This window comes from Cricetulus griseus, chromosome 7 (assembly GCF_003668045.3).
Source record: "Cricetulus griseus strain 17A/GY chromosome 7, alternate assembly CriGri-PICRH-1.0, whole genome shotgun sequence".
In the NCBI taxonomy this organism is placed as follows: domain Eukaryota; kingdom Metazoa; phylum Chordata; class Mammalia; order Rodentia; family Cricetidae; genus Cricetulus; species Cricetulus griseus.
The window spans coordinates 109,602,027-110,163,343 of record NC_048600.1 but is presented as its reverse complement, the minus strand read 5'-3'; the positions used below and the strand labels follow the sequence as shown (position 1 = coordinate 110,163,343).

Genomic DNA, 561,317 nt, shown 5'->3' with positions numbered 1-561,317 from the left:
TCTATGAATCTTTTTGATACAGCCACCCATAGGGGCTTTGCTTCCAGTTGCTGCACCACAGTTTCTTTTACCCTGTGTGGTGCCCAGTCCTAAGCCAGGCTGGCACACAAGGCTTCGCAAGTGGCCACCATCCTTGCCAGCAAGGCAGAGCCACCAACCTGCATCTAGGGTTCACTCAGAACCCCCTGAGCTTGATCCCATACGAGATCAATTAAAGGGGAGTTGGGTATCAAGAGATGGCAGGCAGAATGGGCCAGGGAGGGGAGAGCGGGCAATGCCCTGCAAAGGGGACCGGCCTCATTGTTGTGGTCTGTCTGGGAGATTCCTCCCCTTTTTAATTTGCTTCCTGATTGAGGGGTTGGCTCTGCCTGCCCAGCTCCCCCGTCATTATCTGCTGCCGGTGGCTCAGGTGCTGGCGAGCCTGGCATGGCCCCTAGGTTATTACCTGGAGCTCTGGGGGTGGCACAGGCTGCCCCTCTGGCCGGGGTGGGGGCCTGTCTGGAATCTGCCCTGGTCCTACCACCCACGGGGCAGCCATCTTTATGTCTGCCATGATGGACACATTCATACTGTTGTAGAGCTGATTTGATGGGTCCACAGTAACTTCAAAGCATAGAAGAAGCTTCACCCATAGAGTTAAGTCAGGAATTGGAGTCAGAGGAGAATAAAGTGTCCCCAAAATCTAAACCATTTCTTAAAAGCTAGTAAAAGCATACTGAAGTTAGATATACCAAAGAACCTCCCAGCCATACTGGGAAATGAAGCTTGATGGTTCCTAGCCAGGGTCAGCCCTATGCTTCAGTCTGGGGAAAACTGAGAGTTACAATGAGAAGGAGTGTTGTGGATTGAAGGGCCTGAGACAACTAGAACCCATCTAGGAATCCCCTGTAGGGCAGTGCCAAGGGAACTCAGTCCTCTTATCTTGTTCCCTGGGACATCAGACCTTACCTCTGTCCAGTGCCTTTGGGCACAGCTAGAAACTTACTGTGGAGAGTATTCTAATCGGCTACTCAGTCCCCAGAGCTCCAGAGGTCTGATCAACCCCGGACCTACCTGTGGGCTCCAATGACAGGTGATGTTATCAAGACAGGCAGGAAGTGCTGAATTAGAGACACAGGTTTGTTGTTTTAAGAAGGTGCCTTTCGCCAAGCGGTGATGCCAGATTGGCAGACTTAGAGCCTGCTACCTGCCCACTCTACCAGGTTCACCTGTCCTTCACGCCCTCTAGGCAGACTCTGGCTGGAGAGCCACTGAGGGTAGAGGAGATGGGGACATGTCAGGAAGAGGTTAAACAAGTGGTTCTTTTCTCCCATCAGTCCAAGGGTTGTGGTATCATCTCTGATTCAAAAGGGCATTTAGTCACTCATGCCACAAGTCTTATTATGCCTTCTGTGTTCCAGGCATGCCCCGTCCCTGTGGCCAGCCCTATGCTCTCCAGGAGATGAGCTGTGCGCAGGCAGCATTTGCTCATGGCTCTGCCCACAGGGCTCTGAGCAGGGGTTCCACTCTCTAAGAGTATGGAGTGGATGAGGAAAGAATGATGGGAGGAAGGGAAGAAAGAAGAGGATTTTCTGAGCCACTGAACTTTTTGAAATTTTTATTTACTTGCTTACTTATCTATTTATTTTTGAGACGTGTTCTATCTGAACACCCCAGGCTGCTCTGGAACTCAGTGTCTAAACTTTCTGAGTGTTGAGATTACAGATGTGTGCACCACCTCTGTGTGTGTGTGTGTGTGTGTGTGTGTGTGTGTGTGTGTGTGATCCTCGGGCTTGGTACATAATGTACCTGCTAGATGAATGCTCTGCCAATGAGCTATGTGCCCAGCCCCCTGGACTTCTTTATTTTTTATTTCATGTGTACCAACATTTTACCCACATGTTTGTCTGCACAATGACCAAGGAGGCCAGGAGAGGACATCAGATCCCTTAGGACTGGAGTTACAGAGGGCTAGAAGCCACCATGTAGGTGCATGCTGGGAATGGGACCCAGGTCTTTTGGAAAAGCAGCCAGTGCTCTTAACCACTGAGTCATCTCTCCAGTCCTTGTACTTTGGACCTTTCTTTTTTTTAAAAAAAAAATAATTCATTTAACTTTATTTTATGTGCATTGGTGTGAAGTATCAGATCCCCTGGAACTGGAGTTACAGACAGTTGTGAGCTGCCATGTGGGTGCTGGGAATTGAACCTGGATCTTCTGGAAGAGAAGCCAGTGCTTTTAACGCCTGAAACAGCTCTCCAGCACCCTTCTTTTTTATTTTTTTATTTAACTCTGACAGGCCTGAACCTCTTTATGTAGAACAGGCTGACCTTGAACTCATAGATTTATCAGCCTCTGCGTTTCAAGTGCTGGATTAAAGGCATGTGCTGTCATGCCCAGACAGCCCTGGACTCCATTTATTTATCCATTTATTTATTTATTTTATCTGATTTATTTATTTATATTAGAAACAAGATTGTTTTAAATGTCAATCCCAGTTCCCTCTTCCTCCCCTCCTCCCCTGCCCCCACTAACACCCTACCTATCCCATTTCTGCTCCCCAGAGAAAGTGAGGTCTTCCATGGGGGTTCTTCAGAGTCTGTCATATCCTTTGGGATAGGGCCTAAGCTCAGGGAGTATACTATGTGAGATGGGCTCCCAAAGTCCATTCCTATGCTAGGGATAAGTACTCATCTACTACAAGAGGCCCCATAGATTTCTGAGGCCTCCTCACTGATACCCACATTCATGGGGCCTGGATCAGTTCCATGCTGGTTTCCCAGTGATCAGTCTGGGGGCCATCCATTTATTTATTTATTTATTTATTTTGAGACAGGGTTTCTCAGTGTAGCTCTGGCTGTCCTGGAACTTGCTCTGTAGACTAGGCTGGCCTTGAACTTGGAGATCTGCCTGCCTCTGCCTCTGAGTGCTGGGATCAAAGGTGTGCACCACAATGCCTAGCAGCTTTGGACTTTTTAATTAGTGCACAGATGTTTGTTCCATGAATGGGTCCTTTCCATCCTGCCAAACTCCAAATGATTTTTTTTCAGTACCAATGATTGAACTCAGGGCCTTGCCCATGCTAGGCAAGTGTGCTACCACTGAACTTTGAGCTATATTCCCAGCCCTTCAAATGCATCTTTGAGTTTGTTTGTTCATTCTTTCATCTCTTCATTCTGTCCTTCCTTCAATCCTCCTCCTCCTTCTTCTTTTGGTGTTTTGAGGCAATCTCTTTATGAGCTCTGGCTGTCCTGGATCTCATTGTGTAGACCAGAGAACTCAGGGATCTGCCTGTCTCTGTCTCCTCCTGAATGCTAGGATTATTATTATGCCAAATGCACACTCCATCCACCCTGGCTCCTCCTCCTCCTCTTCCTCCTCTTCCTCCTCTTCCTCCTCTTCCTCCTCCTCCTCCTCTCCTCCTCCTCCTCCTCCTCCTCCTCCTCCTCCTCCTCCTCTTCTTCTTCTTCTTCTTCTTCTTCTTCTTCTTCTTCCTGAGACAGGATTTCACATAGCCCAGACTGCTTTGAATTTAAAGTTGGCTAAGGCTAGCCTTGAACTCCTAATTCTCCACCCTCCACTTCCTAATTGCTGGGGTTATAAGCATGCATCATCATGTCCAGTTTTATGCAGTGTTGGGGCTCCAACCAATGACTTCATACCTGCTAAACAGCCACTCTACTAACCGAGTTTCACCCAAGTCCCATCCTTGACTCTTGACAACAGTCAGTGGCCATGACCCAGAGTTTCCCAGGGACTTAAGCTTCCAGGCTGCTATCCCAGAGGATAAAGAAGGAGGACCAACCATTTTATAATATGCACAGTCCACACAGGAAAGCTGAGACTTCAGCAGGCTCTTTTAGCGTATTAAAACATTGGGGTCCCCCAAGGCTCTGGAGCCAGCTGTTCCCTGGCATGCTACCTCCCTCTCCCTCCTTGATGGTGCCAGGTAGGGCTTCAGGCATGGCAGAAGCTGAACCGAGAGCCACCCCACCTTGTTCCTGTGGCTCCATCCCCTCATCCACACCCAAGAGGTGAGGATCCCAAGGCAGTTGGCATCTGACAGCCTGGCATCAATTCATGCCAACAGCTTGGAAGCTGCAGTAATTAGAAGGGGAGAGAGGGGGAGAGAAAGAGAAGGAAGGCAAGCTCCAGAGAGAAACCTTCTCCTGCCTGCCTCAGGGCAAACTACTTCAAACGAATTCGTTTTGCTCTTGTGAAACTGAAGACAATTTCCTTTTCTGTCATAAAACAAATTATTGCTCATCAGGAGCACTGGGCTCCTCTTTCCCTAGGAGAGTTTCCCCTGCTACTGTATAGGGTTGAGATGTGCGGGTGGATGTGGAGAAATCTGGGAAGGAGGCAGGGTGGGAGAGAGGATTCTGGGAAGCCCCTGCACAGAAGTAGGAAAAGGGTGTAGCCTGACTGAAGGGCATGAGATACTGAAGTCACCATGGTGAAGTCTCTCTCACCATCCTCCTCTACCAACCAAGGGAAAGGTCCAAGAAGGCACCTGTGGCCCTGGCCAGATGGGATTCCAGGTGGTTATCTCATCCTCAGACACCTGTTCATGGTGTGGGGAAGTGGGGACAGGAAGAAGAGAAATGGAGAGACAGTCTGCCAGATATCACTCAGCAAAGCAATTAATGGCAGGATTAGAGCCTATTGGGTTCTCTTCCAGGCCAAGACCGAAGGGTGCCTGGGGACTTCTGCTGGCATGGTTAAGACTCTGGGTGGTTTATGTGTCAGTGGATCCAAACCATACTGCTAGGCAAGCAGGGGTCCAGAAAGTGACTCTTCTATCTCTGGTCACTTGCCCTTGCAAGGTGGGGGGGGAGGGTGTCACATCTTATAGCCTTGGCTCTGCTTTTCTGGTGTCCCTCCCACAAGCCCCTCTTCCTTTTCCTCCTCACCCCAGGAAACTTCTAGAACTTTTTCCTCTTCTCCACTCTGATCCCCATGGCAAAGCTCAGGAGACACACTTCTCACCTCTGGCCAGCTCTTTGTCATCATCCTCTGTGGAGTCTCTGCCTTGGGTCTCTGCTCACTGGCTCCAGCCCTGTGATGGCCCCATGGGCATCCTGGGCGTTGGAGGGAAATGCCAAAGTTTCCATCCTTGGGAAGCCCCAATAATAAAGATGCAGGCCTGTTCTTAGAGAACACCTGGCTCACCTAAGCAAGACTGGACTCTGGCATTCTCCCAGGAGAGAACTGGCAGACTCTGGCTGGGAAGAGGCCAACAATGGGCTCTCTACTCAAAAGTCCCTACATCATCAGGACTGGGAACAGGTCAGGAGATGCGTGGAGGAGAGAACTCAAGCCACAGAATTCTTGGAGACTGGCATGAAGATGGGCCCAGGTTGAAGAGACCTAAGAGTGCCTGGGAAGAGGCTGGTAGCTAGGATACAGGACGTACATCCCTGCCAGATGTGGGAGAGGCAGCTGGGAGTCAAATACAAACTGTCTTTCTAGCCATAAAGTAACCCAACCTCCAGCCAGTGCAAATGGAAGAAATATTTAGGCACAGGCTATAGGTCCTGAGTGACCAGTCATTTTTGGGAACACAGGCTGAGGGATGGCATCTGGGGCAGGTGGGAAACAAAAGTCATCTTGTCCACTTCTCAGTCCCCAGCACTGTGCCTCCCTTCCTTCCCAGCCCACTGACCAGCACTTTGGAAAGTGGGGCTTGTAGCAACCCTCACAAAAGTTTTTCCTTGTTTCTAACCAAAGTTTTTTGGATGGACATTGGAAGCTTGGCAAGGGAAGAAAAAAAAAAGGCAAGAGCAAAGCTGAAAGCAGTTGCCCCACTGAAAGTGGCTGGGAGGGAGGCAGGAAGATGAGCAGAGGGCAGGGCTGGCAGAGGGATCTGTCCGGGCGGGCGAAGATGCCTGCTCATCGGACACGCCACGCTGGAAATCAGAATCTGCGGTGGGAATGGGCCGGGCTGGCAGGAACAAAGGATGAAAGGGAGGTTGTGGCCGCCTGGAACACACCCACCCACCACTGACGTATTTCAGTGGCCAGTGACCTCAGCTTGGCCGTCAGACCCCATCTCACTGTGCTGCAAGTGAATCTCCCAGCTCCCAGCCCCCAAAGAGGACCTGAAGACATTTGAGAAGGTACTAAGATGCCCAGAGCCAGGGCAATGGCCTTTCCCAGAGATAGAGCCGCAGGAGGAGAGATTGTGAGAGAAAAGTCAAGGGCCACGGAGAAGCCATGATATCAGCAACCTCCAGATTGAGGATGTACAAGCAAGTGACAATTGGCCTTGACTGAAGGCAGGTGGTTTGGGGGAAGTAGGACCACGGATAGGCTGAAAGAAGGCCTTGGTGTGCGATGAGCACAGAACATCCAGAATCACGCTTCCCATCTACAGATACATGGCCACTTGTCAATACAGTCATCTGCTTCCTGTCATCCCTACGGAAACCTGGTTCTCTTGAACCAGGGGGTGGTGAGTGGAAGATGCTGGTGGTACCCACTGCCTACCACTTGCCCTGCCTGGGAAGGCGATGGCCTCTTCTGACATTTTCTCTCTCTGCTTTTAAGTGATGGGCCTGGGAAAGAATTCCCCGACTGGCAACTATTTATGCCCTTCTCGAGACCAGATAGCATAGCCATACTCATGGAAGTGTATCCCCACCAATGGCACCTGACACACACAAACACAGATGGCAGAACAGAGCATCCGTGAGCTGCTATGCATGTATGTCCTCAGCCATGCCCCTCAGCATGTTAGCACACCCCTTCACTTAGCCACATACCTCATAGATCGTCACCCACCGAGGAGAGGTCTATCCGGACCTCAACACAGACACATACTTGGACATGTCTGGATCCTTACACGCATTGGGTAAACACAACATACTTCCCTTATTGTGTCTCTTAAATTCATAATCTCATGGTAACACTGGGTCTTGCCACCCCAGAGATATTCGCAGTTCTGAGGTCCCCCTCATTCCTGTGCCTCCATCAGTCTCACAGGGTCAGCTGGTGGAGTGAACACTACAGCTCTAGGCATTGGGCTGAAAGACAGGTCAGCATGGTGCCTGAGTATTTTGGCCATGACTGGACTCTTGGTGTGGTAGGTGAAGGAAAGGTGTGGAGCATGGAGTATTCTGGACTGACCCAACCTCTGTATCCTGAAGTCTCCCCACATCCATCCATAGGTTGCCAGGCCAGTTGTCATGGATTTGACTGTGCACACTCAGGAGGAGCCCCCTACCCCCTGCTTGGCAATCACCTCAGTACCCCTCACGGGTGCTGACACACACAGGGCCACTACATAGCTGCTCCTTCCTAGAATTCAGGGCCATTTGTCACCAGAGGAGCTTCATAATTGTCAGGTGCCGCCAGGGTTTTGGAGCAGGCAGCAAGGAGGGAGGGGAAGGGTTCCTGAGGCAGGGGGCTTGGGAGCTGGGCCGGGGGAAGAGGGAGGGGGCTGGCTCCAGTGCCCTCTCCTCCGCTCTGCAGGTGTAATTAGCCCTGGCAGATGAAAGGGCGTCTTTGAAAGCGGTTGAGATCCTTGTCTGTCAGCAGGGCGCTCTGGGTGGCATCGGAGCTTATCCTGAAACCACACACGGCACCAGAGCCTGGCTGTCTGGGCGCTGCCCAGGAGGCAGAGAGGCAGACCCCAAGGGGAGTGTGCCCCTGACTCTCTATTCCCCAATATTTCAGCCCTGGACTCCCTTCCTCTGTGGGCACATGCCTTTCAGAACCAGAAGTCCTCCTCCGGAGCTTGGCAATGCCACTCCAATAGGCCGATGCCCGGTGCCTGGGGCCTGAAGGGACAGGCTGCTCCTTCTTCCCCTCCCCCGCAAAGCTGGACAGGAGGCCAAGGACAATGGCCCTAGGCAGTCCTTTCATCCTGAGATCTCAAAGCGCCATCTAATTAACCCCGCCCAGGTCGGGGACTTCCTCTGGAGTCCCTTTGGAGGGGTGTGGTCTGGGACCAGCAGTTCCCAGATCTCATCTTGGATAGTAGCCCCAGGAATACCAGATATCCTGTGCTCACCCTGTTTGGGATCTGGGGAGTCTAAGACCAGCAAAGTGCAAGTGCTAACTACAAGTTCTGCGAAGGGGGAACCGGGGAAATCTGAGTTTGAAACTCCCTGTATGTGTGTGTGTGGGGGGTATCCGGATCTCCTAGCCCTCAAATCACAGATAGGTTAAAGTCAAGCTAGGGTGTACCCCACAACCATGTAGAGTGCAGGAGGCCAGGTGAGCATGTGTTGGATTCCAGTTACCTAAAGATCAAAAGTAGTAAAGAAGCAAACCCTAATCTATACTCTTTGAAGTTGGATACAGGCCCCTTCCTTCTTTGGGGGGCTTAGGGAACCTGAGGGGCCCCATGGTGCTATGAAGTCTTTTAGTCTGAGTCAAGTGGTGGTTCCAACTGGCTGTGTCCATTTTGTGACAATCTCTCCTGGTGTGTGTGTGTGTGTGTTTGGTAATGTCATGGAGCACAAGGGTCCAAACTGAACACACGTTCTACCACAAAGCTATACCTCAGGCCCCTCGGTGTCACGCTTATGGCTTACTAGTCACACAGGCATGACACTTTTTACACAGACATTTACATCAAAAGATTTTTACAGGTGGAGCCAAGACTGTGTTATGATTCCTTAAAGGAATTCTTCTCCCCATCACTTTCTGTGAGGCCAAATGGGAGGAACATCAAGGGTCAGTGGTCAGGGATCAAATTCAAGACTCACATTAGGCACAAACTTTCCTTTTCCATTGAGCTGTTTTGCCAGCCCAAGAACAATTTCTTCCCCCTCCTCACTTTTTCTCCCTCTTGTTCTTCTCCTCCTTCTTTTCTATTTCTTTTAATTAAAAAAAAAAAAAGGTTATGTGGGCAGTGGTGGTACTTTAATCCCAGCCATGCCTAGTTTATGTATTACTGGGGATCAAACCTAGGGCCTTAAACCAGGTAGTGGTGGTACATGCCTTGCTTTTAATCCCAGCACTTGAGAGGTAGAGACAGGCAGATCTCTGTGAGTTCGAGGCCAGCCTGGTCTACAGAGGGAGTTCCAGGACAGGCTACACAGAAAAAAGCCACACAGAGAAACCCTGTCTCAAAAAACAAAACAAACAGCAAAAACCCAGGGCCTTGTGCATAGTAGGCAAGCATACCATTAACTGAGCTCTATCCCTAATCCCTGAGGACGTGTGTGTGTGTGTGTGTGTGTGTGTGTGTGTGTGTGTGTGTGTGTGTGTGTGTGTTATGAAGAGGGAAAGTGAGGTTGGTCATTGTTTTTTTTCTTCTTCTTATTTCAAGACAGGGCTTCTCAGTGTAACAACCTTGGCTGTCCTGGAACTTGGCTCTGTAGAGCAGGCTGACCTCAAAATCATAGAGATCTGCCTGCCTCTGCCTCCCCAGTGCTGGCATTAAGGCATGTGCCAGTACTGCCTGGCGAGGCTGTCATTGTTGTATAGGTTATATAGAACCCTGTATTGCAGTCTACAATTTTACTCAAGCACTGGACATAGATACAGTATCTCTCCTGCTTTGCTGAAAGCCAATGGGTGCTTTGATGTTAAAAGGGCCAATAAGATCACCAGGATCCCTACTCTCCTCTGCCCCACCTCCTCTATCTGCTCCCCAAATCCTCCAACAGTCCAGTCTGGGTGTCACCTTCTCCTCCCTACTCCATTGTCAGCTCTGTCCCTTTCATCTCCCTCTTCTGCTCCAGGGCCTAAAAGGTGGCTGGGAGAGGTGCAAGGGGTGTTTGTAAGGGAGCCACAGGTCCCCACCTCATCTAATGATATCTCTGCTCCTTTGTCTTCCCTCCACCCAGGAAAAGGACAAGGGCATGGCTTTCTTCCCCTGCACTGAGGGAGATGGCTTTGAGCTAGACTTGCTGATAACCAGGGTGTGGAAAAGTCCATGGAAGGGTTTAGAAAAAAAACAAAAAACAAAAAAACAAACAAACAAACAAAAAAACCCAGATGCTATAAAGACCAACTGGCCTGGAGTCCAAGGAGCAGTGGTGATAACACTTGCTCCCTGGGTTTCCATTGCAGAAATCCCTATTACCCATACAGGAACCTACTCCAGGCAGCTGTTCCAAATAGCAAATATTCAAAATGTGTTTTTCCTACCTGGCACCTCAAGAACTCAGAGTTACTCCACACATGGACACCCTGCCTGGTCTGTGTCGTCTTGGGAAGGATCATCCTCTCCAGGCTCTGAACCCTAAGAATGCCTCTGTGGCAAATTTATCTTCACAGGATAGATGGGACCTCCCCTAGTTTTCTGACAAGTTCCAACTCCCTGAACATATTGAATCATCCCTAGAACACTTTGAAACGATGGATTAGCCCTCATTTGAGCATCCTCCTACAGGTAGGAGCCCACAGCCCTCTCAGGTACTCCAAAGACCTTTGCTTCCCTAGTTGCACCACAAAGTGAGCCTGGCACACGGTGCTCACAAACACTCTGTGGATGGATGAACGGTCCCTGTGCTTGGAAAATGCTTGCAGACATCCACCCTATATGACGTTTTATAGTTGTTCTGGCCCCAAAAGATGGGTACCGTCCTCCAGCAGCCCTCATTTATTGAACATATATATTGTGTGCAAACTATTGTGATTTGCAACTTTCTCTTCATAATTTGAGTCCTAGCTAGCTGGGTGTAGAGGTACATAACTTTAATCCCAGCACTCAGGAAGCAGAGGCAAGGAAAGCTCTGTGAGTTCTAGGACAGCCAGCGCCTCACAAGTGAGACCCTCTATCAAATAAATAAATAAAATAAATGCTTATCTTTGATCAGCCTGGTGCTTCTTGCTGTTCTTCATTCCATTTCATTGGTTCATTCGCCAAGTAGATTCCATATTTAATAAAGCATGACAAGAAGAGTTGTTTTGTCGATTTATTTCTTCCTTTAAATCTCCATTTCTCTGTGCATTTGTGTCCCTGTGCCTTGGGTTCTCTGCTTAAGCACTATCCCCTCTTTGGTTCCTTTGCATGGCCCTTTCTTTGTTGAGGGAGTCTTTTCATTTTTTTGAGAGCCCCTCAGTTGCCCTCGGTGTGTGTGTGTGTGTGTGTGTGTGTGTGTGTGTGTGTGTGTGTGAGTGAGTGTTCACCAGGCAGGCACTATTTCTCTTCCTTCCCTCTCTTTCCTTTATAACAAACAGGTAGCTGGGGCAAAGGAAAAGGGGGCCTGGCAGGAGTCTGATTGGGGTGTGCTCTCCTAGGTCTCAGGGTCGTAGGGATCTCCAGCCTTAGCTGGGAACGGGTCCCGACAGGTGCAGCTGCTGCCCACATGTTTCACAGGGCAAGGCGCGTGCCCTGGACCCAATTTCTATGTCAGCCCTGGCTGGTGGAGGCCAGAGTGGGGACTGCATTCAGATTACAAATACCCTTATTAGTATTCCTATTAGAAATACCCTTATTAGATTAGTCTCCCCAGACTCCTCGTGTGTGTGTGTGTGTGTGTGTGTGTGTGTGTGTGTGTGTGTGTGTGTGTGTGTGTGTGTGTGTGTGTGTGTGTGCGCGCGCGTTGCGGGGGTTGGGGCTACAGAAACGGTCTCTGTCGGGAAAGGACAGCTTGGACGGGGAGGGAGTTCCCTGCGTCTCGGCCGCGGGGGAGCAGCAGGCCGGCCAGGCGGGGGTGAGTAAGGCCCAGCGGACGCAGGAGGCTCAGTGGCGGCGGCGGCGGCGATGGGGAGGAGGGTAATTACGCAGGGAGGCTCTCGCCACAGCACGTCCCCACAAATGAGAGGCCCCGGGCCCCAGACACCACACAACAAAGCAGGAGGCAATTATTTGGCTCCAGTGGGAGGGGACAGCTCTTCGCCGGCCCACTGCAGCCGAACACCCCGGCCTTGCAGAGGGCGCGGCGGGTTGGGGTGCAGGGTCCACTCTCACCTCACCGGCCCTGGGGCGGCCAGGGCAGGGCCTCGCGGGACTCCGGCTGGGTTGCTCTTCCTAGGAGTCTCAGCTAGGGAAAGGAAGAGCGGTAGATGAGGTGTCTGCCTGTGGAGCGCCAGGCCAGCTAGAGAACCAAACCCAGAACTTCCCACCAGGCCTGAGGGAGGCCTCCTGAGTGCCTGGCTGGGAAGTGAGCGGACCCAGGCCCACGAAGGGCCTAAGGAAATTTGTCTGGTCTTGGAGAAGCCAGTGGCCAATTTATGAACCCACTTTCTCCAGCTATGGCTACACAGCGGGCAACTAGGAGGCTCTCCAGCAGGTGGGGAAACCACAGCACAGGAAGCCAGAGCCAGGGAGATTCCAAAGCACGTGGCTTGGAATTCACACAATTGACATGTAAATCACATGCAAATTTACCTTCTCTTTTCCCTCACCCCTAATCATCAGATCAAGGTCTTTTGGGAGAAGTCCCCCTTTCTCTCTGGGCCCTGCTGGCTTCTCCATTGTCTGTCCGTCCGTCTGTCCATCCATCCATCCATCCTTCCATCCATCCATCCATCCATCCATCCATCCCTACGAGAAAACTAAACAAATCCTGCCAGCACCAAGGCTTCCTGAAAAGGACTTTCCCCTCTTTAGATGAAAGCCCAAAATACAGATGGGGAAAAAGAGGCCTTAAGAGATTAAGGTACTTTCCCGTGCTCTAACAGCCCACCCCGAGGATGACAGGCTCCTGGAACCTTCTGACAACAGCCCAAGGTTATCAAAGCATATGCCAGCTGGAGGGGGAAAAGTACCGGCAGTCTTGAAGTCTGTTTTCTGGTTTCCGCTTTGTGGTTAGCTGCGAGGTGATCTTGAGCACGTTGCTTTTGTTCTCTGAGCCTGTTTCTCCAAATGCCAAATGCCAAGTGGACACCTCCGAGGAGTCGGGGAGGGATCTCTTCCTATGTGGAGTCCCCTCCTGTATCACTGTGTCACCCCCTTCCAGCATTGCTGCCAGGAGGCCCTTAGAGCTCCCCGCCCAAGGATGAACCCCCTCACCTCCCAAGTCCTGTCTTTTCTTCAGAACCATGCTCAAACTGTCTGTGGTGACTCAAACCTGTAATTGCAGCACTCTGGAGACTGAGGCAGGAGCATCACTACATTTTTGGCCAGCTTGGCCTACAGATGGCTTGGTGGATAAGAGCACCTGCGGCTCTTCCAGTGGATCAGGGGCTGAGCCCCAGTCCCCACCTGACAGCTCAAGACTGCCTATAACCCCAGTTCCAGAGGATCCAAAACTTCTGGCATCTTTGGGGACCAGGCACACACATGGTGCACAAACATGCATGGAGGAACTCATAACATAGAAATACGAATCGTGTTTTGTTTGCTTGTCTGTGTGTTCAGACTGTCTGGGGGTAGCCTCCTCTGGCTACCCTGTGTGGATTCTGGTTACTCCTCCATGTCAAGTCCGCCCTGTATGAAATGCCCACTAGTTTTCAGTGCTTGTCTTGGAGCACCTATCCTGTTGGCAGCATCCATTACACCCCACCTGCAACCCAGCTGGAGGTAGACCTGCCTTTCCCAGTTGACTCTGGTCCTCCCAAAGATGCAGGCTATGCCTTCTGCCTTCCCCAGGTCCCTCACTAACCCTGACAATTTCCTCAGCTTCCCTCTCAACTTCTCTTTCAGGCCTCTACCACTGCTAAGGGGACAGCTTTTTGCCATCTTTCTCTCCTGCCCAGGGGATGATGAGGTCTCTTCCTGCTTGGGGAAGCTGTCCTGGCATCCCCCTCCTCCTCCTCCTCTTCCAGCCTCTTGCCTCCCTTGTCCCTCTCTAGGGCCTCAAGGCAAGTATTTACCATCTGCCATGTAGGTGCATTCCTGGGCTTGGCTCCCAGGCTCCCTGCTGTCCCATGGGACCTGAGAATCCTGTTCATCCTCCTACACCGCCCCCAGAGTGCTTAGGTCCTTTGCTTCCCAGCCCCCATCCCAGGCCTCCTGGGGCCTACGTTGTTGGGGCTCCTGATGTTGTCTGTATACTGTCCTTTCTGCCCCGGGGACTGAGGACCTACTCCGTCTGCAGGCGTCTCCCAGGGTTTCCCCGCCTCCGCATCTTCTCTGTCTTGCCTCCGGGAGACTCCCTTCCTAAATTCACTGCTTTATATTCAATTACATTTGTTGGTCTGGCCCAAGCAAATTAATGTAAATGCAATGCAAACAAAATGCACAGCCCTAAGTGGCTCTAACCCAAGAACAGGACTCCTCATAGGAAAAGTGCTCTTTTCCTCCTCTGTGGGAGTACCCATCCAACACTCAAGGACGCTAGGGCTTAGGGGGAAAAGCAACTTGCTTATGCGGTCCTGGCTGAGACACCTGGTCCTTTGGAAAATTGCAAAGCCACGGGCCTGAATTGTGCAACAGCTATGCTGTCTTGACCTCTGACCTTGTTCAACGTCGTCTCTTCTTTCACAGATTTTCAGTACTCTCCTTTAAGATTTTCACCTTCCCTGCCTCTGGCCTCTGCCTCCAGCATAGGCCCCTGTACCCCTCGCTCCCTGAGGATGGGTGAAGGAGGTGTTCCTTTGTGGAATCTGTAAGGGGTTGAGGAGCCCTCCCTGGTTTACTAAATGCTCTCCCTATCAGTTTGCCTTAGCACCCCAAATCTCTACCGCCTGACTGTTTCTTTGAATGCCATCTTCTGTTGGTAGACATGTGACCTGGGTCCTGGCTGCCACATTCTGACCATAACACAGACCAGAAAGTAAGAACCTGAGCCAGGCGGTGGTGGTGCAGGCCTTTAATCCATTGGGAGGTAGGCAGATCTCTGTGAGTTTGAGACCAGCCTTGTCTACAAGCGCTAGTTCCAAAGCTATGCAGAGAAACCCTGTCTCAAAAACAAAACAAAAATCAAGAACTTGGAAATCCCAGGTAGATTCAGGGGTTCGTAGAAAAGCTGGGGTGTGAATGTAAGTGGAGAGACTAGACTAGAAATGCATTTAATTGCACTAGGGAGGTTGAGGCAGAAGGATCATGACTTTGAAGCCTTGGATTTTATTCTAAAACCTTGTTTCAAAGAGCCTAAACCTGGCTGGAGAGATGGCACTGACTGCTCTTCCAGAGGACCTGGTTCAATTACCAGCACCCACATGGTGGCCCACAACTCTCTGTAATTTGAGTTCCAGGGGACCTGACACCCATGGCAAAATACCAATGTGCATAGAAAATAAATAAATAAATAAATGCCTAAACCAGGGGTCAGAGAGATGGCTGAGCAGTTAAGAGCACTTGTTCTTGCAGAGGATCCAAGATGAGTTCCCAGGACCCACCAAACTCCAGCTCCAGTAGATCCAATGTTCTCTTCTGGCCTCCTTGGGCACCCTCATGCATGCATGCACACATAGGCACACATACACATAAATAAAACTAGTTAAATCTTTTTGAAATGGATGCTTAATAAGCATCTACTGTGTCCTAGATTCTGCACGGGGCACTAGGTGGTGAGAAGTGTGAGTGTGGCTGCCCTCAACCAGGGCAACTGTCCCTTCTGAGCTTAAATTATACCAGTATGCACTGGGGTGCTCATCAAAACCCGAGTTCCTAAGTCCCTCTTGATTCAGTAGGTCTCTGAGGCTCAGGAATCTGCACTTAACCAAGTCATCATCTCCCTTCCATTTTCCAATGAGGTAGGGGCCAGTGGCCAGAGGAACTACATCTTGGAGAATTCTGGAACCTGTCCTGGGTTCTGAGAACCTGGGAAGGCAGAGAGCAAAGGTGGGGTTATAAAAAGAAAGATCAGTTGGGGTGGGAGGTGACACACGGGAGTCTGAGTCTTTATAGATTTGCTTTTTACTCAGGCCTCCTGGTACCCAGGTGATTCCTGTCCAGCATTTCCCTGGAGGGGGCACAGCAGGGCACCTTCTCCTAAGTTCAGGGAGGCTGAGCACCGGTGGGAAGAAATGGCAGAGATTCCAGGTCATCCATTCCTGGTAGAATTCCTTCACCCCCAGGGCCCAGAGACCTCCTGGAGCTGGTGTTTAAAAGCTGAGAGATGCTTCTTCAAGGAAGGGCACTACAGAAACAGAACTGAAGGTACAGAAGGAGGGGAGAGGAGGGGAAGGGAGGGAGGCCGTCCTCCTTCCAGCGCCTGGCTTTTGATGCTGGGGCTGCTAGACATCTCCTCTACCGGAAACTCAAGGCCAGACAGATAAACACAGATGGAAGGAGAGACTCAGCTGCTTTATTTATGGGCTGGTGACAGGCCCTCTCCTGTCTCAGAGTCACTAATCTACCAAGCGGAAGAGACATCCTTCCCCCTTGCCACCCTCTTCCCTCCTGCCTGAGACTGGGGCTCAGACAGGCTCCAGGCCTTCCCAGTTTGGGCCATCAGAGCCAGCTCTTTTGGCCTGACTATCTAGGGGCTCAGGAGGTACCCCCACTAGCTCCCTCCCCTGCAGAAGAGACAGCCAGGTCTACCCTGTTTCACATGGACTCTCCATCCCTCTGGGCAGGCTCACCCCTTAAACATGTATCTGGACACTAGATGCCTCAGGTCCTGGGTCAGAAGATTCTGTCAGACGCTGCACAGTTCAACTGTGTTCACTTGCAAAGTCCCCGAGGAACCCCTCTGGGCTGTCCTGGCTTGGGTTCACTCAAAGGAGGGGGTAAGGAGGTGGTGGTATCCCAGATATGAAAGACCCCCACCCCTGGGTACTTCCTTCTAATTTATATCTTATTTAGCATCCAGTGAAGGGATCTCCAGGGACCCCTGTTAATTGACCCCCCTTTCTCTACCTCCACTTTCTCCCTGAAGCTCACAACCCTGCTCTTGACTCTTTCTGGTGAAGGGTCAGTCCCTGGATGGCTGGGGGAGGAGCCCCAGATGAGCTTCCCAGGTCCCTGGGTTCTCCTGGCTCCCTCTAATCTGTCTTGCACCCATCGACATGGGTCCTTCCTGCTGTCTCTTACTAGAGTGGGGGAGGAGATCCCACTCTGCCTTATGGAAAGGATGGGTCCCTCGGGCTCCAAGGTCAGAGGTCAGAGGGCACCCAAAGGGCAGGAAAGAGGTCAGAGAAGGGGCAGATCTGTACCTGTCAGTGGCTTTGAGGCCGGACACTTGGAGTCTTTAAGAGATTCCTCCCAGATTCGGGGATTTGGCTCATGGGATCAGACTGCCCGGCTCCCTGACTCACTGTGGCCAGACCCAGACTGGGACCTGCTCAACTTGCCTCTCTCTTCCTCAGTGACTTTGGGTCATCTGTGGGCCAGGGAGGATCTTCACCAATATGACAGGAGCCTCCCTGCAGTTCCTCTCCCTCCCTCCTTTTTTCCTCCCTCCCCTGGCCCTTGTCCTAACACAGAAGCCAATGCCTAGAAAGAGGGCTGATTTGGAATCCTAGATCTGAAGTCTCCACAGGTGGTGGTGCACGCCTTTAATCCCTGCACTTAGGGAGGCAGAGGCAGGTGGATCTCTGTGAGTTCGAGGCCAGCCTGGTCTACAGAGCGAGTGCCAGGATAGGCTCCAAAGCTACACAGAGAAACCCTGACTCAAAACAAAACAAAACAAAACAAAAACAAAAACCAAAGACTCAAGCAGTTTCTTTTTTGAATACTGTCATCACTAAGAGGTAACCTGTATTCACAAGTCTCTCTTCTCTAAATCCCTTCCATAACTTCCTCCGGGAAGCTCTCCCAAGGTAAACATCTTGGTTTCTTCCCTGTATTTTCTCCCTCAAGCATTCTCCTCAGCTGCTGTCTGCCCTGTTCTGGTTTCTCAGCAGATGAATCAGGGATCTCCGTGGTCAAGAACCACACCCTCTGTATCTGACTTGATTCCTGCAAGGATTTCTGTAGACCATCCAAGAGCCTGAGGCCACGACCCTGACTGCTGGCCAGGAAGCCAACAGGAAGTCCATGGCAGCATGGTCATTTCTTCACTCAGATTTGTTACAGGCAAACATCACTCCAAAAGTGTGCTAGGTAAGGCCAGCCTGGGCAACTTAGTCAGCTTGCAGTATAAAAGGCAGACTGAGAGGTAGGTTGGATGGCCAAGTGTTTGCTGTGCAAGTGTGTAGACCTGCAGTTCAAACCCAAGAACCCAGCACAGGGGAGGTGGTCAGGGGGAACCCTGGAGCTCGCTGCTGCACAGGCATCATCTAGTTGATGAGCTCTAGGTTCAATGAGAGATCCTGTCTCAGAAAAAATAAGGTAGAGAATGATTGAGGGAGATGCCGTCATTGATCTCTGACTTCCACATGCATGCCCAGTGGCTCAGTGGGTAAGAGTGCTTTCTTTGTAAGCAGGAAGCCCTGAGGCTGAATTCTAAGAACCCATGTAAACCAAGAATCCATGTATTCATGTGAGGAGGGTAAGACAGGAAAGCTGTAAGTGTAGCTCAATGTAGTGTGTTTGCCTAACATGAATGAGATCTTGGGTTCAATCCTCAGGACCACAAAAAAATAAAAAAATCATAAAATTACCTTTTAAAAGATAGGCCCCTCGTGATGGCTCAGATGGTAAAAGCACCCAGTACCTGCACCTAATGACCTGAGTTTGAGCCCTGGATCCCACAATTGAAGGAGAGAAACGAGTCTTCAAAATTGTCTTCTGACAATTTTGTGTGGTGACATTTGGGTGACCACACACACACACACACACATACACACACACACACACACACACTCACACACCCCACATACCACACACACATAACATACACACAACACACATACACACATGCACACACATCACACATACACACTCACACACCCCACATACCACACACACAACACACACACACACACACACACACACACACACACAACACACACAGGCTAATAAATGGAAAGTTAAAAACAACTCCTGGGAAGAGATAGTTGCCTCCTTTCACCTTGTACACAAAAGTTATCCTCGACTATATATCAAGTTTAAGGTTAGTCCTGGGCTATATACAAACCCCTGGTTCAAAAGTAAAAATAAAGCCAGGCAGTAATGTGTACACCTTTAATCCCAGCACTCAGGAGGAAGAGGTAGGAGGATTTCCATTAGTTCGAGGCTGGCCTGGTTTACATAGCAAGTTTCTGAGACTTTGTCTCAGAAAAATAAATAAATAAAAAGATAAGTCTCCTATCCCATTTTCGTACTCTTTTTGATGGTTTTTCAAGACAGGGTTTCTCTGTGTAATAGTCCTAACTTTCTTGGAACTCACTTTATAGACCAGGCTGGCCTTGAACTCAGAGATTCACCTACTTATGCCTCCTAAGTGCTGAGATTGAAGCATGAATTACCTACCACTCCCCAACACACTTTCCTAATGTTATTTACTTTTTCTTTGAAGGCCTAAAACCTAGGATGGGGAGAGGGTACTGCCCCATCTTTAAAAAAAAAAATCTCTTGCTGGGTAGTGGAGGTGCATGCCTTTAATCCTAGCACCCTGAGGCAGAGAGGCAGGTGGATCTCTGAGTTTGAGGTCAGCCTGGTCTACAGAGTGAGCTCCAGGACAGCCAGAGCTACACAGAAAAATCCTGTCTTCAAAAACCAAAATCCCAAAAAAAAAGGAAAGAAAAGAAGAAGAAAAGAAGGAAAGAAGAAGAAGAAGAAGAAGAAGAAGAAGAAGAAGAAGAAGAAGAAGAAAAACAAGAAGAAGAACAAGAACAAGAAGAAGAAAAGCCTGGTGTTGCCTTCTCCTTTCACCTGCTTTTCAGGCAGCCTAAGGACCCTGGCTCCATGCCAAGTGTCAGCCTGTTCAGCCCTACCCTGTCCTTACTTTGGGCTGAGCTGGCTGTAGAGGCAGTAGTATTTCTCCTGTCTCTTAGCAGCCACCAGTCTCCAGCCACACCTACCCACCCTCACCCCCCAACTATCTAGGGGAAACAATGGTATTGAACCAGTCAGTGGACCACTTGGAACTCATCAGAGCCATGTCTGCTTGTGCTGGGAAGGTGGGTGTGTGCTTAGCCCAGGTATATTTTATTTCATTTTATTTGAGACAGGGTTTCTCTGTGGCTTCAGAGGCTGTCCTGGAACTAGCTCTTGTAGACCAGGCAGGTCTCGATCTCACAGAGATCCACCTGCCTCTGCCTCCCGAGTGCCGGGACTAAAGGCGTGCGCCACCACCCCGGCTCAGGTGTATTTTTTAAATGACTTATGTATTCTTATTTTGTATGCATTGGTATTTTGCCTGCATGTATGTCTGTGTGAGGTGTCGAGTCCCCTGGAACTGGAACTGGAGTTACAGTTGTGAGCTGCCATGTGAATTGTAGGAATTGAACCTGGGCACTCTGGAAGAGCAGTCAGTGCTCTTAACTGCTGAGGCATCTTTTCAGCCCCCACCTAGGTGTGTTTTTACCTCCCTGTCCCCTCCCCTCCTTCAGACTTTGGAATCTACTGTCTGGGACAGATCATGGCCTCCACAGGTCTTCCTGTGTCCCAACCCCTACAACAAACTATCACTTCTGTCGGTTTGAGAATATCACATCACCCCGGAAGAACCCCACCCCCATGCTCGTCCTGGTCTTGTGAAGCAGAGCACCTCAGAATCACTTGCCCCACTCTGCTCTGCTTCTGGAGCTGCGTCCAAACTCACTCAAGGGGTTGCCTGGGCCGCTCACAGCTCCCCTTGACAGCTCCTGGAAGTGATGGACTAGACCTGGCCACAGGGTTCTCAAACTAAACCAAACCAAACCAAACCAAGTCAGTCGATGGAGAAGACAAGGGGCAGCCTGTGAGGGTATGATGGCATGCGCCTGTAATCCAGGACTTGGGAAGCTGAGGCAGAAGGATCATAAGTTCTCAACTAGTCTGGGTTATGTCGTGAAACCTGAAAGCCAACATCGAAGGGCGCAGCTCAGATGAAAACCACTTGCTTAGTACCTGCAAGGCCCTGGGTTTGATCCCCAGCACTGGGGGTATCACCACCCCTTAGGAGCTACTGGTCCAAGAGGACAGCCTTTGAGAAATCAGTATTTATTCATATTCTCTGTCTCTTTGTCTCTCTGTCTCTGTCTCTGTGTATGTTAGGATCTCATGAGGCCCAGCTTTCACAGAACTCACTGTGTAGCCAAGGATGATCTTGAACTTCCAATCTCCTGACTCTATTTCCAGAGTGTTGGGATCATAGGCATGTACCACCACATGATTTTTGGAAAACAGCAATACTCCGATGAATCCTGTGGGCAATATGCCGGGGTCCATCCAGGATACCCGACATCAGAGGTCGTGTGCACCCCCCTCAAGACGGGGTTTCTAGGTGTAACAGCCCTGGTTGCCTTGGAATTCACTCTGTAGACCAGGCTGGCCTCAAACTCACAGAGATCCACCTGCCTCTGCCTCCCAGTGCTGGGATTAAAGAATGTCTGACCACTGCCTGGTTTAGAGACCTCTAAAATGTATGATCCAAGCCGTCCCAGCCCTATCCTGGGAATAAATTGAGAGGATTCCTCTTCCTGGTTGCAAAGGACAGGAGGAACCCTGGACACTGCATGACCTGCAAAGGCTTGTGGACCTCCAGAACCCAATTCTCTCCCTGACACCTTCTTGTGAATGGGGTCTGTGCTGCCCCCAGCGGAAGCAGGCAAGTGTCTGGGACGAACTGGAAGGTATCTTGGAATTCCATCCTATCCCATTTCCTCTTGTTCCTCCCAGCCAAGCTCCCAGGATTATGACAGCGTGGGCAATAAAAAGTGCCTAATTGGTTGTTGTCCAGCCGAGGCTGCTCCCCGTTTCCCTGGGCGGGGGTGGAAACCGGCTGAGTCAGCTTCACTTTTGCTCTTGCCCAGTCCCTGGTGGTTGCTGGGCACTAGCGGAAGCCCAGAAGCGGTGGGAAGCACCCTGGATGCTCAAAGAGGACAACTCGGCAGGCTTCTCAAATGCCCAGGGCCACCCCTGTTGGCTTCTGTACGAGGTGAGAAGAGGTGCGGTGGAACCCTTTTCCAGAGAGCCTCGCCAGCAGAACTCCTCGCAGGGAAGGGCAGAAGCCCCGGAACAGGCTCTGGAGCCAGCCAACGGCCGGGAGCCCCGACTTCTGTGCCTCATCCAGCTGTGGGATGCGATCCCTGCTTAATCTCCTCACGCCTCAGCCTCCGCTGTGACCTGAGGGTGCATGGGACTGCCAAAGTCGATGCCTGTAGAGTCTTTGGAGTAGTGTCTCACATGCAGCAGGTGTTCAATAATAAATGGCAGACACTGGCACCACTGAGCTACCGCCCCAGCCCTCATCTGCACTGACTGGAGCCGCAGTGGGAGTGAGGCAACAGGATGTAGGTCAGCTGATCAGGACACCGCAGCAGTGTGGTGCGCTTAAGTGTGAGATGATTTCCGGCTCAGAGACTGGCGTTTCCCAGCATCCTCTCTTCTGACAGGGGGATGCCTATAAGCCAGGTGGTTCGCGGTTCGGGAGCCCCTGGGGCCACATCTCCCTCCAGCCCTTTCACCGCGGAGCCCGCTTTCCCACAGACTGTCCCTCCTGGCTTTCAACCCGAAAACCACTCTCCCCTTTCCATCTCTGGTTCTAGGAAGGGTAGATCCAGGCACCAGTCTCTTACCTTCTGGGCTGCCTTTTTTTTTTTTTTTTTTGGGTTTTTCGAGACAGGGTTTCTCTGTGTAGCTTTGGAGCCTATCCTGGCACTCGCTCTGGAGACCAGGCTGGCCTCGAACTCACTGAGATCCACCTGCCTCTGCCTCCCGAGTGCTGGGATTAAAGGCGTGCACCACCAACGCCCGGCTCTGGGCTGCCTTCTTACCTCTCCTGTTCAGGCTGCATCTTCTTCCAGGAACCTTTGAACACAGTGTTCCCAACTATGGAGACGCCCTGCTTCCTCTGCTCCCCTCACTGTTCAGCCTTCCCCAGCAGGACACTGGGGTGCAACCCATTCCTCTCATGCCTGCCCTGGCCCTGGGATCAACCCAGCACTTGCCGCCTGCCCCACCCAGGGTATCTGGTCTCCCCCATTAGACAGGGAAGTTAAGAACTGTGTTTCTGACACCTGTAACCTAGCACTTGAGAGGCTGAGGCTGGACTGCCACAAGATTGAAGCCAGCCTGGGCTACATAAAAAGATGGATTTGGTTTGGCTGTGGTGGTGCACGGAAGGTAGAAGCAGGTGGATCTCTGTGAGTTCAAGGCCAGCCTGCTCTACAAAGTGAATTCCAGGCCAGGGCTGTTACACAGAGAAACCCTGTCTTGAAAATAAAAGCAAGCAAACAAACGATGGTCTCAAAACAAAACACAAACTGTTTCATCACTGAATCCATCGGAGCATGCGTTAAGCTGGAGCCTCCATCCCAGCCACCATTACTGTCTTACCCATTCTCTGGGCTCCCTGCTTGGATCCAGTAAAGCAGCATAGTCTCTGGGCTGTCTGCCACCCTCAACTGCACCTGGGGGCTTGGCAGGCAGAATGCCACCTGTCTCAGGAGGCTCAGGTGGATGCTGGCACCTCGCCACTAGAGACCCCCAGAAGCCCTTCCCACGCTGGCAGTTGGAAACACACCATTCACTCACAGGTTCTAAGGCCAGTGTGGCAGGGGCAGATGCCAAAGGAGCTGGGCAGAGAGGGTCTATTCTCAAAGGCCTCGGGGCCTCTGTTGTCTACCACAGCACTGTAGGATCTTGGGGGAACAGAGGTTTGCTGGTGGACTGTGGAGTGGGAGGGATTCAGCTCGGGCCCCCAGAGGGGCAGCGAAGATTTATGGGGTTGGATTTTTACTGGCTGGGGAGAGGCCCCAGGCAGGAGCCATGGAGCCTGCCAGAAGCAACACATGCATAAAACCTCCCTGACATGAAAGTCTGTAGCACAGGCTCGGCACCACCCCCCAGCCTGTGGGTGGTGAGAGATTTACAGATCTTGCACAAGGCCTGGAGGGGCCAAGGAGCTGCAAGGCCACTTCAGAGTCAGAACAGCTCCCCACCAAGGCCTTCACCTTTCTCCTCTAGGAAAAAAAAAAAAAAAAAAAAAAACCAACTTACTCACCTGATAGAACAGGTTGGAGCTGCCAGAACGATGGCTATCACTCTATTTGGGATCCCGCCCCCTGGAGACTAGGTGGCTACCAACTTCCTCCATTCCCTGGACTCTCCTCTCTGCCCCCAGGTCAGGGAGAGGTACTTAGGGCAAGATGGAGGAGAGCAGAGAGGGGCCACTTTCAAAGGGTCTCCCCTGCGGCCAGGGAAGCAGGTAAACCAAGCTTCTAGGCTCATGTTTACCAAGCAGTCATGGCCCTGTCCCCCACATGGCCAGATTGTATTGTGTGTGGTACACAGGAGTCTAGGTAATCCTAGAAAAGTCCTAGTACTTAGGCAACACTTTCAGAGTGTGTAAGAAGGGTGCAGAATGCAAAATTGGGACATAAAGATATACAAAATTCCTGGTGCTGGGTGCCAGAGTCACAATGCTGAAAAGGGATTTCCCATGTGGAAAGTGCAAAGCTGGGGTCCCTTACCTTTAGCTCTTATTCAATTAAACTTGGTTGCCGCTGGGCGTTGGTGGCACATGCCTTTAATCCCAGCACTCGGGAGGCAGAGGCAGATGGATCTCTGTGAGTTCGAGGCCAGCCTGGTCTCCAGAGTGAGTGCCAGGAAAGGCTCCAAAGCTACACAGAGAAACCCTGTCTTGAAAAAAGACAAAAAACAAAAACCAAACAACTTGGCTGCCAGGGTTCCACTAGGATGGGACCCCTGCTCTTTCCACACCTAAAGAGGCTATCCAGTGAAGCCCTTGTCTGTACTGGGGACAACTGAACTGGTAGAGAGTTTTGTCATCTCTCAGGCTCCATCCCACCTGCATTGAGAAGCCCAGGACCTTGGAAGGGATTGGGGGATGTACACTGCTAACCACTTAAAAGGGCAGGTGAGCATCTCTCCAACAGGTAAGGACCTTTGAACAGGAGAGGGTGGGTCCTTTGTCTGAGGATGATGGAAACCATGGGCCAGGGCTTGCAGCCTGTATCACTGAGTTTGGGGGGTTGGGGACACCATGAAGCTGGTTCCTCCTTTTCCCAGTTGGACTTTTCTTCCTGAGTCCAGACTTCTAGGAGAGTCCCACTGCTGTGGGAACATAGACCTGAGTAATGTCTCAAGTGCCCACTCAGTTGGGTGGACTTGTCCACTGTCAGGCCCTACCCTGTGTGGTCAGTGACACTCCCCAGGGACAGGCCGGGCGCGGATGGGGGATCTGTAGGGAAAGGACAGAGGTTCAGTGGTAAGCCAGCCCCACAGGCAGGGTGCAATGGGGAAGAGCCCAGTGTGAGGGGAGAAGGTGCTGACTTCCCTCCTGCTGGGAGTGGGTCTGCACTCCAAAGGAAAAGGAAGTTAGGGGGGAAAGGTGGCTTTGCTCCCATGGCCCCTCCCCCTGCCACCAGCTTCTCACTAGAGTGGGCCGGGCTGGTCAGGACCTGCCTCCAGCCTGCCTTCCTCCCCAGCAGGTCGGGGGAAAATTACTCTCCTGTTAGTGTTCTTGATTTTTTGAAGCCAGATCAAAGGTGGGACCCAGCTGGGAGCCCTAGTAAAATCTCAGCAATGTGGAGCCTTGGAGTTTCAGAGGTGAAACTTGGAACCAGGGGAGGGGCCGTCCCTGGCTGGGGCTGCAGGGGTCAGAGGCTAAAAGGAGAGTGGAAACCTGGAGCAGGACAGAGCTGGTGGGTGAGGGCTAGGCCAGGAGCATCAGTTTAAAGGCTCCAAGCAAAGCAAAGTGGGCTCAACAGAGACGGACACCCCCCCTCCCCAACCTCAGAGGCCAAGCCAAACAGGAGCTTCTCTCCAGGCCGGAGTTTGACAAAGACAAATGTCACCCATTCTTACATCACTGCCCCTTTTGGTTTATCAGAACTACTTTTCATAACTGTAAATTCTTAACTTAGGCGATCTTGTATCTCTGCTGCAAATAATAGCATCATCCTGCTTCTCAGGCCTGGGTTCAGACCAAAAAGCTGTTATTTCTCATTTTTGTTTGTTGTTTTTTGAGACAGGGTTTCTCAGTAGCTGTAAAGCCTGTCCTGGAACATGATCTGTTGACCAGGCTGGCCTAGGACTCATGAGATCTGTCTGCTTCTGCCTCCTTGGTGCTGGGGTTAAAGGCATGCACCTTTAAGGGAGTTGGGGATTAAACCCTTGAATATGCAGGGGAACACTTTGTCTCTGAGGAACATGCACAGGCCTTTCTGTCTTTTCTAAAAAAAATTTTTGAGACCGGGTTTCCCTGTGTAGCCCTGGCTGTCCTGGAACTCACTTTGTAGACCAGCCTGGCCTTGAACTCACAGCCTCTGCCTTCCAAGTGCTGGGAATAAAGGTGTGCGCTACCCACGTGTGGCATCTTTTCAGATTTTTGATATCAGTCTCCTCATGTAATTCAGGCTAGCCTGAAACCCATGATCCTTCTGCCTCAGTTGCCCGAGTAATTGGGATGCTGGGTATGTATCATCATATGAGACTTTCCGACTTCTATACTTTGCAGATGAAAACCTAAAGCTGAGCTTCAGGCCTGTGTCCCCACCCTGCCCCCTCACTCTTCCCTGTTCTTGGAACCCTCCCAGGTAGGCCACATGATTGCTCTTATCCTTCAGAAGGTCAGTATGTTTTTTTTTTTTAATTTAAAAATTTTCTCTGTCTAGTTTGCATGTGTGTCTGCATGTGAGTTACAGATGAGTGTGAGCCACCACGTGGGTGCTGGAAATCAAGTCTGGGTTCTCTGGAAGAGCAGTCAGTGCTGTTAACTGCTAAGCCTTCTCTGCAGCCCTCTCAAGGGTATTCTTGCTTCCCCCACCTTATCCTTCTCTCTAAGGCCTGCCTTGTCTCCCCTTGCTGTCTTCTAGTACTGTGGCACCACGGAAGATTACCAGAACTGTCATGGTGAGCAGCTGCTCTTAAGGATGCATCACTGGAGGCTGGGGAGATGACTTGGTTGAAAAAGTGCTGCTGCACAAGTGTGAGGACCTTGTGGACAGATGTTCAGATCCCCAGCACCCCAGTGCAGTGGTGCACATCTGTAATCCAGGTGCTGGGGAAAGGAAGATGGAAGGATCCCTGGGTCTGCTGGCCCCAGTCTAGCTGAATCTCCAGGTTTCAGGATCTGTGAGAGACTTTGTGTCAAGAACCGAGGTGGAGAGTGACTGAGGAAGACAACTGTCAATTTCTCATCCATCCCAACACACAAACACATGGGTGTGTATCGGTACTCACACACCACTCACACCTGCACACAGAAAAGGCATCCCCTCATGTCTCTTTTTGTAGGGACCTGCTGTATGGGGCCTTCCCAAGACCCTACCTTCCTTTTCTCAACAGTCTTGACTAGGAGCATGAGAGACTAAATGAGCATATGTTTGGAGCCTCCACTGTCCTTGGTTAAACCCTCTTTACCTAAGGCCTCTGTCTCATCACTGCAGGCAACTATCCTTTGTCTGAGTCCTGAGTTTTCCCAGGCATTGAGATGCTGGCTGGGCAGAGCTGGGATGGCAGTGAGTACATGTATGTGCACATGTGTTTCTGAGTACAGAGAAAAGGACAAGAGTGCTATTCTACAAATTCTCCTATCACCAATTCACTGTGACCTCAGCCAACTCCAGCACCTTCTCAGAGCCTTGGTTTCCCCTGGCCATAAAATATGGGGTTAATTGTCCCTTCTAGGGAAGCTGGGAGGGTTAATTGGGCAATGGCTCTGAAGAGAAGGAGATCTATAAATCCAGGGGATCATTAGAGGGTATTTCACAGCCGTTTTGTGGCCCCGATGGTATTATTAATATGATTATTGTTATTGTTATCACCACCATTGCCTACTTCCCGAGTCTTTGCCAGCTGGGTCCTGCTTCCAGGTGAAGGAGCTCTGCCAATGGCCTCTGTGACCCTCCACTCTCCACACTCAAGAGTCTCAGGGGACCCCTCAGGAGGCCAGTGTGGCTTTATGGAGAGTCAAGAGCTCCAAGGTGAGAAGGGCCGAGGAGGAAGAAGCATTGCTTGCTCAGTGAATGCTAAAGCCCTTTCTATTCTGGAGACGCCTCCAGCAAGCTGTGGTAAATCTGGACTGGGGAAAACAGAGTAGCAGCTCTGTGGAGATATGGTCATGCTTAGGAGAGGGCCAGTAGGTGTTGAGTTGTAGGAGCCTGAGGTGGACAGGACGCTGTTCTCAGGACACTGAGAGGCTGTCGGTGGGAATGTGCTTTCCTGAGTAGGCAAATGGCTCTTCTTATGGAGTCTCTTGTGGGGGCGCTAAAATTCTCACAGCTGGGGATGAAGCAGGGCCTAGGCTGGCCAACAGCTGGTCCTGAGTACCCACCATGTTATCTGGGCCTCTGCGGCTGTCAGGTGAAAACATAGTGACAGGCTTCTGGAAATGCCTTGGGTGCCCTCTGGTGGCAACAATATGAAGGCTGCAGATGACTAACACCTGCCCAAAGAGCACCTTCTCTCTGCCCTTTCTTCTGGAGGTTGTACAGATCCTACCCAGGAGGGCTAGCCAAGAGGAAGAAGCAGGCAAGAAGGGAGAACCCTATGGGAGGGATGGCTGGAATGTCCTTGCTGGGAGGTTCTGTGGCAGTTGGCCAGCAGCCATCAACCTGGGCAGAAAAGCTAAGAGTGCAGGGTGTTGGGGAGGCAGGGCACGGGGACAGGAGTGGCATCCCTGGGCTTGTGGCAAGGGCACTTGGTGGCTTTATGTGTGCACTGAGATGCAGAATGGGGACAGATAGAACATAACAGGGAGTCTACTTTTGGTGTTCCTGGAAGACTGGGGTGGCTGAGACCACAGAAATCATGGAGGAAAACAGGAGGGGGGAAAAAAAAAGAACCATGGTTCACTCAAACCAAGAGTTTTCCCATCAAACCACTGTCAGGGTTTGTGTATCAAGGAAGTGGGGCAGGCTGGGAAAGTCTTCCCCATAGGTACAGGATGAAGAAAGAGAAAGCCAGAGGAGGAAAAGGCAGAGGCTATGGGCAGCTCCTTAAGGCAAAAGTCAACCTCCTCAGAAAGCTGAGACAGCTGTAGTTGTTTGAAGAATTATTCTGTCAAGTTGGGGCCATAGGAGGGAGTGTGAACCAGTATGGAGCCCAAGGATGCCCTTAAACAAAGGCTATCCTTCTAGACTGTAGGTGAGCACTGTTGAGCCTTGTAGATCTCTCTAAGCTTTCTGGGGACAGAGACCATGGCTCCATGTGCCTCCCTCAGCGTGCTCATTATCCTTGGGGACTCTGGATAGACAAGGGCAGCCACATACAGAAGCGAACCAGAAGGACTGGGAAGTAGGAATAGCATAGAGGGGGGCTTAAGAGGAAGCCAAATCCGGAGAGGAAGTGGACATAGAGGAAGCTAAGCCTGAATGAGAAGCGGGTAAGGCTGTGAGAAGTGTTCAAGGACAGCCAACAACTGCACCTGCCGTCAGGCACTATGCTGGGTGTGGAGTGTGTGCAGTGGAGAGCAAAATAAACGGACTGTAAGCAGTGGAGAGCAGCTAACTCTGCACACTAGACAGGGGGACAGAGTGACGGAAGAGGCTGAAAGCAGCTGGAGGCAAGAAGGGAACAGAACCAGCCCTGACAGAACTTGCCTCCAGACCCACCAGGGACAAGATGGCACCCTGGGTGATGTGGGAAGACCGAGCTGGAGCCACCTAACCACCCTTGCTCTTCAAATACCACTGCAGGTAGGGTGGAAAAGGAGATAGTCAGAGATGGAAGGGCAGGAGCGGGCTGGCTGATGGTCTGTGGTGAAGGGTGCTTTTGTACCTTGCTTGCACACATGAATTATTCAAGGATCTTTTTCATACAGATGCCTGGTTCCATCCTAGGGACTGACTTCCTGGGACAGGACAGGAGCCCAACTTCAGAACTGGTGAAAGACTTTCTGCTGAGTCTGAAGTACGGTCGGGAGACTGAAGCTGTAGGTCATGGGTAGAACACTTGCCTGGCATGAGCAAGGCTCTGTGTTTCATCCCCAGTACGGCAAAAATAAATGTGACCAGGGAGAAATCAGGCACTTTGAAGCCTAGCCTCTTCCCTCACTTGGAAGAGAGGGGACAACTTGGAAAAAGAGATCTGTGAGATAAGAATTTGTGTGGTAGTCTGAGGGGGCTTATGAACAAATTTCAAAGACTCCATTGATATTGATACAGTTCAGCAGAAGCGCTGGTCTAGCATGCATGAGGCCCTGGATTCAATCCCCTGAACCACAAGGGACCAAAAAAAAAAAAAAATGTACCCATCTTTGTCTGTGCCTTTAGTAAGAGTAATAAGCCCTGCCGGGTGTTGGTGGCTCACACCTTTAATCCCAGCAGTCAGGAGGCAAAGGCAGAAGGATCTCTGTGAGTTTGAGGCCAACCTGGACTACAGAGCAAGTTCCAGGACAGCCTCCAAAACAATACAGAGAAACCCTGTCTCAAAAAACAAACAAACAAACAAAAGAATAATAAGCCCCAAACAAACATAAAATAGACAGTCTCTAAAAAGGCACAATCATTCGGTTCAAAACCACTGGTACCAAATTGGGCCTAGTGGCTGATGCCTACAATCCCCAGCACTCAGGAGGTGGGGGCAGGAGGATCATGAGTTTCAGGCAAGGCTGGGCTACTTGAGACCCTGACTCAAAAAGAAAACACCAACTAATCAACTAGCTACTGGTGAATTCTAGGTTTTCTCACTGTCCCCACCCACCTTCTTCACTTGCTCTTTGTGACAGGGCCTCTAGGTAGAATATAGCTAACTACCTTAGAAGTCTTTGTCCTAGAAGAGGTCTGACAGCTACCCAGCAGGATAGTCAACCCCACCTCCCCACCAAAACCCCTGCACCCTCACTCAGGCTGAGTCACGGAACCCGGGTGGAGTCCTTGGCTACACAGCAAGCCAAACTGGAAACTGGCCTGGGAACAGAATGTATGGGCTAAACAAGTCTTATGCAGATGTGAGTGTATGCAAACAGTCATTCTTGAACTCTGAAATCATTTCCTGATCATCTTGTATAGGAGCCATAGCCCTTCCAATGTAGCTCCGTCTCTTAGGGCAGTCATTACAGAGATTGAAGCTCTGTGGTAGAGACTGCCTGGAACACGGGAGGCCCTGGGCTTGATCCCTAGCACTGAAACAAACAAATAGAAGAGTGAGAAGAGTGTGAGAGAGAAGCCCTTTATATGTGACAACAGTCCAGGACAGGACAAAGCTTGGCTGGGCAGGGATGAAGAGAACAGATTTTGATCAGGTTAAGCCTGAGTTTACCAGGACAAAGGAATGGCTGACGTAAGAGGAAAGGGAACTAATTAGGAAGAGACCTATGTGTTTAGGAGCTGTGATACCTTTCCTTGAGAGAAAAGACTATACTACAGAAGCAAAGGAGGTAGGGCGGGTGTCAGGTGTGGCAGTGCAGCTGTGAAGGGCCTGATTTAAGTAGAAAGCTTGGACTTTATAAGTGGCATACAGTCCAGTGAAGGAACAGTATATGTACATACATGTACTCATGCAGGTCAAAGTAGGACATTGGGTGTCTTGTTCTGCGGCAGTGTCTCATAACATCTGGAGCTAGGCTGGCAGCCAGCAACACCCCACGCCCCCCACCCAAAAAAAAAACCCCACACATAGTCCTCCAGTCTGTGCTGGGTTTCAGATGCTGGCCTCCAGCTTTTTACATGGGTTCTGGGGATTTGAACTCAGTTCTCTCACGATTGAGCAGCAAGAGACATCTTCCCAGCTCCCAGTGAAGGATTTTAGCTACAGGAGTGACAGCATCTAATATTCTGTTTTTCAAAAGGTAACCAGAGGGAGGGGTAGACTGGTTATTCAACAGTACTACGCTCTAGCGGGCAGTGGTGGCCCACGTCTTTAATCCCAGCAACTCGGGAGGCAGAGGCAGGCGGATCTCTGTGAGTTCGAGGCCAGCCTGGTCTACAGAGTGAGTTCCAGGACAGCCTCCAAAGCTACAGAGAAACCCTGTCTCGTATCCCCCCCCCCCAAAAGCCACAAACAAACATACTAAAAGTACTACTTTCTAAGCATTTGGCCCTTTATTTTTGTTTCATTTTATCTCAACAACCTTTCCTTTGCAGTAATAGGAAGAAGGAAGGAAATGAACAAGGCTAAGAGAAAATGTACTGAGAGTTGGGGGGTACAGCTCAATGATAAAGTTCTTGCTTAGTGTTTGGGTTCATCCTCAGCATCACGAAAGGTCTGAATGAAACCCCAGCGAGGGTGCATATGTTTTATCTACCTAGGATCAGTGTCCCTCAAGTGTTGACTTTGTAAGCTTTGTTATATACTCTCATGATAGCTTAGAGGAGGTAAAACGTTTCTCTCGATTGGGTTAAAAAAAAAAAAATAAAGAGGCACTCTGCTGAGCTGTAGGTGTGGGCAGTGTGGCTTCAACAAGAGTCTACGGTTCCACTGCACGTGGGGCGTGTAGATTTCCGGCCCACGTTGGGCTTAAGCCAGCGTGAATCCCCTCTCGAGGCCATGCCGCCTGCCCAAGTGAAGTCGTCCGCAGAGGAGGGCTTGGAAGAGCAAGTTAAACCTACCGGGGATGCCTACCAAGAGCAGTACCTCATTCGGGAGGAAACAGGCAGAGACCAAGCAGGGGCGCTCCGACTCCAGTGTGCAATTCCGCCCACCAGAGGCGCAGGTTAAAACGAAGATCCCAGGAAAGCCCGAGAAGTAGCAAATGTGATTAGGAGCGACCCCGGGGATCTGCTTTTGGAAAACGGCTCAGACCATTCCGATGTGCCCGTCTGGAGCCGCGTGGACCGGGGGGTGGGGGGGGGGCTGCGCGGCACACCGGTGAAAATTAACGGGGGCCTTGAAATGACACAACGACAATCCCCTGCGGGAAGAGCCAGGTAGCCAACCCCCGCCAGGGCGTCGAATCTCCACTGGCGACGGCGGCCGAGGGGCCGAGGGGCCGAGGGGCCGAGGGGCCTGGGGACCTGGGGGCCGAGGAGAAGGCTATGCGCTCACACGGCGCCGAGCACCGAAGGCTGCACTGGACACGTCCACGCCAGACTGTACCGAGAACGACGTACAAGCTCTTCACGGGGCATTTCTTGGCCTCACACTAAGCACTTCTGATTGGCTTTAGGGCAGATCTGTCACCCATCTTCTGGGTTAGAGGTGGGTGGAAGGTCAACCACGACCAATAGAGAAACACTTCTCAGCTAAGCCCCGCCCCATCCCGCTTCCTGTTGCTGTCCATCAACCTCCTCGCAGGCGGGACTTTGCCTCCCGCCAGTTGGCTAATAGACACGTCGTTCATTCCTCAGTTGATTTCCGGTTGGTGACTACTACCGTCTATCAGTGACATTCCGCAGCCCTATTGGCCGGACCAACGTCACTCTAGACGCTCCCCAACGATTGGCTGAAAATGCTGTCGGTCCCCAATGTGCCGAGCGCTTATTGGTAAGCGCTGCCGTCGCTCGGGCGGTGGCGGGCTCCGGGATTGGCGGGTGCTAGGCGGGCGGTGTCAGGCTCTCGGTGGCGGCGGAGGCGGCGGAGGCCAGGGAGGAAGATGTCGTAATGAGCGGTGGGTCCTGGCCTCTGCCGGCGGGGTCTTCCCGGCCCTCGAGGGTCGGGAAGACGGGCAGAGGCCTCGGGGAGGGGAAGCCGGAGCCGGGGGTGCCCCCCTGGGACTGGGCCTGGCGCCGGGGCCCGGCTACGGGAGGGGCGGGGGAGGAAGGATTCCCGCCCGGAGGAGGAGCGCGGCTGGCCGGCCGGGCGGAGGCACCCGGAAGGGGGCGTTAGACTCCCCGCCCCTCGGAGCCCCGGGCAGGAGGGAGGCGCTTCCGGGGCTGGCAGGCGGCGCGGGCAGCGAGGCGGTCCTGGAACCCCCCCTTGGCCAGGTGGCGCCGGACCCTCAGGCTGTGCCCGACTCTGCTCCAAGCAGGCGGCCGACGCCCGCTGGGGCTCGCCCTGTGGGCAGGCAACGCTTGAGATCCTGGTGGTGCCAACCAGACTAGCCTAGGCTGCAGCCTGCTGCCCTGCCGCACCGCAGTCCCAGACGGTGTCAGGCACTCCCTAGGCAGCTGACTGCCGAGTGAAAACCGAATTTTACTGTTTGTACCTGGCCCCTTGAGCCTGCGACTAGGTATCTGCAAGCTCTTGGAATTCTGAGAAGTTTGAGAACTTGTTGACAGAGCTCCCAGACTATTGCCCGATGCCCCGTGCGGGGGCGGGGAGGGGGGCAAAAATGCACTGAAATTCCAAGAAAGCGTAGGCGCTATCGTTCTTCTGGGATGACCTAAGAAATAAAATAGATTCTCGCTTTCTCCCTCTCTCCTCGTTGCTGACTTAATGGTGCTCAGCTTCCTCCCTCCCTTCTTAGGTTTCTTTCCCAGTGCCTTTCTAATTTTAGTACAAAAGGAAGTGTTTCTTCTGCCTTGGGCAATTGAGAAACCTGTCCTCACTACATTCCTTGGTTTTGATTCCAATAGTCTGTCATGTTTAATTGTTTCCCAATTAACTTGACTGTTTGGCTTTTCTCCTGAACTTTTCTCTTTTTAGAAGGTTACTAGATCATTTATTTGTTGCTTCATGGAGAAAGGCCAGTGATCTGTGAACCATGAATTGGCCCAGATTTCATTGCAGAGAGGCGTTTGATGTTTCAGTGTGTCCTGGCATGCACTGTCTACAGCTGTTTCATGCTGTGCCCTAGAAGGCACTGGGCATTACAGAGGAGGATAAAGCCCCGAGTTGACCCCCACCCCCTGTTGTGCTGGAGGTTGAATCTAGATCCTCACAAATGCTAGACAAGCACTTCCTACCACTGAGCTGTATCTTCAGCCTGGAGCTGTCTTGGATAAGATTTTTAAGGCTAGAAAGGTTAGGGTGTTAGCCAGCCCATAGTGAATTAGCAGAGGGAATGATGGAGCCCAGATCACAGCAGCAATTTCCATTACTGACACAAAGAAATCCATTGTCTATAGTGATGTAGTCATCAGTGCTTTGGTTTCTTTTAAATTCTTGATGACAATGAAAGGAGCAGATTTCAAAAACCAATCAGCGGGCCTTATGTCAACCTTCCAGTGGCTTCTTTTAGGCGGGTGGGGTGTTGAAACATGATCTTGATATGAAGTCCTGGCTGGCTTGTGTTCATACTGTAATCTGTATAAGCTTTGAATTTGAGATCCTCATGTCTCAGCCTCCCAAGCACTGGGATTCTAGGTGTGTACTGATTTGCTTGGTTTTCAGTGACCAAACAGGCATCAATCCTGGTTAATATGAATTATCTTTGGCTGAGGTGGTTGGTGAGTTTTCTAGTTCTTCTACTTGGTTGTACAGAGATTTCTCTCTTGTTAAAAGGAACAGCAACAGGAAAAACAAGCTGCTCTGATACCATTATGAGCCCTGAGCTAGCTGCTAAAGACAAAGTCTCTTGTCAAAGAGAACTAACTAGGGTTTGCTCATAACTACCTTTCCCTGGGCACCCAGCTGGCATGGAAAGGAAGAACTTGGCATCCCTGCGGACATCACATAAGCTGACTCTCCTTAGATTTGATTTTAAGTTTGGCTCCTACCTAGTGAAAGAAGAGAAACAACTTCCACACTGCAGACAGACAGACAGACAGACAGACAGACACACACACACACACACACACACACACACACACACACACACACACGAGAGAGAGAGAGAGAGAGAGAGAGAGAGAGAGAGAGAGAGAGAGAGAGAGAGAGAGAGAGTGAGCGAGCGAGCACACACCAGTTTGGGCCTGTGGAAGCCTGTCAAAGAGGAGAACAGCAGTAGAGATTATGATAGATGTTTGAATAAAAAGCCCAAGCCTTTCCAGCAGGTAGGGAAGTTCGTATTAGGGTCTTGAACATCTTAGTTCTTCTGGTTAAGTGTTTTGGAGAAGTTATACTCCCTTGTACTAAGCAGTGACAAGTCCTTGGCCATAGGTATGTGGCAATCCCCAAGCTTACTTTAAGCAAGTATTGCCCAATCTTGGCCCTTGTAACAACGTTTAAAGCTTCTTGCAGCCAGCCAGTAGGCTCTGGCGTTGACATGGGCTCAGCAGTTTTCTAGACCCTGACCTCTCCCGTCCATTCCCATGGTAGAAATGGACCGTTCCCCCTAAATTACCTTTATTCCATCTATGTTTCATCTGCACTCGGAAACTCTGCTTCCAGACACTGAAAATACTACTCATTATTTTGGGTCAGGTGGGTAAGGACCACGGAGTGAAAGGCAGAGAGACATTGCTGTGAAGGTTGTATAGAGCATTCAAAAATACATCTGAGTTGATAGGATTACAGGTGGCCTCATTTTAATCCGTGTGAGCTGTGAACTTGGAGTAATCTCTTTGGAGAAGGTCATCCACTTCCTTGTATGTTTAGTTGGTGGTGTGTCTGGACTGTCCTTTTGTGTGGGTTAAAGGATTTGTGAGCTCATTTCCAGCTTGCTCTAAACCCAGAACCCAGGCTGGGTGTGGTGCAAGGCTGAGGCCAAAAGATTGAGAGTTTGAGTCCACCCTAGGCTACTTAGTTGCAGACTAGCCTGGGCTATGTAGCTGACCTTGTCTCAAAAAAATACAAATGAAAACAAGGAAATTTTACTCACTGGGTGGACCAAATAAGTGTTGTTGGTGGCTTTTGTCATGAAAATTCCTGCATGGCTCATCTCCTTCTCCCTCCACAGCCAGAGCTCAGGTCTTTGTTTCTCAAATGCATTTGCAGGTCTGTCTCTTAAGGTGTGCTCTCCATAAGGTGTTTTCATGAGCAGCTTTCCTGAGGGCCCCAGGGCAGAGGGGTTTCACATTTCCATCAGAAATCTTTTGGGGCCTGGTGGGAAGGTGAAAGTAAGGCTAAATAGGAATGGACTGGAGGAGGGGTCATTCTTGAGGAGACAACCCCGATGTCATTGTGGATTTGTTCCAGTTGACAAATGGTGAATAGAAAACTTTTCCTGCTGCTTCGTGGGATCCTGAAGGAAAATGCAAAACCAGTATCGGAGCAAGCTCAGTGTTGGCACCAGTGTCTTGGGGTGGGGAAGCCAGACCCCTTGGTACATGTTTGGGAAGCACTCTGTCACTATCACCAGTGTCACTGTGCCTTTCTTCAAAGTACCAGCATGCCCTAGTGAGACGAGCCATTGCTCAGTGTGAGATCTGTGAATGGACAAAGTGTCCATCTTGGTGCTTCTTTCCCAGTGTGGCCCAGAGACAGCTCCAAGTAGTGTTGAGCTGTCAAGGCTGTCACGTCATATAGCACAAGCCTGCTTGTAAGGCCAGCTGGTGGAGTCGATGATGGCCACCTCTTTCCCCTCACTGCCTTTTTTTCAGCATCAGGATTGCTTGCTGTGTCCAGCCAGCAGCTGCTGTGTTGTGGTGCAGAGGTTTAGTTTGGGTGGCCCAGGCTAAGTCCTCTGAGATGCCAGTTTGCCTCTGTGTGGTGATTTAGGCCCTTCAGGTGCCATTCATCTCAGCCACAGGGCAAAAGTGGCTCTGGAAGAGTCAGCAGTCACTGCACATTTTTAAATGTCTTTCTAGAATGTCCTCATTGGGGTTGTCACCTCTCTTGGGATTTGATAAAATCCCAAAGTGGCTCCTGAGACTGTGAATAGAGATTAGGAGACAGCTAGCAGGGTCATGTGATTGCAAGTGAAGTGCTTCTGCCTCTGGTTTATATTTAATTTGGAAATTGGAGAAAGAAAAAACAAAAATCAGATGAAGACATTTCCCAGGCTTCCGAAGAGCAAGCAGCAAACCAGCCTCCCTCTCTTCTCCAGGGAAATGAAGTCACTACTCATTTCAGTAGTTGATCCTAGCCTGGGAGAGCTCAGAGAGTGACTCACAAACACACTGCCAAAGTGGAGAAGGCAGCATGTTTGTGCATAAGGAGATTCTTGGCATTGGGGGCAGGGGGAGATACTTGCTTTTATTTCTCCTGTTTGCTACACAGAATTATGAGTCCCAGCATTCTTTTTTTCTTTAAGATATTTATTATCTATATAGTGTTCTGCCTGCATGTATGACTCCATGCCATAAGAGGGCACCAGATTCCATTATAGATAGTTGTGAGCCATCATGTGGTTGCTAGGAATTGAACTCAGACCCCTGGAAGAGCAGCCAGTGCTCTTAACCTCTAAGCCGTCTCTCCAGCCCAGAGTCCCAGGATTCCTTTTTTTTTTTCCAGACAGGGTCTCTCTGTGTACCCCTAGCTGTCCTGGAACTCATGGAGATCCGCCTACCTCTGTCTCTGGGATTAAAGGCCAGTGCCGCCACCACCCAGCAAGTCCTAGTATTCCCTTTTTTTTTTTTTTTCTTTTCAAGACAGGTTTCTCTGTGTAGCCTTGGCTGTCCTGGAACTCCCTCTGTAGACTAGGCTGGCCTCTAACTCAGAGATCCTCCTGCCTCTGTCTCCTGAAGTCCTAGTATTCTTAAGCAGAAAAGCTTGCATGGTTTCCTGGGACTGCTTCCATCATGCTGAAGTGGTCCCATCATCCCCTACTGCCCCCACATTGATGCCCTGTGACCCAGGCAACAAGCAAACTAGGAGTGACAACAGTCATGCACGAAGGAAAAGAATTCAGAACGGGACACATCAGGAGTGTTCACATTTAGATGCCCTCACGGTCTTAACTGATGTCCCCATGCATGTGCTAACTAGAAAGGGTATCAAAGTGTAGCTTGGAGCTATGTTGCCATCTGTGGGATTCACTTACTTGCATTAAAGTGTTTGACCTGCTGTAGCTCACACAGGCACCACACTTGTTTTATTGGGTACTGGGGATGAAACCCAGGCTTGGTGCATGCTAGAAGAGCACTCTAGCAACTGAACCACACCCCAGCCCTCCTTTGGTTCTTCTTTTGTTTATTTTTTTATTTTGTTTAAGAGACATGGTTTCTCTGTGTAGCCCAGGCTGTCCTGGAACTTGATTTATAGGCCAGGCTGGCCTCAAACTCAGAGATCCACCTGCCTCTGAGTGCTGGGAATAAAGGCATGCGCCACTACCTCCTGGCTGGAAATTTGCATTCTTAACGAGACAGTAATTAAGTAACTAATAAGTACTTGTTGGAAAGTGATAAGTCTAAGGATAAAAATAGAAGAGAGGGAGGGTAGGGAAAATGTGTGGGAGAGGCAGTTTACACAGGGTGCTCAGGGCTGTCTTGCTGAGAAAATGACTTCATGAAACTCTAAAAGAGTGAAGGGGTTGAACCAGTTCTGTCTAGAGTGAGGAGAGGAGGGTGAACTGAGGCAGGTAAAGCAGACGTGGGAGCAAGCAGAAGGACCGGGCAAGGGAGAGCACAGGAACTTTGGGGAAGGGGGGGTTGTCGGGTTCCACGCCTGTGTGTGATGGTCAGAACTCTGGCTCTCTGATGGGATGCTGTTGAGCGCCTCTGAACAGAAGAGCGATGGGACTTCATTTATGTTTGGTATGTTGAGAATGGACTGGCAGAGTCAAGGTTGGAAGGGCAGCTCAGTAGCCTTCTGTTGTCTAGGTACAGACATGGATCTAGGTGGTGACCAAGAAGGTGGTGAAAGAGGTCATATTTGGAGTGTGTTTTGAAGTGTTTTCTCTCATGTATGAGAAAAACAAAATCAAGGATAATTCCGAGTTTTTAGGACTGACCATCTGAAGGATGGAGTTAGCATTCACTGCAGTGGGGGATGTTTGAAGGAAGCATGGAGTTAGAAGCTATCAGAAGCACTGTTCAGGGCTGGTTAGAGTCAAGATACCCTCTAATATGTCCAAGTGAAGGTGTCAGCAGCACACAGCAGGCAAAGTCTGCAGAGAAACCCAGGCATTATCATTATGTAGTGTTGGTTTTGAAAGCCATGAGAGTAGATGAAATCACCTAGAAAATAGGTATAGACGGAAGAAGTACAAGTCCTGAAGTGGAGTCTCAGTGGCCTGCTTCTGAGGATTTGAAAGGAGAGGAGGACCATCAGAAACTCAGAAGTAGCCTGCAAGGGAGAAGGCTTTCAAAGAGAATCCATCAAAGAGTGTTTCCAGGAGCAAGAACGGTTAGCTGTCAGATCCCAAAAGATGAGGGCTCAGGTGTTGGAGTTAGCAGTTAGATTTGGTAACATGAGGTCTGGGAGCATTAGCAATTTTGGTAGCATGAATGGGGCAATACAACCTGGTTGAGCCAAGTTTAAGAATGACTATTGGAAGTAATTAGGAACAGCAAGTACAGACCCTCCTTGGCTTAGTATGAGGCTGTTTGTTGGGTAAATTGGAAGTCAAACATGCACTTTAATATACCCAGCCTTCCAAATATAGTGAGGGGTGTAGTTCCATTGGAAGAATGCTTGCCTAGCATGAATGAAGCCCTGGGTTTGAAAACCAGGCGTGCAGCCGGGCAGTGGTGGCACAGGCTTTTATCCCAACACTTGGGAGGCAGAGGCAGGTGGATCTCTGAGTTTGAGGCCAGCCTGGTCTACAGAGCAAGTTTCAGGATAGCTAAGGCTACACACAGACATCCTGTCTTGAAAACAACAAAAAAGAAGGAAATAAAAGAAAACTAGGTGTAGAGATACACATCTGTATTCACAGCACTCCAGAAGGGTCAGGGGTTCAAGGTCATCCTTGGCTCCTTAGTGTATATGAGGCCATCCTGAACTACATCAGTATAACCTCTCTCAAAAAACAAAGACCTCTTAGTTTGGTGAGAGCTGAACAAAATTGTTTACCACAAAGCATTTTTATAAAATGTTGGCTATTATGTAACTTATTGAATACTGTACTAAAAGTAGGAAACATAATCATGAGTATGTTTTCATGTACTATATAAGGTTGAGAAGTTAAGTTGAAGGCCTGCAGGTTAGTTAGCTCAGTGCTTGGAGGTGTTAGCCCAGTGCCTGTCTTGTCAAGGTTAGTCTGACAACCCGAGTTCAATCCCCAGGACCCACATGATGGAGAGAGAGAACCACCTCCCACAAGATGTCCTCTGACCTCCACATGTTAGCCATGGCATGTGTATAGCAATATGCCAGTGTATACACATGTATATACAAATAATATATGATTAAAATGTGAAAAAAAAGTGTTAAGTTGAACCATAGAATTAAGGAACTGTCTGCACAAGGTGACTGAGGGGTTTTGTCTGAGAGGAGAGGTTAGGAATCACAGCTCAGAAAGGAAGTGTAACTTCTTGATAAAGTTGTGTGTACATCTCAGGGTCATGGCTCAGCTGGAGTCACAGTGAGGATGGAGAAGACCTCTGTTCTCTCCATTTGGCCTGTGGCATTAGCAGCCTCTTCCCAGAGTTGTTCTGCAACGAAAGGCGTGAACGTCATCTTCCTGTGTTGTGGTTGCTGGGTGTTCAGTTGTCCGGGCAGTCTGGAGTCTGTCACAGCCCAGCTTGCTCCCTCCACCCTTCATCCAGGCTGATTTGCCAGTTTCCCTGGAGGTCGTTTTGTTCTTTAAAACCAGCCATGGCTTGCTTTTTCCTCACCCGCTCTGAATTCTTCTAGGCTAGGCAACTGGGAAAGCCTGTCCTTAGAAACTGCCTTACTGGCTTCTGGCCCAGTCAGACTGACCAAAATAGCCACCAGAAGGACTGTTTGCACACAGTGAAATTCCTGCTGGGGAAATGCCATAGTGGAGGGCCAAGTAAGCCATAGCTGTGAAGGTTTAAAACCAAACCAAACCAATAGCCTAGGGTCTGGGTGTGGACTTTGAGCCCTCTTCTAGCCTGGGACAGCCTGATTGATAACCAGGGTTCTAGGGTCCTTCCTGTTAGATCATGTTTTCCCAAGCCAGTCAGCCAGAGAAAGACAGACACCCCCCTGTCCCCGGGATAGAGCCACGTTCCCTACCCTGTGGTGAGGCCTGCGTTGCCAAGGGTGCTCCAGGGAGTGTACACTGGCACCCAGCAAGGTCATCTGCTTCTAGAGAGTAAGTGAGAAACAGCCCCTAGAGATTATAAATGGCCAAAGGGAGAGCTCGGGCTTCAGGCTCCCAGGAAGAGAAAGAATGGGAGAGAGGGGGGAAGGACAGGGAGGAGGCCTGTTGCTTGGTTCCTCTAAACTTTATCAAAAGAGCTTTTGGAAACTATGGGAGGCTGTTGCCCCAGGAGTGGATGGATAGGATTCTGGGTTTACAAAGGTAGTCTTCCATATGTGTCCTGGCTGGATAAAGGGAGGGGGCCAGAGGCTGGAAGCTGCCCTGGAGGCTGTGGGTAGGAGTTCGGGCTGAGTGAGGGTGATTTAAGCAAAGGCCATGGGACTGGAGAGTAGAAAGGAGACTTCTATGGGTGAAAGGAGTCATGAGGACCTAGTTATCCACCAGGAGGGCGATGCTCAGGGTTCTGCTGTGATCGGAACTACCAGGAAGAAGCTACATTCCAGAGATTCCTGTATTCTTACCCTCTCCCCTGCAGCTGTCCCTGTACTGGGAACCAGGTCTGGAGTCTAAAGAGCAGGTCCTTGTTGCCATACCTTCCGCCCACAGTCACTGAAGTGGGTGCTAATGCTAGCAAAGGACCTGACTTCATCTCAGGCCAGAAAGGACCCCAAGGACATGATATACCAGTCACAAAATGGCTGTCAACAATTTTTGCTAGGGAGGAAAATGAAAAAAAGCTGGCCTAAAGGAATAAGCATTTGCTTGAATCAACAGCAAAGCCCTAAGCAAGGGAAGGGCAGCAGAGATAAGCTCCTCCGTCTAAAGGCAGGCCTGTGAAGGAAGGCTGGGAGGAGAAAGAAGGAACGAGCCTGAGGGAATGCTTAGGTTGGGAGTGTCTGGCTGGCCCCGTGTAGGCCCACTGGGGGCGGGGCTGGCCCAGACCTGGAGTGTCAGCCTCTGCGAAGGTGCCTGAAGCCCTGTGAGTGGACACAGCCCCCCCAAGGAAGGGATCTTGGGTGAGGAGAAGGGACACTTGTTGAAGAATGCCAGTATTTAAGTGGTGGCAAAGGAAGAGCAGCCCACGGGAGAATCTATGGGAATTTGCAGGGGGAGGCAACCATCAAGAGAGGTCTGATGTAGAAACAGAGGTCTGTGGTGACCTGAGAAGCAGCCAGCGGAGTATGGATGGAGGAGTGGAGGGGACCAGAATTTGGCCAAGGAGGGTGGGGGCTGATGGTGAGAGAGTCTGGGAGCTTTTCTGTCAGTCTTGGGGTTCTGCTGTGGTCCCTCTGTCACCCGATCAATACTCCTTCCTCCTTGCTGTCTTGTTCAACCCCCTCAGGACTTTTCTTTAGGGCTGAGGGGTGCTGGTCACTATGCTTGCATCATCGATCACTGCCAAACGTCAGCCTAGAGACTTAGGGGAGTTTTAGCAGAAATGAATTAATGACAAGATCCAAATGATGTCACTGAGAGACATGTACTTTTTTCTTCCAAGAATATTCAGTAAGGGTGTGTGATCTGTGGATAAGGTGATTGCTGCAATTGGTGATGACCACGGTTCAGTCCCTGGAACCGACCTGGTAGAAAGAACTGATTCCCAAATGGTTCTCTAACTTTCACATGCTACTGTGCATGCCTGCATGTGAACAAACACATACAAAATAAACATGTGAAAAAGAGGAATATACAGTAATCCCTATTGCCCATATTCTAAATAAATGTAGGTTTCAGTGCCCAAACATAAACTGCTGTTACAGGCCAGTGGCCCTGCTAGAGTAGTAGATGTGCTGGAGCTAGCTCAGTGGTAGAACATTTGATTGCCCAGCATGTGTGAGGCCCTAGGTCCAACCCGGAGCACAAAAAGAAAACTGTAGAGTAATGGAAGTGGTGTGAGGCAATTGCAGAACTGTGTCTAAGAATCCCTCTGCGGCTTTGTAGCCCACTTGGCAGTGCTTTGAGTAGTGTGGAGGGAAAGTTAAGTATGACTTACATCCACATCACACATCTTAAACGCAAGGTTCCAGACTAAGCGAGGCTGCTCTGAGAACTCTGGTTACGCCTGCGCAGCACTCTGCTCCTTCACCTCTTTCCTTTCCACACACCAGCTGCAAGTGCTTCTCTTTTCCCTTCTCTTTATCTTTCTCTTTCCAAAATAGAATTCTGCAGTGGCAGAGAAATGGTCTGCAGCCCAGGTGCCACGTAAAGCTCTCAGTGACAATAGGAGACACACTTATGGTGGTTTTAGATCAAAGCAGTATTTCAAGAGCCAGCTGGGGAGGAAAATGAAACCAAACTAAGATGGTGCAGCTGGGAGCCCCAGCAGCCTGCAGCTTCCATCAGTAGGTTCTGCTTTAACCTCTATAATGAAAGGGGTTCTCAACCTTCCTAAGGCTATGACCTTTCAACACCCCACTGAACATTGTGGTGACCCCAACCATAAAATTATTATTAGTTTGGTTTTTTCCAGACAGGGTTTCTCTGTAGCTTTGGGATCTGTCCTAGAACTGGCTCTGTAGACCAGGCTGGTCTTGAACTCACAAGAGATCTGCCTGCCTCTCCCTCCCTTAAAGGTGTGCGCCACCACTATCAGGCTCATAAAATTTTTCATTGCTACTTCCTAACTAACTTTGCTACTATTATGAATCACAATGTAAATATATATAGGATATCTGATGTGCGACCCGAAGATTGAGAGCCTTTGCTCTCACTGAAGAAGCACAGGTCCCAACCAGGGTCAGATTCTCTAACTTTCCCAACGAGGGAGAGAGAAGTGCTGGACCACCTTCATTTCATTTCCTTTGCACTCTGCCCTGCTGCAGTGTCACTGTGTTTGCTAAAACAGGAAGGATATCATTCACCAAGTGTTAAGATAACGTGAACCCTCAAAAGCCTCCTAGGAGACCCACTGCCTGCCTTCCCAGCCCTGCCAGCAGCTAACTAATCTTGTGTTTTTATCAGCACAGCATGGTCTGAATAACTTTGCTTTATTGTTTTGGGTATTAACCAAGGACCCTGTACAGCTAGGCAGGGTCTCCCACTGATCTATACTCTTGCACCTCAAAAGGACAAATATTTGAAAGAAAATTTAGCTCAAATTTCCCCTCCATCTCCAACAGAATATACATCTCGCCTCTGCTTAAACAGTTTCAAAGGAAGGGGACTATCACCCCCAGGGGCAACTGGTTCTATCTTCAAAGGTTTCTTTGAATTAAACGGAAATCTGGCTTTTTGAACAGCCACACAGGTGGCTTGGTGCCCTTTGAACTTTATATATAGAGTAAGTACCCCTGGTCAGAACCTCATTGGAAATGTCCCTTGGAATGGGCCCAGCACTCTGCATACAGCCCAGTGTGTGGAATAATACATGGGAAATATTATTTTTCTTGTCCTACAATTGAATTTTTTAGAATTTTTTTTTAAATAATAGTTTTTGTGCCAGGCAGTGGTAGCACATGCCTTTTAATCTCAGCACTAGGGAGGTAGAGGCAGGCAGATCTCTGAGTTTGAGGCTAGCCTGGGTCTACAGAGCAAGTTCCAGGACAGCCGGAGAAACCCTCTGAAAAAAAAAAAAAACCCAAAAGAAGAAAAAGAGTGTTTGTTAGCTGGGTGTGGTGGCCCATGTCTTAAATCTCAATACTCATGGAGCAAAGGCTAGACTATTGTGAGGCTCTGTGTAAGTAAGTAAATAAGTAAATAAAATAAAAGGATAGTTAATTACCATGAGGAAAACATGACAGTAAAAAAGACATGAGCTGCCTGTGGTCCCTTGTCCTGAGCTGAGGTCTGAGTTGGAGATACCTTGGCTCATATCAACTCAACCTTTAGCCCCCCCTCCCCGCTATTTTACCATCCAGCCTTCATTTCTTTCCTCCTTGTTCACAGAAATATGAGCATTTCGATGTCAGTGGTATACACTCTTTATTGAAGTCTCTGTCTAGACCCTTTGGAAGTGCCTGAGCTGTGCTCACAGGCCTGCTGTTTGCAGCTGCATGCTTTATCTGTGGTTGTTCCTTCAGTCTGCAGTGATTGTGCAGACGTCTGTGTCTGTGATGTCCTAGGATCTCCATGTCCACTCTGCCCAGCACTGTCCTCGGGGTCTTCACATTGGCAGCTTCTGCAGCATTCTCATGGACTGGTGGCCTGGTGACCACTGAAGGCACTGTGTTTGTTGCCTTCTGACCCGCCAGTCTGTTTCTCCTTTAACCTTTATCGTTTCCCATCTGAGAATCATGTTCCCTCAGAGGCCTGAAAAAACATGGATGGTTGTGTTTTCTCCCTGACTTCTGTCCTTACTAGATTTCTGCCATAGGCTCAGTTACTGAGCCTTTGTCCTGTGAGTCTTCTAAGCAGTCTCCCCCATCTCTCTTATTTCCTGGATTTGCTTTCCAAATGTCTGGGATACCTGCCTGACTCTGCTCAGTGTGCTCTGCCTTAGTGATTTCTGAACTCTTAAGATGGCAGACTCTCTCACCCCACACTCTTGGGACTTCCTTTTTTTTTTTTTTTTTTTTTTCCTTTTTGGAAATAGTCTTAGTGTGTAGCTCTTGGCTGGCCTGGAACTCACTGTATAGGCCAGGTTGTCTTCAAGCTCATAGAGTCCACTTGCCTCTGTTTCCCGGATTATAAGAGTAAATTTGTGCACCACCACATCTAGCCTTTCTTTTTTTGTTTTTTTTTTTTTTTTTTTTTTTTTCTGAGACAGGGTTTCTCTGTGGCTTTGGAGCTGTCCTGGAACTAGCTCTTGTAGACCAGGCTGGTCTCGAACTCACAAGAGATCCACCTGCCTCTGCCTCCTGAGTGCTGGGATTAAAGGTGTGCGCCATCACTGCCGGGCCAGCCTCTTTTCCTACACATATATTTTACACAATGTGAGTGTGTATAATGCCCACTGGAGGCCAAAGAGGTCAATCATATCTCTTGGAACTAGAGTTAGAAAGTTATGAGCCACCATGTGGGTGCTGGGAACTCTGGGTCTTCTGGAAGAATAGCCAATGCTCTTAACCACTGAGCCATTTCTGCAGCCTCCAGTTTTGTTTACCTTTTAAATCAAACTCAAGTGCAAGGTGGATATTTGATTTATTAGTTCCTCCCTATGTGGCTGGGCCTGGTGGCACACACCTGTAATCGGTGGGAGGCTGACGAATGAATTCCAGGCCAACTTGGGATATGGTATAGGTCCCCTGTCTCAAAATAAAAAGAAAATTTAAAAACTACAAGAGGATACAAAGGATTCAGCACCCACAGGGGAGCCACTGAAAATACCAGAATCCATAGAGTTTTATATATGTTCAAGAATTTTATATAATGTGTAGAATTTACATATAAGCTACATACCTTCTATATACTTTAAATCATCTGTAGATTATGTAGAGGCAACATTTTTTTTTGGCGCATGGTTGGTTGAATCTGTGGATATAGAACCTGTGGCTATGGAGGCCAACTATCTAATCATTGTGGGAAAATGAGAAAATATAGTAAGGAGAAAAATTCTGTCAGAGCTTTAACTATATATACACAAAAGTAGAATTTACTCAGTGTTCATTCTTCTTATATATAGTTGTTAGCTCTGCTTGCATATGACCTAGTGTTCATATCAGTTATCCTGTGTAAAGGTGTAAATTCACTTAGAGGAATTACCAAATGCTATCTACTAACTCGTCTTTTGTGTGAAGGCTTTTAGAAACGGACACTACTCCAGAGTGCTAGCCTAGGGTTTCTTCATTCCCAGACTGGTTTGTATCTGGTGTCATATGGATTGAGCTGGTGGCTTCAGTGGGTGAAGACTTGGCTAGAGGCTCCTTTGCCTCTAATGGAGAGATCCCAAGAGCCACCACTGTCCACCAGGGGGTGCTCCAGACCCACCACAGCCAGCCTTTGGGGGGAAGGTTGAGACAACTATTTCTCTGTAGTTTTGGAGCCTGTCCTGGAACTTACACTCTGCAGACCAGAGTGGCCTCCAACTCACAGAGATCCTCTTGCCTCTGCCTTCCAAGTGCTGGAACTAAAGGTGTGTGCCACCACCGCCCTGCTGACAAGCCAATGTTGAGAGAGACTTCTTTCTGTCCTGGAGTCTCCCAGTTCTCCCAATCTGTGGGGATAATCTGGTGAAGGCAGCTCGCCCTGAATAGATGAGTGTGGGCAAAGGAAACAGTCACCCCTGACAAGTATGGGCTGTGAGGCTCAAGCTGGGTCCATGAAGGAAAAGCTGTTAACTTCTCAGAGAAGCAACAAGAGAGGCAAAGAGAAAAGCTGAGGCAGGAGTTTCTGTTCAGGTGTCTTACGTATGGCTCCATCTTTTTCCCAACAGATCCACAGATGAGCATGGCTGCCACCGCTGCTGTCAGTCCCAGTGACTACCTGCAGCCTGCTGCCGCTACTACCCAGGCAAGTGCACAGTGGGCTGTGAGGGCAGGGCCAGAGCCTGGGTGGATCACTGAAGTGCGTTTTCCACCTCACTCAGAGCCCTTTCACTCTCAGTGCAAACACCAGGAAAGTTCACTTATCCGCATTCTCCGAACTAAGACATAGCCACTTGTCTAAGATGTTTAAGTTGGGTCAAGCAGAAAGAGCAGTATTAAAGTTGGCATTCCCAGGACTGGGACTGTTTGTGAAGACCCTGCTGCACATGCATGAGTACCTGAGTTCCGTTCCAGTCACCCGTGTACAAAGCTGTGTATGGCAATGCATGCCTATAGTCCTAGCTCTAGAGAAGCGGGGGCAGCAGGATCCACTGGGCTTCACTGGCCAAAGTCTTGCACAGTCAGTGAGTTTCAGATTCAGCAAGAGACCCTGTCTCAATAAAAATAAGATGAGCTGGAGAGATGGCTCAGCAGTTAAGAGCACTGGCTGCTCTTCCAGAGGACTTGGGTTCAATGTCCAAGCACCCACATGGCTGCTCACAACTGTCTGTAACTCCAGTTCCAGGGACTCTTAACAGCCTTACACAGACATATATGCAGGCACACGCCAACGTATGTAAAAATAAATAAATCATTTAAAAATTTAAAAAATAGAGGCCGGACGTTGGTGGCACATGCCTTTAATCCCAGCACTGGGGAGGCAGAGGCAGGCAGAACACTGTGAGTTCAAGGCCAGCCTGGTCTATAGAGCGAGTGCCAGGATAGGCTCCAAAGCCACAGAGAAACCCTGTCTCAAAAAAGAAAAAAAAAAAAAATTAATAAATAAGGTGATGGGGCTAGAGAGATGCTCAGTTGGTGAGAGCACTGGCTGCTCTTCCAGAGGACCCAGGTTCAATTCCCAGAACTTATGTGGCAGCTCACAACCCTCCATACTCCAGTCCCAAGGGATCTGATGCCCTTCCTGGCTTCTGGGAGCATCAGGCACTTGAGTGATACACAGACATCATATAGGCAAAACACTCAAAACACTTTAATATTAAAGAACAAGATAGAGAGTAAGAATTTAACATTAACCTCTGGCCTCCACATACGCAGACTCAAATGTGCCCAGACACCCCATCACACAAACATGCATACATGTATGTAACACACACACCCCAGAACAAACACAGAAACTTGGGATTCCATCCGAGCATGCTGCCCTTGAGAGAACAGGCCCTGTCTAGTCAGGAAGCAGCACCTGCCGAACTCCAGGAAGCACTTTACCCAGTGTGTCCCCACCCCCACCAACACCTCTCTTTGCCTGCTTTGTGCTAAGTTCATAGAACTCCGTCTGCAATCTGGGGTGTGTCATTGTCCCTGCTAACACTCGACCAGCAAGGCCAGTGGGAAAGCAGCTCGTGCTGTTGGTCTGCTGTGTCCAGGGAGCAGGAACCACTGCAGTGGGGGATGGGGGTGCTGGTGATGGCTGCCATAGGAGGTGGGGGAGAGCTGCTGAGCAGAGAAGATCATTTTTGGCAGAAGGGGGTCTAGCCAGTCTTCCCATCTCACTCCTCTCCTCTGCTGATTTTTGCAGGACTCCCAGCCGTCTCCCTTGGCCCTACTTGCTGCAACATGTAGCAAAATTGGCCCACCAGCTGTTGAAGCTGCAGTGACGCCTCCTGCTCCCCCCCAGCCCACCCCACGGAAACTAGTCCCTATCAAACCAGCCCCTCTCCCTCTCAGTCCCAGCAAGAATAGCTTTGGCATCTTGTCATCTAAAGGAAATATACTTCAGATTCAGGGCTCCCAGCTGAGTGCCTCCTATCCTGGAGGGCAGCTGGTGTTTGCTATCCAGAACCCCACCGTGATCAACAAAGGGAGCCGATCAAATGCAAGTATACAGTACCAAGCGGTTCCTCAGATCCAAGGGAACAGTTCCCAGAGCATCCAGGTGCAACCCAATCTCGCCAACCAGATCCAGATCATCCCAGGCACCAACCAAGCCATCATCACCCCCTCATCATCCGGCCATAAGCCTGTCCCCATCAAGCCAGCTCCTGTCCAGAAGTCAAATACGACTACCACTCCGGTACAGAGTGGGGCCAATGTGGTGAAGCTGACAGGTGGGGGTGGCAACGTGACACTCACTCTCCCGGTCAACAACCTGGTGAACACCAGTGATGCTGGGGCCCCCGCTCAGCTCCTCACTGAGAGCCCCCCCACCCCATTGTCTAAGACTAGCAAAAAAGCCAGGAAAAAGAGCCTTCCTGTTTCGCAGCCATCAGTGGCTGTGGCTGAGCAAGTGGAGACGGTGCTGATCGAGACCACAGCAGACAACATCATCCAGGCAGGAAACAACCTGCTAATTGTCCAGAGCCCTGGTGGGGGCCAGCCAGCTGTGGTTCAGCAAGTCCAAGTGGTGCCCCCTAAGGCCGAGCAACAGCAGGTGGTGCAGATCCCCCAGCAGGCACTGCGGGTGGTACAGGCTGCCTCTGCCACCCTTCCCACCGTTCCCCAGAAGCCTTCCCAGAACTTTCAGATCCAGACAACTGAATCAGCACCAACCCAGGTACCACAGTCCCTCTGCCCACCCCCCTCTCCTCTGCTTACCCTTTGCTTGGTTTTGAGGCAGATGATCACCAGATATGATGGAGTTGGAGTCACTGTCATATGGAGTGGCCAGGAAATGGCTTCAGCCTTTGGGTCTCTTCAGGTCTTAGGCCAGGTAGTTCTGATCTGTAGAAATCAGATGGAGCAGGGATGTCTAGTCTGTTTTCTTTGATTGTGGAGTAGCTTGGGGCATAACTGGGGGGGGTAGATATGACTACTTTTATAATAAAGTGTTTTTATCATAAGATTACATACAAAAGCAGCAAGAATGAGAATTCAAGTCAGAACCATAGAATTTAGTGTAAAATTGTTGCCTACTGTTAATGACAAGAAAAATAATAGGTAGGAGCAGCTAGGCCTTTTCCTTTTTTGAGACAGGTCTCCCTGAATATCCCAGGTTGGCCTTCACCTCGCTGTGGCCCAGGCTGACCTCCGACTTGCAGTCCTGCCTTAGCTTCAGTGCTGGGATTACAAGTGTGAGTCACCGCCGGGCGTTGGTGGCGCACACCTTTAATCCCAGCACTCGGGAGGCAGAGGCAGGCGGATCTCTGTGAGTTCGAGGCCAGCCTGGTCTCCAGAGCGAGTGCCAGGATAGGCTCCAAAGCTACAGAGAAACCCTGTCTCGAAAAACCAAAAAAACAAAACAAAACAAAACAATAAACAAGTGTGAGCCACCGTACTTGCTTCTTTCCACCTATGCTATCCTCTTCTCCCCCAATTCCCCCCCAAATGGTTTCCCTTCTGCTTCATTCATTTGTGTGTGTGTGTGTGTGTGTGTGTGTGTGTGTGTGTGTGTGTGTGTGTGTGTTTCCCCTTCTAGTCTAGGTTCCATATAAGGGAGAAAACATACTTGTTTTTCTGATCCTGCCTTATTTCACTTAGCATGATGACCTCTTGTTTCTAGCTGTTCTCTCATTACACTGTTCAGGCCACTTTCACAGCTGTTTCTGCTTTTGCTACTTCCTGCCCCTCTTTTGCAGCTGTCTAGTCAGCTGGCCATTGTGCCAGCTGTTCAACTCTGTCTTTTCTTTAGCTGCCAAGCAGCTGACCACTGTGCTACTTTTGCAGCCTGCCCTCTCGGCTACTTTGCAGTCTCTTCTGCTCCTTTGTGTTCCGCCACTGTAAATATAGACAAGAGCAGATGACTCAAGAGACCCTTCTTTGGAACCTAATGTTGCTCAAGACAGCCCAGGTAGTAAAGGAGACTCCAGCAGCTGTGGGGAGTCAAACTACTCTGTTCCCCAGGTTCACTGCTGTTTTACAGAGAGATGATAGTAAGAAGGAATGCTCAAAAAAAGTTAAACAATTTAGTCAAGTATGGTAGTTCATACCTGTAATCACAGCATTCACGAGGCTCAGGCAGGAGGAGTGACATGAGTTCAAGACCAGCCTGGACTACAGTGTGAGACTCTATCTCAAAACACCAAAAACAACAACAACAAAAAAAACCCAAAACTTAAAAACATAATACCAATTATGAATTTAGCAGGTTTTTTTGTTTTGTTTTGTTGTTGCTGTTTTCAAGATGGGGTTTCTCTGTAGCTTTGGAGACTATCGTGGAAATCACTCTGTAAACCAGGCTGGCCTTGAACTCACAGAGATCCACCTGCCTCTGACTCCTGATTGCTGGGATTAAAAGTGTGTGCCACTTGCCGGGCGTTGGTGGCGCACGCCTTTAATCCCAGCACTGGGAGGCAGAGGCAGGGGCAGGCGGATCTCTGTGAGTTCGAGGCCAGCCTGGTCTACAGAGCAAGTGCCAAGATAGGCTCCAAAGCTACACAGAAAAACCCTGTCTCAAAAAAGCCAAAAAAAAAAGTGTGTGCCACCACCACCCAGCTTGGGTGTCACTTTGTAACCCATGCTGGTGTACTTTTTAAAAATTTTCCTATTTTGAGATTTAGCAGTTATATTTCTCCATGCTAAGTCAATTAAAGGTTTGGCCACAGGTCAGTACCCAGCTTATATCAGTTTAGGACCCTATTTAAATATCAGTAGTATCTGAGTGCATGTTGGTTGAAGAATGAGATGACAGAGGTATACCAGTTCTCCCTTGGACAAGAATGGCTGTGTGAAGGTGCAGGTGTCATGTCTCTTAGGGCACTCTCCTCTTTGGTCCATCAGGTTTATATTCGTACACCTTCTGGTGAGGTACAGACAGTCCTCGTCCAGGACAGCCCCCCAGCAACAGCTGCAGCCACCTCAACCACCACCTGTAACAGTCCTGCACCCCGAGCTCCCCATCTGAGTGGTACCAGCAAAAAGCATTCAGCTGCAATCCTTCGGAAAGAAAGACCCCTGCCAAAGATTGCACCTGCAGGGAGCATCATCAGCCTGAATGCTGCACAGCTGGCCGCAGCTGCTCAGGCCATGCAGACCATCAACATCAATGGAGTCCAAGTGCAGGGTGTGCCTGTCACCATCACGAACACTGGCGGTGAGGGAAAGTCCTGCAGCCAGGGTGTTGGCAGCGGGGCTTTGTATTCAGCATGTGGGAATCCTGAGCCAGGCCCCTGGAATTCCCAGTATCAGCCATGAGGATGGATGCTGTCCATCCAAGGTGATGCCCAGCATTTGCTTGGTCCACTCCAGCCTCAGGGCATGCCCATGTGAATCTTTATACCTGGTCCTTAGAGTATTGTGAGATAGTAAATAACATGTCCATATATGGTAACCAAAGATGTTGAGTAATGATGGGAAAAATAGACTGTGTTCAAGTAATATACAAACTCATATTCATTTGGCTGGTCACCTGCCCAGGTCAGGTGACTAAGGGCCATACCATGTAAGGAAGTGAAGGAACACTTCATTTTGAGACAGTGTTTTCTGGCTGTCATGGAACTCACTCTAGACCAGGCTAGCCTCGAACTCGAGATCAGAGATCCACCTGCTTCTGCCTTCCAAGTGCAGGGCTCAAAGGTGTGTGCCACCACTACCCAGCTAAGGAAGCTCCCCCACTCCCAAGGCCTCTTAAAGAGAGAGGCTGGTGTTGAGGTTGAGTGGCAAAGGAGGGTGTCCTGGACAGCAGGACCAGCTTGTGCTGCACAAGAGTTCAATGATGATGCAGTCTGTGAATGCAGTCTTGAAAATAAAAGGGAGAGGGACAGGAGAGAGAGCTCTGTGGTTAGAGAACTGTCTGTCTGCTCTTCCAGAGCCTGGATTTAATTCTCAGTACCCACATGGTGGCTACAACAGTCTATAACTAGTCCCATAGAATCTGATGCCCTCTTCTGGTATGTAGCTATACGTGCATACAGAACACCCATATTTATAAAATACGGAAATAAATCATTAAATAAAATAGGGAAGAGGGAGAGCTGCCTTGCAGAAGCAGTCTGCATTCTGCACCTAGGAATGGGGCAGCTTTCAAGGTAGTGAGAGTTCACGGCTTCCCTCTCCCTCATGAATTCCTATCGAGCATTTTATGCATTTGATTTGTCCATTTTTAGGGGACACCAAGAGGGAGGACAAGGTAGCCTAGAGTGATTTCCCAAAGCCCATGAATATTGGGGAGTCTCCTGCCAGCAGCATTAGGCCTCTGACTCTCACTGCTCTCCAGTGAATTGGTTGCCATGCTCATCCTTAACCTGTGCAGGAGGGAGAGGTGGTTTGGCCTTGGCTTCCTGTCCTGAACCGAGTCCCTCTCTTTTCCACAGGGCAGCAGCAGCTCACAGTGCAGAACGTGTCTGGAAACAACCTGACCATCAGTGGGCTGAGCCCCACGCAGATCCAGCTGCAGATGGAGCAGGCCCTCGCTGGAGAGGCCCAGCCCGGGGAAAAGAAGCGACGCATGGCCTGCACGTGCCCCAACTGCAAGGATGGGGAAAAGAGGTAATGCGCCCGGGGCCACACCCACACATAGCCTGGCCAATGCCCGGCTCCACCAGTTGCTCTGTGGGACAAGTGGCAGTTCCCAACTCCTGCCTCCCATGGCTTCTCTCCATTCTCTCCCCTCTTCCCATTTCCTCTCCTGGCTCTCCACCCACCCCCCTCAGGTCTGGGGAGCAGGGCAAGAAGAAGCACGTGTGCCACATCCCAGACTGTGGGAAAACTTTCCGGAAGACATCCTTGCTCCGGGCCCATGTCCGCCTGCACACTGGGGAGCGACCCTTTGTCTGCAACTGGTTCTTCTGTGGAAAGAGGTTCACACGTAGCGATGAGCTCCAACGACACGCTCGAACCCACACAGGTCAGCTTCCCCCACACCCGTCGGCTGTGCTTTGTGTATCATCACCCCTGCCTGTTGAGTTTCTAGAGCCATGCAGACCACCCAGGGAGTTCTTTCAAGTCAGATGCTGCCCAGAGTCAGGTGGACATTACACAGCTTCTATAACCTCTCATCATTTCTACAGAGCTGTTTCACAAGCTCTCAGCTGGGCACCTTTGTCCTATCGGTACAGAGGTTGATGCAGGAGGATCAGGAAGGAATTCAGAGCCAGCCTGAGTAACATGAGAGACTGTGTCACAAGTAAAATAAACCAGAAAACCCCACCAAGCTCTGATGAGGTTTGCCAGGCACTGTGTTTTTGCATTTTCAGATAACTTCCGTTAATCCCAGTAAGGCCTTGGAGAGGTTTGGGAAATGACTAGTGGTGGACAAACTGGGTTCCAGTCCAGGTCCTTGGGCTCCTAAACCCACATTTTTATTTTTGAGATTGGTTCTGGTGATATCTTAGGACTTGAGGTCCTTCTGACTCAGTCCTCTGTGCTTGGGATATAGGCATGGATCTTCATGAACTAAAGGCACCTAGCTTCCCATTTCTCCTTTTTTTGGGGGGGGGCGCGGTGGTAAGATTTTGCTTCATGTTCCAGATTGCATTTGAGCTTAGCAGCAGTCTTGCCTCAGCCTCCCAAATGTTGGGATTACAGGTGTGAACACCATACCCAGCTTTTTTTTAAAGGCAAGATTTTGTTGAATAGCCTCGGTTTAGCCGGGCATTGGTGGCGCACGCCTTTAATCCCAGCACTCAGGAGGCAGAGGCAGGCGGATCTCTGTAAGTTCGAGACCAGCCTAGTATACAAGAGCTAGTTCCAGGACAGCCTCCAAAGTCACAGAGAAACCCTGTCTCGAAAAAAAAGAAAAAGAAAATTAGAATAGCCTAGGTTTACCTTAAACTCATGGCACTCTTCCTGTCTGGTAAATGCTGGGGTTACAGGCCTGCTCCAACATGTCTGCTTTACTGCAGGCCTGCCTTGATTGCAACATAGGTTTGGTACCAAGGTTGCTATCACAGTTCTGTGCATTAATGTACTAACAAATACAGGCCAAACTATAGGAAAGTGCCCTGAAGTTGTCCTGAGCATGCCCAGTGCTCCACAAGATCCACTGGCAGCTACTGCATAGTCAGTGAAGCCCTGCTAAGCAGAGGCTGGAGGTAGGGGACATGTGACCCAAAGTTACAGCTTCTGGCCTGATCATACCCGCTCAGAGGCAGAGGTATAAATACCCTGACAGTGTGGATGTCTTCCTGCAAGGAGGAAGGTGTTGATCAAGTCCAAGGGACACACTCCAGAATGAAGCAGGTATACAGAGGCTCCAGGACAAGCAGTCTGGGCAAGGAACAGGGAACTGACTAGAGTGAGGTAGACTAGAAGAGACAGCTGGGGCAGAGAGGTGAGATAACCAGGTGACAGGAGGGAACCCGTTAGCGGAATGTGGAGATGAGGCTCTCACATGTGCTTCTCCTTTCTGAGACTAGCAGCGTCAGACCAGGGCTCTTTGGTAACAGTTATTTCCTCTTCCCAGGGGACAAGCGCTTTGAGTGCGCCCAGTGTCAGAAACGCTTCATGAGGAGTGACCATCTCACCAAGCATTACAAGACCCACCTAGTCACGAAGAACTTGTAAGGCCAACTGAGGCAGGAGGCCCTGAAGATGGACTCCCCCATCTGATTGGCCTGGGTCCATGGTGGACAGGTGCCCACAACTGCCCTGGGTGGCCCTCACCCCACTCCTGTTCTGTGGCTGTGTCCCCACAGGGAGGGGCTCTCCTCCTTCCAAAGGCCCTTCCCTTCTCATCATGAGCTCCTGGCCTGCCCAGGCTATGGACACTGGCCATGCCCAATGAGACGTTCTAAACCAGGACGCGTGGGGACCCTTATTTCCAAAGGAAAAACATGCATTTCACTCCGTCGAGGAGCAAAGTGAGCCCCCTATCCGAACCCATTCCCTGCCCCAACACTGCCGGAGTCCCATTGTGCCATGCCCCTCCAATCCTGTGCCTCCTTGTCCCCCTCAACGACCCCCTCTCCACACCCCAGGGCCCTGTACTCAGCCTCCCTCTGGCACCCACCCCTGTGGAGGCTTGGGAGGCTGCCTCCACTCCACTGCCCAGCCCTGCCACGGCTCTCCTCCAGACATTCCAGCTTCCTCTTGAAAGGTCAGACGCCGGCGGACTCCTCCCACTCCTTTTTCTATGGAGAATGTTGCCTTACACTCAGACTTCAGATGATGAACACTGTGTATGTGTGTGCTTTAAAGACATTTTATTTAATTGATCCCTTCTTCCTTTCTCTACTAGGCGCCTCCCCCTCACCTGTGTTCAGTTTAGGGTTTTGGGGGCAATGCTGAGCATAGGAGTTTCTTCCTCACTAACAATTCTTTTCTAAATGACACATTTCAACTCAGATCCGGACTCACATGAAAAAACACCTTCCATTCTGACTCCCTCCACACCCTTTCATCTCATCGCCCTACCTGCCCAAGCTCTATTGTGTACAGTGTATATTGTATAATAGACGATTGTGTCTACGACATGTTTTAAAAAAACATATTGCTTGTTATTTTTGAGGCTTTTAAATTAAACAAAAATCCAACTTTATTTTTCGTTGTAACTGCTTGAGGATGTTTTATTAATTAAGTGACAGATTTGTTATCCTTTATTAACAATGTATTTTGTTGGTCAGTGATGGGCTGACAAAAATTTTCTTGCTAATAAATTTAGTTGCCTGAGGCAAAGTCTGCTTTTGGCAGTTGGGCTCCCTTTGTCTGTTACTTCAGAGGTCTCATGGAGGGGACTCCTAGGAGCCCCATGCTTTTAACTTACCATCCTGGCACAAGCACATCCAGGCCGTGGTCCCAAAGAAGAGGAATGTTCAGAGCACCTTTGGGGAGCACCTCTGGGGATTTCCAGAGCAATGTAATGTCTCTGCTTTTTTCTTTACTAAACAGTCTTGCTTCAGCCACAGAGATAAATCCTAGAAAGGGACTTCCTAAGCTGGTGGACTAACTTACTCTACACCTGCCCCAGCCCCTGAGGAAGGTGTTTGCTGCCCAGTCCCTAAGAAGCTAGCAGATGAGTTAAGAACCTTGGCTCAGAAAACACAGTTCCCATGGATAGAGAGTTCTTCCCACAGTGGAGGACCATTTCAGGGTCAGCAGCTAGAGGCCCAGCTTTTCCTGAGACAGGACCCTGACTAGCCTTGGGTTCTACTTCTCTTCTGCCCCTCACCAGTCCCTCAGAGGGCAACCCATTGGCCACGCCTCCCAGTTCCAGTAGGGATGCAGATCTGAAGTATGTTGGGGACTTTTTCTTCTTGGCAGAACTACAGAAAAGTCAGGGGTTGTGATTTATTCAGATTTAAAACTGGAGTTAAATGTGTAAGCCTGGGGGGGGGGCGCTAAAGAGTAGCAGAGGGCTGGAAGAAGAGGTCAGTCTGCCTCAGACATGTAGAAAACTGGACACTTTGTACTTACCCTCAGACCAGCCAGGACCGCAGTTCTGATGAGTGCCGAGACTTCTGCGCTGGCCGCCCCCTTGCACTCTGCCCTTTGTCGCCAGCCACCTATACTAGCCAACAACACTTTTCCCCAGAGCCAGTCAACCCCCACATAGCTGAAAAATAAAAAAAAAAAAGACATGGACTTCAGTTGGGTCTGGGCTCTCTGCCCTTAATCACTTCTCTGTCAGCAGAAGGTGACCCTTGCTGCTTAGTCTCAAGCCTTTTGGGCAATAGTAGACTGACAGCTGGGTCATCCCTGGCATAGAAGCCTCATTGGCCCATCAGCCTGCATCTCAGTGTAGCCTTGGCAGCTGGGGAAAGGAAGGCCTTGCTGTGCTCGGAATCCTGGGTAGTGCAAAGGGACAGGGTGCATTAGCCAACTGACTTCTTTCAGTCACACAGTGCCTCAGGCACAGGGTTACCTGGGGGCTGACCCCAAGGCCTGGACTTTATGCTGAGTTCACTCTTGGCCTCCTTTATAAACAAATGGTGTCAACCCCCAGCTAGAAGAAGCAGGTTGGCGTATGGGAATTCCCTTCTCAGGGAGACATACAGATATACAGGCTATGGCATTATACCCTTGTCTCTTGTGGGATACCTGGGATGATTTATTTGTTTAAGATTTATTATTTTAAATTATGTGTGTGTAGGGGGGGCATGTGCATATGAGGGAAGGTGTCCTCAGAGGCCAGAGGCATCAGATTCCCTGGAGCATGAGGTACAGACAAGTTGGTGAGCCTGTGAACCGAACTCATGTCCTCTGGAAGAGCAGCAGCTACTCTAAACCACTGGGCCATCTCTCTAGCCCCTGGATGCCTGAGTTTTTACAAGGAGGAGAACATATTTTACCTAGCATTGATGAGATGAAGGAGTAGAAAGACTCCTGCCTGGGAAGATGCCTCAGTGGGTAACGTGTTTGCTATGCAAGCATGAGGATCTGAGTTTGATTCACATAAAAAACTACAGAGATGGCTCAGTGGTTAAGAACACTGGCTGCTCTTCCAGAGGACCTGGGTTCAAATCCCAGCACCCACATGGCAGCTCATAACTGTCTATAAATCCAGTCCCAGGGGATCTGACCCTTTACAGACACATACAGGCAGGCAAAAGATCAATGCACATACATTAAAAGTAAAATCATTAAAAAAAGCCAGTCCTGGTAGTATGTTTGTTATCCCACTCCTGGGAGGCAGAGATGGGGCGGGGGAAGAAAACCTGTCTCAAAAACCAAGGTGGCCCTGGGTGTTGGTGGCGCATGCCTTTAATCCCAGCACTCGGGAGGCAGATCTCTGAGTTCGAGACCAGCCTGGTCTACAAGAGCTAGTTGCAGGATAGGCTCCAAAGCCACAGAAAAACCCTGCGGGGGGGGGGGGTGGCAACAACAACAGCAACAAAATCCAAGGTGAATGTCTCCTAAGTAAAAACATCCAAAGGTGACCCCTGACCCCTGGCCTGTATATGTTTACACACACACACACACACACAAACAAAAGGTTCAGCGGCAGCTCCTGCTGCTCCCACTCCTCGGCTTCTTTTGTAAAGCATTTTTATTTTATGTGCATGAGTGTTTTGTCTGCATGTATGTATCTGCACCATACACATGCAGTGGCGACAAAAAGCCAGAAGGGGACGTTGGATCCCTTGGAATTGGGAACTAAACCCTGGTCCCATGCAAGAGCAGCCAGTGTTCTCTCTCTCTTTTTTTTTTTTTAATTAACAAACCTTTCATCAAACTACCCCATCTATCTTTACAATTATCTTTTTAGTGCCTTTGTGTCTTAGCTACAATTCTTGTCACTGTGACAAATTACCTGAACTTAAGGAAGGACTAACTTTGGCTCAGGACCTGAGGAACTAGAGTCCTTCATGGTGGGAGAACCATGGTGGCTGGGTGTGCAGGATGCTGGTCACACTGAATCAATAGTTAGGAAGCAGAAAGAGAGGAGCCCCAGTGCTCAACTGGCTCCCGCCCCCTCCCCCTTTTTTAGTCAGTCTTGAACCCCAGCCCAGGATGGGTCTTCAGTTATGCGGAACCCTCACATCATTCTAAATCTAGCCAAGTTAGCAACTGTGATCAGACACATCACGTTATAGCATCCTATCTCTGGCCCCTATGAGATGCATCTAATGCATCTCTAAAAGTCTCCATAGCAAAGATCAACGAAGTCTCTCCTGAAGCTCAGGAAGCCGCTTAACGGTGAGCCCCTGTGAAACAAACGACAAGCAGCACATTTCCAACACACAGCGACACGTGTGAGTGACACACCTCCAACACACAGGGTAAATGCCCTCATTCCAAAACAAAGGAAAGCAGCACAGGAAAAATCAGACCCAAGCAAGACTAAGGTCAGGCAGAGAAAACCCAAAGCTTGGCTGGAGGTGGTGGCATAATACCTTTAATTCCAGCACTCGGGAGGCAGAGGCAGGTGGATCTCTGAATTCAAGGCCAGCCCGGTCTACAGGGCGAGTTCTAGGACAGCCAGGGCTACACAGAGAAACCCTGTCTCAGACCACCTGCCCCCAAACAAAACCCTGCAGCTCCTATCTGGCATCTGGGACTCTTGGTGGCATCCTCTAGGCTCTAACAGTGTTAGGTACCCCTGCCCTCCAGCTCTGCTGCCTGACTCACACATAGCTTTTCTTTGGGGTCAGCTCCACTTCTTGGCTGCAGCTTTTTCTCGGCAGATGTCCCATGGCCCTAGAATCTCCAGTACCCTAGAGTCTCCATTGCATCTTAGGTTTCACCTTCATAGCTTCAGACAGTGGCTTCCCAGGGCCTCCTTGTAAGGAATCCAAGCCTACCATACAGCTCCTGGCTTCAGGGGCTTTCAGGAACACTGATGTAAATCTCCATGACCCCATAACGCTTGCATTTTGTTTGCCTGAAAAAACACATGGACAGTGCTGCTAAACTATGCTCTAGATGTGTTCTGGCCCTCTTCTGCCACAGCTCTCACTGGCCTTTGTGCATGTTGGTGACCTGGGAGAACACTTCCCAAACAGCACTCCCAGTTCAAACTTTCTCCTTTTTGGGGGGAGGGGGACTCAAGACAGGGTTTCTCTGTAGCTTTGGAGCCTGTCTTGAAACTCACTCTATAGGGCAGGCCTGCCTTGAACTCACTGAGATCCGCCTGCCCTGCCTCCTGAGTGCTGGGATTAAAGGCGTGCACCACCATACCTGGCGCTTTCTCCTTTCAAATGGAATGTGCATTTCCTAAATTGGAGCCTTTGGTGGTCAGGGTTTTGCCCTCACGACACCTTCCCTATGGCAGAATGAGGTTTCTCTAGTTAATGTAACTGTTTGTCTGAGTTATTATTCCATTACTGTGAAGATACACCATGATCAAAACAACTCTTATAAAAGAAAGCATTTAGCTGGGGGCTTGCTTACACTTTGAGAGGGTAACGTTCATGATCGTCATAGCAGGAAGGAGACAGGCAAGTCACTGGAGTAGTAGCAGACAGCTTTACATCCTGGTCTTCTGCCTGATCTGCAACAGGCAGACAGAAACACATGGCCTGGTATGGAGTTTTGAATCCCACTCCCAGTGGCATGGCAAAAGGCACCCCCAACGAGGTCACACCCACTCCACAAGGCCACACCTCCTAATCCTTCCCAAATAGTTCCACTAACTGGGGCCCAAAAATTTAAACATAGGAGCTTATAGGGACCATTCTCATTCAAACCACCACAGTTAGTTTATCTAGTTCATGGAACAACTGCTTTCTCCTTTGTCTGCACCTGTCCCGTTCACAATTCAAAACTTATTCACCTTCTTTTCAATAAATTGAACATTTTTTTCACATATTTCTGACCAAGAGCAGCAAACATACTATGCTATCTTAAAATTTCCTCTGTTGACCAGGCAGTGGTGGCGCATGCCTTTAATCCCAGCACTTGGGAGGCAGAGGCAGGCAGATCTCTGTGAGTTTGAGGCCAGCCTAGTCTACACAGCGAGTTCCAGGACAGCCAGGGCTGTTACAGTGAAACCCTGTCTCAAAAAACAAAACAAAACAAAAGTTCCCCTGCCAAATATCTTAATCCTTGCCCTTTGAATTCATTCTCATTTAAGTTTTCAGGGCATAGGCAGAAAGCAGGCAGATTTTATTTATTTTGCTATAATGTAATACAACTGTCTCTAGCCCAGTTTCCAATAGGTTCTGCTGATAACCCATAAACATGTGCAGTCTGCCCATTGGTGCTCAGTCATCTACACTCTGCCAATGGGCTCTGCCGAGCATGTTAAGCCTCTCTGGCCTCCTGCTCTCTTACGTGATGGGAAGGGGCTTGGTCATTAGTCTGCACACTTGCTCCCACCTTCCTCTGAGGCCTCACATACTTCAACCTGTTAAATTTAGCTTTAAGCCAGGTGCAGTGGCACATGCCTGTAATCCCAGCACTCAGGAAGTGCCGGAATGAAGGCCAGGAATCAAGGGCTAATCATGGCTACATAGTGAGTTCAAGGCTAGGCGAGGCTGTAGGAAGCCCTGTCTAAAACAATAATAAATACATAAATAGATAAAGCTGAGTCTCTCCTTTCACTGTGAGTGTAGCTCAGTCAGTAGATTATTTGCCTGAAATGCATGGGTTCAACCCTGGAACCATGAAACAAAGAAACAAACTTACTCTTTTCTTAACCTGGAGGCCCTAGAAGAGCTGGACAACATGTTAACTACGAGATGACCTCTTATACCTCTTCCTAGTCTTGAAGGCTGCAGGGTCAGAGGTCAGAAGGGCTACATCCACCCTGGCCTCTCACAGCAATGGACACTCCAGGTTCCTCTCAGGCTGGGCATCTTATACATTGTCCTCCACTGACATTGACCCAAAGCTTATACACTGGTTACACTGGTGATGACAGGGAGGCCACAGTGAGGGACACCACAGGCTCTTTAATTGATGATAGGAAAATGACCTAGGGGCAGACACACACACACACACACACACACAGAGAGAGAGAGAGAGAGAGAGAGAGAGAGAGAGAGAGAGAGCGCTGCAGAGCTCAGACAGACAGATACCACCATCTCAACACCATCCTCCTTTACTCCAGGCAAAAGTAAAGGCTGCAATGACAGAGGCTTTTACATACTATCCTTAGATAAAGTCTCCCTGCCCAAGGGCCGCCGTAGCTCCTGTCATACCTCCAGAGCAGCCTGCTGTTTTTACCGCAGCAATGAGGATCCCTTTAATAACCTGAACCACAAAGCCACCTGAAGAAAGAATGGAGCCAGCCTGGGATGCAGGCCCATAATCCCAACTACTGGGGAGGCTGGGCATGAAGAGGATTGAACGTGTAAGGCCAACCTGGGCTACAAAGTGAGTTCGGGTCAGTCCTGGTGACTTAGTGAGACTTAATCTCAGAATAAAAAGTAAAATGACGGTTGAGGATGTAGCTCAGTGGTAGAGAGCTTACCTGGAGTGGACAAGTACCTAACGGAAACACACATCACCCCAAGCCAGCGTGACCAGCCATGCACCGGTATTCCCAGCATTAGGGAGGCTGAAGCCAGGAGACTGACATGGAGTTTGAGACCAGCTTTGTCTATATGGTGAGTTCTAGGTCAGCAAGGCTACCGAGCAAGGTACTGTCTCAACTCCTTCCCCACCTCCCTTCAAAAACTCACCCAACCAACTTCACAATTAGAGCAGACCACACAGCCGTGGCCTACGGAGGACAGATGACTAACACCAACTAGCTGACTAGACCTCTGAGGGCCCAGAGACAGGAGGCAAAGGCTCTGGCTTGAGACAGAACTTGCTAGCCATAACCTGCCTTTATTCCACCCCTTGTTTCACCATGCACAAAGTAGCCACTTGCAAAATTCCTGGTCAATGGAATATAGACTGTGGAGACCTCAATTAGGATGAAATCCTGCCTCAGGGCCAGACTATTCGTGCATTAACCAAAGCCTCTCTCTCTCTCTCTCTCTCTCTTTTTCCCACTTCTCAAATTTATTTATTTATTTGCTCTTACATTTTCTCTCTCCTGTGTGTGTGTGTGTGTGTGTGTGTGTGTGTGTGTGTGTGTGTGTGTGTGTGTATCCACACACCACGGGGCATGTGAAAGCTAGAGGGTGACTTGCAGAAGTCACTCTCCTTCTACCTTGTGGGTTCTCAGGATCGAACTCAGTTTGTTAGGCTTAGAGGCAGGTGCCTTCGTCTACAGAGCTACCTCTCTAGCCCTTGACCGAAATCTTTGGGGTCAAGGTGAAATCATTAACTGTGCCAGTCGCACAGAGAAGTCAGAGGACATCAGGTGTCCTCTTCCTCAAGACAGGCTCCCTCATTAAACTTGCTGTCTTTTATCACTACAGATGGACATTTCCTGAGCATGCCTGTGGGCTAGGATTTTTAGATGGAGCGACAGAGGTCACAAGTTACCCTCACCCCACCTCAGAGAAGCTCCCAGGCTCATGGACAATACCAGCCACACTGGATGAACACCATAGACCAAGTAGGGAAGCCATCTGGGTGTAGGAGGCAGGGCTTAACCACACAGCCCCACAGGCAGGGCATTGATAAGGTTGGGCCTCCCTAGTTCCCACCCACAGCAAGCCTCTAAAAGCCCCTAATAAGCTATTCTGGGCTCAGCCACCAGCTTGCAGGAAGCTGACCTTCACTTTGCATGTGTCTTGTTGCTCCAAGCTGAATTCACCCAAGCTGAGAATTCCTGAGCTTGGCCCCCAGCCCAACCTGCTCCCCCCAGGAGAGCTGGAGGTGGTATCGTGCCAGCATCATTACAGCATCATCACTTGTCCTTGGCCTCCCCACCATCCACTGTAATTCCAAGCCACTCTTCTCACACCTCAGCTTTCCTATGGCTTCAAGTGCCATTTTGGAGGCACATTTGGAGGCACACTGAATTGGTATTGTCAGCCTGGGCCCCTCTCCTAGACTGCAGCTTCCATTTTCCATGGTCAAACATGGGTGTCCCATAAATCCTCAACAGCTCTGCAAATGAATTCATCTGTCCCCCAAACTTCTCCAACTGATACATAGCAGCACCCACACAGCCTAAAGCCAGCCCTGGTGAGCCGATCTCCACTCTCCACTGCCTGCCAATATTTACTGATTAGTTATGTCTCTGCCCCCACCCCGAGCTTCCACTTGAGCAACACTATAGCTGTTCCCAGAAGCTTCCAGCCATTAGCCTCACCCTCCCTTCCTTGTCATCCACTTGGGCGCCAGACCCAGGTTCCAAAATACAAATCCAATTACTAAAATTAAAAAGAAAAACCAGAACCATGCAGTGGTGGCACACACCTTTAATCCCAGAATTTGGGATTAAAGGGAGGCAGAGACAGGAGGGAATCTGAGTTAGAGACCAGCCTGGTCTACAGAGGGGAGTTCCAGGACAGCCAGGGTTACAAAGAAAAACCTTGTCTCAAAAAGCCTAAAAAAGGAAAACCCAGCTACATATAGTGGTGCACACCTTCAGTCCTAGCACGTGGAAGGCAGAGGCAGGAGGATCTTGAGTTCAAGGCCAGCCTGGTCTACAGAATGAGTTCCAGGACAGCCAGAGCTACATAGTGAACCCTGGCTCAGGAAAAAAGAACAAGAAAGACAGAGCCAGACAATTAAATGAAAAGGTAACTTAACAAATAAATAAAAGTGGTGCATGCCTTTAATCCCAGTACTAAGGGACAAGAAGCAGAAGGATCTCTGTGAATTTGTGGTCAGCCTTGTTTATATAGCAAGTTCCAGAACAGCCAGAGTTACATAGTGATAAACTGTCTTGTCTTTAAAAAAGAAAGAGAGCTGGAGAGATGGCTCAGTGGTTAAGAGTACTGCCTGCTCTTCCAAAGGTTCTGAGTTCAATTCCCAGCAACCACATGGTGGCTCACAATCATCCGTAATGAAATCTGGTATCCTCCTCTGACATGCAGACATACATGCAGGCAGAACACTGTGTACATAATAAATAAATAAATAAATAAAAAGAAAGGAAGGAAGGAAGGAAGAAAGGAAGAAAGAAAATAAAAAAACTTTGGAAGCAAACAGTTAAGATACAGTCCCTGAAAGCCAGGCGGTGGTGGCACACTCGCCTTTAATCCCAGCACTCGGGAGGCAGAGGCAGGTGGATCTCTGTGAGTTTGAGACCAGCCTGGTCTACAAGAGCTAGTTCCAGGACAGCCTCCAAAGCCACAGGGAAACCCTGTCACGAAAAACCAATCAACCAACCAAACAAACAAATAAACAAACAAAAAACGCTACTTCATCCTGAGAGAACAGCATAGCTCTCTGTGCAATTCAGTTTTGCAAGGCATTGCTTTGCTTGAATTAGGCCTTTCTCAAGAAAAGAATAGTACAAAGTTGGATGCAGTACTAACATAGTGCCAGTTCCAAAAGGAATGAAAGGCAGCATCAGCCAAGGTGGTTCTGCCTCTAGTTGCACACCGCAGGGTTGCCATGTGGTTCAGACACCAAATCCCACCGAGCAGAAAAGCACAACTGCCCAGCTTGAAGTCTTTCTTTGGAGACAAATTCTTGCTAAGCTGCTCAGGCTGGCCTCAAATTCATGATCCTCCTGCCTCAGTCTCCCAGGTGCATTTCACCACTTTGACCACACCCAACTGCCCAACTCAAAGTGGTCTTAAACAAACAAAAACACCCACCACAAAATAGGCTTTTGGCTCCACAATGTCTTCAGATAAGAAAATAGAACTGTTGTGTCTAAAAGGTGAGCCCTCACTACCTTCACGGTGGGTCTTCAGCAAGGAGCCCAGGACCCTGCCTGTTCATCTCTCCTGTTCTTTGCTCCCTGGTCCCAGCAGCGTCACACTGCTCCACTGCCCCTCCGGCAAACACTCCTTAAGACAAATGTACTGTCAGCTCCCTTGACGAAGCCTTTCTGGACTGACTGTCCCTTTGGTCCTGTTTTCCTTTGCCTAACAGAAACATGTTAACTACCTACAATTCTCTCAGGCTCATAGATCTACCACTGTGGACAGGAATCATGCTATTGCCTTCACTTTGGCATTGTCAGACCTGGCTAAATGGCCTGGTCCACAGGCAGTGTTTAGAAAATGTTTATCAAATAGGCAGGCTATATAAATACACATCTCATAGTATTTTTGGCTGTGAGACTAGCCTTTAACAGCCGAGCCATCTTTCCAGCCCCTCATAGCATTTTTTTAAAGGTGGGGCTCACTATGTAGCCATGTTGGATCTCATGATCTGTTCACCTCAGTCCCCCAAGTGCCAGAGTCACAGGTGTTTGGCACTACAAGAATCTCATGCTCTTGCCTTTAAAGTCTTAGTACCTATAAAACTCTTGCTCCAATGTAACAGTAGCCCAGAGTGAAACCTTATAAAAAACACTAATGACTACTTAAGTCAACTGCAAGGGCCAGAAAATTGTCTCCATCATGCTCATGGGAAAAAACAATGATGGGACCAAAAATTCCAACCGGTGAAGAACCCATAGACTCATACAATTGAGCTTTGTCTTTTTCGAGACAGAATCTTATGCAGTCCAGACTAGCCTCACACTTGCTATACAGCTAAGGCTGGCCTTAACTGAGTGCTGAGATTACAAATAGGCTTGCACGGCTATGCCCAGCATGTTTTGACTTGTTTCTGCGTATCAGATTCCATTGGCTCAAGCCATGAACACACGATGACAGGTCCCCACTGACCACTAGGCAGGCCAAGAAGTCCCCTTACCTGGCACAGTTCTAGGTGCTTGTCTAGATGGTTCTTGTGGCTCCCATTTCAGAGGCTGGCAGACAACAGGACTACAGTCATCTCCCACCACACCCCTTCTCAGCGCTCCATCCACCGCCTGGAATCATCTTGCAGGCACCTGTTCCCCCATATTCTCGGCTGGCTATTGCTGGTATTGACTAAGAACTATGCCTCCCACTACCTAGGAAAGAGAAAATGTGAAAAGGGGAAAATAACGAAATGCAAGAGGCCTGGGAGAAGGGCAGCCCTTCCATCTGTTAGAGCAGTGGCTAGTATGTTTATCCGTTGCTCAGGGAGAGGATGCTCTGAGCACTGCCCACCGCTTAGGGGAGTGGGTTCCAAGCCGTAAGGAAAGACCATTCTGGCCTGGGGCAACCAGATCCCAGTTTTCCCTCTTCTTTCTATTCAACTGCCTCCCTTCTCACCTCAGAGTCTCCCCCATGACCCCAGAGCAACTTTCCAGTCCCCAGAATACCATCCCACCCTCACGACCATCAGCATCTGCCTGTGTGGTCCACAAGCAGTTTCCACCTTTCCTGCTCTCAAGCCACAATCTTTTCCCTCAGCCAGACTACCCCCCTTTTCTCTGCGTCCCCATCACCTTGCTTCAGAGTGCGGCTCTAATGCCATGTTTCCTTCCCCAGGTTACCAACCTCCACTTCCAGGAGGCTCTTCTTCAGTAGTCCGGCCACTTAAAGCAGACCACTCCTCTCCAGCTCCCGGGACTTCGCCCCGCCCCCGCCTGGCTGCAGCGGTCCCTGTACCTTTAACAAACCTCCACGTGCTGTTAACGGCGGTGACAGCATTTCCTTGTCTCTCTGCTCGGGTCCCCAGAGGCGCAGCCCATTGGCTCCTGGACTCCCCTGTTCTCGTTCTAATTGGTCTCGCTTCAGGAAACTCAAACCAATGAGCTCTCCGCGTGGGTCTCCCTGCTCTCATCCTGGACAGCTATTGGCTGTCCTGGCACCTGGGCGCCGAGAACTTAGGACTTGTTAGCTTGTCTGGGCTGCTAGCAAATTCTTCCCAGGCTAGACACCCAGGCTAAGCAATTGGTTCCGAACCCAGAGGAACCCAGGGCCTGGCGACGTCGGGGCACGTGACCGGCGTTCCCACATGACGTGCGCGCTGCTGAGCGTCACCGCGACGTTCGGGCGACCTTCGAAGTGGCCAGGCTACCTCCGTCACCTGTGCTGTCGGGGTGCTGTCATGGACCTGGGACCGATGCGCAAGAGTTACCGCGGGGACCGAGAGGTGCAGCCACTGCCGCCCGGGCACGAAAAGGGGGTGTCCCTGCGTCTTGGGGCCTCTGTGGCCACATATAGGGCAACAGGATTTAGGGATCACGGTGGTGGGAAAACGGGGTTTCAGAGACAACAACTGGAGAGGAAAACGTGAGCTAAAGGTTTGCTCGCTCAGAGGCTGACTTCAGAACCCACCTGTGTTGGAACCCAGCGCTCTTCTGACCAATCACCTTGGGCAATTTATCCTCTCTGGGCCTCAGTTTACTGATCTGTAAAGTGACAATGCCTGCTTTACAAGGATGCTGTGGATTTAGGGTTCTTCTAACTTTTACATTTTTATTCATTTAGTGTGTGTGTGTGTGTGTGTGTGTGTGTGTGTGTGTGTGTGTGTGTGTGGTGTATAGGTCAGAGGGCAATTTTTCGGGAGTTTTTTTTTTTTTTCTACCATGTAGTTTCAGCTAGGACTGAACTCAGGTTGCCAGGCTTGGTGTCAGGTGCCTTTACCTGTGGAGCTAGCTCACCAGCTTGTGTTTAGGCTTTTGCAAAGTGCTTAAAACCAGTCACAAGCCGGGTGGTGGTAGTGCACGCCTTTAATCCCAGCAGTTGGGAGACAGGCAGGCAGATCTCTGTGAGTTAGAGGCCAACAGAGCAAGTTCCAGGACAGCCAAGGCTGTTACACAGAGAAACCCTGTCCCAAAAAACCAAACCAATAAATAATAAAGTCACAAAACACGGTATAAAATAATAAAGAAGTGGCTGGGTGATGGTGGTGCACGCCTTTAATCCCAGCACTCCGGAGGCAGAGGCAGGCGGATCTCTGAATTTGAGGCCAGCCTGGTCTACAATGTGAGATCCAGAACAGCCAGGGCTACACAGAGGAACCCTGTCTTGAAAAACAAAATAATAATAATAATAATGATAATAATAATGAAAGGAAGGGTGGGTCTGTAGCTCAGTTGGTAGAGTTCTCGCCTAATGTGCACAAAGGTTCTGGATTTCATTCTTAACACAAATAAACTAGGCATGGTGGATCCAAAGTTCAGGGTCATCCTTCTGCCACACAGTGAGTTCAAGGCTATCCTGGAAGCTCTTAGTTTCTAGCCCCCTCAGCACCTACTAGGTCTTTTCCTTTCCCTCCTCAGTTCAGGGACCAAGAGATCAGTTTTGGAATTGAGATCTAGTCACAGCTGCTAAGTGTGATTGTATGTGAACATTTCCTGAAGTGCTTGTCTAAAATGTTGTTTTTCGTGAAACTTAAAACTACTCCATGAGAAATGATGAGGTGGCCCACAGGACTTAGCACCCTCGAGCCCTGATTCATCCCTTCCTGGTTAGGAGACTCAGAAACTCATTGGGCCAATTTATGCCTGTTTCATCACCTGTAAATGGGCACAGAACCTACTTCCTGGTAGTGCTTGTTTCAAGGTCATTGTTTTTTTGTTTGTTTTTGTTTGTTTGTTTTGTTTTTCAAGACAGGGTTTCTCTGTGTAGCTTTGGAGCCTATCCTGGTAGTCGCTCTGGAGACCAGGCTGGCCTCGAACTCACAGAGATCCGCCTGCCTCTGCCTCCCGAGTGCTGGGATTAAAGGCGTGCACCACCAATGCCTGGCTCAAGGTTATTGTTATGAAGACTAAATGCATTTACATTTGAAAGGCACCTCAGCCCGTACCAGGCACAAAGTAAAGCATTATGTGTTCATGAAATGAAGTCAAACTCTCTTTCTAGGCATTTGAGGAGGCTCATCTGACTTCTCTGGACCCCATGAAGCAGTTCGCTTCCTGGTTTGAGGAGGCTGTTCAATGTCCGGACATAGGGGAAGCCAATGCTATGTGTCTGGCTACCTGCACCAGGTAGGCACAGCCATGGGTCCCCGTGTGTGACTTAGGAAGACCTAAACTAAGTGCAGGTCTGTTATTAAAGCCCCAGTTGAGTTGCTGATGTTCTCTGAACCCCAGTAAAGCAGTCCTTAACTGGTAAACAAAAGCCAGCTCACTAAATACTCCTCAGTGATGAAATGCAGTTCCTTATATGCATCTTGATCCCTCATGTTCCACTCACGACTCACGATCCTTGGCTTCCCTCATGCTCCTATCTGCTCAAGTCCTACCGCCCTTCCTCTCCTGGGACTGCTCCCAAGGCCCTTTCCCTCTCTTGAAACCCTGCATAGAATCATATGCCAATCAATCCTACCCTTGGAGAGATCGGTCTGTCTCTGTCTGTCTGTCTGTCTGTCTGTCTGTCTGTCTGTCTCTCTCTCTCTCTGTTTTGTTTTGTTTTGAAACAGGGTTTCTCTGTATAGGCCTGGATGTCCTGGAACTCACTATGTAGACCAAGCTGGCCTTGAACTCAGAGATTCTCACCTGCTTCTTCCTCCCGAGTGCTGGGATCAAAGGCATGTGCCACCACCACCAACTGAGAGGTCTATGTTAGCCTCTTATTCAGTTGTCCTTGTCCCTTCTCACTAAAGCACTAGGCTTCAAGACAGGGCTTTGGCACATCCTCTGAGCATTGCCCAGAGCTCTGAGCAGAGGGCCATCCATCATTGCCCCTTTTTGAGTTGGCTCCATGCTTTGTTGTTGGTCCTTTCTCTTTCAGGCTTACATGTTTTTCAACATTGTCACAGAAAAATACCATGGACTGAGGGACTTAGGCAATAAGTTTACTTTTTACATTTCTGGAGGCTAGAAGTCCAAGAGCAAGTGGCTGTTGGGATGCTGTGTGCCAGACATCCCTTAGAAGGATGCTGTTTGATCCAAAAGGAGCACCCAGACAGTGGTATCACACTTGTACCTCCACACAAGGGCATGGTTTGATGACTGGAACCCCACAACCTGACAGTCTGCCCTTTTTTCCAGTTCATAACCATGCATTTGTTTATGTGATTACGAGATTGATATTTGCCTCCGTAAGGGGGTGTGGCTGAAGGGGTTGCTCAGGGGTGAGAATGCTGGAGTAAGTTCTGACCTGATGCTCTGCTGTGTGCCCCTAGAGATGGAAAACCCTCTGCCCGCATGCTGCTGCTGAAGGGCTTTGGCAAGGATGGCTTCCGCTTCTTCACTAACTACGAGAGCCGAAAGGGAAAAGAGCTGGTGAGGGTCGGGCTAAACCCTTCCCAGGGCCGGCAGGGCCAGCCTCCATCCTGGTGTACATGGTCTTCTGGTGATTGCTCAGACTCCCTCTTGCTTCAGGTCCTTGGCACTCTGAATGAATGAGCCACACCCACCTCCATCACCTGCTACCCAATCAGCTGCCATTCCTGTGGGTCTCAACCACATGTTCCCTCATTAGGGAAGCCTTCCTTACCTAACACTGAGTCAGCCCTGGACACATGGCACTGTTGGCACGCAGTGCACCTTATTGCTTGATTTTGCCATTTTCTTGTAGCCTCTGACTGCATTTGTATGTGTGGTTACACGATTGGTATTTGTCTCCTCTGCTATACGGTGAACTTTGTGGAGTAAAGGTTACAGCTTTTATTTAATCTGTTTTGTCCCCAACACCTGTTCTAAAGTGCATAGGAGTTGGTGTTTCATTTGTATTTGGTCATGCCACCCTGAGGTGCACGGCCATGAGTGAGCTGGGTGTGGTGGCACACACCTCCCAGGATTCAGGAGGCTGAGGCAAGAGGATTACCACAGATTTAAGCCACCCTAGGCTACAGAGTAGGACTGTCTCAGAAACAATAAGAAGAACAAAACAAACAATAACAAACATATCTAAAACTACAACTATGGTGATTGGGATGGCCAAGCCTCAAACTGGAGTTAAACCAGCTCAAGTCCAGCTCTACCACTGGCTGGGTACACTTCATGTTCCTCTGCCCCTTAGAGCCTGTTTTCAGATCTGTCACGGTAGGCACACCTTTGAGAATTTAAATGTGATGCAACAGTGAATGCATCTGTTGAAAGTCTCCTCTGTCTCCTGCCTTCCTCCTGTGAGCAGGAAGCGCTGTGTAACATTGTTTTTCCATACAATGTTACCTATGGCTTCTTTTATTTCCAGGACTCTAATCCCTTTGCCTCCCTTGTCTTCTACTGGGAGCCCCTGAACCGGCAGGTGAGTGAGCATCCCCAAAACAACTTCCAGGAGACTGTGTGGGCAGGGGTGAATTTACAAATGACTGTAGGGAGGGTCCCCAGTCCAGGCACACATTCTGTCTAGTCCTGGGTACTCTGCCTCTCACACAACTCTCAGACAGTCTGGTCGGAGCCGAGAGTGGTGGGGCAGCAGATATAGAGAACATCGAGAAATATGGCCTGTGCTAGTAAGAGGGGTTGGTAGGATCAAGCATCACCTAGCCAGGGTCATCCATGAGCAGGTGCGTGTGGAGGGACCTGTGAAGAAACTGCCCGAGAAGGAAGCTGAGGACTACTTCCATTCCCGGCCCAAGAGCAGCCAGATTGGGGCTGTGGTCAGTCGCCAAAGTTCTGTGATCCCAGACCGGGAGGTGAGTGGGGCTCCTGCATGGTCCTCTTGATTAGTGAGGCCCTGGACTCATCCCCAGAGTCTGTCTCCAGGAGATGCCAGGCCCTGTCAATCTAGCAGAGAGAAAAGGACGATCCTGTCCCTAGGGGAGAAGAGTGGGAAGACGGGAAACGGGCTCTGTCCCCCATACCTGGCCTGGGTCTTGCCCCAGATCTTTAAGTGGATCATGGCCCATGTCTGGCTCTTCCTGTCTTCCCTGAGCAGTACCTGAGAAAGAAAAACAAGGAACTGGAGCAGCTCTACCAGGAACAAGAGGTGCCTAAGCCAGAATACTGGTAAGTGATACCTATGCCTGGTGGACATCCAGAAAGGGACATGGGTGCCCTGTCTGTAATTTTCTCTGGGGGCTCTCATCAGCTTATCCCAGGAGCTTCCCATAAGAGAGCTTGGGATGAGAGGGGAGGAAGACACAGTAAACCTCTGCTTCTTCCCATAGGGGTGGCTACATCCTGTACCCCCAGGTAATGGAGTTCTGGCAAGGCCAAACCAACCGCCTACATGACCGCATTGTCTTCCGGCGAGGCCTAACAACAGGCGACTCCCTCCTGGGACCCATGACCCACCACGGGGAGGAAGACTGGGTATATGAGAGACTTGCACCTTGACTCTGGACTCAGAATGTTGGGGAGTCATCAGCTGAAAGAGAGTGGGGGAGAGCTGCTAAGAGAGGGTGAAAGACTGAAACCGGGTCTACCTTTCTCTGTGTGGCTGGGGGGGGGCATTTGCATTTAAACCTTGCTCATGCTAGCCAATGCTCTACCACTGAGCTATAGTCCCAATATTTTCTTAACCTTTTATTTTGGGACTAAGTTGACTAGGCTGGCCTTGAACTCACTGTGTATGTATCCCAGACAAGTCTTGGCCTTGAGTTCTTCTTGTTGCACATAGCCTTTTGAGTAGCAGTGATTACAGGCTTGTGCCAACTGGCCCAGCTCTAGGCCTTGTTTTTAAACTAAGTCCATTTCCCTTCCTATCCTTTATATCTAAGTCCTCCCAGGGCTCACCCTCTGAGTTCTCCAAACTCAGCTGCAGTTGAGTGTGGTCGGTTCATAGAGAGTCACAAGTGGCAAAAAATCTCACAATCATCTCCCTTGGCTTTGCTTGTGGCTTTTGGAAAAGCCCATCTTGGGGGAGTGACGGGTATGACTCAGTTTCCAGCAACAGAATGTACGAACAGACCTGCAGATGTTCGAGGTTTACCTGCTGTGGAAAGGAGCCAGGGCCAATCCATGTTTGCTGTGACTCAGCCGGGATCAGAGAACTACTATTTATTTTGGTTGGCCTTGAACTTGTTACTCGGGACACCGTACTTCTTTTGACTTTGGGGGTGTGTACTTCAGGCTCTGTCCCTGATAAGAGCTCCTCCCAAAGCAATCCTCTCCTGTGTTGATTCCTCACTTAAGCCTGGGTCTGGAAGGACATTGACCTGTGACCACCGCCAGGTACCATTCCCTTCCTCACCCCTTTTGCTGTTGTGCCATGGACTGTGTGACTTTATTAGTACATGCAAATGAGTTGTTGAGGACAAGTGTTGTACCCCACATCTTTTAGGGGGTTGTATGTGCCCCCCATTTTTAACGTGATCTCAGCTGTCATTTCCAACATGCAAGTGTGTAATAAAAACTTGTCGGCCGTGTGTGATATTAATGTTTATCCTGGCTTTATTTTGTCGGAGGCACCAGGACTTTCCTGCCTCCTTGCTTCTGGCCAGACAGGTTGGGTCCAGCAGGGGGAGCCCACTGGCTAGGGTTGACCCTTTCCGGGCAGTGGAGGCCAGTTCCAGGCGGCCTCTTCTGCCTCCCCCTTCCTCTGCTTGGGCAGCTTCCCAGTGAAACTGGTTGATAACCATGGCCTCTCCGGGCTCCTGCACATATTTGCACTCTCGGTTCCTCCTCCTCCCAGCAGCTCCTGCAAGCTTGCAGCTGCCTTGCTTGGGACTCCCTGGGGTAACTGGATCTCTGTAGCCAGCCAGGTCTCCAGTTTAGAGAGACTTTCACTGTCTCCCTGGAAGATTCCTGCAGAGATCTTTCTGGGGCTGTGGTTGTGCATGTAAAAGACTTGGAGACCAGGGACCCCATGGAAGGAAGTGCTTGGGATACATTTCAGAGTGTCTAGCACGTGCAAATTAAATCCTCAACATTGGGAGCAAGGCATCTGATCCAGCTGGTATAGATCATGCTTGTAACCCCAACATTGGGAGGCTAGGTCAGGATGATTGTGAGTTTGAGGACAGCCTGGGCTACATAGTGACTTCCAAGCCACCTTGGGCTATACTGTGAGCACCTGTCTCAAAAAACCAAAAACAAACACAACTCTATACCCAGTACCGATCTTCATTCCCTATCTAGGGTTAGGCAATCTCAGGATGGGCTGATATGAGAGGGATCTACATTATGGGTCTTAGAGGACACCCAGCCCCCAAGCTAACAGGTTGGCTCTCTCCCCCTGGTTCTAGAGCTTGCACACTCCCCTGGGTGGCAGTCACCTCCCAGTGGCCTAAGATCTAAAGATTGTCCTTTCCCATTCTGCAGACGATAATTGTTCCTGCCCATACCACTCCAATGCACAACAGAAGAGTAAAAAAAAAAAAAAAAAAAAAAAAAAAAAAAAAAAAGCCAGGCGGTGGCAGCACAATCCTTTAATCCCAGCACTCAGGAGGCAGAGGCAAGTGGATCTGTGAGTTCAAGGCCAGCCTGGTCTACAGAGCAAGTTCCAGGACAGGCTTCAAAGCTCCGAAGAGAAACCCTATCTCAAAAAAACAAACAACAACCCCCCCCCAAAGAAAACCAAAAAAGAAAGACTGGAAGGTACTGGGGGCAGGGCATCGTGGTTCATACAAATAGACCAGCTTTCACTCTAAGCAAGCACTGTTGATTTAACCTCTCTGACTCTCAGCTAACTAACAGCAATACCCGCCTGGGAGCGGGGCGCATGGGCAGGGCGGGTGTGTGTGCTAGGAAGACAGCCTGTTATAAGTAGTATTTGTGGTAGCTAACGGTAAAGTTATAAGATTGGGGAGGGGGACATCTCAGCTTTTTCTGGGAGACTTTATGAACAGAGTAACTAATGAGATCTAGAAAGTTCTGGGGAGAAGGAGGGGGTACAAAAGGCTGAGGTAAAGGCAGGGCCCTTGATCTGCCTCCCTTATCCCCTGAGTTCTCCAGGCCTGGGCGAGGCATCTGACAAAGGTTTCCTTGTATAGGTCTGTTTGTTTTGGCAATAAACTTCCTCAGCAACAGCTCCCTAGGGTGGGGTAGCCCAGCAGACTTTGAGGAGCTGACCTGGAAGCTGCTGGACCACATAGCTGAGTGGTCACCTTGGTTTTTCCACCATGAACTCCAGAGATTTAGCTGATTTTTCTTTTCCCCCAGTTCTCAGACCCTGTGGCTTGGGCAAGAACCAGACATTACAGGGTGATGACTCTTCCTTGGTTCTTAAACTAAAGCAGGAAGTGGAAGGAGACCACCTGAGGCTCTGAGGAGCTTTTCTTGTGTTTCCTGAGACAGGGCCTTGCTGTATACCCCAGGCTGACCTTTGAACCTACAATCCCCCTGCCTTAGCAAGAGCAGAGATTACAGGGACTTGCCCTCCTACCTGGCTTTACAGAGAAGTCTCTCTATAAAATGTCCCCAAGCTCATCAGCCTACTAACTGGTAACACCAGATTTTAAAACTTGGTACCAAACTGAACCACTGAGAGCTATAGAGACTTTGGGTCTGTCACCAAAGGTGTACCCCACTCTCTTAAAACCCTCACAGCCTCTCTATTGTCCAGGGAGTGTCTGTCTCCTTCCTTCTCCACTGCCATATGAAGCCTAGCGTGGTGGAATTACTGGCACAGCCCCTTCAATGCCACTCTTGAGGGCCCTTCCTGAAGTTTGAAGAGCCTAAAGGTCTGCTTCACTTACACGAAGGTAGAGACGTGGCCATCCCCATACATGTGAGATGAGAACATAAATACCTCTGTTTCTGCAGCATTGTTTATTACTAGGTAGAAACTACCATTACTTTTCAAACAAAATTCAAGGCTCCAGGATTGACTTCTGGGGCTGATCCATCTTAAATACTATCAGGGAAGGAGCAGAGGAAATCCATCCATTCCTCCAGTTTGGACCCTTGGGCCCATGAGGCTTCTCTTTGGGGGTATGTAATTCAGCACCCACACAAGTGGGGGTCAAGGCAATAACTTGGGAATTTCCAATCTGGCCTTCTGTAGCACCCCAGGGAGTGCCTGTGTCCTTTGCCCCTCCACTCTGGGGAGCAAAGTTCCAGGAAGTTTACTCCTTGAATTAAGAGGTGATCTTAAGTTCAACAACTCCGCCTCTGGCACTAAGGCAACCACTATCATGTGACTTTTGGGAACTCTGATCTCCTAGGATTGGTCTGGGGAACAAGTCACAGGTAGAGAAAGTAGGAGGAGCAGGGATACGAATTCACCCTTGACCCTGTGCCCAGGGAGAGGGTGGTGTCCGTTAGACTCCCTGTCTGTTCTCTGCCATGCTGCCTCCCTGTGAGCCAGCCACTGTGCCAAGGATGGCTGTACTTCTAGGCGGCCATTTTCATCCTGGACCAGAGCGCCTTTGTATGTGATCATGGAGAGGAGGACCTGGGATCTCCCAGGCCCTTTGTAAATCTGGGGCACATAAATACAAACCTAAGAACCAGGTGCTCCTGCCAGCAGGCATCACCTGCCACTATGGCTTCAGCTATGACCAAAGAGGCCAGCGTGGCAAGCTCCTGCCTCAGACCCCACCAGTGGCAGGGACCAGGGAGGTGCTAGTGTCCTCCTTGGCTGATTTCATTGTCCTTTGTCCTCCCTGTCATCAAAGAGGCTGGGGTTCTCTGCCAGCATGGCCCGGACTTTTTTCTTTTCCTTAAAGCGGCCTGAGTTGGAGACTTTGACGTGCTTGCCTTTGGTGTTCTTGTCTACAATCTTCTCCAGGCGGGTGTTAAAGTCGCTGTGAGGATCTCCAGCATCAGGGCCAGGGGGCTCTGTACCTCCCTCTGTTTGGGCATAGGTGTCAGGGATTTCATAGAGCACTTTGGGGGTGGATTTCTTTTTCCGGAGGAAAGTCAGCTTCCACCAACCGACTTCAGTCATGGCGGTCTCTAAGCCCAGGCAGGGATATCTGCAGGACCAAATGGGGGACACAAAGGTCAGTGGGTGGAAGGATGGACACTTGGACCAGTCCTCTTTAGGCTCATTCATATCATTCATAGTTACTGTCTGATTTAAGAGTTGGCAAGTGTGCTGGTTAACACCTAGAATCCCAGCACAGAGGCTGAACTGGGAGGATTGGAAATTGGAGGCCAGCCTAGGCTACACAGTGAGGCCCTGTCTCAAAAAAAAAAAAAAAAAGGAAAGAAAGAATTGAAGGTAGGATATACAAAAAATAAAGAATTGAGCCGGGCGGTGGTGGTGCACGCCTTTAATCCCAGCACTAGGGAGGCAGAGGCAGGAGGATCTCTGTGAGTTCAAGACCTGCTAGTCTACAAGAGCTAGGTTCAGGACAGCCTCCAAAGCCACAGAGAAACCCTGTCTTGAAAAACCCAACAAAAATAAAGAATTGAAGGTAGGACTGAGGGGTTGGGGAAAGAGCCTTCAAAGCAGCCATTAATGGGAAAGACATTGGGGCAGGCAATGGAACAGTGAGACAATCCTACCCCATGGCCTTACAAAGCCATAGAGTTTGAGGTCCTTCAAAGCCTCCAGGCTACAGGCTAGGGAAGTCCCTTACCTAGTCACACATATCCTAGTCTTTGGCACCATAGCCAATTCCTTCCCATCTCTGCCTGGTGTTGGTAGACCATTGACAGGTCACACTGGCAGAAACACCTGGCGTGTTTTGCTTGGAACTCATGACAAAATCAAATAGAATTAGTGATAGTTCCAGCCATTTGTCATTCCCAACAGTGAGCATGAGCCTTTCCTGAGGAGGGGGCTGGGAGCTGTGGTCTAGGACTGGGAAGCTTTGCCTAGCCTACTGACTTCAGCCAAGTTACTTCTCTGGGCCTCAGTGTTCTCATCCATCCCATTTAGTCCTAACACTCAGCCCAATCGTGGCTGCCTGGCTGCACCGGGAGATCTGCTTTGCAAAGTGAAACTCAGGGCATGGAGTAATCATTAGCAAACTGTATTCCTTTCCCCCCAGCAAGCTGCCAGGACAGGTGTTTGGAGGAGAGTTAACAATTTGCAAGGCAGTTGGGGGAGCCTGTGAGATGCCAACGCCTAGGCTGTGCTGTAGGTACCCTTCTACAAGGGTATAAGGTGGGACTGGGGCCTGAAATTCAAGCTTCACAGCTCACAAGCTGTGTGTCCTGACATGGAGCCACCTCTACACAGACTTCATCTTTTATTAATTTCCACAATGGTGCATATGAGCCAGAGGAAGGCCTGGGAATGAAGCTCCCTGGCCATAGCTGATGTCTGCAGCTCGGAGGGGATGGATGCCTGGAGGAATTAAACTCTATGAGGGAGCTGAATGACATAAGGAAAGGCATCTCTGGGCCCAGAGAAGTTGGAGGTCTCTCTTATGACCCTAGGCATACACTAGGACAGCACTGGGTAAAGAGGGTGCAGAAGCTGACAGCAGAAATCTAGATGGCCAGGCAGCCCAGAGCTGCTGATGGCGGGGTTTGTGAGATGGCCAGCAGTCAAACACACCTGCCACCAAACCTGAGTTCCATCTCTAGGGCCTAGTTGGGGGAAGAAGAGACTTCATTTTCAAAAGTCCTCTGACTTCCATCCCTCTGGCATACAGCCCTCATGTACACATAAAATATTCTTTGCTTGTTTTTGTTTTTCAAGACAGGGTTTCTCTGTAGCCCTAGCTGTTCTGGAACTCACTCTGTAGACCAGGCTGGCCTCGAACTCACAGAGATCCGCCTGTTTCTGCCTCCCGAGTGCTTGGATTAAAGGCCTGCACCACCAATGCCCGGCCAGGCTGTCCCACCCCCCCATAGGGTTTCTCTGTGGCTTTGGAGACTGTCCTGGAACTAGCTCTTGTAGACCAGGCTGGTCTCGAACTCACAGAGATCCATCTGCCTCTGCCTCCTGAGTGCTGGGATTAAAGGCGTGCGCCACCACTTTTTTTGTTTGTTTGTTTGTAGAAAAAAATAGAGGGTACTGCTTTCTCCCCTTCTGGCTTTCTGATTTCCATAATTTCCATAATGCATATGGGCATTTGGGGTAAGAGGAACATATCAAATTCAGAAAAAAGAAAAGCAAGACACTGGCTAAGGCCAGAAACAAGCTGAGTACTTCCTGCTGCTTTCCCTTGTGGTATCTGTCTCCTGCCCCTCTAGACACACTCCCTTCCCACCCCCACACACCCAACCCGGAAGACTCTTTCACATTCCTTTGTCCACGAAGCAGACCCCCATTGCCCACTCTACCCCTTCAGCTGGGTCCAAGCGACAGAAGCTAAAGGGGGATCTTGTGCAGCTCCCACTTATAGCACAGGGGGTGGGGGTGGAGGGGTACTTCCTGGAGAGTTGAGCACACCAAGGGACAGCCTGAGAGGTTTGCCTTGGCAGCGTGCCCCTTCTGGGCTTAGCACTGCCTTGCACAGAACTTGGTGTTCCAGAGTGGGTTACTGGAAAGAGCTGTGGGAGGGCAAGGAAGAAGGGACAGAATGCCCGCTCGGTAGCTGCCTTGTCGACCCACCACTGCCCATCTGGAGCTGCCGAGAGTCGACTTGCGGCATAGAGGGATGGCTGATCCAGCTCCTGCATCTGCTCTAAGCACCTGATTTCCCAGCACAGCTGGAGAGAGGCTTCTGCCCATGCCAGTTAAGATGTACCCATTTTTAAAAAAGATTTTATTTATTTATTATGTATACAACATGCTGCTTCCATGTATATCTGCACACCAGAAGAGAGCACCAGATCTCATAACGGATGGTTGTGAGCCACCATGTGATTGCTGGGAATTGAACTCAGGACCTCTGGAAGAACAGTCAGTGCTCTTAACCTCTGAGTCATCTCTCCAGCCCCAAGATGTACCCATTTTAGTAAGTACTATGTATCAAGGCAGCATTCCCAGAGCCTACCTCCCCTTGAGGCTGAAGGAGCCACAGGTCACAAGGAGCTGCTCAGAAGACTGTTAATGGGAATAGAGTATTGCCCGCCTTGGTGCCCTGCGTCCTGGACTTGTACCCTGGACTCTTGAGGATGCTTTTGCTGGCCTTCCTGTTCTCTCTGCCCTAACACCTAAACACCTGAACAAGTGTTTGTCCCTTGAGGCAAGCCTAACACATGGAAATCTGAATTCGTAAAAACAGATAAAGTGATAGACTAGTCTTTGTTCTGTATAATAACTCAGCCTCAAGTGTTTTCAGTGAACATAAAAGACGGTATAGAATCTGGCCAGACATGGTGCCACCCACCTTTAATCCTAGCACTCAGAAGGCAGTGACAGAAGGATCTCTGTGAGTTTAAGGTTAGCCCACTCTACATAGGGAGTGCCAGGACAGTCAGGACTATATAAAGATACTCTTGTTTAGCTGGGCAATGATGGCACATGCCTTTAATCCCAGCACTCAGGAGGCAGAGGCAGGTGGATCTCTGAATTTGAGGTTAGCCTGGTCTACAAAGTGAGTCCAAGACAACTAGGGCTACACAGAGAAATCCTGTCCTAAAAAAACGAAACAAGAAAAAACTGTCTAAAAATGAACAAACAAAGAACAGGTGATATGAGCCAGGCGTGATGGTACACACTTGCAATCTCCACACTCAGGAAAGATATCACAGTGAATCCAAAGCCAGCCTGATCCACCCAACAGTTTTCTAGTTCAGCCTGGTCTCTGGAGTGAGACCCTGTATTAAAAATAAACAAAATTAACAAACAACCAACAGCAAAAAAAGCAGCTTGGTGTATAAGCTTCCCAAATCTCTAGAGTTATAAAGAGTAAAACGTTTCCAGTCATATGCCCACACACGATCCTGGAAAACCAGCAGGGACCAGGTGGTGGACACATAGATCTACCATTTGGTGAGACCAGCTGTCTGCTTATACAGGGGCCTGAGATACCAGGTTGAGGGCTGGGCCCTTGCCCTGGGCCTTGCAATCATTGTGGGATGAGGGAAATCAAGCCCCAAGGACGCCAGCTCCACCTCTGCTGTTTGTGTAGCTTCAGGGCCCATGAAAGGCCTTGTAAGACAACTTGCCGCCTCCTGACTCAGTTGGCTAACACTGTGGCATGCACGTAAGCATCCAAGACAGATCCCATCACCCCAACTAGAGCACTATCTGAAGGGCTTTGCCCAGAGTAGGCCAAGCTCCTTCTGAGCAGGACAAGTTAACCATTGACCGAGTCCGAGATGGAGGAGCAGAGGAAGGAAGATGCCAGTTCTGCATGGTGGGATCTGCTCCCCTTCCTCTGCAGGGCCCCCACTGGCCCTTGACCACCCTGAAGGAGACTGGATAGGGAGTGGGAGATGTTTCTACTAGACAGCCAGACACATACATGGGCCAGAGGACATGCTCTTGAGTGGAATAAGAGTTAATAGTGAAACTTTCTCAGAAGGAATTCTGTTGTCCCAGAGGCCAGTGGGGTGAGACTGGATGAAGACAGAGTCTGCTGGACTTGTCCACCATGGAGGCAGGAGTGGGAACCCTAGTCAGGGACTATGTCAGTTTCCCCACCCACCAGTCCCTGCTGGCTGTACCTGTAATCCGGACTGCTCTGTGTTGGAGGCTTTCCCTAGAGGAGTTGAATGTAGGAGCTGCCCAGGCAGGTGAGACTGGAGGAGGAGAGGGTGTCTCCAGGGTGTCGTGCTGGCCAGACCCAGCCTGGAGAGTTGGGTAGGAGCAGCTGCAGGGCAGGTGTGAGAGAAACAGGTGCCGAAGCAGGTACCTGCTTGCTGCGCAGCTGCTCCAGGAGTCAAGGTGAACCTGAAACCGGGCCCCTCCCAGCTAAGTAAACAAGCAGAGGCTGGCTCAGACTGATGAATATTCATCACCCCAGAAATCCAATCCCAGTGCCCCTGCATCCACTCAGAAGCCAGTGTCCTCCTGGGATCACCACGCTGGAGGACCGAATCTCAAGGGATGTCTGGGATAGGGGAGCACGGGAGAGTTCCTCCTCAGTTTCCCTGCTCTTCAGTGTCTGGTTGCACTCTAAAACCATTGACAAAGCCACCCCCATCCATTTTATCTGCCAAAGAGGTTCAGACCCCTCTCCGGCATGGGCCACCACCTGAATGTTGCCCAGGCACTATAGAGAAAGGGTTAAGGGCCCGCTGCTCCCAGAAAGGGCTGGGCATCCCTACTCCCTTTGAACTCCCTGAGTTGAAACCAGTCTCTGGTTGAACTGGTTAGCAGACCGGTTCCCAGGCTGTCTGTTGGCTCTCCCCCACTCTGCAGTCTAAGGGATTTGGATTCCCTACTGAGCAGAAGGACCCCCTGAAGATCTCACCAGAGGAAAAGGGGGCAGCCTGGTGTGTGGGCAAGGCTCTTTAGACCCCTCACAAAGCTTTGTCCTGCTCAGAGGCAGTTATGGGGGAGAGGCTTAAAATAATATGCCAAAGCTAGGTGTAACCCTAGCACTCAGGAAGCTGAGGCAGGAAAAGCATGCATTTGAGGCTAGCCTGAACTACACAGAGAACTCTTTCTCAAAATATGGAAATTACACAAAGAGTTCCTTATGGGCAGCTTTTCTCCGACTCCCAAAGAGAAAGGTAGAGGTGGTGGAGGAGGAGTGGAGAAAGGAGGAGGTGGTAGGTGTAGGCAAACAGAAAAGCAGAATGTGTGTGCACACAGTCACCTCCCACAAACCCACCTCAGCCTGGCGGCTGGTCTTGGGGAATGTTGTTGGGTAGCTGCCCTGAGACATTCTCTTGACCTTCAGATGGGCATCTCTCCAGAGTAAGGAAACCGCTGCTGCATATCCAGGGTTCTTGAAGCTTTTCGTACCCGACATAGTCACGGCTGCCTTCCTTCCTGAAGCTCTGCACTGGGTCATGTGTGCCCGGCACAGAGCAAGGCACCAGGACTAAAAAAGGCATAAAAGTTCCCGTTTCCCTGGCTCTACCCCCCGGGGTATGTTTGACTCTATCCAACTCTCAAGTCTTCCCCATTTCCAACCTTGCTTCTTCTTCTTCTTTTAAATAGCCTTGGATCCTATTCCTCTCTATCCTAAATAGCTCTCTTCCCCGCTGCCCCATCCTCAACAGCCCTTGGATGGATAGACCTTCGAAGACTCACCATCCCATGGCCCACACTGGAGCTCCCTCGCCCCTGGCTCTCCAAGGAGGGATCCTCTATAGTAGTGGATCAACCTGTGGGTCATGACCCCTTTGGGGGGTGTCACATATCAGATCTTTACATGACAACTCATAACAGTAGCAAAATGACAGTTAGGAAATAGCAATGAAAATAATGTTATAGTTGGGAGTCCCCACAACATGAAGAATTATGTTAAAGGGTTGCACCATTAGGAAGGTTGGGACTATGCAGCCTTCTAGATTCTTCTTCCTGTCCAACTCCCCTGAGCCCAGGCTCTTCTTTGCCCACCTATATGGATACAGAGGGTGCTTAGGAAGGTGAATTCAGGAGCACTGGCTATGTTCTGAGCAGGAATAACTTCCTCACCCACTCAGTTTTCCAAACCAAACTCCTATTCATCCCTCAAAACATGAACTAATAATCATTACACCTCCCATAACAGCAAGGATTTTCTTGTTCTCCATAGAGGCAGCTCATATGTTTTTGTTGAGTGAGATATAGATGCCATGATTGATTTATGAGTGCATGCATGTGCGCACATACAAATAAACAGAATATAACAAGCTGCTCGAGTGTTGGCTCGCTTATAGAATCTTGGCTCCTTAAACCCAGAAAGGCATGCCACCAATATCATCAATACAGCTGATATGTGTAGGACTTTATTACTACTATTATTTATTTACTTATTGGTTTTTGGAGACAGGGTTTCTCTGTGTAGCCCTGGCTGTCCTGGAACTCACTCTGTAGACCAGGCTGCCCGCAAGCGCACAGAGATCCACCTGCCTCTGACTCCTGAGTGCTGGGATTAAAGGCGTGCACCACCACTGACCGGCTCATAGTTGGACTTTAAAACCATTAGTGGGAAAAGGAAGCATTGTTGCCATCTACAGCAGCTCTTCAGCAGCCATGTGCTCAGTGCTGCTGTCTCTGGCTCATCTAGGTTTGTGAGCAGGAGACCCCTTGTATTGACCCCTGCAGTTCTGCTGGCTTGCTCTCGGCTTAGCCTCTCTCTCTCTCTCTCTCTCTCTCTCTCTCTCTCTCTGTGTGTGTGTGTGTGTGTATATGTGTGTGTGTGTGTGTGTGTGTGTGTGTGTGTGTGTTTTCGCACGTGCGTGCTGGGAGTTTGAAGATGCTATTTTGCAGAGTCTCCCTGTCTCTAGCGCAAGGCACATATGACTGTCTTTGTAAGGTAGCCACAGCTTCCTAGATAGGTCACTTTCAGAGCAACAGAAGCTAAAGCTGATAGCAGTTCAGTAGTTGGGAAGACAGTGGGAGAAATGGTGAGATGTGCTTTAGCCTGTGAACAGTCTCCCAAAGTCACATCACCACTTCCCATCCACATAGGAAGGGGTTTGTCCTGAAGGTCTTCCTTCCTCGTGCCTCTGTAGTGTTTGAGGTTCAGGAGAGGGACAGAACCTGTTTTGTTGGGGTTTTTTTTTGCTCCACAGTGAAGATGAAGTCCTTCATGAGAACTGCAGTGGCCGACCTGCCTGTGACCTACCCTACTGAATGCCACTGGGACAGGTGCAGGCCCTTCCTTCTGGAAAGGTCTGGCCTATAAGCCTGGCACAATCTGTGGCCTTCAGCACATTTATTCTGAACTTCAAACTTGGAGTTCTGAACATCACTGCTTTCTTATCGCTGTATTTAAAAAAAAAAAAAAAAGGCACTTCTTGGGTTTGGAATGTAAAAAATTAAGAGAGAGAGAGAAAAATAAGCCATCTTTAAAAAAATGGTACTAAAGCTTGTCTTCAAGAACCAGGTTCAAGTATGATTCCCCCCCCACACACACACATTCAACAGTGTGTGTTCTTAGAGACATGTGCTTGTTGAGTTAGGTTCAGAGAGCTGAGGACCTTGGCGTCCTGTTGGGGCATACGGCCACAGATCCCCCATTAGATACCAAATCTAGCCTAGTCAGACATGGTCTTCCCATTGTCCTGAGCTCTGCCCAGGGAACAGAAATTGTTTCCAGGGATATTTTACAAGACAGAGACAAGCAGGGAGCTGGACTATCCCTATCATTGCCCTTCTAGGAAACTGGAGGTCTGAGAGCGTACAGGGCCTGGCCACGTGACCAACAGAGGCAGGCAGAAGAGACCGGATCCTGAGGTTGCTTAGCCTAGCCTGCGTCATAAGCATAGAGGGCAAAGATCAATATCTGATGGACCACACCGGGGGCAGCTAGGAAGCAGGGCAGTGGGGGCATCAGGCTTTCTAGTCTGAAATGAGGAGTGGAGCTGCCATAGGGACGAGAGATTTCTTTCTCCTTTTTCTGCAGGAGGTATGGGGATTGGAGCTATCAACACATACGAGGCCCAGGCTCAGGTACTCTTACAGATAGGTGCCTTCCTCTCCTCAAGTGGGAATTTGGAGCCTCTCCACTAAGAGGTGGAGCCTCTTAGTGGGCAGCAATGCATATCTGTGTATATATAGGCCCTCCACACCTTTTTTTTTTTTTCATTAAAGATTGAACCTAGGATCTCTGCTGCTGAGCAATGTCCCCAGTATTGTTCTTTTAGTTGCTGATTTTGTTATCGTTGCTTTGTTTTTAGTTTTTGAAATCCAGAACATGTATTTTGTGACTGATCATTGAAACTCTCAATATGAAGCAGATGCTGCAATGGCAGCCCTCTGGGGCTTAGGTGTTGGTCCTTCCCACGTCCACATCTGAATGTATGACAATCTTTAGTTGCCTCAGCCTCCAGTTCCTGTGGTGTTTGGTCTCTCAGTCTTGGTCTTGGCTCTCCAGTTACACTTTCTCTTGTAACTTGGCAGGGGACCCACGTTGGCTTCTGAACGTGGTGGGCCTCGGAGCAACCGAGCGATGACTGTGGCTTCTTTCCATGCTTCCCAAAAGATGTCCTTATTCATCTTCCTTCTGCTTCTGAGTCCAGAAAGACTAGAAGAGAAGGCATTCTTGCCATCTTGTCTTTTTCTTTCTTTTGTTTTACGTTTTATTTTAAGACAAGCTCTCACTAAATTGAGCAGGCGGACTGTAACTCTTTTCATGGCCTAGGTGAGACTTGAACTCGTCTCAGCCCCCAGAGTAGCTAGGATTATAGGAATGTGCCACCAGCCTGGCTCCCGCTTGTATTTTGCCCAGTATTGATCATCTACTACCATCACAAGGAGGTCATCCCAAACTTACTTGCATGTAACATTATAAATTGATTCTCCTCTAGTTATGGAGATTACACGTCCAAAACCAGTTTCAGAGGACCAGATGAAGGCAGGATCGTGATTCCTCACAGGGAGCTCCGCTCCCATCTTCGCCCAGCTGTGGAGACACTCAGCTGGCCTGGCCTCTGGCCATACCACTCATGCCTCTGCCTCCTTGACTTTTACTATGTAACTGAAGCTGCTGTGAGTGCTTCCTGCCTCCATTCCCCCACATGCTAGGATTATGGGCTTATACTACTTTACCTATCATGCCATACTTTTTTGTGTATCTGGCTCAGCTCCTCTGCCTTGCTCTTTTAGGGAACACCTAGGATGACCATTAGGGCTCACCCCAGTGAGCTGGATTATCTCCTTGTCTCAAGATCCTCAGCCTAACACACCGGCAAAAACACGATAATACTTCTTTCCAACTAACATCACTATGACATGCTCCAGGACCTTGAGGTAGCTATCTTTGGGGATCACTTCTCAGTGTGCTTTATCTTTCATTCTGGAGACTAACTGCACTTTTCAGGCTGTGGCAGAAACTGTGCTTTGAGGTCCTCCACTGAGGAAGGATTTGTTGATAAGCCTGGGAGTGTAGCTAGAAGCTAAAACTCCTTTGGGGTCTGTCTTAGCCACAGGAAGTACCTGGCCAAAGGCCATGTTCTGCTGGGAACACTTGTACCTAGAGAAAAAAAATCCAGTTACTTCATCCCCACAAAGGACACTCTGAGGGGTGATACTCATCACTGAATTCCCCTGCCTCTACCCGCAGTCCACCACTGTCAGATTGGCAGTCCCTATACCCGGGCATGGAGGCACACACCTATAATCCTAGCCTTCAGGAGGCTGAGGAAGTACTGCTGAATGTTTAGCATAGGCTAGCCTGGGCTACACAGCAAGATCCTGTCTCAAACAGCAACAACAATAACAACAAAACCTTGAAAAAAAACCTAAGATTCAGCTAGCCATGGTAGTGAACACCTGTACTCAAGTGCTTGGGAGAGATAGATAAGACTAATTTTCAAAAAAAGAAATACCCAGATAGGTCAGGTTTGAAACCAGCCCAGGTGGACTACTCCAGACCCTGTTTCAAAAAGCAAAATAGCAAAAATCATCTGGCGGTTGTGGCCCACATCTTTAATCCCAGCACTTGAGAGGCAGAGGCAGGCAGATCTCTGTGTTCAAGGCCAGCCTAGCCTACAGAGGAAGTTCTAGGACAGCCAAGACTACACAGAGAAACCCTGTCTCGAAAATGAAAATAAAATGAAATAAGAAAGAGAAAAATTAGCAAAAAAGAAGAAAGAAAAAATTTCCTGCTACTCACTCTTGTTTCTGTTTGCTTCCCCTTACAGAAAATGAAGCCCCCTTCCCTCCCCAAGAAAAATGCTACCTACTTCTGAAGAGCACAGTCAGTATCACGGACATAACCCGTTTCTGCTATGATGGAAGTGAAGCGTCACCTTTGTGTCTTCTGAATTTGATTTCCCTGGTGTCCTATATTGAAGACTGTCCCCAGAGCTCTTGTCCATCTCAAACCCTGGAATGTGAGTCTATTTGAAAAGAGTTCTTTTGCACATGTGTTTAGTTAAGATGTAGTCACACCACATTAGATAGGCCTTAAACCCACTGCTGGGGCCCTGGTGGGAAAGTAAGACACAGAGGCACACAGAAAGTCTACCACACATGACAAGGATGACAGAAACTGAAGTGACACCTTCAAGGCCAGGAGCAAGGCCCGCTGGCCACTGCTAGAGACACGGGAGGCACAGACATTGCCACCCAGGAACCTGCCTTGATTTCAGGGTTCAGATTCTTTGTGGTAATCTCCCGTGGCTCCTCTTAAGAAAGAGAGACAGACAGACAGAAAGAAAGAAAGGAGGAAAGAAAGAAAGGACAATGCACCCACTTAAGTACGTGTTGGCCATTTATCTCCACTGTATCCACAGGGCAGGGGGTGGGGAGGAGGAAAGGAAACCATTTACAGATTCTTAGGTCTCTGGACAATCCACAGCCTTCCAGGGGCCTGTTTCCCTCTAGGTGGGATCACTTGTCCACAGGCATCAACTTCTGCCCAGTTGCTGGCCTGAGGGCTCCTCTTCATAAGGCATCTTTGCCAACTTCTCTGACGTCATTTCTCTCCACTCTGTGTGTGACTAAGTGTGCTTCTCTGGGTGGGAGCTGGTTATCTACTCCCCTTGCGCTCTGTGCATGCTCATCACTTGGTTCATATGGGGTTATTTAAGCACTTATGATAAATGAACACAGTCCTGGTCTCTAGGGAGTTTTCATGGGATGCAGAGTGTGGCAGACCCATTGCACCACACACCACGTTTTTCCAACACTAGACCTGTGTCTTTGAGTTAAGGGCCCCAGCACTGGTCCTCAGCAGATGTGGACCAGCATGCGAATGGAGGCAGGTAGAGGGTGCTTTAGTCATGGACTTAATTTTCTTTCTCTTGGTAGATAAGATTCACTCCCCTCTTGAAGCAAAAGTGCAGAAATGAACACAGTGGTATAACTGAGAAATCATACACAGAGCCAAGTTCATGAGGCCACCCAGAGATAAAAGTGAAGGGATAGAGGGCATGGCCAACCAAGACAAGAGTACAATCAGTAGCCCTGAGGGCAACTCAAACGATGGAGACTGTGTGGCCTATGGACCCATGGACCTTCATGACCTATGCTTAACGTGGGAAGCCAACCAGCCCTAATTTCTTCTCAATTTCCTCTTCCCTGACTCCCAAGAGGTTCAAGAGGGAGTTGGCTCCATATCCTGACCTGCAAAGGGAGTTGGAGACCTTGAAGCCCTTTCCCCTAGAGCATGAATCACAACCATCACCATCATCAAATACCTCCCTGTAAACAGCACACCGCATCCTTCCTTTTTATATAAGCCACTGTCACTACACCGCAGGTATCCTGCCAAGTACTGGGTTATAGAGGTGAACAAATCTGTAAACCTTCCCACAGGGTGCTCACAAATCAGTTGAGGATAAACTAAAAACAATAACAACACAGAGATACATCCAAAACAGCAAGATGTCAGTCAGAGCTGCTAACTTTCCAGGGCTTCCAAAGAGATTCTCTGTCTCTGTCTCTCTCTCTTTCTCCCTCTCTCTCTCTCTCTCTCTCTCTCTCTCTCACACACACACACACACACACACATGCTTGCATGCATACATGTGCACACACCCCAATGTTCAGGCCATAAAGTAATATACACAGGATACATATAAAGGTCATTTGGATGTCAAAGGTAAGGCCTTGTTTTATGGGTATTTCAGAATAAGCCATGGGCACTTGTCCAAAACTGGGTGTGGTAAGAAAGGACTTTGTAAGGGAGAGGGACTTCAGGAGTGATAGCACTAAGTCTGACACAGCAACTAGGGAGAAAGTGGAAATAAGTTTGAAGACCAGTGAAGGATGGATAGAAGGCGGTGTTGGCTGAGCCAGTGGGAGTAGGCACAGGTGTGTCACACAGAGTACAAGAATAGAAGCTGAGGAGCCTGACATAACCTGGGTTTGAATCCCAGCCCACCAGCACCAGTTGTGTTGATGTTGTATAAGTAACAATCTAAGCGTTGGATCCCTTGCCTTTAACTTGGCTAATAATAGCATCCGTACCATGAGTTGTTACGAGGATTGAATTAAATACAGCTTGTAAAACATCAGCTCTACACTGGCAGGTGGTTATCACTTAATAATTAAGCTAACAATAAACTCAGGGCAGCCCACATACATGGCACTTGCACTGTGGGGCTCTATGCTTCCCCGTTGCAAAGCCTGCCCAGCTCTGGCTCTGTGGCTTTCTTCATCTCCGTGCACTTACTCCCTCTCTTCAGCAGGGACATCAGAGATTCATGATCAGAAATCTCCTGTATCCTCTCTTTGCTGGGAACCCAACAACCAAAGCCTCCCAAAGCTGGCAAAGTTAATGACTTGGGTAACCTGGTCATAGTTCTGCCCGAAGGCCTCAAGTGCCTTATGAACTTGGAAGTACAGAATGCCACCAAAACACCACCTGCCTATGCTCTCTGGGATAATTTCCCCGGGGGTCCGTAGCTAAGCAGAACTATTCTCAAACATCCTGTGTTCCACTTGAGTCATCCTGGGAGCTGTGGGTGAAGGTGAAGGGTTTGGTGGTCTCTGTTTCACCGACTCACCAGGGCTGGGTTTACCAGACTGGCCTTGCCCTGCTGTGCCCTGCCTGTTGGTTCAAGGAGAGACACACTTGGAAGGTGTGGCAATGCTAGGCTTCTCGGGGTGTCCCAGGGAACTTGCAGCACAAGATTGGAACCCAGTAAGTGTTTGTTTATTATAGGGGAGTTCTAGCAATGCCTGAGTCAGGATTCTGAGATGGGAGCCAAGCACCCATGAGAGCCCTGAAGAGACTCTTAGTTCCCCCTGCAGACTGTTTCCAGGGAGGCCTGTTGATTTATTCTGTAATAATAATGACTATATAGAATATTTTATTTATGTATAATTCACAAAATATGAGATTGAATATCTATAATGTGTTGTCAACTGTAAAAAGTTCTGAACATTAAAAAAGTATTTTGTGTGTGTTTTTTAGGTGTATGAATGTTTTGCCTGTGTGTATGTCTGTGTTCCATGTATGTGTCTGATGCTCATGGAGGAGGCCAGAAGAGGGTGTCAGATTCCCCTGGAACTGGAGTTACAGATGGTTGTGGGTGGCTGTGTGGGTGCTAGATATTGAACTCAGGTCCTCTAGAAGAGCAGCTAGTGCTCTTACCTGCTGAACCATCTCTCCAGCCTCCTAATGTTTCCTTTCTTTTCTTTTCTCTCTCTGTTTTGAGACTGGATGTCCTCAAAATCACTATGTAGTCCAGGATGACCTTGAATGTCTGAACCTCCTGCCTCTGCCTCCCAAGTGCTGGGATTACAGATATGTGCCACCATTTCTGGTCCTACGTGGTGCTGGGGATAGAATCCAGGAGCTCATGTGTCTTAGGCAAACACTCCACCAACTAAGCTCTGCCGCTCATCCTGAGTCCTGCACCTTTAGTATGTTTATTTATTTAAGCCTCTAAACAAATACCCTGAGATAGGCTGTTATCTCTACATTGAAAGAACTGTGGCTATCGGAGAAGTGTGGAAACTATCCAAAATCTCACAGGGCCAGAATCTAGGTCTACCCACTACTGTATCACACCCAGTAGTTCAGTCCAGAAACTACTAAGTCCTGGGTATTGTGCTGTTTTGGGGACAGTGAAGAAGGAAGATGGCATTCAGGAAAATGCCATCCCCAGATCTGTTAGGTCCTTGGGACCTTCATCTCACCCTCTCTCTTTACTCTACCACTTCTAATCCAAATCTGAATCACTCCCTTGACTGAATCTGTCACTGAACCATGACAACAACTCAGTTTATGACTTTCCAAAAGCTGTCCTTTCCAGTCTAAATACAGACTCCCTAGGTGTCTTCTCTCTCTCTCTCTCTCTCTCTCTCTCTCTCTCTCTCTCTCTCTCTCTTTCTCTCTCTCCCTCTCTCCACAAGACCGGGTTTCTCTGTGGCTTTGGAGGCTGTCCTGGAACTAGCTCTTGTAGACCAGGCTGGTCTCGAACTCACAGAGATCTGCCTGCCTCTGCCTCCGGAGTGCTGGGATTAAAGGTGTGTGCCACCACCACCACCACCACCACCACCACCACCACCCAGTGACCCAGGTGCCTTCTGCATACTTCCCACTTGATGGTTTCCCAACAATGCTAACTCCACAAGTTCAAAGCCCCTCCTCTCCAACACATGCTCTGCCTCCTGCATTCTGCCTCAAGTGGTGACACTCCCACCCAACACTGAGTGTCATCTTGTTTTGCTTGAGACAGGGTTTCTCTGTGTAACCCTGGAACTAGCTCTGTAGACCAGGCTGGCCTCAAACTCACAGAGGTCCACCTGTCTCTGCCTCCCAAATGCTGGGATTAAAAGTGTAGGTCACCACCACGGTTTGAGTGTCACTTTTGGTGTCTTTCTCCTCACCCACTCAGCCAATCTATTGCCAAGTCCTGTCCATTTTCTTCCTAAACATCTTTCAAATTCTGCTCGTCTCCTCCCCACAGCCTGTGCCCTGGGTCAGGCCCAAACTCCTGCATTTCAGCCTCTTCTAGTTTCTGTCTCCAGTCTTATCTCCCATTAACCCATCCTTATAATGAATATGTGCACATCCTTCCTTGTCCCAAACCTTTCAGTGTTTCCTCTTTATCTGCAGGGGTGAAGTCCAAGTTCCTTATTTGATATGACCCTTACATTTTACAACCTCCTCTCAGGTCATTCCCTGCTTTAAACCATTTACTGTGGGCCTAAGATCAGCCATAGGTAGGACACCTGCACAGTGTCCTCTTGAAAAGGGTCATAATTTTTTTTTTTTAAACAAGGAATCTCACATTCCACTTCGTGTTGGACCGACCACACATGAGCTGCCAGTGTCCCCTGCCTGTCTTTCCCCTGAACTCCCCTTGCAGTGTGTGGTCTGTAAAGTTTGGATAGTCTCTTCCACCGGGAACACCGTTTCCACACATCGTCCTTCCTCTGCTGCTTTTCCTCTAATTCTCAATGCGAGTGTCTCGTCCTCTCCCTTCCCTAATCTCCCAACAAGAATCAGGGGCTTAAAACCCATGTCTATCAGATAAACGAAATGGGAGGACAAAGCGTGACAAGCGCCTACGATCTTCTATAGGTGGTAACGGGAACCGGAAGAAAATAATTTCAACTGCTTTCAAAAAGCCCTCCGGACGGCGCTAGGACCCTGTCCGCGGACGTGTTCGTTCTCCAGCAGGGGGCTCTGCGCCCGGCAGGGCACAAGCCGCCTACACCGGCTCTTGGGTGCCCCCTACCGCCTTCGCGCCAGCGCTGCAGCCCTTCCAGAAGCTCACGGCGCCCGAGCCCGCCTCTCGCCTCCCATTGGCTGTCCGCCCATCCGGTACTCAGCCATTCAGAACCTCTTGGTGGGCGGGGATTCCAGCAGGGGGCGGAGCGTGGGCTCGGATTGGCTCCGCGGAAGACGACGACGTGGCTGAAGGAGGCCGGTTTGTTTCTGAAGCGGGGCTCCCGCACGCCGGCTCAGGATTGGTGCCGGGCCGGGCCGGGGTCTTGGCCGGAAGCGGAAGTGGAGAAAGGATGCAGGTGTGGGGAGCAGGGCTGGAGAAACTGGGGTGTGCTCTGGGACCCCTGTCCTGCTTCCTCAGCCCCTCCTGGCCTCAGCCGGGCGCTCTGGTCCTGCAGGTTGGCGGTTGGGTGTGTGCAATGAGCGCGCGCGAGGCACGGTGCCTTCCCGCGTTCACGCCCCCCTACCTGTCGTGTTTCCCACCAGGACCATCAGCACGTGCCCATCGACATCCAGACCAGCAAGCTGCTCGGTAGGAGAGGCGCCCCCGCGCGGTTGGCTGTCGGGGAGGCCTGCTACTTGCCCACTGTCACCAGCAGCCAGGAGCTGTCAAAGTCTGGGTTGAGGTGCCTTACTGTGGCCCGACTTGTTTGAAGGAAGCATATGGAAAGCCTTTACTGGCTCCTTGTTTTCTACTTTTAACATTTGTAACGTAGTATCAAATCCTATTCGGGCACACAGGACAAGTGGCTAGCGTTAAAGATGGGCAGTTACCAAATGGCCTATCCATTTGGACCTAGGTCTCTTTGGTTCTGGCTTCGTACTTTTTGCGTTATTTTGGGGTGGGAAGACCCCTCCCACTTACTTTTAAAGTTTCAATTCCCCTTTGAATTTATGGGTAAGAGGAACCTAAGATCTTTTGTACCAGGGATGGTGGCTCATGCTGGTAACCATGACACTTAGGAGGCTGAGGCAGGAGGATTGCTGGCACTTCTCAGACAGACTGGTTTACATAGCAAGTACCAGCCTGGCCAGGAACACTTAGCAATATCAGTACCCGGCCTTTAGTCCCAGCACTTGGGAGGCAGAGGCCAGCCTGGTCTCCATAGCAAATCTAAGACAGCTAGGACTGCATGGAGAGATCCTAAAGACAGGCCCTCTCTGTCGCTTGTTTATTTCCCTCATTCTGTCACTGCTGTACATGTGCACAGCTCCTGGCACCTTAAATGTTCCCTGATTCCTCAGTCCAGTGTTAATCATTTCCCTAAGAGGGTATTTGACGACTTCAGCCCCTTGTGATTCTGACCTCTACCGTTTTTCTTTCCGACAATTTTAAAGGAACACAGCAGAAACAGAATTTCTGATACTACTGAAGCTTGAGATACAAATATCTCAGTTGACAGATTTGTCAACAAGGCCACCTTTTTAAATTTACCACTATGAGAGGGGAACATTCAGTCCTGGTGAAGCTTCTGCCTTAGCTAAGTGCTGGGGTTATAGGCCAGGGCCACTGTATAGTCATAGTGTGTGAACACACTATGCACCCACCCTGGTGTTGGAGCTCAATCTCCATTCATGAGAAAGAACCAGTAGAAAACTGTTTACTGACCACTTGGGAGGCAGAGGCAGGCGGATCTCTGTGAGTTCGAGGCCAGCCTGGTCTCCAGAGCGAGTGCCAGGATAGGCTCCAAAGCTACACAGAGAAACCCTGTCTCGAAAAACAAACAAACAACAAAAAAAAAAGAAAGAAAGAAAGAAAGAAAGAAAGAAAGAAAGAAAGAAAGCTGTTTACTGAATGTTTGCTCCATACCAAGTCCATTGTATACTTGTCTTTATTAAAACGAAACCACTAAGATGTACTGAGTCACTGCTATGCACAAGGCACAGTATTGAGCACATCATCTTACGTGTGGGGAAGCTGAGGCACAGAGAGGATGAAACTTGATTGAGGAACTTGATATTTAGAGCCAGCAAGATGACTCGGTAGTAAATGTTCTTTACTGCCAAACCTGATGATCTGAGTTGACAGTCAGGACCCGCATGGTGGAAGGAGAGAACTGGCTCCCAGAAGTTGTCCTCTGACCTCCACTTGTGAGCTGTGGCACATGTGTGCTCCAACACACACATAACATGCACAGTGTATATAAATTAACAAATATAAGATTTTGTTTGTTTGTTTTTTGTCTTTCGAGACAGGGTTTCTCTGTGGCTTTGGAGCCTATCCTGGAACTAGCTCTTGTAGACCAGGCTGGCCTCGAATTCACAGAGATCCACCTACCTCTGCCTCCTGAGTGCTGGGATTAAAGGCATGCGCCACCAACACCCGGCTCCAAATATTATAAGTTTTTAATAAAATATCTTAAATAAACTTGATAATTCAACCCCAGGACCATTTAACTGTAAAACCTTAGTTCTCTCCTTAGGAGATGATCATGACTCTTAGGCCTCAAAACCAGGTCAGTTATACTGGTAGTCATATGGCAGCATGGCACTTCACTGTTAAGAACAGACCAGCAACTAGGCTGGGTGGTGGTGGAACACGCCTTTAATCACAGCACTGGAGAGGCAGAGGCAGGCTCTGTGAGTTCAAGGGCATTGTGGTCTACATAGTGAGTTCCAGGACAGCTAGGGCTCTATAGAGAGACCTTGTCTAAGAAAGAAAGAAAGAAAGAAAGAAAGAAAGAAAGAAAGAAAGAAAGAAAGAAAGAAAGAACGAACGAACCATCAGCTAACATTATCCAGTTCTTGGGGCACTGTAGGTCTTAGGGGCTTTGCAGTTGTTCATTCATCCGGTACTTGGCATAACCACCGTGTGTTTTTCATTGTCCTGGTTAATCCCAGCCCTGAGGAAATGGAAGTTGAGCAGCACCCTCTGTCAACAAGAAAGATATAATTACCCACAGAAGCAAAATATTATGGAGAATTTAGAATGGTCAAAAGTGGCACTTTCATGTCAGGACCAATTTAAAGTTTTTCTTGATCCCTGTGTTGAGGCAGTTGCTCTGTAAAACTTATACTGGGGATAAAGTCAGGGCGCCGGAGCTTGTTTAGCCCAAGCACCTCTCAGAGTCTGTCTGCCTTTTCATCTTGCCAGTTCTCCCTCTGATACCTTAGCCAATACAAAAACAGCTGCTGTTCAATATCCAGTATGTGACACTTGAACTAGTGAATTCCTGATGGGGGGTTGGAGGTGTGGCAGGCTGTGGCAACTAAACTGATTCTCACGCAGATTGGCTAGTGGACAGACGACACTGCAACCTAAAATGGCAAAGTCTGGTGCTGACCATCCGGGAGAAAATCAACACTGCCATCCAGGACATGCCAGAGAGCCAAGAGATTGCCCAGCTGCTATCTGGGTCTTGTGAGTGATTAGGAGCCTTGTCACTGGAGTCCCCCTCCCTCCTGGAGCCCTGTGTGTCTACCAGGCCATTCCCTTATTGAGCCACCAGGGCTGACCCCAGCCAGAGAGATTGTTTTGTTTTGTTTTCTGGTTTGTAGATGCTGGTTTCTTCCATGCTAAAATAACTGGCAGCAGTATACGTGGGTCAGCCACCTGCAATAGCCAAAGGAAGGATGGCAGAATTCTGAAAGTCCCCATTCTTGCTTTCTAGACATTCATTACTTCCACTGCCTAAGAATAGTGGACCTTCTTAAAGGTACTGAGGCCTCCACCAAAAATATTTTCGGCCGGTACTCTTCACAGCGGATGAAGGTAAGTGTGCCCTTGGGGACATCCAATCCACAGCCTATCTAGTCTCACAGATGAACAAGGCAAATGCCTGTATAGTATATTTCCTGATCTTTCTTTGTCCCTATAGTTTATACCAAAGTAGACCTGTCCCCTGGGCTTGCATGTCCAGACCTTTGGGAACCACTGTTAGATATCATGGTCTCTGAATCATGTGGGTGCTCCAACCAGCGTTAAAGCTGGAGGAAGGCGAGGAGTTTGTGTCTGGTATGCTAGGAAGCCTGGGGCAGCTCCTCTGCAGGGATTGTCTGTGAGGAGCTGCTGAGTGCTCCCCTGACTGTTTTCCCCTCTGTTCTTCTCAGGATTGGCAGGAGATCATAGGCCTGTATGAGAAGGACAACACCTACTTAGGTAAAGTGAGCCTAAAGTGGCCCTGGCATCCTTGAAGAAGCCCACTGCTGGGGTTCTGAAACACCACATAGAAGGAAATGGAAGGCAGTACAGATGTTGCCTGATTGTATGTAGGTGTGAGAAACAGTTCCTCAAGTGCTGGGGGAGAAGAATGATCAGGCAGGAAGTGGATGTTTATATGCTCAACTGAGCAGGTGTCTGACCTATCCGGGAGGTAGCATATACTGCCCCTACTCTCTCTGCATTCCTATTCTGCAGTAGGCAGAAGAGCTATGGGTCATCCTGGAGGCCATATTGGGAGCCTGAGAGAGAGAAGCTAATGGGCTGATTGTAGTTTGGATTGTGAATCAGGATAGTAAATAATTATAATAATTAATGTATATCAGGCACTTAAGTGCAAGGGGTTCTGGTTGGTGTTTTGTATGGATACACACAATAAACAGTATGGTCCTTGCTTGGGAGCTGAGGATTGAAGAAAAGAAGGTACATAACTTGTCTCAGGTCCCAGAGCTAGGAATGAGAAGAAGTTGAGAAGCCAACGCCCTCTTCCCCACCATGCTATGGTATCTGTGTGCACCTTCGGGCAAGGGTGTCCTACAGTAAATTTCCTGGGCCTTCCTCAGTGGAACTTTCTAGCCTCTTGGTTCGGAATGTCAGCTATGAGATCCCCTTGCTGAAGAAGCAGATTGCCAAGTGCCAGCAGCTGCAGCAAGAATACAGCCGCAAGGAGGAAGAGGGCCAGGCTGGGGCTGCTGAGATGCGGGAGCAGTTTTACCACTCATGCAAACAGTACGGCATCACGGTGAGTGGGCGTGGCATCACAGTGGGAGAGTCTCTGGGTCCAACTCTTTGGCATCTGGCAGGCTTTCTTCACAGCTGGATTGTGCCCATCCTGGGTCAGTGTCTCACCTATCTGCATTCTTTGGAGCTTTCTTTGACTCGATTTCCATCACTCACCATGTGTGACCTAACCCTTCCCTTCTCTCAACTCTAGGGAGACAATGTCCGAAGAGAGCTCCTAGCCCTGGTGAAGGACCTGCCAAGTCAGCTAGCTGAAATCGGAGCAGGAACTCAGGCCCTGGGGGAAGCCATTGACCTGTACCAGGCCTGTGTGGAGTTTGTGTGTGACAGGTAAGGAGGACTTTGGCTGCCCCTGAGCAGGGGGTGCTTTCCCTGGTCCCCCTGGCTCTTCTTCCTTTTACTGTCCCCACACAACATGTCAGCTGTGTCTCATCCACTTGGAACAGTGGAGGATGTGTCCCTTGGGCGATGTGGTGCAGGATGGAGCCTGTGCCAGCTTCCCAAGGGGTCATGGGAGGGCTCAGGCAACACGCTCTGTTGAAGCCCCACAGAGCAGGTGTTGCCCATGCTGCGGTACGTGCAGAAGCAGGGAAACTCAACGGTGTATGAATGGAGGACGGGCACAGAGCCCTCTGTGGTGGAGCGGCCACAACTGGAGGAACCTCCTGAGCAGGTGCAAGAAGATGAGGTAAGACAGGCCCTTTGAGGAGCTGAGTGGGCACTGACTACTTCCCATCCACACAAAGCCCCAAGCTCTGACGTGAACTCCCACTGTGAAGGAAGAGGGGAGCCCTGTGAGTGAGACTTAGGTAGGAGGACCCAAAAGGCCCTTTATTTTCCTGGCTTTCTTGAGATCAGACTACAGACAAATGCTAGAAGCCTCAGCCCACTGGCTCATGTTGACCTGGGGAGTCCTTCAGTGAAACAGCCCTTTCCTGTGGGCGCTTGGAGGTCTTTGCAGTTAGCTGTGTGGCACCTACAGAAAGGCAAGCTGTTTTCCCCTTCTTCTCCTACCTCATTTGCACTGACATCATTTTTGCTTTTTAGATCGACTGGGGCGACTTTGGAGCAGAGGCCATTTCCGACTCTGCCATCTCTGTGGAGACCCCTGGAATAGACTGGGGCATCTCCCTGGAATCAGAGTCAAAGGTTAGTTAGGTCTGTTTCTCTGAGTGGTCCTGCTTCAGCCGTGGGAAAGATCTGTATATGTGACCGTTTACAGTTCTAAGGCCAGGTGCTTCCTAAGGAAGGAAGAGTTACAAAAGTGGGATGTCAGTTTAAGAACTCTTTTCTCCTGGGGCTCGGGGTATATGGGTACAAATAGTCCATAACCTCACCAAGCACAAAAGAGGGTGACATCATCAAAGCCCATATCATGGCACTTGCCCCTGCACAAGGCTGTAGCCCTGGATCCACTGGGGGTGCAGTCACTGGACTTTTCAGGGGCTTTGATCTGTTCTGGCTCACTGGGCTAGGGAACCAATTCCAACATTGCTGAGTTTTTGCTGTCCACCCAGGATGCTGGGAGTGACAGGATAGACTGGGGTGACGACATCGCTGCTTCGGAGATCACTGTGCTGGAGACAGGAACTGAGGGTAAGTGCTGTATCCCCTGCAGTCCTGAAGAGTGAAGAAGCAGGAGTTCGGGGTCATCCTTGAGCAGGGAGTTTGGGCATCCTGGGCTATGTGAGATCCTGTCTCATAAAAATAAAAATCAAGCTGGGCGTTGGTGGTACACGCCTTTAATCCCAGCTCTCGGGGAGGCAGAGGTGGGGAAATCTCTGTGAGTTCGAGGCCAGCCTGGTCTACAGAGTGAATTCCAGGCTCCGGGGCAATACAGAGAAACCCTGTCCTGAAAATATAAACAAACAAACAAACAAACAAACAATCTTGGGCTATCTATGAGACCTGGTGCCCTCTTCTGGCCTGCAGGCATACATGTTGGCAGAACACTATGCATAATAAACAAAGCTTTAAAAAAAAAAATCACTGAGGCTGTGGGTAGAGGTGTGTAGAGAGAGGTGGCTAAATAAAGTCTAGAAACTAAGCTCCCTTCTTTGGTTTGGATTTGTTTTGTATTGTTTTTGGTTTTTTGAAACAGAGTATCACTGTGTAACACTGGCTAGCCTGGAAAACTCTGTGTAGACCAGGCTTCCCTCAAACTCATAGCTATTGGCCTGCTTCTGCCTCCCCAGTGCTGGGATTAAAGGTGTGTGTCCCCATGTTTCACCCACCAACTCTGATCTGTTTTAGAGACTAAATGTGGGCCAGTAAACTCCTAAAGAGTTTAACAGATGTGGGCTCTGGGTCTGACATGACCTCTTCCACCTCCTCCCAAGCCTGTAGAGATGCTGTAGCAGCCACTCATGTCACTAGAGGGCAGTGCAGGATGACACTTTACCTCCTCTTGCTACCAGCTGCCTCTGGGTCTGCATGGGAGTTTGCATGCCAGGCCTGATTAGGACTGAGACACAAGGAAGAGGGTAGTGTTGCCCCTTGGGTGAGGCCAGGAGGTGGCTTTAGTGAAGTGAGCCTGTGTTCATAGAGTCTCCCTTCCTTAGTCCTCGGATCTATCCTCACATCCCTGCCTCTCTTTCTGACAGCTCCAGAGGGCGTTGCTAGGGGCTCAGACGCTCTGACTCTTCTTGAATACCCTGAGACCCGGAATCAGTTCATTGATGAGCTGATGGAGGTACTGTCTTCCAGAAGGTATCTGGGGTGACCAGGTTCTGACACAGGTGACATCACTTTAATCCCTTACTTCTGTGTGAAGGAAGGGTACTGACCAATTTCAACATCCTGGAACAGAGCCTTACAAGTTAGGAGCCCACCACCCCCACCCTCGTATTTCCGACACAGCTCCAAAGCACCTGGCACATTCTGGGCAGTAGAGATAGAGCAGTGAAGAAGACGCTCAGAGGTCTTGGCCTCTGTGGAACTTAAATTCCAGCAGGAAGAGCAGATAAGGAGTGAGAGGAGTGTGTCCTACAATCAGATGGTACGGATGCTGCAAATCCTCAGTTGGCAGAGTGTCTGCCTAGCATTCAGGAAGCTCTGGGTTCAATTCTCAGCACCACACAAACCGAGTGTCATAGTTACACCTGCAATCCAGCACTGAGGAGGTAGAGACAGGAGGAGCTGAACTTCAGGGTCGTCCTTAGCTACCTGGCAAGCCTGGAAATTCTGTGCCTATCTGGTTTCCTCCCCTTTCTCCTTTTGTAGCCACAAGGGGAGATGGGGACAAAAGATACCTAGTTTTCATAACATAGTAAGATAGGGTTTTTTCCTCTTTAAAAATTGTACTTATTAATTTGTGTGCACACGTGCACATTTGTGCCACAGCACAGGTTAGAGGGCCATGGATGGCTGTGGACATCATCCTTGTGGCATCTCACCTTTCACCGTGTGGGTTCTGAGGATCAAACCCAGGCTATCAGGCTTGGTGTCAGGCTATCCACCCAACCCAATATTAACTTGCTCATAAAGACTACGTGTGAGATACGACTGCTGCTCACATTCTTTGTAGACTTTTCCTAATGTAGGGTTTCTCAAGCGTGACTCCCAGTCCCACTCTCATTCCTCCCATGGAGAGAAAATTGGTACCTGCCCTGGGAGTCTCAGTTGTGTGACCCGAGGCGGGGGAAGAAGGATGCAGAGCTAGGGCTAAGCAGACAGTGGTCATCACGGGGGCTAGAGTAACAGTAGGGGCTGCTGCTTACTCCCACGCTGTAGACGTGAGCTTCCAGCAATAGGCTGTACGGAGGGGACAGGCTGTCTCCTCCACAGTCTGGCTTTTCCTGTTGGAGGGCTCAGCTTCTGAGTCCTTCTCTTGATTTGAACCGATTCCTTTTCCCTCCTTAGCTGGAGATCTTCTTGTCCCAGAGAGCAGTGGAGATGAGTGAGGAGGCCGACATCCTGTCTGTGAGCCAGTTTCAGCTGGCTCCTGCCATCCTTCAGGGCCAGACCAAAGAGAAGATGCTCAGTCTGGTGTCCACACTGCAGGATCTGATTGGCCGGCTCACCAATCTCCGAATGCAGCACTTGTTTATGATTCTGGCCTCGCCAAGGTTGGCTTTCCTGATTCTGTGTCTGTCCATGTTGAATGGAGCTCTCTCCCTTGTCTTCTTCGTCTTCCATGACTCCCCCTTCCTGTGTGCATGGCTTTCTCCCAGGAATGGGGCTTCTCTTTGGGGCAGGATGGGGTTGATTAATGTCTACAGACAGAATCTGCTCCCCAAGTGGGTAGGAATCTGGAGTAGTTTATATTCCTTACCAGAAAAAGGACTGAAGGACGTGAGGGGAGGGGAGGCCAGCTCGGGTGTTGGTTTCCTGAGCCTCCCCCGGGCCAGCAGGTAAATGGCAGACAGCCTCACAGGGTGCCCTGCACAGGTATGTGGACCGAGTGACAGAGTTGCTTCAGCAGAAGCTGAAGCAGTCACAGCTGTTGGCTTTGAAGAAAGAACTGATGGTGGAGAAGCAGCAGGAGGCGCTTCAGGAGCAGGCGGCTCTGGAGCCCAAGCTGGACCTGCTGCTAGAGAAGACCAGAGAGCTGCAGAAGCTGGTGAGGCGCACCAGGAGCCTGCCCTGGGGGAGGGGAGGGCACCGCAGCTTCCACAGACCGAGGCCCTGCGCCTGCCTGTCTGCTCCCTGCCCACTCTGCTCTCTGTCTCTCAGATTGAAGCTGACATCTCCAAGAGGTACAGTGGCCGTCCCGTGAACCTGATGGGGACTTCTCTGTGACGTGCTCCCTCCATGTCTTCTGTTTCCCAGCCCCCAGGTGGAGGTGGGATAGCCCAAGCTGGTGTCACTGGGCCTCGCCAGCAAGAAGCCAGGCAGACCTGGGGACAGAGCCATGAGCAGGAAGTGTCACCTAAATGTTGACACTGGCATTCGCTATGATCTCAACAAGAAGTTGTGTTGAGTGGTTCTGTGGCCTGTGGCTCTGTGGCCTGTGGCTCTGTGGCCTGTGGCTCTGTGGCCTGCCAGCCTGAAGCCACAGCTTCTCCTTCCAGTTACCAAGTATGGCTTAATAAAAAAGGAAAAGACTTCATTGCTGTGGTCACGTACACCACTTTCCTGGGCCTGCTTGCCGCTGAAGCTGGGCACGGGTTTTCCTGGATTCTTGGTCCAGGACGCCGTCAGTGACTGTAGAGCCCCATGTTAGAGACTTCTTGCTTCCTGTGGCAGCAGTTCCCATAAGTATTTACAGAGGGTTCAGCAGGGGTCTTTGGGGTGGCCAGTACAGCCTTGCCCCATCCTGTAACCAGGCTCATGCTGCCCCCACCCCAGCCAGCAGCCCAGGGAGAGCAAGCAGTCCATCAGCCCTGTTGGAAACTGCAAAGTTGTGTTTTCCTCTTAATCACAGTTTACCTTTTAGGCAGAGGGGAGATGTGGTTTGGGGAGGCAGGGTCTGATAAACAAGGTGGAGACAGGAGTTGTCACCTTTCCTAGCTGCCTGTCCACTTCCTGCCCATAACTGCCTGCTCTGGGATTGGGTAGCGCCCACCCCAGGATAGCACCCCTCTTCCAAGCCACCTACCCATCCCTGTTTCCCAGGAAGGATAGGGGCTGGGGGTGGCCGGCAATTCGATTTTAATTTCATAGCAGAGCAGTTGATTCATGGCTCTTTGTCGCTGGCGTTGACTCCCGTAATGACTTTCCATCAAAATGAAAAGTGGAGTGACACCACTCATTATTCCTGCTGCTTGTTATCTCAGTTCTGGGGAGGGCCGCCCCCTCCCTGCTGCCTTTCAGCCGTCCAGGACAGTGAGTGATGGCCCCTATTAATCACCGACCCCGCGGACTCTGGCGGACACACGCTATCCAAAGGAGAGAGATAAGGCCGCGTGAACCGCTCGGAGACGCGCCTATCGATTACTGTCAACCATCCGCTCCCCCCCAATCTTAGCCTGGTCACCTCCTTTTGGAGGAATCAAGCTGAAGTAAGAAGCCTAGGAATTGAGAAAGAGAAGACTCTGGTGTCAGAAAACGGTCCTAAGAATGGAAGGACCTAGACAAGTGTGAGTGGGCTGTGTTCTGTCTGCATTTGCCCTGAAGGCCCAAGTCCTGGGGCCTGTCTGCTCCTGTTGGTTCCCGTCCAGATGTCTGAGCACATACCTGCCACCTCCTACCCCAACTGGTCATCTGCTCCAAGGGCTGTCTGGCTAGCCTTGTGCAACAGCCATCAGCTCACTGAGGCATGCTACCCCTGCCCGGTCTAATGTCCCTGCCTAGTCACCAGCTGTTACAGACTCCACTGCTTACAAGGCCCGGGCTGTGGGGAGAGGCCCAGAGGATCATGTGACTGTGCCAGGCTCCTGTTCCTGACAGACGTGAGCACCTGACCTCTGGCCAGCAGGGAAATGGTATTTTCTGAGGTTCCAGTTCCCCAGGAGGGGAAGCAGTTTGTGTCAAAGGATCTTTCAGCAGACAAGCACACAGTGTGGCGATCAGAGGGGTTCGGGCACTGTTCTCCCTCAGGGATTAGGAGCTCTCCCTGCCCCCTAGGCTGAGGCAGATGTTTCCTCAAGGCCCTAACTGACAGTGTAGTTCAGAACCTTCTACTTCCTTTGCCTTGTGCTCCACCACCTTCTGGGCCATGCCTCCCAGCCAGGCCAGACACAGCAAACCCACCTGGCAGGCTATGGGAGCAGCTCTGATTGATTTGGGGGGTCAACTTCTGAACCCCTTTAACTTTGTTCTGGGATATTTAGGTCCATGCTTGTTTTCCTCAAATGGCACAGGGTGGTCCTAAGGGTTAATGAATTGAGCTACACAGTGCTCTTGGGACTTGCTTTACACGGTGGGCCCTGCGGAGGACTCTTCTTGGCCTGGCCTGTCTTCTTGGAAGGGAGAAGCAAGGGCTCCTTGCAAACTTGAAGACCCAAGTTCCCAGCAGTCAGCTGTCAGAGTTTTAAAAGACATTCGGGGAAAGAGGGAGGCTGTGGGCCAAGATCCATGCACAGCAGTCTTAGTTTGATGTGGATTTATTGCCAAGGGGAGGGCATAGTTTGATGCTGACTCTTCTCCCACTGCCTCTCTGCTTAACGCCATCGCCCCGTTCACATAGGAAAATACCGCCTCCCCCCCCCCAGCCCCAGAATCCTGTGCACCTCTGCCTGCTGGCTGACTGCGTATGCACTAAGTGGAATGGTCGGCACTCTCAGTTCTGTCGGCCCAGTGCAGCACCTCTGCCTGCTGGCTGACTGCGTATGCACTAAGTGGAATGGTCGGCACTCTCAGTTCTGTCGGCCCAGTGCAGCGCCCCCACCCCATGCCCACCGAGGGCTCCTCAGGGGCATGTGGCCCCCTGCTCAAGTAGAACCCAGTTGTTCCCTTTGCCAGCACAGGGCAGGAACGAGCTGCATTATTCAGACCAAACACAAACTCACCATCCAAAGAATGCAGTCACCTGCTCCACCCCAGGGCCTAGAGCCCAGGCCAAAAGGAATGCACACCCAGCCCGTGGAGAGGAGCCTGGGACTGTGGCCCTGCTCAGTCTCATGCCCTCAGCCAAGATCCCCAGATATGCTTACAGAAACCCACGGGTGCTGTGGCTCTCTCTGCCTTTTCATACACTCCTCCCTGTCCTGTTACTAATGTGTATCTCATCTTTTGACCACCATTTGTGTATTCTCTCCCCACTCTAGTACAAGCACATTTGATCTAATAGTAATGCAAAGACCCTGGGAGACAGCTCCATGATATAGCTGTAACCTATTGCAAAAGACTCTGGATTCCATCTGAGCACCAAAATAGCATGAATTGGGTATGGTGGGTACAGTGACTCATGCCTGTAATAGCTGGGAGGTACTTGGGGGGCGGAGACAGAAGGATTGGAAGTTCCAGGTAACCATTGGCTATAAAGTCAGAGGCCAGTCTGGCCTATTCAAGATCCTGTCTCAAAAAAACAAAACTGTAATAATAATAACAACAAACAACAATGCAGTGTGGCTGTAGACTGGGTTCTTGCTGCTTGTCTGACCTGAGACCAGTTTCTGGACCCATCTGTGCTTGCTTGCTTTTTGTAAAACAAGGAGAAGGCGCTGCTGATCATAGGGCATAGGGTGAGTGTATAGCACTCGGAACAGACCTGACATAGTAAACCCCAAATGTCAGTGCCATTGTGCTGTGCCAGAGGCATAGGGTAGGAATATCCTAGACTAAAGCTGGCAACCTGTGCCTGGTCCTAGACCCACCTAAGTTCATTTTCCCCATCTCCTCCTAGTCTGATGTTTTGTTTTGTTTTGTTTTGTTTTTTCCTTTCAGCCATGCCCTTTTCTGTTACTATGGCCCTTGTTGCCCTATTTAGGCTTTCCTGCCTCAGCTTTCCACGGTCTGGGATTACAGGTGCATGGCCTCATACTTTGGACTTACATATTCCATTCATTTTAATTGAGTCAGAAAGCTCGAAAGTTCAAGGACAACCCAGACTACCCAAGGAGACCTTGTCTCCGAGAGTTAGGAGTGTGGAAGAGGCACAGACATGGCATTAATCCTAGCATTCCAGAGGCAGAGACAGGCAGATCTCTATGAGTTCCAAGGCAGCCAGGCTCACACAGTGAGACCTTGGCAAAAAAAGAAAAAATAAATAAATAAGAGGGGAAAGGGCTGATTGTGGGCAAGGGCTCAGTGATGGGAGTTTCATCCCCAGCACTAGGGAAAAAAATGGTCTCATTGGCCAGCTTAGAGTATATAGTGAAACCCTGTCTCAACACCCCCACAAGCCCTCACCAAACACACAAACCCCCAAACCATAGAAATACAAACAAAATAGACTGACTGCATTCCCCTCACCAGTAGGGAAGGGAGAATATGCCATCTAAGAACCTCTAGGGCCTGTCTCTCCACCCCTTTCCCTATCTAAGGAGAGCAAAGGGCTAGTGCTTTATTCTTCTGGCAATACCATTGCAATATAGGCCCAGTTTGGCTAGCAAAGCTGGGCCTCACGAGTGCCACCCACACACTGGGCTTTGGACTGGCTGCACTGCGCTCTCAGCAGGCAGGCCCCAAGCTGTCTTCATGTTGCCATCCTGCCTGGCAGAGCCCAGCGCAGCAGGAGGGAGTGTCAAGGCTGCAGCAGAGCTGTGGCGCCCAAGAGTACCAGCTGACCCAGATCCTGCCTGTGTCCTCCAGATGCCCTTCCTCTCTGGTGACAGGGTCGAGCCTCTGAATAGACTGGCCCTGAGTAAACTCTGCCTTAGCCACCCTGCCACCCTCCTCTCCTTCCCCAGGCTCCAAAGAAAACCAGTTTGAATATTTAAACTTCTCCTGTGCGTCTAATAAAAAGTTCTGCACTATTTAACTCCCCAGCTATCCATTACTGTCTGGAGCTGCCCTCTCCTCCCAGTGTCCCCCCTCCCTTCCTCTAGCCCAAACCATGGCGCACAGCAAAGCCATTTGTCAAACTGATCCCGCCGCCGGCTGCGCTTGGCTGTGTCTGAAAGGACAAGCCGCCCCACAGGGGAAGGTGGGAATGAATAAAGGGGCTATGCAAATTGCTGCTTAATCTGCAGAGAAACACCCAGGCTTTGGGGAGACGCTCATTACTTCTTTTAACTGTGATTAACGGGCAAATTAAACCCAAGCCCTTAACTCTCTCCTGGCAGAGGACTTGAACGCAGAGCCCCTCACTGGTGCCAGTGGCTGGGGTGTCTCTTCTATAGTTGCCTGTGTCTGCGGTGAGAAGCCTGAGCTTGGCCCTGCACTCAGTTGCCTTTCAAGGCAGGCATGCGGCTAGCAGACCCCACCAACTCACCTTAACACACCAAAAGGGAGAATTTAGCTGTTCTTTGAAGTTTTTTTCAGACATTCAAAAATAGAACAGCCACTGGCTTATGGGTGTGCTGACATCCTTTTCCTCTACCAAAAATTACCAGAAAAAAAAAAAAAGTTAATCATTAGCCCTGACCTTCAATAGCATCTTGGGAGTGGGACGAAGGTGGCTTTAGCCACCGTATCTGAGTTAGTTGCTAACTAGTTGCTAACTTGATCAGCTTCAAACATGGCTCTGGAAAGGGACATATAGAGCCTCCCAGTGCATAAATCTAAAACTGTCCTTGGGCGGGGGCGGGCGGGGGTGGGCAGAGGATTTGAGTATGTGTCTAGCAGAGGCCCCGGGAAGGCCTTGCTACAGGGTGCACAGGTGTAGGCACACGGGGCCAAATGCAGACACGGAGAGAGACCGAAGGCCCCAAATATCTTTGCTGTTTGTTCTGTCTGTGGGCTTTTGTCCTGAGATAAGTTGTGCATAATATAAAACATGTCATTTAACTCTTCGTGGGCATTCAGGTCAATGGCATCAGCACTACTGTGCAGCCATGACCACTATCCACGCTGCCTTTTCACAGTTATCTAGCTGTCCTGCACAGCCTATAGTCAGTTCTCACAAACACTGCAGCGAAGATTTGGGGTTAGAGTTCAGTGGAGCACTTGCCTAGCAGGCCAGAGGCCCTGGGTTCAACCCCAGCCCTGAGTCAAGGCTCTATATAGAAGAGTGACCTGTCTGAAATCCAAAAAATCAAAAATGTCACGTGGAACTTGGGGTGTGGCAGGGGTGGCTTGAAAGAGAAGTCTGTCGTTTGTTTAGGGAGGCAGTTTGGGAGAAAATACTGTAGGGACTCCCTGTTAAACACAGGTTTCCCCTAAGCCTGAGTGATTAGGAGGTAAAAGATGACACACAATGGTGACAGACTGTCTGTCAGCCTGACGGGGCCGAGGAGAGACACGGCCCCGTATTTTATTTTGTCGTTGAGTCGATCAGTGGGTCTGTCATAGAAACTGGGCCTGACAGCTCCCTCAGCCGCTCCGCTCTCTTTTCTTAACTCCCGAAGCCCTGCTCTACCATCTATTAAAACATCCTGGGCTGTCAGGGATATTAAAAGGCTCTGTCACTCCTTCTTAAAACAGTCATAAATACAACCTGGACACTAGCATTTGGGCAGAAGCTTCGGTGTTAAATGAGAAGAGGCCCACAGCGGGGCTGCCTGCCTTTCTTGACAGCCCGGGAGCCATAGCTTCACCATTTCTCTAGATTCGAGAACGGCTTCCCCAACACCTGCTGGCACCTGGTGCTTGGAAGCCCTATTCCTGAGCATGAGACTCAGCCAGCTCGTCTCTGGCTCCTTTGCTACCTACACTACACCTTTTCTGCCCAAGGAGCCCAAGTCCTTTCCAGGCTTGTCCAGACGGTGGGGCTCAGGGAAAGAACAGAGGGAACACAGGAGCAAATGTTCTCCAAGTTGAAGTTTGCCACTTTTTCTGCTTCTATGTTCTATGCTCCAAATTGACCCACCTAGCCGCAAAATCTCCCCCCCCCGCCCCCGGGATTGGGGGGTGGGGGGGTTGAGACAGGGTTTCTCCATAGTTTGTAGACCAGGCTGGTCTCGAACTTACAGAGATCCGCCTGCCTCTGCCTCCCGACTGCTGGATTAAAGGTATGCGCCACCACTGCCCAGCTAGCTGCAAAGTCTTATGGGGGCCAGAGGCTTTCCTGAGGCTTCCCAGAGAGTGGGCAGAAGATTATCATCTTGCCACTGGAGGACCATTATTACCTCTGAATCCTTGAACACCTCCAAGCTAGGACATCCCCGATATCAGGCAGAGCATCACCTTCTCCTAGGATAAACCCTCTCTTCTTCTACTTCCAATAAGAGGAAGAAGCCAGATGCTAGCCAGGCTGTCCTCCAAGAGCACCCCAGTGGAGACAGAGGAAGCTTCTCTAACTTAGCAAGGCTACTGAGGCATGGAACCACAGAGCAGCCACGATCCCCTGACAAATCCTAACTGGATTCTTTCCCTGTCTGTTGGGCTACACGTTTACCTTAAGAACCAGTTGGTGAGATGCACAAAGCCCCTGTTCAGGACCTTCTCTGTTCACACTGAAGCAACACCCAGGATCCTGGCATCTTCAGATGGCTCACCTGTGGCCAGGCCAGTGTTCAGTGGCCACAGTCACTTCCCATTCCAGGACTGTCACTAACCTTTAAATCTTTATTCTAAACTATTCCCCACCCCAGCAGTTGTCTTCCAGGTAGCTTTTTTCAAATATTTCAGGAACCATCAGACTTCTCTGGTTTTCTCTAATGTTAGATGCCTAGCTGTGCATCCATGGGATCATGTGAATATCAGAGGGAGACCTATTTCCACCGAGTAGAAGGACATCCTCTCTAACAGCCAAAGGTGCCTCACCAAGGCACAGGTAAGGGACCTTAGGCTGACATCATATCAATATTTGCTGGGGACACTGAAAATGAGGAGGTAGGTCAAATGCCTTGAAGAGTCAATGATTTGGGACACTTGGTGTTTCTAGGAGCTGGGTGAAGCCTAGCAGCTGTTCTCCAGCTGTCCTCCATGTAGCCATCTTGTAATTTAATCCCAGTCAGTCAGACCCTTCATCCTCAAAGGTCACAGGCCCAACTCCAGCATAGCGAGCAAACCTTTCTTTGCCCTCAAAGGCCCCAGGCAGTGTCTGACCCAACAGGCAGGATATGGAAGGGAACCTTCGAGACCCCCACCAGCCACCCTAGTTGAGAAGGGCAGGCAGGAGTGTCAGTGGTCCCCCCATTCCTCCTCCCCGAGCCGCTTTTCCCTCTCATCTCCTCCCCTGCTTCACCTGCCTTTCTTTCCCTTCTTTTGGCTCTCTACCACCCAGTGCCCACCCCTCATCTCCATGGCAATAAAAGGGGAGGTGGGGTGGGTTGTGCCCTGTATTTTTAGCCGGTCCATAATAGCCCTTTTCTCTGGAGACACAGGCACTGCCTGTGGAACTAATCTCCTCCTGTTCCTCAGCTCACAAAGGGACAGGGAGCCCCTCCCTCTGCCTAGGCCGCCCTCAGTGACCCCAGCCCGTTTCCGGGTGTGCTTTAGCCCTCCAGGGCCTGCAGCTGGGCCTCTCTCACGGGATCCTACACACAGGCAGGGTCACCCCGGCTGACCTCCCCGGAGGACAGAGGTCAAGCCCCTCTGGGGTCTCTGATGTGAGATTGGAAGGGAGCTGGGGCAGAGAGGGAGGGGGAGGAATGTGGGGGGAGGGGACCTTCTCTTTTAATGTAGAATTAAATGACTCCTTGTGCCTCCCTGTCTCTGCCTGTCTCAGGGCCCAGAATCCCACCCTTAGGAGTCCAGGCATCATAGGAATAGTTAAACTTTTGTACTGGAGTTTGGTCAAGTTGAAGCCTGCCCTGAGAATCATAAAATCTTGGCAGGGAAGTGGAGGAGCTATAAAGGGTAGTGGGGTCTGCTTTGCTTGCTCTTGAGACAGGGTAAAAAGATAACAGAAACATGAGGACATGGAGAAGGAAAGGAGTCCTCAGTCTAGAGAGTCTGGTTGAAGCCAGGTTCCAGCACAATTAACTTCTGCCGTCAAGGCTGCCCACATAGAGGCCATTTATTGTTGTTTTTCTTTTTCTTTTGTTTTTTGAGACAGGGTTTCTCTGTGGCTTTGGAAGTTGTCCTGGAACTCTCTTTGTAGACCAGGCTGGCCTTGAACTTACAGAAATCCGCCTTCCTCTGCCTCCTGAGTCCTGGAATTAAAGACCTGTGCCGCCACCACCCGGAGAGGCCATATATTTTTAACTAGACAAATATTTTAAGGTAAAAATGTTAAAGTAGCTAAGGATAGTGGCACATGCCTATAATCCCAGCACTTGGGAGGTGAAGAAAGGAGGGTCGGGAGTTCAATGTGATGTTGAACAAAGCTGCTTAGCAAGTTTGAGGCCAGCCTGGGCTACATAAGTCCCTGTCCCAAGACAGTAGCAATAGAGCAGGTTTATGCACATGACCTTGGGTAGGGTCTCCTGTTGAGAACATCTCTGGGAATCTTACAAACAAGGCTGCTAATTTTTATTACAGTGACAACGCCCTAACTTTTTGCATCTAGAGTTTTGTTTTATGAATACCTGACTTGAGACACCTTCCACCCTGCCTCCTCATCTACTTATGGGAATAACAGCCACACATGGGTAGTGCATTAATGTACAAGCCAGTTTCTCAGCCAGAAGGTGATGGAACAAGCCTTTAATCCCAGCACCCCAGAGGCAGAGGCAGGTGGATCTCTGTGAGTTCAAGGCCAGCCTGGTGTACAAGAGCTAGTTTCAGGACAGTTAGGACTACACAGAGAGACCCTGTCTCAAAAAACCACAAACCAAAACAAACAAACAAGCCAGTTCCTCTCAGTGCTCACCTTGCAGAGAGGTGCATGTCTCCTCAGCTGCAGCTGTCAGTTAGGAAGGAGTTCTTTAAAATAACAATAAAAATAAAAATTTGGCTGGGAAGATGGTTCCACACACCTGAGTTCAATTCCTATTACCTACACCACACAGCTGCTGCCAACTGCCTGTACCTCTAGCTCCAGGGAGATCCCACAGTTCTGGCGTCCATGGGCACCGGCACTCATGTTCACTTCCAGACACACGTATGCACATAGGCTTTAAAAACAATAGAATAAAAGCATTTTAAATTGTATCCTTACATATTTTATGTTTGTGTGTATGGATGTGTAGATGTGGTATAGACTCACCTTCACCTACTGAGCCACCCCCACCCCCCAAGAAGGAGCTCTGATGTTTCATATTGTCAATCAAGACAGAGCATTCTTGACAATGACAGACAGATAAGTTTCCCTCCCTAGAGAAGCCTACTCTAGACTATCTAGTGGGTAGAAACATAGACCAGCATCCAGCCAGCCTGGCCAAACCGCAGTCCAAGCTCCTCACTCCTGGCTGTGAGGGTGGCTCTCCTCCGGTCAGAAGTGACTAAGGATTAGAATACCTACTGTCTAGGGTGAGAGGATCCACAGCTTCCACCTCGAGAAGCACCCAGGGAAGAGCCCACCTCTGGCCAAGCCACGGAAGTGTCAGTAGTTATGCTGATTTAGTATCGTCAAGCCTGTGGATCTGATTCCCCAGAACAGAGCTCATTCCAAATACTCCAAACCTGCATCCCTATGAATCCCTCTCTCTCCCATACCCTGTGCGTGTTCTGATTTCTGATAAGAAATGATACAGGATCATTTCTGTTGGATGATGGGAAAATACCCATTTTGTCCTTGTTGACTGAGGCTCTCTGAGCGATGAACACAGCTAGCCCAGAAGGGAGGAACAGGCCCCAGTACAAAACAGGACCAGGCAAAAGACACGCTGGAAAGGTCAGCAGAGGTAGGCAATGCCAACGGTGCTTCTAATCTGCCAACTTATTACTGGCATCATTTCAAGAGATAATTTAATTCTCCCCTCTGTGGCCCCATTTGCTCCTGAAGGGAAAAAGCAACCACCACCACCATCACTGCACCCAACCCCTGTTTTATTCAAACATCTCTTGCTTGTTTCCAGTGTGAGTTATTAATATCCTTGTCCCGGCCTCTCCTCTGCAGCTCATCACCAGGGAATTATGGACCTTGGATTCTAGTCGCTGCAGCCGCTACTACAAAACCTTCCACACTATCCCGCTGGGGGGAAGAACTGAACTGTCCTCTGCAGGCAGGGTGCAGAGCTCAGGATGGGAACCCATGGCCCTTAGCTGGGAGCACGGAGAATACGGGAGGAGCAAGAGAGAAGGGGACTCCTGGTCAGTCTGGGAGTTTCAGCATCTTAAGCCCCAGGATCTAGCCAGCCTCCTTGTTTTCCTAAATTTCACTCCCTTCATCTGTGAAACAGAAAAAATGTTTTTGAACATTTCACTTGTTTGTTTTGAGTGTGTGCCACAGAGAGCACATGACTGAGGGTCAGAGGGCAACGAGTGGGAGTTGGTTCTTTTCTTCCACCATGTGGGTTCCCAGGATTGAGTTCAGGTTATCAGGCTTAGAATGGAAGGTGCCTTTACATGCTGGCCTCTTACTGGCCTGACCCAAAAGAGAATTTTTGTTTTGTTTTTGTTTTTTTGAGACAGGGTTTCTCTGTGGCTTTGGAGGATGTCCTAGAACTAGCTCTTGTAGACCAGGCTGGTCTCTAACTCACAGAGATCCACCTGCCTCTGCCTCTGGAGTGCTGTGATTAAAGGAGTGCGCCACCACTGACCGGCCCAAAAGAGAATTTTTTAAAAAGATTCTAGCCTCACCGGAGGCAGATGCAGGCAGATCTCTGTAAGTTCAAGACCAGCCTGGCCTACAGAGTGAGTTCCAGGACAGCCAGGACTACACAGAGAAATCCTGTCTAGTAAAACCAACCAACCAACCAAACAAACAAACAAAAAAGAGTCTAGCCTCTGAGTTTCTTTTTTTTTAATTTTAGTGTGTGTGTGTGTGTGTGTGTGTGTGTGTGTGTGTATGACATACCATATGATGTGGGTTCCCTTGGGGGCCAGAACACAGTGTCAGATCCCCTGGACCCTGGAGCTTGAGTCACACAGGTGGTTGTAAGCCCCTCAACTTAGTATTGGAAACCAAAAATCTGGATCCTTGGGAAGAGCAGGAAGTGATCTTAACTCCTGAGCCATCTTTCCAACCCTCTCTCTCTCTCTCTCTCTCTCTCTCTGTATATATATATATCTTTACAAGGTCTCCGTAAGTGGCACAGAGCTAGAGGCTCTCACACTTCAGAATGCTTGGATTATAGACACGAACCACCAACTTCCATGGATGTTTATAAAAGATTTGTTTTTATTTTTTATTTAGATGTATACACATGTATCTTAGTGTATACTATGTGTGTTTGGGTGTCCATGGAGACCAGAAAAGGCAATGGATACTTTAGAGCTAGACACTTGTGAACCACCTGTTGTGGGTGCCGGGAACTGAACCCAGATCCTCTGCAAGAGCGGTACATGCTCTAACCCTCTAAGCCATTTCTCCAGCCCACTGGATATGATGCTAATTTAATAATTTAATGAATGCTATCTACACAATAATTTAATAAATGCTAATTTAGTTGTTTAGCGTATTCAGATCCTGAGCAATTAAGAAACATACTTAAAGTGAGTATGGTAGCAGATACCTCTAATCCCAGCTTTTAGGAGTTAGAGGCAGGATCTGGAGTTCAAGGCTGTTCCTGGCTACATAATGAGTTCAAGGCCAGACTGGGCTGTCATGAGACCCTGTCTCAAAAAAAAAAAAAAAAAAAAAACAGATGCTTTCAGGTACAGGGGTATAGCTTGGTGGTACAGCGGCACTTAAGAAAGCACTGTGTCCTGGGTTCCATCCTTCAGCACTACATGAAAAGTCTTTCAAAGATACATGTTTATAAAGACACCATGATGAAACACATTGCTTTGTACATTAGTCTAAATTTTTAATTAAAAAATGAAAGAATTCATTCAGCAGGCATAGTGTCACATGTCCGGTGGAGCTGCTGGGGAGGCTGAAGCAGGGCTGTGAGTTCAAGGCCAGTCTGGATTATATGATTAGACCTTGTCTAAAAAGAAAAATCCAAAATAAATAGTTCACTTTCTTTCGTGTGGCAGTTGTGGTAAACAATAGAAGGGGAGATGGGTATGCTACTGTTCTGGGCCTTTCCACCTCTCTCAAGAGTGTGGCTGGTTCTGCTCTCACTGGATCACACTGTGTTCTGGCAGCATTAAAACAGGGGCCTCTGGTCCACTGAAAGGAGGGACGCTGCTGTTTCATGCTCCCTGGGTCCCTGGCACCACACAGAGCTGACAGCTTTGGGAAGGTGAGACCAAAAAGGTTCAGCCACAACGGAGAGTTGGAAGCTGTTTGCAGGAGAGCACAGAAGGACAGAGATCAGCCAAGGTCAGGGGCCAATGGCCTGAATCTCACCTGGTCCAGCTTGAGGGTGACCATCGGGCTACTTGGTATTCTTCTCAGGCACAGGCTTGAAGGCTTCCCATCCTGCCTCCTGGTTCCCCTACCAGCGGGGGCCTCCTCCCCCAGCCCACCAGGCCATGCATTATCCTCGCAAGATTGAGGACCTAATGGAGGCAATCAGCACCCTGGGGGAGCATCTCCATCCAGGCTGAGACGGAGGGCAGAGCAAAGCTAGATGGTTCTTGAGCCACCCTGAAGTGGGGGTGCTCTTGAAGGGATCCATAGAACTGAACTGAGGAGGGGTTCCCATTACCCCCCCACACACACACACACACACACACACACACACACACACACACACACACACACACACGGTTCCAGAGGCTTCATGGCAACAATCCTCCCTCACAGAAAACTTTAAACATCTTGGGTACCTCTAGAAAGAAGAGGCCAGGGCCAGTTTTTGCTTTCAGGTTGGAGTGAGGGTTGGGGAGAGAGTTGGTAGGAAGGGAGGCCTTCCATCCCTCCTTGTGGATTGCCTGCCAGTTGGCCAGCATTGAAGCCAGCCCGCCACACCCATTGTTCCTAAGCCCTCCTCCAGTAGTGTTGGGTGTGCAAAGCCCCCTCGGCCAGGAGTACAGGGCAGCACATCCCTGCCACTCTCTGACTCCAAAGGCCATAACGGACTAACCCTGGCCATGGTGGGCCTCCTTTCTGGGAACCATGAAAACCACTCCCAACACTCCCCACCACCACACAGCACTCAGTGAGTCCCTGGGAGTGAACAGAGCAGATCTCAGAGGGGTCCTGGGTATGGAAGAGCCCAGGGGAGGGAAAATTCAGAAGGAGCATGCTGGGGAAAGGCTTGGGCCTGGGGCAGAGTCAGCAAGGTGATAGCCAGGAAGGGACGGATGCTGCTGTGAAGGCCTCCCTGCATCCAGATGCTTTCCATGGGGCCATCTTATTTTATCTTCCTGGCAGCTAAGAACCAAGCAAATTGTACAGATGGACAGAAATCTGCTCAGAGTGGTTCGGTAACCTACCCGGAGTCGCACAGCTGAACTAGACTTCAATCCACATTGTGGATTCCAGAAACTTCTAACCTCAGTGCTAAGCCACTGTGCTAGGTACCCAGCTGGGAGTGGGGAGGACAGACAGAATAGTCACAGGACACAAAGCTGACTTTCGACACATCTGTACTATAGGTGTTGCTTGCCAAAGAGCATGTGGGGATCTCATAGGTTCACTGAGCTCACAGATACAAGGAATCATTCTTTCCACGCCTTTCTTTACTCCTGGGCTAACATGGTCTTCCGCCATCTGCTCCCAAGATGGTAGGTCCTGCCTACCTTCCTCCCCTGGGGACGGAGGATCTAGGGCTCACCCCTCCCCCAGGTGCTGTAATTTGAGGGGCTGCCCAACTGGAATGGACCCAGGGCCTCCGGAGATTGCCCTCCCACCACTGTGAGTTTGCTGGCCTCTGCCCTCTGCCCTCTTCTGCCATTAACCCTGTCACCTGCTGGACATCAGCCCCCGGGCTCAGTCTGTCATCTGTGGCCAAAGATGGATGGGGGGCGGCTGGGAAGCATAAGCAGCGACCCTTTAATGAGATCTGGCGGGGGAGGGCTGGGCTCTATCAGGCAGTGGCAGGCCCAGGGTGGCAATAACAGGCCCTTGTTGAGTGCGACCCATTTTCCTCATGTGGAAAGGAGACCCTGAAGGCTTTGGAGGCAAAGGGCCCTTTTGTCACCACTCCTCCATCCCTGAAAACCAGCCTGGGATGAGATGGGCAGGAGCTGGGAAGAAAAATGCCCCCCCCTTCATTCCATCTCCTGGGTGCGGTTACCCAGGCTCCAGAGGAAGACTCACAGGGAAGCAGACCAGCTGCTGGCTGGGGCAGCCCCATGTGTGTCCTGGGAGACTTCATGTCTCCTGATCACATGCAGAGAGATCAGGAGGGAGGGAGCCAGAGTGATGAGAGTGGCATTGTCTGTGGGATGAGGAACATCTTCAGAGGTCCAAGGAAGAGGGGCTTGTAGAAACACATGGAGTGAGGGCTAAGAAACAAAGGCGGGCTTCATTGGTGGCTTCCTTACGATTTCCCCCAGGGTGGTGGCTGGAATTCTATTTCTTTCCCTACCTTTTTTTTTTCTGTGTTTTTCTATTTTTTGTTTTGTTTTGTTTTCTTGAGATAGGGTCTCTCTGTGTAGGTCTGGTTGGCTTGAAATTTACTCTGTAGACCAGGCTGTTCTTGAACACACAGAGATCTGCCTGCCTCTGCTTCCTGAGTGCTGGGTTTAAAGAACTGTGCCACTATGCCCAGCTCTTGTTGGTTTTTTCCTTTCTTTTGTAGTTTTTTTTTTTTTTTTTTTTTTTTTTTTTTTTTTGAGAAAGGGTATTAAGTAGCCCAGGCAGCCCGTAAATGTACTACATAGCCAAAATTAGCCTTGGATTGTTGATCCTTCTACTTGTGCTTTCCAACTATTGGGATTATGAGTATCTGCCCTATGCCTAAGTAGGATTTTAAAAGAAGGGGGTCAGGCATAGCCGCACAGGCCTGTAATCTTAGCACTGAAGAGCCTGAGACAACAGGATTGCAATTCTATGCCAGCTTTCACCAGTGAATTTGGCTAGTGAATTCTGGGCAAGCCTGAGATACATAGCAAGACCCTGGCTTGAGAGAGAGAGAGAGAGCGACAGACAGATACACAGACACTGTGCTGATGGCTCAGCTGGCAAAGTGCTTGCCTTGCAAACCTGAGGGCCTAAATTTGATCCCCAGAACCCACATCGGGTGTGATGGCATATAAGTGTGCTCCCACCCCTGGGAAGATGGAGACAGGGGGTCTCTGAGGCTGGCTGGGCAGCCAGTCTAACCTAACTGGTGAACTCCAGGGCAAGGAGAGACCCTCTCTCAAAAGAGGACCATTGCATTCCTGAAGATGGCATAGGAGGTTGTCGTCTGGATTTCCCAAGCACACGCGCGCGCGCGCTCGTGCGCGCGCGCACACACACACACACACACACACACACACACACACACACACACACACGAAAATAAAAGATTAATAAAAAAGAGAAAGTCAGGGGTTGGAGCAACAGCTCATTGGTTAAGATGGCCTGCTGCTGCAGGGGGCTGGAGAGGTGGCTCAGTGGTTAAGAGCACACACTGCTTTTCCTGAGGATGTGACTTCGATTTCCAGCACCCACATCAGTGGCTCACACCTGCCTGTAACCCCAGCTCCAGGGGCCAGACATCTGGGCGGATTTGCACATTTCCGTGTGCATACACCCCCCCATACACAGAATTAAAATAATGAAAATAAATCTTAAAATCACATACTGTTCTTGTAGAGGACCTGAGTTTCGTTCCCAGCACCCATGTTAGGTGGTTCACAACTGTCTTTAACTCTAGTTCCAAGGGATCTAACCCCCTCCTCTGTACCCTGTGGGCACATACACATACCTACACAGAGATACACCATATATGCATAACTGATAAATATTAATCTAAAAAAAATTTTGCTTAAAAGAGGGGGCCAAGAGCCAGGCATGGTGGCCACACGCCTTTAATCCCAGCACTCGGGAGGCAGAGGCAGGTGGATCTCTGTGAATTTGAGGTTGGCCTGGTCTACAGAGTGAGTTCTATTAGTGAACTCCATCAAGGAAAGCATCCATCTTCAGCCTCCGGCTTCAACATGCATGTCCATTCATGTATATCACACACACACACACACACACACACACACACACACACGCACACGCACACGCACACGCACACGCACACGCACCACACACACACACACACACACACGCACACGCACACGCACACGCGCACACACACAAGACAGGAAACCAAGTGGGAGTAGTAGATGCTGGACAATTCAGTCCTAGGCTTTCATTGTGAATCTGGGGAAACGGAGGCTGAAGGGAAGGGTAGACATGTCCTAATGAGTAGCTAGGCCAGAAACAGAATCCAGGACTCCTCCTCCTCCTCCTTTTTTTTGTTTTTTTGTTTTGTTTTGTTTTGTTTTTTTTCTAGACAGGGTTTCTCTGTATAGCTTTGGAGCCTATCCTGGAACTCACTCTGTAGACCAGGCTGCCTCGAACTCACAGAGATCCACCTGCCTCTGCCTCCCGAGTGCTGGGATTAAAGGCATGCGCCACCAATGCCCAGCCTCAAATATTGATTTTTATGAGTGTGTCTTTCTCATGTTGGAGCCCTTACGTTTTAGGACATGGCTTTTCAAGTTAGAATAATAATCTTGACTGGCCAGAATCCTGGACTCTTAGCAAACCCAGGCCTCCCCTTAGAACTGCCAACTTGCTCCTTCCTCTGGGAGAAAATACAACAGCTGTTGAAGTCATCAGTCCTGGATTGTCTAAAGGGGTTGGATCTGCCCCAGCCCTTCCTGGGCCCCCTCAGTGCACATATGAAGATCACCCAGGGCTGTGCCTGGGAGACAAACTTAGGAGGACCCTTGGATGGAACATGAGTGGAGCTAGTTGAAAAGCCTTGTTTGCTGCTGGTGGAATGTAAATTAACACAGCCCCTATGGAAATCAGTGTGGAGGTTCCACCAAAGTGCTAAAAATAGGACCCCTGTAAGATCCAGTGATTCCTCTTCCACACATGAGCCTGCAGGAATCTAAGTCAGCATCAGAGAGACACTGGCACATCTGTGGCTACTGTACCACTATTCACAGTAGCCAAGTTGTGGCCTAGAAGCCCAGGAGGAGTGGCTGAAGAAAATAGAGTATGAATACACAATAGAGCTTTATTCATTCATAAGCATAAAATTATGACATTTAGCCAGGAGGTATTGGTGATGCAGGCCTTTGATCAGCACTCAGGAGGCAGAGGCAAGTGGATCCCTGTGAGTTTGAGGCCAGCCTGGTCTACAGAGTGAGTTACAGGACAGCCACACAGAGAAACCCTGTATTGAAAAACAAACAAACAAACAAACAAACAAATGGCATTTGTACTAAAACAGGTGGAACTGAAGAACATCTTGTCAAGTGAAACAAGCCAGAGTCTGAAAGGCAAACATGGCATGTTTTCTTTCAAATGCAGAATCTAGGTTGAAAACAGACACATGGAAGTACAAGGGAGGAAATTTGGGAAGAGGAAGAGGATGGGGTAAGCAGATATTAATATGATTAAATGACATTAAATGCATTTCAACAAGAAAAAAAGTGGTTTTCAGTTTTTTTGTTTGTTTGTTTTGTTTTTTTAAGTTTGGGGAGTCAACCTCCATGAAGAATAAGAAGAGCCAGACACATTGGCACAGGCCTGTAATCCCAGCTTCTCCAGAGACTGAGACAGGGGGATGGAGGGTTCAAGACCTGCCTGGGCTATGGTGTGAATTCAGAGCTAGATGGAACAAGCAATTTAGTAAAACTGTCTCAAAAAAAAAGGGTCTGAAGATGTACCTCAGTGGCCAAGCATAGCAAGAATGTGTGTGTGTGTGTGTGTGTGTGTGTGTGTGTGTGTGTGTGTGTGTGCGTGTGTGTGTGTGTGTGTGTGTGTGTGTGTGTGTGTGTATGCCTATATATGTGTGTGTATGTATATATACATATGTACACACACACACACACACACACACATTTATACCTTCTTTTATGTATGGGTGTTTTGCCTACATGTCTGTCTGTCTGTCTGTACACCACTTGTGTGCATGGTACCCAGAGAAGTCAGAAGAGGGCACTGGATCCCTGGGACTGGTCAGATGAGTGTAAGCCACCGTATGGTTGCTGGGAATTGAAACTTTGCAGCAGTGAGTGAAATGGACATGATCCCTAACCCCATAAGGCTTGCAGAGGCCCCGAGGAAGCCAGATAACCCCATCAGTAACAGTAGGATTTTGGATAGGGGAGATGAAGGGATAAGGAGGATGTTGGGATTTGGGTGTTTCCATAGTGGGAATTTGAGGATAGCTAGAGGATATTCGAATGGGGAAATGTTGCAATGGAGGATGTTGGCATGGGGTGGATATTGGGATGGGTGATGTTGGGAATGGGGAAATTTGGAGGTAGGAATATTGGCATGGCGGGTGTTGGGATGGGTGGATGCTGAAATCCGTTGGGATGAGGGAATTGGAATAGGGGGACTTAAGGATAGGAAGGATAGAGGATGTTGAGGTAGGGATATTGGAACAGGGAATGTTGAGTTGGTGGATATTAGGTTTGGACAGATGGGACAAAGGTAGCATCCCAAAGAAATGAAGGCTTGAGCTGGAGAGGTTGCTAAGTGGTTAGAGCACTTGCTGGTCTTGCAGAAGACCCAGGTTCCATTCTTAGCACCCACACGGTAGCTCACAAGTCTCTAACTCCAGCCCAGGTATCTTATGTCCTCTTCTCACCTCCATGTGCACGGTACACATACATCCATGCAGGCAAAACACTCATACACATAATAAACAAGTAAATAGTAAATATGAAAAGAAATAATGAAGCAAAGGCCTGGCTATGAGCTTGGGATAGGTAAAAGGTTAGTCCAAGAAAGGATTGTCGGTGTGGGAAGCATAGCAGAGAGACCATCACATGTGGGGCTGAAGGTGAAAGAGAAGACACATTCCAAGTGAGCAAAAACCCTTGGAGCCTGGCATCGTGTCTCATAAACCTTTCCTCATCTATTTCTACAGCTCTCTCCAGAAACCTCTGGAAACTCCTTCACGATTCCAGGCCTCACCAAGCCCAGAGGCAAGACAAAAAATGGTCTGATGGGCTCAGAGGTTGATAACAAGCCTTGGTCCCTCGCTCACGTGGCGTGTAAGTGTGCCTCTACACTGCTGACTCACAGACACAGCTGCACAGGACGCAGTGTCTGCCCTGGGGATTTTTTTTCCCTTCCTAACTTTTCTTTCAGTTTTGAAAAAAGAAAAAAAAAAGCCTCTTCTTTTTGTTCTTTCTCTCCCTTCCTTTCAATCTAGTGTGTGTGTGTGTGTGTGTGTCTGTGTGTACCTACACATGCAATGCTGAGGTCAGAGGACAATTTACATGAGTTCTCTCCTTCCACCATATGGGTCCTGGGGGTCAAACTCCACACCTTGACCCACTGAGTCATCGTGCCAGCATCGTTTTTGTGTCTTTCTTTAAAGTAGAGTATGTTTGAGAAGATGGGGGTTCTGAGCTATCTGCTTTCCTCGGCAAGGGTGTGTCTTCAAAGAAACAAGTCTAACATTTGGGTAGAGAGCCAAATGTCTAAATATCCACACCCTAGGCCGTCAAACCAAACTCTCTGTCCCTCCAGGCTGCTGACCCCATTGTTCCTGTCCTACTTGTATAGGGGAAATAAAGGACGGAATCAGGGTCAGATGGACACTGACAGGCTGAGCAGAATGGAATCTGAGCACACGACTCCTGGAACAGATACTGGGTCCCTGTAGTTCTCCTGTTGAACCAACTAACTCTCCCTAAGCCCAACAACCCAAAGGCTCAGTACCCCATGATTCTTCCTGAAACACCCCGACACACATGCCAGAAGCAATAGTGATCACGTAGGAATTCATTGGTCAAGGCTAGTTTGATGTGTGGCAGCGGGAAGGTTGGAAAGCGGTGGACACAAGGCAGGTGTGCTTGGCTTGGCCCCTGGGAGCTGAGCCAGTCCCAGCCGGGAAGAAGGCTTGCTTTGGCATTCGTCCCCCTGCAGTTACCAAGCTGCCCCGCCTGCCAGGCTGCTGGTGAGTAGAGCATAGCCCCCTCCCCAAAGGGCCCCTGAGAGGGGCCTGGAGTGGGGGAAGGCCACCCGTGGCCTTGTGAGGCTGAAGCGCTAGCTCCTTCCTCAGCTGCCAGGGAAGAATTTAATTACCAATTAAAGCCCCCTCCATCTGTTTCGGGCCTGCCAGAGAGCTCTCTCTACCCTTTAATTACATCTCTGACAACAATTTAACTCAATTAGCTAGTAAACACAGCAGAATGCAGGCAACCCAGGGTACCCTCTTGTCCCTGCCATCTGTCTGTCTGTCTTTCACTTTCCCAGATCGCTCTCAGTCTGTCTGTCCTGGGCCTGCTTCCTCGTCTCAGTTTGACACCAGCACCTCCCCTTCAGGTTCTTTTTTTCCCTTCTGCCTCCTGTACACCTCGTGTCTGTTTCACACCAGCTGTGGCTTCTCCCTGCTCTTTGTTGTTCTGTCTTCCTTTCCCATCTGCTGTCTGTCCATCCCTTTCTCTGTTCTGCCTCATTCTGTCCTTTCCACTTTTCTCTTTTTCCCTGCCTAGGTTTGTCTCCCGTAAGCCCTCCTTTCTCGCTCCCTTGCCTCCTGCCAATCTTTCTCCCTGTCTGCCTCCATCTTGCACTCAGCCAAGCCATCGCTTTCAGTGTTTGCCTGACTCTTCTTCCTTGCTTACATGCTCCCACTCGCTCTATCTGTTCCACATAGACAAATGTGACCTCCAGGGTCACAGCTGTCATATTTTGAGCACTCACTTTACTGTCACTGGCTAACAACTTTATGTACGTTATTTTGTTTGTTTTTCAGTTTTTGTTCTTTGTTTTTTGTTTTTTTTGTTGTTGTTGTTGTTTTTCTGAGAAGTAAAAACCAGTCATGATGGTACACTGCCTGAAATCCTAGCAAGCACTTCAGAGACAGCGGCCAGAAGACCCTGAGTTTGAGTCAAGACTGAGCTATGTAGTGAGACCCTGTCACAAAATAAATAAATAAAAACTAAATCTGTGCCAGAGACATGATGGTTCCTACTTCCCAGAGGCAATGACTGATGCTTGAGGTATTTTACAACTTGCCAAAGACCATAGAGTTTAGAGCTGACAGAACCAGGTTTGAAACTCAGGTCTGTTAGCCATGAGTGGTGGTATAGGTTTATTATCCCAACTGCTTAGGAGGCTGAGGCAAGAGAATTAAAAGTTCACTGCCTGCCTGGGCAATTTAGTGAAACTCTGTCTCAAAACATAAGGTAAGGCCAGGTGCACACCTTTAGTCCTAGAACTAGGGAGACAGAGGCAGGTGGATCTCTGTGAGGTCGAGGCCAGCCTTGTCTACAGAGTGAATCCCACACCTACCAGGGCTTACATAGTAAGATCTTGTCTCAAAATAAACAGCAACAATAACAAAAAACAAAAAACAAAAAACAAAACACAAGTAAATAAGAAGACTGGGTATAGCTCCCAGATGGAGCACTTGCCTAGAATGTGTGAGACCCTAGGCTTGATATCTTTGTTGTTTTTTTTGTTTTGTTTTGTTTTGTTTTGTGGTTTTTTCGAGACAGGGTTTCTCTGTAGCTTTGGAGGCTGTCCTGGAACTAGCTCTTGTAGACCAGGCTGGTCTCAAACTCACAGAGATCTGTCTGCCTCTGCCTCCCGAGTGCTGGGATTAAAGGTGTGGGCCACCAACATCCGGCTTAGGCTTGATATCTTATACCCAAAGTAAAACAACACAACACAGCACGCCACTCCAAAACTGAACAGAGAGGTCGTCCATCTGAGGACAGCAGCTGTGTTCATAATAAAAGAGCCTGAGCATTTAGGGGAACTGAAGGGCAGAGCAATAGGTTCCTACTTAACACGGGGAAGAAGGTAACAGAGAGGGACAAACAGGAAGGATGACTCCGGAGAACTACACCCTATGATTTCTGCTGAAGGAAGCCTTCCCGATTCTAGCTCCTCATGGTGGGGATGAAGTGACTCAGCCCCGCTAAAAAGGAAAAAAAAGATTCTAGGACCCAAAGGAATCGGAGGGGAGAGAAAGAAACAAGCAGGCTATAATTATCCTAGCAACCTTCCCCTGGAACGGAGGGGGAGGGCCAGCAAGAAGGGCAGCCTGATCCGTCTTGTGGACAGGTAGGGACATGATGGAGACCCCAGGTCAGCCAGGTAGTCACATGGCTACAGCTCAGGGAGACCCCAGCCAGATAAAAACGCATCTGCTTTCTCTTGCTGTCTTTCCTCGGCTGCCTAATCATTCTTCCAGTGGTTAAAACAGGAAAGAATTGGGGACAACTGCAGAGAAAGGGAGGCCTGGGTCTTTGATGATTTCTCTGCCGTCTTTGTTGTCAAGATGTGCAGTTCATTCTCAGGACCTAGAACTCACTGTTCCCTCCATCCCACCACCCCACTTCCTGCCATTTGAGCAAGAGTCTGGGTCCCTAGTTTACTTTTTTCTTCTCCTCCTTTGTTTTAGATTTATTTATTTGTAAATCTTGCGTGTCTAAGAGTGTTTTGCCTTCAAGTATGTATGTGTACCCCGTGTATGCCTGGTGCTCCAGGAAGTCAGAAGAGGGTGTAGTCCCCTTGGAACTGGAATTCCAGATGGTTGTGAGCCACCATGTGGGTGCTGAGAACTGAACCCCAAGTCCTCTGCAAGAGTAACAAGTATTCTTAACCATCTCTCTGGCCCTGCAGTTTACTTTTCTAAACTCAAGAATTTATGCTATGAGAATAGATGACAAATAAAGTCAGCCTCAGGAGAGAGGGATGTGGATGGGTAGAATTTACTGCATTCCCAATGTCCAACGGGGAAGTCCTGCTCTGAAACAGACATGGAAAAGTGTAGGCAGACTAGCCAGGGACGGTGACTCAGGCCTGTAATCCCAGCATTTGCAGGACTAAAGCAGGAGGATTGTCATGAGTTTGAGGCCAGCTTGGACTCTACAGTGAGTTCCAGGCCAACCTGAGCTACATAGTAAGTGAGACCTTGTTTTTATTTTGTTTTGTTTTAGAGGGGGCTGGGGGACTATCTCAGTGGGTATAGAGTGCTCACCTGACTCGTGTAAAGATCTGGGTTTGATCCCTAGGACCACATAAACCAGGTTTGTTAGCTCTCGGGAATGGTGGAAACAGGAGGATCAAAAGTTCAAGGTCATCCTCCAGGACACAAGAAGTTCAAGGCCAGCCCTAAATATATACCCTGTCTCAAAGAAGTCTTGGGCAGAGATCAGCCAGGGACAGATGAGAGTCTGGGTAGGAAAGCCGGAAATTCAAAATGAGGAGGCTTCTGTCTGGGGTTCCCAAATTGGGTACAATCAGTGGGTTTGTGGGCAGTTTCTATAAACTTGATATAATGCAGGCCACAGAGTAATGAGGCTGTGGCTGGCTCTTACTTCTAAACAGAGACATGATGGTTTAGAATTCAGAGTTCAGCAGACCCAGCTAACCAACGTGCGTCTTGTTGCAAGGGCTCTTATTATAGTAACCCTGACAATGTCCTTCCTCAGACTGACGAGGTAACCCCTTTCCACTTTTCAGACTATAGCACACACTAGCCTCCAATTCATATGCAGCCCAGGAGTGGCCTCAAACTACCTTATCTAGTTCTGAATGTTTCCTTTTAAATTTACATTGTATGTACATATGTATGTATGTAAGTATGCATGCATGTATGTACATATGTATGTGTGTGTGTGTGTGTGTGTGTGTGTGTGTGTGTGTAGATGGTGGCATGCACCTGCTGTAGCACTCTTGTGGAGGCCAGAGGTCAACTTGCATAAGTTGTTCACTCCTTCCCCACACGTTCTAGAGACTGGACTCAGGTCATCAACAGACTTGACAGCAGGTGCCTTTGCTTGGAGTCCTCTAGATAGCCCTGGTGGTTGCAGCTTTATTTTATTTATTTATTTATTTTGTTTTTTTTTAAAGGGGTGTTTGTATTTTTTCTTTTTAAGATTTTTTATTTATTTATTATGTATACAACATTCTTCCATGTATGTCTGCACACCAGAATAGGTTACCAGATCTCATAACAGATGGTTGTGAGCCACCATGTGGTTGCTGGGAATTGAACTCAGGACCTCTGGAAGAGCAGTCAGTGCTCTTAACCTCTGAGCCATCTCTCCAGCCCCTTTATTTTGTTTTTTCCAGACAGGGTTTCTCTGTATAGTTTTGGAGGCTGTCCTGGTACTCGCTCTGGAGACCAGGCTAGCCTTGAACTCACAGAGATCTGCCTGCCTCTGCATCCCGAGTGCTGGGATTAAAAGCATGTGCCACCAACACCCGGCCACGGTTTTATTAATGTGATTTCTATACCATAGAAGCATATGGAGCTGAAGAACTAAGTAAACTCCTTCCCCATCTAATCTGGACCAACCCTTTAGTTGATGAGTACACAGCTTTAAGGGTCTCATGCCATAGCCCTCTGGTTGGCCTAGAACTTGATGTAGACTAGGCTGGCCTCAGACTTACAGCAAGTCATAGCAAGCCTCTGCTCTGTCACTACACCTGACTCATTAGTATATACCACTACATTCCTCTGTATTTCATGTATCTCGAGCCAAGCAGACTCTGGTGCTGACAACTGCACTCCAATGTTTGACTTCTGTCAACATCCCCATCCTACTGAGCTCCTCCCTAGTCCTCAGCCTCTCATCAGGTGTGCTAACTCTCCCAGTTCTGTGTCAACCATACATGTGATGGGCATGTTTTCCCTGTCTTCATCTAACCCTGCAGGATGGTTAAAGAGCACAGTGGCTCCTGAGAGAACTGTTTGGAAAGAATCATTTCACACAGCATTTATAGCCAGCTGTGGTGATGACTCACACCTGTAATCCCAATGAGCCTGTAGTGCCAGCTGCTGGGAGACAGAGGAGGACCATCACAAGTTTGAGGCTAGCCTGGTCTGCAGTGTGAGACTTTATCTCAAGAAAAAAAAAAGAGAGAGAGAGAGAAGCTGGGTGTAGTGGTGAATGCCTTAATTGCAGTGTTCAGGAGGAGGCAGAGGCAGGTGGATCTCTGTAAGTTCAAGGCCAGCCTGGTCTACATAGAGAGCTCCAGGACAGCCAAGGCTACACAGTGAGACCCTGTCTCAAAAAGGAGGAGGAGGAGGAGGAGGGAGAGGAAGAGAGAGTATGGAATAGAGGGGAAGGAAGAGAGGGAAAGGCATGAGAGAGAAAAGGAAACACCGTGAGTCTGGTTTGTGTTTTTCTGTTTGACAAAGTCTTGCCCCATTTCTCAGGCTGGCCTGAATTTCTCAGGCACTCCTACCCAACCTCAGCCTCCTACAGGCACCACTGTGCCCAGCTATAATTTCATTTCAACATTCTGCCATTGTTAAAAGCAACCTGGAAACCTCATTTTTGAAAGATGTTAGCAATAAATCATCCCACTTCCCAAAGATGCAGATCTAGAGCCTCTGAGGGAGCCAACCAAATGTGCCACAACGGAAGATAGTTCTCCCAGAACCTGACCACATGTTTTCAGCCATGGAAGCATTTGGAACAAGTGCAGCCTCCTGGGGAGGTTCTTTGGAAGGAATATCCTCCAAGAGAGAAATGGCTCCTAGGGTATTTGCTTATAAATTTGCCTCATTACTTGATAGTCAAACTGCACACCATCTTAGAGTTCCAGGTCCCGGCGGACAGGACCTATGTGATGGCCACATTCTTCTTGGCTCATTTGTTAAAGTGTTAGGCCAGTGGAGCTCAGCCTTAAACCCCTCAAAAGGGCTATTTATATTCGCCCGGAGACGAACCCTTAACCTCTAAGATCAGTCATGGGGAGGCAGGTGGACAAAGGAAGATATACAAGGTGATCAATTCCCAACATCTCAAAACACGCATCAGACTGATGGAAGACAGGTACCATTGACTTCCTATCATAATGGACTGCAGGAAATATGAAGCCATGATAAGCTCATGCAGTGATCAGCTGAACTAAGGCAGCCTGGGCTCCAGCCAGAGCAGAGGAAGGTTGACTGAACACTGTTTCTTTGGCTTTCTTTCCCATCACTCAAGTCCAAAGTCTTAGGGCTCAGTGCCTTTTCCCTCTCTCCCTAACGTCCCTTCTGTCACCGTACTTTGCCCTGTTTTTGTAGTCAGTCTTGATTTTCTCATGTCTTCCTTTGCTCATTCCTGATCTCCATTCTCTCCCTCATAAGTGTATTATTCTATATACCACCGTAATACAGCTAGATTAATCTTCCCCTGGAAAAAAGAGGGAAAAGGAAAATGAGCTGTGCATAGTGGTGCCCACCTTTAATCCCAGCACTAGAGATGCAGAAGCAGGTAAATGTCTGTAATTTTGAGGCCAGCCTGGGAGTGGAGGGTTCTAGGACAGCCAGGGCTACAGAGAGAGACCCTGTCTTAAAAGGAAAAAGAAAAAGAAAGGAAAGGAAAGGTATAAAAAAAAAAAAAAACAGCCAGGTGGTGGTGGTGTATGCATTTAATCCTAGCACTCAGGAGGCTGAGGCAGGCGGATCTCTGTGAGTTCAAGGCCAGAGTAGTCTACAGAGCAAGTTCCAGGACAGCCAGGGTTATTACACTGAGAAACCCCATCTTGAAAAACTAAAAAGAAGAAATAATAGAAGATTTGTGACTATTTATTCATGGATAGGGCACAAAAGCCATGGACTTGTGTGTAGGTTAGAGCACAACTTGAGGCAGTTTTCTCAACCTACCATATGGGATCTCGAGATGAAACTCAGGGTTTTGTTTGTTTGTTTGAGACAAGGTTTCTCTATGTAGTCCTGGCTGTCCTGGAACTCTGTGTGTAGACCAGGCTGGCCTCAGACTCAGAGATCCACCTGCCTCTACCTCCCTAGTGCTGGGATTAAAGTCAGACACCACTACTTCCTGCTTTCAAACTAAGATCTTAAGACTTAGTGGCAAGCACCTTTACCCACTGAGCCATCTCATGGGCCCAATTTGTAGTTTTATAAGTACTTCCTCTTTTTTTGTTCTTTTTTTACAGTGGAACTTGGAGATTGCTATGGCAGCATACACATATAACCCCAGTACTTTGAAAATAGAGACAAATAGAATCAGGAGTTCAAGGTTATCCTCACTACATAGAAAATTTTATGTCAGCCTAGGGTACATGAAACCGTATGGAAGTGAATGAGGGGGCGAAGAAAGGAAGGGACTAAAAACCCTTCAGAGGTCATAATTGGGTGTGGCCATACATCTCTGGCATCCAAGAATTCCTGAGGCTGAAACAGGAGGATCTCAGGGTGCTTGCTATTGGTTTCATATGGAATGAATGATTCACACACCCTTCGACCACCCAAGGAACAAAAAGCTATCACAATGCCCATTTTATTGACAAGAAAACAAAGGCTTAGACATCCAGCTGGTGAGAAGGGAAACCAGTGTTGATAATAGCCCCATGACTCTCACTCACCCTGCTGCGGCTATATTTGAACTGGGTCACCCCTCCACCCCAAGACTTTATCAACAACGGTGTTGGGATGATAGTCAGTGTAAAACTTCCACAGGAAGTGAAGTTTGACCTGCTTAAGCAACTGTTCAGCATTTAATAACTTCTCTCTTTCGAAGCTCTTCATGTGGGTGGATGCAATCCTTTCTTGAGCAAGTAAAGGAAACAAGCCACAAAGTCCATCTTAGTACTTGTGTTGGGCTTTAAAGGGCGCATGTTTTTCTCTTCACTTTATTTATTTGGGGACATGGGATTGTCAAGAGAAAGCCTCTGCTCATAGCAGCCTGAGTTTTGGAGACTCCTGTGTTTTTGAGTGCCAGGCCTGAACAGAAATCTGTAATTTGCAGTTTCTAGGTACCTAGCCGGCTAGGGCTGAGAAGCATTTGATGAGAGAGTGGAAAAGGGATAGGGTTGCATTCTCTCAAGAACGGGGTCAAGTTAGGGTTCCAACGGGGAACCTCAGGGTCTCCATGGCTTCAGAAAATAATAAGCATTGTATGTGTTCAGGCTCCGCAGACAGCCTCTTAGTAAGGCAGGCCGGAGCATAGGCAGCTGATGTCACCCAGCTGGGGCGGAGGAGATGGAGGAAAGAAACAATAGCAGAGACAAAGAGAAAAGTACGCAGGAGGCACCAACGTCAAGACGTCAAGACGGGAATGCCACAGAGGCACTGAGTGGAAAGAGAGCAGGAGGCAAGAGATGTGAATTTCAAGGGACAGACTGTTGACCACCTCTCCTCCTCAACCCTAAGCTAGCCGAAAGCTTGAGCCTGCCTGTGGTTCCGAGGTACCTGCACCAGCACCCTCTGGTGCCAGTTTCTAAGGCCCAGAGGACAATAGGTGGATAAGGAGACACTTGTAAACAGCTAGTGCCATTTTCCTATAGTTTCCCCAGGAGTTGTCCGTTTCCTGGGGTCATTCCCTTGCAACCCTCCAAGAGTTCCCTCCCCAAAGACCCCAGTCAGGCTCCTACAGCCCTGTCTCCTCGATTCTCCCATCTCTCTGACGGGCTCGCGTCTCCCTAATGCTCTCCAGTGTCTGTCTGAGCCATCCATCAAGGATGGCAGGCGGAGGGAAACATGAAAAAGAGCCTATTTGGCTATTAACATCCCCTCCCGCTTTGTTGTCTCTCTCCTCCCCACTCCCCTACCAGCCCCCTACTCCCCAGCTCCCTATCCCCCCCCCAGCCTCCCCCCTTTGCAGGAGACAAAACCAGACTGACAAGCTGAAGACTCAAACATTAATCAAACTGCGCTCCGGAACAACCTTTCCCTCGCATTAATAAATACATTTGCGGCCCCTCATTGGACAGTTGGCCTAATTTGTTTCTTTTTCGCAGGGTGGGGGGGAACTACCGAGCCGGCGCCCCCCCCCCCAACTCCCAGCAGCCGGGCGCAAAGCAGATGTTCCGCCGCGGACGCGGAGCAGCGCTGAGCCTCGCGCCCCGGAGGCCGCGGTTGTCATGGCGACGGCCGGGCCGCCTGCTGTCGCCGAGCACACTGTCTCGCCCGCTCAGTGATTACCTCCATCTCTGCAGCGTTCGACATACGGCCGGGATTCTAATCAGTTCCCCTCCCCCTCCCCTCCTCTGCCCAGCCCACTATCCCTTCAGCCGCCGCATCACCGTCCTGGGGACTCATTAAGAGCTGCGGCTGAATCCCAGCAAGTGTCCAAGCAAACAGAGAGCTAGAGGTGTCCTGCGCTCACCTCTCTGTTTAGCAATGACTGGCCCTCGGGTGGAAATGGTTCTGCACCCAACCCCCCTGGCCATTTTTGGTAGCACGGGGTCTCCAGAGCCAGGCTTCCAACGGTCCCAGGACATTCCATTTTCTGGGTTATATAGAAGCAGGTTCCCTGAGGTCCCTGGGAAAGTCAGACAGGCAGTTATAGTTATCCTTCCCTCTAAGCCAGTGATTCTCAAGCTTCCTAACGCTGTGACCCTTTAATACAGTTCTTTATGTTGTGGTGACCCCAACCATAAAATGATTTTTGTTGCTACTTCTTAACTGTAACTTTGCTACTGTTATGAATCATAATCTGTGTTTTCCAATGGTCTTAGGCGACCCCTGTGAAAGGGTCATTTGACCATGAGGTTGAGACAGACAGGCCCCTGTCATTTTGTTAATGAAGGTGCTGGAAATGGGAGTGAGGGGTGGGAGCAAAACACAGGCTTTTGGCTTCATCTGAGAGTGAGCTTCAGCTGGGTGCCCTTGTGGTATTTCAGACTAAGGAGAAGGTCAAGCATGGTGGCTCAAGCCTAAATGTAAGCTAAAAACTTTGGAGACCCAGGCAAGTTCAAGGCCAGCCTGGGCTACATTGTGAGTGCCAGCCCAGCCTGAACTACAAAATAAGACACTGCCCCTGCCCACAAATAAAACAGCAGCAACAACAGTCTAAGAGGAAGAAGGGAAATGTACATTCAATCCATGCAGACTGGGCCTGAGTTAGTCCATAATCCCACACACTATGACATCAGTACTCCCAAGCTAAGCTTGGTTCCTTTACAGGAACCAAGGCCTCTGATACACTCCCAGGGGATAGCTTTGCAAGTAGTGGCCTGCAAAACCACTCCAAGCTTGGTAGAGGCAGGGGACAACAATTCCCAAGGATTTCAGGAGCCTAGAGATCTTCCCATTAGGAAGGACAGTCCTCTCATTGAGACTCTGGAGTTTAGCTGCAAGACCTCAACTTCCCAAACATCCCTGGTTTCAAGACACATGGGCTAAAAAACAGAGGCCATGAGCAAGACAACCCCAAGGAGCTTGGAGGCATGGGAGCATCACCAAAGCAGAAATTGGGCAGGGATGTGAGATTACCAGAGTGGACTCCACATCCCACCCTAAATCTCGAATCAGAAGCCCAAGGTGGCTGAAGAGAAAAAAAAAAAAGTTTTGCTTTAAAGGGATGGGCCCATTGGAGTGATTCAAAGCAGAAACATGAATGTTCTTGAAGCATTATCGATGCAAGTAAGCATCCTTGCCTTTAAACACTCCCAGTGTCCCCCAAGCCAGCCTCCTCCCATTGTTTGCCCGTGGCCTTAAGCAGGACAAATGTTAAGAGGCTTCATATTAGAGCTGGAAGGCTCCTTCCAAATTTAGAATGATCCTTCACGTTATGGATGAGAAACTGAGGCCCAGAAAGGTATCCTAGCTGACCTTAGACCCCATAGCTAGCAAACACTGTTGGATCTGCTTAGCTGTTGCTGCTTGGGACTGGGGACGGCCCCCCTTTCTTCTCTTAGAGGCAGCTGGCTGGGAAGTTCTGGTTTCCAAGAGCCACAGACAGAATCCCAAAAATCTCAGGCCTTCCCAAGCTCCAGTCACCCCTGTCCCCTGAAGGCCTGTCACCTGAAGACAGCAGCCACCAGAGTGACAGCTCTGGCCCTAGCTGGCCTGGGGCCTCTCCGCAGGGGTTGGTGAGTGGGGAGGGGGCTTTTTGTGGGGCCTCCTTCAGTCCATTGTCTGCAGCTCTGTCTTTGTCTGTCTGTCAGTCAGAAGGGAACCACTGAAGAGAGAGGTCAGGCTGGTCACTGGACAAGCAGAAAGAGGCCTGTCCTCATCAGAGAAGGGTTGGGAAGAAGGCTCCCTCCTCTTCTTCACCGCACCGCACCCCACCCCACCCCAGCTCCTTAGCTGTCTTCTCCTAGGGAATTACAGGCCCTGTTTATTTCAGAACCAGGGCAGCAACTGTGCCCACAAAAGCTCTTGTCTTCCTGCCATACAAAACCTTGGGTCCCCATTGGATAGCTCCCTTGGCCTGGCCTGTCTGCAGGAAGATGTTAAGGGGTCTAGCTCAAGCTTAGCAGGCAGGGAGTTTCCATGAAGGTCCCTAACTCCCCACCCTGTGACTCTACTCCAGTCCCCGCCTATCTCCTTACACTTAAGGCTCTCACACCCCCCTACTGCAATCACACTCATTTATACCCCCCCAGGTATAAAAACCAGGAAGTTCTGGTTTCCAAGAGCCACAGACAGAATCCCAAAAATCTCAGGCCTTCCCAAGCTCCAGTCACCCCTGTCCCCTGAAGGCCTGTCACCTGAAGACAGCAGCCACCAGAGTGACAGCTCTGGCCCTAGCTGGCCTGGGGACCCATTTCCAGGCCACCCCAGTTTCTGCTGTACACTGATGCATCTCCCCAGATTGTGCTGTTTCCAGTCTCCCCTAGTTCCCCCTGCACATGAATTTATCTCCCCAGATTCAACTGTTTCCAGGCTTCTCACACACGCTCTCTCTCTGCCCCCCCTGTACACGAACTGTCTCCCCAGATCCTGCTGTTTCCAGGTTCCCCTATATTTCCCTGGTACACAAATTGGCCTCCTTGGATTCGGCAGTTTCCAGAACCCCGCTTGCTCTCTCACTAGGCAGTTCTATCTCCCCAGATCCAGCTGTTTCCAGGCTGCCCTTATTTGCCCTGTACACGGGTACCTCTCCCAGGTTCTACCGTTTCAAGGCTCCCCCATTTCCCTTGTACACGCATCAGTATCCAACTTCTGTTGATCCCAGCTGCCTAAGGGATTCAGTGGGTTTAAGGGGAGTGGAAGAAAGAGAGTCAGGAAGAGGAGGAGAAAAAGCTGTCATCAGGGATACTCGTTATTCATTTCTCTTGTGACCCTAAGCAGCTTGCACACAGAGCCTCTGGGCCTCTGCTCCTACAAATAGATCCCTTAAGACCATTTACCCTGAGACATTCTAACTCCCTCCTTGCCACTGCTCCAGGTCTGAGCTTCAAGCTGAGCATCCCCTGAGACCCATCTTGGTGGGCAGCTTGTCCCTGCATTCTGTGCAAGCTCTCGTCTCCCTGCTAATCTCTTCAGCCCCATTGTCTGTCATCCCCGCTAGCCCTTAGCTCTCCTCGGTTTATTCACAGAGAGCTTAAGGGAGACTCCAATTGCTCCCACCCCAACAAAGAGGGTTTTGGAGTAAAAAATCCACACTTGATTTATTTTCCCCTTTGTTTTGGTTTGTCGGACGGAGGAACATCACCCATGGGCTCTGGAAACTAGCGTGGACTAGCAGCCCAGCAGGCTCTCCAGGCTGTGTAAACAATTGCTTGATCCTTGTCTCATAACAGCAGAGGGTCTACATCCTGACTCTCCTAGGCACAGCAAGGCTTCTTAGGATTCTTGTATTAGAGGGTTGATTATTAATTTATTTGTTCTTAGACTCTCAATCGGTACTTGGGTTTGTGGACTCAGTTTTGGAGCTCAGGTTGGCCTTGAACTGGTGGCAATCCTCCTGCCTTGAGTGCTGGGATTACAGGGGTGAACCACCACACCCAGCTTTGGGCTGATTTCAATATTGCCCCCAGAGTTTCTGCTCTGCTGGCTCCTCCCATCTCTTTCCTGTGCTCATACCTCCGGCTGCCCATTGGTCTAATTCCAGCCATTTTGGCAGCCATGATGGAGCCATCTTGCTGGCCCTAGGAAACATTCTTAGCGCACCAGGGAACAAATAGGAAGGGCAGGGGCCTAACTGAAGGTTCCCCTTCTTCATGGGGAAGCCCACACCTGGATTCCTGCCTCATTGTTTCTGTTTCCAGGAGCAGAGAACAGACTCAGTTTTCCCAACTGTCAAGTACGGATGACATCTGTCCGCCTCACAGAGGTCAGGGGTACAAAGAAAGTTACATAGCGAAAGGGAGCACAGTTGTTCTATTGCAAAAAAGGAGTATTTCTATGCAGCTTAACAAATGCAAATTGGCTTAAGTCTTATTAAACTTTGTAGTTTGGTTATACATACATTTTCCTTTGAAAAAATGGCAAGAGGAAGCTCTTGTTTATTATTTCATTATCACTATTATTATCATCAGGGTTTTTTTTTTTGGTTTGGTTTTTTTTTTTTTTTTTTTTTTTGAGACAGGTTTTCTCTATACAACAATCCTGGAACTCACTTCTTACGGTAGACCAGGCTGGCCTTGAACTCACTGAGATCTGCCTACCTCTGTCTCCCAAAGGCTGGGGTTAAAGGCATGCTCTTCCCTCCGTATATATTGAACTCTTGATCCTCTAGCTCCACCTCCCAAATGCCGGGGTTATGCATATGTACCACCACTCCTATCTTTGTTTTATTATTAAGGAAAAAACGCTGCTAAGGGCAGGGGAGATGGCTCAGTAGATAGAGTAACTGCTGTGCAAGAGTGCAAGCATGAGGTCCCGAGTCTGGGTTCTAGAACCTAAGTAAAAAAGCCTAGGGTAGCAGTGATGCTGCAGCCCCAGCAGAGAGGTGGTAACTAACAGACTGGTCCCCGGCAGGCACTCCATGGCCAGTCAGTGTAACTGACACTGTAAGCTTCAGAGTAGTGAGAGATCTTGTCTCAAAACATAAATGTGGAGTTGCTAGATGACTCAGTGGTTAGAACACTTGTTCCCGAAGAGGATGCAAGTTAACTCCCAGTACCCACATGGTGGCTCACAACCATCTGTAGCTCCAGTTCAAGGGAATCCCACCCTCTTCTGGCTTCCACAGGTACACGCGGTATACACACAGACATACCGGCAAACACTCGAATACATAAAATAATAAAACAAATCTAAAGAAATAATAATACACACTTGGGAGGCAGAGGTAGGAGTATCTCAGTGAGTTCGAGGCCAGCCTGGTCTACAGAGTGAGTTCCAGGACAGCCAGGGCTACAGAGGGAAACCCTCTCTAGAAAACAACAACAAAAACAAAACAAAAAACAAACAAGGATGTAGCTTGTTTGCTTGCCCATCATACACAAGGCTGTGAGTTCATACCCAGGACAGAAAAACAAACAAACGAAAACAATTATTGGACTAGATATGGATAGCAACGGCACAAAATATCTGTACACGAGTATATCTACATATATAGCTAATAAATGGGTATTGGATACTTATTTTTAAAGCTTAAAGGGGTTTAAAAGGAATGAATGCTAATGTATATAAACTCAGATGACTGGAGATACAGATGGACTGGCAGAGCGCCTGCTCAGCATACACAAATCCCTGGATTTAGTCCCCAGCCCCACATAAACAGGGGATGGTGGTACTCATCTATAATCCCAGAACTTGAGAGTGGAATGCAGAGGGTCAGAACTTCAAGGGTATCCTAGCTACGTAGGGAGCTCAAGGCCAGCCCAGTCTACACACCCAGTTTCAATGCACTTCAATGCAGCTTGATGGTTGCAATATATATATACATACATATGGATATACATACATACATACATACATATATACGGAGTTAAGCCTGGAACTTCATGCATGTTGGTTAAGCTCTCTACCACTGAGCACACCCCTCACCTTTCAGAACTTACCTGGAAACAAAAAGAAAGAAAACTATGAATTGGGATTTTTAGAAATTCTGCTACCATTTTAAATGCTCAGGAAGTCACTCATTGTCTAGGAAATGCCATATATAAATTGTAGATGCTGATGTCTTACAGAAAACATGGGGTACAGAAAGGCAAGCAAAAGCTGTTAGATATGCTATCATATTGCTGTGATTGTCGTCAGCATGAGGAGGCTGAGACAATAGGATTGTGAGTTCAGTCAGGGATACATAAGGGATTCTGTCTCAAAAAAAACACATGAGAGCGGTGAGGGGTGGGTACACTGACACTTGTCAAGTTCTGTTCCTTGTTAGCTGTGTGGCATTGGATGAGTCAGTCACCATGTGGGCTTCAATTTCATCTCCTGAGGGTCTCCAGTTTGTTCACCCAGCACCCCTCAAATACCTTTCCCTGCCTTGCAGTATAAACTTTATTGAGTGTGGGAGTTCCTCAGTCCCTTCTCCAACCTGCCTCTACTCAGAGAAAATCCAATCTCCAGAGCGGGAGTGGAAGGTCTGGTTTTCTTAGTTCTTTATCATAGGCCCTTGTTTGCTTCGCACAATGGCTGTCCCAGGTTCCTAGGGTGGACCACCTTCTCACCCCCACCGGGATGTTCATAGCTTTGATGCAGGACCTGCACCCTGTGGTATCTACCTGGGGTTTCTAGGACATCTCTAAGAAATGGGCTCCAATCCTTAGCTCCTTTAAGTCTGACTCCATAAGACCGGATGCTTCATCCCAGTCAAGCGGAGGAGAATTTAAATGGCGCTTGTCTTATAGCGCCACCTTCTGGGCAAACCTGCAAGAGCCTCATTTTCTGATTCCCATTCCCAGAACACAAAACTAATATTTTTTGGAGGGTGGGGTGGGGTGGAGTACTATTATTGATGTTATTACTATCACTATTAGTGTATGTGCACTCAACCATGCGGATGCCATGGCGTCCAGTGGAGGTCAAAGGACAATTTTCGAGAGTCAGTTTTTCAAGAGTCAGTTCTCCCCTTCCTCTGAGGGTTTGGAAAATGGAGCTCAGGCCATTAAACCTGCTGGACAAGTCCTTCCAGCCACTAAACCACCTCTCCAGCCCACCGAAATAGTTCTTGATTATTGTTTGTATTTATTTATTTATTTATTTATTTATTTAGGTTTTTCAAGACAGGGTTTCTCTGTGACTTTGGAGGCTGTCCTGGAACTAGCTCTTGTAGACCAGGCCGGCCTCAAACTCACAGAGATCCGCCTGTCTCTGCCTCCTGAGTGCTGGGATTAAAGGCATGCACCACCACCGTTGGACTTTCATTTTAATTAATTAATTTATTTTTTAAAGATTTTTTTTCTGTGCATTGGGGTTTTGCCTGTATGCTGTATGTATGTATGTCTGTGTGAGGATGCCAGATCCATTGGAACTGGAGTTACAGATAGTTGTGAACGGCCATGTAGGTGAGGAGAATTGAACCCAGGTCCTTTGGAAGAGCAGCCAGGGCTCTTAATTGCTGAGCCATCTCTCTAGCCCCAATTTCTGTTTTCATATTGTCTACTCACCAAGGTCTGAATTCTTGGATTTCCCTGCCATCTTCTGGGAGGGGATGTTCCATGAGCCTGCCATCCAGCCATCCAGCCATCCAGCCATCCAGCCACAGGGAGGACCCTGAGAGTGGTGAGTGATGGGTGATCCTCAGTTCATGGAGGCTGAGAAACAGCTGTGACAGGTCTCTCCAATCACTTATCTACCCCATTCGTTCTCACCCATTCAAGGCTCCCTCACACTCACTACAAGGCTGCTGTCAGGATGCAGGAGCACCTTTTTTGTGACGTCTAGAGTTTTCTTCCATGCTGGTATACAAAAGGCCTCACATGTGCTAAGCACAAGTACCTAGGTGGGCTTCAGACCTAGTCCTCATATTTGCAAGTTAAATCATGGGTTCAGACAAAGAGAAACCATGCTGGTCTGGTCAAATAGCATCAGATTTTCTCTCTTGATGCAATTTCTTTCTCTAGGGAGTGTGTGTGTGTGTGTGTGTGTGTGTGTCTTTGTGTGTGTGTCTGTGTGTGTGTGGTGTGTTCCCATGTGTGCACAGTGTGCCTGTTTTCAGGGTGATGCTATGTGGGTGACAAGAGAGCACTAAATATAGAGATATTGGTGCAATTATTGTTTTGTTTTTTGAAACAGGGTCTTACTCTGTAGCTCTGGCTATCCTAGAACTCACTATGTAGACCAGGCTGGCCTTGAACTCACAGAGATCTGCCTGCCTCTGCCTCCCAAATGCTGAAGCTATCGGTGTGTACCTTCATACCTGGCTTTTGAACTTATTGTTCTAAAACTAGCTTCCAGAATTTAAAATGTCTAAATCATCAGTACAAAGTGGTCCCATTGGAGTGATTGACAGTAACAGTATTTCTTCATCCATTCAAAAACACCAAGTCTTCAGGCTTTCAGAATGGATTGATGACTGCAAACTGTGCGGTGGCTAAAATTGGCAATAAAGCTGGAGGGTGCTGTTTTATTTTACTTATGTATTTATTTTGTTTTTTGGAGAAGGAGTCTCATGTAGCCCAGGCAGGCCTCAAACTTGTTATGTAGCTGAGGCTGGCCTTGAATGCCTGATCTGTCTACCTCCACTTCTCAAGTTCTGGGGTTACAAAAGTATGAGTATATCTATATCCAGTATCTAATTCATACTGAATACTCATTTTAAAGCATGGACTTAAAAGGAAAAATTCTGCTAGGCCTTGGTGGCATGCACCTTTAATCTCAGCACTGGGAAGGCAGACACAGGCAGATGTCTGTGAGTTTGAGGCCAGCCTGATCTACAGAGTGAGTTCCAGGACAGCCAGGGCTACTCAGAGAAACCTTGTGTTGAAAAAAAAAAAGAAAGAAAGAAAAGAAAAGAAAAAGGAATGAGCTCAGCTGATAGAGTGCTTGCTTAGCTTGTATATCACACACAGATCCTCAGATTTCCCCAGATTCAATCTCGAGCCCCAAATAAAGGGCATGGCGGCATTCCCCTATAATCCCAGCACTTGGGAAGTAGACATGAGAATCAGAACTTCAGGTTCACTCTAGGCTACATGGGGAGTTCAAGGTGAGCCTAGGCTACACACCCAGTGTCAATGCACCTTCAACTGGATGGTTGCAGAATGTCTACCTATATATTTCTCTATATATGATTCAAACTATGGCCCAGCACGGTACCACTGAGCACTTTAACTGTTTGAAGGCTGAGCAGTGGTGGCATATGCCTTTAACCCCTGCACTCAGGAGTCGGCATCATACAGATCTCTGTGAATTCTGAGTTGAGGCCAGCAAGTTCCAGAACAGCCAGGGATGATACACAGAGAAACCCTGTCTTGGGGGGCGGGCAGAAAGAAAAGAAAAATAGCAAGTCTTCAATTGATCATTGTTTTTCTTAAAGTACAATCCAACTCCTTAGTTTTGTGGTTGAGATGAAGAATAATAGGCAAAGAGGTGGGCTGTCAAAGATTTAAATCTTACCCTTTTGTCTTAAGATGGGTTACTCTACGTCTCAGGCTCTCAGTTGCCTTATTTGTTAAAAATGAGGCTAAGAGTGTCTATTGGCTAGGCTGTTCTGAGGTCACTAGTATAGCTAGTGTGCAGAGAGACACAAAGTAGCCATTATTTATTCAACACCCACTCTGATCCACTCACCTCCTATCTAGGAAGAAGCTGCCTATTCCAGCTCATACCAGGGGAAGACACACCCTTTATCCCCTCTCCAGGCAGATACACAACTTCTGCAATTACAAACCACATGGAGGTGGGCTGGAGAGATGGCTCAGCAGTTAAGAGCACTAACTGCTCTTCCAGAGGTTCCTGGGTTCAATTCCCAACACACACATGGCAGCTCACCACTGGCTGTAATTTCAGCTCCAGGAGCTCTGATGACACTCTCACACAGATACAAATACAGGCAAAACACCAATGTACATAAAATAAATAAATAAATAAATAAATAAATAAATAATGAAACAGGGTTGGGATATGGAACCCTTGTTAGAGCTGGGAGAACACATGTGCTGTCTCTCTCCCCAGATGTTTTCTTTTCTTTTAAAAAAGATTTGTTTAGGGGGCTGGAGAGATGGCTTAGAGGTTAAGAGCACTGACTGCTCTTCCAGAGGTCCTGAGTTCAATTCCCAGCAACCATGGTGGCTCACAACCATCTATAATGAGACCCGGTGCCCTCTTCTGGCCTGTATTCATAATAAATAAATAAATCTTTAAAAATAGATTTATTATGTGTACAGTGTTCTGCCTACATGTGTTCCTGTAGGCCAGAAGAGGGCACCAGATCTCATCACAGATGGTTGTGAGCCACTATGTGGTTGCTGGGAATTGAACTCAGGACCTCTGCAGTCATCTTTCCTCCTTCATCTCTGAGCCATCTTTCCAGCCCCTCCCCAGATGTTTTCTGTCTCAAGTAATTTGAGATCTGTTCTGAATGTTTATAGACTCCTTATCTGCAAGCATAGTTTCATACCCAGTTAAGCTGGAGTCTTGATCAGAAAGTGTGCCTTCTGATTCATGTTAGAAGTTCCCATTAGGAGCTGGAGAGAGGGTTCATCAATTAAGAGACCTTACTGCTTCTCCAGAGGTCAAGAGTTGGGTTCCCACTTTAGCTCCAGGGGACTAAATGCCCTCTTCTGTCCTCTGAAAGTATGCTTACACATCACACACACACACACACACACACACACACACACACACACACACACCTTTAATTCCAGCACTCAAAAGACAGAGGCAGACAGATCTCTGACTCTGAGTTTAAGGCCATTCTGGCAGTTCCAGGACTGCCAGGGCTAGCCTTGTCTACAGAGCAAGTTCCAGGGCACCCAGGGCTACAAAGAGAAATCTTGTCTCAAATAACCCCCCAAAAAGATAGAGATTATTTTTTAAAAAGAGAAGCTCTCATCAATCTCCAGTCTAAGTGCCCAGCTTAAAACATCCAATTATGAAATGTCTGTTGGAAAAAATTCATATCTAAAGGATTTTAATTTCAGTATTATGATCAGTATAGATTTTTTCCCCACCAAACAGCCTATGTGAAGGGACCACAGTCATCTGTATGTGTACATAAAATCTACACCTTTCACAATCACTCTCATTTCTTTGGGTCTTCATCCAAGATGAAGGAGAGGTTAGGGACTAGAAGAAGGCCATGCAAATGATGCTAGAATATAATATGGCAACTATTTGTTTAACTTTTTGTTGAAAATTCTTACTAAAAAGAACATACACCTTATGTATTGAACCTGCATTCCTATCACTGCTCAGAAAGAAGAGGATTGGATTTTGGTTTTGTTTATTTTTTAAGGTAGGATTTCACTGTGTAGTTTTGGAGCCTCTCCTGGAACTCACTCAGTAAACCAGGCTGGCCTCAACTCACAGAGATCCACCTGCTTCTGCCTCCCAAGTGTTAGGATTAAAGGTGTGCACCTCCACGAGCTAGGATTGGATTTTTAAAAGGTATTTATATCTTGACGTATCCCCAAATCTAACCCTTTTTTTGGACCCTTCACCCCAACCCCACTGGTGCCCCTCATTTCTCCCCAGCGCCTGGTTCATCGCCTAAATATGTGGATACATTGAGTCAACAAACAAATAAATTAATGAGACCCGGGTTGGGAGAAAAGAGAAGACAGTAGGGTTTTCCCGGGCAAATTATTCCCATTGCCAGGATCCAGAGTTGAAGGATCCCTGCTGTAGAGGAGCTCAGAATTAATCTCTCCCCACAATATAGAAAGAGTTTTCCTGTTTGTTTGTTTTGAGACAGGCACTGTCTCACTATGTAGTCCAGGGTAGTCCTGTCTGAGCCCCAGAAACCACATCACACTTCAAGTGGGTTTCAAAGGGCTTGAAGGCAAAGAAAAGTATGGGCTAATGCTGCTTTGCTTCATCCCTCTGTCTGGCCTGCCTGTCTTGGCCTCCACCAATGAGAGCGGACTTGAAAAGAGGCCCGTCCCCCTGCCGCCGACTCCTCCAGACAGCAGTGGTCCAGTCATCCGGCACCAACCAGGGTGTCATCCGTCAATGTCGAGACGAGAACCAATCCCACATGCCCTGCCTGCCTACCAGCCAATTGGAGGGAGGCGAGAGGAGCACAGCTTGAGTGTGTGTGTGTGTGTGTGTGTGTGTGTGTGTGTGTGTGTGTGTGTGTGTGTGTGTGTGTGTGTGTGTGTGTGTGCGTGCGCGCGCGCGCGCGCGCGCGTACATCTGTGTGTGCGTGTCTCTCTGAGTATGTATGCCTCTGTGTGTGCATGCCTCTGTGAGAGTGTCTATGTGTGTGTGTTGGGCGTGGGGTGGGGCTGAGTTGACTCCAGGTATTATAAAGAGGGTTGAAAGGTCTAGACATGACTCCTGGCATTCCTCTATACCAAGTCCCTGAGTTTGTATTTCTCCAGTTCCCTCTGGCTGAGCCTAAATTCTCAGTTTCTGACCTGATGCTAATCAGCTGCAAGAAAAGGGGTGGCCCTAAGGCTCCTTGGCTGAATACACTGGGTCTTCCCCCTGGGGCACAGGGGAACTAGACAAGGAAGGACGCTAGGATAGGTGGACACGAAAAGGCAAGCAAGCGCGGACGCCCTTCCCGAAACCCCTCAGGCTCCGGCCTGTGGCAGTGCTGATGAGGCTATCATTTCGGGAAGCTGGTGCAGCGGGCAGAGCGCGGGGCTGCCAGCCAGGCTTGCTGTCTTGGCGGCTCCACTACTTGGCTGCAGGAAGCGGGGTTGGGTGGGGTGCAGAGACTCAATAGCCAGAAGACAGGCTTGGGGTCCTCGTCACTACGGGAGTACACAGCGCAACCCTGTGAACTACCACCTCCTCCAGGCTGCTTTGCCAAACTTTCCCTATGGGATCTGGGTAGCCTTTAGCCATAACAGGTAAAGGGACAGTTTCTTGTCGCCCTTACCCCATGACCGTGTTCTGGTTTGGTTTCTTTTAAAGACCCATCTGTAGCGCAGGGTGGTCTCAAACACACTAAGTAATAGAAGATGACCTTGAACTTTCCCCGCAGCCTCCATCTGTCAAGGCTTGTGTGTCCCACACCCTCTGCGGTCCTAGTGTGAGCAAGGAATTGATATTCTAGGTGAGGAAGTTGCCATCCCCCACAGAATGTGACTTTGTGGAAGCTGCCGCATACATGAAAGTTTCAGAGTCTCGATGTACCCCTTAGTAAAATGCAGACAGCATCGTGTGGGTCAAAGAACTGCCAGTTTGTGTGAAGCTTCTAGCTCCCGCTGACTCTTCCCATTCTCGGCCTCGCACAATTAAAATTGCAGGGCCACGCCAGGTTGCCAGGAAGCCGTTTACTCATGTGGGCCTTGCGGTCGCTTAGGGACCATGGACGGAGCCAAGCTCTGCCGGTGGCAGAATATTTGAGAAGTATTTCTGAAGAACTTCTTTCCCATCACCACACTGGCCCCTGAACTCCACAATTTAATTGCACCATTTTCCTTCTCTCTCTCCTTTCCACGTTGCCTTCTTGCATCTCCGAGTTGTGTGCACAGTGACTCAGGAAAGGGTTGTATACACAGTCACTCTGGAAAGTCAGCGTTTATAATGAAAAGATTTATACTCCCGTACCTTCGCCGAGCTCTCTAAGCACAGATAGAGCCAAACGCCATCATAAATTGGTTTTAAGATAGTATCTCGTGCAACCTAGACTGGTTTCGAACTCATTGCGTAGTGAAAGATGACCTTGAACTTGCCATTCTCCTGCCTCCACCTGCCAAGGGCTGGGATTACAGGCGTGTCCTGCACACCCGGTCTGGACAAGTTTTTATTAAGATCCAAAGCTCACCACTATCTTTATTATAGCAGCTGGCAAAAAGCCCTGAGAGGGGAGTAGCGCCTGCTGGTTGCTAGGGCAACGCACTAGCCCGGGTGTCAGGGATCAGCAAGAAACACCAGGAGGAGGTTCCATCCCACGCCAGGGGCGGAGTCAATCGAGGCCTTAGAGCCTGCGGCGTGACCGTCGTTCCCTCCAGGTGGCGCTGTAGGACCACGGATGTTGTGCGGGGGCGGAGCTTCCTGCTGCGCTCCGCTGCGGTGAGGGGGGGGGCGGGGGCGGGGGCGGGGCGGGGGCGGGGGCGGGGGGCGGGGGCGGGGCGTAGGAGCCAGCGGCCCAAACCCTCGAGAGATCGGGAAGACGACCCCCCACGCTGCCGCAGAGAAGTTCGTGACGTGGGTCAGAGAAAGACCGGGAGAAAGTGCAGAGACTGGGACTAGGATAAGGAAGAGGCTCAGGATGCTCAGGGAGTTTATTCATTTCCATCCTTGAGGTTTGTCCCCGTGAATCTTCTCTGGAGCCCGGATCCTTTACAACCTCAGAGGTGTACGGATGCTCCGGATACAGGCGCAGTGGGCACAAGTCAGTGCCTCCTCGACCCCAGGATCCAGATAGAACCACTAAGTTTGTAGTGCTCTAGTGCTCTTGATATATATATATATATATATATATATATATATATATATATATATATATATCAGATAGAGTTCCGCGGTCCCAGGCGCGCCAAGAAAAATAACCAAACTGTTCCTCTGTTTGTCAAAGTTAAGCCCGACTCCGCTTCCTTTCTGGAAGCTAGTAATGGAAAAAATGATTCAAGGAATCCCTAGCAGAGCCTTCCTGTGTGTACTGCACACACAAAATGGGGGTACCATCTTCACTCCCCCTTTCCTGGAAGGCTGTCATTCCTGTCACTTACTAATACCACGTGTCTAGTCTCTCAACCACACATGGAGCCCCAGGTTACCAGCCTTGTCCCCCTCTCTGTGCTAAATACTTCCCTTTCCCTTGACCCACCCCGACGACTCCATTCACAGGTATAGCTCACACACACACACACACACACACACACACACACACACACACACACACACACACACACAGCCACGGAAGGAGATCTTTGGCAAGAAATGGAAGTTTATTAAGGCCTGGGGCTGAGAAAGACCGAGGTCGGAGGGAAGGAATCTTTGCTGGTTCCCATGGCCTCAGGGGCAGGCCAGGGTGCTGAGCAGGGTTAGCAGAGCTGGGACCAAACTTTTGCTTCTCAGAATCCCTGGCAGGAGTCCTCAGGGATCAGTTCTGGGAGAGGCCTGAGAAGGCAGAGGGATCTCTCCTGCCCCTTGAGGTCTCAGAGCTTTTGCAGGGACTGGGAAAAGGTTCTCTGGAGAAGGAGCCTCCACTCCACGGTCTTCATTTCAGTAATGACCACTTAATTTGTTCCTTGGCTGACTGAAGAACCTGGGGTGAGGGGAGGATGTTGGGAGAAACAGTTAAGAGTGTCAGCCAATGATGGTTTTACTGGAGGTCCCTGAGGCCTGAGGGCGCCTCTCCAGCCCCGGTCACTAGGTGGCAGCAGATTGCCTCTACTTAGCTTAAATGAGACCAGGCGAGCCCAGCGAGCCGCCGCCAACTCCCTGCTGGCTGCTGCCCAAGCCTGTCCGTGTGTGGGTGTGGCAGTGCCCCCTGAATTCCCCGATCCATGCCAGAAGTTCCTCCTCACAGTGCCATCAGTAGGCAGGGGCTGGGCTCAGCCTCAGCCCTGCCGGTGCTCAGGTACTCGGCACCTTAGCAAACCCCTGATTCTGGCCTTTATTGGGTTGTGTTCCCAGCACCCCATCCTGTTTGCTGATGTGGCAACAGCTGTCGGTGTGTGGGTTCCTACAGCCAAGAAAAAACCCCTCAGTCCAGTGTATGCCCCCATCCGTACCAAGATTACTTCTAGGCGCCGGGCGGTGGTGGCGCACACCTTTGATCCCAACACTCGGGAGGCAGAGGCAGGCAGATCTCTGTGAGTTCGAGGCCAGCCTGGTCTACAAAATGAGTTCCAGGACAGCCTCCAAAGCCACAGAGAAACCCTGTCTCAAACCCCCCCCCCTCAAAAAATTACTTCTAGGCAGGAATCTCCCTCTCCCTCTGCCAAGTGTCCAAGTGTGCATCCCATACTACCCATGCCCGGCACTCTCCCTCCTCCCTGGGGACAGTGACCTCTCCCGTCTCTCCTAGGGAACATTTTCTCCACATTTCATTTTATGTTCACTACTATAAGCTTTGTTTTTTATTTAAGACTTTCACTCACACACAGGTGTGGTGCCTGGGAGTATAAGGCAGGAGGATGATGAGTTCAAGGCCAGCCTGGGCTACATAGCAAGACCCTACCAGTCTTCATTCTTTGTTCTTTTAGAAAAATAGGAATAGTTGTTTCCTGAGAATGTATGACTTAACGTTCTAGGCTCTTTCCATCCATGAACTGGTTCATCTAGTTCTTTTATTTATTTATTTTTTTCTTCAGACAAGGTTTCTTTGTAGAACAGTCCTGGTTGTCCTGGAACTCACTGTGTAGACCAGGCTGGCCTCGAACTCAGAGATCCACCTGCCCCTGCCTCCCGAGTGCTGGTGTGCACCACCACCACTGCCTGGCTGATTTATCTAGTTATTTAATTTTTTTAAACAATGTATGTGTGTGTGTGTGTGCGTGTGCGTGCGTGCGTGCGTGCGTGCGTGCGTGCGTGCGTGTGTGTGTGTGTGTGTGTGTGTGTGTGAATACTACAGTACACACATGGAGATGAGGACATCTCGTGAGCCGGGCATGGTGATCCATGCCTTTCCTCACCGTGGAGGCAGAGGCATTTGGGGGGTTGAACTTATGTCCTCAGGCTTGGCAGCATGGCCCTTATCCACTGAGCTATCTTGCTGGTATCTAATTCATATAACTCATCAAGGTAGGTTCTATTCTTCTGAGAGCCCTAGAGATGCTGAGTAATTTCCATTCAATTTTTGCTGGTAAAGTGAGAGCTTAGGATGATGACTCACATGAATGCATGGTGTTTTGCTGGTGGTGATTAGTTTTTGAAATGGGGTCTTGTTCTTTGATCCAAATCTGAAACACTGGAATTACAAGCACGCACAGCACAAATGTACTCTGCAGTGCCGGAAATCACCTGGGGCTTTGTGCGTGTTGGGCAAGCACTCTACATCACACCTTTAATCCCAGCACTCGGGAGGCAGAGGCAATCCGATTTCTGTGAGTTCAAGGCCAGCCTGGTCTGAAACGCTGTCTTGAAAAAAAAAATTGTATGTGTGGGTGTTTTGCCTATATGTGTTCTGGGTACCATATGTGTGCCTGGGGCCTGCAGAGGCCAGAAGACAGCATCAGATTCCCTAGAACTAGAGTTGTAAATGGCTGAGCAACCCTGTTTATGCTTGGAATTGAACCCAGGTCCTCTGTAAGAGCAGCCAGTGCTCTTAACCACTGAGCCATCTCTTTAGCTCTCCTCAACTTGTGTTCTTATCTGCTCTGCTCATCAACACTTCCCCTTTTACAATGTTTAATGTTTCTTTCATTTATTTACTTCAGTGTGTTTATATAGAGGTCAGCGAACACCTTGTGGGGAGTTCGTTCTCTATTGTAACAATCAAACTCTGCTCATCAAGCTTCGAGGAAAGTGCCTTCACTTGCTCAGTCAGCTCGATGGACTACTTATTTATTTTCATATTTTTAAGACAGGGTTTCATGTAGATCACTCTGGCCTCAAACTTGACATGGCTTTGAACTCCTGATCCTCCTGCCTCCACCTCCCAAGTTCTGGAATTATAGGTATTTGCCACCATGCCCAGCTTGATTTATTTTATTTTAAAATCTCATGTTACATCACTGGCTAGCCTAGAAGTCACTGTGCAGCTCAGGCTGGCCTTGAACTTGAGATCCTCAGGCCCCAAAGTGCTGAGACTATAGGTGTGAGCCACTAGGCCGGGCTCTTCCAACCTTCCACCCTGAAAACCACCATGCAGCCACATTCTTTCCCAGTAGAACATGGGGATCCAGAGGGCAGAGAGAGTGGTGGTGGTAGTGCAGGAGAATGGGCATCGCGCCTAATGCTCCCCACTGATGGCACAAGCCCCGCCTCTGCAGGGCTGCCACAGACAATGAAGCTCCTTGGACACAGTAAGTCTGAGCAAACAGACCTGCAGATGGAGAGACTAGCGAGAAGTCTGTGAAACTGGTGACCCAGTCTGTGGACAGTAACCAGGACACACACAAACATACACACACAATGCCGCCATATTCTGCATGCAACTCAGATAGGGCTGTGCAAGGTGTGTGGTTGGCTCCTTTTCAACAGCCAAGCTACTAAGGGCAGAATTGACAAGTGTGGAAAGTCAGAACCTACTGCCGGGTGATAAGGCCCTTAACAATGCCAGCATGGGCCCTGGGTGGTGAGGGTAAGTGCTGGAGACAAACTCCCACATGGTATCCTGTCCAGGTTGAAGAAATATGAGAGATCTGGGCCTCCACATTGCTTTGGGTAACAAGTAACCCAGGCATCAACAGGGTAGTTAGCTGAGGGTAGGAGATGAGGTGAGCAGGTGGTAATTTTCCCACTCATCCCTCTCATACAAAGCCCTCAGGACACAGAGGCAGACAGAGCTCTGTGAATTGGAGGCCACCTGGTCTATAGAGCTAATTCCAGGACAGCCAGGGCTACACAAAGAAACCCTGTCTCAAAAATCAAAACAAAGCACACACAGACACATAGACACACAGACAGACAGACAGACAGACACACACACACACACACACACACACACACACACACACACACACACACATACACACAGCTCATCCAGCTCATCCCTTCTGTCCCACACCTCTGGATTCTTAACTATGTCTCCCTGGAACACTTGGCTCCATGTCCTCTGGCCTGTTTCTGGACAAGGCAGATGCTTGGGGCTTACCTGGGCCACACTCTGTTCTGTTAAGCCAGTGTCATCAGTCTGTGGGGAAGGAGAATCACAGTCAGGAAGAGAGGAGTTGACAGCTTGCAGGGTGAGGAGTGCAGTAGTTAGCATGACCCAGAATGGCACCCTGTCTCTGCTTAGCCGACAGAGGTCCAGCAGCCTGTCATCTGGAAGCCAAGACCTCTGGTACCCCATCTTCCATTGCTGGGGATTATATCTAGAGTCTCGACTGGCTATGGCAACACACAGCTTTAATCCCAGCACTCAAGAGGCAGAGAAAGGCAGATCTCTGAGTTTAAGGTCATCCTGATCTACAAAGAGAGTTCTAGGGCAGGCTCCAAAGCTACATAGACAAACCCAGTCTTGAAAAACCAAACCAAACCAACCAACAAATAAATAAATAATAAATAAATTGAAACAGAAAGGACAAACAAAGAACAAAAAGCCTAGGGCCTCACACATGCTCTGTTCTGCCACTGAGCTGCACCTAAATTATCAAACTGAGGGAGTCTGGTAAAGGGAACTAAAGTTGGGGAAAGGTATCATCCAGGCTGTAGGCATGGAAAAGCCAAACCAGAGCAGAAGGGTCTGCCACAGTCCCCAAGACTGCCTCCTGGGGTCATTGTGACGATGCAGTTATTGCTCCATCCAAGCTTCTCACTGGAGGATGGGGAGGAGCTGTTTGTTTATTTTACTTTTTATGGGGAATGAACTGGAAGCTTTCCTTTTAGCAACACACGCCCCCCAACTGCCACCAATAACTGCCTGTAAGTGTGAAGTCTGAGTGGCTGGGCTCCCACCAGCTGAGCCCTGACAGCCTGGTGCCCAGGAAGGACAAGGCGAGGGAGGGCAGGAAAGGCAGCCTGGAAAAGATAGGGGTAGGGTACAGAAAGGCTTACCCTAAAATTCACTTTCTGGATCACTTGCTGGGGGTCACTCTCCAGAATCACACTACAAGATGAAAGAAAATTTTGGCATGGCTCGGTGATGTGATCTCCCTCCAACAAGCCACTTTCTGATGTTTTTTTTGTTTTTGTTTTTGTTTTTTTTTAACATATCCTATAGTGTCTCTCCTTCAGGGAACCTTCCCACAAGTGGCCTTGGAGTCACACCTACCCATCCCTCTCCATGGGGGACTCTCAGCTCTGCTCCCTGTGCACTTTATACCACAGTGGACTTTCATGATCACCTCTGGTTGAATGCTCATCTGGGGGCTTTATGAGATAGCACAACAGTTAAAGGTGCGTGCCACCAAATCTGACAACCCGAGCTCAATCCCCAGAACCCGCATGGTGGAAGGAGAGAACTGACTCAGGCAGCTGTCCTCTGACCCCCATACTCAATGCTGTGGCACACACAGTGATCAAAGATTAATAACAATAACAATAATAATAATAATAATAATAATAATAATAATAATAAATGAAAAAAAAACCAGCTGAAATCAGGACAGCCCGGTAGAGCTGAGGAGGTGCTGTGAGGAGGGACTAGGTCTTCTCACATTTAGAATCCAGCCATCAGTACACCACCAGGCAATAGCAGGCAGTTAATAAAAACAGAAGGAGAGCTGGGTGGTGGTGGCGCACGCCCTTAACCCCAGCACTTGGGAGGCAGAGGCAGGAGGATCTCTGTGAGTTTGAGGCCAGCCTGGTCTACAGAGTGAGTTCCAGGACGGCCTAGCTACACAGAGAAACCCTGTCTTGAAAAAACAAAACGAAACAAAACCCAGGAGGATTGAGGTATTCACAGCACCCCACTTCCCAGAGGCCCCTGTTCTCAGGATGGATGGTATAATGCCATGGAAAGAACACAGCCTCTGAACCTCTCCTGCACATGGTTTTAGATCTTGGCCCTTCTAATCCCCTTGGTGTGTGTCCTTGGATGAGCTACTAGAATCTCTGAGCCTCTGTTTCCTCTGTAAAATGGGCAGATGTTTCAAAGATGCTGTAATCCCAGCACCTCTGTCTCTGAGGCAAGAGAGCAAGGGGGAGGGGGTTCTGCTATCATCTGTCCCAGAGTCAGAACTTTGTTCCTCCCTGATTATTGTCTCCTCTTCAATGAATTCTACTAACGAACTTTCCTCATAAAGACTCCCAATCATCCAGGAGTCTGTTGGCATACTAATAAGAGGCAATATTTACCAATGAAAAAGACAAAAAAAATCTCCAAATTACCAATGAGAACTATGGGCTTTATACACATCATTTGATATGACTCTTGCCATCCTGTATCATAGCGTCCTTTTAGCCCCATTTCAGGAAAAGAGGGAGAGTCAGTGTCACGGGTATCCAGCTGGCATCGGAGGGGATACTCTGGCTGAGGTCCTCATAAAAGGACAGGTGTCTCTATTCCTCTTTAGCACTGGAGATCAACCTGGATTTCCCCAAACTAGACCTATATAGCTGCCTGCTGTAGGCGGCTGTCAGGCTACCCTCCCACTTGGCTCGGCAGGCTAGTAACGATATGTGGGAGAAGGGAGGACCAGAGAGATGACCAGTGTGCCCCTAGCACTGAGCACACAAAGGTCATTCTGCGTATCCTCAACATCCCTCCTCTCTATCCCCTCCTCACCCGCCATCTACAATTTCATCCAGCACCAAGAAGGCTCCATCCATGTTCTCCAGCAACCAGCGTTTCTCCACGTTCTTCCTGTGGGCAGACACAAGCACCTGAGCCTTCGGGGCGGCCAAAAGGAACCATGACTCCTCTAAGTGAGGCAGCGCCTCTCTTCCCAATACCCCCTTCCCAACAAGGCCTAGGCAGGAGAACGCAAGGCAGTGGGAGCAGATCCGATGCCAGGGACTCCTGAGCACAGAGCAGGCTGGGTCATCCTAGGTTGGTTTGCCCAGTTTGTCAACCTTCCTAATGCTGTGACCCTTATATACAGTTCCTCATGTTGTAGTGACCCCCAACCATAACATTATTTTGTTATTACTTGTTAACTATAATTTTGCTACTGTTATGAATCATAATGTCAATGTCCGATATGCAGGATACATGCGACCCCTGTGAACGACCCTTTCACAGGGGTCATGACCGACACAATGTTGCTGGTGTAGGTATTAGTACTGATTGGGGATGCAGGGAAAACCAACTCTGAGCTTAAAGTTAAAAACACTGTTTATATGGGGCATGGTGGTACACACCTGTAATTCCAGCACTGGGGGACTGAGTGGGAAGCCAACGTGGGCTGTGTAACAAGACCTTCCTTTTCCTCTCTCCCTGCTCTCCCTTTATTTGGAACTTGTGTTGATTTGCGTACTGTGACCTCAGGCAACTCAGTGTCTTGAGATTTGATATCTGATCATAACTTGGGCATGGCTCTACTTGGGGCTTCATAGAAGTCAGGGGAGTTGCAGAGATTCCAGGAGGACCACAGGGCAGAAGAGCCTTGCCTCTGGGACAAAGGGAAAGGCCTGGGGCTGGGGCCTTGGAGTGCAGAAGGTCTCACTTACCTTAAGATGTGGCTGAGAGAGTCAAACAGGCAGGCAAGAACAGACATGAGCATCAGCTGAGGAGGAGGGTGTGGGAGGAGGAAGAAAAGTGAGCTGAAGCTGAGAGGCCCAAAGCAGGCCTCTGAGCTCCTGTGTGGGCCAGGTGGGAGCACTCCCTTGTCAGAGAGAGCTTGGTTGGAGGCTAGCAGCACTTCCTAAGGTTTGGGCTGGGGGGCACTGGAGTGCTCCCCTGGAGGATACACTGTGTGTCTCCTTTTCTAAATATGCTTAGGAAGAACTAACAACTCCCTACAGAAGGTGTGATGATTTCATTTCTGGTTCCCAAGGGACCTAAGGGCCATTATGGGTGTGTACAATTACAGAGAGACCTATTCTGGCTGCCCTTCCACCCCCAGATGCTAAAGGAAGGATAGCAACAGTGAGCATCCAGAACCCACCTCCACCCCAGGACAGACTCTCCTTGTCATCCAACCTCCTAAATTTACCTCATTCTCAGAGGAAGAGCCCACCACATACAGGAGGAGGTCAATGCTGCTCTTGTAGACAATGGTCATGCCCCCCAAAAATGCGATCTCACCTAGAAACAGGAAGGCTTTCAAATCAGTCTATCTCCGCCCCAGACTGGGGCTAGCCTGGTCTCTACTCCCCATGGCTCTTTGTTTCCTATTTCCTTTCCCAAGGAAGTCTTAGTCAGACCACCACTACTGGGAGGCTGCTCTGTGTCCTTGGGCCCATCCCAAGTGCTTTGTATTTAGAGGGCCCCCTCTTGAGGAGTCAACAAACCCAGCCTGCGGCTGAACTCCCACCGACCCTCCATCCCATGCAATGCCCTGGGACCAGATCCAAGTGTGTGTAGGGGCACACAGCACAGTTGGCCTCCTCAACAGAGAGGAGGGGTAGGGACGAGAGTGATGGGGAGTGAAGGTCCCAGGATGAATGAAAGAAGGGAGTGGAAAGCAGCTGGGGAGGAGAAGACAAAGAGCCTCAGAGAAGGGATGGCCCGTGGGTGTGGAAGGCCAACAAGGACAGATGTGCCCAGATGGGGAAGATGACAGACAGTGGTGGCCAGTCATCCCAGAGGCTCAGTGGAGGAGGGGCAGGCATTACTTTCGGCTCGGCTGGTCTTGTTGAAGACATTTTTCTCGAAAGCCATCTGCTCCTTCATGGAGGGAAACGTGTCATCGTAATACTGTGAGAAAGAGAAGAAGGCCGATAGGCGTTGTACAGAGCCAGCTCCAGCCTTGGGAGGGGACTAGCAAGCAGGGAATGCTGGGGCTGGCTGAGCTGCCTCCTCGTCACCTCCCTCCAGGCCCTGCCCGCTTCCAGGTCCCCATAAACAAATTCCAAGCAAAGAAAATCAAAGTAGGGAGATACTGGGGCTGCCTTTGGAGTCTTCATCTGGTTTTCTCCCTCTCTCCCTTCCCTCCTCCCTCTCTCTCTCTCTCCCTCCTCCCTTTTCTTCCTTCCTCCTGTATTTCCTTCCTTCCAGCAGTGCTGGGTTCTAAACCAGGACTTCACATGTGACTAGATAAGTATTCTACCCCTGAGCTGCATCCCAGCTTGTTTTCTCTTTCCCAATCCTCCCTCCCTCCCTCCCTCCCTCCTTCCTTCCTTCCTTCCTTCCTCCCTCCCTCCCTCCCTTCCTCCCTTCCCTCCTTTTCTCAGGTCTAGGGATGGAACCCAGGGTCTTATGCATGATAGACAAGTAAGTACTTTGCTGCTAACCTAAATTCTTAGGCCTCTGTCTCAATTCTTTTATTTTATTTCTGAAATAGAGTCTCACTATGCCATCTGGCTGGCCTGCTATATGTAGACCAGGCTAGCCCAATTTCTTTCTTTCTTTTTAAATGTTTGGTTTTTTGGGGGAGGGGTGTTGTTTTTGTTTTTTGTTTTTTCTGTTTTGTTTTTATTTATTTATTTATTTTTGAGACAAGTTTCCTCTGTGTAGTCCTGGCTGTCCTGGAACTGGCTCTGTAGACCAGGTTGGCCTTGAACTCACTCTGCCTCCTGAGTGTTGGGTTAAAGGCATGTGCTACCCCTGCCCAACTCATCCTCAATTTTTCTGTTTGTTTGTTTTTGTTTTTTCAGACAGGGTTTCTCTTTGTAGTCTTGGTTGTCCTGGAGCTCACTCTGTTGACCAGGCTGACCTCCAACTCAAGGGGTCTGCCTGCCTATGCCTCCTGAGTGCTGGAATTAAAGGTTTGCCCTACCACCACCCAGCCACCCTCAATTTCTTAACATATAACAAGGATAGGCTGGGCAGTGGTGCCACATGCCTTTAGTCCTGACACTCTGGGAGGCAGAGGCAGAGGCAGGTAGATCTCTGTGAGTTTGAGACCAGCCTGGTCTACAGAGTGAGTCCCAGGATAGGACCTTCTAGGAGGCCCCAGAGGCTTTGGTAATGCCGATCCACCCCTGCTCATCTGCTAAAGCACTGTGTGACCAGCTCAATTTTTTAAATGTGAATTTTCGGTAGTTAATTCTGCAGCTAAGTTAGCAGATTCTCTGCTGGGTCCTACCATTGTGAACAAACTCATTTGAATGTTACGAAAACTAAGTTTCAACTCCAACAAATAAAATCATAACCCATATCTAATTTAGATGTTATAGCTGGATGTGGTGGCATATGCCTGGAATCCCAACACTTGGGAGGAAGAAAGAGGAAGATCAAGAGTTCTGGGCCAGCCTTCTTACATGAGACCCTGTCTCAAAAGGAAAAAAAAGGTATGGTTCACACAAACAGTCTCAGCATTTGGGAGGCTGAGGCAGGATCATTGTGACTTCCAGGCTAGCCTGGGCTACACAGTAAGTTCCAAACCATCCTTGATTATAGACTGAGTTCCTGTTTCAAAAAACAAAACAAGCAAACAAAAATATCTAGGAGGATAGTTGTGGTGGTGCCCTTTAACCCCAGCAAATCTCTGAGTTTGAGGCTAGCTTGGTCAGTGGAGTGAGTTCTAGGACAGCCAGAGCTACACAGGGAAACCCTGTCTTAAAAATCAGACAAACAGGGCTGGAGAGATGGCTCAGAGGTGAAGAGCGCCGACTGCTCTTCCAGAGGTCCTGAGTTCAATTCCCAGAAACCACATGGTGGCTCACAACCATCCGTTATGAGATCTGGTGCCCTCTTCTGGTGTGCAGATATACATGGAAGCAGAATGTTGTATACATAATAAATAAAATCTTTAAAAAAAATCAGACAAACAAAAAAGTTAGGGTGTGGTGTTATATGCTTGCCTATGGTCTCAGCCCTCAAGAAGAGGCAGGAGAAGTAAGACAAGTTTAATGCCAACCTGGTCCACAACAAAACAAAAAAATGATATATTTCTGCTACAGTTAATTGTATCAGTGGCAGGAATATTATTTAGTGATTGTTTTGGGTTTTTGTTGTTGTTGTTGTTTCCCGAGACAGGGTTTCCTTGTGTAACTTTGGAGCCTGTCCTGGAACTTGCTCTGCAGACCAGGCTGGTCCCAGACTCACAGAGATCCCCCGGAGTGCTGGGATTAAAGACATGTGCCACACTGCCTGGCTTTCAGTGGCAGAAGTTTTAGGGTTTTTTTTTTTTTCTTTTCCTTTTCTTAATCAGTGTGTGTGTGTTTGTGTGTGTGTGTGTGTGTGTGTGTGTGTGTGTGTGTGTGTGTGTGTGTGTGTGTTGTAGGGGCAAGTATGGAAATCAAAGGACAACCTGAGGGAATTTGTTCTTCCCTAGTGAATTCAGGATCCAACTCAAGCTGTCAGGAGTTGTGGCAAGCACCCTTCCTGAACCACCTGGCCTACCTGAGACTTAGCTTCAAATGTAGTTTTACTCATCTCAGCCAAGCCGTGTAGGATGGATGCCAGACAACTGAAAGTGAGTTCCATGAAAACCACCCGAAGCCTCCAATCCAAGCCCCAAGTCTGGGTATCAGTTATGGCACTAACCCTGTGCTTCTCTGCTCTTCATTTTCTGCATCTGTGAAGTTAGAGAGTGGGACAACACTGCCTCCCAAAGTCCACCTAATTCTAAATACGCTGGAATACAGAAGCACACGGGTCCCTTGTCTACAGTTTAGGGATTTGGGCTCCTAGGTCCCAGCTCGGATCTCCACTGATCCCTTTGGTGGAGCTTCCCAAGCCTGGTCAGAGCAAGGACAAGGAGAAGACATGTCAGAAAACATGAGTAGAAACAGAGGGAATGGCCCCCTTTCTCCGCGCCATCAGACTGATAAGGCATAGCATGGACAGAGTGACTTCTAGAGAATCTAGGCTGGGCTGCTCTGCCATCCAGAAAGCAGAGTTTCTCCTACAGGAGATAAATGGGCTGGGTGGGGACCGTTTGTCTTGGACATGTGGCACTGCTTTCAGGGTGTCTGTGGTGAGGGTTTACCTTAGCCAGCAGCCTTCGCCCGTCATTATCTAGGATGAAGACAGCCTTGATGGTGTAGAGAGAAGGTTCCTGAAACTGACACAGGAAAGACACCCCTGACTCAAAGTGGACCCATATCATGGGCTCTATGGAGTCTGCTATCCCCCAATCCAGAGCTGGGTCCAGCCCAACCCTGTGCCACATGGACTATTTCCGGTGCCCACTCTACTACTCCCAGGCAGATGTTCCACTGCAGGTCCGAGGAGTGGGCTCTGTGCCCGCTGGGTGCAGAAAGTCCTACCGGGCCCAAGTTCTGTCATGCACTGACTGCTCCAGAGCCCGAGTCGGAGTGTATCACAGAACCTGGGCCCGGGGAACAGCGGCGCCGAGCCTCCTTGTGTCCAGCTGACCCCAAGCTCCAGAAGCGCGGCCATCACCCTGGAGCAAGGGAGCCCAACCAGACCACCGCGCCACTCCCACTCCTCCCTCGTCCGTCCCGCTAGACTCTCACCCCCACTCCCGCCACCGCAGTCAGTCCCTGTAACTGCTGGTGAGCTCCCCCAGAACTTCAGCCCCGCGACACTCCACTCGGGCCAGGCCTCCTCGCCCGTGCGCTCCGGGACCAACTTTTTTCTCCCCTCCTTGGGCCCGGGCTCGCTCTCCGGGGCTAGGCAGTGGTGGCACAAAGTTCCCAGCCCGGGAGCCCGAGGCAAGTCGGCTGCCCCCCACCCCAATCCTGCAGCCCCGGGACCCAGCGCTCTACGCTCCGTACCCTCAGTTCCGTGGCTCGGGTGGGCGGCGCTGCGCCCCCGGCTTGGGCGGCCGAGGCCCCCTCCCCCGGGTGCGGACGTGGCCAGGCCTCCGGCCGCTGCATTCCGCTCGCTGCCTGCACTGACAGCGCCGCCCCGCCCCGCGCCCGTCCCCCGCGGCGCCGCCCCTCCGCCCAGTACTGCGTGGCTGGCCTGTGAGTCTCCCCTCTCTCTGAGCCAGCTTCCCGCCCGACCCCCACTCCGCAGAACCGCCTCTCCCCACCTGGCTTCTTTCTCATTCTTCTTCCTGGGCCCCTCTCTGTGCCCACAAGTTTCTCGGGTAACCCAAAGCCCCTCTTCCCTCTTCCTGCCTCTTCTGGCCCTGGGGTCTGCCACTTTGGTTCATAGAGGTGTCCACGTGGCTGTCCAGGGCCAGCCTGAATCATAGGCGAGGCTTACTTTTTTCTCAGGACTCCTAGGTGTTATTGGGACAAATATTTTAAGACACCTTTTTGGATCTCAGGACAAAGCCGATCAGAAAGATAGGTGGCAACCCCTTCCATGGAGAAGAGTTCTCCTCTCATACTCCTTGGGGGAAAAATACAAAACAAAACAAACATGGGCTTAGGAACACCTCCCCCAGGCATTTTTCAATATGCAGAGGAGGAAAAGGCGGGTAGTTCAAGCCCATAATCCAGCCTGAGCCTGCAGACTATCCTGGCCAGAGTGCAATCACACACGGTGAAGTATTTAATGGTGCCTGGCCAACCATTCAGAACACTGATGGTGTGTGCCTTTTACACTGAACATTCTCATTGTCTGTCAAAAGCCATGCCTGGGAAGGAGGCGTTTTCAGACATCGTGTGACTTTTTCAAGTTGGTTGGGCTAATAGGTGGGAGAGTTCCCAGGCTTCGGAAAGAAGTTTCCCCCATTTTGTCCTTGAGGGCCGCAGAGTGGAGTGTCACAATCACTCATCTCAGATGGTCCACACGAGGCTTCCTTCCACTGAACACATCAAGCCTTTCTCTTCCCAACTTTCACCTTTTTTTTTTTTTTTTGAAAGTTACACTATCTATCTAATTTATTTAGTTATTCAGTGTTCCACAGCACTCATGTGGCGGTCAGAGGACAACTTATAGGAGTCAGTTCTCTCCTACTTTCTGGGTCTTGAGGAATGGAATTAGGCTGTTAGCCTTCACCCACTGAGGCATCTTATTGGCCTGAAAGCTTCTTCTTAAATATCCTCATCAAAGGGGCTGGAGAAATGGATCAATAATTAAAAAGTATTTGCTGCTCTTGCACAATACCCAAGTTCAGTCTCCACTCTCACATCACATGGCTGTCAACCACCTGTAACTCAGGTTCCAGAGGATCTGGCATCCTCTTCTGGCTTCCACAGGCATTACATACATGTGGTGCACATACAGACAAGGAGGCACACACAAAAATGAATAAATAAATAAATAAATAAATAAATATATTTTCCTGGGTATGGTGGTACTTGTCTTTAATCCCAGAATTTGGGAGGCAGAAGCCCGGCCTCAAGTCAGTTTTTTAAAGTTATAAGAATTTCTCGCCAGGAGATGGTGGCACACTCCTTTAATCCCAGCACTTGGGAGGCAGAGGCAGGTGCATCTCTGTGTGTTCAAGGTCAGCCTGGTCTACAGAGCTAGTTCCACAACAGCCAGAGCTACACAGGGAAACCCTGTCTCATAACCCAAATGCTCCCCACAAAACAAAACAAAAAATTCTTAAAGAAAGAAAGATTCTGCTGGGGGTGGGGTCACACCTTTTATTCCAGCACTTGGGAGGCAAAGGCAGGCAGATCTCTGAGTTCAGGGCCAGCCTGGTCTACAGAGTGAGTTCTAGAACAGCCAGGGCTACACAGAGAAACCCTGTCTTGAAAAAAAAAAAACAAAAAAGAAAGAAAGATCGAAAGCCAGGCATGATGGCTTATATCTATAATCTCAATACTTGGGAGGAAGGCTGAGACAGGAGAATTGATGAATTTGAGACCTGTCTGGGCTTCAGAGTGAGCCTCTGTCTCAAAACAAACAAAACAACAACAAGAAGCTGGCCAGGGAGAACTATGGCTATACTTAGAATATAGAGGTAGGATGAGCAGGAATTAAAGGGTTAGGGTTAGGGTTAGGGTTAGGGTTAGGGTCAGCTACACGAGAGCCCTCCTCACAGTAGAACTAACAGGGCAGGTGATATAGCTCGGTGGGTAAAGTTGCTTGCTACCAAGCCCAGTGGACTGAGTTTAATGTTTAATCCCCAGAACAGAGATGGAGGGGGAACGAACCCACAGTCCTCTTACTTCTAAATTGAGGCATGCACACACAAATGTACACGCACAATAAATAAATGTGGGGAAAAAAACGAATTAAACAAGCAAATAAGTGAGACTTGAGCAGGAGCAGAAAAAAAGTAATGGAGCAAGCCAGGAAGATAGGAACAAGCATCCATTAATTCACAGATCCTTTCTTTGCAGGTGTGACCAAACCTTCCTTGCAGGCTAGCAGAGTTGTAACTGTGCATATAGTCAACAATATTGAGTGCAATGTGTGTGTGCTGTGGATCCAGAATTTGGGCATTTTGTCTCGATTCTAGACAGGGGAAGTTATGTTAATGGCCATGCTGGCTGGATATAGTATATTAATTGATTTAGCTTTTCCTTAGGCTGCATTCAGACCGAGCATGCTTACCCAAAGCAGCCAAAACAAAGACAGGCTTTGGCTGGGAGAAACTGGCAAGAAGAAGGCCCCTCAGTACCACAAGAACATCAGTGTGAGCTTCGAGATACTCAAAGACTGCACGGAGGACACCTATATAGAAAAGGAACACCCCATTCACTGATAATGTCTTCACATGAGGGCGGCTACCACCCAGTGTGGTGACCATGTTGAGGATTAAGAGGACTATTGTGACCCACAGGGACTATCTCTACTACAATTGCCTTGAGAAGGACCACAAGAACATGTCTGTGCGTGTACCCCCTGCTTCAGGGGCCTGTATGTAGGTAACATCCGTGGTTGAGTGCAGGCCCTTGAGCAAGACAGTGAATGCAGTTCAGTGTGCTCAAGGTCACCAAGGCTGCCAGCACCCAGAAGCAGTTCCAGAATTTGGAGAGGATGCCAGTTGACTCCCCAAACACAGAGAAGTTCTTTTTTGTTTTGTTTTGTTTGTTTTGTTTTTAGAGACAGGGTTTCTCTGTAGTTTTTGGAGACTGTCCTGGAACTCTCTTTGAAGACTAGGCTGGAATCAAACTCACAGAGATCCACCAGTCTCTGCTCTGCCTCCCGAGTGCTGGGACTAAAGGCATGCGCCACCACCGCCCATCGAGAAGTTCTTCTAACTTTAAAAAAATGACTTGAGGCCAGGTGGTAGTGGCACTTGCCTTTGATCCCAGCACTCGGGAGGCAGACGCAGGCAGTTCTCTGTGAGTTCAAAGCCACCCTGGCCTACAGAGCGAGTTCCAGGACAGCCAGAGCTACACAGAGAAACCCTGTCTGGAAAAAAAAAAAAAAAAAAAAAAAAAAAAAAGAACAGTATGAAAGCTGGGCTATGGTGGTGCACACCTTTAATCCCAGCATTCTAGAGGCAGAGGCAGGAGGATTTCTGTGAGTTCAAGCACAGCCTAGTCTACAAAGTGAGTTCCAGGACAGCCAGAATTATATAGAGAAATTCTGTGTCTGAAAAAAACAAAAAACAACAAACAAACAAACAAAAAAACAGTACCCAAAGCTCATACCTAGCTTCTGTTTGGTACATGGTACCCACATTGGAGGGGTCAGTCTTCCTTTTCTTTCTTTTCTTTTTCTGTTTTTTTGAGACAGGGTTTCTCTGTGAAGCCTTAGCTGTCTTGGAACTCACTCAATAGACCAGGCTGGCCTCAAATTTACAGAGATCTGCCTGCCTATGCCTCCCAAGTGCTGGGACTAAAAGCATGTGCCACCACCGCCAGGCTCAAATTCAACCTTTGAAGAACTAGATGTTGGGTTTGTAGAAAGGGCTCAGTGATTAAGAGCACTAGGTGCTCTTCCAGAGGATCAAGATTCAGTTCCCAGAACCCACATGGCAGCTCACAACTGTCTGTATCTCCGGTCCCAAGGGATCCAATGCCTTTGTCTGTCTTCTGTGGGCAGAGCAAGTTTGGTACACAAGCTTTGTGCAGCCAAAACATCCCTACACATAAACAAAAATAATTTTTTAAATGAGATGTTTGGGGTTGGGGATTTAGCTCAGTGGTAGAGCGAGCGATTGTTTAGCAAGAGCAAGGCCCTGGTTCAGTCATCAGCTCTGAGAAAAAGAAAGATGAGATGCTCATCCATGATAGCCCCTCCCAAGCCCTTGGCAGAACCCTAGGATTCTCCCAAATAAGGGTTACTATGAGTGACGAAACAGAGAAACCACCACACTAGACTGTTTTGTGGGCAGAAAGAAAGAGTTATGGTGATGCACACCTTTAATCCCAGTACTCGGGAGGCAGAAGCAGGCGGATCTCTGTGAGTTCAAGGCCAGCCTGGTCTTCAGAGCGAGTGCCAGGATAGGCTCCAAAGCTACACAGAGAAACCCTGTCTCAAAAAATCCAAAAAAGAAAAAAGAAAGAGTTATTGCTGAGGCCATCTCTTGGTTTGCAGAGGAGAGGGACAGAGAGAAGAGCAAAATGACAGAAAAGCAAGATTTTATTTGACAGTCAGCAGGTTGGGGATCTGGTAATAGAAGCTGTCTGACTGATCAGGAACTAGGTATCCTTGCCAGAGGTGTTTGACCTTTGTGGGAAGGTTAAGGGAAGTTCCCAGTGAATATAAACGGCCTTTAATCAATCTACTTTTCTAGTGAACAGAAACCTTTAGGCTTGTTCGTCCAATAACAGTCCTTCTGTTTACTGGGCCAGAGTCCTTCTGTTTAGGACAATGTCACCAACACTGCCATTTTAGGGACGGGGGGGACATTGGACCTGACAGTTATACCTTTAGTAAGCTTCCAAGTGAACATGCAGGCTCTCAAATGGAGATGGGGTTGGACAGCGTCATCCACACAGTATCACCTTAAGAGGACTTTGTAGTTCATACCAGCTGTGGGAAAGCACACAGGTGCAGCAACAGACAGCTAGTTTGGTAGTCTGCTCAGAGTGAAGAAGCCATGGCTGGGTTTAAAACCACTCAGTGGGCAGTAGTGGCGCACGCCTTTAATCCCAGCACTTGGGAGGCAGAGGCAGGAGGATCTCTGTGAGGTTGAGGCCAGCCTGGTCTATAGAGTGAGTTTCAGGACAGCCTAGGCTACACAGAAACACTGTCTGAAAAAATAAAACACAAAATAAAATAAAACAATAACCAGGACAGCCTCCAAAGCCACAGAGAAACCCTGTCCCTGAAAAATCCCAAAAAAAAAAACCCAAAAAACAATAAAGCCAGTCAGTAAAGCATTTGCCTCCTAAGCCTTAGAATCTGAGTTCAGCCCTCAGAACCCATGTAAAAATGCTGAGCATGGGCCATGCTTGGGAGACAGACACCTGAGGCTCTCTAGGGCTTGCTGGTCAACCATGCTAATCTAATTGGGATCTCCAGGCTAATAAGAGGCCCAGTGTCAAAGCAGATGGGCAGCATTCTTGAAAATGACACCTGAGCTTGTCCTGTGGCCTCCACACATGTGCACCTGCACATACAAGAGCAAGCACACACTTGCCTTACAAAATACAGGGCAGAAAGCTATGTGCAGTGGTTCTGGCCTGTAATCTTAGCTTCTCGAGTAGAATGAGGTAGGAGGATTGCACCTTTGAGTATAACCTGGGATACATATTGAGACTCTGTCTCAAAAGACAAAAGAAGGGCCAGGCTAGGTGGTGCACACCTTTAATCCCAGCACTTGGGAGGTAGAGACAGGCAGATCTCTGTGAGTTTGAGGCCAGCCTGGTCTACAGAGTGAGTTCCAGGACAGCTGGACCTACATAGCGAGAACCTGCCTCAACAAACAAACAAAACAATAGTAACAAAATAATAATAAAATAAAAATGAGCTGAAGAGATGGTTCACTAGCTCTCCAGTTAAGAGTGTTTACTTCAAAGAGTGGTGGTGGTAGTGTATGCTTTTAATGCCAGAATTGTTGAATTGTTAGTATTCAGACATTTGTACCGGCCTACCCTTGGGGTTCTGACAGGATACATCCTCAGCTGCAGCCACTATAGCACCACCTGTGCACATTCACAACATTCCCTTATAAAAGGTGGGCCTAGCCTACCCCAGGTCTCTCTTCCACTACTTGATATTCTTGTCCCCAGGGACTGGTCTCTGCCCCCTTAGCCCTCTGCCCCCCTCTCTGCCCCTTTTCTTCCTCTTCTCTCTCCTCTTCCAATAAACCCATGTGAGCCCTGTTGTATGGTGTGACACCTTCCTGCCATTTTTTAAAATTATAGCAAGCACTTGGGAGGCAGAGACAGGCAGATCTCTGTGACTTCAAGGTCAGCCTAGTCTACAGAGTGAGTTCCAGGACAGCCAGGATTGTTACATAGAGAAATCCTGTCTCAAAAAAGAAAGAAAGAAAGAAAGAAAGAAAGAAAGAAAGAAAGAAAGAAAGAAAGGAAGGAAGGAAGGAAGGAAGGAAGGAAGGAAGGAAGGAAAGAAAGGAAAGGAAAGGAAAGGAAAGGAAAGGAAAGGAAAGGAAAGGAAAGGAAAGGAAAGGAAAGGAAAGGAAAGGAAAAGGGAAAAGCACTTGCTTCTCTTGCAGAGCTCCTGAGTTTAATGTCCAGCACCTAAGTCAGGCAGTTTACAACCTCCCATAACGTCAGCGGCAGGGCCCTCTTCTGGCTCCCACTAGCACTGCATACACATGGATAAAAATCAAAATAATTCCTTAAAAACAAACCCAACATGTTGTCTTTGGGGTTCTTCCCTCTGCTTCCTCCAGGATTGTATGATTGTGTGATATTAGGGGGTCTGTACCTCTCTAATTCAGAGTCCGTGCCTCGGCTTCACTTGTTCTTTTTCTTTTGGAGTCCCAGGAGACTGTGTTTCCAGTGGAGTTCTCCTGTGGGCCTTGGTATTTCTTGGACAGGAGATCATTTCATTTCCTCTGACTCACCCTCCTGCTGCTGCCATGCCTGTGCTGTCTGTCCGTCCTGGGCTTTCAGCATCTGTTCCTGTGTGACAGGAGGAAACAGCTCTCTCGGGCACCAGCCTCCGTCCTTCCTGCTAGAATGTCAAGAGGGGGAGGTGTGTATGTTCCAGAATATGAGACGTGGATGGGCTGCACTGGACAGAAAGCACAAGTGTTCCTGCTCTGTCTACAGGATGGGTTTTAGCAAGCCATTCTGGGGACAGCTCTCCTTTCTCCAAAGCCCTTGGTTTCTCTGAGACAAAGCTTCTGAGTGGGTGGAGAGGTGGAGAGAGAGAGCTGGCTAAGAAAAGGAAGCCTGGCATGGTGGTTCAAGTCTATATTCCCAGTACTTAGGAGGCAGAGGCAGGAATAGCAGGAGTTAAAGTCACCTTGATTACTTAGCAAGTTTGAGACTAGCCTCATCTACATGAGACCTTGTATAAAATGAATAAATAAATCTTACATTCAACTTACCCCATTCATTGAATGGCTATACATACACATTCTGACTTTTTTCTTTTTGTGAGACAGTGTCTTGCTATGTAGCCTTGGCTGGCCTGGAACTCACTATATGGTTCTGTCTAACCTTGAACTCATAGCAATTCTCCTGCATCAACTTCCCCAGTGCAGGGACTACAGGTGGGCACCCCCATGCCTGGCTGTACTCTGAGTTTTAAGATTGTGACTGTGTATATTGTTGTCCTCACTTAGCTAAAGTTAGTCTAATTAGTGAGTGACAAAGCTGGGATTTTAAACCTCCTAAATCCAAAACACCCACTCTCCCCACTTCACAATGCACCTGCCTGATTGTGACATGCCACACTGAGACCTACACAAAGAGCATTACCCAATTCTGTTTGGGGCGATTCTGGGAGACCCATGGGATGGTTGAACTCAGCTTCAAAAAATGTTATACAGAGACATGAATGAACAATGAGATGTTTTCCTTGTAGAGGTCAGGAAGAGCGCATCCTACAATCAGATGATGATTCTAGTCTGGGCCTTAGCTCTGCTGCTTCCATCCTACTGGGATTCTTGCTCCAAGCTAGTGAGTTATTCTCTACTCCATCTACAAGGAAGAATCTTGCTGATTGTCAGTTCTGCAGGGGATGGGGAGTGGATTGATCCAGCTGGGGTGGGACTGGGTCACTGTTCATTTTCTAAGTTCCCTAGGTAGTTCTCTGGTGCAGCCAAGATTGAGAAGCCTTACGGTAATGGCTACCTGGAGGAGCTGGCGGCAAGCAGAGGTATGCCTCTTCCGATGGGTTTATGGGAACACACTTTCCCAGGATGATCACCACCCAAGAAAAGAGACCAGATGTCTGCAGTAGCTGGAAAACCAATTGATTTCCTTTGCAAGACATGTTAACATTTTAGTATTGACAGGATATAACTCTAGAATCTCTCAGGAGGGCTGTAGGAAAGCAATCTCAGGCAGTCATCTAGTCCATCCCCCTGGATTACATAGTTTTGGAGGGGAAGACACTTCGACAGATGGATTTGTTTTTTAAGGACAGGTCTCATGTATCCCACGGTAGTCTCAAAGTCTCCTCACACTTGCTATGAAAGGAAGCTGGCCTTGAACACCTGATATTCCTGCCGCCATCTCCAGAATGCTAGGATTTTAAGACATGCATCACCACATCTGGCTACTTTTTTTTTTTTTCTTTTGTTTGTTTTTTTCAAGATAGGGTTTCTCTGTGTAGCTCTGGCTGTCTTGGAACTTTCTCTGTAGACCAGCCTGGCCTCTAACTCAGAGATCCCTCTGTCTCTACCTCCCAAGTGCTGAGATTAAAGATGTATGTCACCACTGCCTGGCATGTACCGGTGTGTCTGTGTGTGAGTGTGTTTGTGTATGTGTGTGTGTATGTATGCATGTATGCATGTATGTATGTATGTATTTATTTAGTACAGGGTCTCGTCATGTAACCCAGACCTGTTTCCAGCTCTCAGTGCCCCTGCTTCATCTTCCTGAAGGTTGGGATTGTAGGCTTCCATCACTATATCCAGATAAACAATTTTGTTTTGTTTTGAGACAAAGTCTCACCAGGTAGCCCTGACTGGCCTGGAACTCACAGAGATCTGCCTGCTTCTGTCTCAAAGTGCTAGGATCTGCCTCCAAGGGTGTGCCCCACACCCCAGCAGGTCAAACATTTCTAAAGAAGGAAAGATAACAGACAACCAGAAAGGCAGCATTAGGGGACAGAGCCATTTCCTGTCACTCTACCCACCCATAAGCCCTTCTCTGAGCATTTCCTGGTTGGCCTCATCCTTCAGGGATGACAAGGACAGAAGTGCCTGCAGAAGCAGCCTTTCCTACTGGAGAGGTGGCAGAGTCAGCATGCGCCCCCAGGAGGAGTGGGCATTCCAGAATATGCCTTATAGTTAGTGGCCCTTTTCAAAATTTGATTTACTTTGTGTATGCATGCCCACAGTTGTACACACATGTCACAGCAGGCATGCGGAGGTCAGAGGGCAACTTTGTGAAGTCAGTTCTCTCCTTTGTCCGTGTCAGTCCCAGGGATCAAACTCAGATGATCGGACTTGGCAAGTGTCTTTACCTGGTGAAGCATTTGATGGCCCCTTAGCTATCTCTTTTATGAGCCCAAGATCTCATCCTGGCCTCCCACTGCTTTTCTCTGTTACTGTGGCCGGCAGTTGCCAGGCAAGGCCTGGTTTTACTGATGGTTGTCAGCCCCTCCCTTAGGAAGCAAGGGCATGCTCTCACTTTTTCCAGCTGTCTCTCAGTCTGATTTAATGGATATACAGGGACTGATGACACATCAGCATGGGATCTTTCTTTTGCTTCTTGGGTAATTGTCCTATTAACAGCTGTCCCAGGCAAAGAGAAGGGGGAGGGCCTAAGGGAGCAGGAGGGTGCTTTCCTGAGTGAAGAACACACCCTGGATTTTACAAGGTTAACCAGCAGGTTCCGGGAAGGAGCTGTTGTACCTGCTCAGACTTGATCTGGAACTCTAGACAGAGTGGAGACTGGCTTTTGGTCTGATCTCCCAACTACCGCGTATTAAATATCCCTAAAGCTGCACCCTGCCAGGCCAAAGTTGCCTGACATTATGACTGAGGTTGTCTGTGTTGGTTAATCTCAGCAAATTTTAAACTTTACTTTTTTTTTACCCTTCTTTTCCTTGCTACTGAGAAGCAAACAGGTTCAAATACTCTTCCCCTTTTTGGGTAATGCTGGGAATCAAATCCAGGGCCTTTAGCATGTAAAGTATGTGTATGTTATACCATTAAGTTACGTTCCTAGCCTGCTGCAGCCATAACATCTAACACAGTCTAACTCCACAAGAGCTTCTGATTTCTCTTTTTTTCTCTCAGTTTTAACACAGATAATTATTATACACATTTATATAGTGTTGGGTGGTAAAAGAAAATGATCAGTACAGTGTAGGAAAATATAAAAAAAATCTCTCCACAACTCTCTTCACCCTTCTCCAACTGGAGCCTCTCTCAGTGCCTGCCATTCCCTTGACATCTGGGACCCCAGAGGAAGGGAAGGGAAAGAGGAAGGTAGTTACTGCTATTCTGTGATACTTAGAAATTATTAAAAAGTGACCAAAAAGGGCCAGCTGTGGTTGCACAGCCTTTGGGAGGCAGAGGCAAGTGAATTTCTGTGAGTTCAAGGCCAGCCTGAGCTGCAAAGTGAGCCCCAGGCTAGCCAGGGCTGCAAAGAGAGAGCCTGACTGTAAATAAATAAACAAAATAAAGCAAATAAATAAATAAATAAATGAACAAACAAACACAATAAATAATAATGAAGGCGGTGGCAGCCACTTGTGAGGCTGAAGCCGAAGGGTCACATGTCTCCAGGAGGAGTTTGGGCAACACTGTAATACCTGCACTCAGAAGCTGAAATTGGGGGATCGCTGATTGTTCCAGGCTAGTGCAGGCTATGTTTGGAGCCCTTGATTCAAAAACCATAGGAGGACTGGTAAAATGACTCAGCAGGTAAAAGCATTGGCTGCTAAGCCTGATGACCCAAGTTTCATCTCTGGGATCCACACGGTATAAGGAGAAAATCCCCTCCTGAAATCTCCTCACACATTCCTGCATGCGTGTGAGTGAGCAGGCACACACAAATAAATGTCATACAATTTTTTAAAGAAGCCAAATAAAAAACAAACAAACAAAAATGGTCTTGTCAATCCTGGCAGTGCTGCTTAGAAGACTGAGCCAGGAAGATTACAAGTTCAATGTCTATGTTGGCTGCAGAGTGAGTCCAAGGCCAGTCTGGGCAACTTAATGAGACCCTGTCTCAAAATAGAAAGCAGAAAGAGGGTTAGGGATATAGATCACTGCTAGTCGCCTAGCATATGGGAGACCCAGAGTTCAAATCCTGGTGCCACAATTGTAACTCAGAATTTGATACTGTTCACTCCTATGATTTTGTTGTTGTTGTTGCTTTCTCTGTGTAACAGAGACAGGGTTTCTCTGTGTAACAACCCTGGCTTTGTAGACCAGGTTGGCCTTCAACTCACAAAGATGTGCCAGCCTCTGCCTCCCAAGTGCTGGGATTAAAGGCATGTGCCTGGCTCACTCCTTTGATTTTTAAATACATTCAAATTCTTGATTAACTTTGTGGTAAATAGTTACAGTTACATCTAAAACCCCCAAAAATCCCCCAGAAACAAGGTTTCTCTTTGTATCCTTGACTGTCCTGGAACTGGCTCTATAGACCATGCCAGCCTCTTACTTGGAGACCCACCTGCCTCTTCCTCCCCAATGCTGGGCTTAAGGTGTTCACCACTACCACCACCCTGTTCCAAATCTTTTTTTCTTTCTTTTTTTTTTCCATTTTTTTTTTCGAGACAGGATTTCTCTGTGGCTTTGGAGGCTGTCCTGGAACTAGCTCTCGTAGACCAGGCTGGTCTCAAACTTATAGAGAGATTTGCCTGCCTCTGCCTCCCGAGTGCTGGGATTAATGATGTGCGCCACCACCGCCTGGCTTCCAAAACTCTTTCTTAATGTAATATGTGTATTTAATCTTTGAGAATTTCATATATATTGTGCTGGCTAGTTTTATGTCAACCTGACACAAGCTAGAATCATCAGAGAGGAGCAAGCCTCAATTGAGAAAATGCCTCTAAAAGATCAGACTGTGAGCAAGACTGCAGGGCATTTTTTAATTATTGATTGCTGTGGGAGGGCCCTGCCTATCCTGGGCTGGTGGTCCTGGGTTCTATAAAAAAGCAGGCTGGCAATCTATGGGAAGCAAGCCAAGAGAAACAAGCTGGTAAGCAGGACCCTCCATGGCCTCTGCATGAGCTTTTGCTTCCAGGTTCCTGCCCTGTTTGAGTTCCTGTCCTGACTTCCTTCAGTGATGAAGGGCGGTATGGAAGAGTAAGCTAAATAAACACTTTCCTTCTCAAGTTGCTTTGGTCATGGTGTTTCATCACAGCAATAGAAACCCTAACTAAGGTGAGTGTGTGTGTGTGTGTGTGTGTGTGTGTGTGTGTGTGTGTGTGTGTGTGTGTGTGGTAAAATGCATTTTGAAAATATCCAGCCTGAATTCATTCCCTCCAACTCTTCTGGAACCCTTCCATCCTTAGTTCTCTTCTCCCACTTTCATGTGGGTTGTGATGGAATTTGGGTTGTCAGGCTTGCATCATGAGGTGGCAAGTCTTTACCCAATGAACCATCTTGTCCTCCCCTCCCCCCCCTTTTTGGGGGGTTTGAGACAGGGTTTCTCTGTGGCTTTGGAGGCTGTCCTGGACCTAGCTCTTGTAGACCAGGCTGGTCTGGAACACACAGAGATCCACCTGCCTCTGCCTCCTGAATGCTGGGATTAAAGGCATGTGACACCACCACCGGGCTACCCCCTCCCGTTTTTTGAGACAGGTCTCAGTGGTGGTCAATTCTGTAATCCCTGACCTTGGGAAACCAAAGCAAAGGAATAACTATCAAGGGATGGATGGGCAGACAGCAAAACATTAAACCGGGGCTCAACTAGGCAGAAACTGCCTAGGGAAGTTGAGACAGTCAGTTGGAATTATCAATTGAGCATTCTCTCTGTGGATCAGCTTCCTGTAACTGGACTTCTGGCTCCTCTTTCCCACTGCTGCCTACCCCGCTTTGTGAGACAGGGTCTCACTTTGTAGCTCTGGAACTCTCTTTGTAGATCAGGCTGGCTTCACACGGAGGTCATTCTACCTCCGGAGTGCTGGAATAAAAGTCCCGGGTCAGCATGCTCTGCTGTAGACACTTTTGTATCACAGCAGTAGTGACCTCTGTTGGGGACAGTTTACCTTCTATCTGTTCTTGAGGGCACAGTGGTTTTACTCTTGGACTCTTTTACTGTTCTCTCCCTCCCTGTCAGAATTCTGGTCAAGCATCCCAACCCAAAGACAAGGGAGGATACTTGACATAAGCGCGCTTGGGTCTGAAGGGGAGGGCATCTCAGCTTTCACAGCCACCTTCTCAGTGAACTCAAACGGCACATGACTCTTCACCAGTGCACTGTACATTACAGTGCCATTTCACACTACTGCGTAGGTTATCGTTTCTTTTTCTTTCCTTGTGTTGTGAGACAAGGTGAGTGCTCTCTCTATAGTTGAGGCTGCCCTTGAACTATTGATCTTCAGTTCATCCTACCATACTCTGAGATTAGAGCTGTAGGCTACTGAGCCTGATTCCAGTTTCTCCTTTAAGAAAATATTTACTTAGGAATGTACTTACTTTTTTCTTTTATTTTTGAGATTATCGTTTCTACCATTTCTCCCTTCCCGTTCCTCCCTCCAAACCTGCCCATATACCCCTCCTTGTTCTTTTTTCAAATTCATGGTCTCTTTTTTCATTAATTGTGAAAGACCCGCGAAGCGGTACTTTCGTACATCCAGGAATCAGCGAAACCACGAACTTTGGATGCAAAAGCAAGAGGCTTTATTAATAACACGGATATCCGGGGCTTAGCTTCTGTTTTGCCAAGCCCCAAGCCCCGGAAGGGGGGTCCTTTTTATAGGGGAAAAAGGCACCGTAATAGTCAGGCGAAACGGCCTTTATCTTTTGCCGGTCCAGATGGCTGACCTTGGGACGGAGCGATCTGGCAGGAGCCGGGGCGGCCTTGCGCGGCGGCGGGGAAGTGCCGGCAGCTGTGGGGATCAAGGGTCGGGGAGTGCAGGGGAGGATGTATTCCCCACGCACTCCGCCAGCTGCTAGCGGGGAAACTTAAAAGAAAAAGCTAAGGGCAGGGGTCTTTCAATTGCTGTTACATACATATACGTATTTCCATATGTATTCCTAAATATACTGTGTTGAGTCTGTATCGTGTTACTTGTATGTATATTTTCAGGGCTGACCATTTGGAACTGGACAAACAATTGCTGTACTCTTCCCTGAAGAAGAGTATTTTTTCCCACTCTCAGAATTTCTTAGTTGTCTATAGTTCTTTGTGAAGGATTGAGGCTTCACGGGCTTTCCCCCATCCTCTTTGGCATGCCTATTGGTATTGCTCTTGTTCAGCTAAAAGAAAAATACATTTACTTTTAATAAAACAAATAAAACCATTTCCTGGTGGGGGATGTCCTTCTGTATATATGTTTTTCTTATTGGTTGATGAATAAAACACTGATTGGCCAGTAGCTAGACAGGAAGATAGGCAGGGCTACCAGAGGAGGAGAATTCTGGGGAGAGGTAGGCAGGGGAAGACAATGGGGAGGTGCCATATAGCCAATGAAAGAGTAACATGCTGGAGCAGTCTCTGGTAAGGTAAGACTGAAAGACCCCGGAGGCTCAGGCCCCCAGGATCTCAGCCCAGGACTGTGGCGATCCCAATCACTAGACAGAGGCAAAAGCTTGGTGCAAACAACAAGAGGTTTTATTGCAGTTGTTTATCAAGCTAACCCCATTAGCTTGGGCCTTTTATCCATCCACCATGACAGATGGCTGGGAAAAGACCCTGAGAAACCATGGGACAAAGATCTTATAGGGCAGCGTAAGGGGAATATCTAGGGATACTCACAGGCTCAGGATTGGTGTGCCTCCAGGCTTGGAGGACTTGCCCTGTGTTGATTGGTCAACTGGTTGTTATGGCTCATAGGCCCTCCCAGGATGGTTGCTATGCTCTGCGCGTCACTGCTGTGCACTTGTCTGTAAAGCACACCCAGAGCCATAAAGCATAGAACCACCAGCTAACTTCTGATTGGTCCCTTGCCACGAGGCAGACATCTGACCTCCTAGTGACCAAGGCAAGGTTATAGCAAGCACGTGTTAGGCTGTTATGGCTGCCAAAATGGGGAGCTGGTCCCTTCAAGACCACATGGCAAGAGCCGGGCGTTAGTGGCGCACGCCTTTAATCCCAGCACTGGGGAGGCAGAGTCAGGCAGATCTCTGTGAGTTCGGGGCCAGCTGGTCTCCAGAGTGAGTGCCAGGATAGGCTCCAAAGCTACACAGAGAAACCCTGTCTCGAAAAAACAAAAACAAGAAAAGAAAAAGACCACATGGCAATACAAAAATGGGTTAATAATTAAGAGAGAGCTAGCCAATAAGAAGCCTGAGCCATTGGTTGAACAGTTTCTAATTAATATGTCTTTGTGTGTTTATTTGGGGCTAAACAATTGTGGGACCAGGTGGGAAAGAAACTCCATCTACAAATTTCCATCACAAATGCTACTGCATACTGAGGGCCAAGTGTCCCATTTATTTGTGTTTGCCACATGTGAATTGGTACATCTGTTGGAGCCCAGAAGGACCTTTCCCAACACTGACATCATACCTCTGGTTCCACCAACCTCTGAGACACAGCAGCCACACAGTAGGAGAGTGCCTGAGACATGATGCTTCTGACTGTGTGGACAGAAGGAATCTTCAAAACCCTGCTGGGTAACTGAGTTTCCACCTGGTACCATGGAACTGCTGACGCCAGGTCCCCACACCTGGCACAAAGGGATCACCTCCTCCAAGGCCGGTGGCTTCTCCATGCTTTTGTCCTTCATGGTCATGGCTAGAAAAGGCACTCTGATTCTTTTGAGACACCAGATTACTACGTTGTTGGCAGAGATGTCGATGAGGTGTTTGTTCTGACTGGGAAGGACTTTTGTGCTGAGTATCAGCTTGTTGTTGAAGTCACATTGCTGGGCTCCAGGGACCAGGGTACCCATTTTCCCAAACTGGGTCACCACCACCAGGATCTAGTTACTGAAGTCTGTGCGAATCTCCCAGTGAGAACCCCCTTCTCTCACTCAGTATACCACTGCCGTCTTCTGTTTGGATACTACCACTGGTTACATCCCATGGTTCCACTCTGCAATGGAGGCTGGTTCAGAGAAATCACCACCTCCTCAATGAGAGTGAACTGTGTTCTACCCATGGGTGAAGGACCCTGAGCTTGCACAGTGATGGGTGATGGCGGGATGCAGCCTGCAAGGGACACCCTCGGTAAATTGTGCCTCTATCCCTTTTTCCTAATAGCAGTATTTACCTTCATGGTCTTGATAATTTAGCCACTAAAAAAATGGTTTGTTTTCTTGTAGCATATCATATCCTCTTTCAAAGAGTGGTAATTAGTTCTTGACTGTATTATCAGAATTTTAGGACAAAAGCTTGGTCTCTAGCAGCCCTAACAAGCCAGGCTCTTGGATCCATCCCAATATGTCAGTTAAAGAGATGAGTATTAGTTACTTTTCTATGGCTGTGATAAAACACTGTGGCCAAGGCAACTTATATTAGGATTTGGGGCTTATAGTTCCAGAGGGCTAAGAATCCCTTACCCTCATAGCAGGGAGGTGTGACAACAGGCAGGCATGTCAAGTAGGGCTGGAAACTGGGAGCTGAGGGCTCAGGTCTGTTACAGCAAACAGCAAACAGCAAACATATTGAATTTGAAATGGAAAGTCTTCTGAAACCTCAAACTCCGCCCAGTGACATACTTCCTCCAGAAAGGCCACACCTCCTAGGCCTTTGCAAACAGACTTCAACTGGGGACCCGATATTCAAATGTCTGTCTCATTCAAACCACCACAAACAATGGTGAAAAGCAAGGACATATTTCATCACAGTGGTTTATTGGAAAGAGGAATAAGTTAAAGAGTCCAGTGAAACTAAGTTTATCTTTAGAGTACTAACATAAGCTCCAGATCAGTGGATTTCAACCTGGGGATGTTGACCCCTTTAGGGTCAAACAACCCTTTCACAAGGATTGCCTAAGACCATCAGAAAGCAGATATTTATATTACAACTCATGACTAGCAAAATTACAGTTATAAAATAGCAAGGAAAATAATTTTATGGTGTGTGTGGGGGGGGGGGTTCACCACAACATGAGGAACTGTATTAAAAGAGTTACAGGATTAGGAAGGTTGAGAACCACTGATTTCGATTTAAACAGGGGAAGAACTGAGACAATAGGCAAGAGGCATGTATAATGAAGCTATCATTACTTCAGTTCTGGTTCTGCAAAGTGGCCTGAAGAAGTGATTGTTTTCAAAGCCTGAGGGAACAATCTAGATTCATGAAGTCTCCTGCTTCAGGGTACACAGCCTTATCACCATAGAGAACTGCCCCCATTTGATTAGTTACCTGACTGAAGCACATTTTAGGGGTCTTTTTTTGGTGTGTGTGTATGGGGGTTTTGAGACAGGGTTTGTATGTGGCTTTGGAGGCTGTCCTGTAACTAGCTCTTGTAGACCAGACTGGCCTGGAATTCACAGAGATCCACCTGCTTCTGCCTCCCAAGTGCTGGGGTTAAACGCATGTGCCACTACGGACTGGCTCATTTTAGGGGTCTTGAAGGGGGCATTTAACAACTGATAAGATGACTAATTAAACAAGATAGATACAAAATGAAGTGAGAGACTCTAGGCTTTTATTCTGCTTTTAATTATAATTATCTTGTGAGGTCAAAGTAGTTTCAAAAGCCCATAATAATTGACTTTCTTCTCCCTGTATTTTTTTTTTTTTCTTTTGAGACAGGGTTTCTCATTGGATCCTGTTCTGAAACTCGGTCCATAGACTAGGCTGGCCTCAAACTCACAGAGATCTGCCTGCCTCTCTCTGCCTCCTGTGTGCTGGGATTAAAGGCATGTGCCACCACCACCTGCCTATCCCTCTTTTCCCTTTTAAGAAGGGTTTGTTAGGGATTGAATTTAGGGGCTTGTCATTTTTCTGTTTGTTAGATTTTTTTTTTCACTTTTCTGGTTGTTTTTGTTTTTAGATAGGCTGTTGCTATGTAGCCCTCATTGGCATGAATGAAACTCATCATGTAAACCAAGCTGATTTCAAACTTGCAGGGATCCCTCTGCTTTCTGAGTGCTAGGATGACAAGCCTGTGCCCCTAGCCCCGTTAGGAATGCACTCTAGTTGAAATTGATGGAATGTACCCAAAATACATCACTTGAGGGGCTGAACACAGGAGGCTTGCCCTAAATTCCAGGACAGTCTGGGACCTTGGAACGAGAACCTGTCTCTAAAAATAAGGCAAAACAAACCACTGTATTGTCAGAATGCTTCTATTTTAGCGGGATCTTTGAATTACAGGCTCAACCTGCTTGGTTTCCTTTCCCCTTGTAACTATCTTTTTGTTTATCAAAGCAGTTTGAACCCAGTGCCTCTTGGATGCTAGGCAAGTACTCTAGTTACAAACTCTATCACCAAGTATCCTGGTACTCCTCTTTTTTTGAAATAGAGTCTGTATGTAGCCTTGGATGTTCTGGAATTGTCTATGTAGACCAGGCTGTTCTTGAAGTCACAGAGATCTGCCTGCCTCTGCCTCCCAAGAGTACTGGGAGCCCTGGCTGCCCTGTTGTTTTGGAGACCCAACAGTTAATATTCAAATTTCTTGTGTCATAGGGTTTATATTGTAGTTTTTACTGGGACACATTAAAATGATGACTAAGTAAAGCAGTCTTTGAAAGTGTAAACTAGCTCAAAATAACTTAATTTAAAAAGGTATATAGTAGTTTAGTAACTTGCAAGGATCAGAAGGGAAGATGCTGGTGCGTATTTATACCAGTTAAAGTGCTTAACACTCTGTGAATCTCTCCAAATATTCGCGCAGCAGGAATCGATCTGATGTGTTATCTGCTGGCCTTGTCCTTAATTACACAAGGACAATAAACAATGAACTGTCAACTAGATCATGGCCCCTTAAAAGGAGACAAGAACTCTGTTGGCACCTCACCTCTGTCCCACAGCTGGGAACACAGTACAAATTCCAATTCAATGATTTCCTAAATGTGGTCTTCGACCTGCTGCATTAGAATTACTCAAGAGGGCATGCTATCAGGCCCTACCCCATGGCTACTGAACAAGAATCTCTCACAGGCTTTGCAATTTGGAATCTAACAAACGTCGAGAGCATACCAAATTTGAGAGTCACAAAAAAAAAAAAATGGCTTGGTTGTATTGGTGTATGGGATTGGAGTACTCCGGCAACCAAGGAGCGTTCCTGAAAAGCAAAAACTAAGCTGTTTACGAGTGGTTAGAGGAGGGGGAGGGGCTTCTCGGGCATTCTTTTGATGACAAAAATGGTTACTATGTTCCATCTCTCACACTACCAACATCCCACTACCGCCTTAACAATCTGTCTGCCCGGCAGTTTCCGCCATTTGACTGTTGCCTGGGCTACAAGATACCACCTTTCCTGTCCGACCCAGGTTACTACACCAGTCCCTAGGGCAAAGGTGTGTGTGTGGGTGGGGGGGGACACGACCGGTTTCCGTTGCCAGTACCCAAGATGGCTACACGAGCGTCGCCACCAGGAGAACCACATGCTCCGTTCTCCCGCCTCGGCTTCCTTAGGTCTCACTGGACTTTTGCAAGTCACCGTGGGAACCCTCAAGGACGGAATTCCGGGCTCCGGCGGCAATACTCCTCTCTCTGCCTGGAAAGACCTTATTCCTAGACAAACAATGCACCAGAAGCACCTAACTTATAACACCGTCCACCTTCGAAGCGCAGCGGAGAGGTTCGGAATGCCGGACACTAGGGCCTTCGCCCCACTCATTGGTGGGTTCACACCGCGGGGCGGGCCTGCACACTCATTGGTCTGCTCTCCACGTCAGTCTCGGGAAAAGGGGCTGAGGAGGCGGAGACAACACTTGGCTATTGGGTTCTCTTTGCCGTCAATCAAAGCGACATCCGGTGACGGTTTCGGCTTCGGCTAGCTGATTGGAGCAACTGTTTCTGGCGTGGCCGTGGAGGGCGGGCTTTCGAGTGCAGTGGAAGGAGGGGGCGGGGAGGGAAGCCGAGGCTGGGCGCTCCAGGCCGGCCGGAGGTGGCGGCGGCGGCGGTGGCGACGGCGGCGGCGGCGAGGCCGGGACTCGGGCTGAGGGCCTGCTGTGGCGACAGCGGTGGACTGCGACCTCAGCAGTGGGTACCTGACACATTCCCTTCCCTGACGAGAGAGCCGCGGCGCAACAGGGTCGAAGCTTGTGGGATGAGGGGCGGCGAGATGGGGTTGAGGGGCGGGAGGCAGGACGCGCGAGGCCAGGCGGGGTCCTAGTCCGACTCGGGCTCTGGACTTGGCCGGAGGGGAAAGCGGGGTGCAAACAAAGCTTGTTCCTGGGTGGGCTGGACCGCGAAGGGCCGAGGGCATGGGAGGGCGTGGTGAGGCCGGACTGGAGAGTGGGGTGGGGCCTCGGGCACGGAGGGCGGGGTGAGGCTCGCATTTAAGGGTGGGTCAGGGCCAGGGAAGTAGCACTTGTGGCTTGGTGTCCCAGAAAGCTAGAAGCCGGGGCGTCGACCGTGGGCATGGCAGCCTGGTCCCCAGCAGACTCGGGTATGGAGCAGGGTGGGACCGGACTCGCGCCCGGGTGCTCTCTGGCCTTCTTGGCTTTGAAGAACTTTGTCCGCTCTCTCAAACTTAATTGGCACTTGGGAAGTTTTAGTAGTAAATTGCGCGAGGGCGGGCGAGGATCAAAAGCAGAAATGTTTACTCAACCGAATGAGGGTATTCCGTGGGTGTGTGTGCCTCGTACGTGTAGGTCCCATTTCACCTTTAGAGTGAAGTTGATAGTGGGTTTCAACCCAGGAGTTGGTTTATCGGACTAATGAAAGCTCAAAAGTAGAAACCAGAAACGGAAAGGCAAATTTACCTTCTCCCCACTTGGCAACTTAGATTGAGAACTTAGCTATATCCTTCTGCTTTGGCTCAGAAGGTCATGCGAATAAAGATAAAACCTGTGAATTCAGATTTCCAGTGGAGCAGGGCCCACCCTCCTCCACTGCTCTCCTGTACCTTTCCCCTCCTTTCTTTCATTTTGCCTTACTAGAGATTGCAACAGGGCCTCTTAATTAGGCACCAATGGTCTGTATCCTTGCCCTTTAATTTTTTTCTATTGAAATGGTCTCATTATTTTGTCTAGGTTGGTCTTATACTCCTAATCATCATGTTTCAGCTTTCTTTTTTTATTTTTATTTTTTTAACGTAAAAATGACAGGAAAGGGAGATTAGATTTCAAAGTTGGAAAAACAAAAAAGTATCTTTCTATGTGTGAAATGAGGGCCCATCTACTTTTCACACGTCTCACTCTTTTGAGTTGGAAGGGACAATGACATGGGAAACCAACTTTTTTTTTTTTTTTTTTTTTTTTTTTTTTTTTTTAGATAGGAAATGGGCTTCTTGTGCTAAAATTAGAAACCGGGTAATGTGTTCTATTAGCAGTGTTGGTAAATTAGACAAAGTGTAAGGTATTTTGAATGTCATGTTCAGTGTCTGCTTCTTTGAAAACTACTTTTTTAAAAAAATATAACAAATGCAGTATTTGGTAACTGTGTTTCCTTCTTTTTGTAGTTGGTACAACAGGTTTGGTTCTGTTTTTTCTTGTAAAAGTAGCCTTTTAATTTGTTTCCTACCTCCTCCCTGAAGGTTCTTACCCTGATCATGATGTAAAGGGTATGGAATCTTATCTTGTTGCTCTTGTGATTCCCATTTCAGGTTTCTCTGGAAACCCCCCTGGTAAGTGCAGAGGAGGAGGGACACTCTGACCCAAGACAAAGACCTGTAGCTCCAGCCAAAGGAAATAAACCCTAGCAAGGAGAAGGAACGAAAGAAAGAAAGAAACTATCAGCTGTCCCTGCGAACAGCCTGCAGTGGGATCTCCGTAGAGGACAGCTAATGTGAGTGAGGAAGTGACCGTATGTGGACTGTGGAGACAGTAAGTTGAGAGGGCCTTGAGGGCCTGGACTGGGTTAGTAACAGCTGAACTTTCAGAGGTGAGGTGTCAAGAAGGGAAAAGTGAATGTGGTCTGGAGTGTGGCTTTTGCTCCACAGGGTGTGCTTTCCTCTGGGGCCAATCGGGGAGATCAGCCCCTGTTTTGTGCCAGGGTGGGTTACAGGGTCTCGAACTGAGGAGGGTAACCTGCTGGCTGGAGTGGCAGAGCAGTGGCCTTGACTTGTCTTGTGGAAGATTTAAAAACAAAAAGCATAAACATTCTGGTCCTTCAGCAATGCTTTCTCTGAAGAAATACTTAACGGAAGGACTGCTCCAGTTCACCATCCTGCTGAGTCTGATTGGGGTTCGGGTGGACGTGGATACTTACCTGACCTCACAGCTCCCTCCACTCCGGGAGATCATCCTGGGGCCCAGCTCTGCCTATACTCAGACCCAGTTCCACAACCTGAGGAATACCTTGGATGGCTATGGTATCCACCCCAAGAGCATAGACCTGGACAATTACTTCACTGCCCGGCGACTCCTCAGTCAGGTGAGGGCCCTGGATAGGTTCCAGGTGCCTACCACTGAGGTAAATGCTTGGCTGGTTCACCGGGACCCAGAGGGGTCTGTCTCTGGCAGCCAGCCCAACTCAGGCCTTGCCCTTGAGAGTTCCAGTGGCCTCCAAGACGTGACAGGCCCAGACAACGGGGTGAGAGAAAGTGAAACGGAGCAGGGATTCAGTGAAGATTTGGAGGATTTGGGGGCTGTGGCCCCTCCTGCCGGTGGAGACTTAACCAAAGAGGTTAGTGGTGCTGTGGTGGTGGGTGGGCCTGGGTGTTGGCAGGAGTGGGTTGGTTCTGAGGGCTTGTTAGCTCCACTCCGAGTTCTTTAAGGAACCAAATAGATTAGGGTCAGGGGTTTGGACTGTTGGCTCTGCTTGGATAGGATTGGGCTTAATTGTCTGATTTCAGGGCTGGGAGCATGTCCATGTTTTGAACCATTGACCCACCTCTGAGTGTACTATCAGGGCAGGGTGGTTCCTAGACCATACCAGGGTTTTTAGTGCTTAGATTTCAATATGACTGCTGGAGGCTTTAGGTCGGGGAGGGCTACCTTTTGGGCTTTGATGGAGTATTTATTGTTTTGAAGACACTTACTGTCTGGCGCCTCTCTTGTCTTGTTACCACAAACACATTAAAACCTGATGCTGTACCCTAAAGTTCTCCATTGCTTTTAGGCCTGTTGTTGTCAACTCCCTTTAACTCTCCTGGGCTTGAGCCAAGAGGTAGACTTGGATAGTTATTCTTGGCCAGGAGAGGCCAAGGCTCCCATTCTCTGCTGCAGGGAGTAGAACAGAAAAGGCTGGAAGCTAGAAGAGAACTGTACTCTTCTCAGGTCAGCTTGTTCTGAGCTATTAGAGGTGACAACTTCTGGGTAGAAAAGGGTGCAGTTCCTTCCCATCAATGATGCAAATGACTACTGTGGCCCCTGTCTGACCTGGGTACTAAAACAGCTTTGAATTGCCACAAGCCCTAGGAGCTCAAAAGAGACCCACTGCTCTATGGCACTGGGCTAATTCGTGGGGAAGGTTGGCTGGCTGCAGAGCTTGACTCCTGCCCATCATCTCAGACAACATTTTGTCTCTCTTCATTAAACCTATTCATTATTTCAGTTGTCTTATTACTGACTGACAGAGACTAAGGTCCTCATTTAGGGGTGATTTATTATTATTTTTTAAATTTTTTTGGTCACAGTACAGCTGTGGGAGGGATGCTACTGGCACCTGATAGGCAAGGCCAGGGATGCTGCTGACTGTCTTAAAGCAGCACAGGGCAGCCTCAGACTCCATAGTGATTGAGATTGGGAAAGCCACTCAGTTCAGCTAGCTCTTACTGGATCTGTGTGACAAAGGCTGGAATTGTCTGGTTGTGAAGGTCAGCAGCCTTTTTTTTTTTTGCCTATCAGGGCCTTTTCTCTTAGATTTATATTTTGAGATGGTCTGGTTGGCTTGGATCTTGCTGTGTAGACCAGGGTAGCCTTGAATTTGTGACCTTCTCCTACCTCTACCTCTGCCTCTCCTATACTGGTATTACAAGCATGTTTTGTGTTTGGCGTAGTCTTAGGTTCTTGCAGTGTCACTTGGAGCGTCCTTTTTTTTTTTTTTTTTTCTTCCTGCTTCTCCTTATCCTGTCTTTCTTCAAATGGGCTTTTGAAGTCCAGTGACCTGAAGAAACCCTGTTCCTGCCCCATGTGGCATGGGACAGGTCTTCCTCTGTGCACTCTATGGGGCTTAGTACTGATACTGCCCTTCAGGGAGTTTTTCAGGGATATAGAATGTTTTGGATGTAACTGGGTGTGTTGGCAAAATGGGGTGGAACTTGGTAGCTATTTGCTCCTGTTTCTTGACCATAAGAAAGGTTGGTTTTCCTTGACCCCCGGGCTTTTACCACTCCCTTTGGGAAGTTGGGTGGGTCATGCTTGAGGGAACCCAGGCTAGGGAGGAGGGAAGGGAGGATTATGATGTGCCTAGAACAACATTTCCTCAGTAACTCAGGGATAAAAATACCCAGGTCCAGAGCATGTGACAGGCACTGCTGGAGCTGGTATTACCCCTGGGGTGGTAGTACTCCCTGCTGCCAGGCCTGTTCGATGGGCAGCCATAGCTTAGGTCCTTGTCAGGGATAGGATTCCCCTCCAGGTTGGCACCGTGCCCAGAGCAAGGGGTGGCCTGTTTACAGCTCTTCCTGGGCCAGAAGCAGGCTGTAACCAAGGGAGGACATACTGTCTCTCTGGCCTGACCTTAGCCTCTGGGGGAGTAGTGAGGAGACAATCCAGGAGGCAAAAGTATGATTTCAAGTTCCAATTCTGCCAGCTTTTACCCCTCCCTGCTAGGAGAGTTACTAGTCAGGATGGGACACCAGCCACCCCCACCACAAATTGTTCTTTGAAAAGGCTAAAATGAAAGGGGCTTACTGGCGTATTTGGGGCCAGCACCTGTTTCTCTAAGACTAGGCTTCAGAATCCTGTGTCTCCCACCTTTTGTTAGGGACTGTTAGGGACTAGACCTGGCCTGTACTGACATGCTGCATGTCATTTCCTCCAGTCTGGCCTGTTTTAGGGTGACAAAGCTCCTGGACTTTTTTTTTTTTTTTTTTTTTTTTTTTTGGCTTGGGTGTTCTGGGTTCCTGCCCAGCCTGGCTTATCCCCTAGCCTTGAGGAGTGGCCACAGCCTTCTTGAGGAATGGGAAACTCCTTCCACTTCCCAGCAAAGAATTTAGTTTTTCAGTGAAGCTTCTGGAGGAGTGTCTGCCCAGTCACCGGAGTGGGCTGGAAGAGCAAGATGCGACAGGAGGGAGGGAGGAGAGTGGCACCCCTTCCCCCCAGGACTCTCTCTCACTGCACCACCCCAGCTGATTGACTGGGCTGGGTGGGGCTGCCCGCCCCTGGGTGCATCTCCTCAAGGAGACGGAGGCGGCCCAGGGATGGGCCGGTTCCTTGCGGCAGCTTCTCCAGCTGCCCTGGTGCAGAGATTGGTTCCCTTCTGCAGCTAGGTAACAGGCGGTGGGAGGGGATTGGCTCCTTCCGCATCTCCAGCGGAGACTTGTGGGAGGAGATTGGCTCCCGGCGCAGCCTAGGTAACGACAGTGGGAGGGGATTGGCTCTTTCCGCAGCCCCAGCTGCTGACCTGGGGGAGGGGATTGGCTCTCTGCAGCCTCAGCAGTGACCTGCGGGGTGGGAGGGGGAGGGGATTGGCTCCTTGCGGCAGCCTAGGTAACAAGTTTGGGGGGCGTGGGGAGGGGGAGAGGGAGGAGCGGGAGGACATGCCCAGGAGGTAGCTCGCTTTCCTCTGCACCGTGAGCACGGAGCATGGGGTGGGAGTCCCGACTCACTGCAGCCTCTGCGGTGAGCTCAGGGTGGGGGCTGCTGGGCGCCTGAGTGGAACTGGGGTTGTGAGGTGGGAGGGGGCTGCTCCAGGATGGAGGACGGGGGCTGGGCTGGGCTGCCCAGGCAGCAGCACGGGCGGGGCACCTTCCTCGGGCCCCTCGGAGCTACCAAGGGGCCACCCTTCCAGCCTGGTGTGCTTCCTGCAAGCCACGAGCTCCTTGCAGCCCCCTGTCCGGCTTACCGGCACTGGCTGCCCTGGGGCTCCTCTCGCAGACCATGACCCGCCTGGACCGCAGCTCTCACAGTGGTGGGGGCCATGCCAAAGACAGGCCCCTTTACTCTTGGCTGGCTGGTCACCGGGTGGCCCAGCCCCCCTCTACTCCTGGGTCCAGGGCTTCTGTTCAGGTTGGTGTATGGTGGGAGACTCAAGGGAGAGGTGCATGCGGGAGCTCCTAGGGGGTCTTAGGACGGAGTAGGTGGTGGTAGGAAGAGTACCGTCCCTGCTTGGGTAGGGAGGTGGATCTTGTCTAAAGACACTTTTCAGTGCAAAGAGTGTGTTTTTAAGTCTCTGAATAGAAGGCAACACTTACGGGTCTCTTCAGGCTTGTTGGGAAGACTTCTAAAGGGAGGGGTATATATAAGAAGTCCAGATGACTCTATTGGGGTTCTGTGCTGATGTCAGTGGGGGTGACAATTGGTGCAGGAGCCACAGAACAAAGTGGAAGGAGACATTTTAATGTCCAAGGTTGCAGTCAGAGCTCAGCAATGATCAGAGTTATGTCCTTGAGTGGGTTGACTGATGGGGAGCTGGTGAGTCCTGGGGTGTGGTATGGGAGGGAGGGATGGAGGTAACATTGGTGTAAGGGGATACAGTGAGATTGGCCTCAGCTGGGGTGGAGTGTGTACTGGGGATCATCTGACTGTGTGAGGTTCCCTTGGGATTGAGGCAGCTTGCTGGGATCAGTTGAATTCTGTCAGGGACAGATCTTGAGGTGAGACTGGGCCTTTAATAGTTGTGGATGTTCAAGCTTACTCCAGCTGCCAGCCAGTGAAGGGGGAATGGCTGTAGGAAGGGCTGGAGACAGCCTGTCGTTGTCATTGGTTGCATCAGGTGGTTGGAAATGCAGGGATTTTCCTCTCCAGGCCACCCCACCCCTTTATGCAAATGCAGTGGCACCACAGGCTGATGCAAGCCTGGTCACTGCTAAGCAATTCCACAGGGCAGTTTGCCCTTGCTTGCCATGGTCAGACAGTCTGTTTTCAGGGTCTCCTGCTCCTAAAATGAGAGGGGTCTCTTGCTTCCTCTTCCTTATTAGAGGTGATGCAGTCCTGCCCTTTAGCCTGAGTGTGACTCTGGCCAACATCCTAACCCTGAAGACCTGTGTGACATTAGATGTTAGTAGTTTTTACTAGTGGCTCTTTTTTTGGTTGAAGATTGCCTGGGAATGGGTGAATGGTGCCTTACTGGTCAGAGGAAACAAGGGAGAAAGGCTGACAGACACAGGCCTGGGTAGAGCTCCACCCAGGACTAACTGGAGTGTCCCTAGGTGGGGCTTCTGAGGGGGTAGGACAGGGAGCTCTCCCCCTGGATCGGGGGCTACTTGAAAGCTAAAGTCATTTTGATCTGTCTTTCAGGATATAGATCTGATTGACATCCTTTGGCGACAGGATATTGATCTGGGGGCTGGGCGTGAAGTTTTTGACTACAGTCATCGCCAGAAGGAGCAGGATGTGGATAAGGAACTGCAAGATGGAGGAGAACGAGAGGACACCTGGGCAGGAGAGGGTGCGGAAGCTCTGGCCCGAGACCTGCTAGTAGATGGAGAGACTGGGGAGAGCTTCCCTGCACAGGTATTGCCACCTCCAACACTGGTCTCTGCCCCCTCCCCCACTCCAAGACTCATCAGGCTGGAGCTCTTCCAGAAAACTTGCTCTGGTAGAGAGTTGTGTTTTTGCGGTGGACCTGATTGTATTTTGGCACAGTGGCTGGGTTACAGGAGTGGGGAGGGAGGAACAATGGACTCAGAAGCGCCAGGTCTCAGCAGTAGACATTTTAGGTAAAGTATCTAGCATCTTAGGACACTTCTGTCATCCCTTCTGTTGTCCCTGGGAGTTTGGGGCCCAGCTCCACCATTCAGAATGTCTAGGACACTGCAGACCTACAGTAGTTCTTTGGAGCTTGTCCTGGAACTAGCTCTGTAGACCAGGCTGGCCTTGAACTCACAGAGATCTGCCTATCTCTGCCTCCTGAGTGCTGGCCTCTACAGCGGTTCTTGGGAAGAGATATCGGTCCTATATAGACAGGACCCAGGCCAGTCAGACTTAGAGTTGCTATTGCCACAGGTGCCTGGTGGGGAGTATCAGACAGCCCTGTCTTTGGAAAAGTGTCTTAGGCTGCTGGAGGTTACCTGTCCCTTTGGAGAGAATACTGAGGTGAGCAGGACCAGAGAGCCCACTGAGCAAATAGCACAACCTGCACAACTCGTTACACCCCTTAACTGCAGGGCCAGCTCTTGATTCTGGTCTTAGCCTAGCTTCTGGGGTGAATTCAGAAAAAAAGACAGGGAGCTAGATGGTAGTCACTAGTAAGAAAGCAAAAGGTGGTCTCCCCATGCTTAAGCCTATGCTCTGCCTTAGTTCCCAGCAGACGTTTCCAGCATCACAGAAGCAGTGCCTAGTGAGAGTGAGTCCCCCACCCTTCAGAACAGTCTTCTATCTCCTCTTCTGACGGGGACAGAGTCACCATTTGATTTGGAACAGCAGTGGCAAGATCTCATGTCCATCATGGAAATGCAGGTAGGATTGTCAGAAAAGCATAGCCTACAGGGTTCTGTGTAGGGTGTCCCAGCGTGCAGTCATGTGGTCCCTGGCAGATACCATTTTTCTCTGGCTAGTCATTAGGAAAGTAGGGACACTTGAGGGATGACTCCAGGTGTTCACTGGGACTGGGTGGGATTGAGTTACAATTCAGTTTGGAGCCTTCCAAGCATGACCTGTTTTGGAGTTGCACCTTCTGTTAGGTGGCTGACATTCTCACATAGTGCTTTATAGCCATTGGTGTCTCCCTTTGGCCTGCCCACCATCTACTTAGCCCTTTGTTTTCTTTTTTTGCAATGCTGGGGATGGAGCCCAGGGTACCTGCTAGGTACGTGCTCTACCACTGAGCTCTCTTTAGCCCTCGGTTGTTAAATACAGGCAGTGGAACATCAGAAGTGTCTGGTAATCTACTTGTGGTCACAGCAAGCTTTGCAGCAGGTTTTCTTACCTAAGTTTGACTATGTTCAGTGTGTGTACTCCATTTCACTCCAAAATATGGGAATCTAGCCACACATGATCAAGGGCTGGTCAGTCCTGCATTAGGGTAAAGCCCATAGTTAGGAAGCCCCTGTGCCAAACCTACTGGTGTAAGCTAAGGGCTTTGCTGTCCAGTTTCTTGCTCTCTTTGCCCAGGGAGCTGTGCTTCAGTCAGGAGCCTGCAGGGTGTGAGTCTGCTCCTTTTGAATGCTGGTACAATTCTCACTCCCTTCCAGGCTATGGAAGTGAATACATCAGCAAGTGAAATTCTGTACAGTGCCCCTCCTGGAGACCCTCTTAGCACCAACTACAGCCTTGCGCCCAACACTCCTATCAATCAGAATGTCAGCCTGCATCAGGCATCCCTAGGGGGCTGCAGCCAGGACTTCTCCCTCTTCAGCCCTGAGGTGGAGAGCATCCCTGTGGCCAGCAGCTCCACACTGCTTCCACTTGTCCCCAGCAACTCTACCAGCCTCAACTCTACCTTTGGCTCTACCAACCTAGCAGGGCTTTTCTTCCCGTCCCAGCTCAATGGCACAGCCAATGATACATCAGGTCCTGAGCTGCCTGACCCCCTGGGGGGCCTGTTAGATGAAGCTATGTTGGATGAAATCAGCCTGATGGACCTGGCCATTGAGGAGGGCTTCAACCCGGTGCAGGCCTCCCAGCTCGAGGAGGAGTTTGACTCTGACTCAGGCCTCTCCTTGGATTCCAGCCATAGCCCTTCCTCCCTGAGCAGCTCTGAAGGCAGCTCTTCTTCCTCTTCCTCCTCTTCCTCTTCTGCTTCCTCCTCTGCCTCTTCTTCCTTTTCTGAGGAAGGTGCTGTTGGTTACAGCTCTGACTCTGAGACCCTAGATCTAGAAGAGGCTGAGGGTGCAGTGGGCTACCAGCCGGAATACTCCAAGTTCTGCCGCATGAGCTACCAGGATCCTTCTCAGCTCTCTTGCCTTCCCTACTTAGAGCATGTGGGCCACAATCACACATACAATATGGCACCCAGTGCCCTTGACTCTGCTGATCTACCACCACCCAGCACCCTCAAGAAAGGTAGCAAGGAAAAGCAGGCTGACTTCTTGGACAAGCAGATGAGCCGAGATGAGCACAGAGCCCGAGCCATGAAGATTCCATTCACCAATGACAAAATCATCAACCTGCCTGTAGAGGAGTTCAATGAGCTGCTGTCCAAATACCAGCTGAGCGAGGCTCAGCTGAGCCTCATCCGGGACATCCGGCGCCGGGGCAAGAACAAGATGGCTGCACAGAACTGCCGAAAGCGCAAGCTGGACACCATCCTGAACCTAGAACGTGATGTGGAGGACTTGCAACGAGACAAGGCCCGATTGCTCCGAGAAAAGGTAGAGTTCCTGCGGTCACTGCGGCAGATGAAGCAGAAGGTCCAGAGTTTATACCAGGAGGTGTTTGGGCGGCTTCGGGATGAGAACGGGAGGCCCTACTCACCCAGTCAGTATGCACTTCAGTATGCCGGGGATGGCAGCGTCCTCCTCATTCCTCGCACCATGGCTGACCAGCAGGCCCGGCGACAGGAGAGAAAGCCAAAGGACCGGAGGAAGTGAGCCTGGGGAGGCAGGGGGTGGACGCTCACTAAGACCGAAACTGGAGAAGGGCTGGGCCTGGACCTAACATTGGGGACTTAAATGCCTTCTTATCCAATATATCTTCTCAGATGGGACGACTGCGGGTCAGTGCACAGAAGAGGCGGGCGCAGGCGCTGTCTGGCTTAGCTTCCCCACTGGGAGTGGGTGGAAATGACCAGACTATTTAGTAATTGGGGTCCCCAGCCCATTCCCTTCTTTCTCCTGAGGGAAGGGTGGTGTTGGCATGCTGGAAGAGAGGGGCTGTGTGGAGTGAAGGCTGACAAAGGGTAAAGGAGGACTTGGGAGACAGAGAAAGTAGTGGAAAGTCTCATTTCTGGAAGGAGAAAAGGAAATCCCCTAAAAGCAAAGCAGTCAGAAAAATCAGGGGGACTGTTAAGGGCTTTGGCCAGCATTCCAGGCAGTGAATGTAAGTGACTCCATTGAGCCTAAGTAAAATTACTAGTACAGAAACACAGACATGGTGGGGCCATTGAAGGGCTTTTTTTAACTGTTTCTTGAACTCTGTCATCCCTGAAGTGGGGGGAAGAAGCTCTTGGATGGCACCTATAATGTTTTAGTTACTGAAACAGGAAGCTGTAGGGGGGACCCAACACTGACTTGTTTTCAGGCTAGAGGAGGGCAGAGGGTATAGAAAGTGATAATGAGGCCTGTGTTGCAGCAGCCCCAACATCAAGCATGTCACTCACTGCCCTACCACAGCCACCTCCCTCCCTAGCTACCCTGGAGCTGAGGTTCCTTCCCACTGTCCTCATGAGAGCCTGCATGGAAATGCTGTACTCTTCCCACTCTCCTCTCTTTGTGGTACCCACCCTCACTAGCTGCCTATAGCTCTCTGGAGTGGGGTGCTATTCTGGCAGTACCGGAACTTGGCCTACAGCTTCCTCTGCAGGGGCTAAACAGAAGCAAGGTGAAGGTATGGAGGGAGAAGCCAGCTCAGTGACCTCCAGGCACTGTTCAGCACAACATTGGGAAGTGAATCTTCCCTCAGGCCCCTCTGCCTACAAACATCTGGGCTTGTCACTGGGGGAAAACAAAAACCTATAAACCCCAGCAACAAAACCTAGTCCTTTTAGAATTTCTTGCGCTTTGATTTTTTTTAGGGCGTGTGCCCTATTTCACTTATAGGGCCTAGGATGCTTGTGTTGAGTAAAAAGGAGATGCCCCATATTCAAAGCTGCTAAATGTTCTCTTTGCCATAAAGACTCCGTGTAACTGTGTAAACACTTGGGATTTTTCTCCTCTGTCCCGAGGTCTTGTTTTTTTGGGTTTCTTTCTAGGAAAATGAGAAGTGCATGAAAGGGGCCGGAGATGACCCTCCCCTAGACTTTCAGCTTCAGGCAGCTGCTTCACAGCCTGTTTAGCCTGGGCTCCTCAAAGACAGCCTGGGGAGGCAGTGAAGGACAGCACCAAGGTAGCCAGATGGTTCCAGGACCACAGTGTCTTTTTTTTTTTTTTTTTTTTTTTTTTTTTTTTTTTTTTTTTGGTAACTTTGCCACTGCTGCCCCCAATCCTGGTCAGCTCTGGAGTACTGTCTGCCCCCAACTAGCAGGGGTGAGTCAGGGGGAAGCACTGATTGTCCTCCCTGGTCAGGGAGGGCTTTTCTAACTGAGCAGTAGGGATAGAAAGTGTGAGCCTGGGAGTGCTTTTTATAAATTATTTTCCTTGTAGATTTTATTTTTAATTTATCTCTGTGACCTGCCAGGGAGAGGAGAGAAAGAGAAATGCTGTGAGCACATGACAAAATAAAATCAAATAAAATGGATGATTCAGCTTAAGTTCAGTTGTTCTCCCCTTCCTCCCCCTTTTGAATTCAGATGAAAGTCCAGGAAACAGGCCTGCTAGGAGAAGATTGGCTATGGTGTCATTAAGGTAGAGTTCCCATGGGAAGGTGTAGAGGTTGACAGAGGGAAACTTAAAGACAAAAAGAACATTGCATTGAACTCCCATGCAGGTACTGTGGACGTCTTCCTGGGCCTTCTCAAAGGAAGGAATTTGCAGTTTTGTTTTTGTTGTTATATTCCTTGAAGAGATAAAAGATGGAGGTGGTATCAGGTAGCTCTTACCTGTTGTCCACTTGCTACATTTTAAAGCTTGACAGTGCTGTTAATTCCCTAGTAGCTTTACATGCTGGAGAGGCACAGAGCACTGGACTGGAGTCATGATTTGAAAATTTGAGAAATCAGTTGGGTGGTGGTGGTTGCCGTACACCTTTAATCCCACAACTCAGGAGGCAGAGGCAGGTGGATCTTTTGAATTCGATGCCAGCCTGGTCTACAGAGTGAGTTCCAGGACAACCAGGGCTACACAGAGAAACCCTGTTTTGGAACACCCTCTCCTCCCCCCCCCAAAAAAAGAGGGCTGTTAGCATTGTTAGCATTAACCCATTCACCTAAGACAGTAGGGAGAGGTGGCAGCAGACAGAAGACAGGGCCTTAGTTTGAGCAGCCCACCTTTGCAGTGGGCCCTTGGGTGGGTACGGGGAAAGCTTGCTTTGTCTTGGTTCATCAGTCAGTCCCTAAACTTCCTTCCAAAAGATTTCCCCATGTCCTACTCTTTTTTTTTTTTTTTTTTTTCCTTTTCAAGACAAGGTTGCTCTGTGTAACAACTCTGGCTGTCCTGGAATTCACTCTGTAGACCAGGCTGGCCTCAAACTCAACAGAGATCCGCCTGGATTACATAGTGAGACCTTGTTAGAACCTACATAGAGTTACTAGTTTGGTGGCTGCCTCTCTAGAACCCACTTTCATAGCCAGGCATGGAAGCATTCAACATTATTTTTAATTTTTATGTTATGTGGATGTCTTGTCTGCATGGATGTCTGTGTACCATGTGTGCCTGGTGTCCACAAAGGCCAGAGCAGGCATTGGTTCCCTTGGAAAGGTTGTGAGCTGCCATGTGGATGGAACCCAGATCCTATGAAAGAGCAGCAAGAAGTGCCTTTTTTTTTTTTTTTTTTTAAGACAGGGTTTCTCTGTAGTGCCGTGTCCTGTGACAGAGATCAAAATGCCTCTGCCTCCTGAGTTCTGGGATTAAAAGTGTGCACCACCACCCAGCTAACAGCAAGTGCTCTTAACCGCTGAGCTTTCTCTGCAGCCACAGGTCTTTCCCAGGATGGCCTCCAGCCCACGGCATTCCTCCTGCTTCAGTCTCCCAGGTATGTGTCACCACTCCTGACCGGGCATGGGAATTGCGTAGCACAATTGTTATGCCTTTGTGTCAGGAGGGGTTAAATCTGCTTTTCCAGTCATTGATCCATGTGGTTAAGAGGAGTCCCCACAAACTGACTTTGGCCATTTTATTGATACATGATGATGAGCCAGCACCTTTAACCCTTTTTCTTCCTCACATGTTGATACCTTGCTTCTGGTTTTTAATTTTGGCAGTTGCACACGAACATTTAGGGACCCCCCTGGGTCCGTGTGAAAGGAGGAGTTTAGGTCTAGCTTTCTAGAGCTGCTTTTGAAAGGTCCTGTCTGCCTTCACTAGTTAAAAAGAAAGTGGTCTCCAGAATGATAACACAGAGCTTGCTAAAAAGGTGTTTTTATTAATCTGTTTTTTTGAGACATGGTCTTACTATATAGTTTGGCTGACATGGAACTCAACTATGTGGACCAGGATGGCCTTGGATTCAGAGCTTTGATTGCCTCTGCCTCCTGAGTATTGGGATTAAGAAAGGTGTGTACCACCATGTCTGGCTTAGAAAAATTGTTTTATTAAATAAAATTCTATTTATTTATTTTAGATAGGCATTTACATAGCCCAGGCTGGCTTCAAACTCATGGCTATCCTGACAGAGCCTCCTGAGTACTGAGATTATTGGGGTATGCCACCATGCCTTTTTTTTTTTAACTGATTTTTTTTCTATATTAATGATTACTTATACACACATGCGTACATATGCTGTGTGTGTGCGTGCTCTCGTGTGAGTACAGATGCCCATGGAAGACAGAAGAGGGGGCCAGATGCCCTGGAGTCAAAGGCAGTTTGAAGGTACCCAAGTGGGTGCTGGGAATTGAACTCAGGTGTTCTAGAAGAGCAAGCAAGCACTTTTAACACAGTTTATTCATTTCTGCACCCCCATCCCAGGACTGTTTTTCATGTAGTCTAGGCTAGCCTCAAACTTTGTAGGTAGCCAAGAGTGACCTTGAACTTAACGATCCTCCTGTCTCCTGACCTGGTTTATGTAGTGCTTAGGATTAAATCTAGTGCTTTGTACATAGTAGGCAAGTACTTTACCAACTGAGTTACCAACTTTTGTTTTTGTTTTAAAATAAGCTTGAAACCACTGGCCATCCCTTTCAATCCTCAGATATGGGCTAAGTAGTAACTAGTAATTGAAACATGGGCTACTGTGGCAGTGCCATGCCTCAAAGTGGTCCAGCTTGACCTTAGACTATGCAAACAAATAAGGCAGGCTTGATTAAAGTCAAATTACAATTTAAAAATCATTTGGGGCCAGGCAAGTTGATGTACAGCTTTAATCACAGCACTTGGGAGGCAGAGGTGTGAGTTCCAGGACAGCCACAAGTTGACAACCAGAATGACAAAAAAAAAAAGTAAATAAAATTATTTTGGGGTCCCTGGAGAGAGGGCTCAATAGGAGCACTCAGAGGACCTGAGTTTGGCTCCTAACATCCATGTGATGTAACACTCAACCACCAATTCTAGCTCCCAAGGAATCTGGCCTCTGTAGGCACTTTCAAACATGGTTCGCACACACAACATAAATTAAAAGTAAATCTTAACATTCTTGGCATGGCCGTGCACACATTTAATTTCAGCAGAGGCAGCAGCAGGAGGATCTCTGGGTTGAGGCCAGCCTGGGCTACTTCATAGACTCTGTCTCAAAATGATTTTGGGAAGCAATGGCTTTGGTACCATTATAAACTACCATATACCAAAAGAAGACAATGCAAACCCAGACTTTTTAATACAAACGAAACCCACAGGGCTGAGATGTAGCTCACTGGCAGAGTACTTAGCACACATAAGGTCCTGAATTTGATTTCAAGTATTGAAAACAGGAATAAAAAATACCAGCATATGTCTAAACTTAATATTTTGGCTTTGCTTTTCTGCCTAACAAAGCAAATGGGCCTTGGGGGTTGCTCTGCTTGTCCCTGTGGAGAGAGGCTAACTGCTTTTCATCTCAGCAGGAAGGTTTTATTTCACCATGTAGCAGGGAATTGACAGGGCCATACTTACCAAAGGAGATGAACCTAAAAACAACTGGTAAGGAGGTAGTAGTACCTTGGGGAACATTCCAGTGGTATAGTAGATATGCTCATCTAAGAGACGGCAAGCTACATCTTGGCATCTTAAGCACCTATCAGATTTACTGAGTAATATGCCAGAACACTAGAAGGATTCTACCTAATAGTTATTGCAGAAGGCTGGTCCGAGTGGTGACTTGCAGCCATATCCCACATAATGACTGCATTTGTGAAGGATGAGCTGCAAGTACTCTGCAGCCTAGGTGTGTACCTGGCTATACCATATAGGGTGGTCTAACTAGTTCTCAACATCTGGGTGGCGACCTTTTTGGGTTTCTCAGATAACCCTTTCACAGGGTTCCAAGACCATTGGAAAACATTTACATTACGATTCATAACAGCAAAATTACAGTTATGAAGTAGCAATGGAAACAGTTTTATGGTTGGGGGTCAGCACAGCATGAGGAACTGAATTAAAGGGATGCGGCATTAGGGAGGCTGACAACCACTGGTTTAAGCAATATTCATTGTGCTCACATAACTGAAACCACTTGATACATTTCTTATAAAGTATCTTGGTTGGCTTGTTATTTCAATTCTGGAGGAAAGCAGGATGTGGTGACAGTAATCCTAGCCCTTGGGAGGCAGAGGCAGAAATTTTGAGTTCTAGGGCATATACATGGAGGAAAAAGCTAGGTGTGTATTTCAGAATTGTAGCTGCAAATTATTTTGCAGTACCTTCCTCTTTCATGAATGCTTTCTAGTGCAGACTTAGTGTCACGAGGGACTGTTAAGATGTGCTAGGCATGGGGCTGGAGAGATGCCTTAGAGGCCAAGAGCACTGACTGCTCTTCCAGAGGACCCAGGTTCAATTCCCAGCACCACATGGCAGCTCACAGCTGTCTGTGACTCCAGTTTCAGGGGACCGGACACCCTCACAGAAATGCACATAAATTTTTTTTTTTAAAAAATGTACTAGGCACACAGGCAAACACCAGATTGTCAAAGGTTAACATTAAAATGAGCAGAGGAAACTGGAGATGTAGCTCATTTGGTGGAGTCAAACATGAGAGAAGCCCCAGTACTGGAGGTATAGCAGTAAGATTAGTATTTCATTGTCCCCTGCTACATAAAACCCCATCTCAAAACAACAAAACCTTTAAATAGTACTAACTAAGCTGCAGAATCTAAGATTATATTTAGATGATGGCTCTTGCTTGTAGTATTCAGCAGGCTGAGGCAGGATTGCCATTAGTTAGTTCAAGGCCAGCTAGAGTTATAAGGTAAGTTCCAAACTAGACAAAGCTACATATGGAGAGCCTGTCTTTAAAAAAACAAAACAAAACAGCAAAGCCCAGTGTGGTGGCACACACCTTTAAACCCAGTCAATACTCACAGACCTGGTCTGTATGTGAGTTCCAGGACAGCTGTTGCTACATAGACCTTTTCCATAACAAACCCCCAAAACAAAAGGATTGTCAAGATGGCTGCTCAGTGGGTAAGGGTGTTAAGCCTGATGATGAGCTTGATCCTTGGGACCCACATGGTGGGAGGAGCTACCCACTCCTTCAAGTTGTTCTCTGACCTCCACACAAATCAAGTGATTGGGGAAATGGCTTTTAGTAAAGTGCTTGCCCCACAAGCATGAGAACCTGATTGATTCCTCAACATTCATGAAAAAGCTGGTGCCATAAGACCTGTAAACCCAGTACTTGGGAGGTGGAGGGAGGAGGATCAAGAGTTCAAGAACATTTTCAGCTACCTAGTAAACTCTTATGAGATCATGTCTTTAAAAATGAAGGGGGGTGGGGTGGGGAGATGGCTACTCAGTTTACAGCATTGAGTACTAGCTGCTCTTCCAGAAGTCCTGAGTTCAATTCCCAGCAACCACATGGTGGCTCACAGCCAGCTATGGGATCTGATGCCGTCTTTTGGCATAATGCCATACATACAGAAAGAACACTCAAACAGAAAATAATTTTGTTTTTTCGAGACAGGGTTTCTCTGTGTAGCTTTGGAGCCTGTCCTGGAACTCTATAGACCAGGCTGGCCTCGAACTCACAGAGATCAGCCTGCCTCTGCCTCCCAAGTGTGCCACCACTTGGCTGAAGATAAATTTTTAAAAAACAGCTGCTAAAAATTTATTTTAAATTGGTAGATTTTTTTCAGTGCAAAAACCATGTGCCTTTACAATTCAGGTACTTGAGAGGCAGCGGCAGAAAGATTTCAAGGCTGGAGAGATGGCTCAGTTAAGAAAGCTCTTGCCCCACTGGCTTGAGGCTGGAGTTTGGGTGTTCAAAGCCCACAAAAGACAAGTGGGCAAGGTGGCTACCTTGACAAGATGTATCACTGAGTTCATCAAGAGACCCTGCCTCAGTAGAAAAAAAAAAAAAGGGCACATCTTGCCTCCAGACACATGTGCATGCCCTACATGTGTAAACGTGCATGCACTGACAAAGGACTTAGTGTGTTTCTGTTGTCACTATGTAGTTCACTTACGATACTAAACAAATTCAACTTCAGTCAGGGGAGAGCAGGGTCCTAACAGGATCTGACAGTTACAGGACAACAAGAGACTGACAGCAGCCAAGTATGTGCACAGGCCCACAGCACCCACAGGCCAAGTCATGATGAGAATTCAATGCTAACCTGGGTGATTTAGTGAGACACTATCTAGAAAGAAAAAAGGCTGGTGATAGAGCTTAATTGAAAAGTTGGGAGAACACTTGGCTAGAATGCACAAGGCCTTAGGTTCAGTTCCTACTACTTCAAAAACAAAACAACTCTGATTTCATGGAAACTGTGTGTGTGTGTGTGTGTGTGTGTGTGTGCGCGCGCGCGTGCGCGCGTGTGCGTGTGTGCACGTGTGCGTGTGTGTGTGTCCGTCCGTCCGATGGAGACCAGAAGAGGACATTGATTCCCTGGGGTGGTAGGAACGAAACTAGTCCTTTGTAAGAACAGCAGCACTCCTAACTGCTGAGCTATCTCCCCAACTTTGTACCTATTTATGATTAACAATTTTGCATGTGTATTAACAATGATCACCTCTTTTTTTTGGGGGGGGGGGTTTCAAGACATGGTTTTTCTGTGTAGCTTTGGAGCCTATCCTGGCACTTGTTCTGTAGATCAGGCTGGCCTCGAACTCACAGAGATCCACCTGCCTCTGCCTCCCGAGTGCTGGAATTAAAGGTGTGCACCACCACTGCCTGGTAGAAAGATTTTTTTTCCTTAAGATTTTTAAGTTACGTGTCTGTGTGTGGGTATATACACCTGAGTACAGATGTCAGCAGAGGCAAAATTGAGTGTTGGATCCTCTGAAGTTGTAAAGACATTGTGGCCACCTGACTTGGGTCTTCTCCAAGGCAGTATGTGCTCTTAACCATTAAGCCATCTCTCCAGCCCATGACAAGGTTTCCCCACAGGTCAAGAATACCAGAAATTCTTGTGAAGTTGGTTTCAAGGGTAAAAAGTAGAACCAATTTTGATTGTGAGCCATGGCTCAGCTGTTAAGAGCACTGGCTGCTCTTCTAGAGGACCCAGGTTCAATTCCCAGCACCCACATGGCAGTTTTCCAAGGGAATCTGACACTCACACAGGCATACATGCAAGCAGAGTACTGATGGACATAAAATAATATTTTTTAAAAAGAACTGAATAGCTGCTTACTTGGGATATATGAAGGCCGATATCTCAATTCAGTGCACCCGATGGTATAGAATGATATGCCTCTATATCCATCTCAGCCAAATTCAGTTGTCACAACTGCTGTGTCACTGTACCTACAATGGCTGAGACCCCTGTACAAAAAGACTTCATGACCAGGTAAGTGAATAGATTTCCTACTTTTTCTGTACTTACATCCTTCCAAAATTCCCCTAGGGAATGCTGAAAACAGCATCTGCATTTGTTTTTAAGATTTATTTATTATGTACAGTGTTCTGCCTGCATGTATGCCTACAGGCCAGAAAAGGGTTGTGAGCCACCATGTGGTTGTTGGGACTTGAACTCAGGACCTTTGGAAGAGCAGGCTGTGCTCTTAACCACTGAGCCACCTTTCCAGCCCCAACATCTGCATGTTTATTTGCACAGAATTATCCTCTTTTCAATGAACTCAGGGTCTTAGTCTCTAAAACTCAACTTTTCCTTTTAAAAATGTACCCAGGTAGTGGTAAATGCCTTTAGTCCCAACACTCAGGAGGCAGAGGCAAGTGGATCTCTTTTTCAAGGCCAGGCTGCTGATCTATAGAGGGAGTTCCAGGACAGCCAGGGCCACACAGAGAAACAAAAAAAAAAAAAAAAAAAAAACCAACAAAACAAACAACCAAACAAAAAAGGGTGTGTGTGTGTGAAGATCTGAAGTAAGAAGATCAAGTGTTCAAGGCCAGCCTGGGCTGGGTTAGTCAAATCCTTTGTCAAACAAACACTAAAGCTAAAATAACAGAGTGTGTGGGGGACTTGAGAGATGGTTCAGCAGGCCAAAGCACACATAGAAGACTCAGGTTCATTTCCTAGCACTCACATGGCAGCTCAACCATCTCTAATTCCAGTTCCAGGGGTGCAACGACCTCTTCTGACCTGGGTAGGCAGACATGTGGTGTAGACACACATGCAACCAAGAACACCCATATATATAAATAAACAAAAGAGCCTGCACTGCTCTTGAAGAGGACCCAAGTTCAGGTTCCAGCATTCAAGCAGCTCAGAACTACCTGTAATTTAGCTCCAAGGGAATCTAGGAACCTGCACTCATGGACACACAGGCACATATAAACACACGTAATTAAAAGGCAGGATTACTGAAAGGTTTTAAACCATCCTAGTCTACATAGGCAGTTCCAGGCCAAACATGGTTATACTGTGAGACTTGTTCTATAACAAAACAAAAAATAACAGACAAGACTCTCTAACTGCCCTTGTGACATATGCTTGTAACCCTAGCACTGGGTAAGAGGGCCACCTTGAATTGGGTAATTCTGAGCTAAACAGTAAATTTCAGACTAGCATGGGTTAGAGTAAAAAGTGCTAGTGAGATAGGTTTGCACATAAATCACAAGCAGTCTGAGCCTGGTTCCCTGAACCCAACTCCACAAAGTTGTCCTCTGACTTTAACATATATATGTATATACTAATGTATTAAAACAAAGCAACAGGGCTGGAGAAATGGCTCAGATGGTTAAGAACTTTGGCTGTTCTTCCACAACCCTGCTTTGATTCCTGGAACCCACACTGAATGGGTCCCAAAAGCCTGTATCACATGCTTTCTTCTGGTCTCCAGACATTGGACACACAAGTGGTGCACAGGCATATATGTAGGCAAAACATACAATAAGACAATAGGCCGGGCGTTGGTGGTGCATGCCTTTAATCCCAGCACTTGAGAGGCAGAGACAGGTGGATCTCTGTGAGTTCGAGGCCAGCCTCGTCTCCAGAGCGAGTGCCAGGATAGGCTCCAAAGCTACACAGAGAAACCCGGTCTCAAAAAAAAAAAAAAAAAAAAGGGCCAGCCTGGTCTACAAATCGAGTTCCAGGACAGCAGGCCAGGGCTGTTAAACAGAGAATAATTTCCCAGCAATCTGAGACAGAATGATGTGACAGTTCTTAGAATGTGTACAGCAATTATAAATGCTTCAGCATTTACTACAATAATAAATTGAGACCATTTAAAATATTAAGGCATCAGATTTCAAGCCTACAGTGTTCATCTATAGTAACTAAGCCATGGAAACCACTTCCAACAGGGGGAACTGAGGCAAGAGGGGTTTCTGGTGAGCCAGTCACACCCAATGTAGTGGCACATGCATCTGTGTAACCCAATACTGGAGGGCAGAGGCACAGGGTTCAAAGTTCTGAGACAGAGTGGGCAGTACAGGGGAAGGAGACCTGGTCTTTAAAAAAAAAAAAAAAAAAAAAAAAAAAGACAGAAATCAAGAATTATAAATCTATAGTTTTATTAAGACAAAAACTGACAGTATGGTATGAAGTTTACATTTAAACAAAATTTTCACATATATCTAACACATGCTTTAAAAGATTTTACAATGTAGTTCTAGATGCAGGCCTAGACAATACTAAAAATTGATGGATCTCATGATTCAAGACAGTATTTTGGACATCAGTTAATCTGAAGATTTTGTATTCTCAAGTGAACTATTACCCCAATATGAAAGTTAATCTCCTGAGACCAGGGTTTGTGAAGTCATTCAACCCTTGAATTGACTCAATGGAATTTGTGCTGTCAGTAACTGAACCTGCCAAGAGCAGTTTCAGGGTTCAAAGCTGGAAAAAAAAAAAAAAAAAAACCAAACAAACAAAACAAAAAAGCTCCAAGAGTTTCAACCCTAAGAGCACAGGCCCTTTGCTCCCATCTCCCATAGGCCCTCCTGCAATACTTGAGCCAGTGGCTTTAGATGGTCAAACTTATTTGTAACTTCGTAACTGGAAAAAGGTATTTTTCTCCAATTTCAGTAATTAGCACCTCTAAAGGCAGAACAGTCTGTATATACTCTCCAATAAAACTTTCCCTCCTCAGTCAGTTTCCATCTTCAAATGGCAGCTTTGGTAACTCAGGGAACTGGCTTTGTCCTTTGTGGGCCACAATGAGCTCAGGTAGGGAGCACCTTGGCTGTAGATTTCAGCATTCACTGATTTTTAACAGTCTCTCAATCCTCATTAATGGTGCCAATGAAATTTTTTGAAAAGGCAAAATATTGACATAGAACCAATTGATTAGTTAGCTGTTCTTTCTACTGTTTCACCATTTCCCCAATCAGGCCCCAAATTTTAACCAAAATGATTCCACCCATCTCCCTTCCTCCCTGCCCCAACCCTCCCACCCCCAATGAATATACCAGTAATAGCCAAAAACTACACACATGCTAGGCTGTAAAAATGCAGTTAACACTATTGGGAAGAAGGCTGTGGGTTGTGGAGATGCTCTTTGAAGATCGACAGTATCTTTGCTCTCCCACACCCCAGTTCTGCGGGTTTTGTCCTTCATGGAAGGCCCTCGGCTTTCTTAGCAAAGCGAAGAACAGGTTGCCTTGAAACACATACCCTTTCTCCCTCCACTGGGATGGGTGTGCAAACTATACAGCTTGAAACGATTTAAAGCACTTGGGCTGCTGCAGGGCACAGAAACTATGCTGGCTCTTCAAAGGACATCTTCTCAAGCCACCTCTATGGTGTGAAGACAAGTAGAACTCCTTCCCTCCCCACTTGAAACCCACAGTCAAGGTGACAGGGGCTGGTACTTGAGAGGGCTAGTTCTTGTCGTCTTTTTTGTCATCATCCTCTGAGGGGTAGGAATGCCACGTCAGCCTTTCCTCATAGAAGGATATGACAACCTGTGGGCACTTGACATTGGCTTCCTTGGCAGGGACCAGGTCAGCCTCATCAGAGTTTTTCCTGCAGAACAAAGCACAAAGAAACTTTGAGATCAGCTGTTGGGGTCTCCTAATTCGGATCACCGAGGGAATGGGGTTTTAAAAGTCTAAATTCCAACCACAAACTAGGAAAACAGGATGCAAGCAGCATTTACTGGGTGAGTTGTCACGTGATACCCTCAAAGATCTCCCTTCCTCCTGTTAAAAATCCCCTCTAGGGAACTTTGTCAAAAGGTAGGTCACCTGACTCAAGTAGTTCTTTGGAAAAGGCCAAAGAAAGCTTATATTCCAAAACTATATCCCAGCCAGTACACACAGCAATGCTGGCTTTGTCAGAGGATTTAATATGTCTTGGCACAATCTTGCTTACTCCTAACAGTGTTTAACATCACCACATGCCAACTGCACATCATCTCCACATAGTTTAAACAGTGCACTAACATTATTAGTAGAAAAAGGTACTGTGATATAATTCATTATTTTTCCAAATTTTCATGTTCTAAAAATCTGAAAATGATATACATTATAGTTACTAGGAGTAAACTCTCATCTACTTATCTTCAGGTCACTGGGTCTGTCCCAGACAGAGGCAGCAGCATGGGGCAGGCAACACATACATGACTATCTGACATAGCATCTCAAACCTCCAGAAACGGAAGAAGAACAAGAGTCCAGAGCCACAGGGAACCAGAGAATAAGCAGATATAGTTAAGCTTCCGTAAGAAACTACACCAAGAAGATGGTGGGAAACACACTGAATCCTTAAGGGGCATCTAACCCATAGCCCTCTTTTGAATGATTCTAGAATAAATTTAAGTCCTTTCACTATGTAGAAATATTTTCTATTTTCAGAAACAGACAGGTATCTTCACTTTCCTAGAAAATCAGGTTGTAATTTAAAAAGTTTTTTTTTGTTTTTTTTTTTTGGTTTTTCAAGACAAGGTTTCTCGGTGTAGCTTTGGAGCCTGTCCTGATACTTACTCTGTAGACCAGGCTGGCCTTGAACTCACAACGATCTACTTGCCTCTGCCTCCCCAGTGCTGGGATTAAAGGTATACACCACCACTGCCTGGCTAGAATGAAATTTTTTATGTCTACGTGTGTTTTATCCAAATACATGTATGTATGCAACATGCATGCCTATGCCTCGGAGGCCAGAGTCTCTGGAACTGGAGTTACATTATGTAATGAGTGACAACGGGGGCACTGGGAACTGAAATCGAGTCTTCTGCAAGAGACTGCTGAGCCATCTCTCCAGCACCATATATTTTTTAAATTTTTATTTATTTTTAATGTATGAGAGCTCTGCTTGCCAGCAGAGGGCATCAGGTCCTATTATAGATGGTTGTGAGCTACCACGTGGGTGCTGGGAATTGAACTCAGGACCTCTGGAAGAGCAACCAGCAGTGCTCTTAACCACTGAACCATCTTTCCAGCCCCCCCCCATTCATATATTTTTAAGTGCACGTATGTAGTATAGGGATGGAAGTCAGGGCCATGTATATGCTAAGAAAGCCCTCTACAACTATATCCTGAGCTATGGGTGTATACATCTATCACTTGTTTCTGTTGTTTTGTATGATAGGGTCTCTATGTCAGTGGGTCTCAACCTTCTTAATGCTGTGACCCTTTAACACAGTTCCTCGTTTGTGTTGACCTCCAACCATAAAGTTATTTTTGTTACTACCTCATAACTGTAATTTTGCTATGGTTATGAATCATAATATAAATATCTGTGTTTCCCCATGTTCTTAGTAACCCACAGACTGAGAACTACTGCTGTATGTAGTTCTGCAAATTGATATGTAGACCAGGCTGGCCTCAAACTCAAGAGAGATCCACTGCCTCTACCTCTGACTGCTGAAATTAAGGGGGTGGACCATCATACCCGGCCATGACCTTAGGTTTTATAATCAACAGTCTTTCAGGGATAAGGAAGTGTGGGTGCTGGGGATTAAACAATGGGCCTTGTACATGCTAGGACACCCCCCCCCTTACTAGAAAGCCAAATAAAAATAAATCCATATCACAAATGTTTGAGTGTTTTTGTTTTTTGTTTTGCAGGGACAGGGATCAAACCCACAAAGTGTTATGTTAAGTAAATACTTTACTTCTGAGCCACACCCCTAGCCCACTATCCAAATCTCTTTCTCCCTACCCCCTCACCTCTCTCTCTCAACAGGGTTTCTCTGTGTAGCTTTGGAGCTTGTTCTGGAACTAGCTCTTGTAGATCAGGCTGGTCTCGAACTCAGAGAGATCCTCCTGCCTCCCGAGTGCCAGGATTAAAGGCTTGTGTCACCAAAATCACCAACACCTGGCTTCCAACATCCAAATCTTAACTTTAGATATAGTAGTAAGACAATTAATCCCCTAGACTTCTTTTTATCCTTGTTTTGTTATTTAAGGCAAAGTCTTACTCTATATTCCCAGTAACCTCTAGTGCTGCAATTACAGATATGGGCTATTACAAATGGCTTGTGTGTGTGTGTTTGCTTCTAACTTGTGATACTTTCATTTTATATGAGTGCTGGGATTCTAAGTGTGCAAAACCATACCTAACCAAGAATGCAACCCTTCAAAATACGGAGATACTACTGTAACTCACACTAGTGATATACAGAACAAGTGTATCCTAACTAGACTACTTAACACATACTACTATTTATTCAGTTTTTCTTTTCTCCTGTAAGTTAGAAGAGGGTCCGAATCAATAAAGACTGGAGGAACACACAGAAGAAAATAGGTGGTTAGTTCATTGTGACACAGGCATTCACCTGCATTGAACTTACTCCAGCCATTATCTAGGGAAGAACTACCATAGATACTAGTTTCAGAGAAATTTCTAGACCAATCAAAGGACAAAGACTTGACAATCCTATTTTAACTGGCAATGGCTTAACACTTACTCTTCCTAGTCCATCATGGTGGCATGTCCCTGTAATCTCAGCACAGAGTCTGGGGCAGGAGGATTTCAAGTTCAAGGCAAGCCTAGGCTAGAGTAAAACTGTCTCAAAACAATAAAAAAACAAAGATAATTACTTTTACTAACTTGAACTCTTCATTAAACTGTTTGAAAGTACTGCCATGTACTGCTTGATAATGTTCTGGCCAGAACATTATCTGGCCATTACCGAGTGATGCCGTGGTGCATGCCAGTCATAGAAACCTACTGTGCTGGCAGCACACAAAAATACAGCAAGTACAAGCATGTTCAGCAGGTGATGCTGCCTAGTGCTAACAAACACCACCCACTGTTTCTATTTAGAACAAGTCTACATTGTTACCACTAGTATTTTTAATAGAAAGAGGCAAGCTTACATTATGCTCAGTAACAGTAAACAGTAGAGGCCTTGCTGACCCCTGCTGGCTAATTTTGAAATTTAAAAATAAATTCTATAAATTCTTTCCTACCCTCAAACATGAACAGAATCCTGTTTTTGGGGCCGGCCTGATCTTTACTAAGAAGGTGGCAGAGAAGGAGGGAAATTCAATCCAATCACATCTCAGAATTTTTTTCTTTACTCAACAGAACTGAAATGTGATTCCTCTCCATAGTCTCTCCCACCTACCAAAAGAAAAAGAAAAAAAAAAAAAAAAAAAAATCAGAGATCTGAAAATCCTAAGGGCCCCTACCTGTAACTCATGAGTCCAGGTTTGTAGTCATGCCGAGGATCACTATCGAAGGACTATGTCATCTTAAAGATTCACACCTGGCGACTGGAATTTCGAAGGTGCAGCTCTTTTCCTCTGGCATAGAACAGATGGAGAAGGGAAGAAACAACCACACAGAGCCACTGGCAGACTCACCATTTCATCAGGAACATGAGTTCTCCACTGGAGTCAGTAGCTCCAATAATCCGTTCAGGCTCCAAACCCCTGGCAAAGCCTCGTGGCTTTTCTGACTGTAAAAACCAGAAGGACAGAACAATTTTATTGGCATAGGACTATATCCAGAATGAAGTTATTGCTGTGTTTCTAAGAAATGTAATCACAAACATTCACTAAAGGTTTCCTCTGCTTCCCACACCATGAGGTACCCCTGGCATGAATGGGACACACACCCCAAGCAAAAGAAATGTTCATGCTGTCTCTTCAAAGGTAAATTAATTAAGATACTAAGTAAGACAAAACAGCTACTTCAAATCTGTAATGATCAAAACACTGAAAGTGGGCTGGAGAGATGGCTCAGAGGTTAAGAGCACTGACTGCTCTTCCAGAGGTCCTGAGTTCAATTCTCAGCAACCACATGGTGGCTCACAACCATCTGTAATAAGATTTGGTGCCTCTTCTGGCCTGCAGGCACACATGCTGGCAGAACACTGTATACTTAATAAATCTAAAAAACAAACAAACAAACAAAAAACTAAAAGCAATCTATTGACAGCAATCTACTGACAGGAAACAAATTCAGTTGCTGTCATGTGTCTCCAGTAACTGTTACATCCTTTATGCCAGAAGAGGGCATCAGATCTCATTACAGAGCCACCATGTGGTTGCTGGGAATGGAACTCAGGACCTCTGGTAGAGCAGCTAGTCAGTGCTTTTTTTTTTTTGGATTTTCAAGACAGTGTTTCTCTGTGTAACAGTCCTGGCTGTCCTGGAACTCACAGAGATCCCCCTGCCTCTGCTTCCCAAGTGCTGGGACTAAAGGCATGTGCCACCAACACCCGGCTATCCCATCATTCTTGCACCATAGATAAAAAGATTAGATCACTTTACAGGAATAAGTCCCAAATCCTTTTTTTTTTTTTTTTTTTTTGGTTTTGTTATGTTTCAATGAGACAAGGTCTCCTGTAGTCAAGGTCTCTTATACCTGATCCTTCTGCTAGGATTACAGGTGTGCACATGGTTGACTTCCAAATCTTTTAAAAACATTAGTTTATTTCCGAAGGACAGAGGACATAACTGCTGAGATTCAGAGGAAGAAGTTCAAGTATCGTAGCTCATAATTGTAAGCCCAATACTTAAATCCTTGTCCTAAGTTTCTCACCTCTTCTTTCTTCTTCTTTGGTTTGCTTTCCTCTCCCTTATCATCAGAATCAGAATCGGCTTTGCGCTTGCCTCCCTCTGATTTATCTGTCTCATGGGCTGTTTTCTGTGATTGTAGAAACTCAGCAATAAGGTCAGGGCAATCCAGGTTCTCTTCTGGCTCCCATGTATTGTCCTCACTGAAACCAGCAATCACAGCAAGTTACACTTCCACTCAAGTCAACATTTGTAACTAAGAGAGGAGGTAGTCTTGGAAGAGAGTTAAATGATAAGGAACAGCTAGATTTTTGTTCAAAATTAAGAAGTTTCCTAGCAGGGGATGGTAAAGACCAAAGGCTTAGAAACTTGTCTTCTTCAAGGAAAAACTACTTTGCAGAGGTGGACTATCTTATACAAATTGCTCCTCAGAAATCACTGTTGTGGACTGGTGAGATAGCTCAATGGGAAAAAGGAGACATCTGGCAAGCCTGAAGACCTGACTTTCATCCCAGGACTTAAGGCCACACATGCCACATACACAAAACAAAATGCTGCCATATATCGCAGTATTCTGCATGTAGGTCCTTCCTCAGTAGACTATCAGCTGTGGAGGTCAGGACTGACCCCAGGTATACCCATCACAGAACAGGTATCAAGCATAAGGACTGAATTTACCTGTGCCAATGAAACTTACTCTGAGAAACCCTTCCACTTTAGAAGATATTCCACTTTGCCCTTGACAACTCGTCGATCAAGAACTTTTTCCACCACATATTCCTCTTCCTCTTCTTCTAGAACCTCCTCCACTTTCTTCTTGTTCTGTTTTTTCCCCATAGTACCCGCCAGCTTTCCGGTGTAAAGAGTGACGCTGCTAAAATGACAAAAGAAAATAAAAAGGGCATCAAGGCACATTTACTGGTCAGATAAATATCTGGATGGTAAGGGAAATCACAGATGATGTACACTGCTTATGTATAATGCTCTACTTATCTCCAGTTCACAACCACGTTTCCACGTTAGCTAGCAAGTTAGCTATATTTTTTTTTTTTTGGGGGGGGGGGTTGAGACAGGGTTTCCCTGTGGCTATGGAGGTTGTCCTGGAACTAGCTCTTGTAGACCAGGCTGGTCTTGAACTCACAGAGATCCGCCTCCTCTGTCTCCTGAGTGCTGGGATTAAAGGCCCATGCTGCTGCCTCCACTCGGCACGATTATTTTTTTAAAAGCACAATTATTATTTTAATTCATTTTTAAAAATGTGCATTGGTGTTTTGCCATGGGTGTCAAGTCCCCAGAAACTGGAGTTACAGACAGTTGTGAGCTACCATGTGGATGCTGGGTCCTCTGGAAGGGCAGTCAATGCTCTTAACTGCAGATCCATCTTTCTAACCCCTAGCCATGATTATTAATCTCACAGCAAATTTCTTTCCCTTTGGACAAGGACTTATTAAGAAGCCCAAGGTGTCCTCAGCTTTCTTTCCTTTTTTTTTTTTAAAGATTTATTTATTTATTTATTTATTTATTTACTTATTTGTTGTGCATGCAGTGTTCTGTCTGCATGTATGTCTGCAGGCCCGAAAAGGGCACCAGATCTCTACAGATGGTTGTGACCTATGTGGTTGCTGGGAATTGAACTCAGGACCTCTGGAAGAGCAGCCAGTGCTCTTAACCTCTGAGCCATCTCTCCAGTCCTGTCCTCAGCTTTCTATGTGATGGAATTATAGGTGATACTACAATGTGTGGGTCGAACTCACAGAGATCTTCCTGCCTCTGTCTCCCGAGTGCTGGGAGTAAAGGCATGTGCCACCACCACCGCCCAGCCTTCACAGTCTCATATAGCTCAGGATGGCTTTGAATCCCTGATCTGGTCTCTATCTTTTAAGTAATGGGATCATAGATGTATGCTACCATGTCCAGCTAAAAAGTCCCTTTATTTTTCACTTTGCTTTTCTTGAATGACATCATAAATTCACAGCTCAAACTTTAAAAATTCTTTTACTGCATTTACTCATGTAGTCTAAGTTTGGGTGTCACGGAGGTCACGGGACAATTTGTGGGAGTCAGCTCCATGTGGGTCTCGGGCTTGGCTAAGCTACCTCACATGATGTAGCAGAGGATGAACTTGATCTTCTGACCCTCTTGTCTCTTCCCCCCAGTAGTGCTAAAAGACTGAACACAGGGCTTTGTATAATATACAAGGCAAGAGACTACTCTACCAACTGTGCTACAACTCCAGCCAACTCCCATTTTTCCCTTTGGTAGTACTAGGAATTAAACCTTGGGTTTCAAGAATGCTAGGTACTATGCTACAGCCCTTGCCCATAAATCACTATTATTTGACTTAGTTTACTTTATTTCTAAGCCTCAAGACTGCTTAGAAGAAGCACCAGATTAACTATTTAAGCTGGAGTACTGTAATAACTTAGAAAATGAGCAGGGGGAAAAGAGGAAGGTAGCCATCAGAGATGTAGTAAAGTTTGTCTTCTTTTGGGCAGGACAACTTTGTGCAGCTAGTTCTCTCCTTCCACCTTCCTATGGGTTCCACATAAACTCAAGGCCACCTGACTTTAGTACTCAAGGCCAAGTGCAGGTCCTGAGTTTATTCTTTTCTAAAACATGCTTCTGAATGGAGAGATGGCTCAGCAGTTGGGAGCACTGGCTGCTCTTCTAGAGGACCTGGGTTCAATTCTCAGCACCCACATGGCAGCTCTCAACCATAACTCCAGTTCCTTAGGATCGGACACTCTCACACAGACATACATGCAGGCAAAACACCAATGCACACGAAATAATTAAAAGCAATAACCACACAAGTCTAAAAAATGCTCCAACACACATCCACACATAGAATTATATATGGGTGAAACTTGTTCTTTCATGTTGGAAGTTGGTTTTGTTTGATGAAAACCCCAAATACGGCTGGGGATACAGGTCAGTTGGTGGAGAGCTTGTCTCACACAAATGAAGCCTTGCATTTGACCCCTAAAAACCGGGCATGGTGGCGCACGAATGCTTGTGATCCTAGCAGGAGAATCAAGGGGTTCAAGGTTTATCTTTGTCTACACAATACCCTAAATCAGAAAGTCCCTGAAATATTCTAGCATATAAACTTTAGTTCCCTGTAAACCTCTTACCTTTTAATCCATTCAGTTCTGATGTTCTAGCCCCCGCCCCCTTCTCTGTGTAGCCTTGGCTGTCCTGGAACTCACTCTGTAGACGAGGCTAGCCTCAAACTCACAGATATCTGCCTCTCCAGTGTTGGGATTAAAGGTGTGTACCACCACACCTCTGACAGGCCAGAGCTATATCCAGGTTCCCTAAACACTCTTGGGTAGCATACTATAAAGTGTTCAGAATACCTTGAATGGAGAAAGTGCCCAAAGCCTTAAAATTACCAACTTGTGTCGGCAGATGGCGCTGTAAATATACCAGTAAAACAAAATTGGCTAGAATCTTAGAAACGAACAATCAATTATCCAGAATGAGATACAAAGAATGGAGCATATGTGCCAGGTGTGGTGGCACAGGCCTGTAATTCCACATTTTGGGAGGTGGTGGCAGGGGAATTAGGAGTTTAAGGTCAACATGGACTAGATTGAGAGATCGTGTCTGGATTCCCTCACCTCCCCAAGGAAGGAGTATTGTTCTGGATTAATTTAATAGTCCAATCTGGATTAAACTGGTATTACCAGTGTCTGGACAAAAGTTTTAATATATGTAGAAACTCAAATTCTAGATACTATGCTGAATTCTAGAGACTCAAGAGAGTAAGAAATGGTCCCCACCCTTTTGAAGCTTAATATCAGAAAAAAAAAAAAACAAAACACTTTTTCCATTAGAGGTATTCTGCATACTTTATAGTATGTCATCTAAGAATGTTTTGGATAACTGGGGATACAGCTTAGTAGTATAATGCTTAGCTTGCATACATGATAAGTACCTAGGTGCAACTCCCAGCATTGGAGAAAAAAGCAAACAAACCACTAAAAGTGCCTATAATCACAGGAGTTTTAATAGGAGAGGCTAAGGCAGGAAGATTTCAAGTTATGGGCAACCTGAGCTATAGAGCAAGCACACACACACCTTACTTAAAAAACAAAAACTACTGTGCATGATATATATATGGGTGCATGTATACCAAGCTTGGGTGTGATGGTCAGAGGTCAACTTTCAGGAAGCTGGCTCTCTCCTTCCAACAAGGGTTCTTTTTTTGTTTGTCGAGACAGGCTTTCTGTGTATTCCAGGCTGTCCTGGAACTCAGAGATCCACCAGCCTCTGCCTCCCAAGTGCTGGGATTAAAGGCAAGCACAGTATCTGTCTCGTCTAACAGAAGTTCTGAAGATGAAACTTAGATCAGTTTTGTACAGTGAGCACTTTTACTCACTGAGCTACCTGGCTGCCCTGTTTTTTTCTTTTTATTATTTATTCAGCTCCCCCCTGTTCCCGACAGGGTTTCTCTGTGTAGTCACCTGCCTCTGCCTCCCAAGTGATGGGATTAAAGGCTCAGACTAGAGAAAGAACATGTGAGCCAATTATACAGAAGAGGGCTGGCAGACCTGAAGACCTGCGATCCACCTTCAGACCCCACAAGGTGGCAGGAGAGAGCCAACTCCTGACAGACCTCTGCACCAGCATGTGTGTACACCGATACATGTACAAACACAATAAATAACAGTTTAGCTGGGCGGTGGTGGCAGACACCTTTAGTACCAGAACTTGGGAGGCAGAGGCTGGCAGATCTCTGTGAGTTTGAGGCCAGCCTGGTCTATAGAGCGAGTTCCAGGACAGGTTCCAAAGCAATGCAGATAAACCTTGTCTCAAAAAAAAAAAAAAAAAAAAACCAAATAAAAAAATATTTAAACTTTTATAAGGAATAATGTTTGTTTGTTTTCTTTCAGGTAGAGATTAAATCCAAGACCTTGCATGTGTTAGGTAAGCATTCCACGACTGAACCACATCTCAGACCCTAATTTTCAGTCTTGCTAAACTGCCCAGTTGGCTTTGAACTTGAGATACTCCTGCCTCTGCCTCCAGAGTAGTTGAAGTTAATTGTGCCCTACGCCTAGTTGTTGTTGTTGTTCTCCTGGAACTGGCTGGCATCTGCCTCCTGAGTGCTGGGACTAAAGGCACGTATCACCACTGTCCAGCTACACCTAGTTCTTAATGTATGTGTTTGTATTATATTTACTCATTTATTTTGTATGTGTATCAGACACAAAATTAAGCATTTTGTTTTGCTCTTGAAGTTTGTATAAACTATTCAAAGAAATAGGAAAGGCATAAGAAACCATGAACCCAATGTAGACATAGGTTTCAGCTGTTACCACAGAAAAACATGGGCCAAGGCTGGGGAGGTATCTCTGTTGGTAAAGTGCTTATCATGCAAACATGAGAACCTGAGTTGAATCTCCAGGACCCTTCTAACACAGGAATAGGGGTGTGCACTTCTAATTTCAGTGCAAGGAAGGCAGAACTTAGGTAGATCCCCAGGGGTTGCTGGGTAGCCAGACAGTCTAGCCTACTGAGTAAGCACCAGGAAAAGGAGAGACACTAACACAAAACAATGAAAACCAATAACAAGGTAGAAAGCATCTGAGATGGGCTGGAGAGATGGCTCAGAGGTTAACAGCACTGGCTGCTCATCCAGAGGTTGAGTTCAATTCCCAGCAACCACATGGTAGCTCACAACCATCTGTAATGAGATCTGATACCCTCTTTCTGGCCTGCAGGCATACATGCAGACAGACAACTGATGCCTAAAAAAATACATAAAAAAAAAAAAAAAAAAAAAAAGCATCTGAGAAATTACAGCCAAAGTTGACCTCTGGCCAAACACAGTGTGAGCTACCTAAGAACTTCTAGTACACCTATTTTTGTGCAGCTTGAGAAATCTAATTCTAGGAGCTGGGGAGATGCTCAGTGATTATGAGCACTTGTGGCTGCTCTTCCAGAAGACTTGAGTTGGGCTCACAACTGTTAACCCCAGCTCCAGAGGAGTGGACATCCCTCATCTCCGTAGGCACCAGCATACACCCACATGCAGACACACAGCTATACAAAGCCAGAAGTGGTAGGGTGCATCTGTAATCCTAGCTATCTTACAGCAAGATGGAATGTGCAAACAGAATTGCCAGGAAATTCACTGGCCAGCTAGCCTAGAGTACAAAATACAACAGAAAAAAAGAGATCCTGCCTCAAATAAGATGGAGAGAACCAACTTCTAAAAGTCCAACCACCACATCCACTATGACACCCATACACATGCGTATTATATATATTATTTAATAACACAGAACATGGGTGCGTGTATGCCACATCTTGGGTGTGATGGTGAGAGGACAACTTTCAGGAAGCTGGCTCTCTCCTTTTTTAAAATTTGTTTTCTGAAACTGGGTTTATATATGTTTATACTCACCAAACTGTGGAACAGGGTGACACATACCTTTAATCCCAGCACTGGGAGGCAGAAGCAGGTGAATCTCTAAGAGTTTTGAGGCCAGTCTGAGTTGAGTTCCATGACAGCTAAGACTACACAGAGAAACCCTGCCAAGGGAAAAAGGAAAATAAAGAAAAGAAGAAAAAAAAAATTACTGATAACCGTGTGATCCTCCTGTAGTGGGTCCTAGTAACCGAGAGTCTGCTGTAAGAGTAACATACGTTCTTTTTTGTTTTTGGTGACAGGGTTTCTCTATGTAGCCTTGGCTATCCTGGAACTCACTAAGTAAACCAGGCTGGCCCAGAACTTAGAGATGTACCTGCCTCTGCCTCTCCAGTGCTGAGATTAAAAGTGGCATAGCCACCTACACCCATTGCAATATACCCCAACCCAGACAGGGCTTCTCTGTGTAGCTTTGTAGACCAGGCTGGCTCAAACTCACAGAGATCCACCTGCCTCTGCTCCCGAGTGCTGGGACTAAAGGTGTGCGCCACCACCATCACCCAGTGCAACATACATTCTTAACTGTGTGAGTTGCAGGTGTGCACATGCTACACAGTGTACATGTGGAAGTTTGAGGACAACTTGTCTGGAGTTAGTTCTCTCCTTCAATCTTGTTTTCCTGAGGTTAAGTTTCTTTTTTATTATTTAATTTAGAAATGACCTTATTTTACATATCAATCCCAGCTCCCTCTCCCTCCCATGCCCCCCAGTGACCTCCCCATCCCCTACCCTCAGGCTGTTTCTTGTTTCTTCCTGCTATACTGTATTACTCAGGCTATCTGCACCCCTAGCATCTGGAAAATTCTTCACATCTTATCTTGCTATAAAAGGTACTCGGATCTGAACTCAGCTCATACTTTAGGGGCAAACATTTTACTGAGCCATGCCATTTCCCCAGTCCCTAAGATCCCTATTCTCATCTGCTTCTATTACAGCATTCAATTGTATGCACAAAGATGCTTGAACTGTTTTATTTATTTATTTTTGGTTTTTCGAGACAAGGGTTTCTCTGTGTAGCTTTAGAGCCTGTCCTGGTAATTGCTCTGGAAACCAGGCTGGCCTCAAACTCACAGAGATTCGCGCCTGCCTCTGCCTCCTGAGTGCTGGGATCAAAGGAGTGCACCACCAAAGCCCTGAACTGTTTTTTTTTGAAACAAGGTTTCTCTGTTTAGCCTTTGCTATCCTGAAACTGTAGATCAGGCTGGCCTCAAACTCAGAGATGTGTCTGCCTCTATTCCTTAGTCCTAGGATTAAAGATGGGGGATACCACACCACATCCTGGCAGATGCTTGAATTTTTAACAAGTACAAAACAGACTTTTGCATAACAACCAATACTGGGGTGGGAGAGATAGCTCAGCAATTAAGAGCTTTTGCTTGGTTTCATTCCAAGCACAATTGTGAAGTGACTCAATTTTATGTGCAACTCCAGCTCTAGGGGATCCTTTTCCTGGCCTCTGCAGGATCCCTCATGTGCACAAAACCCACAAAGAGATAGTAATTCCAACTGGGCGTTGGCGGCGCATGCCTTTAATCCCAGCACTCGGGAGGCAGAGACAGGCAGATCTCTGTGAGTTCGAGGCCAGCCTGGTCTCCAGAGGAGTGTCAGGATAGGCTCCAAAGCTACACAGAGAAACCCTGTCTCGAAAAAACCAAAAAAAGAAAAAAGATGGTAATTCCAAAAACAAAACAAAATCTCACGACTGGAGAGATGGCTCAATAGTTAAGATCACTGGCTGCTCTTCCTGAGGATGTGGGTTCAATTTCCAGCACTTTCAAGGTAGCTTATTACCATCCCCTATTGTATTCAGTCAGAACCCTACAGTTTCTTCAAGACATAGCTTAAAGGGTACTTCTCCCATATAGCCCACCCAACCTAACCAAGTATTTCTCCTTCCCTTGGGATCCCCAAAGCATTTTGTTTCTATTTACCCTCAGACAGTCAATTGGCATTCTGAGCCTTGTGCAAATTATGAACATTGTATGCTCAACAAAGATGTTTCAAAATCAAACAACAGGAAATAAAAGTACAAAGCTGCCACGTTTTAGGGAGTCACCAATCAATAAACCCTGAACTGAAAACAAGGACAAGGTATCTTTGCTGCTATAACTGGCAACTACACACCAGTAATCAAAATACAAATGAAGGCATTTGTAGTAGCAAAGTATACTCAGGTGCCAGTCTTTCTAAACCGCTTTTAGTTGGCTTTTTATTTGGCTGTTTGTGAAGCAAATGCTTTCCAGATGCAAATCTGAATGAACAGAGCAGGAGCAGTAGTTTTGTTTTTGAGTGTGGCTGTGCGAGCAGAATTAGTTGGTAGGTACTGAATCAGAAGCAAACCCACAGACTTTTTTCTTTTTCTTTTTTTTTTTGTGCCAGGGCCTCAACTCTGTAGTCTAGGTTGGCCTCAAGTATGTGATTCATCTTTTTGCCTCAGCCACCTGTATTTATTGTTTGTGGTAGGGAGCACTCACAGGGACAGAGGATAACTTTAAGGGTCTTACTCTATAGTCCAGACGGGCATGGATATCATTATTTAGACCAGACTTTCTTATAACTTGACACAATATTCCCTGTTCCGAATCCTTCAGAGATGCATTACAGGCACAGGCCACCATACCCAGCTGTGAAATTATTTAACTTTTCACAAAAGACATTAAGGATTTTAAGAAGGCTGCTAGTAAAGCACAATGACAGAGCACATGGGTTCTGGGGTTCAATTCAGTGAACTACCACCACCAGAAAAAGAAAGAAAACAAACACCAGCCCAACAGTCCCCAAATTTTGTCTAGAAAGTGTAGTTCACCAGTAGAAAGCTTGCCAAACTGGGATGCAGCTCAGTCTTCGTGCTTGCCTAATGTGTAAGAAGCCATGGATTCAATTCTTCAGATGCAAAAAGCAAAGACCTATATATATAAAAATAAAACCCGTAGGCTAGATATGGTGGTACACATCTATAATCTCATTTCAAGGCCAATCTAGGCCATAGTGAGTTCCAAGCCAACTTGGGACATAGATAATAAAATCCACACATACCAACTTCTGCAAGGTCTAATTCCCAAAACTTAGAAAATGGGGCTATCAAGCTGGTTCAGTAGGTAAAGGTGTTTGTCTCACCAAGCCCAACATACCTGTGTTCACTCAACAGATTAGCATAACAGTAGAAGAGAAGGACAACGGATTGTTCTTTGACCTCCACAGCATATCATGGCACACTCCCTACCCCCACGTTTAAAAACTAAAACACCGCCACCCTCCAAAACCCAACTCGGTGTGGTGGTGAACAACTTTAATTTCAGCACTCAGGAGACACAGGCAGGCATGTCTCTGAATTTGAGGCCAACCTGGTGTATATATCAAGTTCCAGGTCATCCAGAGATAGTCAGATCCTGTCTCAAAATATAAAACAATAAAGACATAAATAAATGAAAATGTCTTTACTCCCAGCACTTGGGTAGGGGTGGGGCAGAGGCAGGCAGATTTCTGAGTTTGAGGCCAGCATGGACTATAGGGTAAACTCCAGGACAGCCAGGGACACACAGCCTTTTATTTCAAAAAATTGTTCAGAGGGCCTCAGAGATAGTTTAGCAGGTAAAACTGCTTGCCATACAAAGCCTGATGGTGAGATTGATCTCCTGAGCCCATGGTAGAAGAACAGACTTCCCAAAATTGTCCTGACCTCCATACATGGGATATGGCATGCACCCATGTGCACACACAGTATTTTAACTGATCACAAAAATACCTAGAAGGGAGGGTAAAATTCTACCAATTTTATTACTATCTATAAAAAAAAGTGACCAACCAGAAGTGACTGAAGAATTATCCACAAACCTTTACTGAGAAAGTGGTTTCAATATGGGTGCTTTCCCTAGGTCCTGAACTCATGGTGCTCCTGCTCCTTCCAAGTGCTGGTTGGGATTATAGGAGTCACCAACACACACCACTGGAATCTTCTCAACATTCATTCCAAGGAGGGGCACAGGCACTAATTTCTTGATTACAGTCACACATCTATCCCCAAACCTTAGATCTTTTGAAACTATTCCAAGCTGCTGACATGATTGTTAATTCAAAACTGGAGAGGACACCTTATGTTCCAGTAAAACTTTTTTTTTCTTTTCTCTTGCTTTTTTGATACAGGTTTTCCCTCAGAGATCCACCTGTCACAGCCTCCTGAGTGCTGGAATTAAAGGTGTGCACCACCACCGCCCAGCTGTAAAACTCATTTTTTAAAAATATTTTTTGTGGTACTGGAACATAACTCAGTGGTACATAACTTGGGAAAAATGAGTTCCATATTTCATAACTTTTTTTTCTGAGATAGGGTTTCTCTGTGTAGCTTTGTAAACCAGGCTGGCCTCAAACTCACAGAGATCCGCCTGCCTCTGGCCTCCGAGTGCTGGGACTAAAGGTGTGCAACACCACCACCACCCAGCTGATAACTATTTTCTAATAAAAATATCACTACTGTGTGTGTGGAAGCCTACTTTTACCGGTCCCTGCCATACCCTCACGGGTAGATCATAGGACAATTTTCTGGAGTGGGTTCTTTCTTTCCATCACTACCTGAGTTCCAGGAGTTAAACTGAGGTCTCAAGGCTTGCTCAGATTGAGCAAACACTTTTTATCTGAGGAGTCTTGCCTTACACATGCTATTCTTAGTCTCCCAACTCACAATGAAGACCCACTATGGCAGGGCGGTGGTGGTGAATGCCTTGAGTCCCAGCACTCAGGGGGCCAGAGGTAGGTGGATCTCTATGAGTGAGGCCAGCCTGGTCTACAAAGCTACAGAGAAAACCTGTCTCAAAAACAAAACAAAAAAGACCCATTACTAGGCAAAAAGTGGCCCTTTCACCCTTTCTTGACTTCCAATGCAGCCAAGAAAGGTCTTACACTTCTGATCCTCCAGGGTGCTAAGATTACATGTCCATGCCTTCACACCCAACCAGCTTATGTGCCACTGGAGACTGAATCCAGGGTTTGCAGCCCACTAGGCAAACACTCTACAAACTAAGCTACATTTCCAGATACCCCTTTTCTCTTCCACATTTCACTCGATCCTTCTCTGGACCTCTACCCTACTTATCCCAAGAACTCCTTTACAGAATCCGGTCAAGAAAACGTCTGATCCCTCGCTCCCAGATTTGTTCAACAAATCTTTTCTCAATAAGCACACCCTGAGCAACCCAAGACCCTTGTCCTGGAAGTTACTTCTTCGTGACCCTGGCAAGAGAAATTACTGATACTGTCAGTCGGACTCAATATCCTCAAATTCCTTTTCTTTTTTCTTTCTCTCCTCCAAGTGCTACTGGGATTGCCCGCGCCCGCCACCGTGTCCGCTTTCTCAGGTTACATTTCTAAACCTCTAGCGTAGGAAGTCGTGGTCCGTGCCACGCATACCCAAAGCACCAAGCCTGTCCTCTTATGTCGCTAAGTCCTAAAGTTTTTCTTCTCCCGCCCAACTCCAAAGTCGCTCCCTCGAGTCAATCCGTCTCGGTCCAGCTCCTGAAGAGCTAACCCTCGGAAGGCTCGGCTCTCATCTGGAACCACTTGGCTCCCGGGCTCCGGATTCGCTGCCCCGCCCTCTCCAGGCTCCCGCAACCCGCGAGCTATGCGCGGGAAGCGAACGTGAAGGACCGGGCCGCGCCCCCGGCTCCGCTCGCTCCAGGCTTCCGTTCGCGGCCCTCGACCGCCCGCGGCCTCCCGCCGTCGCCGCGCCCCCTCCCCCCGCCTCTTCACCTCCTAGCAGCGCCCGAGAGTCCGCCAAGAATCGGTGCTCCGCTGCTAGTGCGTCGCGTCGGGCGGCCCGAGGGAGTAGCGCCCAGAGAAGCAATAAAGCCTTGTGGTGGCAATGGGACGCCTCGGTGAAGCCGCTTACTCCAGGCCCCGCCAATGGCCCTCCCCTCAGCCGAACAAAAGAGCTTCTCACTCTGCGCTGCCCGCCGCCGGCACCGCGCAGACGCGGTGACCCGCCACACGGCATCATGGGACTCTGAGTCCGTGCAAAACTACAAATCCCAGAGTGCCGCGCGAGTCTCTTCCCTCCCCCGCCCCGCCCCCCTACTTTCTAGGGTTGTTTCCTTTAAACTGGAAAGGCGGGGTCGACTGTAGTTTATAACTCTACAGTCTAGAAAGTTTGCTGAGTGGTGGTGGGGCTTGTTTGTTTGTTTTTTAATAACGGGGTATGTAGACCAGCAGGTTTCGAACTCGTGGCCTTTCTTTTGCCTCAAACTTCAGATGACAGGCCACAACATCTTACTCAGTCTACCCAGAACACGTGTGTTTGGAAACTAGCCCCTAGATATTTGGTCAGGAAAACCATTTGCCTCGCCCAAAAAAAACCCCAAAAAAACAAACAAACAAAAAAACCCCATTTGCCTCTGGGCAGTTCTGTAATTAATATCCTCTGCGTTTAATATGTATATATATATATATATATATATATAATAACATATTATATACATATACATATACATATATATATATATATATATTTTTTTTTTTTTTCCAGACAGGGTTTCTCTGTAGCTTTAGAGGCTGTTCTGGAACTAGGTCTTGTAGACCAGGCTCTTCTCGAACTTACAGAGTCCCACCTGCCTCTGCCTCCCAAGCGCTGGGATTAAAGGCGTGTGCCACTACTACCAGGCTAAAGAATAATCTTTAATCCCAGCGCTTGGGAGGCAGAGGCAGGTGGATCTCTGTGAGTTTGAAGCCAGCTTAGTCTACAGAGCGACTTCCAGGAGCGCACACAGAGAAACCCTGTCTTGAAAAACAAAAGAACAACAAAAATCTTAACATATTTGTCCCCTGAGATTTACCAAATCTCCACCTTTCAGTAATGTCCAGCGGTCTCTGTAATCTTTTATCTCCACCTCCATGAGGTTACTACTCCTCAGCCTTGAAATCACTTTCCCTTTCAGAAAGTACTAAATTAATCCTCTTTTTTTGTTGTTGTTTTTGTTTTCTCAAGACAGGGTTTCTTTGTGTAACAGCACTGGCTGTCCTGGAACTCACTCTGTAGACCAGGCTGGCCTCAAACTCATAGAGATCCACCTGCCTCTGCCTCCTGAGTGCTGGGATTAAAGGCATGTGCCACCACTGCCTGACTAAATTAATTTTTTGGTAGTCATCATCTGGTCACTTCCTGAATTTTCTTTTCCCTTCTCTCTCCTTTTCTTCGTCTTCTTCGTTCCCTCTTTTTTTGTTTTTTGTTTTGGTTGTTATTTATTTGTGTGGGGGGTGCACGGGGTCTCAAGGGAACCCTGGCTAACCTTGAAGTCCTGAGTCTTCTGCCTCCAAGTGCTGGAGTTATAGGCATGTGCCACCACATGCAAAAATGTCCCTTTATTGTCTGTGCCAATGGATAACTTTCATGGGGACTCCTCCATCTCAATGAGCACTCCTTACCTAACTAATTAAGCAAAAACTGTGGTTACTGTTCTTAAGCAAGTATGTAGTTCTGATTTCAGCTAGGTTGCTGCTAACTTTTGAACTGTAAACTCCACTAAGAGCCCTTATATGGCTCATTATATCCACAACACCCAATAAAGTCCTTGGTATTTGTTGTTAATATTTACATGTCCCTATTTTGGCTCTCACTGTTGGAAAAAAATTATTGAGTAAGTGATTAAGTCAATAAATGAGATGGTGTCCTCCTTCCTGACAGAAAATAGAACTGATCAAACTTCCCAAGGCTAGGTGTGATGAACCATGCCTCTTAATCCTAGTACTCAGAAGACTAAGGCAGGAGTAAATTTAAGAGCAGCTTAGGCTGTGTAGGGAATACCTGGCCAGCCTAGGCTACCGAGTGGGAGCCTGCCTCAAAAAACAAAACAATGAGAACTTTTCTGTTCAAAAAACTAAGACAAAAAGAAAAGAGAGAAAAAAAATTTTACCTCAGCAGTACCATACAAAAATTTAGTTAAAAGAGGCCAATTCGCCGGGTGGTGTTGGTGCAACGCCTTTAATCCCAGCACTCAGGAGGCAGAGGCAGGTGGATCTCTGTGAGTTTGAGATCAGCCTGGTTTACAAGAGCTAGTTCCAGGACAGCCTCCAAAGCCACAGAGAAACCCTGTCTCTAAAAACCAAAAAAAAAAAAAAAAAAAAAAAAAAAAAAAAAAAAAAAGAGGCCAATTCTTCCTGAAAATATTTAGGTTCAGCCTCCCAAAATAGGCAGCAATCAACCTATTCTTTCTTGAAGTGTGGTGTTTTGGATAACTTTGAAAATGAGAATATCAGTAATGCTTTTAGTTTTGTTTCATCTTGTATTGGTGCTGGGGATCAAACTCAGGGCCTTGCACGTGACAAGAGAGCACTTTACACACCCAGGGCATTTGCTGCTCTTGCAGAGGATCTGAGTTCTGTTCCCACCACCCATATGGTGGTTCACAACATCCTGTAATTAATCCCAGTTGCAGGGGATCCCACTCCTTTTGATCTGGCTGCACACACATACACTCCATGGCACCCCAAGCCTAAGACATTATCATTTTGGATCTACTCCAGTGCCAGGACACCTGGCTTCCTTCTTTCTCTTCTTGGTCCTGAATCTGTAACCTTGTGCATAACAAGCCAGCACTCTCCAGCTGGGCACTACTCCCAGCCTCTCCAGCCCAGGTGAAGTTATTTTTATTTTTATTTTTTTTATTTTTTATTTTTTGCTTGTTTTGGAGTCAGGGTCTTCCACACAAATTCCTTGGCCTTAAACTCTGCCTTGTACCTCAGCCTCCCAGATTGGTGAGATTATAGACCTGCACTGCAGAATAGGCACCTCAGCCATTTGTCCCAGCGTGTGAGCACCTGGGTTCAGCACTAGATAAATGAAAAAAGGAAAGAAAAGAAATAAGAAGGGGGGAGGGGATGGAAGAAGGAAGAGAGAGGGGAACCAGGTTCATCAGCCAAAAGGGCAAAAGGTTAAAAAGGGGGGGTGGGTAGGTTGCTGATCAGTGGTGGCTCGTCCCTTTAATCCCAGCACTCAGGAGGCAGAGGCAGGAGGCAGATCTCTATGAGCTAGTTCCAGTACAGGCTCCAAAGCTGCAGAGAAACCCTGTCTGGGAAAAACCAAAAAGAAAAAACAAAAAAAAGGGGGGAGTTTAACAAAAAAAAATGGCTGGATTATATAGGGAAGGGCAGCCCAGTCTCAGCTGGAGAGCTGGGAAGAGGGGGTAGAGGGCAGGATCTTTCAGCCATACCCTGTAACAGGGGGACTCAGGGACACTGGGAGAACCTGGAGACCAGGTCTGCTTTGATATGTTTAACTGGCATCTCAGCCATTTGTCCGGTTTTGAGGCTTAACATGCAACACCATTCTAGCCAATCTATGTTCAATTCTTGATTGGAGGTGAAAATTATAATCCATTTTTTTTTGTTTTTTTTTTTTTGTTTTTGTTTTTCGAGACAGGGTTTCTCTGTGTAGCTTTGGAGCCTATCCTGGCACTCGCTCTGTAGACCAGGCTGCCCTCGAACTCACAGAGATCCACCTGCCTCTGCCTCCTGAGTGCTGGGATTAAAGGCATGTGCCACCAACACTGGCTATAATCCCAAATTTATTGCTCTTTCAATTACCAAATCATGTTCCTGTCAGCACCAAATGCTGCCATCCCCAAGTCACCACTCTCCATGCAAATGCACCAGCTGCTGCTCTTCCAGAGGATCTGGCAGCACCCATGTGGCTGCTCACAAATGTCTGTACCTCTAGTTCCAGGGAATCTGACACCTTCACACAGACATACATGGAGATAGAACACCAATGCACATAAAATAAAAGTAAATTAAAAAGGAATTAAGGGAGCCAAAACCCAACTTTGTTTTTTTACACAGTGAAACACTGCTGGTTTATGCTCATCTGAAAATCTGTCAGGTGTAGATGTCAAATCTATAAACCTAACTGGGTGGTGGTGGCGCATGCCTTTAATCCCAGCACTCGGGAGGCAGAGGCAGAGGCAGAGGCAGAGGCAGAGGCCAGAGGCCAGAGGCCAGAGGCCAGAGGCCAGAGGCCAGAGGCCAGAGGCAGAGGGCAGAGGGCAGAGGGCAGAGGCAGAGGGCAGAGGCAGAGGGCAGAGGGCAGAGGCAGAGGCAGAGGCAGAGAGAGGAGAGGCAGAGGCAGAGGCAGAGGCAGAGGGAGGCAGAGGCAGAGGCAGAGGGCAGAGGCAGAGGCAGAGGGCAGAGGGCAGAGGGCAGAGGGCAGAGGGCAGAGGGCAGAGGGCAGAGGGCAGAGGGCAGAGGCAGAGGCAGAGGCAGAGGCAGAGGCAGAGGCAGAGGCAGAGGCAGGCGGATCTCTATGAGTCTGAGGTCAGCCTGGTCTATAGAGCAAGTGCCAGGACAGGCTCCAAAGCACAGAGAAAAACCCTGTCTCAAAAACAAACAAACAAAAATTTATAAACCTAAAATTTCTGTTTAACAATATCCATTTTGAAATTGCTAAGAGACCAGCACTCGGGAGGCAGAGGCAGGCAGATGTCTGTAATTTGAGGCCAACCCAGTCTACATAGTGAGTTCCAGGACAGGCTCCAAAGCTACACAGAGAAACCCTATCTCAAAAACAACAACAACAAAAAAAAGAAAGAAGATTGTTAAGAGGTTGAATGTGGTGGTCTGTCATCCCAGTACTTTGGAGGAAGAAGCAGGAAGCTATAAATTTGAGGCCAGTCTGATCTACATAGTGAGTTCCAGGCTAGACAGGAGTATATAATGGAGGGGGCTGGGCTAGGGGCCAGGAAGTCAGTGGGGAGGGATGGGTAGGTGTGTGTTTAGAATTACATGGTTTTAAATTGTTTTATCCCTGCACCCATTCCTTTAATAAGAGTAGCACTGTGTGATTGTTGTAAGCATTGTGGCTTGGATGGAAAGGGATTCTGGCACTCAGGAGCCAAAGAACACTTAAGTGTTACAGCTTGGATGGAAAGGTATTCTGGCACTTGGGAGCCACAGAATACTAAGTGTTACAGCTCAGATGAAAAAGTATTCTACCACTTGGGAGCCAAAGAATACCACAGGTCAGAGCGAACATTGCAGTTTACAGCCCCGCTCCAGGGAAAGGCTTCCCCAGTATAATAGCTCTGCTCTCCAGCAGGGTAGGGCTATCGAAGGAAGGTCTCACACAAACCTCATTCAAGAGATTTATTGGTGGGCAAGGGTCCAGGAGAGTGGCTGTCTCTTCCAGGGTGGCAGAGGACAGCCGGACAGCCACAGGGTTTATATAAGGCTTCTTAGGGGCAGAGTTTTTCCAGGGAGATTTCCATGGTAGGGATTGGTTAGATTTCAATCCCTGACCTCAGATTGGTTAGATCTCATGCTCAGGGATTGGTTGTTTTTCTGCTCAGGTTAAGGGTCAGAATAGGGCCTGACTTTGCCCTACTCACTAGGAAGCCAGATACCCTCCACGTGGCAATGAACCAATCAGAAATTAGCTGGCAGGCTCTGGATGTGCTTTATGGATAACAGTGGAGGGAAGGACTGTGGGGGCAGGAAATGTATTGGGGTAGAGCAAGGGGAGTGTCAGGGGTCCACAACAGTCTTAGGATTGGTGCACTTCCACGCTTGGGCAACCTGTCCTGTGTTGATTGGTCAACTGTATCTGCAACAAGGTTGCTGTGGCCTATAGGCCCTCCCAGGGCGGTTGCTATACTCTGCACCCCACTGTTACCATAAAGCACATCTAGAGCCCAGCTAACTTCTGATTGGTTCCTTGCCACATGAAGGGTTTCTGGCTCCCTAGTGCCTTGGGCAAGATCGGGCAAGGTCGGAAGCTCAGCACATATTGCTGAATCAGAGGCCGTTGTCTTGCTAGGTCGTTTCTTCAGCCTGTTATGGCTGCCAAAGCAGGGGGCTAGATGAGGGTCTTCTCCCTTCACCTAGTATTGGGTCTTTTAGTGATGGGTCTTTGAGACAGGATCTCATGTAGCCTGGGCTAGCTTCAGATTGTGGCCAAGAACTGTAGTCTCAAACCTGAGAGGAATGGCTGAAGTGCCTACTTAACATAAGAAAGCAGCTGCCGAGAGCTAGGTTCTTCCGCATCCCTTGGTCCCAACTTGTTTGGGCCCTTCTGGCTGTCACCCTGCCCCCACCCTAAATTTCTCTAACCCAGTGGCTGGGCTGCCCCACCTGCCCTTCCCTACATAATCCAGCTATTTGGGGTACATGATCTTTTCCTCTGCTTTTTACCCTCCTGGCCTCTTCATCTGTTTCTCTCCTCTTTCTTCTCCTCACACGACTCAGGGCCATGTCCTTTCTGGACTATCCCAGATGTCTTTGCCTCGGGCTGTGCTCTCCCTTTTATCTACAACAAACTTCCTCTTTCACCATACCTAGGAGCAGTCATGTCCTTTCCCTTCTTTTTCTTTTTCTTTCATTTAATAACCCTGAATCCCAGATCTTCCCAGTCTCATGCTCTAAAGAATTGGGATTACTAGACTTTGAACCCCCAGACCCAGTTCAGACTGCTACCTGAAATCCAGCTGTTAAAGATTTATTCATTCTGGAATTAACATGTACTCTTATAACATGTAATATGTTTAAGGGGCATTTCTTCTCTCTCATATCCTCGGGTTTGTTTGCTTTTTCACATTGATTCCCTGATAGTTAAGTTTGATTAAAATATGTACTTGTAAGCCACATACCTCTGACTTTGACTAGTTCTGGCTTTTGCATATATATATATATATATATATATATATATGCAATAATATATATATATTGGGGTCTTGCAGGGCGGTGGTGGCACACGCCTTTAATCCCATCACTTGGGAGGCAGAGGCAGGTGGATCTCTGTGAGTTCGAGACCAGCCTGGTCTCCAGAGTGACTGCCAGGATAGGCTCCAAAGCTACACAGAGAAACCCTGTCTCGAAAAACCAACAAAAATAAATAAATAAATAAAAATAAAAAATTGTGGGGTCTTGGGGTTGGAGAGATGGCTCAGTGGTTAAGAAGTCCTGAGTTCAATCCCCCCCATCCACATGGTGACTCACAGCCTGTGGTGGGATCTGTTGCCCTCTTCTGGCATGCAGGTGCTTATGCAGGTAGAGCACCATAAACAAGAATAAATAGATTTTAAAAAAACAAACAAACAAAAAAACAGACAAAAACCTTTGAGCCAGATGGTGGCAGCACATGCCTTTAATCCCAGCTGAGGCAGGTGGATCTCTGTGAGTTCCAGGCCAGCCTGGTCTACAGAACTAGTTCCAGGACAACTAGAGAAACCCTACACAGAGAAACCCTGTCTCAAAAAACAAAACAAAAAAATCGTGAGGTCTTTTGTAGCTCAGATTGACCTTAGAACTCCATCTTAACCTCCTCAGTGCTAGGATTATATATGTTTGACCAGGCCCAACTTTTTAAATATATGTTATATACAAAGTTTGGAGGTATTTTTAACATGTCTGCATTTTGACCAAGACCTGTGTGGCATCTTCCACTGTAGCATTGTGCTAGCTCTCAATATGTTTTTTTTTATAGTTTTATGTATTTTAATAGCAAACTTACAGGAACAGCACAGAAGACAGACAACATTAAGAACATGTACTTGCATGCAGGACAGCTCAGTTAGAAAAGTATAGTGAATGGATGGAATCTACTGTATGATAAAAATGCTACAAACACCATTTAGTTGCCGTCAATAAGAAATTTACTTATTTAAAAAAATCCAAATGCTGGCATTGTCCAGAAAATTTTAACAGGTTTATTTATAATTGTTATAAAGTTGAACTGTTGAAATGTGTTCACTGAAACATTTTGCTTGCATTAATGCTTTACATCTTGCATTTATATTAAAAATTCACACACAAATGAAAATGGAAAAACTGCCAATACCTGATTTCTGTCCCCTATTTTTCCACTCGCAATCATATACTTAGGTACCTTTTGACCCCATGGAAAAAATATCTAACATTCAGAACTACTGATAACAGGAAGAGGAAAAAAATTTTTGAGAATGAAATGTTTCCCCTCATAGTGGACTCTTAAGCACGTTTTCTGAGTATGCGTCGTGCTAGCTGGATATCCTGTCTCAAGAAGAAAAAAAAAAAAGAGAAAGAAAGAAAGGCAAAATTTTTACCTTTGGAAATTTGGTGTCTATCATCATGAATCTAACAACTTCCTGGAAGTTTCCTGATGACAACAGTGATGATATTAACATTATTAATTTTTTTTGATGGGATTGGAGCGATGGATGGCTCAGTTGTTAAGAGCATTTGCTGTTTGTTTGTTTGTTTTTGTTTTTGTTTTTCGAGACAGGGTTTCTCTGTATTGCTTTGGAGGTTATCCTGGCACACTGGTTTTGTAGACCAGGTTGGCCTCGAACTCACAGAGGTCTGCCTGCCTGGGATTAAAGGTGTGCGCCACCAACGCCCAGCATGCATTTGCTGCTCTTGCATAGGATCGAGGTTCAGTTCCCAAGCATCCACATTTGGGTGGCTCACAACCTTCTGTAACTCCAGTTCCAGAGGATCTGATCCCCTCTTCTGGCTTCCATGGACACCTGCACACACAAGTGGTACATATAAAGTCATGCAACTTCATATACAGACACATAAGTAAAAATAAAGCTTTAAAAGGAAGCCACTACTTGTTAACTGGGCATTATGGTGCACACCTGCAGTCTTAGTATTTGTGTGACTGAGGCAGGAGGATTGCACATTGTGCATTTGAGGTAATCTTAGTCTATATAGTTAGTTCCCAGGCTAGATAAAGAGATTTATCTTAAAATCAAAGGAGAGACAGATATGGGAAGGAGAGTACTATTTGATGTTTTGTTATAGCAAAAGACTATTCATTATTTTTAGAGAAGGCTAAAAAAGGCCTTTTCCATTGATATGCTTGTGCTGGGCTAGATTTTCTTCACATACTAAAACAATTGAGCATGAAAGAGAAACAAACAAACAAACAAAAAGATTTGGAACTGGAGAAATGACTCAGAGGTTAAGAGCAATTTCTGCTCTTGCATAGGACCATGGTTCAGTTCCCAGATCCCCACAGTGGCTCCAACCATTTGTAACTCCAGCGCCAGGAAATCTGATACCCTCATCTGACCTCTGAGGGTTCCAGGTAGGCCTCCATACTTACAGGTGAAACACTCATACACAAAATAAAAAGAAACATTTATTTTTGGTGTGTGTGTATATGTATGCCTCGGATCCACTGGAGTTGGAATTACAGTTGATAGCTGCCGGATGTGGGTGCTGAATTCATCTTCTGTAAGAGGGAACAAACACTCTTAAACTCTGAGCCATTTCTTCAGCTCCCGTTTGGTTGTTTTTGAGACAGGGTCTTAGGTAGCCCTGGCTAGGCTGAAACTCATTATGTAGTTGGCAATGGCCTTCAATTCCTGCCTCTACTTGCAAGTTCTGGGATTACAGGTGTAAAATTATCTTTTTAACAGATGACGAAGGTTTTGGTTTATTTATTTATTTTATTGTGTTTTGAGATTGACCCTTACTCTGTAGCCTGGGTGGTTTGGAACTCACTAATGTAGCTTTAATCTTCCTAGTGTTAGGATTCCTTGCGTGAGCCCTTCTATTGCCTTAAGAGGAATCTTGATGTCACCAGAGTTAGCATTTTCACCAGCTTTTCCTTGCTTGTTACCTGCGCGATCCTGCTTTGGGCTTGTCTCGGGGAGTCACTGTGAGTTGTCAGCCTTCTCGCTTGGTTTTTGCCGGGATAATCTGCGTCTTTTCCAAATCTAACCGGCAGTGCCCTTGACAGTTCAGCTGAGGAACTGCAACCTCCAAGGTTCAAACAGGGACTCTCTGGAGATCTTAGTGAAGCTCCAGGAACGCGTGGAACCTCCCCACACCTCTGACAACTGTAACACCCCTACGGATACCTCGGATCCCAAGATGCTCTCGCAGACCTTTAATGACGCTCCCTGCGCGCTGATTGGCGCGCCTGACAGAGGTGGGCGGGACTCGACACTGGAGTGGACGTTGAGGGGTTTCTGTCCTCTCGCGCTCCACCTCCAGCGCCCCAGCAATTTCCGGAAAGATCCGGATTGCTGCTCAAGTCTGGGCGGGGCGGAGAGCGACCGCTGACCCGCGATCGCCACTGAGAGCCCTGGCCTGCAGGGGTGGGGCGTCCTGGACACTCAGGATTGGTCCGTCGGGAAACGCCTCCCGTCGTGCACCGGGGCGCCGGCGACTCACCCGGAAGGAGAAGCCGGAATTCGGGCTGTCTGGTGCGGTGCTGAGGGTGTCGCTGTAGAGAGCTGCTGCTGCTCTCAGGTGAGGGGGCGTGGGCGGAGCCGGGCTCGTAGGTGCTGCTGGGGTGGAGGGGGGACCCCGGCTCGAGGAGCAGTGGTGGCATTTGAGTGTTGGCCTCGTTTGACATGCTGCCGCCCGGTGTGAAAGTGAGGGCTTGCTGGGGACCCAGCAAAAAAGGAAGCCTGGCTTTTCAGTTTACCTTGAGAATAGAAGATGTCTTTCGTCCCAAGTTTAACCGGAAAAGGAGAAGGCGCCTGTTTCTATTTTCCATCTAGTTTGATAAGAATGAAAGGGAATGACCAGAGTCAGGGTTCGGGGGTATCTATCCAACTGGCCGGGAGTGGGAGAAAATGGCAGATATTTTTCGCAGATACTGGAAATTATGGTCGCCTTTGTTATTTCCAGGTGAAATGAAAAGGTTTATCTCCTGAAAGGTGGGACAGCTGCTTGCTGGACTGCTTGGTGTGTCTGTCCGGCGCGAGAGCTTCCTCTAACATCTGTGGGCATTTAGGAAGGCGAGGTTTTTGAGTTGCAAAAGTTGTTGACACCAAAGGCTCAAGAATGAGTAAGGCGGCAGGCTCCTCGGCGCAATCGTTTTATAGTCTGATTTGTTTTTAACGTGTCTCTTGAAATAGTTTAAGTGGTAGAAAAAATGAGGGGTAGGCCTTGAATTGCTCCCCTGAATTAGCAGTTGTGAGCTTTACAGTGCATCAGCTTTGTATACAGCAAAAGATCTGGTTCTTCTTCAGGACTTTTGGTGCTGATACTGCTGAGGGAAGCAAACAGCACTACGGATGTGATGGGAAAGGCCCTGGAAATGTAGTTAGCACTGAGTAAGTTTCTAACCCGTGGAGGTCACTTGATTTTATCCTTCCTATCTCTGGGTCGTATAGCTAAAGTTAAGAACTTGATGCTTCTCCAGGAATGGACTGAGTTTCATTTTCTTCCAAGGAGTGGGAAGGAAATGGATGGAGAATAGTGGTTGTTAGAAATGGAGCCTAAATTTTACTTACTGGACAGTGGAGGTGGAGTTAGGAGCCAGCCTGGTCTACTACAGAGTGAGTTCTAGGACAGCCAGGGCTGTTAAACAGAGAAACCCTGCTGTAGGGGAGACACTGTAGTCCCGCCTCCTAGGAGCTAGGTACAGGTGTGCTTGACTACGCCTCTGGATGACTCGTGGGGAGTTCTTAAAGGGGCCGCAGAGCTCCTTCCTGCTGCTCCCCTAGGGCAGACAGGACTTTTCCTGTCTCCCTCTTCTCTTCTCTGTATCTGTGTCTCTTTACCTCTTTTCTCTTCACTTTCTAATAAAACTTCCCACTTAAAAAAAAAAAAAAAAAAAAAAGGGGCCGCAGAGACGTGGGAGTCTCTCTCTCTCTGGCCTCCCTAGCTTGCTGCCTCTGGGCACACTCTGGCTTGCGTTTGCCTGGTGTTTATCTGAATAAAGGTATCTTAACCCCACGGACTACAGCTCGATTTCAATCACGCTATACCCTGCCTTGAAAAGTCAATAAATAAATAAAAATAAAAAAGAAAGAAAGAAGAAACGGAGTCTAGGTTTTTTTTCAGTATTTTTCAGTATACTAGTTTCAGTATTTTAAGGAATCATAAACCAGAACTTCCTCGGTGCCCTTTAAACTTAGGTTTAAGCATATAAACACATGGAGTCTTAGAGGCTTTGAATTTTTAAAAGACAGTTTATGATTGTTTCTATGTGATATTAGCTTCACAATAAAGGAAAAAACTTCCACTTGGGGGTGCTGCTGGCCCCTTTCAAACTCTTCTTTAGACCGAAGCTATGATGACTGTTTAGTTATTGAGCTAGAGTCTTGAATTTCACAGAGCTTTCCAGGCAGAGAAGTGTCAACTCTTTTCTTGTCATCTTTCCTACTGTACTACAAAAAGACACTTGGGAATGTTTAACTCTCGGTTCCTATGCTAGCAGATTAGCAAATGCCTATAAAGAAAAAGGGGTGGGGAACCCCAGGAGGTTAATTATTCACATCGTCTGTCTTCTATTTTTGGTCACAGGCCTTTGTCTGATTCCGTTTGGACTGTTAGTCTAGGTTATTGGGGAATTGGAGTTTCCTGAATTTCAGTTCAGGGCCTGTTGGAGGTGGTGACTGCAGCTGATGAAAAATCAGATTGTCAGCAAGAATGCTGTTTATTAGGGTGTAGAAATCACAAAACCTTGGGCTTGCTCCACAATGTAGCTCACTTTTGTCATCTGCCATGTAGCTTTGTCCCCGAATGCAAAGTCTGTCTGTAGAAGTGAGACCTTCTGGGATATTGGAAAGAATTGCAAAAGCTGTTTGCTCTGCTAATTTCATGCTGTAAATGAGTTCCCCCTCTTTTGAAACATTAGCCCTGTGTTAGCAAAACATAAAATAGACGGAAGCTCATTATGCACTCTTGTAATGGTAAGGCAGAACTAATAAGAGAATGTGTTTAAAATTAATTGTGGGACTGTAAAAATGAGTGGGTGTGTGAATGGGCACGGGAGGAGGGGAGGGAGAGCTTAGACAGTCTTGTTTTCCCAGGAGCCAGCCCGGATCATTTGTTGGCAGTACATATTGGCTGAAGTCAGTTTTCATTTCAAGGTAAATTGGAAAGGGAAATTAAACCTTATTGTTTTGCTCTTAAGAGAGAGGAAGGAGGTGGCGGCGGCAGCCAGGGTGGATGCTGTTGGAGTGGGTCTAGGAGTAACAAGATTAGTGCTGTATTTTAACAGAAGGTGACATCATGGGCCCCGTTGGAATCCAGCAACCCTGTGCTGCAGCCTTCATGGTCCCCTTGCTGGAGTGGGCGATGTCGCCGTACACGTAAACTACCACACTGGGGGAAATGAGAGGCTTAGGCTTTAATGAATCTTTACAAAGGAGCAGAATGCATCCTGAGTTGACCCTCGAAGCTGTGGGGTGCTTGGGCAGAGGTACAAACCGGATGGCATGTCAGGATTGGAAATGATTACAATGGTTGGCTCCAGTTCTAGAGAGCTGATAAGGGAAGGTGGTAACTGTAACTGGACCATTCAGTTGGCTGCTCCCGGGAGCACTCCAGCTCAATGACTCACCTGTCTGGAGGGGACTTTGGTTAGCAAGAGAGATTGCTGGAGCATTGATATTCGTAGGGACTGGGTTGTCTCTAAACAACCAGGAGGGGGTGCTGTTACGCTCCATTTCAAAGCTGTGCTCCCCTATACTGCCAAGCCAAAATCCTCAGGCAAAAGTTTTACAAGGGAACCTCCCTGCTTTTCTGGCTACCCACGACACACTCTCCACATATCCCAACAAGCTCTAGGTTGAGGAGGCCTTGTGGAGGGTCCCAGGAGAAGTCTGAGAATGGAGACAAATTCCCTGGGGCTTGCCACTGACTAATGTGGGTGTTTTTCCTATCCCCTTTAGAGTTTCACACATCATAACTGGGGAGCAGGAAGTTAACCTGGGTTTCCCCAAGGGCTATATACTAAAACCTTTTGGGGTTTTGCCCTGACAAAACCTGGTAAGGACAGACTTGCTAACTGTGCTTGTTCCTGTGTCTTCTGCCCTCAGATGTTTTCTTCCGATGGGCTTTTGGTGTAGGATGTTGGAGAACCAAGAGCTGGAGGTAAGAGTGGGCCACAGGTGGGTCAGAGTTGGAGGGCCTTTTAGGAGAAGGGGACACTGATGCAGATCATGGTCTGTAGTGTGGTTTCCTCTGGTAATACCCTTGGTGTTTCTGATGAGCTCAGAATAAAGCCAGGTGAAGGAAATCACTAGCTGATTTGTACATGCTGAGAAGTGAGTACATTTTGACTAACTTTTCCATTGGTTGGAATGTACTAGAATGTAAGCTTTTTGTTTTCTTGTGGGGGGTGGGGGTGCAGTATTTCAAGACAGGGTTTCTCTGTGTAGTTTTGGAGCCTATCCTGCAACTCTGTGTAGACCAGGCTGGCCTTGAACTTAAAGTGATCCACCTGCCTCTGCCTCCTGAGTGCTGGGACTAAAGGCATGTGCCACTGCTGCCCAGCAAGTTTTGTTTCTTGTTTATGCTCTATCTTAGTACAGTGCCTGGCATAGGTATTTGTATCGAGTGGAGAAATGATTGGGAATTGATACTGAATTGGAAACCTTGGTAACTACTGTGTGGTCAGAGCTGCCTTGCTAGCAAGGCCTGGTGCCTTATGATCTCAACGCTTGGGAGGCAGATGTGTGAAAAATGCCACATGTTCAAGGCAAGAAGTCTACACAGTGAGTTCCAGGCCAGCTGGGCTCCAAAGTCAAAACCAAACCACTTTCTTTCTGTGTGACTGAGCTGAAGCTGAGGGAGCCTTTTTTTTTTTTTTTGTAAACACCTGCAGGAGGTGATCACAGTGCGTGTTCAGGACCCCCGGGTGCAGAATGAGGGCTCCTGGAATTCTTACGTGGACTATAAGATATTCCTTCATGTGAGTCACGCTTCTGTAATGGGGTCAACTGCAGGGCTATGGGCTGTGCTGAAGTAGAAATGATTTGTGGGTGTTCTCAACAGCCTGAGACAAAAGATTTAGAAGAAAAGGCATGTGGAGAAGAAAGAGTACAAGGTGTAATTGTGAATTGTTTTCAGTCTGTCTAGTGGCACCTTGGTCTGGGGATCAGTGGCCTGATAATTTGGCCCCTTAATGAGAGTGATAGTGGCGAATTCATATAGACTTAGTCTTTTTCCATTTAACCCTTTTTTATGAACTTCTCTTGTAGACAAACAGCAAGGCCTTTACCGCCAAGACCTCCTGTGTGAGGCGCCGCTACCGTGAATTCGTGTGGCTGAGGAAGCAGCTTCAGAGGAATGCGGGTTTGGTGTGAGTTTGCCCTTGCTGCCTTCTCAGGTCTGAACAGACTCTTTGGTGATTATGTAGACTTCACAGAGAACTAAGGAATGTTCCTCCTTAGAACATGCCAGGCACTAAAGAACTACTTTAAATCAGTGTTTCAGTCAGTGAAAGAAAACCAACATTCTCCTTTCTAGTTATTTGACTTAGCAAAACTTTTTTTTTTTTTTGGTTTTTCGAGACAGGGTTTCTCTGTAGCTTTGGAGCCTATCCTGGCACTCGTTCTGTAGACCAGGCTGGCCTCGAACTCACAGAGATCCGTCTGCCTCTGCCTCCCGAGTGCTGGGATTAGAGGCGTGCGCTACCAACACCCAGCTGACGCAAAACTTCAGTGCCTGGTATGTTGTAAGTTGTCTTCTCTGTGAACTGGAGGTTTCTTCCTTTTTTAAGGCAGGTTCCACTATGTAGTCCAAGTTGGCCTTGAAGTTGCAAGCTTCAGTGGCAGCATCTGGAGTGCTGGGATTATAGGCATAGATTACCACACCTAGATACATTTTTTTTTTTTTTTCCTTTTGGAGACATGGTCTTGTAGCCCAGGTTGGCCTTGAACTGTTGATTCTCTGGCCGTTAACTCCCTTCGTTTACTTCAGAGTGGTTGGGATTGCTCACTGGTAGATAGTCTGCCCAGTTAGTTACCATGGGGTATCCAGGTGATTCCCTTAGTTCCTTTCCTCTAGGCTGGTTCGGGTGTCTGTCTGCCCATCTGCCTCTGTCTGTTGTTCTCTCTGTGAGGGTGTCTGTGTATCTTTCTCTCCTTTTCTTCTTTTGTATGTTGGGGATTGAACTCAGGGCTTGTGTGTGGCTGGCAATCACTATCACTGAATTATGTCTTTAGCCCTGGCTGCTTGTTATCTATGTTTTAATGTGTTCCCTGTGCTTTATAATAGAAGCTAAGAAAGTTTAACAGTAACTTGCTATAACTCATCTCATTTTTAGCAAATTCTAGGGCTAGAGCAGTCTTATTTATTTATTTATTTTGGAGGTAGAGCCTGTGTGTGTATGTAGCTCTCGGCTGGCCTCAAATGTTCCCTCCATCTTCTTGCTTTAGACTGCTGAGTAGTTGAGATTATAGACACAGGGCAACATGTCTGACTTGGAGTAGATAGTTTTAATTTTTATGCAGGGACCCAGAATTCTATGCTTTAAGTTTCTTCCAGTAATGGAGCTGGAAGCTGGGCAGATGGCTATTGGTAAAATGATTGTTGTGAAGCATAAGGAACTGAGTACCATGTGAAAAGCCTGTAATCCAGTGCTGGGAGACTGAGACAGGAATCCTAGGGACTTGATGGCCAGCTAGTCTAGCCAAGTGGATGAGCTCTGGGTTCAGTAAGAGACTCAGTTTGAACAACTGAAGTGGAGGGTGAGTGAGGAAGATAGCCTATATCAACGCCTGGCTTCCACATGTACGTGTATGCACGTGCTCCCCCACCCCAGTGCAAAGCACAACAGCAGTAGAGCTCGGTGAGTAGAGCGGGCCCATAGTGCTACCACTTAGGAAGCAGACACAAGAGGATCACTGCCTGTTCCAGGCGAACCAGAGCTATGCAGCACAGTGAGGCTGTGTGTCAGAAATCCCCCAAAGGGGCTGGAGAGGTGGCTCGGTAGTTAAGAGCCCTTGTTGCTCTTGCAGAGGGCCTGGGTGTGGCAACCCATACTAAGTTGCCTATAACTACCTGTAATTATAGTTCCAGGGGGTCTGAGTCCCTCTTCTGGCCTCTCTGGGTACTGTGCACACCTGGTGCACATATCACCAAGCAAGCACTTACATATACGAAGACAAAAGTGATTGATGTTGGAAGTGGTGTGCTAGATGCAGTGGTGGAGCAGCATGCGTTTGGAATCATAGACCTAGCTACTAGCTGTGGTGTATCAATGAGACAGGGTTTCCCTGTATACATAATCCTGGTTGTCCTGGAATTGACTTGGTAGACCAGGCTGACTTTGAACTTGGAGACCTCCTGCCTCTACCTCCCAAGTTGCTGGCTGACAGTGGGAATTTTATATCATCTCTCTGGCTTTCTAAATGGACACTAATATTTTTCTCATGGGGTTTTTAGGAGGATTAAGTGCCATGTTTGTGGACACGTGATGCAAGATGCCTGCCATAGGTCATGCCGTCAGCCAGGGTCAGCCCTGTCATGTCCCCTACTGAATGATGATCAGATTGATCGGGCCTCTTTCCAGGGGCTTATTTTGGGTGGGATTGGAGTGATGCTTCACTTACCTTGAGTGTTATACTTGCTTCCACAGGCCGGTACCTGAACTTCCTGGGAAGTCCACTTTCTTTGGCAGCTCTGATGAGTTCATTGAGAAGCGACGGCAAGGTCTACAGCATTTCCTAGAACAGTGAGTGGACATGCTGGGTTAGCGCTGGCCACTGCTGTGGAGGCAGGGCCGTAGAAGGTGCTAGGCAGGATGCAAACCCCGAACCTGCTCATGCAGCCACATTTGTGGTGGCTTGCTTTCCTGTGCCCTCCCATCTCCAATACTCCATGAAGCCAAAGCCTGGCTGGGATGGGGATGATGGGGATGATGGCGATAGTGATGATGGGGATGATGGGGATGATGGGGATAGGGATGATGGGGATGATGGGGATAGGGATGATGGGGATGATGGGGATAGGGATGATGGGGATAGGGGTGATGGGGATGATGGGGATGATGGCGATAGTGATGATGGGGATGATGGGGATGATAGGGATGATGGGGATGATGGCGATAGTGATGATGGGGATGATGGGGATGAAGGGGATAGGGATGATGGGGATGATGGGATGATGGGGATAGGGATGATGGGGATGATGGGGATAGGGATGATGGGGATGATGGGGATGATGGAGATGATGGGGATAGGGATGATGGGGATGATGGGGATGATGGAGATGATGGGGATAGGGATGATGGGGATGATGGAGATGATGGGGATGATGGGGATGATGGGGATGATGGGGATAGGGATGATGGGGATGGGGATGATGGGGATGATGGGGATAGGGATGATGGGGATGATGGGGATGATGGGGATGGGCATGGCACAGCTGCTCCATCACATGTTCTGTATTGTGCTCTCTGTTGCTCCAGGGTCCTACAGAGCGTGGTCCTTCTGTCAGATAGTCAGTTGCATCTCTTCCTCCAAAGCCAGCTCTCAGTGCCTGAGATTGAAGCCTGTGTCCAGGGCCGAGGCTCCCTGACTGTGTCAGATGCCATTCTTTGCTATGCTATGTCAAATTGCGGCTGGGCCCAGGAAGAGAGGCAAAGCACCTCTCACCTGGCTAAAGGAGACCAGCTTAACAGGTAACTGTAGGACCTGTTTAGGACCTTGGGCCTGGGATCACTTACCAGTGACACATGGATGTGTCATGGACCTCAGTGGCATGCCTTTGTGTTAGGGAAAGGAATGCCACAGAATTGATAGCCTTGGAAAAGGCCTGGTTCTCTATTTTGGATGGGAAACTAGCATTCCTGCTGAGACTCAGGGAGAAAGAAGGGGCAGCCTTCTTTGGCTGCCTTTTTTCTTTTGTTTATGGCAGAGTCTCACTCTGTGGTCTGTACTGGCCTGGAGTTCACTGTGTACCAGGCCAGTGTTCAACTTTTGGTGATCTTTCTGCTTCAGACGTGAGCTCAGGGGTTTCAGGTGTGTATACAGTGCTCTGTCAGTTTTAGAATACTTGTTTCTTCTTCTTCTCCCTCCTCCTCTTTTCTCTCTCTCTCTCTCTCTCTCTCTCTCTCTCTCTCTCTCTCTCTCTCTCTCTGTTGTTGTTTCATTGTGTAGCCCTAGCTGTATAGACCTACTCATTATGTAGGCTACTCGCTATGTAGAATAAACTGGTCTCAAACTCAACAGAGATCTGCCTGCCTCCTGACTGCTGGGATTGAAGGTGTGCACTGCCATACCAGGCTCTTTTTAAAAATTGATTAATTAGTTAATTATTGTGACTCGGGGGTTGGGGGGGGAGTGAAGTTGTGGGCTTCACTTGCATTAGGTGTATGTTCTACCACCAAGCCACCTCATTAGCTCTTAACATGTTCCTATTCTAAATGAAGAAATGCTACCCCAATGAGCAATGGCTGTCCGTTCCCCCTAGTAACCACAGTCTACTTTCTGTCTGGATCTGCCTGTTCGGACATTTCAAACACATGGAGTCATATGGCAGGTGTATCTGGCTTTTCCATATATATATATATATATATATTATATATATATATATATATTTATTTATGGTGGCTGGAGAGACAGCCGTGGGTGCTGGGAACTGAACTCTTATATTTTTGGTTGTGAGCCTAGCCTTTAATGGCTGAGCCATCTCTCCAGCCCTTAAATCATATTTTATTTTATTTGAGTGTGTGTGTTTGTGCATTATGTGTAGTCATGGCATGTATGTGGAGGTCAGAGGACCACTTGTTGGGGTCAGTTCTCTCCTCCTGCCATGTGGGTCCCGGGGGTTGAAGTAGGTCATCAAGCTTGGCAGTGGGGGTCTTTTACCCACTAAGTCATTGTGCTGGCTCCAGCATTTTTTCAGCACTTCATTCCTTTTTGTGGCTGACTATTTCACTAAATGAAATTTATTTATCTATGCCTGTCTCTTCATCTGTTCTTTTCCTTCCTCTTTTCCTTCCAGTTGCTGCTTTCTTCCAAGATCAGGCAGGAGGAGCTCTCCTTCCCCACCTCCCAGTGAAGAGAAGGACCACTTAGAAACGTGGGCTCCAGTGATCGACTCTGAGGGCCCATCCTTAGAAAGTCCCATGCTGCCACCCAACTCTTCACCATCATGCTGTGATATTGCAAGACCCGATGAGGGACTCTCTGTGACCCAGCCTGTGAGAAGGACTGTGGGAGGGGACCATGCTGTGCCTTTGGATCCTGGTCAGCTAGACACAGTGTGGGGAAAGTGAACTGTGGCTGAGCCCTAGGTTCTCTTGGGTGGTGGAGAAGATGCAGGCCACAGTCGCATTCAGGTGGGACTGGGCACAGGGCAGGTGTAGGGGAAGTTGGTCTGTTTAGCATCTTCCCTCCACATCTACTCAGGTTTGCTGTGCAGAGGTTGGTTGTGGCTGCCTGCTATATCTCCTCCATGGGAATAAACACCACATGGGTGTTTGTAAGTTAAGCACAGGGTCCAGAAGCTGTTGATTTTAAATAGAACTGTATTTACTTCCTCAGGAGCTGAGTTTCTTCAGGTGTTTGTTTAGACACAGGGCACTGCCATGGGTGAATGGTTTGGGGAACCTCTTCATGGCAGATTTATCTGCCGTATTGAATACTGTCCCAACAGAATGCTTCTGTTGTTATATTCCCATCTTGGCAGGCTGCAGTTTTTGTTGCAGTCCCTGGAGCATTTTGGTTGTGGGAGGCTGGCCTCTTACCTGTCTCCTTGTGTGGACAGGGTGGTGCTCCTTGCTTGTCAGTAACAGGCAGTGACATGACTCTTATTGCTGGAGTATCCAGTGTCTTCCAAGACCTTGGCAGGTTGAGTGGGGCCTGAGAGCTGTAGGCAAGCAGTTCAGGACCATCGAGGCCAAGTGGCTGGTTGCAGCCGGGGGAGGGGACAGTGCAGAGGTTTTGTTTTGGCAGAGGCATCTCTGGGCTGTTGTTTTCTGCTTCTAAAGCAGAGCTGGTGTTTCTGCAGGGGCAAAGCAGGCTCCTTTATGTTTTCTCTCTTAATAGCAACTCCCTGTCCCCAGGGCTTTAGCTGCCACAGTGCCCATTGCTGCATTGCAGGGAAGCCACATGCTCAATCCAGTGGGGGCACACAGGCTTTGTTTCTCATGGAAGTGAGGACTCTGGGGATGGAGATGAGGAACCACGTGGTTTTCTTCAGAGATTGAGCTCCTGCCCTCCTGCTGCTGAAACCCTGTCTGCAGGGGGTGGGGGGCTGGTAGCTGGAGTGCTAGGTGGGCTCTGCTGTGTTCACCTTGTTGTTGCTCTGCTCTTAGGTTTGTGTGTGCTTCCTCCCCTCTGGCCATCTGCCCGTCTGTGGGCTCTTTTACTACTAGCCTGTGTTGTGGGATTGTCATGGCATTTAGTTCAGAGTTGAGGGGTTTTGGCCTGAAATAAAATACAAGTATTTAAGACTGTTGTTGCAATTTGTGTCTAACAAGCTGTAGCAGGGAAGGAGGGAGTGAGAGCTGGCAGCAGTTACTTTCATAAATCATGAATTTATCAGCGTGGAAATAACACTCGCTGTAGAACTGTGTGCTGGAGATCTCCTGCATTGTGTGTGAGACTCAAGTTCACCGCTGCAGGAGGGGACTGTTTTCCACAGAGCCAGAATCCAGCTCTTCTCACAGTTCTGGGCATGAACCTTGTTAGGTATAATTTACCTGATGCTGCTTCCATCTTCGAAGCCTGTCTGAGGTGCCAGGTGCTAAAAGAGAAATAAAGTTTGTCAACAGGCAGATGCAAAGCCCTGGCTGGTGTTCATCCCTCCTTTCTGCCCACCTCCCCTGGGTCTCTCTTTTATATGATGCATCAGAGCGAAGCGAGGCTAGAAAACCTACAGAGGCAAATCCAAAATGTCAAAAGAAGTTCATTTAAAAGGGGGAAAAAACTCCATACACAACCCTCACAAAACCCGACAGATGCTAGGCTAATGGCATCCACTCTGCCGATTGGTGGGGATGGCTCATGAATATTAATGAGTCCAATGCTCCAAATGGTGCAGCTGTGAACCCAGCTGTGCCTGAAGCTCTCTGATCTCAAAACTTCCAGACAGGAGCCGGAGGTGGTCTGTGTCAATTCCCTACTCAGCCAAAAACCAGCAAGCTGGATTGGCCTTCTTCTGTTCTCCCCGCTCCTCCTGGAGTTGGTGCTAGGCAGCTAGCTCTGCCAGCAGGCTGGGCTGCTGGGACAGCAGGCGCTCTTCAGACATGGCTGTGATTTCTCAGACTCCCAGCTTTTTTAATGATCCATTAGCAGCAATGCGTACAACAGCCCCTCAGTTAATGTGAGGCCAGGCGCCGTCTCATCTCAGTCTTGTGCTGAGTCGAGTACTGGCTGGAGAAGATGTCCGAAGGAGAGCACTTTCCTAATAGCATGGGCCCATGTACCAGAAAAACAGCAACCATCGGTGAAAATTTCTTTTCGTCCAGGCGATGCTGGAGGCCTCCCTTGCATTTTTCTCTGTTCAGTGTGTGCTGAGGTCTAGCCACCACAGCTGGATGGCTTTTTCTGAGAGAGATGAGTCACTAGCTGTGGGGAGTGGCCGACTGAGTAGTCTTGTAGAACCAAAAGTGTTCTTTTCATTTTAATCTGAGGTTTGAGGCAAGTTTGGTGCCTGCTTTAGTCACAGCTACTTTTGTGACCCAAGTCTAGTCATCCCCTAAATCTGAGTTGTGGGAGGTTGGGGACCAGTGGAGAGTGACTGGAGGTTATTTGGTAGGGGACCAGTGGGGAGTGTCAGGAGGTTATTTGGTAGGGGCTCAATGAGGAGTGACTAGAGGTTATTCGATGGAAAAAGTGAAGGTGGGGAAATTCTGGGGCAAAAATACTTTCATATGAGCTGTTTGATTTGATCAGAGTCAGCGGGTAGACACACCTCATACTCCGTTTCTAGCTGAGTGTGAATTGTTTAAAAAAGGCAGTTTTTAAATGACTGAACAGGACCTGGAGGTGGGCTGTGTCATTTCTGTACCCAGTGTGTCTGATCTTTGTAGGAGGTACTTTCCAGGCTCTGTAGTACTAGGGTGACACACACCTAGAATTCCAGCACTTGAGAGAACAAGGTAAGATGGATTACTATGAGTTTAAGGCTAGCCTGGGCTACGGAGGGTGTTTCAGACCATCCTGGGCTGCAGTATGAAACTCAACAGCAGCAAACAAACCTCACACAGTCCTTAGTTTTCTGTCTGCTGGGTCTTAGGTCCCCACCACTGAATCCTAGATGACTCCTACCTTCTGGTAGCTTTGCTCAAAGGGCCATCTAATACCAGATCAGAGATTAAATTTGCATACCACAACTCATGCTTAGTATTTTTTTGAGATTAATTTATTTTACGTATGCAGGTGCTCTATCTGCATGTATAACTTTATGCCAGAAGAGGGCACCAGATCCCTCTAGAGACGGTTGTGAGCCACCATGTGGGTGCTGGGAATTGAACTTAAGACCTCTGGAAGAACAGGCAGTGCTCTTAACCTCTGAGCCATCTCTCCAGCCCTATTGCTTAGTACTCTTAACAAATTAAGGGGGCTATAAACAGGTCACAGGTTGCAGGGGTACTTTCAAGGGTAGAAATAGGATCAGAGCAGCCCCTGGCCTGACTCACCAAAGCTGCAGGAATGTTGGGTTGAGGGGGGGTACCTGACCTTTGTGGATGCAAGAGCAGCACACTGCTAAGACTGGGAAGCCAAGCAGACAGGCACTGTGGCGGAGCACTTCTTTCTTCAAGTGTGGCAGTGGGCAGCCCTTCCAGAAGGGAGTCACTTCTGTAGAAGCCACAGAGCCTGGCTCACCGAATCTTTTGGACTTTCTAGTCTCTTTACCACTTACTTTCTTCCTGAATGGTCTCCTCAGCCCACTTTGTGAGCCCCTACCCTTCCTTCCCCACCCAGCTCCTTACTAAGGAACTGTTTTGGAAATGGCTGCAAAGACCAAGTGTGCGTTGCCCTTCCAGCTGAGCCAGTCCTGACATTGTAAGAGAAATCCTGTCAGCAGAGAGAGACAGTTCTGCCCTGGCTGTGACTAGATGTGAAGGGGGAAAGCTGTCGATCTCAAATCTCCAGGTACCATCAACACACAACCTCTGCTTGAAAGGCTAGCAAGAGGCACACTCCTTAGGAGCCGAGTGCTCCTGACTCAGTGAGTGGTAACTGATGTTGCTTCCCTCCGGTTCAGGGCAGAGGGGTCTACTTCCTCAAGCAAAGGGGAGGACCCCAGCACTTCACAGTAGTGAGTATAGACATGCTAGGGATGTGGGAAGTTGGTAAGGGATTTTCTGAGAGCGGCTGTGATCTTGGATCATGGGAAACCACCAGCCAGAATTTCAAGTCTTTCCTGCACTTTCAAACTCTTTCTCTCCCATTCCATTAATCCAAAGGGGCCAGCTTGTCAGTTCCTTCCACAAATACAGTAAGCTTGTGTGTCTCTTCCCTTAGTGGCTGAGTTGGTGGGGGACCCTGGCTCACCAGCAGCCTGACCTGGGGCCCTCCGGCAGAAGGTCTAGTATAGTGAGGGCCCCAGGCAGTCTGCTGGAGGCAGTGCAACCTGCCTGTTGTAAGCTACAAGACTTAGATATATTCTGCCAATTAGGGCACATCTGTTCGAAATGTTGAAAGGCGGGCACTGTCTCTTTAAGAGCCATCCCACTCCTCTCCTTGAGTGATGAGGGCTGAGAGCACAGGGGAGTCGGATGCTGATTAAACAGTCCTACTGCCGGGCTCTGTTAGAAAATTACTGTAATTATGATCTAGTCCCAGCAGAGGGATGAGTTCCAATCCTGCTAATAACCCGTCCAGGTGCCTTGGCTTCAGTGCCCAGGGGAGGCAGCATCGACAGGGCTCTGGCTGGCATCACAGCAGGCCTGGCCCTCCTGTGTGGCTGCACAGACAAACACAAAGACACCAGAGCCTCGTCCTGTCTCTGCCTCCTGAGGGGTGGTGGATTTTGGTTGTGTTTTGTTTTTGGTTTTTATTTTTTCTTTGTTTTGTGTTTTGGTTCTTGACAGAGCTCCTGGGAGTCATTTTGTACTAGAAAACTTTCCTCTAAGCTAACAGTGACGACCAGGAAAATCACAACCTCGAGACAACAGTCTGTCCTGAGTGTCCCTCTTCTGTCATGGGCTGCATTCAGTACTCCCAAGTGCAATGTGCCACAGCAGCCTTACCCACTTCAGGGGGATGTGAAGGGATCGGGGCTACATGTGACCTTTTGAGCAGATAAAATACTGTTGGGTTTCTGCCTCTTGCTCTGAAGTGGCTCTGAAGTGAAGTATTGCTATTCACACGGTCCCAGTCAAGCGTTCTTCTGCTGCCCTTCCCAGTTCCTGCCATGGGAGATGGAGACGAGGGAAAGTAGCCACAGTCCAGCATCTCTGGACCCTCGAGGCTGCCCCTGTCAGTCTGACCCTGTTCATTTTCCCAGTACAGCTCTACAGCAGTGCAGGTCTGATGAGCTCACCATGGAGCAGGGGCTGCCTGCCTGGAGCTTCTGTTCCCAAGTACCTGTGCATTTGTGTGCTGTGTCTTCCCAGCCCTGCCAGAAACCACTTCTGTGATCATCGTCTAGTGGCTAAAGCAGAAACTTAGAAGAAAGCAGCACTTGGCTCCAAGCATGCGCCAAATACCCTGAGGCTGTTCTCAAGAGGGAGTGGTGGTAGGATTTTGCCTCAGGAGACATTTGGCAATGTCTGGAAGCATTTTGTCGTAAGTGAGTGTGTGTGGGGCGGTGGAGAGTGAGATGATAGTGATGACCAAGGATGCCGTTGAATGTCCCATGGAGCTCTCAACAAAATAGAATTTTCTGACCTATGGCCAGATGTGGTAGTTCACTCATGATCCCAACACTTAGGAGACTAACGCAGGATGATTACTGTGTGTATGAAGTCATCTTGGGCTACGTAATAAATCCCAGAGCAGTGTGGACTACAGACTGAAATGCCATTTCTAACAAAAACAAAGGGATGTGGTTCGGTTGGTACAGTGTTTGCCTAACATGTAGGAAGCCCTGGGGTTCAGTCCCCAGCTCTGCATATATGCCTGGGAACTAAGGCAAGGGTTAAAAAGTCAAGGGCATCTTCAGCCACAGAGGGAATTTGACATCAGCATGGATTACATGAGACCAGGCTCAACAAAACAAAATTTTCTGGCCCAGCATGCCAAGGTTGAGAAACACTAATCTGTTGAAGAAATGACATCAAGTGTCCAAATGCCAGATGCCTTCCAAGAGGGTGCCAGTCCTGGGAGCAATGGTGTGTGCGTTCTACCTTGGAATTCACAGTACAGTGAGGCCCGTGGCCAGTGGGTGAAAGGGAAATGTTTGTGGCCTGTTTTCTGTTCCATTATGGCCAGCTGCTCACCATCAGGTGGAGAGCGTCTGCAGTGGCAAGCAGATGCCCTCTTTGAGGACTAGCACTAGAAACCTCTTGGAACAAGCTCCACTCACAGGAGGCAAGGAAGTGTCATACTGTTGCCCAGGGCCACAGAATGTTTTCTCTCAGTGGCACCTGGCCAGGTGGAAATGTGGAGGATTGTGATGGGGCCCCAGGAGAGGATGGAGCACACAGCTGCTGACAGTGGGCCAACTTCACAACAGTTCCATGCCAGAGACTGCAGGCTCTCTCAACAGCCTGGGCATCAGGGAAAGGAAGCCTAGTTGGCAAGTTAACTGAGAAGCCAAGCCTGCAGGAGAAAGGACTTCATTAGAAGGGACATTGCCAGGCTTCAGGCCAGGAGAGCTGGGTCATCTCTATTGCCTGGCTCTCAGCTCATTTCCCCTTATTTTTAGTGTGCACACATCCCAGAAAATATCAACACCCCCCTTCACTTTCAAAAGTGGCTTTAGTTTAGACCTGGGCATGGTGGTCTACATGTGTAACCTCAGCTTCTCTGGAAGCAGAGACAGAAGGACCATAAATTCAAGGCCAGCTTGGGCAACTTAGATCCTGTCTCAAAAAGTGGGGTGAGGTAAAGTGGTAATCCCAGCACTTGGGGAACAGAGGCAGGAGGATCTCAAGTTTGAGGTCAGCCTGGGCTCTCAGTGAGACCATCTCAAAAACAACCAAAAAACGGTGTCTCAATTATACAAATATAAGGCCACTCTTTCGTACCCATTTTCCCTAACAATGCATTTCCTCCATTATATTTATTTAAAAAAATTGTACCAAAAGGGATACAGCTTAAAATTGTGGGCCGGTGAGATGGCCTAACTTGGAATAACTCTGCCTAGCCAGCTGAGTTCAAGTCTCACCGTTCACATGATGGAAAGAGTGGAAAACTCCATCCAGTAAGGTGTCCTTTGACTGCCACACGTGTTCTGTGACCCTATGTCCTTTTCCCCAATAAATACAATTTTAAGATTAAAAAGTGTCATTGATTCAATCTCAAAGAATGATTATCAATTCATAACAGCGTGTTTCCCAACCAGTTTTTGATAGGGGGATGGGGCAAATAATTCAAATTCCTTGAAAAAGAGAAATCTCTTTTTTAGGTGTGAGTTTCAAACTCCTTACTCTTGAGGGTTCGTCCACACTTTGCCTTAAGAAATCTAAGTTTTCTCTGAAAAACAAAAACAAAAACAAAAACAAACAGAAAACAACGACCCCCCACTCCCAGAAAAACAAACCCCAAAAAGCAAATCAGAGTCTTCCTTCGTAACTTTCTCCCAGCAGGAAGTATCCTTCTGCCTGCAGATAGAATCAACTCCTCCATCCCCACTCTGCCCTTCCTCAATATAACAGGTCAGAACAGTTCTTAACTAGGTTTTACTCCCTTCCAGATAGGCCCAAAACTCACCTTGCAGACTAGGATGGCCTCTAACTTTGTGATGATCTTGCTGCCTGTGCCTCCTGAGTGCTTGGATTCTACGTGTGTACACCACTCTTTGCTGAGGACACATTTCCAAGATGCCTCGTTGTGTGTATCTTTTAGGGATACACACACACACACACACACACACACACACACACACACACACACACACACACACGCCCAACTTTATTGCTAGAAAGGCCAGAGGTCTGCTGGTGGTGCTTTACCTGTGGTGCACAGACATTTGCAGTTTGGCAAATGGTGGTTTCTTTAGGTCTACAGGTGCAGAAGGGATCACCTTACCAAGGGATTGTTTTCAATGCTGGAAGCAATGGCCCTGCTGTTAAGAGCGTTGGCCAGTGCAGGGAGTGATGGAGTTACCTTGTCCTCTGGCCTTTTTTAACCCCTTTCCCTCCCTGCCCCAGATACTTGCTCTTTCTCTTCTGGGATCCCCCTTTCTGGTGTCTGACTCAAAGGGCAGTCACAATGTCATGTTCTTGTCGCCTCATCTTCTAGACTGGTACCCGGGGGCGGGGCTTTTCCAAGGAAGGTAGGGTAGGCTTAGAAGGGTTTTGTGTAAACAATACCCATTGTTCTTACCTGTGGGCTGGGATTGGTGCAAAGGAGATTCCTAAAACGGTAGGCAATTGGTTCTCTCTGCCTCACCTGCTCATATGCTGCCACCTAGTGGTTCCCTCTCCTTTAGCACCCTGGGTAATAGGGGGACGTTATGGATACTTCTCTATCAACAACCCCCACTCCAGACCCAAACTGTCCCATTTTTTTTTCTCACCTCTCTATCCATCATACAAAGAATTGTTTTCATTTTTCATCTCTGGATCTGGAAGTGAGTAATTATAAGATTTTTTTTTTTTCCTGCTTTGGAAAACTTGGAACCTACTGCCATCCCTGCGTGCTGTCTGGTTTCTTTCTCTCCTGCGGGGCTGTGAGATGAGAACTTGCTTATAGTTTGGTCCTGACAGAGGTGAGGATGGCTTCTGCCAATCCAGGGTGGCTCCACATCGGCAGTTTGGGTATAAAATTTCTATAGCTGCTCAGGTGCCTGTCTTGCAAAATTTCTCACGTAGAGTCTGGCAATAAGAGTTAGTCCTTACTGAGCTGTTATCGAGTGCCAGGTACGTCTCCAAGCACACACAACTTGACACACCCTTTTATCTTCCTAATCCCCCAGTGACCTGCTGAGACCGAGCACGACCCCTTCTTGAGGCACCAAATGCCAACACATCACAAACGGGAAAAGGATGTACTCCCGGGTTGTCTGGTTCCGGGCTTTGTGCTCCCAGCCACTGACTGCTCTGTTGCCTCTTCAATGTGCAGAACCATGAGCAGGCGACTGGAGCGGGAGCAGGCGCCCCGCAGAATGCGCCTCCTCAGCCCACCAGGGATCCATGCGCTGCTGGCCACAGTGGCCACGGAGGCGCTCTCCAGCGTGCTGATTCCCAGGCCTTGCTTCATCTCTGTCTCAGACATTCATCACCTCAGAAAAAAACAACCAAATAGCCAACCTAAGGAAGTCAGAGGAACTGATGGGACACCAGCAGTCCCGGGTTCCAGAGATGACTATCCTGAAAGACAGCCACAAAACTTCTTCCCTGGCTGGACTTTTCTCTCTGACTGTCCCTTCCCACTTTGCGGATGGTAAGAATGTCCAGGAGTGACATTTTGATGCAATTAAAACAATTCCAGGGCTGAAGAGATGGTTCAGTGGTTAAGGGCACTGACTGCCCTTCCAGAGGACCCGGGTTCAATTCCCAGCAGTCACATGGCAGCTCACAACTGTCTGTAATTCACAGTTCCAGGGGACCCAACACCCATGGCAAAATACCAATGCACATAAAATAAAAATAAATAAATTAAAAACAAATTAAAACAATATCATTCATTTTTTTTGTGTTCTTTTTTCAAGAACACAAGACGAGGTTGGCATTGAACACACTAAGATCCACCTGCCTCTGCCTCTTGAGTGCTGGGACTAAAGTCAAAACAATTTCTTAACACTTGTTATTTATTCATGTGTGGGTTTACATGTATCATGGTACATGAGTGATGGTAAGAAGACAACTTGTGGGAATGGGTTCTTTCCTTCTACCATGTGAGTCCTGGGGATTGAACTCAGGTCACCTGTCAGGTTTGGCAGCAGGTGCCCTTACACACAGAGCCACCTTGCCATCCCTTGATGCTATGCCAGAAACTAATTCAGCCCCACCACACACAGAAAAGAAGCACATCTAAACTTTATTTGTACTTTGCTAGCCAACAGAACTTAACTCCTCCCACGACTCTTGTCATTGTTGCCTTCTTTGTAGCAAGCTTGTAGACAAGGTAGGTGTGGGTGTGTGGACACTGATTACAAAGGGCAATCCATAAGCTAGGAGCCAGCTGCTTCAGGAAAAGATCTGATGAACTGTCATCTTCTGACTTGCTTTATTACTGGTTTAAAGTCACATGAAGTAGCCAAGTTTTGGATCTGTTCAGGGAAGAGAAGAGTCCATGGCCAAGTAGAGGATGGGACTTCTGGAGGGTGTGTTTCTTCATCACGGCGGGATAGAGAGAAGAATATGTTCCCTGAAGGATGGAAAACACACATTTTTCTTTTATGATTCAGAATATAGAAGCATGGCTAGGGTGCAGCTCTGTTGGCAGAGCGCTTGCTAAACGTAGTCCTGGAGGCAGCCACCAGCGCAGCATGAACCGGGGATGGTAGGACACACCTGTCACCCCAGTGCTCAAGAGGTGGAGGCAAGAGGATCACAAGTTCATGTCATCCTCAGTTATAGAGCAAATTTGAGGGAAGCTTAGGATCTATACGATGATATCTCAAAAGAATGGGGATGGAGAGAGAAGTCTGAGAGATGCCTTAGTGGTCAAGAGCACTTGCTGGTCTTACAGAAGACCCGGGTTTGGTTCCCAGCACTCACACGGTGGCTTATAGGCATCCATCACTCCAGTGTCGTGGGATCCAGTGCCCCCTTCTGGCCTCCATGAGTACCTACACTCATGTCCACAGCCCCATAATTAAAAAATGATAAAAAATGAAAACTTAAAAGATAGAATTATGAATGGGAGTGAAATTTTTCTCCTGTTACCCTGTTTCTTAATCATGTAGTTTTTCCTATCCTTGGAGGTAACTGATATCATTGTTCCTTCTGCTTCCAGAGGTATTTCATACACACAAACAAATAGCCAATATGTAAGTCTACTCAGTGTGAGATACGGTCTCACTCTGTAACAGTTGCCCTGGGTTACTCAATCACATATCACAGGATGGTTTAGAACTCGTGGAAATCCTCCTGAGTTCTGGTATTCCAGGCATGCATCACAGCTCTCCACTCCCCCTTTCTACAAAGAGGCATGCAGGGTTGGCCTGCCCTCCAGTGCTGCTTTGTGTGTGTGTGTGTGTGTGCTTACCAATATATCTTGAAACTTATTTTGCAACAGCAACCCTTTTGTTGTTACTGCTGTGTAGTCTTTGAATGCCCTACAGTTCCTTGCTTTGTACATGTGGATATTTAGTTCATCTCCAATCTCTTCCTATACAAATCCCTATGCTATGTTCATGCATGCAAGGATGGCGGTGGGATAAATTCCTAGAAATCCTAGTGGGTTAAAGGGAATGAAGAGCTATGCTTTTTATAGATGACATAGTAAAAAGGAGTGAATTAGTTCAGATTTGGGAGAAAAATTCCAAGCCTTCTGCACCCATGGCCAGCAAGCAGAGTCCTCCTTAGAGAAGTCATAAACCCAAAGCAACAGGCCCGCGTTGGAGAGTTGAGATGGCACAAGAGCACTGGAAAGCGAGGCCTTTCTTCTGTATGCTCCTGAGTGAATTCACTCAGCTGCTGCATACTAGAAAGGGCCCTGGTTGGGAAGACTCTTCAGACAATTGTCTCACCATCACACTGATTGTATCTTTCACGCCTTGCAATAAAGGCTGATCCTATTTTTTGCCAGAAGATAGAGCTAGTGACATCAAGCTGCTCTTGACTGCCCTCCTTTACCATTCTAAATTCTAAACCCACTGACCATCAAAGTGACTCCTGTTGCTATCCCACCCAAGCCAAACATTCCTGATATTTTAAAATATCACATGGGGGCTTGTTCAATGACAGAGCATTTGACTAGTGTTCAGTCCTGGATTCAATTCCCAGTAACAAACGCACACGAACTGCCAAGAACTCAAACAGTAACAAATGCACTCGCACCTCCAAAATCTCAAAGGCCACCCCAGCATGATGTTCTTGCTCATAAAACTTCAACCATATTACTTAAGATCACACACACACACACACACACACACACACACACACACACACACACACACACTGGGTCTTGATAAGTATCCCAGGCTAGTCTTGAACTCAAGATCCTTCTGCCTCAGCCTCCTAAGTAACTGTTAAAAGTTAATTTGAGAATCTCTGTGAGTTCGAGACCAGCCTGGTCTACAAGAGTGAGTTCCAGGACAGCCTCCAAAGCCACAGAGAAACCCTGTCTCAAAAAAACAAAACAAAAAAGTTAATTTGATTATATTTCTGGGAATCCTCATAAAAGGATTGAAATTTTTTGTGGGTGTGGTAGTGTGTATGTATATGTGAGTGTAGGTATGTGTGCATGTATGTGCTGGCACTCATGTACATGTGTGAATACATGTCGAGGCCAGAGGTCAATGTTGGCTGTTTATCCTCAATTGCTTTTCAACTTTAGATTTTTTTGAGACGGAGGTTTCTCTGTGTAGCCTTGACTGTCCTGGAACTCACTCTGTAGACCTTGAACTAACAAAGATCCACCTGCCTCTGCCTTCCAAGTGCTGGGGTTGAAGGCATACACCACTACCACCAGGCCTTTCCAACTTTAGAGAATTAATTTTATGTGTTTGGGTGTTTCACCTGTATGTATAGCTGTGTACCATGTGCATGTAATATCCACAGAAGCCAGAAGAGGGCATTAAATCCCCTAAAACTGGAGTTGTGAGCTACCATGTGGGTGCTGGGAATGGAACCTTGGTTCTCTGGAAGAGTAATCAGTGTTCCTAAATGCTGAGCCATCTCTATGGACTGTCTGCCTCCCTTTTAAACCAAGCAGAAAGGTATGGCTTCTTTAGAGACAGTTGCATACCAATCAACATGCTAGAATACTAAAGATGGATGCTGGGACTCAAACTCGGGTCCTCTGGAAGAGCAGTACATGCTCTTAACCACTGAGCCAGCTCTCTAGCCTCCTCTACTCCCTTTTTATATGGTGGGATAGGCGATGCTGGCAGGTGGTCTGTGAGCAGAAGTGATGTGTACAAAGCTTGTGAAGTGTTCTCAAAGGCAGAGGGTGTGCCCTTCTGCTGCCCTTTATCTTTCCTGCTGCTGACTACAATGGAGACATAGGAGCTGGAGCTAAAGTATCCATCTTAGCCAACCTGGGATATACTGGTCATCCACAGTGGGACACAAAGGGATGCTACCCAGACCTGAGTGTCTCTGACCGTTTCCTTCTAGATTTGTACAAAGGAGCAAAATCAATTTCTGTTAATCAGTCATTATTATTTTAAATTTTCTGCCACTTTTAGTTGAGTCCAGTGCTAAGTGACATAGTCCCTGGACTTAAGAAAACACAATTCCACACTCTTCCCCCTCATGTAGCCCAGGCTGACTTAGAATTTGCAATTTAACTCTCTCTCTCTTCACACAAGGCTGTTCTGCTCTCCCCTTTTCTATCTCCTCTCCCCACCCAATGAACTCTTTCTTTTCTCTTTTTTCCTTTATCTTTTCTTTTTATCTTTTTTTCTTTTGGTTTTTCAAGACAGGGTTTCTCTGTAGGTTTGGAGACTGTCCTGGAACTCTCTTTGAAGACCAGGTTGGCCTTGAACTCACAGAGATCTTCTTGCCTCTGCCTCCCAAGTGCTGGGATTAAAGGTGTGTGCCACCACCATCTGGCCCCCAAAATACTTTTTAAATGAAAAAAAAATTTTGCTACATAGCTGAGGATGACCTTGAACTTCTGATCCTCCTACTTCTACCTTCCGCCCGCCTGGGTTATGGGTGTGCACCATATTGTCCATTTTTATGTGGTGCTGGGGATGAGAGCAGGCTTCAAGCATGCTAGATATGCAGTCTACCAACTGAGCTACATCTCTAAGCCATGGGTTATCTATCTTTTTTCATTTCCTTCTTAACTTTATTTATTGTGGTGGCGCACGCCTTTAGTCCCAGCACTCGGGAGGCAGAGGCAGGCAGATCTCTGTGAGTTTGAGGCCAGCCTGGTCTACAGAGCAAGTTCCAGGACAGGCTCCAAAACAATACAGAGAAACCCTGTCTTGAAAAACAACACAAAACAAAAACAACAAACAAAAGAACCCCAAAACCAAAAAAACCCCAAACCCCCAAAACCCAAAAAACAACTTTATTTATTTTTATGCTTTCATATTTGAGAATATCATATATGTATGCAATGAAATATGTTCACAACCATCCCCTTTCATTTGAATCATTAACATCGCTTTTGGAAAGGAAGGAAAACCCTGCTTCACTGATGACGTCGTCACAGCGAAGCAAAGCCACAGCTCACAAACTGTGCTCTACTGAGGGCTATTCATTGATGATGGCGCTGGGCTTCATCATTCTTCTGCTTCAAAGGCGGTGGTGAGGTAGTCCTTTGGAACAATCCCGATGAGGCTGTTCAGCTCTCCTACCCACCAGCCGTACATGTTGTACTCCTGAAAAGGGAAAAGAAGATGGCGGTGGTTGGAGAAATGCTTCCATAAACCTCACACAGTGATGGTGGGGGTCTGTGGCTGGATTCTTTGCTGGCTGCCAGAATGAACTGTGAATACCTTCCATGGGATTATTATGTTTAACAAAGTCATCTAGAGGAGAAAAGTAAGTGTGTCCATTTCACTCTCACCCTGTCTACATACTTAATGCTGTTGCTGAACCTAACAGCTTTTAAAAAATTGTTTTTAATTATATGTATGTGTGTCAGTGTGTGTGTGTGTGTGTGTGTGTGTGTGTGTGTGTGTGTGTGTGTGTGCATGTGTAAGTACAGGTGTCCTTGGAGGGCAGAGGAGTCAGATCTCCTAAGATGGTTGTGAGCTACTTGATATGGGTGCTGGGATTTGAACTCAGGTCTTCTGGAAGAGCAGTATGTGCTCTTAGGTGCTGAGCCATTTTTCTAGACCCCTTCTCTTTAACCAAGCAAATGCTATGGCTACTTCAGAGAAGTCTGAACACTAACTAAAATGCCAGAACACTAAAGACGTTCAGGGTGGCAGGTCATAGTTCAAATCAATACTATCCATCAAGCATCTTCCTTGTGCAAAGTGTATCTGGGTTTCCTCAAGGGACAGAATGATGAGTCAAAACACTGCTTGTTCTTTGGGAGTTTATAGGATAGAGTAATGGCCTTTGGAGTCATATAGGCTGGGCGTAAATCCTCGGTTGGCCACTTAGCAGCCTTGTGACCTTCGGTTTCTCCTAGTTTTGCCTTCCTGATCTGCATTCCTCCTCTCCATGCTGTGAGGATGGAAGCAGCACCGTAGAATAGAACAATAGAAAGTGCTGTACAGATGGTGTTCGTCTTCTTCTTCTTCTTTTTTTTTTTTTTTTTTTTTTTTTTTGGTTTTTTTTAGACATGGTTTCTCTGTGTAGCCCTGACTGTCCTGGCATCTGCTTTGCGGACCAGTTTGGCCTGGAACTCACAGAGATCCACTTGCCTCTGCCTTTCAAGTGCTGGTATTAAAGGTGTGTGCCATCACTGCTCGGCTACAGATGGTGTTCTAAGCCTTAGATTCGTCCCTAGGAGAGGTGCGAGATACAGCAATAATGACAGGCAGGTAATAAATGATAGAGGGGAGCAAATAAGAAAGGGCCCGAGAGCCTTTTATTTCAGTTGGGTGTGGGGACCCTGATGCTACCCACATTTTACACTGCTGGTGGCTGAGCTTTAGGGGAAAGAAGAGAAACCAGGTTGGGGACACGGTCAATTCAGGCTCTCTAGCTTTAACTGGTGACCTTTTTGTTGCTGGTGTTATTCTTCTTCTCCAACTCCACTGCTTCTTCTCACTCAGCAGCTCCCTTCCTCCACTTTCAAAGAGAAAAGAGATGGCCAGATGTTTTTGTGTGCATCTCCTGCAGCCGAGGAACTTGCCTGTACTGACGGCATTCCCTGTCCCATTCAAGTAGGGGATACACCCCTCTCCTGGCCTAACCCCTCCTCCCTTCTCCATCCTTTCATCCTTTCTTCCCTCCCTCCCTACTCCCCCCTGTCCTTTCCTCCCTTCCTCTGTTTATTTCATGGAGTCTGACCTCTGCCTCTCACATAAATGACTCTTTCCCATCAGCTCTAAAATGTGCACATCTCTTTCACTGTTGAAAACAATTATTAATCTCCATTGCATGCCTGCTTCCCATGTCTGTTAGTTTACACTGACCTCCACCTCAGACTTCCTGATTTACTTCTTTCGTTTACTGCCCAGGCTCTTCCTGGCTACTCACCCTTCCAGCTACTCTGATCCAGCCTTTGCCTCCGTCACTCCACGTTTACTTATTTATTTGTTTTTTCCAGACAGAGTTTCTCTGTGTAGCCCTGGCTGTTCTGGAACTCAATCTGTAGACCAGAGAGATCTGCCTGCTTCTGCCTCCCGAGTGATGGGATTAAAGGCGTGCACCACCATCATCAGGCATCTTCTCTTTGATGTGTTTTCTAGGGTCTGTCCTAGCCCTGTTCTGATTTACAATCTCATGTACCTTTGTAGTTTAACCACCATGTTATTGTGAATGGCATATGAACAATTAAGGACTCCAGCACAGATACAAGAGCTGGGTCCCAGGACCTGAGTGTAGACTTGGGAAATAATAGCTCAGTCAGAAAAGTGCCTGCTTTCTAAGAACGAGGACCTGAGTTTGATCCCCAGGACCTACATAAAAAATCTGGGCATGATGGTACACCCTTGTAATGCCAGGGCTGTGAAGGCTGAGACAGGTGGCTGCCTGGAACTTGCTGGCCAAACAGACTATTTGGCGATCTCTAGGTCAGTGGGAAATCTTCTCTCAAAAAACAAGATGGACAACCAAGATTGTTCTCTGACATCTACACACAGGTGCAGCTGCATATATGGGCACACACACAAGACAACAAACAGCCCCGTCAAAAAGTAAAACACTATGCTGGGTGGCGGTGGCGCATGCCTTTAATCTCAGCACTTGGCAGACAGAGGCAGGCGGATTTCTGAGTTTGAGGGCAGCCTGATCTATGGAGTGGGTTCCAGGACAGCCAGGGCTACACAGAGAAACCCTGCCTGGAAAAACAAAACAAAACAAAGCAAAGCAAAAAAAAAATAATACCCCAAATACATGCCCACCAAGCTGTTGAAAGCTCAGTATGCCCTAAATTTAACCCATCAGCCCACTCCTATCCCCATGACCACACCCCAGCTCTCTTTACTTCCTAAGTTCTTGACCTCAGTGAGTAACACCAAGATGCCCTCACTTATTCAGGGCAGAAAACAGGATCCTTCCCAACTTCACCCCTACCTTCTGGTCAATCTTATTAGTTCGCTCTTCAAAACTTTACTGACGTCTACCCACTTCTCCATCCCCATTGCCAGGATCTTCGAGTCACATCACTGTACGAGGACTACAGAAACGCTCTGCAATTGTTCTCGGTGCCTGCACCCTTGTTTCCCTCAACCCGCTCTTCATCCTGTAGCCAGAATGCTGTAACTGCACAGACAATGCTGCTACCCTGCTAGGAACCTTTAGTGTGGGTTCCCACTGCCCTTGACAGCTTCTTTTTTGAGACAGGGGTCTCTCTACACAGTCCTGGCTGTACTGGAACTATGTTGACCAGGCTGGCCTCGAATTCACAAAGATTTATATGCTTTTGCTTCCTGAGAGCTAGGATTAAAGGCGTGCACCACCATGCCCAGCTCTTGCCACTGCCTCCTCCTCCTTCTCCTCCTCCTCCTCAAGACAGGGTTTCTCTGTGTAGCACTAGCTGTTCTGAAATTCACTCTGTAGAACCAGGCTGGTCTTGAACTCACAGAGATCCATCTGTCTCTGCCTCCTGAGATTCTTTGCTGGCTGCCAGAATGAACTGGTATTCACAGCCTTTTTTTGGTATCCAAAAACATAATAATCAGCCCTTCTTGCCAACCAGGGGATGAAATCTGATTTATCTCTCCAGCCCCTTAACAAATCTTTTTTTTTTTTTTTTTGGTTTTTGGAGCCTATCCTGGCACTCGCTCTGGAGACCAGGCTGGCCTCGAACTCACAGAGATCTGCCTGCCTCTGCCTCCTGAGTGCTGGGATTAAAGGTGTGCGCCACCAACGCCCGGCTCGCCAACTTCTTAACAAGGTGGATGAGGCCCCTTGTCCCCCTGTCCTGTTCAGTGCCTGGTGTTGCCATCCACCTCCTTAATAAAACAGAATTCGCCTTGGCTACTTCCACAGGCTACAGGCTCTCTATCCTGGGCTACTTCCACAGGCTACAGGATCTTTTTTGCTTGGGACCTTTCTTCTGCTTTTACAGATCCTTCTTCTCCATGTCATAGGACTTCTTCCTCCTCCTTGGCGTCCTCCTCCTCCTCAAGACAGGGTTTCTCTGTGTAGCACCGGCTGTCATGGGACCTAAAGCCTTCAGATTTAAATTCCTGAGTTTCATGCCGAGATGTAGCCCTCTGCCACTCCATAGTCTACAGTGAAGAACCCTATGCTTTCTCAGAAAAGAGTTCACCTTGCTGCCTTCGACAACACTAGTTATTAGATGGGATGTGCTCTCTCTCTTGTTTCTTTCTAGACAGGGTTTTGTGCTTCCTGAGTGCTGGGACTATAGGTGTTCACCACCACACCTGGTTTAGATATATTCTAGTTTCATTGTGTTGCTGTAATAAAACACTCTGACCAAAAGCAATTTAGGGGAATGTGGTGGTTTGAATGAGAATGGCCGCCACAGGCTCACATATTTGCATGCTTAGTCCACAGTTGATAAACATTTTGAGAAGGATTAGAAAGTTTGGCTTTATTGGAAGAAGTGTGTCACTGGGAGTAGGCTTTGAGGTTTGAAAAGCCCATGACAGGCCCAGTCTCTCTCTCTCTCTGCCTGCTGCCTGCAGATCAGGATGTAAAGCCCTGCCTGTCTGCTTCCTGTCATGATGATCATGGACTAAAGTCCTGTGAAACTGTGAGCAAGCCCTCAGTTAAATGCTTTCTTCATGAGTCGCCTTGGTCATGGTGTCTCTTTACAGCAATAGAACAGTTACTGAGACAAGGATAAAAGGGTTTGTTCCATCTTATACTTCCAGGTTACAGTCTTTAACTGAGGACAGGAACTCAAGGCAGGAAATGTGGAGGAATGTTTCTTGCTGGCTCACAGACGGGCAGGCTTACAGGCAAGCACTTAGCTAGCTTTCTTATACAGCCCAGGACCAGCTGCCTATGGATGGTACCCTGCTATTTCATTTAAGACCATCAAGACAGGGCTGGAGAGATGTCTCAGTGGTTAAGAGCCCTGGCTGCTCTTCCAGAGGACCCAGGTTCCATTCCCACATGGTGGCTCATAACTAACCATAACTCCAGTTCCGGGGGTTCCAATGTCCTCTCTTCTGCATGCACCAGGCACCCAAGATGGTATACAGACATATTTGCGAAGCCAGTCACTCATACACACAAAAAAGACCATGAAGACAATTTTATCATAGACATGACCACAGACAGCATGATAAAGAAAACTATTCAACTTAGTATCTCCCCCAACTCCCTCCTGACCAGGAGATCTAGACTATGTCAAGTTCACAGTTAATGCTAACCAGGACAGATAAGGAGTTTTGGTTTGATTTTCCGAGACAGGGTTTCTCTGTGTAGCCCTGTATGTCCTGGAACTCACTCTGTAGACCAGGTTGTCCTCGAACTCACAGAGATCTGCCTGCCTCTGCTAGTGCTGCAACTAAAGGCCTGCGCCACTACTGCCGTTGTTGGTTTTGTTTCTTGAGTTCTCAACCCTAAGCACAGAGTGGGTCCAATGGATGCTTATTAGGTGAGCCCCCCGCTGAATGAAGGGGCAATAAAAATTTGCACTCTCAATTGAACAGATTGACTCTAAACTGGCTCCTAGACACTCCCCTTGTGATTGAACTGGTGGTGGCAGAAAGAGGCCAACTGGCCGGGCATTGTTGGCACAGGCCTCCCAGCACTCGGGAGGCAGAGGCAGGAGAATCTCTTTGAGTTCGAGACCAGCCTGGACTCCAGAGCGAGTGCCAGGACAGCCTCCAAAGCTACACAGAGAAACCCTGTCTCCAAAACAAAAACAAAAACCAAAAAACCCAAACAAATAAACAAACAAATAAAAAAAAAAAGAAAGAAAGAGGCCAACTGCCTTCGGAGACAGTGACACCAAATGGATTCCCATATGCCAAGAAAAGTCTCAGATGCCACAGAAGTGAGATGGTGACTACTGAGTGGATCCTTTAAGGACTTTGTTTTCCTTGGGAGGCAAGGTCTCTCTCACTTTTTAGCCCAAGTTAGCCTGGAACTCACTAAGACTGTGATATCATATAACTTGTGTCACACACACACACACACACACACACACACACACACACACACACACACACGCAGGCACATGTGCCATAGAAGCCAGAAGAGCGTGTTAGATTCCTTGGAGCTGGAATCACATGCGGTTGAGAGCTGCCCCATGTGGATGCTGGGAACCAAACTTGGATTCTCTGTAAGGATAGCAGGCCCCCTCAAACTCCTAACTACTTAACCATTTATCCAGCCCCAAGACTGAGTTTTAAAAGGTCCTAAAAGGAGCTGGGTGTGGTTGCTCATACCCATAAGCCCAGCACTGTAGAGGCTGAGATAATGATTGCTATGAGTTCAATATCATCCCGGGCTACAAAGTAAAATCTTGTCTCAAAAACAAAACAAAAAACAAATTATCACCACCACCACTGACAAAACTTCAAAACAAACCAAACCAAAAAAAAAAAAAAAACCAAAATACATACACACATGCACCCAACCCACCCAAAACTCAACAAATCAAAGCAGAGGTTAGGAAGACTGTCCAATAGGTAAAGTACTTGTCTTGCAAGGAATGAAGCCCAGAGATCCAATCCTCAGCACCCATATAGATGCCAGGTGGGCACAGCAGCCTGCTTGTAATGATAACTCACGGGAAGCAGAAGCAGGAGATCCCCAGAACTGGGTCAGCTAGCTAGAGTAGCAGTTGGCAGACTCTAGGTTCCAGGGAGAGACGCTGTCTCTTTGTATAAGGTAGAAATAGATCAAGAAAGATAACTGCAGCCAGGCATTGTGGTCCATCCCTTTAATCCCAGTACTCAGGAGGCAGAGGCAGGTGGATCTCTGAGTTCTAGGATAGCCAGGTATACATAATGAGAGACCTTGTCTCAAAAACAAACAAACAAACAAACAAACAAACAACACAAAAACAAAAAACAAAACAAAAACAAAAACAAACACACACAAAAAAGAAACACACTCAGCATCTACCTCAGGTCTCCACATGTGTGTGCACTGCATATGCCCATGTGAACATTTACACACACTCACATAAACAGGTTAAAAAACCAAAACCAAAACAAAACAAAAACCCCAAACACCCAAAAACCCAAACAACAACAACAACAACAACAACATTGTCTTAAATAACTGAATGTGTCTATCCACTACCACTCTGCCCAATTCCTCATTTCTTCCTTCCCGAAAGCAACCTCCCTCTATAGTGTGTCTGTCATATGAGACACACTCAGAACTCCCCAGTCTGTGCCTGATAGGACATGTCAAAGCTCAGCTCAGTGCAAGTGATGTTATGGTCCATTTTCCAATGCTGATGTTAGCTGGGTTTCTAGTTCCAGCTTGTTTTGTTTTCCAGCCTGAACTGTATCGCCATTTTTTGGGTGTCTTAGGTTTTCTGGTAAGAGCTGCCCCGTGTTTACCAAGCTGTAGGAATGTCTTCATTTGAAGGGCTTTGCTGTGACACTCTGTCTTCCTCTCTCACTGCAACTCATAAAAACTAGCTTTAGCTCTTTTGCTTTCTCACAGGCAAGAGGGTGAGCAGAATGTTGCCTGGCTACCTTCTGACCAAAGGCAACTTGTCCAAGTTAAGCTTGGCTCCACAGGGGATTAGTTGAGACCCCTGACTTTTGACTGACACTTCACAGTCCCCTTTGGCTGTGATGCCAGGGGTAGGCACCAAGCCTTGGAAACATACTGTCTGCCAACTCAAAGAGGGTGCAGCCTGGAAGCAGATGAGGCTCAGCAGGGCACCTGCCAAGGCCAGGCTCCCAGTCAGTTTGCTCTTGCTCGAGGGGAGTACTGACCTGTGGACTGCAGATGCAGTGGCCTCCTCGGCACAGTGGTAAGAAGAGAAATGAGTTGAGAGCAACTCTCTGCCCTTCAAAACAAAAGAGCCGGCAGAAGTGTGAGGAGGATAGCATATTCTCAGAGACCATATGTGTCCTGCTGTGGGAGCCTGGGAGCTTAATCAAAGCACCTACAGGTCCTGGGATCTGACTGTCTTTTCCAGATTTCATCCCCTGGTTGGATACCCAAAAAAGGCTGCAGGGCTGAGGTGTTTAAAGCATGAATGGAAATTTCCAGCCTTCTCTCCCACTCCCCCCCCCCCACGTATTGCTCCAGCTCAGTCTGAACACCACGAGGTATTTTAAAATAATTTCTACTTTGATGAATTGCTGGGGAGTCCACAATTGCTCATAATCAAAGGGAGAAAAATGCAAATGAGATCCGGCCGAGAACTATCACCACCAAACGTTTATTTCTCTGCACAGTGCCAAAAAGAATTAAAACAACATTAAACTCACAGCAATCATGTTTAAGCCCTCGTTTCCAAGTGCCAAATTGCACCACTCTGGATCATACAGATGTTCGTTAATTATGCTAATTTTTATTAAACTATTAAAATGGAGAGAATACTGGCTCAGCCAGGCAGACCCTAGCTCTGAATGAACCCTGCCCCTGTCTAGAGGTGCTAATTTACTGCATTTTTATTAAGTTGCTGCTTCTTGGATTTTAGTTTTAGGATGGAACTGAACTGAATTTCTGGGATCAATGTTTTTCCATAGAACCTGAGCTTCTCTTGGCACAGCTGTTTGGAAAAATTGGAAAAGTATTTTGAGGTTCCCAGGAGACCTGCAATCTTCAACGCAGGAGTGTGTCTACCTCAAGCTGGGGACAGGCACCTATAAGTGTGTATAGCATTGGGGCATCCAAATTCTACACTTGCCTCACTTCAAGACTCTGTATCCTATGGAGGGTAAAGATAAGACTTCAATGGTATAGAATTATTACCCAAAGATACTTTAGATAAAAACCCTAAAAACAAAACGAAACCAGACAAACAAAAATAAAAAAAAACAAAAAGACAAACAGCAACAATAAAAATCCTTCGACAAAACCCTTCACACGTCTTGCTGCTCATTGCCACATCTTTCACCTGAAAGAAGTATAATATGTTGCTTATTTCCATGTTTGATCAAACATCTGTTTCTCTCACCTTGAACCTTGCCAAATCTCCTGGAACTCTTAGCATTCCTCGTGAAGAAGTTTAGATAATGAAAGTTGGTGTCTGGACTCCAACATCAGGATGGAGACACTGTTGGCTTGGATGAATGAAATGTTACATGAACCTGAAATTGTCACAGTGTTCACCTTCATCCACAATCAAAAGTTTTTATGGGGGAGTGTACATGGCCCTAAAAGGATTTATGCTGCTAATCTCATTCAGCAAGGGAAAAAAAAAAAAAAAAGAACAACCCACCAAACCTGCTATAAAAAGAACAGCAAATTCTATAAACAAAAAGCAGTATGGTCACCAACACAGGCATGTCACACAGCTTGACTCTGCCTCCAGTGGTTTCCTATTGCTGTTTATGGTTTCAAGACTATCACAGGCCTCCTCGATGCTCCTCCTGTCACAGGGCCCTGAGCCCCTGTGTGGTGCTGCAAATACCCTGTCAGTAGGTGTCAGGGGATATCAGGGGGAAAACCAGCAGGCGCCTATCATAAGCCTTAAAAGAGATTAAATACCCTTACTCCATGATTGCCACATTTTAATTTCTCTCCTCCCCGCTGGTTCCTATTTGTATAAGCTCTTCCATGGCTCCCCTGGAGTAGCACAGACATGACCTGGAATGACCATCCTGTCTTGGGATGAGAATTCAATTTCTAGGCTCAGTGAGTCCTAGGCTGTTCCAACAGAAGGAATTCACATTCTCTAGAGCTTCAAGTCTTAAACTGGAATCTCTGAACCCTTAGCTTGTCTATGGACAGATGGGAAAGACTTTTAACTCTTGAAATTGGCATAAAATTTTGTGTGGATGTATATGTGTGTCTCAAGCCTAGACCCTTTATTCGATTCTCAAAGGGTTTAATGAACCCTCCATAGTTTACAAATAACACTCTAGAGGTAAATACAGTGGACTTTGGGGCTTAGGTCTGTACTTTGTCCTAGTATAGACATCTACTTTATTAAACAAAATACATAGAAAGAGAGCCAGGAATCCTTGCTCTTCACTTGCTGGGTCTTCTGGCACGAGTGCTTCCCTTGTAGTCTGTTTCCATTCCCTTCCTGTCCAAACTGCTCACCAGTCCTAGGGCACCACTCATTTTCACGGTGACTTAGAAGGCATGGTGCCCTCTCATAGCTTTCTGTGACATTTGGAATAAGCCCTCTACTTGGTCAGTTCCGTTGATAAGGTTCTGTGACGGGGGTCTCTTGTTCCTAAGAGAAACATCCTCTTTTCACATCAAAATGATCTCTAAGCATCTTTGGAATTCCCTGGAAATGTCCTATGGTTTACTTTCTTACCCGTCAAAGTTCACTGTACCACTGTTGTAAGTAAGAGGATTCCTCTTCAAGAGAACAGTCAATCAGCCTCGGACACGAAGGTTCAATAATTGCTTGACATATGTATGGGAAAAACCAATCAAGTATTGGCTCATGATTGCCTAATTCTCTTAATAGTGCTCATTCACCATATATTATCATTAGTAAAGATGTGAACTTTGAGTTCCTAAGCAGAGTAGGTTGCATATTCCAAGATCAGTATATACAGGTCTACACGTATACACACACATGTACACATATAGATATGTACACACACACACACACACACACACACACACACACACACACACACACACTGGATTGGCCTATGAATTCTGTACTACCAAAATCCAGCTTTGGGAATGAGGATGTTTTCTCTGAGATAGCGTTTTAAGAGAAATTGAGGGGTCTAACCCAGCAAATTCCCATCTGCTGGAAGAAGAAGAAAGCTGGGAACAGGAATTGTCTGCCAAAGATAGATAGACATACCCATTTTTTCAGCACAAACAGTTCTGTGGAGATATTTTTTCCTGAAGGGAAAAGGAAATGGTTGGTTGGGTAGCTGGTGGTTTTGTGACACTGGAAAGGATTGGAGCCCAGCACTTGGCCAAAACCTTAGGTAGTTTGGCTGCCTCTCCAGGCTATTTTACACTGTGGAGAAGGTTCTTGGCAATCATTTTCTTTTTTTTTTTCATTATTCAGAATTTTGATCTATAGATCATAACACAAATGAATCATTAAGTTTGTTTCAATTGAGCCAGTTTTATTTATTGTTGCATTTCAGGGAACTTGCTATCTTGAAGATTGATGGACCTGGATGTCTGAGGAGATCTTTGAGGAGATAAGTGTTATAAAAAAGGAGCATGGGAAGGTGGTCAGCAAAAGCTGTCAGGGCACTCACGATGACAAGTCTACGAAGCACGTCCCAGCTTAAGAATGGAGTGCTCTGAGGAGGATGTGTGCTCCATATGGAGGGCCTAGGAGCATTTGAGTGAGAGGAAACATTTAGCTTCAAGTGTGACACTCATGTCTTGAAGAGGGGGTGAACACATGACCACCGAGTCAGGGCCAGGGAGGTGTGGAGGGGTTGGGCACACCAGATGCTGTTGGTGATGGAACTTGTGTGTGTGTGTGTGTGTGTGTGTGTGTGTGTGTGTGTGTGTGTGTGTGTGCGCGCGCGCGCGCGCGCGCGCGCGCGCTTGAGGACAGGCTACAGAAAAACCATAAAGGGAGGGGGAAGTGAAGCAGGTTTGTAGAGAGAGACAGGAATGTATCGGACAATGTAAACTTCACCTAAAGAAGAAAGGGGACAGGCAAGGTAAACATTTACAGATGGGAGGAACCAAGGTGCCAAGTGCAGAATTCAGGAACAATAGAAGCAGCGCCATCTCGGAGCTGATAGAATTGTGATACCATGTGAGACCGGCATATTAATATGTATTCCATAAACTGTGCGGCTCCCAGCCCCACCGCTCTGTTTTGCTCTGACCGCAGTACCAGCCTCAGGCACCACAACACAATTTGGAAACAATGTGACGGAAATGTTTAATCTGCTCGGCCCATCTGTGCTGCGTATTTCTCCAGATCTCCCTGAGAGAGGCGCCTTGAATCTCCACATTGCCTTTAATATTCTCCTAAATCACCTCCCCACTGCACTTCAAGGGCCATTGCTACAATATCACAGGTTCATCTAAAGTGCAATGGGGAGGGGGGTGGGGGAGGTGCAGGCTGGGAGATTTTTTATTTTAAAATAATTTCCAGAGATTGTCTTTTCTGCTTCCTTAAAAAAAAAAAAAAAAAAAAAGAAGAAGAAGAAGAAAAGTTATTCTATTGTTGCCGTAAGGTTATTGAGGTTGTTTGGTGCAAAACAGGGTAGGATAGAGCGGAATCATTCTCCAAAGAATTATATTTATTAATCTCCATTCTCTCAATTGGGCATGGGAGGGGTGAGCAGCTGCTTGCATTCTCATCTTTTTTCTTGTACCTTGCTAGGGTGAGGTGCTCATTAAGGGCTGTGGGTCTCCATGCTCATGGCATCGGGTTTGGGCTTGGCAGTTCTCAGGGCTAACCCTGCCACTGTTGTTCTCCAAACAAAGCAGTATACATTTAATCCCTAGCCAGCAGGCCCTCATCAGGAAAGGGCACTTTATTATTTTTAATTTTGGCAGAAACCCTGGATTTTTCTCTCCTTTAAATGCAGATGTTGAACGTTGGATTACCACCGCCTTTCCACACTATGATTTTGCCAGATTCAGCTATTTGGGGCTGGAATGTGGGAGGCTGGAGTGGGTTTTAGAGAGAGAGGGGACAGGTCACTGTGCCTTAGACCCTGGATGAACCGGAGAGAGCTGCACATCACCAAGAAAATTAGGATTCCTTTTGCTTTGTGAATTAAAGAAATGAATAATTTAATCCTCAAGATTGTTCCGGCGAGGGAAAGGCAAGCGTCCCAGTTGCAGGGCCCTACAGCCTGTCGGTGTGTTACATCATCTGCACACATAGGCGTTTCCATGACAACAGCTTATAGCTTCATTTCCTGGATCCCTCTAGGGGGTGTCACAGCCAGATCCACCTGCTTTTCACCCTACCCTCGGTGGGGTCATGGTAAGGTCGCCAGAATAAATGAACGCGGGTACTAATGATCTGTTTACTGCTGTTTATGCTCTGTGTGTGTCAGGGGCACGCACATTTAGAGAGCTCATTATGGCTGCAATTAGAATGCACCATCGCTAGATATTTAACTCCTTTTTCTTTTAAATTAGCATTTTAATAACATTCTTTGAGCAGAGAAACAAAATGACCATTTTTCACGGACAAACTTCTAGCTGTAGGTGCAACTTTAATGGCAAAGTTGTGAAGGGGAAAGAAGGGAAGAGGGGAAAAAAGGCCATTTTTACTACTTTCACCCTCCTCCCTACCAAAAGGATATTTTTATTTGCTTTCTAACACACTCAATTTCCTAAATTTGTTTTGAATCCAATTATTTTGGGTGGTTTAAAGTACTGTGCTCTTGTTGGACGGAAATTAGCAGCGATTGAAATTAACTTTTTATGTGACCTGTGAAAGGGGCTAAAATAATTACAAGTGGAGAAGAAACCCTCCTTCCAGGAGACCCTAGCTGTAGGAGTGGGCTGTGATACCATTATCAGAATATCTTCATACTGCCACCGCAAGGATTTTTTTTTCTTTAAGGAGACTGCCATGATTGTCTCTGTGTTACAGTCCTTAGGATTATCATACAGAGCTCGATGACACACACACCATTATAAGCAGGATAAATAAGAACCAGACAGAAAGACAACAATGACATGGTATGAATTACCATTTTAAAAAGGTCAGATGTTGGAGCCTCAAAGAGCATGAGAGTTGGGTCCCAGATGAAGCAGTGCAGACAGAGACCTCCTTGGTCAGAATGTTCTGGAGGCATTGCTTTTTAGGGACCAGTTGACACCTTTAGCTGTTTACAGATGTTCTGTTTGTGTAAAGTACAGTGAGAAATAACAATTTGAATGTTTCGATTATCTTTCCCAGTCCCTTCCATTTTCATTATTTATTTCCTATAAATCGGGACCTTGCTGAACATAATTCTGCAGACAAGGAGGTGGATGGGACAGCCGGTGGGAACGAGGAGATAGATGGTGGGTGCGTGCAAGATAGATGCTATGCGTTTATGAAAAGGAGAGGCGTGTGCAGTGAACATCGACAAAGTAGAGCAGGCAAGCTCGTAAACTCTAACCGGCGTTTATGGATGCCAAAGGTGTAAGGGAGACAGTGGGGACAGGCACGGAGAGCCTACCATCCTGGAATCCACGTCCAAGTTCTGCCTAAGATGTCCCACGCTTGCTGTGGCTCTGTGAACCTCGAAAGCCTTTCCATGACAACAGACAGGATTTCACAGCCAGAAGACTTGAGAGGTCAATAGTTGAAAAGCAAGAGTTAGAAAGAGAGATCTTTATCCACAGCGAAACAATCCCACCCCCCACCCCATACCACAGAAGAAAAAAAAATTTAAAGACACAGCAGGAAAAAAAAAAGGAACCTTTCTAAAAATGATGCAAGTTTAAAATGTTTATGCTCTTGCCTCAGCCTAGTTGCACCTAAGAATCTGCCATTTCATAAATAAAATACTGATGGCACAGACTATAATTTGGTGATAGCTACCCCAGGACATATCTAGATGCATTTCTGTTATTTTAATTAAATACTGCATTATGGTTTGTGACAACTACACAGCTTCGGCGTAAATGAATTCCGAATTAAAGTGTTACTTAGGCATCCGGTAATTTTTGTTTCAGTCCTCAGTTTTACAAAGCAAATAGCTATAAAATCAAGATGTTCATTCATTTACAGATGGAGGAGGGTTGCTGTTGCTTTTTTTTTCTCCCCCTCCTTAATCCTCATGCACGAAAGGAATCCGGCTCCTGACACTCTCCGCTTATGAGCCCCATCACAAAGGGAAACACATCCTCTCGACTAGAATGTGAGATGCTGAATATTAATTGCTGGTATTATGCTTATCTTTGCAGCCAAGTCCTGTCTTATAAGAATCATCTTGATGGGCTGCCGGGAGAGTTTTCTTTGTTGAGCGGTTAGGAACCTATTTGGTTTCATTTTCTTGAGAAAGAATCATAAAGTTCCTAAGTGCTCTGTGGAAGTTTCTGGATTTGGAACTCCTCCCAAACACGGGGTATTAGTAGGGACAGAGAAACTCCTGTATCTCTGAGCAAAAAAAAAAAAAAAAAAAAAAAAAAAAAAAAAAAAAAAAAAAAAAAAAAGAAAGAAAGAAAGAAAGAAAGAAAAGTTGTACCTCTCTTAAGAAAAAAAAATTGAAATTTAAGTGTATTACCATTCCCTTAATGAATTGGAGATATAATTTGCTATCACTAGTTGGTTGTAGTTTAAATGTTATAAGAAAAGTTTGGAATTCTCTCATTTAGCAGTTCAGAGTTTTACTCAAAATTCATATAATTGGGCAAAAGGATTTTTTTGTTCAAATCTGAGGGTTTAATTGTCTTTAATATGTCCTGTTACATGAAAAAATTTAAAATAGCAAGTTTCTTGAAGACATCACCTATTATTTTTGTTCAGAGAATCATATGATTTTCTAATTAGCATTAAATATCATATGTCTATGGATATCGTCAGCTTCTAGCTTTTCATGTTCTCATCAGTTGGCCCAAACCTCCCATAATGGATCCTACAACTTTGACAGAAGTTACTGCTCCGTATGTTTGCAATGAGGCTATAATGTGCTTTAATATTTTTCGAGTTTGGTTGGAGTGTTGAATCCATACGATATCAAGAACACTGGCAGGAGAGGCTGAGGGAGGCTGAGCTCCTTCTGAGAACGTAATTACACAGAAACAAAGCTTTTGCGACTCCTTTTAAATAGGGTATATCACAGAAATGTCATCCAGCCTTGTTGGCAGATTAGCGAAGAGTTTATTACTAAATCTCTGTCTAATAGACATGCAGCTGACTCTGAAGGAGCTGCTTGTTTTAGTACTGGCGGCAGGAAAATGGAGGGAATGTCACAGTTAAAGACACAAATTTTCCCTGTAATATATTCGAATGGAAACCTCTGAATCCAATACTACATGGGCATATCTAATAAATTCACAATATTTCAGTCTCAACAGCCTTCACCGGTTAGTTTTAAAGATTTATGTGGTAAAAAATTACTCAGTGATGAATATGGTTTATTCTGTGCAGTATTGGAGGTATAAGGAATTAAACTACCGTCTTTAACAGTGAATTTATTATTACCTCTGTCAAAAGACGAAGCCTTTAACAGCATTTGTTATAAATTCACTGCAAAATAAATGGCTGGATTCTTTTTTTTTTTTTTTTTTTTAAACTGGAGTTTGTAAAGCATCGGGCGATTCTGAGATTTAACCTAACTCCACCATGGCTTATATGGTTCTATGTAAACATCTGGTATGGGATTTTCCACCTGACTGGTGTGTTTGTGTGTGTGTGTGTGTGTGTGTGTGTGTTTTGAAAGTGAAAGGTCTTGCTTAGGACAACAGTTTAGAAATAAGGAGATTAAGAAGAAAACTGCAGTTGATTCTCTCTCTCTTTTTAAAAAAGGTTTTTATAATAAAGAGCCAGGATTCATTCAATGGGATAGTGCTGTTGTGCACTTGGGCCCCTTGTTAGCAGGCTGTATGCATGCATATGCACACACACAAACACCCTCTCCCTTTTGTCCTCTCTTGGAATGGGTATCCCCTCATTTATAAAAATTACCTGGAAGGAATGAGGCTGCCAGGGTTTGTTCTAGACGATTGGTTCCTGTCTGGGGGAAAGGAATGGCCTCTACTGAATTTGACCGGTGTATGACCGTTGCCTTCCAGCTGACCCCAAATCCCATCCCCATCCTCCTAACTCTAGCCTCCCATAGGGGTTATTAATGAGAGAAAATACCACCACCACCATCATCATCATCTTCGTCATCACAGCACGGTGTTGACCTGCTTGTTAACATGAAATGGGGTGGCGGGGACACCTTCTGCGTTTCTCCCATACCATTATAAATAAGAAAAGATATTTTCTGATGGTGTGTGTACCCCTGTCTACCCCTTTGGTTAGGTCAGAGGTGAATACTAGTTCTTTGACAGGCATTGATCAGTTTCATCACACTGTTTGGGCAGTCTGTGCCCCAGGCCTAGATTTTCCCCACTTACTACGCCCAAATTACCTCCCAAATAACCTCGGCACATCCCCCACTCAGTCAAGCAGAGGGTCTGGTGCCTGAGGAAGTCCTAAATGGACACTAGATGTCACCAAACACCTCTTTTCCCTCAGAGCCCTGAAATTAAAAATAAATAAATAAATAAATAAACCCCTCATTTAAAGCAATTGAAGGGATTAACTTACTGGTTTTTATGAGTGTTGCTGTCACATTCAACTAAACACACCTAAAAGAGGAAGTATCGTTGCATTCTGACTTAAAAAAAAAAACAAAACAATACACAGATCTTAGCAGGAAAGGCTCAAGGGAGGAGAAAGGTCTATATTGATGAGTACTCCTTTGAGGAGTTAAGGGGGGAAAAAACCTGGGTTTTTAAAATCCCATTACAACAGGCATCACGTTAACACAGCTCAAGTGTGCCAGACCAGACCCTGCTGCATTCAGAGGGCTGGAGCCAGAAACAGCTGCTCCATCTCAGGTGACAAAATGACTCTATCCTTGTTCCTATAAAGTCCATCTACCCACATCATGTGCTCCATGACAAACTGTTTCCATCATCCAAGAAGACAGGCTAAAGTCTGGCATGTTGGAGCCATGCAAAGCTCTTTCTGTCCCTGCAAAACAATTATGTAATTGTCAACCTTAGGGGATGCCCAACTTGTTGCTCCAATGGTGATTTCCAAGGAAATAAGACCCTGGACAAGGCCTTGGGGGTGGCTAACAGCTATTGGTGATGGACACAACTAAAGCCCCAGAGATGCAGCCAAGGGACTCAGTTTACCTAGTCAGGGGGCTCTTTTTCCCAGTTAACTGAGTTTCTCTTTGTGTCTTCTCAGTCTCAATGTGTGTCCCATGCTGGCCCAGAACCAAGCTGCTTCAGACTCAACAGAGATCTGCTTGCTTCTGCCTCAGAGTGCAGGGATTAAAGGTGTGTAACCCCCACATCCTGCAAAGTTTCTCTTTCCAATTTGCGGGACAGCTCATGTTTCTGCCATAAATCACTTCTGGAACTAGAGACTGATTTTTTTCCAGTGGGAATTCAGTTCTGTTGTATCTCAAGCAGCAAAAGAAACACCTATATTATTTAGAAATAATAATGATAATAATAATAAGAAATAAATGTTCTCTAGAGAGAGACCTTGCTGGCTAGAAGTCATGACACATTCTCTCTCTCTCTCTCTCTCTCTCTCTCTCTCTCTCTTTCTCTCTCTGTCTCTTTCTCTCTTTCTTTTGGTTTTTAGAGACAGGGTTTCTCTCTGTAGCTTTGGAGTCTGTTCTGGAACTTTCTCTGTAGACCAGGCTAGCCTTGAACTCACAGAGATCTGCCTGCCTCGAGTGCTGGGAGTAAAGGCATATGCCACCACTGCCCAGCATGTCACTTCTCTTAAAGGGACAATCTTTCTTATCCAGATAGAAGCATTTTTTTTTTCTCTTCTGAGACAGAGTTTCTCTATGTATCCTTGCTGTCCTGGAACTCTTGTAGACCAGGTTGGCCTCGAACTCACAGAGATCTGCCGGCCTCCCAAGTATGCCACCACCACCTAGCCAAACAGAGGCGTTTTACTTCTCTTTTATTCCCCCCACTGATAGTAAGTGACCTACTGGTGCTGGTTCACAGAAGGGCCTTACTGTCTTCCGAGACCAGGAGGTAAACCAGGGCATGGTGTCACGGCACTGAGGGTGATTCAGCACCTGCCCTGTCATGCCCGCTGCTCAGACAGAATGGATTTTTGGAGTACACCTGTTGTTGAACCCCTGCCAGGTACTGATGGCCACTAACCCCCAAATCACTTTCCCCCCGCTGTTGATGCTTGGAATGTCAGACAGGACCGAGCAGCAGCCGGTGTGTATTTCAAACACAGCAGATGGATTTTTATATTAGCTCCTATTTCATGTTCAGGCAGAGCGACCGCCACACTAAAACCACAGCCTCAGTGCTGCCGAGTTTGCTTCTGTGAGATTAATTCTGTGAAATTAATTGGGACAAGATTGAAAAGGAAATTAAAATGCAGCTGAGTGAACAGGCCTCTCAAACACCTTTTCCCTGCTCTATTCAAACTCGAATTCTGCGGTGGTCGCTGGCATCGTGGGAAGTAATTTACGAGAGGCAGGCTCTCAGGAGTGATCCGTTACGTCTGAGGAGACCCGCACCAGCGCCACAATCTGGAGCCACTGAAGAGCGCTAAACACCCTGCTGTGGCTTGAGTTGTGTCCCGGCTCGTGGGTGGCTGGGGGCAGGGAGGAAGGGACGCTTTTACTAGAAAAAGCCGTTCAGAAATGTCTGGGCCCAAAAGGGGTGCAGGAGCATCCGCCGGATGTTCACATCCGCTTCGTTATTAAAATCTTCCTCTAATATATTTTAAGACTCCAACTGGAAGTCAGTGAGTTAAGTGGGCATGAAGCTGCATGGGTCCTGGGAATGTTTGGATGTGCAGAGCTTCGGTCAGCAGGAGGGCCTTTCTGCTGACGGTGTCCTTGTTACTGCTTGTGAGATGGGGTACATGGCTCTGCTCTCTTCTGGAAGAGAAGTTGGGAGGCTCTTTCTGGTGTCAGTGATGAGATTTCTAAAGCACAAGAGACATGGTGGATTTCCATGTAGGCCTCCTCAGTGGATTGTGTTCTTAACCAAGTGCCTCAACTGATGGTTGAGGCCTCTGAGGAATGCCTGCTATATGAATCACCTTTTTCTTTTAAAAAAAAATAGAACTAAATTTATTTATCTGTGTGTGCAAGTGAGTGTCACAGCTTGTGTTTGTGTATGCAGAGCTGGTTCTTTCTTTCTGCCATGTGGGTCCCAGGAATGAAACTCAAGTGGCATGCTTGGCACGTCTTTACACACTGAACCATCTTGCTGGCCCGCATTTTGCTCTTACCTTACCAATAATATATTGAACTCATAGTAAATGCCCAACACCATTGGGTGGTTTTAGTGTAGTGTTAGTAGATGGAGAGAACATAGGAGTTGTCATTTATTAAGAGCTGCATACTTCTTCGCATAAATTCTCTGATCATAACCTTATGAACAGAAACTACCTGGATTTTTACACATAGGGACACTAAAGCCTGAAAGTTTAAGTGACTTTTTCCAAGGTCTCATAAATAACCTGCCTAAGAACAGGATAGATGTAGGCATCTGGTTAACTATGGAGTGCATTTCTCTCTCTCTCTCTCTCTCTCTCTCTCTCTCTCTGTCTGTCTGTCTGTCTGTCTCACTATCTATCTATCTATCTATCTATCTATCTATCTATCTATCTATCTATCTAGTATTACAGGGCCAGAGAGATGGGTCAATGATTCAGAGCCCTGGCTACTGTTCCAGGTTCAATTCCCTGGATCCACAACCATCTGTAACTCCAGTTCCAGAGAACCCAAAGCCCTCTTCAGGTCTCTGGGGGCACAGACACACATACATACAGGCAAAACACCAGTGCATACTAAACAAACAAACAAACAAACAAACAAATCCCCCAAACCCAGCAGAGAGCAGCAGGAGCCCAGGGCTAAAAACGGACATCTTTCTGCTCCTGTCTGCTCGTTCCCTTTCCTGACCCCGAGTCTCCTTCCTCCAGATACTCTCTGCAGAGCCTTTCCTCTGCCTCCTATATTTTCTGAGACAGGGTCTCCTTATTATGTAGCCCTGGCTGCCCTGGAACTTAAAATGTAGACTAGGCTGGCCTTAAACTCACAGATTTGCCTGTCTTTGCTTTCCGAGTGCTGGGACTAAGAGAGCATGTCATCACATTTCAGCACAGTATTTCTTTAATAAAGGGCCATGGATTTAGCTTGGTAGTGGACTATCCAGGGCCAGCATGCATAAGGCCCTGGATTTGATCCTTAGCACCATAAGTTTTACCTAGAGAAGGGTAAACCAGTTGTACCTAGGGGGTGAAGACAAAACAGATGGTAGTTGGAGTGTTTGCTGTTTAAATGGAGCAAGTAATTAAAGCTAAGACAGAGTTCTGCGTGGGATTTCTTGTGTGGCTTCACGATATCAAGCCCACTGTGCTTGTAACGGGAATATCCAGGGTGGGAGAAATGACTCCCTTATTTTACATGTGAGGAAACAAGCAGGTGAGCTGAGCCGTGTAGCTAGCTGTGCCATACATTTCTCAGGGAAACTGACATCTGCTGGGCTAGGCTGGAGACAGAGAGGTGCTACTGTACTGGCCTTTGGAGTAAAGAGATATGTAGTTCTCCAGACATCATTTTCTTGGACTAAACTCAAAGTGGGTTATTTTGTTCTCTTGCTCCAGGTATAGAGGTAGGCCAGTTCCAGCAAAGGAAGCCAGCTGGGGCTGAAATGGGATGAATATAAGAAACAGTTCTGGAGAGCAGGGAATGGCAGAACTTCTGGATGGTATTGGCATCTCCTATCTGCATGAATTGGTTTGTTTGTGCTTTTTTAGAGACAAGCAAATAGGATGGGAGGTCTTTCAAGGTTCTTTCCTGTCCAAGGGCTCTGATTGAGTTAGGTAATAGAATCAAGGCAAATCCAATCCCAGATGCTCCCCAAGCCCATGTTAAACCGGAATGCAGCTTCGTAAAGGAACGTTCCTTGAACTACTACCTTCTCATTTCCTCCTCTGATCTGCCGGGATTAGCAACATGAGGAAGGGAGGCACCTGGTACAGCTTAGGGAACAGAAATACTAATGGACTTAGAACCTTCCGGAACAGTGGAGAAAGACGCTGATAGAATTAAGGCAGCGAGGCATTTTCACCGAATTAGTCTGACGCATTAGATTGTAGTCCTGGAGGGGGGGGAACAGAGGCTGATTTTAAAAGACCAGTCTAACTAAGGTTCTTAGGCATCTCATAGAAATACCACAGTCATGGTAACCGCACACCACTCTATATTGCAGGACAGGTCACTGCACAGCCCCTTAGATCTAACTGGAGGAACGGGACCCCCAGTGAGACGCCATTAACAAAGGCAAAAGACATGTAAAACAAACAAAATAATCATGACAGAGAGAGAAGGCCAGCCTCCAGCCTGGCTCTGCACTCCCCCCTCCTGCTGCAGGCACCTCCAGACAATGTAAACAGTTAATTTGTTCACCTGCAGGCTCTGGGCAAACAGAGGCCTGGTCACACCTGAGTGGATAACTCGATTACCCCGTAATGCCAGCACGGTAATGTACACAAATTCTATTACACGGCAAACCTTGCTTTCGGGCATTTGAAATACCAATCAGGCCAATGTCCACTCCCTTCTTTGCTTCCAATTTATTCTTGGTGTATTGGAGCTGCACTGAAATTGTAGTAGGGTGGTGCTGAGCTAGAGCGGCAGGAGAAATCATGAGAACATTGTGATCTTACCCAGCAGGGCCTGCAAAGGTCTTGCCTTCCTGCAAAGGGCTAAGTCTGAATTTAGTCCATGCCCACCTCCAGACAGGGTTTCTCTCTGTAAACAGCGCTGGATATCTTGAAACTTGATCTATAGACCAGGCTGGCCTTGAACTCACAGAGATCCACTTACCTCTGCCTCCCAAATGCTGGGATTAAAGGTGTGCACCACCACTGCCTGCCTAGTTCAAGCTTAAAGGGGCCTAATTCATTGGAATCACTGGAAGACACCTGGAGTCAGACTTGGTCTGTTCCTTTTTATTAAATTCTATTTATTTACTGATTTATTTTTGAAGAGTTATTTATTATGTATACAGTGTTCTGCCTGCATGTATGTCTGCAGGCCAGAAGAGGGCACCAGATCTCATTACGGATGGTTGTGAGCCACCATGTGGTTGCTGGGAATTGAACTCAGGACCTCTGGAAGAACAGCCAGTGCTCTTAACTGCTGAGCCATCATTGCAACCCCTGTTTGTTTGTTTGTTTATTGTGTATGTCACAATGTACCTGTGGAGGTCAGAGGACAACTTTGAATCAGTTCTCTCCTTTCATCATATCTCTGAGATTGAACTCAGGTCTTTGGCCTTGGCAAAAATTGCCTTTACCCACTGAGCCATTTTGTCCACCCCTTGTTCTGTTCTAAAGGAGCTTATAGCATATTTTAAGCACAGTCAGATCCTTGGTGTAAGTAGTACCAGACATAGAATAAAGAGAAACAGCAAATGTGGTGTTAATAACACCACAGGGTTTCCCTTTTCCCCCCACAGAGTCCATAGAGAGCAAATTATGCCCACTTCAATGTTTGTAGATAGGGATGGGATACATAGAGAGAGGTCTTTATGATAAATTCTCTTAGGAACAGAACATGCTGTCTTCGTCTGGCTGTATAATGTGTGTGGTCTTTTTTGTTTCCTGAAAATGAGGATGATGACAAATCGTTCCCTGCCTACGACTCCAGACGATTCTTCTCATTATGAGAGGCAATAATACATCCCCCCCCCCCCAAAAAAAAGTCCTGTTTCTGTGTGTTCGAGGCCAGCTTGGTCTGCAGAGCAAGTTCCAGGACAGGTTCCAAAACTACAGAGAAATCCTGTCTTGAGAAAAAAAAGAAAAACCCTGTTGCTTTATGACCAACAATAGTGTGTGTCGGCTGTGTGCAGGGGTTAACTTATGCCTGAGGAAGGGAATAAAGTTAGCTGGGCTGTGTGGGATTGGATTCAGTAGGTTGGTCTTATCAGCACGGGCTCAAACCAATTGAGCTAACTGGTTCTGACTCCTCCTCCCACAGGTAATTATATTATCATCTCATTTATCTATAAATGAAATAAGAAGCTAGTTTACCTAGCCAGAATGTTTTCAATAGTATTACAAAGTAATAAATTATGTACATGGTTGTGACCTTTGTGTATCATAAATCCTTAGAAAACATCAAATTTTGATTGGCATAATTTTAGTATTGCATCTACTTCATTATATATATATATTTATATTTAAATTTGCTTTATTGTATTTTTAAATGTGAAAAAGTGATTCCTGAGCCTGAAATTTTAATTAAAAAAAACAATTATACCTTAAAGGGAATTTTGAACTGTGTGTAAGAAGAGCCATGTAATATACAGAGAGACGAGTTACAGCATGTGATTGCTCTGATTACGATAACTGTACTAACAGGAGTAAAACATGGGCTCAAGCCCTATATTCCATGTCTTCTTTACCTTGCTCAGAATTCGGATGAGGTCACCTCGTTGGAAGGACAGTTCATCTGGCTGGTCACCATGGCAATCCCATAGGCCCTGGTAATAACTGGCATAGTCCACTGATCAAAGAGAAGAAAAAACAAAGATAAAAGGAGTCAGTTTTGCTGCAAATGGAAACCAGGGTTCTGATATAGCCTCTAGGAAACTTAAGATTTAGGGGGCTCCAGATGACCCTCAATATAAGCAAAGGATTATGGGAGGGAGAGATCATTAACTCACATAAAATATTTACAGATCACCCCTAGTAGGAAATTCTACTCAACAATATGGTAATAGATGTATTAATAGAAGAAAACCAGGCACATAATTTCTCAGTTGGTTTGCAAACAAGTGGTACAAAGATGTTTCCCAGTAGACTTTCTTGGTCCAGGGCATCTAAATACCCGAGTATGTCTCTTTTTTATGCATTTGAAGGAGCATATCCTTCAGCCTATCTACAAGAGAGGCTGAGTCAGCCAGCCTTCTTCTGCATCATGGCTCACACTTTGGCCTCCTCTGTTATACTGGGGCTTCATCCCAGGCACTTCCCACCCAGGTACTTCACGAGGTAGTCACCAATAACTACTGAAACGAATAGCTTAGTCTTTAAGTGGAGCCATGGGGGTGTCTCATCCATTACAACTAAATTCTGGGTGGGCTGGCCCTTTTCCAGCATCTCATTTGTAGACCCTGAACATGTCTGCCAAGATTTATCTGCAAGCCCCCAGGGAACAGAAACCAAAGTGATCTGCATTAAAAATGAAAGCAACTGAAGACAACAAACCAAGCTTTAGAAGCACTGAAGAGATTTACTGGGCTTCTCAGCGAGACTAGATGGCAATGATGCCACAGGATAGCCATCGATTCTTAACAATGAAGAATTTGTATTGATCCTCTTCTACCCGGAAAGGTTAAACACTAGCGTACAAAGTGGGAGAACATCTGGGGATTTGAATGGCAGGAGAGCTAATGCCCACTGGACCAGGGATGCTCTGTGTTTCTTAGAATGTTTCATATGAGAGCTGTGAGCCTAGCACCTGCCAAAGGTGAAATCTGATTGACGGGATTCAGGAGTCCTGTGTGTAGTTAAAAATCTATGTGTTTTTTAGCTGGTACATGTCCGAAATCCCAGCACTTGGGAGGGTAATGCAGGAGGATCATGAATTCCCAGCCAGCCTGGGTTACACTGTGAGACTCTTGTCTTGAAAAACAAAATGAAAAAAAAAAAAAAACTGGTGTGATTTTTGGGGACTCTATCTCACCAGTTCCTACCTACGCTGAATTTGTTTGGACCCTCTTTCGAGCAAGGATGGTTCTAAGGCTGCTCATGGTGAGGACAGATGGGGAGCAAATGGTCAGTGGGGCACAGAGGACCTGGCTGTACTTGCTTTCCCCCACAATTTGTCCCTAACTTATGAATAATTCAAATAACAGAGGCACAGTGGAACGAATCCCTGTATGTCTTTGTAAAAGACTCTTATTAGGCATCTTAAAGCACACAAAAGCAGAGGAGAGACGGACTCATTTAGGTCAGAGCAGATTGCAAACAGAAATAAAAATGTCAACCATAGAGACCGGGACGTGTTTCTTTACACAGAGGCATGTTTGTCTCCTCAATAGACAATAGAGGGCAGCAAACAAAATAACCGCCAAGAAAACCTTCTGCCATCGACTTAAGAATATGTTGGGAAGAAAAATACATTGGGAGAAAAATACTAACTGTTGAAAAGAGAAATCATATATTTTTGGGGACATCAGTGCATGAAATGATAGAGAAATATCAACCTTGAAAAGCAATGACAGTTTCCCCAGAGGATATGTTATACATTCTCAGTTGTAAGGGAGATTATAAATCACCCCCAGAGTTTGAATAAGTCTAGGAAATGAGAAGCCAATTGACATCAATATTATTTGTGGATCTGTAGATGGCAGAGCAAACAGTTTTTTTAAAAACAGATTTAAAAAACCCAATTTATCTATGTATGAATGGTAGGAAGCTGATGGAGCGATCTTGGCATTCTCTGGCCTGATGCATAGCCACTTTGAGTTTCTGCTCCCCACAGTGTGCTTGGGTATGAGACAGCCCTAAGGTACCTTTTGGGTGTATATGAGTTTCCTACCAAGATTTGACAATAGTGGAAGAGAATACCTGGGGAATGATTTAAAGTATGAGCACAGTAAAAAGCAGGCACACTCATTCACACCTATCAGACCTGAAATCAGAAAGCCAAGGCAGGAGTTTGAGGCCAGCCTGGGCTACAAAGGTGAGTTCAAGACTAGCCTGGGCTATAGAGTGAGAGAGACCGTGTCTCAAAACACAGGGAGACAGTTCAATTAACTATAGAGGCAATGACATGAGCTTTCTAAGACACAAAGAATACAGAAAGGCCTTTGGTGTTCAGGAACCCAGGAGACAGCCGAGCCTAAGACTAAGGATAATGACTGCAGCTCTGAAAAGTAATCAGAATCATAGGGTTGAAACCGGGAAACATATTCAACCTACTATCTAGACAGATAGTACTGTCTGACTATCTAGGCAGAGGTATGTTGGTATTAAGGAGGTCAAAGGGGGAGTCATTCTTTAGTTGCATAAGGTTGGACCCCATATTGCAAGATCCTTGTTTAACTGGTGTGATTCATATTTATGTATTTGTGTATAGGCAATGTCATGAATTCATTGTTTAGCATCCATCAGGCCTGTGCACAGCACTTGACCATGGACCCGGCTAGATACTGGGAATTCCACACTGGCAATGCACAGTCCCTGCTACCCTCTACTGGGGGAGGTGCTGGGGACCAGAGTTACTATCCCAGTACTCAGGACCCTAAAGAGGTTGAGGATGTTCTGTGTAAGAGGGAACTCAGCAGAGTCTTAGGGATCCAGGAAGGTTTCTTTGAAGCTTCAGCTCTCCACAAAAAACCTGACCTGCCAAGTGTTGCAGAAACACCTTCAAGTTTTGAGGCTGAGCAAGACTTCATTCTTGAAGCTCGGCCCCAGGAAGGGCCTGAAGGTCTGCAAGTCCAAAGGGCGAGTTCACTCTGCCCTGAACCAGGCTTGCTCATCCTCAAAGGAAATGAGAGCAGATACTGGTTTCTGAAGGGCAGTAAAAGGACTTAGGCTTGCCTCTGTGGCTGGCTTTCTGGCTCAGTTAGGTTTCCACCACACCGGCAACAGCCTAAGTCAGAAATGGTGCAATCTCCTGACCAGTTAATTAATTCAAAAATCCTCATTCTCATTTTGAGGACATTATCCCATCTAATTATTTTTTTTCCAGTCTGTCCATTTGGAATGAAAAACAAAAGAATAAAGCTTAATGCCAGCATTTCTCAATGTCTCTCCCCCCTCTCTCTCTCTCAAAAAAAAAGTAACTCTGCACTAAATAAAGCCTGGTAATTCAAAAGCAAAAGCTCTAATATATTCAGCATAAAACAGACAGAGGACCTAGAGCAATCATGACAACACTAATAACTAAAACAGTTATAACAATTAACAACAATTACAAAGATAGGAAGCTAATGGCTATGATCACTGCAGTTAAATTGCCAGCAGAGCGAGGAGTTTTCTAGAGAAAATGGGGGTGGGCAGGGAGTGTCTTCTTCTTTCTAATCCCATGCAGGGGAGGCCAAGCTTCAAGTGAACAAAATGTCACAAAGAGAGAGCTGACCTAGAATTGTTTTTCTCTTTTCCAGGTGGTTATTACAAATTGTTTGTCATGCCACACCAGGCTTTTTGTGAGTGGTGATAGGCATTTCTCCTCTGATGGAGTCCAGGCTGGCGATCCTGGTGACAGAGTCAATGGAAACACCTAGGCAAAGGACGAGGACATCTATCTGTCTAGCTTTCCTTTTCTTCAGGAACAACAGAAGCTGACTGTCCTCCCAGAGTTTAACTGTTAGGACATTGGGTAGCTTCAGAGTTCAAGCTGACACCAGAGAAAGGAGGCTAAACGAGGGTCAGTGTGCTGTTTACATTTTCTTGATGAATGTAATGTGTCAGTGAGGCCTGGCATTAGGCACAGCTGTTTAAATTGGGAACACCAGAGACAAAAACATTGAAAACAAACCTACCGGAGTAGGGTCCAGTGAGGGCTGGACCAAAACTCTGTAAACAGTGTTTTGAAATGCTCTAGTTAAAGCCAAGCCAGGAAGGGCCACCATCTTTAGTACACTCAAAGTGGACATCCACTGCTACTTTACTAATAATTTCAGAAGTATGAAAAAAACTCGCCAGGCGCCACCCACTGTGGCACCAGGGCAGGACGAGTATGCTTTGTTCATTTTAAATACTGTTTGCTATGTTCAATCCCATTTCGTCTTGAATAATGAAATTACTATGCCCCTTAATTTTGCAAGTGTGATTCATATAGGGGGAAAAAAATCAAAGATCCTGGTTCTCATCTCATCTGTTCCTTTTATTGGGCCAAAATTTTAGCTGGGTCATGCTCAACTCATGGTTGACTGTGGAAAACGGAAGGGTAAAAGCCACAGGAGCCTGTGTACCCTCCATTTCTTTGGTGTAGGAGTTCTCTGTCGGCGGGCACCACAGTGGGCCTTCAGAGGGTCTCCAGGACGGAAAGCTCATGAGTAACCACTTTCTTGCTCTTCTGAGATGACTGGATGACTGCAAGACTATACTTGGTTTGCCCACAATTGGAGAGAGAGAAAGAGACAGACAGACAGACAGACAGACAGACACACACACACACACACACACACACAGATGAGAGAGACAGAGAGACAAACAGAGAGAGACACACAGAAAGAAACAGACAGAAAGAGAGACAGAGAGAGACAGAGACAGGGAGAGAGATAAAGGTAGAGACAGAGAGAGATACACAGAGACAAACAGAAAGACAGAAGAAATAGGGAGAGAGAGACATAAAGAGAGAAAGACAGAGACAGATAGAAAGAGGAGAGCCCATTCCAAGGTCTTCCTTGGGGAGGGACTTGATGTATCTAAGGATGACTTGTATTTCCACAGCATGGCACACCCAAGCATAAAGAGAGAAAGACAGAGACAGATAGAAAGAGGAGAGCCCATTCCAAGGTCTTCCTTGGGGAGGGACTTGATGTATCTAAGGATGACTTGTATTTCCACAGCATGGCACACCCAAGCAAAGGAAAACTTTATACAAACAGCCCAGAGTGAGCCTTGCTTTGGGCTACCCAGAAGTTACCTTCTCACAGCGAGGCAGGAAACTATGATCTCACTATTAAAGGCCTTTAGAGTTAGATCCACCATGGGACGTGCCAGGCTGGAGTGTAGAGCAAATCTGAGGTGTTGAAGAGTCACTCATTAAAGTAACCCTGTTACTAACAGTCGTGCTGTAAAGCGAGCTCTTTATAGATTGAGCAATCAATACTACAAGGCCATGATAGATTTTCTAGGTAACAGAATAAAATAAAAGAAATTGCATCTTACAGGGTCATTAGCACTCAATAAGGATAAACTGAATTCCGTTCCTCCCTCCCTCTTCGGATAAGATCTGGAGTTGGGCTTTAAAAATGTTAGCAGTTCTGTCAGAGGGAAGTGTAGCATCAAGCTACAGGGTCTGTGGGGTAGAGGAGAAAAGTCCTCTGATGCCAGATTTTGCCACAACACCTGAGAGGGAAAGGCAGGCAGTGGGGTCAGGGCAGTTTGCTTAAAGCCTTTCCCTCCCAGACACCTGAGAAAAGCTAAAAGAAGCAAACATACATAGCTGATCTATGACCTACCTAAGAATTTACTCTGTCCCAGCCTTTCCAATGCCTTCAGCGAGGCTGTTGGCCCTTCCCCCAGATCTCTATATTTTGTTGTTATAAAACTAAGGGATGACAGTGGGAAGTTACATATGTGTTGTAGTTTCTACAGCTTCGTTGGAGAAAAGGCACTATATAAATTCAATAAATAAATAAGTAAACACAAATAATAAAAATCCCTGCCTCAGATTCTGCAGACAGAGCGAAAAGTCCTCCTGTTTTTTAATCACCAAGTCACCAATCATTATAACTGGTGGGAAGTACAAGCCACAGAAACATATTTAGAGCTAGCCTTATGTTAACGACACCTATTTGGGAGGCAGGAAGTATGGAGAACAAAGGACGTCTTAAAAAAAAATTCCTACTTGAATTATACCTGTTGGATAGTTCAAAAATAAATCTCCTCCCAGATAGAACCTGAGGGAAGAAGGAAAGGAGGGAGGGAGAAAAGGAGGGAGGGAGGGAGGGAGGGAGGGGGAGAGAGGGAGAGAAAGAGAGAGAGAGAGAGAGAGAGAGAGAGAGAGAGAGAGAGAGAGAGAGAGAGAGAATGAGGGGAAGGAGGCGTCTGGGAGGGGAATGCTAGACTTTGTGGGACGGACACTTCCTGACTGGAGTTTAATACAACTTCCTGACTGGAGTTGACCCTCGGAAGCTTCCAGTTATCCCACCCGAGGTATCTATGTAGGTATATCTTCCTGCGCTGGTGATGGAAGTTGGTTGGGAAGAGCCTTATTTGGGACATACTTAGTCAGAACAGATTTTCTGTTGGAATTCTGTATAGCACGTAGAAAATGATAGAAATTAGGTTTCAGGACTGGAGAGATAGCTCAGCCATTAAAGGTTAAGGATCACAACAAAACTTCGGAAATTAGGTCTCAGAGGACTTACTTCCACGTGTCTGAAGCACCCTAACATCCTTAAAGCTTACGCATCCCACCTGCTTTCCCTCCTGCTTTGGTAGCACAACCTCTGATGCCACTGACTGTCTTTCCTCTTCCCTGAGAGAAACTGGAGCTTTGCCAACCTGAGTCCTTCTCTAACCCTTTAATTGTCACTTCCTGTAGGGGTGGGGAAGATGGCTCAGTGGGGAAAAGCACTTGTCCAGTGTAGCAGGAAGATGTAGGTTTTAGTCACTAGAGTCCATTTAAAAGTTAGGCAAGGTTATGCATTCTGTAACCCCAGTGCTTCCATGGCAAGATGGGAGACTAGAGACTAAAGAATTCTGGGTCATGGGCCAGCAGGCCAGGAGACCAGTGTAGTGGGAAAACAACAAAGAGATCCTGCCTATGTCAGACAGAGTGGAAGGTCAGGTCCAACACCGGTTCCTCTGACCTACACACACGCACGCAAGCACACACACAAATTTATTTCCCGCAAAGATTGAAGAGAAAAGAGACTTTGCTAAATGACTATGAATGAGAAGGAAAGGAGAGGAGGCAAGAGGAGAATGCAAAAAAAGCCCAGAGAAACCAAGAGAGAGCCTGGAGGGAAATGGAGCAAGAACTCCTAAGCTCAAGGGTTTCATAGATCCTAAGGGTGAAAAAAAAATCTTCTCCTATCTAAGTCAGTCCTGAATCCAGTTCTGCTGATGGAATGAATGTCCTTGCAGTGGCCCAAACAATGTGCAACATTGCTTCACTGACAATGAAGAAGTAAGTCCTTGGTCCACTTAAGGAGACTCTGAGGGCGTCTGACCTTAGGAAGGATGGGCTCCCTAACAGCCTGAAGCATGGCTAACAGTCTGGGATGAATAAGATGTAATTTTGTATCCAACAAACCTGTTACATATTCATTTCCAAATGTGCTTGGAATCAAACCAGCCCCTCGGAAGTCAGCATCCCCCAGTCGTTCCATCCTTCACCCCAGCTTCACTTTTCAGATCTGACACATTTCCATTCCCCTCTGAACTTGCAATCTCCGGGCCTCTCAGGGAGAAGACATTTCCATTCTTCCCATTCTCAATCCTCTGATCTCTTAGAGATGAGGCAATTCTATTTTCACTCACTGCACTGACTTAAGAAATACTGATAGGAAAAAATAAATATCTGGTTTGGCTTCCCACCTTCTGAAGACAAATCTTGGCTGTGCTAGGACATCGATTAAAGTGATTGGGTGTCTGCTTTTAAAGTTAAGGCACTTCTCTATCCAGTCACTCTATTTGAGGCTTTGGGGGTCATGCACCAGGACTTTATTCATTAGAGAGAGCAGTAACGGTAGTGCTTTCTCAAGCTAGAAGCCCCATTGTTCCTCCCAGAGGTGTGCAACCATGTCTATACCTGGCCGTCGGTGAGTACCATGTGCATCCTCTTCTAATTCAAGGTCTTCATCTGGGGGGACAAATGATTAGCATTAGCCATCAATGTGGGGGTTCAGTCCAATGCTCTTTCTTTCGAGGGGTCACCTTTCTCTGAGTTCATTGACCTGTTCCCCTTTCTTGTATTTCCACGAAGGGCCCAGGGTGGCTTTGAACTCATGATCTCCCGACCTTAGCCTCTCAAGAGCTGGGATTACAGGCATGTGTTGTTATGTCTAGTCAGGGAGCGCTACCCTCTAAAGGAAGTTTCATTAGCATGTTTTCTTCTTTTTCCCCCTCCTCAGTCATCTCTCGCCTTCAGATGGGCGATCCTCTTCTTCCTTTTCTATTTGTTTCCAAACATTCTGAAGTATGCGCTATGTACGAGAGGCTGCACTAGGCACAGGGTACACACAACAGACACACCAAAGTTCCTGCCTTGGTGGAGCTTCCAACCCATTGAATCACCAAGGGGCTTATCATTAGACCAATTATTTCCCTCAATGCTCATTTCTCCTTTCTTTGTAGAATTCGTACTTGTATTTATTATCGGTATGCAGACATCTTCTTTGGCTTTAGTTACTCCAGAGTTAGAGGAGAGAGAGAGAGAGAGAGAGAGAGAGAGAGAGAGAGAGAGAGAGAGAGAGATTTCGTGTGTGTGTGTGTGTGTGTGTGTGTGTGTGTGTGTGTGTGTGTTAGTGAGTTTTAAACCTTCTGTGATTAATTAGTCCTTAACATATCCATTTTTGTTCAGCTGTATCGGAGGCTGGTCATGTACGTAGTTTTATGTTCCTAGTACTTGAGGCCTGTAGTTATCTTTTTACTGTTTTATTTAGCCTGCCTTGTTCATTAGAGTATAGGCTCCTGAGGGCAGATGGAATGGTCTTTTAATTAATTGCTGTGGATTCACAATGGGTTCTAAGTCAATGCTAGTGTCTAACTCCAGTCAAGTGTTTATATGGCCAAAGTCACAATGTGATTGGCCCAAGTTTCTTACCCTCATTAACCTGTTTCATCTCAAGCTTTGTACTACTTGACATAATAGGAACTGGGCCTTTATTAAGAAAGTATGTGTATTAGGGTAACGTTTAATAATCCTACTTTGTAATACAGAGTTAAAATGTATATATCCATATATATAGGGCAGAAATAGGTTCACTACCCTTTTCACTAGCTATCCCCTCTTCTCCTTTTCTCTTACACAGAACACTCAGGCAGACAGACGACAGACAGACAGACAGACAGACACACACACACACTTGCCCTACATCCCATGGAAAAGGAGCACTTTAAAGGAATTTAAAAAAAATATTTTATTATTTTATGTGCATGAATATTTCACCTATATATATGTATGCGTACCACACGTGTGCCTGGTGCCCATAGAAGAGGATGTTTGATCCCCTTGGACTGGAGTTATAGGTATTTGTGAACTGCCATGTGGGTTCTGGGAATTGAACCCTGGTCCTCTGGAAAAGCAACCAGTGCTCTTAACTGCTGAGCCATCTCTTCGGCCCTCTGAAGGATTCTTATGACTGCCTAAGGTCCAGCAGCGGGGACTTTCTCCCCTTCCCATCTCTAGTGCTTCCCAACCCTACCTTGAGGTACAAAGATGTAAGGTAATGGGGGAATGAGATCAAATGTCGGAACCAGGGCACGCATAGATAAATCATACTAAACACATTCTTTTCACAGTCTTCTCACTACTGTCCCCTTCCTCCCCTCTTGTGCTACGATGCTTTCCCTTTTTTTGTGGTGGGGCCAATTTTATAGGATTGACAATATTAAGAGGGTGAGTTGGTGCATCCTCCTTGTAAAGATGCCCAATAATTTGGACAGCAAGCAGCTCTTTTCCTGGTATCAAACAACTCAATCACAAGGACCAATAATGTGCTGCGCTTAAGCACTTTTGCAGAGAGCGTTTCTCCTACCTCTGCTGTCCGTGCACAGCTGTCTCTTCCTCCCAATGCTAATCAATGTAAATTGGGTCAGATCTCCGCTGTGAATTACAAATTGGATCTGAAGTTGGAGGGTCACCATGCCTGCTACTCCACCTCCTTCCCACCGCCATTAGATGGGAAGCTACACCAAAGATCTTTTCTAAATAAATCAGACTTTATTGTAAAACTCGGCCACTGACGAGACATAACCTCATTAGCATTGATTTTAAAATAAATTATTGAAAGTGGCCTGCCTGCTCTTTGCATTTGTAAAAAACGGGAATGTAAATGTATTTGCAATGATAAAAATGAAAACTAAAACTTGATTCCTTTATCCTTTCAGGCAATAGCACTCAATCTAGTCATGATCCAAAACAAAAAACAACAACAACAAACAACAACAACAACAACAACAAAAAAGCATGGTGCTTTGTTCACTTCACTCCCAGATCCCAGAACAGATTCTCTGGTTTCCATTGCACCTTTATAGTCACCTAGAAAGAAAGAAAGATGCTGGCCATTAAGCATGTGTGTTATTTGTCACCGCTACCGGGCCCTCTGGTGATGGATATGAACGGGAAGCTCCGGTCTCCACTTCTTTTCATCTGCCTCGTCCTCTGGTGGTTGAAAGTGGTCTCCAGTTAAGAAGCCTTGCTGGGCCTGGGACTATGTCTGGGGCATCTCAGGAGGTCTGAGGATGGGGTCCCAACACACAGTGGAGGAAGCCCCTTCTACAGTTGGTTAGGAAGAGCACAGCTTTTGGTACCATTTTAGCTTCAGAGGGTTTGATACAATCTATCTCAGACCCTTCTGTGACACCAAACTGGTATCTCTCAAGTTCCAAAGTCAAGACAATTATAATGTTACTGGGATTTTGTTTTTGTTCTTTTTGAGACAGGGTTCCTCTGTAGCTTTGGAGCCTGTCCTGGAACTCACTCTGTAGACCAGGCTGGCCTCCAATAAAAAAGGCTTTTTGCTTAAAAAGAGGGGTAGGTTAGGGAGTTAAATTTCTTATTTTTGTTACTCTGTAGGGGGAGCTTTATTATTATTTATTATTATTGTGTGTGTGTGTGTGTGTGTGTGTGTGTGTGTGTGTGTGTGTGTATACATGTGCTCACCTGCATCAGGTTGTATGTGTGGCTGTCACAGGATAACTTGAGAGAGTTACTTCTCTTCTTCTACCATGTGGGTCATATGGCTTGGGAGACAGGCCTCTACCTACTGGGGCATCTTGTTGGCCTGAGATTTTCATTTTAAAAGACCATTTTGAGAAAACACACACACACACACACACACACATACACACACACACACACACACACATATATATATATATATATTTTAGGTTAAAGAGCTCATTGGACTTCCTTATAAGAATATTACTAGGCATTTTAGCATTACATCTATGGAAATACATCTTCATTTAAGAGAGAATTAAAATTTATGTGCTAGCTCAACTTTAAACAGTAATAGATTATAATGGTTCTTGCTCCTAACAGGGCATATGGGACCCCAATCTTACACAGGCTTTAAACAAATTAACCTCTGAAGATTACTGCCCACTTATTACATTAAATGCTCTACTTGATTCCCAAATATCTCATCTCAATTGGGAAAACAGTTGAAGAAGATTCTGTTAACTGTGTGAGCATGTGAGGGAACCATGGGGCATCACAAATGAGCATCAGGATCCGGAGAGTCAATTTCAATCAACATTCTTGGCACAGTGTCAGGGACACTAATGAGAGGCTGAGAGGAACAGGACACAGAATCCACCTAGGAGGGACAGAGAGGTGCTAGCTGCCTCTGACACCTGAGTCCTTTTTGAAGTGTGGCTCTGCCACCCACCCCTGACATTGACTAAACTGATGCCAGAAAGAACGGACGGGTGTGTGTGTGTGTGTGTGTGATCACATCAAAAAGAGGGAAAAGTATTTTCTCCAAACAAAAAACTTAAAAAAAATGCTAAGCGTATTAACATGCAGCCAGATGTCAAGATGCTGTGGTGACAGCTGCAAGAGAAATACAGGGAGGCTTGATGTGCAAAGGGTCTAGAAAAATAGAAATAAACCAGTCGCTGGCATGCCCAGACAAGCTATAGACCCTTGCATGATACAGCAGCTCTAGACAACAATAGAACATATGAGCAAGAGGCTAAGAACACATTTACTCTCTGCTGTGTATTGGGTAATCTCAATGGCTACCTCTCAACACTTCCATCCTGTCTCCATGGTATGGTCGATGTATAAGTTTTAAACTCAATTTGTGCTAATAGCAACACTTGGAACACATAGAATTCAATTCTAGAAGTAGTAACTGAGTACCTACTAACTGGGGAGAAGGACATGAATATAAGTCAGCATGATCAGAGACAGAGCTTAATTTCAGTGGAGTCTGAGAGGATGTCACACCTGAGGATGTCACATCTGAGCAGACATTGGGGGACATGCTAGATAGAAGAAACAACATGGTTTTAGCTGCTGCTGGCCCAGCAGTACCCCATGGCTATTGCTCAGAATGTAGACAGACAGACAGATAGACAGAGACAAGTGAGCAGGATGAGGAAGACAAGAGGCCAGGAGGCTTGGAGGAGGCTAGGAATGGAACTGATTCATACGTTTTGTGTTTTGGGCTTGGTTTGTTTTGTATTTTTTCTTCCTTTAGATTTCTGTCACCATTTCTTTTTGTTGTGTGCCCAGACAACTTATACAGGGGAAAGATAATCCCACAGAATGTTGTTTCCATTTTACTCTAATTAAAAAAAAAAACACAGTTATATGCTTTATCATAAAGCAATCTGGTTTCTGGGTCTGTAACAACCCTCTGGGGCAGTGTGGGTAACTTCAGAATGTGCACAGAGATTTCCAGAAAGGCCTCTTTGTCTCTTTCTGTTTGTTTTTTGGGGACTCTCTAGAGAACACAGCTGGATCCTGCTGCCATTATAGCTAATACAAGGCCCCAGTAACAGCTCTCTTATGGTCTTAGATGCCTTACTGGCTTCTAGCCTTGCGGCTCCAGACAATGCAGGACCTGATAAAAGATGTCCTTATATGGCACCTTGAATTGTGGATCTGGGCCTGTGCTGGCCTGCAGAACGACTCCAAAGAAGATGAAAAAAGGTCTAGGAAAATCTGTTTTTTTTAAAGATTCATTTTCATATTTATTTATTTATTTATTTATTTTTTTGTGTGAGTGTGTGTGTGTGTGTGTGTGTGTGTGTGTGTGTGTGTGTGTGTGTGTGTGTCTGTCAAGCAAATGCAGGTTCCTATGGAGGCCAGAAGAGGGCACAAAACCCTCTGGAGCTGGAGTTGTCAGCTGTCCAATGTGGATGCTGGGGCCTGAGGCCAGTCCTCTGGAAGAGCAGCAGGTGCTCTTAACCACTGAGCCACTTCTCCAGCCCAAAGCCTCATTTTAGCATTTGGCTTTCATACTTCTTGGTCATTCTCTGTAGTTTGATCTACTAAAAATGAAATCTTAAAACTCAAGGGTCCCCATATGCTCAGTAGGAATGTTCAGAAATCCCAGTGGTTACCAGCTTTGAAGCCATATTTTCCAGGACTAACATTTTTTTGTGGTCTGGCTGAAAACCTTGAGTGCTTTGTTTTTCTCTCCTGGAGACAAGAGTGCTAGCCATGTGGCCAATGCCAATTATGGCATGATTAATGTGATGTTGTGCATTTAAGTTGATGACCCAGACATTATTTTGGTTAGGTGAATTTTTTATTGACCTGGTATATGTTGTGTATTCTTTTCACTCTTCTAGAAGCCCATTTAAATTACACGTGGGAAGGGAAGCCTCACTTAACAAGCCTTTCCTCACAGCCACAGTGAGGACTTGCATAGGGCCCTCCCCCAAAGAGCAGGGTCAGCAGACCTGCCAACACTAAAAATCCTTCACAAAGCTTGTTCACCTGCTGTAGCGAAACCAACACGCTAGAGAGCCGATCCATTTGACTATCGGACGTGGTATGCAGTGCTAGCACAATCCAGTGCTGCTGTTGGCTGCCCCTCCACCCAGCACCTGGCCTCTTGGTAGGAAGGAAAACAAGGGCCTGAGCAGAAGGCGCTCTCCACATTCCATCTGTTCGGATTTTCAGATTCACATATGCTCCATACACAAAGTCGCAAATGCCTAACTGGACCGTGCATTTGGGTCTGGCTGGGGAGGGCAGGACCTATCCATCCCCTAACTTTTTGAGGAAGTAATATTTCCTATTGCACACCACCAGGTGAATGCTACCAGCATTTGCTTGCTCTGCCTATGCCAGTGCTCTGCGCTGAGTGCACACTCAGGATTTTCAGGCTCCATGCCCCCCAAAACCCTCTAGGATGCTGCATTGCTTTTCCCATTTTCCCATGGACAGAGACGGCAAGGAGCCTGCTCAAGTTCTCCCAGCTAGCAGGTGCCAGTGCAGATCCACTCTGACTTACAGCCAGCTTTGTGCCAGTTGCCTCTAGCTGTCCCCCCACAGGCTGATTTTCAGTAGGTGGTGGCTGGCACGGAGGGGAGTGGGTGGGGGTGGGGTGGGAAGATGATGCTAGGCCCCTCACATTCCTTCTCTTGAGGACTGTAGTGTGACAGATGCAAAACTCACACAGCAATTTCAGAAGCTACAATCGTGGAGTGCTAGAAAGCTTGGATGATGGAGACACAGGACTGGAATAATCACATGACAATTAAAGGCCTCTATACCCCACCCCCACCCCTCATGCTGTCTGTAAGAACTGTGGTGGATTTTGGCTTTTGTTTATTAGAAGCACAGGCAAGGTAGCTGCTGTCCTTTTAACCTGCAGCCAGAGAACCTGGCCTGCCTGCCTTCCTTCCTTCCTCCCTCCCTCCCTTCCTTCCTTCCTTCCTTCCTTCCTTCCTTCCTTCCTTCCTCCCTTCCTCCCTCCCTCCCTCCTTTCCTCCCTCCCTCCCTCCCTCCCTCCCTTCCTTCTTTCCATCCTTCCTTTCTTTTTTGTTTTTCAAGACAGGGTTTCTCTGTAGCTTTGGCTGTCCTGGAACTCACTCTGTAGACCAGGCTGGCCTCAAACTCACAGAGATCCACCTGCTTCTGCTTCTCCAGTGCTGGGATTAAAGGCATGTGCCATCACTGCCTGATTTGATCCTGGCTTTTTTATAGTATGGCTGCCTCACTTTCTGTGGATAGCTGTGGGCACAGGGTTGAGAAGGTGGACAAACCTCCATGCCCTTGGGTCCATTCTTTATATAAGCAGTGAGAGGTTTGGAGGGGTTCCCCAGACCCCAGCAGAGGGTGGGCATTCAGGAGGCAGGAGAAGCTTGTACCACTGAGAAGCCAGTGGAACACTCCTTGTCCCTGAATACTCCTTGTCCCAGAATAAGGTGATGGCCTCAAACTCATCCTGTTTTCTGAGGCCTCTTTCCCTCTGCTCTCCATCCTTGGGCATCAGCTCCACCCTTCCTGGCTTCTTTGAACACTACACACATCTCCTTTGCACGCCAGAAGGCAGAGTGGTCCAGGGCGGTGTCCCCAAACACTCTTCCCCAGTTGGAACCTAAGGTGGAGCCTCACCTGGATCTGTCCCAGAGCCCAGGCAGGAGTGAGCTGAATGTAAACTCACTGGGAAGACGCTGGCCAAGTTGGAGAGTGCATCTCCTTTTAGGGAGTGTGGTGAATTAGATCGTCTCTGCACCCTGCTGTTGCAATGGCACAGGCTGTGAAAGGGAGGATTCTCAGAGGAGCTGTGTTTTAATGTAGCAATTTGATTCAATTTTCCACTCTATAAAATTACCCATCACTGCTCGTTGCTTTCTAACAGACACCTTCACTCTTAATTTAACAATCCTATCGAATTCTGCCAGGGAAATTGGAAAAATTTATCACCTGTGAAATTTTATTTTCCTTTGGTTGTATCTGTTTTTGTAAAACTTCATTAACGACGATGACTTGCTGAGGAAATTATCATCTTTTTTTTTTTTTTTTTTAACTTCAGACACAAGAAATGGCTCGACCTCAACCAAGATATCATTTGCATAATAAAACACAACAAAAAAGGCTGGGGAAGCAGAGACTGGCAGAGGCAAGTCTTCTTGCTCCCTGCAGGAGCAAGGGGAAGGAGTGGACTCTCCTAGGTGGGGTTGTGTGGACACAGCCTTGCATCTTGACTGGGGGCAATGACGTGGCTTCTCTTTCAGGCAAGAGACAAATAGGGTACGCCTACTTAAGATGGTTGGACCCTCTTCTTAGGGAGCCTTGAAATGTAATTATTTACTGATGATGCTTTTAGCACGGGACCCTGTCTTCAGGGGCCTAAGTGTTAGATTCACCTTAGTTCCTAGGTTCATCTGGGATGCAGGTTTCCATTGCTATAAATTTTGGCTTAATTTGAATTTCTTAGCAGAGCACTAAACTCCTGGCAAATTTCCATCGCAGCGCTTTCTGAATGGACTTGAAGATTCAGCTTCCCCATTGTCTAAGTACCTCACAATTAAAAGGCTCAGGCTTTGGTTTTCCAGTCTGACCCCCACTGTGCTCTGCACTGTTCACCAGCTGCTGGATCCCCACCAGAAGTGGCTCCGTGGAAGCAGAGATGACTGTGCGTTTTCTGAGATGCTAGTGAGCCTGCCTTCTGAAGGCAAGGGCTCCATCGAGAGACCTCCTGCCACAGTGGCGGAGGCAAGCGGGGTTGGTTTATTCTCAGGTGATATTTTGGTTTTGGACAAGAATGAGTTGTGTTCTATCAGAGTTTTACTGTATCACTAAAATGGTTTGTTGGCATTTGTATAATTCAGACTTTTTAAAGCCTCTGTACCTTTGAGACAACTTTTTGTCCTTCTCTTGATCCTACAGAAAATAAGTGACAACAAGAGAGTTATGATAATTCACCCCCAAACTCATGGTAAACCAATGAAAACCAGAGGGAGTGTTCTCTGGCCTTTAACCTTAGAGGCACAGGAACAGATGACTTCATGTGGCACAGATGAAAGACACCTTGGTGGGCTTCATCTTGCTCCCAGAGCAAGGCAGAGCCACTCTACAGGGAGTCATGAACTTCCTACACTGTCCTCTGCAGACTTTTTTGGGGAACTGTCTCATTCTTCCACCAGGTCAAGAGTTTTTGAAAATAGGGGGAGGTGGGTAATTAGGAGATGAAAATATTTCACCTGGCAGGACTTCATAAATGTCCTCTTCTTCATCTGTAGGCTCAGGCAAGGTCTTGGCTCTGCACTGGGAACCAGACTTTGGGGAGTCAAAGCCATCAATGTCATCGTATGTTTCTTCCTCTTTCTCCTCTTCCTCCTCCTCTTCCTCTTCCTCTTCACAGGGAATGGTTGAGGAGCTCAGATCTGCCAAGGCAAAGATAAGAATGAGTAAAGGTAGAAAGAAAAAAAAAAGGAACGAGGCTGGGTGCAGAGAGGGGGGATGAGAGTAAAACGTGTCAGAAGAAAATGAAATGCTAGGCTAAGTGCGGTTATTTCTAAGACAGGCCTCGGTGGCAGGAATCTACAGAAGAGGCCAGCCCGGGACTGCATCAGGTTTAAGCCACCAACATAAATCGTCTCTGGCAATAAAACTTGGTCAGAATGAAGAGGCCTGGAAAGTATGGGTGTGTGAATGAAAACACAAGGTGAAGGAAAGAAAAGAGGCCGGATGAGGCACTGCCAGGGTGCTATGCTCTGTTCATCAAGCAGAAAACCAATGCGTGAGTGATGGCCCCGAGTTCTCGAAGGTGACAGAGCCAGGGCCACTATGGTGGAGCCTGAGCTCTTGGAAGCTCTTCTCCCGATGGTCTCATTGTAGAATTCAGACAAATTTGTTTGTGGAGAGGGAAGAAAAACAGGGAGAAAGCAGCAGGAGAAAAAAAATGGGGGGTGTGGAAAAACACCACTGTCATGCGACCAAATGGAATGGCTAAACAGCACAGTTACTATGTCCTTTTATGGCCTGGCTGACCTTAAATTGGGTCACTGAGTAGAGGACATTCAGCCATTACAGCGCTGGTGAGCGCCAGGGCAGGGAGGAAGATTGGTTTCAATTCTGGCAGGGGTGGGGGGTTAAGCTCATTCTCTGCCTTGGTGTGCTCCTGGAAGCCCCCACCGAGGGGCCCCTGCAGGACCCATGAGCACAGTGAGTGTACTCTGGGGAAGGGGAGGATGGAGAGACTTGAGCAGTTTATTTCAAAACACAATAAAACTGTTTGGCTTGATTAGGCTTTTAATAAAGATTTCCCAACAAATTTCATCTGAATTCTGGTGACTTCATATGGGGAAAGGATCAAAGGCACATTTGCGGCTTCAACCATATGTTATTATTTTGTTTGTTTTAAAGTAAAATGGAATGAATAATTTCTTCAATGTGAGATTCTGAAGGTACCACAGGGTACAGCTCAATAAAGCTGCTTTGGGTTTTATGGAGGTTTACACACTTAGGGGTATATTACACGCATAAATCCTAGGCACCTAGATGAGAGTGTACCCTGTAGCCTCACCATCAATGCTCATGTTTGCCTAGTTCCAGTCTATTATAGGAGATGCTGTCGGTGCTCACCACAGTTTGTTTTTGTGACAGCAGAGGTATAAGTGAGAAAAAGAGGCAATTCTTGTAATTAAGGCTCCACTGCTTCCTGCTTTTTAATCCACAATAAAATCTTACTGCAGAATAATAAACCGTGATGAGAAAGCTTGGTGATTTTAGGTGGCTGTGCACCTCTGTCCTGGGCCATGCACAAAGTTGGTGTTCTTATGTTTTGCCCTGGCAGGGTTTAGCTAGGATGGCCTATGAGCATCCTCTTTGGCCAAATCTACCTGCTAGGCCACTCCCAGGCAAAGCTTCCTGGGCCATTGTGGCTGCTGCACCAGGCCTGCAGGCTGGCTGGTAGAGGGTATTCTAAGAACAGCTGTTTAACCTCATCAGGCAGGACTCTTGCCATCCCAAGGCAAGGAATGTTTTACTGTGGCTTGGGAAACAGCAATTTCGTTTTAATGTCCAGTGTCCCTGATGCCCACCAAGATGAGTCTAGGACAAAACTAGGACAAAAACAAAACTAAAAAGAGGAGGAGAGGAGAGGGAGGGTTTTGGATCTCAATTAGATGATGGTTATTATGAATTACCCTTCCTTATGAATAAAAGGGGTTGGGGGACAGTGACTTGAGCTAAAAACTGGCTTTCAGAATCTTTTCCACACGATGACTAGTATTATAGGCTTGTCTGCATGGCCTCATCGGGTAAGCAATGACATCAGAGGGGATCTCCAGGTGGGTCACTGCCTTGCCTTCTCGTTCATATATGGTATCATTTGTTGTTATAAATAAGGGCAGTATGGGGTAGGAGAGAATAGAGGGTCAGGAAGAAGAACACATATGGGCACCTATAGATTAAACTTTCAAAACAGAACTTCAGCTGCAAATCCACTCATGTAGCATATGTATTTGAAATGATAGCTCTTACCTTTTAACAAGAAACTTATTTGATCCACCCAGTCTCTGGCTTCAGCTGGACTAAGAGCTGTAAACTAGAGAAGAACGAGGGGATTAATTTAGCCACCACCTTCACTAAAACTGCTATGACTCCTGCTAAATAGACTCAAAGGATTCTGGGTTTCAGAACCGAGCATGAAGCTTAGGATTCTCCATCTCTTTGCCATTTAGAAAAAAAAAAAAAGACCAAAACATCTCACACAGCTGCTTACTTAATGCCTTCAGCAAAGTTACACACCAAGGAGGACAGCTTTAAGTCTGGATGCTTATGTTCTTGTATATCCGCTCATTTGATTACTTTTTCATCAGAGATTCATGGGAGAAAAGTTTATGGGGGAAAAAAGCAAATCAACATGGACACGAGATGGGAATACTACAAGGGAAGGGTCTTTGACAGTAAGGGGATTTGTGTTTCAGTGTCAGGGCTGATACTAGAGGCCTTGTGCATGCAAAGTTGAGTACTCCTATTCCACAGCAGGATGTTGGGAAGAGGCAGGGAGCACTTATTTTTGCTTAGAGCAGGCTTGGGGGACAGTGGATTGCTGAAGTAATGTTGTTTTGGTTGTTTTTTAAGAGAATTGATGGAAAGGAATGGAGGGAGCTGAACACTTCAGCCATGGGAACCATGTGAGCAGAGAGAACATCGCATGAACGACTACAAGCAGGTCAGGTGGACTGGAGAACACGTACAGGTGAGAACAGAGGGTCAGGCAGGAGGAGTCTGCCTAGACATAAAATGTAGGCAACAGGAAGCCACTGTCAGATCTAGCAAAGAGTGTGGGTGATTCTATCAGTAGCTGTGGCTAGGAAGGATTGGACTAGGGATATCTGGAGACTGAAGACCAATTAGGAAGCTGTTTAAGAGCCCTCTGGGTGAAGTGATAGGGAGTTAGCTACTGTGATGGCCGTGGGAATAAATAAAGAGAGGAAGAAAGGACCAAAGGAAGAATCCACGGCTCAGAGTGATGGTTTAGATTCACTGGGTGAAAGACAGGCAAGCAAACAGTCCACATTCTGATTCACAAAATTGAGTAGCCAAGCACCAACCCTTTGCAATTTTTAAAACAAATCAACTTGAAATGAAAGAACATTTTAATTCTATGGCCATTAGGGTTCGATAAAAGCACATGCTGCATAAGAAATACAGGTTCATTATCATTGTGTGTGTGTGTGTGTGCAAGCAAGTATGCATACTCTTTGTATACACACAGAAGCCAGAGGGCATTGATGTTCTCCTCTATAACTTTCAACATTATTCCTTTGAGGCAGAGTCTCTCCTTGAACTTTGGGCTCGTGTTTTTTGGTTAGGCTGGCACTCAGCAGGCCCCAGAAATCCTTGGGTCTCTCTCTATCCCCCATGGTTCTAGTCTTAAAGGAGTGCATGAGACCACATCTGGCTTGTTACATGGGTTCTGGATTTGAACTCAGCTTTTCCTGGTTGTGTAACAACCTTGAGTCATCTGAATCATCTCTCGAGGATTGTCGTAGTTTCTGAAAAAACACACAGTTCTAGAAAGTGTTTCTAGGGATATTGTTTGAACTTTTCACATAAGCTTTGATCTGGAATTAGTAATATTATAATTTAATAATAATAGTAACTTAGAAACATGCTGAGTGCATACATCTGTTACATAAAGTTTAAGTTAAACTTTAAAACATCTGGATATTGCATAATGAAGACATAAATCATTTTATCAAATTATTGTCAAGACACTATCAAGGGCAAAAAGTTGAGTATGGAGGAAAATTTGAGAATACAGAATTGTTAACTTAATTTTTGTATGTTTTTTCTTTTTTTCTAAGGTAGCTAAAGTTCAGTTACATAACTTTGGTGAAGATGTGATAAATTAAAGATTATCTGCAAGACAATATACACATATATGTAAAATACATACTTGATGAATATCAATATATTCACTCTGACATAGTTTTAAAAAGGAGTAGTGAATATTCAAAAATATATAAAATTACCATAATGAGGAATAAGTTTCTCATTGACAAGGCCAGACTTCACTATTTCTGCTCTGAAACCATTGCCATTAAGGGCTGGGTAATTCTTCTAGAGACATAGCATATCCACGCCCAGAGGGGAGGTTTTAGACAGAAAGGCAAACACAGAAAAAGTTATTTTTCATTCTGTTGCTTATTTTGGGTTTCAGGGAAGGACATAGGTTGACCAGTTGGAAAACAGAGAGAATGGGAACTTCAGTGGTGAAATCAGCCTGTGAGCAAGGAATTGGACTGTGGGTTGTAATAACCAAGAATCTCACCTGTGGGATGCTACTGGGAAGATAGGCGAGGGGTGAACTTAGCAGCAGATGAGAGGGGAGCATGACACAGCAAAGGGTGGAGCAGGACAGCAGGTCTTAGCTGGTGAGACACGAGCGGATATCACACAGGACAGGATCCAGCAGAATGACCAGTGTCCATGGCTCACATGCAACAGCAAGGAAAATGCAAAGCTAATAAGGATCACCAGGCCGCCCTACCTCATAGCTGCGCCTATCCTGGGAAGTCAGTTCAAAGCAGGATTCTTTCTTGGAGTCTTTTCGAAGGTGGGGAGCCATCCGGACACTGTAGCCTTTAATGAGGAAGGTCCCTTTAGGCTGCTTGCCTGCAAAATAGCAAAGCTCCCTGTATCTCCAGAGAGACACAACAGTGAAGGGAAGGCATCTTCTCTGGTAAGGGAAATAAAAAGCACCAAACAGCTGTTACATCCCCGAGGAACCACAATTGTCTAAGAAAGGTTCTTAGGGACACCTGGGAAGAGGTTATGGCCATCGTCAGACAGATCAGCACCAAGCAAGGAGAATCCAACATGAAAGGTTATTTTACCAAAAGTGTCCAAGAGAGACGGAGAATTTATTAGAATGTTAAGAGATCTATAATAACAGAGAGCAGGAGTTATTACAGCTGGGAGAGTGGCTGTAAACGTGAGGCTCTTGAAAGCTATTACAGAGCCCAAACATTATTATCAGGGCCAGCAGAGCTCACGTTCAAGGAGGGGCAGAGCATCACAGAAGGTTATCCTCAAGCCCCTGAATCTCCTTCCATACCCTACCTCAAATGCTCATCCTTCCCCTGCGGGCCAGGTGGGAATTTATGCTAGAGGAAGAATAATTCAAACTCAGCATCGGATCCTCTTCCAAGAGGTAAATGGGGAAAGTAGCCAAGAAGGGTCTCATGAGAGGAGGAGGAAGGTGACAAAGAGAAAGGGACCCCAAATGAAGGAAAAGAGATGCCACTCTGCGGGTCATCTCTGTTCTAAACAAATACAATATCGGACTCTTCCCTATTTCCCCGAGAGAGGCTGTGCCTGTGTTCTGTGGTTCAGACAGAACATGCAGAGGGGTGAGGACGGAGCCCTCTGCCAAGTGGAGCCAAGTGGAGTGAATTGGAGTTGAATCTTTCCCTCACCCCATCCAGTGCTAAAGACTGAACCTGTGGCCTCAGATGCCTTTGGATGATGGTGGCAATTGAGAGAGAGAGAGAGAGAGAGAGAGAGAGAGAGAGAGAGAGAGAGGAGAGAGAGAGAGAGAGAGAGAGAAGGAGGGGCAGAAATGGATGGGGAGAGAAGGGAGGAAGGGAGGGGGAGAGGGGGGAAGAGAAGGAGACAGAGAGGGAGGGAGGGGGAGAGGTTCTATTTTTACCTGATTGAGCTAAAAGAAACACACAAACACTATACCCACGGAGAAAATGTCCTGGGCACAATAAGGAGTAACTGGCGAGAGGGGAGCCATGCAACAGTGCTTTTTGACACCAGAATCTTTTTTGCTAAAGTATCCCTCCTTGTTCTAACTGGCCACTAAAATGTTTTGTTGCTTCTTTGGTCGCCAGATTTTATTTCACCCTGACAGCAAAATGGTCAATAAAAGTCTCCTAGCCTCTTGCTCTCTCTCCATTCCCCCCACCTCGTAAGACCTGAGTTCTGAATGAACAGACTTGGCTTTATACCCAGATATGCCAACACTTATCATTTTTTATTAGTTCAAATTAGGAACAAGCTTATTACACTTATCATTTTTTAAAGACATTTATTTATTTTTATTCCCTGTGTATGGGTGTTTAGCTTGCATGTATATATGTGTACCATGAGCATGTGTGGTGTCTTCAGAGGACAGATGAGGGTTTCAGATCTCTTGGAAATGGAGTTACAGATGGCTATGCGACCCTGCATGGATGCTAGGAACTGAACTTGGGTCCTTTGCAAGAGCAATAAGTGCTCTTAACCATGGAGACCTTTTTTCCAGCTTTCCGACCACTTATTTAAATGCAAGAGAAATGATGGACAGTTTTACAGTGGTCCAGATATCATACCAGTTTGAAGCATGGGGTGACTGTCTGTCTTGTAGGCCTAGAATTAACTAATTAATTAGCCAAGTTTTTGAGACAGAGTCTCATATAGCCCAGGCTAGCCTTTAACTCCCTACACAGTTGAGGATGGCCTTGAACTCCAGATCCTCCAGACTCTACCTTCTGAGCACCAAGATCACAGGCATGCACCATCACACTGGTTTTATGCAGTGCTGAGGACCGAACCCAGAGCTTCATGCATGCTAGGCAAGCATCTACCAATTAAGCTGTACCTCCAAGCCCGAGGCCTAGAATTCAGAGGAGAATGCACACTTGCTGAACTTGCAAGTGGGCTGCGGGTTGGAAGGTCACTAGCAGGCTGCCATTAACTCCAACTACCCCTGAGTGGGAAAAATTCTGAGGATTCCTCGATGGTCCAAAGGTGAGATCAGTGACACTGCTTCAGGAGGAGGGACAGAGTGAGGCAGTTGCTACAAAACCAACAAATCCTAAGGATTCCAGGTCACTGGCAAAACTGTGGTTCATTCTGCCATGGTTGGACTAAAGATGCTGGGAGACTGTTCTCAGGCTAGGTGTCCAGGCATCAGGAGAATACAGTTTAGAAAGGAAGGGAGGGCAAACGGTGTATAACTGGAAGGCAAATCTAAGATCTTCTTTGTAGAACTACCTCTGGTTTCTGCATGGAGGTGGGCGAGTCCAAGGTAGCCCCTTTGAGAACTTCATCTCCTCTCCCTCTTGATTCCAATCTGCAGAATGGTATCCCCTCCCTGGGAGTTGGCTTTTTTTTTCTTTTTCTTTTTTTGAGACAGGGTTTCTCTGTGTAACAGCTCTAGAATTTGCTTTGTAGATCAGGTTGGCCTTGAATTAACAGAGATCTGCCTGCCTCTACCTTCCAATTGCTGGGATTACAGGTGTGTACCACCACCACCAGGCCTACAGTAATAACTTTGAACTTGTATTTATTTGTAGTTCTCACCAATTGTGCTTAAACCCTCTCTTCCCTCTCTGGGACTAAGCAACTGTGTTCAATGTGGATGAGAGGTCGTTAGCACTTGGTGGCTCATTAAGAAACTGCCTCTGAGTCAACACTTGGCTGTTACTGCTGACATCTGGCTGAAGGGTGTCTCCTGGGTACAACTCTTTAGGCCTCAACACTCTGGCTCCAGGAATGTCCACTGGGTTATTATTTCCCAAGAGTTATGAATATGTTCTTAAAGAGTTTGAACCCTAAGGTTATATTTCTGGGATATTGTTAAACACTGCTTAAATTTTTCTCAGAATTATTATTATTATATTATTGTTATTATTTTGTGTGTGGTGCTAGGAATTTGATTCAGGGCCTTGAGTACACTGGGTAAGTGCTCTACCACTGAGCTATATCTCCAGTTCTTGGCTTTGGAAACAGGCTCTTGCTACATAGCTCAGGCTAGGATTGAACATGTGATACTCTTGTGATCCTCATGCCTCAGTTGGGACTGCAGGAGTGTGCTATCATGCTTGACATCTTAATTTTTTTTCTTGCTGTTGTTGTTGTTGCTGTTTGTTTTAACATCGCTCTCTCTCTCTCTCTCTCTCTCTCTCTCTCTCTCTCTCTCTGTGTGTGTGTTCTCACTTGCACATGAATGTGTGCGTGTGGTCCTGTTTGTGAGTGCAGGTGCATGCAAGCCACAGTGCACACAAGGAGGTTAGAGCATGCTTTTGGTGATGGTTCTTGTCTTCCACCTGCTTGAGAAAGGGTTTCTTGTTTGCTGCTGTGTGCTCGAGGCCAGCAGGTCTAAGGGTTCTGGGGGATTCTCCTGGTTTTTCCTCTCAGATCCTTGTATTTTCTGACTTTCATCTCACTATAACTTCTGCTTCCCGTCTCACTGTGAAAGCACTGGGGTTACAGACCTGTATGACCACCATTAGCTTTACATGGGCTCTGGGGATTTGAACTCAAGTCCTCATGCTTATGCAGCAAGCATTTTATTCAGTGAGCCATTTCTCCAGCCTATTTATTTATTTATTTATTTATTTATTTATTTAAAGAATGCTTAACCATTCAACTCCGATAGTATTGTGTAGTAAGTCACAATAGACCATAACCCATCCATATATTGAGCACACTTTGTGTTTAAAGAGGAAAAAAGTGCTAAACTGGTCTGTGTTTTTGATGGTGGGCAAGGCGTTAGTTACCCAAGTCTGTTTCTTTGCTAAGCTTCTTGCTCTATGGGTGTTAGTTAAGGTCTGCTATCTAGAGATCGCAGTTCTGGCATCCAGGAGTGAGGGTGCTGCCGAGTAAGTGGAGAACACTTACTTTTCTCGTTCGCATAGTAGAGGAAGAGGCCTCTGCTGACAACACACCATCGCTTCTGCCACTCTGACCCAAAGAAGCTGTGATCTACGTGGAGGAGAGAGAAGAGACATAAATCCAGGTAACTAGAATCGCCCAAGAGTCTGTAAAATCCAACAACACAGTCGAGTGGGTTATTGTTTTATTTCCCAGGTTAATGGACTGTAAAACCCTCCTTTTCACTCCCACAGGTTATCCCATATTGACTGAGTGGCGAGGATGAACTCCATCACAGGCCCCCGTTCTTAGTAAGGTTGCCCCTCTGCTTTCATGGCTATCTTTTCATCTAGCTTGCTTTCTATCCCTTAGGATCAAATCTTACCCTGCATTGTTCAAACTTCCTACGACATCTTTGTTTGTATTTTAGAGACAGAGTCTCCCTGGGTAATCCAGGCCAGCCTGAAACCTATGGCTATCCTCTTGCCTCCACCTCTCTAGTGCTGGGATTATAGGCAAACATCATTATACCCAACTAGCATCATTTCCTTATGTGTTGCTTTCCGTGAACCAAAATGATACTCCATGTCCTCCAGGCCATGGCCAGGAGAAGGACTTTCTTGTTCTTCTTCTTTCTGAGAATGTGTGGTAAACCAATTTGCTTGTTGAGCATTGAAACAAGGATTCTGACCCTTGTAGTACCTATTTTAATTGAATGATTTAAAGGGTCAAGAATTGGGTATGTCTGAAATCTGGAAGTAGGCTACTTTCTTTTCTTTTTCAAGACCAGGTTTCTCTGTGTAGTCCTGGCTATCCCGGAACTCACTCTGTAGACCAGGCTGGCCTTGAATCCAGAGACCCATCTGTCTCTGCCTCCCAAGTGCTGAGATTAAAGGTGTGTGCCAACACCACCCTCTGGCTACAGTGTCACTCTTTATGGGTAGTACACTGAGAGACGAGGACAAGAATATCATCCATCCATCCATCCATCCACTCATGAAGATCTGCTTGTCTCTGCCTCCCACGTGCTAGTTAAAGATGCCACAACTGGGTTAGAACCAATCCTAATGAAGCCCACAGTTTGCTGAAGATTTGGGCCTGCTCTGTTTAGTTACACACACTAATACCACACTTCCTTCATTTTCTGGCTTTTTGCCTTATCTGGGCTTAGCACAGTACTGGGCCCTGGGAAAACATCCTATAGTCTAGCAAGATCTCCCTCCCTTCTTTCCTCTCTCCCTCCCTCCCCTGGAATGATCCACTCTTCATGGGTCCAATTAATACCTTTGCTTTTCTTCTCCAGGTATCCTTGCTTGATGATGGTATCCAGCTCCTGAGCCCCTCTTAAGATGTTTTCCACGCCTAAAAGGAATGACAGTAAAATGTTTTGTTTAAACCTGATAGAATTTCCTCTTAAGCTACTTTAGATTATTCACATTAATGATGGAGTCTAGAAGGGTAATTGTTGAAACATAACACAAAATACAACAATTTCTATATGATTAGGGGAAAAAGTTAATTTTCTTCCTAATTATATCTAATGCTAATATTGCTTAAAATGACTAACCATACATTAACTCGTGGTAAGGGGAGGTAGCCTAAATATGCACTGATTGGCAGGAAAAGGACTCTGGGGAATTAGGAATTTGCAGTGGATATAAACTCTAAATTGGGTAATCCACACTGAGATAATCAAAAGTCAGATGAATAGCAACCAGGAAGGACAAGCTTCAATGAGTAATAGACCCTACTTTGCATGCAGTCATTTCACAAGGGACAATAAAGAGATAGCCACGCGGTGGGTTTTGTTGTTGTTATTTTTGTGTGTGTATTTGTGCTTGCCTGTGTGTGTGTTTGGGTGCATGCATACATATGTGGGAGTGTGTGTTTGTAGGCCAGAGTTTGAACTGGGAGTCTTCCTCTATTGCTTGTTCTCCACCTTAGTTTTTGAGGCAGGGTCTCTCTTTGAACCTGGAGCTCACCTATAGGCTATGCTGGCTGGCTGGTGAACTCTGGGGACTGTGACTGTCTCCACACCCCCAGTGCTGGGCTTATAGGCTAGTGTTACTTTGTCCAGCTTTTATGCGGGTACTAGGGATGCAAACTCTGGTCTGCACTTTTTCTACTGAGCCATTGCCCCAAGCCTGTTTCATATGGACAGTCTCTCTGGGGAACATAAATTTTATGAAGCTCACACGAAGAAGGGCAACGTAAGGTGAATTTTTTTTTTCCCGAGACAGGGTTTCTCTGTGGCTTTGGAGGCTGTCCTGGAACTAGCTCTTGTAGACCAGGCTGGTCTCAAACTCACAGAGATCTGCCTGCCTCTGCCTCCCAAGTGCTGGGATTAAAGGCGTGCGCCACCAATGCCCGGCTGAATTTGGCAATAATCACCAGATCTTGGGTTTTTCAAAGTATGGTGTGTGTGTGTGTGTGTGTGTGTGTGTGTGTGTGTGTGTGTCTAAGAATCATAGAAGCTTTAGCAAGAAAAAGAAGGCCTTGGGGCTGACATCAACCTTTAACTGCAGGACAGTGACATTCTTGGCTTTTAATAGCTTCCTTAGGTACAAATTTATTGAGATGCCAAGGTCCTGATTCATCTTCCAGCCTTGGGGGTTACTTCATAGAAAAGGAGGGCAAAACATGGAGGCAAGAAACGACTTCTCAACAATAAAACAAGAAAGAACAACAGCTGCAGCATTTATTTATTTATTTAAGCTGTGCTGGATCATGCAACCCTTCTGTCTCCACACCCTGAATGCTTATAAGCATGGACCACTATGTCTAGCTCCCCTAAAAGTTCTGGAAAACATAACTCTGCATTTCCCTCTTCTCTTCTCTTCTGTCTCCTGTCCTCTCCTTTCTTCTCTAGTGTATGGTCTACTACTAAGGTACAACCCTGGCCCCACTTGACATTTTTTGAAACATTCCTAAAATTTTAATTAATTAATGTGTGTGTGTGTGTGTGTGTGTGTGTGTGTGTGTGTGTGTGTGTGTGTTTAGTCAGTCTCTTCCACCATGTGGAGTCCTGGGGATTGAACTCAGGGAGTCAGACTCTACATCAAGTACCTTTGACTACAGAGCCATCTCACTGGCCCCAACTTTACGTTTCTGAATTAGGACACACAGAAGAGAGTGGGCTAAAAGAAGCTTAATATTTGCTTTTTAGTCCTCCAACCCAAGTGTTTAACAGTTTGATTTTAAGATTTATAAAGAAAATCATTGAAAATACATTGCATATACAATTTTTAAAGAATAAATAGAAATATTTCTTTAAAAAATTATGACGACACAATGAAACTTCCCAAGGAGGGAGTCAAATGACAGTCCTACTCAGCCATGATGCTTATGAACCAGACTGATGGCCTTAAAGGCACAATAACCTCCGGATGCAGTAGTGGTACATGTACTTTGGCAGTAACCAACAGTTCTCAACTTGGACATAGGACCTGTTCAACAAGAGGGAACTTATTCTTAGCTGTCTACTCAGTCCTAGTAAAGACGTGGTTATCAGAGGAGAATTTACAACCTCTAATTTACTAGACCAACATAATCCCTAATGGCAATCTGTAAACATTTGTCCTTAATCCCAAAGATAAATGTAGTCCTCATTCCTTATCAAGGAAATTTCTCTTTGCAATAGGTGGAGACCACTACAGAAAACCACAACTAATCAAAATTCAGAGTTGTGGAGCCCAGTCCCAATGAGAGTACATCTACAAAACACTCCTGCGCCTAAGGCTTAGCGGACATTGCAGAAGAGGGGACAGGAAGATTGTAAGAGCAGGATCGGGGACTTTGCTGTGAAATTGTGTTTCCTAGTAATGTCAGAAACTACATACATAAAGTCTCACCAACATGACTGCCCCAAATGTGAGCTGAATAAGAATGACACCAGTGGACATGCCAAACTGGTCAGGGAAAAGTCCACAAGGCCTTAACCCTACACAAAGGGTAGGTAACTGAGGAAGGCTAGGAGTGGGAGAGGCAGCCTCCCCAGGGAAGAACACATCAAATGGTCAGCCCTGAAAACATTCATACAAGTAACATTATACAGACAGAACAGGTTATATTTAGGATTACATATGTATATACATACACAAATGCAATAACAGTGAAAAAAGAGGCCATGCATTTGAAGGAGAGTGGGAACTGGTACGCGGGAGAATTTGAAGGGAAGAAAGGCATAGGAGAAATGTCATAATTGTATTATAATCTCAAAAAAGTGTTATATTGCTGGGCAGTATTGGAGCACGCTTTTAATCTGGCCTCTAATGTCCTAGAACTCGCTCTAGAGACCACGCTGGCTTTGAACTCACAGAGATCTGCCTGCCTCTGCCTCCCAGGGGCAGGGATTAAAGGTGTGTGATGTTACACTCGGTTTAGGATGGTACCCTTTTCTGGCCTCTAGGTATCTGTACTTACACCCACAAACTTCCCTTCCCTGACACATACACATAATTGAAATGAATCTCTAAAAAAACAAGTCAAATCTGCATAACAAAATAAAGCACAACCACAAATGAATCAACTGGGCCACTGTGTGGTGTCTTCAAACTTAAGGGTGAAACCACTTTTTCTGCCCAACAGTCATTTTTGGACCTCGCAATAGCTAACATCTATTCAGCAGTGCTTTGCCCAGTGCTTTACTTGCTTTTTGTTTTTTTAAAAATAAAATATTTTGAGCTAGAAATGTAGCTCAGTGGTAGAGTGCTTGCCTAGCATGTGTGAGCTCTAAGTTCAATTCCCAGCATCCCCAACACACACACACACACACACACACACACAGCCCACAATTAAGATGACCATTTTGCTATCTCAAGCACAGTTTTTAAAACATAGATCATAGGGCTGGAGCCATGGCTCCGTGGTTAAGACTGCTCACTACTTTTGTTTTGGTTCCTAGTACTCAGACTGCAACTCTGATCCCAAGGCCTCTGATGCCCTCTTCTGGCCTCTGAAGGTACCGGCCCTTATGGGGGGCACATACATATATGCATGCAAACACTTATAAAAATAAAAATAAAAATCTTTTAAAAAACCCACAAACATGGACTGGAGATCAGAGAGATGGCACGGTGGCTAAGAATGTGTGCTGCTCTTACAGAAGACTAGAGTTTGCTTCCCAGCACCCAGGTTCAGCAGCTTTCAACAGCCTATAACTTTTTTTTTTTTTTTTTTTCAAACAGCCTATAATTTTAGATCCAGGGGAATCTGATGCTTGTGGCTTCCACATGCATCTGTACTCACATGTACGTGTACACACACATACACATACACACACATATATACACACACACACAACACATCTAAAAATAAATCAGAAGTCTTTTATTGGCTTTATGTGATCTGTTTTTTTTTTTTTATTCAATTGACTTGTTGTCGACTTCCTTGTCCATAGAATCTTTTCCTTCTATCCTTTCTCCCCCCCTCTCATCTCTCCCTTCATCTCTCCCTCTCTGCTTCTCCTTCTTTGTTTTTGAGACAGGGTCTTATTATATAACCCTGGCTGGTCTGGAACTCATGATATAGACCAGGCTGGCCATCCTTTCAGATGGGGTTTGGGGTACATGCTTGAGATGAACCACAACAAATGAAAGTTCATTTTTCTAGAGCTTTTCTACCCCACCACCCCCATGCCCTGAAATTCGAGTCCCCCTGAAAACACCCCCCCAAGAACTGACGCTGATTCTTTTTCAGGTGGGAGGGAGGTCATGTGAGGTGAAGACTGACAACAGGGAAAACACTCAGATGGACGTTTTTCTCTGACTAACTGTTCAAAGAACTGCTCCTGGAGGCCTCAAATTCAAATGAAAGACACCAGGCTGAGAGAGACAGGATCCCCCAAGCCACATCTTGCTACAAGTTTCTTCATCTTTTTTAAGGTCTTGTTAAACTTAGAGAGTTTCTTGTTAAAGTCTGAATCATAAAAGACATGTTAAGAGTCTTATTAGAATTCAAACCTCCTTTTTTAAAATGCAAATCTAAATGCCATTTTATGGAACATTTATAATTATGAAAATGGAAAGACATCGCCTCGTGTGCGGGGAGAGTCTGTGTGTATGAATATTACATTAATGTGCCCACACCAGCTCACTGATCCTGCTGGCAGGAGCATAAAAAATGCTTGAGTGAAACTTTTATTTAGATGCTAAGACTCCAGGCCCCAGCGGGGTGACAGAGACAGCCCCTGTGAGTTGCCATCAGAGACAGAGCTTGAATTGAATTACCCAGGGGGGAGGAAGTAGTGATGAGCGCCGCTTCGCTTATTTAATTTCATTTACTTTCAGTACATTATCAGCATGAGGCTTTTCTCTCCCCACCAAGTGAAACCCAAGAACACCACCACCAAGAAAACAAAGGCATAATGGCAGCAGAGACATCTGAACTCCAAGTCACTAATTCTAGGCCTGCAGGGAGAGTGCCATCCTTCCTCCTCTCCCCCAGAGTCAGACTCAGCTTGCTAAAATCTGGGCCCTTGAATGAGTTGCTGAATGTCTCACTTGGTTGTTCACCAACAAGATCCCAAAGAGCGAGCGGTGTGGCTGGGGATGGGTTTTATACGCTACGCTTTTGTGTGTAAACAGGTAGATGTGGTTATGTTGCTTTCTTACACATTAGAGGGTTTTTGAGTTTGGGAAATATCTCACTTGGTTTCTCTGATGCATTGTGTGTGTGGGAAATGGGATTATAGGAGAAATTAAGAATGCTTATGGGAAGAAAAAATAGTCAAGCAAGCCCAATCAGCTTCTATTTGATTGACTGGAAAGGCATGGCTGTGAGTCTGATATTAGTCTTTCTCGTGTAGAGCTGATTCTGAATTCAGCTTCATTAATTCTCTGACCTGTCAGCTGAATCTATGAAACGAGGGTTGGAAGCCACTGTGTCCCTTCCACTGTCTCCTTTTTTAGTGTCATCTGGGGCCCTGATCAAGAACTGGTGACTTGGGAATGCTCATAGTTAGTTAAACTATGGCAGGTGAGGCAGGAGACTTTTCTACTGGAGTCCACACCCACTGTCCAACAAATGGCGCTATTCCTTACAGAGAGTGTAAATGCTTTCCATGGTGATGGGAAAACCAGGAAGAAGCCACAAACAGCTGTGCAAGTCTCTATTCAAAGGGAAAACCATGGATAGTTCAGTATAAAATTGTAAAAAGAGACACTATTTTTTTGGTCTATTACCTGAATAGAAGCTACCAGCCATCATAATGAAAAAAAAAAAGTAGAAACTGTTTCAATTTATTGTGAATAAACAGTCCTCTTGCATAAACCTGTGCATGTATCACATTGTATCAGCACAAAACAGAATTGCATTAGTGTCACAATCTCTTTCCACCACTACACTTAACTAAATGTCTCTGAGCAACTCACATAAAGAAAAGATTCACTTAGCTGAAGGATGTTTGGCCATAAAGATAAGATCAGCAGAGAAGTGTGTTACTCAGAAATGATGGCTGCCCAACTTCCATGGCAAATGAAGATAAAATAAATTCTCAGACATCCTTCTCTCTTCATCCAGATCCTTCTAAACCCTTACATCCCACCCCGAAACCAACACTGCCATAAAAAAATGACAGGGTAGGACTCCATCTCTCAGTGCTAAATGTGACTCTTCAGTCAGATACTCATGGCAACAACAATGGGGACCCTTTGGAGTGTGATACATTTCCATAAAGCAGTCAATAAAACAGACATGGGAGCTTACGTGCGTCACGGCCTATTTAACCAGCTGTGTTCTAGCCCACTGAGAAAAGAGAATTGGAGAAATCTGTTGGCAACACACAGCACAAGGCTAATAGCACAGGAGACCACCCGGTTCCCCTGCAAAAACGCTGCAGCCCTTGGAGAACAAACCAGGTGCCCACTAACTACTACCACAGGCAGTGGGTTTGGTATCTTGCTAACTCAACCTGAAAAGACCAATGATTTTGAAAGAAAATGTGTGTGTGTGTGTGTGTGTGTGTGTGTGTGTGTGTGTGTGTGTGTGTGTGTGCGCGCGCGCGCGCGCGCATCTGTCTCTGTGTTTTTTTTCCAGTTCTCTCCCAACTTAAATTGTGGACTTCTCTCATCACTCTTCTTCCTTTTAATTCAAGTTCAACTGTCTTGAAAAGAAACCAAATTTACCCAAGCCTAAAGATAGATAGCTACCTGGGGCATGGCTTTCAGGTCAGGTGAATGGCACTGGGGGTCTGGCTGGATGAGATTAGAGAAATCTGGTGTTTGAAGGCTAGGAATGGTCAGGTGCCATCTTAATTCCAACTCAGTAACTTCAGGAATCCATTTGCCTGCTGAGTTGTACAAAAACACATATTTTGTTCTTAAAATATTAAACTAAAAATTTATGTCAATATTCATGTACATGTATACACACACGTATATATTTATATATGGCATGTATTTGTAGGAACCCCAAGTGGCCAGCAGAGGGCACTAAATCTCCCAGGAGATGGAGTTACAGGCAGTTGTGAGCGGCTGGAAACTAAATACCGGGCCCTCTGGAAGAACAGCAGGTGCTCCGCTGAGCCATCTCTCCAGGCCCTGTGGCCTCCTATACTAAGCTTGTCCTTAGTCTCTTGTCTTTCTGGTTAACTACCCCCCGCCCCTCTTATTCTCAAGTTTTGGGAGCCAGCCAATGGTAGTCTGCTTTGGTGGCTCTTCTTCTGTTTCTCTGCGGTACACTCACGGAGTATTTTACCTTCTGTGGGGTCCCGCTGATATCCACTTGGGCTTGCACTCAACCCACCACATTTTTCTGCCATTGTGCTTTACTTTTTAAGGGATTTAGATAAACACATAAAAGGTGAACAAGTCTGAATCATTACCAATTGACTTTGGATGTCAAGGATTCAAAGACAGAGAAAGCACTCGACAGATGGCTTTAGACTGAATGGATGTGTTTGTGGGGAAACAGCCCAGTGCAGACGGAAGGCAGGGCATGAACACAGCACGGCTAATCAAGCTCAACTCCACGGGGACGAAGCTAGCAACTAAGCAAGGCGATGCATTTAGACACAACTGTGAAATGCCACACTTTATAGTTGCCACAGACAACCTTCTGGAAATCTTTTTTTGTTTTGTTTTTGAGACCCAGTCTTGTGATGTAGTGAGAACTGACCTTGTTGTAAGGATTCAGGTATTATGCCGACCCTGCCCCCTAACAATGGGCAGGATATGCATACCGACTGCTCAAAGGTCCCCGTGTTGAGGACTCTGTACGCATGTGCAAACATTCCCTTTTAAGCAAGCACCTTCCACCTGCTCGCCCCTTCCATCTCTGTTCCTCTCTTCCCCTTCCATCCTTGTTCCCGGTTGGCCAACATCTACCCATCCCTTTGCTCCCTTTCCCCAATAAGCTCCATGTGGGTTTTGTGGTTTGTGGTTCATATTTCATCACCTGCAGCTGCAGGAAAACAACACGTGTGATCCTTCTGTCTCAGCCTCCTGAATGCTGAGATTAGAGGTGTGTGCCACCATGCACCTTTAAGTTCCTATATTTTAAGAAATATAAGCTTAGACTCTTTGGCGTACTGTGATGGTCCATAAGGTTGTTTCGCTTTCTAGTTGTGTGTATTCTAAGAAGTCAACAGACATATGGAACAAAGTAAAAGTCTCAGATCCAGTAATAGGGCACACAAGATAAGACTGGAGGAATATTATTAGAGGGAGCAACTTGGAAGGCTCAAAAACTCTTTGTGGTCACCAAGGTAAGGTGACTTTTGTAAGGCTTCCCTTGCAGGCTGTAAGGGGGACACCCTTACAGAAGGACCCCCTGAAAGGCTCAGGCAGATCCCTAAGGCAGCTTAAAGGGCCCTGTGTTGCATGGCCACGTCATGGCTACTTCACTCATTAAGGGGCTGTGCAAGCTCCCCCTTTTAAACCCGAAGCATTATTCTCCTCTCTCGTCTTCCCTTCTCTTCACTTACTCTCTCTCTTCTCTCTCTTACTCTCTGCCCTGCTCTGTTCTTCCATTTCTCTCTCTCCCTCTCCCGCCCTATAATAAAGCCGTTAATGTGCTCTCCATAGTTCATCTCTCATCTTTTGCACCTCTTTCTAATTTAAATCTAAGACACCCCACTACAGCATAGGGCTCATTTGGTAATCTTGGGCACAGTTTAGTGTAGGAAGAGATCTTAGTTTAAAAAGATTATTGAGCCAAACACACACACTGATCTCTTTTTCGGGAGCGTTCCATCACCAATGAGAAGACCTGAGGTGCTCTGCGGAAATGTGGAGTGTTCAGAGAGTGAAGAACTTTCTTATTCTTACAGAAAAACACAGACGAGGCCTGCGATGTCTGGGGGTGCCCCTCTCTCACATCTTCCCATAGCGTCTTTACCACGTGGACGTATTAGAGCAAAGCTCTTCTAGCTCCAGGTGTGGTAACCTTGACCCACCAAGGCTGCCGGCTCAGTACCTGGTAATAGTCCACTTCCTCCAGCAGGTGCGGGCGGTTCATCTTGAAGAATGGATAACTTAACATGACTGTTGCTCCTCCTTCACAGTTTCCTGACACATTCTGATTAGTTGAAGGGCATGGATTCTGAATCATTTTAGAGTTAGAACAGATTTAAAGTTTCTCTAGAATAATGTCACTCATTTGCATTCTGATATGCTTTTTAAGGAGAAAAGTCAATTAAAGGAAGCCATGATTTATCTTAGTTATGCTGCAGTCTGTAGTCACTAAACAAATCTGCACTTTCATAATTGATGCAATCAAGGATTTCCAAAGCAACTTTATTTCCTTAGGAAAAAAACAAAACCAAAAAACTGTTTCCCTCAGAGCTGCAGTTGATCCCACGGAAGAGAGCTGTACATGTGGGTGCTGGAAGATATGTGTTACAGCATGAGAAAGGCCATAGACTCTACGTCACCCAAACCAGGAATGCTCTGATGTCTACAACGCGGCACCCACAACTTCATTTTTGTCCTAGGAATCCATCCAGATTTCGTGTTATGGTTTGAATTTGAGATCTCTCTCATAGGCTTGTGGGTTTGTATACTTTATCTCCAGATGGTGGCGCTGTTTGGGGGGGTGTGGAGATTATGGAACCCTTGGAAAAGGGAGCTGGATGGCAGATTGGGTGCCCTAGGGTGGGCCTTTGGGGGTGATAGTCCAACCTTGTTTCTGGCTTGGTTTTTGCTTCTTCTCTTGCCCAGAATGCTCCCACTGTGATGAACTCTGCTGTGCCTTCCCTACCACAATGTTCTAAGCTTCTGAGACAGCGAGTCCATGTAAGCCGTAATCCCTCGAGTTGTTATGTGTGGTATCATAGTAGTAAGAAGAGCAACTTGTTAACTTTGTGGAACCACAAACAACCTGAAGTCTCTTGAGTTAAACCCCAGTAAGTGGTGACAGTGCAAAGTAGGAGTCTTGATACCAGTCCACATTGCAACCCTTCAAATAGCCTTGTTATTCTAAAAAGGAGGAAGAGCAGGTTTAGAAATGTCCAGTTGTCTCTTTAAAAACCTTGCAGTACACGTTCACCCCGTCCTGAGGCTGGGCACCATCATGCACACACCACTGGATGGAGATCATCTTTTTGTTTGTTTGTGTTGTGTGCTTTTGAGACAGGGTTTCTCTGTGTATTCCTGGCTGTCCTAGAATTTACTATGTAGACCAGGCTGGCCTTGAACTCACAGAGATCCTCCTACCTTTGCCTCCTGAGTGCTGAGATTGAAGGCGTGCACCACTACTCTTGGCTCGAGGGCATATCTTTACTGGCAGACGACAAAATTTCATTTTCAAATCCATTTCTATACTACCCACTGAACTGTGAGGACCCTGGGGTGCACTTCTGGGGTAGAGCATGTGCCTGGCAGGCATGATGCTTTGGGTTCGATTCCTAGAACAAAACAGTACTCATAAAATCCCCTGGTATCAACAACAAACAAATAAACAGAAAAGGCAGAAACCACAAATGCAGAAAAAGAAACACAAAGGAAAGTGTTTCACCTGGGTCTGCCATCACTCTTTCGGGTTGGCTTTGAAACTGAGATCCTCCTGTGTCTGCTCAAGTGCCAGGGTGACAGGCACACAGCAGGATTACCTGATTCCTCTGGCTCTGAACTCGCTCACCGCCTATCCATGTGACACACCGTGGCAGGAAGTCATCGCTCTAAAACTTGGACCTAGTTTGTCACATCACATTCCCGTTTAAAGTCCGCCCCCACCCCCCAGGGTTCTCTATTGACTATGAAATGCAGACACCTCTAAACACTTGGTTGTATACAAACTGTGGTGACATATTATGGTCTTTTATTTTTCGTGTTACAACAACCTTCCCGTTTCATCTCTCTGAACCTTTCACCTCCCAGCATTTTGGGCCTGATGAGTATCAATCTCTGCCTTCAGGAGTGTGCCCCCGGCACTTTACAGCACCTAGCCTTTGCTCGTACAGAGTTTGCTGTTTGGCATTTCACTTCCTGAATAGGAAGACCCCATTCAAAGCTGTGTGAATTGGCACAGCGTTCTGTTTTCTCCATGTAAAGTCACATACTCCTATTGTGGGCTCTAATACAATTTTCCATAGTGAAGTTTTATGTGACAGTCCGGGCTTCCAGGGACCATGAACTTTACTGTAACATTCTCTATGAGTACATCTTTGCTTAGTTTTATATGAGGCCCGAGTTCCATGTAAAGTCTGTCACGTGCCTTGAACAGGATACAGAAAAGGTACTACTCTTAGGAAAAAGACTATAGCTGTAGGCCTAGAGAGCAGGGAGGAAGATGAGCACAGATCCTATGGTCAAGGGAAGAGAGCTGACACCACGCTGGAAAGGACAGGAATGAAGCATACGTGCCTAGTGAAAGATGGTGGAGTCACAAAGATTCTAGTACTAAGGGGGGGGGGCACGCCATCTCTCTCGAGAAGGAGGGGAAGGGATGCTGGAGAGGGAACTTGGACCATGTAAATATCTGAGACTCATTGCAAGGTGTACTCTTGATTAGCTGTTGGATCGATGTAAGATTAAGAAGGATCCTTCTCCAGAGCACACGGGAAACTCGAGGAGTTCCATGCTGGCTATTTAATTTCTTGAAGCCTAAAGAAAAGCTGCCAGTGGGAAATGTGGTCCCTTTGATAGAGGGCAGCGAGAGTCATTATTTACACACCTGTTTCTCTCCGTATCCCCAGGGGTCTGGTATACACACAGTAGGTGTCGGATACATTTCTGCTAAACTGAACCGAATACCACTTCTTGCCTAAAGGGACTCTCAGTCTAAAAAGGCAATATGGGGGTGAATATTTGCTAGATAAATCATTTTCAAGCTACGAGTAGTAATTTTTGTTCTGCTGTATATTTACTACTTTAATTTAGGGGTTGGCAATGTGAAACAGGAAAGTTAAAAAAAAAAAGGGGAAGGAAGAGAAAGGACACAGCTAAAGAGCAGAGGGGGCACAGTGCTGAGGGTTACGGGAGGGCAAAGGGAATCTGGGGAAAAAATAGAAATGCCAAGGGCTTTAAGAGGAGAAAAGGTTGTTTTTTTTTTTTTTTTCTTCCACGACAGGGTTCTCTGTGTAGCGCTGGCTGTCCTGGAATTTGCTCTGTAGACTGGACTGACCTGGAACTCACAGAGATCCACCGGCCTCTGCCTCCTGAGTGCTGGGATCAAAGGTGTGTGCCACCACCGCCTGACCTAACTAAGTTTGTTTGTGTGTGACTGTAGGTGCAGGCATCCAGAGAAGGCAGAGGCACCCGATCTCTGGAGCTAGAGCACCTGACATGGGTGCTGGAAATCAAACCTGGGTCCCTCATGAACACAGTACACACTCTTAACCACTGAGCCATCTCTCCAGCTCCAGGAAGTATATTTTGGAGTCCTGTTTTGGAGCCTTGGACTTTGCCTGTCTCTAGGAAAGCATCGTGGGATGGCACTCAGAGGAAGCTGAAATTCAAGGAGGACAATGCCAAATGTGAACACGCTAATGAATGAATAAATGATTACTCAGCGTAGGTGGTGATCACCATAGTGATGCTGCAGTCTGTGTCCTTACTCTTCAAAACAAGAGCTTTCAAGAAGGAATCGAAGGACCACGATTATGCCTTCCTCATGTCTTGCCAGTAAAAGACTCTCAGATATCGTCAGATCACGGCATTGAGAAAACTTTTTAAAGCAAACAAAGCAGAAAATAAAGAAGAGTCAGGAACTAATTATCGTGATTCTCTAGAGGGTATTTCAGGGTGGATGATCTAACGAGAGCTCTCACACCCCATCAGGAAAAACTTGATGGGAAAGCAATGATCTTCGCAATGTGGCTTTGACCTGGTATGTATCATCTCCTGGACCAAAGGCTGCTCCCCAGCTAGACCTCACGGGCAGCCAGCCCCTTGACTTTTTTTTTTCTGGTCTGCTCTGAAGATGAACCTTTAGGGCAAAAATCATCAAAATCAATTCCCTGTTTATTAAACTTAGAAATGTGAGACTTAAAGCCTTTCTCAATTCTTCTGACAAAACTCAAGCAAGTTGTAAGTTGGGCTTTTCGAGGAAAAAAGATTTAGGACGAGAAGATAAGGGTGATGTTTCTAGACCCCAAAGTTTCCAAACAAATCACCCAATCTGTAATTGCAAAATAAAAGCAGGAAATCTCGATATCTGTTTGTGCAGCTCATTAACTAAGGGCTCTATAATCAGCAAATGTGGAAGGGGGAATAAAAAAGGGGACCCACCCCCCCAAACTCCAGGACAAATACAGTTGGAATGTTACCACAAAGATATGTCCTTTCCCTAGGATCTAAACCAGTGCTTCTCAAGCTTCCTAACACTGCAACCCTTCAGCACACTTCCTCATGTTGTGGTGACCCCCAAGCGTAATATTATTTCACTGCTGCTTTGTAACTGTAATTCGGCTACTGATTTGAATCATGATGGGAATTATCTGTGTTTTCTGATGGTCTTTGGGTGTCTCGGCCCACAGTTTGAGAACCGCTGATCTGGACAAAGACCTGCCCTGTTCTGTGACACGCTGATCTGGACAAAGACCTGCCCTGTTCTGTGACACTTCAGTTGGGTATGTCTGTCTGTCTGTCGGTCCTTATTGCTTGTTTAGTAAGCAGTGTATTTTGATGAGGGAAGGCGTCTTTTTGTCAGGCCGTGTGGGAGAAAGAGCACTCCTCTCCCCACTGAACATTACAGACATGAAGGCAGGCACTCGACCTGCTCTGTTCCCTGGGACAGCGTGATTTACAACGTGAAAAGGGAAACCTAAATCACCAAGCAATGAAAACATTAAAGTTAGTGCATGACAAGTGAGGAATTTATTACCATTAACTCCAATAAACAGTTATAAAACACTCGTCCTTTCCTGTCTGTGCCCAGGGACACGGACCCTGGACTTCATTAAGCTCAACTTTCCTTTCTTCTTCACTAGACCAGTCATGTGTGTTGGAACCAACCACCATTTATTGTTAAGTGGACTGGTTCATTTTCCAGGACCATGGGAAGCTGAAGGCCCATCCATTTTGCTTCCCGGCACTTGGTATAGACGGATGAAATAGCAAAGTTTAAAAGACGTGCAGCTTGGGATGGCTCTATAAGTTTATTTAAAACTCTCTCAAATGTATGTCTGACAAAAGCAGAGTAGCTCTTCCTAGCAGCCTGTCTCACAGGCAGCTATATAAGTAATAATGCCTGGCGAGGTGGGTGGCGTATTAGATGCCAGCTCATGTCAGCTGTGCTTAGCTGAATAATTTTTCCCCTGCTATTGTTTGCTGTAGCACCCTAGAAGTCTGAGATGGAAATCCATTTCCTTCCAACATTTTCTCTGTCACAGGGGCATACAGGTTTATTACCTTAAGGTTGCTCATGAACAAAAGAGGTTGCACATATTGGACGGCTAAGGAAGATTGGTTCAGGATTCATTTGTTTTGGCATGAAAAAAAAAAAAAAGAAAGAACTAAAATGTCTTTCTGGAAAAGCCGACTATAACTGTAATTGTCTGGGTGTTGCAAAGCAGCTAGGAGAGGTAGCAGGAAATTCAGGCTTTCCTGATGAAACAGTTACAACAGTCATGTGATGATGACAGCCATCTTTTATGTTTGGGCCACAGTTTAGGGCATGTAAAGTGGCCACATCTTTGGTGCTGTCTTGTTCTGACAGGGACAGAGAGACTTCACTAATCCAGCTTCCAGAATTTCTGTGACTTGTTATACAAACATTTACTTAACATATAACAGTGTAGTTATATCTCTAGTTTGAATTTCGTACAAACAGCTGGGCGTGGTGGTACTTGTAATCCCAGCACTCAGATGGCTGAGGCAAGAGAAGGGTAAGTTTGAGGCCAGTCTGAACTACAATAGTGAGACTTTCCCTTAAAAAATCAAGATGAAGAATGATTGATGTCTAGACTTCCTAATCTAAATTCCATGATTTTAAACTTAAAAAAAAATTACGTGTCAATATATGTGTCTGTGTTTCTGCATGTGAATGCAGTGTCCACAGAGGCCAGAAGAGGGCGCTGGGTCCCGTGGAGCTGGAGTTACAGGGGCTGTGAGTCATTGGACCTGGGTTTTGGGAACTGAACTAATATATAATCTTAACCACTGAGTGATCTTTCCAGTCCCAAACGTCATTGTTTTTGAACCCTATCCTAACCTCTGCCTCTGCTAAGCATAGCTACTGATACAACACTGCTAATTGGATGCACAATGAATCCTAGCGCCCAGGAGCAGGATGTTCAGCTTCTGAGATGGGATCAGAGAAGAGGGGATGATCTGGACCACCTCCCTGCAATAAGACGTGGAACTGCAGGGTCTCTCGTGGACCAACTGTATAGCATTCAGAAAAGCAAGTCAGTGAGGCTTTGAGGCTCTGATGTGGGCTCCGAACTGCAAATCCCCCTGACCACAGTAAGATATCTGTGGAACGGACTGCTGAACTTCATGCAGCAGGATTTAAGGAGCTGGCAACACTGCCAAGGAAGAGCCTCCCAAATATATCATCACATACTCTCACTTTTCTATAAGGAAGAACTCTCAGACAAAGCAGTTCCAGGGCCCTCAGGCATCGATAAAGCAAACGACCCAGGCACTCACTTTGCAGATGGAGAAACTACGGCCCACCCAGGCATCAAGGTAAGCCAGTTCGACTTAGCCAAGGTGATGCAAGGTACTGACGGTGAAGTGAAAAGAGAAGTCAGGTTTTTTGAGTCCAGCACAGCTGTCGTCTACCCCCCTCATCTCCTAAGGATCCTTCTCCAATTCTGACACAGGAAGTTTGGTTTCTGAGGGAGGTCTCAGGTCTTAGGATATATGGTGGACATACTGAAACAGGTGAGTTAGATAAGTGTTCACGCCCTGAACAGGGGCTCCTGGCTTCCTTTTGCTACAAGACTTCAAGATCCTTGGTCATGATGCAAAATGGCAGACCTAGAAATTTTATTGATCCTTTTCTGGGGGAAAATAAGGTGTCTGACTTCAGAGAAGAGATGTTGAGGATTTGAGGGACTCTCAGCAAAGCTGGCTGGGTGCGTCTGTCATTCTAAGCTTTTGGACTCTAAACGAAGGCCTTTAGTTAAAAAAAATTCTGCTCCGACACACAGACGGTGTTAAATCCAGGTTCCCACACGTAGGGGACAAGCGACTCAGTCTGAAATATGAGCGGCCATATAAGATCACCAGACATCCACAGAGAGGTTTCCAATGTAAAAGAGAAAACTAAAATGTACAACAAAACAAAAGAAATAAGAGGAAATGGTTAATTTGGGGTACAGAAAAGAGAATTTTAAAAGCAAACAAACAAGGCATCATTTATACTCCCAGAGGGAGGAAGAGACACTGGGACCATTAAGAAGGATGCTTAATATGAAGCAATTAGAGACCAAGGAAAGACAGTTGGAAATTAAGTTAATGGTGGCTAAAGTTAAAAACAAACTACATTGGCAGTTGGAAGGCAAAGTTGAAGAAATCTTATATTGGGCAAAAAGAGTAAGAAAAGGAAAATAGAACTGATTAAGTAAAACACAGAAAAGAGAGCAAAAGAAATAAGGAAAGAAACAATAAAATATCTGAAAATGAAAGACAAGAATTTTGCAGTGAAAGAGTCCTCCACGAATGAAGACTCACATGCTGGTAATCACAGTGAAATTTCAGAACAGAATGGATGAGAGAATATTCTAAGAGCTCCTGAATCAGAGGGACAAACAGGTTATGTATCAAGAACCAACAGCAAGAATGACATGAAGCTCTGCACAAGAACACTGGGGGCTAGAAGCCAATGAAGCAACACCTTCCAAAGTGTAAGAAAACTCCCGGTCGAGAACAAATGTACAACACAGAGTTTTTCACACAGGCAAAGTCTCCAGAAATGGATAGCCTCCAGCCCATCTCATGATGGCACCAGGGAGTGCGTCACAGAAGGGAGTTAAACTGGATCCAGAAGGTGGGACTGACAAAGAAAAGGGATAAGAGGGAGTGACAGAGTGACTGCAGCCAGCCTGGAATGGGCAGGGCAGTGGTCTCTATGGGAGCTCCTCCAAGAACAAAATGGAACCAGGGCTCAGCTGAAGCCTTTGATCAAGAAGAAAACCAGGTGGAATGCTACACTTCTGTTACAAAGGCTGGAGAGAACTAGGGGTAGCAACTTTGAAAGGTAACCACTCTAAAGGCTGAAACACTTGCCGGCTCTAGGAAAACAATGAGCAAATAAATAAACAGTATATCTTGTAATTTTTTCTTTTTGAGACAGTCTCTCTATGCAGCCCTGGCTGTCATGGAACTTGCTATATATAAGCCTGGCCTCAAACTCACAGAGACCCCCTGCCTCTGCCTCCCAAGTGCTGGATGACTGGCTACGAAACAAAATTTAACTAGCCAACTATAAATGTCTTGACTGTTTACACATTAAAATAATGCGAATACTGAGCACAGCAATTAATGAAAAGTTCTGACATTTTCATCCTAGAAAGATGAAGGGAGAGTGAGGGCTGTCGGGTTAGTAATGCTGCATCCTCCAGTTTCAAAACGGTAGATAACATCTGAGATCAACAAATCAGAAAGGAGCTGCATAATAATATTATTTAGGAGTATGGAAGGTACATAGCAGTATAGATGAAAAAAAAAAAAAGGGCCAGAGGGCTTGAAGGGGTAGCGCTTATAGTGTTTCTTCTTCTCCTCCTCTTCCTCCTCCTCCTCCTCTCTGGAGACCAGGCTGGCCTCAAACTCACAAAGATCCACCTGCCTCTGCCTCCCGAGTGCTGGGATTAAAGGCGTGAGCCACCAACGCCTGACTCTATTTTTTTTTTTAAATAATTTTATTATGTATACAAACATTCTGCTTCCATGTATATCTGCACACCAGAAGAGGGCACCAGATCTTATAATGGATGGTTGTGAGCCACCATGTGGTTGCTGGGAATTGAACTCATGACCTCTGGAAGAGCAGTCAGCATTTTTAACCTCTGAGCCATCCCTCCAGCCCCTGACGACTCTGGGGGAGGACTGGTGAGATAGTTCAGCAGTTAAGACAACTTACTATTCTTACAGAGGACCCAGGTTCGGTTTCCAGTACCCACCAGGCAGCACACAACCACCTGTAACTCCAGTTCTAGGATATCTGATGCCCCTTTCTGGCCTCTGAAGGCTCTGCACATATATGTATAAATCATTCATACACATCAAATAAGTTAACAACAAAATAAACTCCAGTATACGGGGCCAGCAAGATGGCTCAGAGAGGATAAAGTTGTTTACTATCACACCTGATGGACTGAGATCGAATTCCTAGGACCTACACACATGGTAAAAGGGGAGAACTGACTCCTGTAAATTGTTCCCCGACCTCTATACATGCACTGTGGCATGGGTCCCCACACATAAACATACACACAAAATAAATAAATCAATATATGGAAGAAAAAACCCCAACTTCACTGATGTACTCACATTATTTTCATAATACAAAATAACCCAAAGATTAAAAATTTTACAATGATTTTATTGTAAAGCCATATATCTACATATTTATAAATGATGTCTGATCTGAAAGGCTGATTATAGAAAATTCCTAAGCCTAGTAAGTGGTGAAGGAATCCATAGGAGGAAAAAAATCCAGTGTAGCACAAGAAAGGAACAATTTTATTAAAAATACAATCATGAAAATCTGTCTGAATTATGCACCATCTAAAGTGTACATTAATAAGCTGCAGCCTGCATGAGATTTTAACACTCATTTGCTGTTCTGATACTGTATTGGTATCATCGTAGGTCTAATTATCCTAAGTCCTTCCTAGATTGCAAGAGGACTCAGGAAAACAGGAGGGCTCTCTCCATTGGAGGTCTGCTTTATTTCACTAGTAATAAAAAGTCATGGGAGCCCTCTGAGGTCAGAAGCCCAGGGGTATAAACTTAGGCTGCAATTTGCAGAATGTTATTGTATTGCTGGGCATAACAAGAATTGAAAAAAGCACCTGTAGATCAAATCAAATCAAGGAAAATTTATTTGGAACCTATCACGTGCCAGAGAGCAAAGAATTCCTTGGGTGTCCCGGAGAAATAACTCCAGATCAGTGCAAAGATAGCTCGCACAGACATGATTTGAATTGATAGGGCTGGGGAGATACAAGGCCATTAAGCAGGACACCTGTTGTCCTGCATTTCTGTTAAGGGCTTTGCCTTTTTAAAACATAATCAGCAACAAATAACCATTATTTTTTGACATATATTACACTTTACATTGGTGGGTGGAAATCGTGTTTTAAGAACAGGAAATGAAGGAAAACCAAAACCAACTGCAGGTAATTTTTCAAGTGGAAACAATGACAATATGAAGATATATGGGCGTCAGACCCAGTTGTGGAGGAAAGAGACTGTGTGCTCTTCCTTCTGATAGTGTCATGTCTGTGACCTCCACCATTTGAGATGCTCTGATTCCACCTTGCCCAAGGGACCTGTGAGCACCCGGGGAAGGGATGACAGATACCTATGCCTGACCTCACCTTTACATTGTCTGACGGCTGAAGGAATAAATCAGCTTTCCCCTAGAAGACCGAGTGTCAGAAGCTTGTGTGAAATGCTGCAAATATTAAATGATGTCCCCAAGGGCTTGACTGTTAACTGTTTTCTCCTGTAACCAGGAGAGCTGTTCACAGGAAGGCTGCTTTTCCACAGGGACTTCAATTTGTATATAAAATGAAGTATGAAACTCCAAAGATGTCTTGTCACTTTGGAAAGAAAATAAACAATTATTGGAGGCTGCACTTTGTGTCCAGTGCCTCTATTTCATTCATCTGTCTGCGTGATCCAGGAGAGCAGTTCACACCCCAAAGGTATGAGAATGCATTCATTATAGAACCTCACGAACAGTGCAATCAATCTGCGATGATTATAAACAAAGGCTTAGGACAAATCAGTGTGTTTTTGACATGGGCAAGAACAAAAGGTAGTCCTGTTATCCTACTCGACAGAGGAAGTGCACTGATGATTAGTACTGAGGGCAGGTGCCTGGGTACCAGGGTTCCACGTTTAGATTATCTCTGAGTCCTAGGACTTGCCTTGTCACCTCTCAGATTCTTTCTGCAAGATGGAGAAACAGAACAAAACTGTGGACTTAAATTTCCTAATACACTTGATCCTGTCCTTTACCTTGGTATGGAGAAAGTCACCTATCATAAAGACAAATGGTCATATTTTCTGCATGTGTGTCTTGTCTGTCGTGTGTATACATATGGGCGCATGCACATGCATGCAGAGGCCAGGGGTTGGCACTGGTGTTTCTTTGAGTTAGAGTTTCCATGAAGGGTGTGAACTGCTCTCCTGGATCACGCAGAGAGATGAATGAAATAGAAGCAGTGGACACAAAGTGCAGCCTCCAATAATTTTTTATTTTCTTTCCAAAGTGCACCATGACCACAGCAACTCTCTCTTTTTCTTCCCAAGGTAGAGTTTCTCTGTATAGTCCTGGCTGCCCTGGAACTTGATCTGTAGATGAGGCTGGCCTCAAACTCACAGAAATCCACCTGCCTCTGCCTCCTGAGTGCTGGGATTAAGGGTGTGTACCACTACCACCCAGCTAACCACACGAACCCTTATAAAGGAAAACATTCAATTGGGGCTGGCTTACAGTTTCAGAGGGTTAGCCCATTATTGTCATGGTGAGAAGCATGGCAGCATGCAGGCAGACACGGTGCTGGAGAGGAGCTGAGAGATTAACAGCTTGATCTACAGGCAGAGGAAGTAGTCTGTGTGCCACACACTGAGCGTAGCTTGACTGTAGAAGAACTCATAGCAGGGCTGGAGGGATAGTTCAGCCTTTAAAGATTAGGCTCACAACCAAAAATATAAGAACTCAAAGCCAGCTCCCACAGTAACACATTTCCTCCAACAAGGTCACACTTACTCCAACAAGGCCACACCTCCTAATAGTACCATTCTCAGTGGGGGCCATTTTTTTTCAAACCACCACAGTGTTGTCTAAATTAGGGTTACTATTGCTATGATAAAACACCTTGACTAAAAGCAATTTCTCTCTCTCTCTCTCTCTCTCTCTCTCTCTCTCTCTCTCTCTCTCTCTAGCACATGGGGTCTTCCTTTATTGCTCCACTTTAGTGTTTTGAGGCAGGGTCTCTCACTGAACTTGGAACACATAGATTTGGCTAGACTGGCTGGGCAGTGAGCCCTAGGGATGCTCCAGTTACCCCTTGCACGCCCATGCTCCCATGCTCCCATGCACAGTGGTTATAGGCATATGTCACTACTGTCTGGCTTTTACGTGGGTATGGTATGGGGAATACAAACCCAGTTCTTCTTGTTTGCATAACAGGCACCTTATTGACGGGGCTATCTTGCCAGTCCTGTTTTCCTTGCTGTTCTGAGACAGAGACTCACTATGTAGCCCAAGCTAGCCAGGAATTCACAATGCTTCTGCCTCAAATTCCCAAGTGCTGAGGTTATAGGTGCATCCCATCACAGTTGGCAACAGTAACACCCATCTCTCCACATCTCCCAATCTTTCCTCTCTTCTTCCTACCAGATGTGAAATAATTCTGCACAGATCCATCTCTTAGAAACAGTCCTGCGTGTTTGAACAGAGCATTAACATTTGCAGGGGACTTTTCAACTTCTTATTTAATTTGGGCTATCCATAAACATATTAAGTATTTATTTTTATTTTATGTATAGGAGTCGTTTGCCTGCATGAATATCTGAGCACCATGGATGTGCCTGGTTCCTGCAGAGGTCAGAAGAGGGTGTTATAGGCCCTGGAACTGGAGTTAATTAGGATGGGAGCCACCATGTGGGTGCTGGGAACTGAGCCTGGGTTCTCTGCAAGAGCAGCCAGTGCTCTTAACATCTGAGCCATCTCTCTGGCCCCTACTTTGAGGTTTTTTTTTTTTTAATTATTTTATTTTTTTTTATAGCAGTGAGATAGGTCTGTACAGAAGCAGGAGGGTAGAATACAAGTAAAAAGAAATCGCTTATACAGTTGAGAAGAAAAGCCAGTGAAATATTAAGGATTACATAATCACCCGAAGTCCATAAAAGATGGCCAGATGTGTGAAATTATCGATCAACCTGGCTGTATGGGCTGTAATAGGGGATTGATTGCTCACTGACCCTGTGCTCTGGCTTCCAAGATCACATTCCAGGTATGACACATACTCAATGGCGTGTTTCCCCTTTTCTCACACCCGCTCGCCATTTACTGTGGCAGAATCAGGGGTGAACGGTGCTGCTATTTCTGACTAGAGAAAATGGCAGGGCTCTCATTCCAAACAGGAGGGGAAGGGAAAAGGAGATCTTTGTCGTCCCCACTGCTCGAAGTCTGCAAAATCTTCTTAAACAGGCTCAAGTGGTTTTGTTGTTTTGTAAGTAGAATTGGGGTGCTTAAATGGTATGTGTCTGAAGGAACTAATAAAGGGTCCCTCTTCCAAAATATATTCTCAACTGACTTGCTTAATTCCTGAAATTCCGCTGTTAGGAGCCCATTCCCTCAGATGAAGGCACTGTCCCTGTTGGCTACAGATGCTCTGGGAGAGGCTGGGGATTAAAAGAAGTCTTTCCCTCCACAGCATTCTAATGAGTCGTCACATCCCAGATCACTTGGAATCGTGTAGTAGATCCCCGAGCAGAGATACACAGTAGACGTATGTCCCGCTGACTGGCTCATCCAAGGGGCCTGTGAGGGTGATAGCTCTGAAACGTGGAGCCACTGTCCGTTAATACTACCTCAGGGCAGTGGTTCTTAATGTGGGCACACACCATTTTCCTGTCAAGCTTTTTAAGAACCGGGACACCTTACCAGTTGGCACTGAGGCATGCTTAGTCTTACCAAGTCCTCTGCTAGGTTCCCATGCTCACTCATCGCAGGTTGAGCGCAGAGGCCTCAAAGTGAAATTTGTTTGTCAGGTCCTTGGCAACCTGATGGCTTGCTGGTCGACCTTAGTGAAAGGGACCAGGTGAAAGGCTTGGAAGTGTGTACACCAGACTAAGCAGCAAGTGACACCAGGGGCATCACAGGCAAAGTAACCGAGGATGACCTGAGGAAGGACAGACGGCTTAACTTGGACAACCTGCCCAGGACTAACATTAGCAAGCCGTGCAGAAATGACAGTAATTATGAACGCTAGGACTTCTGCAGAGCATCATCTAAGAAACACCAGGGAAATTATTATTATTATATAACTCTGGCTTATGGCATCTGTTCAAAGGGCCAAAGAAGCCACTTATCACTCCATTCTACATCCCGTTCTTTGTAGGCCCTTCTCCAACTCTTACCCTGTTTAGTTGCACTTTGGTTATCCCCCCAAGGGAACTGTTATCAGGTAGATAGGTTAACATTAGTTTAGCTAGTGTGCTATCAGATAGGTAGTCCTGTGGAAAACTGCAGATACAGATGTTATTTTTCCCCACGTGTAAAAAGACTGAATGGAGGGAGCCTAGGGATGAAGGTCAATCTCTGTTTTGTCTCCACCATCTTTAAAGGTTTATTTTATGTGAAGAGTGTTTTGCCTTCATGTATATATATATGTGCCAAGTGCATGCCTGGTGCCCACGTTAGTCAGAAGAGGGTATCGGATCCCCTGGAGCCAGATGGTTGTGAGCCACCGTGCAGGCACTGGGACTAAATTCAGAATCTCTGCAAGAGCAACAAGTGCTCTTAAGGACGGAGCCGTCTCTCCAGACCCACTCCCCACCATCTTTACCAAGCACACCATTTCTTCTTCATGGTTTAAGGCAGCTCTGGCTCCAGCCATCAGGCGGAAGGAAAGGATGAGCTCAGAGAACATTGCCCTCTCCCCGCCTGTTTAAGGATGCCACATGTGAACTTAGAGAGAGTTCCAGGACAGCCAGGGCTACACAGAGAAACCTTGTCTTGAAAAACCAAAAAAACCAAAAAAAAAAAAAAAAAAAAAAAGGAAAAAGGAAAAAAGAATCCCCCCCCCCAAAAAAAAACCCAACCAAAGAAAAATATTGACACATTGCTCTTACACCCTATTGGCCACTCTACTGGTTGAATCTAGTTTCCAGGAAGGGAGGGGATGGGGGTGGGGGGTGCTACGAGGCCACTAAAGCAGAGAAGGAGAGGGGGGTGCGTAGTAGAGTTACACTTGCAGCCACAGTCATCTCCCGACACAGCGAATAGAGCATTGACCGCCACCGTGAACTTAGGGCATCTAGCAAGGAAGCAAATGAGTGAGGAATGAGAAGCCGGCGTAACTCCAGGTGTTGGGTAATTCGTGGTGATTAGGGGAAAGTGTTTCCCACTAATGAGGAGTGAGCATTTGTTCAGAGTCGTTATCTGTGGCCCAAGAGTCATAACAGAGGCCTCAAATAAATGGAGTGTTGGTCTGGTGTTTGAAAGGTTATGTTTCCTTTTGGGATGATTCGAAAGACCACCTCTTGCCTAGAGAAAGGCTGGAGCAAAGGCCTTCTTGCCTGGGTTTCTGTGGTAACATGGCCATGTTACCATCAGGAGCCGAACAGCATATAGCTAGTGGGTTGGCATACTGGCTGGTGCTTACCATGCCAAATAGGAGATAGGGTGTTGTCAATCTCACACAGTTTCTGCTTAGGTCAGTGTAAGGAAGACTGGCCAATGGAAAGATGTGCTTTCCTCACACTGGAGGGCTTTGGATGACATCACTACTTTTCGGTCAGTAAGAGGTAATAGTGTAATTCCGGAAGATGCTCTTCTAGAAACACATGACCTAGAGTGGGTACACCTTCTAATCCTAGAGCTTGAGTGGTGAAGGCAGGAGGACCAGGAGTTGAAGGCCAGTCTAAGCAACAGTGACTGGGGGGCAAACTGGGCTAAAAGAGACCTTTTCTCTGGAAGAGAAAAGAAAACCAAAAACATGTGATTTTAAAATATGGGAAATTTGCTTAACTCTTAGGCTGTATTTAGATTGTTTAGTTGGCTATGATTTTTTTTCCCACTCCAGATTTTGAGACAGGGTCTTCCTGTGTAGCCCAGGCTGGCCTCAAGCCCACTTCATGTCTAGGCTGGTTTCAAACTTGTGGTGATCCCCTGCCTCAGCCTACTTAGTGCTAAGATTAAATGCTCCATGCCTGGCCACACTAGTTTGGGTCTAAACGTAAAACTACTTTGTGTCCCAACTTCTTAAATCATGCAATAAACTAGTTCTCTCCTCTGTGTTTATCCAGTTGATTAAATTGCATGGGCCAGTTAGCTCGGTTGGATAGGGCATGGTGCTAATGAGACCAAGGTCACGGGTTTTATCCCTAGATAGGTCAGCCTATGGGCACAGTTCTGTTTTATGTCTAACTGATTGCTTCCCTACCCTTGGCTAGCTGTTCTGAAATACTCCTCAAAAGGATGGCTAAGCAGGAGAGAGTGGGTACCACAGCAGAGTGTAGAAACTGTTCTGTTACCCAGACTTAATGGGCTAGCAGCCTCTCTGTATCAAGAGAAAAGCAACCGGTCTCTCCAACATTTTGGGAGATTATACTGATACTGAAATGCCCCACTGAGAATGGACAAGAAAGTGGCATGGACATCAGTCACAGGACAAGGTCCAAGACACTCCACCCCTGCTCCCTACTTGTTTTGAGTCCTGAGCTCTGTCTGCCACTTTCAATCCTACCACCGTGTTTCCACCCCACCGTGAGCTGTCTGATGTTACTACAGAAAATGATCTCCAAAACAACAGAAATGAGACCCAAATCATCTCCCTGTTTCAGATAGAAATGCCATTTCTCACCACGAGGAAAGATTTCATCTCTCTCTCTCTCTCTCTCTCTCTCTCTCTCTCTCTATATATATATATATATATATATATATATATATCAAACCTAAACAAAACAAAACAAAAACCCTGCCAATCTGTCAACACAACCCCAAGAACAAGTATGTTTTTGATCCCTCTGTGAACAAACTTGGCTAGGCACCTGCACAGCACTCAGGGATGGCTGGCTCGCATCCTGACTCTGAGCCAACTCCCTCTCTCAGAGAGAGAAAGCAAAAATGATTGATTCAACATTTTAATGAAGATAAACAAACAGAGAGGAACATCAAATAATGGCCTTGACAGTTTGAAACAAACCAAAAGAACAGCTTAGCATTTCATAAAGGGAAAGCACATTTCATGTGGGGATGGCAGTTTAATAATTTGTAAATATCACTGGCTTGGCATTATAGCTAATCCAAATATTTTCATTTCTCATCATAAGTCACCCTCTGCTGATAGCTTGTCCTCTTCAGCTCACAGCTTTCGCCCTGGAGTCTTGACAGAGGTGGAGAGGAGCGGAATAGAGGGGCTTGAAGGTTCTGGATGGAATGTGAATTACAGGGTCAACTTCCTGGTCTGAATGCTCTCTGGGGAAGACCACCAGCCCACCCCGGGGATCCACCACCTTCTCTTTCGCCTCTCCTAAAAACAGTCTCTTTGGACTGTGTTCTTAATGTGAAGCGTCTGAGCTTCTTCTGGTTTCTAAACGAGAAGGAAACCCTCTCTGGTCCTCAAGGAAAGAGTCAGTCATCTAAAATGTGTTTTGTTGCTCTAGTGCCCTGCAAAAAAGGATGGTGAGGGAAGGGACAGCCTTGTGAGCTCTTGCAGATCACCCTTGGGTGGGTATGGAGGAGAAACAGGAACTATAAAAAAAGATGCTCCAGGATCCTATATGTTAGCCAGGACACTGGTTTTGTTCTTACGGAAAAACGTCTATGGAAATAAGAGCAATGTGTTGTTGTGTTGTTGTGGTTTGAGACAGAGCCTCATGTAGCTCAGCTTGGCTTTAAAAAATGTGTGTGTGTGTGTGTGTGTGTGTGTGTGTGTGTGTGTGTGTGTGTGTGTTTGACAGTTTAGCCTATTGCGTGTGTGTAAGACCTGTCAGATTAGCCCAGGCAAGAGATCACACTGGATGGGCATGACAAGCAGGGGCCCAGAGAGAGAAGCTGCAGTTCTGAGAATTCTCCACAGGGAAGCAGTATGAGATCAGGGTTTAGGCAGAGGCAGTCCAACTCTACCAGCTTCCCTGGTTCCTTCTTCCACTGTGGAGATCTGTAGGGCAAGCTCCCCTTTGGGTAGGGAGGGCTGTGAGCTCACCAGCTCTTCATTTTCAGCTCTGTTTCTCCTTTCTCAGATCCTCAGCTCCCATCCCAGTGCTTTGTCTATTCCACCCCTGACTTGTGCATTTTGGGGTAGAAGGGAGGGGATTCCCTCTTTGAGAACGTGTTTGATTTTGAGCTGCTGACATGGAGGGAAACGTTAGAGGGACTCTTAATAGCGCATCAGGTACACACTGGTCTTGGAGGTGTGGATTCTGGTAACTCCTCAATGGCTGGATGGCCTTTGACATCTCTCAGAAAGGAGTCAGATCACCATTTGGTATGCTGAGGGAAATGGAGCCAGAGATAACTTGGTTTTGTTTGAAAGACAGAAAGCAGTAAACTTGATGATAAAACTCTGAACACAGAGTACAATTAAGACACTGTCTTGGCATCACCCGGCCAATCCAGTCTGTGACAACAGGAGAGACACAGCTCACCTTTCTTCATTACAGAATAGAAATGATACAAAGAATATTTCTGATAAATCTTAAGGTCTAGCCTGGGGATGTAGCCTAGTTGGTAGGATGCTTGCCTAGCATGCACAAGCCCTGGCTTCAGCCCCAACATTGAATAAAACTGGTAGAGCATACCTGTAATCCCAGAAATTAGAGGTGGAGGTAGGAAGATCAGAAGTTCAAGGCTATTCTCATCTGTACAGTCAGTTCAAAGCTAGGCTGGACTATATGAGACTCTGTCTCAAACTATGACAACAACAACAACCACCACCACCACCACCACAAGAAGCATACAACCACTAATTCTCAAGACCTATGCTCCTGTGCACGCCTTGTATAAAGTACTGAATATTGTGATTATGCTTTTTATGCAATTAATTTTTTTAACTGTATGAGTGTATGAGTTTATATATTCTATGTGCATGCCTGGTGCATGCAAAGACCAGAAGAGAGCGTTGGATCCCCTGGAACTGCAGTTATAGATGACTGTGAGTTGCTCTGAGTTGTTATATAGGTGCTAGGAACTGAACCCAGGTCCTCTGGAAGAGCAGTCAGTGCTTTTAACCCCTGAAAACTCATACCTCCAGACTGTGGCTATTCTTTTTTTAGTTGTTGTTGTTATTCATTTTAAGTTAACGAACAGAATTGTATGGATTTATCATGTACAACATGGTATTTTGAAATATGTGAATTTTTTTTTTCGAGACAGGGTTTCTCTGTGGCTTTGGAGGCTGTCCTGGAACTAGCTCTTGTAGACCAGGCTGGTCTTGAACTCACAGAGATCTGCCTGCCTCTGCCTCCCGAGTGCTGGGATTAAAGGCGTGCGCCACCACTGCCTGGCGAAATATGTGAATTTAAAAAATGTTTATTTTGCAGTGTTGACAGAACCTTAGCCCTTATACATGCTAGATGAGTAATTTTTTTTGGGGGGGTAGTTTTCGGGACAATTTCTCTGTGTAATAGTTCAGGCTGGCCTTGAATTCACAGATATCCACCTGCCTCAGTTGATCTTTCTTAGTAGACGTGATGATGAATTCCTATAATCTGGGCAATGGGGATACTGACATAGGAGGCTATGAGTTTTAGGTCAGCCTGGGCTACTTAGCAAAATTACGTCTTGCAAAAGGAAAGAGAAAAACACCGGTCATTCTTTTGATGGCAGTTATTATTAAAAACTTCCTGGGAAATTGAAATCCATACAATAAGCAGAAATTCCCATCCCAGTATTTCACGTACTTAGAGTGAGCAGAAAGCAGAGAGAGAACAAGAAGGAAGGGGGGCCAGGGTTCCCTAAATTATGTCTCGGGTACCGGCTTGTCACATATTTCATTCTTTTACTTGAAGTATTTCAGAAATTAAACCTTGTCTTTCTCTTTTTGAGGAAGGTGTTTGGGAATGACTTCTTCACACTGATCTCATTTTTCCCTCTAATAGCCTTTCTAAATAAGTTTCAGACCCTTTGAATCAGTTACCTTCCTCCTAGGAGGCACAGTAGAAAATAAACATAAAAAGATAGTGGGTCTGGAAATATCAGTGGCTTTTCTAGGGGACCCGGGTTTGATCCCCAGCCCCTGTACATGCATGCAAACACCTATAACTCCAGTTACATCAGATTTTATACCCTTTTCTGGTCTCTGAGGGCACCAGGCATGCACGTGGCACACAAACATACATGCAGGCAAAACATTCACACACATAAAGTAAAAAAAAAAAAAATCTAACGGGGGGGGAGAGGAGAGAGAGAGAGGAGAGAGAGAGAGAGAGAGGAGAGAGGAGAGAGAGAGAGAGAGAGAGAGAGAGAGAGAGAGAGAGAGAGAGAAAGAGAGAGAGAGAGAGAGAGAGAGAGAGAGAATGAATACACCCTGCTCTGTTATGGGTCTCCCCACTGTCTCTGACTCTCAGAAGGGTAAAGGCCTGAACGTGGAGTTTCTGAGTGGATCCCTAGTGTGCAGTTCCCAAGACAGGATCAGTTGTAACAATACTAGTTGCAAACAACCAACTAACTAGTCTGGAGATACTCTGGCAAAAGCCGGGGTGGAGAAGGTGAAACTGAGTTGTAGGATCAAATAGAGAGCACAAATAAAATATCGATTTCTCTCCCATTTTCTATTTCTATCAGATAAGTAATGCAGCCAGCGGAAGGAAGAGTGCTACCCTTAGAACACCAGCTATTTTAATCTTTCATAAAACGCAGTCACATGCAGTGTTTGATAGAGACTCTGGGAGTTCTCTTGTGCCCCAATCAACCAGAAATTAACAGCGGTTTTAGGCGATTCTGTGTCCAAATGAGCTCTCATGCCAAGGCTTGATGATGTTGCTAGGATCCGTGTGACCTGCGATTCTGTGTCTGTCTAGACAAGGTTAGGAAAAGGTAAGAGGGAGATGAAGCCCACTGGAATGACTCTTATTAGAGGGAAACTTGTTAAAGAAAGATTTTAACAGCTCAAACTACCTTCGAGGCCAATAAGGCCACCAAAACGGATTATTGGATCATGATCTGAGGTTAGAGAAAGGACGCCGGTGCTGACTGATTAGGAAGCGATTGGAAATAAATAAAAAGGCTACATTATGTGAAACGGAGGGTCACAGCAAGGGAGCATCTTGAAGAGCCATAGGTGTGCCCATCACATTTTTCAAGACGCTCGTGAGTGCTTCCTTTTGTATGAGATATTTTTAGATAAACTGATTTCACAAAGAGGAGGAAGGTGATGAGTGTCGTTGTGTTAATCCTCAGTCTTGACACCTTTGGGATCAAATTTGGTGCGGGGCACAAGTGAAATGAGTTTGGTGGCCTCAAGCTAGACTAACACCGATATGTATCCTTAAACAAAATCACAAATCATTGCCTGGCAGCTGTGATCCGAGAGCTGAGGCAGCAGGAGTGTTACAGGTCAGGGGGAGGACTAGCTGGTAGAGCTTTGCTGGGGAAACGAACCATTACCTCCCAGTCTCCTGCTTGGCTTTCACTCATGCCACCAACAACCCTCCTCATCCATAAAGACGAGTTTCACACTATTGGAAAGCTTCTTTTTGCCGGACAGATCCAACATGCGTGTGTGTGTGTGTGTGTGTGTGTGTGTGTGTGTGTGTGCGCGCGCGCGCGCGCGCGCGCTCTCGCATGTGCATGAGCACTGTCTTGACATACCATCCCATTTGAGGTAGGGTCTTTTTGTTGTTTGCTATTGCATTTACCATGGTAACAGGCCTGTGAATGCTGGGGGATTCTCCTGTCTTCACCACCCATTTTACTGTAGAAACACTGGGATAATACTGTGTTTATATGTATATAGATATAAATATATTTATATATAATACAGTTTTTTTAATCAAGACAGGGTTTCTCTGTGTAGCTTTGGAGCCTATCCTGGCACTCGCTCTGGAGACCAGGCTGGCCTCGTACTCACAGAGATCCTCCTGCCTCTGCCTCCTGAGTGCTGGGATTAAAGGCGTGCACCACCAACACCCAGCTACGATATGGTTTTTAATAACACAGGGTTACAGACTTGCAATATAATGCCTGACTTTAAGTGGGTCCTGGGGATTTGAACTCAGGTCTTTACATGTGTAGTCTAAGGGCTCTGACTACTGAACCAGCTCCCCAGTCTCTAAAATGATTTTACAAAGCCTCTAGCTGTCTCATGCTTCAGTCAGTTGTAGTGATATTAACTCATGGACATGGTGGAAAGGGAGTATTCCTATGTTTAAAATGCAACCTCCTTTAGCAAAATAATGGAATTTGTTTCAGTGAATTAAAAAATCTAAACATCGCTTGTTTTCTCGCTAGCTCAGTGATGGGCTTCTGCACCGCTTGGATGAAAACACAGAGTTAGAAAACAAGGGCCATGTGAATGTCATTTACAGAGATCTCATCCTGGAAAGGGCACATTTTATTATGACTCTGTGTCAAAAGTGTGGTTTCATCAGAAGACAGGAGGCAAAAGACACAGGCGATCAATAGCTGGGGCTCCGATATCTGAACTGGGAAAGAAAATCATTATCCTGTTACGTTTCTCATGGCACAATGCTTGAAATACTGCACCTTGTTTCCATACTAATCCAGCATTTGGGGGTTTGGGGATGAAGAAACTTCTCGGAGAGGGTGAAATTAGAGCACAAAGCATTAGACAAATGTGTATGCAACATTTTAGGATGGAAACAAGGACAAAGACAGAGAAAAAATTAACCTTTTGAAAAAGCACATAATCCAATTTCCTATTAGTATTTATCTAATAGCATGTGTTTAATTTCCGAGTCTCTGGAATTATCAGTGAAGAATTCCTTCCTTCCAGTCTTTTGACCAAACAGATAGCAGACAGAGTTCTAGTAGGAGAGTCCACTCAGAGGCACTGGGGTTGCTTGAGAGGTACTTGTCTCTGCGTTTACTGAAAACTTTGCCTAATTGTTAGGAAGGCAAACCTACCCAAGGTGGGAAGTATGTAGAGTTTGACATTTGATAAAAAACAAAACAAAACAAAACAAAACAAAAACAGCTGTACTATTTACTTCTCACCAGGAAAGAAAAGCTTGGCCGTTGAACTTAAATTTTTGCAAACACGGGAGAAGTGTTATTACTTATAAACCATTTTGGAGCTTCTGTATTCAGCCTCAAGCACAGCAATGGCTTGGCCTAATATGACTGTTTGTAGGTTAGTATTTTCCAAATACCCTAAGATAATTAACCTTCCTCCCCCTCCATCTCAGCTTCCAGGAATACCCCGATTCTATATTATGGAGAATGGGTTCACATCAGTCATGTATGTATGCAAAAAACAAGTATGGCTGAACTGAATCTGGTATCTGTACTTTTGTGAGTAGCATTACTCATTTATTTAAATTCTGTTTTTTCCCCCTTAGAACAATTATTGATGAGATTAGCATTATATGACCATAAAGTCACGACCTGTCTTTCTGGGCTCTCTGATGCAGCCCCATAGCAAGCTAAGTGGGCCCTTAATGAACAAGAAAAGGTTATCTGGCTGCACACTGTCTCTCAGACTGCTCTGGCTAGAATCCACCAGCCATAGATAACAGTTCAAAGTCATGCAAATGAGGGCTGTGGTTACCACTCAGTTCCTTCCAGGGCGGATGTTCCTATGACCCAGTGGCAAATGCCCAAAGGGGGTAGGAAAAGTGGTGTTCTCCCAGGCACACTCCACATGGGTAGCTGGTTTATCTCAATTGAAGAAACCACCACAGTCACCCAACAGAACTGCTGCAAGTAAGGAAAACTGACAAGAACGAGTGTTGGTGAGGATGGGGAACAAACGTGATTTGTAGACTTTGTTGACACGGCATAGTTAGTAGAAACCCTTTGGAAAACACAGAATCTGTTAAAGCTAAGCATGCAATGAGCTCTCTGGCACAGTCATTTCTCTCCTAGGTGAATGAATACCCAACAGAAAGGCCAGCACAAGGGGCAGCAGCAGATAGGGTTGGAGTGTTCACAGCAACACTCATCTCCCCAGAGTCAGAACAACCCAGATGTTTGCATCGATTAGGATGAAGTACAGTGGACTTGTGGACATATGAAGCTCTGAGAACATAAGATCTCCTGTCATATGCAGGACCATGCCTGATTCTCATACGTATAATGCCCAACAGAAGAACCCAGATGCATAAAAGCACTTACAGTGTGTCTCTGCTCATATGAGGTTCAAGGACAGACAGAATCAATCTGGTGAGAGACGTCAGTTACCTTTGGGGAGATTCCCAGAATCCTCCTTGACTCCTACTCCCATCTAACTTGCTCTCCTATTGGCCAAACAGTGCTTTATTTATCAACCAATAAGACAAACACATACACAGAAGGACTTCCTCCAACAAGAAGAGGCTCTGCAAGAAGCTTGTGGGTGCTGGTAACAGGGATTACATGTGTTCACTTAATGAAAAAAATGACCTGAACTCCACATTTATGATTTGTACATCTTTCTGTGTATAATTCACTACAATTATAATCCACAAAATTATCCTCTGTGTAATTTGTTAGTAACTGATGTGTGTCAACTTCTGAAATGCTAGGAAAGGCAGGAAGAATGACCAAGGCAACTTCTCCTTCTGTGAAATTTTCTACAGAATTAGAAAAAATTTGTTCCAGAGAAGCAGTTATAAGAAAATTCAAAAGTTTTTTTTTTTTTTTTTTTTTTTTTTTTTTTTTTTTTGTCTGGATCTTGTAAGGCTAAGCAGTGACTTGGTTTAACCCTTCAAGTACGGTATGGCAGGTTATAGTCAAGACCTCAAGGAGGGAGCCAAGCAACCATTCTGTGTGTGCAGTGAGAGGACGTCAGCTTAAATTAAACCAGGAACTATTTCAATTGACCATCAGGAAGGGTTTCTGGAGCAGGTTATTAACTTTTAGCCAGGTGTGATGACATAAACTCGGTACACTCGAGGTTGCTGCAAGAGGCTCCTGAGTTCTAGGCTAGCCTGCACCAGATTCTGTCTCAAAAGCAAAAAAACAAGGGGCCTGGCTCAGTGCAGCTGTACAAGAATGAAGATCTACACTTAAATCCCCAGCTCCCATGTAAAACCTGGGTGTGATGTCACGTGTCTGTAACTTCAGTCTGGGGGTTGATGTGGAGGTAGGAGGGTTACTAGGGTTTGCCGGCCAACCAGCTCAGGGAAAAACAAACCAAGCCAAGCCAGGCCAAGCCAAGCCAAACCAAACCAAATCAAACCAAACCAGAGGGCTCCAGTGTCTTAGGGTTTCTATTGCTATGAAGAGACACCATGACTACGGCAACTCTTATAAAGAAAACATTTAATTGGGGTGAATCACAGTTTCAGAGGTTCAGTCCATTATCACCATGTCAGGGAGCATGGTGGCAACGCAGCAGACATGGTGCTGGAGAAGGAGCCGTTACATGTTGGCATGCAAGTCACAGGAAGTAGACTGATTCACTGGGCATGGCTTGAGCACATAGCCTACCTGAAAGCTCGTCTCCATAGTGATATGCTTCCTTCAACAAGACCACACATACTCCAACAAGGTCACACCTCCCATGAGGGCTTCCTTTGGGGCCATTTTTCTTTCAAACCACCACTTCTAGGTTTAGTAAGAGATCTTCTATCTAGGAGACAAGATGGGTAGTGATAGAACAAGACACCTGATGTCCTCATTTGGTCTTCTTGGGCATGCATGTGTGTACTTGCTTGCACACTCTGGCACACCCCCCCTCCCACATATATGTCTCCTTGGACACCAGGCACACTCATGGTGTAGATATTCATGCAGGCAAAATATTCAAAATTCATGTACAAAAAGTCTTAAAAAGAAGTAGGAGGGCTGGGGGTATGGTTCAGTGGGTACAATGTTCACCCAGCATGCATGAGGCCTTGAGTTTGATCACCAGCGTTACATGAACAGGCTTGATGTTGTATGTCTGTAATTCTGTCACTTGGGAGGTAGAAGCTGGAGGGGTCAGAGGTTCAAGATTGAGGCTGGGAAGATGGCTCAACTGGAAAAAGAGGACCGGAGTGCACATCCCCAACAACCCTGTCATATCTGGACATAGAGGCATACTTCTGTAACCCTAAATGCTGCCAGAATAGAGACAGAAGAATCCTGGAAGCTGCTAGTTTTGTTGAGTAAGTGGGTTCTAGGTTCGGTGAGAGATCCTGCCTCAAAAAAATAAGGTGGAGAGCAACTGAGGAGGAGACGAGACATGAATCTCTGTCCTCCATATGAACACAGACACACACACAAATGTAATTACAAAAGAGAGAGAAGGAAACACTAAAGGTTTCTAGGGAGCTGAGGTAGATTTTCTTTTTTAGACAGAGTCTAACTATGTATTCCTGGCTGGCCTGGAATTCTCATTGTGTTGATTGGACTGGCCTTGAGTTCACAGAGATATGCCTGACCAAAGGAGTTTTTGTTTTTTCAAATGTAAATTAGTATTATTTATAGATTTGTAATTTAAAAATTTTTGTTGTTTTGAGATGGAGTCTCACATGGCTCAGGCTAACCTCAAACTTGAGGATGACCTTGAACTTCTTATTCTCTGACCTCTACTTTCCAAGTGCTGGGATTACAGGAGTGTACCACCATGCCATGGGGCAATAGGAGCTTCAGATGATGGAAAATTCTAGAAGTTCCTCCCCTTCCCCGCTAATTCTTTTTCCTGTACACACTTCACTCTTCCTGTCTCTAAGAAAAACCATATTCAAAAGATCTAAATGAACTGCCCTGGGTTTGCTTTGTTTTGCTTTTAGGCTCAGAAATATAATAAGCTAAATTAGGGCACATCTTTAAAATATTGATTTATTTAGAGACAGGGTCTCACGAGGTAGCCCAGCTTTGCCTGGAACTCTTGACCAGGCCTCAGCCTCCCAAGTGCTGGGGTTAGAGGCATGCACTATCATGTCTGGGTAGAAGACTATTTTTAGTATGCCTCCAAATATCTGCTTGAAAGGTAGATAGTTTGGAGTCAAGGTTTTCAGTGTTAAAAGTGCAACTGGCTTTTTAGTTCAATTCCTATGTGGCTTTGGAGTGGTCTAAAAACTGCTGATTCTTGCTCGGTAAGTGGAGACTGAATTATAGCGACTAAGGTCTGGAGACTCAGAAGAAGATTTATGCCCCATAAAGACCTATGCAAGATAAAAATTCTCACATGGGAATTTAAGGCCCTTCCAGTTTCTGGTTCCTCACATCTCTGGGGTGGCTTTCTGGCATAAGTGAGGCACTCGTGCTCAGTTACTGGCAGTGAGGCGGGCCTCTGAATCACACAGCTAAGCCCTTGGACTGGGCAACTTCCTAGTTTTTCCTAAATTTCTACTCTGTATTGTGATTATGTGCGGCACAAAGTATGACACTGCCCTGCTGTCCTGTGCCTATGGACTGCAGAGGATTGGAGCACAGGGCGATGGATGTCCTATGTGTGCAGATTTCTCTCCACACTAGGTCATGAAGCTCATGTAAGGCTAGAAGTAACTTCCAGCTTCCACCAGTCAAGATTAGAACTAGCCCATAGATTTTGGGGGAAACAACTAATTATTGAAACACAGCCAATTTAACCAGTCTTTATGAATTCATAGTGACACCTAGTTAACTATGAGGTCATTCTAATTCACTCACAGCTCTGCAGGAGTACTCTGTGAGTACAGAGACCATGCTAGGAAATGGGAAAGAGAAGATGACCTCTAGATGGATACCTGCAATGGTTTTAAATTAATATAAGAGAGGAATGAGAGGACAGCACAACAAATACCCGTGCCTCACAGAAGGAGATGCTCGAAGGCTGTGGAAAAAAAAATACCTCAAGCTAAACCAGGTGGTGGTGAGTGAGCACACCTTTAATCCCAGTACTTGGGAGGTAGTGGTAGGTGGATCTCTGTGAGTTTGAGGCCAGCCTGGTCTACAAATCAAGTTCCAGGACAGTCCAGGACTACAAAGAGAAATGCTGTTTCAAAAAAACAAAACAAAACCCAACAAACACAAACAAACAAAATACCTCAATCTAGATTCTGATATGGGTGTTACCCACCAGCCTAGAGATTTTCTGGGCAGTGCATGTGTGGGTGTGTTCCAGGACACAAGGTTGACAATCTGGAAACACTGAAGGCCAAACTACAGAATTCCAGCCGTTGAACCTTCCTGTCTGTTAGGCAGACACTGGAGGTTTTCAGAAGGAAAGAACATGAGAAAACCAGAGTTCTCCAATAATGGATATGATTTAAATATTCTTAACTTGGATTTTTTTTTAATAGACAGGTCTTACTTTGGATCCCAGGTTGGCCTTAAATTTACAATACCCCTGCTATAATCTCCTTAGTACCAAGACCACAGGCTTTCGTCAATATATCTGGCTGCCCTGGATAATTCTAGGGCAATATATATATATCTACTGAATGGGTAAAAATACTTTCAAATTTTTCTCCCATAATCTCTTAAAACAATGAATTAAAACCCATTATTTTATAGGTATCCATAAAAGAACAATATTAGATAACAACAAATACATATGTTTTAATTTAACTTAGCTGTTTTTGAGACAAGGTCTCACTTTGTAGTCCTGGATGGCCTGGAGCTTGAGATCCATCTGCCTCTGCCTCTTGAGTGCTAGTGTTAAAGGTGTGTGCCACTGTACCCAACTATTTAAGTATTTCTGTTTTGATTTTATGTGTACTGGTGTTTTGCTTGCATGTTATGTTTGTGTACCACGTGTTTGCAGTGCCCTTGGAGGCCAAAAGAGGGTGTTGGATCCTCTGGAAGTAGAACTACAGACTGCTGTCAGTTGTCATATGGGTACTGGGAACCAAACCCAGGTCTTTTGGAAGAACAACCAGTACTCTTAAGCCCTGAGCCATCTCTTCAGCCCCTTAGTTTAAGTTCTTGAGATAGGGTCTTACTATGTTGATCAAGATGGACCAACTTCTAGGCTCAAACAATTGTCCTGCTTTCAGCACCCTGAGTAGCCACACCTATAAGGAACACGCTGCCATGCTCAGCTTGAACGCACATATAACAGGAACATTTGTCTCTTAGAATCTAGCTTGAGGTATTTTTTTGAGGTATTTTCTTCCCACAGCCTGTGAGCATCTCCTTCTATGAACCACAGGTATTTTATTGTGACACCCACTCTTATTCCTCTCTTACATTTATTTAACCATTTCAGACAATGAGAGGTGCATGTATCTGCTTATTTCAGAGACCATTTTAGGAGAGGGGTGGTGCTGGCCTATGATACTCTTTCCAATGAAAATTTGTACTGCAAATATATAATAGGGCCCAATCTTACACAAATAGAATTGCCTACAATATTGAATTAAAACATAAAAATATGTTTAATAGTTTGCTAAGGGTCTGGGAATACCTTTTGTATAACCCTTTTTCAATCTACTCAGTTTCAACATATTTAGATAGAATGATAAAGAACTATAGGGAAGCTGGACATGGTGGCACATGCCTTTAATTCCAGCACTTGAGAGGCAGATGCTTGAGGATCGCTGTGAGTTCAAGGTCAGCCTGGTCTACATAGTGAGACTGTCTCAAAACCTATCCAAACCAAACTAAATCAAAATCAAGAAGGACTACAGTGAAGAGGAATTTATAATATATCAGGGAAGAACAGATAGTATGATTTTTGGCAAGTTCATGGAACAGTGGGGCAGTATTAGCGTCTCTTACATATAGAGGGAATTCTCTACAGTAAAACAGTGTATTTCATTATGCCTCTCCCTCAGTAGTTAGAAATAAACGAGACTGAGTGAGCTAATGGCCCCGAGAATTACACACACATAGGATAGGCTCTCTGTAGCCCCAGCTCTTGCCAACACAGTAGGTGCTTAATAAACATTTTATAAATCAATGAGTTGCAGGGAGCCAGAGATTTTAGGTCCTGTTATTGATTCTGCTGCACATTGATTTATCAAGCAGATTTGGGTAGATTAGCCCCTCTGTGCTCATTTTATTTTTCCTTTATGAAATCAAGATGATGAAATGTCTTCTACAGAAATATGGTGATGCTTGAGATACTGAGTGCAAAATGATGTGTATGCCTTGGAAGGAATCTTATAAATAGGAGGCATTGTTCAGGTTACCCACGGCGTTCAAATTTAATTTGTGCCACACAGAGTATGTGGAAGGCCCATGACCTGGGTCATGAAAGTGGCCGAGCTGTAGATGCCCGTGGAAGAAAGCTTTTCTTCCCCGTTTTTCTAGCCGTGAGAGACTGTCTGCTATTTCTCTTCCCATCTGTTGTAATCCTGATGTGCTTGTTTCCTCCGCCTCACCCTGACCTGATCTCTCATTCTGAACACTGCAATGAGCAGATCCCTTAAACAGGAGAAGGTAGAGGTGAGTACATCTCAAAGAACAGTAATTAGGCCCCTTGTTTTAAGGATGAAGAGTTGAGACAGAGATGGGTAAAGAACACTGACGGGGACACGCGCGAGAAAAGATAGATCAATCCCAACGATTCATCATGCCAGGAGCTGTCCAAATAATCAAGGGTATCAGCTAGGGTGATGTATAGCTGATGTCACTTGGCGAGACCCTTAACAAGGCAGCTAGTACTACAAGAGATGCTGGTGGTCAGTGAGTATCACAGCACAAGCCAGGCCAGGGCAGGGGAACACAGACCATCCATCACTGACCCAACCTAATGGTTAGGCTTATTAGTAAACATTCGCTGAGGCTGACAGCTTGTAATGGTACAGGATGTTCCCCGACTGTCCCCTAAATAAACCAGGCCACCTGACAGATGTGTGAGATCTGTGGTCTTCAGATTCTTTCAGTAAGTATAACTCACTCTATTTTACTGATAGAGGCAAGAGCAAGTCTTTGGGAGAAATAAAGAGAAAAGAGTTACATGTGAAGCATTTAGCAAATGCATTCTTAATCTATTCTTCCCCCAAGATGGTTCTTTTTCTTCTTCACAGTAAATCAGGAAAGTGACATTGTATGTGGACGTCCATGCATTATTCTATAGGCACTATTGGAAGTGAGTTTTGTCTCTATCTCTCCCTACTATGGATCAGAAATTCCCAAAGTGGAAATAAAATCCACTCTCTGTACTAAAGATATCTAAGTCTACTTTAACTACATTATGTTCTTGGAGGGGATAGCTTAATGGACTAAGTAGGAGGTTTGAAATATCTAGACTTCCTGGAACCTCAGGTTCAATTCCCGGTTGAATTGTCTCAGTCCTGCAGTCTTCACTGGCAGATAAATTAAAATCCTAAGATGCTTACTGAGCACGGATCTCTTAGCTGAGTTGCAGTAGCTCCTCTTTCTTTCCTTTCCTTTTCTTTGTCTTCCTTCCTTCCTTCCTTCCTTCCTTCCTTCCTTCCTTCCTTCCTTCCTTCCCTCCCTCCCTCTCTCCCTCCCTCTCTCTCCCTCTCTCTCTCCCCCTCTCTACTTCCTAGAAGAATTCTGTATAATCTTCAAGGCCAGCCTGGTCCCCATCATTCAAAAGAGAAGAAATGGTCTTTAAGAAGGTAGCCACTCCCTTCCCTCAACCAACTCTAAGACATTCTTAAAGATCTGTGGTTGGAAAAAGAGTGGGGTGTTGCAATTTCAACTTCTCCTTGCTGTCATTTTCCCTTTGATTTCCTGGATTCTGGCCTTGCCTCACCCTTCTGTGGTGTGATCTTGTTTATACTCTAACAAATACAGCTTGCCTGAAGATCAGAGGGTAGAGCTAGCCACTAGTTAACCACAGAGATCTGGAGGTCTGTACAGGCAGACAGGAAGTGATGTGGTTGGTAGGAAAGAGGAAGTGATAAGGAGCTCAGCCTCTTTTTGGCTGGGAAGTTATCGAGGTAAAGGTGGCTGTGGCTTGCTCCTTCATCTCTCCAATATTTCAGCATTTCCCCCTATATCTAACTCTGGGCTTTTATTATTAAGTCCTATTAGAACTCGTGCTACACCTTTCAGTGAGTCTTCCCCTTGGCTTGCCCTCATCTTCCTCTTTTGCTTTGGTTATGGACTTTGGCCAGTTCTGGCACAGGCTAGTTTTTCAAGCCTAACTTGACTTGATTCAGGACTGGCCCCACTCTGCCTTCTAGGACTGGCATGGCCCTTCAAGTCTCACTTTAGTCTCTGTGGGCAGAGAGGCAACATGGCATGACAGGAGCCTGGCAGGACATTTGCTCAGCTGCACCCGTTTATTCCCGTGCTTAGCACTGTACACAGTGGCTGTGCGGCGAGAAGGGAGTCCTCTGATGTATCTGTATTTCAGGGTGCAGAACGAGTGGCTTGATGTGGGCACATGATTCCTTCCTAGTCCTGATGCTTTCAGATCCTCTCCTAGGTTTCTATCTGTGACCTCCATCACCCAGGCTTCAGCTAAATAGAGACAGAAGCTGGAAAACACTTTTGAAACTACACTTTATACATCATTATAGCCACTCATGACTGTCAATCAAGTAGGAAAACTGTGTTGTGGATTTCAGAACATTACACAATGCAGAGTTCTGGCATGTAGGGTATTTACACTGAGAGGAGACTGAAGAACATGATCTTAGCAGGGTGTGGTGCCATACACCTGTCATCCCAGCCCTTGGAAGGCTGAGACGGATTGTGAATTTAGGGCCAGCCTGGACTACATAGTGAGAACTTGTCTCAAACCAACCAACCAACCCACCCCAGACTTCAAAACCTAGCACTGCTGAGATGGAGGCAGGTAGATCCCAAGAGTTCACTGGCCAACCTGTCTAGCTTAAAGAATAATTTCTGATCCATGGAGAGACTCTGTCTCCAGGCAATAAGGCAGACAACAACAGAGGGAGACACCTGGAGTCCTGCTATGCTTTCTGCACATGTATGTCAAGCACGCACTCACATGCATATACCACACACACACACACACACACACAAATTTTTCTTTTAAAGATTTTATTTATTATGTATAGTCTTCTGCTTGCATGTACCCTCCAGCCCAGCAGAGGGCACCAGATCTCATTCAAGATGGTTGTGAGCCACAATGTGGTTGCTGGGAATTGAACTCAGGACCTCTGGAAGAGCAGTAAGTGCTCTTAACCTCTGAGCCATCTCTCCAGCCCCTACACAAGAAAATTTTGATGTAAACAAGATCATAGAATCAACTTACTTATATGCTGATAGTGGGGTCCTGAAGGAAGGACACTCTCTGGCTAGTGAAGTGGCTCTTGAGCCGGTTCCTGCCATGGATCTAGGTGCCACTATCTACCAGGTATGAGGCTTGAACATGAAATCTCTGTGACTCTGTTTTCTCATCTAGAAGATAGACAAAGTGGTAATGCCTATCTTAAACGGCTGCTATCAGGATAAAATGGTTTGCTTAGAACTGATACTGGGTACAGTGGCTCATGCTTATAATCCCAGCCAGCACTTGTGAAGCTGAGGCAGGAGGACTGAGAGCTTTAGGCTACCATGGGTTACCTAGTAAGTTAAAGGCCAGCCTGGGCTACAGAAGAAAACCTTGCTTCAAAAGCAAAAAGCATGCCTGACACACAGTAGCACTCCATAGATGTGGGTTAAACAAAGATAACTATTGGGGCTATAAATTCCTTCAAGCATTTTAGAGCATGTTCATGTGGATGCCCTGTCATTAGTGAGCAGCAGAGACATTATGACCTATATTAATGCCTACAATTAAATTGCTGGCGTGTGCATAGGAAGACATTGATGCTATTGAAGACTGCTATGATTGCAGGAGACATCATTACATAAGGTGTGTGTGTGTGTGTGTGTGTGAGAGAGAGAGAGAGAGAGAGAGAGAGAGAGAGAGAGAGAGAGAGAGAGGGAGGAGAGGGGAGGGAAGGGAGGGAAGGGAGGGGGCAGAGGTGAGAGAAAACCTTTTTAATCCACTAGAGAAAATTCTAGCATCTCTTATGGTTTCTTTTCCTATGCATTGTACCTAGCTCAAGGACCAATGTCGCACATCCCATTGCTAATAAGCCTCCCATGGAGAACACTGACATTTGAATAGCCCTAAATGTTTTCTGACATCTGGCCAGAGCTAATCATAGATTCTTCTACAGGCTGGCTTCTGCTTTCAGGGTAGGTACAGATAGTGCTTCAGGATAGTTAGATCTTAAATGGTACCTGACACGTAGCAAAGGTAGGCATAATTTAAGCATTAAACTAGGTATTGTGCTATAACTGGGAAAATAGCCTAGCAGCCATCAATTACACCCCACTTATATGCCAGTTTCTCTTCTGAGTGCTTTCTGTGTATCAACTCATTTAAATCTCATAACAGGCCCCTGAGCTAGGAACTCTCTTATTTTACAGATGAGGAAACTAGGCAGAGAGATGAAACACCTTGTGACTTAGCTCACAGGTAGGCTTAGTAGATGATGTTTAAAGCTGGATTCCAGGCATTTTAGGAAACAGAGGAATAACTAGTCACCACAGTTTCTGGGTGAGGGAGAGGCACATACTAGGGTGTGTGAGTGAGTGCGTGTGTGTGTGTGTGTGTGTGTGTGTGTGTGTGTGTGTGTGTGTGTGTGTGTGTCGCGCGCGCGCGCGCGCGCGCGCGCACGTAGTGTTCTTAACTCCAAGGGAAGGAGGCTCTTACATCTCCCAAGCATTGCTATGCTGTTATGCTATGGAGATACCAATGCATCTGGGCTTGTGTTCTCGTCTGGGCATCCTTGAGGTAAGGCATAGACGATATTCTCTCTATGCCTAATAGTTTGTATAGAGCAGGCACATTATAAGAACCCAGAAAATAGGTGGCAACATTCTTTTTCAGCTTAAGGTTCTGAAGATTTTGTATGATCATTTACTTATTTTTGGTTTTATCACATGGATTTGGATATGAAATGGATTAGTGATTATCAGCTGTTGAGAAATATTAGTTTTGTTATCACAAAACATTTATAATATTTGCTCAAAGATCCAACTTGACACAATCTCACTCCCTTTACCTTGGGTTATATGTCTTGGCTGGTGCTGAACACCAGCATTAGCTTCCCCAATAAACACTAGAAAGACATCTTAACTTAAACACGGTCTTTCAGAGCAATGAAATCTAACAGCAACTCCTTCACCTCTAGGCCGGCTGAACCAAGTGTTAATGACCAAAGACCATTCCTCATCTTGGGCTTGGGCAGGGTGCTCTGAGAAATGACTCTTGGGCTTGGTCCAGTTTTCAGAGGAAAGTGCACACGTGACAAAACAGAGCCCTAAAAATTCACCTCATTGATGATCTTCTCCCTGGGAAGGGTAGGACATCCAGGCCCGGACCCTGAACTGAGAAATGCTCGCTCTCCAACGGTGCCTCTTTGGGTCAGAATTTAGGTCAGGCATACTTGCCCAGCCATGGCTACTACTGACTGCACTGTCTGCTCTGGAACTAAAAAAATGTAGGCTTCCTGGAATAGCTACCCTGCAGTTTTACAGGAACCATATTCATTAAATTAAAAACAATAAACCAGTCAATTTTCTCATTGCAACCTGTTTCTTAGAACTTGCTGGCTATACCAGTGCCTTCCAGGGTGTCTCCTTGTGGCCCTAAAGCTCTGTGCTTTGGTCTAAGGGTCAAAGCCTATTTTGTCTTCTTCTAGAGCTTCTGAATGAGGAGAGGAAGAAAAAGCATCTTCAGCAAAAATAATGGGTGTATGGATGGATTAGTTGAAACAAATAAAATCACACACACAATCAGGACAATTACCTCTTAAATTTGTCTTATCTATGATTAAAACTTAGAAACTTTTTATTAGATGAACACACCAAAATAGAATAGAATAGAGGCCAAATAAAATATTAAACTTAAGGATCTTTGCATTACAAAAAAAAAACAAAAAACAAAACTGGAGGGGTGAGAGAGATGGTTCACTGTCTGAAGAGTGCTTGCTGTTCTAGAGGAGCATGGTTCAGTTCCCAGCATCTACAGCAAGTGGCTCACAACTTCCTGTAAGTACGGCTCCAATGGATCTAACGCCCTCTTCTGGCCTCTGTGGTCAACTGCGCGCGCACACACACATTCATACACATAACTAAATAATAAAATAAATATTAGAAAGATATTGGATAGTCTTTTATGATAACAAGGTCTCTTCTGTATGTTATTCCATGCAATCCTCATGACATGGGAGGCAATTGTGATGTGCATAGTGGGGAAAGAAGCCTCCAAGCATTGAAGTAATGTGTCCAGACTAAGAGACAGATAAGTAGGCAGGGGTTGGGTCTCCTACCCTGTCCTAGTCCTTTAAGCCTCAGTGTTGTTTTCAAATCAGTATACACAGTAGTTTCCAGGCTGGCTTCTTTTGCATCACCTAGAGGCCTTCATCCCGTTTCTAGAGCCCCATCCATCCCACCGGATCTTGGAGTGGACTCCTGATTGTACTGGAGATTTACAAATCCCTTCAAGTATTCTACAAAACCTTGCTTGAGAGGCTTGTTCACACAAACTGTTCCTCAGTCCAGTCACTAGACCATTATTTTGGAAAGAAATAATACAATGGGGGCACGTTGTCACAGCAGTTGCAGAGGCATAGATGGCAAGGCACACGCTGCAGAGAGAGGGCTGAATGGAGAAGGGGAAAATGTAGACATAGAAAGTAAAAGGCAATTAACAACTGGCCCAGTTGGAGGAAAGCCACTACACAATAATTTACATAGACAAGAAGGTATTGAAAAGTGAGATGGCTGTGGCTGTTTCCCCAGTTAACACCCAGGAGTTATGGTGGTCAGAGATGTCTCACTCTGCTGCAGGGGACATCTACTGAGGAAAGCCACAGACAGTTCAGAAGAGAGGCCACATGGGCTGCAGCTGGCAAAGTCACAGGGGTGGGCTGCCGCTGACAAGGTCACGGGGGTGGCTGCAGAAGCCCTTTGGAGCTCACATCATGCCACCATATGCCCTGGATGCCAGGTGTGGAGCCACAGGATTTAATGTTTGCCCTTCTGGGTTTTGTTCCCACTTGCTTTAGTTTCAACCCTCCTTATGGTTCCCCCTTTTGTAATGGGAATATTTATGCCATTGTATCTGGAGAGGATGCAATTGTGAAAAACTCTTATATTTTATAGAAGCTCATGGTCAAGAGTTTGATTTGAGTTTCAGAAGAGATTTGGACGTCAGCTTTTGCGTAGTGTGGGGGTAGTGGAAACCACGGGGAGCTGCCAGTGAGACGGCTCTGCAGGTAAAGGAGTTTACCACGTGAGATTGACCTGGGGACTGAAATCTCTGAGTCCCTGAACTAAAACAATTCATTCCTTCCTCTGAGATGGTTTTTATCAGGTATTTGTAATATCCATGAAAATCTGAGGAACATGGACACAGATTTTATAGTCAGAGAAATTAAGTCAACAAGTTAAGGTGAGCTGCCAAAAGGGACGGGCTTGCTAAGAAAGTGAGAAGAAGCTCGAGAGCTGGCCAGCATCCCACCATGCAATCAGCACTCTTAACTGATGGGGGCGTGGGAGGAGGGGTAGGAGGGAGAACTGTGGTTGAAATGTAAAATGAAATAAAAAATAAAAAAATAAACGGGAAAAATAAAGAGTGCTGGTTGCTCTTTCAGAGGATCCTAGAACAAAGGCTCACAATGGTCTGTAACTATGATGCTCTCTTCTGGCCTACACACACACACACACACACACACACACACACACTGAAAACAAATCTTAAAATAAATAAAGTGAGGGTGGGTAGTGGTGGCACTTGCCTTTAAACCCAGAACTCAGGAGGCAGAGGCAGGTGGATCTTTGTGAATTCAAGGCCAATTTGGTCTACAGAGTGAGTTCCAGGGCAGCCAAGGCTACACAGAGAAACCCTGTCTCAAAAAACCAAAACCAACCAACCAACCAACTAACCAAATAAATAAATAAATAAATAAATAAATAAATAAATAGAGAATGGGCTCTCCCTCTGGTCTTCCCTATGGCCCTGTTTACCTTATCGCCCTACAACCTTCTTAAGTACTTCTCAGAATGCCCTGAAATTCCTTGGGATATAGCTTGAAAAATACCACTGCTAGGCCAGTCCCTTGAGAACTTAAAAATTCAGGTTCTTGAGTGATGTTCCAGAAGAACTGAATCACTGTCTGTGGCCTGAGACCCAGGAACCTGAATGCACAGCTGGGGACCACCTTTTAGCTTTCTTCCCATCTGAAATGTGAGCGACAGGAGATGTGATATCCTAGTATTTTATACGCCACTCTTTGGAATTGCCAGTTTCTTTCTACGGATCCAAAACCATCACCATGGAACATTTCCATGCAAAGGTTTCAATGCCCTTCTTGTACAATGACACTGGAACAAGGCTTTTCCTGTAGGGTAGTTGTTACATGTTCTCTTCACAATGACACAGGCACAAATATTTATATAATGATGAAAAGGTTTCTATATTTATAGAAGCAGCAGATGGCCATGGGAGTGCCATGAATTTGAGTCCTCAGTAAGGGTTCCACTGTGTATTTTACAGGCCTGGGTAAATGTCAACCTTTACCCAGGATACGGCCACATAAAGTCTATGGAAATAGGTACAGTGTGGAGTTAGAAAGACAATTCTCTGCCTCCCCCAAAGGCTGTGAGTAAGTATCCCATTGGATTAGCCTGAGTCCACTTGATTGCTACAGTTTTCAATAGCTTGTTCAGACATCGATTGCTGTCATGTCACCCAGAGAAAAGGATTAATAATAGGGTGCGCAGGTTGGCTCAATACTGCTGATAGTGCCTGACAAAAGACCGTTAGTAGGTCTCCCATGGGGACACTGTCTGTGTAGAGGAGCTCCAAGAACATCATTCAGGATTCTGCAGAATAGTGACGAACTCCAGAACTTCAGCCTACAAAATCCAACCAACAGTTTCTACTTCCAAATCAATTCACTTCCAGGTCTTTCTTTTCTGAGGCTCATGGATGATTCAGAGATAACATCCCTAGTGAATATCCACAGTCACTTATGTGTCCTGTGTAGGTCACTGTCTGAGCTGCTTCCAAGGGATGCAAGTCTACCATTCCTGATTGCAGGACCAAAGACTTTCCGTTTGTCAGGGGCATCTGAGAGAGGTTTGCAGAAAGGTACTCCACCCGAAGGGGTAACTTGGCTGCAACTAGGACTGACAGATGCCTCAGTCTGGGGACATTATAAGTTCTGGGAAGCCCATGTAAAAGAAAATTAATTGGAGCAACTTTGCAATGGGAGTTGGTTGTTCAACTGGGACTGAGATAAAGGAGGCTACCAGGAAAGAATGGGAGCTGGAGAGACGGCTCAGTGGCTAAGAACACTTGTTCCTGTGGAGGATTCAGATTCAGGTCCCAGCACCCACATGGTGTCTGTCAACCATCCTTAACCCCAGTTCCAAGGGGACCCAACACCCTCTTCTGATATCTGTGGGTACCAGTCACACATGTGGAGTTCATACATACATGCAGGCAAGACACTCACCGACATAAAATGAATAAATCATGGGGGAAAGAAAGAAAGGCATGGACCAATGTGCTGCATGCCGACGACCTCAGCAACTTCACGGGGAAGCAGGAGGGGTTCAAGACTATCCCTGACTACATAATGAGTCTGCAGCCAGCCTGGCCTATGGGAATCCTGTCTCAAAAGTTGATATTTTTATTTTTAAAGAGAAAATGGTGCTAGCTCTTCCTGTTGAAAAAAGGTGGGAAGATGGATGCACCAAAAGGCATGCTGTCACCGAATCAGCTTTCTTTCTTTCTTTCTTTCTTTCTTTCTTTCTTTCTTTCTTTCTTTCTTTCTTTCTTTCTTTCTTTCTTTCTTTCTGATTTTATTTATTATGTATACAACATTCTGCTTCCACGTATATCTGCACACCAGAAAAGGGCACCAGATCTCATAGTGGATGGTTGTGAGCCACCATGTGGTTGCTGGGAATTGAACTCAGGACCTCTGGAAGAGCAGTCAGTGCTCTTAACCTCTGAGCCATCTCTCCAGCCCCGAATCAGCTCTTTCTAGTTTGGCAAGTTTGGACACTTGGACTAGAAAGAAGAGGGCACATCCAGATGCCTGAGTCAAATAAGAACCTCTGGTATTGTGAGCAGATGGACTGTAGTCCCACAAACAAATCTTTACTGTATGAACTGTATAAAATACAGGTGACAAAGACTTCAAAATACAAGCTTGATGCTTGGACAGAGTTCCAAGTCTTTGTTGGGTTGGTTTTGGGCAGTGGAAGGTGTTAGAAGCATCATTCTTTGGGCCACCAATTCAGTGACATTATGCCTTCTTACTCAAATGCATCTAGATGATTTTCTGCATTTCCCTAGCAGCTTAATTTATTTATGCCTTAGCGCCATTCCTCTTAGTAGCTCAAAATGCTGGTTATTTAACAGTCTACATTCAGATAGGAGGTTTTAGAAAGACAGTGGGTGCCATGCCGCTGTCTTCACTAAAAATAACACAATTAACTTGATGTCAGCACTCAGCTTGTTCTTATATATAGGTTCCTTTAAATATATCCATACTACTTTAATTAGAGTCACAGACTATTTTAATTATTCCTAAAAGACTGAGCACACTGCACTGACTCCAATAACCACTCGAGGTAGGAGAAAGTCGTCCCCTCGTCTGTGAGAACTTACAATGTTGGTGACTGTGGCACATTTATGAGGAGGTGGGTAGTGGTTTAGGGATGACATTGGTACAGATCTTGATATGGACAACTATGAAGAGGAGTGAGGTTACATGTCACCAACAGAAGGGAAATGTCATCCAGAGCCCAATATGTCATTAGCAAAATAACACCCTCAGATTCAAGAATATATATATATTCTTGGGTGAATATATGAGTATTTTGCTTCTGTGTATGCTTGTGTACCACATTTATGCCAGGTGCTTGAAAAAGCTGGAAGAGACTATTGAATCCCCTGAAACTGGAGTTACAGATGATTGTGAACAATTTTGTGGGTGCTGGGAATCCAACTTAGGTTCTCTAGCAGAGCAGCTAGTACTCTTAACCACGGAGCCATCTCTCCAACCCCTTGAGGATGATCTTGTGCAGTTCAGCTAGGTTTAAATTTTGTCCAATTCAATTCTGCAAGCCTCTATTCAGCATCTTTCATATGTCATGTAAAGTTCTGAGAGCCTTGGGAGTACTAAGATAGGTAAGATATAAATGTTACTTCTCAGGAGCTATATTTTCTTGTAAGAAGGATGCTAAATGGATAATGCAATTGGATATGATGAGTAAAAAGCAAACTTATGGAAGTATGCATCCATACAAACAGATAAAGGAGACAAGTGGTGCCGTGAAACGGCAGTCAGTATTAGTTTAGAAATGACGTGGGCCTGATTTAAACCCTGGATGTTTTAATTATCTGCCATAAAGCATTGGGAAGAATATCTGAATGCTTTTTAGTTTGGTTTTATGTTTGAACATAGGGATAATATCTACTTAGGAATGCTTTATGAAGATTAAACAGGAGATGGCAGGGGTGGGGGCGGGATGGCTCAGCGGGTAAGAGTGCTGGCTGCCAAGCCTGATGGCCCGAGGTCCCCTGTGTCCCACATGGTGCAAGGAGAACACTGATTTGTGCAAGTTGTCTTCTGACCTTTGCATGCACTCCATGGCAATATGTGCCTCCCTTCACATACTCATGGAAGTAAATAATAAATACAAAAAAAGTTGAAAGGGCCATTGAAGGGAAGGCTCAGCGGTTGAGGGTACATGTTCTTGTAGAGACTGGGGTTCAATTCTCAGCACCCATATGGTGGCTCACAATCACCTGTAACTCCAGTTCCAGGAGATCTGGTGCCTTCTTCTGGCCTCCACAGGCACCATATACACATACAGATACATAAACATAAACATACATACATACATAAACATATACATAAACACATACATAAACATATACATATACATAAACACATACATAAACACATACATAAACATATATATACATAAACACATACATAAACACATATACATACATAAACAATACATACACATAAACACATACATATACATAAACATATACATAAACATAAAGTTAAACAATTATTTAAAAATGAAAAAATATTAACCAAGGTAAGGTTTGTTAAAGTTTCAAACAGTTCTCCATTTACATTGTCTAACAGCAGCTCAATAAAAAGTAGGGTTTTCCTTGAATATTATATGAACACTTCACAAAGACAGAGACTAGCTACAGAGTTTTGGTGGATGAATAGGAGTTTCCTAAGAATAAAGGGACAAGGCCGGGCGGTGGTGGTGCATGCCTTTAATCCCAGCACTCAGATCTCTGTGAGTTTGAGGTCAGCCTGGTCTGCAGAGCTACACAGAGAAACCCTGTCTAGAAAGACCAAAAAAAAATGTGGAATTGTAGGAAGAACGCTGGTATTATTGATATATACGAGCAAAAGGAGGTGAGGATAAGGAAAGGGGAATGATTTGTACCGGAAGTGAGAAGTGAGCAAAGATGTGTGCACTCAGGGGACACTGTTTCATATGCTACCATGCATTATTGAGCATTACGGCGGCCGAAGGCTCACACAGTACGGACGGTCTGAACTTGCCATCTAGCTATGAAGTCGGAGCATTCTCTAAGCTAGCTTTCATTCCTCCAGGGAGTCCCTCAATGTTGCTCACAGACCCCGTTTGGTAGCAATCCACAGGACAGGCTCACCTCTCACCAAACTCTAGAATGTATAATGCAGCCATCTCATCCTGGCTCCAGGTGATGGTGACAAATGGACAACAGATTGATTACCCAAGGTGCTGGTCAGCAGGATGTTTGAAAGTGGGCAAGCACAATCAGAGAGATGCCTAATCCTCCTTGCAACACAGCTTGTGGGAACGTGGCAAAAGTGGGCATGGCCGTCCACCTCCCTGTCCACCTGGTGGCCCTGAGACTCTCTGCAAGTGTAGGAAGGGTGTGGTTCTCCTAGAATGACACCTCCCCCCGCCCCCCAAGGCAAGTCTGACAGGAATGGACACCATAGCGCTTGCCTTTGCTTTACTCATCATGAAGCTAAAGACAAACACCCCTAAGTACTAGGTTTGTCTTTCCTTCAACAGTCTGGTGTGCACTGCAAGGGCCACTTGAGTTGTTGAGAAATGGCTTAGGTTGATCCATGGATTTAAGGGAGCACCTATCCTAGGCTTTTGTATGGAGCTGCAGGTACAATGAATGAGAAACTTCAGGTGGACCCACCTTGAAAAGATGTCAGGACTTCCAACAGTCACCCAGGCATGGATGAAGGTATCCAATTAGAGTCAAGGGACAGTGTCACACTCAAAGGTAGTTCTAACAACATTCCCTCTTTAAAACATTTATTCACGTGTGTATGTGTGAGTGTAAATGCACATGTGTGTGAGTGCATGTGTGTGTGTGAGTGCCTGTGGAGGCCAGAATAGGGCACTGGATCCTTGAAGCTGGGCTTACAGAGAGTTCTAAGCTGCTCAGTGTGGGTGCTGGGATCAGAACTCTAGTCCTCATGATTGACTGAGCATCAAGTGTCTTACCCTCCCAGACACCTCTCCAGCACACAAACAAGGCTCTGTAGAGGAGAGGATGCTTTTAAATATTCTTTCATTTGGAATCATTATTTCATTCTTTATCATTAAGCACACACTGAGCTCTTTCAAAATTTTAGGTACTTGAGGAACAAAGATGAATAAGATAACTGCCCTAAAAAAACTCAGCCTGTGGACTGGAGAGATAGCTCAGTGGTTAGGAGCTTCTTACTGAGCTTGCAGAAGACCTGGGTTCTGTTCCTATCACTCCCACAGGTAGATCACAACTCTTGTTCCTGGGGATCCAATGCCCTCTGGCCTCTACATACACCTTCATGCACATGGTGAACACACACACACACACACACACACACACACACACACACACACACACGCACGCACAAATAATTTTTTTTTAAAAAGAATTCAGCCTAGAGAAGAACGAGACATAGTGTTGACAAATAGTTATGGTACAAATTCTCATTTCTGTTGTGATTGTGTTGAGGCTTCTACCAGATGCTCTCATAGCACAGCAGAGCAGCTATTCCCACATCTTCCATGTTCTGTTACCATTATTGAAATACACACTATGCAGAGGCTCAGTGTCACAGTGCATTCTCAGTAATCATTAGCTGCATTCATGAATACACAGGGATCAACCTCCTGGTATACATCTCTCTATAAGATCGTTGTTTAATCACTTCATGAAATTAAATGAAGAAATTCAAAGTACCTGGTGTGAAGTCTGGCAATGTGTAAAACCACCGAGAGCCCACAGAAAAATGTCTACCACTGTAGGAGGGGCAGATGCCCATAGAGACTGTGATGTCTGAGCTGGATTGTGAAGGGAGAGGAGGGGCGAGCCAGAAGGCGTCTACAAAGTCATGTGAGAGTATGCTTCACACTTGGTAAGTCATTTTATATACCTGTAGCCCTAGGGTACTTGAAGGTGAGCCATCCCAATGATGCCAGGATGCAATAGTAGCTTACAGTGAGGCAGCCACTGGGACAATCACTTTACACGAGTTCTATCCCATAGCTGCCCATACTGAAGTAGGTCCAATTCTGGTGTCCATTCACAGGTAAGAACACGACTTTGGTGGAGACCAGCGATTTGCTCACGATACACCTCTTAAATCTGAAGGTCCTTTCGAAATTCAGTTCTTTGTGACTCCAAAGACCAGCTACTTGCCAGCACTAGCTCCACCTTATATATCGAAAAGATATTTGTAAACTGTGGCAGAGGATCATGAATTCCAGGCCAGTCAAGGAGACCCTGCTTCAAAAAAAATATTTGTTATGCCTAATTACTCCTTGTTCTGAATTATAATAAGAGAACATGATAAGGTTTCTTAGCTCTACAGTAAAATGAAAAATATTTAGGACCACATGAAGAAAATTTCCTTGAAGTTGCATGGTTATATTTTACAAAATACTTTTTTTTTTTTTCTGAACGCGTGGTCTTCCTCTTTACTGACACCATGATATTCCTCTTTGTAAAGTAGTGTCGATAGGTAAGGTAAATGGCTTAGAGAATGTTCTTATCAAAGCGGAAAGTTGTCAATCACACGATATATCTCCAAACCTAGAGAAGCTACCCTGCCACATGCATGGTGTGCAATGGTGTTCTATTGTTGTGAGCAATAGAAGGGCATATACACATGTATGTATGCATGTATGTATGTATGTATGCATGCATGTATGTATGTGTATATGTATACATATATAGTGGCAATAACATTACAACATTTGACTATTATGTGGTTTAACTCTTATTAGCATAGAGGGGATGGCTGGTTGGAGGATGAGCGTGGAGATGGGGCAGTCAAGGGGATGACCACCAGAGTCCATCAAAGAGAGGGTGACAAGCTTGAACTAAGGCAAGAGACGTCAGAGAGGTAGACTTGGCTGGAGACATGGCTCAGAAGTTAAGAGCACTGACTGCTCTTCCAGAGGACCTGGGTTCAATTCCCAGCACCCACATGGCAGCTCACAACTGTCTGTACCTCCAGTTCCAAGGGATCTTACACCTGAACACAGACACACATGCCAAACATGCAGACAAAACACTAAAGTATGTAAAATTAAAATAAGTAAATCACTTTTAGTCAGGCGTTGGTGGCACACACCTTTAACCCCAGCACTCGGGAGGTAGAGGCAGGCGGATCTCTGTGAGTTCGAGGCCAGCCTGGTCTCCAGAGCGAGTGCCAGGATAGGCTCCAAAGCTACACAGAGAAACCCTGTCTCGGAAAACCAAAACAAACAAAAAAATACTTTACAGAGAAGTAGACTTGGTGGAGCTGGTGACCCATGAGGCTTTGCGTGTGCAGGAGGGAGACTCTAGCCTCATTCTCAGGCTCCCGCATTTGAAGGGTAGACTTTTTCTTAAGATTTTGTGTGTGCAGAAGAGTAGCATGTTGAAGGAAAAGATAGACATTGAGTATTATGAATTGAAAATGAGAAATCCCTGTAAGTCATGCATTTGAATACTTGGTCCCCAATTGTCAGGGTTATTTTGGGGAGGCTGTAGAATCTTTGTGACATGGGGCCTAGCTGGCAGAGGTGGATCACTAGGAGTTGGCCTTGAAAGTTATCTACTTCTGGTCCTAGCCTTTGGTCTTCCTGACTGACTGATGGGAAGTTCAGCCACACCTCCTTACTGCTATAGAGTCTCTCTTCCATGCCTTTCCCACCCGGATGTACTAAGGTTCCTTGCAATGGTGAAGCCAAAATACCTCCCACCTCCATTAAGTTGCTTCTGCCATTGTCATGGTGATAGGAAAAGCAACCAATATAATGAGTTTAGTTGGGGCTTGTTTTGAGTTCAAAGACAACCAGATGAGCATGACTTTAAATGGTTATATATTCCCAAACTTAAAAAAAAATTATCCAATGTAATCACGAAACTTGTCCTAGGTTGAAATACTTCAGGCCCCAAAACCAGGTTTTGCTGCACAAAGAAAATATACAAATGCCATCATGGTTCCTCACCACACGCCTGTTACTCTAGGTCATCATGGTCACATCTTATTGTGAAGAGGAATCAGAGGCTGGGTGAACTGGCACACTGTCAGGAAGGCTGGTGGGTTATTTTGGACCTACCCGAAAGACTGACTCAATGTTATAAAGTGCTGTGAGATCCTTCACTGAAGAACGTCCAAGAGGAATCATTAAGATTGACTATGAAGAGAGAAATCTTTAGTTACCCGGAAACGCTTGTAGACAAAAGATAATGACTTAGTGACTCAGAACCAGACACAGCTGGCTTTACTTCTGAATTTCTCTGCTAGTGAATAGTAACAAATCAAATGCACCCTTTAAAAATATGAACACTTGGGGTGACAGCAGCTACCTGAAGACAGAAATGAATTGAACACAATATCCATCTTCAGACAATGAAATTCCCATTCCCTCCCCCCACCCCCACCCCAATTAAAGGGAGGAATTCTGACCTGACAATCTGCCCTTCAGTATCTCAGCCCCAGCTGAGGGCAGATCTAGTGACCTCCTCCTGAATAAAAAGGGGAAGGGGATTGGGCAGTAAATTCTGTCCTGGCGAACATCAGCCCGGCAGTAAATCGGAATCCTCTCCATGCCCTCTTTATTATCACATTCACAGCGTGAAGTTATGAGTTTCCTCACAGCTCCTGCTATAAAAATGTGATGGATGGGAGGGACACCTCAGGGAGTTAATCTATTCTTCCATTAAATTTTACTTTAATTGGTCAGTGAGTCAATCAGAAACTCACTGGACAGTGAATTAAGAAAGGAAAGAACGAAATAGAAAAGGGCTTTCTTTTGCAGTTACTATATTAGAATGCAAGATTATTCTTCCATTGAAAAAAACAAAGAGAGGAGACTGTTGGTCCATACAAATAATCCCGGCTCTGGACAGAAAATGAGAGAAAAACAGGCAACCATGAATCCTGCTCACTGGTGACATTAATACATATGACATTTACACACAGTCACATATACTCCACCAAGGAAAATCAAGCTTCTCAGGTCCACCCCCCTGAACTCCTACCAACAGCAATTAGGATTGGGGGGTGGGTAGAGAAAATGAAACAAAGGTGGAGAAGCTGTTGAGAACCTCTCACTGGCAACGTAACCCTGCCTTACAAAAGCAAGGTAGGTGCTGAAGGCCAAGGCTGGATGGGCTGAAATAGTCACGGGTTCAGTTAGTAAAATGTTTGTGCTGTGTTTAAGAATGTAATGGGCTCTGATGAAGATTCTTAGAATCTAATAATGGCCTCTCTGGACTTCTTGTCTAATTAGTGGAATAAGGAGCGAGCCAGGTTGGAGCTGAACATTGCCCGAGATGAGGGAAAAAGGCATGGGGAGGGAGGGAAGGAGGCAAAACTGGAAGAAAAAGAAACCAGAATGAAACAGAAGGAAAAGAGCAGCCAGGGCTTTCCAAGCCGTCCTCCTGAGCTGACAACTGGAGTTTATGCCTTGAAATATATGATAATAAGGTTTTATGGGAGTGAGCCCCAGGGACCTGGATGTCTCTCTGTAAACAACAGACTTCAGGGAAAAGCCAGGGTTTGAGTAATGTACTCAGTCTTGACTCATGATAAAAAAAAAAAAAAAAAAAGCAGAAAGCAGAAAGCAGTGGAGACAGGATATAATTTCCTTTATTCTAACTGTAGAGCCCTGAGTTGCAGGAAATGCCCTTTGAGGGCAAAGACAATCGAGCACCGCTGTAGAAATACAGTCTGCTGGTGTGTAGACAAGGAGCTGAGGCTTCTGCAGGCTCAAAGACCTGAGGCTGCATGAGCAGAAGCTGGCTCAGTGTCACCTGCCACCCTTAATGCACAGACGATGGATGCCTGGAAACCAAATGGTTTGTCGTGCAGGGTGGCTGAGTGGCATTGCTGGAGGGACACAGAGTGACTTTATCCTTGAGGTGTGTACTGTTTATTGCCCCCCCAAAGGGTTAAATCTGAAAGGGCCCTTGTTCCCAAAGGACCACATTTCATGCCCAGGGTATCTAGAGGATATCGCCAGCTACATTGCAGGGAGGATGGTTTCCTCTGGAGACCAGGGTCAGGTAGAGCTCAAAGGTAGCCTTAAGCAAGTACGAAATGATCAAAATCCCCAGTGGACTGTGAGATGAAATCAGGTTGCCTTTAAAATTCTTTATCCTCAAAGACAATGGCTCTGTCCTCTCCCCACCTCTCTCTCTCTCTTTTTTAAATAAACATGAGGTCATGGGACAGTAAAGTAAGGGTTCTATTGGCATTAGTTCCACCTTATATATTAAAAAGGTATTGTGCCCAATCCCTCCAGGTCCAGGATCATAAGGGACCCTGTTTCTTGGTGGGAGGCAGTAATGTGAAAAGGTTACTTAGTCATCACTAGCCTCTAGCCATGCTGGAACACCACACATGGGGCTCCTCAACACAGGAAGTCAAAGCGAGGCCTGACCCCTGGATGAACTCAGTGCATTTTCGGGCAAGGGGCCTGATGAATCCCTAGGGACAGAGCTCTTCTGTGCCTGTGTCTGTGTATTCGAGTTTATCCCCCGTGTGCATGTGTGGAGGTGGGTGGTATTGACGGGGAGGAGGGTGTGAAGGGCCTGGATAATTATGAAAATTAGATCTTTTCCAGCAGGCTTCAAGCTCAATTTGGGCTGACAGCTCATGAACAGATCATCTGAAGTCTTAATAGGCCAATGCTGGCTCAGTAGTTGGGTGGTTAAATCTTGCACATTTGTGCCACAGCTGACACCGAAAGCAGCCCCAGATGCCTCCGATGGATGACGCAGATGAGCCTGTACTTAGCATCCTCCCTCTCCGGGGAGGGCCCCACAGATACAACAAATCTCAACTCACACTTAGAACTTTTGCCTGCCAAAGAAACATTCCAGAGTTCTTTTCACAATGATACCCAGTCCCAGAAACAGTGCACGATTAATGAGGCAGTTGAAGAGATATTTAATATTGACATTTCCAAAATATTTCTGAATCCAGCAATAAGAAATACGTTCAAATGGTTTCTATTTCAAAACCAATTGGCTAGAAAAAACAGGTTTTTTTTTCTTTCGTTCTTTCTACTTTTAGTGACTTGTCTCCAAAGTTCAGACTCTGCTGCCTTCTACATCTTGGTGGTCGTTCTGCAGAAATGTCAAGGCTTCAAGGTTCTTGCCACATCCTGAATTCTGGAAGAATGTGCTTCCTGAATATTCCTGATAATGGCCTGAGGACCACAGGGGTCAGTGGGCTGGGGAAGGCAGCATTTCCTGCTTGGAGGACAACTGTGCCAGATACCTTAGAAGCCATTTCTTGCTATTATTCTCTGGGTTTGCACTCAGGCTTCTCCTTGAAGTTTCATATAGGGGAAGGAATAAACCAGCGTCAGTAACCTGCTTGGCATCTGGCTTCAGTGAAAGGCTCATCTGCCTCACCCCTCGGGCTTCTTTAACTGAATTAGCTGTATTAAGTGCCTCGGTAGCCCAGGGAATGAAGGAGGTGATCAGTGCCTGGGAAGGCATGTTAGCGGGGTATAATTCTGCCGGAGGAGAATGGACTCCCCGGCACATGGGCCTAAACTGCAGAGTAGCAGGGCCCTAAATCTCCAGTTGCAGATTTACAGCCTCCATTCCCCTTCTTTACTGCAAATACAATCCGGCAGTAATGGTCTAACACAGCAACACCATCACCGACTGGCTGATGGCTCGCATAAAAGCAATGTCAACCAAAAACTATGAGTTTATAAAAGGGAACAAACCCTCAACAGTGACAAGAACATGAAACCTATTAACAATTTAAACACTCTTCATTTTTTATATCCCACCTTGAAGCTATTATTGCTGATAGAAAGCTGCTCGGTGGAGTTAACCACTGCAAGGGAGGGTTAGGAGCCAGCTTAACTCTGAAGACAAGAGGTGACGCGGCTTGAATCATTTGATGCTGTGGTCTGAACCGTTGTTAATAGAAACGCTGCTTGATAACCTGTAGCTCAAGAGAGAGTCTCAGGAAGGTGCAGGTGTGATCTGTTTACACGCTGCTCTCAGGAAGTGCACTGAATAATCACAGAACTGGGCTCACTGGTCTATTCAACACTTCAAGGCTTGGGCCTACGCTTTGGAAACAACCTTAGCGCATGTATTGTGGACCGGGCGAATTAAGGCAGCTCTTGCATTACAGTATTCAGTGTTCACACGAGGCTCTGACTGCAGTGACAATACTTAGGCCTTGAAGGGACATTACCGCTAGAGAGTCCCACTTTGAGAATCACCTCTACCTGGGCCTTGCTGTAAGGTGTAACTTGTCATACACTATTACCTCCCAGTCTTTAGGTAACCAGATACAGAACTGTAACTAATCCATACAACTAACTGCAGTGTCTTCATTTAAAAATTTTAAATACTACTGCTGAATTCTCTGGAGATGCTCAGGCCACCTTCTCTCTTTTTTTACTCCCCTGGTAAAATTGAAGATAGGATCTTGTAGCTTTGGCTGTCCTAGAACTTGCTCTGTAGACCAGGCTGGCCTCGAATTCACAGAGATCTAACTGTCTCTGCCTCCCAAGTGCTGGGATTAAAGGTGTGCACCACCACCACCTGGCTGAAGATAGGATCTAAAAGGAGACACAGAAGCTCATTACTGGATGATTTATCCCCAAATAAAAGTTTCCCCTTTCTATTCTGTAAATCAGACAAACTAATGGCAACAGAAAAGTTGTTCCTTTGTAATTCTGAACTTGTGTGTGTGTGTGTGTGTGTGTGTGTGTGTGTGTGTGTGAGAGAGAGAGAGAGAGAGAGAGAGAGAGAGAGAGAGACAGACAGACAGACAGACAGACAGACAGACAGAGAGACAGAATAAAATTTGGCAAGCAGTTCATGTTTTAGACACAGGATCTTAAGAAAGAAATCCTGGTTTTTTACTAAAGAGAAAAAAAAAAAACAACCCAGATTTAATAGATTAATAGATACCCACTCAGATAGTGCCACTGGAGTTAAAAAATCCTTGATTTACATATATTGTATTGATTATTTAACAATTTAATATAAAATTTCATCTATACTAATAGACCTAGGGGAAATCAAGAACAAAACCAAGGAAGCATTCTGCAGTAAAATAACATTAATATACAGAAAACATGGTTTCAGCAATTTGTGAGCTGTTGTACTGTAAGACAGTTCCTAAAGTTTTGGCACTTTCAAAAATAAATGGCTGTCTCTAGATTCTCTTAACCTGGACTGCCATAAGGAAGGGGATCATGTCACCATGCTTATGTAACATGTCACAACAGTTTTGATCTGAGCAGACACTGCACTGGTTGGGCTTAAGGGTCTCTTGTAGGAGAAGGAAAAAAATGTTGAGAGGCAGGAACATATAAAAGCTAAATGAAAAACAAGAAGCAAGGAACTAACTAAATGAAAGTTATTTTTCTCCCCAGCAGGCAAGAAGTCAAGCTAGCATCACTCTAGTAGAATAGGGTCAGACAATGCTTAGCCTAATGGCCCACAGTGACCAGAACTAATATGGCTGTGCTTTCACGGTGGTGGTTAGCAGTTAAGGAGGTAGCAGGATGCAGGGCTGCTTTCCTAGACCTATACAATCAACGCCAACGAAGCCTTTCTCCAGCTTGAGTCATAACCATAAATACCGCCCCGTCCCCACATTCCAGTAACAAAGTCTTTCCTTCCTCCTCACTCTGAAACAAAGGGGACAACAGCACAGTTGGGTGGGAACATCTTGAAATAAGCTATCATCCCCCAAATGGAAGGAAGTCACAGGGGAGACTGACGCCATAAAGGCAGGTCTATCCTATTGAAACCAGCAGATGGGGTCATAAACACTTCCTTCTCCTCGCTAACAGCGACCAGGCTGCTTCATCTTTAGCTGTAGCTTCCTGTCAGGTCATAAATACCTCTCACTCAAGCCTCACTCGCAGCTGGGCCTTGCCAGGCACGTTTACTTCCTGTTAAGGGTTCATTGCAGCCAACAGAAGTGGATGGGGAGGAGAAAGGAAGATGCTGCTGATGGCAGGTACCTGAGGAAGCCCCGGAGCCCCAAAGAAGGGGTTTGGCTGGACCAAATGCTTAGCAACAGCCAGGAAGATGCTGCCCCAGAGAACACGGTTCAGGGAATTTGTTTAGGATTACACACGGAAACACAGTAAAAGAGCGGGAGTGTTGTGGGCTTTTGTGCTTTCTACTACAGCAGCCTTTCCCAACCCGTGGGTCAAGGCCCCTTTGGGGATCACATATCAGATATTGTACATTAGGATTCATAACGATAGCAAAATTATATTTATGAAGTAGCAATGAAATAATTTTATGATTGGGGGTCACCACAGCATGAGTATCTGTATTAAAGGGTCGTAGCGTTAGGAAGGTTGAGAACAACTGATCTAGAGTGCCCTTTAACAGTGTGTTTGTTCCTCTCATTTGCCGTTGGTTCTGGATCCTGTATCCTAAGCACTTTAAAATAGTGGGGAAGGAAGAATGTGGGCGTAGTTCCCCCATAAAGTCCTTTGCTTATGCCAGAGCTGGGGGAAGCATGTATCCTTCACTTTCAGAATTTGGCACAGGAAGGAGGTGTGGCCCCCAACTCCCTTCCTTCCTAGACAGCAGCTTCATTCCTGTGAGAGCACTTGTCTGAGGGATTATTGGTAGCTCACCTAGAAGATGGTAGAAACCTAGAAGATGGTGGCTGTTGCCCTCTTTCACTTGGCTACAGTAACGGCCCCCTCTTGAATTGCAGGGATATTTACCATTTTCCAAAAAATGGGTTTTAAGCGTTTATAAAACATAATCTACAATCTGATTTTTGATTTTTTAAAAAAATTATCACATTTCATGCATTATTTATTTATTGAGTGGCTGCCAGGACAACTTGAGGGAGCTGTTCTCTCCTCCTATGTGAGTTTCAGGACCAAAATCAGGTTGCTCAGCGAACCCTACACACTGAGCCATTTCACTGGCCCTTGTCTTACTATTTTTGAGACAGGCTCTTGCTATGGAGCCCATAGACCAGGCTAGCCCAGAACTTACTATGTAGCCCAGACTGACCTCAAACTCAAGATGATCCTCCTGTTTCCATGTCTCAACTGCTGGAACTACAAGCATACAGTACTATGTCTAGCTTATTTAATTTTAATTTTTTTACTGTGTTGAGGATTGAACCTAGACATTGTGATTGCTAGGCAGGCATTCTACTGCTGAACTAAAGCCCCAGCTTTAAATTGTCTTCTAAAAGGGACAGGGTTTCTCTGTGTAGCCCTGGCTGTCCTGGAACTCACTCTGTAGACCAGGCTGGCCTCAAACTCACAGAGATCTCCCTGCCTGTGCATCCCAAGTGCTGGCACCCTGCTGGACACATTTTTTGAGACAGGGTCTTGCTATGTAGCCCAGGCTTCCCCCTCACTCATGACCTCCTGCCTCAGCTTCCTGAAGGTTAAGATTACAGGTATGTTTGTTCTACCATGCCTGGATTTATGGTCACATTTTGATAAAGCAGTTATTACTTATTTTTATTTGTTTTACTTTTTTATTATACAGGGTCACATAAGGCTATTTCCATGCAAATGTACAATGGACTTTGAGTATATTTCCTTCTCTGCCTCCACCCCATACTCCAAAGACTTCTTAAGTAGTAGTTATAGTGGCAAGCTGTTGTTGATTATAAATAAATTTCTTGGTCAGATAGGATTAAAGTGCCTTGGGCTATGCTTTGACATTGATGTGCACTAGTTTAGTTTATTTAATCTTTTGATTTTCATGTGTGCTTTTAGTTACTGTGTAGACAAGTTTTTAGGTTAGCATATATATTAATTATGAGTTGTATCATGATAATTTCATGCATGTTTATAATATATTTGATCACAATCACCCCATTACTCTCTGTTCCTTCCTGATGTTGGTCCTCTCCTTCTTCCCAAATAATCCCCCTTTTCTTCATGTGTTTTAAGAGAATCTCAGGTAGGTGAGATGGCTCATCAGGTAAAGGAGCTTGCTGCTAAGCCTGAGGACCCAAGTTCTATCCCTGGAACTCACACAGTGGAAGGAGAGAACCAACTCCTGAAAGTTGTCCTCTGACTGCCACACTCATACTCTAGAGCATACATAGGCTCACGTCTGCACCCACCAACAAATATAATAAAGATTTAAAAATTCAGTCATGTATGTGAAAGAGAATGTGCTATTGACTTTCTGAGTATAGCTTATTTCACTTACCACAGTTCCCTACTTTGTGACTTTAAGAGACAAAATAAAGACCTTGTCAAATTTACTGTTTCTTATTGTTTTGTATCAAATTTACTATGGTAATTGTAACAAATAGGTTTGACTCCCAGCCCTGATTGACACATTACAGTCATGTGGTTTTGAGGGAGTTACCCCTCTGCATTTCCCTGTCCTAATTATACACCTGCTACAGTGACAACTCCACTTCTCATGTAGCTCACAGAGAGTGAAGGTCACTGTCAGGACTCCACACACCTTTGTATAGAAAGAAAGGCTTAGGCAATTTAGTCACCTGAATGCTACCGAAATCCAAAGACACTGATTTTATTCTTGAGCTTAACCTGAACCTCAGACCTCAGGCTAGCTTTCCTTCACAGTTCCCTCACTCCTTCCCCTCCAAGAGTCACCCTCGTGAAACTAGACGGGTTGGTGTTCCCTGAACACACCTTGCATTTCTCTATGCTGTCTCTTTGTGGATGTAGCCCCAGTGCTCTGGAACCTTCTGTTCCTACTTCTAGCCTCCTCTGTCTGCCAGCACAAAGGGTATCCTAGCACACATTGATAATTTCATCTTACCCTTCAAGGCCTCTTTTTGGAGCACCTTCACGAACTGTGAGATTCTGGGCTAGAGGAACTTAATTCTTTTTTAATTAAAACGTTTTTGTGTATATGAGTATTTTGTCTGCATATATGTCAGAGCATCATGTATGCGCTTAGTGCCCATGGAGGCCAGAAAAAGGTGTTGGACCTCCCTGGGACTCGAGTTACAGACAGTTATGAGCCACCACAGAGATGCTGGGAATCAAGCACAGGTCCTCTAGAAGAGGACAGTGTTCATAACCACTGAGCATCTCTCCAGCCCTGGAGCTGGAAGAACTTTCAAGATCAAACAGTCTGGGCTCAGGAGATTACTCAGTGGCAAAGTGGTCTGTACAAGCTAGTGTTAGTATTCAGGCATCTGTACTGGCCTGCCCTTGGGGTACTGACGGGATACACCCTCAGCTGCAGCCACTAAGAGCACCACCTGTACAGATTCACTACATTCCCCTTTAAAAGGGCCCTGCCCACCTCTCTGTCTCTCCCCCCACTTCTGCTCCTCTCTCTGGAGGCTGGTCTCCCCTCTCTTCTTTCCCCCTTTTATGATCCTTTCCCTAAATTAAAAACAAAACAAAACAAAACCCTCTGCTTGAACCCTGACAATAGCATCTTTCTTTTGTGCTGCTTTTCTTAAATTACAATAGCTAGAGGACCCGAGTTTGGGTCCCCAGCATCTATGCAAAAATCTGGGCACAGCAGCACACATCTGTAATCCTAGCCTTGGTGGGGCAGAGACAGCTAGTCTAGCTGGACTGGTGAGCTTCAGGTTCATTGAGGAACTGTGTCTCAAAAAATAAGAGCAATTGAGGAAGATGCCAGTGTCAACCTCTGGGAGGAGGAAGGGAGGGAAGGAAGGAGGGAGAGAGAGAATCAAACTTTTCTTTTACTAAGGCCTGTAGAGGTAAGGCTATTTGCCCAAAGACACCAAGCTGCCACTTAGATGACAGTGTGGGTCTCCTCATCACTCAATCTGCAGAGGCTGGCCTCCCCAGAGCTGTGACAGTACCTACAGCCCATATCACCCACTCTTCTGAAATAGTCCTTTGAACTCATCTCAACATCTCTAGCAGCCCCATCTTGTACTTTTGACAGAGTACTTAGAGTCTGTAACCAGGAAACACTTGGTAAATATTTGCTGAATTAAGGTGCAAATGTGAACAAAGAGGACATTAACCTTTCCCACCCAGTGGGCTCACACTTCTCACAGCTCAAAGGTCTTCCAGCTATCTGAACTGAACCGTCAATGCAAGTGCAAAAACAAAATGGCTCTATGTCCGCAGAACAGCCTGGATGAAATACGATACACTCCCAGGAGTTCCCTTACTTTACAAAGGTGTCTGAGCACCCACCACGAGCATTTCACTACAAGGTGTGCGCAAGAGATCCTAGACCCATTCTTGAGGAACTAAGGTGATCAAAAGCATGCCTCCAATTAACTGTAGTGTCTTGGGAAGAAAGAACTGTACACAACACAACTAGAAATCCACTAAGCACCTCAGAAGCACGAACCCATTATTGACATCAGATGCCCGAAAAAGGTACAGATGCCAAGGAAGTGTCAGGTGATGCCACAACCAGAGAGCCGGTTTGTCTTTTATGGGCTTCACTTTGCAAATGAAATGCAGTGTTTCCAACTTGTCATTCATTTTGTTTGCGCCATCATTTAGGATAGGCTTCTTCTTTTTTTTTCCCCCATGAAAGTTTTAAGGATTGTTCTACCATTATCATGTGTGGCTTTTCCAGCCACAGACAGACATGGCAGTACCATATGGGACATTTTAAATTTCAGTGCTTTCATCTCCTTTTCCTTGCAACAAAGTCAGGAATGAAGTGTCCAGTACAAACCACACGCTGTCAGTATGCACACGGACCACGGCAGCTGCCCTTTATTTTTGTAGTATAGTTCTGCTTCCCTAAATCTCTCTCCACGAATTTCCCCAGTGATAGAAATCTGTTATAATATTGTCTTTCATCGAGATAATCACAATCTATAATTGTTATTTATTGGTTTAATTCTTTTTTTTTTTTGAGATAGTGTTTCTCTGTGTAGCTTTGTAGACCAGGCTGGCCTGGAACTCTCAGAGATCCACCTGCCTCTACCTCATGAGTGCTGGGATTAAAGGCTGTGTCACCACCGCTTGGCTATTAGTTTAATTTTTTATTGTCAGCTTTCCCAATAGTATGCAAAATTCTATGAGGACAGGGGCCTTAGGTATCTGGTTCCTTTACAGTGGCCATTCACAAACAGTCTACTCAAATGATGAAGCATATCAGTGATGGCACACGCCTTTAATCCCAGCACTTGGGAGGCAGAGGCAGGTGGATCTCTGTGAGTTCAAGACCAGCCTGTTCTACAAAGTGAGTTCTAGGACAGCCAGGGCTTCATAGACAGACCCTTTATCAAAACAAACAAAAACACAGGAAGAAACAAACAACAACATAAAAACACAACCCAAACCAAAACAAAATAAAAAGGCAAAGAAGTCATAACAAAGAGGGCCGATGGGCAGACCTTACAGTATAGAATTTAGTAGCTGCATTTTAATCCATTTATAATTAGTGGTATTAGTATTGGTTTTTTGAGACGAGGTCTCAAGGTCACTACGTAGCTGAGAATGGTCTTAACCTGTTGATCTTCTTGCCTTCACCTCCTAAATTCTGGGGTGACAAGAAGGCAGCACCATAACGGTTTATGTGGTGCTGGGGACTGAACCCATGGCATTGTGTATGGCAAGCAAGCACTCTATCAGCTAAATCACACCCATAACCTTTATTGTTTTTTGAGACAGCATCTTCCTTTGTAGCTTACCCTGTCCCTGAATTCTATATAGCAGAGGCTAGCCTGGAACTCCTGGGTTCTCCTGTCTCAGCCTCTTAAGTGCTGAGATTGCAGGCATGGACCACCATGCCCATCTTTATCCTTATTCTTACAAGAAGGAACAAGTAGACCTTTTACTTTAAAAATGACACACATATACACATAGACACATACAGACACACAGACACATACAGACACACATATACACATACACATAGACACATACAGATACACAGACACATACAGACACACATACACATACATACACACAGATACACACACACCACAGTAAATAAATAAATGTAGAGAAGAAAGAAAAAGAAAAAACTGCAGGAAATGAGTTTAAGATATAATCCTTGGCCTCAGGAGGCCTTTGTGATTACAGCAATACAATAATAATATAAAACAGCAAACGAGAGTCCAGAGAGAGGCTCAACAGTTAAGAGCACAGGCTGCTCTTGTGGAGGACCAAGGCTCAGCCCAAGCACCCATATGGTAACTCATAACCATTTGTAACTACGGTTTTAGGGCATCTGATGCCCTCTTTTGGCTTCCCTGGATACCAGGCACACACGTGGTACATAGACATACATGAAGGCAAAACAACCATGTATAAAAATACCAGTCTAAATCAAAACAAAACAAGAATCCCAGCAAATGACAAATCCAGAAACAGTGATGAAGTTAACACATGCTCTTAGAAGGGAGAAACTATCTTACATTAGGGTTGGGAGGAAGGGCTGCGTGGGATTGGTGTGCTGGCTGAAGATACATTCTTACCAATGAGAAGTGTTCAACGGAGAACTTAAAAGAGAATCACATAGCTGCAGCATTTCCCAAGTCCCGCTAATAAAACTGAACTGGAGAATATAAATGCGTTAAAGTCCTCTAGTAGACAGCGGCTTGTCAAAGCCGAATAGTTCAATTAGACTACTGGACTGGCCCCCATGGCAAGTTTTTAATGGCTTTATGTATGTTTAATCACATTCAGCTGGTCTAGGCTCTCTCAGTGTCAGTCCCATTAGAATTTAAAAGGTCAAGTTTCCAAAGCCTAAAAAAGTGATTTAGACTAGAAATGCCAACTTAACCTTAACCACAGCTAAACCCTGCTGTAATGGCATTGGAAATCATGCCTCATATAAAACACACTGATAAAATGAGGCTAAAACGTCATCATTCCTTCCCGAGGTTATATTTTTAAAAAATTGTTAAGACTGAAAAATCACAATTTGAATTTGGCTAAAAATTATGACTCCCTGATAGCTGTTGACACATGTTGCTTATCTGGGAGCAGACAGATGCCTCCTCAGGTTCAGCAGAAGGCTATGAAGACCTAAGAACACGGAAAGGGAGTCATCTACTGAAAAAGACACAGATTGGTTACAGCTCCAAGGGTGAGAGGGCACGTCATCGAGCCTCGGAAGCCCACTTGCTGCGGCCCTTGCTTTGCACCTGCGTATCTGGACAGAGTCCCTTCCCACTGCAGCCCTCCTAGCTCCCCTCCTCTTCTTCCCTCAATGTTTGTATCTGCTCTCATTGACTGCATTTTATGTTTTACACTAAAACGAGTCTCAACTGTTCTACTCCATGGTTATCTGTGGGATCATTCTTCCCTTCCCTCATTTTTTAATTCATTCCTCTCTCCCTAACTGAAAGGTCAAACACTAGCTCAAATACACAATCCTCTCCTCCTAAAACAAAACAAACAAAACCAAACATTCTGGGGCATCGTTTATTTAAAATCACCATTCCTTATAATCATCCCAATGATAGACCCCCATCTAGCAGGAATTACGGTTTCATTTCTGATAGTTCCACACCTGCAGACATAGAGGGGATTAAAAAGTGGATTAAGAAATGTCACCATAAAGCAGGCGGAGTCCCCAGGGAAAGGGCTTGGGAGACAAGTAACTTAGTGTCTACGGAAGGTGCCAAATGGCAATAAAACCAAAATGGGAAACCATGGAAATAAAATAAGTGTGTATTAAAAATATATTTGGGCCAGCTCCTCTGTGCTTGTGTTTCATAATATTAACTGTTTAAACCTGTTTAAAATGAGAGCTCTGAGTTCTCAAAATCCTTTAATTCGGTTAAGCACCCGCTACCCTGAAAGGACTCCACGGCATCCCATAAAACATTATTTATCTGTGTGCGTTAACTGCACGATACTGTAATTTCCAGAATAAATGCTGGGTGTAAATTGTTGTTTATGTTGGATGCTGACTGTCTTTACGAGAAACAAAGTGAAAACGGAATCTTCACAGCTTTATTTCTTCCGTTAAAGTCGATTCTGCAGCAGGAAACATGCCTGGTGGAGTTTCTTAATGAACACTTATAAAGACTGTTGGTTAAAACCGAGTCTATGGAATCACCTCCAAATGCATGCCCTCTTTTAGTCTGCATTCTTTTCATTTAAATCAAGCCAAATTAAAGCGAAGTAGCACCACTCACATGGTTACAGTTAAGGGTCTGCCAGAATTTTTATGCAAAACCTTGTTGTAAGAAGTTTATAACTGGAAAGGAATGAGAAAAAATTAAACAAATGGAGCCAGAGCAAGCAAACAAACAGACAAACAAACAAAAAGATGAAGCTTCAATACAAAGGAGGGCCACCTGGAAATGAATTGTTTTTATTTACCTCTAATGACTTTTAAAAGTCTGTCTGGGGGCAAGAGATATAGACATCCTAATGATTTAACACATTAGGTTGGGATTTTCTTGGTTTTTCCAAAATAATAGCTTTCAAAAGCATTTCAACCATAAAATTGATTAAAACATGAACTACTCTGTGTGCCTGGGTTTCCTAGAGGACATTAGATATTACAGATTTCATTGCCCTGCCTGACCCCCACCCCCACCCCACCACGCACAAAATACACAACAAAAGTAATTCCCCTTTCTTCCAACAGAACTCAAGTCATGGAACAGTTAAGAGGGTCCAGAGGTCAAACGTGGATAGGACTGGGCAAAATTGTAAGATTTTTCTTCGTGAGTTGATGAACACTCAGTAATTTGAAATCTCCCCACTCCAGAGCTGTGGTCTCCATATGAGTGGGCGGTCTTCCGGCGTGTGCACAACGCAGTCAGTGAGCATTTCTTCCAAAGAGCAGTAATTGCACAGATTTGAAGGCCCAGAATTTACCGTGCCCTCGAAGCAGCTGCTCTTACCTGATAAAAGTCAGGATGCTTCCTGAGCGATTATGACTTATCAGGTCAATGACCAACACACTATAAAATAGATTCTAACAGCCCCCAAAGGGTTGGTATACTCTCATGAGTAAATAATATATGAGAGAGAGAGAGAGAGAGAGAGAGAGAGAGAGAGAGAGAGAGAACGAGAACATGAATGACCTGGAGACCTGGACTGTTTAGTTGTTATGGGCCAGGAAGGAAAGATCCCTGATTTTAATCCTATGTTTTCTACAGCGATTTTCAAGACTAAAAGCCAGCTAAATGGATGGTCATGTTTTGGGGGTGGGCCTAACAGCTCTAAAGGGTTTTCTGGTATATGCCTCTCTGCCCTGGGTTCTATGTAAATTGTGAACTCATTGTTACTTTTCTTATGTTCACAGGTACATCTGAGGAGGCAGCCGATGATCTCTGAGAAAGTCTACTCATCCTTATCATGAATTCTAAATAGAAGAGCCCCACGATGTCATTGTGGTACCTTGCTCTACTCAAGAACAGAGCTGTCATTCAAGATACTACAGTGAACTTAAAGGAATTCAGGGGGTTTTGGTATCATGACAAAAATGGTCAAAGGACTAAGATAGTGTGTGTGTGTGTGTGTGTGTGTGTGTGTGTGTGTGTGTGTGTGTGTGTACAGGTAGAGATGCTTATAACCAAGCTAGCATGAGGAAGGAACTTTGATCTATCTACTGTGCTTAAGACAAGTTTTCCTAATTGCATCAGCTTCCCTGGAGGTTTCAGCTGCTTTATTGCTGGAGCCAACACTGCAGTTTGACAGAGTCGATAGGTGGAATTGTATTTGTTTGCAGGTCTTGGAAACTGGACACAAACTGCTGCTTAGGGGTTTATTTATTAGGTTTTTTTGTTTGTTTGTTTGTTTTCTTTTTGAGACAGGGTCTCTATACATACCCTTGGCTGCCCTCGAACTCACAGAAATCTGCCTGCTTCTGTCTCTTGAGGGCTAGGATTAAAGGCGTTTGCCACCATGCCTGGCTTGCTTAGGTTTTAAGACCACAGAATGAGTAGCATTATCCTGATTTCCTAGTAGAGCCCTATCTTAGGTCCTCCAGTCACTTCTCAGGTAGACAGCATGATGTAAACACAGAGGTTTCAGATCGTGACCTATCCTAGCTCTCGCCACAGGGGAGGGAGGCATGGACCTTTCTCTGGAGATTTGCCAGAGCAGAGTAGAAAGAAAAGATGTCTGAGGTTAAGGCTGAGGCAGGGGTGAAATGGTCCTACAAGGCTCCTCTGGAGTCCAATGGGACACTTACGCATCTAACTCTTAAAATGTTACGTGGACTAATTTTTGAAGGAGTCAGATTTGGGTTTCCAAGCCATAGCAAGACTGATAATGAAGCATGGGAAGATAAGGATTCAGAGAGTTTTCCCAGGGCTGAGCATGGGGTGTTTGCCAGACAACCCACACTAAGTGACTCAAGACAGTGCTACCCATTTTATGAGCAATGGCTTCATTTCCCTCTAAAGTTACACAAGTGGCATTTCTTGGTGTGATTTTATAGAGATCATATAATAGTGGCTGTGCTCTCCAACGTGATCCAAATTAGGTGTGGGTTAGGGTGGCTACAAGGGACTTCTTATAGCATAGCTGTCAGCCCCATCTTCCCCCCGCCCAACCTGGAACCTGCTGTGTTCTCTAACGCCCCTCTAAAATGCAACCGTGGAAGGGACCAGAGCCAATGTTGTCCCCCACTCTCCTACATTCCTTGGAGAGATGAAGACATGCTTTAGCTGTCACCAAAGGGAGGCAAAGGAGCAGAGTTCAGATAAACTTTTGATAAAGTGTCACAGCAACCCCCTCGTCAGAAGGTAGGAAAGGTCACACAGTAAAAAAAAAAAATAATAAGAAAATATAACTGCTTTCTTATGAGGGAAATATTATGAGTTCTTCCCCTTTTCCAGCTTTTATGGAAGGAGATTCTGCCAGTTCCTTCAGAAAAAAAGAAGAAAAAGTAGTTTTAAAATGAGATTATGCACCTTCAGGGTGCCATTAGGAAGTTTTACTGTACTGAGATGACATGGAAGCTCTGGAATTAATATCCCTGAGATGCTTCAAACCTGCAATAGCAATTATTGTACTACGTGTCCCTGGATAAATAATAGGGCCATTCAACTAATTAGCTTCAATGATTTCAGCTCCCTGTAAATTCTCTCTCACTCGGCTATAAAAATACACTAGGAAAACTTTCGGTAAGAGAAAGTTCTTTTTTGGAGATGTTTTCTTTTCATTTCCCCCTTGAGTTCATAATGCACAATGTGACACCCACGTCCAAGAGAACAGTATATACAAAACCAGAGCATGATCAATTGCCCCAGGCCACTATTGAATATATTGATTTAAATCTCTGATTTTTGGCTTCCACAAAAAGCATCAATAAATATTTTGAGTCACCAGCTTCTGATACATAGTGTAAGCAATCTTACCTTCATTGACCCTAGGACACAAACCCCAAGTACACATATACACACATCCGAAGATAAACACAGGGATTATTTATATCCATACTTAATACACCATCAAGACTATGTTATTTTACAAAAGTTTGACAGTAGGTTAGCTTCCTGATGGTTTGCCTAGAACATTGTTTCATTTGCACTGACTGAAGACCTGCTAGATCCCAATTGATGGGATCTTTTGTATATTCTTTTTGAAAGAAATGCTGATTTATACAAATGCAGTATTATTCCCTTTTAGAGCAACAAAGATTCCCTTCTACTTCTGGCACCTAGAAATACCATTAAATTCTGTATTTCTAGGTGGTAAGAGTCTAAACTTCCATAATACATGTAATTCTAACACCATGATCAACGGCCTGAAAATTTTCCATTTGGTCCAAGAGACCTGAACTTTTGTTAAAGCTTGGGTGTTTGTTTTCCTTCTCCTTTGGGTAAGCTGTGGAGGTTTCTTCTTTTCTCTTCCTGGAAATCTCTTTACTCAAGGAAATGAATCTGAAGCTCCTCCCATGCAGGGGCTAGAGCCCCTCCTTCAAATGCCAGACGTCATCACTGAGAGGCCAAGGGAGCTGGCGGGAGGGGGTGTAGAGATGCTTCATCCTTGGTGAAGAAATGACTAGGAAAAGAGTCTGAAGCCTCTTCATGAGCTTGTCTTTAATTAACAGAATATAATTATAATTAAAGCCAGACAAAATGACTGGATGTTAAATTAGAGTTATGTCTAGCAGTGCAGGCGGCCGCTATCTGTTTGCACTCATTAAATGTGACCTGCACCACTTCCTGGGTCTCCTACTTTGCTTGTCTACTTACAAGCAACTTCCCTATTTTTTGCCAAACACACACACAAAAAGACTTTTCCTTTTATGTAGTAATACTCATCAAATACATCTGTAAAGGAAAACTGTGGCATATTTAGATGAAGAACGCAGTCTGATAGGAAGGAATACGTAAAAACAAAACCACTTTGACTTTCTTCTAAAATTCAACACGATTCCCTTAAAGTGGATGATCATGGAATCTAACAGAGATTAATTTTCCAATTAAAAATTCAAGTGCTAAAATGTTCCTTCGTATAAAATAAGGCCTGTAGACTTTATAGTTTTTGTTATCCATCTGTTCCATGCCAGTCAAACATTCTGCTCTCTTCCCCTCAGATCCACACCCTAAGAGCTACCCAGATTTGTAGCGTCAACCCCATCATTCTTCTTCAGAGGAGATCTGCAGCCTCAGCTTATGAGAAATGCAGTCTGTTCACCCTGGGAGAATATAAGTCATAACGTTTGTTTTGGAAATCTATTTTACCCAATATTTCTCAATGAAATAAATTGTATAAATGAAATAAAACTGACACTGCAATATTTACTAAATCACCACTGTGTGTGCGGTGCTGTACGCCCTGGCTACCATTGGTTTCTCTTTCCTGTTCAGTTTAGCAGGCTGCAGAGCAAAGGGGCAAAGCTCCTTCAAAGATGTTCTTCCTGGCTATCACTGCGTGTTTGCTATCCTTCCTTTGAGCCTCCCTGTAGAAATGTGTATTCTTCAGCTTACCAAAGTGTGTGTGCATTTGTGTGTGTATGAATATATGTGTGTATGCATGTGTGTGTGATTGTATGTATATATGTGTGTGTGTGTATGTGTGTATGTGCATGTATTATGTGTATGTATTATATGTGTATGTATTATGTATGTGTATGTATTATGTCTGTGTGTATGTCTGAATATATGTACAGAAGAACTAGGAAAAGGAGATCCAGAAAGTAAAGAAGATTATTTTAAGTCAAGCATATAAAGTACATAAATGCTCAAATATTATAATCCCCACTAAATAATACAAACTCTAAACAATTGACCTTTATAGTTGAAAATAGGTTCAATGGAAATGGGGTATGGACAGAAGGAAACACATAGCAAAAACGGTGACTTTAATATCAAGAGTACACATAAATGAAAACAGGGGCCTATACCAGTGTGTGTTCCTCTCGGGCTGTGGCCTCGCATGGCCATACTTTTGAATTGATACTGAAGGACAGGAGCCTTCCCTTCCACCCCAGTCTTCCTTACACAGCTCTCGGCAGTGCACTCAAAACTTCATGTGGAGGGTTTCCCCCATACTCCATGGAGCCCCTTCAGCTGACAGGGTGCAGGCTGATGTGCTGGTCATTACTGAGGAAGTCTGGTGAAGGACATTGCCCATGATACGAAGGAAGGGGAGTAAAAGTGGGACCTGAAGCTCTGAGCGCTTCTTTGGCCATGGGTGGCAGCGAAGGAAAGGGTCGACCTATAAATAAAGGTATTTCTAGAAATGGTAAGTGGGTGTGCATTATTAATGACTGTAAAATGTGTCTCAGTATGCAGAGGAAAGTGGCCACATCTCAAGATGGAATGGAGCCAGGACCACAGTCACTCTGTCCAAACACTGTTGAATGTGCTTGTGATTTTGGAAGACACAAAATACCCCATAAACTCAGAGGGTTTGCGGGGTTACTAAGTCCATGCAGGAATGATAATGAAGGAGTGATATTTAGTGAAGATATGGAAAACCACAGGGTGTTATTTTGATAATATCAAATATTTAACCCACACGTGATATATTTATCTAGCATATTATTTAAAAATATTGTGTCAATGGCTATCTTACAAAATGCAAAAGCAAGTCTTGTCACCGATGGCATCTGAAAAGTGCTGTCATTTGCTCAAGATTGAGGAAACTTGCAGATTCCTGACTGACTTTACCCTATCATTAAAAAAAAAAAAACTTAAAAAGTTTTCAACATTACACAGATAGACTAAGGCATCCACTCACACAAACACTTGCCCAGCTCCAGACGCCATAGAGCTTAGTGAATATCCGTCTATTTAGAAGGGCAATTCTGAAGCCACATTGCTTCCCTCACTATTTCCTTTCTTAGCCAGTAGCTGTGTTCTCTGTTAATCCATCCTGGGGCTCAAAAGAGTTTCTCTTTTCATAGTTACCTGCGTCCCCAAATATCTACACAAATGTTATTTAGTCACTTGCTCTCAAACCCAGATCTTACACGTGGAGCTATGAGTGAAGTGACAGCTGGGACAGCAATACAGGCAGGGTTAAAGATGGTCCGAACAACCAGTGACAGGTGGTTATGGAGTTCTCAGATTCGGAACTCACATGTAGTTTCATTGAGAAGGGTATATTTGATGATGTATGCCCGTGGACACTCAAAAAATTTGCTGGGGACTCACCAAGAAGGAGAGGATGGATACAACTCTCCTCTTGTCCATCTTCCATCTCTGCTCTTCCCCTTCCTCCCTTCCTTTCCTCTCTCCCTTCCTTCTTCCTGCTATGTAGATGGGAGATTTAGTCCAGCTGCCTGATCTGAGGGTTTCTCATACTGCTCATAACAACAATCAATTTTTACTGCCGTAGAAGATAATAATGGTAATAATGCCATGGGAAAAAAAAAACTACCATGACCTATAACTATAACTTATTATGTCCCTTTAAAAAATAGCTGTCATGGATGGGGCTTTCTTTCTTCTTGAAGTGGAGAAAGGAGCTGATGGCTGGGGCCCCTGTGGCTGTCCATACACTCTATGAGAGCACGCAAGAGGCCGACCTGCCTCTAGATGAAGAGCTGCTTTGAGGACGACACATGGGAATGGGAAGAGGGATTCAATACTAGGAAGCTGCAGAGGACAGCCGCCTTCTGCTCCCTCCATCCTGTACCACGTGCCAGCAAAAAGCCCTGTCAGTGTGGCACACTGGTGCTTTATTGTCACGATTCTTGGCCATTTACAGGGGTGCTCTTTTCTAGTAAATCATCAGGGTTCCCAACAGGGCTGTCCCACGATCACACTTTTGATGCTAACATTTCAAAGATCTTTGTTCACCTGAGTAACAACTGAAAATCACCTCCCACAAATCCTGCTCTGTTCTTCTATCTGTCAGAGGGGGGCATAAGATATAAAGCCGTGAATCGTCCTGGTACACAGATGTCCACGTGCTTAGCTCGAGCTCACCTGGCTTCTGTGTCCCATGAAAGGATGGCCCTTATAAGACAAATTCTATTCCAACCACTTTCAAATGACGTGTCTTTGCCAAGCACAGTTGCTTTTCATGTCTGGAAGCCCTCCTTAAGCATGACTGGGCAAGAAAGGAGTTTAAACCCTACTCTCCTCTGTTACACACCGCTACTATTAAGATTTAGATATGTTCTGGGGCCAGCAAGGAAACCTGAGTGACTTGCAGTTTCTTTAGATGAGATTTTTTAAAAAAAATCTTTAAAAGGGCATGCAGCAGACAAATGAAATCAGATGGCATTAAGGGATATATAAAAGTGTGGATATAACATTGCCCATGTACCGGCCACTGACACGCAGCTGGCAAAGACTTGCTTTTCTTCTCATAGACAAGAATGCTATAGCCACTGAACATAAACAGCCAGGGAGTTACAGCTGCTTTTAAAATGTCACGGAGGGACAAACTGTAGAGATGGGAAATTAGATAGTATTGAGGTTTTAGAAGAGAGCCAGCCCTCTCTTTTTAAATCCTGGCTTGGCATTCAAGAGAAAGAATAAGGCCCCCCTCATCACTAATCATGCGTATTTTCCCAAGTATTCACACCTACAATGTGACTCTGAAGGTTTTCCTCATCCACACTGATTATTTAACACTTTCTGAAATATTTGTAAAAATGGAGTCTAGTCATACTGTTTGAAGATTGAGAAGGATGAGGTAGTTGGGGTTTGGGGAATAATTAAAATTTTAGGCAGATGCTTAGATGCCCATAATTTTTTTTTAAATGGGAGACTCTACAGAGCAAACTACATAAATGAATCAAGCAAGGATTTCCAGTTAAATACGGGAAGACAGGGTAATATACTTTTAGTATGTTGAATAAAATGGAGAATAACCTATATTAAAAAGCACATAACAACGTCAAACCTTTAAGCTTCCAGCCAGAGGATTTGTAATAAAATGAAATCATTAGGCAAAGAGTGGTCACTGTGATGATGAGAAGAAAAAAAAAATAACTCAAAATCCTCATATCTGTTATTATATTAGAACAGTTCACGTTTTCTACATAATAACACTGGGCATTAAAGAGCCATTTCCACACACCTTATTATTATTTATGAAATTACAAGTACACACGGTGTCTGATAACTCATCTCTCCGTATTAAATAGGAACATACATTGTTTTTTAAAACGCCTGCCTTTTACAAGGTGCTGGGTAACAGCTTTCCATGGCACAATCACGCGTGCATTATATAGCACGCTTTATAAGAAGTTATTAAGGGTTATGACTACAGCAACATAGTCCTAATATAAATATGAGTGAAGCATTTAGGAATGGGGCTCTCACTTAGGCTGTTCTCCACATAATTTGTAGCAACACAATTATCATAGAGGACGACATACCACATTTACAGAAAAAGCCATTTCCACCGATGTCAGTAAAAACATCCTATAACATGAGTGTTTTCCTAGCAATTTCATAAAACCCATGCCTTTATAAACAAGAGAAGAATCCACAATGCCACCTACAGTATTCTCCACAGTAATCTTGCCTTGCATGGCAGGGGGAAATCAGCTTTATTTGAAAAGCCAGGTGCATGTAAATTTCAAAACTGCAAGTAGGTGGCAGTGGAGACATTTCTGGATGATTTTTCTCAGCTGGAAATGTGAAAGGAGGGGGAAAAAGGAAAGGAGAGCCCTCTTTAAAAACAAGTTACACGCATACTAAAATAAATAATGTCTTGAAACATAACCTTCCATAGCAGATCACCATTAAGAACTAATAAAATATTTGTCTTTAGGGACTCAAATCCTACCAACCCCTTAATGAAGTCATCCACAGAGTGGCAGGCGAGTGAGCTGCATGGTTGACAAAATTAGAAGGGGGAGGGGGAGAAAGGGAGGGAGAGGGTGAGGGAGAGGGAGAAGGAGAGGAGAGGAGAGGAGGGAGGGAGGGAGGGAGGGAGGGAGAGAATTAGTTGACTTACTGTTTCCCAGAAAGCTAAAAGTAGGATTTAAGTATATGATGTGAATGAGAAACTCTAAAACCAACAGCATAAAATGCCTCAAATTAAAACTAGTAAGTTAGCGTTTTACACAGCCATTAGGACATTTCCTGTTTGAATATAAATCGGAGAGGAAGGCAAACACATTCATTAAGATTTGGTCTTTAATGAAAGGAAATCAATTGAGGCCATCAAAAATTGTGTTCAAGAGGCTATTAAACCATGTAGACATATTTAAAGTGTGTTCAACTCTAAACAAACACTGGAAACATTAGAATAAAAGCACCTGAAGGGTCTCTCAAGGTTAATGAGTTGGCAGTTGGTTTTATTCCATTTCCGAGTTTACCTGTAAAGACAGGCAGGGTCATTAAGTTGCTTACTGCTTCAGCCTGATGGATTTGACTTGTGGACATCATGTAAGAAAGCGGAAAGTGCCAAGAATAAACTCTGGGGAGACTGTGTGTATAGATGGAAGGAAACAAGTAAAGGGATTGTTGGATGGGAGAGGGGAAAGTCATGCTATTGCTCATATCAGAATGGCCACATGGAAAGAAAGGAAGGTGAGCATGCAGACAAGAGCAGTCCATGTTAGGCTTTTCTCTAACCAGCCTGTCTCCCTTTAGTGATTGGTTAATCACGCAGTTAACAACCAAGGCAACAGTGGTCAAGGGGTGCAAGAAGCCTGGTGAAAACAAAAGTTACATTCTTACTGTTACTGTTTCTCTCTAGAACATTTTTCTGCTCCTCTCTTAAGATTCAATTCAAAATCTAGCTATTCCAGTATGTGCCTTTCAAAGTCCCTGTGTGGAGAAATGGACCCCTCTTTTATGTAGTTTTAAAAATTCTACTATAGTAACTATCGTAATCCAGTATTAGAGTTACTGTGTTTGGGTCTGGATGATGAGGCTTCGTTCTGGAAGTATCAGGAAGATAGCTGTCATCCTTGACAATTTTGGATGCCACAGCTTCTTGTTCAAGGACTGGAGTTAGTTGGGGGGAAAAGCACTTAAAATCATCTCTCAAAGTGTGACGTTTCAATGCTGCAGACAGTGGGAATTCTGTTTTGCTGACCAAGAGAGCAGTGACCCAGACATGCCTTACGAGAAGAAATGTTCTGCTGTATCCTCTGGGTATTGGACATGCAGGTGGAAGAATGATCAAGGAATGAGCATCCTAGAGACAGTAGGGGGCGTTTTACAGCCGAGGAGCCGGGTAGAGGAAGTGTTTACTTGCTGGGCGAGGGGTGGAGCTTATAGGTGACAGTCTTTGTACTGGTGACCTTTAAAGTGTGCAGCGGACTTATGTAAACATGTCAGGTGGAGCAGGAGTGATAGTGCAGCGTGGGCTCCGGAGATAAAGCCCTAAAATGAGGGTTACCCTGAACCTAGACTTCTAAATTAAATGGATAAAATTTCTTCCCTTTCCCGTCTCTTTCTTGTTTGTTTGCTCTGGAGACAGAGTCTGGCGATGTAGCCCAGGCTGGAACTCTTCATCTTGCCCCAGCCTGCAGAATGCTAGGATTGCAGGCGAGTGCCAGGTTACCACACACACAATGAAAAACTAGTGGGAAAGTTCCCCAGACAGAGAAAGTCTCTGTGAGCCATTGTTCCTCCAGAAAAGCTCAACTTCATTATTCTCCAGAAAGTGTGTAAAACTCAGGCCCAGGCTATGATAACCACAGCCAGGAGTCAATGTGGGCCTTTCTTGTTGTCAAGGGCTTGAGACTTCTAATTGCCTCGAATGCTTATCACAGATGCTAGAGACATCTAAAGATATTAGGGTGTCACTCTCTACAAAGAAGATAGGGAGAGGAGGGAAGGTGTCTAGCCTTTCACCATGGTGGATCAGAGAGACCCACACACCTGCTGGACAGCCCCAGTGAGGTCACCAGGGTACCCTCATGAAGAATGAATCACTGGTGAAGCCTCATCCCAAACCAACACATTTCCAAGAGTTTAAAGGGATCATAAAAGTGGCCCGGCTAAAGATATACATTAAAATAGGGCCAGATTATGTTTTTCAGAATAACAGAAAACTCTAACAGCACAACTTCAGAATAAACAAGCATTCTTTTGGGGGGCTAGAAACCCAATTTTGGATTACTTTAATTTCTGAAATTCTAACATTCATTGTATTGGGCAATGGTGGCATTATATTTTTGGTTTACTTTATTATAAAGTATTATAGCATATTTTTGTTTGATGAGCAAAGACTGGAACAATGAAAAGCAACAAAGTATATTACAATCTCACGGCAGGAAGGCCTGAGTTTTCCTTTTCTTTGAACACTTAAGATTTCTTACCCTGTTAAAAAGCCCATAAAACAGATTTTGTGAACATATGTTTTATGAGTCAATGTCAAAGTAAGAGTGGTAAATCCGTCAATCACAGACATAATCCTTAGAGTCGACACTTAATTATTTGGCTGTGGATCCTCCTGCCTTCGGGCCCTGCCTCCTCTTCCAGATTTAGATACTTTACTGCATATATGTACTTCTTTAGAAAAGTGGGCAGAATAGAAACAGAAGAAATAAAACGCAGACTCAAAGATCGAAATACTTCTGATATCACTTTGAAGTCAAAGCTAAAAGATAATCAAGATTTGGTACAACTTTAGGTTTCATTTCTAAGCAATATTCCCTGTGCTTTTTTTCTTAATGCCTACAAGAACATTTTTTTGTAAGTTAATTGTGGCTAAGATGTTCCAAAATAATACAGCTTAATGAAAAATATTTTTTTTGTAATCTCCAGAGATCTACTGACTTAAAAAACATTTAAATTGTATCCAGTATTAACTGTTTGACCGGTTATTCAGCAAAAGGCTTTCTACTAACTGCCAGCAGGTGGCGCTATTCACAAACAGGGTGCAAGGCATACTGAAAGGGCTGTGACTACATCCACCGTGTGGTTCCGATTTATGGAGTATAGATTTTAAAGCATTTTTAATGGAGCTGTCAGCACTCTGGAGCCACTTCCATTCCCATCTGTTCCATATGAATGTGGAAACTCGGAAGTCACTTTAAAATCTGTACCTGTAGAAGAACACCGAGTCTCTTCCTAAAGAGCAGAACAAGTTAAAATCTCTGCACAGCAATGAATTTCAAACAAGCACAGATATTTTGCCTCTCCCAATATTTTGGGAGAGTCTTGTTTCAGAATGCAGCCTTTTGTCTATTTCAGGCCGACACGGATCAAGTAGTTTCGGTTGTTTACTTCAGCTCAGCTAACCTGAGCAAATGCTGATGGCAAGCTCCGTGCACACACAGTTGCCAGGGAGAAAATATGTCCGTTCTCACCACCAAAATTAAAGCTCCCAGGTTTCAGGGGATACAGAAGCAACAAGAGGCGGCCGAACTCCCACTGTCAAGCCGACAGCTTCAGGGGCTTTAGGCACAGGCTGAAATTGTTTGTTTTTGACCGCCAGTTGACCCCCATTGCTGCCCAGTCTGATGGACAGTCAGACCATTAGTTCTTTTAACACACATTCTTTTCGGGAAACACAGACACTACTCTGCGTTTGCACAGAGCAAGCAAAGACAGCAAACGAATCCGAGAAGGAGACAGACCTGCACCTGCAGGGAACCTTCTGAGTCAGCAGCAGCCCTTCTCCTGGCCTAGGGCCTGGGGCTGAAGGGAAGCAGTCTAAGCAAAGAGACATTGCATCATTAAAAAATAAATCCATCGTAAGAATCTGACTCCAGGCTACAACTAGTCAAGGCTACATTTAATATATGTCCAAAAACAAACAAACAAAACAAAAAGATTATGCTTTCAATTATCTAAATTTTTATTTTCTGGAGTATTTGATTTCTTGCTTGAAAATAAGCAATGCAATTAAAAAAAAAAAAGGCACAGAGCAGAAATGCTAGTTTGGGCTCCATGAAAAATTATTTTGTAATTCGAGTTATCCGGGCTTTTGTAACCTGCTTAATGAGTATAATTCCCAGACCCTGTTACTGTGGAATATGAAATCCAAAATACATTTTATTTGTCTTCTTTTGGATGCATGCATTTTGGTATGCAGCTAAAGAAATAACTTCTGATCGTATTGTTCTTGCACAGACAACCCGGGAGCCGAGCTTGCTCTCAAACAACCTATTGATCCAAAACCAAACCAAAAAGCACAAAGACTACACTCCAGAGAGACCCATCAAAGGCACTAAACTTTGCCAGGCCAGGTTGAGGAAAGGGGGGGGGGGGGCTCTAGATGGAGAATAAAATTTCCTGTCGCTGAATCTATCATTCTACCTTTAAATTAAGCCCAATTCAAATGCATATTTAACCCACTCTAACACACACACACACACACACACACACACACACACACACACTATTTCCATTTTCTTCTGGCTGTGGCTGACAGAACTGCTCTTGTCCCCAGCCTCTTCTGATTTTCCTCCTGGGAAAAGTGATGAGCTATGCTTCGGGAAACGAGGAAACATCTGGTTGGCTTTCTGAAGCTGTCATGGGGACCTGCAGCCTGAATCACAAATGCTACTTTCACAAACAGGTCTCCCATAGGAATCTTGCTAAAAAACATGACTCTACTGGGGGGAACCACAGCTCCAGTGAGCGATTCGAAAAGTGGCTCTTCTCTCCAGCTAGCCCAAACAATACATGCACACACACACACACACACACACACACACACACACACACACACACACACAAATAAATAAGATTTGCTTGTAGCGGGATTTAATGAATCCCAATCTGATAGGGAGAAAAAGTACCTGTATCCCACTTTAATTTGGAAAGTGAGTTCACACGGAAGCCCCAGAGATTCTAAAATAAAGTTTTATGTCTAGCAAACAGGGGGTCTTTCATTAATAAGGATGGCACCAAACAGTGATATGTGGTGACTGTGAACTGAGAAACACACAAAACCTCACACTATTTTCAACGCACTGTTTCCATGTTCTGTTTTATTCTGGTGCAGTTGTCAGCAAGAGTGTGGGTCACTCAGGCAGCAGGCTGGATAGAGTTATGCTGAAGAGACCCGAGATGTAACATTTCCACTCTTTTCTCCAACTAGAGAGAAATGTACTGAGAAAGTTGCACCTGCCCAAGGGCAAACTTAGAGACGAGTGGAGCATGGTGCTGGCCACACGCTGAACGCCTTCTTTTATTGGACTGTTCCTATCTGCACATTCTCTTTTAGACTGTCCAAGTTTTCATTTAAAGTAAAAACAAAACAAAACAAAATCCAATGACCTACTATCAGCACTTGAGTCATTTTTTTCTCTTTATGAAGAATGAATATCTGCTGTTTGGTTCCTGAAGTGAGGTATTCACTCGTCTTTCTCCTGAACAGGGCTCCTGCTCCCTTGTCCACACTTGCTTTGGCTGACATCATTGACTCATTAGGAACCCTGAGGGAGAGCTGCAGAGGGTTTTAGGGACATCAGAATAAAAATAAAAGAACAAGAATAAGAGCAGACGTGACGAGGAAGAGGAAAATCCGGAAGTATTTACCCGAAACATTAGATTCTATGATCTCGGTAAGATGGTACTTAATGAGGAGGACAAACACACACCATACTTCCTATTTCTGTTTAGCCTTCCAAGACCCAGAACATTCAAATCAGGCAGGAGGGGTGTTTGTTTTTTTCAGTGTAAAGGTAGTTTTCACCTGTCAGCACAGATGGGCCATTTGTTTGCTCTAACTAATTATCCTTTGTCCATCAGTAAATACAGGACTGTAATGGTGCAAAAAATAAAATACGATTAAATCAGGTCTGTGGGTGGAAATCAACTTAATTTTTAAAATTCTGTTTTCTTTTTTTCTGGTTCCCTTTCTCTTTCTCTTTTTTAAAACACAGACACGATGTTTTCACCTGATTACTGGAGAGAGTTCTTGGCTGAACGAAGTGAACCTATTCCAATGCACACAAAACCGTTTTCTACGAAGAGACAGACACTAGACACATGATGCTTTGCCGCTTTTAACAGTGGCTGACAGAATTAGCACCTAGAATGCCATTTTGTCATTAAAAACAGCCCTACCACAATGGAGATGAAACAACCATTTTCTCAGATCTGTCCCTGACTTTCTCCCTGCACCAAGGGCTCTGGATGTGCCTACAGCATTTAGACTCTTCCCATGCATTTCCAAATCTGGGATTCGATTACTGGCAAGCCTTCCCAAGGACCAAATGGAATTAAGATATGTAGTAGTTATATACATTATTGGGTTTTGAAAGAAAAATCAAAACCAGGTACTTCCCATCGTGTATGACATAACCTAAACAATATCTCCATTTTATTTCATTTTTACAATAAGAAAGCAATGCTGAGCAGAAGGATCCGTAGCTGGAGAAGCCTTCCAAAATCAATTTTAATTAAACATACACACTTTAATGTGGAACACGCATGTTTAATCAAATAATTTGGCTCTAAGGTGCCACAATCAGCATTTAGACTTGGAAGTGCCACTTGGTACTAATAGACACTCTCTACATAAGTCTTTAAGGTCAACACCCAAATTATTGTACTATATTAATCATTAATAACTTAGAAAATGGTAATTCTCCAAACCCCATTTATTTTTCTAAAGGAAGGGTATGTATTCTGGCAGAGCTCACTTGATACTGTTAAAATGATTTGTGATTAATTTAATGTCAATTAACTTAATACTAGATTGCGTATGAAATCTCTTCAATACTTTCATCTTTTACCAGTTGATCTAGTTAAGACTTAACCAAGTCATGGGAGAAATTTAGGAACTCCCTTAGGAAGAGAAATTAGGAAATAAAATACTCAGAGGACTAACAACAGAGATGCCAGGAGATGAATGGAGGGGTGGGAGAGGGAGGGAACACTATTTCTTTAGTAATTACAGAGTGCCTGTTCATAAGCATCTTACGTTATTCCTTCATGTGTTATACCTATTTTACAGATGGGAAAGACTAAAAACCAGAGTATTTCAATAGCTTCCCAGAGGTCATACAGGTAGTTGATAAAACAATCTACTTTAAAGTTTGAGATATTTAATAAAACGAATCTTTTAAAATTCCCCCAGAGACAGACACTGTTCCTCGGAGTTTCAAAAAACAAAATCTCACTAGCTCTCTGGACTAACAGAAGCAGCCAATATAAAAAGGTTACGAAGATGCTGCGACTGTTGATCCTGGGTAACCAACTCTTGATACGAAATACTCAGAAGAGCAGGACAGAAATCAACAGCTGGCAAAGGACAGCTGAAGACAATAGAAAACTCATATTCTATCGGATGCTGCTGAAGGACTAAAATCACCGTTTTCTAATACTTGACAGCAGTCTCCAAGCCACACTGGCCGAGTCATCACAGTTGCTGAATGTTTTTTCTGCCACTGACGGCAGATCAGCTCTGTGAAAACACTTGGGAAGGAAGCAACAGAATGGAGAGACATAAATGTAATTGTTGCATTTAATACTACACAAACTGAAACCACAATCAGGTTTTTAAGGCACTCGATAAAACAATTCTACAATTTGCAAGGAAAAATATTTAAAGAGAAACTGGATTTTGAAAATTTGGATAGAAAAATGTGGTAACTGACACCAACTTCAAAGCACTATGGAGTAATAGTCACTCTTAGTCCTGGTGTGAGATACTTAGGTTCACACAACGGAATAAACAAATGTGTAAGTAGTATGTTAATATATAATAAACAAGGGGTCTTGAGTAGGAGATGGGAAGTCACTAAAGGATTCTGAGGGAGGTGGCAGTCTGGAATAAAATCAACTTTGATTTTCATCTCACACTAGGTATCAAAGTAAATCCAACTTGTATGAAAGTACGAGGAAGCAATTACAAAACCTGGACAAAAATGAATGCCTAGAACTCTCTGAGGAAATATAATCATATAAGTAAATAAATAACACTAAAAAGTAAAATAGTAAACTTCTGTGTGCAGTGAATATTAGCTCCTGATAGGACTAGAGAATTAGGAATAGTTTTGTAAGATGACACAGAGGGACCTATATTCCCAGCAGGGTTACTCTATGACCGAGCCATATTCTTGTCTAGGAAGCTAGAATACAGTGTCTGTATTATTTTGCTACAACATTTTTTCAGCCTTCAATGCCATTGCTTAGAGATTTACTTATGTTCTGAGAAAATGAGAAATTATGTTTTGAAGAATAATGGAGGTACTAACCAGTCACAAATTGGCACAAATTAATTGAATCAGCTTGGCTCCCTCCAACTTCTAACTGAGGTGATATTCACTACTAAGAAGACGAAGGGACTTTTTATCTGGCAATTTGGAATGCTTCCTATCATTAAACAATTTATTATTTTAAAAAACTTGATCATATTTTCTGAGTCCTAAAATAAAAGTATGTAGCAAAATTTCAAACACCACAGAAAACATAAATAAAAAACCTCAAAGTCTTACTATTTGTGAATTTTATTTCTTTTACATAAGTGTGTGTGTGTGTGTGTGTGTGTGTGTGTGTGTGTGTGTGTGTGTGTGTGACACTCAGACAGACCTACTTTTAGTCAAATGAAATTAAAAAAAAACCTTTTTTGGAGACAGGGTCAAAAGTAACCTAGACTGACCTAAAAATGGCTATGTAGTTGAGGATCACCTCAAACTCCTAATTCTCTTGTCTTCATCTCCAAGTGTTTAGATAACAGGTATGTATCACCGACCCCAGTCTATGTGGTGCTGGGGATGGAACCCAGGGCTTCAGGCCTGCTCAGAGAGCACGCTGTAAACTGAGCTACATCATCAGCACCTCAAGTCAGGGTCTTGCTAGACGGGCCTTGAACTTACTCTGAAGCTTGGGTTGGTGTTGATCTTTCAATCCTGTAGCCCAGGCCCCTACTGAACTTTCAATCCTCCTGTCTCAGTCTCCCAGTTGCTGTCATACCAGGCATACGCCTTGTATGTGTGTGTCACAGGATGTCTCCTAAAAGTAGAGTGTCTTTACCCCCACCGGTAGGTGACTTTTTGTTGTATCTGTGACACACTGTCTGTGGTTTGAATGCACAGTTAAGTGTTGAACAAATCTCCCACTGATGGACCCTTAGCCTCTTTCTAACTTTTTCACTAGCATGGCTAACGTTGGATTCAAGTTTCACAGAAGTGAATTTTAGAGATGCTTTCAAAGGTAGCAGGTTTAAAAAGGCCCACAACCGGGGGCTGCGGGGAAGAGAAGGAGGTCTCAAAAGAAGATGCCAAAAGGACATAGCAATTTTTGTCTAAAAAAACAGTTTCTTAGATCTGCTTTATAGCCGGGCATTGGTGGCGCATGCCTTTAATCCCAGCAGAGGCAGGCAGATCTCTGTGAGTTCGAGGCTAGCCTGGTCTCTAGAGCGAGTGCCAGTATAGGCTCCAAAGCTACACAGAGAAACCCTGTCTCGAAAAACAAAAAAACCAAACCAAAACAAAACAAACACACAAAAAAAGATCTGCTTTATAACTAGGACACATGTAGAAATCTCTCCTCTTATACATTCTTCCAAAATTCAGAAAATAAAACTGTTAACATATAAATTTGAACATTAGCAACTTCATTTACCTTTCTGTGCTGGCCTCAGAGGCCAAACACTTGATTTCTACGTTTGCATCGATGCAACAAAGAAAGAAAGCATGACCACTTTCTAACTACATCCCCCAGGGCTGGGGAATCAAATCTATGGCCTTCTATACACAAAGCAAGGACTCCACCAACAGAGCTATCTCACAGACATAAGCACTATATTTTGATTAAGAATATAATTGATGCTAACAGTGCATAAATTAGAGACTATTTACAATTTTATTATATTTATTTATGTATGTGTTGCGTGTGTTTGTGTGTGCCTGCGTGCATGCATGCATGTGTGTGTATGCCACAATGCAGATGTAGACGTCTAAGGACAACTACTGAGAGTCAGTTCCCCACTTCCACCATGTGAGTTCCAGAGCTTGAACTCAAGTCATTAGGTTTGGTGTTATAGGTCCCTCTACCTGCTGAGTCATCTCACTGGCCACACACAGGTGCACATGAGAAAAATTACTAGGAACCCAACTGAAGATGAAAATCAGGAAGAACCCAACCATGTCACTCCCTAAGTATGGTTTCTTTCTGATGTGCCTTTATAAGTAAAGGAAAAGGTTAAAAAAAAAAAAAAAGGCAAGTGGTCAGGTTGGGAATGGCCCTGTGAGTATGGTTGACACCAGGGTGGAAGAAATTGAGGGTGGTTGACTCTGGAGTCTGGCCACCTGTGTATAGATGCACCTGCTCATGTGTTCCCACGATGACTCCAGAGGTCAAAGCCAAGTGTCTTCCTCGATGACTCTTCCATCTCTCTCTCTCTCTCTCTTTGTAATTTTTAAAAAGATTTATTTATTGTATTTTATTCATATGAGTGTTTTGCCTGTCCACCAAGTTCAGAAGAGGGTGTCAGATCCCCTGGCATTGGAGTTACGGTTGGTTGTGAACCGCTGTGTGGGTGCTGGAGCAGCAAGAGGTCTTAACTGCCGGACCATCTCTCTAGCTTCATCACCTGTTTTTTTTGACAGACTCGCTCACTGAACTTGGAGCTGGCCCATGAGACTGAGGATCTGCGTGTACTCACCACCATGCTGCGCATTGACTTAGGTGTTGGGAGAATCAGAACTTAGGTCCTCATGCTTGCACGACAACCGCTTTACCTACTGAGCCATCTCACCAGCCCAGGTCCTCGGCAGGGATCCTCCCCTTCAGGGATCCTCTGTCTCTAGTCCCCCGTCCCATTGCTTGTGTCCCAAAGCGGCTATGTTAACTTTACCTCCTTTGGGTTTCGATTCATCTCTTCTTTTCTATTGTTTCTAGTTATAATTCATGAACTTTAGTATTCATGAGTGTCACTTTGTGGTGTGTTAATAATGAACACTGAGGACACCAAATGCATTGATCCATTAAGGGCAGGGAAGGCCTGAGGAATTTCTATATTTAAGGGGCACTCAGGTGATTTTAATCTGCATCGTTCCCTACCTCTTTCAGTCTTACTTCCCAAAAGGAAAAGGCTGTCTTCCTTTCCAAGGTCAACCATTTGGCTGTGTTATAATCCTCACCACTTCTATTTCCCGTCTTAACATTTTCCGTCTTCCATCCTCCAACAACCTTTCTGCTAGATAAAGCTCCTGCCTCCTCTAGTGAAAAAGCCTTCTTCTTACCCCGAATCCCCAATGGCCACTTCACTCCCTTCCCTTCTCCAGACTCCCAATTAAAACAATCTATATTGCTGCCTCCACTTGACACCTCCCATTATTCCTTAACCATAGGAGCTCAGCTCCCATCTACAAGGCTAGTCCTAACTTATTCTTCCACAGTAACCCAATCAACACACTGCCAATCTCAATGGCTAAGAGGTCAGTGACTTGGTCCTTATTCTCGATGATCTGTCTGTTGTATTTGATGTGACTGACCTCTCCTCACATTTACTTCTTTCTTGGGTTCTCCTCCTACTGCTCTAGTATCTCTTTAGGGAAACGTGTTTTCCTCTGTCTGATTATTCAGATTGGTGACATCTTCTAGGATATGATCTCTGATCCTTTCATTTTCTTTCCTTATTTGTGTCCCTGGGTGATTTTTCTACTGGGACTTAATCCTCAACTTTAAGACAAGGAGTCTTGAATCTCCATCTTTGAAAAGCATTTCATTGGATATTTGGACTGGTAGTTCCATGTTCCCAGCGACAAACTACTTGAACTTGAATGATGAGTTTGGTTTTGGACATGTGTGGGACAGCATTTTAGCTGCAAGTCAGAAAGTGACTCAAGGTTGGAATTAGAGCATCTTCTAGGATCAAGGAAAAGTCACACACACACACACACTGTACCAGCTGGTGTTCCTACCGGTCCCATGGATGATTGACAAATGTCTTCACATCCTTGTGAAGCTTAGTCTAGGCTTAGTCTTCAAAGAGAACATATTCATTTGGCTAAGCCCAAATTATGTGGTTGTCCTGTAGAAACATCAAAGTTAGCTGAAGAAGGCTCTGGTGTAGACAAGGACCTGAGTAACTAGCCTCTGTTGCTGGCCAATGCCTCAGCAATACTACCAATGGGCTGGAGAATTGATAAGAACTTAGAAGACAACATAAACATGCCCACCACAAGGTACCAAATGATGGCTTGATTGGTTCCATCTGCCTTACACAATAAAATCCAAGCTACCAACAGTGGCATAGGACTGGATTGAGACAGGAGGAATAGACATATTCATGACCAACTACTTCTCCCATCTCCCTCTGAAGTCTCCGACATGCCAAGTACACTTTAAAGTTGTATTTCTAAGTGTGTGCGGGGGTGGGTTTCTCTAGGTATGTGTTTGCTCACAGAGGCCAGAAGAGCATCTGACCTCCTGGAGATGGAGTGACAGGCAGTTGTGAGCTGCTGATGTGGGTGCTGGGAACTGAACTTGGGTCTTTTGGAAGAGCAGAAAGTGCTCTTAACCACTGGGCCATTGATCTAGCCCCATGCTATGTAGTTTATAAGCTTATCTTAGTTTCCTGTTATTTTCTTTTTGTAGGGTATCCCGTTCTTCACTGTTTGGTTAAATCTTACTTCAATGTTCAGTTTAGCATCACCTCCTCCATGACGTCTTCCCTGGTAGACCTCATCATTTACTCCGTTCCCTCCCTGCTTAGCCCTTTGCTGAGAGCATCATGGATCTCAATGACCACACTGAGCTGGCCGCATCTGTTTTCCATTGGATTATTAGTTCCTTGAAGACAGGGGCTGAGCCTTATTTGTCTTTATATCTCGGGAGTCCACGCCAGTGAGCACATTTTAAAGGGGAATTAGGAAGCAGAAGAGGTGATGCTGCTGTAATGATGAGGTCTCTTAACGTCGGGTTTACATTTTTCAACCTAATTTCTTTTGTCCACACACTGTACTTTCCTAATGATTTCAAATGAAACAGTCTATAGAGTTCTAGGTGAACGTCACATGGGGGGTCAGTTAGCTTTCTCAGTCTTTAGCTGCAGGAAGAAGAGACTAATGCTCCCATTTCTCTTTACAACTGAGTATCACCCATATTTCCAAAGGTCTTACAAGCAATTCAGTTCAGCCTAATTGACAAATGTCTCTCTCAGAAGCACAGGTTGTGTTCGTCCCGTGCCTTTCTCGGTATCTTAGACATGGGGCTGAAGACTACACCCACTAAGCTATCTTATACAATAAGTGCACGGAGATCTCTGTGTGTCAGCCTTTAGACAGGACGTCATCTCTAACAACAGGAATTGTAGCCACGGTTAGGAACCAGTTTCTTTTTCTTAAAATGTTGTATTCTATGTGTATGAGTGTTCTGCCTGCCTGCCTGTATGTATGTATTATACCATGCGTCTGTCTGTCTGTCTGTATTATATCATGTGCATGCCGGGTGGAGGCCAGAAGAAGGCATTAGATCCCCTCCATGGGAGTTATGAAAGGTTATGAACCACCTTGATGTGGTGCTGGGAACTGAACCTGGGTCCCCTGTAAGAGCATCAAATGCTCTTAATCACTGAGCCGTCTCCCCACCCCCCAGGAAACAGTTTCTTTATTGATAATAAATAATATTTCTATAAAATGTCTTCAAGGGAAACATTACAGGCATAAAAGGAAGTTTAAGGTTCTTTTTTAATAATTCCATTTTACATGCAAACCTGCATAATATACTTTTCAAAAAACCCATCAGAATTTTTTGTATTTTCCAAAAATTTGGAAAATAGAGCATAACCAGGGGATTTTTAAAGAAACTTTTTATTTAGTTAAATTTCTCAAGTAGACATTCAGTAGAAGCGAAACAGTCAAGTCCTAGCTGGAGGAAACTGGGCATCTCATACCTAATCCAGGCCTCTTCTAGTTTATAAAATCTTGGAATGACAGAGCTTCGTGCATGCTCTCCATCTTGATGGACCTGTGTCCCCCAAGTTAAATGCTTTCTTTTGTAAGTTGCATTGGTCATGGTGTTTAGCCATGGCAATAGAAAGTAACTAAGGCAGGGATATTGGATGAGCCTCTCAAAATGTGAAGACATTTAGTAAAGGTGAAGGAACCAAGTTCTAAAGGAAAAGTGTGTGTGTTACATCAGCTGGGTCATTTCAAGACAGACCATCAGTAGCTAGTGGCTATTATATAAGTGGCCTCAACTACGCCGGGAGCTGTTAAGTTCCCTCTTCCATACTCTAAAGAAGGGTGGTGCTTGGCTTTGTTTCGTGATCCTAAAATCGCTTCTAGCATGGGAAATCAAAATTAAGATGGCTCTCCACTCCCAGTCTTTCCAGACCTGATATACGCACCACACTGCAAAGCTTTCTCGGATGTGCCAAATGAAAAGCCAATACCTCGCTCTTCTCTGCCCCTTGTCACACTTCCCCAGAATCATTTCCTCCACCTCTGTCCCCCCATCAGATATTAAACTCATTATGGGAGGAACTTGTATATTCTCACCTTAGGTGGATGAGTGGATGAACACTATGTAAAAATATATGTGTCTAAAATTACAGGGAGATAATGAGAGTGACTTGAGCATGGAAAAGAATCAACTCACACTAAGTTATTGAATGTCTTAATGATTTTAGATTCAATACTAAGGACAACAGAAACCTTTGAAGAATGGCACCATGGGGAGGCAAAAGAGGGGCTGGAGAGATGGCTCAGCAATTAAGAGCACTGGCTTCTCTTCCAGAAGACCAGAGTTTGGTGCCCAGGACCCACATCAGGCAGCTAACTGCAGGCAGCCTGCAATTCCAGCTCTAGGGTATCTGGCACCTCCTTCTGGACTCTTTGGGCACTGCACACACAGTGTGTACACACATGTACATAGGCACATATATGGAGATAAAAAATTTAAAAATCTTAAAATATCCAAGAGTGTGTCGGGGCATATCTTGATGGATGATGAGTAGAACTGAGAGGAAGTGGTAGCAGCCTGGGCTTGGGTGGAGACGTTGTCAATGGGCGGTAACAAATGCATTTGAAAGTAGAACTGTCAGCGTCTGGTAGGTGAGTGGATGTGGGTCTGAGGTGAGTTGGGAAGTCAAAGGTGATGGCTCCTGTTTATTAAGAGGAAGTAGAAAATGTACATTTTATTTTATTTTGTGCTTTTTCAAGACAGTGTTTCTCTGTGTAACAACCCTAGCTGTCCTGGAACTTGTGCTGTAGACCAGGCTGACCTCAAACTCAGAGATCTGCCTGCCTCTGCCTCCCGAGTGCTGGGATTAAAGATGTGAGCCACCAGGCCTGACTGAAAAGTGTATAGTTTTTAAGGGGAAAAACCCAAAGTTTTAGACATGTTGAGTCAATCTTGGAAAGTCTTCCATCTTCCACAAAGGGCAAACTATTCCCTTTTCCACTCCTATCCACGTAGACTCCAAACCTGAGAGTGTGTGTATAACTTGTCTGTTGCTCTCAGCCAAGCATCTAACTCTTAGCATATGCAATATTTTAATTTTTGTTTAAGGACCACATCACTCCTGATGACATGTACCCTGAGACTAGACCACTGTCCTGGAGTGGGGATGCCATTTACCAGTTTCCACAGCAAGGCAGTGGTATTTTAACCCACCTCCCTTCCTGCACACAGCCTAACAGATGGTGGTTAAGCCACAGGGCACCAGAGAAAGACATGGAGCAGAAAAAAATGGAGGCTCCTCAGGGCATGGGAGAAGTGCAAAGGTCTTGTTCAGGTGAAAGAAAATGTGTAATAAAATCCACCCGTTCAGCTGAACAGGTAATTACAGAGTTAATAAAACAAGGATTCCTGACACAATAGATTCTACCACGGCCATGGGTGTCATAGTCACTAAGTGACTTTTTAGTTTGCTGATCATTGATCCACTAGACACTAACAGCACCAATCGGATCAATGCAGGATAACATATGAGGAGGATTTTGCATGTTAAAATCTACTGGAAATTTTACATGAAAGAGTTCATTATCTGGGTAACGTGACCTGTGTCCTAATGATACATTTGGAGCATTTGTCAGGTTTTTTAATGGCAAAAAAAGATTTTTTTTTCCCTAAAAGCTTAATTGTGTGAGATATTCCACTGCTGAGAAACCGAAGCCGCTTGGGTGCTGTGACTGTGTAAACATGTTAATTTGAGGGTTACAGTACCTAAAGCGGTAGGTGTCATCTTGCTCTGGCCCTCACCCCCTCCTTGTCCAGAGATACCGTCCTTCCCTTGCAGCCTGAGCCAGCTTCCACTTTGCTGAACTCTCTCCTGTGCACACAGTTCCTTCGAAGGGTTTGTCCTTGAAGGTCACCCCGGTTCCCTTTGCTCTGCTTCCCTTCTGGGTTCTGTCGCCACACAGCCTATCAGAAGAGCGCAGACCAATGACAGAACATACAGTGGGGCAAAGAACTCACATCGCTTGGTTCGAGAATGCCACGTGTCTTCCAGGAACAATCACAGATGCCAGACAGATGAAAAACGGTCCTGGAAATATGCACTTATTATGGTTTGATTTTGACTATAATATTAACGTGTAAGTTACATCAAATACAGTTCTTACTACACAAGTGGATGAGTTATGACAGATGCACACTTACCACAGACATATACAACAGCCACAGGGACACTACCAGATTAACATGTACAAATGCCCCATCAGCCCCCTTTCAGTCGGCCTACTCCCCTATGGCTGAGTTTTGGAGACCATTCATCTATCTTTTGTCTCTAGCTTCTTGCTAAGGATGTCATCGAGGAAGCCACCCAGCCTTTCATCTTTTATGTCTGGCTTTTTTTCAATGAACATAAAACCTTTACGACTCACACACTTTGTTGCATTTATCCATTTTTATTGTTGAATAGCATTTCATTACACGATAATGGCTGCACTACAATTTGCTTATCCATTCACCAGTTGGTAGATACTCAGGCTGCATTTAGTTTGGGGTTATTGTGAATAAAACTTCTCGAAGCACCCAAGCCAGAATCTGTGTTCAGACTTAGGCTATTTGATCATGAGCCCAAGTTTCAAGGCCTCCAGTCCACTGGTTTCCAGCTAGGAACCACGGAGTCCTTTGCCATCATCACGGGCACCCCTTCCAACCTTCTAACTGTGCCCAGAGTCTGTGAGAATCTCCATGCAGACTGCCTGGCTGTACATCATTCATGCAGTTAGGCCGGGTGGCGTGTTTTCAAATTGTTCTTTAGAGAAAGGCCTTTGTAGTCCCAAACCAATGAAGGAATTCACCTACTAGTAAATTCTATAATTTAGGTATCTTTAAAGGGAGAGCTTAGAAAACAAAACCCGGTCTAAAGCATGAACTACTAACATGACATTCACAACTTCTCTTAGATTGTTGATTTAGTAAAATTGATTACTATTGAAACAGCAAATGTATCACAAGAAACAATAGGAAATCACCTACCAATGGGTGAGACTTCTGACTTGGATAGAAAAAAACCCCCACAAACATATGGCTAGATATTAGTTTGCAGACTGATAAGATAACTTGAAAGTTCTAGTTTATCTTGCACATTTATGATAACACTATAGCAATAAAGAGCACAGAGAACAGTGCCTATAAGAAAAAGATGTTCCAGACTGTAAAAACTTACAGAAGCATGTGTAGTTCTAAATGCACCAGTGGTGGGGATGCCAGGGAGAAAAGTGGACCACATTCATCCTAGTTAACAGGGCCATTTGGACGTGTGTTTTGAGTGCTCCTCAGAATTTTTTTTTTGGTTTTTCGAGACAGGGTTTCTCTGTGGCTTTGGAGGCTGTCCTGGAACTAGCTCTTGTAGATCAGGCTGGTCTCGAACTGACAGAGATCCTCCTGCCTCTGCCTTTCCAGTGCTGGGATTAAAGGCGTGCGCCACCACCGCCGGTGCTCCTCAGACTTTTAAGCTAGCATGTGAAAGTCCTTAAGAGCAGTCGGGGTTGGCTGGTGTTCTAGTCCTGTTTGGAGGGAGCCCCAATAAGCAAATGAGTTACCGTAAGAAACGGAACCTTGCAGTGAGTTAGGGGCCAGGCACAGCTGTTGCCTCCTTCCGTTTCCCTTAGGGTGGACAAATAAGAAGACCAGGGACAATGTGCTCTCAGTCTGCAGAATGGGACCTTCTCTCTGGATACTTTGGATGTAGCTATTTCTCCCAGAGTCGCAGAGTGACTGCAGAGAATCTCCATCCATGAGATCAGAAACCCACATCCCTCCCATCCCTCATGGTCCTTCTTGATGAATGACCCAGGTGCTTGCCTGCTGCTCTTTGAATATCACGGTTGCTTAGCCCTCCTTTCATGCCATTGCCTGACTCATCTTGGATCAAATACTGTCTTGGTAACTTGCAAATTTTCCACCTCACCTTAATAATTCCGTTCACTTGGTAACCAGCTATTCTTTCCCTCACATATCAATCTCCCCTGACTCCCATGCTTTCTGCTAAACCCAACACAGTCTCTTCTCCTTATTTTTTTTTAAACGATGCATTTGTTTATTTTATTTGTTTGAGTGTGTACCTGAGGGAATGTGCATAAGCCGTGTGCGGGTTCCCATGGAAGCCGGAAGAGGTTGGATCCCTTGGAACTGGAGTGCAGGCAGTTGTGAGCCACCCAATGTGGGTGCTGGGAACTCATCCTGGCTCCTCCGCAAGAGCAGTAAGTGCTGCCCTTGACTGCTGAACTATCTCTCCAGCCCCCACAGCCTCTTCTTGTGGGATCTGTTGACCTACTGACCGCCGGCCCAAAAAACACTTTGTCAAGCCTATGTGGTTGTTCTGACTGTACTAAGGATGTGCTGTATATAATAATGTTCTTGAAAAGCAGACCATAAATAGCACTAATAAAGATAAGGGATAATTTACGGGGCCCTATATCTTTTAAGGCATTCTATATCACATGCCTTAAAACATCATGGTGAATCTAAGACATTCACTCTCAAGGATGGCTCACAGAACATGGAAGAGAAATTGTCTGCATAGACTGTTTACAAAATGGCCTTCCTTCCAGTGCATTTGGAGCTCGTGGGCCTATTGTGGGTATTACCAAATCTGAAGATGCTGATTCAAGAGGTCGGCTCTGCTATGAGTCCACAGGGGACTTCCAGGCTCAGAAGTACTTGATCATCACGTTTAGAGGTGATTCTGAGAAGCAGAACCAATACATCTTGTGGGGGGAACCCCCCTATATTTAATACATCCCTTTCCTGTAAGTAACTTGGGGACTCAGGTGTTCTGTGGCAATTTCATTCTCATCTCACATTAGAGGACATAATAACCTTCGATGTCAACTATTGTATATGTTAGCATTCCTAAGAAGTTGAAAATCTTAAAGAAACCTGGACTCCAGCCAAGTTTGGAAAGATCTGGCTCACACTGGCTGCCAAAGGATTTGGTGCAGACATGCGAGATAAGACCAAAAGCATTAGGAGTTCACTCTCCGTGAAACAAAACTCTCCCACAATCCTATTTATTTGGAGAGTTCTTTCACACGAAGCCTGAGGCCTCTTCTGACACACAGAGAAGGCCATTTTTTATGGTTTGAGAAGATTCACTCTCAAAGCTTTCAAAATCAGAGCCACTTCTAAATATTCCTGGGAGGTGTTGGCTCTACAGTCACGATTGTGCCGATGAGGAAGGAAGTGTTTGTCCAAACGTGAGCTATTTTTGAGACAGCAGTGAGTATGCCAGGAGAGTTGACTCTAAGAGCAAAAGCTGTTAGTACTTCCTCTTCCTTACACTGTGTAAACTCCCTTTCTCTGCGCCTGCTGGGGTGAGGTGGGAAAGGAAGCCCATAGGTCACCATTTCCCATGAGTCCTTTAGTCCCAAATACTGCATTCTTTATAGATCCATCATTCACCAGAAACCAGCAATATTGCAATGAGAAGCAGCCAGGGAGTCTGGATATTCTCCCTTCATCTGTCCTTTGTTTTCTCAGTATCTCCTTTTGGAGTGAGACGCAAATTACCTGCCTTTTGCCAAAGCTATTTGACTTCTAAGATGCAATTTCCTCACGGGTGAGAGTAAAAACCAGATATTCCACAGGCAGAAATCTCAGAACAGGCAGAGGAGCTTCTTCAGCATTCGGTGAGAGCAGGAGATATGTAAACAAAGAATTAGGAAGACAAATGAGATGAAGTTCTCTTCACCTTGTCGGGAGTATTTGTTTCATGACCTAAGTTGGAGGTGCTTGTGAGTGGGATTTTGGTTAGGCCATGGTCGAGGAGCTGTTTTGGTTACACAGGCGAGCTTGTAAGACATGGGAAGCCTGGAGGGCACTGCCAGAGCCTCCAGTGAAAGGCGTTATGCAAGCATAAATTCTAAATATAAAATTTTCACTTTTCTAATTATACCTAAGCCACAAACTCCCAGGAGCTTTCATTATGTCATTCCTTGAAGTTAACTTTAAATTTCCGCTATAAGCCAATGAGCCATTAAAAACACCTCTGTAAAAGAAAACATTACTAATCGAGTATTTACTATATAAAGAAAAAATGCTCCCTAAATATTCATATTTATATTGCCACATTAGCTACTCTGGAATTGTTATTGGACAAATCTAGTCATATATCCAAGGCAGGTAAAATATTTATAAACACCATTCGAATTGCCCGCTTTCAGGGACTTTCATAAAGTCTTCCCAAACAGATTTTCCTCTACAAAGTCAGAAACGTGTTAATAGCCACTAAATTATTATGTACATTGTGGGCCTTTTACCTCTAGTTCTGGCCTAGAATGGAGCTTTCACATATTTTTCCTCACCAAGTCCTCCCCATAGCCTGCTAAAGTTACTACACAAAACTTCTTCGTGAGACTGACTGCCAATCAATAGCATAGACAGGGCTCTTGAAATGGCGGGTATAAGATGTCTAAGTATTTTAACTAGAAAAGCAAAACTATGATCTATGAGTTTATCCCATCCAATGAGGAGCTGAGTGTGTCTACGGTAAGTCAACAACACCCCTGCGGCACACACGCCTCACTCCTTCTGCAGAAGCAGATTTCTGAGATCAAAGCCTCCTTTCACTTGTTGGAATTTCTTCTTCTTCACTGTGTAGGTCTTGATTTTATTTTTGTGACAGGGTTTCACTGTGTAAGCCCGGGGTTGGCCTAGAATTTTCATTTCCCTGCATTGGCCTCGCCAGTGCTGGGACTACAGGTACTGATCCACCATACCATGCTCTGCCTAGCTAGTTTAGATTGTTTCAACAAAGTCATTTAGAAAGACATTCCAGTGTTCCAGGTAGAATGTTGGAACAACTTTACCACTTGGCACTTGGCACCACACTGTCACTATCTATAGTCAGCAGTGTTCCCCAGATATTCTTCATCATTTCAAGTTTCTAAACAAAAGACTGCACACAAAGTATGAAACTTGGAGGCAGAAAGAAGCGATTTGCAAGCTCAAACAATACAGAAGAATGTGATTAGACACAAGACAAAGCCCTCAACAAGAAGTTTGCGGTAAGAAGAAAAAAGTGGATGCAGGTTCTTTAAACACACACACACACACACACACACACACACACACACACACACACTCACACACACACACACTCACACACACACACACTCACACACACACACACTCACACACTCACACACACACACTCACACACTCTCACACACACACACACACACACTCACACACTCACACACACACACACACACACTCTCACAACACACACTCACACACACACTCACACACACACACACACATACACACACACACTTTTTGTTTTGTTTGAGACAGGGGCTCTCTGTATAGCCCTGGCTGTCCTAGAACTTGATCTTTAGATCAGGCTGGCTTTGAATTCACAGAGATCCACCTGCCTCTGTCTCCCAAGTGCTGAGCAAATATAGACACTCTTACAAAATCACTTAATTTATGACTATAAACTAAAGAAGATTTAAACAAATTAGTTTATTTGTTATCAGTTAGATACTCTTCAGGTGATAGGGACCACTAGTTTATCAATCAAACATCAATTGGTTTCACACAGTCTCCCAGGAAACCAGCTTGCTTACATCTACCCATCTACAAGCTCACTTGGAAAAGAAAATACTTTTAAATACGTACTTTGAATTGCTTACAATGTAGTTAACCAAAATATTTCAGCACATTTGAACACCTTAAATAGTAGTGTGATGAGATCATGTTAACAGGCCAGGAGGGGTGGTGGCTTATGCCTATAAATACAGCACTCGGGAGGAGAAGGCAGGAAGATTCTAGTGGGTTCCGTACTAACGTTGGCTACCTGATGAGTTCCAGGCTAGCCTGGGCAACTAACAAAAGCAGGTAACAGGACAACTTAAAGCAGACAAACATAAAAGCTCAGAGTCAAAGCAGGGACAGACTAACTTGTCTGTCCTTAATTACCATCTATTTTGTAAGAGTGGTATTTAATTTGACAGCTACTCAATCCTCTTATGGTTACCTGTTACTCTACCTGGGAGAGTTTAAACAAGGGGTAACATCCAGAAGAGACACTCTGCTCATCTCAGTGTGACATACAGGGAGCTATGAAAGTCATCCGCAATTTCCCCTCATTTTTAAATAGCAGTAACTCTCCATAAAAAGTTATCTGGTAAAAGGGTTATCAAGCTATAATTCACCCAAAACAATGAAGACTGTATAAAAATAGTGGCTGATTACTAGCCCAAAAATAAATTTAGACATTTTAATGCTTGAGGTAGACTGCCAGGTGTCTCAGCCAACTTGTTATTATTGTAGTGTCTACCTAAAGGCAAGCAGCAGGAATGCTGGGAAATAGCACAAAACAATAATTTTGAGAAAATACAAAAATGATATATACATATAAAAGCATATAAACTAGCGAGTGTCGAGGAGTGGAGGTCCATGTAATGGAACGAGAGTGGGGTGGCTCCAGGCAATCTGATGGAGAAGCGAAGCTCAATGCCGCCGGGCCAAACAAATAGCAAACGGAACACCTGATAGTGTAAAACAGAGGCATCCCCAGGGCACCATGTAAAATTATTATAAAGCTGTGAGATAACAATATAAAGTTAATTTTATTAAAATTAACAATACTTCCCATCAGCACGAGACAATCTATATTCAAAATTAAAACAGTAGGAGTGTTCATCTGTTTGAGTATTCTGATAGGGCTAAATATTGGTGACTGCACAAAGAGGAGTTTCCAGGTCCCCTCTTTATCTCACACAACCGTAAACACTCATCTTTGCGAATTACACCATGTCTAAGGGCCTGAAATGGAAAACATGTTTCCTGATGAAATTTGGCATAGCTAGCATATTGCTAAATAAATACCTTTGTCTACTTTTTTTTTTAAAAGACGAAGTTTCATGTTCTAGAAATAGAAGAAGGGATAAATTAGTGAAATTTGTACCTCACTTTCCATACACAATGAAGAGAAATAAGCAAAACTAGTAATTTCATGACAATTCCTTAGATCTTGCTGGGTCTCACTGTTCTCTATCCCAGCAAACTGAATCTGCAACCTCTGGCCAGCTGCAAGACTTTTTGTTAAGCTAAAAAAAAAAGTCAGTTGTTAGTTTAAAAACTAACGATACTTAGAGTTTTCCTTGATCACCAAAAGAATGCAACTGGATTATTTTTTTAAAAAATAGGAAAATATAAAGAAAAGAATAAATTGAATCCTTACAGAATATTATAGCCTATAGCCATGTACACTCTGGAATATATACTATTAGTATTTCTATTTGTGCCACAATAAGTATGTATGTTTTGATTGGCATCTAATTCAAAAGTAAACTTGAATGAATTCAAATTACAAACTAAGTTTTACTTTTGTCCTAAGCTAGACGAGTTTCATATGGCATGTGCTATGTCTGACTCAGAGTGCAGCTATAGTTACGTGACAGACCACACCTGGGAAGAGCTGGGCCTGGCCTGCAAGTATAGTCATTGTCTGGACAATCGGGCCTTAGGAGGTGGGCGTGGCTCTCGGTATATGAATGGACTTGGTTATTATGGGTTAGAGTGTTTGAATGATGTGACTGAAAGATTTTGAGAAGCCTTCTACATTTTACACAAACCTCTTTTCTATGTTTGGAATTCTAAGTTCACAAAAACCTCCCTTTAATGGCCACTTTTGTATCTTTGATATGACTAAGAAACACAGACTCTAAGATATGTCAGAGAGAGATTTTAAAAAGACATGTACCTAAAGATGCTATGGGTTTTGATGCTATTATCAGAGGAAATAAATCAAATTATATGAAAGTGGTGTGGTATTATTAAATTCGATTTAAGTCGAGGAGCAAGCTAACATTGAATATTCATCGCAATGACGTGTGGCCACTCAGCTGAGGAGTAGGCTGGTCATGGGTCAGCTCACCAAAAACCTCACACTGCCAGTGAGGTTGGAAGGTGAGAAGGACCCTCACAGCCTCTGTCATCCTTCCCAAATAAACTGTTTTACGCTTTTAAGGATTTGGGGAGAGGGCAAATTATAAGCCTTTGTATTCCATTTTAGCATATTCTGTCTTGTCGACTTCATTTCCCAAATATTTTAGGTATTGTACTGTATTGTGCAAAATATTTTATCGTCCCCTTTGAAAAATGTAGACCCTAGGGGGCAGGATTTTCTCACCAAGTTGTCCCAATGCCTAAGATATAGTAGATTTTAAATAATATTTGTTGACCAAGTGAATGAAGTGGGTAATTAGTGTTGTCAGGAGTCAACTGTAAATATACAAAACAATAAAAAAGAGACATTCTACAAAAAAATTAAAGATAATTTTGCTCAGAACTCAGATTGCTCTAACTTTTGGAATCACAAAATTTTTTTATACCTTTTAACTTCTTTTGGAGGCTTAAATTTGGGGTTCTTAAATTTTTATTTCTGAAAACATCTTTGTTTTGCAACTCGTGTTGGAAAACAAACGATTCCTCTGTTCTCTTTCTTGTTAAAATACATACATATGTGTACACATACACACACACTCTCTCTCACACACACACACTGTCACATACACACACTTACACACACACACACACTTTCTCACACACACATATCCAGGTTGCTGCCTTATTTATTCTGCTAAGCAGAGTCTATATTCTGCATTCCTATTCAGAACAATAGACCGTTCTGAAAAATCTGTGCGCTGGTAACCACAGCATCTTGCAAACAGTCCCATAGATGCAGATGATAAGATGAGTGAGCAGGACGCAAGAGCATCTCAGAGATCACCTGCTGCACTTGTGTTGGAGGTGCTCAATGGCTGTTTACACCAAGTGCCATCTGGCTCTATAGATATAATAACAATTATTCCATCGAGGTGTGTAGCTCCCTAAATCATATTAATATACAATGATTCCTCTAGTCTTATAGGAGTTGATGTCTTTGTGTGCTCCCATTTAACCTGGGTAATGTGCTAAAACAAGTCTGCCTCATCATTAAGAATTGATTTTTTATTTATGTGGATGTCATTGGCAATCCCAGGATATCCCTTTGTAATTCAGCTGAACAGGACTGCGTACCAGCGCTAATCTATTTTTATGGCATATCTTTAAAAATTTGCAACATCTTGCTACATTTGGATATTTATATAGAGATTTGTGTTCCCACAGAAGGCTGTTGTTAGCTTTGGAGATCCATTTCATACGGCAATAGGGCAAGTATCTAATATACTTCATTAGTGCTCTTGTATCAGATAAGGGTTTATGTCTTTAAATTATTTAACCTTAGAACCTTACTTAGATAACATAAATTACAAATACTCTAATGAAAATCATTAGTTAGCCTATTCAAAACAAAACAAAAACCCTCCAGGAATGAAATTAAAACATTTTAAAGTCTGCTGTTTGCCGTTTCCCATGATCACCCATGCCTTCATGTTGTCACTGGTCACCCATTTAGTCACAGTGAACAGTGATTCTTATGTGAGAATATCTGTTTGTTTTTAAAGCCATGGTTACCTGGATAATTGAAATATGACTTTTAAAGTCATAATTATAATTATGTATAAGTTCACCTTAAAGGCTTTTGCTTGTTTTTTTTTAAATTGAGATTGAAATAAGCAATAATGAGAAAATACTTTAATATTCTGAGGATAAATACTATCTTACAAAGATTTCACTTTAAACTTGGTCTTCCTGGGGGATGGAAACAGGAGCACTGATTGGCTCTCAGGGCAGCTCTGTGAGGGCATCTTTCATATTCAGATGAAGAACACTTTGGGAACAGGCAGCAAGCATCTCCCCACAGCCACACTTTGGTCCTCACCTATTTCTTCCTGCAGCCCTTAATGCAGAATTGTGTGTAATGCTCTGAGAGTTGATCACACTGCTTAACTGGACAATAACTCATAAAGGAAGAGAAGCAAACTGAGAGCAGTCAGATGAGGCAACATCTCTCCTAGGTTCAAGAATTTGGTAGAACATCACCAACGAAGTATAAATGACTTTTATGCTACTGTTCTAGAAAATTCTCCTGTGTGTACTATGGATGGTTTAGACAATTTGGAAATAAATCAGTGCTAGATTATTATTCTAACTTGAAAAGCCATGTCCTAAAACGTAAGGGCTCACACATGAGAAAGACACACTCATAAAAATCAATATTTGAGGCCGGGCGGTGGTGGCACACGCCTTTAATCCCAGCACTCGGGAGGCAGAGGCAGGCAGATCTCTGTGAGTTTGAGATCAGCCTGGTCAACAAGAGCTAGTTACAGGACAGCCTCCAAAGCCACAGAGCCCTGTCTCGAAAAACCGGAAAAAAAATCAATATTTGAGTCAGAAGTGTTAAATCAATGCAGTTGAGAACCACACTAAAGCCTGCACATCTGAAGTTTTAATTTTACCAATAGTTTCCCATGAGCCATGTAAATTACCCTGTGTTTGTGTTTTATGTTTATAAACAGCAGAGGAGGAACCATATGCTTTTGTGGTTCAATAAGTGAATATATTTAATGCCCAGATACTTTTCACTAAAGATAGGTCTATAAAGAAGCCAGGGTCATTTTTTTTCTGTGTTCTTTCAGAACTAAGTGTGGTGAACAATCACCAAGAGTAATACACCTGTGCTGGCATGATGATCTAGTGGATGAAGGTACATGTCACCAAGTCTGGCGACCTGAGTTCTATCCTAGAACCCACCTGGTGGGAGGAGAGAACTGACTCCTACAAATTGTTCTCTAACTTCCATGCATGCTGTGGCATGCACACACACACACACACACACACACACACACACACACACACACACACACACACCAAATTTATTTTAATTAAAAAAGAATAATATTCGTGCTGTGCCAGTACTTTAGTATAGGATCACTTGTAAACATTGCTATTCCACAAAGATGATAAAAGGTGGATTAATCATCTAAATGTCTACAAATGAGACTTAAGGTGAGAGAGGTTCCCTTTACCTGCCCTGTGTGGCCTGGTCCCACACATCACATGATGGTGTTTACCAGGCATGCTCTCTGGCTCAGAGTCAAATTGGGATTTGCCTTGGGAGTCAGATTTTAAGATACAATAATGAGGGTCTACATGGTTCTAGCCTGATGGTTGTGGAAGACTTCCTTTTCATCAGAAAGAACCCTGTATTGTAGGAAAGAGCCAAATAAGATGGGAACATGGAGGCGGTCTGAAATCTACACCAGACTCACCTCAACCGGGTGACAGTGACATTCACAACAGCGTCACTGCTGGTCCTGCTGCAATCTGCTCTTTATGATTGTCTCTTTAACAAAAAGCTCTGCACTCAGCATGCAAAGAAGTTAGAAGTCGGGGAAGGAGGGGCAAGTATACACAGAAGAGGAAAGGGGGAAAAACTGCAGATCAATCATTTATAATTAACAAAAATCCGATTGGTGCTTTAAATAGAGATCAATGTTCCAGGCTGCCTGGGTGGTGGGGATGTGTTCACCTTCTCGTAAGTCTCCAAGCAAGCTGTCACACCTACAGAATCACCATTTGTTTTCTTAACAAAGCTTCAGGGGGCGCCAGGCTCTCATTGAAATTTCATTAATCTAATGGAGTAAAGTCCTATAGAAAAAAATCAAATTCTCGTTGGACGAGATGCTACCTGGGAAAGATAACCTCTATTTGAACTCTGAGCCTCAGATCGCTCTGCTATTAGTCTGAGGAAACAGACAGCAACAACGCTGATTACAGCCACCGGCCTCAACAATTTTTTTTTCTAACTAGCAATTTCGAGTGCAAGTGCCACAGTGTCAAGCTAAAGAAACACAGCTGCGGGTTTTCTGCAGAGCGAAATGGTTCTGAAATGTCACTGAATAGCTCACAAAGGACGCCAATCTACGACAACAGAGACATAAGCATATAGGAGAAAGGGCCCACACACCCTCCCTTCAAAGGTATGTTGTTTACATGCATGCGATCTGTGAGGGCCGCAGCTGCTGAATGCAGGATTTTCACAGACATCTCAAAACAACAGCTCTGTAGAAAGCCATGGCCGGACCCGCCCGCGTCTTCGTGGGTCTTCAAGTTCCCTCTTCGTCTATTATAATTGTTATTTGCTGATTGTGTGGCAGCATCCCATCTCCATGTAACCTGATATGTACGATTTCAAAGGTGCCCAAAGGTGCACATGCCAAAATGCAGACGCTGCAGCATCTCTGAGAGGAAAATACGGAAGGTTGATGCTGTCATGTGTTTCTGTGGCTTGTTCCTTTGGCACTCAGGGGTATGAGATGCTATGTGTACCTGACCAAAAAATCCAACATGACTAATAAAATGTACTCCCAAGCTGTTTTTAAAACAAACAAACAAACAAACAAACCTGCAACACCAATGTGTGTTTTTTAAAGGTTAAAATGGCTAACAGACCCCATGATTTTAGGACCTCGTAGGTACTACACAGAAGTCCAAAGGGAGTGGGGAACTCCTCCAGGTTTCTGGTGTCCACTGCATTTTTCCAGAAGCAGCTGGGTGAGGGCAAAGCATAGCAACCAGACAGCAGCAGCACAGTCAAGTTCAGCACCGCTTTCTGAGTCTACAATCTGGACAAGACTGTGAAACTTCGTGTAAAAGGAGAAAGCAAACGCTGCTGGTGGGAAAAGAAATGAAATAATGTGTATGAAAGTTACCACTTGTGTCTCTTCTATTTTTAACAAGGATCTAAAATTTGGTGAAAGCAGCAAAAACAGAAAAAAAAAAAAAGCAATACACTGAAAAATCTCAAAAGGAAGATATTGACATCGTAGGTGAGTGGCTGACCAAAGTTTTCATCTACGGCAAACGTAGTGTTTTCTGCTGTGGTCAGGAAATGTCTTCTGCGGCCAAAGTGCCTCACAGGGGTGAGTCATTTCCTAGTCTATGGACAAATAGTGCTTTAGTTGGCTAGGGTTCATACTTTTTCTTTGTGTTCCGATTTATTCATACTTAGCTTACTGTCCTACCTCAGATTCACCTGTAGAATTAAACTTCTTGCTCTCCTTCTACATCCTACTTCACAATGCCACAGGGAGAAAAATCCAGTTTTTTTCTTTTCATTCAGAGCAATAGGAAAATGGGTGAATAGCATGTCTGTGTGTCTGTCTGTACTATTTATCTACATATGATAGACAAATCTAGACAAACAGGAAAAAGTTCATTCGAGTTAAGACTATTAAAATCAAGCCTGGGAACACAATATCACCTTTTGCAGGCGTGCATCCCCACCACAGAAATGGAGAAAGAAAGATGGCGAGAGGGAGACACCCGCATTCAGATGAGCCTTCAGGGAATTGCATGAACTTTTGAACCAGAGACGGAGAGCCAGAACCCAGCCTGTTCCCACTTTAATAAACATTTTTTTCTTCAATTAATTAAGGTTTGGAAAAAAAAAAACCCAAGCACAGAAAAGAAGTAATTTAGCATGCAGCGTATCTTTTACAGATGGATCCTACCTTCAGATGCTTATTAAATCTATGCATGATTGCGCTGGAGAAAATTAATTGCATTGTTTCTCGGTATTCAAAAGGGGGCTGCAAACAGCTGAAAACAGAGAGGAGAACGAAGCAACGTTGTTGTTTGGAAGGGGCATGCTTTCCAAGTTCTAAAACAAGTAACATCAAAACCAGCATAAAAAGCACAGAAAGATCCGTACTTAATCTTATTATTTTGAGATCTTAAAATACAACGCACACTAGCAGTGCGTGCCCATAGACATGTGCTAAGTTCACGATATTCTGGTCTAACTAAAATTCCTGCTCAGAGGCATTTGAACTATTCCACTGGTCAGTGAGGTTTGTTCAAGTCCTGCAGTTCTCTAAGAGTTATATGAACATCTGGGACACCTACACGCGCATACATGCATGGTACCACGGTTGGCTGGTGTTCACTCCATTCAAGCTTTAGGGGGAATAAAACCCAATAACCTTCTGGTTGTATTTTGGAGAGTAATATAAAATATTATCATAAAACATTCACGACACGGGTAATCATTAGCACTGTGTTAACTTTAATTAAAAAATTAAAAAGGTACTGTGGCTTGAAGTAACTCAAGCCCTTTCTTTCCCTTCTGAAGGCTACTGGTGGAGCTGCACTGTAGTCTAGCCTGGCCATCCTAGTGATCTTCACCAAGTCTTCAAGAGCTGATCAATTCCTCCAACTCATGTAGCTTCAGATTAAACACCCCGTGTAACTTCTTTATATATACATATTTACATATACATATATATACATATATATATACATATTCTTTTTTATATGACCTACCCTTTCTGTCGACTGACTTAAAAAAACTTCACTTAAGAATTTGAAAACTTGCTGGGTTCTAGTGGCACACTCTTTTAATCCCAGCACTTGGAGGTAAAGGCAGGCAGATCTCTGTGAGTTTGAGGCCAGCCTGGTCTACAAAAGTGAGTTCTAGGACAGCCAGGGCAGTTACACAGAGAAACCCTGTATTAAAAAAAATTTTTTTTTTAAACTCACCAAGGTCTCATTAAGTTGCCTAGGCTAACCTTGAACTCTCTCTGTAGTCCATGTAGCCAATGCAGGCCTTGAACTTGTGATACTTCAGCCCCAGCCTCCTTCCTGAGTATCTAGTATTACAGACCTTTGCTTCCAGGCCCCTGCAGCCAGGCCCAGCAAGATGGTGGTTTTGTTACTCTTCCTTCAAGTCTATAAATCAGTTTCTCTAATCCTTGGTTAACATGTAAAGTTATTTTAGTATTTATCATGACACAAATTTTGCTAAGAGTAACAAACTGAGTTTATATAAGTAAATAAATCTGTCGGATGTTCAACAGATTCCATAAGATATGGGCTAAAAATATGGAGCGGTTAACACTGGGATTTATTTATGTCATGCCTTTCACTAGCATATCTCAAAGAACAATATAAATTATCTCTTAGTTATAGACACAATCATTTCCAGTTGGAAACGGGGCAAAAGCAAGATCAAATAGTGAGACAGGGGACACAAAACTTCTGTCACAGTGTTAGACACTTAACGACCTTGCTTGACCTTTTAGGCTTGTCTTCCATTTAGGACAGCAACCAATGAAAAGTAGGTTTTCATCAATGATCAAAACCGTATATAACTACTAAAAAAAAAAAAAAAAAAAACTACTTCCAAGAGAAACTCAAGTCAAAAGAGCGGTGCTGTTGGCAATCTGTAAGTGACATAAAAATATACGGTTTCAGACTGAGGAGAAAGCCCAGAGGAAAAGCACTTGAGTCATGAGAGAAGGCTGGAATTAGGACTGCCAGAACCCACATAAATGCTGGGCAAATGTAGTGGTTGCCTCTAATCCCAGTGCTTAAACGCAGAGAGAGGAGCTTCCCAAAGCAAGCTGCCTTGGTAGTCCAGTGGGAGCCAGTGAGCTCTAGATTCAGTGAAAGGTCCAGCCTCTATAAACGAGCAATTGAGGAAGACAACCCTGATCAGCTCCATATTGCATGTGCATGCACACACGAACACACACACACACACACACACACACACACACACACACACACACACTAATGCACATTTGCAAACACATGTGTGCCCACCTACCTGGGCACATGAATATAAACAAGCACACACACTGCACAGAAAAGCATCATCAAAAAAGAGCACAGTCAGTATGTTATTGGTTACTAAGGAGCAGACAGGAAAGTTTGGGTCTGGAGTGGTGAAACTTTCCCATTACAAAGGGTAGTTGGACTAAAGGAGAACAGGGCCAAGTTTTAGAAATGCAACAATCCTATTTCATACAGCATGGATAGGGACAAAATAACTCAGATAATATGGGTGGCAAAAGGTTCAAGCAGGGCACTTGGACGTATTTCTCTACGCTAGAGCTCTTCTGCCTGCTGCTCTCCACCCTGAGCAGACATCTGCAACAGGCCAACTGCGGCCTCTTCCTGAGCATTGGCGCTTATATGTACAATTTCTTTTTTTTAGTGGAGATGCTGGGGACTCAAATTCAGGGCCTTGCACACTCTAGGCCTCAATACACCCGTCGCCCAAATCCTCCTCTATCCTAGATTCTTTCAAGAGGTCCAGAGTTTCACCTTTCAAGTTTCCCTTCAAGTTGACACACTCCACCTTAAATCTATACTGGGAATGACCAGCCTGCATGTCGTCCTTAGTCACTGGTCACCTAATGCTCAAGAAGTTCTGTCACATTTATCATTGATCTGGGTAAGCCAGAATTACCACCCAGAAAGCAGCAAGTCAGAAGCTGCTGGCAAAGCAGTTTTGGTATCATGGGTAACTCGGGCTTTGCTCGGACCAGTTGTAACTGGATGTGTGGAAGTGGTCAACAAAACCCCATCAGCACAGAACTAGTACTGTATTCACTTTAAGGAACCCAAGAACAAGAACTAGAGTAAGTTTCAGATTTTGATATCATATTTATGTTTATACTATAAAATAAGAACTTCACATTTATATTTAGACTATAAAATAAGAACGGTCAAATCATAAAGTATCAAGGCACTTGGTGATTTTAATCATAATCTTATACTTCTTATAACTCACAGTGTGTACCCAGCCATCTTGGAGCAAAGAGCCGGGAAATTAGTTGGAGGATTAGCATCATGACGCTATGCTGTGATTCAGCAAATCCCTGTGTTCATTTATTTTGTGGGATTCCGTTTTCACGAAGGAGTTAAACTCCTATACAGTAAAGAGCTTAATCACTCTGGGATGAGATAGTTTTTTTTCTGTTTTCCAATGCAATTACTCTTTGTCTTAGGTCTATTGAATTCACTTTCCATGTTAGTGGGGGAAGAGGACTGGGTAGGAGGGCTGTGGTATATGCTAGAAGACAAATTGTGGACATTGTAGACCTTACAATGCCAAAAACCAAACCAAACCAAAACAAGCCAAAACAAAAACTAACTCCCCCAAACCTTGAATCTGATGAAATAGTTAATAGTTGGTGTGTCAGGGGAGGGGGAGTTTAGTTATCAGAAACAGGATTTCAAATATGAAAGCCATCAAAGATGACAAACATTCCTATTTTAATTTACAAGGCACCTTGGGATTCTTTGGATGGAAAGTGCCATATAAATACCAGCATTTTCATCTCACGTGGGAGATCACAGATTGTTGACATTTCAACATAGGCAATTTTTCAGCAGTCAACGGGATATAAAGTCTTATGTGGATTTGGTTCGGTTGCCACTTTCTCTCCCCTGGCTTGCAGCCTACACAACAGAGCATGCCCTTGCTCGTGCCTCCCTTCCCTCTTCTAAAGTTCCAGCCTCTTCCATTTGTCTTTGTGGGTGTCAAGGGATGGATCCAGACTTTGCTTTTGTTGTCATAGGCTACAGTATTGAAGGAAGTAAACATTCATCTTGGGTATCTCTGGTATAGTGCTTTCTACCGTCAGCATTTCTGGCATCAAAGGGAAGAAAATCTCTCAGTATCATAGAAGGGGGAAAGAAGGAGGCTGTCACCCCATGGCACATTAATATTCACTATAAAGAAGAGAGTGCTATTACCTAATGATTCTTTAGCCTATGACAGATAGGGATTATTTGGAAATCTGGACCATGCCACCACATTTTTTGATCAATTTGACAACCATTTGTTGGGTATATAATATATGCTTCAACCTGTGAGGAACAGAAACAAAAATTAAGATCTGATTCTGGTCCCGGGAGGCCCTAATCCATTGGAGAAGCCAGTCAGTGCACACTGTCATATAATGCAAGGCAAATGTTGATAGCAGCTATGATAGAGGGGAAGGTGGGGTGGAGTCCATCCAGGTGCAAAGAGGAAGTCATTGGAGTTTGAGTGGTGCCTTGAAGGATGAGTATGTGGGTAGAGAGGCTGGAAAAGGCATTTCAGGTAGAAGGTGTAGGGCTGCCATCTTTTTTTTAATTTTAATGTTGGTGGGTGTTTTGTCTTCGGGTATGTCTATGCACTGTGTGTGTGCAGTGCCTGCTGAGGCCAGAAGTGGTGTTGGATCCCTTGGGACTGGAGTTACAGATAGCCATGATCCTGGATTTGAACCTGGGTCCTCTGGAAGAACAGCCTGTGCTCTTGACCACTGAGCCAGCTTGGCATAATCTAAGGCTCCACAACCCTTACACAAGTGTGCAATGCAGCAAAGAAGGAGGAGGAGAACAAGACCGGAGTGGGAAAGGTTGAAAGAAGAGGCAGTTGCTACTCAGAACCTTCGAGACCAGGATTAAGATAAGCAGAATAGTTACCAGTGAGGACTCTGGGTTAGGAGGTCAGGGGGCCCTGAGGAATTGTGGGGATTATGGAACCAGGAAGAGAAAGTTGACTTGTAAACTGTGCGGGAACATTGAGGACAGAAATGTCTTCCCTGACTGTGACTATCAGATCTCTTGAAGACAGGGCTTGATGTCAATGGGCAAAGTAATCAAAGATTCAGGATGCTCGGCATGCAACTGCCGGTGCTTGCCCGTGGACCTCAGAGATTATACCTCCTATCATAGCAAGAAAGTGATGAGAGCTGAGCCTAAAAATGAAATGGACCAGTCTTCTAGCATTTTCTTCCTCCATGAATTCTCCATCTAATATTCATAGAACAGACTGAGATAATTTCTAGGAACTTAGTGTTAAGTCCTTTTTGCCTAACCCTGTTGTGCTTCTTTGGTGGCTGCCCAAAACTTTCCTTCTCCCTAAGCCTTGTTGGACCAGCCCTGCTCCATGCTCTCTACTCTTGGCACTCGGCTTCTTCATTCTCTCCCTTCTGTTAAAGTACCTCTGCACCATTACCTCCTCCTGAAAATTCCCTGCTTCCTCTAGGGAGTCAATGAGTCTCCTGTTTGCCAGGATTCATTCTTAGTAGAACTGAACGACTCATTTCTACCTTTCCTTGATTCTATTCCTCCCCTCCTTCCCCTCTGCTTCTCTCTCTTTTTACCATTTTTCTTTTCTCCCCTTTTAAGATTGTATATGTGTGTGTGTGTGTGTGAGAGAGAGAGAGAGAGAGAGAGAGAGAGAGAGAGAGAGAGAGAGAGAGAGAGAGAGAGGGAGGGGGGAGAGAGGGAAGGAGAGAGGGGAGGGTTACTCTCATGTTTCTGAAACTGGCCTCCATTTTCTTGTGAAGCTGATGACGACTTTGAACTTGTTTCTTTTCTTTCTTTCTTTCTTTCTTTCTTTTTTCTTTTCTTTTTTTTTTTTTGAGACAGGGTTTCTCTGGGTAGCTTTGGAGCCTGTCTTGGAACTCACTTTGTAGACCAGCCTGTTCCTTTCTTTTTAAAAATTATTTTTATTAGTGTATAGCAAACTAATGGGTTTCACCATTACATTCTCATGTACTGTGATCTTATTCACTTCCTGCCTTCTTTTCATTACCCAACTATTTTCTGGGTTTGCATAAAAACCCACAGTTTTTAGTCCTTCACTATGCATTCAGTCCTGAGCCCATGAAATCAGTCTTCCACTTTCTATAAGCTACTGAAAAGACTCCTAAAATATTAATGAAGGTTTCTTGTTTTGCTTCCCTTCTACCCTTACCATCCTGCCGCCCCCTGCCAGCCCTACATCAGGACCTTGTAAGTACAGTGCAGGGATGGACAATTTCTAACCTTCCTAAGAACACATGACCTTATGCTTTGTGCATGGAAGAGACCTGTAAGAATCTCAATTAGCGGCCAGGCATTGGTGGTGCACGCCTTTAATCCCAGCACTCAGGAGGCAGAGGCAGGCGGGATATCTGTGAGTTCGAGGCCAGCCTGGTCTCCAGAGCGAGTGCCAGGATAGGCTCCAAAGCTACACAGAGAAACCCTGTCTCAAAAAAAAAAAAAAAGAAAGAAAGAAAGAAAGAAAGAAAGAAAGAAAAAAGAAAAGAATCTCAATTGGCTCTGGAGACATTTTTTCTCAATTAAAAAATATGTTTATGGGTGTTTTGCCTGTATGAATGCCTACACCACATGAATTCCTAGGGTTGAAGGAGAAGCCCCTAGAACTAGAGTTACAGATGGTGGTGAGCCACTGTGTGGGTGTTGGAAATCAAACCAGAGTCTTCTGGAAGAGCAGCCAGTGATCTTAGCCACTGAGCCATCTCTCCATCCTCTGAATCTGGATTTCTTCAACCTTTCTTATGGTCCTCAAGACTACTGGTCTTCTTCCAGTGTGTGAGGAACCTAGTAATGGCCTCATATTGGGCCATGTAGTTTCCTCTAATGAGAGTATAAACCCAGGAAACATCTCATCCTTAGTTGCAAATGACAAGATTCCTTTTTAAAATTCCAATTTACCAGGAAACATGATGACTTGTTTTAAGTTTGCCCTAAAATGACAGGCCACCAACAGCTAATGTGAGATACATATGACAATGATCAATGGAGAGATGGAGAGCTCAAAACAGAGAATATGGGATACACAGCTGCTTCCCAATGACCCAAACAGACATCACATTGTAATATCTTGTATTGTCCAAACACTGTGTTTCCTGTGTATTTCTCCAGGAAGTTCTGCAGGTAGCAAAGATACGGTCTACACCAAATGCTATCCAGGAACCGAGCCAGTCACTACCAATATATTGACATGACAGCTGTATCACGCCTGCTCCTTTCCTGTGGAGGACAGAAGAACACACATCCATATTTCAAATTCAAATGCTTAAGGATAATCAATGTGATGGAGGGGCACTTTTTTACTGCTATGTTGCCCTTGGGTGTCTTATACTGCTATGGAATTCCACTAACAGGAAGTGGAGGTCCCTTCTCCCTTCTCTCACAGCTTCTCGGAGATTCTTAGTGAGGAGCAGCCATGGTCCCACTCAGCCTTTCACTGTTGTGCACTCTGAGGGTGCCATGTCAATTCTCTCCATAATGACACTGTTCAAGAGAGCCAGCGATACTAGTAACTTAGACTTTACTGTCAGCCTGTCTTTAGAATGAGCCTAGCCATCCCCAAATGCAAAGGATTCGTGAGTTTCTGTATTCTAATACTGAACTAAAATCTGCCCTCTTTCACTCTTGGATTCAACAGTTGGGTCAATGAACACCATAGGAGCACATGGTGCTGAGCACTAAAGGAGATAAGTCTAGAGGAGATAGGGTGGCAAGCACAGAGTTCAACAGAAGGTCAAAGTGATTAGAGGAAACTAAATCGAAGGAAGTTTGTCTTTTTTTTTTTTTTTTTTTTTTTTTTTTTTTTTTTTTTTTTTTTTTTGGTGTGAATCAGAGCAGGGGAGATGGTTTACTCAGTAAAGCGTTTGCCATGCAAGTTGAGTTCAGATGCCCAGCATTCATTGGAAAAGCTGGGGCTGCTGGCCAGCCAGTCTGGCCAAATTGGCGAGCTCCAAATTCAGTGAGAATCCTGTGTCTAGACGTAAGGTAGAAAGTGTTGAAACAGATGCCTGACATCAACACGGCCTCCACATACATGTCCACACGCATGCATGCACGAGCACACACACATGTACACACAGACAAAGTGAGCTATATTTTCAGCATCTCTCTATGCATTTTAAGACCCAATTTTGAAACTTAAAAACCTACGTTGTGAAGGTTGTTTAGGTACTAAAAACAACAGCAAAACCAACTCATTGGCTAGCTGAAAACAGGCTGATGTCAGAGCAGAAAACTTCAACACAGTAGCAGTAGAGGCAAAGACACACTAGAGTTTCACTTCGGTAGCAGCTCTGTCCTGGATGACATAACCAAATAGTAGATGGCAGTCTGAGGCCACTGTCCTGAGATACAGGAAACGGGAGTGATTTTGCTTTCTGTGCTTTGTTTTTTGAGATGGGGTTTCTCCGCATGACCTTATCTGTTCTAGAACTCACTATGTAGAACAAGCCTCCATTCATAGAGATCTATCAGCCTGCCTCTGCCTCCCAAGGGCTGATTAAAGGTGTGTGCTATCACTACTGGCTTTTCTTTGCTTTCTTCCTTTTTTTGGGGGGGGGCAGGGAGTGCTTCTTAAAACTTCTAAAAAATAGTGTTGCTATTTTCTTTGATCCTCTGACTAGATGGGGCTGAAGGCTTATCAGTTAAGAGCACTGGCTGCTCTTGCAGAGGACCTGTGTTTGATTCCCAGCACACACAGGATAGCTTACAGCCATCTATAATTCCAGTTTCAGAGAATCTAATGCCCTCTTCTGAGCACTGGGCACACATGTGACACACACACACATGTGATAAAAATAAGTAGGTCTTTCAGAAGTCTTGAAAATTTTTCCCTGGCTAGGGATATAAGTCTGGAAGAGCACTTGCCTAGCACACATAGGGCTCTGGATTCTATCCCTGCACTACAACAGGGGGCGAAAATCTACCCTTATATGTTCTGGGTCAGATCACACCTTTCCTCAACTGCTTCCACAGTTTGCAAATCATCTTTTAGCTAAACATCTATGTAATTTGCAAAGTCACATCAGAGTTTCAGAAACACAAATGGATGAGCATTTCACTCTCAGGGTGGGGTGTTCACCCAGTCTCATCAGCTTTATGGCCAGAGTTGCCATCCGAGCCCACATGAAGGAGGCAGGCATCGAAATGGCCACTCTCTTCCATGATCCTCCTGTTTCATGGCCCTCAAACCATCTTGTATTAAAAACTTGGTGCTAACAATAGTTTCTTGGATGTGGAGTGGGGGATGTCTGTAAAATACACAGGCTTTGGGGGGGGAGCACCTTCCAAAATTGGACTTTAATGACTTTTTCTGAGAATTCACTCTTCTGAATATAACACTCAGGGGGCTGTTAGAAGCTGTAAGGCGTGTACAGTGGACTATTCTAGAATTTGAACAGCAAGGTTGTATAACTGGGGATCATACACAGGAATACCACACTATGTGACAGTTTCTGTACTTTGCTTTTCTCAGTTCATCAGACGCCAGGGAGATGGAAATAAAATCTTCAATGGCTGTGAGTTTTAAAGCTAGTGGGGAGGGGCTGGGGAGTTCTAAATTCACACTTAGCTGTCTCGTGTGAGCGTAAAGGGAAAGTTGATTTACCACATCTACCATCCCATCCAATAACCACACACCCAAAGCAGTTAAGAGCTAAGCATACGGACCTCTGAGGGACACTTATTTTTAGGTAACAGTTTATAGAAATGTTTGTATAAGCATTTTTTTAGGGGGGGGGAATCACACTCTTAAATACAAAAAAGAAAAGAGGTTTGTAACCTGTGTGATTCCTCGTTCTAGCGTGTAAAAGGCAGGAAGACGTTTTGGGAAGTGTCTCTCGGAAAGTTACGGCAATAGCTAGAAGATGAGAAAATCTAGTTGAGTAAAGGCGAGGGGTTGGGAGTGAATTTCTTGCCAGGCAAACAAAGATTCAAGCGAGAGAGGTCAATGTGTGGGGTGGGCAACAGTGAAGGAGGACCCCCTGCACCAGCTGCTGACCCCCACATGCATGTGCACATGTGTGCAGCCCACACGTGTGCACTTACACAGGCAACACAAATGCAAAAGGGAAGGAACAAAGGCTGGGGAGAAGGGTGACAGGGCCCCATCTTCTGCTGTGAAGTCGATGCAGAAGTTGTTCTAGATGGTGCAGAACTGGGTAGAAGACAGACATCTTCGTTTCTAGGAAGCGGATGATCAGAACCCAGCAGGAATGGCCACCATTGCAAAGTTCTCGGGAAGGAGAGATATCAACTCTCCCCGAACACATCAATTAAACCATGGTGGCTCTTCATCTATTTAGGGGAGTTTAAATGGTTCTTTCACACAGGGAACTAAGTTTTCCCAAGAAGCTTTCAGGGTTTTGTTGTTGTTGTTGTTGTTGTTTTTCCCCACCACAATTTTGAATCCTGAATGGTTTCCTAATTTTTGGAGCTAGACAGTCACCTGACTAACTTATTTTTGAGATAGGTGCTCAGATAGCTAAGGCTGGCCTGGAACTCTGGGTCCTCCTGCCTCGACTTCTCAAGTACAGGTATCAGAAACCATCTAACTCAACTCCTTCTGCTGCCCACTGAGAAGCAACATCGAGTTGTATAAAAGTTGACAAATTATGGCCCACAGAATAGCTCTACCCATACCCAATTTTTCATAGATCTCACAAGCTTAGAATATCTTTTATATTTTTAGCAGCATAGGGGTGTCTCATAACACATTAAAACGACATGGAATTCATATTTCTGCCACTGGTCAAAATCTTTAAGGGAACAAGCTACAATTCATCATATGGAGTCTAGGTTACTTCTACAATGAGGTGACCTAATTGCAAAGTTGCCAGTTTGGGGGTCTGTTTGGGCCACAGATCCTAAAATAGACCCACTAAGTGGCTCTCTATTTAAATGTTGCTGACCCCTGAGTGTGATCCTGGAGAAGAGAAGAGTGTCTTGGAAAACAGTAAGGCTATTGTGAGAATTAAAAAAAAAATCACATAGAACATTGGATTCAGGGCATTGGGGCCCGCACCTGTAACCATGGCTTCTTTGGGGGTTCCTGAGGGAAGCTTATGCATTCAAAGGCAGTCCTGGGCTGCATGGTTGAGACCTGGTGTCAAACCATGAACCCCACTCTGCTAACCTCTAAAAGAACATGCTCCTGGTACAGAGTCTTGTAAATTTTAGTTATGTCTATTATTACACAGAAAAACCCTAGCCTAGAGATAAAGCAACTTTACCATGTCACAGGGCTTGCCAGAGGAGACACGGAACATTTCCTGGTTCTCCTTTCCCACGCTATGTTGTTTTTAAAAAATATCTTCAATATCACCTGGCAAAGAAAAACCTTCTTGAAGTATCTGTTGCTGTTTTTAATCAGCTTCTTGGTCACTCTAAATGAGAACTTCATCCTTTTGTGCTCTGTTAAAACAGCTACCTAGGGTTGCCCAAGGGCAATTTTTGAAATATTAGAGATTTCCAGGTTTCTACGTCAAACTTTTAGAAATTAAGATTTTCTTCATCCTTTCTTTTTAAAAAGACCTCAGAACTCACCCCTAAAAAGACCAGACTGACTCATTCAAGGATGTTTGCTATCTCCAGCCCATGTATATAGTCACCCCCAGCACATTTAACCCTTGCATGCTACCAATACAATTCCAGCTTTTGCTTATTTTTTGAAACCTCTTAACTCTGGATTGTCTGCTCACTGGCCACCTTTTCCAAGGCTTTCCTCATAAGAGGTCTTTTTTCATTAAATCCATGGCCAACTGATCACTCCATTAAGTCATGTTTCATTGTCAGCTGGTATATAATGTTAAACTCTTTTTTGTTTTGTTTTTAAGATTGATTTATTTATCATGTAGACAATATTCTGCTTGCATATATGCCTACACACGAGAAGAGGGCACCAGATTTCTTTATGGATGGTTGTGAGTCGCCATGTGGTTGCTGGGAATTGAACTCGGGTCCTCTGGAAGAGCAGCCAAGGCTGTTAACCACTGAGCCATCTCTCCAGCCCCAATGTTGAACTCTTAACACATTGGTCACCACTGTCTAACTGTCCATTACTTTTTCTCCAAGGGTCCTCTCTTGTAAAAATTGTGACTTCTTAAGATCAGTCACACATCTTTTTGTGGTAGGAACCTCACTGTCAGAGTTTACATGATAAACCAGCCTTTAACGAATGCTTGTTGCATGAATGAACAGCCACAAATATATCGTATGGGATTGAATAAGTAATACCCCTGGACAGCCACCATGACTGTGAAATGATAACTTCTGGAAAATGTGGGATTTAGGGGCAAGGAAAGGACGGGACAGTTGAAGGGGGACTCCTAAAGGTGTGGAACGAATAAGAGGGCAATGATGGTTATCAAAAAGGAAACTCCAGGGGAGGAGATGACCAGGGTATCACAGGCAAGGATGGGAATGCCCCAATTCAACGCAGAGCATCGTACAGTTAATATAAACTGATACAAGTCAAAAGTATAAATACACCCTAATCAAAACAGAGTCTACATCTTCCAATTGGAAGATGAACTCCATGGGATAGATTAGCCTTATGGCTCTGCAGAATGTTCAGTATGACATGGATATTAGGCACAGGGGCAAGGACTTATCCAAGTCTTTTTTTTTTTACTTAAATCTACCTAGGAAGGATTATGCTAAAACCCCACCCAAGTATAATTCCATCTGCATGTATGACATACCTATAGCAACACTGCCTAATATATGAGCACATAAGTATATTTTATTTTAACAGCAGACAAGCACACTGAATGTGTCCCAGGAAGGGGTCTTTTCCATTAACTTTTATAAAGGCTTTCATTTCAAACTTTCATTAACATCTGACAAGCAAGCTTAAAAAGCTTTGCTCAGAGCTTAGGTTCGGGGCAAAATGCATTTTGGCAGAACTACTCCGAGATTACACTGACTGGCTGTGCGAGAATATACTAATTTGTTTTGTTTTGTTTGGAGTGTGGAGAAAAGAAAGAGAAAAGGAGAGAGGAGTCATGGACCCTACTTTACGGTTGCCATGGATGCAAGGTCAGAGTCTTCCACACTTGGATCTACCAGCAGAGTTCAGACAGGTCAACGTGTGACCGGCCCAGGCCCTGGGGTTAAAAGTTCAAGCCGCGATAGAAAAACCAATATGTGCACGCAGAGTATGCTGTACAATTTATTTCAATTTCCATCAAGCCATGCATATAAAATTTAGATAAATTCCATTCAAATCTGATGCTGCCTGACACACAATGTATGCAAACAGATGTCTGTGGGGCTTTTTCTGTGCTATAGAAAACAACATTAAATTTAAAAATATGTCTCTGGGAATTCTTTATTGAATTACAAAATGAACATAATTTTAACTTAAATGTTTTCATTCTTTCTTCCAATTTTTTTTTTGGTGGGATCTTAATAATTTCTCAGTTCTCAATCTACCCTGTGTCATATTAAAGAGGATAATGTATATTTACAACTACAGCTTCAGTGTTATTGTAGTTATAGATTCTATTTATACCTCTTACCACTTTCCACAAATATTTAGTGATTGATACTTCTGATTTATCTCTGGCTGCGATGCTCATCCCCTCCCCTTCCTACCGAGAACCAGCAAGGGTCTCGGAGGCTGCTGGGTCATCTTCCAGCCACAAGGTGGCTCCCCCCACCCCTTCTCTCACACCAACAGGGTACAAACGCACCTTTGCTGAGTGCTTAGGCAGACTAGCATGAAGAATTAATTGTGAACTGCCAATGCCATTATTTCCACTGTGAATTCAATGGGGCACAAGCTAGTCTTCGGTGCACTTAGTTATGATTCAAGATGGTTATTTACAAAGAAGAGGAAGAAAAGGACCCTATCTTCTGCTTAATTTCTTTTCTCCCATCTTTCCAAAGGTACAGCCAGCCGAGCTAACATTGGTGTAAATAAGGAAAATAACAAAGTGCTCCGGAGGGACCTAATTTTGTTGCCTAGGAATAGAAAGATGGGCTGGAACAAGGTCGAATTTCAGATGAATCACCCTGTTCTCTGCTTCTCATACCTGCTTCATAGGGGAGTTTTCATAAGGATTTGGGGCCCTGTCTTGGGAGCCCCACATCATGCCATGGACCAAAAGCAGTGATCGCTAGGTACACAAACTTCAAACAGGACACAAACTATTAGGCACTTGCTTTGTACAGCTCTAACACTTCCTTCTTATGGCCTATCAAACAGGTTGCATGGCTCATACGTGAGGCTTTTACAGCCTCCATCTACAGCCAAAATGGGCTCAGAGAGACAACCATTCATCTAACTATTTGAAGGTCTTTCCAGGAGTGCAGGTCCTAATTCTCACATTCACCATATTCTGCTCTCAGGAGGGACCTCCATTTGAGCAAAGTTACATTTTCCTCATCTGTAAGATGGAGATTAAAAAAAAAAAAAGAAAGAAAAGGGCACTATCCTCTTGGTTAAGATTGAATGAGTTAATACACCTAAAGTACTTACAAGAGTTCTTGACGCATAAGAGCCAAATGAGCGGCTGATCATTGACTTGAGCTTAGTTGCTCCTTGTTTACAAGTGCTTTGAGCCACAGTTGCTCAAGCTAAAAGAACATTCATGGATTTCATAACGACAGGAAGCGCATCATTTTCTGGATGCCTGTGAGCTGTCAAGAGGCTGACTGATGGTGTCTGGGATTTCTCTTCCTCATTTTTTTTTTTAAATGTAAGCACTTCCTCTCAATTCATGGTATTTCTTGTAGTGCGTTACTTACAAAAGAAACTGCTGATTTCCACATCCCAAGTTTGTTTTAGATAATAGTTTTTAAAAAATGCACCATCTTACTAAATAGCCACACATAATGTTTTGAATGATTCAGTTACAGTACTTATGTTGTCAACATTTTCATTTTCCCGCTTTTTAAAAAAGTCTCTGGGATCTTATTCATGGCAGATTATGACTTGCTAGGCTTCCTGCTAAACTCACACCATACGAGTTCCTTGCTTCTAATGTAAATAAACATTTTGAATACCCTGATAAGCACTGCCTTGACAATTCCCCAGTAAATTTTCAAAAGGTATAAACGAGATCCTTAACTTAAACTGGCCTCTCATAACTCACCCCCTAGCTAAGTTTTCTGTGGACACAAAATCCTGCATTCACGTAAATCTTTGTATAAGGAAGAATCTAGATACAAAGATATAAATACCTATGTGTCGGTATGTATATATACATGTATGGCCACATGGTATATTAAAACCTTCGATCTATTTTGCAATACATATTCAGAGACCAGGAAAGATAATCTAATCAATTTTCTATAGCCAAGGAGAGCAGTATGACATTTTTTAAATACTTGCTACACTGTCAGGCAACTGCTTATTCTTTATTATCTCTGTCGGCTGCTCCGAGTGCCCAGCAGACAAATGCTAGCCCAAGTCCTGACCATTCATTTCTATTTGGAATTATTTCAAGCTTAACTCTCTAGAACTGCTTCTAGATGCTGTCCTGATGGGATCACAGCAAGTGGAGAGGAGTCCTTATGCAGAGGCAACGTGGAACTTTGGTTGAAGGATGCCCGCCTTGGTTTTGCCTGTACTTGCACAAGTGTGATGTCAGAAGATGCTATTTCAATTCAATCTCTCTCTCTCTCTCTCTCTCTCTCTCTCTCTCTCTCTCTCTGTCTGTCTCTCTCTCTCTGTCTCTCTCTCTCTGTCTCTCTCTCTCTCTCTCTCTCTCTCTCTCTCTGTGTGTGTGTGTGTGTGTGTGTGTGTGTGTGTGTGTAGAAGCAGTGTCTTTGTTGCCAGAAGCAGGTTTTTGCAGCATGCACCAACTTTCTTTATATTCTTAGCAACTCCCCCCACCTCCTTTAACACCAATTCCAGGCATCAGTTAACAGAGCCCCTCCATGAACAGCTGTACTGAAGAAATGCGGCAATTTGTTATTTGCTACACTTTGGGGGTATCTGTCCTATGGGTTTTCTAGCCAAAGGCTTATATGTTTCCCAAGAGAAATTTACTTTCATGAGAGAAGAAAATAGAGGCAAATCACTGCTGTTAGGCCCTGAAGTCGGAGACACTGGTTTGTTATCCTGTATATGGGAAGTTTAAAAAGCCCACAGTTATAAAGGCAGTCATGGTCCCAATCCGTCTCTCATTCTTCCCCAATTTGAAAAATTACAAATGGAACCAAATTTTTCTCTGTCAATCGAATGTGTATGATTACAGCTGTTCATATTTCCACTCTAATGAAGGGCTGCACATTTAATTGTAAGATTTATTAGGGAGCATACATTGCTGTGTACATGCAACACAGTTAATGGACGTCTAAAATGCTGGTTGTTTATTCTGACATTAATGATCATATTTCTTCATTTGAAACGAAGAGCATTTTGGGGGGAATGTATTTTGTTTCCTCCAAATAAGAAATTAATAAAGTCAATGTAAGAAATAAAAAGAGCCAGAAGGAAAAGAATATTGATTTATGTATGTGAGGCCGGGGGAAATACAAGGATGTTTTATTTATTTATTTATTTAGTTTTAAAGTCCATAATCCCCCATTCTGCTGGAAACAAGAGGGTTGATTGCCAGCTTTGTTTGATTTCACAGAGATCTCATACGAGGCCGGGTTCATAAACAGGTGAAATGATGGAGTTTATTGCAATGCACATCAACACTGAAACTAAATAACTGTGTTGCCATCTCGGTCCCGCTGAAAGACGGATGGTAAACTTGACCTGCCGCTGGTACTATCCGATTGCCATTTTTTATTCCCCCTTCGCCGCCCCCCCAGGCTGAGCCACGTTGAGTAAATGCATGCGCACGGTCAGGTCAGACCCCTGGATCGGGTGAAACGCCGTTCACATTTGCATACAGGCGGAGTCTCACAATGAAAGCCCATCTGTTCCCGTCTCGGAGTACAAATCGAGTGTCACCCAACTCACTGCAAACGACAGTAGCATGGCCATTAGATGGAGGAACACTCGGCTCAGGTTACGGATATGGAACTGCTGATTTGGGTTTAAATACCTGATAACTGAAGACTTTTCATTCTATGTGAACAAAGCGTGAACTTTGAACTGTTTAGGGGGGTACCTTCTCCTCAGATTGGGATCCCAGGTTTTACCCATTTCTAATACTTTACTGTTATATTTCCCACTGTCTCAGTTTTTGTATAAGAATTAGCCAGGGTGACTGTCATGATGCTCTAAATAATTGCCCCCCTTTAAGGGGGATGGGGGAGTAGGAGGTGGCCCAGCAGCAGAGTGTGCTGTAAATAGAAAATGAACTCTGAACTCTATATGCCCTCAGAGGTCATTAATATCGTGGCAATGTTGTTCCTTGAACTTCTAAGTTTTACCAGGGTGAAGATTTTAGTTGTAAGAGTTTAACCAAAGTGTGAACTGCCCCAGCCCTTTAGCCCTCCCTCCCAAGCCCATTCAGTTCCGGGAGGCACCTGTCTCTCTCTTAGTTCTTCTCCACTCACAGGCCTCCCGTTTATTCCAAAGTACTTTATCAATCACAATCTGAATCAGAGGGGATTTTTTCCCCCTTCCTTGTTTTCTTTCTCCGTTTCTTTTTAAAATTCAGCAAGTACCTTAGAGTTTACGGGCAGAAAGCACATACAGTCTGACAGAAAGACAGAGCTGTCCTGAAGAAACCCCAGGATAATAAGCCTGTCCAAGCAGCAGACATGATAAACACAAGGAAATTCATGAGCAAAAATATGGGCAAGCTTTCATCACATGCCTCCTTGTCCTGTTTTATGGCGGGAGTTTACTTCTATGGAAATCTTTGGAAGTAAGACACAAGCAACTGGCATTTATTGCTTGTGTTTATATTTGACACATCTCTGCATTGTGCTTCATGAATCACACTTAACACTAGAGTACTGTTTGGGCTATTATCCCAGTTTGGTTTGGTTGGATTCTTGTTTGTGTGTAGTTGCCGTCCACACATGCCAGCCCTGGTGTGGAGTACAGAAAACCTCTCTTACTAGTTGCACCTCTTGGTTTCCAACCAGCAATCATGACATTAGGTCATCTGCAATTTTATACTCGACCAAGTGAAAAAAGGACTGAACATCTGTAAGAACTCTCCTGGCTCACTGAAAGCAACTATGTCATTTTTTCTTATACATATTTCCTTCATAAAATACTTCCTACAACTACTCTATAGGACATGATGCATTGAGAAGACACATGGAACCCAGAATGTTTAAAGGGCAGGTCACCTCAGCCAGGACTCCTTTACCACTATGTGAAACTGTGCTCTTATTGTTTGTCCTTTAAAAATTACACCAGGGTAAAGAAAAGATTGGGGGGTGGATTTTTCTTTCTTTCTTTCTTTCTTTCTTTCTTTCTTTCTTTCTTTCTTTCTTAAACCCATGCAAAAGCTTACGGTCAACCTTAATGGAATTTCTACAAGCATTAAAAGGGAGAATAAACTCTTTGTTTCAGAAGAATGTCCAAGACAAGGCTGAATTTTGGTTCCACTTTGTCAAGTTTAAGGGGAAATTGAATGAGAGAGAGACAGAGAGAGAGACACACAGAGAGAGACAGAGAGAGAGAGAGAGAGAGAGAGAGAGAGAGAGAGAGAGAGAGAGAGAGCGCCTAAGCAAGTTTCATAGCCATCTTCGTCTTGCCTCTAGCTTGCATTTAATTGTTTCGTGTAAACGAGTCAGGGCTTTGCAGCAGGGATGTGTGGCCGTGTGACACCCCGGAGACGGGCTGTTCACTTGCTTTCCATGCTGCAGGGTGTTTTGTGTGATCAGTGACAAAGCCTCAGACACGGACAACAGGAATAGGGGACTCGTGGTTTTCTTTCTGTCCACATCAGGAGAAAATGTCCCAGAGAGGGGACACAGCTGTTTTCACTCTATGTCACTAAAGGGGTGTGACTGAGACAGAGTCTGCTTCCAGAAAGATGAGCCAACTTGTTTATAGAAATATTGGTTGCTTAGTCTCTTGTTATGCACTGTCGGTGAGGGTGTGTGAACAGGAACCGAACCTTGAACTTAGTTTCCCCTTTGAACTCGTGACCTTTGACAAGATTCCCCATGCGTTCCCCTTCAGACAAATTTCATCACAATTACAGTCCCTTCCACTTGAGTTAAAGATATATAATCATTGATTTGACCTAATTATCTGATACATCCCTTTCTTTGCAAGGTGAGAGCTCAATGAGTGAACAGAAGCTGACCCGTGAAGTCCTGATATTCAATTTTTATTCTAATTATCGTAAAACATGTTCAGCCTCACTCTATTTTTCTCTAGTTTTCTTCTAGTCCCTTCCCTGAACCCACTATTCCTTCAAATTCAACAATGCCCCCTAGGTTTCAAGCTGCTTGGCAACAGACCTTCCAACGAATTATGCACTACATGCTCAAAGTGTCATTTTTAAACAACAACAACAACAAAAAATCCCTAAGGACGGACTCCACGCTACAAAGTCATCCCCCACCCTTGTCTTGCATGGAAACAAATCTTCTGAGAAGATGGAAGGGTGGAGACCAGAAAGTTCCCACAAGGTTCTGAGATCATCTGGATTCTTCACATCAATCTACCACAATTCAGCCTTTCCCCCCTAATAATTTACAAACTTTCGATTATAAAGCAGTCAGCCACAGGCAGTATAATCAATAGACTATAGGGGATTTTTTTTTTCTTCAGATGGAGTGTGGACAGAGGGGTGGTAGCAGAGGCCTGCTGAGTTTATTACAACATATCCCAAGCAGAGATTTTAGTAAGACAAAATCATAGAACACATGCTTCAAAATAAAGCACGTGATTTAGGGGCAAACCCGAAGCCGATAACTACTTTAATTGAGCTTTAAAGGCGGTTTGTGTGTCTGTCTACCTCAAGTGAAGTTTTTTGTTTGTTTGTTTGTTTGTTTATTAGTTCAAGTGAAGTTTTAAAGGGAGAAACTGAAATCACACTGGATTTTCATCACCTTATCTTAGGCTCCTGGAAAATAAGAAGAATCACAAAAGAAGTTAGTGTTAACACAAGAGTCCTCACACTTCTTTAGGTCTCCCTCCAAACACATCATGCTCTCTCCCAGGTGGAATGAGCTGCTTTTCTTTACGTCATTCCTGTGTAGTGCCATTACTGCCTCCAAATACTAAGAGCTCTTAGAGCCAAACGGTGACAAAAACCTAGAAGGACACACTTGTGATATCCAATGACCTTTCTTCTTGTTGGAACTATTTCTTTCTCCTATTCAAAAATTAGAAAAAATTTTAAAAGTAAACTTTTCATCTGACCACCACAGTGGAGCACTATGCTGAATTCTTGCCAGATAATTTTGAGCAGACTTTAAATCCAAAAGCCCAAGCAAATGGGGAAGGGAGGAGAGATGTGTGCAGCCAAGCTTACTAAGGTAGGACATTTTCAGTGTGCACTGAGGTAAGCCTTCAGAAGATGGATGCCACCCGGGCCTAGGGTTGGCCAGGCATCCCAAAATGAGCAGGGAGAGTCCCAGGATATGGGGTCATTAGATAGAGTTTCTAAAGAAGGTGTTCAAACTTGCTCTGTTCTTTCACTTAGGAAAGTACAAAGCAAGTATAGCGTATTTCGAGGAAGGGTCAAGAAAGCCTGGTCTTTGCTCCCACTCTTGCCCAAGAGCCTGAGGTGAGATCAAGGATGTGCGTGTTGAGAGCAACCCATAACCAGATGGTCAGGGTTCCTGTCAGAAGCATGTCATTGACTTGAAAGCAACGCTCTTCATTCCTGTTTGGTTACCATAGGGCCTTTCTCCACATGGAATAAACTGGTGGATAGACAGTGCTCCAGGACATGGAGCAATGGGATGTCTGCTCTGTGAGAGGAATGTTGACTTCGACATGGTTTATTCTGAGCTTCAAGATGGCTTAGTGACAAATAGAACGAGAACACCATTTGACAGAAAGAAACTTTTCTCCCTTGAAATCCTGAATCTCAGGACTGGGGGGGGGTTCAATTAAAAATGTGTATTCACATAATGATTTTATGATGGATACAAACACATAGAAATGCCCAGTGTATTCTTTTTAAAAAGGTGCGTCATATATCGCTGGGGGTGGGGTTGTGAAATGATCTTCTAGAGGTTCTCAATCTGGTATCTGTGGATACCCTGAAATCATATGCAAATATGCATGTGTGCTTGCCTGTGCACGCTCATTTTTATGGCAAGAAGAGCCACTGCTACCTAGTGATAAGACAAGAAATAAAAGCACAAAAGCTAATTATTATAATTTCCAAAGAAAAGATGCTGAAGGCCAACTAATGGCCACCATCACCTCTTACAGAGAACAGTCATTTTCAAACTTTTCAAAAAGGATTGCTTCATTTATAAATCGTTCATTAGAGTCTCTCATACATGTGTATCTAAATCAACAAATCCCATACATGATTTTATATTTGTAGTATATATGCTAATAATAATTCATTCCTATTATAGCAACTTAGTTTTTTTTCTCCTACACATGTATGTTCTAATATTGTCTTGCCATGTGTTGTGGGTTATCCAGCATGGCTCACTTTACTGTCTGAGTCCCTCTGTCACCCCTAAACTTCCACAAAGATGAGTTCTGCAAACCAGTACTAATAATCAGAGAAATACAAATTTTAGAAATAGTCACTTACTATAGCTGCTTCCAACAGTGTTCAAAATAAAAACTCCAAGCCCTACAATGGCTTAAAAGATGCCCTGTGGTTAAGTCCCCCTCCCTTCTTCAACCTTACCCCTCACACATTGTCTCGCTTAACTTTAGCTGCTAAACTGTATGTCTCCCCCAATAAATGTAAGTTCCCTGAGTTCAGAGTTTTGTCAGTTTCTTCTCTCCACTCTTAACAGTTAAATCCCAGGTCTGGTACATTGTTGGGTCCTCAAGAAATGGGGAAAGAAGAATATTTAAAGTGGCCACATTGTACTTGTTCACTGGGAAGTGAACCTCAGTCACTCATGCTAGGAGCCACTGCTCTGAGAGGCACTACCCATCAAAGACAGCCAGGACGTAGCTTTCCCTTCTCTTAGCTCATCCACTTCAAACATTGTCCTTATAGTCCGCCGCTATTTCTTTGGGGTCATGCTCATTTCCCTTACTAGACTTTATGGGGGAAATCCTACTCTGATCTTTTCTCTTCTCCATTGCATCCAATGTGCAGCAGGTGCGCCAGCTCTGGACCATGGGCAGGGCTGACAGTCACATTCTGGCCATGACAAACTGGGGCTGGCCTACTCATGCAGGATGCTAGCCCCTTGGAGCCACACTGACTGATGATCCCTGACTCTACACTCAGATGGATGGTCGTGGGCATTCATCTGTTGACAAGGTTGGATGAAGAAAAAAGACTCCCACTGGAAACAAATTTATGAAAAATTGCCAATTCCTCATACAATCATAGAGGGAGAAACTACCTCAATGTTGACATGATAAAGGAACGAATACAAAAAAGACTAAACAGATTGACACTCACCTCTTTTTCAGAGGTCAACTTTCCCAAAGAAGAGAAACTATCACCAATGTGGCATCTACATAATAATGTTTATACATATATATATATATATGTATCATATTGAACTAGATTAAGAAATCACTATGCAATGTGAACTATTTTAGAGATGAGAAAATAAAAGTATGCAGAGGTTTGGATCAGCATAATTCTAATTCTACACTTAGACTAGTACAGTGATCATATAAAATGTTCATTTAAAAATCCCTTTAAAGAAACTCAAATATGTAGAGATAGAAATAACTTTCACATATCAAAATTAAAACTTGAAATAGTGATAGTGGGTAAGTCCTTTAGTATTTTTGCATCTGAAAATCTATGTCCATCAACAGAAGGATGAGAAGTCGAGAACTTCAGGTCTCTTCATGGCCTCTAGAATCCACCTAAGAACCTAGTTGCAGGGCAGGGTTGATTGCTGGCACCCACATGGTAACTCACAACTGTCAAATCTCACAGATCTGACATCCTCTTCTGGCTTCTGAGGGCACTATATATAGTGGTAGACAGACATGTGCAGGCAAAAAACCCATACACATAGAAAATAAAATAAATAAATCCAAAGTTTAAAAAGAAGAATCTAGTTGAAAAAGTTCAGTGGCAGAATACTTACCTAGCATGTTCAAAAGCCTGAAACACACACACACACACACACACACACACACACACACACACACACAGAGAGAGAGAGAGAGAGAGAGAGAGAGAGAGAGAGAGAGAGCATGATGTAAAAGACGCCATGGCAACAGAAAAGGTAAAATAAGCACTGAAGACAGTGATTTTGGATTTTGCACATGACACTGTAATTCCAAAGGGGTAGGATCCACGTGGTTCTCTATTCCTTACACGGGAACAGCCATGTTGAAACAGACCACTGGTCCATCCTTTCTGCCACGCTGCCCTGACAGTGAGCAGATGTTTCAGAGAAAAGATCTACTCTCCCCAACCCAAATCCAATAACACACCTAATGGTGCAACACTATATCACGAGCATCATTTCTGCTAAACCTCAGATGGCAATTATCTTCTACCCAAAGCAGGAGGCCGGCTCACTTTGATTTCATGCTGGGTGGCCCACTTAAGAGGTCCCACTTAAAATGACATCAAGCTGCTATCTTCATTCAGTTGGCTTTTCTGACACACTAAACTACTTACTCCATTTGCTGTCGCCACTGCCAATCTCAGATGCATCTGAGCTTAGAATCCTGAAGGTATAGCACAGTGGCTGGATTCATACTGGTGACAGCTCTGATAAAAGTGTTTACTTTCTTAAAAATTAAGGTTTCAATTTTTTAATTATGATTTTAATTTTCTACTTATTTTTTTTTCAGTGCTAGGGCCTCACACAACAAGCCCAGAGATCTACCACCGAGCTACACCCTCGGCCCTAAAATTAAGGTTTAATACTTTTAAGTTTACTATGTAAGTTTAACAATAGTGTTTAATACTATTAATAAATGTAAGCATAGTATTAATATTATTAAATGCTATTTCAATGTATTCAAAGTCTAGAGCATTCTTAATTTAATGTCAATTTTATGACATTTTAAAGTGGAGAAAAAAAGGTGAAATGAATATTTTATTTTCTAAATATTTTCTTTAAGCGTTCTTTAAATTACGATTATTTATTTATTTTTGGGGTAGGCACTACAGTGCACACCCAGAAATCAGAGGACAACCTGTGGGAATCCCAGGGATTGAACTCAGGTTGTCGGGCTTGGTGGCAAGCACCTGTAGCCACTGAGCCATCTCACTGGCCCAAAAAACTGAACCTTTGAAGTTTGAACGAGGGCTGGGCAGTGGTGGCTCACACCTTTAACCCAGCACTCAGGAGGCAGAGGCAGGCGGATTTTGAGGCCAGCCTGGTCTACAGAGTGCTTTTCAGGACAGCCAGGGCTATTACACAGAGAAACCCTGTTTTGGAAAAGAAAAAAAGTTTGAATGAGGAAGTAAGTATTCATAGTGGGCTTTGTTGATGATGGTTCTCAGAGAGATGAAAATAAAAGAAACAGATTGATATGGCAACCGAAGCTTGCCAGAGCTGTATCGTGCCATGTTTTAGTTCCTGGGGGGCCATATGTCTACTGCAGAACTTCAGCCACAATTCCAAGGCCTTCTCACCTGCAGAGGAAAGTGCCCACAATATCTTCATCCATCAAACCCTTCCCACTATCCTGGAGCAGACAACTTAAGAATAACATTTAGCATAGTCTAAAAGAACAGAGCAGTCTTTTCCCAGTTGGACAAATAATGGCAAGCCTGGAGAATCCAATCAGGAGAAGCTAATCAGGTCTCCATCAGTGTATTGTAGACAGCAGTATGCCACACTCTTCCCTGCCTTAATTGGGATAACAATATTGAAATTACAAATACTGATTTTGAGATGATTCTCCCTTCCTTCCTTCGTTCCTTCCTTCGTTCCTTCCTTCCTTCCTTCCTTCCTTCTTTCTTTCTAAATAGGGTTTCTGTATATGTCCCTGGTTGTTCTAGGAACTCACTCTATATACCAGGCTGGCCTTGAACTCAAGAGATCTACCTTTCTCTACCTCCTGAGTGTTGGGATTAAAAGCATGGACCACTATCACCTGGCAATTATGCTTTTTAAATAGAAGTCTGGATGGCGTGGTAAGAAAGCTGACGGCTGAGTATATAAGATATATGTTATATGAAAATCACCTGCCAAATGAAAAAATAATCCCATGGCTCTTGAGTTAGCTAGCTTTTGGCTGCTATAACAGATGTTGGAGACAATCTGTTTATAAAGATAAAGAGTCAGTAAGGCATAGTGGCTCATACCTGTAATCCAGGATTTGGGAATCAATTTGCTACAGGTTGGGAGCCAACCTGGACTACATAGTGAATTCCAGGTCAGCTTTGGACAGAGATGCTGTCACAAACAAACAAGAAGAGGGAGGGGTGTCACATCTTGAGTGACAGTCTGGAAACCTAAATGGGTGAGACAGGATATTAAGAAAGTTCAGGCATGGGCTGGAGAGATGGTTCAGTGGTTAGAACACTTGCTGCTTTGGTAGAGGACCTGGGTTTCAGTCCCAGAACCGATATGCTGGCTCAAACTGTCTGTTACTCTAGTCCCAGGGCATCCAAAGCCCCCTTCTCACCTCTGTGGGCACCAGGCACACATATGTGCATGCAGGCAAAATACAGATATGCATAAAATAACAAAATAAATAAATGTTTAAAAATAATAGTAAAACGGACAGACACAAGTAACTTAAACCTGGGCTTGGGTGGGCTGTTACTCATGCAGATGGAGGTTTACTAGTAGCCTGGATCCTCCATGCATTTGTTATATATAACATAGACAAGGAATTGGGTTGGTTACTGATCTGGGAGGGTGGGGGCCATGCTCACGGATTGGGATAAGGAAGCTGTTGCAGTCAGTATGTTGTGCACATTCTATTTTTAGTTTAAAGGCCAACTCTGCCAACATCCAGACTCTGACCAGGGGGAGGCCTTGCAAGTCCCATGAGTCTGAAGCATTGGCATCCTTCATTTGGCTGTACTCATACTCATTCATATGGAGGTATACTCACTGGCCTTGGTGGAGCAGATCTTAGGCTCACAGTGTTAGAGGGTTCATCCCCAGGACAGTTGGCCCCATTGCTCTGAACTTGCCATGGCAGCAGTGTGAAGCAGAGCAAAGTCTCATCTCATGGCTAAGGTCCCATAGTGCCCTTCTGGGGCACATTTACAATGACCCCAAGGCCTCCTTACTATTAGAAATTCCACAACTCTCAACTGTGCTATGCTGGGGCACAAGCCTTTATTGGGCAAAGCTTGGGGGTGGCACTTAAGATCTAAATGATGGCAGTTCTTTTAGTAATCAACAGATAGAGAAAACAACAACAGAGGCACAAAATAACTAGGGTATTCTTAAAATGAGACACCTGACAACCCAGGAACAATAATAAAGCCAAAAGGAAACAGCACACACTTCCTATCAGTGGTGTCTATTACAGCAAGAAACAGTCTCCTGTGAACCACAAATAACCAGGAAATAATTCAAGAGCATGTCACCCAGAAAACCCCAAAGTGTAAATAAATGATCTTATTGGTTCTCTGTGTACTTTAAGGAGCCTCTAAGTCAATTCTGGAAGCTACAATAAATCAATAATATTATCTTTAAATTAAACTGATATTTATAAACATGGCAGCCTCTCAAAAGTCAAAGTGTTTACTATTCTAGAAACAAGGTTGCCATACAAACCTGTAACCTGGTAAATACTTAATTGTTCAACAAACTTAGAGTGTTTGGTTACCTGGCCTGAATTTATAACTCTTCAATATGGCTATAATTATTTAGCCTGGAAAGTGCAGTAAGGTTCTCTTAAAAAAATCTTAGGGAGGCAAAGGAAGCACATGGATTAAAAAATAATGCAAGCCTTTATTGGGGAAAAAGCACTTCTTGATATCAGCATAACAGTGGTTAAAAGGGCAATGATGAATAAAATTCACACAGACGTCAAAATTCTCATTAGCTGTTATCATTCTGGCCAGGGAGAGGCAGGCCGTGGGGGGGGGCAGTGATTATGGAAGTCATTAATGTTTTTCTTTCTAGGGAAAATCAGGGTCTCCAGCACAGCCACCTGCACCTAGGCCAACACCCACACCCAAGAAAACTTGGGCTTCTGAGGTTTCAGAAGTTTTTGGTCTGTTTGTTTTTCCTTTTTGAGAGTGTGTGATATTAAAAAGCAACACAAGCCATCTACAGCAGAATGTGGAGCAGAAAAAACAAGGCACTTAGATAACCAATAACCCAAACAGAGCACAGTGACAGCTACTCATTTGTCGGTTCTGTTTCCTGAAAGGAGGAGAGGATGGTCCCTCAAGACATCACCTGGGCTGGCAGTTTATGTCCCTAAATATAAATATGCGACTCCCTGAAAATGGGGATGCCCTATTTTAAAGGACCTTTAAAAAATAAAAATCCACGATGGTCTTCGGTATCTAGCCCATCCTTCTGGTTCATCGTTTTTAAAGGTAAAGTTCTCTCTCTGGCTCCTCTTCCATCTGCCTTGTTAAGGACATAGAAAGAAGGTCTTACTACTGTTAGCCATCACCATGGTAACAGCTCTTACACTAGTCCCTATGCTTATCTTTAACCCAAAACAGACCGACCATGTCAATCCATGAATAAATCCGAAGAAATTAATAGTTGCCTACCATCTATATAATGTTATTATTGTTGCTGTTGTTGTTTTGAGACAGGGTTTCTCTGTGCAGCCTGGGATGTCCTGGAACTCACTCTGTAGACTAGGCTGGTCTCAAACTCACAGAGATCTGCCTGCCTTGGCCTTGTGAGTGCTGAGACTAAAGGCGTGTACCATCACCGCTTGGCTATAATAAATGTTAAACAGTCTTCACATTCCATTCCCAACTGTTGTCACAGCATTGTCTCCTGCTCCCAGTCACACCCAAGCCTCTAACTCTACCCAAGGAAGCCCTTTGAATGCCTCTTTGGCTTTCTTATTTTGCAGAGTATAATTTTCTCCACTGACGTCACCTGACACAGCTGGATGCTGGACCTGGGGCTTTGTGACTACTTTTGTGTAAGCTTGTCTAAGGAGGCAATTGCTTTTAGCTGTATATAGAATCAAGGTTCTCTGTGCAAGCAACATGGGAGAACAGATGCTGGGAGACACTTGGCAGAGCCTGCCAGGACCTGGGAGAGGAGAAAAAGTTTACAGGTGATGATAGAACAAAGCCAGAGGGAAAAGAAGCCATGTAACTGGGGAAAACTGCAAAACTGCCTCAGGAAACAAGTGGAGAAATGAGATGAATTCCAGGAGAACTAATGTGTTTTCAGTGATGAAACACATGTAAAATATTGTATTTACAGAATACATGTTGTACTTAGTGGATTCTGGACACTCAGCTGAGGGGAAAAAATTAGTTTCCCTCTTAGGCGACTAAAAAGTGATCCTGGAAGACATTAGCTTAATAGCCTGGGACTAATAGGGCACAAAATTCAAGGCTTTAGGACAGAGAAGCCCATATATATATATATATATATATATATATATATATATATATATTACCTTTAAACCTATTTATTATTAGATTTTGTGTGCACATGTGTAGGTGCACACGAGTGTGTGGGTGCAAGGGTGTTTTTGTTGTGTTGTGTATGTGGAGAGCAGAGGACAACTTTGGGTGTCATTGCTTAGGAATGTCATCCACTTTGAGACAGGATTTCTCCTTGGCCTGGAGCTCACTGATCTGGTTAGGAAAGGCTGCTTGGCCCCCAAGCTCCAGGGATCTGCTGTCTCTGCCTCCCCAGCACTAGGATAAAATCAGGCGTCTCCATGCCCAGCTTTTTAACATGGACACCAACTGAGCCATCTCCCCCACTCTTCATTTCCAAATTTACTCAGTGACTTTATTTGCTGATAATCATAGGTGCTTTTAATAATGATGCTGATAACAAATAACATCTGCCGAGCATTTCTAGGTTGAAGTACCATGCTGTATGCCGGAGACTGAAAGAGGGAGAAGGCAGAGTTGAATCAGACATAAAGATACAGTGTCTTAGAGTGTAGCTCAAGGGTAGAGCACTTGACTAGTATGTCAAGGCCCTGAGTTCTACCCTCAGCACTACAAACAAAACAAAATGAAAATAGAGGCAGGCATGAAGGCCCTCACAAAAGAAAGGGATGACAAAAAAAGAGAAATCGGTTCAACATGAAATGGACAGATCCCAAATAGGCCCACCATTCTAGGAGTTCTCACCCCCGAATCTGCACCATCGATAGGGCAGGGAAGCCTGCCTAGCTTGGCTGGTGTATTTTAGGAGTATCTGTCTCTTTCCAAAGCATGTACTGTACCTGTTGTCTGCTCCTCGTGGATTCTCAAGCATTGTGTGCCCAACTCTGCAGGTGTCTGGCAACACTTACCCTCACTCCTTGTGGAACACTCATTTAAAACAGAAAGCTACCAATGACCTCTCTCCTGGTTTTTGTTGTTTGTTTGTTTTTGTTTTTGAGGCATAGTCTCCCTGTATATTTCTGGCTGGCCTGGAACTTGCTTTGTAGACAAGGATAGCTTAAACTCACAGAGATCTGCCTGTCTCTGCCTCCTACATTATGCGATTTAAGGCATGCACCACCATGGCCCATGGCCAGCATGACCTCTCCTTTAGAATTAGCACACTGAAAACATCAAACTTAGGGAAATACAGAAAAACACACACATTAAAAAATATCCCATATTCCTATAGCCCAGAAAAACCCCACCCGTGAGCACTGTGGCACAGTCCTGCTCTGTAGTTTTGCAACCTGCCTTCTGCCTTTCATATATCACAGACATTCTCCTATGACAATAATGGCTCCTCTACCGACATCGTGGTTTTTAATGGCTGCACGGTATTCCATCACATGGCTGTACTGTAATTTATTAAACCAATCCCACACAATTAAGCAGTTAGACTGTTGCCCATTCCTTGGCGCTCTAGGAGCGGTATTAGCTTATTTGCCTAGAATATATACCCAAACCCAAACTTCTGGTTCTAAAGGTATGCATGTTTCCAAAAGATACAGTGTTCAGTTTTTGAATCATAAGATAATATAAACATACAAAACTCATATATGAAATAAAAGTATGCCAAACATTTTAGTGGTTTTTATATTTATTATAGGTTTTTGTATGTAGACAGAGACATATATTTCAAGAAGTGATGCTCACCACATGTGCTCACTTACAACATATTTAGACTTCATAATGTGAACAAGAGGGGTATGGTGGCATGTGCCCACAATCCCAGCACCAGAGGTGGAGGCAGGAGGATCATGAGTTCCAGGCTACCCATACCCAAACACACAGGCTCCTTCCCTCCCTCCCTCCTTCCCTCCCTCCCTCCCTTCCTCCCTCCCTCTTCCCATTTTTTTGTAAGCACACCAGAAGTGCACACTCTTAAGAACCTTGTGTGTTCTTACACACTCAAAACATACTCCTAGGTCTGGAGAGATGGCTCAGCATGAAGAGTGCTTGCTGTTCTTCTAGTGGATCGAAGTTAGGTGCCCAGCACCCATCTTGGGAGGCTGTGTGTGTGGGGGGGGATGGGATCTGAAGCTCCCTTCTAGCATCTGAGTGCACCTGCATGTAGGTGTGCACACTTGCACACGCACAAACAAACCAAACCACATCACTGAGGAGCAGCTTATTAAGTCTAAAGGGCATCCACATTTGAGATCTTTCTGCAGTTTCTCCAGTTCCCCCTGGAAAAGCCATGCCACATCCATGTGTGGTATGAGACCACTTGCGTGACTTTTGCCTCACACTGGGCATGACACAATCCTGGCCAGCCCAGTGTATCTCTGTTAGTGATCAACCAGCAGTCAATAGGGCATAGGTTTTCTTCATTCAGATACACCAGCCAAGCACAAGCCAAAGCGAGGAGGAGGGAGCCGGGACCAGGGCCAGCAGAAGGAGAGAAGAGAGCTTCCACTGTGTCCGAGGTCCTCTTAAGAAACCTATTCTTAGACTTCCCCTCACCCCGCCCTCACGGGGCGTGTTCGTGTTCCGGCACACCTGTCCGGGTTACCTGGGGCGGGGCTAGAGTGTCTCCCTACATATCTCCATTTCTCCTTTGAGAAGTAATTGAAAGCATCCTAGGATTCTCGGCTTTCCCTCCGGGGAGGTCGCCAGCTATGCTCTCATGGCACCCTTGTTCATCTCATCTTGAGTGATGCGCTCAGTAGGAGGCTCACTCACATGGTCTTTCCAACTGTACTGTGTGCTCCAAGGAGGCAAGGATCGTGACTTAGCGATGCCACTGCCCCAGTGTGCCTGCGCCAGACACATTTTAAACATCAACTAATGTTTGCTGGACATCTACAGAGGCTAGTGTTGGAATTTCTGAGCTGTTTCAAAAGAAAATGCTGCAAGCTCGGCTTTGAACTTAAAAGATTTTATTTTAATTATGTGTATTTGGGGGGTGGGGATATGTATACTTGTGAATGCAGGCGTCCACAAGAGTCCAGAAAAGGGCACGGGATCCCCTGGAGCTGGAATCAAATCCAGGTCTTCTGCAAGGAGAGTAAATGCTCTCAATAGCTGTGACATCTCTCTAGACTGGACTTTAATTCTTAGTACAATGTACACCTAACCCATAGATAATAAATAAAAACAAGAATTATCCAGGACTATTCAAGTATACAGATGGAACCATTATATATGATGCATCAATTTACAATTGTCCAACTTTATGGATGCAAAAATGATTCCCATTCCAAAAATGTTTATGTATACTAGTATTTTGTCTGCATATATGTCTGTACACCTTATGTATGCAGCATCCTCAGAGGCCAGAAGAGGGCATTATATGCCCTGGGCCTGGAGTTAATAGACAGTGGTGATCCATCATGTGGATGATGGGAATTGAACCCAGGTCCTCTGGAAAAGTATCCAGTGCTTTTAACCCCTGAGTTAAGAGTATCCAGTGCTTTTAACCCCACCTTCAGAAGTTTTAGCTTTTATCTTTTCTCTGGGTTGAAGTTACACAGTATAACCTTTAAACTTTTTTAAAAAGGTATGTGTGTGTGTTTGTGTAGTTTGTCCTCACATGGGTGCACGTGTGTAGGGGTGCTGGTCCATGAGTGTGCCTCTTCTATCACTTTCTTTCCTCTGTTACTTTCTGCCTTATGTTTTTGAGGCAGGGTCTCTCGCTGAAGCTAGAGCTTACTGACTCAGCAGGACTGGCTGAGTGGCAAGCCCCTGGTGTTCTGTGCCACACACCAGTGTTGAGTCACAGACACACTGCCCATTAGGCTTTTATGTAAGGCTGGGGATCCAAACTCAGGCAGACCTGATGCTTGCCCACCGAGCCTTCTCCCCAGGTACAACTTGTTTTCACATGCCCAGCAAGTTACATCTGCAGCCTACCACACTGGCTGCTAAGGTTGAGAAGTCCGCACTCAACAGTGCCTAGTGTTACTGTGCAGTGTTTGCTACATTCGGGATATTAAATGGGGGTTTTCTTTTTTTCTTTTTTTCAGTTGGCACTGACTCTATTGGGACACGATTCCCATATTGTAAATCAAGGCACATCTCTAATCTGAGGGAAGCATTCATCAGGAACATTTAAGGAAGGCAAAACAAATTGTATCTTTCCCAACTTTGAACTTTGTATTTCAGTGTCCTTGCAGGGGGGTGGGGAGGGTAGGGCATACATTTATAAGCCACTGCTGAAAGTTGCTTTCGGTTTGGAAGAGAAATTGTTCATTAATTTACCAAAACACCCTTCACACTGTCAAATACATGCTGTATGCATCATTGCTGTGTGCAAACAACATAGAGCTGTAAGTTACAAGCAAGGAGGGGACGGGGAACTTAAAAGCAGATATGTCATATGAACCAAATAACACGTGAGGCCTTTCCAAGGTTGCAAAGCAATGGGCACGATGCCCTTTATCATAAACAACCTCACGATGCATGGCCCTTTACATACATCTTGTTCCTTGCTAGAACTGTCCTGATAATGGAGAGGAAACACATTTGTTTGTTTTAGTGTGTGCCAAACTAATTAGGTCAAAATCTTTCTGTCCCATATGATTCGTGAAACCCTGAAGAGTTCATTTGTTTCAAAACTAGGAGAATAGAAATAATAAAAAGGAAAAGGAACGGCATCGCCTATGGAAGGCTCTCGGGGTCAAATGGCTCCAGCTCTCCAATCTTCCAGAGCTTCAGAAATGAACCAAAGAGCATGTGCCACTGTCATTGGAATACTGTCCCCTGACCCTGTCCCTCAGCACCCCTCTTGCAATGCCCCTCACTTCGTTCACCTTGTTCCATTTTAGTGTGTTGAAGTGGTTTATCAGGCAAAAGTAAACACTCTAACTATAACTGTATAGTTCACAATTCAGGTGCATGCCTTCCACCTGCCTCTGCCTCTTGGGTGTTGGGATTAAAGGTATGCACCACCACCATCTGGCTAACAAATCTTTTTTTTTTTTTTTAAGACTTATTTATGTATACAGTGTTCTGCCTGCATGTCTGCCTTCAGGCCAGAAGAGGGCACCAGATTTCATGACAGATGGTTGTGAGTCACCATGTGGTTGCTTGGAATTGAACTCAGGACCTGTGAAAGGGCAACCAATGCTCTTAACCTCTGAGCCATCTCTGCAGCCCCAGGTGCGTGCCTTTGATGCAAGCCAGTCTCTATGGAGCCCTGGTTAGCCTAGAGTCACTCTGTAGACCAGGTTGGCCTTATACTCACAGAGATCTATCTGCCTCTGCCTCCTGAGTCCTGGGGATTAAAGGCCAGGGCCACCATGTCTGGCCCATTCTTAAATCTTAAATATTATTAAGTGTCTGTCTTCATTCTATGTTGACTGTAAATTAGCACTCTGAGCAGGAGGACATCAGAATCCTTCCCTCCACTATTTTTTTTTTTCTAGCTCATTCCCACCTCTGGTGACTATAGCGCTTGAATTCTGAGTACTAGCAAACTTTACAGACTTCTCTGAATTTGTTATTCAGGTCTCTGATCCAAATTATTTTGTTTTCCTCCAAAGAAATATTTTAAGTGAGAAGAAAATTGAAGCCTGCTGGCCTAGCTAGCATGCACAAGGCCCTGCTGGCTTCAGTCCCCAGCGCCACACAAACGTGGTATGGTACCACATGCCTACAGTCTCAGCTCTTCGGAGATGGGAAAGAGGCTCAGAACTTCAAGGTCATTCTTTGCTACATAGAGTTTAAGATTGGCTTGGGCTATATGAGACTCCGTCTCAAAAACAAAACAAAACAAAAATAACCTGAATAGCAAAGATTTTGTGGTCATTTAGAAGAGATACTAGGTTAATGCACCAAAGGGCAACTACTTCTCCTTTTTAATGTTTAGGATTTTTTCAAAGTGATTAATAAATATTATGCAATAGAAAATACCTTTTTTTTTTTTTTGTCTTTTTTTTTCCAGGGTTGAGGACTGAACCCAGGGCCTTGTGCTTGCTAGGCAAGCGCTCTACCACTGAGCTAAATCTCCAACCCCCCCCTTTTTTTTCAGTATATAAAGGCATACATTTTAAAAGACCAAATGACAGAACAAAAAAATAATCACAAGTTAGACTGGGGTTCCCACACATCTATCCCTTAATTTTACTTGCTTTTTTTTAAAGCTTGGCCAATAATGGATATATTGTGTTGTAAAAATCTATTCAAAACTACACATTGCCCTCCATCTCTTTCTTTTTCTTATAACTTATCTGTTGGGGACCTCGGGTCTTTGGTTGGCAGCATTGCTTCATCTGCCTTTCACTAAGTGTACCCTCCAAGTAGGTCACCCTGTTCTGTTTCTTTCAACTTGGTATGGTAGTTGGATGCAAAGACTTGATAACTCATTGGCCTTGGTGTCTGAATCTGGAGAATGGGTGTCCACCCATGAAGGTAGCATGACTCACTGTGATGTCCACAGTTACATTGGAACTGAAGGCCAAGAACCATGTGAGAACATAATCAAGACTCTTGACCCTGTCACTGTCTGGCTCTTGTCTAGGCTCCAGCCCTTCTGCAAGCAGGATATGTATGCAGATGGATCTCAGGCTTAGTGACCTCACCTGTGAAACAAGGATGCCACTCCTCTCGGGAGACCATGGTTCGGGTTAAATGGGGTGATGCATTCAAACAAGACTTTTAAACTGGGAAGTGCTATAAAGTGTACAAATTGGTGACAGCATACTCATTAGCAGAGGCTTAAATACTGCTATAATGAAAAAATATTTTAATGTGTTGGAGAATCTATCTCTTGAGAAAGATTAGATATGGCACTGACTAGAAGCAAGGAGATGAACTGTAAGACTTACGGAATACATTCGGGGGGATACACGACATGCCTCTTCTAGGAAACATGAGACTCATTCTGGGAGCTCTTGAAGAGGATGAGAGAGCCTTGAAAGATTCTACACTCCACAGATATCAGACATCACAGTGCCAATTAGACAACTTACGCCAAAGTCACCTATCAAACGTTGAGTCATGATTTGCAGGGGGTGAACAAAAAAAATGCTGACTTTTATTTCCCTTTCAATCTGTGCAAACCCATTAGTTATGGACTCTAAAGTTGTTCTTCAAAACCTTTTTCCAGGCCACACCCCCTGTCCTGCTCCACATCCTGTTTTCCCTGATGGTCTTCCTGCAGGCTCACCCAGTGTGCCCCTATGACCTCTTCAATTGAAGCATATGGCTGAGCCTTTCTTCCTTCGTAGCCTTGCCCACCAAGCTTTCACGTGGTCCATCTTCCAGGCACTTCCTGAATGATAGTCAAAGGTTCCCTTGACTGGTCAATTAACAGCCATTTTCCTATAGCTGTGCTCTGCAGTGTGAGACCACTGTCTACTTGGGGTTACTCAAAGATAGATTTAGATGAAAGTGTAAAACTAATTTGATTATTTTGTCAACATCTCCGCCTGGAGATGGCTACTCTCCTAGACACCGCACTGGTAAAGGACGATATCATCTCTACAGTAAGCTTGATCGAATGGCGGCATTCTAGAGCATCTTTCCCCTTTCTCTGAAGTCTAGGGAGACAATGTACTATCACAAAAGGGAATGGGCTTTGGCATGAGAGGCCTTTTTAAACACTGGACTTAAAAAAAATTGTTTCAGTGGGGTTGGGGATGTAGTTCAAACAGCCGAGTGCTTGCCTAGTATGCAGGAAGCTGCCAGTTCAATCCCTGGCACTGCATGAATCAGTTGGGGTGGTGTAAGCCTGCAGCTCCAACATTCTGGAGCTGGATGCATGAGAACCAGAAGTTCAAGACCATCCTTGGCTACATAGCAAGTATGAAGTTAATCTGGGACACATCAGAGCCTGTAGAAAAAGACAGGGGGTGGGGTGGGGGTGGGCAGGTGGGGATGTTGAGGGAGCCTCAGTGTCCAACACAGCCTCCCTATTAACATGCTACTACCTTCTCAAGGAACAGCAGAATATCCATGCTTTCCTTTTAGCAGGATTCGCAGTGTCTGGAGGAGAACCAAGAAGTGTAACTCCCTTCCTCCAAGGCGGTATCTCACATTGGAGCAATTATTATAGGCTTCAGAATTAAAGAGATGTGTGTCAACTATTACCTTTCCTGCATTCTTAGCTGAGGACCTTGGACAAACCAAGCTCTCAGATGCTCAGTTTCTTCATCTGTGATATGGGAACACAAGCCTGCACTGTATATAGTGGTGCTTAGAGGTAATGCATGTAAAATGACTCAGTAGCCATTCAATAAATGCATTACCGAGAGCGAGTATTCTTAATTCACCTTCTAGAGTGCCATGCTTGCAGGAAGGCTGTGCGCTAAGTGGTTGCCGTGACTGATACCGAAGGTCGAAGCTAATAAATCTTTTGTAGTGGGTTTCGGTGCATTTGTTTAAACATTTCTTCCTAAATAGGGCTTTCTCTAGTGTCTCTGGAATGCACCAAAGTTTTCCCTCAGTAGTATTATCAATTCTATTTATAATAGTTCTCTTAAATTTATATGATATGGAAGGAAAAATCGAATGTTCACAATTCATCAGGCAGGCTTTAATTTACCATTCCTCAGTAGTTTTTACTACTACGGAGGCATTTATGGAGTAATATACTAGAATGCAACTACGAAGATTGGCATGAAAAACTGTCCCCAACAAAGACTGCAGCTTAAAATTTTGCCAGGACAGCAAGTTGGGAATTTCTGCCACCAGAGCATAATTCAAAAGTCACAACTTGAGAAAGAAAAAAAAGATACATGCGCACGCTTGCGTGCACACACACACACACACACAACCCACCACTAGAAATTAAATATATGCACAGCATGTTAGAGGTCATAGAGAGGAGAGGTGAAATGCCCTGCAGCCTCAGACACTTTTCTACACTTACATCCCCCAAAGGACAAGTAAGAGGTGAGCCCGGCTTGCTGCCAGTTGTGGGCACACCCCAGATCAGCACACTTCACATGACTGTCCTGTTCACTTGAGTTGTCTTGTGCCATCAACTGCTAGAATGCTGTGGGTCTTTATGAGATATCTTTTGGGGTGGTGGTAGAGAGGTAAGTCACCAATCTAGTAGCCAGTAATTCTCCAGAAGAACAAAAACAAAAAGCCAAAGAGTGACCGAGTGGGCAAATAAAGACAACGATGAGTTCAATAACCCGATGACCCTGTAGCAAGAATTCTGTTATCACTGAGTACAATTCCTTATCTCTCAAAGACAATCGACCCTCAGCCAGAGAAGTGTAACCTTAAACCCTCATAACTCAACTTAACATAGTGTTAAAGTTTGGGGGGACGTTTGTCAGCACCGAGGCTGATGTGATCAGTCCGGGGAAGCCTAGAACAAAGTGCGGTGGGTGAAGAACATGTCACCTCTGTGTACATTCATTTCCTTGATGAACAAGGAGCTATTAACTTCAGGGAAGGCGTTATCTGTGTGAAGAACGATGCTCACTGCTCCTGCTGCTTCTCCCGAGAGCGTGGAGAAGAACACAGGGTCCCAGCGAGTTAAGAAGCAGCTTTTGTTACTGGGAGAGTGTGGGTTATTTTTAAAATGGCATTTAACTTGGTAAAGTATGTAGACACATAACTATTTCTCAAGAGCAACCAAAAACCAGTTTGGGACATGAAATGCTCTCTTAACTCATTAAGTCAAAACATTATATAAGTTATAAGTAAAATATAAGCTGTATGCAAAAGTTACGTAAAAATTTATGTAAGATGTGAAAGATTCTAAGAGGATTATATATAGCTTTTAGGCAAAATTTGAGAGGGATGGACATATATACCCTGCTTACTAGCAGTGCTTCTTAGCAAAATGTCCCCCAAAGACGTACTAGTTTCACGGAGCCTGTGCCTTTTTGAGAAAACAGGCACGATCATCTTCAGACTGTCCCTGTCAATGGCCCACTTCTTGTTTCAGGGTGCTGGGGTCTGAACCCAGGACCTTGAACATGCTATGCGTATGCCCTGCTATTGAGCTATATGGCAGTCCCTAAATCATAAATCTTGATTAAGAGCTTTTTATTTTTATTTTTATTTTTTGGTTTTTCGAGACAGGGTTTCCCTGTGGCTTTGGAGCCTGTCCTGGAACTAGCTCTTGTAGACCAGGCTGGTCTCGAACTCACAGAGATCCACCTGCCTCTGCCTTCCGAGTGCTGGGATTAAAGGCGTGCGCCACCAACGCCCGGCAAGAGCTTTTATATAAAATATTATTTCCATTAGGACATAACTTCCATTATGTCCTAAATTAGTCACTGCTGCAACTGACCCTTAAGGAGAAGTGTTGACTGCAATGCGTTTAGCATCACATCTTGTTTTCAGTTTGACTACTGTTTTACAGTACATGCCAAACATTAAATTTCTTACTTAAAACTATTTCCTTTAATTCTAACATTTTTAATATTATGACAGGTTTAAGTCACCAATAACATTTATAAAAGTCAAATAACAAACTTTTCTCTGGATGCAACTTATTATGGTGTGTGTGTGTGTGCATTTATTTCAGATGTAAGATCTTACTGCTACTTCTGTTGACCATTTTGACTTTCCTCATGCCTCTTTCCATGCTCCCTGAACTTGCTCAGCTTTAAGCTGGCCATCTCAGTTAACATCTCAGAAATCCAGGAACTTTCACCTAACAAACTTATTAAAATATATTTCAGCAGCTCAGATACAGACAATAACATAAAATATCTGCTTTGATCATTGAAAAAATGGCCAGTATATTTCATTTTAAAAGGATAGTAAAAGTTTCTTAATCAGAAATTTCTCGGGGATTTTTTTACCGCATGGATTTACTGCGAACTGGCTGCATCTGCCAGGCCAGTAAAACTGCCAGCCTGCCCGAGTCAATATCTCACATCAAGACACCACATTTTTAAAAATCTTCCTGATCTGGTAAATATTACAGGATATATCCTTTTCTAACTCTATAGATATAGCTTTCATGCAGACGCTTATGAGAGCTGAAAGGATTGAGGGGAAAATAAAACCCAGGCTGCTTTTTAGTTTTTTTTTTAATCTTTATTGGAATTTCAATATTTCATTTAGCAGAGTGTGCAAAATTTTCACCGAATCTTTTCTTAATTTTATACTTTTGTCATATATTGAAAATCATACCTGGCATGCTCTTAGATCACTTAGACTGAAAAATATAATATGTTAGAATTATTATGAGTGATAGCTTGGGCATGAGGCTGAAGAACATTCCGAGTCAGACAAAAGTCAATTTCTTGCCTATTCTATATGAGAAAAGTAAACTTAAGGTTGTGAAACTTTTTATCTGGCCTGTTGCTTATGTAATGCTAGCCCCCGGGTCTCTGCAGCAACACGATGACTCTTGTTGCAATCGTCATCATGTCAACGTTCAGGATCTCCCACTGGAGCAATCTCGACTGAACCACAGAATGGGCCACAATTACATACCCAACTGCCAGAAACAACCCAATCACCACTGCTACAGTTACAGCTATTTCTATTGTCTAATTTCTTAAAAACAAAAATCAGAAGGAAAATGCAAGAATTTAAGAAAGTTAGAGAACAGTAAACAGTAAAAAAATGTGGAGGGACAGTTAGCACAGGATATAAAATGTAACGCCCTGTGAATTCATAAGTGACGTGTCTTCACAAGTTAGTAGCCACTTAGATTTTCCAAATGTTTAGTGGAGCAGCCAGGTCCTAACTGAACTGAAGTTGACATTGACTATTCCGCTGTCACAAATTCTCTTGTATCTGGTAAGCATCAACTTTAGTCTTACATATACCTTTCTCTCCCCAAATAAGACAAAGCTAGCTCTTTACAGCTGAAAATGTTTCAGAAGAAGATAGATGCATGTCTCTTAATGTTTAATAAAATCTATCCAAATGAATCAATATATCTACAGTTCAGAAATCACACTACCATTTGAATTTTTATTTGAGAAACAAATACAAATGTTGTAAAAAGAGATTTTCCCTGTTCAGTGTTCTTTAAGGTATCTCACTTTCAAATAAGTAAGAGAATTTTGAAGGATCCAAATTAAGGGGAAAAGCACTTAAAACAGAGTATCATCAAATTTAAATAAATTCATTATTTTTGAAGAGGCAAAGCACAAATGAATCTATGTAAGAAGCGTCTAAATTTTCCTAGTGTTCCCTGGAAACATTCAGAAAGATCTCCGGGTTTATAGATGAAGGCATTTGCACAGACAGAAAGAGAATGCAAAGGGAGAAACAGCCTGCCTAACTTTCTGTTTCAATGCTACGTTACAGCACACAATAGATATTTAGAATTAGATTCCAGGCGAGAACTCACACACAGTTTCCCAGGAACATCTACTCTGTCCATTTTGTTCACTACACCTCAACAGACTCCAACACGTCCTCACAGCTCTGAGAGGCAAAGTTTTGCAAAGCACTTCCATATTATACTGCTACTCTTTGTGATTCTCTAAGAAAATGATCATTCTATTCTCCCTAATTTTAATGCTAAAAGAGAGAATATAAAACCTTAAGGTGATTAATAAATTTTGCTTAAAATGTGTGTATTCTAGAATAAATCTTTTCCAGAAGAAAGGATACATTACATTTCAGAGAGCTTTGGGGAAATACTTACGTACAACTTAAAACCAGAATGTGTATGTAAGAGCAGTGACCAAACGGACCCAAATGAACACAGTTGCAAATGCCACAGGTGTAAACAAAGGTTGCTGTCTGCCTCCCTGCTCAGGTAGGGACGTTCAAGTTCTTACGGAACATTTTAACTGGCTTACAGAAAATGCTGCCTTTATAAGAAAAACAAACTGGACCCAGGAGGAACCAAAAAAACTTGGCACGGATCACAGAGTCAGTGGTAAAAATGGTCAAGTGACCCGATTATTGACAAACCTCAAAAATATGATATCGGATCACTGTTTTCCAAAATGTGAAAACTATATTATTACTGTGAATACCCATAAATGCTTGGCTATCACTGACTCTTTGTAGTGATATTAGTTTATTAGTTTATATGTAGTTTATTAGTTTTATTCTCCAATGTTCACAGGATTGTCAGTCCAAAAAACCAAATCACAAGTAATCAAAATTAGATTTTTGTTCACTTCTCTTCAAGGAGAAGTACAGTATTTAATAAGAGTGAATTGATTTCTACATCTTTGGGAAATAATCCTCATCTCTCGATGGGAGCAAAGAGAAAAATTAGTCAAAATGTCCCCACTCATTTCACCTGTTACCAACTCGTCTACCCTGCTATGCCTAAGCCGTTCTCTGTCAGTTCCCTGTGGCACCACAGTCAGTGTTCTTTCCTGGAAATCGGGCCAGTATTTGATGTTACAAAGTGTGTCCCCCAATTTGTTTCTAGAATTTCCAGAATTGTCACATGGGTACCCCTCTTCTCATTAGAAAGTGACTGGAGCTTGGAGGGAACTTGTCCTCATCTCTTCTCAAGTCTCTGAGCATCCCCAGAAAGGGCTTAAAAAGTGCAGCAAAATCAAACCAGCTTCAGACCAGTGTCTACTTTTAATCAAGAGACTTGTTGCTGGATTTTGTCTGGAGATTGACTGGTGTAAGCTACAGTCTACTTTTGCTGGTACCTTCTGAAACAAATATAATTTCATGCTGCCCATGGAAACACACATCTGCCCTTGGGGCCTGCCATTTACTAGGACGTTATGAACATCCAAAATGTGTCCTCTGAGGAAACTGTGTGACAAGTATAACCTAAAATGATAAATTGGATATATGATGGAAAATGGATATGATTACATATATGCTAGGAATGCTAACCACTCCCTTTAAAATGGACGTGGGAAAAAATACCTGTAAATAGGATTTAAAAATCATGCCCAAGGCTTCCCTCATGTATCACCGGGGAATATAAAACTCTCAAGATCGTGGTTGGATTTGTGTGTCTCCCCCTAACTTACATAATAGAACACGCTGGAATGATGGCTTCAAGGAAGCATTCTTGAGTTTTAAAGAAAGAAATCTTTCAAAAGAGAAGTATTTTCAGCATGAACATGCGCGTATGTGTATTAAAATTTTAAGTTCTTTAATCCAGTCCTCATATTCAGTGTTGAAAACTTATAAATCATAGTCATCTCCTGCCCAAAATCGTGGCAAAACAAATCCAGGAATGCTCGGAGTGTTATTGTATTTTGCCACAAGAGGGCGCTAGAGAATTCTGATCGCTTCCAAGGTCTATAAAACCCTTTAACTGCTACTTTATAGACATTCAATTACAACAGGCCATAATACATTAAGGCATTAAAATATACATATATCGCAGCATATGCCACAGCACACGCTGCAAGAGTGTGCTCTCCAGATGATCGCCAGCGCCAGCATCAAACCAACACTCGGGCTTCCCCTAGTGCTTAGTGTAAGATTTTATTCTTCAGCCCTCCCCTTTCAAAAAGGCAGCTCTCTGGGTGAGGTGATCCCCTCGGAATGGAAAATACCACGGCATGTGATAAATGCCCAGTGACTGGAGGGTATGACGGGGCAGAGGAGCGGAAGGACTAGTAGAACTGAAATTTATGCAGTTTGGAAAAGAGAAGACTCTGGGGATAAATGTTCAGCGTCTTTAAGACCTTCTAAGGTAACACTAGAAATGAATTAGGGGAATTACTCAGTCTCAGAAGATGGTATAGATAAGAGCAATGGTCTGAAACCGAGTAAGGAAAAGTTTAGGTTAGACATGAAGGATAAATTACCAATAATAGTTGGGCGGGAAAGATGTCCTGCAAAGAAGGATCCAAACCATAATGGCTATATTTGATAATTAATTAAATGAGATATTAGTAAGAATGATGTGAATTCATTAGATGGGCTAGAAGATAACTCAGACCCTTCTCCCCCTGCAATCTGACGCTCTGTCACTCTGCTCAGGCCTTTGCAAATGTCTTCCAGGGCTGACAACAGTCACCTGCAGACAGGAGAGTTCATGACAGCAGTTAACCCTATGCTAATAAAATAAAATCCAAGGCTTTATTGTGAAATGACATAATTATAAAACTGGGCTACATTTCAGGGCATTCTATGAAAAGATGCCATGCCATGTAGATTACAGACTAATCATTTACAAAACAATATTTCTGCAAATTGTATAAAAACTTTAAGTGGAAATGTCCCATGAACGAACAGTTTCCCCTAAAAATCCCAGTCTTTTATAAGCCAGCAGTTCTGTTCTGCGTAATCTTCATTTCTTGCTGGTGTATCTGGGCTCAAAGCCCTTAAAACACAACATTATTTTTTTTAAAAAAAAAAAGGCTGTTACTAAATTCTGAAAGGCAAGTTAGAGCAGAAGGGGACAGAGTTTGTGAGTCCAGCAATCTTTGCCCAGTTCATTATGATTTTTTTGGTCTATCCAGAGCTTCAACACTGGTTAGCCAATCTCTTTCCTCTTTCTTGCTCATTCTCTCTCTCTCTCTCTCTCTCTGTGTGTGTGTGTGTGTGTGTGTGTGTGTGTGTGTGTGTGTGTGTGGTGTGTGTGGTGTGTGTGTGTGTGTGTGTGTGAGTGAGTGCTAGAGATCAAATTCAGGGCCTTGTATATTCTAAACAAAGGCTCTACCCCTGAGCTATTTGACCAGCCCAAGAATGAAGAGGTAGGGGGGTGTGTGTGTGTGTATGCGTGCGTGCGTGCGTGTGTGCGTGTGTGTGTGTGTGTGTGTGTGCGCGCGCGCGTGCGTGCGTGCGTGCGTGCGTGTGTGTGTGTGTGTGTGTGTGTGTGTGTGTGTGTGTGCGCGCGCGTGCGTGCGTGCGTGCGTGCGTGCGTGCGTGGTGCGTGCGTGCGTGTGTGTGGTGTGTGTGTGTGTGTGTGTGCTGTGTGCGCGCGGCGTGCGTGCGTGCGTGCGTGCGTGCGTGCGTGCGTGTGTGTGTGTGTGTGTGTGTGTGTGTGTGTGTGTGTGTGTATGCATACATTTGACATTAGGGAGTGATTTTCCTAAATTTATGTGAATATTAGACTTTGAAGTAAAAATGGTCAACATTTTTAGAACTTGGGGAAGGACAGTCTAGTCATTAAGTAATACTGAGGGCTTTAGAATTTTAAACATGATTGTGAGGGGCACATAACAAACCCTGGAGTGATGAAACTGTTTCTGGAAATCAGATGCTATGTTGAACTTGCCACATTCATAGATTCTAAGAACAAGGAAATTTGCACGGTGCTATGTGATTTTCCAATCAACAGCATGCAGAGATACAATCCTTCCCCGCTTCTGATTGGTGTCTATACAATCACGCACACACGATGCAGCAGCAACGGAAAACCTACCCATTTGCCACCAACTGAAATGACCAGTGGCATCCTCGATGTTATTTACTGTACGAGGACGTGATTACTGTTAAACTCATTACTTGATGAGTTTAGGATTTGGAGAGAGAAAAAAATACTTCAGGCATTATGTAAACAATCTCATCTGCCAAGTCACTCTTGAGAATCAGCCATTTGCACTTAAAAGCTGTCGCTGTTCTCCCACTAATTGGAGGGGAAGCTCAATAAATGTTTGACCTTTTTGGAAAAGACTTCCAAAACCACTTTGGCCAGAAGTCAAATATTCCTTCCACTTTCTTCCAAAACACTGCAGGACCAACCCTTGCTGTGGACCCTGCCTTCACCAGCACTTGACTGTCGGTCATACAGTCGTGGTAGGGAAACTTCAACTTCCTCCCTTCAGCTAGATGACTGGCACCCTAGGAAAGGACTTAGAGCTGACCTCCCTTTCGGATTCTGTGGGCTAAGCCTGTATCTAAATAACAATACAGAAGTAGATATAGAAATATTCAATAACAAACCCTTCATCAATGGTATGTTAAAATCTATACAATGGACAAAAGGCCTCGAAAGATAACTAATTAGTCCAATGTCAAATCAATTTAGGGATTCATTGTATTTTATCCACAGTTGTGTTAGCATTCATGGAGGCTTTTGAGAATGTTTATAGAACATAGCGTCCTGAGTCACTATAGGAAAAGGTTGTGAACATAGAGTTAAAGATGTGTGTGTCTGAAGAGCTTCACTAAATCTTAAGAGAAATAGCTTGAGAGCCAGGAGCAGGCCTGCAAGACTATTTGAGCACCACCCTGGAGAACGTGCTGGCAGTATGCAGATGAGGGAGTTCCCACAGGTGAGAAGGGAATGATCACAGACAGTCCAACCCCACAGATGTGACATGGGATGTGAGACACGTCTTTAAAACTAGGTTTCCTCTTCAGTAAAAAGTAAAACAACACTCCATTGCCAAGCGTCTTCGGGATCGAAAATGCCATGATTTCATGTAGAAACTTAGATTACATGTGCAAGCTTCTGTGTTGTGTTTGATTAAAAGCAGCGTTGTGGAGGACAACCCAGAACCAGCATGTGTGAGAGTGTTTACAGGGCACTGAGAGAGGTTAGAGTTTAAACACCCACCCGCAGCTGGATACGCTGGGATAAAGGATGAAAGATGGGTTGTTCATAGACAGATAATTGTTATTGTTTTTTAATTCTTCACGAAACATGTATAATCCGTGGTAATCATTTGTTCAAGTTATATAAATTACTGTCAAATTTGAAACCCCGTTTGTCATCTTCATCTGTGATTTATACCAGACTACGTAAACGACATGATGCCTTAGATCTAATAAGACATTTGTCTTCATGAGGAAGGCCACTACAATCGTGAGTGACAGCTTACTTACCCTTATCACAGTTAACTCAACACTGAGTCCTCAATTCCTCTCAGTGATCTGAAATCAGAAGGACTCACCTGAAGCTAACAAAAACTTGTTCGGAAATCCACCATGGTCATCAGACTGGATGCTTTCCTAGGGGATGTGTTCTTGGGTCCCCAGATCAGTCATAATGAATGACTTTTATGTCCCTCCCCAGCGAGAGCCTCAAACACACATGCCCATCGCTTCCACTGGTGTTGACAGGAGCCATGTGCCTTTATTCAAGAGAAAGCCATTTTCTAACTAACAGCAGAGATGAATGCAATTATCTGGAGAATAAAATGAAAATGTAGTAATTGTTTATTTGAATGTACAGATGCATGCATGTGGATTTATATACAGACATTTAAGGGGAGCCTATTTTGAGTCATTCTCACTATCTTCAGAGTGTAGAATAAAAAGGAACAAGAACTCTAAGTATGTTCACACAGTTCATGTAATTTGCACACATAAACACACGGGGGGGGGGCAGGTACTTGACTCCATCAAAGTAACAGTTTGCTGTCTCCAGCCCATTCTTTCCACCGACTCAGGTGCTGTTCATGCTGAAGTATTGAGTATTATTGGCACTGGGGAACCAACGGCTGAACCTACAATAGGTTTCTAACTTTTCAGGTAAAGTATCTCTACACACATTTTCCTCCCAAGCTATGGACAGATCTCTCCTAAGAATTATCCTGGTCAGTGAGGTCTTTTGCCTCTAATCCCTACATCATTCATTCACACACCCAAGTAAACCTTATAGAGTGCTGTTTGTTAACTCCTGTATCATTTTTACACTAAAACCGGTCTTTACCTATTTCACAACTATGGAGATGTTAAACAGGCTTTGGGGAAGACACTCTTCACACTCACTGCGTACAAAGTCTGTGGGGGGAGGTGTTGCTCTCGTATGGTTTAGATGGCAAAATTGGCTTAGGAAGTGGAAGTTACTGCATAGAGAACAGGAAGTAGATGCTCAGAAGGTGGGGCTTCAGCCCGGTAAAAGGAAATGTCTCTGATGGTGAGAGTCCTTCCTGGAACTATAATTTCAAAATGGCAAAACAAAATAGAAAAAGGAATAGTTCCATAGCTGTAAGTGGAGGTCTTCACACAACCTTCGCAGCAGATAGAAGAAAATTAAGGCCACAGAAGAGCCAAAGAATTTAGATATATAAAAATAGGAAGAGTACATTCAACCAATACTTGAAGAGAACATACAGCATTGAAACACAAATAAACTACAGGATACAAGGGCAATCTCACTGACATGTAAAGAATCGAAACAATGTAGCCTGTGATCTTAGACTATAATGTAATAAAATTGGAATTCAATTGTGAGATAGTAGGATTTTTGAAAAATCCTAGAACTCACAACAAGTTCAAATAAAAAATCAGAACAAAAGGGGCTGGAGAGATGGCTCAGTGGTTAAGAGCTCATACTGATCTCATACTGAGCCAGCATCCTCATCGGGTGGCTCACAACTGCCAGTGATTCTGGCTCCAGGGAATCCAGTGCCCTCTTCCGGCCTCCACAGGTACCTGCACCCACATGCACATACCAGCCATGCCCCATATATTAAACTAAAAAAAAATATATTTTTAAAAAATCATAACGAAAGCATTATACATGCTTCTAAATAATATATGGGTTTAAACGATAATTTCACAAAGGATAATACAGAACGAATGGAACTATGGATTATACTGAAGGCAGCACATGTTGAATTTTGTGGGATACTCATAAAGCAGCAGCTCCAGGGTAAATTTCAGCTCTGGGTACTTTTATTTACAAGTTAACATTGTAGTAACGGGACAAGGCAATAAGGAGAGTGAGTTGGGAAGCCCAAAGAACAGGTAGTTACGGGATCCAATGGGACCCTGATTGTCCCACCTGGACTTGCCTTCACTAAGCCTCACGTCTTTACCTGAAAAATGGAGGTGACAGTATGTCTTCCTCTGAGCCAGTGTGAGAACTAAATGAGCTGACCCAGAAGACAGCCCCTTATTATACCTTCCAACTCCATGACCATCACACCCAGTCTCTGTGTCACCCAGTTTGTGACACAGCAAACTGTAGCACAAACTTGAATTTCACACCCCCCCCAAATCTAGTCAATACATTAAAACTTCCATTTTCCTTCTTTGCAGGAATACATCCACATGGTGGGTGGACAAAGGTCATACTCTTTTTTCTTGTTTAAAACAGGGCCTCATACAATCCAGGCTGGCCTCAAACCCCTTATGTGGTTACCTTCTGAGCCTCCTGCCTCTATCTCCCAGGCACAGGGATTACAGATGGCTGCCACTATATCCAGCTCTAAATCTTTATTTTCATTTTGCAATACCAAAATACCTTGAAATACATTCGGTTGTAATGTCTGTTTTTCCATGATTGAAAAATAGAAAGTACTAGAGAGCTAATCCAGTGTAAAATACTTGCCTAGAATCTGCAAGGCCTGAGGTTTAATTCTCAGCACTGGGAAATAATAATAATAATAACAATAAAATTAAACCCACAACAACTAACAAAAAACTGGTCTATTGTTGTGTATGATCTCTTTTATTTCTAGAACCCAGAGCTTCACGCATGCTCTGAATTCCTAAGACTGTTGTTCGAGGTCATAAATCCCAAAGTGACTTACATTCAGAACTTAGATGGAAAACAGAGAAATTTAAAACTAAGAAATGATTAAAGAAACACCACTAAAATCCAATTCCAGAACATTCTTTATACTTTTAAATGTGCTTTTGAAAACAAAACAAAACAAAAAAGACCCGCAGAGTTGTAAATGCCCACTATTGCTACTTGACCAAATTTGCAGTTTCTTATAAGTCAAGCATGTAGTAAATTTATCATTTAGTTTTTGTGGTTATTCATTGCTCTCCAAGAGTGTTGCAGGTCTTTACATTCCCAACTTGTTTCTCCTCACTCAGCAAGAACTTTCTCTGACTTTCCAACAGTCCCAGGTGAAATTAGCTACAGATATCTTCTCCCTTTTGAACGCATCTGTGTGTCTAACATCTTCGTTTAATTAGAAAACAATCATATAGAATAAACAACACACTATTGCAGATTTTTTATTCTTTCAAAACAATCAATTTTTCCCCTTTCTTCCAGAAGGAGTCACTGTACCCTGTTGACAGCATAAGCACTTTCCCTAATCTGTCTTTGAAAGCATGTGTAGACAGGAGTTCTTCCCTACCCTAATGAGGGATGTTTATAGATGCATTCAAATCCACTCTAGATTTTAAACACTAAAATAAATTAGATTCTAGGGCTCTTGGGTGACATCATTTTGTTCAGTTACTGTATTCAGTGTTTCTACCCTTTTCGTTCAGTTGCTGCAATTCAACGTTTTCTTCCCTTCCCGATGGAAGAAACTATGCTTTCAGTTCAGAAATCTCAACATCAGTCTGTGTTAGGAAGTCTTCATTCCCAGTGGCAGAGCTATGCTCTGTGAGTGTCTCTCTACAGGATATAGCCTGCCAGGGACTGAGGACATTCACACAGGAAAACAGAACTGTAATCAGGTAGCGATAAATGTGCAACTCTATGCATGGTTTAGTCTATAACCTTGGTATTCCCCCCCCCCCGTCTCTCTCTCTTCCTTCCCACCATCCCCCCACACCTGGCCAGAATCCCATGCTCTTCTGGGTCTCTTTGTAGTCTCCACAAAGGCATGATCCAAACACGACATGCACCATGGTTATTGCTCCTTATCAGCAAAGCAGTGGGCAGATGGGCAGACTGTGTGTCCTTTAATAATTCTCAGTCAAGAACGCTGTTCTGACGTGGGAGGGGTAGAAGAAAACAAAGCTAAACATTTTGATGGTTTCTAACACAGATAAAATCCAAAAAGCTTAAAAGAACTGTCACTACAGAGCAAGTTAAAGCCATTTTCTTCCTCAAGCATGGCTGTGGCTATCTTGCCTGCAAATGGAGTCACTCACTTCTTATTTGTCTACTTGGTAACAGTGTCTCCCCAGGAGATGGTGAGCAGGTGAGGAGAGGAACTGTCTGCCTTTGCACTGCTTACCTTGCTTCCCCTTCACACAGTGCCTTAGAATCTCTAAATAAGTATTGTTAAATACACAGCACAAAGCATCTGTGACCTCTACAACATTCAACCTAATTAAACAAGAGTATAAAAGTCTACCCCGATTCTAACCTCCTCAAAGCCCTCTCTCTAATTTCACAGGAAATATATGCATCTTTAACTTTCAGGAGAGGGCAGCATCCCTCTTGCCTGTTACATATCAAGTGCTCTTGCTCTGTTCTAGATTCAGTGCTTTGCAGAAACTCAAACATGGTGCCATGCTGTAGTCAAGTCTCTTAACACACCTTCATCCATCTATCCCCATTTCTACCATTCACGGAGTCACTTGGGGATTCTTTACCTTTCATGCACAGGCACAGAAGACAAAAAAATCTTGGAAGTAAGACTTTAATATTGCTAATATACTTAACTGTTCTTTTGGGAAAGCCCTTTTAATATTTCATTTTACTTGTAGCATTGTCTCTGTGTGTGAGTGTATACCGCATGTGTGCGGGTGCCTGGGGGTGGGGGCAGAGAGCCTCCGATCCCCTGGAGCTGGAAATACAGGTGGTTGTTCATCACTCAACATGGATGCTGAGACCCAAACTTGGGTCCCTGGGTTGAGCAGCTAGTACATGTAACTGCTGAGCCGTCTCTCCAGCCTCTCTTTTGGAACGTTTTCCATGTTGGAATTTTCCACATATAAGTATACTTCTTTTAGCGCGATTTTCCCCCCAGTGCTGAGAATACAACCATGGTCCCATCCATGCTACCTAAGCAAGTGCTCTGTCATGAACGACACTCCAAGATCCACCAACACACTTCTAACATTCAACTATTTTTAACAAAAATGTTTGTGTTTAAGTAGAGTGTACGCGTGTGTATGTGCTTATACACGTGTGCACACAGGCGAACACTTGCATGCATCATTGGCATGCACCTGCCTGTGGAGGTCAGAGGCTGACATCAAGTGCTTTTCTCGGAAAGCGTGGGTATCATGAGTTCACTAGACCCAAGAGAAATGATAAATGGGTGTTTTATTGGGGAACAACTTACACAGAAAATAATAAAGAACCGCTGCAGCGTTTTCTCTCCCTTTCTGATCAGATCGGCAACCCAAGAGCAAAGAACTCAACGCTTTCCTCTTTCCGCTGCCTTCCGCACCTGAAGCCACGCCCAAAGGGGTGTGGCCACTGTTACAGGTTCACAGGCAAGAAACTACTACATTTCTCCATCATTTCTCCACCTTATTTTTTGAGCCAGGATCTCTCAGTGAACTGGGAGCTCACTGATTTAGCAAGATTAGATGTCAGAAATCCCGGGGATCTTCCTGGCTCTATCCTTAACCATTGGGATTTACAGGTGTGGGCTGCACCCTGATGGAGGTGCTGGATGTCTAAACCCAGGTGTCAATGTTTACCAATTTGTACTTTCCTAAGTGAGCCATGCCCCTCAGTTCCTAACGAAAGTATTTTAAGTGTTAGGTGTTTCTTATATAACCTGAGCAAAGTATCTAGGAGACAGATCCATCTTTAGGATGTCTTAGGCAGGAGTAACAACAGTAGTTAGTAATAGAGCTTCTAGAACCAACAAGTGCGGTTCAAATCACGGCCCCAGTACAAACAGTGGTGTGATCAGGTAAGTCTGTAAAATAGGGCAATGCTAACTACCACTCAGGAATTCTGTGAGAATTAAACAATATTTCCAAGGTGCTTAGAACACAAATTCAAGACACACAGGAAGTGCTCAATAAATGTCAGCTTTAAGAATTTTGATTTATCCAGGAGGAGAATATGAGCGATCTCTCTCTAGGATACAAATAAGTCCCAGATTGCTGAGGTTTTGTTTTACAAATTTTTGCACAGATTTTACTTAAAGACCTTTTTGGGATTTTTGTTTGTTTGTTTGTTTGTTTTTTGTGTTTTTTTGTTTTTGACAGGGTTTCTCTGTGTAGCTTTGGAGGCTGTATTGGAACTAGCTCTTGTAGTCCGGGCTGGTCTCAAATTTACAGAGACCTCCTGCCTCTGCCTCCCAAGTCCTGGGATTGAAGGCGTGCGCCACCACCACCTGGCTTTACTTAAAAGTCTTATACATTTTTTGTCCATTATTCTAATTATTTTTAGGAGTTCTCTTTTTTATGTTTGTTTTTGCTGTCTTGGGGCTCAGAATCAGGGGCTTGCATATGTATTAGGCAAGTGTCCCATGACTGAGCTACACCCCCAACCTCTAGCTTCTATTTTTCATAGTTCAAATTAGCTCTGATTCTTACCTTAGTATCCCACAGTTGATGCCGTTTCAATATTTTTCCTCCTCCTGTCCTCCCCTTCCTCCTCTTCTTTTCCCTTCCTCCCCCGGTCCCCCTTCCCCTTCTTCCTCCCCTGTTCTCCTCATATTCCCCTCCTATATTCCTCTTCCTTCTCCAAGCTCCTCCTCCTCGATTGTTTGTTTTCTGAAACAGAATCTTGCTGTAGCCCAGGCTGGCCTAGAACTCATGATCCTCCTGCCTCACCCTTCCAACAGGTGTGGGCTACCACAGTCAGCTCACAGCGCCCCTTCTTCTCATTTGAAGCTTCACGGTGGCCTGAGAAACCAAAAAGCTATAATACAAATTCATAAGGGTTAGGAGTCCCCCAGTGAGGGCTTCAGGGCCGCTCCCAAGAATAAGAAACCTAAGTGTTAACTCAGAATTCACGGGCATCTATTTCTATTTCGAGGTCTTTCTGGCTTACTTATTATGTCCTCGGCTGTATTTTGGAAAGCTGGAAGTACCAAATAAGTGACCTATGAGTTAACGAGGCACCATTGTTCTGATTCTGTCAAGCATTAGATTAATCAGAAGCAAATGCAATGTTAGTTTCTTCACGTTTTGCACTGTTAATTTTCTACAATTATTAATCAGCTACCAAGGTAATTATTAAGTGTTCAGTCCAAACATCATTTTTAGTGCAATACCTGCTCCAGTATGGCTCTTACCAACTTTGAACATGTGGGTATCACTCACTTTTCTAGCATACAAAGCTAGCAAAGCTAGATGAAAATATTCCTATGTAATTCCATCCCTTGCTCTGAGGCAGAAGCCATCAATTCAACGAAAGAGAAAAATAAGACTCCTCAAAAGGCTCCATGAAAGAGCAAGTGATGAATAGGTAAAGAGAGAGGAAAACAGGCATTGTACATTCTTGAAATTTAGAGGAAAAAGAAACAGAAGACTATGGATTCATAGAGAAAGAAGGAATAATTTACCAACTTTATTCCCAGCCCCTAAGACTAATAAGTATCCAATTTGCTACTGGGCTCAGGAACATCGTCACCCTTTCCTCCCACTAGAAAGGCATGAGAGAGTTTGATAAGGACACCGTGCACATCAAGATGATCAAACCTTCTGCTCCTGTGGCCGGATGCCAAAAGAACACAGCAGCCTCCCACTCCTGGGAAATCTAAACCTGCACCGGAAGCTGGCAGCCACTAGGCTGCAATCTCCAAATTGATAGACCTAAAATTCATGGATATTTTTGCATTACGTGTTCCTACCTACACACACACACACACACACACACACACACACACACACACACACACACACATATATATTTACATGTTTTAACGGTGGAGTTCTTCAACTCCTCCTATTTACAAAACTTCAAATAAAATTGACTCTGGGGGAGATTTGCATTGAGTTCATGTGCCTTTCCCTTGAACCAGTTTTGGGCAGAGGTGTGAGCACAGGTGAAATAATATGGTGTAATAGGCTCAAGGGCCTCAAATATCTCACAATAAATTAGTAACCCAGTTGTCTGTGAGTACAAATTTAACTGTTATGCATCTGAGTGAAGCTAAGAGATCCGAAAGGATGGAAAACCTGTGCCCTGTAGTCTTAAAATGCCCTCATAGCTTGCTTTTATAAAAACAAGCTGGTTTTCATAAAAAAGATCAATAATGATGTCTTCCGGCTCTAACGTGGAATTAGTGATTCCCTAAATACATTAACTTTGGGAGCACTGGATTATCCCTGAGATTCAGCACCACAATGAAGCAAGTAGTTGTTCTTTGCTTATCAGTGATCGTCAACACAGAAAACCCATTGCTGGATATAAAGTGACCACAGGCAAATGGGGGCAGAGGAAAGGTAATGATGCCCAGATAGGCGACTCACCCTCATCCTGATAATCTGACCAAAAGAATGCCTCTGATGTGAGTGGTGGGCCATGAATCCCATTCAGATTGTCATCAGAGCTGTCCTGGCCAACGTCTCCTCCTGAGGGTTGAGAAAGAAAATCAGGTCATCCTGTGGACATCTTGACATACATAGTTACAGGTGTTTTCCAGCACTTGCAAAAATGGATGCATCTCTTACCTGATGTGTATGCCTGCTACTGTTAGCACATGAGAGACAGAGAAAGAACTTCAAGAGCAACTTACCTGGGTGGGGTATTTCCCCCTCTACCACCTCTCTTTTGCACTAAGCAACTGGTAGCTTGCAGTGGAAGACCTTTCGCCACAAAAGAGCAATTTCTCTGTCACATTTAAAATGAAAACATAGCTGTATAAATTTGTTTTCATATATTCTACATCTCTATGAATTACAACCTTTACCCCAAAGGCCTCTTTCTCTTTCTGTTCCTAAATGAAATAGAAAGAATGACACAAAGGGCTAATCTTCTACACATAATATAATGTAGCAAGGTCAATACTCTCCCTTTCCCTGAAAAATAAGAGCAGTAAACAGAGAGAACCCAGACTCTGCTGGATTCTATTCCTATTTAAATCACTACTTGTTTTGCAACCTTAATAAAGTTCTCTCTTGTAATTCTAGTTTACAGCCTGCAACCAACCTCTCAGGAATTCTAAAAGCCGGAGGAAGGTAATATTTGCTCTGCAAAATGACTTTGATAAAAGGTAATGTATATACAATACTGAATTATGCAATTAAAACATTGCTAATCCCTTTTGGGTGTTTTCGGCCTACATTGAATTGTATTTTGTAGAAGTGGCCAATGCTATTACGATGCTTTAAAAGGTTCAGGCAGAAGATGTTAGCTCACTCAGAAACCGGAAGAAAATGAAAGCGTTGTAAATTGCTTTCCTTAAAAAATCCCCCAAACAGAGGTGCAGACGGCTGATAAAAAGGACACCGACAGCTGCTTGGTTCATTTCACAAACATGAAAACAGGATTTTTCAACTGAATTTAGTATTATCTCAGATACTAATTTCCAAAGGAAATCACCAATGCTAATCTCAGTAAACACTGTAACGTTCTTGGCCCAGGATTTCAACCAGGGAGCAGTGAAACCAAACAACCTGCCCAGAATCTGTATTGCCTCACTTTAAAGGTTTATTTCCTAAAATTAAACTACAAGGATGGGGAGGATATAAAATGATTTTTAAAAAAAAAGGGGGGGGAGAGGGAATGGCTGTAGTCTTTTCTTTTTACAAAACAGATTTGTCTCCGAATGCTCCGTGGTAGGTGGCTGCCAGAGACTGCCCGGAACACTCACGGGCATAGGACTTTAAAATAAACTGTAGAGTTTATTGTTACAAAAAATAGAAAAGAAATCTTTTACCTGACGCAAGAGTGAGCAGCTAAAGGCAGAAGAAAAAACACACTCTGAGCATAAGAGCATCCCTGTGTGATTGCTATTCAATAAAAACCCCAAAGGCTGGACAGAGGGTTAAAACACTCAAATTTTACACCGTGGCAGAGCCACTGAAATTACATTATCAACGAGGGTAGGAGGATGTAAATGAACAGTCTGGCTAGAGACCTGAAAGTGAGCTGCAAAGATAAAAGGAATTTTCATTTTGGAGGCGAATCAAAACCCCGTTTCTTAACAAAAAAAAAAAAAAAAAAAAAAGAAATAAAAAAGTAGTGCATGTTCCAAGCAAAATTTAAGACTAACAGGACAGACATACTGAACTCCAGCATGCAGTCACCGTTCTAGATTTAGTGCTCGGCTTTGCTTCATAAAACTGATAGAACTACCACTGAGAGGAAGAACTCACTCCTGTCTAGTACTACACCTAAAAAATAAATACGGTGATCAGGGAGAATTTTTGTTTTTGCTTTTTTTTCTCCATTTTTAAATTTTAATTAGAAATGAGATTGTTTTACATGTCAATCCCAGTTCCCTCTCCCTCCCCTCCTCCCCTGCCCCCCACTAACTCCCTATCCCATCCCCTTTCTGCTCCCCAGGGAGGGTGAGGCCTTCCATGGGGGAATCTTCAAAGTCTGTCATATCTTTTGGAGCAGGGCCTAGGCCTTCCCTGGTGTGTCTAGGCTGAGAGTGTATCCCTCTATGTGAAATGGATTCCCAAAGTCCATTCTTATGCTAGGAATAAATACTGATCTACTACCAGAGGCCCCATAGATTTTGTTTTTGCTTTTAAAGACTTTTTTTGAAATTTTAAAATAGTGTTTTGGTTTTGTTATTTTTTTTTTCTCTTTGAGACAAGGGTCTCTCTATGTAGCCCTGGCTGTCCTAGAACTCACTTGTGTAGACCAGGTTGGCCTCAAACTCACAGAGATCTTCCTGCCTCTGCTTCCTGAATGCTGGAATACCACTGCCCATCCTTAAAATAAGCTTTCCACGTGTTGTGAAGAAAGCACACCGCTTGTATACAGCCTTCCTCCAGTCTTCCTCAATGTCAGCCTCTTCCATGAATGAAATCTATTTGCCAAACCAACACATTAATATCAGCACATTAGGGCTTTATTTGTACTTGGTGGAATTTTCTACTAATGCCTTTATTTCTGTCCCCAGATACAGTCCAGCATGCAGACGGCGCTCAGAGCTTCCTTGAGCGCCAAACACCTCTTGGATTTGGCCCTTGATTTAGTCACTTCCACATGATTCCAGTGACATCTGAATAGTTGCACAAGGTGGACATCAACACTATTGTGTTCAGGGCCAGCCTGTACCCCTGTCTCTATATGCAGCAAGGAAGGGTTACAAGTCCACACTTTCGATGGAGCCTAGGTCGGCACCACAGATGGCTGTGGTTGCAAAAAGCATGCCTTACACTTAAGTGCAATTAGCTCCCGATGATGAAGATGTCATGAGTGTTTTTTACTGTCATATCCAGTGGCCCACCTCCCTTGGGCTCACACAGAATCTAGCTTTATCACGTTGTGTAAATAGATGTCCCTGTGTAATTAAAATGATTACAACTAGTTGAGATGCATGGGTGAGAAGTTTTATAGAAGACCTGACAATTACCATGGTCATTTTGGATCTTAGTTTTTCCTTAAAGTGTAGCCACTCATGCTCTCTGGATTCATTCACAGCTCTCACAGTCCAGGTTCCAAGCGGCCACAACTGGAGTCCAGTGGGATCAGACATAAATGATCACAAGCTACAGTGACAGACATTTCCACTCAGCAACCGAACAATTAGGGCTCGGAACTCCATCTGCTTAGAACGGCTTTCTCCCAAGCAAGACCCTTGCCACTGGAGACACGCAACTTCCCGCTGCAACTCCCTCAGAATCAATATATTTCTCTGCAGATATACATTCTAACACACTATATCTCCATTAATCACACCCACCGCCTTCAGCCTTTTTCTTTGTATTTCTAAACAAGATCTAGGGGAACTCTATCAGGGGTTCACCTGCTATTAGCTGGTAATTTGTTCCTCGATTCCTAAGTGTCATAAGAATTGGGCACTCTATATGCTCCTTAGTATATTCAATGGCAGGTTCTCCACTGAGTACCTGTGCCGAGGGGCCCATCTCGGGGATGATTTCTCTATTGTTCTTACTGAGAGTCAAACTCAATTTCATTCATACTACATAGAGTGATAAGTTGAGAATTTCTGGGGTTGGAGCAGAAAGATAAAACAGCTTAATGTCAGGTGTGAGGCCATTATTTGCCAGGGTGTCTATGCTGCTTGTTTTTACCCTCCGTGTTTTCATTACTCTAATGAGCTCCTCCTCATTCTGAAACAGTAGCTTGGCCACTATAAGTTGGCTTTTGCTACCTTGGATTCAACCAGCTGTTGCTGCTCCATAAACTTTATGGAGAAGTGAATTAAACTGCCGAAAACTTTAATTTACTAATTCAATTCCAAATTCAATAGGAGAAAAATGAACCGTGATGTTCCCCTTGTAACTCTTGACAGACAGTAAACCACTCTACTATTTGGGGACAAAGACAGAGCATGGTGACAATTTCACCAAAGAGATGAAAAGAGATGGAAAAGCAGATTGGACATTTTTAATGCAATGAAATATAAGAACAAATAACATACAAAACATAAATGTGCAGTTTCTGTTCAATATGTAAAGACTTGTTAGTTTTTCTCATGCCAGTATAAGTCACCACTATTTCTCTTCTAATTCATTGTATATTGCTATACAATCCAATGTCACCTGTAAACAACTGTGTGTGTTGCATGCTTAGACACTTCCTGGGTTTTGCTATGAGTTTGTTGCATGTCTTTGGATAATGTACAGAAATAGAAACAAGTGTGAAAATATAATTTTTTGTGCTGTTACAGCTATTGACATTAGAAGAGAACACAGGACTTCCTACTCCATTTAATATTTAAGAACCCACGAGGCATGTGGCTCCCTCTTTAAACTAATAAATCCTCACTAAAATGCTATAAATAAAGTTTCCTGATCCAAATCCAGTTAGCTTTCATGCTTGGTAGCATTAATATGGCCAGCTCTTCACAGACCAATTTAACACTAATGTAGTTCCCAAAGCTGAACTGTGGTAGGATCATCAAAACGGCAGCTTATCACTCCTTATTATAACCATAACCACTGGATCTAAAGAAATGTGTGGACACAGATGTGACCAGATATGGGAAACGTTATTCACATGTGAATATGTTACCGAGCTCATCTACAACACCAAAGCTGGGGTGGCGGGGTGGGGGTAGGGGTGTCTACCAATACTTGGGTTATAAATTACACATCATTTTGCACAAAGTCATGCATTAGAAAATGTATGGTGTCTCCCACAGAACATCTGAGAGGCTTCACCAACTTCTAAATATCCATTTGGACTTGGGTGGTTAGTTCTTACGATTAATCCATGTACAGTGAAGGTCTCAAATTCTTCTCTGTTCCATACGGTCTGAGTTCTCACCCATCTTTCTCCTCTTCCTCTATCCATAACTCAATGTGTAAATACCCCCACCCCGCCCCTCCAAGGTCCTGGCAGTGAGTGTAATAGTACCAAATGTCATTAAATCTGTAGAATGAACGGGAGGCCAGGTGAAGAAAGTTTCCATTTATCATTCTTTGTGAAAGTTGTTCCAGCTAGGTCTTCAGTGTACAAGTAATCTGTGCCTAAATTCTGAACTTAAGCTCTCTATCTTAAGGACACTGTCTTCAAATTCTCGACCAGTCTGAGAATATCATTGTTAGAGTGTAGCAGCGGAGGAAATAGAAGCAAATTGACACTGGCAAAACAAACGCTACAAAACACCTGTGAATCCAGAAACCCAAAGGGCAGCACAGCTTTATAATATTCTCAAATGAACCACACCAGGCAGCAGGAAACTGGAGAGGAAAATGCCCACGGAAGCCAGTGACTTAAGACGTTCTTCCGCAGCAGGCCCCTCCCCCGCTTTTTAAGAAAATGGTCTTTTGTGGTGCAGTTTCTCATTTTAGCCAGTAGGGTGAGCTGCAGTGTGTAGCATCATCCCAGCTCTTAAAAAAGGAAAGAAAGAAATTAGAGACAGACAGTGACAGAGATAGAGAGACAGCGACAGACACAGAGAGACACAGAAACAGGGAGACAGACAGACACACCCCAGGATGAACTCTTCCGCTCCTTCCCCCATCACTCCTGGAAAATGCTGAAATATTTAACCCTGCTTACGTTTTGCATAAAGGTACAATTCCTGGACATTAACAAACTGAAGACTGGCAACAACGGCTATAACTAGACAATTTTATATGTGGCAACACATACTTCACAAAGCAAACTGTCTTTTACAGACTGTCATCGACCGTTCCAGCTTTACACTAACACGTTCCATCTACCACTGTTATTTTCACGGGTACCAAAATGGAACATGCTGAGTTGGAATATTTTCAGTAGTAATGAGATCTTGACAGAATTCAAAACCATATGAACCTGCATTTAGCGGTACACAGATAAATATGCCATGAGACAAATGCACTGACCATTCAGCAGCTAGGCGACCATAAGCTAGAATTTTTGGTTTGCGATTCTGTTTCCTCTGGACCACTCTATTCTCTGTCCTTCACTCATTCAATTTCATCTCAGTATGTCTTGATTTGCCGGAGACAGGCCGCTACAACACTGGATTCTTACTGGATACAGACTCTTCATGTACTACCTCAATGAATCCTCAGTATAACTCTGGGATATGTCACCATCCCAAAGATGCTGGTGCAGATACTGTGATATTGAAATTAGACAACTTAACAACTTACCCAAAGCCACAGAAGTTACTGGAAGTGGCAGAGCCAGGCTTTGGCCCAACCCAGGCTGATTCCTAAATGCTTGCCCTAATCTACCTGCTCCAAGGCTGTACGCTTTATCCACTATCATCATTATTCAAAGGCAAAGTGTATTGAATGGCAGCCAGCAACTTGAGTGTATGGTATTAATCAAAGTATAAATTATAGTTATTAGTGGTAATAGAAGCATTTCCACTTCATGTGGAGATAGGAACTGACAAAGCCACACATAACCAGGAAGGAAGTGGCCTCATTCACAGTTCAAATTTATTGTCAGAGTATTGCTGGAACGACTTTGAAAATATCATTTTTAGCAAGGGCTTCATGCTCACCAACTTCTAACTCTCCGGGCTTAGTCAGATCAATGCGTTGATTTTTTTTTTTTTTTTTGGAGCATTTTCTGTACAAGTATGTTGAATCCTGGCTCTTTTGACCCTGCATCACAGAAAATGAGCTCAAATGGTCCATACCTAAGTGTAGCTTGGACCTGGCATTTCCCTTTCTGGCATCATCATGCTTTAAGTATCACGGTAGGAAAATTCTTTGGCAACATAGAAATCCACATGAACATAGCAATTTTGTGACAGTTGGTTCACCTCACTGTCTTCTCCCATCATTCCCCTTTCTTCCTTCCAAACTCATTACATCAGGGTTTTATCCTCCATTTGTAATCCTGGTTCATTCTAGGGTCTATTAGGCTCCATGACTTACGAAATTTCTTGAAACTATCTGGCATTTGATTCCAGTGTCTTTTGTTAAAGAAGAATGAGATAGCTGGGGAGATGGGGCTTGCTACTCCTGCAGGGGACCTGAGTTTGGTTCCCACCACACATGGTGGCTCACAACTTCCTGTAACTCCAGCTACAATGCCCCCTTCTGGCTGCTGTGGCTCCTGAATGCACATGGTACACATAAATTCATGCAGATTTATAAGAATGTATAAAATAATAAATTAATCACTTCAAAAACAATGAGACACTATTTTCAACAGGCTTCTGCTTGATCTATGGAAAGTTTTATGACAGCCCGAGGGATAAAGATAAAAGAACGAATAGCAAAGGATGGATTGTAAGATTCACAGGCCTGAAAATGTTAAGCAGCTTTTGACATACCATAAAGAGTGAGTTATCTTTGTAAGTAACACAGACCCTCCAGTAACCACCAAGGCTGTAATGGAAAAGTGACGAGACCCTGTCGCCCATGCCCCTGCCAAGATGGAACAGAGATCCCTGTCCATGCATGCCACAACATACATGTACAGTCCTTAACACCTAAGCCTCTCATTGACATCATCGTCAATTCAATGTTCAGTCCCTTGAACCAGAAGTTCCACACGGAACACCTCCACATTTTCCCTTTTTTATTGCAGCATCATCAACACAAGCAAAACATATAAATCTTAAGGGTAAGGTTGTTATCACTTGGTTGTTATCCAGCCAGAGGCATTCTGGTAAAGAAAAGGATACTCCATTGTCTTCTTGTCTTCTCCCTTAAGAGTTAATCCAAATGAGCTGTCAATCACCAAGACGAGAAAGCACCCCATAGGAACCCATCTATTCTAGAGATTTTAAAAAATAATATAAGGCCTCAACCTTACACAAAGAACCACAAGCAACTAAGGAATGCTGAGAGTGGGAGAAATGGTGCTCTTCAGGGAAGAGCACACCAATTGGCTATCCAATGCCAAATAGTCAGCCCTGAAACACACATATGAGTAACACTATACAGACTGAGAAGGTTTTATTTAGGGATATAAATGCATATATTTATGTACACATATAACAACAATTAATGTAAAAAGAGGATATGAATTTGAAAAAAGAGCAAGGGGGGCTGTATCGATGGCTCAGTGGTTAAGAGCACCGACTACTCCTCCAGAGAACCCGGGTTCAAATTCCCAGCATCCACTTGGCAGCTCATAATTGCCTGTAACTCCAAGATCTGACACCTTACGTGGACATACATGCAGGTAAGACTTCAATGCACATAAGAATAAATAAATTATTTTAAAAGAAAAAGAGCAAAGGGGTATATGGGAGGGTTTTGAGGGAGGAAAAGGAAGGGAGAGATGATGTGATTATATTATAATATAATTTCAAAAATAAGAGGAAAATGTATTATTAATCATAATGATGATAATATAAAGCCTAACTGAAAAGGAAGGTTTAGTCAACGGTCTCTCTGGCCATTGGCATTCTAACTCCATGAGTGTGTTCCACTTTACTTCACAATAAACTTATCTCTACATTAAAAATAATTAAATATTTTTAATGGACCAAGTAAAGGCATTTGCCACCAAGTTTAATGATCTGAGTTTGATCCCTGATATCCACATGGTAGAAGGAAAGAACTGACTAACACAAGTTGTCCTTTGACCTCTCTATGCACAAACGAACACACACACACACAGAGAGAGAGAGAGAGAGAGAGAGAGAGAGAGAGAGAGAGGGAGGGACGGAGGGAGGGAGAGAGGGAGGGAGAGGAAGGGAGACAAATAAATGTGTAATTTAAAACTTAAGTTTAGGAAGATATGATTGATTGATTGATTGATTGATTGATTGATTGACTGATTGATTGAGACATAATTCCATCATGCAGCCCAGGTTGGCTTAGAACATCTGTTCTCAGCTGGGCAGTGGTGGTGCATGCCGTTAATCCCAGCACTGGGGAGGCAGACACAGATGGATCTCTGTGAGTTCGAGACCAGCCTGGTCTACAAGAGCTAGTTCCAGGACAGCCTCCAAAGCCACAGAGAAACCCGACCTCGAAAAACAAAACAAAACAAAACAAAACAAAACAAAAGAACATCTGTTCTCCTGCCTCAGTCTTCCCAGCACTGGGACTGTCAGAAAACGTCTTTTAGAGACGACTTATGATCAGTGACCCTTTCAAGCTGGCAAGTGTGTATCACCTTCAGATTAGCTGACGAAGGCCAAGAGGGTTCACGAGATTGCTTTTCCTTTCTTGACCTCAGTAGAATTGGCAGTAACTGGAAGTTGATTTTATGCATCATATAAATCACCTTGCCCATAACATAGAGATCCCTTTTCTCTGTTAGTGACACTGCAGCCACGCTGGTTGTGAGCCTCCTGACGGGCTGGCGTACTGGGAACCAAAGTCTGGTCCCTCTGGAAGGGCATCCAGTGCTCTGAATGGCTGAGCCATCTTTCCAGCAACAAGCCAGGTTTTGCCGTTACTTTGTTTTATGCCTCAATATTATCTACTCCAGAATACATATTTAGAAGGAACATAAAAGTCTTGGAAAATATCGACTAAAAAAAAAAAAAAAAAAGATAGGGGCTGGAGTGATGGCTCAGCAGTTGAGAGCACTGGATTCTCTTCCAGAGGACTAGGGCTCAATTTCAGAAACCCACATGGTGGCTCATTACAGACTTTAACTCTAGTTACATACAAGGATCTGATGTCCTCTTCCGGCCTCTGTGGGCACCAGGAATGCACTCTGATATGTCCACACACAGAAGTATACCTCCATTTAAAAACTCTGATTCTCTCGGTCAGTGAGTCAGTCACCAAACAATCAGTACACTCATTTTAAGGTACATGATTTCACTCAGAAACTAGACCAGTAGATGCAAAAGAGGGGGAAATGCTTGAAAAGATACCTAAAGTGATCACTAACTTTAAAACCAGCTTGTGTGTACATCTGCTTCCTACAGATCAATGTGTAAAAAAAAAAAATGCAGCAAATACGGAAAGGGGCATTGGGGGGGAGGATGCCTGAAAGAAGTCAAGGCACAAAACCTCCTGTCAAGACTGTTGATGCTAAAAGGTTGGGCCAAGGCCAACAGCAGGAGTGTTAGTCCTGTGTGCATTTTCCTCATTAATCCCCTTGGAAAACACACTGGACGAGACCCCTTGAAAAAGTAGCATAGGTTAAGAAAGTCTACGCTTGTAACCAATACTTATGTTTATAAAATAGCAGCATTCCAGGGAGAGTGGTAGAAAGATACTTAACAATAAATTACAAATATTGTAAATTCAGACTTTTTCTTACATTTGCAAACACGTCATAAATTTGGACTGTGTTTCTTTGTATAAATCCTTCTTAGGGCTGTGCTAAAGCCTCTTGGCAAGAAGGCAAAGAGCATTTTCATAAATAGAACTTAGGAAAATCACTGTGCACTCCATTAATTCAAAAACACTTCTCTTGGACTTCAAAGGTAATCCTGCCACCACCCCCCTTAGTGTAAAGACACTGTTTCCTCGATGCTTTCATGTTCTGCTTCTTGTAGTTGTCATAACTACATGTCTCAAGTATGTGGTGGTCAGCGATGAGAAGTGAAATGGCATTCATGATTTCATCCAACATGTTTCCGACGCTGTGTGAGCAATGGGCCGACAGCTGAACACTCTCTATGGGTTTACCAGGAGGAATTGTGTATGAATGTACACCTTACAAGCGCTCACATGTGGCTTACAGGGTCCCAGCATAGGGATCAGGTGAGTTTTATGGAAAGATAAGAAGTACGTATCATCCAAGCACCACACAGGCATTTCCACGTTCAGCTCTACTTTGATAAAAAATAAAAAATAATACCTGTTGACCCTTTAGGGTCCCACATGGCAAGCACTGTTTTTGAGTTACCATGTTATTAGAACTCATAAGGACAGGGAAGTCGCTAATAGTGGGGTTGTGGAGAAGAGAAGATGGGTGCTTCAAAGTGTTAAAGCACTTGCCAGGTCTCACAGAGCTTTTAGGAAGACCTGGAACTCTGATTCAAATCTGCTTCAAACCCATACTCTTCCCACTTAAAACATGAACTCAGAATAAAATATATGAAGCAGTTTGTTGCTTGTGTGTTTTTGCATCTAGCTACATGAACCTATGCAATAATCTACTGGGCCTCATGATAGAAATAAACTAACCTCACTTTTTCATAAACCCCAACATGATTTTTCTTGGCAGTTCTGGGGATGGAACCAAGAGCCTCAGTCGCACTTGACACGCACTCTACACATACACAATAATAAATAAATATGTTTTTGAAAACATTATTTTACTCTATGGTATGGGTGTTTGCCTGCCTGTATGTCTGTGTACTGTGTACATATGTGTACAGCCTGGTGCAGAGGCCAGAAGAGGGTGTTGTTTCCCCTGGACTGGAGCTACAGATGGCTTTGAGGAAGCAGGTGGGTGCTGGGAATCAAATCCCAGTCTTTTGGAAGAGTGACTAGTGCTCTTAACCTTGAGTTATCTTCCCAGCTCCTAAAAGCACTTTCAAAATAACATAAAAATAGAGTATATACATATTCCTATTCTCTCACCAATGTCACTTTTTTACAGTTTGTCTGTCTTGGATAACAAAACTCGAAATTCGATGACAAGCCACCTACATCTTTTAAAATCTATAGTCAGTGTGGCTTCATTTTTGTCAGTTGGTTTGGCTTGGTCTTCTGAGACAGGAAAACACTGTGTAACCCTGCTAGCCTTGACTTCCTTAATAGACCAAGCTGGCCTTGAATTGGAGGCAACTCTCCTGCTTCTGACTCCTGAGTGCTGGGATTCAAGGCCAGGCATTTTCAACATGGCTTTTTAATCACTTTTCTTTTTACATTTCCTATTGTTTTTGTCAACCTATATTTTTAAAAACCAATGTACTTTGACATGAATATAGACTTCTCATTTCAAAATATGATTTTAAAAAATGTACTAAGTAGTCTTAGGTTTGTATTAAAATGTACTGGAGAGGCTGGAGAGATGGCTCAGTAGCTAAGGGTGCTTACTGCCTCTTTCAGATGACCGGAGTACAATGCACAGAAATCAACTTGGGTGGCTCACAACTGTCTATAATTCCAGCCCCAGGGTATCTGACGCCCTCTCTGGCTTTCATGGGCACTCACACATGTGTATGTATGCACACATGTACACACACACATACACATAAAATGTAAGTCTTTAAAATAAAATATACTGGATAATTTTCTCAGGAACCTCAGTGCCAATATGGCTAGTCAAAGAATGTTCAAGCTGGTAAGCAAGTTCATAGTCCATTTCTATTAAATGCCTAAAATGTAAATGAGTGACCACTGGATAAAATTATGACCTTGTTAGTCAGGTCTGGTAGCATATGCCCATAATGCCAGGATTTGGGGAGTGGAGGCAGAAGGATCGTGAATTCAAGGTTATACTCAACTACATGGTGAGTTCGAGGCCACCCTGGACCTACCTTGAACAAAACAACAAAGAATAAACAAATAGAAAATACATAAAATATGACTTGTTATGAATATTTATAATAGTCTCACTGGCTTGCCTAAATTTTTATTTAAGTATTGTGACATTTGTCTTAGACTATGAGTTCCTGGTGGGAAATTCAGCTAATGTACAAAAACTATTTTTGTGGCAATATTTGAATTATATACATTGTATCTTCTACATGAAATTTTGATTTATTGAACTACAACTATCAATAATTAACTCATTTTATAAAAGAAGAAAGTGAAACAAAATGAAGGAAATTGGGTTGTGCCGAGACTTAAAGTGATCTTGTCATCGAATTTGAAGGGCAAAACAGATTGTTATTTAGACAGCCAATCGATATCATTTTATAGATTCTGATGGCTCCAACACAAAGAGTTCCACAGCAAGCACAGCTTTGTAACTAAATGAAAATTCAAATAGGGGAAAAAAGTTTGTTCATTTATTTTTGCTAGATATGTGGTTCAGTGACATGTGTCAGGCTCTGGCTTCAGTCTTTAGCACCAGCCACACAATTATGATGGAGGAAAGGAGGAGGAGGAGAAGGAGAAGGAATGAGAAGGAGAACAACAACAAGAAGGAAAAGGAGGACAGGAAGAAGTTCAGACAAGAGCAGTTTTCAAAGTACACAAGACATGTATTATTGAGGTTGACTGAAGTCTTAAAACTAAGCTTTCTCTTGTTGCTCAGTCATAATTAACCTCACTAGGAGAATGTTTATAGGTTGGTGAGATGGCTCAGCAGGAAGAGAGCTTTCACCAATCCCTAGGACCTGAGTTCAATCCACAGAACCCAAACAGTAAAAAGAGGGAACTAACTTCTGCAGGATGTCCTCTGACCTCCACTGTGGCACAAGAGTGTATACACACACACACACACACACACACACACACACACACACACACGATAGATTAAATGGATAGATGGATAGTTATATATATATATGTGTGTGTGTGTGTGTGTGTGTGTGTGTGCAAAAAAAAAGGAACTATCCAGGTGTGGTGGTGCACACCTTTAATCCCAGCATTGGGGGGCAGAGGCAGATGGATCTCTGTGAGTTTGAAACCAGCCTGGCCTACAAAACAAGTTCTAGGACAGCCAGGACTGGTTACTCAAAGAAACCCTGTCTCCAAAACAAAAAAACCAAAACAAAAAAACCAAAACAACAAAAACAGGAAAAAAAAAAAAGGAATTGTTCCATTGGTGCAACTCTCAGACAAGCCAGGGTATGAAGAAGACTCAGCCTAGCCAAGCTGTCTGGAAGAGGCTCATACCAACTAAGACACCTGGAAAGGACACTCCCCAACCTCTTGAGCTGCCTGTAGGCTGTGAAGTGTGCTCCAGGTTCCCAGGTTTTGTGAGCTGTCATCCATGCTGGGGTGGGCTTTGGTGGTGCAGCTGTGTTTGAGTCTTTTCTGCTCCTGTAAGTGACCCCAATAAAACTCATTTTTCACCAAGTTGGACTTTAGTGGTATCCATACTTTAGTCTGTCATGAGCTCCCTATCTGGGGGAGTAGACATGTGTCACATGTAGTGTCTCCTCAGGAGAAGTTTTGTCACACACAGATGAATCACTGAGGAGGGCGACTGTGAACCAACAGTGTGAGATGAATGTGTAATGGAAGAATCCACATTATCATTATAAACACACTGCATTTTCCTCTGTGCACTAGTCTAGTAGTGTGCTTGTGCTCACTGGTCTCCCGAAATCTTGCAATGAGAAAGTAACACACACTGATGGAGATGATGGGCTCTGAGGTGTGTGTAAGTCTAAGGAAGTAAAGGGCATGTTCTGAAATAGGTGTCAATGACTACACAATGCAGTGACTATGCTAAAAACTGCTGACCTGTACACGGTAAAAGGATACATTTTAGGATATGTGAACGATATCTCAATAAAGTTTGGGGCCAACCTGGTCTACATAGCGAGACCCTGTCTCAAAAACAAAAGCCAAGCTTCTGCCAGTTTCTTGCATACCCCTATTCTTTTTGTGCTGTCCAGGTAGCACCTTGGGTAGACCAGTTGTCTCCACCCATCACACCAGCTTCTGAAATACAGACAGTTAAGAAACTAATCAAATGACCAGTAGAAGATGCCCCTCCCTCACACCACATCTGTAGTAGAAGAAGCAGGACTATGGGGCTCTCTGGCTGAACGCCCCTCAGTGTACTTTCTGATGAGCAATGGTCCCATCATTGTCCTGTGTCAAATGTGATGGTGGTACTGTCATCCTAAGAATCTGTAAGACGTGGCCTGTATTCAGGCTGTGCTGAGCTCCGGAATGATTTTCTCTTTTCAACACATTTCCAGACCACATTTCTAACATCCATCCTTTGCTTCTCCTTAGGAAATTGGTTCAACTCCCAAGTTCCGTTCATTTCTGACATTTGGCCACCATGCCCTGAGTCCTGTGGTTTTTGATTAATATCTGTTAAACCCGAACTGTAGGGTGAGTCTCTGAATGTGTAGTTCACATTTTACAAAACTAACTGCTACATTACGGTTGGTTGTTCTCTATGGCTCCATCTAGGTTCATGCCCGGTCACGTGATTACACTCGAGCCTGACCTTAACTCACAGGAATTAAAAAACAAACAAAACCGAAACAAAACAAAAAACTTTAAAGCATTATTTTTATATTAAAACGTGATTTTTATATTTATTAAAGCTGGGTTTTGCTGGGTAGGGTGGCACACATCTTTTAGTCCCAGCACTTGGGAGGCAGAAGCTAGGGGAAATCTCTGTGAGGCCAGCCTGACCTTTATAGTGAGTTTCAGGACAGCCAGGGCCACATAGAGAAACTCTGTCTCAAAAACCCAAAAAATAAAAATTTAAAAAAAAGTAAAGTTGGCTTTTAAAGAAAATCTTATGTATACTGAAAATGGTACAACAAAATATGAAGTCGGTAACTAAAATTTTAGTAAAAGTAATTCCGTCTGGGCTAAAGAAACAGATCAGTGGATAAAGTGCCTACTATGTAAGTATGAGGACCAGAGTTTAGATCTCCAGCACGCACATAAAAGCTTGAGTGGGAGTACATGAGCTTCAAGTTCAACAGAGACCCTGCCTCAGAATATGAAACACATCAGTTAAGGAAGACACCCAAGGTTAACCTCCAGCTTGTGTACACACACACACACACACACACACACACACACACACACACACACACACACTAATACTAAATAAATAAATAAAACTTAGTACCATCACTCAGCACTTAGTTCCTGAAAATGTTAAGACTCAGTGAGACAGAGCTAGTGAGACAATAAGTGGTACCAGAAATGGACTGATTCTTAAAAGGTCATGGTGCCAAACGATTCATAATGCATTCCATAAGTGTGATGCAAAACTCTGCAATTCTCCAAGAAAGCGAAAACCCCAGTGTCTCCTCAGTCGAGATAAGGAACACTCAGGATGCTGCCACTACCATCCTTAACCAGAGCACGGAGAAGAGACGGAGACCTGCACTGCACACGCCCACTCTGAGTGTTTGAAGTTTCAAAAACATTGCAACTTCGAATCTTTTACAAATGTGTTCTAATCTCATCCTTTATTTTTAATTTTGCACACAGCTGTCTGGCGTGCTTTTTAGAATCATGCCAGATGCTGGGTTCATCAAGAAAAGGCAGGAAAACAATGGCTGGAAAGCAATTAGAAGCATCAAGGCTGCAGCAAGGCTCATATTAAAATGTGATGGCACTGTTCTAGTGGGAATTCCAACACGGCTCCACTTCTGACATTTCTCTGCTGCCAGACAGTCTGTGTGGAAGGGCACGGTGATGGAGGATAGAACACACTAGAATTTATTTCTGGGGCAAATGAAGGATTAGCCCAGTTGGAACCCACCCAAGGATTTTATTATGGTCTTGGCCACCACGCTATTTGAATGTTGCGGGATCCCGTTGGCATCTACCGAAACTCAAGGAATGAAGGCATATTATTGCTCTGGTTCAGTAAAATAATTCAGCAGCCATTCAAGGCATGGTGCCTCTTGTTGCTGAAATAGCAGATCAGAGGGGGCCCAGTGGGGTGAAGGTTAATTAAACAGTCCACTGACTTTGCTCAGGAATGGCTAGTGCTGCTCTGTGGAGAGACTCAGAAGCCACAATAAAATCATCTACACATTCTAATATAAAATTTAATATAAGACTTATGGTCAAGGAGTACTCACCTTGAGGTTGAAAATCCCAACAGTACCTAGAATACAAGAGGGAAGAGTGGAGATCAGTCAAATTTGAATGTTTCAATTGCGGTTCATAATGATGCCTGTATAACTAGTCCTTTTTAAAAAAGCTAAACAGTTGATCATCAGCTAGAGCTTGCCTTTGTTTAAGAAAAGCAAGTTGTCTTCAGTGTTTTCAAGATTCTTAATGGCTTAAAAGCTGCATCAATGTGCTGCAAAACAAGCCAAGTACCTTTTAAAACTGGGGATGAGGGGCTGGAGAGATGGTGCAGTGGTTAATAGCGCTGGCTGCTCTCCCAGGGGTCCTGAGTTCAATTCCCAGCAAACCACATAGTGACTCACAACCTTCTCATAATGAGATCTGGTGCCCTCTCCTGGTGTGCAGACATAATACTACCATATACATAATAAATAAATTGTAAAACTGGGGGTAGGGGCTAGAGAGAAGGCTCAGTGGTTAAGAGCACTGGCTGCTCTTCCAGAGGACCTGGGTTCAATTCCCAGCACCCATTGGCAGCTCAAACCTGTTTGTAACTCTGGACTTCTGACACCCCACACAGATATACATGCAGGCAAAACACCAATGAACATAAAATAAAAATAAGTTAAATTTTTTTAAAAAGCTGGTCATAACTAGGAAGGAAGCTCTTGGTGGCTCACGGTTTGAGCAAGACGGCTTTTTATTGAGACAGCTGCCCTGTGGATCACAGTGCCATTAGCACCACTGGCCTGGGCAGCAAACACCAGTGATGCTCCTATTGTTAGAACAACCCAAACTCAGGTAACAAGAACAAAACCTCAGCTGACTCCTAAAGGGAACAGGTGGGACTGGGACGGGTTGCCTCACATTGTAGAGGATGAGCCAAGAAATGAACCAGGCCCATGAAATCCACAGTACCTCCTCCTCTACTCTCACTTTGTGAAATGATTGGCAGAACTGACAACCCCTGAGGTCTTAAGTACAGAAGAGCCATGATGGAAAGGTTCACCTGTAAATCACATCTATGGAACCTGACTTTCCCCTCTACCCCCCACACACAAACAATGTCGCTCATGGTGGTTACCCACAAAAGCCTGTTTAGTGCCTCCACAGGAAACTTACATCATTCCGTATTGATTTTCCTCTAGGGTATGTCCACTTTCTTCCTCTCAACTGGCCCTTCCCATCAGCATGTTTGCTCTCATAAAATGAAGCACCCCCACCCACCCCTTCAATCTCTCCATCTCCTGTCCCATTTTCTTCATGGCAGAGTGCAATATTCAAAAGCTTTCTCTCCTCATGTCCTCGTCTCCTCTTCCCTGGTGTACTCCGTGAGGCTCATGGTGACTAGACCTTAATCCTTTGAACAGGCGTAAAGCCTTCCACTCCACTAAGTAGGACGGATGGTTTTCTATTCTCATCTTGGCCTCTTGGGAATTTGTATCTGAGGCTTTCTCGGAGGAAAAGTACATGTTTTTAATTGAATTCTTAATCAAACCAAGAGGGTCCATAACCACAGAAGGTTCAGGGAAAGGCCATACTTGGGGAGCAGTGATGTCTCCCAGTGTCAGCATGACTAAAATTAGCTTTGGCTACATTAGAGAGGAATATCAGCCTAACATCCAGACTGTTCCTCCACCACTCCCCAAACTGTGGAAAATGGAGCAGCGAGAGCTCAGTTGGGGGCGGGGTGGGGGGGTGACTGCATAAAACAAAGGGTTGAGGGAAGTTCTTAGAGAAGAAGAAATCAGAGCCAACAGCAGATCATCTCACACATGAACGATATCCCAACCTCTGCATCTCTCCGTCTTTGCTTGAAGCCTTGCTCTGGCACCCAATTCCTGTCATTATTCACCTTCTAATTAAACATAAGAAGAAACAAAGGGGCTGGAGAAGGCTCAGCAGTTAAAAGCACTGGCTGCTCTTCCAGAGGACGCGGTTTGATTCCCAGCACCCACATGGTGGCTCACAACCATCCATAACTTCAATTTCAAGGGATTAGATTCCTTCTTCTGGCCTCTGTGGGTATCAGGCGTGTATGTGGTACACAGACATACATACATGCAAAATGCCATACACATAAAATAAAAATAAAATAAACAAATAAAAACACATATACACACACTTCTCTTTCCAAAATGTTAATGACAACAATGAAAAGAGCTTTACTAACCAATATTATTTTTTTTCATTTTTTATTTTTGAGACAGGTTTTCTCTGTGTAACAGCCCTGGCTGTCCTGGAACTTTCTCTGTAGACCAGGCTGGCCTTGAACTCACAGAGATCCACCTGCCACTGCCTCCTGAGTGCTAGCATTAAAGGCATGTGCCACCACCTCCCGGCCCAATAGTACTCTTATTTGTTGGTCCAGAGGGAGCTGGGGGAAATCGAGCCTGGGAATAGCAGTGTTTTAAAAGGCTAACTCAGAGCAAATAGTTTAATAAATAAAGCATGTTATTGACGATCTCAGCCTTTTTGTGCCTGTGTGCCTCCTTATCCCACTATTCCCACTCCAACGTCTATTTTCAGTTCCCTCTCTATCAAGTCAAGGTTTCTCAGTTTCTCTTGTTAGTCAAGAAGACAGACCATGCCATAAGTTCACATAGACTTAAGAAGATGCTTCCAGGCGGTGGTGGCTCATTCCTTTAAATCCAACACTCGGGAGGCAGAGGCAGACGAATCTCTGTGAGTTCAAGGCCAGCCTGATCTACAGCTGAGTTCCAGGACAGCCAGGGCTGTTACACAGAGAAACCCTGTCTTGAAAATAAGTAAAATAAATAAATTATAAAGTATTTCTTTAAAAAAAAAAAAGAGTGTGCTTCTGCCAATAGCACCTGTGGAAGGTCCGTTGCAGAGAAACACTCTGTTTAACAGTAATAAATGAAGAAGCCATCTTACATAATTGGTACTGTATGGCAGAATCAACCTTACTCTTGATAACACTGTAATTAAACATCTTTGTCAAACATTCAGCAATTTGTGTAAGTTTGGCAAGGTAATGTTACATATACCTATGACATCAGTTCTCAGGACAGCAAGGAAGGAGGATGCTGAGTTTGAGGCTAGCTCAGCTTCATAGCAAGACCCCGTCTTCAACAACAACAACAACAGGAGAGATGGCTCAGAGGTTAAGAGCACCGGCTGCTCTTCCAGAAGACCTGCTTCAATTCCCAGCAACCACATAATGGCTCATGACTGTCTATAACCCCATCCCAGGGGATCCAATGCCCTCTTCCGGCCTCTGCAGGCACCAGACATGCCCATGGTATACAGACATGCATGCAGGCAAAAACCTCATGCACATAAGCAAATAAAACAATACTTTAAAAATTTAAACACAAGCCGGGCATTGGTGGCGCACACCTTTAATCCCAGCACTCGGGAGGCAGAGGCAGAGGCAGAGGCAGGCGGATCTCTGTGAGTTCAAGGCCAGCCTGGTGTCCAGAGCGAGTGCCAGGATAGGCTCCAAAACTACACAGAGAAACCCTGTCTCAAAAAACAAAAACAAAAACAAATTTAAACACGAGTAACAACGAAACCAAAAAGATGAATAAGTTCCAAGGACCTAATCGGTGTGTAGTACGCGCCTCTAGTTAACAAAACCACATTAGATACCTGAAAGCGGTCTAGAATAGGTGTGGCATATTCTCAGAGTCAAAGCAACTTCAGACGGGAGGCGGTGGGTGCGCTAATTGAAATGTAACCATTTCACAATTCAAATGTGGATATTAAATCATCAGCTTGAGCATTTTAAATATATGTAACATTGATTATTAATTTTTAAAAGTCTAGTGAAACTCGTGTTGAATTTGGTGGGGGGTGAACATTACTCCCTTTCTTTTCTATCAACTTACCTCCCACAGAGGACATTTCTGTTTTGTTTAGTTTTTGAGGCTAGTCTCACACCGCCCAGGTTAGCCAAAGATGACCTTCAGCTACTGGTTTTCCTGCCTCCAGTTCCCGAGTGTTGGGATTACAGGTGTGTACTACTATACCCAGTTTTACGCTGCCCTGGGGGATCAACCCCAGGGCCTTGATCATGCTAGAGAAGCACTCTACCAACTAAACTATACCTCCGCCCCAGAGGGCACTTCTGAAAGGAAACTATAAAATATCAGCAATGTCAGCCTTCAAGCTTATTCTCTTCTAGGCATATTTGAGGTCTTCATCTTGTCTGGTCACACACACACCCTGTGGCTGGAGAGTCCTGAGCTCTTTGGGAAGCATTCAGTAACGTCCTTCCAACACCTTCTAGTTCCTACACTTCTCTCTAAAAAAACGATCCTCTCTAAGCCACAGAGCACAGCAAATCTGGAGCTAAATGTTTTAAACCAAGATACCAAGACTGCAAAAGAAGTATACAGAAGGAAATACATTATCAGTGCGCACGCAGAGTTACAGCGAGCACACACAGATGCGTCTAGCCCAAAAGCCTCTGAGAATTCCCTATCAGGCCTGTGAGGACAGATAACAGCCACTTGTTTAATCTTCTCTTTGAACCTTCAGCTTCTATAGGAAAGGGAAGCTATCACTCCTCTGCAACGGCCATGCTCGGCCTCACCGGGTCCATGCAAATGGAATTCAGGACTGAAAACACAAGGGTGCAGCGTGAGCAGAAAGATGCTGCTGTGTGGTGTGATTTCTCTTCACACTCAGAACAGACAAGCCCGTCTTCTTGTTTAGCTGGCCTGCAGGGTAGTCTTTTCTTTATTACCATTTTGCATGCAAAAATTAAATTATACGCATGGTTTGGGGCTGGAGATGGCTCAGCAGTTAAGAGCACTGGCTGATTTTCCAAAAGATCCATGTTCAATTCCCAGTACCCACTCGGTGGCTCACAACAATCTGTAACTCCTGTCCTGGGGGATGCAAAATCCTTTGGCCTCTGCTGGCACTAGGCATGCAAGTGGTGCACAGACCTAAATGCAAGCAAATCGTTTGTATGCATATAAAGAAAGTGAATTTAAAATACATGCATAGTAAAGTTTGCTACTCGGATTTTTCAGTTAAAGATACTGGCAATCCACTTTCAGTTGGAGGATGAGTACAGCAAATAAATAGAGATCGTGGTGTTAAGAGAAACCAGAGACACCAGCATTAACCATAGCCATACAATGGTAATAAAGAAAACAAGGCTAAGATCTGCTCACTGGGTAGCTGGGAGCTTTCCAAGCCCTTCCACCCACTTTTAAATGTTCTTCCTTTATTAATAAGCACATTTTTTTAAAAAAAATGAAAACAAGGAAACCAAAAGATGAAATAACTAGTCATTGATATTAATGAGGCAGACAGTTTCAAGCCTAGAAACTGGATCTTTCCTTCCCTCCCTCCATGTATTTGTGTGTGTGTGTGTGTGTGTGTGTGTGTGTGTGTGTGTGTGTGTGTGTGTACACGCACTCGGGCCCACTCATGCACATGTATCTTTTCTTTACTAGATTTTGGCCAAAAATGAAACAATTGACTCTAAACCATTAGTTTGGGTCAGGGAGAAGTGGTCAGATTCTTGACCACAAAGCCAAGCAATAAACGTGGTTATGGGGAAAAACTACTAAGAGCTTCCATCTCTTGACCAGGTAATTAGACAGATCCTGATGCAGGAGGTAGACAAGTAACTGTAAGTACCCTAATATTGTTGGACCTACCTCAGAAGGAAAAATAATTCCATTTTCTAATTATAATAACACAATTTACAAACTCACTACTCGGTGCATGCTAAGCATTAGGCCATGAATACATTTCACATATTTTATTTAATCTTTATAGTAACTTTGGGAAGTCAGTATGCTACTAACTCCTTGTTTTAAAACCCACTCTCCCGCTCCGTCTTCCCATCCCCATATGTGTGAGTGCAGGCATGTGGAGGTCAGAGGAAGTCTGGGGATTTCTTCCACCTTCAGTTACTTTCCATTTTTATTTTAAGGCAGGTCTCTTGTTTTTCTAATTCTACAGACTCCAGACTAGCTGGCCCTCAAGCTTCCAGAAAATTCCTGTGTCTGTGTCCCATCTCCTTGTAGGGCTACTGGGACTACAGACGCGTATGCTGTATGCTGCCTTTGACTTGGGTTCCAGGCGGAAGTATAAACAGTCCAACTTGTAGAGCAAGCACTAGTGCCACTGAGCTTCCTCCTGCACGTCTATTATCTCCATTTTACAGATGGAGAAAACAAGACTCAGGAAAGTCAAGCGTTTGGCTAAGATGTCTCAGATGAGACTCTTAAATTCTACAGCAGTTGCTTTCCATGGTGGCTTCAATGTAAAAACAAATCCAGAGCTTAAGGGAAGCTACAACTACTTGTTCAGACAGCCCGTTAGTGTTACAGGATGGTCATATCACAGGTATTCAGGGTCCACAGTTTTCTACAGGGCTTATAAACTCCATAAAACTGATGACAAGTAGTATATAGGTTCTCTGTACGCTTGGAGAAACCTCCATAGACTCCAGCTGTGATGGTAATTCTTTCATTTCCCTGCAGCCATCAAAATGGCAAGAAGACAGAGGAGATGGCCTGGCATGTTCAACCATCCCTATGCGAGCCTGGAACCCCCTGGATAAAGAAGTGCACATCTGTAATCTGACATGCCTGAAGTGAGATGGCAGGGAAAGACAAGAGAATTGCCAGAAGTTCTCAAGCCGATTAGCCTTGGCTATGCAGTACAGTGAGAGAAACAGTAAGAGTCCCTGTCTCAAAAGCAACTTCAGAAAGTTGTCTGCTGACCTTCACACATCCACTGTGGCATGCCCCAGCTCCCCTGCCCCCCCCACAAAACAAAAGACAAAACCTAATAAAATTTTTAAATGGTGAGATGCATTGGGTTAGACACAAACAGAACTATACTGGCATTATAAAACTAGCAATCCAAAAAGGTCAACATCTGGGATGCTACAAATTTAGAACATCTCGGTGATTGGCTTTTTTGCAATGGAAGCATTAAAAATGTTATTTTACCTGGGACTTACTGTAAGGCATAGCATGGCTTCCCTGCCTTGATAAACCATCTGCTTAGTCAAATCTTTCTTAGTGGCTTAGGGATGTTCAAATTTAAATTTGAGTTTTGTAAGAAAGCTCCGATTCTTTCTGGATGCATAGGCTGCTTGTGATACTCACTCTCCGGGGTTCCTCCTTGACCCCGCTTGAGCATCTCTTTTGCATGGTGATACCCATCCACTACCACTGACAAAAGTGTTGTTCTGGTATCAGGAACGGACTCTCAGGATCTAAGTGGATAACTACTTGAGCTGTGCTTCAATGGCAGGTTGATAAGACTAACAAAGTCCTTTACAATAGACCTTGAGCAATGAGCCACATGGTAAAGACTGATTTCATACCCAAGAAAATGATTTTGTTGAATAGTGCTTAAGTCTGGGCATCCCAATTGTTTCTTTAAGCTCTTCCTTACTTGGAAAGGTCCTCTTTGAGTTCTGTTTCCATCACCAATGTCCCAGAACCATTGTAGAAAGAATGAGCGAGTGGTAGAGAGTGATGTGGCCTTGACACCCAAGAGCAGAAATGGAAAAATGGCACCATCTGGTGGAAGTATCTGGTGGAGGCATCAGAGGTCTGGGACCCAGGGGTCCTGACACCAACCTTAGACAAATGGCCAAGGGAGGGCCTGTGATGGAGAGCTGATGTGCTACTGGTCCTAGTTCCCCTCATTGCCACTAGAGGTACAATACTTTGTTCCTACCTGTGAGGAACTTGGAACCTTGTACAAAAGATAGTTACATATGGAAAGATGACAAGTTAAAATAGTGAATAACAAATACTCTGGTGACATTGGCAATATATGCATCTAACTCTAGCAACAGAAAGATCTGCCATAAGAAGATCCTGGGTTCTTTGGGGAAGTGTAATATTTCTGTCCTCCTGAGTCTATATGTATAAGTTTTAGAAATCACCCCAGACAACAACACAATGTTTGCAGAAGACCAAGGTCACAAGTGACACTTTCTGACACTGACAACATAGCTCACCATGACCCTCCCAATTTTTAAGCCCATTCCTAGATAGCAAAAAAAAGAAGTTAAATAATACCCTGTTTCCCACTAGAGTCACCTGTAAACTTTGACTATACGAAATCATTGCCATGGTCAATCAACGCTCTTGAGGCTGGCAAGATGGCTTAGTGGGTAAAGGCCCTTGGGGGACAATTTAATGACCTGAGTTCTGTCCTGGAACACACATAAGTGTAGACAATGAGCTATAACTCACCGAAATAACCAAAGAAAGATGCTAACTGGATATGATGTGGCAAAATTAAAGACCATAACATCAGATCAGAATTTAGGTCCCCCACCCCGGCTGAAGATAAACCGGAGTCACCGAAAGCTGTATCTGTTGTTTGCTTGACTTTCAGGGTGAGATGCCGTCCACTGAGGTCAAATCTGGCAGATATATGCTACATGTTTGGTAGGCAGAGGAGCTCGAGGCAATTAGGCTACTTGAGAAGGAGATGGATTAAAGACTGGGAGACAAGTCACAGGCAGATGGCAAAGAAAAATCAGAGACACCTCCAGTTCCAAGCCTGGGCACTGGAGACAACACGGTACGCTCACATATATAGCACTCCAGCTGGTTACCATAATTTAAACTTTGTCTCTCTGATTTTTGTCATCATTGATGGTTGGAGACTTGATTTTATTTCTGGTACCAGATTAATTCACATCGACCACCAGGACACCTTGCTATGAACAACTGACAAGCATAGGACCTTGTGACTGTGACCCCAACACTCAATGGATTTTACAACCACGAGGACCTTTCAGATCCTTGGGCTTAGCCCTCACTTCATGGACTGCATGCACCACAGGAGTTTACTTGTTTACCTTCCTGCTTGAGGAGCTTCCCTGCGGGGTGGAATGGTTTTTTAATCTCTTGGAGGTCAGAGAAGTTGGGTCCCCTGGAGTTGGAGCTAGAGGTGGTTGTGAGCCACCTAATGTGGGTGCTGGGAATCGAACTCTGGACCTCTGGAAGAGCAGTGCATGCTCTTAACCACTAAGCCATCTCCAGCCCCCCACCACAGGAATTTACAAGTCCCCATTGTGTAGACACCTTAGCTTATCTTGTGCAGAATCAGGGACAGGTTTAAAAATGAGCCGTCTGAAAGTAAAATGGTTGCTATTGTAGGACCCCCGAAAACTCAAGTATCCGGGGTCCCAGGCCACGTTCGCGGTCACCCCAATCACCAGGCGGATTCGAGAGCTTGCTGCAAACTGTACGAGTCTTTATTGTAATTTAACGAGCTAACCCCATGTTAGCCATGGCGGATAGCTAGAAAAGACAGCTCCTAGGGGCTCCCAAAAGATCTTTTAGGGCAGCGTAAGGGGAGTATCTAGGGGTACGCACAGGCTCACGATTGGTGTGCTTCCAGGCTTGGAGGGCTTGCCCTGTGTTGATTGGTCAACTGGTTGTTATGGCCCATAGGCCCTCCCAGGGTGGTTGCTATGCTCTATGTCATTGCTGTGTGCGCTTGTCCGTAAAGCACACTCAGGGTCGTAAAGCATAGCGCCACCAGCTAACTTCTGATTGGCTCCTTGTCACGAGACAGGCATCTGACCTCTAAGTGACCAAGGCAGGTTTATGGCAAGCACGTGTTCGGCTGTTATGGCTGCCAAAAGGGAAGCTGGTTCCTTCACTATAAAAATATCAATTCAAAATCTTCTTGGTCAAATAATTTTACTAGCATAGTTTTGCTATTTTCCTTGTTATGAGCATGGCCATTTTATATACCTGGTGGCAACTGTTAACACAAAAAATTCCAGCTTCAACTTTTTGGAACTCATCCAGGCAGTCCACACGTCTCCCACTCCACTCCATTCTATCTCAGGTTATGAACATTGAGTTCATTCTCTCCATAACCACAAGGTTAATAAATGCCTGCTGTTTGCCGTGGGGGACCAAGCACACACACACACACACACACACACACACACACACACACACACACAAAACAACTCAAACCTTGATCAGTTTGTCTAAAATAGCCAAATTGTGTGCAAGTTGTGTGATTGATCCAGAGCACCAAAACGAAAACAAAAACAAAACCAACAAACAAACAAACAAAAACTAGGACCCAGAAGAGCCCAGACCTGGATAAGGCCAATACCTGTCATTTTGCTGCAGGTAAAGAACACTGAGAGGGTGTTTGGGGTCAGACAGAAGCAGCGGCCTAACGGGATAGGGGAAAGGGCGGGTCCAGGCAGGTAGGTCAGTAGAGCAGATGGCAGGGACCAGCTAATACCCCAGAGCGGGTATGTTTGAGGAGTGGGTAGGGCAGGATACTGGATGAGCTCCAACCCAAAAGCCTGTTTGCCTTTGGTGGGAGGTGCTATGATGAGGCGAAGGCTGAAAAGGCTTAGGAGTGGGTACTGAGGGAAACGGAAGCAGCTGCTGACCTGGAGCCTGCGAACTAATTGTCCAGCATCACTAAGTGCCCATCTGTGGTTGGAGACTAGGATTTATTGCGGTGGCAATTCAGTTGCATCGTTTTTTCTCTGGCCCCAATTAGCTGCCCAAGTACAAAAGCAGAGAAGTTGGACAGCTGAACCTATGAAGGTTCAGACTGTTTTAGGCTTGTGAGGCAGAAGGACAAGAGCATGTGAGAAGCCCGGAGAAACAAGCCGTGGAGCTCAGGCTGCCCAGGGAAGAAACCAGTGGCCCGAGACTTGACAACAGCGTCTGCCCTTGCTAAATGGTGTAATGTTAGTTAAAATGTTCAGAAGCAGGACAGACTATTAGTCTACTCTTCTACATGAAGAATAATTACCCTTCACCCAGAAGTCCCCAGATCTCTCCTGCTGCTGTGTCCCCTATGCCAAAGCTTGGCATCACTGCCACCCACCCAACCAGAACTAAAAGTCCTTCTCCTACCTCCTTCTCTATTGGTCTGTACATCCCATCAGCCGCCAGGCCTACTTCCTTCTCGTCCTTGTCACCCTTAGAATGCACCACAAAGCCCAGTGTAGCCAGATGCTAAGTGGTCCATCTGTCCTCATCTCGCTCGCTCTGACCCTGCAGCCTTAATGGTGATGGAAAGGTTAATGTGGCAACTGTGAAGATCCAAGGCTTTCCAGAAGGTCTGGAGGGCAGTCCCGGCTCTATCTTTCAACAGTGAGACCTGAGGTACAGGCTCCATGTCTTCGTCTTTAAGACAGAAATAAAAATCATCCCTGTTTCATGCAATTCTTGAGACTTAACAGAGGCAATGCTCATAAAGAACTGAACATCAGGCCTGGCACCTGGCAGGCTTCTCGTCAGCATCAGCTTTCCATGTCATTAGGGCCAGCATTACTCTGACGACCTCAAAGGCTCTTGCTTCAAATCCTTCAATGCCTTGTCCCAGCTCTGAGAGCAAAGTCTCCTACTCCCATTTCTACAGTCACAAGCTGCCGCCATCACACCTTTCCTGTTAAGCCTCCTTCCTCTGCAAACACTTGCTGGAGCTCTGAGGCCCAGCTCAGTCTCCTGAGTTAGCTGAGCCCACAGCACACCTGTGCACTCTATCCTTCCGGTCTACGTCCTTGTGCTGAAAGAGGAAGTCCCATAGAGCTTGTGTTCAATAAATGCTTGCTGAATCAGAAGCAGCGAGAGTCCTCCGGACTCCAAGCAGCCCTACAGTATATCTCAGGGAGAGGAATAGCACCAGAGAGGCGGTACATCTCAAGCCACGCTATAGTCTAGGTGAGAGCATAGACTTATTGCAAATAAGATAAATGTGGGATGCCTTCATTTTCTCTTAAGCTACTCATACCAAGGCAAGGGGCGGGGGAGAAAAGGGTTAGGGTAGGAGGAAGCTAAAATTAAGACTGCTTTGCTAAATTAAAATCTTCATCAGGTAGTTAGGTATAATGACACACACTTGCAATCCCAGCACTGGGGAGGCTAAGGCCAGAGGGTTACAAGTTCAAGAACACCTTGGGTTCTTCTAGCCTAAGACCTTGTCTTGTAAATAAATAAATAAATAAATAAATCCCAATCCAAGCAAAGAGGGTTTTTTTGTTTGTTTGTTTTCCAAAGTTTGGCTTCAAAGACTAACCAAAAGATGATCAGTAAAAACAAGCTTCAAAAGACACGGCCGAATACACATCAAAGTATATATTTATATATATCCAATTTGTAAATACAATCAATTTCTTTCCTCATGAAAAGCCTTCATGAAGAAAATGATTTACTACAAATGCTAAGGCTGCTGAAACAGATTAATTGAAAAATAACAACAGACTTCTAATTAAAGACGTAATAGTATTTCCCTCCTTCATGTTTCAAGAAAATCTGAACAAACATACAAAAGCAGGCTCTGAAAAGCAAGGTTTTACCAGTCACCAAAGAACTGCTGAGATTCTCATTAAAACCTTTTCTTTTCTTTTCTTTTCTTTTTTTTTTCTTTTTTTTTTTTTTTTTTTTTTTTTTTTTTTTTTGGTCAAGAAGAAAGAAATACATACCAAAATCAGAAATCATTTTAAAATGATTTCTCATAGTTTTCCTCTATTCATCTCGGCCTACTTACTGATTTGCCTTCAACCTCCCTTTTTCCCTTCCTTACCTGGTTCCACACTAGCTCATCATTCTTCCCCATTGATTTCTTTGTACAGAGCTACAGCAATAGGAGCTAGACCCTTCCATCAAGTCTCAATTCTCCAAATCATAAAGAGTGGGACAGACTTTGATCTGAAGACGAATGAGCACAGCTAGGTTTGTGGCTGTATCAATACAGGCCTGGAGGCCCCTGGTGGTTCAACCACAATCAACCAGTCAATCTCCGGCCTTCTAGATCTGCCCTACCTTTGAGGGATTTTTTTTTGCTCTCAGAAATGTCTGAGACATTGCCAGAACACTCTGAACACAAAAGGCAGTGTTTAGGCATACCCTCTATTCCTTACCCCAGGAGGTTGGGATGCTGTCAGTGGCCATCAGGTCTTGAGGGCTGCTGGTCAAAACCTCCCCGAAATCATCCCCAGCCACGCTGAGGGGCCTTTCTCGCCAACGGCCTCTCCTCGTGAGGAACCCCTCTTCATTTCTTCCCTTTCATTGCCAAACTTTAGTTGCCAACTAGGGCATGGTTTAGAGAGTAAAGTGCTTGGGCTCAGAGTTTGGGAACCCCACGGAAAGCCAGATGCAGCTTGCACACCTGTAATCCCAGCACCCTACAGTGAGATGGGGATACCCAGAAGCTCACGGGCTACCCAGTTTGATATGTACTGTAGCAAACAAGAGACTGTTTTAAACATGGTAAAAGATGAGGATCTAGACCCAAGGTAGATTCAGCTTAGCCTCTTCTGGTTGCCCTCTGATCTACAAACATGTGCTGTGACGCATACATGAGTTCACACATGCACACACACACACACAAACACACACACACACACACACACACACATACACATATGCTCTGCCAATTACAACCTACTAAAAATATTTTATTTACTTTATTTTATTGTGCTTTTAAGTCAAAGTCTTACTTATGTTGCCCTAGCTGTCCTGGAACTCTGTAGACCAGGCTGGCCTTGAACTCAGAGATCCACCTGCCTCTGCCTTCCAATTGCTGCAATTAAAAGTGTGCACCACCACTGCCTGGCTGCTAGGAAAATTTAAACAGGTCATCCCAGTTCACAAAATAAGCTATATTTCAAAAGTTCATTTCCAGGTGTTTGGACTTTGCTTCGTGAAACAAAATAACTGATGGTAGTAAGTTGTCAGGACCAGATTCAAAGATGTAGTCAATTTTCTTAACAGATTTGAAACTTAGTAAACAGTCTTCAACCTACAGACCAATCACATTTCAAAAGCTGAGGCATACAGTCAGCCATTTAGAATGTATCTGCCTACAGACACCAAGGTCACTGGATGCTATACATTACATATGAAATGCCATAAATTACATATGTTGTGCCTCCCATTAAGGCTGGAAGGCAACATAAAGAAGAGTAAAGGAGGTTTTTCTCATTTTTCTGGACATAGGAACTCAGGAAAACCTTTGACATTCTTCTCTTTCCATCTCCTGCCTCTCAGTGGCCTTGACGCTGATACCAAAGACCCAAAAGCTGTCCAAAGCTCTATAGAGCGTCTTTCTTCAGCATAACCCTTCTGAACCCTACTTTACCCTCAAATTCAGCCCACACTCTCCACAACTGGAGTTCACCTTTTTAGCCAAGTTCCCATGATGCTTTGATTCCCAGACAGGCCTCACCTCCATGCCCTCTGCATCTCTGCATGCCATTACTGTGTGTAGGGTATCTCACCAAAAAACCCCAGGCCTTTCACCAAGGCCAGCCCTGATGCCAACTCACTGCTGAGAGCTTTCTCCAGTCCTGGGACCAGAAGTGGGCTCCTCTGAGAGTTTCCAGAATTACCTGCTACCCTTTCTAAAGCTTTTGCCTCGGTGTATCCTGAATTTCAGTTACCTGTGCATGCTTTTTTGTCTTCCCATCTGACTGTAAGTTTCTTGGAACTATCTGTTGAGTTAGTTCTGACTGGTATTACATGAGACACATTCAGGCGCATAACAATAACCCTACAAATTAGTCTCATATAAGCCAGTTTCTCTTGCCCCCAAAAGGCCTGAGTTGTGTTCCCCACCTGTGTGCACACACCCACACGGAGATACACACAAATACACATAACTATGTATAACTATAAGTACATTTTTAAATCTCTTTTTTAAAAAATGAAATGTAAGACTTAAAATATAGGGGAATTTCACAAATCTCCAAGTGTCTCATTTCCCAGGCTTCAGCCCATATTTCCTCCTGTGCCTCTTTTTTTTAATTTATCCTTTGATAATTTCATACACGTATACAATAAATTCTGGTCATACTCATCCCATCTTCCCCTCCAATCCCCACCAATGCCTGCTCCCAACAAGTCCCCTTCCCACTATTATGTCTCTCTTGCTTTGTGACTCACAGGGTTTAGCCAGGGCTTCCTGAGAAGGGATGAATATGGAAACAACCACTGCAGCATGAAGCATAAACAACTCACCAGTGGTGGCGTCACTAAGGACTCTGTCCCTCCCACAGAAGCTGTCAATAGTTCCATGAGCAGAGACCTGGCCATAGTGTCCCATGAGTGTCTTCTCCATCCATGGCTGAGTGATGAATTACTGTGAGTCCGTGAGTATACTGGCCATGTCATGCCTGTGGTGGTTTGAAAAAGAATACCCCCCCATAGGCTTGCTCACATATATGCTCACATATTTGAATGCTTGGGAGTGGTGTTATTTGAGAGGGATTGTGGGATCTTGATGAAGGAGGTGTGGCCTTGTTGGAGGAAGTGTGTCACTAGGAGAGTGCTTTGGGGTTTCCTAAACTCAAGCCCGGTCCAGTGTCTTTCTCTTCCTGCTGCTTGTGGATCCAGATACAGAGCTCTCAGCTGCTTTTCTAGCACCGTGTCTGCCTGATGCTGCCATGTGCCATCATGATGATAATGGACCAAACCTCTGAACTGTAAGCAAGCCCCAGTTTTAAATGCTTTCCTTTATAAGAGTTACTATGGCCGGGCGTTGGTGGCGCACGTCTTTAATCCCAGGACTCGGGAGGCAGAGGCGGGCAGATCTCTGTGAGTTTGAGGCCAGCCTGGTCTCCAGAGCAAGAGCCAGGACAGGCTCCAAAGCTACACAGAGAAACCCTGTCTCGAAAAACAGAGTTGCTATGGTCATGGTGTCTCTTCACAGCAATAGAACACTGACGAAGACCATACCTAAAGATAGGATTTCATAGCCCTCCTCCTCATCTTTCAGCTCACAATCTTTCCACTCCCTCTTCTTCAATGTCCCCTAATTCTTGGAAGCGGTGCTATGGATGTCACTATGGGGTGGGCATTCAGCAATCACTTTGAAGGGACCAGCTCCCCTTTCGGCAGCCATAATAGCCGAACACGTGCTTGCCACAACCTTGCCTTGGTCACTTAGAGGTCAGATGCCTGCCTCATAGCAAGGAACCAATCAGAAGTTAGCTGGTGGCGCTATGCTTTACGACCCTGGGTGTGCTTTACGGACAAGCACACAGCAATGAGGCACAAAGCATAGCAACCACCCTGGGAGGGCCTATGGGCCATAACAACCAGTTGGCCAATCAACATAGGACAAGCCCTCCAAGCCTGGAGGCACACTCCCCTTATGGTGTCCTATAAGATCTCTCAGGAGGCCCTAGGAGCCATCCGCCATGACGGGTGGGTGAAAGACCCGAGCTAACATGGGGTTAGCTCATTAAATTACAATAAAGTCTCATGCAGTTTGCAGCAAGCTCTCAAATCTGCCTGGTGATTGGGGTGACCGCGGTCGTGGCCTGGGACCCCGATACCTGAGTTTTCTGGGGGTCTAACAACTTATTCTCAGAAGCTTGATGGCCACAGAATTTGCTCATTTGGGAAAGAATAAAAAGTTAGAAGGAAATCATTGGACAGAACTAAAAACTGAACAACACAGAATTTCTTTACTTTCTAGGTGAATTTGTATTTTAAAAGAGGATGTTAAACGTCAGTGATCCTCTAAGTGGCAAAATTCCACACAGAAAATAAATTAAAACCAGGCATTTGCGACCTTCTATGAGAGACATTGTGGGCAGGAGTGTCCATGATGACTCTGGCCACTGACTGGCCCAGGAACTGCTTGGAAAACAAGCATGTTTCATGTGACACTGTCTTCATCACCTGGCATCAAGCCCAATGTAAACAAATAGCCAATACATACTGTTAAGTAAATTAACCACTTCCACCCTGTAATCCTCACCCGCTTTTAGTTGATTCCATTTCTCTTTATGACCAACATAAAAATCAATCATGGTGACTGATGTTTTGAGAAGGAGGAAGTGAATGGTTTACTCAAACACCAGGGCTTGGAAAAGTGGTCGGACAAATACAAATGCCTTGCTAAATAGGCTTAGAGAGTGTGCTAATCCCCTTCTAATGAAGAATTCATCCTGCCTTAGCTCAAAGGGATAACGGCTCAGAGACGGAAGTTTCTCTGTCAGTGATACCTCATCTCATGAGGACCTTGACAGTGAACTTCCTTTACTTAATAATAATAACAATAAAAAATCTCCAACTCATCAGGAAGTATTCAAAGGACGGTTTTTCACATGGCTCAAAATTGATTTCACTTCTGTGCGTGTGTGTTCTGAAGCATAGCATAAAACACCTCCAGATACAGCTGCTTGTTTACACAGAGTGACCCAGGCCCGGCTGCACAGCTAAAGCTCCGTTTCCATTCTCTCCAGCCTTCCTCCCACCTGGGAACCAAATTCCTCCCAGTGCTCCCAGCTCTGCCCACTTTTTAAAAATGCAAAGGACTTTAATATCGGTAACTTGTTATTAAATAAATATTCACTATAGAGAGTCAGAAAATACAAATTAATAAAAAAAAATGTTAAGCTCCACTTGCCAGAAATTACTACCGAGGACATTTTGATCTTTTTGTTATTGTTGTTGTTGTTTTCAGGTTTTTCATTGTGAGATTTAATATTTTTTCAGCTCACCTTTTCACTCATAGGCTCATTCCATATCAGTAACTCTCCTATAGCACTGATAGTTAAATTACTGTTTTGTAAAAGTTGGCTCTCTTAACAAAATGGAGGAACAAAACAAACTGGAATAAACTGAAATAGCACAGAGCTGAGGCTGAGAAAAGAAAAGAATTATGTTGACTTGATGGTGATGCAAACCTTTAATCCCATCACTCAGGAGATGATGGGTATCTGGGAGATGTTCCGTATAGTGAGACCCTGCGGAAGAGAGGAAGGGGGGAGGAGGGAGGGAGGGAGGGAGGAGGGAGGGAGGGAGGGAGGGAGGGAGGTAGCACACAATAGTTGAGTCATTTTTGAAGGTTAATGGTTAGCCAATGACAGGAGGGATACAAATAGGAGCATATGTTTAGGGTGAAAGTCCGTAGATCTTGTTGATAGACATAGAGAAGTTAGGAATGATTCCTAGGGCTCTGAGAGCCCAACCCAGGGATAATAGAGAAAGACTCATGGGCGACTGGAATACAGACAACCAGTCCAGTCTCGGACACTCAGCAACAAGAACAGAAAACCTAACTGACAGACGTTTAGACATGTAAATAGGGGTTTATGTTCCCCACAAAACAGAAAGTCTGGAGACTGATTCTAGAGCTGGTGGCGAGCCTGGCTCTTCCCACCTTTCCAACGGAACATTAAGAGCCCTGTCTAAAGATTGCTGCTGCGTGTCAGGCCTGCTGTCTCTCAAGTGTAGGGTCTTTGCCCTGCATTTCAGTGGCCCAAACTATATTCTATAGAAACCCTAACCAAAGCAAAATGGCTGACATGGAGACTCACCCTGGGCCAGAAGAATGGAGGGTAGCTGCTGGATGGACACCAGCAGGAACTCTCCCAGCTTTGGGAAGCCTGAGGTTTCTCGAAACACCCATTATGAGCCATCCAATATGCTGCTGGGTGCCTCGAAGACAAAACTGCCACTGAGCTATAGAACTGGGCGCCCAGGGAAGAAACAAGCTGGCTGAGTGGCAAGACAAGCTCAAGCAAGAGCCAAAAGACAGAGCATAGACACAATGAAAGAGAGGGCGGATCAATAGTGGGACCAGGCTGTTGAATTTCCGAGAAAGGGACAGGAATCCAAGCTGTCTGTCTGATACTTGGAAGACTAAAGAAGATAAAACCGGCAGTATCACCTGGATGTGGCAACTGGAGGAACCGACCATCAGAAGAGCAATGTCATTGGAGCAGAAGATACATTAAAAGGTAATAAATAACGGAGGCTGGACCAGAGAAGAGGAAAGCAGAAGTGAACGGTCCAGACTTCAAGATGTCTGCCTGTTCAGGACAAGAGATAAGACAGTAGCTAGGGAGGGGACGGCTCTTTAGGACATAATGTGTTTTTAACTTAAGGAGGGACTTGAGCACATTTGCACAATGTTCAGAGAGATGTGACGACGAGGGGACAATATAACTTTAAGTAAATGAGGGGGTTGGTGGCAGGAACAGAGTTACCGTGAGACAGTCTGTCGATACTTCAGGCCTAGGCAGGGTGTGGGACATGATGGTGCATTTTGATATCAGCACTTGGGGCGCAGAGACAGTCATCTCTGGGAGTTCAAGGCCAGCCTGGTCTACATAGTGAGTTCCAGGTCAGCCAGAGCTATGCAGTAAGAACCTGTCCCAAAACAAACAAACAAACAAACAAAAAGACGTCTGCTCTCAAATAGTATGAGGAAGGGTTCTGAATGTAGAAGATGACAGAGGAGCAAAGTATTGCAAAGCCACCAGGACTGACCTCAAAGGGAAAGAGATTGAAGAGTGAGGGCCTAGGAATGGCAGCAGGGAGCTTGAAGAGTGTCAAAAGCACTTCTGGAAAACAAACACATTCTTTTTAAGAGGACTGAGAGCCGTATGTCACACAGACACAGATGGAGAAGAGAGTGGGGACCCAGTGGGGTGTGGTTGCAACAGGACATGGGTTCTAGAGGACACAGGCAAGAATCCAGAAGGTAGCCATTAGGAAATAGCAGAGGTGGCAGGGACAAGGAAGTGCAAAGCTCAACAGGGAAGGTAGCTAGAGGTAGGGAGCTGGTGACAGTCACAGAGAGGAAGGCAGTGACTGGTGTGTATGTTCCCATGGGACTCCAATACATAGACAGGAGTCTTGCAGCTTTTCATCATAGATTCACTTAGAATGTTACATAAAAGTCACTGAACGAAGATTCTGTCTCAGTAGATGTGCTGGTCTGGAGCCTGAGACTGCACTGCCAGGTTTCCAGGAGAACCAAAGAGCTAAGCATGAGCAAAGAATATTTCTTGTTTCAACTTTTCTATTTACACTGCTCGAGAGGTGGAGGCACAGAAGGGAATTGAGAATACATTAGAAGTTTCTTGTAAGCAACTTCTAAGCACACACTTCACAAACATGTCAGACAGCTACCTCGCATGATTAAGAGCATCTGTGGAACCTCTAGTGTTTCAAACAGGGCACCTAAGTATCCAGTAAGAGAATAAGAGGCTGGGAACAGCAATTAATTCTGGTTATACCATATGGCCATACAGAACACTGGCTGGAACCGGAAAACTTAATTTCACAAGAGTCACACTTATTCTGAATTTTAATCATTTTTTGGATCAGCAAACATATGCCTGCCAACCTGCTTCATTTACACAAAATTCTGAAGCATAATCACACGGCACACTCCAAAATGATTGGTTTTTCCCAGCTGGACTTGAGAGCTCACTCCTACTAGGTTCTCACAGCAAAGCAGAAGCTAGAAGTGCCTGTCTCATCTCCTTGCTAAATAAAATCTTCTGAAGGTTTTCTTTTTATATTTTTATTTTATTTTATGTGTTGGGTATTTTGCTTACATGTGTGTCTATGCACCATTTGCCTGGTGTCTGCAGATGCCAGAAGAGGGCATCAGATCTCCTGGAACTCGAGTTACAATTTGTAAGCTGCTGTGTGGTACTGGGAATTAAACTCAGGTCCTCTGCAAAAGCAGCCAGTGCTGGCTTTTGTTTTTTTTTTTTTTAATTTATTGTTTGATTTTGATACATCCCAAACACAGTTTCCCTTCCCTCCACTCCTCCTACTACTCCCCTACCTCTCCTCTCCCCCAGATCCAGCAGCCAGTGCTCTTAACCACTGAGCCTTCTCTCCGGTTCCCCCGAAAGTTCTTTCAATAAATAACATCACTTGCATCCCTCCTACTTTCATCAGCATCTCATTATACCCTGAGTACAATATCCTCTGGTCCTGGATGCCTCAGCCCTGGGTCTGGCTCAGGACCCTCCTCCCTGAGGTCTCCCTGCAGAGGCGCCCATCCCGCCCATTTGCTGCATTTTGCTTCACTGGAATAAAGACATTATCAGTTTTCAACACAGACTCCATCCCTGTCCTCTTAGAACCAGGATACTCTCATCCCCTGCACATCTAATAACTTCAAGATAAGGACAGAAAAAGAATCAGTTTTGTTTGGTGAACTCTCGTAGCTGGTGCTTGAGAGACTGCCCTAATATCCCCCGAACATGTTTTAGTGATAACATTTACTGCACTTGGGGCCAAAATGATTTTCTGCCACTTTCAATTCTAGTTCAATAAAAGAATAAGGGCTTTGTTTCTGACCTCTGTCATTTTTAATACCATAAAATGATTTAAAAAATGTAAAATTGACTTCCATTTCCTACTGGACTACCAATCTCATATTAGCTTTCCTTTTATCAAATTTATGAGAAAAGTCAGAAATTGCCTTTCCCTTTAAAAAAAATCAAAATTTCAAGATCTCCTGGGCAGAATGCTTGAATTGAATTTCAGCTCTCAATAATTGCTGGCCTAGAAGTTTTAAAGAAGTGTAAAAGTTAGCTACTTTCTGTTACTTATGTCAGTAATAACAAACTAGAGGATTATCCTTGAGCTCAAGAGCAACCCCAAATATAAGGTTATTCCTAGAAAACCATCACTCTTAAAAACCTCAAATATGTGTTATTGCATTTCAAATTAAGGCAGTCTGTGATTTTTCAAGACCACAGTGAATAAAGTCAATGATTTCTAAATTGCTAAGTCAAACCAACTGTGTATTTTTATATTACATCATAAATACTTTCAAATATGCATAAAAGTTGAAATAAGCCCCTATCTAGCCACAAACTAGACTTGTGATTCATGGCTTGTTATGTTTGCCTGGTTACATAGTGTCCACCCATCCGTTATACTGATACAAGCATAGGCAGTATATTCCATCCACAAACACTTTGTGCGACTATAATTAACTCGACTTCAGCAATTATCAATAATTCTTTTGAGCCAATAATCTTTTGAAAGATGCCATTTCATTTTTAATGATTTAGCTGAATAAATTAACCAATTAGACATCCTGAATTCTACATCTTAACCTTTTATTAATTCCGCTACTTTGAGTAATGTCTTGGGCATCCGTTCTCTCATCAACAAAAACACAAAGCACTTGGTAGATACGATAAGTCTCAATTCACAAAATGTAAAAATGGGCCTTGTGGTTAGGGCAGGATTCACAAATGAGTCACTCTTAATTAGAGAAATAGCTAATTGGAGGGCATGTGAGCACAAATGTTTTTTTGGTAAATTATAGAGAAAACCTTCATAAGGCTCACAAAGTCAAGAGGGAACTTGAGTTTGAGAGTTTAATTATTAATATGATGGTGGCCACAGTGTGTCCCCAGCAAAGCTATTGGAGCTGGGTTGACTAGGTCACTGCAAGTGCACATTCTGTATAGCACAGAGCTCTATATCATATTGGAGTTTGCTTGCTTTGCAAGCCCATAGATTTCACTGGTTTGTAAATCCCTTATTAACACCTGATTATACCAATTGCAGACAGGGGTAGCTGTTCCTTCATAGACTGTACTCTTAAACTGATTTTTTTTCCCCCTTCAGAAGTTTGGCCTTGGAAGGGGCACCCTTTGAAGCCCAGAAAATCAAAGCTATTGCAAGACAGTGCTGAGTGTTTTGAAAGAAATAGGAAGAACCACATCAGCCCTTGGGCAATAGGCTGAGATCTTCCCAAACGGGTCAGCAGTTGGTCTGTAAAACATCCCCATTGCCAAGGAGGTGGTGACATTTTGTGTAAATCAAAAAACTGAAGCTCTGAGATAGTTCATTTCCATTTTAAATACACGGGGTTAAATATGGATATGAGCATGGAAGGGTTCCTGTGGGATTGATTTTTCCCGTCTTCTCTGAACCCTTTGCTGAGCGTGATAAGGACCAGGGTTCATTATCAGCCCTGCTAGTGCTGCACTTCGGAAGACAAGATGAGGCTACGCGGTGGGAGAACATATCCACGAAGAAGAAATGATTTGCGTAGTGCAATGATAAAACCCCATGTTAGGCTCAAGTCATTTTCAACATAATCATGAAACCAAATGAAATCCCAAGAAATGAAGTTTCCTGAATCATTTTTCAAGCTGAAACAAACAAACACACACACACAAACAAAAACCATAGTGACATCATAAAAGAAATCAAATAGAGGCTTTAAGGTTTGGTTAGCAATGCCTGCTTTGTTTTTAAACACACAATAAACATCTATTTTTCTCATAATAATGCTTGCATTTTCATAGCATTTATTTTCGTAAGAAAGAAAAAAATCCGACAGGCAATCTAGAAAGGAAGCTAAGATCATCATTAGAACCTTCAAGAGATTCGGCCAAGGTTATAGAAATAACATCAGAACAAAGAGCCTGGCTCCTGTCAGCTGACCCTGAGTTCTCCGGCACTTCCCTCCCTCTGCTCCAGTGTCACCGCAACACAGAAAGTGGTTCCAGGGTGGGTCTATACCAGAAATAAGGGAAGCATGCAAATTACAGAAAACCACAACCAGGAAGGCTCCAAGCCACAAGGTTCCTGGAAACCCACAAACAGATGAACAGTAGAGAGGCATTTTCCCCCACTGGCCTTGATAAGCAGAAAAACACAGCATAGCTCTGGGACAAAAGACTAGCTGGGGACCTAATGAGACTTAAATCAAGGGCAAAGAAAACGGTCGTGAAATGAAGACAGAGCTTTCATACAAATGATCTTTTCACACAATGTACGGATTAAGCATCTCCACTTACAGACAATAGGGAAGCTCCATGCATTAAAAATTTGACACTGAGGGTTTTCCGAGACAAAGACAAATCCACACCGAGTAGATAATAGGAATGTGCCTGAGTGATAATGAAGACTCAAATTCTAAGAGGAGGAAAGCAAATCTCCGGGACCTAACTCATTAGCTAAAAGGCGGCGTTCAGCTTATTGAAGATATTCTAATGGCTTAGCCTACCTGACAGGTATAAACATCTCCTGCCTGCAGCATCACACTGAAAAATTCCTTCCCCATCCTCTCACTTTCCCTCCTGTCTTCTCCCTCTCCCTTTCCTCCACCTTTCTCTTTTTGAGATGTTGACTAGGTAGGCTTCAAATTCCTGGGCTCAAGCTATCCCCCTGCCTCAGCTTCGTGAGAGAAGCTGAGACTACAAGGCACACATGGCTGTCTCCTGGGAATCACTATGTAGCCCAGGCTGGCCTCAAACTGTGGCTATCTGTCTGCCTCTGCCTCCCTAGGACTGGGATTATATATAGGCATGCCCCACCCAGTCAGCTTTTTATTCTTTTCTTTTTATTTCATAATTTTATATATCTATTTACTTTGGTCATGTTCCCCCTTCCCCAATGAACCCCTGTTTCTTTTCATCCCCTTCATACTTTTACGCACCCCCCTTTTTTTTCCTTGGTTTTTCAAGGCAGGATTTCTCTGTGACTGACCTGGTTGTACTGGAACTTTATCTGTAGACCAGGCTGGCCTTGAACTCACAGAAATCTACCTGCCTCTTCTTCCCAGCCCCTTTTTATTCTTGATAGAAAGCATTTTCCTGTTTAAGGACCCCTGGGGGAAACAAAAAGTACATTTTCTTGATTTCAACCTAAAATCTTAAAAATACAAAATAAAAAGATTGTACGTTCAGTTTTATTACTGGGTATGTACTCAAAATAATAAAGGCTCATAATTACCTATAAAAGTATTGTCTAAGAAAACATTTTCTATCTTTCCAATGGCAAGTTTAAAAAGAAAGCCTTGGATCTGGAGATGTGGTAGCTCAGTTAATAAGAGTGCTGGCCTAATATTCAGGAAAGCCTCGGTTCAATTCCCAGCACCACGTAAAACCAGACATTGTGGCTTATGCCTGTAATCCTAGTACTTGGGAGGTGGATGTACAAGGATTGGATTCAAGGCCATCCTCAAGTGCATAGCAGCTTTAAGGCCAGCCTGGGCTACCTGTGACCCTGTCTCAAAACCATCCTCCTCTTCCTTGTCGTCATCATATGGGCCTGCTCAGCAGCACAAATGATAAAACTGGAATAAGATTAGCATGATCCCTATGACCATGGGGGCAAGCAAGTTCATTAAGGGTCCCTACTTCAAAGGAAAGAAAAGAAGGAAAGAACATTTTTTAAAGAAGAAAGTCTCATTATTTGAGATTGATTCCTGGGAGCCACATGGTAGAAGGAGAGAATCTACTCCACAAAGTGTCCTCTGACCCCCCCCACACACACACACACACCACACATGTGCGTGCGTGTAAAGAAATAATGTAATTAAAAGAGAAATAAATTTCTTCATCTGAACTGTTTTACTCTTGTTACTTAGCATAAAAAATATGAAGACATTATTAAATCTCTGAATTACCTGTGTAAAATATTTATTTTATGAGATGCCCAAAGGGAAAAGCTTCTCCTCCCTGATGTCATCACAGTAACCCCACGGAAAAGAAAAGAAATGGGGTGATTTAATCTTGGCATTGGCCCTAAATACCTCCCGAAAATGAAGGGATACATAAAATAAGCAATATTATAAACTTCAAGGGAGACCTACACTCATTGAGGTTGCTTGGAAAGGATAGAAGTTTTCCACACAAGAACGTGTGTGTGTGCATTTCTCCTCAGGTAATCCTCTTTCACATTAAGCCAAGAAGCCAGTGGGAGGTGATGCCCCATCAGCCTCACCTGTGCAGCATTTCAGACTGTGAGAGCAATGACCCCTCAGTCCCCCAGAAAGAGAGACCCCGAAAATCTCAGCACCACTGTGAAGTCTCCATGCATATTCACTCAGCGACAAACAGCTAATACAGGCACTTGACAAGTAACTAACCCATCAGTTCAGAGCAAGCCTGAAGTTGCTGTAGGTTTTTCCTTTTGTTTGTATATCTATGGTGTCGGTGACAGAATCCAGGGCCTCATGAAAGCTAGGCCAATAGCTTTCAGCTACATTCCCAGCCCCCTGTCACCTTCCTTCCTTTCTTACAAATTGTCTTACAATTAACTATTTATTTATATATTTGCTTTGTGTGAGCATTTGTCTTGTGCCACATGGAGGCCACAGGACAGCATTTGAGTCAGTCCTTTCCTTCCACTACATAGTTCCCAGGGATGGAACTCAGGCTGCCAGGCTTGGGGCAAAGCACCTTCACCCACTAAGCCATCTCAGCAGCTCATTGCTCCCTCCCTCTCTTCTAAGTAGAAGAGAAGAAAAGGGATGGAAAAGGAAGATATTCTCTTCCTTGTTTCCAATGGCGTGTGTGTTTGTTTTGGTTTGGGATTTTATTTGTTTATTTATTTATTTATTTATTTATTTATTTATAGAGTGAGACTCTATAAATTTTTTATTATTTATATCCCAAACTGGCCTCAAACTCATGGCAATACCATGCCTTGACCTCAGAGTGCTGGAATTACAGGAGTAGCCATTGCATCCAGCTGACAAACAGAGGCATTGTTCAAGATGTCTTCGAATTATTTCTATGATTTTTCAGCCTTTCAGAGCTATTTAAACTTAGACAGATCATACAAGCATCTTATGCCTGTGTTTTTCTTCACTGGCACTCAAACTCCAGAATAAATAGCTGAATTAGGGACTGCAAGAGATGGCTCAGTGATTAAGAACACTGGCTGCTCTTCCAGAGGTCTCAGGTTCAATTCCCAGCACCCACATGACAGCTCACAGCCCTCTGTATCTCCAGTTCCAGGGGATATGATGCCCTCTTCTGATCTCTGCACCAAAGTAGTCTACAGATATACATGCAGGCAACACACACACACACACACACACACACACACACACACACACACACACACACACACACCACATACTCACGACAGAGACACAGAGAGAGACAGAGACACAGAGACAGAGAGAGATTAAGGGCAGAGAGATACAAGCAAATCTTTAAACTAGTGAATATGCAAATGTCCAAATAGCACATTAGACATTAGTTTTCTTGATTAAAACAAAACAAAACCCTTCAGTTGAATGTGCTTTGCTTGGGGAGTTTATAAGCTCAACAATCAACACAAGTAAATGAAAACTATGCACTTAATGGCAATGAAATTTGTAGTGTACTACTTTAGAACCCTGCTTGTTCTCCAGAGCTTTACCAGACTAACTCGTGTTTCTTTTTAAGATAACAAAGATATCAGAACCATAGGTATTGTCAGGTTTAATCTGATTTTCAAACTAAACTCATGTTAAGCAAAAAATAAAATAAAATAAAACATAAAATTCCCAAAGAAAAATCAGAACTTTTAATGAAATTTTCTTGAGAATAGTATATCCTATTTCATGCAGGGCAAAGGGCTAGCCACCCACAGTGAAACCTGTTACAGATATGTTTTCTGTCTATGTTTTAAATGTCCTGGGTTTTGTGGAGTTTGGGCCATAAACCTGTTACACAATGTTATTTCTTTATCCATTTAAACATCTTATAAATCCACTTGTCTCCTGTTGGAACTCCTTGGTATTATTAAGTTCCACAGAAGGAAACAATACACCGTGTTTGTTTCCATTGGCTCTGGCCTTCACTTCCAACAGTGAGTGTGTGAGTGAGGAGTCCCCAAAACGGCCCTCAAGAGAGAATTCATGGTATCTCAGTGATAAAAATCTGCTTCTTCATCCCTTCCTTCACTCTGCAAGTATTATTGCTGGCAGATGGCCTCCGCTGGATCAAACATAGAAGAAAAGCCCTACTGTTTCTCCAATGAGGAGATACGTCATCACCTTTCTGAATGTAGATCATGTCTGTTTCATCCCAGGTGTCTCACATCTGGGGCTAATCCTGCAGTGACCACAACTATAAAGCAGGGAGGGGCCTTTGCCGACTTTCCCCCAAGCATGCTGCAAAAAGCTCAATAAGAGCCTGGACTTGGAATGTGGAAGCTGTTAGTCTTTAAGAGGAGAGGAGGCAGTTTGAGGGACAGCAACGAAAGGCATTAGCTCAGGACATCGAATACCGCAGCAGGACTGCGCTCCCCGCAATCGCGGAAACTTCCGTCCATACTTGTTTTATCATACGTGAAGAATGTTATCCTTCCTCGACACACTTTCAAGCACAATGACGTAGCTGCAGATACAGAAACCTTGTTCCATTGTTTGTAAGAGCTGTGATGTTGATACTGACGTCCTGATGAGCATGTCCGGGGACACTGCTGATTCAACACAATTTCCATTTTCTGTGGTCAGTCGTCCTGGACCGCAGAAAGGTAGAGAATAGCACATCCCACAAGGAGTGACAGAGTTAGACACTCCAATTCAAGCAACTCCACAACCATCACAAATACCACTGAATTCTGAGCTAGCCATTAAAAACCAGAGCCAAGGCCCTAGAGTTTACCAAGACTCAGAGGAGGGACCATTTTTTCCTTCCCTTCCCCCTTTTAGTTACCTGCAGTGCCATATTGAAGAGTTAAAAGAACCTAAGCTATAAAACAATAGAATGGGAATACATGTGAATACATATAAACTACAACATACACACATACACACACACACACACACACACACACACACACACACACACACACCAATTTACCAAACCCCTAAAACATTATTGCTTTAATGTGGCTAAAGATGAAACATTTGAAAATAACCTCCAGTAATTCTTCTGTTGCTCCAGAAGATTATATCTCATGTATAATTAACTCTCAGATTTGACGATTTTTGACATTTCTTGTCACATCTCACTTTTGGGGGGAGGGGGTAGATACAATTGCCATGTCATATTTGTAAATGTGGCTGGCATTTTTGCAAATTTTCAGTATTTCAAAACCAATTGGTATCAACACATATACTCTGATACTGGTCAGCCACAAATGGGACAATAGAAGTGACATGGCCGAAGAAGATTCAGGAAAACAAGGATTCCATTAGCAACACTGTGATTGAAGAGGTGGGGGGAAGGCGAGCTCCAAGAGCTGGTTAGGGGAAACTTCCTTTCTGCATTTTCTCGTTCGGTATCTAATCTCTGGGTTCTCATTTCCCCAGTGATCTGATAATTACGAAATTCTAAATAAAGTGTCATCTTTCTAGCAACAAATCAATGAACAGAAAAGCCCTCGTCAACTTACAGATGTTTCCTAAAGCGCCTGCTGATTATTGTCAAGTGTCTAACCCACAAACCATATGGAATGGAATGTTCTTTGGAAGCCTTCTTTATTCCATGTGATGATGTGGAGTGAGGCTCTCTCTCTCTCTCTCTCTCTCTCTCTCTCTCTCTCTCTCTCTGTCTCACAGCCGTCTGTAACCCCAGTTCCATGGAACCCAATGCCTTCTTCTGACCAAAGTGAGCACCAGGCAAGCATATGGTACACAGACATTCATGAAAGCAAAATCTGCACACACAAAAAATATTTTCTTTTGAAAGGAAGTAATATGAAATTGACAGAGTGACCGCAAATTGTCTTTTCACTGCCCATTGAATATTAAAACTTAGATCTGTCCTAATGTTGTGATATAAAAATGAAAATATATCGTGTCTATACAAATCAACAAAATTATATTTGCATTCCATATCACATATTTTACATCAACAAAACAGCTATATTCCCTATTATAGTCAGGGCTTCTCTCTCGCGGCAAAAGAATTTAAAATTCCACTTTTATTCTTTATACAACCCTTATGATAATACAAAGGTGAACTCATGAAAATAAAGAAAATCTATGGATCATTAACTAACCCTCCATGTGCATAACTAAACTTATCTACTAATGAAGTCATGCTATGCAAGAGTTTAATTTCAACACTTCACAGCCTACCAAAAATCAGATATTCCCACTTTTTACTAAAACAGAAAAGTACCCATCTTCAACGTTCTGCTTGTTTCAATGATTCAGGGCAACCCAGGCTGCTAATTACACAGTCCCCAGTTGCTGAGTAAAAGTGATGCTTAATTAGCCAGCAGGAGAGGTCGATTAACATCCAGCAGGGCCCCTCGTGAGGGTCTCTCACACTCCTGCAGGGAATAGATTCTGGCTGTGCCCTTCCAAAGGATGGAATTCTAAGAGTCTAAGAAGTTTCCACCGGCTTTGAAAGTAGACCCTAAGAACGATTAGTCATGCAAATTAGATCCCAACCCTGCACACTTAAAGTGCTCTGCTCCAAGGTTGGGAACCACAAAGTCTCCTGGGCAGGGACTGAGGAGCACTCATCCTGCTGAAGCTTGTTCAGTTGCCACCTTCCAAGACAAGTCAGTCAGGAAATGGATTGTAAAGGAAATTTTGATTTCTTCTTCCCCTAAGGAAGTGTACGTTCCCAGCATCTATTAGCTGCTCACATTCTAAGATGTGCAACAATGAGATCAGAGCTCCTTGTTTTAAAAACTTAATGAGCACAATGATCCCACCCAGTCTGGGACTAACATCTACCAGTAAGATCAAAGAATTGACTCCCCAGGCCCGATTACAACTTGTCTATGGCAGAAGGGAATGTGAAATTAAAGTCAGAAGCAAAAACATGAAAACTCTCTTCTACTCCATAACACTTTCTCATTGGTTGTTTGAACAAGCACAAATGTCCTGATTTCACCATTATGTCTCTGCCGTTGTCAGACACAAACCTGTTCTATATAATCCAAAGCCAAAACCCGCCTGATTACTTTAAGGCAATCACCAAAACGTGTTCACGTTGGTAAATTTCAATATTCTCACCTACCTCCAAATCGATTTGTAAATTTCTGCCAAGTATGAAAAGCTGTGGCAGGTGTGCCTGACTGTTAACTTATACTGCAGTAGAGGAAATTTTTCCTGAAAAGGCATAACGAGACTGGATGATACCCACCTGGATTTGATTTGCTGGAAGCCCCGGAGAATGTGGTCTCTCTGGTCCTGAGCACCAGCGCTGAGGTTCTCATTCCGCAAACCCTCTGCCAGGAAGTCTTGAGCATCTAAATGAGAAGAAAAGGTGACCAAAAGAAGATGGGTGAGGAAAGAGAAACCAAACTCTGAAAGATCAGGAAGCAAATGCTGTTTCTTGGGTAAACCTCGATGGTTGAACAACCCAAACACAAATGGACTAAAAGTGGCATATACTTAATAACAGCCAAGATGCTAAATTTCTATTAGATGTAGCTCGTCATGATAAAGAATAACTAAGACTTCATGCATTCCCTGTAAGTGACAAGTTCTAGCAATCCAAGACCTTGCTGTGGTTTAAAAAGTGGCTGCATACATTAACCACAAGAGATAACTGTTTTTGAAACCATTTTTTAAAGCAATGCTTACTTATGTGATGGTCACTGATGGCAGAGGCTGGATTGTCAGTTTCATAAACACGTAAATATTATAAATAAAAGTCACAGAAGGTCACAGACCAATAAGACTAGAAGAGAAGTCCCAGTAATTGCAGCTGAAATAAAAAATAGAGCTGAACTGCAAAATCAAGAACAAAAAAGGGCAGGCATTCAGAGCAGAAACATTAATTAGCAGATACATCATCAATGAAAATGACAATGCAGCCAAGTGAAGGAGCCCACACGGAAAAGAAAAATGCATCCAAGAGAGGGAAATTGCAATTAATGTGAATGTGCATTACAAAATAGGAACATGATGGAAACGCACACTACAAAACAAATCTTGTTATGGTGAAGGAGGAAATTTGAAGGTACGCAAATTTTCAAAGACAAAATACATCGATAGCAATTACAATCGGCAGAAATACGAGCTGCACACGTAACTCTTCATAATATGTTTACCATCCCTAAAAAGCATATAAATAATATAGTTAAAATTCTCTGCCTCCAAGAAAAAAATCATACCCACAATATGAAACTGCATCACATATACCACTAAAATAATTCCATGTATTTACACTGTTGGGTTATGTAAGTGCATCTAAGCATTTGCTTTACACTCACATCATTCAATAATAGCAAACAGAAAAGTCCTATAGCCATCACCAGGACTTCTGATGAGATACAAAGCCCCAGAGATCGAAATTCTCATAAAGAATCACCATGAACATCTAAACCCTGAATACATTGATTGTAGATGTCATTTAATGGGTTCCTCCAGGGGGCTTTGAATGCTAAAGAACAAGAAAATGAGAAGTTGAATTAACAGGCCTCCCCCCCCAAAAAAAAGACAAAAATCAAATGGCATCTGAGACTCCATTAATGCAATACATCATATTAATAGAAGGGCAAAAACACACAATCATCTCAAGAGCTACAGAAAAAAAGCATTTGACGAAGTCCAGTGTTGCCTTATGATAAACACACTCAACATAAGTATGAAAAGACGGAAACTTCCTCAGCCCGAGAAACAGCTTCAACATAAAACCCAACTGCCAGAGGCTGGAGGATTAGTTCACCCACATGGTCTGCTGGGCATTGTGAGACCCAACACAACAAACAAAACGGTCTTTAAAGGTCCCACAGCTAACCTTGCACTTAGTTGTGAAAGACTGGGTGCTTCCCTCCCTGTTCTAAGATGACAAGCAACAGTGGGGATTGTCACCACACATATTCAGTATTGTCTTAGTGATACTAGCTGGGGCAATTAGACAAGAAAGCGGAGTTTAAACATCCCCATTGGAAAGAAACAAAGTGAAACCATCTCTATTTGCATCTGGCCTGATCATATATGCAGAAAACCTTAAGGGTCACTGAAAATTCACTAGAATCAACACGTTTATAAGGCATAAAGCCAGTGTACAAGAATCAGCTATATTTTGACATTTTTTGAATGTTTGTTTTTCTGTGCTTGGAATCAAAGCCAGGGTCTTGCCTGTGCTGGGCAAGCATTCTATCCATGAGCCACACAAAGCACTAGCTTCAATCGCATCAGTAATGATCAATCCAAAAATAAAGTTAAGAAAACTCTATTTAGGATATAATTTTAAATAATTTCTTAAGAATACACTTGAAAAAAAAAAGAATAAGTTTTCCAGGACTGGAGAGATAGTTCAGTAGGTAAAATGTTTGTCACACAAACAGGAAGACCTGAGTTTGATCCCCAGAACCAATGTAAAAAAGTTGAGTATGATATCCTGTACTTTTGTGCCCAGCGCTGGGGAAGTGAAAACAAGAAAATCCCTGGGACTTGTTGACCAGCCAGGCTAGCCAAATTGGTGAGCTTCAGAATACTGAGAGATCTTATTGAAGGGCAGGAACATAATTTTAAGAGACAAAGAAATATTTTAAGATATTTTTAATCATGTGTTGTGTGTATAGGTATGCAGTACCCAGAGGTGTCAGAGCTCCCTGGACCTGGAGGCACAGGTGGCTGTGAGCCACCCAGTGCAGCTGCTAGGAACTCAACTCAGTCCTTTGCAAGAGCAGTATGTATTTTTAGACACGGAGCCGCATCTCCAACTCTGTAACGAGACACTTTATATAAGGTTGGTTTCAAGTACTTCTGATCTTTTATTTGTGTTTACTACCTTTAAAATACTATTTTCAAAGATGGATACTGTGTAAAATAAAATAAAAATACCATGCAAGTAAATTTGAAAAATCTCAAAGAGACAGTTGCTGACATAAATAAATAAATAAATAAATAAATAAATTCATTCCCAGGCCAGTGTATAGCTCAGTGGAAGAATGTGTGCTTAGCATACATAAGACCCTGAGTTCAGTCCTCAGGAACAGAATAATACAAAGAAAAGTAAATCAAGGAGCATTACAGTCAAACTGCTGAAAAGCAACGATAAAGAGAAAATTTTCAAGGCAGCCAGAGAAAAGTGACCCATTACATACAGTAGAACAATGATAAGAATGAGACTTGAATTCTCATCAAAAAATAATGGAGGTAAGAAGACACTGGAATGACACTTGAAAGTACTGAGAGGAAAAAATAAAAAAATAAAAAATAAAAGGCCTGGTCAACTCCCAACTCTATACCCAGTGACAGCAGCCATCAGAAGATGAAGGCAGAAAAAAGACAATTTTGAGATCAATGAAAACTGAAAAATGTTTCGCTAGGAGAGCTGCATGAAAGGGAACCTAAAGGGAGTTCCCCTCACTGAAGACAAGTGACACCAGAGAAACAGCCATCCCGGAGTGCCAAAGTGCTAAAACATATGGGTCCGTTTGAAGCATCCTCGTGCTTAATTTTCTCAAAAGACAATGGGCAGTTTCATGCACAGGTTGCAACAATGCACTGCACAGTCTATTACACACATCCAAGCAAAAATGTGCCTCAAAAACATAGTGTCCCAGTAGGGAGAGACCCTGGATACCTGTACTGGGCATGGTCACAGTACAGTTATCCAGGGTCTCTCCCTACATGTCCCAACAGCACAGAGGGTGGGGAAACCCTAATAGCCATCAGATATTAACTCTAAGTAGATCTCGATGAGTTAAAGACAAAGCAGAGTCACTGGAGTCACCTTATCAAGCCAAACCAGGGTCCCAATTTTTTAAAACAACAGAAATTCAAGTGAGTGCTCCAAAGCATTTGATTAAGGTTTTATAGGCAAGTGTAACAAAAAAATTGGCAACTGGAAAAAGAATAATAAAATAAGAGTAAATCTTCCTATAGTGATAGTTACAGAAAAACAAACTAATCCAATTTAAAAGCAGAGAGGGAGGCACAAGCTTCCCAAAAGCAGAGAGACAGATAAACACTCAGGAAGTCTGGGAAAGCCCTATAGAAACTTACTATTTGGTAAGTTTCCTTTAAAATAGACTCACACGCTGGGCAGTGGTGGCACACACCTTTAATCCCAGCACTCAGGAGGCAGAGGCAGGTGGATCTCTGTGAGTTCGAGGCCAGCCTGGTCTACAAGAGCTAGTTCCAGGACATCCTCCAAAATCACAGAGAAACCCTGTCTCAAAAAAAAAAAAAAAAAAAAAAAAAAAAAAGATGAACACACGGTGGAGGCAGAATACGGACTTATGCTGCACCGGGGCGGGGGTGGGGTGGGGGTGGATACGTGCCTCCCAAAAGCCATAGGTTTCCAAATAAAAAGCCTAGTGCCATGTGTGGACTACCTCCCATCCCCATCAAGCTATTGGTGGTGGGCAGGAGTTACCAAAGACCATGAAAACAGCACAGCCTGTTGCCATTGCTCTAGGCTGCCTATTAGAACTTGATAGTAAGGCCCTACTGCTGAACACATCATACACTGTAGACTGAAGTTTCTGTCCCACCTGGTCCCACGCTGGTCCCACATCCCTTTGGTCCCAAATAAACACACAGAGGCTTCTATTAATTATAAACTGTTTGGCCTATGGCTCAGGCTTCTTACTGGCTAGCTCTCTCTTAATTATTAACCCATTTCTATTCATCTTTGTATGTCCACATGGCCTTATCTTACCAGCGAGTGCCTGGGCGTCCTACATTCCCAGTAGCTACATGGTATCTCTCTGGTGGTTCCTCTCTACATTCCTCTTCCAGAATTCTCCTAGTCTGGTAGCCCTGCCTATACTTCCTGCCTGGCTATACCCTTCCTGTCCATTGGCCGAAACAGCTCTATTCATCAGCCAATAAGAGAAACACACATTCACAGCGTACAGAAGGACATCTCCCATTAATACACTTTGATCATAGGGTTTGGAGAGATTAAGCTGGTGCTATCCTGGAAGCATACTACATGCTGGCTAGTTTTCATAGTACCAGAAGTTTTACCAGCTGTGAAGGCTGAGAGCTAGTGATAACCAGCCTGGCAAGATACTTCTGAGGTGCAATCGTGACATGAACGTTATAGGGTAATCAACCACTTTTTGATTGGATTTAAGGCCTGCTCCATAGGAAAAAACTCATGCCTGGTGCAAAAATGCAGCCAAAAGCCTATGATGAGGGAGTTCCATTGGCCTTAGGGATGAACCTACTATAATTTTACTAATATGCCTTCTGAATATATCTTTCTATCCATAGATAAGTGCATCTCTCGGACCTCATCAGAGAAGCTTTTTGGTATGGACAACAGCAGCTAATGCAGAGACTTACAACCAGTCATAGTACAGAGAACAGGTGTCTGTGGAGGGCTCAAGAATAAAATAGACGTTTGAAGCATACTGCCCTCTCCTTGATGCTCAGAAAACATTGTGGAGCAGAGGACAAAAAGACTGCAAGTGTCACAGGGTGAAACAGTCCTCTGAACATGACAAGACCCTTTGCCCTAGGAGCTTACAACAGTCAATTGACCAAGACAGTCAATATTCCAGCATGGGTAGGGAGGGGCAGACCAGCGCCTAACATAAGCTGATGGTTTCTTGGGGAGGGAGAGTCAATTAGGGGTATGGTATGGTCCCCCTGGTAGATTCACCAAGATCCAGGGGATGTCCCATACCATGAGTGTCTGAGTAGGACAAACTGGACTTGGTGGGTTGAGAGGACATGACGTTGAACCGGATGTAGCTGGGATATGAGAGAGGTTGGAGGGGGAGGAAGGCAGTGAATATGATCAAAATACATTGCATGAATGCATGAGATTCTCAAGGAATGAATAAAGATATTATACTAAAACCTGTAGACTGAATTATATGTTGTCTACAAGAAATACACTTTAATATTAAAACACAGGAAGGCTGGAAGTAAAAGAATGGGAAACAATCAGCAAGACAGACAGAAAGACTAGGGAAGTCAGAACTGCCGCAGTGATGTCAGGCAAAGTATTCTTCAAGGCAGGGGAAAATACCAGAGATAAAGAAGGTTATTTCAAAATGACAAAAGGGCCACATCACTGGGAGACATAACAATTACAAAAGAATATGAACCCAGTAACTGAGCTTCCAAGTACTTGAAGCCAACTGACCTTTTTATAGAACAATATGTCCCATTGCTCTCTCCCTCTTGTCAGTGCTGATGAACCTGGGAACTTGTGTGTTCTAGGCAAGTGTTCTGTTGTTCCCATATCTCTAGCTCTATTAAGTCTTGATTAAAAATTTAAAAGAGAGACTGGAGTGATGGCTAGGTAGGTAAAATGCTTTCTGTTCAAACACAAGGACCTGATTTCAAATTCTGCTACCCAAGTAAAACCTGGGTACAGCAACGCTTGTAACACAATACGTGTGATCCCAAAGCTGATTAATCACCTGTCTGTAGCCGGGCGGTTGTGGTGCATGCCTTTAATCCCAGCACTAGGGAGGCAGAGGCAGATGGATCTCTGTTAGTTCGAGGCCAGCCTGGTCTACAAAGCAAGTTCCAGGACAGGCTCCAATGCTACAGGGAAACCCTGTCTCGAAAAAACAAAAACAAAAACAAACAACAAAAACAGAAGAAAGAAAATGACCCACAGCTGGATTTTATAGAGGCATTTCTCAATTAGGTTGGAAGATCTCAAATGTAGACTGTCATGACATAACCATCCTACAGATGGATGGAATAGCTTCACTGGAAGGAAAGGTGTTGACATAAGTAGACTCGGAAATGAGGAGTCAGTAAAATGACCATCCATGGTGCTGTGTGTGTGGCGGGGTGGGGGGTGGGAGGGTGTCTGTGTCTGCCTGTGCAAGTCTGTGTGTGTGTCCGTGTGTGTTTGTGTGTGTGTCTGGGTCCACATCTGTGTGTGTGTGTGTGTGTGTGTGTGTGTGTGTGTGTGTGTGTGTCTCTGTGGGTGTGTCTGTCTATGTGTTTGTGTGTGTAGTGCATGCTCACACTTATACTAGAGATAGAACTCAAGTCAGACAAGGATACAAGGTAAGACCTTGACAAAAAAAAAAAAAACATCTGAACAACAACAAAATAATCTTGAATTATAACCCAAATTATAAATAAATACTCTTAAGTTCATAAGTAATATAAGTAATTAAGTAAATTAACAAATGGGAAGTAAAAGACAGATCTATAGTGTAGAATTCAAAATAATTTATGTAGATATTTTACTCCAAGATAAAGGAAACATACCTCCCAATCCTTGGGTATGGGCTGTACACAGCCACTTTCTTCCAAAAGACTGCAGAAAGGAAAGGGGAAATAGAGCAACTCCACAGAGGAGAAACTTGACACCAGCCAGGTGTTCATGGTTCAACATCAACCATCATAAATCACACCGACAGTGTGGACCCTTGATGCAATGTGGTGAAAATGATACTTTTGTGATCTTCCTCCCTTAAGCCTGTAACCCAGTCTAAACCTGAGAAGAATGCTAGACACATTCTAATACAGGGTCATTCTGACATTTACCTGACCAGCACTCCTCAAAAGGTTACACTCATTAAAAACAAAGGGAGTGTGGGAGACAGTCACAGCTGTGAGGCACCCAAGAAGACCTGACTGTATCCTGGATAGGATCCTGAGATGGAAAAAGGGCATTAAGTAAAATCAGGAAAACTGAATGAACTGTGGGTTTTAGGTATGTGATGATGCTGGTACGTTAGACATAACCAAAGCACCTGTCATGGCTAATCTTGGCTGTCAGCTTGACTACATCTGGAATCAACTAAAACCCAAGCAGTCGGGCATGCCTGTGAGGGATTGTCTTCATCTCATCATTTGAGGTCAGAAGACCCACCCTAAATCAGGCTCATTTGAGGTCAGAAGACCCACCCTAAATCTGGGCCACACGTGCCGGTAGCCGCCCACATAAGAGGCCACGGAAGGAGGAAGCTTTTCATTTTGCCTGCTTGCCCTCTCTCCCACCATCAAGTTCAGCTATGTGGCAGCTGAGAGGTTCCTTTGCTGTTATTAGAACCCCCGTCTTCAGTATTTCAACACAGACCAGAGACCAGCTGAGATGTCTAGTTTCATGGACTGAAAAACTACTGGATTCTTGGCCCTTCTGTTGGCAAAGTGCACTGTTGGACCAACCAGACCACAGCGTGTAAACCATTCTAGTAAATTAATTCCGTTTCATGTAAATAGATCCATTCTATCAGTTCAGTTCCTCCAGAGGACCCTGACTAATGCAACACCACACAGACGTAAAATGTTCTAATTAAGAGAAAGTGGAGGAAAGAGAAGGGTTAAGGGAACTTGGCATCACCTGTTTAATATTCATGTAAACCTAAACTTTCCACAAAAATTCAATTAGTAAAAGCTGTAAACCATGTAATCTGAATGCGCTAAATCTGATTATTTAGCAAGATGGGTAAAAAACGCTAGCTTCCAAGACTGAACACAGGAGTGCAATTCCTGTGTCCCTTATGGTGGAAGGAGAAAATCAAGTCCTGAAAGTTACACACACACACACACACACACACACACACACACACACACACACACAAACTAACTAGAAAGTTAAAATATAGGGCTCGGTGCATTCATTTTAGAGTCACTGCCACACTCCGGTTGGGCACTGTGATGAGCATCAGAACTTCAGCAGAGGTCACTACCAGGTGGTGGAACGGCAGCTATTCTTACCATCTTATTTGTATTTCTAGATGTGTGTCTATTTCTAAGTTGTATGTTTCAGAATAGAAAAAAATAGTACAATAAAAATCAGTGTAAACCCTGAGATACTCACGGTTTAGAGACCCTTTACTTTCCATTCCCCACCCTGGATTCATTCAGTGGTAGAGGACCTGACTGGCTTTCACATAGTCCTTAACAGGGTAGGGTTCCAATGGGCAGGTACAGGAAGTGGGCAGCAAAGATGATGCTATGTTTGGGTCCTATGGCACAAGCCCATGATCCTAGCTACTCAGGAAGCTGGGGCAGGAGGATGGAAAGTGGAAGGCCAGCCTTAGCAATTCAGTGATGCACTTTCTCAAAATAAAAATACAAAAGGCACTGGAGATATTACTCAGTGATAGGGTATTACCTACCTTGCTCAGGCCTGGGTTCAGTCTCCTGTAGTATATGATGATGATGATGGTGATGATAAAGAAATCTTATGTGATGTGGTAAGTCAAACTGTTCACTTTCTTCTTGTAGAACACACATGGATATGAACTTGTGCACACACACACACACACACACACACATACACACACACACACACACACACACACACACACACACACACACACGCACACACGAAATCATTGAATTTACCTACTAAATTCTTCCTCCACCCAGTTTTACTGAGGTAAAGTTGATATTGGTCCTTACTAAGTTCTTGTAAGTAAAATACCTGCCTACTCCATATGCGGAAATGTACCAATGGGTTATAATTACGGCCCTGTCGAGGCTGCTAAGGATGAGTTGATTCTTTTCTTAAAACTTGTCCTGTTTTAGTTTTCCTTCCGATTAATTATGAGAAAGCCTTTCCTTAGATACTTCAGGAGTGAAGTGTTTGTTTCTTTACCTGCAATCAGCATCTTCTTGGAGAAGTAAAAAGACACAATGATGACCTCTGCCATTGATCTCATTGTTTATTTAGAATGCACTCTACAGATACACCCACAAGCTTTCTAGGTGAAATATAGAGCCAAGAAAACAAGAAGTCAGAAGGAAGGGCTACATGCAGGCTTGTGTTTTTGATATTGCGTTCAGCCTCCAGCAAAATCCTGATATGAAAACACTAAGGAAAGAAATTAGAGAAACTACTTCACTCTTTGATTGAGAAGGTGGAGCTTCTCACGGTGAGAACCCAAGGGGCCTGGGCAAGCCGTCTCGAAGATGCCAGATAGGAAAGAGATCTCAAGCTGTCCTGCAATGCCCCACCTCTCTCTAGTCACCATTCTGCTAGTAGGTTTTCCCATTAAGTAGATAACAGATTTGCTAACAAGAGCTCTTTGTGGGGACTGGAGCTTGCCTGGTGTATATGCAAGCTCCTGGATTTGACATTTGGCACTCAATTTCTTTAAAAAGCTGCCAGATCGAGATGCCTTGGGGTCTCTGCAACTGCAATATCCAGTGTCAATAAGGAGGATGAGGCACTCATGGGGTCTGCCCAACAGTTGCCTTCAGCTAGAGAGTGAGCAATACCATGTGACACTCAAGTCCTCATAGGAAAAGATGCCAGCCACCTGCCATAAACAATGACACACACAAATGCCTCTATTCTTCATCACGTATTCAATGGGCACCGGGAAAACGAGCAGGACACACACGAGCAAAGGACAGACAGTCAAATGCACAACTAGAATTATGACAGGAGCTACCAAAAAGGGAAGTGCGGAGCGTAGGAGTGACATTCACAAATGTCTCTGGAGGTCAGGGACAGAGGTGAGTTACAGAGAATGAAGAGATTTAAACTTGAAGAGCTAAACAAGGTCAGGAGGGGAAAGAAAGGCGGCAATGTTCATCTAGAAGGCACACTCATAAACACATAGTATGGTGCACTACAGTAACACACGATTGCTTTAAATCTCATATTTAAAAGGTAAACACAGCTTTGGCAAAGACATTAAAATTCACACCTGCCCTAAAAGGAAAACGCCCTCAGGTTTCAGACATCTGTGCAAGGAAGTCAGAACAGGAAAGAAAAAAATAAATAAATAAAGGACTGGGACAAGGGAGTAGAAGGCATGTACCACACTGGAGGCACAATACGGTCATCATGTCCCAGCAAATACCCACTAATGCGCTAAGGCTGCCTGCCAGGAGGGGCCCAGACCTCCTGGTTCAAGGCTAGTAAGAGTGTCTGATATTTTCCCCAAATTCTCTGACCTTGTCCCTTTACAAAGTCACTATTTTGTTTATTTGGAGAAGAATAACATCTTAAGGGTCACATTTTTTTTTTCCTAACGACTGAAAGATAAATGTGGCTTCTTCCTGTTTTCTCAAAAACACTCCTGACACTCTGGGGGGAAAATACTTCAGTCAGTGCCGCTAACAGTTGCAAATGTTCTTTGTTGATATATGTTTCTAAAACTCAAAAGTTTGCTTCAATCAACCTTTTATTTGGAGGCAAGATGAATGACCCAGTGCTGCTGAAAACAATTCCACCAACCAAATACCAATAAAAGTGTTCCTAGAGGGGATATTGTGTGAAAGAATTTGAACCGCTAAAGCAGAACTCGCATTTCTGAGAAGAATAATGGATACATTTCTGCCTGTAACTGGCATTGCACCCAAGAAAACAGTTGAGGTGTTTGTTTTGGTCTGTGGGTAAAAAGGATTAAGATAGGTCAAAAATGTTAATTTTAACTAATTAATTGAATTAATTCCATGGACTTACTGGCTAGTACTCCAGGTTTCTTTTGCTCTAAGAAGAACCCCCAAATTATCTGCATATACCATTTAAGCATAAATGACTGTCCTAGCCAGGCAAGACCACAGAAATGCCCAGCTTCTCTGGTTACATTGAGTTAATCCCTGTTTTACTTCAACAACCCTCTGCTGATTTCTGCCATTAATACCTGACCCTTCCCAGGCTCTTCCTTTTATCAATACATCTCCACACCTTTTCTTCCTTATTGCCCATAGATATTTTATTAGTCAGGGCACACTGTGTGGACAGTTTTGTCTACTGTATTTCTACTTCTAGTTTTTTACTTGCTGTTGTCTGTGAGCATTTGCTTAGGACACCACTACTGTTTGAATGCCTGTGTCTCCCCCAAATCCACATGCTGAAACACAGCCACCAATGTGGTAGTATTAAAAGGTGGGACTTTTGGAAGGTTATTGACTGTCCTGATGGAAGTCAGAGCTCTAATAAAAAGAGGCCCTAGGGTCACTACTTGCCCCTTTTACCACGCAAGGGCACAGAAAGTGTCATCTCTAAAAAGTCAAGCAGGTCCTCACCAGACATCAAATCTGAAAGTGTTTTGGTCTTAACTCCCTAGTCTGGAAAACTATGAAAAATAAATATTTGCTGCTTACAAACTGTTTATAGCATAAATGAATATTTGTGGCTTATAAACTGTTTTGTTAGAGCAGCCCAAACGGCCTAAGACAATTATTAAATACTGCTCCCCTGCCTTCAACGGGCTTAGAAGTTACACATTTTAGCATTTTGTCCGTAGTCTGCTTTACCCTTATGATTTAAAAAAGAATGTAATCCTGTCCCTCAAGTTAACAAATATTAATGAGCTGGTGTCTTTTGGTTCTTTCTGTCAATGTGAAGATTTCTAGCCAAGAAAATAATCAATGTTTTATTATGTACATTATGTTTCAAGAACTTGACATGTGTGCATTTATATGACATTTCAAAATCATATCTATAATAACATTTTTCCAGTCACCCTTGTTGATTGCTTACTTTTTGTATCATGAGCTTCTTTCTTGGACTCTTTGTCTCATCTCAGATATTTAAGCTGTGCTTTCTAACATAGTAGCCACTAACTATGTGTGGCTATTTAGATTTGTTAAAATAAAATAAAAATAAGCTGGCAGTGGTGGTACATTCCTTTAATCTCAGAACTTAAGGGGTAGAGACAGGAGGATGAGGGGTCCAAGGCCAGCCTCAACTATATAGCGGGGGTCAGTCTGGTTTATACGTGGCCCTATTTCAAAAGAAATAGAAGTTATATTTCATGAACAGGGTATTTCTTCTTTAATTTTAGTATTTTCTCGTGGGTCCTGTGTTGCTGGAGTTTTCTTTCCAGCCAGGTCCCGTTGCCGCTTTAGCCCCAAATAAACACACAATATTAATTATAAAACTGTTGGCCAATGACTAGGGCTTATTGGCTAGCTCTGTCTTAATTATTAACCCACTTCTATTAATCTATGTATTTCCATGTGGTCTTGGCTTACCAGAGAATGCCCAGACCTGTTACTCCTTTGTGGTCTTCATAGAGTTCCCTCGAAGTCCCTCTCTGCCTACCTTTCCTGGAATTCTCATTTCCTAGCCTCGCCTATCTTCCTGCCTCTATTGATCAAACAGTGCTTTATTCATCAACCAATAAGAGAAATATATACACAGAAGAACACCCCCACCAGTCCTGTATGGAATGTGCTGTATCCTTGTCCTCTCTGTCCACACTCCAATATGGATGGTTGTTTTGATCTTATGCTCCATTTCCTCATCCATAAAAGGAAAATATTAGTAATACCTGTCTCTCAGAATGATATGAAGATTAAATGGTAGATATTTGAAAATGAGTTAAAACAATATGTATAATGTATTAAGCACCGTATACGTGTCTGATAATTAAGGCTAAGGAAGAAAATAATCTGGAACTCTCTTTCTCCTATCATTTAAACAGATGCAACAAACAAAAGAGGGGGAAATGACATTTCATTTTTAAAACTTATAATTAATTGGAAAATACTATTTTTAGCCAGGCATGATGGCGCATGCCTTTAATCCCAGCACTTCAGAAACAGAGGCAGATGGACCTCTGAAATTGAGGCCAGCCTGGTCTACACAGTGAGTTCCAGGATTGCCAGGGCTACACAGAGAAACCCTGTCTCAAATTAACAAAGGAAGAAAAAAAAGGAAACAAAAAAACAAACAAAAAGGACATACCATTTTTAGACACAGATAAGCACACACTTGAAACAAATCTTTCTGTGAGGTTAACAGAGCCCTCCCCTTCAAACATGCTTAGTCATACAAGACTAGATTGATACAGAATTTTTTAAATGCCACCTTGAAGATTCTACAAAGCAAAATTTCAACTGAAACATCAGAATAGAAACACTGTATGTTTGGGAGTCTACCAAGGTGTAGACGTTCAGCAAACTGCAGGCTAGATAACAACGAAGACAATGGGTCAAACTACTCTCCATCCTCGTAAAGTTTCTCATAGAAATCATCAATAGGCTGGAAAGCAGAGGTTCTCAACCACAGGGTCAAGACCACTTTGGGGTTTCAAACTATCCTTCTATAGATTCCCAAACTGCATATCAGATATTTACATTGCGATCCATAACAATAGCAAAATTACAGTTATGGAGTAGCGATGAAATAATTTTATGGCTGGGGATCACTACAACATGAACAACTGTATTAAAGGTCACAGAGTTAGGGAAGTTGAGATTCACTGCTCTAAAGGATGAATGGGAACCTTGAAAGAGTCCTTACAAGTTTCCCGTCCTGTAGAAAGCCAGGATGGACCAATAAGATAAACAAACGCATGCTTGCAAAGTTTCACATGGCAAGGAAGCTGGGGGCGGAATGGGGGTGGGGTGTGAATGGGTTATTTGAACTTCATTCTGAGAACAGTGTAGACGTTAGGACTACCCAGACCTCTGAACTCTTGGTGGGAACTTCCTCCCGGGGGAAACCCACAACTCTCCTCCGGCTCTAGGTCATTTTCAAGAAGCAGGCATCTCAGAGTGTCACACCACACAGGTCCCACGCCTCTACACATGCTCTGTCCTGGTTATCTAGACTTAGAACAGCTGTTGCCAACCAGGATCCTTCAGGAGATTTTGGCAGTATCTGGGCACTTTTGATTGGCACCACTGGTGAGAAGGCTACCGGCTCCTAGTGAGCAGAAGTGAGGATACTCCTGAACTTTCTAGAATATACGCACAGGACAGCCCCAACCTCGAAGACTTTTCCAGCTCAAACTGTCACTAGTTGAGAGGTTGAGAAATCCTGGTTTAGGCCTATCCTCTTCCTCAGTTTCCCCAAGACACTATTCACAGGACAGGCCTGTGAATGCAGACGGAAGACCTCGTTGGCTGGAGATGCTGGTGGTGCAGGGGAAGCGAGGAGGGATTTACATAGTGGCCATTCAAAGGATTTCCTCATTCCTAAGTGCCTCTCACCCCTGTTAGCAGAGTCCATACCCTCTAGCCCTCCGTCTGATTTAGTTCCAAGGCTTTCACCTTCTTAACAATTTCTCCCGTTCCCCTATGCAGGACATAATCAAGTCATTGTGTTCCTAGCTAGTAGCTGCAGCCCAACTATCTGTTTGGTTGTTTCAACCTTCAACAATACTCCTCACACAACAAAAGAAGTGTTTTTCCAGTGGGGAAGGGGGCTGTGGGGGTAGAGGTTCACACCTGTAACCCCAGCACTCAGGAGGCAGGGACGGGTGGACCTCTTCGAGTTCAAGGCTAGCCTGGTCTACATAGTGAGACCCTGTCTGGAATAATTCTAATGATTGTGGTAATAATAGCAATAATGATGATGTCACTACCTCAACAATGACATTTCATTTCCTAGAAGAGAGTCTAGAACTGGCTATTAAGATGATATTTCTAACTAATTTTATTAAGCATAACATGCAAGCAGTTTTTAATCATTTTAAATATAGGAAAAGATAAGAAGATATGTTTGAATCTTACCATCACCTGAGTATCTTAACATGTCTAGTTGTTTTCATGTTATAAGCCCATTTACACCCTACAGAAATCTTAAAATTTCTGCAACATTTGTTCATATTTTCCCCCGTGTATTTCCAAGTCCATTGCTTGCTTTTCTGGTTTGTCAATGCTGCACTATAGGCTAGGTGACTGTAGCAGCTGGCTGTTGGGAGTTGGAGTCTCTAAATTCCACTGTTTAATCTTACTGTTCGGCTTGTACGTGAGACATGGGACAGACTGAGCTCAGGGACAGAGTAGTTTTAGCATCGAAACAGCAAGTCTTCCTGAAGATCAATGACTTTGATAGGATAATTTATGAAATATGTAAATTCTCATCTTGGGGAGCTGAGGAGATGGCTCATCAAGAGTCCTTGATGCACAAAATGGGGTTATGAGTTCGAATCCCAGCACTGGTTAAAAAAAAAAAAAAGCCTGGTGTGGCCATGCTTGCATATTTGTAATGTCAGCACTAGGACAGGGGAGGGGAGAACAAGTGGATCACTGGGGCTTCCTGATTTCCTGTCTAGCTCCAAGTCCAGTGAGAGACTCTGCCTCATAGGAATAAAGTAGAGAGTTACAACAGGGCATGAAACAGCTTCCCCTAGTCTCTGCAGACACACCCGCACACACACACACACACACACACACACACACACACACACACACACACTCCTCATCTAGGATGTTTACCTGACATTGTTGACATTCTAATATTAGTATGTTGTGGGAAAATAAGGTGTTAAATCATATAATAGGAGTTTTACTGAAACATATTCAGTAGTTTGAATTTATACTTAATTATAATATTTGAATTTATACTTAGCTGAACTGTGTAATAGTTTGAATCAACTAAGATATTGAAGTAGGACACCTTAATAACCACAGAAAGTATCTGATACCAGCTGGAGAGATGGCTCAGTAGTGAGGAGTTCAAACTGCCCTTGCTCTTGCCGAGGATCCAAGTTCAGTTCTCAGCACCCAGGTCAGTCAGGTGTCTCACAACTGCCTATAATTGTAGTTCCAGGGGGTCAGCACAGTCTTCTGGCCTCTGTGAGCGCCTGCACACACACACACACACACACACACACACACACACACACACACACACACACACACACACACAATCTTTAAAATATATTTAGCTCTATTTTGTTAGTTAATTTTTTTTTTGGTCCCAGCAATTTTATTTGCCAGACATTTGTTCTCCCACTGAGTTACATCCCCAGGCCCCTAAGCGAACATTTTACCCTGTTTAGGAAGGTTTTCTCTTGTTTCTGCTATGCTGTGTATTAAATGCTAGCTGTCCCTGAGACTCCAGGCGTGGCTCTGGCTTGCTCCTCTGCCTCTCTGATCTTTCAGCATTTACCCCTATATCTGCCTGCCGCCTCATGGCAGGAGTGCTGGGATTACAGATGTGAGCCTCTGCATCTGGATCTTTTTAATTTTTTTAATGTGAGTTCCTAGGATCAAATCCAGTTGGTCACCAGGCTTGCAGGACAACTGAGCCATGTCTCCAGCCTCCAAACTGAACTTTAATAAACTTACTTAGAATTATTCTTCCATTGAAATATTTTCCCTTTCTAATAGCTTCTTGTGTGCCTCTTTATTTACCATTAAAAATTCATATTTCCCCGCCTTCCTCCCATCCTCCCAATATTCTCCCCTTGTATTTTTCTTCCTTGCTTATCAGTAGTATATTGATTTATAATTTATATACATGGAATGCACTATTTTTTTATTTTGCAGTGCTGGAGTGAAATCAAGGGCCTCCCACTTATTGTCAGGACATGTGTAGGCGCTAGTGCAACGCCAAGCTACACCATCAGCTCAAATCTTGACTTTAACATACATACACCTATGCGGCCACCACTCAGTTCAGCATAGAAAATCTTCCACCCATCTAGACTCTTCCTCAACAATCAGTTCCCCTCCTCTGTCATAATAGATTCTAAAATTCCAAATGCTCTTGTGTGTCTATACTCGACAGGTTGGTTTTAAGATTTATTTACACCTGTGTATAGAGCCACAACTTTTTGCTCTGTAGTATTCCATTGTCTGGATAAGTTGCCAACATCTGTTCTTCACTGTTAGATAGTGAGCTGCTTTCAGCTTTGGACCTGGCCTGGTGATTTGGGTGGGAATGGCCCCAGAGGGTCACATATTCAAATGCTTAGTCCCCAGGTAGCAGCACTATTTGAAAGGATTAAAAGGATTAGAAGGTATGGAGGAATTGTGTCACTGGGGTTGGGCTTTGAGGGTTCAAAAGCTCAGGTCAGGCCCAAGGTCTCCCTCTCTCTACCTACAGATCAGGATGTAGTTCTCAGTTACTACTCCAGCACCTGCCTGCAGGCTGCCAGGTTTCCCACCATGATGATAAGGGACTAAACCTCTGAAACTGTAAACAAGCCCCAATTTAATGCTTTCTCTTATAAGAGTTGCTGTAGTCATGGTGTCTCTTCACAGCAATAGAACAGTTACAAAGACAGGATGATTGTGCTATAAGGCTAAATACCCATTTCTCTTAGGTAAATTTCCAAGAGTGGAATTATTAGGTGCTGGGTAGAAATACATTAAATTCCAAATGATTTGAGCAGAACCTAAGTGCATAAGAGTATCATCTGCCTCATCTCATCGCTAATGCTGCTATCATAAACACTATAAAAATAACTCAGAGATACACTTCATCGTATGCTATTACATGAAAGAGGAGCACCTGACATTTTCAATTTTATTTGTTTAGTATTGTGGTGGGGGGGGTCACATGCCATGGCATGTGTGTGTAGGGGGGTGCACATGCCTGTGAGGCTCAGAGGATAATTTTCAAGAGTCAATGATTTCCTTCCACCGTCATTCTGTGGGTCATCAGGCTCGGGCAGCAGGCACTTTTACTCACTGAGCCATCTTGCCAGGCCAGCCTTTGACTTTTTAACATAACAGAGTTAGCAACCTTTCCCCATGAGTCAACAACCTAGTCTCCCTCCCTATGTATCAGCGTGTGTGTGCACATGGTGTGTGCATTTAAAATGCTGTACAATATTTCACATTTGGCTCTCCTGTTGGTGGAAGCTGTGTCGTTCCTATTTTACCTTTCTATTTTCACAGTGCTGCAGAGACCATCCCCGTCTACCCATTGTCCTGTACATATGCAAATATTTCCATGGCTAGATTATTAGACTCCCAAAGGAAAAGCACTAACGCTGGATGTCGAGGTTGACCGCCAGTTAAATAAAGCTTTAACCTAAAGTCCTTGTTGCTGTGTCTTAGTTCCGGGGTTGTGTTTTCTCTGTGTTGTAAGCATGTGGGCATTTTCATTGTTTAATCCACAATAAACAGAAAGAGAATTAAAAACATAACCCCCCGCATGGCTTTTGGGTCACTGGTTCTATGACTGACAGAAACCATCATCAGGGCTAACTACTCACAACCACGGCATGCTCTATGGTGGAGTGGCAGTTTCCTGAAAGTGAAAACAATGTTGGTAGGTGTGATCTTAGCCTTACTATCAAGTTTTACTTCTTACCAAAAGGCCAAAATGAGTGTTTAAGAATGACTACTAAGGGACTGGAGAGATGGCTCAGTGGATGAGCACTTGTTACTCTTTCAAAGGACCCAGGTTCATTTCCCAGCACTCGCTTCACAGTCATTTGTATGTAACTCCGCTTTCAAGGAATCCAATACCATCTTCTGACGTCCATGGGCACCAAGCACACCCATGTGCACAAACATATATGTAGGAAAACACTTAAACATGAAATTAAATTAATAAACTTCATAATTTTTTTAAATGACAATCAGGAGACAGAGGCAGATAGATTTCTGTAACTTGGCCAGCCTAGGCTACATAGTAAATTCCCAGCAAGCTTAGGCTATGTAGCGAGACTCTGCCAAAAAAAAAAAAAAAAAAAAGATAATTAGCTGTCAAGTCAAAAATTTAATATTAAGTCTTAAAATGAGTTCTTAACAAAGTGAAAGTCACCAGTGGTGGTAGTGCGCGTCTTTAATCCCAGCACTCAGGAGGCAGAGGCGGGTGGATCTCTGAGTTTGGGGCCAGCCTGGTCTACAGAAGAGTTCTAAGACAGTCAGGTTTACACAAAGAAACCCTGTCAAGTCATTTTTCCCAACTGTGGAACTTTTATTTAATTGGCCCATAAATAGAGAAGACAACATTTCCGTGGAGACTGCCAGTGAAGGGGTGGGGAGTTGCATCACTCAAGTTTTAGAGGTTTGACTTTCCTGGGGTCTTTAAAGGGACTGCAGGGCTCCTGCTGGGCCCATGACTCCCATGCACCTGGAACCAGGAGTGAGGAATTCCTGCTTGGTTTCTCAGGAGACCATCCTCAGAGTTCGCAGAAGCTGGACCACTTCTATGGACCAATAATGTGTGGTTTAAAGAGACAGTTATGAGATTTATTTCAATGTACAGAATACCAGTAGCCTGGAGTCCAGTGTTTTCACCGTGTTCTAGGGGGATTGCTGTGGTTTGGGTGGTGTGGTTTGCCAGGCTTCACCAGTTGGGAAGGCTATGTGGGTGCTTGCTCATGACACAATTAAGTCACTAACTTGTGCCCAGCACCATCAGCCAGATGGCTTGGGATGGGCTCCTGGAAAGCCCTTCTCCCCTTGGTTTCCTTTCCTCTCCTCCACAATCCAAACCTTCCCTACCCACTCGCTTCTCATAGGCTCTTCTCCTGGAGGGGCATCATCCACCTCGAAGGCTTTAGTTGTTTCTCAGCGTTCACTTCAGTTAGGAAAAAAAGTTAGCTACCACTGAAAACTTAAGAGGAGATGAGGCTGAAATAGCATCTTCTTCCTAGAATTATTTTTAAATCAATAAATAGATTATTGATCCAGATTTTATTGCACATACTTTTAATCCCAGCACTGGGGGGGGTGTTGAGGCAAATGGGTCTTTGTGAGCTGGAGGCCAGACTGCTCTACATAGTGATTTCAAGGACAGCTAGGGATATACAGTGAGACACTGTCTCAATAAAATAAAATAGACTGTTTCCTCATGTTCACTTAGATATTTTCTTACAGAAACAATGTTATCTCTCCAGAGAAAGAAATCCATGAAATACATGGAAACTTAACAATTGTTGGTTACAGGGCACTGTATACTTTATGTTTTCTGAAGCTTCAATAGTGAAAATTATTACTTTTATAATCAGAAAAAAATAACATTAAATAGAATTACACTCACATCTCAGCACCCAGGATTCAGTAGAGCTGTAAGTCTGGGAGACCACCAGTATCTAAAGTTAACCAAAAAAAAAAAAAAAAAAAAAAAAAGCCAAAACAACCAAACACACATCACAAAACCCATGCCTGAGAGCCTAGGTACTTGTTTACCAAGAGAGCCATTTGGGGATGTCAAGATGGCTTAGAGGGTAAAGGTGCTTGCTTTCAAGGCTTATAACCTAACTTTAGTCACTGGAACTCCCAGGAAAAAACTTCTCACCCCAGCACATACACTGTCTGTCTTTCTTTTTGTCTGTCTGTCTGTCTGTCTGTCTCTGTCTCTGTCTCTGTCTCTGTCTCTCTCTCTCTCTCTCTCTCTCTCTCTCTCTCTCTCTCTCTCTCTCTCTCACACACACACACACACACACACACACACACACACACACACACACACACACACACGAGTACTGGGAATTGAACCAAGGTCTTTGGAATGTCAGCTAAGCGCTTTACCAGACCAAAGATGCCCTTTAGACTTACTTTTACACATACTTATCTAATGTTCCAGAAGCACCGAAGACACAAATCCAGCCAACTGGATAGCAATAGGCCTCAGCGTCACTAAGTAGGTAATAAACAGCAAGAGCAAAGAACACAAAGCAGCGTGGAGTGTGGCTCAGAGACAGACCCTGGACTAGCATGCATGAGGCTGTGGGTTTGGTCCCCAGCTCCATATAAATCATACATGGACTGTCATGAGGCAACTCAGGAATAACAATGGTAGAAACAGCTTTGAACAACAGACATTCACTATCATAATGCTGGGTTTAAAAGTATTTCAGAGATTCATTTGAAGAAACAGGGGAAGTTCCTAGTTCATGTTTTAAAAGAACTGATCAAGTTAGACTATTTTAAAAATTTATGCTATCCAGAGCAACTCCTAGTCAGAGCTTTGCTATATTGAAAGGGGTTTTACACTTTCATCTATGTCTACCAGGCCAAATCTGGAGAACTATCTAGAAGGCAATGGCTAATGACTACTGATGTTTAAAAGTTAGTAATCATTGGGAAATGAGGGTCGGTGCTAGGGAGCGCTGACTGTAGCATCACTCAGTGATGTTTAGACTTCAGTCCATGTTCCAAGCCACATGGAGGCACTGGCTAGGCAGTTGGGTTTATCAGCTAGCTACCAGGGTAAGGTAGGCAGGTTATAAACCAAGGGAGTATCTGTTGCACCTAGTTCACGCTTAGAATGAGAGACAAAGACAGAGACAGAAACACACACACACACACACACACACACACACACACACACACACACACACACACACAGAGGGGTGGGTGAGGGGACTAGAAAGACCAGGAAGAAGATACTACGTTTGTATCTGTGCAACAAAGATTAGCAAACTGCCAGCACTCCATTGTTTGTTTTCAGCACAGTTATCACAAAACAAAAGCAGAAAGATAACTTCTACATCTGAAGCCTGACTACTGGAAGACAGACCTGAATATTTCCTCTCCTTTCAATACAGCGGAAGATGCCCTGTTTCCTTATCTGTGCCGTGCTTTATTCACTGATAGGGGACCAGTTTCTGTCCCTGTGGCTCGACAGGTCTGATTGGAAGAGGCTCTTTCCTGGGTTACTAGAAACTTCTCCACACTTTGTCATTTGCCAAAAACCCAACAGAGAATTTGATTTTTGTTGTTAATTTACACTTTCCACACACCCTCCTATGGCTAAACAGGAAAAAACAATTACACCTGTAGTTAATGGCCCTTTAAACCCCTTACCCCTTCGGGCTTCTGTTTGTCTTTCTTTTTCCTTCTCTCTTTCCTTCTTTCTCTCTTTCTTTCTTGCCACTATTCTTTCCTGATCACAAAAGTAATACATGACCTTTGTCACAATTTAACATATATATAAGCCCCCCTCTCCCCCCGCCGCCGCAATGCTTGCTGTCCTTAAAAGGAAACTGTTAAGAGCTTGGGACAACCTTATTTGCACTTTTTCTGAAGCTTACACAAACATATATGATGTATGGAACTTTTGTTGCCTTTTGGCTTTCAAGTAAAAATGGGCCATTATTCGTACTAATGTGTATTCCACTTATTTTGTCTTAAAAACATGAAATGGACACTTTGCAAACCAAGGATAGACAGATAACAGACAGGACAGACCTCCTGCATTCTTGGTAATGGATGCAAACCAAGATGGATGTTCCAGGATTCATTCAACTGTCACCTGCTTTGCCCACCTCACTGGCATCTAGGATAAACTTGTGTGTGTGTGTGTGTGTGTGTGTATTTCATGTCTTTAATTTCTATAATGGATTCCTAGAAGTGAGACTTCCACGTCAAATGAGACATCTCCAAATGTTTAAAATTTTATTCTTAAAATTAATTTTAGATCCTAACTATGCAAAAATTTTTGGTATAAACCTTTCATGGTGCTTTGCATATTTTATTTTTTAAAGCACACACATTATATCAAAAAATGTCCCTGTCATTTCATGCTCCTGTTGTTATAAATAAATAAATGTTTAAGTTATGGCTGTGATGGCCAGCATTAAATCACTGTGCAAATGCTTATGGCTTGGTTTATGAAAGCAGTAATTCACTGCAGAAGCTCCACCCCCATGCTGTGTGGCAGTCTCAGCTCTCATATCCTGTGGCTCCCTCCCACTGAGCAACGCTATAGAGATCAGGACCTACGTGTTTTCTAATTGTTATCAGTTAACCTTAAAAAGTGTGTGGTGGGAGGAGACATGTAACCAAGCACAGACAGCGAATTGATGGCCATTTTGGATTTCTAATATCCACAAATTGTTTGTAACACAACAAATCATTTTGCTGGTTTACACCAGAGACTGCATTCCATTAAAAAAAAATAAAATAAAAACCTATAACCAATATGTTGCTATTATCACACAAACCTTTCAAAAGCACACCCTTCAACCATTTTTCATTAGAATCTTCGGCTGTATCCTGCTTTACATTCCCCCACACACACACTTCAGATTCAAGACCATAATTACAGACTTAAAAAATAAGAAAGACTGTTTCTTATTTTAAAGAAAGAAACAGTTAACCAGCGAAGCTCCTCAAAATGCAACCTCAAACTCCTCCGTAAAGACCAGAGCACTAGCAGGGATTGTTAAGACAGCAAGTTTGATACAGAAGTATGTGACACGCAATTAATCTCCATTCATACCCTGCTCTGCTTGTCAGCCAACAAAGGTTCTGCTTTAGAAGGAGATCTGAAGACTTCAATTAAAAACGGTCAGCTAACAAGAAAATAATCTGAGCTAAAGGGAGGTGGCAGGTGCAAAAATGAGTTGTTTACCGAAGTGTCAGTTTTGAACAATAAAGAACTGTATGTCAAAAATGTCAAAGGAGTGGATTGCATCACCAGCCTCTGAAAATAGGAGGGAATTTTCTCCCAAGGCTCAAGTATCATTTAACAAGCTTGTAAAATGGGTTTCCTCTCATAAAATGACCAACACTGATAAAAAGACATACTCTGTCTTTAAATCCGAGGGTAGAATTAAACTTGTGGCTACAGCTCCTTCTCTAAAAACCAGGCAATCGCAGCATTTCTTTATGTATCTTAAGACTGAACCAACAGCCTCTTTTTAGATGCCCGGGTGATTTCTTCTGTCCTCCAATCACTTTTCATTACTATAGTTTAGATTTCACTTGGTTCACAAGCTAAGTGGATCTGAGATGGTTTAGAGAATGTGGCTCAGTAGTAGACCATTTGAAGAGCATTCAAAAGGTCCTACGTTCAACCCCCTAGGATGGCTCGGTGGGTAGAGGTACTTGCCGTCAAGTCTGAAGGCCTGAGTTTGATCCCCAACATCCAGGGGGTGGAGGGATCAAACCTACTCCCAACAGTTGCCCTTAGAATTCCACAAATGTGCTGTGGCACAGCCACACATATACAATCAAAAATAAATAAAAAGCTTTTTTGAAACTAGATTTTTTGAAACATTGCCTCAAAAGAAATGCCCAGCTGACAGCTCTCACAGAGAAGCAATCCAAAATAGAAACAGTGCTACAAACAGAAACCAAAAGCACTCGCCAAATCCTTGATTAGGAGGCATTTATACCAAGATAACAAGGTAATGGAGATATAAAACCAATTAAATTGAGAGAAACTGAAAAGAACACAGCTTGCCAAAATCATGACCTGCCCAAAGCAGGCCATCTGTTAACTATGTGTCAAATATGTCGCCCGAATGCCAAAAAGCTTAATTCTGAGCAGTTTCCTCTAGAGACCCTTATGCAACTGCAGATTCCAGGCCTTCATCCTTCTAGGAAGGTCAGACACAGGGAAGCAAGTGAAGCCGATTTGCACCGTGTGAGTCAAGCACGTGATATTGTCCATCGAGGAAATCTCTTTGGAGTTCGAGGAGCATATGTTGAGTGTCAGAAAGTGTGAGAGACTTTAACTAAAGGACCATTTAGACACCACCTTAGTTTGAAGGTGAAGCCAGCACATTGGGATACTTCTAGAAAGGGAAGGAGGCTTCCCTTGGATCACATGACAGCCCTTCAAGTCTGCATGCTGACAAAGGAGGCCTTGGGTTTCCACACCTGTAAGAAGTCTCCTAACAACCAGACTTGGCCCAAAGACCCATAAATTTCCACAGAGCCCCATTGTGTGCCTAGGAGACCCAGAAAGGTGTGGGACTTCTGTGAGGTGAGGAATCAGCACTGGGGAGAATGAAAGCTAATCACCACACTGCAGGCCTCAGAGATTCCTTAGGAGATAGGTTCAAGACCAGGCAAGGTGTCAGGGGATGCCATGAACCTGGCCCACAAGACCTTAGAAACCTAGAAGTGACACCCAGTGATGTAGAGGCTTAGAAGGAAAAGAAAGTGTTTAACTCTCCCGAGGAAGCAGGATGGGAGACCGGCTTTGGGGACAAGGGTGGGATTGAGTACTCTGGAAGCCTGGAGCATATATTAGGTGAGTGACAGAGCTAGTGCCCTGGTGTGTCCTTCCTTGTCATCATCCCAGCACTGAAGGGATCTCTCCGGAGGAGTCCGGACAGAGGTCTGGCACTGTGCCAGGAGTTACCTTCCAGGAGCCAACGAATCTCCTCAGGGAGGGCGACAGCCTGCATTTGGCACGGCGGGAGGGCGGCCTCAGCAGAAGGCGGGACAAGGGACGAAGGCCTGCTCCGATGGTGGCGGGCAGAGGAAAGTGAGCTAGCAGCACCCGGGGCACCTGTACCTCGGCTACCGCCTCGGGGGCCCCCAGCAGCAGGGCGGGTCCGCCGGCCGCGCGCTCAGGAAGCGGCGCGCGCAGCGGGCTGCGGGCGCGGGGACCGTGGGCGCAGGTGCACGCCAGGGCTCCCGCCCTGACTGAGGTGGCACACAAGGTCAAAGGCGTGGCCCTTTGCGCCCCGCACCAAAAGAATGCTTAGACTCCAAGGAACCAGCGGTCTTGGAGGAAGCATGTAAGCGCTGAGCAGTTTGACCTGGAGGAGGCAGGCTTAAAAGTCCATAGCGGTTCCTGAACTGGGTGCAGAGGCAGAATCCAAGAAAGAATTTGGTCCCTGCCGAGGATGTAGTGCCTCGGTTGCTGATCCAGCTCACTGTCCAGGGGAAGCCATGCTAGTTCATCAGAAATCCCGGTGACAATGCAGATGGATCTCCAACATCTGGCAGAATCAGCATCAGAAGGCAACACACACCGTCAGACAAAGTGCCCCCGCAGTGTCCCCCCGACACACACACCGAGGTGGGAGTCTGTGAGAAGGGAAGTCTCAGAGAAGAAGAAAAAGTGATGGAAGAAATTGCAGGGCTGTGCCCTCTCCCTCTCAAAGTACAGTCAGTGCCCAAGTCTGAGTTGTAGTTAGGTACTGAAGATGTTACTACAGTGTGAACTTGGGCAAAGGTACATGGAACCCTCTGTGTTACTTCTTAGAACGCCCTGTGAGTGCGAAATTACTCTAAAATTGGTTGGTTGGTTGTTGTTTTTATGAGCCAGGCATGATTGCGCATGTGTTTGTTTGAAGATAGGGTCTCTCTGTAGTTTTGGAGCCTGTCCTGGAACTGACTCTGTAGACCAGGCTGTCCTGGAACTCACAGAGATCTGCCTGCCTCTGCCTCCTGAGTGCTGGGATTAAAGTTGTGTGCCACCACCCACCGCCCATCTTGTTGTTTTTTAAGTAAAATGTGCCATGAAGAAAATAGTGTCATGGATGACATAAGAAACAACAGGAATGCAAAGAAAAGGTGGAAGGGCCTGAGGGACACTTATAGGGGTCCGTGTCATTTGACATGGACTCCAAATACCAGATCAGGCTTTGAAAGGGTGGGAGGGCTTTGCAGGTGAAAAATGATCTGTAATATGTGTCCTCTACATCTTTCTTCACCTCTGCCATTGAGAGAGAGAGTTCTGTCCTCAGAATATGTAAGAAGGGTCGGGAGTGGTGACAGAGGGCATAAGGGAGAGAAGTAAAATAGTTTGTGTATCAGCCTGGGGGGTGAGGGTGATGCTGATTTCAATGTAGAAGAAGAAGCCAGAGCAGAAAGAAGAAACTGGACACAAGGCAGAAGCACGGGTCTCCTAAAATAGGCACCTGCACACATCCCATAAAGTTGTAGTCTCAAGGCCAGGAACTTCACTATAAAGATGTTCAGTGGTTTTTATCATATCCTGACACCTGAAAAGGAATGGTACCTTGGTTTCTGGGCCTCATGACCCACCTAGAATTTGCAATGAATTGAACTGCAGGGGTAGAGGCTGGTTAGGGCTGCCAGGGAGCCTAGCTCCTTGGTGCTGCTCTTTATCAGGTGAAACTATAGCAACAGGATTGGCTGCCTCTTCCAGACTCCAGATCCAGTGACAGCTGCCTCCAGGGCATTTTTCCCTACCTTGCTGTCTCCCTGATAAAACTGAGGCTGCTCTAGAAGTATTTGGGGGTGAATGTGTGTTCAGTAGTGTGGGCTATGTGGGCATCCTCTGAACTGTTCTCATACTCTTTGTAATTATAAAACTGGTCTTCAAAAGTAAAAGGTGCAGCCTTGCCTCTACGCCACACAGACTGTTCCTCGATTTCTCTCTCAACAATGGGGAAAAATAGGACAACCCCTCCCTCTTCCTTTAGTAAAAGGCAGAAGGTTTCTAGGATCTGAAGAGAACCCAGAGTTGCCCCCCCCTTATTTAAGGACATTGGGCAGCATGGTCACATAGGCCAGGAGCTCATGAGTTGTTTGACAAAGGGCAGAACCCCAGGCCTCCCTGCCTGTCATAGCTCACTACCACCTAGGGAGAAGCAAAACTTCACAGGGTAGGTGTTCTGCATGCATTTCTCCCCTGTGGATCTGTGGGTTTTAGAGAGATGGAGGTAGAGGGGGGTGTGAGTCAGGCATGTGCGATGGTGACTGGCAGTTTCCAATACGCTATTGTCATGTTGCATCAAGGTTCCTCATTGCAGACAGAAGCCTGCCTCCACACATGAGTGCTACCCCTCCTTAATCATCTGAGGACCCTGGTTCAGCAGTCAGCCTCACTCCTAATGACATTCTGTTAAATGGACAAATTCCTTTGAAGCCTTGTCCTTCTTTGAAATCCAATTTCGAAGGAAGCCAAATCTGATTGGGGGTAGCCATGGAAACGACATGAAGGAGTCTTACAGGAGGTGGAGAGAGGCAAAGCAAAAAAAAAAAAAAAAAAAAACCGTGATAGTCAAGAGTCCTTTACTGCTCTGTCGGAAATATCAGAGAGATCTGGAGAGGTTGGCAGCAGGCGAGTCCCTGCCCGGGTCCTGTTCTGTGTGGCTGGGTACCATGTGGCTGTCATGGAAGAAAGCAGCCAGCTGTCTCCACACTCAGGCAGTGGTCCAGATCTGTCTGCCTTCCTCTTCTTCCCCTCCCCCACCCAACTCCAACATCATCCTCCTTCCAGCCATCACCCCTTAAAGGCAAACAACAAAAGAATGACAAGGTTAAAATACAAGGCCATCACAGATAAGAGGTCCTGGGGAGCAGAGGCCATGAAATTAATCTGAAATTCCTTGTAATTAGATAAGATAAGGGTATCTAGTGAGAGGCAGAACAGCCAGAAGTGGAGTCCAGCCACACAGCATGCAGAATACGCATGTCCTGTCCACTGGGACTTTTCACATGCTGTCAGCAGACCGAAGAGGCAGAGAATGGAGCCCGTGTTGGCCTCTGGGCTACTAGGAGATGCTGACTGCATGTCCTCTAAGTATGCATCTACGGGATGTCCAAAGGGCTCCATCAGAAACAAACAAACAAACAAAAACAAACAAGCAAAAAAAGCATCTGGCACCTAAAATGTCATGGGGTTGCAAACAACGGCAGGCAAAGCAGCAGCTGGCTGGCACTGCTCCACACCGGCCTCAGTGGGTCTGGGGAGGAGACTGCAGAGGGCAGGCTCTGAGGCTTCATCCTCAGCCTGCTATTGATCCTTGAACACTGGGTCACGACACTCGGCAGAGCTGGCGTCGTGCTGTGGATGCTCCACACTGCATCTCAGCTTCTCCACCCCAACCCCATCAGCCAGGTTTATTGACTCTCTTATTGACAATGCTAAGGCCTAATGAGGACACGAGCTTCACACTTCATTAAGAGACGTGGAAGGAGAGATGATCCGTGTAGTCAATTCCAAAAACTATATGCTTTTCAAGGGCCCCGGAAACCAACACGCATCACTCGACCTTGAAGGTGGAGAAAACAAAAATAGTGATGAGGGCACATTGCTTCCACCTCTTCTGTGGCCTTAGAGTGCAGAGTTTCCACCAGAAGCCTTATTGTTACCGATTAGCCAACCCTCCGACTTAGGAGGGCACTATTATACGCACACTCGCAAACCTGCGCCTTCGATGGTCTCCCTCTCCAGCCCACGCTCCTAAAGTCTCTGCTATAGGAAACAGCAGGGTTATCACAACATGTCAGAACATATTGCCATAGCAGGTTCTCACTGAGGTCCAGGCTGAGAATATATTCAAGAGAGCCGGACAGGGTGGTACAGGCTGTAATCCCAGTACTCAGAAAGCTTAGGCAGGAGGATTGCCAAAATGTCCAAGGCCGGCCCAGGTTGCAATTAGTACCAGGCCAGCCAGGTATATACAGTGAGATGCTACCCCAAAAGAAAGGAAGAGGAGGCTGGGAGGTTGCTTAGTGAATTAAGTGCTTGCAGCACGAGTGTGAGGACTTGAGTTTGATCCCAGCACCCACACTAGAGCCGGGCATAATGGTTGCTCTTGTAACCCCATAGCTGGGGCGATGGAGACAGGCAGACCCTGAGACCTGATTTGCTGGGTCCTCCAGCAGGTAGGGCTGGGGAAGGGCCAATCCAGCCAGTCTCTTCCCAGGGCTGATCGGGATGGTGAGTATCGACGACTCAGACCTCCCCCCGGCGCCCCCCCCCAGTTACCGGAGAGAAACACACCTAGTTGGGAGACTTATTGAAGCGGGATCTTGTTTTATTCCAACAGACAGGAACTTATATAGGGAATCTTAGGACGGGGTAAGGTGACATGGTGAGTAAGGGCCAATAATATTCCACCAAGCTGGCAGGTAGCTAGGCAGCTGGCAGTCTTACATCAGGCCTTACTGAGTCATCCTCACGTGGAGGTTACAGGCCAAAGACAGGTCGCCAAACTCTAGCCAGGCTCAGGAGGTTACACTGGGCCTCATGTATGAGCCTTTTTAGGCCCAACACTGATGGACATCAAGCCTAGCCTATCAATGAACCCCAGCTTCTAGTGAGAGATCCTGCCTCAAAAAACAAAGTGGAGTGCCCACTAAAGATGAATGACACTTAAGGTTGACCTCAGATCTCTCCATACGTGTGTATACAATTGTACACACACACACACACACACACACACACACACACACACACACACACACACAAGAAAACAGCTAAAAGAATCTTCATGGGATCAAAGTCAAGGTGAGGACCAGACTGGGTGCTCTGGCCAGGGGCTTCCAGAAGCTGTGCCGGCATTAGGATGCTGGTACTGAAGTAAAGTTCTGATGGGTCAGAAATAATACATAAGACAAATAGCTACAACCCGGGGGTGGTTCTGGGAGGCAGTTACTGTGGACCCACTTAAATAGTAACCAAATTCCTTGTCTGGTCTCTTTATGAGAACTTTTGAGGTTCCCTCGCTCTTACCCCCCCACCTTAGACTCTGCTCCAACATTAGACGTCCCCCTTGGGCCCAGATGAACCCAGCAGAGAGGACCAGGAGGCCAAAGAGGTTGCTGACTCTGACTCTCTGCCTTTGATTGATTCCCTTGGGAATCTGGAGAGGGCTTTGGGGGGACTCAGACTGAGGCAGCCTCAGCCAGTGCTCTGCCTTAGATGTGCAAGCAGGCAGTCTATGGGCTTAATCTACATGACAGGCAGCTAGGGCCAAGGCCAACTCGGTCGTTGACAGGCAGCTGGGGCCAAGGCCAACTCGGTCGTTCATCCGACATTTAAAAAGTTTTTAAAAAACCATTTCCTAAATTCCTTCCCTTCCTTCTTCCCTTCCTCAGTCTACCACAGGTCTTAGAATTCAGGATCGGGGCAATGAAATCCAAGGTGTGAGGAGGGAATTGTTTAGAATCTGGTAGGAAACTCTGGCCAGTGTTGCACAGTGCTCTGAAGGAACCCGGGTCTCCTCACCAGGGTCACCTGACCATGGTCACCAGACTTGCAAATATAATTAGAAGCATTACTGGGGTCAGAGAGGAAAACAGCCAAGACAGAGCATCTCAATACAAGAACACAGGGGAGAATCCCCTGCCCCAGTGGCTGTCATTCAGAATGGCATTACACATAATAATATTAATTTAAGAGGGATTTATTTCTAGGCTGATGAGGTGGCTCGGCAGGTAAAGGCATTTGCAATGCAAACTTCACAATCTGGGGTTCCATCCCCAGAACCCACAGTGTAAAGAGAGAGCCAGCTCCCGAGGGTTGTCCTCTGACCTCTTCATGTGTTCTGTGGCATCAAAACACACCTGCACATGCACACATGCATGTAAAATAATAATAATAATAATAACAATAACAATAAATAAGCCTGACTGGAATGATTTTTATATCATCATCATCATCACTATTACTATTACTACTATTATTATTATTTGGTTTTTTGAAACAGTGTTTCTCTGTGAAACAGTCCTGGCTGTCCTGGAACTCACTCTGTAGACCTGGGACTGACTCTATAGACCAGGCTGGCCTCAAACTCACAGAGATTCGCCTGTCTTTGCCTTCTGAGTGCCAGAATCAAAGGTGTGTGCCACCACCGCCCAGCCTTTCATAATATTGTGTGTGTGTGTGCATACACACACGCACGCGCACACACACACACACACACACACACACACACACACACACACACACGTGATTTTTAGAGACGGGGTCTTACTCCAGCTGGGAGTAAACCCATGTAAACCCAGGCTGTTCTCCAACCCATGGCAATCCTCCTGCCTCAGCCTTCTGAGTGCTGGAATGACAGGCACATGCCACCAAGCCCAACTTTAAATCTTAAACACGTTGGACTTCCCACATGGCAGCATTGTATCCCAGTGTCTCTCCTGCATGATATGACACTCGCAGCCTGGGCCATTTGCTTCTCCTCTTTTCTCTTTCCTCCTCCTCTCACCACCCCCACTGGAATTCGTGGTCTCACCACCTTCCAGATCTCCCATCTCACTGTTTCCTCTTCCCTTCCATCTTTCCCTCTATCTGTAAAAGCAAACTGGAAAGGCTTCCTTCTGGCTTGCAGCCCTCCCTGCTCACCCTTTCTTCTCCCCCTACCCCCTTCCTGCCCCTATCTCCTTCTGCCACCTCTTCCTCTTTCAGCTTGGGAGCTTTCTCTCCGCTCACTGGCCCTCCTGTTCTCATGAGTGCTTTCCTGTCCTTCATCATCTGTCTCACCAGCATTCAGGAAGCAGAGACAGGCAGCTCTCTGTGAGTTCAAGGCCACACTGGGTTCCGTAGCAAGTTCCAGGTCAGTCAAGACTACAGAGAGTGAGACCCTGTGGCAAAAAGCTAAAAATAAATAAATAATTTCTGTTTCTATTTTAGCCAGCCTTGTCCTGAAGTCTGCCACAGATTGCTAATTTTTCACTGTGCTTAAGTTTCCTCATTATGCATGATGATGATAATAACAGTGTTGCAAAGTTGTTATAAAGGTCCAGGAAGCATATATATGGTAGGTGGTGTTAGTTAGTCTCCAAGGATGAGAGTTTTCCTCCTTAGGAAATGAGCTTCTTTTTAAGGAGATGGAGCAAATGTGTCTCCCTTAGCATCAGGTCCTAATGAATCAGAGTGATGAGATTTCCCCGCCCACCTCCAGAGACTATCTCTCTGCCCTATCTATTCTAGAATGTGGGTGGTACCCTCCAAAGAGAAACCCTTGATTTAGAAGGCACATGATAGCAGCTTCCCCTTTCACTCCCTGTGGCAGGAACCATGGTCCCACCACAAATACAAACTCTGTGAAGAGCCGCTCAGAAGGCAGATTATGTCCTATGAGTAGGCTGCCGGCAGGACAAAGCTCTAACAAAAGTATGGAATGAAGAGTAGGGCAGGGCATGGCGGGGAAAGGAAATGGCCCAAGTCCAAAGCTATGAAAAGAGGAGAAAGAGAATCTGGAGGAAACAAATGAAGATGACTTGGAGAAATTATTAAAAGAAAAAAAAAAAAAAGACAGCAAAAGGTCCCCACAGTTTGTAGCATTAGACGTAGATTCACTTCATTTCCTAAGTTGTAATTTCAAGATCTAACGGCTTCTATCCCCAAGGACATTGAAAAGCTTCAGAGAGCAACTGTGAACCCCTGAAGAAAAGGTCTTCAGCTGATTTGATCTGCTGCTGTACCTTTTAGCCGGCACACTCTCAACGCGATGACATGTCTTATTGAGTAATGTGTGATATTCCGCATCGCAAGACTATTGATGCAGAATTTCCTTTTCCCAAACTCAATATTGCAATCAAAGACTGTTGCATCCCCTCATCGGGGCCATCCACTTAATGACAAGTTGTAAGATGCATATTGCAGAATATTCCTGTTCATTTTATGCTCACAGTGCTTAAAATCTCCTCTAAACAGCCTCTGCTCCCAGCCTATTAAGGTGTCTGTTATCTACACTCCATTCAATGGTGTGGAAATAATTGTCTTCAGACTAAAGGAAACAATTGATGGTCACAAGCCGAGTCAGCACTTGTGTTCTTTTCTCCCTCGGTTGAATCAGGTGTTATTTACCTCTCCCAGCACCTGGGACTCCTGATAAGTCACTCCCCTGGTAGCTTTTCCAGGACAGTGCTGTGGGGTCTTTGGAAGAACTAGGGATCCTTCATAAATGATATTGTTATCAGCACAATTCACTCTGCCACCAGATGTGCAAAACTAGAACCAAGGGCGTTCAGGCAAACGGGGCTTTCCCAGCTCCATCTGGTTCCTCTGACGAGTGCTCACAAATGAGAAAAGGAGTCAGAGAAAAGAGGACTCTGAGCAACATGAGCGTTGGTGAGAAGATGCTTACATTCCTGCAAAGGCAGAGTCCTTTTGTGGTTGCACTCCTGGCCTGCTCTCCAGCATCTCTGCCCACTCAGGGGCCCTCCTCCCTGCACACCTGGCTCTGCTACAAAGACCTGCCTCTTAGAGATGCATTTCTTCATCTCATCTCACACAGGCAGGTGGAGGAGAGCAAATGCCCGACTTTGCCTTTAATTATCAACCACACACACAGACAACACCATGGCAGCCTGAGAGGTTTCCATGGTGACAGAATGCAGGCCCTGACCTCTGTAAATGTAATCAGAGCACTGGGATTGGTGTGTGAGACGGGTTTAATTTCCCCTCCAGTGGGATCTCTGTGGTCCAGGCCATACCTAGGTTTTGTACATTGACAGACAGCCTGCTGTCCTCACCAAGGCAGTTCTGCATATGGCAATCCCCCTGCCACAGAGCTGATTTCCACTCTGTTTGAGCAGGCCTCAGGATGTAAAATGTTGCTCAGGCTTTGGGCAGAAGTCATAGCAACACCTGGCATCCCTACCCAGCATCTTCAGGAGGTAGGCCTGTTCCTTAAATGAGAAACAATTACAATGCAAAAGCCAGACCAAAAACGTAAAGGACCAGCCAAGATTCTCATTCCTCCTCTAACACCACAGCGGGCTTAAAACTTCAGCTTCCAACAACTTCTCTTTAAGGAAGAAGATACCCTGGGAAGCGAAGACGGAAGACCTCTGCAGTCCCAGGAGAAGACAGCACCCAGTTACTCTCAGCAGGGGAATTCTGCTACCCCTGCTGGAGCCCTGACCCAAGAAGTGAATTTTCCATATCACTGGTGTCAGTACTGCTGTGAGAGAGTGCAGGGATGGAGATAGGGAGCCTCAGTAGGCCTCCTCACCCCTCTACTGATTTGCAAACAAGGCCAAGATGAACTCTGGGCTGTCCAAAGTAGGAAACTAGCTTTTCACTGAACTAATGAGACATCGCTGTCTAAGCAACACCCAGGGAAACCCTGAAACCTCTTTCCTTAAAACCCACTCGGGCTCAGAGAAGAGTCTCCCTCCGCCTGAAGACCGGCATCCTCCTCTTCCATTTCTGAATCGTGTGAGATGTTGGCAGAGTTCATTTATCAGTCAACCTGCTCCTCTGAGTCTTTCACTCACACTCTCTGAGAAACATGCATGCGTACACGCACGCACGAGCGCGCGCGCGCACGCGCACACACACACACACACACACACACACACACACCAGTATGGGCCAGGAAGCAGCGATCCATAAGGCTATATGACATGTTTTCCCTCCCAAGAGCAGCTGACCCAAAGGTTCCCTTCCAGAAACTCATAGTTTCAGATCTGGAAGGAACTTGAGAAAGCCCAGAAGATAAAACCCAAGGCTCAGACTAGAGAAATGGCGTGTCCATGTTACAGCAAGCTATTGGTGGAACTAGAGTGGCATAAGGGGCCCACTCTGCTGGGCTAATTGCCAATTTACCTCCTGCGCGTCTTTGAACCTCAAACTGAAATAGAAGGGAAGTCGGGGGGAGATTCAAATGTGGCTGCTGATACATGAGAATCAGGAAACTGGTGATTTGGCTGAATCTATAGATAACAGCTTCACCGCTTCCTGTGACAGCTGATGCCAAGGGAAAGTTCTAGAAAACCATGACAAGACTGTGAGCTTCCACATAGTTGTTCTGTGCCATGTGTGCTCTTTCTTTTGTGCCATGGAGGAAAGGGTGGACCTCATTGCTCAGAGGTTTTATTGTCTGATCTCTTCACAGAATCGTGAAGTCAAAGAATAATGGAGTTTATAATAACACATAGTCTGACATCGCATCTCTTGGTTGCTAAGTAATCAGACCATCTAAGGCAGGCTATCGGTTTGTCTTTCTTTAGTATTAAAGGGCCCATTCCTAAACTGTCAATGAAGAAATGAGCTTCCCCCCAGCTGTAACATGCCATGATTCTATAGTCGCTGGGAGTAGGAAGATCTCAGTCTTTCCAGTCACCCTTTAAAGCATTTAATTAATCAAGGAGCAGAGTGTGTCTTGTAAGTAGTTCATGGTCTCCTTGCTCCAGAGTAACAACATCATCGTGGCAAGCACTGAGAGTGTGTCCAACTCCCAGGGGCTAGCACAGACTCCAGCCTAGAGGCAGTAAAGCTCTTCCCAGTGTTTTAAAAAGGAGGACCAGGCAGCCAGCTATGTTTTATTCATGTCAACCCAAGATGATAACACTCTAGATAATAGAATAGCTCAGGAAAGGCCAATTCTGCCTTTTGCAGTGAAGATAACATATGGGTTTAGTCCTTCTGATTCTTGCAAGAAAAAGAAACAAAACGAAACATTTCTGTCACTTGGAATTTTTGTTAGCCAAATTCCAAAATGGGCCAGTGCATTCCTGGTCAGAAAGAGAACAAAAAATTGCTGGTATGGTTTCCTTTCTTCTTTCTTCCTTTTTTCCTTCCTTCCTTCCTTTCTTTCCTCCCTCCCTCCCTCCCTCCCTCCCTTCCTTCCTTCCTTCCCTCCTTCTTCCCCTTCCTTCCCTTCCTCCTTCATTCTTCTTGCATTTATTGAAACAATATTATGTTCAGAACACTAGGACGCTAACATGTACACAATACTCTCAAAAAGTGTGCAGTCTAGGTGGAGAGCCGGCTCAGTGGTTAAGAGCAACGGCTGCTCTTTCAGAGGACTCGGATTCAGTTCCCAGCACCCATCTCAGGAGGCTCACAAGTGTCTGTGCCTCCAGTTCCAGGGGATTTGCCGCCCTCTTCTGGCCTGTCTCAGCACTGCATACAAGTGATGCAGACATTCATGCAGGCAAAATACCCAGCCACGTTTTTTAGTATGTATTTTTAGATTTACTTTTGTACGTATGGGTAGTATGCCTGCGTGTACATATGTGCACCATCCCCGTGCCTTGTACTTGAGAAGGTAAGAAGCAGAAGCCAATATCCCACCCCACTCCATCCCCCCCCCAACTGGAATTACTGGTAGCTGTGAGCCATCATGTGGGTGCTGGGAACTGAACCCACGTTCTCTGCAAGAGTAGCCAATACTCTTAAACACTGAGCCATAACTCCAACACCAAGATAAATATTTTTTTAAAGTTCAACATGGTAATTGTTGCAAGTTCTCATTCCTCTGTTAGACTCAAGCATGCGACTATAAGGCTATAGTGAACACCAAATCCTTCATAATTTGGTCCTGGAAACCAGACTATGGCAACTCTGGAGTGAAGAAACCTCCCATTCCTCCAAGCCTCTCCTGGGAAGAAAGGCTTTGTCCTCCATGGCTCTGAGGAGTGGGGTCTTGACATGGCCATGCTCATGTCAACAATACACATTCACTGAGAACTCACTATGTCATGTGACAACACAATTTACCTTAAAGACAGAAACACTTGTCTAATTAATAGCCCCAGTATTTACTGAGCGCTCAGAGATGTTTAGAACCAAACAGAAATTCTCAAAGGAAATATTCAGTTTATAATTCACATAGACTGTGAGGTGCAAAGCACAGTCCATCCAGTCTGGAAGCAAGTGTGCTAATCACCAGAGCCTTAGCTTTGAGAAAGGTATTGTCTCCCAATGTCTGAGTGAGAAGGAGAACACTCCATCTATTTCACTTCAGCAGACATTAACTGAGTACTTGGCATGTGCCAGGAACAGTGTCAGAAGGTAAGAATTCATAAATAAATAAGACAGGAACTACCTGGAGGTCTAACGTGTCAGGGTATCCACACTCCTTATCCCATTAGTATGTGTCAGTTATCAGATTAGTCACAGTCCCGAGGAACTGATATAGGACACAGGCAGGCAAATTTTGATAAGACATGAAAGGAGGAAACGTCCAGGACACAGGAGAATTCAGGCCCAAGTGAATGTTAAAACTCATCTAAGAACTGGGTACCAAGGAAGGATGGAAAACAAACAGGATTGGTAAGGAAGCAGTGTGTGTTTTCAGTGTGTGCGTGCACGTGTGTGCAAGCATGCAAGCATGCAAGCATGCCTATGGAGGTCAGAGGTTAGCGTCAGACATCTTCCTCGACTACTCTATCTTATTTTTTGAGACACTGTCTTGAATGGAAGGTACAGGTCACAATTTGACAAAATTTGTTGCCCACCAAGGCCCAGGGATTCTCCTGTTTCTCCCCAAAGATGGACTCACTGACACACCACTGTGCCTAACTTTATTTTGCAAGGGTACTGGATAGCAAACTCAAGAACTCATGCTTGTAAAGTGAGCACTTCACTGGCTGGGCTATCTACCCATTTGTAGCGGTATTTTTTTGTTTGCGATCTAATAAAGCTTGCCTGAAGATCAGATGGCAGAACTAAGCCATTAGTTAGCCACACACCTAAGCCACTAGTTAGCCACAGATTACAGGCAGTGGTGGCCACACCTTTAATCCCAATACTCAAGAGACAGAGACAGATGGCTCTCTGAGAGTTCACGGCCACCCTGGGATGCATGAGAGTGAATCAGCCTAAAAGAGAAACAGAGCTCACACCTTTGATCCCAGCACTAGAGAGGAATATAAGGCAGGAGCTCAGTGCTGAGTGGTCTGAGGTTTTGGTGGGGAGCATCAGACTCTACAGTCACTCTGAGGACAGGATCGCCCCTTTGGTCTGAGCCTTGGTAGAGGTAACAACTCTCTAGTGGATGGCCGCTTTGGTTTTCTGATCTCCAGCTTGAACCCCAATATCAGGCTCTGGGTTTTTATTATTTGTGATACACCCAATCTCCGGTTTGTTTTTACCTAGGAGCTCTGCTCATTGTCTTCTGGAATCTTCCCACCTTTGGCCAACATACAGAATCCCTGGCTCAGCCCTGGGCTTCCTCGGCAGCTTTTCTTTGTGCTAATAAAAGTTTTAATGTGGTCTCCATTGTCTCTCAGGTACCACCAGGCAAGATCACTTTAACAATTTACTTTAAAGTCCATTGGGTCAAACGCCCTCATCTGTCAAGTGCAATTACCGTAGTCCTTTCTCATGTCTTTCTGAGGTTTCCAGGGTTATTGCACCGATTTGTTCCTCTTCTTCCACCTCCACTCACCCATTTGGAGCCTGCTTGTCCTCAGCTCATTTTCAAAGAGCCTGTTCTTGCCATACTGCCTTTGAGGTGTGGCCCTGTTTACTTTCCCTGATGAGGAGATTCCATCACAAAGGGGCTGGGTTAGGAGGACCCAGGAGCTGCCTTCCTTTCACAGTTAGCCCCTGAGTCTAGCCCATCTGCAGATTCCATCCTTAGCCCTGTGATTTTAGTTGTCAGTGTCTCATTATCTCTCCAACAACCTGCCTACCTTAAGGGCTCCTTGTCAAGGCTCTTGATTTCAAGAGATAAAGCCCAAATCAAATATCCTTGGGGAGAAAGGGGAAATTGTCACCAAGATGCCAAGGAAGAATTGAATCCTTGAACAGGAAAGGACAGGAATATATCTAGGCCTTAAACACAGCTATTTTTCAAGTCTCTGGGTTGAATAATTTCCTAAGCCATAGTTCACACTCTCATTGACCCAACCCTATCAGTTGTAGCCGTAAGTGTGATGTTGTATAGGAGTGTACAGCTCGCACCAAAGTCAATTAGGTATGATGGGTGGAGAGAAAGGGAATGCTAGACCACACAGATTGTGAAATCTATATTTAAAGTGGGTGGATTTGATGAATAGAACATGCAGTCTGGGCTGCAGAGATGGCTCAATGGTTAGGAGTACTTGCTGCTCAATCATGAGGACAGGGCTTTGGACCCCAGCATGCATATAACAAGCCAGGTATCCCACAAACAACTGTAACTGCAGGGTATCCCACAAACTACAACTGCACAGTATCCCACAAACAACTGCAACTCCGGCACTGAGGAAGCCAATGCTCTCTTCTGGACTCCACACATGCACTGGTGCACACATGTATGTGTGCATGCATATTCATAACTGCATAAGTAACGAAGTCTTTCTAAAAAGAAGAAAATGCTATCTACCCATTACATCCCCTCACTTTTCCTCTCTCTCAGGATGTTTTAGAATCACTGCAGAAAACATTACATTTCCTTGCTCGTAGGAGCTGGAGAGGTGGCTCAGTGATTAAGAGTTCCTGTCATTCATACAGAGGATCCAGATTTGTTCCCAGCACCCACTTTGGGCAGCTCACAACCACTTGTAACTCCAGTTCCAGGGGATCTGAAACCATCTCCTGGCTTCCATGCATACTGAAAACACATGGTACACATAAACTCCTGCAGAGTTGTATAATTTTTTAGTCTTTAAAACCTATTTCCTTCACACGACTTTTTGGCCTTGAAAATGAAGGTGTAGCTAGGTAAGAGGCATAGTAGATCCTTTCTCCATTCTCTAGAGGCTTGGCATCCACCTTCAAGGAATTCTGCTACACAGTGTTAGGCTCTTTACGACATTGTTGAGAATGTTTTTAGGGTGGACCCAGATTCCACAGAAATAAAATTTTACCTTGATCTTGACTAATGCCTTCCCCTTCTTTCATCTTCCCAAAGCCAGTAACGTGGGTAACCCAGCAGTCCACTCTGGGAAACCTGCGCTGTCTTTCACTCCCCTTTCTCCTTCATTCCGTCATACTTGGTAAGTGTCTTCCAAATTACCTGCTACTATCTAACCCATTGCCACCATCCTGGTCCAAGCCACCACTCTCTCTTGCCTTGCACCCTTCTCATCTAAGGCTGCATGGTAATGATTGACTTTATTGTCAATTGATTAAATTAAGAAGCACTCATGTGGGGCTGGAGAGATGGCTCCACAGTTAAAAGCACTGGCTGCTCTTCCAGAGAACTTGGGTTCAATTCCCAGCAACCCCATGGCAGCTCACAACTGTGTGAGACTCCAGTTGCAGGGGATCTGATACCTTCACGCCAGTGCACATAAAATAAAGTTAAATAAATTATTTTTAAAAAAGAAAAGAAACACTCATGCTAGCATATTGACAAAGCACATCTCAGGTGTGTCTTTGAAGGCGTTTCTAGAGATGTTTAACAAAGCGGGGAGTCCCACCCTGAGTGTAGACAACTCCATCCTATGGGCTAGGGTCCTAGCTTGAATAAAAGGGGAAAGGGAAAAATCCAGCTGAGTACAAGCATCCATTCCCCTTCCTGTGCCTTCTAGTTGACACCACAGACCAAGATGGCCCTGGCACCGTGCCTTTCCCACCATGATGAACTGTATCCCCTGAAATGTGAGCCAAATAAACCCTTAATTTATTTTGTTTTTTTTTTTTTGTGGGGTTTTGTTGTTGTTTTGGTTTGGTCTTGGTCAGGTGTTTGGTCACAACATTAAATGTAGCTAATACACCTACAAACCTTTTTTCTACCTTGTACCCAAAGATCTCTTTTAAAGGGGGGGGGGGATCTAAAAATATGGTTCATGGGGCAAAAGCTCTTACTGCTCTTGCAGAGGACCTGAGTCTAATTCCCAGCACGCATTCAGGTTGTGCACAACCTTCTGTAACTCAGCACCAGGGAGACCAACACCTTCACCACTGCAGGCATCTACTCATGTGCACATGTCATTGTGTATGTAGGCATGCACACCCTCACCTCGCATCTGTACACAATAAAAATAACAACTAAGTCAGGTGGTGGTGGCACACACCTTTAATCCCAGCACTCAGGAGGCAGAGGCAGGCGGATCTCTGTGAGTTCAAGGCCAGCCTGGACCACAAGAGCGAGTTCCGGGACAGCCAGGACTATACAGAGGAACCTTGTCTCGAAAAAACAAAACAAAACAAAACAATAACTTAAAAACCTATTTAATTTCCCTCATCTACCAAAGCTTTAGTTACTTCCCTAGCTTCTCAGTGTTGTTAAGAAACTTCCACCATCACCACTGTCACCTCCATCACCACCACTGTCACCTCCACCATCACCACTGTCACCTCCATCATCACCACTGTCACCTCCATCATCACTGTCACCTCCACCATCACCACTGTCACCTCCATCACCACTGTCACCTCCATCACCACTGTCACCTCCACCATCACCACTGTCACCTCCATCACCACTGTCACCTCCATCACCACTGTCACCTCCATCATCACTGTCACCTCCACCATCACCACTGTCACCTCCATCACCACTGTCACCTCCATCACCACTGTCACCTCCATCACCACCACTGTCACCTCCATCATCACTGTCACCTCCACCATCACCACTGTCACCTCCATCACCACTGTCACCTCCATCACCACTGTCACCTCCATCATCACCACTGTCACCTCCATCACCACTGTCACCTCCATCATCACTGTCACCTCCATCACCACTGTCACCTCCACCATCACCACTGTCACCTCCATCACCACTGTCACCTCCACCATCACCACTGTCACCTCCATCACCACTGTCACCTCCACCATCACCACTGTCACCTCCATCACCACTGTCACCTCCACCATCACTCATTTGAGGCACGCACTTGCCTGGTTCCTCTCTCTGCATGGCCCCCACTCTCTTTTATTTCTCTGTGACAGAGTCTCACTGTGTGCCCCGGTTGGCCTGGGAGTCTCACTGTGTGCCCCGGTTGGCCTGGGAGTCTCACTGTGTGCCCCGGTTGGCCTGGGAGTCTCACTGTGTGCCCCGGTTGGCCTGGGGTGTGACTTGGCATGAGCTGGCCTCCAGTTGGCAGAGAAGCTCCTGCCCTCTCCACCCCTGTGCCGGGATTAAAGCGTGTGCCACTTCTTTTATTTTCTCAAATGAGTTGCGCCCCACTCTCCTTTTTCACAGAATTTCCCATTTATCTGCAACTTTCCCCTGCCCTTCACTCAGCTAACCCCACGCACACTTCAAGTCACGTTTAAAACATCACTTCCGCTAATAGCCGCCTTGACTGCCAGAACTGAGTTCTGAGTTCCCATTGCATTAGGCACCTGTCAGTCAAAGCCCATCGCCCGTCTGTCATTGCATGTCCACTCGCCACTTGTTTTCCCCCACTGCAAGGTCTTCCCTACGTTATTTATCACTCACACCCAGCATTTATAGAAGGGCTCCAATAAACGCTTATTGAACTGAGGAGATGCTCAGTACTTAAAATTCTTGCTACACAAGCAAGAGTTCAGATACCCAGAGCCACAAAAGTGCCAAGTCGGGCCAGACAGTGGTGGCGCACGCCTTTAATCCCAGCACTTGGGAGGCAGAGGCAGGTGGATCTCTGTGAGTTCGAGGCCAGCCTGGTCTCCAGAGCGAGTTCCAGGATAGGCTCCAAAGCTACACAGAGAAACCCTGTCTCGAAAAACAGAAATAAAAAAGTAAGCGTGGCTCGTGCCAGTAATTCCAGCCTGAGAAGACAGAGACAGAGGATCCCCAGAGCAAGCGAACTAGAGAGATTAGCTGTATCTCCAGCTCTGGGTTTGACTGCGTCGCTGTCTCATGAATGAGGTAGAAGAGCATTTGAGGGCGCTGCTGGACATCACCATTAGGCTTCCACGCGTGTGTGGATGTGGCTGTGCACGCGCACACACACAGTTGGAAAATACAAACGTTATTTTATGTGTATGGATGTTTTACCCCCATGTATGTCTGTGCACCACTCGTGTGCCTGGTGCCTGCCAATGCCAGAAGATGACAACTGACCCCCTGGAACCAGAATATAGAAGGTTGTGAGCTGCCAGATGAGTGCTAGGAATGGAGCTCAGGTCCTCAGGAAGAGCAACCCATGCTCCCAACCGCTGAGCCATCTATCTAGCCCTCAAAATAAGTAATTATTAAAATGTTTATTGAGTGAATGCTACAAGGTCAATCTGTTCAGATTTCTAAAAATTCGTTATTTTTTTTAAAATTTCAAACTTAGAGAAAAGTTTCTGTAATACATAGGCCTCTTGTATATC

At 45.4% G+C, this 561,317-nt stretch overlaps 9 protein-coding genes, 2 long non-coding RNA genes and 1 other non-coding gene across 26 annotated transcripts; 5 read left to right on the top strand and 7 right to left on the bottom strand.

Annotated features, from left to right (window-relative positions):
• Positions 1 to 33,224: 33,224 nt before the first annotated feature.
• On the top strand, positions 33,225 to 57,492 carry Sp2 (Sp2 transcription factor). Its single transcript, XM_027424191.2, has 7 exons — positions 33,225 to 33,314; positions 47,890 to 47,966; positions 49,518 to 50,492; positions 52,655 to 52,967; positions 54,187 to 54,361; positions 54,526 to 54,719; positions 56,277 to 57,492. Exons 1-7 carry the CDS (start codon positions 33,308 to 33,310, stop codon positions 56,375 to 56,377), a joined length of 1,842 nt encoding a protein of 613 aa, XP_027279992.1. The 5' UTR covers positions 33,225 to 33,307; the 3' UTR covers positions 56,378 to 57,492.
• On the bottom strand, positions 35,493 to 68,745 carry LOC103160422. 4 transcript variants are annotated; one of them, XR_003486892.2, is made up of 7 exons: positions 68,593 to 68,745; positions 67,919 to 68,120; positions 61,643 to 61,742; positions 58,226 to 58,364; positions 50,534 to 50,659; positions 48,220 to 48,371; positions 45,482 to 45,827 (listed from the first exon to the last, which is right to left on the bottom strand). It is a non-coding gene; the product is annotated as an uncharacterized LOC103160422 (long non-coding RNA). The 4 variants fall into 4 exon arrangements; XR_004770673.1 differs by lacking the exons at positions 45,482 to 45,827; positions 48,220 to 48,371 and adding an exon at positions 35,493 to 36,568; XR_003486893.2 differs by lacking the exon at positions 48,220 to 48,371.
• Positions 68,746 to 68,899: 154 nt separating this feature from the next.
• On the top strand, positions 68,900 to 75,312 carry Pnpo (pyridoxamine 5'-phosphate oxidase). Its single transcript, XM_027424194.2, has 7 exons — positions 68,900 to 69,190; positions 70,906 to 71,030; positions 72,170 to 72,269; positions 73,183 to 73,236; positions 73,499 to 73,627; positions 73,870 to 73,940; positions 74,102 to 75,312. Exons 1-7 carry the CDS (start codon positions 69,053 to 69,055, stop codon positions 74,268 to 74,270), a joined length of 786 nt encoding a protein of 261 aa, XP_027279995.1. The 5' UTR covers positions 68,900 to 69,052; the 3' UTR covers positions 74,271 to 75,312.
• Positions 75,313 to 78,462: 3,150 nt separating this feature from the next.
• Positions 78,463 to 78,765, bottom strand: Prr15l (proline rich 15 like). The gene has a single exon (XM_035447233.1). It carries the CDS (start codon positions 78,763 to 78,765, stop codon positions 78,463 to 78,465), a length of 303 nt encoding a protein of 100 aa, XP_035303124.1.
• Positions 78,766 to 95,043: 16,278 nt separating this feature from the next.
• Positions 95,044 to 104,847, top strand: Cdk5rap3 (CDK5 regulatory subunit associated protein 3). 3 transcript variants are annotated; one of them, XM_027424197.2, is made up of 14 exons: positions 95,044 to 95,196; positions 95,384 to 95,429; positions 98,127 to 98,258; positions 98,509 to 98,609; positions 98,948 to 98,996; positions 99,620 to 99,798; positions 99,991 to 100,127; positions 100,341 to 100,485; positions 100,845 to 100,946; positions 101,315 to 101,393; positions 102,401 to 102,489; positions 103,659 to 103,864; positions 104,187 to 104,358; positions 104,472 to 104,847. In XM_027424197.2, exons 1-14 carry the CDS (start codon positions 95,191 to 95,193, stop codon positions 104,535 to 104,537), a joined length of 1,509 nt encoding a protein of 502 aa, XP_027279998.1. In that variant the 5' UTR covers positions 95,044 to 95,190; the 3' UTR covers positions 104,538 to 104,847. The 3 variants fall into 3 exon arrangements, with proteins under 3 accessions (XP_027279998.1, XP_027279999.1, XP_027279997.2); XM_027424196.2 differs by lacking the exon at positions 95,044 to 95,196 and adding an exon at positions 95,219 to 95,295; XM_027424198.2 differs by lacking the exon at positions 95,384 to 95,429 and having other exon boundaries at positions 95,070 to 95,196.
• Positions 104,848 to 148,817: 43,970 nt separating this feature from the next.
• On the bottom strand, positions 148,818 to 160,587 carry Copz2 (COPI coat complex subunit zeta 2). Its single transcript, XM_035448148.1, has 8 exons — positions 160,468 to 160,587; positions 157,208 to 157,289; positions 156,586 to 156,677; positions 156,101 to 156,156; positions 155,217 to 155,294; positions 153,545 to 153,596; positions 152,643 to 152,681; positions 148,818 to 149,147 (listed from the first exon to the last, which is right to left on the bottom strand). Exons 1-8 carry the CDS (start codon positions 160,585 to 160,587, stop codon positions 149,100 to 149,102), a joined length of 567 nt encoding a protein of 188 aa, XP_035304039.1. The 3' UTR covers positions 148,818 to 149,099.
• A 155-nt stretch (positions 160,588 to 160,742) lies between these two features.
• On the bottom strand, positions 160,743 to 160,820 carry Mir152 (microRNA mir-152). The gene has a single exon (NR_105130.1). It is a non-coding gene; the product is annotated as a microRNA mir-152 (primary transcript).
• Positions 160,821 to 181,464: 20,644 nt separating this feature from the next.
• Nfe2l1 (nuclear factor, erythroid 2 like 1) lies at positions 181,465 to 194,292 on the top strand. Of its 8 annotated transcripts, XM_035448304.1 has the most exons (6): positions 181,466 to 181,617; positions 183,185 to 183,366; positions 183,695 to 184,206; positions 188,925 to 189,140; positions 189,927 to 190,085; positions 190,820 to 194,292. In XM_035448304.1, exons 3-6 carry the CDS (start codon positions 183,697 to 183,699, stop codon positions 192,155 to 192,157), a joined length of 2,223 nt encoding a protein of 740 aa, XP_035304195.1. In that variant the 5' UTR covers positions 181,466 to 181,617; positions 183,185 to 183,366; positions 183,695 to 183,696; the 3' UTR covers positions 192,158 to 194,292. The 8 variants fall into 8 exon arrangements, with proteins under 8 accessions (XP_035304196.1, XP_035304195.1, XP_027280003.1 ...); XM_027424202.2 differs by having other exon boundaries at positions 183,185 to 184,206; XM_027424203.2 differs by having other exon boundaries at positions 181,479 to 181,621; positions 183,185 to 184,206.
• Positions 194,293 to 203,347: 9,055 nt separating this feature from the next.
• On the bottom strand, positions 203,348 to 222,119 carry Cbx1 (chromobox 1). The gene is given in 5 exon segments (NM_001246787.1): positions 203,348 to 204,816; positions 208,602 to 208,696; positions 209,785 to 209,962; positions 210,457 to 210,633; positions 221,941 to 222,119. Coding segments are annotated over 4 exon segments (558 nt in total). The 5' UTR covers positions 210,597 to 210,633; positions 221,941 to 222,119; the 3' UTR covers positions 203,348 to 204,671.
• A 9,163-nt stretch (positions 222,120 to 231,282) lies between these two features.
• Positions 231,283 to 232,110, bottom strand: LOC118239179. Its single transcript, XR_004770849.1, has 2 exons — positions 231,779 to 232,110; positions 231,283 to 231,388 (listed from the first exon to the last, which is right to left on the bottom strand). It is a non-coding gene; the product is annotated as an uncharacterized LOC118239179 (long non-coding RNA).
• A 186-nt stretch (positions 232,111 to 232,296) lies between these two features.
• Positions 232,297 to 243,307, top strand: Snx11 (sorting nexin 11). 3 transcript variants are annotated; one of them, XM_027424207.2, is made up of 8 exons: positions 232,297 to 232,413; positions 234,930 to 234,989; positions 235,941 to 235,995; positions 236,729 to 236,815; positions 237,105 to 237,205; positions 239,486 to 239,581; positions 240,317 to 240,529; positions 241,855 to 243,307. In XM_027424207.2, the coding sequence occupies exons 3-8, from the start codon at positions 235,954 to 235,956 to the stop codon at positions 242,126 to 242,128; spliced, it is 813 nt and encodes a 270-aa protein (XP_027280008.1). In that variant the 5' UTR covers positions 232,297 to 232,413; positions 234,930 to 234,989; positions 235,941 to 235,953; the 3' UTR covers positions 242,129 to 243,307. The 3 variants fall into 3 exon arrangements, with proteins under 3 accessions (XP_027280008.1, XP_027280010.1, XP_027280009.1); XM_027424208.2 differs by lacking the exon at positions 232,297 to 232,413 and adding an exon at positions 233,152 to 233,225; XM_027424209.2 differs by lacking the exon at positions 234,930 to 234,989 and having other exon boundaries at positions 232,317 to 232,413.
• A 13,010-nt stretch (positions 243,308 to 256,317) lies between these two features.
• Positions 256,318 to 527,004, bottom strand: Skap1 (src kinase associated phosphoprotein 1). The gene is made up of 12 exons (XM_035448147.1): positions 526,950 to 527,004; positions 517,599 to 517,704; positions 487,033 to 487,058; positions 470,351 to 470,452; positions 307,621 to 307,698; positions 306,364 to 306,447; positions 302,243 to 302,367; positions 299,725 to 299,788; positions 297,441 to 297,623; positions 288,355 to 288,405; positions 280,319 to 280,419; positions 256,318 to 256,416 (listed from the first exon to the last, which is right to left on the bottom strand). The coding sequence occupies exons 1-12, from the start codon at positions 527,002 to 527,004 to the stop codon at positions 256,318 to 256,320; spliced, it is 1,074 nt and encodes a 357-aa protein (XP_035304038.1).
• Positions 527,005 to 561,317: the final 34,313 nt, after the last annotated feature.

What these genes read in the sequence shown, in the direction of transcription:
- Nfe2l1 (XM_035448304.1), top strand. Translation starts at nt 183,697, where the DNA reads ATGCTTTCTCTGAAGAAATACTTAACGGAAGGACTGCTCCAGTTCACC. An exon ending in GGGAGAGCTTCCCTGCACAG is followed by an intron (nt 189,141 to 189,926) that starts GTATTGCCACCT and finishes GCTCTGCCTTAG; the next exon opens with TTCCCAGCAGACGTTTCCAG. An exon ending in TGTCCATCATGGAAATGCAG is followed by an intron (nt 190,086 to 190,819) that starts GTAGGATTGTCA and finishes ACTCCCTTCCAG; the next exon opens with GCTATGGAAGTGAATACATC.
- Sp2 (XM_027424191.2), top strand. An exon ending in CTGAATCAGCACCAACCCAG is followed by an intron (nt 50,493 to 52,654) that starts GTACCACAGTCC and finishes TTGGTCCATCAG; the next exon opens with GTTTATATTCGTACACCTTC. An exon ending in CACCATCACGAACACTGGCG is followed by an intron (nt 52,968 to 54,186) that starts GTGAGGGAAAGT and finishes TCTTTTCCACAG; the next exon opens with GGCAGCAGCAGCTCACAGTG.
- Pnpo (XM_027424194.2), top strand. Translation starts at nt 69,053, where the DNA reads ATGACGTGCGCGCTGCTGAGCGTCACCGCGACGTTCGGGCGACCTTCG. An exon ending in GGGAGCCCCTGAACCGGCAG is followed by an intron (nt 73,237 to 73,498) that starts GTGAGTGAGCAT and finishes ATCCATGAGCAG; the next exon opens with GTGCGTGTGGAGGGACCTGT. An exon ending in GTGCCTAAGCCAGAATACTG is followed by an intron (nt 73,941 to 74,101) that starts GTAAGTGATACC and finishes TTCTTCCCATAG; the next exon opens with GGGTGGCTACATCCTGTACC.
- Cdk5rap3 (XM_027424197.2), top strand. An exon ending in GAAGGACAACACCTACTTAG is followed by an intron (nt 98,997 to 99,619) that starts GTAAAGTGAGCC and finishes GGCCTTCCTCAG; the next exon opens with TGGAACTTTCTAGCCTCTTG. An exon ending in GCAAACAGTACGGCATCACG is followed by an intron (nt 99,799 to 99,990) that starts GTGAGTGGGCGT and finishes TCTCAACTCTAG; the next exon opens with GGAGACAATGTCCGAAGAGA.
- Prr15l (XM_035447233.1), bottom strand. Translation starts at nt 78,765, where the DNA reads ATGACTGAAGTCGGTTGGTGGAAGCTGACTTTCCTCCGGAAAAAGAAA.
- Snx11 (XM_027424207.2), top strand. Translation starts at nt 235,954, where the DNA reads ATGGGCTTTTGGTGTAGGATGTTGGAGAACCAAGAGCTGGAG. An exon ending in CAGAGGAATGCGGGTTTGGT is followed by an intron (nt 237,206 to 239,485) that starts GTGAGTTTGCCC and finishes TTGCTTCCACAG; the next exon opens with GCCGGTACCTGAACTTCCTG. An exon ending in CTACAGCATTTCCTAGAACA is followed by an intron (nt 239,582 to 240,316) that starts GTGAGTGGACAT and finishes CTGTTGCTCCAG; the next exon opens with GGTCCTACAGAGCGTGGTCC.
- Copz2 (XM_035448148.1), bottom strand. Translation starts at nt 160,587, where the DNA reads ATGATATGGGTCCACTTTGAGTCAGGGGTGTCTTTCCTGTGTCAGTTT. An exon ending in GATGAAATTGTAGATGGCGG is followed by an intron (nt 153,597 to 155,216) that starts GTGAGGAGGGGA and finishes TTCATCTTGTAG; the next exon opens with TGTGATTCTGGAGAGTGACC. An exon ending in CAGAACAGAGTGTGGCCCAG is followed by an intron (nt 149,148 to 152,642) that starts GTAAGCCCCAAG and finishes CCCTCACCCCAG; the next exon opens with GTTCTTCAGTCAGCCAAGGA.
- Skap1 (XM_035448147.1), bottom strand. Translation starts at nt 527,004, where the DNA reads ATGGCAGAGGTCATCATTGTGTCTTTTTACTTCTCCAAGAAGATGCTG. An exon ending in TTCCAGCAAATCAAATCCAG is followed by an intron (nt 487,059 to 517,598) that starts GTGGGTATCATC and finishes CTTGTATTCTAG; the next exon opens with GTACTGTTGGGATTTTCAAC. An exon ending in CCTGGAGAAGAAAAGCAAAG is followed by an intron (nt 306,448 to 307,620) that starts GTATTAATTGGA and finishes TCCTCCACGTAG; the next exon opens with ATCACAGCTTCTTTGGGTCA.